This window comes from Pteropus medius, unplaced genomic scaffold, assembly GCF_902729225.1.
Source record: "Pteropus medius unplaced genomic scaffold, Ma_sr-lr_union100, whole genome shotgun sequence".
Taxonomy (NCBI): domain Eukaryota; kingdom Metazoa; phylum Chordata; class Mammalia; order Chiroptera; family Pteropodidae; genus Pteropus; species Pteropus medius.
The window spans coordinates 447045-1023760 of NW_024352785.1; the positions used below are offsets into that span (position 1 = coordinate 447045).

At 35.1% G+C, this 576716-nt stretch overlaps 5 protein-coding genes, 3 long non-coding RNA genes and 2 pseudogenes across 46 annotated transcripts; 8 read left to right on the forward strand and 2 right to left on the reverse strand.

The window, feature by feature from the left end:
* The first annotated feature begins 19333 nt into the window (after positions 1-19333).
* Positions 19334-241319, forward strand: PAM (peptidylglycine alpha-amidating monooxygenase). 23 transcript variants are annotated; one of them, XM_039848359.1, is made up of 26 exons: positions 19334-19437; positions 98916-99342; positions 100298-100418; positions 130119-130176; positions 143046-143133; positions 154982-155067; positions 156470-156553; positions 178700-178748; positions 180080-180147; positions 181234-181314; positions 181602-181678; positions 182010-182113; positions 187618-187811; positions 188868-188939; positions 199088-199411; positions 208751-208880; positions 219370-219486; positions 221311-221383; positions 222300-222510; positions 222964-223164; positions 225151-225266; positions 229016-229115; positions 231139-231192; positions 236428-236631; positions 239511-239567; positions 240215-240396. In XM_039848359.1, exons 2-26 carry the CDS (start codon positions 99251-99253, stop codon positions 240394-240396), a joined length of 2943 nt encoding a protein of 980 aa, XP_039704293.1. In that variant the 5' UTR covers positions 19334-19437; positions 98916-99250. The 23 variants fall into 23 exon arrangements, with proteins under 23 accessions (XP_039704293.1, XP_039704295.1, XP_039704296.1 ...); XM_039848361.1 differs by having other exon boundaries at positions 19339-19437; positions 239514-239567; positions 240215-241319; XM_039848362.1 differs by having other exon boundaries at positions 19339-19437; positions 229019-229115; positions 240215-241319.
* On the forward strand, positions 102957-104821 carry LOC120590780 (uncharacterized). Its single transcript, XR_005649764.1, has 2 exons — positions 102957-103223; positions 103684-104821. It is a non-coding gene; the product is annotated as an uncharacterized LOC120590780 (long non-coding RNA).
* Positions 231199-236214, forward strand: LOC120590779 (uncharacterized). The gene is made up of 2 exons (XR_005649763.1): positions 231199-231966; positions 232079-236214. It is a non-coding gene; the product is annotated as an uncharacterized LOC120590779 (long non-coding RNA).
* Positions 241320-246235: 4916 nt separating the features above from the next.
* On the forward strand, positions 246236-247434 carry LOC120590748 (tubulin alpha-3 chain-like; annotated as a pseudogene).
* Positions 247435-252672: 5238 nt separating this feature from the next.
* On the reverse strand, positions 252673-277924 carry GIN1 (gypsy retrotransposon integrase 1). Of its 3 annotated transcripts, XM_039848396.1 has the most exons (8): positions 277795-277924; positions 269779-269924; positions 268045-268238; positions 266158-266463; positions 260609-260800; positions 260336-260512; positions 259519-259804; positions 252673-253148 (listed from the first exon to the last, which is right to left on the reverse strand). In XM_039848396.1, exons 2-8 carry the CDS (start codon positions 269915-269917, stop codon positions 252874-252876), a joined length of 1569 nt encoding a protein of 522 aa, XP_039704330.1. In that variant the 5' UTR covers positions 269918-269924; positions 277795-277924; the 3' UTR covers positions 252673-252873. The 3 variants fall into 3 exon arrangements, with proteins under 3 accessions (XP_039704330.1, XP_039704331.1, XP_039704332.1); XM_039848397.1 differs by lacking the exon at positions 260609-260800; XM_039848398.1 differs by lacking the exons at positions 269779-269924; positions 277795-277924 and having other exon boundaries at positions 268049-268181.
* On the forward strand, positions 272573-277691 carry LOC120590749 (tigger transposable element-derived protein 1-like; annotated as a pseudogene).
* A 66-nt stretch (positions 277925-277990) lies between the features above and the next one.
* On the forward strand, positions 277991-336530 carry PPIP5K2 (diphosphoinositol pentakisphosphate kinase 2). Of its 14 annotated transcripts, none has more exons than XM_039848382.1 (31): positions 277992-278217; positions 283819-284205; positions 286442-286637; positions 288934-289024; positions 290371-290456; positions 291492-291646; positions 292901-293002; positions 294132-294293; positions 295708-295829; positions 296986-297087; positions 298176-298262; positions 299012-299087; positions 299173-299282; positions 299948-300033; positions 302016-302141; positions 302284-302405; positions 302678-302860; positions 305290-305431; positions 306211-306434; positions 311226-311353; positions 311919-312033; positions 316719-316826; positions 316915-317031; positions 319580-319744; positions 321839-322012; positions 323316-323388; positions 324919-325038; positions 325917-325979; positions 329387-329527; positions 332795-332920; positions 334775-336530. In XM_039848382.1, exons 2-31 carry the CDS (start codon positions 284092-284094, stop codon positions 334885-334887), a joined length of 3729 nt encoding a protein of 1242 aa, XP_039704316.1. In that variant the 5' UTR covers positions 277992-278217; positions 283819-284091; the 3' UTR covers positions 334888-336530. The 14 variants fall into 14 exon arrangements, with proteins under 14 accessions (XP_039704325.1, XP_039704316.1, XP_039704317.1 ...); XM_039848383.1 differs by having other exon boundaries at positions 302287-302405; XM_039848384.1 differs by lacking the exon at positions 325917-325979.
* Positions 336531-376175: 39645 nt separating this feature from the next.
* On the forward strand, positions 376176-392279 carry MACIR (macrophage immunometabolism regulator). 2 transcript variants are annotated; one of them, XM_039848399.1, is made up of 3 exons: positions 376176-376315; positions 382315-382404; positions 389569-392279. In XM_039848399.1, the coding sequence occupies exon 3, from the start codon at positions 389592-389594 to the stop codon at positions 390213-390215; it is 624 nt and encodes a 207-aa protein (XP_039704333.1). In that variant the 5' UTR covers positions 376176-376315; positions 382315-382404; positions 389569-389591; the 3' UTR covers positions 390216-392279. The 2 variants fall into 2 exon arrangements, with proteins under 2 accessions (XP_039704333.1, XP_039704334.1); XM_039848400.1 differs by lacking the exon at positions 376176-376315 and adding an exon at positions 377173-377325.
* A 109276-nt stretch (positions 392280-501555) lies between these two features.
* LOC120590750 (src kinase-associated phosphoprotein 2-B-like) lies at positions 501556-515942 on the reverse strand. Its single transcript, XM_039848350.1, has 6 exons — positions 515922-515942; positions 515085-515242; positions 513270-513312; positions 511385-511571; positions 503612-503747; positions 501556-501655 (listed from the first exon to the last, which is right to left on the reverse strand). The coding sequence occupies exons 1-6, from the start codon at positions 515940-515942 to the stop codon at positions 501556-501558; spliced, it is 645 nt and encodes a 214-aa protein (XP_039704284.1).
* Positions 515943-516400: 458 nt separating this feature from the next.
* LOC120590786 (uncharacterized) lies at positions 516401-520335 on the forward strand. The gene is made up of 2 exons (XR_005649765.1): positions 516401-517566; positions 519470-520335. It is a non-coding gene; the product is annotated as an uncharacterized LOC120590786 (long non-coding RNA).
* The last annotated feature ends 56381 nt before the right edge of the window (positions 520336-576716 follow it).

Genomic DNA, 576716 nt, shown 5'->3' on the forward strand with positions numbered 1-576716 from the left:
ACCTTTAAAAAAAAAATATATATATATATATATATAAATATATATTCCACTAATTCTGAGTGAAATAGAAATGTTTTTAAATCTAGTGTCTCTGATCATATAGAAGTATGGATGTCTTATGTCTTGCAGCTTTCAGATTTATCTTAAAAAGTATGCATACGTTTTATAGGAAAAATGCGTCAAGAATTCTGTTTTGGACATTTGGATCATTTCTGCTGCTCTTTTTTGGTAGGACCTTTAACTGGTCAACAACCCTATTATGGCTTATTTATTGAACAGTTATTTACTGTGTCTCCTCTGTGTACTAGTCAGAGTGTCAAATACCATCATCCTCTATTGGCAAATTTGGTTTGCTCTAATACATCCTTTTTACTGAATACTTAATTGTCACAACTTGTCACTATGATTGGACATTTATTATTGAACATAGTTATTTCAGCTTTTAAAAATAATTAGGATCTGCCAGGAGTTTTTAGCAAGCTGAAAATTAGTAAGAAATAGCAAGCAGCAATTACGGGAAAACATTTTTTAAGATAAACAAAACACTTAAAAATAGAGTTTTAAACCTATCCCATTATGTGCCAAAATTGCTGTAATATGAAAAAAATCCATGAACAAATGAACAAAATAGCTTTGAAAAATAGATACTCTTTTTAAAAATTGTGATACAAATTTATTATATAACATCAAGAAACTAAACACAAACTATAAGGAAAAAAAATCAGCCATAGTCGACTGCTGTTAACATTTGACTATATATCTTTACAAATATGTGTGTTGCTAAATATAGAATAGAATCATACTGTGCTTACAGCTTTGTAACCTCTCATCTGTTTACTAACTGTATTCTGCTCTAATTTGTGGGTCTATATATGTTGCCCCTTTTTCTTTCAAGTGATTTGATAAAAATGACCTAAATTTTCTTCTCCTTTTTCTATCATTTTTCTCACCATCTGTGTCTATAACGCACTCCTTCCCTCTTTAGTTTTTCAGTTCACCTGGTTGTATGAGTTTTTGTGTGCATTCTGTGAGGTATAATTGAAATTTGATCTCCCCCTCAATTTTCTTAAAACAATTTGGAGAACAGTCTGTTTCTTCTCCGTTGGTGTGTAATTTTTCTTTTATCAAATATTAACAAAGGGCATCAATTTCTGGGAAGTTTATAAGTTTATTCTTCATTGATATATCTGTCTATTCTTCAAGTACCACATCGATCTCATTTTTGTAGCTTGAAAACAAGTTGTGATGGCTGCTAAGTTGTACATTTTAATCGTTTTTTTTTCTATCAATTAGCTTTTCTCTCATTTCTTATTCCTGATCATTGATTCTTAACTAGTGTTGTGCATCAGTGTTATGTATCTGGGAAGCTTTGTCAAAATATATACAGAGTCTTTGCAAATTATAACTTAGTAAGTCTGAAGTGGGGCACACCATATGGATTCTGAGAAAAGCTCCCTGATGGATTCTGGTGTGCATCCATGTTTAAGAGCCACTGTTCAATGACATTAGCATTGTTCTACTCTGTTCTACTCTGCCTTGAGATTTTTTAATGGAATTGCATTAAACATCAATAAATTTGAGGAGAAATAACATCTTTACAGTATTTAGTCTTCTCATACTGTGTCACAATATGTATTTCCCATTGTTGCCTAACTGCATGTATATCTCTCAGCAAAATTTTGTTGTTTTTCTTTGTATCCTACACATTTTTATTAAGGATATTCCTACATATTTAGGATTTAAAAAAAAATTGCGAATGAGAATTTCTTTCCTCTTGCTCTCTCATATTTTCTAATTTGTTTTTGTGGGTATGCAGAAAAGTTTTTTTTTGGAGGGGGAGAGAGGAGGGCTATTTATATTACAAAGCAATTTTCTTTATGTGGAACTTCATCTTAGTTGAAATGGATCTTTTTTAGATCACCATGTAGTCATTTAAATAGTAATATGGAAATAGAAAAAGTGAAGCAACACATGAGTTGACATAATCTGGAGAGAAAAGATGATTTGCTATGAATTGAAGACTGTTCAAGCCACTTTCTCATTGAGACCTACCTTGAGTTCTCTATTTAAAACTGCAAACCTTCAGCTCTAATTCTTGATCCTTTTGCTCTGCTCTCGCCTGCCTTATCACTTTCTATTATCTAACATATTATATAATTTACTTAATTTTTTCCCTTTTATTTTCTGTCCCCATTATAATTGAAGCTTCATTGGGTTGGTATTTTTAGAAATAAACATAGCAGTGGAACATAGCAAGTGTTCTATAAATTTTAGTGAAATGAATAAAATTTTAGATGGAGAAAAATAAGATAAATAAGTGGGATTTTCTGAAAATAGTGACCTAATTGTCTGAATAAGAGTGAGAAATATTCTACTAGAAAATTTAAAAACTAGCCCAAATGAGGCTTTTTCTTCCCAGAAGGAATCTGTGGGTAAAATGGACATAACGAAAACAGCCTTTTGGCTAAGAGGTAAGTGACCTATGTTTGAATATTTGAGGAACAAAGAATGTCCTATTTCTTCCCTGGGCCCTCTGTACTATGTAGTGGCCTTTTATTGTCCCTCATAAATAGTGTATTGATTTAACTCCCTTTTAAAATTTCTCCTACGAAACAGAGGTCATTGAAGTTATCTTTCTCCATTGTTATAGATGAAAATTAAAAAGAGAAAAGTTATTTTGCTAGAGTAGCAATTAATATGGGATAGTTCTGTTTATTTCTCCTGTGGTGCTGAAAATGAAAGGTCGTCTGCCAAACTTCTCTCTGCCCTTAAGAGAATTGTAGTAATTTCTTCTGCAGGCAGAACTGTGTTAATTGTGACTTAAGACTAGAATGGTATTATGACATCTTGGGATAAGCAGACTGGATATCCAATAAACACCTCTTGGACACTGCACCCCCCTAACCCCTTCCCCGCCGCTAGATAGAAAGAGTTCAAAGGAGAAAGCCTCCATCACAGAAAATAAAAAAGATATTTGGGAGGATTGCCTTTCAGCTTCTCAGCTTCTGACATGTTTTTATTTTTTAAGATTTGCTGTCTTTGCCTTTAGTACTTGAGTATTGCTCTTTGCAGTCTCCTAGATTTTGCCCTATATTTGTGTTTATATGTTTATATTCTGTCTCCTCTTTTAGATGGTAACATTGGCAAAGGCAGACAGTTTGTCTTCGACTTCATAATTCCCTGAAGCATTGTGTTCAGTGATTTAAACAAGAAGCACTCAATTAATGTTTGCCTCACAGGTAAACAAGAGGGAAAATTAAGGTTTCAGGAAGGAGATTGTGATATTACCCAAAATCATATTAAGGAGTCAGAGTAATCAAAACAGGCATTTGGTCTCCCTGGTATTTAAAGAGGAACGAAAACCGGACCCTATATGAATGGATAAAATGAGTTGTAGGACTGCTCAAGTAGATGATTGTTATTGTTTCCTTCCAAAGCCTGGTCTGTGGCATTTTGTTCCAGAGGAAATTCTAGATCTGTGGTGATTTAATTTTGCCAAATTAGAAACTTCTGAAATGAGTCATTTTCATTTTCATTCACTTTGTTTTTACATGGAAGATTGCGTAGATGACCAAATGAATGAAGCTTAGTTTTCCGATGGGTTGGCAATGACAATTTTCTCAGTTTGTCCTCGTTATGGTTCCCATGGTAATCTTTTATATGTCGATACTGTACAGGTCAGGTTTACATTGTGTGTTTGGAGGAAATTCTTTCTGTGAATTTGAATTTGGCTGTTCCTAGTCCTCAGATATCTATGGACAGCATGGATCTAAGATCAGAATAGAAGGACTTTTTGTGTATTTGCCATCCAAGACCCTGGGCTCCTCTCTCGGCCTCCAGCTTGACTTCCATAAAATGAAGTAGTTGAATGAGATATTCTGTAAAGCAAAGATTCTCGACCTTGTTGAATCCAATGTTTTTTTTTTTTAATAGCATATGTTTTGTGGTGCCCTCTTTATTATCATAAAATGAAACCCATATATATGATAGCCTGCCTACGTGCATAATTTAAAAAACATTTTATCCTTAACTACTGTATAAAAAAGCAATATAAATCAAATAGTTTATAATAAAATAATATGTATTTTAATACATAAATGCTTAGTTATGATTACACAGGAAAATGAAATGAAATATATTCAGAAACTTGTGCCATTACATTGAATAACAGTATATGTGATGGCTACATGTGTGGATGGATGTCTATTGACTACTCATATATTATAAATGGCGTTATTGTGATATTTTTCCAGAGTCATGAGCAACTCTTGGCAAAGTTCTAAATCAAACAAAATACACGTTCTCTTGATTTAGACAATTTCATTTTCTAAACATAGTTTTTAAACCATGCAAAAATTCTTTGCGTTTCTATGTAAAATGGAATTAGGTTCTAAGCTGAGATAATCATTAACAAGTTTATCACCCCTAGGAAAAACCATCGCCCTAGGCAGGGTTTCTCAAACGCAGCACTTTTAACAATTTGGGTCAGGGAATTCTTTGTTGTGCGGAGCTGTCCTGTGTAATGGAGGGTGTTTAGCAGCATCTCTGGCTTCTGCCCACTTGATACAAGTGCTCCCTTAGTTATGACGACTAAGAATGACTCCAGACATTGCCAAATGTTTTTTGGTGCGTAAAATTGCCCCAGATGGAGAAGTACTACTCTGAGATCTCCACCAATTCCAATCATCTGTCATTAGTATAATATAATATTCATTAATATGGATAAAAACATTGTGTACCGTGCTAATAGGTATTATTAATTTTTCTTCCAGGCTCAGCTAGTAATGGAAGCTTTTACTAATTCCTCATTCTTGTTTCTCTGGTATTTTAACGTTGGCATTATTTTATTGCCTGGCTTTGAGGGGTGGGAAAGATGTACAGTGTAGGATGATAAATTTTCTAGTACCAGAGCATAGGGAATGAGTATTTTAAGAAAAACTACACCAAGAAGGCCCTTTGATAAGTAGGAGTTCATCAGATTCCTTTTTGACAAGTTCAACATTAATGTTAAAGGTTAAAAAAATCAGAATTTTAGTTCTGTAAGAAATATTACAAACTCAATGGATACCTTCTCATTTTACAGATGAGAAAAGAACTAAATGCTAACTGTGAACCAGGACGTTAATCCATGTCTTGGGTGTCCCCTGCACTGCCCTTAGTATATTACAAGGCCTCTCAATCAGGCTATATTTGTAAAATAGTTTTAGCTTTCTGGAAGCTCTAATTCTTGATAAGAAATAAAAGACACAATAATACTTTTATTTAAAACCGTGATCTGCATTATGTATACCAAGAAATATAAGTGAGGTTAGCTAGTGTATACAGAGACTTGCTTTCATAGATTAAACCCAGAAATATTTTAAATATTAATGTAATAACACTTCCATGGTTCTTTTGTAGACTGGGCATTGTTCTAGGAACTGTACCTTTTAATGTTTATAACAACTCTGTGGAATAGATACTGTTATTATCATCCATGCCCCTTTTGTAAATGAGGTACCAAGAGCCTAATAAACTTGTGCAAGGTCATAGGGTTCATAAGTGGCTGAGCTGGTATCTGAAGACAGGCTATGTGCTGCCCATGTTGGTGTTCTTGTCCACTACCTACTCCAGCCTACTTGCTTCAAGTCTTAAGCATTGAATTGATGAAGGATAGATTGCTGTTATTTCCTGCTTGTGAAATTGATACTCCTAGGAGCTAAACATTTGGAGAATTTTAAATCTGAACATTTTCAGAGCACATTGTATTTTCTTCAAAGATTAAATCATTCTTCACCCTTCTCCAACATTTACACCCAAGGTGAACTTGCTCTGTATAGAATGTAAGCGCTTCTTTTATCTTGTCCATATCTGAAGCACAGTGAAGCAGAACTCCAGCGTGAAGTAGGAAGGAAGCAGGATCTGAAATAAAAGGATTATATAAAGTCATCTTCCTTGTTTGTTTCACCCTTTTATATTCCCCCAGAGGAAAAAGAGATTTTCAAATCCTTTATTGCAAAATGAGTTTGAAGTAGACACAAATAATATATTTGATTGACAGCTATAAAAAAGAAAGAATAAAAAATCCAACGCATATTTCAGAAAGACACTTGAATGAAAATACATCTATATTTATTGAGAAGTGGATGCAAACCTTTCAAACATAATATTTAAAAATGAAAGCACCACAGGATTTAGAAATAGTTCCAAAGTCAATAGTAGGATTTTAAGTTCCAGATAGTAGAAAAGGTATGTTCCCAGTGCGCACACATGCGTTCACGCCCGCGATCTCTCTCTCTCATTTTATTTATTACCAGTGGTAGTGGTTTAAGCAACGTGTTGGCTTCTGTTTCCACTTAGCTTTTTTTTAATTTTTTTATTTTTAAGGAAATTGTGCTTTTGTGAAAATCTTTTTTAGGTTTTCTTTCTTTCTGTTATATTCTCCATATTGTTGGTTGTATTTGAATCTCTAATGGGCCTCCATTTCCATATTTTAATCTCCTAATTGGCAGCACCATTTTTACACCTTCTCATAGCTGGGAACTTGGCAGGAAAGTTGTACCTCAGGATGTGTTTATGTGGTGAGTGCGGGGGCAGGAAAGAAAGATGCTCAAATAAAAAGTAAGAGTTTTCATTCAGTATGATTTCAGCTGCTGTCAAATATTACTCAGTTCATCCATTTTCCTTATGAAATGAATGTTTAAATTTGTTTTCATGATCAGGATCAATTACATAATTTGTAGGGCCCAGTTCAAAATGAAAATGTGGGTGGGATTGCCAGATTTCACAAATAAAAATAAAGGACACCTGGCTAAACTTGTTTGTTTTCAGCTTTATTGAAGTATAATTGACAAATAAAAATTGTGTATGTTTAAAGCATACAAGCTAATGCTTTACTATACATATACGTTGTAAAATGATCACCACAACCCAGCTAATTAACATATTCATCCCCTCATATAGTTACCATTTGTGTGTGTGTGGTGAGAACACTTAAGATCTACCCTCTTAGCAAATTTCAAGTGTATGATACTACCTGCAAATCAGAATCACCTGGAAGATTAAAAATAAATCAGTCTACATCTAATTATTTTAAGCTCCAGCAGGATATTTTATAAAACTTTTAAAAGTTTTAAGGCAGAGCACTGGTTGAGAAACTAAAGTGTGGTCACTTGCCCAGAAGCATTAGCACCACCTAAGAATTTGTAGGAAATCCAGATTATCGGGCCCCATCCCATTCCTGTTGAATAAGAAAGTTGAGGCCATCCCCTCCAGCAATCAGTGTTTTTTTTTAACAAGCCTTCCAAGTGAATCTAATACACTTTAAAATTTGGAACTTCTGCTATAAATAATTGGAAACTATTTAAAGCTTTTAAAACTTTTGTGTTTTAGAACAGATCTCTGGTAGATATGTAGGAGATTGATTAAATAAGGAACAAACCAGAGGATAAGGAAGCCTGTTAGAAGCTGCTCCCTTTATTGGATCATGGGGGTAAGAAGATGGGGTAAAGAACTAGAGCTCTGTATATAGGATTGAAGGGAGGTGATAGATTCAGACAGAGATAATTGGTGGAATTTTGTGAGTGATTAGATTGAGGGAGTTGAAGGAGAAAGCAGAGTCAAAGAAAATGAGAAGCTTTCTTCTGGATGATTATATGATGTTATTGAACAAAGCAGAAATGTCTTAGAATGTGTAAGCTTGGGGAAAATGATAAATTGAATATGAGATGCCCTTAGCATCCAAGAGATGTCTTGCCTAGAACTTTGAAAGCAAGTGGGGTCTGGGGTGTGGCATTGGAATTTCTCACCATGATATTTACATTTTTAAATCACTTATTCAAATGGTTCTGTATATGCACTAAATTTTTAAAAATATGTTCATTTCATTTCATATTGAGCCAAAGAAGATGAACTTTAAACAAGTCTATAATCTCTTTATTATATTTGGATCATTTTTATGAAGTTATTTTTAGTATTTAATAGAATGTATTTAGAATGTGTTAGCAAAATTATAGCAAAACAAAAGTTACTTTTGCAAAGTTTCTGTTCCATTCTTGGGTCAAGTGTACACCAAACACATCCATTTTCAGAGAAATAAAAACTGAGATGGGGAAAACAAGAATAAATTTTTCACTGCACCTGTTAAAAAAGGCAGTTTTGTGTCATGATTAAATCTACAGATTCTGGAGCCAGACTGAGTTTCATCCACTTACAGGAGGTGTGACACTGAACACGTTATTTAAACTCTCTAGGTTTTGGTTTTCTCATCTGCAAAATGGCTAAATCGATATCCATTTTATAAGATTTTTGTAAGCATTGAATGAGTTAATTCTTGTAAAAGTAATTTGGAAAATGCCCAGCAGTTTGTAAACATTAAATGTAACCTCTTATTAATACAGAAAACCATTTTTCTCACTCTCTATTTAGTCTTATTTTCTAAATTGTTGCTATTAACAGTTTCTGAGTCTTATGCTATTTATGTCTATTTATGAACTTCCGAACATTGAAGGGAATGATTATAAACCAGTGGATTTCTAGGAACTAAATTCTGAATTATTTACAGAGAAAATGTAGAACATAGTTTAATTTTATAAATATATAGACACGTTCTAGTTTTTTAGCTCAAAATTGGGGGTCAGGAGGAACTAAATTCTTTACAATTTTAAATCTTATTTTGTTAATTGTCATTCTGAACATAGTCAATATCGAATCATAATTTACTCTGAAAAGAAATATGTAAATTACTACTCTTTTGATGCATAGCATAAAGGTCAAGAATATATCATAACAATTTCTACTTTAAAAGTTATGTAAAAGAAAGGTACCAAGCAATGTGTGATTATAATTTGTAATAATAATAATTCACAGCTGATCCATTTGACCCTTAATGGGCAATGAGAAGAAGGTAGCACCTCTAGAAGCAGAAAATGATCTTACTCTTTCATCTGAGATTTGTAAATGAAGGCTCTTCATACCACTCTTCAATTATTATGATCTGAATTTCACTTAAAATCTTACTTTAATTTAGAAATTGTTATGCTGGTGTAAAGGCCAGGGAGAAATGCTTCATCTTTAACATTTTACTCATCTTCCTCATGTCAAAATAGTTTTACAATCCAAAATTTTCAACCAATTCAGTTGTGGTAGGGAGCTGGCAGAAGAGAATAGATGTAGTTCTGTGTATTTGTATGCCTAGGGCCTGTCAGACCCACAGAACTCTTGTAACTTGGGCATATATCCAGGTGGGTTCCAAATATGGCTAACACAATCCTATGCTACTTGGAGTTCTTGCATTTTGGGCATAACCCATGGTTGGGACGAACTCCCTGGGCTCAATAAAACATATTGAAAATATGCCACTTTATGGTCTAAGCATTTAAACTCAGCTTGGGCAAGACCCCAGTTAGCTTTACTCCTGGAAGGGTATTATTGTGCAACTCTCAGCAAGGAAATCCATATTTCATGATACTTCTGGGGAGACCAGTAGCTCTTTTAGAGGTATGGATTTCTTGGTGAATGAATGGAAATATGTAGGGCTTTCCGGAGATAAAAAGTAATGTTGGATATTATCAGGAAATACTGGGTATTTTCAATTTTTATTTATAGCTCTCATCCAAGGAATTGGAGTTCTCTAAGTCACGAGTTAGCATGTATAGTGAGTGCATGAATTGAGATTTGTTAAATGATACATATATTATAGATATTTAAAGGTTGCTACTGTCCTTGTTGACAGATTTGGCAAATAGATTTATTCGCTTTAGATTTAACAAGCAAAATTGTATCACATCTGTGGAAAATTGTTTGTTCTTCCACACTGTAAAAATTACTTGAGGAAAGTTCTATTTCAGTTAATTTGCACTTCCACAACTCTGATCGACTTCAGTACCAATCACTGGACCCTATTAACAGAAATCATGTATTTGATGTCTTGGACAAGAAATGAATAGATATGAAGTAATTTTCTTTTGTAATTTAATCACATAATTCAACCTGCTTTAAATTGTTTGTTAACAAAGTATGACAATTTATGTATTAAAGGTAAAAATTTATAATAAGAAATTGTCCTCGTACTTTACTTGAAGGGTAATTACCCTTCATATGCTCCGTAACTCACTAGCTTTGATGAAGGTGACAGTGAATTATTATAGTCTTTACTTTGTCAGAAAGACTTTAATAACTTCATCATGCCACCGATGTCTTAAAGTTATGGATTGTGTGCAAGGCATAATAACTCTCTTTCTTTTTGATAGAAGCTACATTTCTCAAGTGGTAATTCACAGTTAGGAATTAGAAAATAGTGACTTTGTGTCTCTGGATTATATTTCCACCAACAGCGATGAAGTGCCTTACTTATATTTACATAATTAAAAAACTGTAAATAGAATGTGAATAGAATCCTCACATATTAATTTTTTAAAATTTAGTGGAATCCTTTTGTAACACCACTGAGTAACAGATGGTAATATCTGTATTATGGGTGAACTGTCTTATATCTGGTGTTTATGATGGTATGAAATTAAATATTGTGTTGAAGGATGGTTATAATTTTATCTGAAACACACTGCTTTGTTCTTATTCCATTTGGCCGAAGTCGTCCCATTAAGTAATTATTAGTTTAAAAGCAAAATTGTGAACATTGTTGTGACATTATTATAATATGTATATGTTATTTGGAAGTGGAAGATAAGATGGATTAGTAGTTGGAGAGGAACATATCAGCTCCAAGAAAAGAATAACTTGGTGGTTAAGTGCCCTGATGGTTGACATTCAAGGGCAGAGGCGAGAAGGTGTAGGGAATCCGGAAGAATATTTATGGATGACAAAGAATGATGCACTTTGCTAGAGAAAAGTTGGCTAACACTGGCATTAGCAGGAGATAGACCTTTAAGTCATAGGTATGAAAGTCCTTTTATTTTTAACTTGGTCTTTAAAGCATACAATGAAAAGAAATAAAATAGCTGTTTCGTTGTTAAGATTCAGTCTCTAGACTGAATTTGATGATATTGATTTTTTAAAATCAAAAGACATATTTATTGAAAGTTGGAACTTTTAAAAGAAAAACTTATCCAGCAATTTCATTTCTGGGTATATTCTCAAAAGATTTGAAAGCAGGGACTTGCATAGATATTTGTACACCATTGTTCATAGCAGTGTTTTTCATAATACCCAGAAGGTGGAAATAACCCACATGGCCATCAATGGATGGATAGGTAAACAAAGTGTAGTATATACATACAATAGAATATCACTCAGCATTAAAAAGGAATGAAATTCTGACACATGCTACAACATGGGTAAATTGTGAAGACATCATGCTAAGTGAAATAATCCAGACATAAAAGAACTAATATTGTATGATTTCACTTACATGAGATAACAAGAATGGTCAAATTCATGGACATAGAAAACAGAATGGTGGTTGCCAAGGGCTGAGTGGGTGAGAATAGAGGATGAAGAATAATTATTTAAAGGGTACTTTCATTTTGGGAAGATGTAAAAGTTCTGGAGATGGATGGTAGTGACAGTTGCATGACAGTGTGAAGATATTTAATGCAACCGAACTGTATACCTAAAAATGTTTAAAAAGGTAAATTTTATATTATGTATATTTTACTACAATAAAAATGTAAAACTTATGAAGATGGTATTATAAAGTAATAAAATGCTTCCAGTTAGAGAACAAACTAACAAGACAAATATAAGCGTTAGCTATTTATTCATATTCATAAATATTCAGTAGTCATCATTAGACTAAATTTTAGGAAACTGCAATTCAGTTTTCTTATATATGATCTTGGGATGATTTGCCCATATTTTAAATATTTTTTTTTCAGTACATGACATGATTCTTGGAACATGGACACTACTTAGTACTTTGTTGATTGATATTTGTTTATTCAGGAATTATAGTCATAGTTTCATGTGCAAAATAATCAGCTTAACTGTAACTCGTTAGGCCTACTTATAAGCTCAGTGAACGGGTAGAAAATATATTCTTTAGAATACAGACAATCAAAAATGTAGTGTACAATATACAAGATTATGAGAACTAATGTATCTTAGTTATTATAAAATATGCCACAAATTTTTTGTTGTTGATATAAAAACAATAATAATATTACTTCAAGAAATGGGAAATTATTTGCCTGGAAGACAGCCTCTAGACTTGGTAGTACACTTATCTCCATTTTATAGATGTGCAAAAATTACAGTGGGTCTCACGGCCTTCTTGTTGCTTATTTTATTAAGACAGCTTCGTCTAAGCCTCTGATTCTTTTTTTTAATAATTAAAAATGTTTTAATCATAGTTAATGGATAATATTATATTAGTCCCAGGTGTACAACATAGTGATTAGACGTTTATGTAACTTACAAAATGATCACCCTGATAAGTTTCGTACCCACCTGACGTCATACATAGTTATTACAATATTTATGACTGTATTCTTTGTGCTGTACTTTACATCCCCATGATTGTTTTTATAACTTCCAATTTGTACATCTTTATCTCTTCCCCTTTTTCACTCACTCTCCTCTGTCCCTCTTCCATCTGGCAACCATCAAAAGTTCTCTGTTATCTATGAGTTAGTTTCTGGATTTTTTGTTCGTTTATTTTATTTTTTAGATTCCACATATAAGTGAAATCATATGGTATTTGTCTTTTTCTATCTGAGTTATTTTACTTAGCATAATACCCTCTAGGTCCATCCATATTTGCAGATGGCAAGATTTCATTCTTACTTTTATGGCTGATTCATATTACATTGTATGTCTATACTAAATCTTTATCTGTTCGCCCATCAATGGACACTTAGTTTGCTTCATATCTTGCCTATTGTGACTGATGCTGCAATGAACTTGGAGATACATATGTCTTTTCAAATTTGCAATTTTCTAATTTATGTATTGGATTTCTTCAGATAAATACCCGGAAGTAGGAATTGCTGGGTGATATGGTAGATCTATTTTTAATTTTTTGAGGAAACTTCATACTGTTTTCCATAGTGGCTGCACCAGTTTACAATCCCACCAATAGTTGCACAAGGGTTCCCTTTTCTTCACGTCCTCACCGACACTTGTTGTTTGTTGGTTTATTGATGACAGTCATTCTCACAGGTATGAGGTGATATCTTATTGTGGTTTTAATTTGCATTTCTCTGTTGAGTAGTGATGTTGAGCATCTTTTCATATTGGCCATCTGTATGTCCTTTTTGGAGAAATGCCTATTCAGGTCCTCTGCCCATTTTTTAATTGAATTGTTGTCTTTTTGGTGATAAGTTGTATGAGTTTTTATATATTTTGTATATTAACCCCTTATCAGATATATTATTGGCTAACATCTTCTCTGATTCAGTAGGTTGTCTTTGCATTTTGTTGATGGTTTCCTTAGCTATGTAAAAACTCTTTAGTTTGATGTAGTCCCATTTGTTAATTTTTATTGGTTCCCTTGCCTGAGGAGACATATCCAAAAAATATATATATGTATTACTAATAGCAATGTCACAGAGTTTACCACCTATGTTTTCTTCCAGGAATTTTATGGTTTCAGGTCTTATATTTAAGTCTTTAATCCATTTTGAATTTATGGTATAAGAAAGTGATCCAGTTTTATTCTTTTGCATGTGTCTGTTCAGTTTTCCCAACACTATTTATTGAAGAAACTGTATCCCAATGTATGTTCTTGCCTCCTTTGCCATAGATTAATTGACCATATAGGCATTGATTTATTTCTGGGCTGTCCGTTCTGTTCCATTGATCTGTGTGTCTGTGTTTATGCCAATAGCATACTGTTTTGATTACTATACCCTTGTAGTATAGTTTGATATCAGGTAGTGTGATACTTCTAACTTTGTTCTTTTTCAAGATTGCCTTAGCTATTCAGAGTCTTTTACTGTTTCTTAAAAATTTTAGAATTATTTGTTTTAGTTCTATGAAAAATGCCATTGGTGTTTTGGCAGGGATTGTATTAAATATATAGATTACTTCAGGTAGTATGGACATTTTAACAATGTTAATTCTTTCTATTCATGAGCACAATATATCCTTTCATTTATTTGTATCTTCTTCAATGTCTCCCTTGAGTGTCTTATAATTTTCTGAGTACAGGTCTTTTACCTTGGTTAAATTTATTCCTAGGTATTTTGTATTTTTTGTTGCAATTGTAAATGGTATTATTTTCTTCTTTCTTTTTCTGATAGTTTATTGGTATATAAAATTGCAACTAATTTCTGAATATTAATTTTGTATCATGCTACTTTACTCAATTCATTTATCAGTGCTAATAGTTTTTAGTGGAGTCTTTAGGGTTATCTACATATAGTATTATGTTATCTACAAATAATGACAGTTTTATGTCTTCCTTTCTAATTTGTATGCTTTTTATTTATTTTTTCTTATTTGATTGCTATGGCCAGGACTTTTACTATATGTGTTGAATGAAAGTGGTGAAAGCGGACATCCCTGTCTTATGCCTGATCTTAAGGAAAATGCTTTTAGCTTTTCGCCATTGAGTATGATGCTAGCTGTGGATTTGTCATATATGGCCTTTATTATGTTCTGGTGTGTTTTCTCTATTCTCACTTTGCTGAGATTTTTAAATTATAAATGGATGCTGGATTTCGTCAAATGCTTTTTCTGCATCTATTTGTATGATCATATGACTTTTATCCTTCTTTTTGGTGTATCATATTAATAGATTGCAGATATTGAACCAATCTTGCATCCCAGGAATAAATCCCGCTTGATCATGGTATATGGTTATTTTAATGTATTGCTGAATATGGTTTGCTAACGTTTTGTTAAGGATTTTTGCATCTATATTTATCAGGGATATTGGTCAGTAATTTTCTTTTTTGTAATGTGTTTGTCAGCTTTCGGAATCAGGGTAATTTGGCCTCACAAAATGATCTTGGAATGCTTTCCTCCTCTTCAATTTTTTGGAATAGTTTGAGAAGTTTACACATTAATTCTTTAAATATTTGGTAAAATTCGCCTGTGAAGACATTTGGTCTAGGACTTTTGTTTGTTGGGAGTTTTTGATTACTGTTTCGGTTTTGTTTGTATATGTTGGTCTGTTCGGATTTCCTGTTTCTTCCAGACTCAGTCTTGGAAGATCGTATGTTTTAGGAATTAGTCCATTTCTTCTAGGTTGTCCAATTTGTTGGCATATGATTGTTGGTAGTATTCTTTTATAATCCTTTGTATTCCTGTGGTATCGGTTGTCACTTCCACTCTTTCATTTCTGATTTTGTTTAGGTCTTCTCTTTTTTTCTTGAGGAGTCTGGTTAAAGGTGTATCAATTCTGTTTATCTTTTCAAAGAAACAGCTCTTGGTCATTGGATATTGTTTTTCTAGACACTATTTTGTTTATTTCTACTCTGATCTTTATTGTTGCCTACCTTTTACAGACTTTGGGCTTTGTTCTTTTTTTCTAGTTCCTTTTGACTTGTGGTTAAATTGTTTATTGAGATTTTTCTTATTACTTAAGATAAGCCTGTATTGCTGTGAATTTACCTCTTAGAACTGCTTTGGCTGTGTCTCATAGGTTTTGGGTCATTGTGTTTTCATTTTATTTTGTCTCAAGGTATCTTTTGATTTATTCCTTGATCTCTCTGTTAACCCAGTCATTGCTTAGTATAGCATGTTACTTAACCTCCATGTGTTTGTGTGTTTTTAAATTTTCTTCTTGTAATTGATTTTTACTTTCATATCACTGTGATCAGAGAAGATGTTTGATATGATTTTATTCTTCTTAAGTTTGTTGAGACTTGTTTTGTGGCCTAACATGCTGTCAATCCTGGAAAATGTTTCATGTGCCTAAGCCTCTGATTCTTGTCTGGGTGATTTGACTATTATCTTGAAAATAGATCTAAGTAGTAGAGGAAGAAACCTATTAATAGTGTAGTATTAGGTTACGTAATGCTGCTTTATATAGCAGCATTTGCCAGGTGGAAAAGTAATGCCACCCTGTTCATTTCTGTGGGCAAAGAGTCCATTTCAACTTCTTATAGGAACATTGTTTTTATTATTCTGAACAATGGCATTCTAGTTATCAGAAACTGAGTATTACCTGTATAAGAAGTTACATAGTTGTATTTTTCTGAGTAATTATGTTTTCCCTCCTTGTTCCTCAAATTATATTTGTTCATTATAGAATATTTGCAAATACAAGAAAAGTATGAAAATGACAATATTTTAAATGTTACTCACTCACAGATATTTTACCATTCAGAGGTAAACACTGATATCATTCGTTTGCATGTCAGCAATTCTACTGTTCTGTTCATGCATATATGCACATACACGAAAAAACAGGCACAAACTGGAAGACATAAAATTAGGATCATAATGATTATTCTGTTTTATAACCTGCAATTTTTTCTCTGAGCATTAAATAGTAAACATTTTCTCATGTCACTAAATATTCTTTTATAGCTGCTTTCTAAGTAGCTGCATTGTCTTTTATTTTATGCGTTATACCTATACCAATCCTGTACTACTGAGATTTTAGAATTTTCTTTTTTGCTTTTATAAATAGCACCATGATAAAAATACTTCTGGATTAATATTTTGCCTACCTTTATTTATTTTTTAAAATAAATTCCCAGAAGTAAAATTAAATAAACAGGTACGAACATTTTGAAAAGCTTTTGGTACATATGTGCCAAATTGTCCTTCAGAAAGACTGTGCAAGTTTATAAAAGAAAATTCTTTTCCATCCCACTTATTCTAGTTCGGGGTTGAGGGTAGCCAGAGCCTGTCCTGGCGGCTCAGGGCACAAGGTGGACACCCACCCTGGATAGGACACTCTTCCGTCTCAGAGAACACTCACACCCACACCTATACTTATTCAGACTGGGACAATTGAAACACGCCAGTTCACCTAACGTGCTTGTCTCTGGGGTCTGGAGGAAAACTGAGGACTCAGAGAAAACCCACACAGGCATGGGGAGATCATGCAGTCTCCACACAGACAGTTGCCGGGGTGGGGAACTGAATTTTTTTTTCTAATCAATGTTATAACAAAATAACTTTATTTGAGGACCTGCTATACTTTTTCTCCAGTGGATTTTTTTGTTTTCTATGTTTTGCCAAGTTTTACCAAGGAAAAACTAAACTTAAAAAAAAAAAAAACCTTTTAAATGGACTACTTAACTTTATCTGGAGTTTGTTTCTGAATGTAAGATCTATATGGTAAATTCCCTTACTTAAATCCCAGGTGATAAAAACTTATCCTGTCAATTAGTTGTAAAGCAGTCAGTCTTATGATATATATATAACCAGATAACTTCAGATAGCTTGTTTCTAGGATTTTATTTATGACATGCTAGAAGTTTCTTGAAGGAAAGTGTAGCTATAGTGAACATTTCCATTTAGGTCTACTCCATAGTATAATTAAACACAACAGCAATTGACATTTTTACTGGGCAGTGTGCAAACATTGAGAGAAGTTGTACCCATGCCAATAAGGAAGATAATAACAAATCGACTATTGAGTAGAGTTGCATTTCTTACAACAAAGTATTTGAACAACTGTCCAATCTTTTTTCCCATGGATGGAGATAAGAGCCATTTATTGTTTTGGGGTTATCATTTATATTTAAACATGGTATGAATGGAATTTAGGAAATTCACTTGAGGTAATGAAACTAACATTGATGTGTGTGTATTATATGTAGTTTTGTGTATATGTTGGAGAGGACAGGTGATGACAAAAGTAATGACAAAATCATAATATTGAGAGAAATATTTAAGATAAATTAAATCTTTTTTTGTCATAAATTGCTGTCTGATCTAGTAGTGATAAAGGGCATGTAAAAAAGACTATAAGGTTACTTTCAAAACAAATATTTACCAAGTTCCAGGAAATGAATGTGTCTGTATACTTGGCAATTGCACAAGGCTTTTTAAAAATCTGTTTATCAAGCAATTGACTGTTCAGGTCATTTTGGTTGCATTAAGAGCACTTGATGTGCAATTTCCTTATGCTTTCAGAAGCATATGATACATGGTCACCTATTTGTCACTGACTAGCATTATGAAGAGTTGGAATGGGGACAGTGTACTAACATGAAAGGTTGATGGGACATTCAGTTTTTGTAATTTGAAATCTTCTAAATACATTAGAGGTGCTCCTTATTTAAAGGAACCCTACAAACCATAATTTTGTTAAGTGAGGAATTTACAACACATAATTACCATTGGTTTATTCTTGCAAATCTGAATACAGCTTCACAGTTTTTGAGGCTTATGGTAGTCTCACACTGACCAATTTGATTATGAGCAAGAAATGTGCTTCCTTTTGCCATCTTAGAAAAAAAATAACACAAAAGTCTTGGGTAGCAAATAAGAGTGCCATGAAGTGGAGTTTAGTGATAATCAAATAATGTGGAAATAATTTTTTTTTTCTTTAAAATATCTACCCTTTGGCATTGTGGTTAGTAGTCTTGATCCTCAGAGAAACAGAATACATCTTTTCTTTCTCCACTAAAATAATGCCTCACTCCTACTTTTTCTTTTCTTCCTTTAAAAATGATGTAAGATACTTTCTCTGAATTCATGAATTTTTTTGTAGAACACCTGGTTCTTTGCTTTTAAAATTCATAGAAGAAACAAATAGATACATATTTAAATATCCATATAAATGAAATCTGAAGTGGCTAGGCTTTTCCATTTTTAATGTTTGAATCAAAAGCTTCTTATAAATGGAAATTTAAAAAATTTTGAAACTATTGGAAAATCTTTAAAATGGTTGTTGGTTAAATGCAGTATTTTAAGTATATTATGTACATAAATATAAGACATACTTAAGTATATTAAGCATGCTAAGTAAGTACTGATTTTATTTTAAAGCCTAACAGTAATATAGTATATCTTTTCTCATTTAAAAAACTAAACTAGTAAAAAATTTTTAAAAGAATTTTGAAAACATTAAATGCATTAAGGAATTATAGCAACACTTTTATACTAGATATACAGAATTAATTTTTCAGTTTTATAAAGTGATTAGAGTTAGAGCAGATTATTCTTACATTTAGAATTAATTCAGCAATATCTAAAAAATTAATTGAATATATTGTGTTACATTTACCTAAGATTTCTGATTTAACAAATTAAATGCACATTTCTCTTTTTAAAAAATTAATTGAACATATTCATAAACCTACTGTTCCCTTTATTGGAGAATTTTAAATAAAATTCATTACTTTTTTAATACTTTTGAATTTAAAATGTACTTGAAGTGGTTTATTTATCCTTGGCCAGTTACCCCTTGAGACTCAATTTTATAAAGCTGATTTAAATGATCACTTAAACATGAATTACTGTTACTGGTTATCTTCTATTTACATTATCTTGAAGGTCAGTATAATGCAGCACTGACCATGATGACTGGGTCCCACTGAGATGAAGAAAGAGGCAGGACATTCAGAAATGGCCCCAGCTTGCAGCAGAGCAGAGGTATGATTTGAGTAGATAGAAAGCTGTTTTTCTGGAATGAATTGGCGGAAGTAAAAAGAAGTTACTAGTGTTATTACATTATCAGATTCTTCCTAATCTGTATGATTTTCAATATAGACATTTAAGAAAATTTTAAATTTTGTAGAAAGCTGAAGACATTTTGATTAAATATGAAACATAGTGAAAATTACAATTATTTGGTTACGTTTTTTCCTGTCAAAATATTACGTGAATAAATAAAAGATTATTAGCTTTAAAAATATATATCTATTGAACATGTACAATGTAATTATGAAAATTCTGATTTTTTTTTGCTTGAAAACCATGTGCTTCGAAATCTGGCACCATCTTTTATGAGATTCAAAAGTCTTCTTTCTGTTGTGTTGTTTATTTAATTTATGAGGCTTTTCTCAAAACTGAACTAGTATTAGATGGTTCCTCAAAACAGTGACAAATAAAAGAAGATACATAGAAATGTTTGGAAAGGGAGATGAGTTATCCTGGCCTGATACTTTTTATGTTTCCTCTTTCTGCTGTCTTTCTCTGTACATCCATATGTAAAACCCAAAAATTATTCTTAAGAGTTTTGTGGGAACCAAGTAAGACAAGAGGAAATGTTTAAAACTGCTTTCTGACCTCTAATAGTGGTGATGCTGTTTTTGAATACCACTAATAGTTTAAAAGTGCTTATCAGAGCAACTCTTTACTGCCTTAATTTGTGTGTACAGATTGCTGTTGGTGTTGTTACTATCTGTTTTGTATCAAATTTGCTAGCTAATTTCCTTTTTAGCTAAGTGATTTTCTTAATGGCTACCCTTTTGACAAACAAAGAAACCTTAGGTGCTCTGAGAGGAAAAACCAAATTTAAGAAATCATGGTAAAAAAGATAAGGAACATCTGTATTCATGCTGCTGCTATGTTGTTGGTATGGGAGAAAATCTGGTGATTGACCTTGATTCTTGACTGAGGTCACAAAAATATGCATAATTTGGCCTTTATCCATAAAACAAATAGCAACAGTCCCCATTTAAAGCAGGGATTTGATTTCCTTTGTTTTGGGTGTGGACAGGGTAATCTTTTTCAGCCTTATCATGAGAGGATTTAGTGTTTTCCAGAAATATTTTAGAATCTCCATTTTGACAGGAGCATTTTGTTTGAATGCATATTTTATTAACGAAGGGTTATTAAGAAATCCAAATACCCAACAGCATCAATGAGAGCCCCCATGATCTGGTGAAAGATTTTTGGATTAGGACCCCTGAAAGGGATAGTGGGCATTAATATTGGAGAGCCAGTTTAAGATTTATTTTAAACGAGTTTAGATGGGACCAAGTCAATGAAGACAACACCAGAGTGACTGGAACCTCTTGAGCCAGCAATCTGAGAGCTCCACTGAGCCTTTATGAAGTCAGTCTTCCAGAGTTGCCCTTCACCTATGCTAGGGACCAGGTTTATAGGTGAATAGTCTCGGACTCTTATATACCCATTTGTGCCTCGACAGCCTGTGAATCTGACATAGTACCAAAATGTGTGTTTATTCATCAGATACCATCTCAGAGCTTGGGCAGTGAGATTGGGTATTTGCATTTCCACACAGCAGAAATCCATCTTTTGAAATAAATCAAGAAAATATTATCTTCCTAGTGTTTAAGTAGGAGTCATTTTTGTTCTTGCAAACCTGGTTACAATTCTGCCATCGATCTGTCTATATCTATCTATCTATCTATCTATCTATCTATCTATCTATCTATCTATCTGTCTGTCTGTCTGTCTGTCTGTCTATCTATCTATCTATCTATCTATCTATCTATCTATCTATCTATCTATCTATCTATCTATTTTTCAAAATTGTCATCACAGAACTTTATTAAAAGCATTAGTTCTCAGTGGTTTTACCTAAAGAGGTAAACCTAAAGAGTAAGACCAGTTTTAATCTTACTCTTCAGATAACAATTGATTCATCCACAGTGTAGAATGTTGTAGATTCCATTGAGAGATGTTCTGCTTGTATTAAGTTTATTTAGGTGACATTGGTTAATAAAATTAGATAAATTTCAAATGTACAATTCAATAATACATCATCTGTATATTGCTTTGTGTGTTCACCACCCACCTAAAGTCAAATCTCCTTCTCTCACCATATATTTGACCCCTTTTACAAACCTTTTCTACCTCCTCCCCACCCCTCTTTCTCTCTGGTAATCATTAAACTGTTGTCTGTGTCTATGAGTTTTTGTCTGTCTTATTTGTTTGTTGCTCTCGGTTTTATGTCCCACATATGAATGAAATCATATGATTCTTGACTTTTTCCATCTGACTTATTTCGCTTAGCATAATATTCTCAAGATCCATCCATGTTGTTGCAAAAGGTAGTATTTTATCTTTTCTTATAGCTGAGTAATATTCCATTTTATATATGTACCATATCTTCTTTATCTAATCATCTATTGAAGGATACTTCAGTCGTTTCCATGTCTTGGCCACCATGAATAATGCTGCAATGAACATATGGGTACATATATTTTTACAGATAAATGTTTTTACATTTTTGAGGTATAGATATTTCAGAAGAGAGATTGCTGGATCGTATGGTAATTCTATTCTTAATTTTTTTGAGGAGCCTCCATACTGTCTATACCAGTTTACATTCCCACCAGCAGTGTATGATGCTTGCTTTTTCCCTACAGCCTCTCCAACGCTTGTTATTACTTGTCTTGTTTATAAGGGTCATTCTAACAAGTGCGAGTGAGGTGATAGCTCATTGTAGTTTTGATTTTCATTTCCCTAGTAGCTAGTGAAGTTGAGCATCTTTTCATAGGTGACCATTTGTATGTCTCCTTGGGAGAAATATCTGTTCAGGACCTCTGCTCATTTTTTAATTGGGTTGTTTGTGTTTTTGTTGTTGAGTTGTATATTTTGGATATTAGCCTCTTATCAGAAGTGTTATTTGCAAATATCTTCTCCCCTTTGGTTAGTTGTCTCTTTGTTTCGTTGATGGTTTCTTTTGCTGTGCAGAAGCCTTTTATTTGATATAGTCCCATTCATTTATTTTTACTTTTACTTCCCTTTGCTTTGGGGTCAAGTTTATAATATCCTCTCTAAGACTGAGGTCCATAAATTTAGTACCTATGTTTTCTTCTATACATTTTACTGTTTCAGATCTTATATTTATTTCTTTGATCCATTTTGAGTTAATATTTATGTATGTTGACCTATAGCAGTCTAGTTTTATTCTTTTGCATGTGGCTTTCCAATTTCAATAAATGGTTTATTGAAGAGGCTTTTTTCCCTCCATTGTATGCTTTGGCTTCTTTCTTGAAAATTATTTACTCATATAAATGTGAGTTTATTTCTGGGTTCTTAATTCTGTTGCATTGGTCTGTGTGTCTGGTTTTTTGCTAATATTATGGTGTTTTGACTATTGTTGCTTTGTAGTATAATTTGAAATCAGGGAGTGTAAAACCTCCAGCCTTGTTCTCAAGATTGCTTTGGCTATTTGGGGTCTTTTGTGGTTCTATATAAATCTGATGATTTTTTTGTTCTATGTCTTTAAAAAATGCCATTGATATTTTAATCGAGATTGCATAAAATCTGTATATGCTTTGGGTAACATATGTTACCTCTTTATTTTTGTTTATTAAGCACACCACAGTCAGACAAGATTAGAGAAAACAGTGAAAGAGAAAGTATTTGTCTCTATTCCATCCTTTCATTTGATTCTCCTTGTACTTTCACCTCCTTCATTTTCTTTCCCTTGGTCGCACATCACATTCAGGACCTCTATAACCTGTCAGTTTCCCTTATTGCAGTTTAGCCACCTGCTGTCTTTATAACTATGAACAAGTTACTTAACCTCTTTGTGCCTTGATTTTCTTACTTATAAAATGACAATAGACTATTACCTACATCATAAAGTCATTATGAGGATTAAATGAATTAAGATATAGTACCTGATTGTACAAAGTACTGAGTGACCAGTTATGAAATAATTGCTAATAGAACCTATTAATAGGGTAATGGTAGGAGCCATACACTTCATTGCCAAGTGTGAAATGTTAAACAAGACAGAATTATGAATTCTTTATGTGCAGCAGCACAGAAGCTGGCGTTTTGCTTTTTCTGTGTGAATCCACCTGTAGAATGTCTTAAAGATACAAACGACTGTTGGATCATTCCTCAGAAGACTATTGGTTGGTAAGAAAATGTCCTGAGACTCCTAGGAATCATTTGAATTTGTTGTTTTTATTGGAAAGGGAGACGGTAAGCACATAGCGTAGAGGTGGTTGGTTATTTTATGTATTCATTTATCTCACAGTAAACATGGAGCTTTCTTTATCCAATGTGAATGTTCTAGATTATGTGGCCATTATAAATCTTATTTTGAAATTAATTTCTGGCATGGTAAGTATATTTCTTTTTGAAGCATCACATTTTTAAACATTTAGAGTATAACCTCACTCATTTGAGAATACTGTATACAAAATAATTTTAAAGCACTTTTTTGATTGTGTATTTTCAGAAGGTAGCTAATGGCTTTTGACCTGCTATACTAGCATATAGAACTGAATGTCAGGCAGAATATTTTTTAAAAACTGCATTTTCACCTTGTTTAATCAAGCACAGTAATTCTTTTTGAGATCGCATTGCATATTTTCCCAAGCGGTTATTGATAAAGATATGTCAATTTGGTAGGAGAAAGAAGAGAAAATTATAATATTATAGCATTTAGGTCTTAAGAATATTTAAATATATCCAGATTGGTAAGTACAAATATTTTAATAAATAATATCATATCTGATATAATTACATGTGAAAAGCCATTTAAAGTACATAGTATCAGCCTTACATCTTCCCCATGTCTTTGGGCCATTGTTATAAAAAAAATCACATATTTTAATTCACACACTTTTCTTCTTAATTTCTATTTTCTCTTGAAATTTATACAGTATATTTCACGGCCTATTTTCACAGAGTTTTTAAGAATTATACATATTAAACAATAATTCTCAAATTTTGTGCAAAAATAGACCATGATATACACTGTATAAATGATAGAGATTGCTCAGGGCTTCAAGGTTAGCATTTTTTGATGATTGTCAGTGTTCATTTCACATTAATTATTGGCACAAGTTCTTATACAACTGTAGTCTTTGCAATCATGTGCCACTTAGTTTGTATATTGAAAAATACTCTGATTTAAGCTTTGTTGAATTTTTGAGATGAAGATGTGTATGCAGCTTGAGTAATGCTCAGTTTACCTTGTGGAGTGGGTGACTAATAAAATGACAGTGTAAAGAGTTGTATTTTCTGTACTGAACATATTGGGGCTGGCATTTTGCCACTGAACTATATGATGATGAAAGAAGAATATTGTTTGTATGCTTTGCACTGAAGGCTTAATTTCTGAGGCTGAGCTCCAGTTTTGTTTATTCCCTCAGGTAATTATTGGTTTTCAAGATGCAAAAGTGTATCATTGGATTTTTTTTTTTAAAAATGGTTAAACTTGTATTGTCCTTTCTTTAAATTTAGGCACTAAAAATTCTCACACATCAAAGTAGTTTGTGATTCTCATTTGTGTCTGGAGAGTTAATCATCTCAGTAATGCTTTGAAGTTAGCTTTTTCTCTCTCTCTTTCTTTTTTTCTTAACCCAGCATGGGTTCATGAATAAAACTAACCACTCTGATAGATATAATATATTATTATTTTTGCCTATGGCTCTTGCTAATAAAAATTCAAAATCTGGTTAGTTTGCTGGAATCAAATCAATGTAGTATATGGCATACTTTTTTCCTGTTATGAAGCCCTCTCACAGAAAATAGGTAGGGAAAAAAAGCATGAGGATGGAAAGAAAAGACAAAGCAGTTCAGGGTTAAATATAGTTTAGCTTTTTTTGGCCTATTTTGTGGTTAGTCTGTAATGTGTACAAGAGTTTTTACTTCTCACTGCCCTACAATCCTTAAAATTCCTATTCCTTAGGACTAAATTCATAAAAATTCCTATTCTTTAGTCAAAGTATATGAATCTGCTGTTTTGTGAACGAGTTACCAATAACAATGGTAGTAACAATTTGATAAAGTGTATGTGTGTGTTTTAAATGCAGCTGGATAAGACTATACGCTGAAGAATAGGGTAAGTGATGAATAGGTATGTGATTGATAAAATAACTTGGAATTTTTACATTTGCTAAAATTAAGTCATTCTGTCTACAAAATTATCTAATCACTAAATCACATAGGATTTGGCATTTTAGGGAATAAGGATGTTTTCCACTAACATCAACACAGAACAGAATTGTGATTGGATGCTTTCTTCAGAAGGCAACGTGTGAATTTAGAAACCAGAGAACATGCCAGAAATAGGCTGATGAGATTGTAGAAGACATTCCATACTGGAACCAGATATTAGGCTCAGCTGGAAAGACCCTTAAAGTGCAGTTAGGGGAATACAAATAAGGAGCTAATTTAGCAAATTTTACACGTATATATCACCGTGGGTAGGATCATCCCCTCAAGAGTTAGAGACGCCCAGATTTTAACTGTTTGAAGGCAGCTTGTCACTTTGGGGAAATAAATTAACTATAAAATAGGGATAGTAATGGTATCTAATTCATAGTATTATATTAATTATTAATATATAATTAATATATCATATTAAGTATTATGAAAAATAATTACTAAAAATGAAAAATGAATAAATGAAACTTATAGTGAACAAAAAATTTCAATTCCAGAGCCTTGGAAATCTGTTACCATTTATGTATTTTGCGTGTAATGGAACATATTGTTAAACAGGCTCATAGTTGGCCTCAGAATCTTGCTCCCAGAACGCCGGGAAGTTCCTACTATTTTTGTAGAGGTTGGTAACGTGAAACACATTTGTTTTCCTTGAGCTAATTCAACCCTAACCTGTCTTTTGTCTCTTTGTTTTGCTGACAGTCTCCCTAATGCGAATATCAACTCAGTTACACAGAAAAGTAGGAATAGAAAGATTCATTATCAATACATAGTATTCAAGCACTATGCTGGGTGCTTTACAGAGATTTCTGTTAAGTAGGTGATTCCCAAATTTATATTTCCAGTTTCATCCTCTAAGTCAGGCTCCATTCATGAATTCATTATTATTTGGCTCCTTCACTTAATTGTCTAATAGGTGTCTAAACTTATTGCTCACTGCTCACTATCTTTCAGCCAAATTGGGCTTCTTTATGTTCCTTCAGCATTCTAAGTTCATTTCTGTCTTGGATTTTTGTTCTTGATGATCTTTATGCCTGAAAGGCTCTGTCTTTTTATTTTATACATCTTGCTGCTTCTCCTTATTCAAATGTCATTTCTTCTGAGATGGAGGTTTCTCTCTTACAACCGTTAAGCCCATCCGGTCAGTTTCTTATCTCATCATTCTATGATATGATTCTTCAGAACCCTTTTCTATATATATAATATTATTTTATTTAATTGTTTATTGTTTTATTACCCAATCCAGAATGCAAGATTTCTGAGAGCCAAGGCCTTGTATGGTTTGTTCAACACCGAGGCCTTGTATGGCTTGTTCCAAATACCTGAAACCATGACTAACTCATAGCAGTGCTCTCAACAACTTTCAGAGGTACGATTCTTCTTTTCTTAGTTTTATAGGTGACAAAAGCAAGGCCCAGGGAGGTGTCAGAGCTGAGATATTGACCCAATGCTGTGCTCTAAAAACCTATACTGCAATGCCTCCCTTTGCACAACTGAAGGTCGGGAACATTAAATGAAGGAAGGGGCCCGTGTTGAGTTCTCAGAATTTCCTTTGAGTCCCTGGGCTGGTAGTTATTGTTTCTACCGCATCGTCAGTGAAGAGCTGGTCTTGATCACTTTATATTCTAGTATCCTTGGTTTATTTTCTCTTCCCTTTTCTTTTCGACTTAGTGCCCAAGATACACATGATTAATATTTTATGAGAATACATTTGGTCCTATACTGCTTGGGAAAAACAAACACTGGATTTTAAAAAAGCTCCCAAAGGCCTAGAATTTGTGATTTGGAACCCAGAACCACCTGGCTTGGGTTCTTCCTTTTTATATGCATGCTGTTTTCTGAGCATTTGTTACTTGACAATGGCATTTATTACCTTTATAGCTTTCTTTTTGTGAGTTTATGTTAATAACACAGATAATGCTTTGCTTGTACTTGTCACCTGTTGGCTAGAATAGTTCCACCTCCATGCCTTTCTGTTTCATCCCCACCCCCATGCGAAACATGGTGCTGCAACTAGGCTATTTGTATTGTTTTAGCCAGACACTGTAGAATGAAAGAGGTGGTCTTATAATGTATGTCATTAAAATGTGAAAATATGTTTTAACTTTTGGGGAAAAATGAAAAGAAGAAAAAGAAAACCAGGCAGTTGATTAAAACCGGATAATCTCCTGCATAATAAGTCACACCCAGCAAATTATAGAGGGAGAAGTTATTGCTGCTTTTTAATCTGGAACATTTGGTGTGAGTTGCTGCATTTGACCTTTTAGGAGCTGTTGACCTCGTTTGGGAATTGCCGGTAAACCTGCCTTAATCAGTGAAACAGAAGAAATCTTAGCATTGTGGCACTGACTTGGTTAATTTAAACTGGACACAATACACACACACACACACACACACACACTCACTCTCACTCACTCACTCACTCACTCACTCACTCACTCACTCTGCTGCCTGGACGCCCTTTGTGAGATCCTTGCACAAAAAGATTTCATTCAGAAGCATTATGACCCGCATCCCGCTGTCAGATTCTGTTAGCACTGTTGGTCTTCTTCAGCTGCAAGCAGCATCTTTAACCCCTTTTAAGCTTCCTTTTATTTTTTGAAAACATTATCTGTGCTTAGATTTATACATATATTCTACGTTTTACTCAAAGCTCCTTCTTTGTATCCTAGGGAAAAGGTATTTTAAAGTTCCACTAATTGAGAGACTAAAATGAGAATTTATCTTAAAACTAGCTTTTTTAGAAAAGTATATTAGAACTTAATCCAGTGCTTCCTCTGGGAATTGTAATCAAAATTAGAATCATGAAATGTTGAAATAAGTTTTTGCTATTACAGTAAGCCATCATCTATAATACCTTTGACTTTTTGATTAAAAACATTGAAGGCTTTATAATCCATGTTTAGTTTTGGGAAAACATTAAAGTTAATTGACTCTTGGGTAAGCTCAGAAGTAGTATAGGGATCTAGTCCTGGATCTTTAAATTAAAGCAAAATTAAAATTCTTTAAAGATGAAATTTTGAGTAATTTCAGTCTATTACAGTTTGAATTGAGAAAAGTACCTACACGTTGGGTGCTCTGCTGGGCTTGGTTGCAGAAGAGGGCAGGTATTTGTGTGGGGAAATTTTTTAAAATTGCTTTAGACTGGAAAAGATCAACACCCTTATTTTAAACAGCAAAAAACCTAAGCCCCTTTACCTGATTACTCAAGCTCTTAAATACCCTTACTGGGCCAACTTCTGCTTCCTTATTACCAAATTACGACACTCTTCCAAAATACAAATGAAGCCTTTCAGAGAAGGTGGTATAATCTCAGTCTTTGTGGTTTTGTTCATTATCATTAACTTTAATAACTACTGTTTATTGAAGGCTTGTGATGTGCCAGTACTTTATGCATTATCTTCATCTTCATAACTACAATATGAGGTAGTACTATTGTTCTTCTCTTTTTGAAAATGAGAAACTGATGTTTAGAAAAGTCAGGGATTTGCTCAAAGTGTTAGTTACTCTGAGAAGCTAGGATAGAGCAGAGGAAATAGCCTCTCCGGGTATTAGCTAGACATAGGGAAGGGAAATGGGTAACAAGAGATGCCTCTCCGAAGCCGTAAGTTGACATGAGAATGCCATGGTGAATGAGTATACCACAGGTTATTGGTAAGAAAGAAAAACTAACGCCATGTTGGCTTAATTCTTAAGATATGGTGGATTCGCTGTAAGGGAATATCATAGTACCTTCCTTCTGGCTACCATTAGAAGCAGTAGCTATCTAAGAAAGGAACATATTGGGCAATAAGGGGAGCTAGAAGCTATGTGATAGAAAAGAAATCACAGCATCATTTTCAATATCTGTTCATTTTCATTTCAAAAATAAAATGCCAGTTCTTCTGCTTTACCCTACCACATTAAATTGTTTCAAAGATTAAATGAAATAATTTAATCTTAAACACTTCAAAAAATAATTAGGACATAATACTTTTTTGTTCATTTATTCAATAAATATCCAGTGAATGCCAACTGTAAGGCATGGAGCTATATAGAGAATAAGAGGCCAATATAGACTTTGTCTATACCTGTCAGTAGATTAAGTTGAGTAGGGAAATAAGATACATGATATTAAGGCAGTAGAATGTTTTAAATGCAGTTAGTAAGGTAGAGAACGCTAGAATTTCTGAGGAGGCACCCATAGCTGATGGAAGAGGTGGGTCTTGAAGGACTGGTAGGTTTGGGTTGGTAGGGCGGAAGGACAGGTGTGTGGAGGGGCATGGGGGGAATTGGTAGGTATCTGTGGGCTTACAGGAGGAGGAGGCAGAAAGAGCAAAGGTCTGGAGGAGGGAAAGTATGGGTACATATTAGTGTATCAGGTTGTCTAGTTGGCTATAGCTCCAGTTGCCTGGAGGTAAGTCTGACAAATATGGGCTTAGGTTTAAGCTATGAAATATGCACTTGCTTTAGTAGCCCACAAAGGGAGCCTTTAAAGATTTCAGAGCTTCGTGGTAAACTGGTAAGGCAATGTTTGTTAAAACTCATTAGATACATAGAATGATTAAAGGTGTGAGACACTGAAGTCAGTGAGACCAGAGCCTTATGAGATGACCGATAAAAGAGATCTAAGCTAGAGGGGCAAGTGTGGGACTTGATCGATGACATTTGGTCATTGACTAGATTTAATGGTGATGGGGAGTTAGAACTTTTTGCCATTGGAAATTCTTGTGATACTTTTTCATTAAATCAGTATGAATTTGTTGTAATAACAAATTAAAACTCAAATGCTAATGATAAAATCCTATATACCACTGTCATTTTTCAATACTTATAACATGCTTAACTGGTATTAGGGAAAGTATTGTATCAAGACCGGGGGAGCCAAGTATGCTGCTTAGCTGGGCTAAGAGGAAGTTAACCATAAATTATGAAGAAAATCTAGTTTAGAATGAAGGGCGTTTTTGCCTTATCAGAAAAATGATTTGGGGGAGGAAGCAGACTGGCATTGTAGTTGGCTACTCAAAACTTTAGAAATGCTGGCCAAATATTTTCACAGAAGTAGCACTTTAATCGTCATTTGCCTCGGAATTGGCACTTGCCAACATGATTTCACTTTAAGAAACAAGTTAAGCTCAGGGCCTTGTTGAACTCCAAACTTCAATTTAAGGATTAAGGTGGTTTCATAGGAATTAGATAAGATATATACTACTTTTACAGTCAAGTGGTGATTTCTTTGGGAAATGTGAGCTCACTCCCTGCTCCCACACACACACACACGTGTGTGTGTGTGTGTGTGTGTGTGTGTGTGTGTGTGTGTGTGTAAGAACATTTCTACTTTCTAACTTTCATTTTCTTTCAGTTTTGAGAAATTATAATACTGTTTGGATGCCTGCGAAGCCTTAGGATGCACTGGGAAAAAAATAAGAACTAGATTTTCTAAAGTTTGGGGCAAATCAAAGGGGGTATACAGTCACCCAGGAACAATATATCAGAGGTTAGTGGAGCTAGTGCTATTATTGGGTAGATTATGGACCTGCCCCCAGCTCTATGCTGAGTGGCCTAAGGAGGGTGTTTACTTCACAGGGCCTCTCTCTGCTATCCTTGGGAATCCAAGGAAAGGGGGTAGTGATTTTTGTAGGAAACTGTCAATTTAAGAAAGAGTTTATGATCTTCTCTGAGAAGGTGGTAAGATTGCATTGATCAAGAATTTTAGTGGAGTGGTAAGGGGAAATAGAACACTAAAGAGAACATGACACATTGAGCTGTTTTTGTAGATTGAGGAGAATAAAAACCGAATGAAACCTGAAATTAGGAAACGGAGGTTGGGGAAATTAGGCCCCTTTTTTCTAAAGCAAGCATCTTTAACAGGATACAATCTGGCCACATAGGGCCATTTGACTCACTGATGCTTGATTTCTGTCTGCTTCCATATTCTGTTCAGGCTTTTTTAGTGGTCAGACACCTTGATTTGGTCTTATTTTTTGATAGGCTCTTTTAAAAAATGTACCTTTAAAAAAAAATCTAACAAACTAGCTTTATTGTTGGACTATTTCTTCATGACCATTGCATCTCTGGAAAAGTCAATAAACCTGCTCTCTTTTGTGTGTGTGTGTTATCTAGATAACCTTTATTTGCTTTACCCATCTTAATTCTGTTTAGAGACATGGGTCATATCGCTAGTAAAAATTGTTTGAAACGACCTCGAAATAGTCTGGCTAGTATGTTAGGATCTAGTCCCCTGAACCTATCATAGATTTTCTCTGAGAACAGGTAAACCAGGATTGCAAATTCAGAACACATTTAATGAACTTCTATTTTTCAAATTACAATAGTAATTCATATCCATGGCTAAAAAATGTTTAAAAGTTTAAAAATATATAATATAAAAATTGGAGGACTCTCTGAGTCTAATTGAAACTGCCAGAAGTTAACCACTCCTAGCAATTGGATGTATATCTTCTAGACATTTTTCAATACACATTTAAATAAATAAATACATTTATTTAAAATTTGGATCATATGTATGATGTATAAATATATATATGTATGTGTGTGTATATATACACATACTATTTTCACTTATATCATGGTAAATTTTGCATATAATTTTCACAAAATTTGCATGTTTTGCTTCTCAAAATCAGGATCTCAGGAAGAGCAAGTGAAAGGATAGAAGTAATACCATTTTGTTATAAAGGTTTTTCACTTTATCTAGGTTAAGAAAAACTGACTTATTATGGGTTTTGCGAGGGCTGATTTTACTGTGCTTTCAGAATTCTCCCTAACCTCTACAGTAGTGAAAAGTCTAACCTGTCAATTAGTTTTAAATTTTTTGACGTTTTCCCAGATTGTATATTGGTGCTGTTGTGTTCCATTTTACTATTTTTGTAAGCAGTATTATTGCAATTCATTCGTATGCTATTTTCTCACAAGGGAAACATTAAAAGCGGGCTTAGCTTCACCTAAATTGAAATAGAGATAATAATAGTTCTTTGAAATGGCTTAGATCTAAGTATACAGTACAGAATGACAACCTTCATGTTTTATTGTGTTATGACTGTCTTAAAGAAGATCTGCCAAGTTACTTGCTTATCTTTGCAATTACAGTATTTGCAGTAGAAAAATTAGACCATGGTATTGTTTAAAAACATGTCAATCCAATATTCATGAAGAAGAAAACAATAGTTTTTATAGTACAGATGATAATTATATACTTATTAAAGCATCACATTTGATCAAATAAGCATGATATATCATTATAGACTCAGTTTGATGTTGAAACATTATTATTTTAAACAGTTACTTTAAACCTGGTATTTTTAAGAGGGGTTGCATTCCTATGAATGTGGGTGACAGATGCAGGGCAGGACGGATAGTTCAAAGTGAAGATTTAAATTATGTGTAGCTTTGGGGGTTGTTAGAAGTAGAAGTAATTCTGCCTGTGATAGAAGAGACTTAATCAAGAAGACTACGTAGCAGTAAGATGGCAGATTTCTTCTGATTTTATCTGGGTGTCATAATTAGGCATTTCGCTGGAGGTGTTTTCTGGATAAGTGATGTATCGGTAATGCTTTACTGGAGCTTGGAGATAAATGGAATAGGCAGCTGACGCCTTCTGAAGTAAATAGAGAGGATCAGTTTTCATTGTTATCAGTACGCTGACCACCACCGAAGGCACAGATGTGAGCTTTCTTTTCAGAGGGAATCAAGTGTTACCCCTCAAGGAAAAAGATGTTTGTAATTCAGTAATATTAATGTTTGTTAAATAAGAAAGCCATCTATAAACACTTATACTATGAATACTTGCTGCCTGGAAGCATTATTTATTGAACTGTGACTTTAGAGCTTCAGCTATGAGAAGAATATTGCTAATGGAATCATGTAATGACATTCGTCATTAAAAAGTCACATCGCAATGAATAGATTCAGAATTCATTGAGTTCTCTTGCTCTGTTTCACACTCACCGCTTCTGTGACAACCTTCATTTCCTATTTAGCAAATCCAAGCCTGGTAGCTCTAGCCCCAGGAAGTTGTTAAAGCAATTAAAGGCTTCTGTCTCCCAGCATATTGCTTGGTTACCATAGTACCCTCTGCCTCCAAGTCTCTCCTGATGATGTCAGTATGCATACAGGGGTTGTTCAGAGCATCTACGTGGGGATGATTCACCCTGCAATAAAGCCCCTCTCCCCGTTGCTGGGTTTCCAGTGCGGTTTCAGATGTCCATAGAAATGGAAGGTAAGTGCCTTCTTTTGCATATCAAAGAATTACTAAATTCCTCTATTTTTCTCTTTTAGGTGTATGAATGGTTTCTTGTTTCTAAGATATACTACTGACTGAAATCATAGTGTATTGGAGCATTTCAGCCAATTACCTAGAACAGACACAGTGTGTACTTAAAATACGGTGTGTGTGTGTGAATGCATACATGGGACAGACATAAAATAACTGAATGCACAATGTAATGCCTTCTACTCTTCAAGATTAGCAGCAGTAGCAAACACAGTAGCACTTTTAATTTCGAACTCTTTGAAATACATAAATTTCTTAAAGTATTTTGACAGATGTCACAGGACAAATGGGGCTATATTTTAAGTGTGTGAATTATATATTTTTGTTGATACTTTATCCACCTTAAACAATATTAACATTTGAAAGGTCTATGATTATATTGGAAGATATTATTAGAAAAAAGGGCCAAATTAGGCTGAGAAGTTACATATTAGAGAAATTAAAACTTATATTGTAGGACAAAGAGTTAGTTATGGGATATATGTAAAGTTTGAAGTATATTGATCACCATTATTGCATACTTATTTCATACTTAATGTTTTTCAAAATATCTCACAGTTGGATAGTAAAATAATGTTTCTATTTTGCGATAAATGAAATTAGTGCTTCATAAAAGTTTCCCATAGAACATATCCATGCTTCTCAAGGATAAGCCAGCAGCGTTCAGCTTTTTGAGCAGAGTACTATAGAACCACTTACATCATTCAGATACGAGAGCCATGAATGAATATTTCCTTTGAAAGTAAGTTTTCTGTTTCAGTTTTTCCACTCAGTATGCCTTAGCAATAAACAATAAATGAAACACACAAGACAGGTTCCTTTCTCTCCATTCTGAGAGTTCTGTCCATATGACAGTGTTAGTTGTGTATTTATTTCTTCTTAATTCTCAAGGGAGTATTTCAGTATATTTTGTAAAGAATGCAATCCTATGTTTAAATAGAGGTGGTAGGTAAAGGCAATTTCTGATTAGTTACTGGGTATCTTTGCAAGAGATAAAAGAATGAGAATGGAGTAGATGAGGTAGGGAACTTTCTCATTTCTTCATGTAGCTGAACCTTTTATTCTGTGTAGGAGGTAGACAGATGGCTTTTTTGAGATTTTGGTAAATGGTTTAGACTGTCCATTTCTAGAGAGATGTTGATGAAAATTAGCATTTCGTTTCTTATATTTTTGGAGTCTTCTGGAATATACCCTGCTGTATAACTTTGCTTTGTTTTTGTGTGAGATCATATTAGTGGACTGCTCTTCACTCACCTTTCTATAAAGAATCAGTGAGAAATACAGTTGCAAGAGAATATAACAAAATTCTTAATTTAAAATTTTTAAATTAAGTAACTTATATGTAAGGATATCTGTCTTATCTTAAATATCATAAATGCTTATTTTGTGAATTCCTTTCTATACTGAAAGCATGCTAAAATGCTTTAACTTTTAATTTTTTTTTACTACATTCATGCTTAATCCTGTTCATGTGTTTGAAAATTTACCAGTTAATTGCTATTTAAGAAATTTCCGAAAAATAGAGAGAAATTATGATACTACCTAATTTAGGTTATGGCAGGTTAAATATTAAAGAAATTTCAACAATATAAACTGTTTCTATACTTTTTAAAGCCCTTTTATATTAAAACATTTCGATAATGTTTATGTTGAAAACTTATATTCCAGCATATGTTATATCAAGGCTTTGCTCTTCATTGTATTAATGTTTTAGGTGAGATAACAATCTATTGAGTAGCTAACTCTTTGCAATTAAAAAAAAAAACTTATGTAGCTTTGAACTCTTAAGATATCCATGAAAATATTCTCCTTTTGATTTAACTGATACAAGTAGCGGTTTATACAGAATGCACTAAAAAGATTACAGTTTCTTCATGCTTGGGTCAAGAAGTGGTTCCAAGCAGTTTTAGGCAGGGTGGTTTTAAAAATTGGTTTAGCAGAGTTTTCATTTTATTTTTATGTCATTATACGATGTTTTAAGTTTTACAGATATTTAAACTTGTTCCTGCTGAAATATGGAAATGCCAGGTCTGTAGTCTTAGTAAAGCATGAGACGATGACATATGGCAGAAAAAAGATTCATTTGGCTCTCACTAGAAAGACAAGCTAAATCAAACTAGTATCCAAAAGAAGTATGGGGAGCATGGACGTAAACATTTTGTCCAATGATAGAAAAGAAGCTCAGGCTATGAGGAACTGGTTATATGCTTTGCCCAGTTTCTGTGTTCATCTAATGGCAGAGCCAAGGCTGGAAGCTGGATCCCCACACTTAACCGGTGGGTTTTCATTTTTATGGCAGCACATTCCCTCCCTACTTGGAATTGAGTACTTTTTCCTTATTAACTTTTCTCTCACAAAAGAAGTGATTAAAGTAAACTTACTTCTCCCCAACAAAAGAAGAGATTAAAACAATATAATCACTAGGAAAGTGTATTCGTTTTCTTTTGTCATTGTAACAATGACTTAGAAACTTCGTTGTTTAAAGAACACAAATGTATTACTTATAGTTCTGTTGGTTAAAAGTCTGACACAAGTCTCAATGGACTATAAAATCAAGGTGTCAGCCGGGCTACTTTCCGTTCTGGAGGCTCTAGGGGAGAATTCATTCTCTAGTCTTCTTGAGTTTAGGGGCCACCTGCATTCCTTGGCTCATGGCCACCCTTCTTCGTCTTCACAGCTGAGAAGTACAGACTGAATCCTCATTCAGCCATTTCTCTGATTCTCTGCACTCAGAAAGAGTTCTCCACACTAAAGGACTTGGGCAATTAGACTGGACCCATCTGGACAACTCAGGATAGTCTTCCCATTTTAAGATCTTAAACTTTAATCGCATCTGCAAAGTCCTTTCTGTCATGTTAGGTAACACATTCATAAGTTCTGAAGATGAGGACACGGGCATCTTTGGGGACCATTACTCTGCGCACCACATAAAGATTACAAAATGCACGGCTGATTCTATCAATATTAAATTCACAATTCATATATATTTTACTGACAACTATAAGTTAAACTAGTGATTGCCAGTAGAGACCATGAAATTTTGACCTAATTCGGTAGACGCAGTCTTCCCCAAGGATATTAAGATGCCTCAAGATAATTAATGAGAGAAAATCAGATTAGAATGAAATGTTTTATCAACTCAAACATTCAAAACTCTGAGGTACAGATGTGAGCCTTATAAAGTGACATTATTCTCAGTTTAATATTTTTAGTGAGAAGCTCACATCAGATGAAGTTAATTAAACAAAGCTGATTTGGGATTGCAAAAATTCCATTAGTTAACTCCTATGTGAATGAGCCAGGGTTTCTTTAGAAACTGAAGGGTAAAAGCTGGGCCACTAGGGACCCAAATGTGAGCTCTAGTAACCCTGAGTTTTGAATAACACTGTGTTGTTCATTGATCTGGCGTTAAGCCATATGAGTCACAAGACCATATGAATCTGGCAGGTATACCCTACACAGTTTCCTAGAAAAGGCACAATATATTATCATAATAAATAGTGCTAGACTTAGGGCCAACAGCTGCAAAAATAGTTCCTTTTATTGTTCACATCCTGTCTTTATCACAAATTTGAGCCAATTCATGGCACATAGGTCCGTCTATACTAAGCACAAGATAATTTATATCTGGTAGTAGTTTTTAAACCTTCTTTACTAAATGCTAGCGGTGAAAGATGCAGAGGAGAAACTATTCTAGCATATTACTTTTGGACGTAAAGCCTAAAATTACATTTTGCTGTGGTTCTCTCAAGGAAAGGAGATGGAAGGAGAAACAGCTGTTCTTCTGCTTATATTCCTTTTTATTTTTAGAATCATTTTCTGGCAGACAACTGTAGGGCTCTTGCTTAGAAGGCAGGGGCTTGTGGAAGGCATATTTCTTTGCAAAAAGTAATTATTTTGACATCGATTCTTTTTGGTACTAGAGATGTACAGCAACCTTAGGATTCTACATAAAAGCAAAATCTGATTTTATGCTATCATGGGACTTATTCGTCATCATTAAAAATATCATCATTAAAAAAAGATGTTATTTGACAATGAAGTTAAAAATTAAAATCAGCTAGTTACACAATTTTATAAGCAATGGAATAGCTGTGCATCTATAAAAATATCTCTATAAATAAAAACATGTATTTAGTTGAGTTTCTTACTTTATTCATATATTACACTCACTTCAATGTTGTTTCTTTTATCTATCAATAGTACATACCACTTCATGTGCTAATATAAATAAGTAAAATGCAAACATTTTTAAACATTTTAAAAATGTATACAGAATATTCAGTTTAATACTGAATTTCTCCAGCTATGATAAGTTAGAATGAATAGAGATCAAATCTGTTTCAAAAAAAAAAATAAAAAAAGCAACACCCAAAGAAACTTCACCAGGCAGCTGCCTTCTCTGATAAAAGAGGCTGTTAAATCTTTAAATCATTTTGAACTGGCTCAGTTACTTTACTTATTCTTTAACTTTGTTCCAAATTATCTTAAAATTTTATCTTCAGGAGAAGTCAGAGATAAACTAATGGATATGAGAGTTTTGAGATTCTAAATGGTATTTGGTAAGTGTGGGTGGTGACTAAGATGGAAAGAGACTTCAAAATCCAAAACTTCAAAGACTGTTATGATTTCTAATCGACTGTTTGAAGACTAGCTCAGAGTTTTAGGTCTAGGGGGATTTTCCCGGAATGGAAGTAAAGGCAATCAGCAAGTCAGTGATGGAACTAGGAAGTAATCCTCAATCGTCCTGCTCCACAGGTTCTGCAGATCTGAGAACTCTCAAGCTCTGCTTATTTTCCTCACTGACCTTGCGTTCCTTTAACTTATTGTTGCTTTAATTTGACTTTCATCTTCATGAAAATGAGTGAAACCTGAAAAAAAACACAATTATTGAAATTAGTTATGAATAAAGTTTTGTTATTTGAATTTGTAGAATACCCCTATTTCTGCCAGTTTCTGCTAGGGAAGTGAGAGTCTAGAACCTGGACCAATATTCTTCCTTGTTTCCTCTAAGATAGTCTGCTCTGGAGTGAGGATTAATAGAAATAAAGGGTTCTCGTTCTGCAAGCAAAATCTGTGGCCTGAGTCAATTAAGGAGAGGAAAGTTTGAACAACAGTACCTTGAAGGGCATGAAGGCGTGGAGACAGAAGCTTGCCATCTTCTGAGGGAGGTTTGCTGTGACCACTGTTTTGTAGGACTAGCCAGGAGATGGGAAAGCTTAGAGAGAACTGTGCCCCATGCCTGGTCCTTACGGTCTGTCCTAGATGACTTTATGAAAAAAGATAAGCCTGTGTTGGAGGCAGCAGGTAGGTTCCTGCTGGGAAGGAGATGCTTTTTCTGCAGGTGAGGGGAGGCAACTGGGGACCATCAGGTAGCCTTTAATATTCATAGAAAGGGAATGAGCTCACCAACCCAAAGATTTTTTATATAAATTCAAACCTTCCAATAACAAATACATACCATTAATTTAAGCTCAAATATTTCCCAAGAGTCTCAGGAAAGAAAGTGACAGAGGAATATGACTTAATTAGAATATTGGAATATGACAGGAGTCTTGTGACATTGTTTTTCTTATTGGCAAAGGTCAGCCTTGTCTTCTTCAATCAAAATGCAATTTCAGTAATTACTATTGAATGCTCTCACGTGCAGGACAGTGCACTAAGCACAATGCAGAATTGATCAAAGGACAACGTGACCTCAGATTTCAAGGTGTTTCAGCTAAGAGCAGAACTATATATGGAGAATGACTTTCTTATTATTTAACAGCTATGTTATTTTATTTCCATGGTAATTTTTGCCAAGTGGCAAATTCCAGTTGGGATTGATAAATTCATTTTGTTTACATTCGATTGAAAAGTAAATTTTTCCTAAAATTCTAAATGAACTGATGTATTTATTTGATGTCAGACCTATTGCTATCCTGTTTAGCTTTTTATACTCCCACCTGTCTTAGTTTCATTTGCCTGACTTTAAAACTCGCATAGCTTTCCCTTGTGTTCTGTAATGGAACGTCCTGGTCTGTCTATCTCGTACACACCCACACACTCACAAACACAGTTACTTTACGATGAATGTTTCCTGTTCTAGTCCTTCTCCTTACTCTTCTTTCCATCTTCCTTTAGGCTCCCTGTGACATTTATTTTAAGCAACCCAACTCCTTTTTTTTTTGAAATCCTACTGAGTGTAAAGCATCATGCTACTGAGGCCTCTGCCCCTCGGTTTCTCCTGGTTCAGACCCTTGATTGTACAGTTGCCAGTTTTTCCTTCTGATGAGGAGAAGGCAGGTCAAGTTAAGGGAGAGAGTGGTCAGAGGGAAGGGACATGGTTGGTTATAGAGAGAAGAAATTGAAGATAGAATTTGCGAACCAGGGAAAGGGGAACTGAAACAGAGCGCTGAAATTGTGCTGGGAAATTGGAGTGTTGTTAAGTCAACAGGGAAGGTAAAGAAGCAGCACCGGCAGAATTATTTTGAGTGTTTTCTCAGACATTCTGTAGTGAGCAAAATAGATCGCCATATTTACACATGGAAATTTCTGCAATAAAATACAACTTTATCCTTTTTAATCCAAGTTTAAAAACCTCTAAATCTTACATACCTTCGACATCACTGCAACTATTCCACCACTGTGCCCATTCTCTGACCATCATTTCTCAATCTCGGCTTCTAAACTTTTAAAATGAAGTCCCTACATTTTATTTAGAAACAACTTGTGTTTTCTAAGTGAAACTTAAAAAGGAAAACATTCTTATGCCAAGAATCAACATGTGTTAAACTCGATAATTATCTAGAATTTCCTCCTAACATGTTAGCTCTATGAGTATTTTCCAATTAGTTTGAACCACTGTCGAAAGACTGATTGTGCAGAAACAATAGCTTAAAATTTGTCCAGACTTAGCAAAATGTTGAAAAATTAAAGAATAATGATTTTTCTGGTCAGTATGTTTTTCATTGTAACAATCTCCTCTATTGATTTGGTTTCCAGTCTATGATCTTTTTCTGTCATAGCAGGTATCTCACTGAAGATTTTTTTCATCCTTGCAATATTGTCAAAGAAATATAGGAGTTAGTAGTTTTTAAATTTGTTATTTGGCAAAAAGAAAAAGACCATTCTTGATGAAAGCTTTCATGGAGTTATCTAGAAATTTTTACCTAAGCTTCCTGACAGCCGGTAATTATCAGATTGCAGTTACTTCTCAGAGGTGTTTACCCTGAGTTGAGGTTTTTTTCCTATTGACCCGAATCATGAATTAACTCTCATGTTAATCCAGTAGTTTACCTCAGCAGTCAGTCTGCCAGCCTGTGTAAAATTACTGTATTACTGCTATACACACATTTTTAATTCTTTGGCACAAAAGCAATATTAGGTTTAGAGAATTAAAACATTCCCTGCTTCAAGGAACTTACATTGCAGTGGGAGAATCGAGATGCGAATACGAGAAATATGATTCCACACCGATACAACCCCTATTTCTTTGCCCCACTTCACAGCAAAACTGCTCATGTGTGGTCCACGCATTTGTCTGTAGTTCATTTCCTCCTCGTCTCTCTTGAACCCATTCCTTTCAGAACTCACCTCTCCACCAAAACTGCTCAAGTCATGATCATGAGTGGCTTTCAGGTCAATACTGTGGTATTTCTCAATCCTCTTCAAACTTGACTTTCACTGGCATTTGAAACAGGTGAAGATTCTTGAATCCTACAAGTACCACATTCTTCTGATTTTTCTTCATCTTAACTTAATGTTCTTCCCAGTCTTGTTTAATGGTTTGTCATCATCTTCCTGACTCTAAAAATTAGAGTATTTGTGGATGTAGTCTTTGGCCCTAGTTTCTTTGTTGAAACTCACTCTCTCAGTGATCTTATCAAGTCTCTTGGCTTTAAATTTCATCTGTACACTTACAGTTTCCAAATTCATATTACCAATCTGAACCACTGTCTTGAACTCTAGACAACTTGAGATATCTAATAGATATCCTAATTAGAGCTTAATTAGATCATCCCCCGCCCCCACATACACACCCAGTGCCAAATCTGCTTTTCCTACAATCTTTTGTATACCAGTTATCCCAGAAGTAATCAACAGTAACATTTTGGTATATATCTTTCTAGGTTCATGCGGATATGGATGTTTATTTTTTACCACCACTCATTAGATTATTTTCTGTATTCTGTTTTTGTTCCTCTAGCCCTACCTCACCCCCCCACCCCCCACCCCATCATTTACTATGAAAATGTTTTGTATACTCTTAAATGTTTTTTGGAAACCTGGCATTTAGTAACTACTTGGTTGTACCAAATTTATTAACTACCTATTTTTAGCGAACATCGGATTGCTCCTGTAACTTGCTGTTATAATTTAAAACATGACTAGTATCTCTATTACCAAAAAAAAAAAAAAAAGAAAATCAAAAGCACTTCATCATTCTAGTTTTAGACTATCTCAATATGACAGCCACTAAGCATATGTGGCCGTTGAGCACTCAAATGTGACTAGTCCAAATTACAATGTGCTGTAAATGTAAAATACACACCAGATTTCAAAGACTTAGTTTTAAAACAAGTTAAAAAAAGTTAAAAAAAAAGTAAAATATCTTATTAATATTTTTTTGTGTTGATTACTTGTGGAAATAATATTCTGTTTATGAGGCTAAATAAAAATATTTTAAAAATTGATTTCATCTTTGTTCTTTTAGTATTTTAAATGTGACTATAAGAAATTTAGAAATTATATGTGTGGCTCACATTATATTTCTGTTGTACAGCAATGTCTTAGTTGCTCAGGTAAAACATCTTAGGGTTTTCTTGTCTTCCTCTCTTCCTCTTCTCTGTATCCTGTCAGTGCTACCATCAAAGTATATCCAGAATCTGACCACTTTTCATCTCCATACTCCCACTCAAGATCCAAGCCATCATCAGCTCTTGCAACAGCCTTTCGACTTGTCTCCAGGCTTCTGCAGCCTAATCTCAACGTAGTGGTCAAAGCGATTCTTTTAAAACATGTCAGAGCATGTCTCTCCCCTTCTCACAACCTCCCCATGACTTCTCATCTTATTCACAGTAAAAATCAGGTCCTAAAAAAGCTGATGCCCAACTGCACCTCTGCCCCTTGGACCTTTTTTTGGGTCTTTACATTTGCTCTTCCTCTGCCTGGAGTGCTCGTCCTGCAGCTATCTGCTGGGCCTGTGCCTTCACCTCCTTCAGGTCTTTGTTTCTTTGTGAAACCTATACCGAACACCCTATTTAAAATTACAAGCTTACCCCATCTAACTGCACCCCAACAGTCTAACTCACTTTCTTGCTTTTCCCCTTTCTACTTAGCACTTATCAATATCTAACATAATATATATTTTTGTACTGATTAAATTTATTTTCTGTCTTTCCCCCATCAGAACATGTTTCATGAGGGCTACATGCTGCTACATGTTCAGCTCTGAGAACAGTGTTTAGCACATATTAATGATAAATACCTATTTGTTGAGTGGATGAATGAATGAATTTATTAGTACCACAAGTACTCTAGGGACTTTAACAGAATGACTGCTGGTGTTTTGGGAGATAAGAGGACTGCTGCTTCCTATACTAAAATTAACTAGAAGAAGATAAGACTGTGGGGTATTGTTAGAAAGGGCCTTAAATCCTAAGTTGAGGAATCTATATTCAATTCAGTGGAAGTTAAGGAAACATTTAAATTCTTTAAGTAAAAGCATGGCACATTGAGGTTTTACTTTAATCTTGTAGCTGAGAGAATAGATAGATGAACAGACAGTTGATAATAGTACACAATAGAATAATTGATCAGATCATGGAGAGACCAGACAAGACCAGTGGAATGGATAATGCAGTTCTGCAGTTGAGAACTAAGGACTTGCTAGCTGTGAAAGTGAAAGAAAAAGATGCATGAAGCCATCCACTGCTAGGATCTATAGGATTTGGCAACTGACTGCATGTGGGTATAGAGGGACAAGTAGTTAAAGATGACTTTGTTCTAATTCTCATTAGAGTTGATGGGTAGATAAAAAGAAATGAGGAAACCTGAGGGAGGCAAATTTTGAGGGAAGTCAATGATTTTAGTCTTGGGAAGTCTTTAACTTGAAGAGACATGTCTCTTGAATTCTTGAAATGTTTTCATGTGCATTTGAAGTCTCTTCATATTTGACCAAACTTGAGCACTTACTACCTCTGAATTTGTGCTATGAAGGTGTTATGGGAAAGATAATAGAAAGAGGACACTGCTTTTATTAGTGTTTGCCAATGGAAATCTAGTGAACTCAACTTTAGATTTACATACTGCAAAGACATAATTACTCCCAAAAAGTCCAGGCCTAATAATAACCTGAAGAGTTGGTGAAAGAGATTATGTCTAGTGTAGAGTATTTGCTTACTGCTAATTAGGAATGTTGAGATGGCATGTTTTAGAGCAGTTAATGAACTCAAACCGAATTATTGTAGTCACGTATGCAAAGAAACTCAGATAATTCATTATAAATTATTTTGGTTGTGAAATTATATTTTTCTATTTTATATAGTCTTTAAAAATGAAGTCTGCATGCCTTTTTCATACTGACATCAAGGAACTTTAAATAAAGGTGCTTTTAATGCTTGGCCAGTGTTTATTGGCATCAGAAATAATTCCATCAATTTCTTCTGGATGTTTAAAGATAGACTCAAATTATTGACATTACCGTTGACTTTATCTCTATTTTATTATTGGTGCCGGGTCTTCACTTAAAGTAATGACTGTACCTTAGAAGTAGCTTGTTTTGGGATTTTTCACATAAAACATAAGTTGGAAAGAAAACTCATGAAACTTACACCAGACTGAACTTTTAACCACTGTATAGGAAATGAAGAGATTTATGTAGTGTTACCAACAATCTGATCCCTAAACTGTTTGATTTGATTCATTCATCAGGTATTTATTGTGAACCAACTATGTGTTGTCGAGTGCTATTTATCTACAAACAAAAATTCATGCCTTCATGGAGTTTACATTTTAGTGAGAGAAGACTGACATTAAACAAATAATTAAAATATATTGAATGTTAGATGATGGTTAGCATAAAATAGAAAAATAAAGCAGAAAGTAGAGTTTGAGGGGTGTTTATGTTTGCAATTTTAGTGTGAGTGGTCAGAGAATGACTCACTGAGGGTTACAATTGAACAAAGACCTAAAGGAGGTGACAGATGAAAGAGTACACCGTGCACAGGGCTGCAGGGAGAGTGTTTTAGCCATAGAGAAGAACAAGGGCACAGGCCTAAGGTCTGGTGTGTGCCAGACATGTTTGAGTAACAACCAGGAGGTCCGAAGTGGGGTGAATGAGGGTGAGAGTAGCCATAGATGAGGTCAGACAGGTAAGGGTAACCAGATAGTGCAGGTCCCTTTAAGTTCTGGTGAGAGCAGAAACCGCTGGGAGGTGTGAGTAGGGATATGACAGGGGTATGACGTGGTCTGACTTACTTTTCACAAGGCTTACTGTTGTGACCGAAATAACCAGGCCCAACTCGAGTGCTCTAATCCAAGAGACAGTTTATTAGCCGGCGGCTGTCCTTGCCAAGGAGCAGCCCCGAGGCGCAGGGGCACAAAGGTTTTAAGCCCTCGATTCCATCCCCCACATCCTTAATTTTTACACAAAAGACTATATCTCCTCCATTCATTAACTGATAACTAAGAGGTGGGTAAGCAAGCAGGGGTACAGAAGCAGAATGCGTCATTGTTAAAATATTTTGTACCTGTAGGCAGTGATCCGGCCAGTAAATCCCTCTAGTTAATAAATTTTTAGCAGATAACTAACTAGAAGTGAGACATGGCGCTTAGCACGTACCATGTCTTATCCTTAACCTATTGTTTCTAAAGGTGAGGTCACTATACTTACCTTGTCTGCTCTTTTGAAACTAAACCCTAAGAGGCCAAGAATGGAAGTTGGAAGATCAGTTGGGAGAAACTATGATAATTTTGGAAAGAGGTGTTAGGGAACAGGGGAGCAATAGAGACAAGAGATCAGATTCTGAATATATTTTGAAGGTAGAGTGGAGAGAATTTGTTGAAAGGTTGGGGTATGAAAGAAAGACAGGACTAAGGATGAGTCTAGTCTTTTGGCCTGAACACTGACTGACAGGATAGAGTATCTGTATAGTAGATTATGAAACCTTGTGTGATATTTCCTGATTGTTTTCATTAAAACCTAAAATAGTTAACTTTGGTTGATTCTTGTAGCTTTGAGTCATTTTTGAGTCCCCAAGGATTGTGAATGTCAAAGAATTTACATTCACTGACCTGTCACTCTCCAAGTTCCTTTTATTCATAATTTAACACCCCTCCCCCAAGTAAAGAATCTATTATTTTCTGAAACTTTTATCCATTGCTGTAGTGGATTATAGCTGCCTCCTCACCATTTTGTTTAATTGGACTATTGGCTGCAATTACAAATCTATTCAGTCAGATACATTTACTTGTGTGGGAAAAAAATCCTTTAATGTAGCAATATAATGGAGTATAATGTATTCTACTCTAAATTTAGTACTTTGGTCTAAGCAATAACTTATGTGGAGAACACATTTTCTTTAAAAAATAATTACAATTTGTTGGAGCAGGGAAAAGGAATTGGGTGATGTGGCTTCTAGTCTTGTAAAAACATAAAGTTAAAAAAAAAAGAAAAGAAAGCATACCAGCTATTGAAAATTTCATTGTCAATATTAGATTGGTTACCTTGTTTTAGTTATCCTTGTAGGTGGATGAGATAGCATTTAATTGAGAATCAAGGGTCTGGTAATTATAAAATGGTGGTGATTTTAGGGTGATCTTTGACTTATTTCAAAAATTTTGTGTTTTTAGGATATTTTGAAAGTGTTTCTCTTGATACACTATTGGATTCTGAATTATCCAAGCTTATAGAAGCCTGATAATGAATTGATATCTGAATTCCATAGTAAATCTGAAAATTGCCTCAAGGCAAGGCTGGGTCTTTACCAATGCTATGAAAAGGTAGCATACAGTAACTGTCTTGTTACTGCTTATTCTAAGAATGCAAAGGAGAAATAAAATTATGAAAAGGTAGGTAGCATTAAAATATTTTAAATAAGAAAAAAAGAAACTAAATTATTTTAGCAAAAGATAAATATTTTCTATATGATGTATAAACTTTTCTAATTATTCAATATAAAAAGAAATAATTCTTTGATTAATTATAAAAATAAACCAAATTTCTATACAATATCACTAAGAACAGCCATTTCTGTCACATTTCGACATGATAGTCTTAAACCTTGTCTCCTCTTTTAAATACTCATCTCTCTTCTTTTCCCCTCTTCTCCCTTCCCCTCTCTCTCCTGCTCCTTCTGCTTCTCCTCCCTCCTCCCCTTCTCCCTCTCTTCTCTTGTTTCACTGCCATACTCCTACCCTCTTCTTTACTTCTTGTTCATACATTTCAACTTGCTTTGAACCTGTAACTATTCTGTAAAAAGTCACCAGTAACTCTTAAATGGCAAATATAATATGCCCTTTTCAGACCTTATTCCAAATAACTTCTTGGTAACATTTGACCCTGTAGACCACCATTCCCAAGAGATAAGGAGGCATGAGGAAGCATTATGAACTGTCAACTGTCCCCGCCTTTCCAAATGCTGCCTCCTATCTGGTATGTTCTTTCCTTTTGCCTTACTTTCCCAGTGAAAGCCCACTTATCTCTCTTCCTAGCTCTCTGTCACCAGTGAACCTTGTTCATACATCTTATATGTGTGGGCTTGTTTTGCATTGAGTTATTTATGGAGATAACTCAATGCAAAACAAGATCCTTTAGGGCAAGGGTCATCTTTATTCATCTTTATACTTCAGCTTTCAACATATAGTAAGCACTCGATAAGTGCTTGTTGGATGAGTGAATTTATTTTGTTATGATGCACAGAGTTTAGAAATCTTTTCATTGTCAGCACTTCTATATGCTTGTACCTCTTCTCAAACTTCAAAACAACTGAAACTTTGAGATCCCATGAATCTCTGAACTTACTCTCTAATCCTTGATGCCGGATATTTGGTGCTAGTGAGAGGGTAGAAGAGAGGACTGAGCTGGGAGAATACAAATGGAAAGACAAAGAAGAGCTGTTTTCTTTTAATCCCTTCATATATTCCTTTCTGCTTGCTTGTACAGCCCAAAGAGAGCTCCTAAAAGCCACTCTCCAGGTTAGAAGTGACAACTTTAAGTTATTTTTGTACTTTCACATTTTCTGTTCACATAGTGATGAAATAAGATGAGTCCCAGAATAAATTCATTGATGAGGATAATAGCAGACAAAAAAACAAAATAGAACAACAGCGAAACGACCTAATATCGTGTGGGAGAAAATGAATAGTGTGTCATTTGTTAGAAAAGTTCTGAAAGTTCTGGTGTTTATTTTAATAAAATGAGTGTTTATAATAATATGAATATAGGAATATATTAACAAATATAAAATGAAGTATATTTATAAATTTGTAAATTTTCTCATTTTATTGAATTTTAATAGGATTACTCTTAGGTATCCAAAATATTTGGAGAATAGTATACTTTTTAAAGCTTACCTCTTCACTTTTCTATGTGTAATTCTTTCATATACATTAGAAAAAGAGTATAACACATAGAGCTGCAGCGCAATAGAAATATTTTTGAGGGGATATTCATACTGTCAATAAATTTTGCTCTTAATAGACAGTGCTATTTTTTTTTTTTGCCAGTACTGTATATGGCAATTTTTACTTTTATTTATGAAAGAAAGCACGTGTTATGTCTCTTGTACTCTATGAAAATGTGCAGCTCTGGCAGTTACACTGGATGGTTTTGCTGTAGTAATTAAAACACAGATGGAGCTCATTTCTTTCCCAAGTGTTTGATTGGCAGATACTCTGTGATCAACGCTTCTCTCAGCTGAGCACGTTGGTACCATCTGCCTTCAGCTGGCTTGGAGAGGATGGTTGCAGCGGAATTTCCTGATCATTACGTGAGACAATTTAAATAGAGTATATTCTACTTGCCGAAGCCATGAAATAGTATATAAGGGTTTTCATGACAGTCAGTTTGCAATTAAAGAAATATTCATTAATAAATATTTTTTGAAATCCACCATTCCCTTTATCTGCTTAAAATATTTACAGCATAACAAAATCACTACATCTTAAAAAGTCAAAGTTTCTAAACAAGTTGAGTGGGTGGGGCATTTTGTTTTTAGCAACGTTGTTAGAGATGGTTTCAAATCAGAGTCCTGTGTTTTGAACCATTAGTGCCAATACTAGTTACAACTAAAAATAGTTTAGTATCCTGTCTCCTAAACCCAATGCTAAAACACGTTAGAAGGATATGCTAATTAAAAATTTTTGTATGTTTATAACTTTTAGAAATAGATTATGATAAATGATATTTATTTAAATATCAAGATCGGAAATAGATAAATTTACGTTCATCTAATTTTGATGCAAATAGGTAAATGTGGGTTATTATGTAGGAAAAACATTTAAGACATTGGAAGCACAGAAAAAAATGACATTTTTTTAAAAAAAAGAGGAGAGAAATAATTATTTTAGTGTCCTGGAAATATATACTTATACAAACATATAGTCTAGATTTATAAAGAATAAACACGTATTATGCATAATAACATGAATTCTATATACAATTAAGTAGTGGGAAACTGATTTGAGTTCCCCCTTCCCTGTCCAAAAGGATAAATAATTATGATTGCCAAGATGAAAAATTCTCTGCATAGAACTTATGGGAGAAACTGAATGAGTCAGATTATTGCTCACAGAATGTTAGAACAAAGAATGAAGAAATCAAATTGAAAAACATTCTGAAGAACCCTAGAATACATTCATGATTTATGGTTCCTGTGGAAACCCACTTATGGTAAGGGTCAAGAGTGACTTTTAGACTTTGGCAAGAATTTGAAGATTAAATTTATAAAGCTGAGCACTTCACAGTTGGAGTGAAAAACACAATGCATTTTGGAGGTGAACCAACAGAAAACAAGGAAGATAATTATGAATGTGTAGAAATTTATTATTTTCTATTATCTGAAACCTTTTAAGGTAAACTTTGAATTAGCCTCTCATTTTGTTTGAATATATAATCAAGCTTGAAATTTTTCAAGGTAAGGAGTGGGAGTGGGAAGGAAGAAAGCATTTTAACTTTGGTTATCAAATGCATTTTAGTTTATGTAGTAAATATTTATCTTGAGGAGCCTACATTCTCATAAGGGGAAGGATGTGAATAATTTTGATTCAACAGACTAAGATAAGTACCATAAACAAAGTGCTATAGAAGTTCAGAGAAGGGAATTCTCAAATTAAGAGGAGCCCAGAACACCTGATCATATACTCATTCACTTAAGTTCTCCTACTTTAACTTGCACTGTCTTCTTCTTTCTGTGCCAGTTTTATTGTGTTGACATTTCTGTATACTTTATATTTGCAAACACCCATCATATATATATACATCTCCAGAAAACTTCATCCAATGTCATTTGGTTAATAACAACCAACATTTACTGAATACATACTGTGTGCTGGACATTTTTCTAAGTACTTTCTCATTTCATTCTCACAGCAACCCTATGAGGAAAGTACTATTTGTATTACCTTATTTTGCAAATGAGGAAATGGCCTCAAATGACCCAGCTAATTCAGTAGAGATCCAGGCAAACTGGCTCCAGACTGCTGTATTCTACTGCCATTTAAACCCACCTAGCTTCGAGAACTGCCCTGAGTGTAGAGAGTAAATCTCCACCATCACCCCCACCCCCAATTGGATTAAACGCAAGGAAAGGGCAGTAGAGGAGAGTGAGAAGCCAGCTTCACAATGAGAACTTAAACTAAGAAGAAGGAAAGGAACTGAGAAAGGCAATCACAGCTAGGAGAGAGTAGGCAGGGAGCAGACTGTTTATGTACAGGCGTCCGCCCTTACGCACAACCATCTCTACAGTACTCAGACTCCCTGCCATGCTTGCCCACCCGGGTCCCTCCACATCAGCCCAGCCCATGGGGGTGTGGGAATTAATTGGAGTGAGAGTTGCCTACTGATAATGGGGCTTATACAGGTATGTAGTTTGTTAAAATTCATTGAATTGTACATTTAAGATGTGCATTTCATTCAAATGCACAGTAAAGGGATAAAAAGTTCAATAATATAGTGATGCATGTTAAAATATGTATCTCAAATCAATGCAGAGGTTCTAAATTTCAAAATCCAACTAAGGACTGCAGACCCCAGAGAAGTACTGCATTAAGAGGTGATATAAGGTAGCCCAGCAACAGACACTGCTTTTTGTGTGCATGAAAAACTATTATTTTGCTTCTCTTAACTATTTTTGTTTCTTGAAATATTTATGAGACTATTTGATTTTTCATATTTCTTGTCTTTTATAAATTGCGTCACATTTTTTATCCTTTTTAAAAGTTATGATTTAGCTGCTGCTATTTCTTCAAATGACCCTCCTTAGTTTCTTTCTTTTTTAAACCTGGCAGTTACTGTATGAGGCTTACATGTGTCTAGACAGTTCTCATCACATAGTTAACACTGCATCAATATTAGTTATACAGAACCATTGAGTTTATATCACTGTTTATTTGTGCTTCAGCATGCTACATATTTTTCCGTTTAACCAACTAAAGTACTTCTGCCTTTTTCTACAGAGAGAGATGATGTGTTTGTATACTTTTGACTGTTCCTTTAAAAATTTCCTGTTTTTTCCTTATTTAAAATTCTTATTTTTGGTTAAAAATCTTAAATTATTATTTCACTGCCTCCTTTCACTCTAGTGGTTAACTGACATCCATATGTGCAAATAGCAGATTAATGGTGACACTGATTGAAATTGGTTCTTTTATTATGTCCTGTCTAAAAGTAAAAAAAGTTGTTCACAATGCATGTTCTGCTGTTTGATGACACCAGTAGTAGAAGATAATATAATTAAAAAGCATTATACTAAAATGTCTTGCATTAAGCAAGGTGGAAAGATTGAAGGGGAAGGACTAGATGAAAGAAGTTGGAATAATGTTCAGCTTAAAAGATGAAGTATTAAGCATGGAAAGAAGAATAAGATAATGGAAGGCAGCAGTGTCTGCCCTGATCATGATGTTCCTTATGTTCTGCACTATCCCAATGCCATTCATAAAGTTAAGTGATCTAGATTTTTGCTGGTTTTAATTCATTCTGGGCCATGCTGTTTTAGTGTTGGTTATTTTGGATCTTTTTTTTTTTTTTTTTAACCTCAGTCCTCTTTTACTTAAATCCATGCTCAATTTTACTTATTTCCAAAACCCAAAAGAAATAAAATATCCCTGGAAAATGAAGGTGAGAACATAAAGTGAAACAGTGGTATAGGCACCAGTAATTGGAGTTTAGCAGATAAAATGGAGGTGGGCAAGAGACATAGGCCAAGAGTGTCACCAAGGTTCGGTTTAGGTATGCTGCTGCTAACTTCCTGTTCCCCAGCACATAAAGGTATGCTAGACACACACGCTCAGGTAGGCAGGAAGGGGTGAGGTTTGGGACACAATGATTTACATGATTATAGCCCTGGCTCCCAAGAGAGCTGTCTAACTCCAGACTGCTCAAGAGAATTAATTTGAGCTGGTTTCAATATCTAAAGTTTTCTACTTCAAGAGTTTTGATAGAGTGGAAATAGGCTGTGGGCAGTGACTCTCTGAAGTCATGGGCATAAAGGGATGGAATTTGAAAACTTTATAAAGCAATATTTCTATGTTACTTTGTATAAATTTTGAAATCTCGATTCTTTATGGTATAGTTCATTAGGAGACCAAATTTCTCAAAAATATTTCTTTGAAATAGAAATTTTTGGTGGGAGAAGAGAATGAATGAATGAAGAGTGTAGAGTTTTAGAGAAGATAGAATAACAATGTTTATTTAACAAGATGGAGTTGAAACAGAGTCATAACTTGCTATAAAATCTTAACTAATCTTTAGGGAGGAGGGTTACAAGACACTTAAAAAATATTTTTAAAAACATAAATAGGAATGGTCTATGAAACCCGAATTTAAAAATAATTAAGTCAAAACTTAAAATAATTTTTTGCTCCTTAAAATGTTTTATTTTAAGTACGTCACCATCATATAGAACTTGGTGTGAGAAATAATTAGACATGAAAGACCGAACAACTGGGTGATAGGATTTCTTGCATCTGTGACTTGATTCCTGGAAGGAACACTGGAGCGGGTGTCAAACTACAGTCAGAGTAAGCAATTAAGAGCAAGTAATCTTAGCATACTTGACTAAGAATTAGAGTGTGGATTCTCTCTTCTCCCATGGGCATTTTTCCCCCAAGAATGGCATAAAGAAAGAAACTGAAAATGACCCAAAATCAAGCTTTAACTTCCAGTGGTCCTAAGTTTAAGTTTACTATTAACCCTGACATTCTATATTTACAAGTTAACTTAAAATATTTTTTTGTTTTAATTTTTAAATTACAGTTGACATTCAGTATTATTTTATCTTAGTTTCAGATGTACAGGTATGCAGCATAGTGGTTAGACATTTATATAATTTATGAAGTGATTCCCCCGATTAGTCTAGTACCCACCTGGCACCATACGTAGTTATTACAGTATTATCGACTATATTTTTTATGCTGTATTTTACATCCCATGACTGTTTTGTAACTACCAATTTGTACTTAATCCCTTCACCTTTTTCGCCCAGACCCCCAACCCTCCTCCCATCTGGCAACCTTTAGTTTATTCTCTGTATCTGTGAGTCTGTTTTTTTCTGTTTTGTTTGTTCATTATTTTATTCTTTAGATTCTACCTCTGAGTGAAATCATATGGCATTTGTTTTTCTCTGTCTGGTTAACTTTTAGTAGACCTATTATAATGTATACTCTCTAAAGCAGATTCTGAATTTGCGATAATATAGTTACAGAAAGAGAACTAACTGTATCTCCAATAGGCTCTGACCATGAAAAAGATAGCAGTTCTGCCCCCTTCCCTATTTAGGAGAAAAAATGCTAATGCTTTCATTATTTTATCTTTTCTTAGTGTGTGTTTCTAGTTTACTAAGCATTAAGTTAATTTAACTTAACACTTTTATCATGGTTTGGAGCGTTGGAAATGGAAACATTTAAGATGACATTTGGTTTATTAAAAACCCATGAAACTAGCAGATGGTTTAGGGAAGCAGCATTAAGGATGCTACTTGATCCTTAATTCAAGACCATACTTGATGCTGCATCTGGAAGAAGAGCTATGCCAAGATAACTGCTGTTGAGTTAAAGACCATGTTATTCATAAATATTCAGGAAAATAAGATAAATGTTCATGAGCATAGTAGTATATGAAACCAAATAGATATTCCATGGGAGAAAGGTTCTACAAGCATTTCTAAATCTGTAGTATTTATTCATATAACATTTAAATAAACCTATGAAGAATAGAATTTTATAATGAATACAACCAAAACTTTATAGCTATATTACTTTATCTTATTCATTCTCTGTGCAAATGAAAATTGTCATTTGTAATAGTCACTGGGATAAATAATCATTGTGTATTTTTACTCCTTCACATCAAATATAGAATTTCCAAGTTTTTGTCTTTAAATGTTTTCCCAACACATATAGTATTAATAAGCTGAGTAAATTAATTGGTACTGCATATAACTGTGATAGCTGGCATCTGGTTACTTTTCCTTTTATTCAGTTTACTGTTTTACTATAATTACTGTATTTGTGAGCTTTTATGCTTTCTGCTTCATACATGCTCTTTTTTTTTTCAGTGAGGAAAAGGAGGCTCAAAGCAGTGTTAGATACAGGTGACAGGTTTCCTAATTAGTTTTATTAGAGTAGAAATAAATCACTTAAAAAAATTTATGAGTTCTATTGACCTCTTTTTTTTTTTTATTAAGAAGTGTAAACTTTCTGGAATAAGGACTCACTCTAAATAAACATTTGTGTGTGCGTGTGTGTATGTATGTATTATAATCCATGTAGTTAGGATATTGTTGCTAGGTCTAAAAACCTGTGTCTAGCTGCCAAATTAGACTTCAGGAGACCCTGAACAATGCTGCAATGGTCAGGAAATAGGAAATTACTCACTGTTGACATAGATACTGATTTGCTGAGAGGCTGCATGGGCTTCCCAAGATCCCAGAGACTCGGCAGCTGGAGAGGAAGTGCTTTTCCTACATGAGCATTGATTCTCTGTGGGAGCCCTGCAGGCTCCTGACCTGTAACATATCAGCCTCTTGTGTAAGTTAACAGAAAATGAAAAAATCTAATTTAAACCGTTTCCAAATGTATCAGTTAAATTGTTAATAGTTTTATTTCTAAAACCAAACTTTTCCTTAGAGAACTTCTGAGTAGAAAACTTAGGTAATGGATAGCCCTACATACAGGTGATTTTAGAATTTATAATACTGTTATCTTTCCTTCAACATTGCAAAATTTAAATCTAAGCTTTGAGTGAGAGATTAAATATTACTCAACTCAAAGATGTTCTTAATAGTTCAGGAGAATAGACTCAGAAGAGAATCATGGACAATCTTAATAGGAACCTGTCCATTTACTATTTGTGAATGAGATCAAATATCCGATGCTAGATTTTAAGGTCAGCATACTATGCTGGAAAAACCATTTAATGTGGAGTCATCGGCCTGTGTGAACTAGGCCAACTCACGAAACCTCTTTGAGTATCAATTTCACCACAGCTAATAAGAGTGTATATGAGAAATATTACTACTATCTAGAGTTGAGTATTATGAGAAATAAATGAAATTGTTAATGAAAGTAATTTGTGCATTACAAGACCTGGGTTTGAATTCTGACTCTGATTCCATTTCTGGCATTGTAGTTTTGGATAAATTTCTTAACCAAAAATCCTTGTACTTCACAACTTAAAATGAATAAAAATACAAGAATTACAAGCTGATTGTTACAGAATAAGAGCTCAAAATGGTTAGTTGTTGTCATCACTTACTATAAATCTCTACAAATATATTATCTTCCGGAGATTTTAAATAATGTAATAAAATTTAATTTTGTTTAAAGTTATTTAACTTCTAATAAGTATTTACTTTTACTTGAAAGCTTGTTATTCCACACATTTTCTTATAAATTAGAATAACTTTTAAGCTAAGTATTTTGTGGAATGAGAAATTTTCTTCCTAAACAGACAGTGTTCCCTCCGTGTAATGTAGATTTCTGATACAATAGATGTGATGAAGAATCAGTGTCTGGGATCCTTTCATTGTTTATTGCTGCCGTAATTAATAACAATTTATATTGCTTTATTAGTGGATTTGTTATAAAACAAGAGAAGCTTATATGACTCTATAGAACTGGGATAAAATTTTTTGTTAATTTAAGGGGAAAAAAATTTGAGGACACTATGAGCAGCGGGTGCTCTCGAGAGAATGCATTTGAGATGCACCAGCAATTGCCTACCTCTGGCAATCCATTTAGAGAGTCGACCTCAAACCTTTCCTAAGGTAATGGGATTAGCACTCTGTTGTGAGTGCGATCCTTAAGGATACAAATTTGTTTCTAAATGTTCTAGCTAGTAATCTTATGCTCTTTGACAGGTTTTATCATGCAACTGATACTTGAGAATGGAAAACAATGACCTCAGACCTCTTTCTGTCTGCTGAATTAGGAAATTCAAAGATTTTAACAGAAAGTAGTCTGTCTTGAGAAAATATTAGTTGCTGTTCATCTTTGTTCTTTGATGATAGTATCATTGAAGGAGTATGATGAGTAACCTGAATTTAGAATATAGTCATATGTAGATGCTTTTATAAGGCAGTCAATCATACATGAAAATTTTTCCTTTTAATGTCCTTAATTTTTATTACTTTTAAAAGAAAAATACACTAAAATATTTTCAGTTTAAGCACATCACTTGATATTTAAAAATGTTCTTAGTTTTTTAGAATTCAATACAAAAGGAATAAAAGTAAAAAATTGGTTCTTTTCTATCCTCTTTCTTTTATTAAATGTATTGGGGTAACATTGGCTAATAAATTGCATAGGTTTCAAGTGTACAGTTCAATAATATGCCATATTGCATTGTGTGTTTACCACCCAAAGACAAATCTCCTTCTGTCACCAAATATTAGACCCACTTTACCCTTATCTACTACCTCCACTCCCTGCTTTCCTTCTGGTAACCACTGAACTGTTGTCCCTGTCCATGAGTCTCTGTTTGTCTTATTCATTTGTTGCTTTCAGTTTTATATCCCACATGTGAGTGAAATCATATGGTTGTCAGCTTTTTCTGTCTACTTATTTCTGACCTCTTTCAACAAGGCAGCTGTTATTTCTCTAAAAGGACAATATAGGTATTTGAGATATTACAATCCTTGGGAAATAAAATAAGCTAAAAATCTTAGTAAACATGTTTTATGACAAATTCCTGATCATATTCTAATATTTTTATTTCTTTTTATCTTTAATTATATCCTAATATGAATAATGACTGAACATTATAAATAAATATACTTTTAGAAAATGTCTACATTTGAGATATCCCAGATCTGTTTCATGAAGCATATTTTTTATAGCTAGGATTCCAATAGCATGTAAATATAAATTGTACTATCTTTTGGAGATAACTAAGAGTTTAATATAAAAACCGCTCTTGTACTACACTGAATAATTGAGATGAAAATAAATATTGCATGGTAAAACTGGTATTTATTGTAATTTTTTTTCTCTTGAAACTTCTCAATTTTTTCTAAAATGTTAAGGTCAGCATGCTCCACATTTTGGCTAAAAGTCATATTCATTTCCTTTTCTTCTTGGATGGACTATACTGACTATACCTTTACCTCTTCTTGTTGGTATCTGGTCATAACTTTGAATATTGTTTGTGTCTGTAGAAACCTGTAGAAACCACAGGGTGTTCCCTAGAGAACACAGAGTTTGGCCCCAGAGCTCTGATCTGCTACCCATTCTCTGACTGCCTGATATAAGTTACTTAGCCTCTTTAGTTACTTTCTCATCTGTAAAATGGGCAGTGGTGAGGATTACATGAGATTGAATTGCATCTAACAGTGTCTGGCATATAAAAGATGCTCAATAAGTTTAGCTCCCTAGTTTATGGTAAATGCAAATGCAAACACAAATGTTTGGGTTTGGATTTGAATTTGGGTTTGGCTTTGAAACCAAATACATGCTGATCGCAGCTCTGGCCTTGATCTTTTGTTTGATTGTTGGTCATTGCTTTTAACTAAATACAAAACAAAACAAACAAAAAAGAATGGAGCTATGTAATCTCCAAGGTAGTATGATACAGCTCTCAGCCAAGGCTAAAAATATATATGACTTAATCAACAGCACTTGCAGATAAGAAGTTCCTACCTCGTAGGATTATTTTAAAGATCAGACATATATAGCAATTCAAAGAGCTTAGCAGAGGCTAAGTGCTGAGTAAAAGTAAACTATTACTAATATAATGATGCGACCCCTGTGATAGAGGTTGGGTACTCCACATTTTGGCTAAAAGTCATAGGTACAAAACATTTTCTAGGTACTACAATTTAGGCTAAGTTTTTAAATTTCATTTTATATTTTTAGGCTAAACTTTAAATGATTGTAATTAATAATTAAAGTTGCTAAATTTTGAGACTATATTTGACAATATAGTCATAAACAACTGTCCCCTTTAGATCTTTAGTATGTAGTCTTCAAATAAAAGAGCCTAAAATCAGCAGATAGGAACTTTTCGTTTTTAGAAAATTGTATTTGTGGAGAGATACAGTTTACTTTTGAACAATGCGTGGTTAGAAGTGCTGAATGCAATACAGATTTTCCTGGTTTGGCCTCACTCAGGAAGCTGGGCAGGACGATAGCCACTCCCCTGGGCTGAGCCGACGTTGGGTCAGACTGTGGCCTGTGACAGAGGCGCTTCATGACCAGGACAGCAAATTAGGACCTTTATCAAGGGGACCTTTATCTTGCCTCTCTTGCCTGCTTCCGGCCCCCTCTCAGACCCAGTGACTCTGCACAGTGATGCTGGCAATGTGGTGACTGAGTCTCCCAGCTCCCAGCTTTATACTCTCCAAAAGCTTAGCTACTTATAGCCTACTGTTGACCAGAAGCCTTTCTGATAACATAAACAGTCAGCTAACACATATTTTTTATTTTATTTGTATTATGTTCCTTAGCCTTAGAATAAAGTAAGCTAGAGGAAAGAAAATGTTATTAAAATCATAAAGAAGAAAAATACATTTACAGCATTTATTGAAAAAATCTGCATATAGATAGACCTCTGCAGTTCAAACCCATGTTGTTCAAGGGTTAACTGTAGTTCTGAATATACCTTATCTTTTATCCAAATTTATGCAGATCATGTGTGTATTACCTTTAGATATCTTGGAATCTAGAAAGAAGGTACTTCGTCTCTCTTTCTGGGACCTAGTATTATACCAGGTAGGTGGATCAATATTCTACTGAATTAACATATAAATTTCTCTTAATCTACTTGGTAAATATTTCTGTCTGTAACCAGCGCATATGTCCAGCTGACATGACTGTACTAGTTGTGTGGCCGATATCATTCTGAATGGTCAGTACCTATGTAGTACTGGCTGTTTAATATTTTGAATATCACCTCTGCCTAGAACTATTTATATCTTTACTTGCATCCCCGTTTTCTCATGTAAGAGTAACAATCTTCCTATGTGTCTTTTCTTTGTCTTTCACTAGAGGAAAATTGAAATCATTAGAGTGAGATGGTTTCGACCATTTGGCTAGATCTTTCTGTAGAAGAACTTGTAATACCTGCTGGGTTGTGGCTTAATTTATCACTGTACTGTATGTACCGCAGTACTTTATACAGTCCATGGCTTTTCACCACTGAAATGCATTGTTGAGTCACTGTTATTGTTTATTGACTTTTCCATGTTTGAGGTATAGGACTCATAACTGCTTATCTGTTCTTCTTCATGACTCTCCTATTACCTGAAATTCCTCTGGAGAGAATATATCCTAGAAAGTCCTGATTATTAAGCTTGAGTGGTAGAGGTCTTTGTTGGAGATTTGATAGTTTTAGAAATCATATTCTCCTCCATAAGGAGAATATAAATCATCTTAGTCAATTAACATCCTAACTGGTGATTTGACACCATGAAATGCCCAAGTTTCCAAGAATGTGGCCCATGCCTTTTTCCCCTGGTGTGTTGTCTATATTGCTGAATATTACTTGTGTTCTATTAAAAATACTACACATGACATATTAAGCATTTTTGCTTTGAAAAAAAATGGAGGGCTGAAAGGAGTCCCACAATTTTATAGGAACAATGCTTTTATCGGACATTGTACTTCTTACTGGTTTTTTTTTTTAATTATCTGAGAGCCTTAGGGTTGCAAGGTAACTTGGAGGTCAGTGTTCTCAGTTTATACTTCAGAATATGAAGTTAAGTTGCTACTACAGGGATAGATAATTTTTACCTTCCATATCTGCTCTGGTCTGTTGGGGGTTTTGCTGCTTGAAGGCCATAGATTTGACATTCTTTAAGGTCGTTAGATCAAGGTAGTTTCCGTTATAGTTTGGATTAGAAGCCAATTCTTTTGGTTTCTAACCTAGTTTTCATTTCTCCTAGTCATTTTATTACAAAGCTCATGGAAACTTTTATGTCGAATATGTTTTTATAACCTCATAATCCATTATGTAAGCATAAAGAGTTAAGATTCTGACACTTTTATTATATGCAAAGAAAGTGAAAATTACCTTGTTAAAATTATCATGCTTATTATTCAAGTTTGAAAATACAGAAAAGATGTGTGAAAGAGAAATGTAGCTTCATGTGCATATTTTTAAATTATGACCCTTCATTACTGAGCTCTTTTGCAAAGTATTCCATCAGCTTTTTAAAGGACACATTTCAATATGTATTAAATCGTTGGGGAATTAGCTTGATGTTTATAGGTAATTCTCAAAACATGTATATATATACATATATATATATATGTATGCATGGAATAGAAATATATTTATCAATAGCTAACAGTAATTGTTTTTATCATGATGTTATGCATAATACAACTATATTTCATACAGTTTTTAAGCCCAGTGGGTGTACTTTGTGTATGTCCCTGGGTAACCTTCTTGGCACATAGTAAATACCTAACAATAATGATAACTCTTTTCCTATACAGTATTCACTTGAACCAAAAAAAATTTACTGCTATGCTAGTGTGGTACAACTTTTAAGATATGCTAAGATGCTAAATGAATTTTGTGGCATTCTGTTATAGTAGTATCATTTTTTATAAGAACTAGTCTCTCTCTTCCTCTCTTTCCCTCTCTCCCTTTTACATAGACTGCCCCTTCCTTCAGTCATTGGCCTTTCCTATGACATACTGTATGTTTTTCTCTTACCACCTTAGTAACCAGTGGCACCAAAGTTCTACACTCCATTGAAAACCAGGTTTTTAAAAAAATAATTTATTTAAACTAAACTGAGATAAAACAAAAACAAAAGAGTTCACCCATTTCTCCCACCCCACCCCACCCCCCCCCCCCATGTCTGGCAACCACCAATCTATTCTCTGTATCTGCGAGCTTGTTTTTTTTTCTTTTAACATATTTTTGTATTTTTGTTTTAGATTCCAAATATAAGAGAGATCATATGGTATTTATCTTTCTCTGATTTATTTCACTTGGCATAATGCCCCCAAGGTCCATTTGTGTTTTTGCAAATGACAAGATTTGTTCTTTTTTATGGCTGAATAATATTCCATTATATATATTTATGTATGTGTGTATGTATGTATATACACCAACTCTAGATATATGGGAGGCAGGACAGCTAAGTAACTAGTAGTGGACTTTGAGTCAGACTTTCTAGGGTTAAGTCTTTTCATTAAGACCTGTTGATTGGAACAAGTTATATAACTTCTTAGACCACTGTTTCCTCACCTATAAAATGAAGATAATAATGGTTCATTAGCTGTATTATTAGAAAGATTTTTTAAATGTATGGAAAAAATTAAGCAATTTGGCATTTAGTCAATGCTTAAAAATGACAATATAATGGCAAAAATAACAATGCACTGAATAACTGAAGGAGGGAAAGTGAATAAATGAAAAGCTGAAGACTCTAAAGGCAAATTTCGTGGGGATCATGTCTTGGCCAGGAGCTTTTTTGTTTACCTTCTATTGAATGGGGAAAGGCAGAGACCCTGACTGATTATATCATGTCAGTGCCTACAGCTCTGCTTACGATTATTTATATCTTTTCACTAATTTTTCTTTGATGATGTTATAAACAGGGATTTACCGTCATTGAATTGAGTATTTATTGATGGAGAATTTCTGCCCTGGAGGAACTCTTGTGTAGAAACAATGTGGATGTACAAGAAACAGTTATAGTACCAAATTTGTTACAAAAGGTCATCGGTGCTACAGGATATTAAGGAAGGGAATGAACACATTGTGGGGATCAAACATAGTATGAGTGACAACTGCACTTTTCTTTTTTGATGTGGCCATTGAGATAAAATGGCATAAAAGTGTGTTTGACACTAGGACTCAATAAGCTTAATCCTGAAACAGCTACTAAAAAAATTATAATTTTGCCAGATCTTGTTTGCAACATTTTTATTTTCTAGAAGAAATTTGTTTTTTTCAAGCATTTGATTCATTTGCTGTAAGTACCTGAAAGGCAGCTAGAGATGGTTTCATCACATTCTAATTAGTTGAGGCCAGAATTACTATGGCGAAAGATGCTGGGTTCTTCAGCCTGTCCCCAGGAGCTCACATTTTCTGATAACAGACCCTCCATTGAGCTATTTGTGATTGTTCAGCAGGCTGTTATGTTATAATGACCAAAATACGAACTTTATTTTATATGTTTGTGGAAGTAAAATGCAGAGATACTGCCATCTCTTATTGGTTTAGTGGCAATCTTGATTTCACATAGAGGAGAATCAAAGATACATGTAATTAGTTTAATTATTGAATGTATTTGACATTAAATGGTTCCCATATTTTTTTTTTTTAAATTTTAATCAAAAATGGATTTGAAATGTGTTCTTGAATGATACATTGATATTTGGTTAAACAAAAAGTTTTATGAATAGGTGAAACACTCCTGAATTTAATGCCAATTTATTGATACATTAGGCATGTTTTAGTTTATTTTGTTTTGTTCCTCATTATTTGTATAATCTTTTTTCTTTCTTTTAGCTTGAAATGAGTTCATCAGAGTTTGCGATAATATTATAGTTTACAGGTAGCTCAGACGTATAAGAGGTGAAATTTCCTTATCTGTTAATTTAACAAATATTTACTGATGTCCTACTGAGGCACTGCAGTAATTAGGGGTACAGTAGTGAACAAAGCATACCAAAATCCCTACTCTCATAGAGCTCACAGTCAGAAATCAAAGTAATAAGTAAAACAGATCATATTGTAATAAGACTAAATATTTTGGAGTAGGAAGGGGAGATAGACGATGCCAGATGCATAGGGAGGGTTGCAATTTTAAGTACCAAGGTCAAGGAAGACCTCACCAAGAAGATGACAATTGAGCAAAAACTTGAAGGTGGGCGAGAGAAGAAACCACATAGAAACATGGGGTGAGGATATTCTAGGCAGAGTAAACAGTAAGTGTAAAGAGTCGGCAGTGGGAGCATGCCTGTGTAAAGAAGAGCAAGGAGGCCAGTGTGCCTGGAGGACCTTGAGCAGAGGAGAGGTTGGAGGGAAAAGACACCCATGAGGTGGGGTGGGGGCTGCAGAGACTGGTTGTGTAGAGCCTCGCATGCCAGTGTAAGGACTCTCGCTTTTACTCTGATAGATGAGAAGCTGTGGAGGGGTGTTAAGCAAAGGAATGATATGAACTGCTTTATTTTTAAAGCCTTATTATGATTGCTGTTTACTGAGAAAAGATTATAAGGTGTCAAGGGCAAAAGCAGGGAGATGAGCTAGGAGGCAATTATAATAACTCGGGCAGAGAAGATGATGTCTATCCACTTACTGTGAGTTTAATGCTGTGTATATTGTGTTCAGAGACCGATACAAAGGGGCCATTTTGGTTTATTTTTTGGTCTCTGCATGTTTTCCCTTTGCCGTTCAGATCTTACATGGAAGGGGAAGAGATAAATCAATGACATATTTCACTTTTTTTAGTCATTACTAGTAATAATATGAATCTTCAATGTATATGGCTTTTTATAGTTTCAAGAGTCTTATGTATACCACCACATCTAGCCCTCACAATAGCCTGTTTAATGGATGATAGTTTCTAGGTTTATAGGGCGTGCCCAGAGCTGTGCAGCTGGTTTCTTCTATTTTCAGAAGTGTGTATATTGGCTTCACTGAATATATGCAAACTAAACAATAACCAATAATTGTCTATTTTGGAAGATGGGATTTGGGTACATTTAGAGAAATTTACTCAGTTGCCAACTCATTAAAGAGTATATCTGCCACTGGTGGTGGCTGGGTCATAAATCATTCAGAAGAGATTCTTTATAAACAAGAACATTCATAATTTTGTCAGTATAAGTTCACCTTTTATTTTTTCAGGATTCATATATCTAAACATAAAATAGAAAAAGTGTACTAAAGCTGGAAGGACCTCTTAAATGTAGGGGGAATTATAATACCAAAAAGATATTTAATTTTTACTGAGCAATAATACTAGGTACAGGATCGCCTTCTATGTCAAAATATTTTAGGCAAAGATGGTTTTCCTACATGAAATTTAAATAATGAGGCTCATGACATTTTACTTTTAACCTATAAGATACATTGAATAAATTTTAATATTAAAGTTACGTCAAAGGAAATAGCATAAATAACTTTTCTGTCTGGTTTAATTTAAATTTAAAACATATTTTAAGTGTTTCAGAGAAAAGATTAAGGATTGTAGAAATTACTATATGTTAAAGTAGTTGAGAAAGCAGAGTGTGTATTGTGTATTCAGAAATATATCATGCAACAGCTGTTGCAGAACTTGAATGAAAAAAATCTGAATGGGCAAATATACCTTTGTAGTCAAAGGGAATAATATATCACTTGAATTTGAATGTGTTCTTGAATTGCCACTTATCTAGGACATTGAAATTTTGAACAGTAACAGCAGTAAAATGCAAAAAAGGCAGATTAATAGTGATGTTTGTGGAAAAAATTTAAGTGCTCAGATAGGAATTTGAACTTATGGCTCACAGGATAATGCTCCAATTCTTTCTTACAAATACGATTATTGAACAGATTAATATTTTATGTTGAAAACCCTACTTATTTAAATAAGGTCTCAATTATAATATCCTCATTAAAAATGTATCTTTTTTTCACTTTGCAGTAGAGATAGTAATATGTGTAAAATGCAGTTGATGTCCTGGCTTTCAATCTGACAAACTTTTTCAATATGTAGAATATGTAATAAGCATAGTCCTTTCAGAATGTTCTTTTTGAACTTTTGGTAAGGAATGGTTTCTGAGGCAGCTGAGAGATTGGTGCCTTGGTGCACCCGAGACAGTGCTTTATTGTTCTCTATTCCTGTCCCTATTTATGTGGACTACTCTCCTTTCTTTTTCTTTTCTTTTTTCTTGTTGATTTATTTCTTCCATTTAATAATAATTATCGAGTACTTACTACAGGCCAGACACATGCTAGTGGTTAGAAATACAGCTCAGTGCTCTCTCGAAACCTACCATCTTGTGAGGAAGGTGAATAATAAACCACTTAAAACAAAAGAGAATATTCACTATGAATAGGCCAAGACAGGGAATAATGAGAGATCAGTGCAGTATTGTATTGGAGGGTGGGGAAAGGCCACTCACCTCACGGGGAAGCTGAAACCAGAATAATAAGAAAGAGTAAGCAGTGTCTTCTTTCTTGTGCCTTTTTCCCTTCACTCTAGCCCATGGATTCATAAAAGCCAGGATGCATTCACAGCCTTCCATCTATCCAGAGTTGAAGCCATTGACATACTATTCTTTTCTTCTCCAAGGATGTGCCAGAGAACAGATGGACTGCTCTTCATTTTCTTACTTCCTATTAAGAATTTACTAATAATTATGTATTTTAGATGACTATCTTGATACTTCCACTACCCCTTGCTTCATCTTCTTTGTACCACACAGCATGTTGTATTTGCTTCTATTACAGGCCTTGTCATATTGTCTTGCAATGTTTGTCTTCCATTCTTTTCCAAAACGCCCCCCACCTGCCCCAATAAAAGCCAGGTAAGCATCATTTCTTCTTATCATTTTTTTTCAAGAGGCTAGCACAGTATCTGAAACAAATAAGTTTCAATAACTGTGTTGTATTTTAAACAAAATTAATAAACTGTTTAATCTTATAGTGCTTGCTCTTATAACTTCAACCCACAAATATGCTCCTCTCCTTTCTAACATCTAAGTGATTAAATGAAAGCATAAGTTGTTATATAAGGGGTGAATTTAAGTAACTTAATGCATTCTCATTAATTGAATAAAATGTAAAAGTTACATTAATAATGAGTTTCCTGTCTTTCACTATTTATAGTTTTCTCAACTAAAGAGAGCAAGATGCTGAACCACATTTAGAATTAATCAGGAGAAACGTTAAGAGACATGTAGAGAAACAACATAATTATATATGCACTTTTAGACTGCAAAGTGAAATTAGATAAGTCATTTGAAGATCCGTATGATTCATTATAATGCAATCCATTATGTGGCTCACCTTAAATTATAATGCAACACTGAGGAAATGCCATGGCCTAAAGAAATACTTTATGTGGATGATGTCATCGTGCACTTATAGGAATCAGTGTAGGTATTTGTAATTTTTCATGGAAAATTTTAAAAATATTTTCAAGCAACACTTAAAAAGAAAATTACATTTTGAATATTTAGTTGCACATACTTTTATTTGTTTGCCCACTCCTAAGGTGGAAAGAAATTGATCATGGTGAGTTCATTCTCATAGATTTAAAACTGCCATTTTAAAATTTTTTTTAAAGTAAATAAATATCATAAATTTCTAGATTAGAAGTCATTGCCTTTAAATGTCATGGCACTTTTGACTATTTCTTGTAAAGTCTTTTGAAGTCTACATATGATTTCACTCTTTTTAATAATACCAGTCTTAAAGAGTGGCTGTTATGTTCTTTGGACATGAATTACTTCTAAAAAGAGGAAAAAATGTAAACAATACAAATACTAAGATTTTTTTTATTTTTGTAAAATAATAGCAACATTTAAAGACCATTTTTATATTACTCCTTCTAAAATGTTAATTATTAGACAGTAAAAAGATAAATTCAGCTGAATATAATGGAGAGAAAGGAAGATATGAATATGGTTTTATATTTTCTTAACTTTTCTTTTCTACATGTATGGCAAGAGAAACTTATTTAAACTCCTACGATTTGGATTGAATGATAATTCTTATTATTTAAAAGAGAAATGTAGCATCGCTGTAATTATACTCGAAAGGTAGATATCTGCTTTGGTCTTGTTTTTAATATATTGTAAATTCAAAGGGAATAGTTGTTTCATATTGAGTTTCTGTTCATCAGTAAATAAAAATAAGAAAATAGTGAGGAGAAGGCAAATTTGCAGTTTTAGCTTTATATTCTAATACATTAGTAACAACACATATATCATGAAAGTCTTTAATTTTTGCTTAACAGTCTTAATTAAGATAGAAGAGTTTCTGGTTTTTCATCTTGAAATATTCTTTAATGTAAAGAGTTGACAGTGATGGATTGACTAATATGTAATAAATAGACAGTCAGGAGGCTGGAATAAACCTTGAAATACTACTTCCAACTCCTGAATCTCAGTAGAAATACACCTAAGTATTTGAATTCCTAAAGATCTTTAAAGAAAATTTCATTGCTTTTTAAATACGATACAGAGTCATCTCCTGGTATATACGAGGAATTGGTTCCAGGACCCACTCAGATTCCAAAATCCATAGATGCTCAAGTCCGTTGTATCAAATGGTGGAGTGTTTACATATAATCTATATTTGCATATTGACTACAGTAAGTCATGCCTACACATCACTTCTTTTTTGTGGATTCCATGCAGTGCTTGGTGCGTGGCAAATTCAAGTTTTGCTTTTTGGAAGCATCTGGGATTTTTTTTTTTTTTTTTCCTGAGTATTTTTGATCCGCAGTTGATTGAATCTGTGGATGGGAAACCTGAGAATATGGAGGGCCAACTGTGTATCATACATACAGATGCATGTATAGAGCTCAGGTGGTTTAAAGAACAGCTATGAACTCCTAGGGAACCACCACCCAGGTCAAGAAATAGAACATTTCTAGTATCTCAGAAGTCCTCTCCATGTGAAATTTCATTTACTTTCTATCAAAGCCAATTCCAGTTGTTTTTAAAGTTTATATTCAAGGATTCCATGTAGAATCGTTGTTTCTCTTCTCTGAAATTTCAGGGATTTATTACTGGAAAGAGTTAAATTTCGTAGAAACCCTTTTTACGCAAGAGGTATTTTTGAAATACATTTAGTAGCCAAAAGTAAAAGTGTATACTTAGGTAATTGTGCCAGTTGATGCATGTGGTGAATAAGCTGTGGAAAGCATCTTCTTTCTGCCTTAAAAATGCAAAGGCTTAAAATGAAAAGTTATACAGGTTTGGGTGGATGGGGTTGAGAAGAGAATCTTGGATCGACACCAATTATATCTATTTTATGATGATATAACAGATCCAGTAGAACTTCAGTTGTTGAAATAGGGTAGAAGGCGGCTACTAGTAGGCAGTTTTCGATTAATAAGACATCAGAGAAATGATTTTGCAGTAATGTAATCAGATTTGTCAGAAGAAAAAATGTCTACTGCCATTCTTGACTAGATTTCTAGACACTAGATTTTTGAATGTATACCTCAGTGCTCTGGCCATAAAACATGTTGTTTTTCTTCATTTTGACAGATACTGCATTTTGTCCAAACTTATTTCTTATGCTGCTTTCTTACATTGGAGCCATTTGTTTGGTTTGTTTTACTATAGTTTAAATTATTAATCATTGAGCAGATATTTTATTACTATAAAAAGAATTATAAACATCATCAAAATGATGCCAGTAATAAAGGAGCAGATGGGTGCTGGTTTCTACATTTTGTTTTCTTCCCCTGGGAGAACTTTTGGCAAAGTATAACAATCTGTGATTAGATCACTGGAAAAGAAAAAAAAAAGGAAGGAAAATTAAATTAGCTATACAGAAGTCTACCTGTCTTTTTTCTGAAATGAGAGGAAAAAACCTATCACCTTTAAATATATGTATTTATTATAATTAAAGAGTGTAGTAAATATTTTCCCTATCAGATTTAATATTATCATTCCAACTTTATTCTTTATTTCCATTCTCCCTTGTCCTCCTTGTTCACTTTTATTCTCTGTAGTGAATTCGCTTAATAGTCACTGCTGCCAGGGCAAAGCTGCCATCAACAGAGATGTGACAATTCACAAAGAGGGATATTTTGGCATTCCAAACACAGAGGACGTTAAATGTGGTATAAGACAAAACAGGTCTTCTTTGTTTTGACCTATAAACCATGGATGCTACTGTAAAAAAATATAACTATAGATCTTCAGGAAGTAGCTTTGGATGATATCAATCTTCAAGGTTTGCACTGTATTTTACTATTGCATTTTTTGCCTCCTCCTCTCCTTTACATTTTGAAAAGAAAACTAATGGGATTCACTATACTGCATATCAGTTTTGAAAACAACTTCAGAGGCATCTCTGAATAGAGTGTTCTGTTTTCTTGATGTATGTTCTTTAATGTGTTGATTTTTGTTATCACTGGCTAGGGTGAATAACAAGAACTAATCAATATTTTTTCCCAGATCTCTCCCTATATATCTTACAACCCTATCTAGTTTTTTCTTTTTCTTTCTTTTTTTTTTTTTTTTTTTTTTTTTTTTTGTCGTCTCTCCTTTACTTTTCCTGGTCGAGATCTTTTCTACTTTAAGGCTGTCACATATAATACACAATCCATTAGGATATCCTATTTTATATACCTTTGAAATATATCCAGAATCCAACCACAGTAGCCCCTTTCCTCTCCCCTTATACTTGGTATCGGTTTACTTACCCATTTTCGACTCAGCTCCAAAAATATAAATGAAAAATTCCAGAAATAAATAGTCCATAAGTTTTTAATTGTATACTGTTTTGAGTAGCATAATGAAATATTGAGCTGCCATGTGCTGTCCCACCCAGGCGTGAATCATCTCTATTGTGGTGTATCCATGCTGTATATTCTACCTGCCTGTTAGTCACCTTAGTAGCCATCTGGGTTATCAGATCGGTTATTAAAGAGAGAATGACGACATTCACATAACTTTTATTGCAGTATATTATTATGATTGTTCCATTTTATTAGTTATTGTTGTTAATCTATTACTTTGCCTAATTTATAAATTAAACTTTATGTATAAGAAAAAAAAAACAATATATATATATAGGATTTAGTACTATTTGCAAAATCAGGTATCTACTGGAGGTCTTGGAATGTACCCCGTGTGGATCAGGGGTGCTACTACACTTGTTATCTCAACACCCTTGACAGAAACACCTGAATTATAGCAGACAACAATAATACAATATAATTTTCTTGCTTAAACCATCGTCCCTCCCTTCCCTCATTTCATTCTCAATAAAGGACCCAAAGTTATCCTTTTAAAATGGAAATCCAGTCATATCATTCTTCTCAGACTCTGCAGTGACCCTCCATTTGACACAGGGTGCAAGCGAAAGTCCTTGCAGTGACCTACAAGGCCCTACAGATCCATTCTCCATCATATGCTAGACGTGCTCCCCAAACTTGATTCAACCACATTTGTCTCCTAGTGGTTGCTTAGCTCTAGCTCTTTCATCTGCAGATATTCACTATGCTCACTACCTGACCACTTATGAGTCTTGGTCAAATGTTACCTTTATAATCTTGCAATGTATCCTGTTTTTGATCTAGATTTAGTGTCCTGGATTTCTGTGTGACTCTAAACAGTTCTTCATTAATTTATAGATAGGAGTGAGGAATGAGAATCTCAGAATAAATGCAGATTAGTATCAGGTAAGAAAATACATCATAATTTTCTTGTCTTAGGCCAACTGGGCTGTCGTAACAGAATACCATAGATGGGGTAGCTTACAAACAACAGAAATTTATCTCTCACAGTTCTGGAAGCTGGAAAGTCCAAGATCAAGCACCGGCAGATAAGGAGTGTGGTGAGAATCTACTTCCTGATTCCTAGATGGCCATCTTCACATTGCACCCCCACATGAAGGAAGAGGCAAGGGAGCTCTACAATGTCTCTTTTATAAGAACCCTAATCTGCACATAGCAAAACCACCATTCAAGATCTGTCTTAATTCCAAATCCATATTATTTTCATTATCAGCAAGATGATACCGGAAGGACTTTTATAATTGACTTGAATATTTTAGGGCTGTTGTATCAAAGACTTGATTTTTCTCCAAGAAAAAGAAAAGTAGATAAAATTGGCCTAGGCTGTTGAGAGTAGGCTCTTATGGCTCAACATAAAGAACTTTTAAGTAGTGCAGCTCTCTGAAGACCGGGAGGACTGCCTCAGATGTAGTGGAGTTTTGGTTCTTTAGGTGATCCATACAGGCTAAATAATGATGGAATCCTAAACTATTTGACCTTCCATTTCTGAGAGTCTACAATTAGAATTCCTACCCCTAACACCTCTAACAAAAATCATAGTGGTAGCATTCTCATAATTATTTTATTACTTATTTGTAGTTTAGAGTAATACATTATGAGTATAATGTCATATAGTTTACAGTACTTGCAATACAATATCAAAGAGTTAAACATATCTACCAAGAACTCTTTGAGCTAAGTATGATTATGTCTGGTTTATAAATAAGGGAGTAGATTCAGAGTATATGTTGGCTTGCCTGGGAAAAAATGTCTGGTAAATGATGGACCTGGGAGTTTGAACAAGGCCCTTTAAATCACTGCCCTTTTTAGTACATGGAAATGGTCAGTAAGACTGTCAAAATGGACAGTCTTGGAAAAAGAGTTCAACAGAACTCAAGAAGAAATAGAAAATCAAAAAGGTCTGTAGCCATTAAAGAGATTCGATCACTTGTTAAAAGCATATTCACCAAAAATCCAACAGGGCCTAAACATTAACAAAAAGTTTTGATAAAATCCAGTATCTTATCATAATAAAAACTCTTAGCAAATTGGAAATAGAAAGTTACTTTCCTAACTGATTAAACAGTGTCTGCAAAGACCTGCAGTAAATGTCAAATTGGATGCTGAAACATTACAAGTGTTCCCTTTACAATTAGAAATGAGATGTGTGTCTATGCTCACTGCTTCTATTCACCATTGTACTAGAGGTCCTAATCATAGCAGTAAAATAAGAAAAATAAAAGGTCAAATATTATGTATGTATAAAATTAAAATTAATATATTTATATTATATATAATTTTATATATAAAGTTAATATGCAATAAAATTAATATACAGTTTTTTCTTTGAAACAACACTGATCCTAACTCTTTCAATGATGATGCTTAAAAGGGAAGAAAATTAGACTTTATTTGTTGCTTATGATTTTTATAAACATTTATTTGTTTCTATTCAAAAGTGTTCATGTTGATGGGAAAAACATGGACAAAACGAAGTCTAGAAAAATAGTAGATTATCTATTTTGTCTTGGAAATTTTTAACATAAAAATCTTCAATTAAAATATATTGACTTGGACGTAGCAAATTTTTATAGCAATAATAATTTAAAGAGAAATTTCTGTACAAAAGTAGTTTCAATCACTGGGTTCCACAAACTTTGATCTTACTGAGCAGTAGTGGTACATAATTTGGGATTGGGTTGAGCTGCATACAACAAAACAAATGAAAATATTTTCAATAAGAGAGAAGTTAATTCTATCATGAATGAAAGAGCTTTATTTACTTTGGAGATTACATGGTATGGCTTTTCCATATATTCATCAGGCACCCAGGTTCCTTCCAGCTCACTATTCCATCTTAGCAATATAATGAACCCCTGTCCTCATGGTCCAGTACAGCTGTCAAAACCCCAGTCGTCAGGATAGAAGGGGCAAAAAAGGACACGCAAACATAACTTTGCCAGATGGCTTTATCTATCTGCAGCTGAGGCTGGGGCACATCGTCCTTCATTTGAGCAGCAATATGGCGAGCTAAAAATTAGGGTTCTTATTAGGTGGAAGAGGAAAAAGGATATTTTAAGGCTAGTGGTCTCTTTTACAGGTGGATATTTTCACTTAATAATTAAGCCACTTTAATTGTTGGAAGATTAGAAGACACATACTCTTTATTTGATTTTACCTTGTCCCTTTCAGTATAGGAATAGTGTGCAATGAGCTATTTTTTTAAAGACAATTTTGTCATTGTGAATAGTAAACAAACTAGCATAGAAAAAAATAACACACATAATAAGCTTCATTAAAATTCAGTTATTTAGAGTGAAGTTGCCTAATTCTTCCAGGCAACTCACACTAGCAAATTGTACTTAGCATAATTGCTGGGTTAATATTATCTCTTTTTCCAAATTAAATATTTTTGATTTGCATTTATTACAATAGTTTTCCTTTGCACTTGGAGTAATAACACAGTTTATTTATGTATTCTAGGACTCAGAATCAAGCCTTGCTTTTTCTTCCATCTTCACCTGCTAACTCTCAAATTCCTAGACACACTTGTGTGCGTGCGTGCACACACACACACACACACACACACACACAGTTTCTCTACCTTGTAGCATAAGATATTTTCTCATTATTTAAAAAAATCAAAACTAAATAGTTATCAGGACATGTGCAGTCTACGGTTTCTCTGTCCTTTGAAGATTGTGACAGTATTGTGTTGTGTACATAGAGACCTAAAGAACTTTAAAGGTTAAAAAAGAGGGGCATGAATTTTAGTGCTTCAAGTAAGTTTAGAGAGCATCTCAATTATTTCTCTCAGTCTGCATTTCATAACTTTACTGACAGTCACAAACGTATAGGTGCAAAAATATATAGCGCTTCCTAAACGTATTTGTAAATTTGGCCGCAATCAAAGACTCACTAGGACTGTTCTTTGAATTTGAAAATATGGATTCACTTTTTTGTCATGAAAAATAAGCTAGAGGTGATAGCAGCCAACAAAATATTGACAGATAAGACAAAGGGAACTGAATTGTCAGACGTCAAAAAGTATTCAATATAAAGTTCAAATCTGACCCTTCCCGGAAAGGATAGTTAAATCAATGAACCAGAATAAACATCTGGAAAATATTTAAATTTATATAGGTACGTAGCATGTGTCAAAACTGTCTAAATAGGATTTAATATGGCCATATACTAAATAAGGTAAATATTTGTGAAAAATAAAAGTTGATTCCTATTGCATGCCATACAACAAAATATGTTACAGATGGGTTCAGAAGTTATTCACAAAAATTAAACCATGATTCAACTAATCTCAGGGCAGGAGAAGGACTTAAAAATGAGAGAAAACACAAAGGAAATATATTAATCATTCGATTTCACAAAACACAACCTAAATTTATGTATATGTATATCCACGTACAGTGGGTCCTCGAATAACATTGTTTTGTTCATTGTCGTTCTGTTCGATGTCATTTTCTTCAATGTCATTTTTATTTTAACATTGATGAGATGCCATAGGAATTTAACTCGTGTTTATATCAATTAACCTTTGATAAAATTGGTTTCATTATACATTATTTCACTTAAAGTCAAATAACCTATTGAGGAACTTAAGTGAGACTTACTGTATAGATAAATGTATAGAAAAGAAACTAAACAATACATGCAAAATTGTTAATGGAAGCTACTTTTATTTAAAGAAATGAGATTGATATAGAGGGTTGTGTGAAATGGTCTTTCACAATTTACTTTAAGTACTGCTATGTTGTTTTAAGTCTGAAACAACAAAAATGTAATGAATCAATACATTACTTATTAAATCAAAACAATTATGAATGTGAGGAAAAGCAAACAATTAACGCACAGGCTGTTTTTAATGACTCTTATGAGCAGACTTTGAGCCAGATATAATTTCTCCTTTGGATATGACCAATGATATTAGGATTTGGGTAGTTCCAAAATCTAGGAACATTCTTATTCCACCATTAGGGGCTATTTTAAGGGAGAAGGAGAAGGAAAAAAACTGGAAACTTTTGCTCCACAGAAGATTCTGTGAAGAGGATGTAAAAACAGACTGAAATATTTACAAACCACATGCCTGACAAAGGCCTTCTACCTAGAATATATAACAAACTCTCAAAACTCAACAGTAAAAAACAAGCAATCCAATTAGAAAATGAGCAAAAGGCATGAACTGACATTTCACTGGAAAAGATACATAGATGGCAAATCAGCACATGAAAAGATTCTCAACATCATTACTTGGGAAATGCAAATTAAAAGCACAAAGAGATATTACTATATACCTATCACAGTGGCTAAAATTAATTGAGGTAACACCAAATGATGGAGAGGATGTGGAGAACTGGATCATTCATTCATACATTGCTAATAGGAATGTCACAGCCACTCTGGAAAACAGTATGACGGTTTCTCACAAAATGACTACGTGGCCCAGCAATTGCATTCTTGAGTATTTATCCCAGAAAAATAGAAATTTGTGTGTTCACATAGAAACCTATACATAGCTATTCATAGCAGCATTATTTATACAAGCCAAAAACTGGAAACAATCCAATGTCCTTCAACAGGTGAACAGTTAAAACGAACTGTGGTACATCTATACCATAAGACTCAACAGTAAAAAGGAATGAACTATTGATACATGCAACAATTTGGATGTATCTGAAGGGAATTATGCTGAGTGAAAAAGCCAATCTCGGAAGAAGAATAACCATTGTGTGATTCTATTATATAACATTCTTGAAATGACAAACATAGGAGACAGAGAACAGATTTCCTTCATGTGCTATTGTCCTGTATTTGTGCAAGATGCTACCATAGAGTGAAACTGGGTGATGATATATGAGATTTCTCTGTGCTATTTTTTCCAACTGCATATGAGTCTACAATGATCTAAAATAATCCTCCAAATAAGAACAAACAAACAAACAAAACTAATGGTCCCTTCAACTCAAAGGAAAAGGGACAAAAGACTCACCAATGTATTTAAGTAACTTGCCCAGGGTCCTACAGCATGAGTAGCAGGACTTAGATTTGAGCTCAGATGTCTCTGACTTAAAGTTGATGTTTCCACATCACATGCCATCTTCCTGAAAGGTCCCACTGGGGGTAAATGACAGTAGATTTACATACAGGACTTGGAAGCCATTTCTCCAGACTAGCAAAGAAAATTGAGATCAAATCTTAGGTTTTAGTTAAACTCCTCAACCATGTTTTTAAAAAAATATCTGGCAGTTCTCAAACTTATCATAAGATTTCCTGGGGATCTTGATAAAATGAAAATTGCAGTCAGCCTTGGGTGGGGCCTGAGACTGCCTAATTAGCTCCCAAGTGATGCTAAAGCTGCAACTGGTAGATAACTTACTGTGCAGTGAGGATAAAAGGAATCCTTATCATGGCTGTAATTAAGGTGACTTAATGCCTTACAGCAAATAGCATTTCAGATGTGTTTGGAATGCTGCACTCCAGTGACACATGGAATGAGAGGGGATGGAAACTATTGTCAGGGTATAGTGTAAGCATGGGGATCCATCCATAAGTGAAGACAGTTGACAGGCATTTTGAGTGTGGAAAGAAAAACTCGAGTCAAAGCAGAATGTTAGTGTGACACTTTGTGGTCAGCTCTTTGTTTTGAATGTAATATTGTCTACTTTTTACATTCTGTATAAGAGAAATTACTGATAAGGTAGGAAGTTTATTGTGTTCACAGCCTAGACTATCATCAAACTTGACAGCTCCATTTCCATCCACTTAAGTATTTGGGAATTTGATTTGTCCTGTTATCTAAACTAATTAGGATCAGAACATCCATAGTTTCCACTTATTCAGGGGTATTCATGTCTTCCTTTTGTATTACTGAATAGGATAAAAACATTGTTCCAAAGAGTTTTAGATGCCCTTCTTTCAAAGTCAGCCTTTAATTATTAATGTTTTTATCAGGCTTTATGAAAGGTGCCTTTCTTGAAGTAACTAAAGCTTAATGTGGCTTTATGTTATGATGGGAAATTAATAAATGAGTATGAGAACTGGGGAAATGAAGTGTGAAATTGTGTGGTATTTCAAAGTGTGAGCTTCTTTTGTGATCTGTATTTCATCATGTACTAGGTCACATTCGTGGTGCTCATAGGTCACCAAGCCTAACACTGTAGTAGTTTCTTTAAAACATCAGGCCTGAAGGTGGAACATGGTATAACTATACCACTGACCAAGCTGCAAGACTCATTTCACAGGGTATTGTGCTGACTTGCTTCTTAGGACCAAGCTGATGCTTTTTTCCTTTTCCTTCTCCCTTGAAATAGTCCCTGGTCATGGAAACAATAATGACATGCAAAGCTACCCTTGAAAAGCTCACTTTCTCACTGCCTCCAGTCTTGCCCAACCCTCTTCCACCTCAGCCTCCACATCATGGCCAGAATGATTTTCTAAAACACACCTCTGAGACCATCAACTACAGGATAAAGACTAAATACCTTGGCATGTATCATGAAGTCCTTCCTGCGTTGGCTCCTGCCCTTCTCTCTAGCCTTTCTTTCCCCACCTCTTCACTCTTCCAGCGTTCCTTGTGCTCTCGCTGTATGTACTTAACTACTTGTAGTTCTTAGAACTCGACTTGCTCTCTCTTGCCTCAAGGTTGACCTTAGACTGTTTCCTCTTTTTGGGATGCCTTTTCTCTATCGGCCAGCCACCTCGTGAACACCTGCTGCTTAGTTCAGATATCACTTCATCTGTGAAGGTGCCTGTCTTAGTCAAGGCTATTTGGTTTCAATGAATAGAAACCCACTCAATTATCACAAATGAAAATGTTTATATAAATGAAAGGGCAGGTCACTTCGTGATTCTTCCCAAACAGGACAGGACATATGCCAGGACATTGGGGATAGAAGAGGACAGACGGGAACCCAGGTTGCTCCCATGGTGTTGCCTACTTTCTATCTCCTTGCTGTGTCTGCCTCATTGTTCTCTTTTGATTTGCAAAGTGAAATTCTGGCTTCTCTATTTTTTTTGGCACTTCAGCTTGCTCATTGGCTTTCCTTTGGCTTACCCTTATGACAATTTGGCTCTGAATTTCCAACTCAACTAACCTCTGATTTTCCCAATTTTAAGTTCCCAGGGAGCGATATTTGTATTGGCCCAGTTAAGTCAAATGGTCAGTCAGTTCAGCTGAGGAGTGGGATCATTCCTTACATGAATGATCTCCTTTCACGGCTGAAAGGGTGTGTTTGGTGCTACTGCTCAGAGAGAGATGATCCTTCCACTTTCTCTCAAGTCCCACTTTACTGTGCGTCTAAGCACAGTTTTACTTACCTGTCACTCTAAAGGTATAAGGTACTCAGATTTTAGGTCACAGCATCTCACTTCATGTTAAGAAATTATCCTAATTCTCCTAATTCTTAAGGTTTCCTTGTCAATTAAGAAAAGCGAGTTCACTTTTTTGACTGGGCATGCTCATAAAATCTGGGATTATTAGTAAATCTTTTCTTTGGTTGCTGTAGGGATCTCAATTCTTTGTTTATTTGGGAAGAAAAAAATGCAATAAAATTCAAAAGAAAGTTAGATTTCTTTTTATCCCTTGTGCTGTGAAAATTTATCCACCTGAGTAAGCTAAAGATAGTAAAATTACATTTAGGTTAATATCATTCAGCTCTCTAAACTACTTCCTAAGTCTATTCCAGGGAGAGTGCTTTATATGATAAGGGGCAAAATTTTTCTAGGAAACATATTTAAGTGGAAATATCCTAAAGAAACTCAATTAAAGCTGAAATTGGTCAGAGCATTATAGAGTGTTTTCCTTAAATATATACCACATTCTATAAATTCTTTCATGATGCCCTATTTTGAGAATTCATCTTACAGAACACCAGTTCTGTAATATGGAGAATAAAAATACAGTAAAGATTTCACTGATTATTACCAATGAAAAAAAATACAGTTTTTTGAGAGGCCTATTACAAAAAGCTTGCATGATCCTCTTGACAAACCTCTTCATGCTGGGATTTGCAGAATATAAAAATGATTGATCCACTGTGGGTGTCAAAAGGAGGGTAACCCAAAGAGAAGAAGAAATGGGTAAATATTTTTGAGTTGTCAAATATGTTTTCTTTCTCTCTCCATTACCTTCTTTTTCCACCCTTTTTTTTCTTTTTTCCTTTTGAACAGGAGCCATAGAACTTGATTGTGCTTTACTTTTTTCTATCTACAAGAAGAAACCATTGATTATTTTGGGGAATAATGTGAATATACCTTATAAACTGTTGTATTTAAGAAAGATGAGACACAGTTGGGGCCTAGTATGTACAGTGAGGGGAAAGAAGTTGCTGACATGTGACCTCTGCCCTAAAGGATTAGAACTTAGCTTGGGAGTCAAACAGACCTAGGCTCCTTGCCTGAATCAAAAGATTTGGAGTATGACCTGTATTCTAGGCACCCTTTATCCCTCATTTTTACTTGGGTAAGTTTGGGAAATAGTGACAAAAGATTTCACTGTCATTTCATTCCTTCATTAATTGGGGATAAAACAAAATGCCTACCCAGTAGATCGTGACAAAGTATGAATAAGGGAACATGCCTAAAAATACCTACATGGTGCTTAGAACATGATAGGTATTTAATAAATATTTCTTCCCCTTTCTTTGTAAAATGGAGACGGAATTGATCAGAACCCTAAGAGAAGTATAAATAGCATGCTGGTACTTCAGAGCAGTAGGAAGAAGAGCTTATTTCCATTTGGGAAGTACAGAAGAGGAGTTCTCTGTGCTGGCCTATCACTGTGAGAGGTAGCGTGTGTGGTGGGTTTAGTGGGCAGGCTCTTGCGTCTTATAGAATTTGGTTTCAAATCCCGGCTTTTCTGTGTAATAACTGAGGAACCTGGAACATGTCACTTTACTTCATATGTGTACTTTTCTCACTTATACAATAAGATAATAATAGAACCTAACTCATCGGATTGTTGTGAGGCACTAAAGCACTCATCATTCATTCATTCAACAAATATTTTTGAGCACTTGCTATGTGTCAGGCATTGCTCTAGATGCTAGGGATATAATGGTGAAAAAGAAGAAACAGAACATCACCATATAGTCAGTACTCAAGAAATGAGAGCCATTATTATGCTGTAATAAAGTCTGCCAGTCCTGTTGTCTGATTTATATGTGCTAACGTGACAGAGATATAAATTACTCAGATATAAATTACTAGAGCTTTAATTGTTTGGCTGGAACCACAGAATCAAAGTCATAGGCCTTAGCTAGAAGGAGCCCCCGAACTTCTGTGTAATGTTGTTGATGCCCCTTGTATACACATTTGGCAGCTGTTGATGCACAGTGAGTGTGCACCACTGTTTATTTTTCTAGAGGTGGTGATTGATTGATAAGTGTTTGATCCAGGCACAAACTCCTATTAAATTCCTCTTGTGAGCCAGGGCTCGTGTTTTGGTGGTGATTAGACTTGTATTTACTGGCTATGGGACATAATAAATGTAACAGGTCCATATTATGTGCATATATATGTTTCAAAGGCAGGTCGTTGATGCAGAAGGTGAAGGAGAGGGCAAGAGTATGGATATACTCCTTTAATTTCATTATCATCAGGCACATAATTAAATTAGTCAGCCATACGTGGCCAACAACCAGTCACTGTCAGGATTAACATATTAGTAGATTATTGTACTGATCATTTTGTTCCTAGTCCGTTGCTTATTTATTTTGCTAAGGGCTCTCTTTGTATATATGGCATTGGTAGTACACTAAAACTGTGTATAAGGATTTTGGCAATGTACTAAAAAGCCAGTTACTTCTTGTGAAATCTGGTAACAGAGATAGTCAAGGAAACTAGGCCTAGTAATAGCTAGCAGAAGGAACTTTAAGAGACTAGAGAGAGAAAGGCCATCATTACATTATAGAGGTATTGTTCTTAAGCACAAATATGTGATGTCTTCACAAATTCCCAAAGCTGAGAATTAGCACTCTAAACTTCTTTTGTGAAAATTAGTGCTGTTTGTGCAATTTATTGATGGTGTAGATGCTACATTAGCACTTTTATGAACAAGAATTCTCTCTTTGATTCTATTTTTAGTCATTTAATTTAGAAAACAGTTTTCTTCACCTGACAATAGTTGCAGTTTAGGATGGAAATTTGAACACATTTTTATCAAATAAAAGTCATTAATGTACACAGTATTTCCAAGAAAAAAATTGTTGCTTTCAGACTAGACACATGTAAATTAGCTTCTAATTAACAAGTCATTTGTCAGTTGTCTGTTCCTTCTGTATATATCAGCTATCATAAGTTATACTTGGATTTATGTTGATTTAACATTTTAAATGATTAAACAAATATCCAAGTTTACCTTATTGTCATTCAATTAATAGAATAGTTTCCTACCGTCTGGGAACAGAAATATTTTATGGAAAGTAAATAAAGGTGTGCAAAATAAATAGTGAGTTCTTAGTAAATCTGCAAGATGGTGCACTCTCTTACATCTCATGTTCCTTTTAGACTATATGAAGCCTTTGCTGGTGCCAAGGGCTGGGAGTTGGCTGTGAAGGCTCTGCTGATCCTTGAATACACTATGGTCTGGACTCAAGTGTCAGGGAGAACTAAGCACATGCACTGTGTGCTCTTGAGGCGTTTGCTCGTCATCTTGCTCTGTTTCACTCTCAGCCACTACCTTTCAGATTTCAGTGTATCATTCATTGTTGGAAGCAAAGGGAGAAGCGGGGAAACTGTGACTAGAAGACTATCTAATTATGTCTGATTGCCCTCGTTCATCAAAACCCCACCTATGCCCTCATGATAGCCTCTGAGCTTTTTATTCTCATCTAGATACCACATTTAGAAACAATATAGAATCCCAGATTCACGCAAGTAGAATGGTTTTTCAGCACATCCTGTTATGTGGTTGACCAAGAAAGTAAAAACTCAGGGAAGGAAGGTCAGGGAGGGAGAGGTTCGTGGGAATAATAGTCAGATTTTGGACTCCAATAGCACTGAAGAGATCCTGCTGTTTTGAGGATCTTAGCAGTAGGATGAGTCATTATGCATTAAATTTAAGATGATGGTCAGACTTCTGTAAGAACCAGTAATGCACTGCCTATTGTAGAGCGATCAAAACTCTTAGGCCACGGTTTTCAAAATTGAACTTCACCCCATATCGCAGGGCCTTATCCACAACTACTAAATCTGAATCAGTAAATGTGTACCCTGGAATCTGCATTTTAAGTTCCCAGAGTGATTCTAGAGTTTTAACATTGTGTTATGGGGTTGCAGGAATCAACTCAGATTTAGGAAGACCCAAACATGACCTGAATCCCAAAGACTTTCAGCTGGAAACAGCTTCCTGGTTTTACCTCTAGGCCTGAGCAGATAGACTTTTTAGTAAAAACAGCATTAACCAAGAGAGCTTTTTAAAATTACATATGCTTTGCCCACCCCTGGAGTTTCTGACTCAGTAGGTCTGGGCTTAAGCATTGGTATTTTTTTTAAGCCTCAGAGATCCTATAGTGAGAGGATTCTTGGACCAAGCAAACTTATGACTGAATTTATCTACTCTAATTTTGCTTCAGAAACAGCCTCAAGATATTCCAATCTCCTAGCTTGCTTTTGACCTTTCAAAAGTGCTTTGGAGTAGCTCAGCAGGTGAACATAAACCAGACTTTGATACTACAAGACTGACACTAGAGTGTATTGGACTTTTTGGAGCAGTTCCTCTCTTCCTTATCCGCATGGGATAAAAAAAATTTTAAGTAATATATGCAGAGCCCTTTTATGGTTATTGTCTTTTTTGTCCTCCCAGAATCCCTATGAGGTAAAGAGGACAAAAATAGCTTTTGTTGTTCTCTTTTAAATACTTTTGAAAAAAATTTTCACCTCCCATAGTTAGATTTCTTTCTGTCACCAAATATTTGACCCCCCCTTACCCCATCTACCTCCTCCCACCCCTCACCCTCTGGTAACCACTAGTCTATAGTCCATGTCCATGAGTCTCTGTTTGTTTGTCCTGTTCATTTGTTGCTTTTAGGTTTATATCCCACATATCAGTGATATCATGTGGTTTTCAACTTTTTCTGCCTGGCTTATTTCACTTAGCATGATTATCTTGAGGTCCATCCATGTTGTCGCAAATGACAGTATTTCATCTCTTCTAATGGCTGAGTAATATTCCATTGTATATATGTACCACAGCTTCTTTAGCCAATCATCTATAGGACACTTTGGTGGCTTCCATGTGCTGGCCACTGTGAATAATGCTGCTATGAACATCAGTGTGCAAATATCTTTTCGGATATGAGTTTTCAAGTCTTTGGGGTAAATACCCAGTAGAGAGATTGCTGGATCATATGGTAGATCAATTCTTAATTTTTTGAGGAACCTCCGTATTGTTTTCTATAGTTAGTTGTACTAATTTGCAGACCCACCAGCAGTGTATGAGGGTTCCTTTTTCTCTGCATCCTCTCCAACAATTAATTAGAGCGAGTGCTGGAAAATTCTGTGGCATAGCAACCTTGGGCATGATATATAGATATGAATTAGCTTGCTTCAAGAGCAAAGTCGAGAACGTTTCTTAACCATTAATGAATCTACAGTTATGGAATACTTGGTTCTATTTTTATTACTAAGACCAAAGAGATTTGAGTAATCTACGTCTTTACCCCTCCTCGATTTCATAATGGTTTCATCAAAATACAGTCTAAATGTATTCTTTGTAGTGAGATTCCCACTGTAGTCCTCATTAAATAGCTAAAGAACACATATTTTAAATCTCTAAATATTTCTACAATTTAAATAGAATTATATAAGCAAAAAAATTAAGAGGAATATATGGAAATGTTTTGGCCATGAATTAAGTGCTTTTTCCTAACTAGAGAAGAGTATATGAGGCCTTAGCAATAATAGTTCATTGGGTAATTTCTAAATTCAAGTGTCTATAATGGGGCCCTCTACCTTCCTCACAGGGTGTCAGGGTTCAAGCTAATGGAGCAACATCCCTCTGGAGCATCTGCAATCAGTGAGTGGAAGGGGTTGGAGAGCATTTCTGAGGTAACATGGAAGGAAAAGAGGGAAACAGTGCTGAATTATGGCATTGTCTTTTAAAATTTCAGTTTGGATTGACATTATTCACTCTGTCCCCATTTCATTGGCTAAAGGAAATCACATGCCCATTTGGTGGACACTACTCCTGACTACCCTACCCAGCTGGGCCACAAGCTCCCCAGCTATGGGAACTGAGGTGTGTCTCTTTTACAACAGGTAGGATGTGTTACCCTAAAAAAATCAGACTTTTGGGAAATGTCGATATGAAAAATAAAGATAAAATAAATGTAGGTCAAAGAAGAAAGAAGAGCAGCAGTAGGCATTAATAACTACCATTAGGCCTCAGATTAAAATAAATTAATTTGTGGGGCAAATATGAGGGGACAAGAAACTCAAATTAGCAGGTTCCATTTTGGGAAAGCCAAAAGCAGGATAATGTGCTGATTGGATCAATGTGAAGCAGTAGGAATGTCAGATGGAGAGAACGTCAAACTGAATGTGTGGGGAAAACTTTGCAAAGTAATCAGGTGGACTCTCTAATTAGTTTAGAAAATAATATTTTATGTGCGTAAAAGTGTGGTTACTTCTCTCTAGGAATTTTCTATAATTTTATTAATATTCTTAAGAGAAAAATTCAAAAGGTTTCAGAAGTGAGTGAAACACTGTGGTGTGTACATACGTATTTTGATTACGTAATGGAACATATTGCATAATTAAACTTAAATATTTTAATGATATCTTATTTGCTATATCCTTGGAGGTTAATTGTAACTCAGTAGTTTCCCCTCTAGTGTGTTTTGTTTTTACATAACAAAGGCTGTGTTAATGAATCTTTATCTCATTACAATATAATTCCAATCCTGATTTAAATATCAAAATAAAAGAAAAAATCTATCACGGTTTTATTCTCTTTTAGGCAAATTAATACTGCTTAATTAATTAATTTATTTTTATTTTAAAATTAGCATTTATTTAAGATAAAACTTAGTGATAAAAGGTGTTGACCTCTTTGATAGCAATAAAAATTTTGGTATTTTATGAAAAAGTAATGAGACAATTACCAAGTTTCAAGAGCAAGAAATGAAGTAGGCCATCTTAAAATATTAATTCGGCTAAATAAGAATGAAACAAGTCATAGTATTTTGGGGGCTATCTTTTTTAAATTAAATTAAATTTTTAAATTTTTTAATTTAGTTTCAAGTATACAGTACATTGGTTAGACATCTATATAGTTCAGAAAACGATCCTCCCAATTGCTCCCTCCCTCCCCTGGCTCTCCACCTAGCCAACATATTAATGCTAACTGCATTCCCTATGCCATGCTCCCTATTCCCATGACCATCTATCAGCTACTAATTTGTACTTCTTTAACCCTTCACCCCATTCTCCCAGCCCCCCAAACTCCCCTCCCCTCTGTCCATCACCAAATTGTTCATTATATTTGTAAGTCTGTTTTTTATTAATTTGTTCTTTTATTCTTTAGATTCTGCGTATAAGTGAAATCATATGGCATTTCTCTGTCTGACTTAAATACCCTCTAGGTCCATCAAAGCAATATCTTTTTCCATCCCCTTCCTTTTCATATGTAGGGGTCTTATTTTCTTATCCTTTCAGTCACTTTATCTTTTGGTTGGAGCACTTAATTCTTTTCCATTTAAGGTACTTATTGATAGGAATGTAGTTGTTACCATTCTTTATTCCTGTTTTTGATACATGTTTTTTCTTCTTAAAGAAGTCTCTCCAACATTTCCTGTAATACTGTCTTGGTGGTTATAAATTCCTTTAGCTTATTTTTGTCTGGGAAGCTCTTTATCTGTCCTTCAACTCTAAATGATACCTTTGCTGGATAAATTATTCTTGGTTGTAGATCCTGGGTCTTTATCCTGTCGAATATTATTTGCCAAGCTCTTCTGTCTTTCATAGTTCCTTTGGAGAAATCAGCTGCCAGTCTTGTGGGTTTTTCCTTATATGTAATTATTTGTTTTTCTCTTGATGATTTTAATATCATGTCTTTGTATTTAACCTTTGGCATTTTAATTATAATGTGTCTTGGTGTGGGCCTCTTTGGATTCTTGATTTTTGGAATTCTCTGAGCTTCCTGGGGTTTTATGTCCATTTCCTTCACCAAGTTAGGGAAGTTTTCCATCATTATTTCTTCAAACAGCTGTTCAACATCTTGATTTTCTTCAGTTATGCCGATCAGACTAATATTTGGAGTCTTTATAGTGTCACATATCCTCTTTAAATTCTTTTTATGGTCTTAGCATCTTATCTCTTGCCATTTTGATTGAGTGTCCTGATTGGCTTTCCTGTCCTCTAGATAGGACATTCGATCCTCTTCTTTATTCACTTTGTTTATTCATTTAATATACTTCTCATCTCAGAAAATGTGTTCTTCATTTCAGACTGATTCCCTTTTATAATTTCCATTTCCATTTTTATGTTTTTTATCTCTTTGTTGAACTTTCTCACTGAATTTCCGAAAAGTTCATTGAGCATCTTTATAACCAGTGTTTTGAACTCTGCATCTGTTAGATTTCTCGACTCCATTATATCCGGATCTCTGTTCTCTTCTCTCATATGGTTTCTGCTTCTTTGTCTTCTCATTTTGGCTGCCTTTCCGTGTCTTTTTCTATATACTAAGCAAAGCTCCTAAGCCTTCCGGTCTTATTAGTGTGGATTTGTTAAGTAGGTGTCCAGTGGCACAGTCTTGAGAGGTGTTCAGCTGCAGGCCAAACTTAGCCCAAGCTTATACCCCTCCGGGACCACCTGTTAAGATTCAGCAAGCAATCCACAGGCACTGTGCTTATAGTTGCCTCAAAAGGCCACACCAGAAACCGAGGACAACTACCTCCACTGTGAGTTTATGTGCTCCTCAGCAAGGAGCACCTGAGTCGCTGAGGCCATACCAGGATGTGGCTTAGGTGGAGCCCGAGTTGGGGGAAGCGGGGGTTTTAGGGAATCCTCTGGGCAGAGCAACCTCTGTTATCCAGTTTGATAACGTCATGGCTATGGTGGCTCTGTGTCCGTGCACTGGAAGCGGGGAGGTGTCAACAGGGAACCGTGGATACCCCCAGCACTTCTGTACAGTGGGAGTCTCTCCTTGACCCTCACTTCGACAATGTCTCCCTGTAAGTCCCTGGTACTCCCTGTGTGCAGCTGAATCAGCGCTGGTGCTCAGAGCTAGCAGGTCCTTCACCGTGAAAATCCGCTCATGGACGCGGCCACTTTAAGAGGCTTCTCCCACTGCCGCAGCCTCCGTCTCACTCAGCCGCTAGGGACTGGGCAGCCCTGCGTCCTCGCCCCGTCCTACCTTCTGCCATTGCAGGTTGCTTTTTTGGGCTTCTCCCTAGTTGTAAGGCTTGTTCCTCTAGATCCCAGGCAATTTTTCCTTACTGCTGCTCCTTGTTTCTGTCACAACCTTGATTTGGTCACGAGGGATGAACAGAGCCTCTATCATCTATGCCATTTTTTTCCTCTCTTTTTTTGGTATCTTAAAACAACTCTAGCCTGTTGTTCAAGTCAAAGACGGCACAGTTAGTGCTATATTATTATTTATGGAAGAATAAATTTTACTTTTTTCCTTTAACTTAATTGAAAGAACAATTGAAAGTATATTTTCCCATTATGTTTCAATTAACTCCACTCATATTTAACAATATCGTTCTTTCATTTTGGTCATTCAGTTTATCTTTTCTTTAATCATAGATGAAAATATCATGAAATAAAATATAAATTCCACCATGCCAAAAGAGCAGTTATCAGTACAGTATTTTTCTAGATGTGTACCAGCATGACCAGAATTCCCGGTTGGTATCCATCCCTGAATTAACAAAGCTGTCATTTGCCAGCCATTATGATAGTGGATATGACCAGGCAGTCAAGCATGGGCCATTAGTTTTGAATGTATTATAGAGACATAAATTTTTCTGAAAATCATATTGAAAGATAAAATGTTCAGGTTCTTTTAAGTACATTCTGATATACCTCAGGGCTGATTATGGGAACCACTGATTATTTTATAGTTTTATTTTAGCAATGGAATTTTATAAGATTTGATGATGACCTTAATGTATTTTAAAGTAACAATAAATATCACTCTAAATCTATAACCACTGTACCTTTATTAATAGTATATTTAATGGCTTAGGGTCCTATTTTTTTCTAATTGTTTTCTATTTTTATGAAATCTTTAGTAATATAGCTTTTGAAAAGGCTTAACAAGTCTTTTGGTGGAATTACTGGGCTGGAAGGACCTTGTTTCCTTTATCAAATGTGGATGAAAAAGGGGCCACATACTAAACCTGACAAGCTCAAGGAAGGCCAGCATGGCTGGCCCTACAAACTCAGAGACCAGATTAACTACATAAGATGGTTTGAATATAAAAATTCTTAGCTAAAAGCAGGTCATAGCCTGTAGTCACATCTAGAGACTGTAGTTTTCTTGAAAAAGGTCAAGTGTTACCTTAAGTAAGCCTTTCTGTTGTCTTTTTGCATCTAAGTTAACACACCATTGGAAAGTCAAAGTAATCCTTTTTTCCAGACCCCTTAGGGCACAATCCCCCAGAACAGGAGACCACAGAAACCCTCATTGTTATCTTGTTCCCTGAATACCATCTCCATGTGTTATGAATGTTTATTATTAACTATTCTGTACCCACCAATGTAAAGAAGTATTTCTTCGTTTTACTTTTTATCCAATCCCAGAGATTTCCCCACTTTGATTTCTCCCATCCTCTTTATAACCAGTAGATTTCATGTAATCGTCCTTAGATCTCCTCCTTTGATTCTGATGTATAAATTAAACTGCAAAACTGCCATTCTCTGGAGCATTTTCTTAATCTGTTGAGAATTTTTATCCCAGCAATTATCGTTGGTTTGGCTCAAATAAACTCATTAAAATTCTCTACAGGTTTGGACATTTCTTACATTGACATAAGAGTTTTACATATTGTCATGAATTAGTTGTATCATGATCAAAGTTTTTTTATCTGCACGATTTCTTCACCATTTGAAGGAGAGACTTAACCTTATGATAATAGAAATTCATTATAGTGTGAAACAAATGAAAAAATAAAATTTGTGCATATATACAGCTTTTAAATTTTATTTCAAAAGCTGTAAAAATAATTCCATTTCCAAAGAACCATCTTCCATCAAGGTAATACACATAATTCTTCTACTAAGGAATAAATATAAAATTCAATAGAATCAAGTAAATAGTAGTAAACTTGATCACTCATATAGCATTTAGTACTTGTGTAGTACTTAGTAGTCATAAAGCACATTTCATTTTCAAAATGCTTTAGCAACATTTTTTTTTGGTCAATACTCCTATATAAAGAGATAGGCAAGTGTTACTAATAATCTGTTTGTCTCATTTAAATCCCAAGCACCTAGTTGGGTCTACCATTTTATATTTATTTGTTCCCAGAAAATTGATTTTGGAATATAAATGCATGTTATTTACCTCCACTGCAGATGTCTTTGGGCAATGGTTCTGCGAGCCTGCGTCTATATAGTTTAAGTCATGCAAACAAACTTGAGGCCATGACATATAGTACTTCTCAATGCCAGTACCCAATAAATTTTTGCTAATAATCTTGACATAATATTGATAATTTCCTTGAAATACAAATTGTTATTCATGATTACTGGAGCACGTTTCGAATGATTTAGGTTAAATTTTTAGTTCTATTTTTGCTGAATGACAGAGTTACTATTTTGTTTTTATTTTTAGTGTTAGGAAGAGTGTGTAAATTTGGGTCTTGTAGCCCTGATTTTCTTTCCTGAATCTTCAAGGGTAATTTCACAGTGCCTACCATCTGAAGATATCATAGTACTCTGAAACTTTACTCTAAAATGAGCTATAAGTAGATTCAGAATGAACAGTGCAAAACTAGAAAAATGTAAGAAAGATTTGAAAACTTATCCACTAATAAAGCTGAACCTGAAACCCTAATAAGAACTTAGATCTCTATGGCATTTTACTCATTTCAGAATTTTCTCACATTATTTTGTGAGCAATAGCCATTTGGTAGCACATTTATCAATACCCCCAATTTCCACAGGAGGAAACCAAAGCTTAGAAATATGAAGTGAAACCCTAAAATGGGACTTAGAACTACAGCTTCTGATTTCAAGTACAAGACTGCACTCTTCATTTACACCAGTGATTTCCACCTATTGACTCAGAATCCACTGAAGGGATGGGAGATTTGAGGTGTCACTGGCGGAGGTCTGCAACGTAAAACAACATGTCTTGCACTTATGTGCACTATTGATTTTAGTTACCTGTGGTATAAAACATACATTTGTTTTTTTTAAAAAAGCATTACTGAATCAGTAATAGTTTATCCTTTATATATTTTCTTAATAAACTAATACCAGCTGTCCAGCCTCTGTCGAGTGTAATCTGGCAGCTAATAGCTCCTGCCAATAAAATCAACCAGTGCTAATGTCAAGCATGTTTCTTAACCTCCCTGCACCTCTATTTCTAGTATTATCTCCATCTGTAAAATGGAGATAATACTATTGACCATAGAGTGTTGTGAGAATTAAATGAAATAATACATGAAAAATACTTAAAATACTGCCTGGCAGATAGCCAATACTGGGCAATTGTTAAATATCATTTTAATTATGAATAGTATCATAATTATAGTGTAATAAATCTATGAAATATTGTGATTTTTAAAAAGGAATTTTCATACTTTAAAGGTGGGAATCAATTCTCCATAATACATTGTCTGTGGGCCTCTTTATTTTGGTTAAAATTGGCAAACATAATTGGGCTATTTCACATTTTTATGTGACATAAAAACTCAACTTTTAGTTATGATATAACTCCAGGTTAGGACATATACTTAAATAATGGAGAGAGAAGGTCAATAAGGTCCACTGGGCATACTTGGTCCTCACTTCCTTGGTGTGATACCACTGGGACTGCACCAGTGTGTTCTCTCAGGCCTGGAGGATCATAGACCTCATCTTTGTTCAGCTCTCATTTTTGATTCCAGGGTATAGTGCAAATCACTACAGGGAAACTTGTAAAGAAGATTAAAAACTGGGGAAGAGCAGGCCAGTCTGTAAGCACATTGTTAAAATAAACCACTTCTTCCTAAGCTCAAGACAGCAAGAAACAGTTTAATAGCAATGAAATAAATTTACCACCTGTTTGTGCAACAGTATCAAAGAGTTCTAGGAAACATAAGAATGCTTTGATCTTCTTCAGCCAGAAGAAAATTATGAAGCCTTTCATTGACAGTTCATGGGGAGTTAGGGACACTGATCAAAGAAAACTATTATTACTATAGACTAGAAATTAAAATATCTGAATATAACTTTAGTTATATTAAATATCTGAATATATACTTTAGTACATTGTACTTCTTTCAATGGTAAATTGCATATTTAAAAATTCAAATGGTCTGTTTATGATTAAGTTTTATTGTAGCTTCTATACCCTAAAATAAAAGAAATTAAAATGTTTTTAATCAGCTGTGTTCTTTTGTTGATGGCATTTACATTGTGTGGTTAAGATGGATAGAGGGGGCAATATGTAGTGTAGTGTATATTTTATAGAATCTCTTTATGTTACTGTGAACTCAGTTGAGCAGAATTATATAAATTAGAGAATATTTTGACATTCGTGATCTTAAAAAAATTCCCATAAGTTTTTCAATTATATAATAATAGCATTATATGATCATAGATTCCACTTTAAGTACTACAATTACACAGCTGAGAGGCTTAAAGAAAAGGATAACGAAACTTTTATAATAGAAAAGGGTATGTTTATGGGCATTATATTGTAAAGATTTGAACATTTGAAATGGGAAACATAAGAATTATTTGAAAATATGATTCTGCTATGGGAGAAAATGCTTCTGTGAGTAGCATAAGAAAAAAAGATCAAGTTTAGTGTTATTTTTGAATGAAAATCTAGACATTTCCTGTAGATTTTTTACTTATCAATAAAAAGAATACTTATTTTGTAATTGCGTGTTCTGAATCTGAGCCAGGTTTCCTGTATAGTTAATAACTCCTGCTTCTGAAATCATCAGGAGACATTTAACAATATATGTATTAAAATGCTTCAGGAATAACTATGCCTCAGGCTGTGGAATCATAAACATGAAAAAAAATCTTACAAAAGAGGACAGCTCATAAAAAAAAAAAAATGTGTTGATTAACTGTAAGAAAGACAAAAGGAAAGGCAGATCCCTACTTTCATTCAACATCCATCTAAGCCCAGTGCCTGGCACTAAATATTTAAACTTAAATGAAGTATCCTCCCACCTTCCATTCTATACCAACTTCCTCTTAAAAAAAAAGAAGAAGAAGAAGAAAATAGTAATGCAAAGACCCACAAGGGAAGCATTACAAAAATAATGCAAAAGATCTTTCAATACCTAAATCAGTGGGACATTCCATGATTCACAATTTATTAAAGAAAAAGAACTGGACATTTGGCATTTAGTCAGATCTTGGATATTAGTTTCAAATGAGTTTCTCAAAAACTTCACTAAAGAGGAACAGAGCTTATTAATTCTCAAAGTGGTATATTGTCGTGATAGCCTATAAGTTTAGGCTATCTCTAACTTGACCACGAGTTAGGACAGAAACCAGTGAGGCCTTCCACTTTGCTAAACGACTCTTTCAGACAAGGCTGATGGCTTGTCCACCCCTCTACCTGCCCCCAACTCAATAAAAATGTTTAAAGGAGAAAGAAAGTGATAGCTACAGAGGTGCTCTGTGCTCATCTTCTGAAACTAAAATCTATGTGTCATTCTGAGCTTATAAATAAATAAGATACCTGGTGGGCAAATGAGCAGTGTACAAAGGAGCCATTCTCCCTGTCTGACATCATCAGTAATGGTTAATGATTTCCTAGGCAGTACACCAGTCTCTTGAGAACTTCCCAATGCAGTCCTTAGAACTAAAAGATGTGTGCTGATTGGAACACAGGGATCTGTTTTATCTCACGTTAAAATATGCCACCACTGAATTTAGATACATGCGTTATAAAATAACATTTGTATTAGTCAAAGTTGAGAAATTTAATTTAGAATTATGTCTCTTGTTTTTTTCCCCATGGAAGTATTTACAGGACTGAATGATTTGATGACTAATGGACATATTTAAAGGGCATCTGGTACTGATCATGGAAACAAAAAATAAATAAATAAAATGTGTTAGTGTCGGCAAGTTCTTATTGCAGTAGAATCATATGCTAAATGGTATCCTTGAGGTTTTTTAACATATAAACTCTAATAGGTTCCTGGCCAACTTTGACTTGCAAGGGAAGGATACTTCAAATTGGCTACATGTTAGAAGAGGTGAGTCTAAACAAATCCATGTGCAGAAAATGCCATTCAATTTGATGTGCCTTGCTAATGAAAATAAACAGAGCCTTAAGAAAAGAAATGAAATCAAATAAAAAGAAAAGCAGCAGCAACTTAGCATACCTAAGTGTGACAAACGCTATGCTATACCTAGGGTTGAAGTTTACCATCCTATATAAAGAAAGGTGTACCTCTGGGATCACAACACAAATGATTTTAGGATACAGCTAATAATATTAATGAGAAAAGATGGCTGGGTATATAAAAACAAAGTACAAATGAACAGACTGACAACAACAGCTATACCTCGGTGCTGAGTGGCAGTTCAAATAACTATTTCTGGGTTCAGGATCTGGGAGCACGCTGAGAGTGGTGGGGACTGTGGTGATCTGCAGGTTGCTGGCCTTGTCCAAAAAGGGAGGACACCTGGCTCAGCTAATGGTTGCCATATGGAAATGTGGGTTCAGTGATGCTAGATTTTACAACTCTTCGAAAGAATTGGAAATATGGGTATTCTGTGAAATCTTTTCATTTTGGAATGTTTACTCAGAATTCAAATTCAGAGGAGGAGTTGGGAAAAATTTTTGCAAGCCAAATGAACCTACTTTAGGATCAGATTTAGACCCTAGCTGTAGATCTTCATTTTGTTCTTTCCGAGTTATCTAAATGAGAAATGTTGGTAAGGTTGTAGAGGAAATGTTAATGCTTTCTAATATGTGAACCAAAAAGGGGAGACTAGTTTACATTTATGGCTGACTAGTTAAGGGCTTCAACTGTGGCTTCAGATTGCCTGTGTTTATGTCCTGGCTATGTACCCAGGGCAAGTTACGAAGTCTCTGTGTCCAATTGCCACTTCAGCAAAATGGGAACGGTAATAGCACAAATGTCACAGTTTCTGCGAGGACTCAGATGAGCTAAGCTATGTATAGTGCTTATTGGCACAGTGCCTGGCACATAGTAGTTGCTTGTCAGAGCATTTACTTTTTGTTGTACTTGAAGTAAACGTCCCCTGTCAATGTAGTGAGTCTGTTTTATGTGTTGAAGAATATGAGATAAGAGGATAGGTTCTGGAGTCTGCAAGCCAGGATTTGAATTGTTGCTCTACTGCAGTGTACCCAGAGCAAGTTTCCTAATTTTACTAAGCTGTGGATCCCTCCCCTGTAAAATGGAAATAAATAACCTATACTTCAAAGTACTAAGAATTCAGTAAGATAATATGTGTAAAGTCAATACCAGGCTTATAGTCAATACATGTTTCTTGCTGTAATGATTATTTTTTCTTTAGAAGTTCTTTATTTGCAAGCACTATTTTAGGTCATTTATGTCTCATTACATGTATTTGAAGGGAATTACATCACATTTGACTTACAAATTAAACTTCATCTTAATGAACAATATTACAACAGTGGCACTCTTCCAGAGCGATTTTACTTCCCAGAAGACATTTGGCAGTCTGGAGACATTTTTGGTTGTCATAGCTGAATGGACTGCAACTGGAATCTAGTGGGTAGAGACATGACAACTTTCCATGCAATGCTTGATTCTGAACTGGATTCTTTGGCTATGAGGGATGTTATTGAGACTGTTGACAAAGTTTGGAGACTGAGGATTAGATGATGATAATGTGTCAGTGTGAATATTTTTAATCTGATGGCTGTATTGTGGTTATGTAGTCAAATGTACTTTAGGAAATACACACTACATATTCAGGGGTGATGAGGCATCAGGCCGGCAATTTACTCTCAGGCAGTTAAAGAAAAAAAATTCTTTATACTGTACTTGCCACATTTCTGTTAGTTTGAGATTGTTTAAACGTTTTTAAAGTATGCAAAAAGAAAAAATATATCATAGAATATTGCCTCGCATATAAAAATAGACACATCTAGTCTCTTTTTAAAGGGATGTATAGTATTCAAGCTTTTGTATCAAAAAAATTTTTTTTACCAATCTTTTATTGATAGACATTTAAATTGATTCCAATTCTTTATTATTATAAACATTCAGTTCTTTCTTGTTATAAAAAATGTTAGTAAATATCCTTATAAACATATTTGTACTCTTGTTCAATTTTTGCCCAAGAATAAATCCCTAGAGTCGAATTGCTGTGTGAATTGATATGCATCATGTAATCCGTTTAATCATGTCATTGTAGGAAACACATAAAATCTCCTTAAAATAAAATGAAATTTACAATTTGGTAGTTATTTTTATTTATTTTCCTCCCACTGGAAAGTAATCTCTTTAAGGGTGCGAACTTCATCTGTCTTAATTGTCACCATCTCCAGCATTAAGATAATCTGAGTCACGCAATAAATACTTGTTGCGTGACTTTTATTTATTATGTATTTTATTATGTGTCTGGCATTGTTCTAAGGACATGAATTCATTTATTCCTTGTTACAACCCTATGAGATAAGTAGTAGGATTATTTCCATTTCGCAGATGAGGAAACTGAGACAAAGAATGGCTAGATCCTTGCCCAGTTTTACAAGGCTAGTAAATGGTAGAGCCAGGAGTCCAGGTGGTTTTTCTTCAGTTTGCAAGTTCTTAGCCACTATACTATACTGATTCTCTCTTGTCGAATAAATGAATCAACAAATGAATGATCAATATATTTGATTCTTTGACCAATTACAAATTTCAATTCTTTTTTTTCTTTTTCCAAATAAAAATTGAAATGGACTGCTTGTTTTATAAAAGCCAGATTCGTTTTTTGGTACTCGGTACCAGGCTGTATTTTGCTATGTAATAGTACTGCTCCTAGAATTAATATCCGTACAGGTATAAACTATAAATTATTCTTACTAAGAACTGATGGATGTGTAAACAAAATATTTGCTTTGTATTATAAATAAAACAATAAATCTGGATCTGCAGCTAGAGTCTAGGAGGCAGAACCTATGTTACATTATTTACATTTTCAAGCACACCCTCTGCTCCCCACCTGGGCTCCTGTGCCCCTGCCATTCCCTGCACCTGGAATGCCTGTGTCCACCTCCCACAGTGGAAACCCAGCCACCCTCCAGGCTCCCCTTAGTAGCCACTTCTCTTATTGAAGACTGCTTTGTCTTTTTGTCCTTTCTTACCTTTCTTATTCTCCTCTTGAAGGTTGAAGTAATCTTTCTTTCTTCAAAATTCCCTGAGTCCTTTTTATAGTACTCTTATAATACTACATTGTAAACATACCTTATGTTAATTGTGTCAAGTGCTCATCTCCCTTAATAGGCTATATTCTCTTTTATTCATTTTATAAAATATAGTTTTACTTACGTTAAAGCCCTAAAATGTATTACAATATACTGTACAGCATATGAATTTAAGTATGTGTTTTGAATGAGAGAATGAATTCTCTCTAGGAAATATGTTTAAAATTTTAAATCCTAAATCAGAAGACTACTAAATTTTTTTGAATATTATATATTCAAAAATTATCAGGAATTGTAAAATAAATGAAATGCTTAGAGATGATTTTTTTCATCTAATTTTTATTCTGTCTCTAGTTTACAAGGCATCAAGAACCAAGAAACATAATTCGCTTTTATTCCTATAAAATCTTTTGTTCTGTTCATGGCTACAAATATCAACTTTGTTTCCACCCACAACTTTAGTTCCCCTTTCTTTTAGTGGGTGGTTTAGGGACATCATAGGTAATAAAATCAATCAAAGGGATAAGTGGAATTTTTTTTTCAAAGGCTAGTATTTAAGGATGTGTTCCTGTGAATTTTAATATTAAATTTGTTTTCAAGTGTTTGTATAATACCAAATCTCCCTGCCACCTGGAAGAAGGACTGTCCTTGAATCTTGTTCTTCATGAAACAGTAAAATATAATCTCTATATATAATAAAAAAATAAAAGAACTTTAGGGAATGTTAAGTATTGTCATTAGGATTATCCTTTGTTGCTAGCAAAGGCAATAGCATAGCTTTCAGGCCAATTGTTTCTATTCCCCCATAAGGAGTTCTTTCCTTTACCCAGGGACTAAGACAAAGCTGAAGAGTTTTTGTTTCTGAAAGCTCAAACAGCAAGCCAAAGAAAAAGTTCGAACAAATGTCATCAGTCTTTTATAAATGACATTGCTTATGTAAATTAGCTGTGATCCTTGGGTGCTGGTGAACCCCAAGCCTCCTTGCAGTGGTTGGATATTATGTCATGTTTTATTTAAGTTTGGTGGTCTTCCGGAAAGTTTTGGCCATAAAGTCTTCACCTTTAATTCTAGTTTATGCTTTTTTGTTTTAATTTCAGGGTTTGTTTGTTTTTAGATTAGCTTCACCATCTTGTGATTTCCAGAGGATAATTTAGAGGCTAATATATTATTGTGGAGCACTGCCATAATATCTTACTGATTTTTACTTTTTATCGTTATTCGTTTGGCCATTGGATTTGAAGTTCCCCAAACCGAGTTTATAATTAGTGATTAAAATCAAACTTTAAAAAATCTTTTCTTTCAGAGATATTTTTATATTGTGAATGATACATTTTTAAATAATGCTTTCTGACTAAAATTTACAAACTTGACACATAGTCTGAAATATGTTTGGAACACTAGTAAAGTCAAAACACGCGTATTTTATAATTTAGCCCAGTTGATTCCTCTTCATAAAATGTTTAGGTAGCCCTAGTTCTGCGTGGCCTCTCATTCGTATTCATGCTAAGTTCTTGATCATACCCTTTGTGTATAAATCCATTTGGGGGTCATCTGAGATTCTCCCTGCTGTATCTAAATACATTGCACTGTAAATTTCCAAACTATATTCAAGAAAGAATGTTTTGAGAGGCTTGCCTTATAAGTAATTATTACTTTGTATATTAGATGCAGAATTTTTAAATAAGCATTTACATTTCATATATCATGTTAACTGTAGCTTTTTGGTTTGTTTTAAAATATTCCTGAGAACTTCAATTGCTTCTGTGATGATCATTCTTGGCAAGGGGTATCTTTCTCCTTAGATCTGTAGCTCTGTGGTGCATATACATAAACACTCCTTTGTTCTCAAAATCTTTTTCTATCTGATTACTGTTGTGTGCAAGTGCTTTGTCTCTGCTTCTCTTCGTTTTTTTTTCTTTTTTTTTCTTCTCGTGCCCTTAGCCTGTCATTTGTGTGAATAAGTTTGTTTACATTCAGTGGAGGTATTAAGTGCATTTTGAAGATAGAAAGGAGTGATAGAAGTAAGGAGAAGAAATCAAGAGAGTGGGGTGGATGAGAGGGAAAAGGAGGGAAGAAGTAGGAAAAGAAAAGGAGAGTGTGAGAGAGGAGGCAAAAATAGGGGCAGAATAGGGGCTGTGGGGGTTTGTGAAATTTTGGGGGCTGGTCCTGAGGGAGGGAGAGCAACAGACCAGCATTTTCCCCAGGCTTGGGCTCAAGCTTGTGAAACTACGAATGTATTAAAGAACCTCAACTGGGATTTGCTGAGGACAAATGCTGTAATGTGTTAGTCATCCATTATCTGCTTCTATTTTTGCAGGTTCTGAATGATGACTGACGCGGGTTTGTGTGATATCTCTCACAGTCACTGTCATTCCCAAGCGATAAGGAACCCGCACGTCTAGCCCCAGCACCAGGGCAAAAAGCAGCTCTGGAAGGAGGAAAGCTTCCGCTTGCGGAACCGGACAAAAGTGCAGCCTGCTCACGGGTTTCTTATCCAGACCACCCCGCCTCGGCCAGCTCGCAGCTCTCGCGGCAGGCGGCGTGTGGCCGCCGCAGGACGCCCGCCGCGCGCGGCCATGAAGTAGCGGCCACCGGCCCCAGCCCCTCGCCCGCTGCCCGGTCCTCTTCCGGCGGGGCCGGAGCCGCGTGGACATGGCTGGCGTTCGCAGCCTGCTGGTTCTCCTCCTCCTCGTTTTTCAAAGCAGCTGTTTGGGTTTCAGGAGCCCACTTTCTGTCTTTAAGAGGTGGGTGTTTCTTTTCTTTTTTTTTTAAATAGGCAGAATGTTGTTTGGGTGGTTTCTGTGCATGCTGTTGAAAAATGTGATCACTTTTACGAACCAGAGTGTCGGAGAAATGTACAGGTTGATTTACTTTGCTGAAACGACTTGGAATTGTAGCACAGTAACTTCTCGTAAAGTCCCCCTTACAGAAAAAGCCCACTGTATTGTAGCCAAGCTGCACTGGCTTTCAAAACTCCAATTAGAAGTTGTGATTTCCAATACAGATTGCTCCCTCTTGGGGAGATATTTCAGGAACTGCAATGTAGTCGTTTAGACTTGAATGCGTTCTTGTTTATAATAGCTTGAAGAATAAAATATCCGTATAGGTAAGTGATAAGGAGAAGCAGGTCATGGATTGTAACCATGAGAAAACATTGAGCTGCATACACACTCCTCATAATTACCATATTAAATATTTATGTTCTTGTACATTTGTAATTCACATTGCAGTCCCTCCACCCCCATACAATTTTGCCTCCTAGCATTATTATTTTTGGTTTTTGTTTCTGACTGATAATACTGGACACGCATAAAATAGTTACAAAAATTTTACTGGGTCACAGTTAATATTTCTTTCATTAGAAAATTGGCAGGCTTATGATAATTTCTAATTTATTAATACTGTATTTTCATTAATTAGAAACTGATAAATATTTTGACAACTTATTGAATCACATTTTAAATATAACCTGCTTGATTGCTTTGATTACATTTTGTTTACAAGTTGGGTATATATTGCTCATGGGTTATAAAATGCAATTCCAGGAATGTTTTAGAACATTATATAAGTTATTACATGTTTTCATGGGGTCTAAATCAATAATCTTTAATCTTATAGTTATATAGTTCCCTTTTATTTTCCATCTCAAGTTAAGATCACATTATGTTCAAGGATATTGAAATTGTCTTCTTTTGTAAGGTTTAAAGAAACCTCAAGATCATTTTCCAATGAATGTCTTGGTACCACTCGACCAGTAAGTCCTATTGATTCATCTGATTTTACATTGGATATTCGCATGCCTGGGATTACGCCTAAACAGGTGAGAAGAATTCTGTATTTTATTTCACTTGTTCTGTGTACAATCTATAATTAAAGCAAAAAACTGCATTTACAGCAGTAGTGCCTTCTTTAAAAATAGGTATTTGCTTTCAAGACTTCTCAGGGCTAGAATAATTGAATATTATAAAGGGGAGCAAATCTTTCAAGGTAAATCTTTTAGTTAATTTTTTTAAAAAAAATTTTTACTGATATTGTTGTTTGTATTTTGAAATGGAACCTTGAAATTTTATGTTTTGAAATTCTCAATGGAATACCTCTGTACTGTAACATGTAAGTATTATTAAAATATGTGAAAAGTTTTTCTAATAAAGGGAAATTATATTGAGCAGCTACATCTAAGAGATTACTTTGTTTAAATACCCTTCTATCACAGCCACAAGATGAGTAATGAAAGCCCGTGTTTACTGCCAAGAATGTGAAAAACAAAATATTCCATATTTTTAGAAGTTGAGAGAACTATTCATACAGGTGGTTGATTATGAGTTTTCTTTAGCACAATTTGCTTGTTATAAGAGATATATTTTGAAGAAATGATGGCAGAATTCATACAAACATGACTTATAGAACGTTTTGAGTAGAACTAGGTTGTTACTAGGGCTTTCCCAATTTTAGATACACACAAGAAGCTCAAACCCACTGCTGTTGTGTGTGCAAGGTGTTTCATTAAGCATAATGAAAGGCCAAAATTAATTATGCTTTGCAACCATGCAGTGCAGGGATTTATGTGTGTCATTAAAAGATAGTCCTCTCCTTTCTAAGGCTGCCGAGAGAGACCTGGGTGTTGTAGAGCTGCAGTGGCTGATGACTCATTGTTGCAGATACCATTCTATTTTTCTTTTCTTTTCTTTTTTAAGTACTGAGAAAATAAAAATATTCTACTTACTGGGGAGAATTCTTTTGAAACTGACATCCAGAAACTCTAGAAAATGCTCATGGTCCTTTTTGGGCGAGTTAGGGATTCACAGTCATTTATTTGAATATCTGTATGATCTCACTCTCTGTAATTAACTACTTTTACCATTGTAAAAATTATCCTCACTTCCGTCCCCCAACCCCTGAACATCCTCGTATGACCAGGCAAATGACTCTTTCGTAGGTTCAGTTGTTAATGTCCTTCAATTCCATAAGCTCTTTATTTAATATTTAGCCAAAAGAGATGTAATGAGATTAGGAATAAGAGGGAAGAATGACGACAACTCCTCATTTGTGAAGTGTGCTTCTTCTTGACGTTTTTCACTTTTAAAAATGATTTTCTCCCTATATTTGCTTAAACTGACCTTATATTACTTCTTTAAAAAAATCTACTGTGATCTTTAACCACTTTTTTTCTCAAGAATATCATTATTTTCTCATATAGTCACTTGTTGCGGTTCATTATGTTTTTTTCTTCTCATTATTTTGCAGTAATAACATTTAAAATATTTAACAATAATAAGAAGTAACTGTGTTGAGGTCAATATTCTCAGAAAGAATTCCTAGAGGAACTGCTTATAAAAGAATATAGAGGAGCTCCATTTTCATAAAATAAAATGTGTTTACTCATTTTTATAATTTTATAATTATCAAAATAACTCCATGGGAAAACATATATTAATTCTCGGCTTGTTATTTTGCATTATCTGAATTTGTCTTATGCCGTAGACACTTGTTGGTTCCCTTCCAGCATATAATTCCCCATCACTCCTCCTTTTGACTCCATGGGGTTTCCAGGAGCTGTCTATCCGGGACCCAGAGGTGAAGCAGATGGACTAAGATTAGCAGATCATTGCATCCTAGCTCCCCTTCCACAGTGACTGGTTCAGAAGAAGGTACATGACCTAGACCAGTCCAGTAAAATCTTAGGACTTTTGCTATGAATGCACCTTTCTGTTGCATGTGCGCCAAAGGCATGTAGTCCTGTGGTCTGCTGCGTTCATGAGGGGAGCCACGCCTAGAATAAAACTAATACCATAGAAGGCAATGCAGAGATACTGAAAGAATATAGTAGGTTCTTGGTGACATTACTACTTAGAGAGTTTTTAATTATATTAGCCTTTCTTGTTTCAACCAGGTCGAATTGGGTTTTCTCTGACTTGTAACTGAAACCACCTAACTAGATGAGTGATTCACTTGTTCTGCCTGATCAGTTCGGAACTGGTCGTTGAACGTTTCTTTCACTTTCCCCTATCACTATTGACTGGATGCTACAAGTACTTACTGACTTGATCTGGCTGACATACAGATTATATACCTCGTAAACCTTCATGAGAAGTGGTAGTTATACTACCTACTGAGTTTACTCAGAGGTGGTTAAAGAAATCCCATACCTCTTTCCTCTTAAACTTGGTGTTCTTGGTGAGGAAGACGTAGAGCTGTAATTGTGTGTGTATTTTTGTTGAAGAAAGTATTCTTAAAACGCAGATAACACTAAATTTAATACTAAAAGAAAAGAGATAAGGAAAAGAAAGAAAAATGAAAATATATTATAGGAAAGAAATAAAAGATAAAAGGGAATAAGAAGAGTAGGCCAAAAGAAACAAGAAAAGAAATACAAGAGAATAGAATGATCAAGGACAAAAATAAAAAGAAAAAAATCAAGAATAACTATAATATGAAGAACAGAACATTTTTAAAAATTATATAAGAAAAAAGGAGTGAGGAAACCATAAAAACTAGGAAAGGCATTAAGGAGTTAAAAACATTTTTTTTCTTTTATTATTTGTTTTTCTTTTTTTTAAATGGCAGAAAACCAAGAAGAGCTACAAAGATGAAAGAAAGAAGGGACTGGGAGCCAGAAGTTGATTTGGTAATTAAAGCAGGCCACAATGGTTAAAGAGATATATTCACTCAATAGATTTTTTTATAAAGTACACCTTAACTTTTGGCAGTAATGAAATATACATCAATGAATCTGATGTAAGTCCTTTCCTTAGAGAGAACCTAAGCTATATTATAGACAGTACAAATAACTAATTTTGCTTGTGGAATACAGGTCTAGATTAGTGTCTTATCGAAGAATATCCAGTCATGCCAAGCCTCTGAGTTGCAGCTCATTCCATACCATCATAGACTTCAGAGCAGCCTTTAAAGGTTGCGTCCATTAAACCAGCTCCAAAGAATCTGGGCAACATAGCTTATTATTTCATGCGATGTCAGTATTATGATCAAAGTTAGCTCACTGTTTCTTTTCTCTGACTTGAAATTAAAAAAATAATTTCTATCCTCTATTATAAATTTCTCATTGATGAATGTTTTTTTTTTTTCAGGCTTTGGGAAGATTAGGGAGAAAAATAACAGCTTTTAAGTAGCCTAGAGTAGAATCTGTTGTCCGATGGCACTGGCTTCATATCCAGCAGAGCCTCGAAGTATGGTATCTCCAGACTCTTTTTTTTAGCACTTTGTCTTCCTCGTTTGATTCCCTTTCTCACCTGGAACCCTGGGGGCTTTTGCTGTCACCAATTCTCATTTCAACAAACAAAACAATTTGATAAACTGCCAGTTCATGGTCATAGTAAGGTGCTATCATCAGTTTGATGTGTTAACTAGCCCACCGGGGGTTAATTGTAAAATAAAATAAATGAGGCATAATTACAGTGATTTTACATAAAGCTTATTGTCTGAATTTAAGCCAAATCTAGTGGACTAGAATGTAGACTTTGGGGCCAAGCTAATAGAATTCTTATACCAACTCTTGCAGTGTCAATTCAAGTATGTTTCTTAACCAGTAGTCCTGCTCCTTCATCTGTAGACAGAATAATAGTGTCTATACAGGATCATTCTGAGGACTAAGCAAGGTAATATCAGTGGCACGTTTGGTTGCCCTGCATGTGGTATGTTTTCAGAAAATGTGAACTCATATTGCTACTTTTATTATATGTGTCGAGAAAAATGTGAATGAGTCTTAAGATGTGGAAGAAATTGCCAACCCTTACGCTTTCAGTAATGACCTCATGGAGAAAGTAAGACATTGTAATAATTTTGAAGGAGAGGAAAAGTAACTAAATGAAAAAAAATAGAAAGTACGAACCTGGGCAAGAGAAACCTAGAGAAAGTAAGGGAGGAAGTAAATCTTTCAGTGTGCTTATCCTTAGGTAGTTGTTTCCATTAAATGTCCCTTATGATCAAGGTTTTTATATATATTTTATACTGCTTGCAAAAAAAGTTGGCAGAAGTGGTTTCGTCAGTAAGAAGCCTTAATTTTTTTTCATATCAGTTTGAAATTCGCCTGGATTTCTTCTTGTTGCTTAGGACTTTGTATATTGACCTTATTAAAAAAAGATCACTCTTTTCTAAGTAAGTCCTTTCAAATCTTAGCTTTATATAGCGTATTATTTGTTACTTGTTCAATTTAGATGCTCTGCAGACTTACAGATGCAAACTAATAAAAAATATAATTTTACAAAACTAAGTATTTTCTTTGATTTTTTTTGACATTAGGATGTGTTAGACTGTCATTAGTATAGTCATTTTTCTCTCTTATTTTGGGAGCAGTTTGAGAACTATGGAAAAATATGCTTTCTCTTTTTGAACCTCTTGCAAATTCTTGTCTCATTCTTTGTGTTTTGAAGTCAAAACAGCCTTCCTCTGTGTTCTTTAGCACAAATATCTATCTCTAGGAATGCCACGAAATAGAACAATTCTGAGTTTAAAAATTGCATCAGATGCCCCAGAGCTGCAAGTTTAAAAACCTGAAATTAGTCTTAAGTTATCACTTATTTTAAAATAATGTGAAAGAATGTAGTCATTGAAATAAAACTAGAATGAACAAAATACTACTACGAAATTTTTTCAGAAGCTTCTTACACTTTATTTTTGCTTTATTCTTAAAAATGAATAGTTTTCATTTTCTAACAGAAAAAGGAAGAGATTCCCCTTGCCTCAACAATGCGTGTATAGCCCTGTAATAAGAATCTAGCATTTATAGGATTTTCTTACTACATCAATTTAAGAAATAAATTTTAAAATATCAAGCTGTAGTCATCACATCACTTATAAACAGCATTTGCTTAGGTTATGTTTATCAAAGAGGTGATATCCAAATTAAGTTCAGAATTGCTGTGGTGCCTTATTTTCCTGAAGTTCAGAATGCTGATTAAATTTGACTTTTTCATGAGAAGTCACTTAGTTGAACAGAATTTTGGCTTTTGGCTGATTTTGAAGATAATATAATATGTTAAATCTATATATTTTAATTCAATCATTATATATTAAAAAAATATCCTCAGTCAGTGCTTAAAATTCAGGACAAAATTAGCAAGGACCCCAGAAAAATGCTTTATGGAATAATTTTTAGTTCTTTGAGGGTTGTGATTTACTTGTCCTTTTCTGTAGTAATGTAATATTATTTGTGTTTTTTAAAAAAAATTCTGAATGTTCTTTTGAGTACAAGAATAAGAAGAAGAGAGACACCCCACACTTGGATTTCTCCATTTCCTCTTACAGGCTGGGCTGACTTTTAGATTAAACCTCATTGCACAATGGGAGAAAATTAATCTGTGGGCACCAGCAGCCTACTGGGCACCTGTGGTAGGTTATCTGTTATGCTCCCTAGAGAAAACGGATCCAGGCTCTTCTCAAAGCATCTGGGTGATTGCTGGGAAGTGTTCAGAGAATACCCCCACTGACTCCAGAGTTCATACACCTAGAACCCCTGTGGATTCCCCGACCATGTTCTGTTGTTCTCTAGTTGTCTCACATGTCTGCCAATATACCCTTACTGTCATCTAATTCAATCTGTACACTAGGACAAACATGGCAAATGGGTTTTCTTTTTGACACAAGTTCATTTGAGTGAAAGAAGCTACTGGAAAGTGTTAGGAATTATCAGGCCATGAATGTGAAAGACAGAAGTAGTGGCTCCAGTAGCCAATCCTACACCAGTGCATTTCTGTTGCTTAGAAAAATAGACCATGGGTGAAGACTGATTGCATTTAAGAAATTGTTTTAAAATGTACATGATTCATGGCTCTTAGTATTTCCTTTTCCTCCAGTCTTAGTTGTTGTTTTTTTTTCCCTCTCACATAAAGTAAAAGAGGCATGGTGATTTTGTTATTTAAGAAAGAAAATGTCCTAATTCTGGATTAGCATTTGCAATTTATTTAGAAAGGCGATGTGTATAACATTTCAGGGTTTGGAAAAGAGCAGCAAGAGCGATAAAAATGCTATACCTCAGCCCTTCCCCAAACTGAGGAAGTAATATTGTCTATTTTACCAATGGAGAAGTTGATAGTAGAGAAAATTCAGTGATTATTAGAAAGAATGGTCACCAGGCCCTTGTTTTGTTTACTTAGCTGCCTCACATTAAATTGTTTTTCCCACTTTCTAATTTGAAAGCTCAACTTTGGTATCATTTAAGATGCTACAAGTCAAATTCTTAACTTGTATTTATTTGTGTAATTCACCCCTTGCTTCTTCAGCAAGCCTCAGTTCTACATATTAAATACAAAAATGTTAAATAGATCTTACAAATGGCAAATTATAGTTGCATGTAGTATATTGCTAATTATTTAAGTTTCAATTATGATGCTTCCTCTTTATTTTTACTAAAACCTATTTAACAATGTTTTCCTCTGTGAGAATAATCTAAATGTGTCACTTATCTGCAAATATGCATTGACCTTTTTTTCCTTTATTAAAAATGAGAGACAGGAGACTTTTTTCCAATTAATGTTTTATATTTTTGAATTAACATGATACTTAAGAGAATATTAGAAAAAGTAACTACAGTGTAAGAGACTCCCTTATGATCACCAATTTTCTCAATAAGATTTAGGGTTCTTTTTCTGTTTGTTTTTTTTCTAATACATTTTTAATGGAGAAAACATTTATCAAGTGTTCATTATGTCATATTACCATATTAGGTACTTTACAAGCATTGTCTTAGTAATTCTCATAAAAACTGTTCAAGGTACTATTATTTCCATTTTTATATGATAAATTGAAATTCAAGGAAATTAAATAACCTGTCTCTAGCCAAATAGTCAGCAAATAGAAAAACAAGGGTGTAAATACAGATTTATCTGACTCTGAAACTCATGCTCATTTCTTTGGCTGTGCTGCCAACCTGTTAATGGCCTATGTGTTTCCCAGAGAATGTTACTATGTATATTTTTATGTGTGCATAGTTGTGTTTTACCCCTCATATTTTAAATGTGAGGGGTACATTCGCACACACATTTTTTTTTATTTCATATATATTGTAAACTAAAAGCTTCCTTTTGTTAAACGACCAAAATAAAGATTACTGGCTCCATCCTAAATCCTTGAATAACTTTTTTTAAAACATATTTTCATGTCCATCCATAAAGAATTGCTACTAATCTGAATTCTGGTGAGATATTCTTGATCACCTGGTTATTAAAAGATACCTTACAATCAACCTAGTTTAACACAATTTTGAATTATTTTTGCCTAAATCTTAAGCCAGATATTAGCAAGTTATTTCTTAAAATCTCAGATAGTAAATATTTTTGGCCATGAGATGTACAGTCCCAGTTGTAACTTCTGTAGTCAGAAAGCTGCCATAGACAGTATGTAAATGAATGGCTTGGCTGTGTTCCAATAAAAAACTTCATTTACTAAAACAGGCAGCCACTCACAGGCTGTAGTTTCCTGATTCCTGATCGAAACCATTGCATATGCCATTTAAGCTAATAAATGGATTTAACCTTTGGCATCTCGTGAACTGTGTCTTCTGACTTATAGAACGTAGAGAATAAAAATACCAATGAAAGGTTAATAGCACTTTGATCTTTGTTCCTTAGTTACCTATTTGGTTTTCCTAAGTGATCACAAACAAGAGTTCTCTTATTTGGAATATTGTATTTCAGACACCATCTTAGCAAATGGCAATTCCTGTGTTACAGTTTCTCCAAGCCAAATACACTGGAGCCTTCCTTGGGTTCTCTTTCTCACACTCCATAAACAATATGCCAGCAAATCCTGTTGGTCCTACCTTCAAAATATATCCAGAATTCAATTTTTTCTCACCACACCCACCTTTCCCAGTCAGGCCCAAGCACCGTCCTCTTTGTCCTGGACTATTACAGTAGCTCTCTTTACTGGTCTCCCTTGCACCCTTGATAACTAGAGTCTGTGCTCCATAAGGCAGCCACAAGGATCCTGTTAAAATAGAAATCAGATCATGTCAGCCTTCTACAAATAATCCTTTACGAGCTTCCCATTCCCCTTACATTTAAAACCAAAAGCTTTACAGCGACCTCCAAGCCCTTTTTTTCCTGCAGTCTTTTCACATTCCTCTGTCTCTCGTCCCTCGTTTCTGTTATCAGTTGTTATACGGACAAAACAATTCAGAACTCTAGTTCTGCCACCTGCTGGATACAAAATCTTAAGATACTTAAAACTTTAGTGAGCTTCAGTAATCATCTGTAAAATGGGGATAATGATAGTTCTTATTTGATAGGATTATAGTTCCGTGAATTAATAAGGGCAAAGCCCAGTGCTCCTCAGTCAATATTAATTATTATTATTTTTGCCCCAAAGTACATGAGTTAAGTCATGTTATCCTGTAACCAGTGCAAGGAACTATGTGATAAATACCTTAGAATTGTTGAGATAAAGAATTACAGAGAATCACGTTGAGCATGAAGAGGATGACTGCAATAACTACTTTAGTCAGGACCACACCGTGATTTCCTAGAGCACATTATAGAAGCAGATAAGAATCTGCATTTCTCTCTTGCTTTATTAAGAAAAACTTTGTAGAAGTAGGAGGATTTGAAGAATGTAGTTCAATGGGTAGGGAGAAAGATTTGGAAATGTATACTTAGACTCTATAAAGGCACCATTCTAGAAATAGTGCTACAGACAGATGAAGTAATCAGAACCTCAACCTTATAATTTTGTCATTAAAAGAATCTAGTAATAGTAAAAGAATCTGGTATGTACAATTTGCTAAGAGAACAGTTATATAGCTCTAGACACCAAAAAAAATGTGCCAAACATGTGAAAACAAAAATTCAAAGTGAAGTTGGTTAAAATACAATTATTGATGGATGTTTGGTATATCCAATAGACTCCAAAAGAGAAGAGTACAATGTATTCGAATATGTTAATCAACAGGATAATTTAATATATATTTACATATAGTAAATATAATTTAATATCTATGTGGATATAAAATTTTACAATTTAGGAAGAGAACATTCTTTTTTTATGCATTTCGAACTTTTATCAAAAATCACATAGCTAGACATTAAGAAACTTCCTTTGGCTATGATAGATTTTTATAGCTCTCATCCTCTGATAGTAATCCAATAAAACTAGAAATAGACCATGAAAAGATGTCATGGAAAACTTAACTACTTAGAAATTAAGGACCATTTTTCTACACAACTTCTGAAACAAGTAGAAAAATAAAAATTGAAATTATAAATTATCTAGATAGTAATGGCAAGGAAAATACTTATAAAATTCATGAGACCCAACTGAAGCAATACTCAGAGAAAAATTGATATTCTTAAATTCTTTTATATGAAAATTGGAAAGTAAATTTATATGAACATTCAACTTAATGAAGGAGAAAAAGAGCAATCAAGTCAATGAAAAGTAATAAAGATAAAAGCAGATATTAATAAAATAGGTTAAAATAGAAAGTATAAACAAAATTAGAAATGACTTCTTTGAAACATCCATTAAAACAGATAAACTCATGACAAGCCTAAGTAAGGATAAAAAAGTGCAAAAAATACACATTATTAAGTATTAGAAAGTGTAAAGGATAATTTAGACACTGTGCAACTCTATGTCGGTCAATTTTATAATCTTGAGAAAATGGGTGATTTTCTAGAAAATACTTAGCTATCCAAATCAATCTAAGAACTGACCAGACCACCAACTATAAAAGAGACTGGAAAGGTAAAAACATTTTATATTTTTACACACACACATGCACACACACACACATGCACATTTACAAACTTTTAAAGATGAGAATTACTTAACCAAGAACACATATGACAGAAAAAGGGGTAATATGCCATGTATAAAAAGAGGTCCCACAGACTACTGAGAAGACAAGCAAACCAGAAGAAAAACAAATGAATATTAATGCTAAATTAACAGAATGAAAAAAGTTCAACCGTGTTAATAATCATAAAAATTAAAGGAAAAAAGAGATACCATATTTTTTCACCCATTAATTTGGCAAAAGAAATCTTTAAAAGAACTATAATATACAGACTTTTAAGAATGAAAAGACATGGTCAGTCTCATACATTATTGGTGGGAGGGTGCATTGCCACAAGCTTTTGAGGAAAGATCTGCAATTATCTTTTAAAGTAGAAATGCTCCTATCCTTAAAATTGTGGGAGATTATTCTGTAGAATACTATGTAATAAGTGAAAGACTGAGCTAGGTGTACATGTCTTGCCCTAGAAGTACTGTCATTGTGTATTAAGTGACAGAAGCAAACTGCACAGTCATGTGTGAAGTGTGATCTTATCTTAATAAAAATAAATAATAACAAAACCCCTATACTTGTGCATCTGTTTGGTTATATATCTTTGTACCGGCAAAGAGGAAGTTGGAAGGAAGCACATTAAACTGTAAACACAGGTCCCTTGAAGAGGTAGCAATGGAGGAGGATGACAACAGCTTTTTGGTATATATATCTAAGTTGTTTTATCATTAAAAAGATCTATTATTTTATAATTGTTAAAATTAATAAAGAAATAAATTATATCACTAACAAAAAAGAATATCAAAACAAAGCATCTTCTACCTTTCTGATATAAACCCTTAATGTTCTAGAAATCTCTAGAGGGGTTTTCCACACAATGCCTCTAATTGATAAATTTTTAATTCCTATTCCTTCTGCTTTGTAACAATGCTATTAAGAGAGCCTGATTAATTAAAGAATTGAGGAAATTTGGGATACGCTTAAACAAACAGAGCCAGATTTGCAGGGGGTCATTCTATCAGAGTTGATCTGCAGATATTTGTGGAAGGTGATCATGCATATCTTTCTGCATTAGCAAGAAGTGTGATTCTCTTTGCACTTATTAGCCACCAGAAAAAATCTTTTGTTTCACTTATTTTCAGATTTATGTAGTCCGAATTAATATTTCAATAACCCTATTCAAGAGGAGCATTTGGAACCATTCCACATGCATGCTGCATTCTTTAAGCAAAAATACACTTTCAAGGCACAGATCGCTTTTCACAGATAATGTATTCTACTTAATCATATTTAAAGGGACAAATCTGACATACACATTAAAGGAATACCTCTGTCTTAGCATGCAAAAGTCACCACCCCACAAACCTGAGAGCATTTTTGAAGAGGAGAGTATAAAAAAACAGCAAGTCCATTGCTGTCTGTACGTTGTATCACCCTCCCGCCCTCAGCTAATCCAGTGAGAAGTGAAAACATTTGCCATGGCAACATCGATTTGCAAAGGGCAAATGATGATTCTGAGAGACTGGAGTATTTCCTTTCATAGATCTTAGATGTGCACACAGCGTTTTAATACCCTTATTTAATAATTTTATATAGGAATGAAAAAGCTTTACTTGACTATTTTTAAAATGTTTTAATTTGGAAATAGAATACAAAATAAAACAACAAACTCTTAACAAAAACTGACGTCGAATTAAATATGAGCAGAAAAATACCACTAAACTATTTCAGCCTTCACCATTTATGGAAATAAAAATTATTTCATGTGTTAAACTGTACCGAACTATGATTAAATCATTTGCTTCCAACTGAATGATCATTTTGCTATAAAATGCAAATTCTCTATTTACCTCCCTATTTCTACAATTGATGTTGTTATAATCTTTAACGTCCCCATTTTGGACATGTTAAAATATTAATTTTGTCTTCTTAATGTATTTTTCAAAAATACTAAGGCACTAGTCACAGATATTTTACTGTTGTGGTTTCAACTAGTTGCCTCAGACTTTGAAGGCAGACACAGTAAATATAAGAAAGAAGATAGATTGGCAGCCTGGGTAAATGCAAGTATGAAAGAGGTGACTGTAGAGAGGTCAAACAAGTTTAGAAGTTGAAAAACAGTCTCTGTGTTGTTTTTCTGCTGTCATAACCACTCTATAATACAAAACAGAGAAAATTTTGCTCAGGGGTGAGGAAATTAAGTTCCTGCCCTAAATAGCTCAGAGTTGAGAGTAAAAAAATTATCTTACTCAACATGAATTCCTGGACTCTGTCAGAGGTTATATACTGTTCTGTCTTCTACCTATCATTTATTTAGTCAGCACCGTTAAACTTGGACCTAGAAACCCATGGCTGTTAGATGTAAGGGGACTTTAGTCCTCCGATCAATTATGGCAGGAGTCAGTTGAAATAAATAAGGTATTTAATATAGTTACTGCCTACAACATTTCCTTTTCACTTTGGTTTGTGATGACCTGAAAACCTTCTACAAACAGCCAGAGATAAAGTACCACCGAAGCAAATAAAATCCGAATTTAGCACTCTTTGAATGCGATCGGGTCTGCATCTGTTGGAAGACTCCAAGTTTATTGAAAGTCTTTGTATTATTTATTTCCTCATTTCCCTTCTTTCCTCAACAAGTACATATTTCCCAGGATCCAAAAATGTCAGTTGTCCAAAATAAGTTCACAAATATATGAATCCAAGATAGTTTCCTTCCATTTATTTTAATAAACCTTCCAGAATGTATTTATTGTGATTAAGAACTTTATAGAGAATAGAAATTTGCAAACCTGTGAATCATTCTGTTATGAAGAAACATTAATTAAAGAATGATCTTGTCTCTTCATTGTGGAAGTCAGTTTGGGAAGTCATTGAGAATGAGCTTTTTCTTTGAGATAATTCAGACCTACTAGTGAAATCTAAAGATATCCTCACATATATTTTAATATTAGTAGAGTTCAGGCATATGTAAAATTTTTTGAAGTAATTTTACCTGGACATTGAAATGTAAACAAGATATAAATGATTTTTCCAGCTGTTCCCATTCTAAATATCAGTCTGCCAGACCATTTTCTCCCCTGGGCTTTTATCAAATAACCTATGTCACCATTGTGACACCAATATACAGTCAGTTGTTATACCTGAACTATTGTGTATTGCAATGAATGAAATAGCCTTGTTAGCTAACCATTTCCTACCACACTTAGCCTATTTGTTATTCCTAGATGCCTTTGAACCTCCTGATCTTATTCTTTCTGCCTGTTATAATTTCTTTGCTCTGCATCTTCATCTATTGAAATCATACTCCATTCGTTAAGTTACAGAATGAGTCCCTTTTCCTATGAACCTACCTGATTCACTCAAAGTGATGTGATCTGAGTGCCATGATAATTTGTATCACTCTTACAGACCTGTTATATTGTCACTTATAGTGATTCATTATTTTCATATCTTAAATCTCTCACACTAAGAGGTCTCTGAAACCAATGCCTACATCTTATATTCATCATTGTGCATATTTTTGTTTGTTTAAGCTCATACTGAGCAAAAAAAAAAATCTATATTTAAAAGAGTCCAGCTCATACCTGTGCTGCAGACAACGTATTATTTACATAGTATTTTGTACCTGTTTTGCACATACAAGGTACTGAATGAATATTTGTTGGTTAATAGACCTTCCTTGAATTTATGCCTAGCTGTTTCTTCTGCTCTTGAGTATATATTAATGAGAGCAAGTTGGCTGATGACCCGTATGATGTAATAAAGATTGTCTATTAAAGCTGTATTCTCAATGACTTGCACAGTGCCTAATGAATATTTGTTGAAATTAGATATTTATTGTTCAAGGCACAAAACACATTAGCAAATACAGATTTATTAGGCAGTTAAATGTCTCATCTCCTTGATTAAAATGATTGGAAAAGCATTAAACTGTTTACCTCCTTAATGGTCTAAATTCTAGGTGTCTTCAATTCTTTTTATTTCTTCCTTTGAAATATCTTTCACATTTGTCCCTTTTCCTCTCTGTCCAACCACGCTGGTTTTCTTTCATCCCCCACGCTTCTTACACTCCCTGTCCAGAGACTGCCCTTACAGTATCTTGTTCTTCCCTCCCTGTCTGTTCAGGGTAATACCTTCCTAGCTTTCAGATCTGAACCTGAGCATCACGTTCTCAGAGAAGCTTTTCCTGACCACCTCCCATTCCCCACTATCCCTCCTATCTACCCCCACCTCACCTTTTAGGAGCTGTCATAGCTCTCAGAACACGTTATGCCTCTTTTCAAGGTACCGTTCACAGCTACAGTTTTACATTCGTCCGTGTCATTACTCAAGTTATGCTTCTGTGTCCTCATCAGACTGCAGACTATTATGAAGGCAACACACCTTCTCACCATTATTTCCTCCCTGTCTAGTCCATGGCCTGGTAGTAGTAGACTCAGTATATATTTGTGGGATAGTTAGACATATGGGACATATGGGACATGTGGCTAGATGAATGGGCAGATTTACACAGTTACTTTCTCGTTAATAGGCTTAACCCAAATGGGAACAAACCTTCTGGTTTGTTTCCAGACTCTCTTGCTTCCCTCCCTCCCATTGTGTCCACATTGTTTACTCTCAGTTCCATCAAAGTGTTCTTCTAAAGAGCTACACTCATGATTTCATACCTCACCCCTCACTCCCTGGCTGTGACTAGCATCACATGTAAACAGATCAAATCTAAATTCTCCTCATCTCCCAATTCCTTTTTTTTAACTGGCTTTATTAAATCTGTCCAACTTCCTTTCCGAACTTTCTAAAATGTCACCTCTGTGCCTGTTAGTTTAGTTATCACATTGTCACTGCTTTCACCACACTTACTCCCATCTCTGGATTTTGTTCAAACCAAGTTTTCAGCTCAGCAGGTCTTCCTCTTTCCTCTGTTTATCTGAACTCTTCCCCTCCTATATAGAGACTCAGCTTCTCTGTTCAGGGCCTCTAAGATGCTAAGAGAAGCCTGGATCACCTCCTTTTTTTGAGGCTTCCATTTGATCATTTTTTAAATATTAAGAAATGCCAAAGCAGGAGTACAAAAGCAGAGAAGTATTCCAAATGCTGGACATTCTCCATTGGCCTCTCCAGTAGTACTTTCCACTCTCTTCAGCCTACTCCTGGCTCCAGGAGACTGCCCTTTATGGACACCATCAACAGGCTCCCATGCTCTCTGGCTTCTCGTTGGCTGTAGCCAGTGGAGAGAAGTGGCAAGAAGACTGGAAAGGCAGAGGATAAGGTCAGGGCATTTATCTCCTTGGCTGCTCCTCTGCTGGGCAGCAGGTGGATGGGGGCTGAGTTTCTCTCCCTCTGCCATAGCTCCTCATCTTCTCCTATGGCTTAAAGCAGTTTCTGGTTTTGATAACTTAAGTCTTCTTACCTCATACATCTTTGAGTGGTAACAGCTTGCTACTTTATAAATCCCTGGGGTGTTTCAACATCCCATACATGCTTCTCTTAACCTAGCCCACAGCATAGTCCTTGGTTCCTTGGTTACATTCTCCTCAGTTGACCCCGTTTTTTGTGCCTTCTGTTTTCCAAAGGAACTTTGACTGATATATTTTAAATATTAAATATAGCAAATTAATACTTTCATTATAGAAATGGTTTAGTGCAATATACAGTGTCTTTCACAAGAAAATTACAGTATTTGTAAACTATATTAAATCCTGTGCATTACAAATAGGATCAAACGCAAGTAGAAATTAGAAGTTGTTTCATTTTTTTCTTAGTCCTGTCTGTGTCTCTCACTCTCTGCATCATTTTGTTAGGAGAAAAGTTCCTTTGAATGTTAGGCCCAGCCAAATTGTCCTCTTCCCCTGTGCCTTGACAGGTTTTATCTGGGACCCAGTCAACCCTCTTATCTCTCTCTTCTCTGAACTCCTATCACTTTTCCAGTCCCTAACACAAAGCTTAACGCCTCACTATTTCCTAATGGTAGGTTTTGACTCCTTCATTAGATTCTAAAGTTTCTGGAGGAGAATTTTTCATATCTATTTTTATGTCCCAGAAGCAAAATATATAGAGAATCAATATATGTTTGTTGTTCAGTTTGTTGGTTGTTGCATTAATTGGTTGGTAGGTTGGTATCAAAGATTCTTAAAAAAAAAAAAAAGATTCATGGAGACAAACTGTATTTTTTTATATTTTAAATATTTTAATTGGAAACTTTTAATATCCATCAATGATTATCAACTCATAGTCACTTAGTTTGTCTGTATCCCCCTACTTTATTCCTCCTCAATACACACACTGAATTATTTAGGGGCATCTACTAGACACAATCTCATTTCATTTCATAGTATATAAGTATGTATTTTAAAAAGAAAAGCACCTTATTTTCAAGCAAAACCACAATCACCATTATTACCATTATATTATCAAACATCTACAATGTCATATTTTTCTGATGGTTATATATTTTTTATGAATCAGCATCCATATGTAGTCCACATGGTAAATCTTGTTTATATATCTCTTTTAAGAACCTTAAGACTTCCTTCTCTTTTTTTTCTTGTAATTTATTTGTGAAGAAAACAAGATTTTTGTCCTATAAAGTTTTCTACATTTTAGGTGTTTGCTAATTGCATCATTTAACATGTCCTTCTGTTTTTCGTATTTCTCATACTGGTATATTTAAAGGCTTGATCAGACTTAGGTTAGAGTTTTGGGCAAAATATTTCATAGGTGATGTTATGTAGTACTATAGGAAGCATATAATGTCTGATTGTGTCTTTATGGTGTTAAATTCAGAATTGTGGGATTGATTAATCCATTGTAAAGTTTCCTGTCAGCTTTTCACCTATTGGTTTTAGTGGCCATAGATGAATATTATTGCCTAGATTCATTAGAAGTTGCTTATGATGAATATTCTAATTCTGTCATTCCTTCTGAATTGATCAGTGGAAATACTTCTATAAAAAGAAACTTTCCCCCGTAAACTATTTGATTCTGAAATTTAATTCGTATTGTTTATACAGTTTATGTTCTATAACTGCTAGATATACAAGGTCAAGTTCTTTCATAACACCTACAAAGGACCACTGACTATAGAAACCCGATTATATAACAATGATAATTTAAGATTATTTAGTTTATCGTACTTGTCATGCTGGGCATGTGTGTGTATGTGTGTGTTTGTAAATTTGAGAGAAATTAAAAAAATAAAGCTGATTTTAAAGCATCGAATTTACTTTTTCACTTAGTATTAGGAATTTTCCAATCTGGCTTGAAAGAGGATACCACACACTGAAGTGCAGTATTTATGTTTATAATATAAAATGAACTGATGACAAGTAAAAACATGTCTGGAAAATGGGCATTTACAGTTTGTACAGTTATTTGGCTCATTATAATAATAACTCCATTAACAATATGACAAGTGTCTACCTTTGGGAGTTTAGATACAAAGAGAAGACAATCTTTGTAGAGTCATTTCTTTTCTTGAATTATTAATATTATCTTTCAGTGGAATTTGGAAAACTATAGTGGGATAAATTTGGTTCGATAGCCTTTATTTAAAAAAAGCATAAATAAAACCCTTAAAGGAAAAAATGACTCAATGATCTGGAGCTATTTTGGTAGGAATAGGCCCTTTATGAAAGGTTATTAGTCATCTATCATAACAAAATTCAACAAACTAATTCAACCAACATTCAGAGCATACCCAGTTCTTATGCCAGGTGATCTTTGGGAATACAAACAAGAATAAATCAATGCTTTATTGGGAATACAAACAAGAATAAATCAAGTCTTTAAAACACAGTCCAATAGCAGAAGACAGACTAGCAAAAAAGGGGCTTTGCTGTAATGCCTAATGTTGAAACAGAGATGTTTATGACCTGCAAAGGAAAAACAAAGAGCATTCCAAAGAATTTTTTTATATTTAATTTTATAGTTCCTCTTAGAAGTTCAAGGCAAAAGATGCAAAACTGTTACTATGTTTTCTTTTTTGAGTTGGAAGTCTAAGGAAAATGAATAGGTCATGAGATCACTGTGAGGGAGGTGAAGAGAAGCAGAATGACTTTACCCTTGATTATCGCTGTTAAATATATGACTTCATCATTAAATATAAATACCCCATGCTTGTTGTACCTCTTCTTCACCTACTCTTTTTTTTTTTCTTTTAATAAATATCATTTTTCAGAAGGCATTATTGTCTTTATCCAACCTAGAATTGAATCGGCTTTCCATTCATTATTTCTCTCAAGATGGTCAGGCTTGCCGAACTGGAAACTGGCATTTTATCTGTTCTTGGTCCCATATCTTAGGGTATCTAGCATCTAATTAAGAGATGAAGCAGAAAGTGTTGAATCAAGTATGCATTTGACATAGTTATTTTACTAGACAAGAATACAAAAATTCCAAAAATTCCGAACACTGCAGGTAAATACACTTCCTGAAATGGACCCAGTTACCCAAAGGTTATCTACTACTGGTTAAATTTAGAATTATGAGGATTTTTTCTTTGTTTTCAGAAATGTGCTGTCAGGACCTCTAGGTTTTCTACTCTACAGACATTTCCTCCCCTTCTTGCTAACCAAACTCCATTTTTGTTCCAGCATTGGCATTGCCTAGCCCAGAAAGTGACTCTTGATTAGACTAAACCAATCATGGTAATTCCTTTTCCTTTTGCTAATGATTGGTTTAGAGAGGGGCATGTGATAACAGTTCTGGCCATTTAGATGCGAAAGGAATTTGGCTGAAGATGAAGTCCTTCTGGGAAAGTTTCACTCTTAAAAAGGAACTTAAGGAAGAGACTTTCCTCTCTGCTGGCCTTTGGGAATTGCTCTGTGAGAATACTGATAGCTGCTACAGCTGTCTTGTGATCACAAAGAAGGAATCCTACAGAAGAAAGGCAATATACTGAATATGACAAAGCTAAAAGATGGAAAGAACCGAGGTCCTTGATGATATTGAGTTGCTGAATAAAACAACCATTCTTGCATCTGTCCTACTAGACTTCTCGTTATATAAGGGACTACATCTCTGTTAGTTTTGGGCTGGTCTTCTGCAGTTTGCAACCAAATCATTCTTAGTGATCATAAACATTTTCTAAGACTTCTTACATATGACTGTGATGGTATATATTTGATTTAGTATGGTCTTTGTGATATATTCTAGTGACCATATGCTCAAACCACTCTCAGGAAAAAGTACTGTTTCTGATAAACACTTTCATAATCCTAGCTATGCATTGCCATTTTTGCTTTCCTAAAATATTTGACCAATTTTAAGCACCACCAGAAATTAAATAAAAAAATTAATGATCATTCAGGGCAAAAATTCTAATAGTTACCATGAGTACATAAATATATTTGCGCTATACAAGATTATTTGCACATTTTATATGTTTTCCACAGGAAACCTTATCAGGCAGTGGAATACTATGCTCATACTAGTTATCAATGCATAACAAATAGTAAAAGTGTAAATAATACATTAATACATTTACATATTGTTCTTTGCTTATGTGTATAGCATAGTCACAGTTTACACACTATTCTTCAGTATGAAAAGAAAATGAAGATGTTAATTTTTTTTAATGAATTGAATTTAGCTTCTTAAGCTCCTAACCCATTGGGTAGCAAGGGGGAAAAAAACCTTAAAAGTATCAATTGAAGGTATCCCACTTTCTACAGAGTCATGATAATCAGCTCAACTTTTGATTAAGCTGTTTCCTTTCTCTACCCTTTTTTATTTGTCAGAATAAATCTAGGTGTATGGAAGCGAGTGATCTTACATGAATGGCCTTGTGCAGTGGAAGAGGTATCAAATGAATGGGGTCATAGGCTCCGTTCCCTCAATTGGTATCAACTCTGACATCTCATCTGTGACTATGAAATTAACTTACCCTTGGCCATAGGCTTCCTTTTATTTCCTTTTCCTGTCTGGGAGGGTATTCTGCTACGCCATATTCTCTCCCTTTCCTAGCTAGCATTAGCCTTGTCTCCTTCCTTGGGGCCCTAATAACAGAATGGCTGCTGGGAACCATTTGGGAGAGAAATGTAAATACAACAGTTTAATATTTTCGAATTATTAGTCTCCTTACAAATATATAATGTCTGAAGACTTGAAGCCTTGTCCAGAACTATAACATTTATACAAATATGCTAAAGTCTGTTGGAATATTACTAAAAGTTGCTTATTTTGATGTTGTAATATTTGCTTTTTTTCTAACTCTTTTGTGTGAAAAGTGTGCACTTTTATAGTATATCATCTCATTAATTCTCAAGAAGTTAAGATCAGTGTGTGCTGAAAGGATAAATCAGGCATTCTGATATGTGTTGGCACCACCAGTCTATGGAACAAGAGTAGTTTCCTGGGTTGGAAATCAGCAAGCATCCATAGAGATTCATTTCTTGGTGGCAGTATACTCTGTTTGAGCTTATATAATAAATATGAGAATTGCTTCAAATAATTTTCCTTATACTGTTTTATTTTGAATATTTGAACTTTTTAAAAAATTGACTTATTGACCCATCTTTGTTCTTCAGCTTTCTAAATCTTTGTTTGGTTTTTGTTGGTGTCATTATTGTTTGTTTTTTCATTTTTGAAAAATGAAAAAACATCTATGTTCTTTCCTTCTTTCCTGTTTTCCAAGTTGCCTTATGCTCTGTAACCATCACCAGAGGAGCTAATGGGAAAACATTGTGGCTATGTACTATTGCTGCAGACAATTTTGTATTAGGGGGCAGTGTAGATGACAACACTAGAGAGGCTGTGGATAACTTGGAATAACTTGGACAGTGAGCGTGGCTGTAGCCTTGAGGAGAGCCTGAGTCAAGACACCAGAGTGTTCACAGTCATAGTCCTTATAGGTGGAGCTATAGGGAAGAACTGGGCTCTTTAATAAGTTAGAGATATTAACACATACACAAAGTAGACGTCCAAATAATAGTAGTGCATTGTAGCCTCCCCTATGAGAATGCTGATAACACATGGATTTTTGATTAGTGACATTGTCAGCTATTCTCTTCTCGAAACATTCTCTTCTTTCCGCTTCTATGAAATAACGCTTTTCTGGTTTTTTTTTTTTCCTAAACTCCCTGGCTGATCTTTCTTTGGCCAACCACTTCTCAGTTCTGTCAGCTCTTTTCTGTTTTACTGTCTACTCTCACAAAGCAGCCTCCTCCACTTCCATTGCCCAATTACCACTCATCTTTCATGTCACTTAAATTTATATCTGTAAACTTTTTTTCTCTAAACTCGCATTTGACATTTACATGTAGATTTTTCAAAGTCTTCTTAAATTCAACATGTCTAATTCCATATCTATCGCCAAGCTTATAATCTTCAAACATATTCTTATGATTTTTGTCTCAAGGAATGCTACTATCAATACAGAAAGCTAGGAAGCAGCCTTGACATTGCCCCTTACCTTTCATTTGAATCCATTCCCAAGTCATGTCCATTTTAAAAATTATGTCCAAAATCTGTCCTCTTCTCTTTCTCTCTGCTGCCATCACTCAGTTTCAGGCTACTATCATCACTTTTCTGAACAATTACATGGCCTTTTTACTGGCCTCATCTGAGTAATTCTAGCCTCCATGTCATTTTCCTACATTAAATGTTATTGGCTTTCTCTTGCTCTAAAGAAAAATAAAATAAAACAACCAAAGTCTTTAACATGGACTGCAAGGTTCTGCCTTGTGTTCAGTCCAATTTAAGATACATTTCCCCTGTCTGCATGTACCGGCTTTTGTTTTCTCAATCATGCCAAGTTTTCTCCAACTGCAGGGCCTTTGATAATACTATTTCCTGTGCCTAAAGCATGGCCTGCCCCCTTCATCAAGGTCATTTTTTCCTTATTTACTGGCTGCTGTAGAAATCTATATTTCTCCCCTGTATCATTTAAAACAGTAAAAAAATTAATACTTATCTGTATGATTGTCTGTTATACTAGTAAACTGTAAGCTCTATGGAGACAGAGATCATGTGCACATTTGCTCAGTTTTATGAGTTTAACACAGTTCGTGAGAGTTCAACCAGTATGTTCGTTGAATGAATGAATGGATAGGTGGAAGAATGGATTTCTATACAGGACTTAAAAGAGATTTAAAGACAGGCAAGTGCTAATGAGATGACTATGGCAAGAAATATGAGAACAGGCCCGGAAAGAACAGAAATCGAGGCGACCACTTTGTTTTCTGGTAGTTCGTTTTAAACTTTTAGAGAATAGGATGCAACTCAAGTAATAAAGTAGTCGACAGACTCATTCAAGTCTAGAACTTCTTTTCTACGATGCTGTATTGTCTCAGAATCAAATGTAAGCCACTTAGCGTAGAAACATGGTGTTTGAGAGTGGTGATTGTGGAGCCTTTTCTGTTTTGCAGCATCTCCAAGCAGACTGATATAGTCAGTTTCCGGACAGCTGTGCTCAACGAGAGGAACATAGGTGTAGCTAGGTAATGTTGACACAGGCTCATAAAATTGACTGCTTCCACAGTCAGAGAAACTTGAGGAAAAGCATAAACAACTGGCTTAAGCTTGGGGGAGGTGAGTAATATAGATCATCAGCAACTCCTGTTCAGAACAGTACAGTTTCCCCTCACATAATTCCCCTGTAACCAGGAAGACAAGGAAGATCCCCCATCATTACCACCTGCTGTGCCTAGGCAATTAATCATAGACTGTTATTCATATGCTCCTTTTTGTTTGCTCTTAAATGCAATTGTGTGAAATTTCTGAGACAGATGTTCCCTCACCAAAATATTTGTTTCTTCATCATTTACTAGTACAGATTTGTAATTCCCTAAGAAGTGCCCTTGCCAGGAAAGTAGCTTCCATTTGAGCTACTTGGCATTGAGAATCTTATCATCAGCCACAATGATTATAGTTTAAAAATGCAAATGGGATTATGGGATGAATCAACTGAAGGATAAAATTCATATGAAAAGGTGATGCTGTATAAAACCCTAATCAAGCAATATCTACAATACAGGTTTCAGTTCAGCCTTTCTTAAACTGTGAGTTTATTGCCACCAAAAGAAGAAGATACATGCAAAAGACAACAAATATTTATAGAGCTCCCAGTATGTGCCAGGTATTATTCCACATGCTTAGGATGCTAACAGACATTATTACAAGATTATATTCTAGGTTGGGACAAACACCCACAAAGTTGTTGGGAATGGAGCTTATTAGCTTAATGGTAAGGACAAGAGTGGGGCATTTTGGAGATATACGGACTTATAGTCATTTAGGAGTATTTTAACATAAAATCTTCATTGAGACTATTTCTTCCAGAACCCAATAAATATAAATATAAGTAGGCGACGTACTTTTTAAAATTTATATGATAAGAGAAATACTTAACAGGAAAAATGAAATTAGAGTAGACTAGATACAAAAGTGACAGTTTAAGGAATTTTATCTGTAATTAAATGTCTTAAGTTCTGGTTTCAGATAGGTAAATTTTTTTAATCTGAGTTTTCTACTCTAGAAAATTATCTTTGCTTTGGTATAGTTTTCCATTCCTCTAACTTCCCGAGGATGAGATTGAAAGTTCAAAGACCACTGAGTCAGTATAAGCTTAATATACATGTATTAAAGTCAGGGGACTAGCAATTCGATTTTGTTTTCTATCTGGATCAATTCAAAGAAAACTTTGAAAAATAATTTTCCAATTACTTTTTTTCTTTCAATATAACTAAAATTCTTGTGAACAAGGACTGAACACTTTTTATGCTTTTCTCTTGTTGGTCTGGTAAAACTACTCTCAGTCCCTGAGATTTTCACTAGTTCTTTGCAGAACTCAAGTTATTTAAACCCAAAGTGAGTGCTGTGTGAAAATGTAGGGCTTCATGGATTCTTCACAGTTTTTCTTGATTGGATTTAAAGTGTGCATTATCTGGGTTAGTAAAAAGGTTACTACCTGCTTTTTAATCATCCGTTCTAAAGCACAAAGTCACAATTGCCACCATGAGATGGTTCCACAGCTCTTGTTATTTAACAAGAGAAAAGTTACCAGAGACCATACTGTCCACAATGCAGTGTTTCTGTGGATTATGGCCTATTTACAGAGAACAATATTTTTTGTAGATAGCCACAGAAATAAGCAAAAGGACCACATCCAGGTCAAACTGGGTCGTGTCTGTTTGCACACCGATTTGTGTCACCACATTGAATAGTCTCCTTAGGAATGGTAGTCTGCAGGGATGCTTTAAGCCTGAACAATAAAAGGGCAGTGAGGATATTATCGAGTCAGGATCAAATCATAGCGCTCAACACTAGAATCTGAATGGTACCTCTGGTTTCCCAAAACAAAAATTACTGGTTTAATGTGAACGATTTTCACACGTAATGGTATATAAATGGTTTTGTTTGTCCCATGTTGATTTGAATAAGTAGTTGATTTCATTAACTGCTTATTCCATAGAAATGACTGTATCTCTGTCTCACAAATAAATCGAAATAAAGAGCACTTTTTAAAAAAACAATGTAAGCAAGCTGTTACTGTTACTGTCTGCATGAGAACTTGGTTTAAAATGGGTAATAATAAAATATAATCAGAGTTCTTTAGTAATAAACACATTTTTTCCCATTTTTAGCACACTGTCTTCTTTTGTCAGAAAAAAAATTGTGCTTTTCTTGGATAGTTCCCAACAGCAGCAGTAAAGAGGCATCAGCAATATCATATCCCTCTTGATTCGGATTTAACAGATAGCACCAGGAGACATGGCTATGTAGATTCACATTATATGTCTACCTTTTTGTGCATCTGAGCATTATGTTAGCAGTTTGAAGCCGCAATATTTTATAGACAGTCCCCTGGCACCAAGCTCAGATACAGTGTTCTTCCCACAGAGAGAAAAAGAGGATTCATGGTGATGATATATGGAAAATTGTAAAAGGTCGTGCTGGTAGTTTGGGTTGAATTATAGAAGCATCCTTTCTAGGACAGTGTGTTCGAATGAAGGAACTACTATAATGGGCAGTAAAGTACTGTTTTTGTGTCTTCGGAATGTGTTAGAGAGAAACATTGATCTGAATTATGTGTATGTTTTCAAATAGCTTTACTTTGCAGAATCAAAATGGTGAAAAAATTAAATAGCTGTAGCTCTAGTTTGGTTTGTTACGGTTTGTCAACAGCTTTCGTGAAATGTTTCCAGGTGCTATTGGAAATTTAGAGGATTTGGAATAAATCTTGTTAAATTTTATATGTCTTTGATTCCTTCGTTTCTCCCATTAATCAAGTAAACAACTAAAATTTTGTCTAAGAACTTCCTTTTTTTCCTAATATTAAAGGGAAGTTGAAAAATAACCTTTTAATATCTATCTTTCCACAGTGGAAAAAGAAGTGCTTTAGTGAACTGGGTGAAATTTCCATTTCATCAATTGCCAGAATCTTTTTTAAATCACAAAAAACTTATTTGCCTTTTTGAACTTGTTTTTTCATCTTTGAAAGAGTGTCTGTAATACCTATCTGGTGGCATTATCATTGGAAATAGCTATGATGGAAAGCTTCTAAAATGAAGGAGGCAGGAATACCAGGTGCTGTAGGCATTTTAAAAAATGGAGGCACAATAAATGTTCTCCCTTGTACAAGGTATCTTATGCTAAGTTCGAATCATGTGTTTAAATCTCTTGAACTTTTTTTTGTATTGTTGAATGACAGAGGTTGTGGGTCATATTTACCTAACCTCAGGATATTGTTAATTAGTGTTCCTGGTGTTCATCTTGCAAAAATCACAAGTGGTTACTTACTCATATTAGTGATGTAATGATTTTATTACTTTGAGAAATGTATTATTCTAGTTTTCTTAATATTGTTGCTACAGGAGGCTTTGTGTTTGTTTTTTTGTTTTTTGTTTTGAAGTGTTGCTCAATCCCAGGACTGGTTGTAGTTAACTATGTGATTACACATTATTATAGCCTTAAATTCTTAAACTGACTATTGTTTAAAGCATAGAATTTAAATTTAAAGTATCAGTCCATGGTGACCTGCTATAGAAATTAATCTATATTGGTGAAATGATATTTTCTAGTCACCTAAATAATCTTTCCCAGTGCTATAATGAGTTTATAATAGTTTGGCAAAGGCCATTGTTCAAGCCATTCTTCAATAAGTGACATATCTTGTAAAAAAAAAAAAAAGTTTTTCATTTACTTACGAAGAACCTTACATTTTATTTAAAATAAGATTTAGTCTTATAGGTAGAAAAACAGAGGCATAAAGGTTGAAAAGCTCTCCAGAGTCACACACAGTTTAACTAGATCGAAACTTGAAAGTAATATTGAATGTTAACTGTAATTGTAATTAAAAATTAAAAAAATAAAATAAAATAAAAAAACGTGTAATGGCAAGAAAGTAGCAAGAAAGATACATAATTATCTCTAATGGTCCTGAAGGCATAAACTTGAAAACTTTTATTCCTAACTCTGACACTATCTACTTGGGTGGCCTTAGATCAAAAACCTTTCTACGAATTAGCTTCTATTTATGTAAAAAAGATGCAATGCGTGTTAGACCTATTCACAGCATAATTGGGAGAAGAAAATGAATAACACAAAAAGAGTACTTACTCATACTTAGTCAGCCTAAGGGACACAGAACTTATCCCTGAGTTGTCTTGAAGAATTGGCTCCTCCAACTGAAATGTGTAAATGACCCCAGGGGTATATTTTCTTTACATAGATCTTGAGCTCTCAACTTAATTTTGGAAACCAAACTATGGTACCAGAATACTCCAGACCAAAATCACTGATACAGTTTTACAGTTGCAGAGAATTAGCTATTCTTTGTTCTATGGAACTGTGGTCTTTAGAGCTTTCATCTGAAAGCTAATTATCGATTTGATAAACACTGTATTTTTTAATGTGCTTATTTTTAGAAAGAAAGTTTTACCTTCTTTTCTTTTAACAGAATTATTCTTTATCTTGAAAAATTGGTTATAAGTGAAATCCTAAATTGGAGTATGATGGTGCATGTTAGACCATTGATGCAATGTCTAATATGGACTTTGCTTTCCCAAACTAATTTTGCAGGACACTGATTATTCTGCAGAGGATCTCCCTGATCTGTTCTTTTTTTTTTTTTTTCTTTGAACTGGTTTTAACATAACAGGAAAGAAACCTTTGAAATCTGAATACATTCTCGTTTTTTAAGAAGTTATAAACCAAGAAATATAAATTGCTAGAAGAAAGACATTCCCAAGTTATTTTGTCATTTTAAATTGCTCAGCTGATGATAGGAGCAAGAATTATTGTATGGATATGATCAATTCTCAATATAAATAGTAGTTTTGTATGTGTAACCATTATTGTGCTTAGTTGTTTTTTCTCAAAAGAATCAACTTGCTGAATTTCATATATCTATTTATGCCTATGATTAGTCTATTCTAAAACAACTTGAGGTGGCTTATAATAAATTCAAAGGTAAAATAAAACCAAAAACTATTGGTCCAAATTTAAAAGAACTTCTGTTTGGTTTGTATTTCATTGCAACCCTTGGACCCTTTCTTGTTATACATATATGCTTAGCTACTTTAAATTTACTTTTTTTATATTTGCTTTTAAGTCATTAATTATTCACATTGCTTTGAATGATCTGTAATGCATTAATTGGAATGATGATGCTCAGATCCCAGCTCCTGCATTTGTTAGTGTCAAAGATAAACATTAAAGTAGTAAGGACAGATTCCTATAATAATAACTATTGCAGTAGGGAAGGAGGTCCAGTGTGAACTGAACTCAACTTTGCCAAAACAAAAGACAGCAGACCTTTTAAAGGCTGAGGGTGTTAAGAGAAAGGCACTGAGGCGTGTTGGGAGGGTTGGTCTATGTGACTAGGCCATCTGGGTTTATTGATTGGCACTTATCCAGAGGAAAAACAAACTTCTCTTATCTTTATGACAGGAAGCAGTGATGTAAGTTAGAGCAAGGCATCCACTGGCTGAGAATCAGAGCAGAATTATTTCTTTGAATGTGAGAAGACAGTTCTGGGTGGTAGAAGCTTTAGACATAGAAAAGATTTATAATTACAAACTTAAGTAATTGAGAAAGATGGAACCTACCCGCCTATTACCAGCTTTTGGCTAGAACAAACAGTAAAGTTACTTAACCTTGGTTTGCCTCAGTTTCTTCATCTGGAAAATGGGGATAATAATATTACATATTTCGTAGAAATGTATTTTGAGGATCAAAAGAGTTAATATGTGTAAAGTATTTAGAACAGTGCTGGCACATAGTAAGCTCTCAATAAATGTTATTATTCTTATTGTCTTAAAAATGGAGTTCATAATAGTATTCATCTACCATATTGGATACTTTTATCTATTAAATAATATAATACAAGAAAACATGGAGAACCATGCCTGGCACATTGTAAGCATTCAATAAATGTTCACTAGAAATAGTAATAGTAGCAACAGCAGCTATAATAGCCACTAAATATCTTCCAGTCCTGATTTATTCATAGCTCAGGATTATAAAATAGAAAAGAATTTTGAGCTTAGTATTTTTTGTTAGAACTGAGTTGGTATATTTTGTAAATTAATAACTCAGAAGTTGGAAAAATACTTATGAGCAATCTTGTACATGATTGTGAGATCTTTGAGCATTATTTTGCCTATATATTTCTTGGGCTTTGGGTACACAGTTCACGTCTCACATTTATGTGGCTTAACCTCCTTACTGTGCAACCTTCCCAGTACATTTCCCAGTACATTTCCTTCTTAGCAAAATAAGAGTGAATTAAAAAAATTATAAAGCCTTTAAGAAATGAAACAATTTGCTCAAATGAGAAAAATGGCATATACAAAAGTAGTAATGAAGACTGCATAGTTCTGTAATTTTTCAAATTATTATATACTTGTTTGATGTGTATTTGAACTTTCTTGCTGCTTAAAACAGAAACAAAAAGAGAGATACAAATTCCACAGTTTTTTGGCACTAACCAGTAGGTTTGGAGAAACCCAAATGATCTTTATTCCTGTTTCAGTAGTCTCTTGATCCAACACTCTGTAGTAATAATCCATGAATTATTAATTATTAAATGAGTTCAGTCTCTATTTGTATTGGGTATATTATCAACCATAGCACATACTTCAGTGAATATGGATTTTTTGTTAAGGAAGTGGAATGCATAAACCGACAGAAGCCCATTCCCCTTAAATTGCAATTTTTATCACTAAAAATTCTTGATGTTAATACATCTGATAGCGGAAAAGTGGCCATTTAGATAAGAGGCCAATAACTGGAAAAGAAAGAAGAATTTGAGTTAATGTTTATTTCTTCAATATACTACATAAAAATTTTAAAGTAAGGAAGAACAATTGAATATAATATGTTTTAAGACCAGCTTTTATTCTCTCTACTTCTCTAATTAACATTTTTGGCAGTTGTGAAGTGATTCAGGAAATTAAATCCTTAATTATGCAAATAGGAAAATAGTCAAAACCAACTTCTACCATTTTAAAATCAAGTGCATTAAACTGTTTCACTCTTTATATAAGCATCTAAAATGTTGTCTTTTAACTGTGACATACCAGAAATATCACTCATGATAATTGGCTTTATAAATAGGATTTGAAGTCGTTTATGAAAGAGTCTTAGAAAAACTTTTAGAGTACCTAAGGTGTAGACTTAGCTCTTCCATTAACCTGGCACCTAGTGTGCAGAAGGCAACCTCACTTAACTAGACTGATAGTTCTTTTTCAGTCATATAGCTCGTTCTTTTACTAGTTATTATTTATGTTTTACTAACAGCAGTTTAATTTGAATTTTATATCTTTCTTTCTTTAATAGTCTGATACATACTTCTGCATGTCAATGCGCTTGCCAACGGATGAGGAAGCCTTCGTGAGTGAGTATTATTGGATGATGCGGGGTTGGGGGTAGTTGGCAGTTAAAGGGAGGGCAGCTATTTGAAATCAGTGAAAGGTTCTCTTTGGTGGTTTTGAGCATTTTAATCTTTTACTGTCAGTTTCTAAACTTCATTTATCATGCCTAATGCAGAAACAAGCTAGAGAAAGTCACTGAGAGACAAGATTACAAACTGTATCTGGAGAGATCTATGAGTAATAGTAGTTAAGGAGTTGCATGCAGATGTCAATGCCTGCCAATACCATGTGGTCCCATTTGTATAGTATTGGCTTTCTGTCTGTGGCTGGATGCTTAATTCTGCTCCACTCAACAGACTGTTTATTTACTTGCTGGTTCATGCTATAAATCGAATGCACTTAGAATCAACACTGGGGAATGTAATATTTTACCTGTCAGATAGATAGATGGATAGGAAGGAGAGAGAGACTGAGAAAAAGAAGAAAATGAGGGATGGATGGAGAATGGAAGAAACATTGGTCCTGTTTATATTATCGAATAAGAGGACTCTTAAACGACAGACCCTTCCCTAACTGAATCTTAGAATCAAATAGGAAAAGTGACAGAGCACCATCTGTTCTCACCTAGGTTGTTTTAATTTAAACCTCCCTTATGACAGACTTAACTGTTTAGGGAAGAGGTGTGATTGGCAAATTATTCATGGATTTGGTTTTTTCCTCTGCTTCACTTTTCTGGTTTGAAATGTTGATTTTGGAGAGAAAGATATGTTAATGAGAGTTGTACTTTGGTCTTTTGAAACTAATCTTCAAGTGGGCTGTCTGAAACAGCTATTATATGGATTGTACAATGTGTACAGTAGCCTTGGGGCCATCTGAAGATGAATTTTCATGAAGTGCTCCCCACAGGAATGTACATTCTAGACCTATGAAGCCAGAGCAATGTGCATTTATTTTTTTCTTTCACACACTTTAGTGGTGATCACAACAGAAAATATACCTATAGCAACACCCTGTAAACAAAATTTTCCCCATGGTTAATTACTAAAACTGAAAGTCAGACCCTGAAATGTTGAATATTGCCTGATTGCTGTTACTTTGTGTAATAATTAAACATAACCAAGAAAAAAGACAGAAAAATAATTTAAGTTCCTAATTGCAGTACTTTAACACCAAATGTGATTCAGAATATAAGTTCATCATTAAAAATGTTCATATCCACATGTTTGACAGCATAAGAGAAAATAATATTTACTCATAAAAGAAATTTTACATACATGAAATTTTTTCTTTACTAATTTTGTGTTTTCTTTGCCCAAGTTCAGAGATAGTCTTGATTCCTCCTGTTTCACCCTTGCGTTGTAGAGAAGGCCGCTCTACAAGTCTGTATTAACATGATAGTCATGTTTCACAGCAGTATTACAAGTCTCCCACTAATAGGTTACTGGTTTGTTTCTGGAGGTTGGTGGTAGTGTATGATTTCAGAGCTGGTGACTAAGGACTATAAATATATATCCTGGAATGTATTACTACTGCTCTCCTAATATAAATGTGTTTACTTTCACATAATTTAACATTGAAAAGTACAAGTGAATATATTCAGTCAAGAAAAATATTCACAGGAGACACATAAAGGGCTCTTTTAGAGCGAGGGTACTAAACATTTTTTTCATTTTCTTAAGCAACTCTCTTCTAAGATTAAACTGTTTCCAGTTCCAAGGTCCTTAAAGGATCTTAGAAGATTAATCACTACTTTCAGTATTTCTTCTCTTTATTGCTGGGAGGATTACATAATATTAAAGGTTTTTCTCACCTATTCAAAACAGGGTTATTTCATCTTCAGTGTGAGTCCTTTAATGTACTACCCCCAGGCAATTTATGGTTACCATTATTTGCATAATCCAGCAGCCACAGAAATTTAGGTGTAGGCAAATTAGAACTAGAAAATTGAAAACCACAGAGAAGTACCAAAAATTATTTATATAAGGGATCAATAAGGGAACTTTTCCATGTATTATTTCATTTATTCCTAAGACAACCCTGAAGGTAGTCCCATTTTATAGTTAGAAAAACAGTCAAAAACACTGGTGTCTTATTTAGTCAGGCGCTAGGACAAAAGTTTGTATGTAATCCTTGTTCATATCATTAGCCCACCATCAGCCATTGTTTACTGAGGGCCTGCCAGACACTAAGCTACTGAAAGCTAAGCATATTTAAGCCATTTTACCAAAGAGAAAACAGAGGGTCAGAACGGTTAAGGAACATGCCCAAGCTTCTTACCAGCTATGTGATGCCCTACTTGTATGTCATTTAAGTCATAACAGATTTGGATGTGGGGATAGTGGTACAAGAAAGAAATGAAAGAAGTTATAAGTGGATAGACGGATCTGAAATACAGTAATAGCACATCTCTGTCTTCTTCACATCAAATACAATTATTCTTACATTCCCTTATCTTCACACTCTACTGAGAACACTCTGGTCAGTTTTGCCAAAAAGTAAATAAACTTCAAACTATCCTACAAAATAAAACCCAATACATATGAAGCTTTAACGATTTCCAGAAGGAAAGGGGCTTGGAAGTATAGGTCATATGTTGGGTGGGTGATCTTACATAACTTTTCTAGACTCTCAAAGTGAAAGTTTTGCTAGTGGTAACCAAGATTTTTCCATGAATGAAGCATTAGTCTTTTTGTGGGTTATCTCATATTTTGGGTCTCAGGGCGCCTTATCATATGATTAGAAATGGGAATGAAGACTTGTAAAGACCTATAATACTTTATTATTTTATTAAGACGCTTTTTATCATTTTAAACATTCTGTTTTCATTACTCTGTTTTTAAATTTTTTGAATGCCAGCAGGATATGTGCCATAGAATATGGTAGGAACTCAATAATTGTTTGCTTACTACATGAGTGAACACTAAAAAGTGTTTTATTTCTTCGGCCATTTTTTAAGGCAATATATCCAAGAGTAGCCACTTTACCTTTTTGCCTTAAATTATACTCTTGTTTGAATATAAGAGAATTTTTTTTTTTTTTTAAGAAAGGCCACTTGTTCATAAATTCAGCAAATTTAAAATTACGCTATGTGTCGGTTATTGAGCTAGGCAGTGGGGATGTGAAGTATCATAAAAATCCAAGGAAATCACAGCCTGGCGGAATTCTAGAAGGCAAGAATAAAAATGTTAGAACATACGAAATGGACTTTCTCTGAGTCAGATGGGAAGAAACGAGAACCAAGTGATTTTACTCATAAGTAGGATATAAAACAGAAAGCAACAAATGAAACAAAATAAAACAAACAACTCATAGATACAACCTAGTGGTTACTAGAGGGGAGGTGGGGTAGAAGGAGGTAGAAGAGGATAAAATATATGGTGATGGAAGGAGACAACTGTGGATAGTAAACACACAATGCAGTATACAGCTGATGTATTATAGAATTGTACACTTAAAACATAATTTTATTAACCGATGTCACCCTAATAAATTTAATAAAAAATTTTAAATGCACATAGAAAAAGAAAAGAAAAAGACTTTCTTCTTTTGCTTTTCAAATTTCTGAAAAAAATTTAAAAAGGAAGAATACAATTCAGATTGCTAATTAGGACTAAAACAAACTCTCTTGATGGTGTGTAAAGCCAAAACTGCCTTTGAATAATTCATAATTTTGAATTTATGCTTGTGTGACTAATTAGGTAACTCATTTTAGACAAACATACTTCTTAATTTTGAGAAGACACCATCACAGTTGTCATGGAATTCATATATGCATATGCCTGCCGTATTTACAAATGAGCATATACAACGTGTTTGATATGTTTATTTCTCTGCGTTGGATCATTAAATGTCAATTAAAGTAGGTGTTTGGGGAAATACTATTATGAAGATAGGTATAATTTTTACATTTTTAAGAAAATCATTGCTTTCCATAGAGCATTGCTTTTGTTTATTGTTTTAATAAGAAATTACAGAATTGGAATGGTCAAGGTAAGATAAAATTTGCATTTGACCACTGATCTGTGATGCTGTCTAAAAGGTGTTTTACAGACACTCAGAGGAATTGGCTCTGACAGGAGCCCACTCAGCCAAGAAATTTGACTGTCATCTTCATTCACTTGCTTTCCCTCACATGAATGACCAGTAAATAAATGTGTCTTTTCCTTAGTGAATGATGGTGGGTCCCTACCTATCAAATGGCACTATACAAATGAGATAGCCATTGAATTTAGATGAAATTAATCTAATGATTCATTGCTTTTCATTTTCATCGGCTTCTCTCTTGAATATAGAACAATTTCTACTGCAGGATTGCACAGTTAGACTTGAATATTTCCAAAGGTGACCTTTCTTAAACAAGTACATGTTAAGGTGATGTTGAGATTCCTTGAAAACTTCAGGAAAACCTAATTTTTATCATGTTTATGGGTTACTACATAGTGTGACTATAAAGATCAAGGTCTAGCAGGGTTATAATGATCATATATCTTCATTTTATGGCTTTCACAGCAGTATGTAGAAGTGTATGTGTGTGTGAACATGGGCGTAAACCCCATCTCCATGCAATCACTCTGTCACCTTTCTGCTTTCGGTTAGTTGAGTGAATATCCTTTCACTTCTCTGTGACCTAGGATTTTCTCCACCATGAATAATGTAGCTTCTGACTCCCACATGACAATTAGGTACCTTCCAACAGGCACCCTAGGAAGCTGTTCTGGTTTCTTAGTGAAAGCTACTTGGAGAGCTCTAAGATGGCACAAATAAAGTACACTATACTTGAGGTCTCTGATGAGTAGACAAAACCTAATTTGCTTGATCCTAATCATGGAGAAGCTGCTGCTGTATACCCTGCCTCAGAGTGATTTTGAATGTCCTCTATCCTCCGATCACCCAAATACTCATGTTTCCAACATGACTCCTAAGAAACCTCAGGGTTTTCTCAGGTAATAAAAAATGGAATAGTAGGAGTAGGAGCCATTTTATTATATTTTGTAAAGCGAGAGTCAGGAATGTCTTTAGTTAGATACATCTAAAGATTATCAAAAAGTAACTGATAGATATTAACTAGACTTATTGTGGTGATCATTTTACAATATATACAAATAATGAATCATTATGTTATACACCTGAAACTAATATAATGTTCTATGTCAATTCTCTCTCTCTCTCTCTCTTTCTCTCTCTCTCTCTCTCTCTCTGTGTGTACACACACACACACACACACACACACACACACAATGTAACCAACGTATTGATGTAGTTGTTTTAATGTAGTAATGTCAAAATGCCACCACCACCCCATCCTCAGTAAAATGGCCAATTAAGAAAGCCCAGGTTTGAATCAGAATTGATGTGCAAATGTCCTTCAGTGGTGAGGGTTTTGTGGTGTTCGGACAGTCATTCTGAAGTAGCCATTTCAGCTATTTCAGGAGGGACGACTTCAGTGGCCAACTCTGTTAAGATCAATATGAATTTTTCTAGTCAGAGAAAATTTTATGAGAGAGATAGGCAAGATTTTATCTGGATCTGGGAAGATGGTCTATTTGGATCTGCAGAGGAGAGGAGAGTATTCCAGTGGCCAACAGTATAAGCAGTGAAGGGCCACACTGGGCACAAGTTAGAGTCTCCCCAATGCTAGCTGCATGGATGTGGACAAGTTAATCAGCTTCTCTCTCCTCAGGCTCATCTGTGTGGAGGGAAAAAGACCAGACTCACAGGGTTGTTGTGAGAAGTAAATGAGCTTGGCACAGGGTAAGCCCTCAGTAAATGTTAGTGGTTGTGGCCATTAAGTAAGGAAGGCTGCCTGATGAGCGTGCAGAGTGGAGGTTGGGGTTGTTATGTTGAGAACGTGGTGGGCTAGGAGCCTGTTGTAATATTATGCATGACCTGAAAAGGCAAGGAGGAGGATATGGGTTTGAATCTGTAGGAAATTAATTGGGGAGTATTATAGGAGTGATATTACAAAAACGGGGCCTAATGAAGCTTATGCTATTTTATCTCGCATAGCCTCGGTGATAAAGTGTATTTATTGATTATTTGATTGGTTCTGGCATATACCAAAAAGTTCAGTTTGGGAAGGTATATCATTTTGAAGTTGAATTCTTTTTTGTGCTAGAATTCCTTTATTCAGAGGTAAGGATTGCTTCATTTTTAATTTGTGTTCAATTTGTTGGCTTGCTCAGGTGTCTTATTTCTTGGTTAATTTGGCAACAGTATCATAAAGTCCTTGTAAAGTATGTTAAGGATCCTTTCTGAATTGTACAGCCTTGTCCATGCTAGTTAGAGCTAATGACAATTTCTCTATTAAATTATCTGATTAAAAAAGTTCAAGCAAAAGGTCTTTATTTTATTGTAGAATTGCTTTATGGTTATGCGGGAAGCTGGCAGAAGGTAATATAATATGCCATTGCTGTGGGTTTTTAACATGCTGCCAAATGGATTGTACTGCTGTGAGCTTTACATTTTTCTGAACCTTTTGGCTCCACTGCAATATTATGAACATAAAGGTTGATCATATCCTACACTTAAATTACAATTTAGAGCATTATCTTCAGTTCCTATGAATGGTTTTTGAAATATAATCTTTGGGTTTTTTTTGGAAATAATGAAATGTTTATGGGAGTGATATTAAGGTCTGGGGGCCTGAAACTTTTTAAAAATTATAACAATTCTTTTACATTATTGTTTCTTGAATTTAACACCTCTCTATTCTTTCAGTATTAATTATGGCTTGAAAGCACTAGCAATATTAGAATAGTGACTCTGCCACTGACATGCACCAGAGACTCCATATGTATGCCTGCTTCAGACCTCAGCCCTAAAACAATTCTATTTATTTTTTATTTTATTTATTTATTTATTTATTTATTTATTTTTACAGCAGAAAAGCAAAGCTTTGTTAGAAGGCAGAAAAGAAAAACTTTATTAGAAGGGAAAGTACACTTCCAGACATGGCAGCGGGCCTGAGCAAGAGAAGCGTGGTTCAGAAGGCCAGCCCTAAAACAATTTTAGGTGATACAGCTAAAATTGCATAAGGTAATGCGGAGGTCCAATGATCTCTTTTAATAAACCAATTCTAAAGGCTCAAGTAACTTTTACCTTCAGAAACTCTTTTTATACATTTATTTTAAAAGAGATCATTTTTACCATTTAAAAGTACAATGTAGTCCAAGCTGAGATGAGTTAACTAACTCTGAGTACACTCACATGGTACAAAATATCTAGCCACTAAAAATATTGATTGTAGTCAGAGTCACCGGTCATTCACCAGGGAAACTTTTCATAGATACACCTGCCTGAAAGGACCTCTGGGGATTTAAACAAGATATTGATGAGAGAAGGGGCAAGACTGATCTAGGACTGACCCTGGGTGCCTGTATTTTTAACAAACTCTGTAGGTAATACTATGCACAAAACCAAGTGAAAAATACCGTTAACAAAAATTCTTTGGTAACATGTAAAAATACCCACAGTACACAAAATAAACTTTATTGGGAGAAAAAAACTGTTACTGGGAGAAAAGAAGAAACGAAATTAACAATGATTATCTCTAATGATATATACAGACAACAGTTTTAGAATGCCTAAGTTCTGGAGATCTAAACTTGCATTTGCAAATCAGTTATTTTTTATTCATAGGTTAATTATCCAGAGTCTATCGTATTTCTCTTCTGCATTATCTTTTGCTAAAAACGATGTTGCTCCCATTTTCAGTGGTAATTTAGGGTTGGTTATATGTACATGGATATCTCCTTAATCACTACCTCCTTCACTTGGCTGTGTAAGTTCTTTGAAGGCTTTTACATCCTGGATCAGGCAGATACATCAAAATTTGACAAGCAGGCATGAATATCTGTTCGGAAAGGAAAAAAAGAGAGAAAGCCAAATGCTAAATGAAATTCTTTCCTAGGTCACATTCATAGTGTATTTAATGGCCCCGATAGTACTCTGACCAAAAAATCACCAACAGCTTCTTGCAATGAGAACAAATTTTCCTTAGAACTCTAGAAAATAGACCTAGTTATCTCTTCACTCAATATGTTGCCCACACATATACTTTCAGGTCTTTCACTTCAGATGACATTATCCTTTGAGAAATCCTTCAACCTGTGCACATTCAGTATCATCATAGTTCCTTTAATTAATGTGTTTGAGTCACTGTTTCTAGAATCTTAGTCTTTCAAAAGTATTTGAGTCCAGGAGTTATTCACACTTACCTGCCTTCAGAATTTTCCTATCAGGCAATCTGAGCTGTTAACACCCATTGAGACTGAAGTACCATTTCCACTTAAGCAACTGTCATCTTATTATTGAGTTAGAAGAGTCAGTGGCACTTTTAATCTTATCAGATATATCATTCCCTTGCATTCTCACAAGGCTGTGTTTTTTGCCTGTTTGTCACCATCCCAAGGCTGCCTGTGTTTATTCTGCCTGTCAGAATCACACACTTAAATTCAGTTGTTTTCATTATTATCCTCCAGCTCTCTTCCCCTCGGATCCTTTATTTCTTTGGTGTATGATGGGAGGAAAAAAACAAGAAGAGGAGGTTTCTTTTAAGATATAATTTTAAAATATTTTTCCATATTCTATTTTACATAGTGTTGAAATCTCCAGCCTACTCATATGTGTATCTTGTGCTTAGTGGACCTCATTCTTATTTACTAGACATGGGATCTTGTTTTGCACAGCCAGGCATAATAAGTAGGAATGGAGCAAACCTAGGAAATGAGCCTGTCAGCCAGGCTTTTCCCAGTTGACCCCTCCACACCGCAAGCCCTTTAATGAAATTGTCTAAGCCCTGCTTTATTTTATGGCATCTACTCTTTGTTTTAGATTTACCTTTTGATTTGACATTCTTTTTGTGGGAGGTATTTTTTATTTCGGCTTGCAATGAATTATACTTTGAGCTATAACAATATAAATACTTCAATGTACTCTTTCTTTAGGATATGAAAAAGTCAGTTGCTTGTTTTCACTTTGTACCAATAATTTACTTAGCATTTAAATTAGATCTTGAGTTTTTGAAGGAGAATATATGAGTCAATGAGAGTAAGTTTTTGTGAGAGAGAACTCTGAGGACATTTTTTACTACCACTTAATGATATTGATTTGTTTCTGTTGGGGAGAAAGAAACTTTCCTCTGCCCTCAAGGTTCTTTAGCTGGTTTAATAATCAAATAGACATGAGACAGATTACGAAGAGAAAATATCCAAATTTAATTATGTGTGTGTGTGTGTGTGTGTGTGTGTGTGTGTGTGTGTATGAACCACATTCAAGAGAGAGTCAGAGACCCCACATACATGAGAAGTTTAGATATGGAAAGGGAAATTGTGGTATATAAGACATTCTGAGCTAGGGATGAGGGTATGCACCTTAGGGCTTCAGAAGGTAATTACAGAGAGAGCACACGTTCAGTAATTATTAGTTTTTCCTGCCATGTAGATAGGTAAAAAGTCATTTCTAGTTTTAACTCTTATCATGGGCCAGGCTTCTAATTTAAATTCTTCTAGATAGTTAAGGAGAGAGAACAGAAGTTTCTCTTGAGCCTGCAGGGTCTCAGTTGCCGTTAGCTCAAATAATCCAGTAGTATCACTGAGGCACGTCTTGGGGCTCATTCTGAACCCCTACATTTCTTAATACAGAAACTAAAATTAAACACATATCTCATAAGAGTTCAGTGTGGAGCAAATAGTGGTTCTTAAAATAGTATGTCAGGGAGAGAAAAAAAATCAGAAAGTATCTAGGGAAGTTATGCTTTGAATAATTTGGGCCCTTTACAAAGGACAGTTAGAAGATCCAGGCAAAACATTTGACTTTCCCTCCAAATGAAAAGCTGCAGACATTGTGTGTTGTTTGTGATCTCTTCCTCTCGCAACAGGTTTCCTCTCTGTTCTTACCTGAGTCTTTTGCTTATTAAGATTTTATTTTATAAATTTAATGCTAGCCCACTCTTTTCCCAAAATTTTGCTTACCTTGTTTTTCAGCAGTACACACAGTGCATTAATATAAAAAAGACACTGGTGGGGTCTCCTACACAGATCTTGACAGCTCAGGGCTTTTCTAAAACTTGTCCTGAGCCTTCTTTGTGGTTCTTACTTTCATCTTTGGTGCTTTTGTCCACCCTCATGACTCCAGGGTTCAGTTTTTGAATGATTCCCAAATATGTAATTCTCTGACCTCTTTCTTGAACGAGAGTCACATAATTCCAATAATATGATGGATATTTCCACCTGGAGTTTTAACTAACATCTCAAACTCACATTCTTTTGCTTCTAACATGTTTTTAAATTAAATTTATTAGGGTAACATTGGTTAATAACATTATTCAATTTCCGGGTGTACAACATTATAATTTGATACCTGTGTACTCAATTGCGTACTCCCCACTCAAAGTCTAGTTCTTTTCGTTACCATTATTTGTCCCCTTTTACCTACTATGCCCTACTTCTTCCTCCTTCCCCTCTGGTAACCACCATTTTGTTGTGTGTATCTATGAGTTTGTTTTCTTAGTTTGTTACTTTTTGTTTTATATTCCACATATAAGTAAAATCATATAGTTTTTGTCCTTTTCCATCTGACTTATTTTACTTATTACAACACTCGCAAGATTCATCCATGTTGTCGCAAATGGCAATATTTCATCTTTTCTATATCTGAGTAGTATTCCATTATGTATACATACACACACACCTTTATCCAGTCATCCATCAATCGATACTTAGGTTGTTTCCTTGTCTTGGCTATGACAAATAATGCTGCAGTAAATAGGAGTACATATATCTTTGTGAATTTAATTCTTGATAAAATGAACTTGGCTCAATACAAAACTTGGTTCAATACAAAAATTCCTAAAATGATTCAATTTTAAGAAAACTATTAATGTAATTTACCCATCATAAAAGAATCTATGGAGAATGGGAAGTGTAGTATCATCTACATAGGTTCTGAAAAAGCAGAAGAGTCAGCCTCTTATTTGACAAATCCCTCATGGATTGGCAGAGAGATTTAAAAAAAAAAAAAAAAGTCAGGTACATTCATACCAAAAAGTTATAAAAGTCCATAGAGTGATATAAGCCATTTGATAAAAATGAACATAAGGAAACAAATTGTATCATATACCAAAATAAATTTAAGTGAATGAAAGACAAATAAAACCCTCCTGAGAGCTTTTTCAGTTTTTCTTCTGCCATGAAAAAACCCCTGAGAAGATCCTGGAAGGGAGGAAAGAGATCCTGCATTAAATTTGAGAGTCGGTCTATGGAGATAGAATCCTTCATTTTTCTTCTATTTCTCTTGCTAACAAACTAAGGCTTGGTAACAATATGATTTTCTATGATTTGTGAACTGTCGTAACTTCCAATAGATTCTTTCCGTCTAAGTATCTTCTTCAATCTCCTAGTCTCACTGTGTTCTTTCGTAATGGAAAAAAACAAAGCCTCAGGTTATAGCAAGTCCATTTTCCAGCCATTCTCTGTTAGTTTTTTTAAATGGTGATATGAAAATCTCAAGATGTGATTTTATTTTTAAGCTTTAAATTATGTTTAGTGAATTAAAAGAATTTTATATTCCCTGTAAGTTGTGAGAAGAGATGTCCCACAGTACAGTAGTCCCCAACTTTTTTGGCACCAGGGACCAGTGCTCCTATTAGAATCTAATACCTGATGATCTAAGGTGGAGCTGAGGCAGCGAAGCTAGCACTGGGAAGTGGCTGCAAATGCAGATGAGGCCTTGCACACGTGCCCGCCACTCACCCCTAGCTATGTGGCCCGGTTCCTGGTTTACTCGACACATCCCAAAACCAGTCTATGGTTCAGTGGGTTGTGGAAACCCTGCAATAGTAGGTGCCCTGTGTTTTGTGACCAACCACACTTTGAAGTCATGGTGCTATAGTTTGAGGTAGAACATTTTTATTTTATAAATACTTATGTCTTAGATACATATTTTAGTAATGAACAATGCTTTATTAACTTTATCAAACAGACATAAAAAACTAAAAGGTGCAGTTTTACACACGCTTATGACTTAAGATCATTTTAGGCTTTTTAGCATTTTTATGTGTAAAGGTGACTTGTAAACTACTAGATAAGACAGCATTTTGAATGCTGATGAAAGGCGATGAGCCAAACACTAACCAGAAAATACTGAGCTTGTCCTCAGTATTAACCATAAATAATGGCATACTTATCTTTGATTTTCTTCTTTGTTTTACCTGTAAACTGATTTTTGTTTATTTTCATGTCTTTCAACCATTATTATTAGGAAAAAAAGAAATGACATTGTGTAAATTTCAGTATTTCTTTAACAAGTGCACAGTGCTCATCAAGGACCATAATTTCAGTATCTTTGTAAAGATATATTTAGACTTTTCTAATAAATTTTTTCTCTGAATCACGTCCTAGTGACTACCGTTATTTTAAGATAGTTATAAATGTGTGTTATGAATCCTTTTGTTCATGTTTTGACCACTCACCATGGTTTCTGTTTCAGTGCAGTGTTGTACAGTGTTTTATGTTACTAAGCACTCTACTGAAATCTGGAAGGAAATATACTGTGAATATATAGCCTAGAGCTTTCATTTTATACCCACATAATGCTTTCATCGCTATAAAAGGAGTCTTGCATTAAAAAGTGTATGTGTGTGTATGTGTAGTTTCAGCCTACTAATTATTATTTTCTCTTTTTGTTATGTAATAGTTTACTATTCTACGAAATTAATCAAATCATGTTCATCTTAAGGAATAAGAATTTGTATAACCAGGGCACTCTATCCTAAGAGCATCAAAATATCTTTGGTATACAGCTATTCAAACTGTTGAATATTGCAGTCTCTCGTGACATTTGTGCACAGACCTATAACTTGTATTCACATTCATGTATTATTTTCTCTTAACAGTTGACTTCAAACCTCGTGCCAGCATGGATACTGTTCATCATATGTTACTTTTTGGATGCAATATGCCTTCGTCCACTGGAAGTTATTGGTAAGGGACAACAGGTTCATAGTTTAAACGGGTGTAGAAAATGTGTGTTTTTATAAGTATAGAGTCCATCTATGCAAGTATTTCACAACTGGTTAATAAATAAGCAAACTATTTCTTTTTTAGAAAAGGACATTGTTCTTTTGCATCAAGTGGTTGTCATGTTTTGATTAACACAGTTATTTGGTCTGCTCTGGAGCACATCCATCAGTCTTTGACACTGACTCAAAAATATATATGTCTGTTGTCATAGTGTGCCAAGGTGCACACAGCTTGAAAAGAAAGAAAATTTACAAAATGGATATTTGATGTTTATTTTTCTAAGTTCATAATTCAACCCAAAGAGCACCATGGCTAGGTTCATTGAGCACTCTTTTATCCCAGATGCCATGCTAGATGGTCTGTATACACCATTTCATTTCTATCCTATCGTCTCTGCAAAACAGGTATTATTACTCCCACTTTACATGCAAGGAGGCCGAAGCTGAGGGATTCAGTAACCTGCTCAAGGTAACACAGCTGCTTAGTGTCAAACCAAGATTGAACCCTAGGTTGTATGGTTCCAAATCCAAAGTTATTTCCGTTTCATCACACTGTGTTTCATTATTTAAGTAACTGTTGCAGTTTTAGAATTTATTCTAATCAGTGTGGTGAGTCTTAATATCATGTCATGAATAAGCAATAAACATCTATTAAATGTTTGTTATATGCCAGAACTGCAGCAGATGCTTTGGGAAGTTCTAGGATAAATAGATATATTTTCCACCCCTAGAAGTTTACAGCATAATTATGGTTTGAGATCTTCTCTTTCATTTTGTTCTTTAGTGTTCGTGAAGATCAGTGAACTTTGAAAATAACTGCATTTTAGCCTCATATTTTGCACCAAGAGCCAGAGTCACCGTTACATATTTAACAGTGCAGAATGACTAGTGTGTTTTACTTTGCATTGGGAAGAGATCTGCTCAGCGGTCCTGTTTCTGTAGAATCACATAGACTGATAGACCTTTCTCTATGCATCCTAATATTCATTAGGCTGATGAGAGACACACTCAGCAACTGCTTTCTAGTCATTTTTATAATAAACAATTGTAATATGTATTTGGAACTGTTAAAAGCACAGAGCAGTTAGTGGAAATCTCCATGGACCAAGTATCATCAAAGCATTTGTTAACAGGCTTAAGTTATTTGATGAAAGGGGCATATCACATAGGAACCCAACTCACATTACTGGGTTTATGTAAAAATAGAGTCAGCAAATCATAGTTAATACCCTTTGCTATCAACATTCCAGTGTTTGCTCTTCAGTAAATTTTTATAAATAAAATTTTGAGATTAAAAGATAATTCTCTGACAGCTTTTCTGAATCTGATTCAGCAAATCACATTCTTTGGTTTTTATGTTTTAAAATTTTTTCTTCTGAAATTAGCAAAATTTACTTTTGGATTAAAATGAGTAAAAATAGCTAGAAGTGATGCGAACATTAAAAATCTGCTTTAGCTTAACCTTGGTTGAAAAGAATGAATGAAAAAAATTAAACATCACTTAAATGTTATAGTTCTAATTGTTAAGAAAAATTATATAAAATTATCTAAGTCTAGGACTCCTGGTCAAGATTGCTTAATAGATATGCTATGTTCACCTCCTCTCACAACCACTTCAAAATTACAACTAAAGTACAGAACAACCATCAATGGGAGTCTCCTGAAGTCTAGTTGAACAGAAGTCCTACAATTGGGACATACAGAAGAGGCCATCTCGAGATTGGTAGGAGGGATGGAGATGCTAATTAGGCTGGTCCCATAACCGTGTGTGGCAGTTGAGAATCAGAAGGGATATCTCTGGCTGCGGAGGTCCACCCGAATGAGCAAGGGTTTCCAATCGCACACTAGGCGCCCCCATCCCAGGGTTCCAGTGCCAGGAGAGAGGTCCCACAACCTCTGGCTGTGAAAACCAACAGAGACTGTGGCTGAGTGAGACAGAAGGCTGCAGAAGTCACAGACGTTTCTCTTAAAGAGCCCGCATGGACTTTCTCACTGACAGATTCACCCACTCTGAGCTCTAGTGCTGGGGCAGCTGCTCAAAAAATGCCAGGGTCATATGGGTAGGAACTGAATTGTCTGGCTTCAGGGAGAGGGCTGGAGGAGCAACTTTCTTCTAGACAGATGTGCTAGCAGAATCCATTCTCTCTTTGTTGAGCCCTCTCCCCTTCCAGCTTGCAGACACAGGCAGCCACCCTATCTGAGTCTCCATCACCCTGGCTAACACTGGTTGCTCTGTCCTTGTAATTCTCTGAGACACCACTTCTCCCAACTTGCAAGCCCACTCAAGCTGCCTCCAGTGGCTTTTCCATACAAATATCCTGTCTTGTCTCATGCTGAGGACGTTCCTAAAACCTCTCAAAGGTTCACAAAACCCAAACAAGCAGCATCTGGCCTCAGCATGCCCCATACCTCTTGCTGAGCAGCTCCAAGTCCAGCACTAGAGGCAGCCAGCTGTGGTTCCTCGCTTGGCCTCTTGAGGCACCTTTAAGTCCAGCATGGGCGGTGGCCATCTGTGGATTGCTTGGTGACTCTTGCCTGGTTGCCCTGGGCAGGGCACAGGGTGTGGCTGAACTTGGCCTATGTCAGGGCTCCTTCCAGGAGGCCCTGCAGCCAGCATGCCCAGTGGCCAGTTTCTACCTGAGCTGAAGTACCACCCAGGGCTGCATCCAAGGATGACATATCCAAAGTGCAGACTGGGCAGGCTCCAGAGCCCTGCTAAAGTGAATCCTGCTCAGTAGGGTCAGCCTTTCACCAGCCAGTCCTCATAACTAATCAGCCCAAGGGCCAATCCCTCCCAGTGATGTGCAAATAGCAACCAAGGCTCAACTAACAACAGGAGGGGACACACAACCCATCAAATGACTCAACTCAGGTAACCAAGGAAGACTGTGTCGCTGGATCCCCTAACACCTACTACACTCTTCTAAGACCTGGAGAAGTAGCAGCTCTACTTAATACATAGAAACAAATGTAGAGAGGCAGCCAAAATAGGGAAACAAAGAAACCTGTCCCAGATGAAAGAACAAAACAAAGCTCCAGAAAAATAACTGAACAAAATAGAGACAATGTATCAGATGCAGAGTTTAAACATTAGATATAAGTATGCTCAAGGAACTTAGAGGAAGAGTAGATGAACTCAGTGAGAACTTTAACAAAGAGATAAAAAACATAAAAATGGAAATCGAAAACATAAAAAAGAACTAGTCAGAAATGAAGACTATAATAATTGATATGAAGAATACGTTAGAGAGAATCAACAGCAGATTACAGGAAGTGTGTACCACTTCTTTATCCATTCATCTACAGATGGATAGTTAGGTTGCTACCATATCTTGGCTGTTGTAAATAATGCTGCAATGAACATATATATTCATATGTCTTTTCAAATTAGTGTTTTGGGTTTGTTTGGATAAATAACCAAAGTGGAATTACTGGGTCCTTCTTTGTCTCTTGTTAATTGCCTTTGTTTTAAAGTCTATTTTGTCTGGTATAAGTATTGTTATCCTAGATTCTTTTTTTTTCGTTTCCATTTTCATGAAGTATCTTTTTCCATCTTTTACTTTCAGCCTGTGTGTGTTTTTTGATCTGAAGCGAGTCTCTTATAGGCAGCATATGTAAGGGTCTTATTTTCTTATCCATTCAGCCACCCTATGTCTTTTGATTGGAGCATTTAATTTATTTACATTTAAAGTAATTGTTGATAGATATGTGGTTATTACCATTTTATTATACATATTTTGATCTTTTTTTTCCCCTCCTGCTTAAAGAAGTCCCTTTAACATTTCTTGTAATATGGGTTTGGTGGTGATGAACTTTAGCTTTTTCTTGTCTGGGATATTCATCTTCTTTAACCAAGCCCAGAGTCTTCATCTAACATTTAAAAGTGAGATAATGCGTATTATATCTATATCTCTAAAGATATCTATATAGATATAATGCAATATATAGTCTATTCAGTATGAAAACTGGGTGATATGGATTATGTAGAACTGTTCTAGTGACTCTGACTTCCTCAATCCAGACTGACTCTCCATTTTAAAGATGGAATAGACTTTTACCCCTCAATATTTAGCAAAATCCATGCATCTTTAAAGAATTAGAGCTCACGGGATATTTCATGGGCCTAACTTCTCAGTTGCTTCGCAAAAGCATCCTCTGCCCCCTACCTCCAGTGCCACACAGACTCAGCCCTGGAGATGGGATGTTTTCCAGCTGCTTAGCCTCTTATCATCCCACGTAAATTATGATACTAGGAGCAAAAATCTATCAGTGTCAATAGCTTTGCATTGTTTTTCTAAAACGTTTAAGTCTAGGAATTTATCACACTCATTTACAGATGTGCATCTGTTCTTCAGTTTTTCTAAGACACAGACAGTACTTAAATTAATATTTCTAAACTTTCACATATATTTTTGGTTATGATACCTATAATGGTTTTTGATCCTTAAGAATATTAAGAATTCATTCGCACTCTGGGGAAATCTTTATGGGAATACAAAGCTGTTTTAATGAAAGAAGAAAAAAGCTAATAGGATATTTTAACACCACAACATCAAACTCAGATTTCCTCTTTTTTGTTGGTTAGCGAGGATTTCCCCGCTTTCACTCGGGTGTCCTATTTTTTATTGCCACCAGGTTGGCAAATAGGTCTGTGTCTCTAATAAAATAAACATTTTCCCCCTGAAATTATGAAGTTATAATTCATCCCTTGTCTTCAGGCGGCACTTTTAATATGAAGGCAAAGAGCTATTCTGATGATGTTTCTCTGTTGTGCTGCCTCCTTTGCTCTTTGTAATTGCCTCTTTCTACTGTTCATTAAAATATATTTACAGTTATAATAAGTTTACATGAAAATAGTAGACACAGCATGAAGCAGTTTTCATTATGTAGTCATTTTAATTTTAAAGTTTTTTCCTCTACACATATTCTAGTCTTTTGTGTCTCATTCCAAATTAGCAGCTCACACTGGTAATGTGCCTAGTTAATTATATGCATGTTCATTTAAATTACATACATCGACGTGAACCTTTTAATATACTGTAGGGTGGTCCCTTTATAGTTAGAGTGGGCTTGGTGCTCAATTCCCAATTAACATACCTCTCGAGGATGTAAATGAGGACCAGCTAATGCAAAAGCAGCAGCTCTGCTGGCCCATGTAAAGAAGGCAACAGTACCTGTCAAACGTAACCTTCATACTTTATTACCAGGCTTTTAAAGGAAACAATTAAAATATCTAGGGACCGACAGAAAATAATAGGACCAAGATTGGAGCAAAGAGCAATAGTGTGATTTGTTGGGCCTTAGTTGTGCTTGCATACTTACTTCAAAGCGTAGCATTTTAAGTTCCCTAGATTTATTGGCTGAATAGGAGCCATAAGTGAGCAGATGCTCTTTGGGGCTCTTTTGGGTCAGTGAGGAAATGAGGTGGTGAAAACTGGGTCATTTAGATATAAAAATTTTATTACTGCTCTCTACTAAAACATGATATTAGGAAATCTTGGAAATTGAAATATTGCATTGATCTATTCTATGAATACTTTTTCTATTTACTCTAATGATAAAATTTTTAAACATAATGAGTGGTTAGCTACAGAGTTTTATGATTTAAAAATTATGATATTTTATTCATATAAATTGTTTTGGCATTTGGGGTAATTCTGGAGCACTATCTTTTTGTAATGTGAGATTGTATAGGCTTGTGCATCTTTAGTCTGCTGAGCACAGGACTTAAGGCTTTAAAGCAATTTATGACTTCAAACCCCAAGATCACATGTTCACAATATTTGGTGATTAAAGTGAATGGGCTTCTTATGTATCCTTTGTAATTTGGTGTGATCTACGCAGAGCTAAAATTATGTTTAGCCTTAGCAATTAATATTTGATTTGAAAACTATTTCTAATGAGGCTTATGACCAACTTCTCTTTACCAATCAAAAATGGCTTCTACAGAGTGACCTTTTTTGAAAAGAAGAATCCCAGGTGGTTAAATGAGGCTATTTACAACTGTTCTAACTTGGAATCATTCTCTAGCAAAAGGGCTAGTGCTTTACCATCCTATGAAGCTTTAGCTTCAACCCCTTTCAGCTGTTTACCGTTTGTTACCAACATGCTGTGTTTTTTTAAATGCCGGTGTCTCCACAGGGTTATGGATGCTGATGAGGAGAAAGAAAATAGCTAAAACATACACACACACACACACACACACACATACACACACACGCAAACACACATATATATAAGTATACACACACATACATATATAAACATATATCTATATGTGTGTGTGTGTGTGTATATATGTGCGTGGATATATATATATGTATATGTATTTGTATACACAATACACACACACACACACTGCTTGGTTACTCATTTAAATGGGTTTGTTTGTTTGTTTTTTAGGGTTCCCTGCTTGGTTACTCATTTAAATGGGTTTGTTTGTTTGTATTTTAGGGTACTATTACTAAAGCTTCCTTGCCTCCTTCATGATGATAATGATTCTTTGGTTGAAAATGGTATTTGCATATGCTGCCTTTATGATCCTGTCCATATCCTAGCTATCTGTCATCTCTACACAGTGCAGCAAGTTCGAGTGTGTCTTCTGCAATCCCCTGTTTCTTTCTGCCTAACAAACTTCTAAAGTTAAAATACACATAACAGTCTTGTCAGTATAAATAAAAATAACAGTCTTTAAAAATCTACCCTTTCCCTTGTTCTGAGCACTGTAAAATGTGTCTTTGAGTGCAGTAGTAAAGTTTAGACAGATTTTTGCTAGGCTAAAATTAATTGTGTTCATTTTCTTATTCTACTTTAATATTGTAATAGATTCATATTGTATTGCATATCAGGATAGTATAAAAGATCTTCATTAAAATACACATGAAATCTTGTTCTAACTTCTAGTAACCAACGATTGTATATCTTAGCTATTTTTAAGTATCTGGATTAGAGATATTGATAGGAGTTCTTTAGCAATTGACCAATTCCTAGTAGACTAGTGTCAACTTTAATAAAATAGAATGTCATCGTTGTAACCGTTTTGACAGTTTCAACAGTAACAAACATTACATAATTTCGAACATTATTTTTTACCTCATAAGACTAGTATTTATGTTGAACAGAATAGCAATATTATAGTGACAGTACTCTAACATTTAACATAGAACCAGAACTTTGAAATCAGAGCATTTTTTATTCAAATCTCAACTCTACTACTTGATAGTCATAATAAACATTTGTTAAATTGTTTAACTTATATTGAACTGTTTTCTAATCTGTAAATTGGGATTATTAATCCCACCTAATCAGGCCATAATGAAGAGTGAGGGGATGTAAGTAATGTGCTTGGTACAGTGCCTGGTACATAGAAATATTTAATAAATGGTAGTTATTATCCTTATTCATTTATTAATAAAATATTTATTAACCATCCACTATGAGCCAAGCCCTTTGTTGGGCACTGAGAGTTTGGTGTGGACCAAAGAGACACATCTTCTGCTCTTATAGACTTTACTGCCTCTCTAATCTCATGGGTGGTGTAGGGTATGGATACCATGGCACTGTTTATCAGGCTGGTGCTTTTTAATCACTCCTTGTTTAGCTTTCCCATTATATATCCTGCTCATTACTATGTTAATACATAACTATTACATTGAAATTCACATAGTTTGTCCAAATTGGGAAATATATTCTGTGGGTTTATAGAGCAGTTAATGAAATTTGAATACCTGACTCACTGGATATAATTTTGAAAGGTAAGGACATTCCACATATGCCATTGATTTTATGTTGTTTCTTAAAGAAACATTCTAACTTCGGATTAATTTTCCTATGGTTCTTTTAGATACTTAATGCATTAAAAATTGGAATTGAAAGCCATACAGACTTAACTTGAGGGCCTGACAATTTTTTAAAAATTCTTTTTAGCCGAAAAAAGAAATGAGTTATCAGTTCTGATCTTCCCTGAGTAACCTTGGATTTTAAATAGCCTTTAACAGATTCAGCAAGAGAGTACTTTAACAGTCAATCATGCTTTATTTGGATAATTCAAAATGACAGGCTAGCACGTCTCAGTTCTTGGCATAGTCTGAAAATATTCAGGCCATCTGAATGGTTTCCCCATGGATTAGAGGTGAAAAGGTTCTATAGCAAAGGTTCAGGCATCCAGAGTAGTTCTATTTTCAAATGTTAATTCTCATCATTTTTGCAGTGACTACTAAGAAACCACAAGGGAGCTCTGAGAATCTTTTCACAATTAATTGACTTAATCTGGAGGAACCTTTAGGAGAAGCTGCTGTAAGAATAAGGAACCTGGTTGATGAGGCCTGAAATTACAATAGTCATTGATCAAGGATTACATTGCTTCCCAGCTTTAGGACTCTTCTTATTAATAAAGATAGTAAAAATCCTATTTTCATAGAACTGTTTTTGGAAAGTCGATATACACAATATCGACTTTATCCTGGTGTTCATTTTACGAGAAATGGAAATTTTAAAATGAAAAGGTGCAGGGATTTTGTCCCATTGCTCTTTACCACAATCTTGTGTTGTCCATCATAGGATCCATTTTGCTCAGCCTCTTGTTTTTCCTCTTCTCTTTGTCCTCTCACTCATTGTTTTTGGATTAGTTTCAATATCCCAGTTCCCTCCAGTAAGTCATTGTTTACTCAGTCTTGAGCTTAATACATTCTTTAAAAAATCATAAAACAATTTTAAAAATTAAACCAAAGTTTTTCTTCGAAGCTCTTCTTTTACTAGACCTGATAAGAGAATTAAATATAAAATCATTGTCTTTTTGTGGATAAGACGGAGAACTTATGTAGAATTTATTTTAGAGTTGCATTTACGAGTTGCAACTTAGTTCAGATATGATAGTAATCATCAAAGCTTATCTTCATATAATTTGTACACTGCCTGTAAATGAGTCTCAAATTGAGATAAAAGGAAATGTGACAGCCAGAGCTTTGACTCATGGCTTCACTGTGTGACTTTTGGCAGTCACTTAAACTCTCTGAGCTTATTCATCTCTAAAGTATGACCTAATTGCATTGTTCTTGTGAGAGTGAATATAAGCCGATTTGTACAAAATACCAGGCAAGTAATAATTCAAATTTATTGTTACTTTTTTAGTTAAAACTTCTTAATGAAATTTTAAAAAATTATTATACTTGATAATACAATAAAATTTAGCCAATTCAATTCTTTAAGTGTTTGTAGATGAAAAGTTAAAAACATACTTTGAAGTTAACTTCGCCAAACATTGCTTGATTATTTACTAAATGCTTGGCAGGGCTGCAGGTGTTGGAAGGACAGGGTGAAAGATATGACCCCACACTTCAAAGTGTGCACAGTGTGGTTGAAGAGGAGATAAATAACCTGATAGGTAGGATGAGTGCTGTGGTTAAAGAATGGAAGTTGGATGGGGTAGAGATCAGAGAAAGCTTCCCAAGAAGGTGAATAGGACAAATTTGTCAGAGAGTTTGGGAAGGGGTATTCCAGGCATAGGGAACAGTAGTGAAGAGAAAGATTAGAAACTGATGGCAACTTGACATGACTAAAAAGGTTTTTGCTTTTTTTTTTTTCCTGGAGATAAAACCAAATCCCAGAGCATGAAAGGCCTTATGGCTACAATGTTTGGGTTTTATTGTGATGTTGTTTTGGGGAAATATTTGAAAGATTTTTTGCTGGAGAGTGACATAATTGAATCTGTAGCTTAGAAAAATTTACTAAACCAGTTTTCTCTGTTATATTTCATTCTGGTTCTTTCTATTCAACGCTAAATTGACTTCTGCGTCAGAGGAAATAATTATCTTGTTTAACCTAACATTATCATCACCTGTATGTTAGGCACTTGTATATTTATGATCTTTGTTGAAAGCTATGAAAATTGCCACCCAGATCTTTAAATTTTAGTAGCTGACAGCAGTGAGATATGAAGTTCATCATACCTGACAATCTTATTTCTTAAACCATTATAGCATGAGGCCAAGAAGGAAAATTTTGCTTTTGGGCACCGTCCAATACCATAAGCCTTTTAACACACTTGGCACAAGGATGTCACAGACATTTGGCTCAATGCACAAGTCTCACATGGTAATGATCCTTCAAAATAAGTATATTGTTCTTGACAGTGAACAGTAAGAAACCACTGGTAGATATGTTTTACATTGCACATTACCCAGTTTCTTTTCAATCTGATTAATAGAAGCAAGAATATTTGCTGAACATAACCTTATGGAGACCTCCTGGTTCCTGGTCCCTCACCCCTGTATTCAAATGGGTAACATTAGTCTGCACTTACTGCTTATTCTCTGACCCCATTTCTTTCTATAAGCAGGAAACACATTAGTCCCTTCCTTTGAGAAGGAATTTCTTACCAGTGGTTTTCTTATCTGTGACCTGGCTGTTATCCAGGTTTCTAGCCTCAGTTTCTAACCTGTTCAGGAAGCCACTACACTCTGCCCTCTCTTCCCTTCAAGGCCATGGGCGGCACACATTTTCCCCTCTGTGAGCCAACCTGCTGCCCAAGAAGCTGTGTTTGCTCCTGTCCTTGATAGTCCTCAACTCTTTCAGATCTGCTTAAACTCCTGACTCTGACCTTGTTCAGTGCCAATTTTCCAAAACACAGATATATAAAAGCAACATAAAAATGTCACCTAATGGAGTTTTGAACCAATCCAATTCTATAACAGAACAAACTAAAAGGTATAGTATAAATTGAAAAAATTAAAACTATGTGGTTTTAACTTCAGACAGCTTACCGTTTATGAGATTGGATCTGCCAATGTAGGTACCAATGTGCCAGTTACCGTACCGGGCGCCTTACACACAACACCACCACCGCCCTATCAGAGAGGTGTTCATACAGAGAGGGCCTTCTAGGGCTTACAGACATGCCCAAGATATACAGCTGTTAGGGGAGATTCTGGGATTAGATATGTCTTTCTGCCTGTGCTTCTTTCACCATTAACACTGACTCTCAACAGTGAATCTTTAGACAACGTAAATGTTTTGTTAAATAATGCATTTACCCTGATATAATGCTTTGAGGTCTGTAAAGTGCTTTCACTTATGTCTCATTTGACTTACAGAATAACTCTGTGAGGTAAGTATAACTATCTCTGTCTTACAAGAGAGAAAACTGAGGTTCTGTAAGATTGACTTGCACGACATGACATAACTTGTGACACAACGAGTATTCATAAACTTAAAAAAAAGTCACAAACATCTAACACCAAGAACCCCTTAAGTGGGATAGGTTTGTATTGTTCACCACACTGAGGGTAGGCGGTGCATACTGTTTGTCGCAGCAGCCAAAGACTTATTGGTAACACTGATCCCCGAAGGGGAAAGGTGAGAGATTTCTTTTGGTTCACTTCTAAATTTCCTTGGCGTTAACTTTGGTTTATACAGACTCTCTATGCAATGCTTATTTTTCTACCTAATTACATAGTGTGCACTCCACACGTGAACATATTGAACTAGAAATTATATTCTACCACAGAGGACTGTTTTACTTTGGATAAGAAACAACCAAAAAAAAAAAATCTCCTTTTATATGTGCTTTTTTCACATGGAAACTATTCTTTATTAGGATCTTAAAGCTGATATGACAACAATGGTAATATATTGTATTACCATTAATATATATTAATGTATTATTTTACTTTGCTTTAATGTATTATTTTAATATTTTAATGTATTATTTTATTTTGCTTTCAAGTGTTTTTCCTACCCTCCCCCTCATGGTGAGTGATTTATAGCATTTTACTACTTAAATATTCATTTATAGCTACTTTTTTTTTCTTCAGGTTTTGTGATGAAGGAACCTGTACAGATAAAGCCAATATTCTTTATGCCTGGGCAAGAAATGCTCCCCCTACCAGACTCCCCAAAGGTATATCTAAGGCCTCTTGGATATTTTCATATTAAGCTGCGTAATTTCTGATTCCAAAGTACTTTTTATTATACATCTTTTCCAACAGTTGTTGACAGTGTTCTGTTTTGCAATTTCACACTACAAAATACCTGTATAATCTGCTTTGTATTGAAAAGCTCATTTAGGTAGTTACTCTTTCTCTGCATCTCTTTGGTAAGTAATTTTCCCACACAGCAGTTTAGATAGAAAACAACCAAGTATACCTCAAGCCACCTTTGGCCTATGGCACATTGGTTCTTGACAGCAGGAGCATTTCATTAGCCAAGAGAGCTAGGAAAGAAAAAAATTGCTGTTTCAGCAAACAGATTTTATTCTTTATAGTCCTGGACCCTGGGTATTTAATGTGATGCCAAACCTCAGTTGGCTTTCTGACTTCACCTCTAAACTGTTCATAGCTTCCTATATGTAAGTGAATTACCAGACTCTCTTTTATTACTTGAATGTTTCTTAATATCAAAGAGAATGTACAGTTGTTACGAAATAGGTCGGCCAGGGTTTGGGGATGGTGTCTTGTGAAGAAGCACTTTTCTCTCTTGCTTCTCTAACTCACGTCATCTCTAACCAGTGTCTGTTTTACTTTGCTTCAGTGAGCTTCAGAATCCTCTCTATAGTTGACCAGGCCACCACTACTAAACAAGTTTGGAAACTAATAAGGGGTCTATCATAGATTTGTTGACATTTTAAAAATTCATTAGTAGAACAGATAGAAAAAAAATATTTCTCCACAAAAAAAATTTTTCCACCTATAAATATTTTTTCTACAGACTTTTTTTTTAGCTTACTAGGAAACTCTATTAATAATATGACTATTAGGAACCCTTTGGACTCCAAAAATTTATTGGCATACTGGACTTTGTGATCTAGTTTGTAATGGTTTCCTCAATGAGATTTTTGCAGATACCTGTTTTCATGTGGAAAGAAAAGTAATTTCTCTAAGATGCTCCTAAGAAGTCTATTTTCTATATTCAATCAGAAAATATAAATGAACATGAATATATACAAACAAAATTAAAGAATGGGTATATATATATATATCTGTCATATACTGAAGGACAGAATTTTGTTTTGCTTTGTTCTGTTTCTTTCAAAATGAGTGAATTGTCCTCTTAAAGTGTAACTGATTACTCTAGTTCTGAAGTGGGAACTATGTATAGAATTCTATCAGAGCTTTGAGAAGAATCTATGATAGAGTAAATTAGAAATTTTCAGTAAATGCCTAATTTATTTTCATATAACATAATTTCATATGTGACTTGCTATTTTATTCCCCTTTGGATTTCATTGATCAGCAACCTGAGATTAGGCTCATTTTAGATTTCCATTTCTAAAATATTAATTTTTCTTTTTTGTAAATCTTTAGGTGTTGGATTCAGAGTTGGAGGAGAGACTGGAAGTAAATACTTTGTACTACAAGTACACTATGGGGATATTAGTGCTTTTAGAGGTAAGTTTTAAAATGGTGGAACTAAGCATACTTTCCGTACTATAGTGTTTAAAATATATGTACTAGCTGTTATCCACATAAAAACATGAAGACTTGACTGCAACCTTGGCCCACTAGGAAACAACTACTTTTGTTTCTTTTAATTTGGGTCTATTGAGGAAACAACTTTTATTTTGAAGGATGTATTCTCTTATGCATATATTCTCTTATGCATCCTACCATGCTTTCTCCTATGCTGAGTTTAAGGTTCTTCGGCTTTCCAATGTAGTATCTTATCTACCTGCTGCTATTAAGGGATTCCTTCCAGGCAGCATTGTCAGGGTAGGAGACAAGTAATTTATTTATATTGCTATAAGCAATCCCTTGGGAGAGTCAACAAATTTTGCAGTACCAGGAGTTCTCAAACACTCAGGCTCATGTCAATGCTTTATCGATAAAGCATAGTTGCACTTCATGAACTCATCCATTGTCCACTGCACTAATGCAGAAACCACCCACTCCTTAGCCACCCACTGCTAAGCACTGCCCTAGACACCTGTTGCTCTACTCTTGATTGCTGTTCATTTAAATGCTCCTTTCCTTATTACGGAATCGTTAACATGAGGAAGGAACCTCATTCCCAAGGCAACCGGGAGTGGTGCTTGTTATTCCTTCTGCTGCACTTATCAAAATCCAACTGCATTTATTCCAGGTTCACACTCTTGTGTTCACTGGAGTATAAACATTAAGCAGTCTTCTTAGCTTGTCAGCTTTTATAGTATGTCTTGCTGATTTACACATATTCCCCCAAGTTCTCTAATTTAACATTATATTTCTATTAACTAACCAGGTACATTTCCATCTCCAGACACATTAGCTTTCTACCCCCAACTAAATCTAAAAGTATAAATCTAAAAGTATATGTCCATCTCTGCCTATGAAATGTTCTCTGGGGCCTTTGCTGAAAGCACCTCATGTGGTGAAAGGTTCCATAGATTCTCAGCATTCAAGACTGGGACAATAAAGCAATCTGCCTCTGGAAAAAGATGTTGGAAAGAATAATTTTATATAATTGAAAAATTATAATTAGTACTGCACTCAGATATGTTATCAATAAAACAAGCTCCTGTGGACCAGCCCATGACCCCAACTTCCAAATAAAACTTGTTTTTGCATTAAAAGTATGTTTTGAGTTATATATAAATAGCTTTTCATTTCTGGTACAGAATCTAATCTTAAGTTGTTAACTGTTTGTAGTGCTAAGGCAAGGTATGGTTGAAAACAAAGGAATGTATGTTTCTATTTAAGGAAAAAAGAAAAATTATCTGCTCTAAAAATTTACTCATGTTGGTATCAGTGGAATAGGCAGATTCTAAGACTGCTGACTTCCAAAGCACTGAGAAGACTATAATTTTTCTGAAAAGGTAAAGAAGGCTCTCCTTGACCACCACAGCTAAGGAGCTGGTCATACCCCCATACTCCCCTTTCCCCACTCTATATTCCTTTGTAGAACCTTAGACTTTACTGTTCGACTTAATTCCTTTTAGCTTTGTAGTACCTCCTAAGAGATCCTGCACTGATGCCCTAGGAAAATGTTTTTAAAATATATTATTGTAATAATTTAATTTATTACTGATGAGGAATTTGTTTTGTAATTTGTTTAATCTAGATGTAATTAAAAATTAGATATCTAATATATAAATATAGTTATTTTTTACTGTAAGAGACTGATGAGAAGCTTTTATAGTAATTTTTTATTTTTCACTTTTTGAGAACCATCTTTGTGAAAGAAGATATATGTGAGTTATGAGGTAGAAAGATTGCTAGTCTTGTAATTCATAGACCTTATCGTAATATAATTAAAATATAAACAAAAAATGTTGTTCACTTAATTCATTCAGTAGTATTAGATATTATCTTGTACCTTAAGCTATACATGGCTTAGAATAGTAAATAAACACATGGGAAAATATCAAATCTCAACTATAACAATGAGAGAGTATTTTACATTTATTAAATTAGGGGTGAAGTAGAAATTGAATTATAATACCCAGGACTGCCAGGGTTTGGATAAATCTGGTATAGTTTGGAGAGCTTTGTAAATTAGTGCAGTGTATTTGGAGCAACTTTACCATATTATATATATACATTTCATATAGAACATTAAAATCTTGCTCTAGGCTTTATTCTTAAAAAAAAAAGAGGTTTTTTGTTTTTTGTTTTTTTTTCATTTTTTTAATGAGCTACATACCCACAGTTATTTATGTACTGTTAACTGTTACTATGGAAAACCAGAAAGTTAACAAATGTCCCTTAATAGAGAACTAGTTAAATAAATGTTATAACAACAAAAATAACTAATCATGAAATTTTATATAGGCTGTATGTATGCTTATATGTTTCCAAGGATTATAAGGAACAAGGGGGAAAAAAGAACATAGTCAATAAGCATGAAAGATGGAATTGTGTTATTTTTTTCCCTTTAGAATCTTAAAACATTATCTTTATACTTTTAAATCCCACAAGTAGAAACACTATGTTAAATCCTTCAGTACCTGCCAATTAGTCTGCCACGTTCCAGCTTACACTCTCTTGACAAAGAGGAGTTAATGTATATCTCTACATGCCCTATTTGATTTATTATAAGAGTGACTTGACTTTAAAAAATTTCTATATTGTGATTGTACACTTATCTCCAGATGTACATGGAAGTAGAAAATAATTCTATTATATATTTTAATGGTTAAAAATACATTATATATGTTGTGTATGTATTATATATACACACCCATATATAATCATATTCATGTCAGTGAAGATTTGAACTTAATGTTGTCAAAACTATTGATGATATTTGAAGAATATAAATTGTAAATCAGAAACAGACTATAATTATGAGGAAATTACTGCAGTCTTTTGAAAAATGGGTAAATGTTTGGCTTAAGAGTATGAGCACTTTTCTACACAGGGAAGATTTTAGAAAGGTGAGAAACTTAGGACTTTTCTTCAATAAAGCACCAACAGTGAAGGTAAAATATCTTCTAAAATTTGTTGGAATTGATCAAATATCAGAGAGAAGAATATAACCTGAAACCAACTGGGTATGCTTGGACTGTGATCTCTATTAGTAGGAAAAGATTGAATGTGATTTTAGAGTGAGTTCTGTGGATTACATGGAAATATTTGTTTTGTTTTGGTTTTTGTTTGTTTTGGAAATTTCACAGAATGTGAAGCTGCAAAAACATCATTTATAAACAGCCAACTTTATTAAATGCCATGTCAATCACAGTGTCAGACCTTTGCTGGGTATAGTAATCTCACTGCCCTAAGGCTTTCAGTATATTCTACCAGGAAAAACAAGCACAAAAACAGGGTGTTTATAGGCAATAATAGAAATGTATAAGAAAGCTGTGGAAAGGCAGAACAGGGGGATGTCATCTGTGAAAAGCTTCTTAGAAGATGGAACCAGAGCAAGAATTCGAATGGAGATCAGAAGCCCCCATGTAGGCAGGGGCAAGGGGAAGACACAGTCAAGACAAAGGTTTCAACACAGGGGAATAACAAGTAAAAAGCCTCATGTCCACAAGGAACGAGTAGTAATTTGGCATTACTGGAGTGTGAAACGGAAAGAGGGAAGTGGCAAGAAATGAGAAGAGAGGTGAACAGTAGGGACCAGACCCTAAATATTTTTGGTGGGACTTGAATCTGTAGGCACTCAGAGTGCTTATCAGCCAGGCAGTAACCTGATGAGATTTTTCACTTTAGTCCGGGGCTTGAAGGCCTTATGAAGAAAGGGTCAGGGCTCTAGGAGGCCAAGGTGAGATAGGATTGGGACTCTAGAAGGCCAGAATGAGTTCTTTTTTAAATGTAATCTTCTTTTTACAAATCAAAATTCTGTGGCAAACAGAATGTAATCTAATTAGAAATGAAAGCTCCATGTAAGCAATAGCATAGTACAGGGATTAGGTGATCAATCTCTAAGATCAGGTGGCCTGGCAATGGCACTTGCTAGTTTCGTTATACTTACTTACCAGGCTCAGCCCTCCTCATCAGTAAAGTAGAGTCTTAATGGTTTATCTAAAGATACCTGCTAAGTACTCGGTAAATAATAGCTAGTATCATTATGGCTCCTATAAAAGGCTTCAAGGGGACATAAATTCTCCTAAATGCAATCTTTTGTTATAGTTGCCCGTAACATGAAGAGTACGTTGGTTACTTTTCAAGGGTGTTATAATTTCTCATTATGTTTAGACACAAAACTGTGTTCACATTTGTCGCACAACAGTTTTTGTTATTCTTAGTTCAGTAACACAAAGATAAACTTTAAGATCAAGTCCCTGCACTTAAAGAAATTAGGATAGTGGAAACCAGAGATTCCTCTTGGTTCTTTTTTTTGCTAAGTTTTTTTCAATAAAGTCTTGTTCCAAAGAGAAAATTCTCCTGAGATTGTTGCAGAAGTTTGCCACATTTTTTATGGATGTTTTAGCCCAGGGGAAATCTTAAAAAAAAAAAAAACTGGCCTCTCCTTTCCGAGTTGCTGGCATTAGCTTATTAGTCTCCAACTGTAACTCATTTCTCAAACTGGAAAACCCATGCACTCGTGAACTGAAGTTGGAACTAATATTCTTAAAATGGAGGTAAGGATCTCTTCCCAAGTACACAAGCTCTGTCTTTGGGTTGGCAAAATTTCCAAGATACAGACTTACTGTCCTTAAGCTCTTGGTGCATAGAGGAAAATTCCAGCAGATATTATCAAGGACACAGACACCACACACACACACACACACACACACACACACACACACCCACACACCTTGCTTCCACCCTTTCATCACAGCCCTCGAAGTACAACTACATTTTAATATGTTTTGGGGAGTATAGCTAAAATATTTGTTTTCCTTAGATTGAGTATTTAATAATTATATTTTAAATGAGATAAATGATACCTGGGATCTTGTTTTCAACTCTTCTTTATGTGAGTTCTAAGAAGTTTAGTTTCCAAATTTCTGGGGTTATATTAGTAAAATCAGATCCTAAAATTCTAGTTAGAACCCTTAGAGAATGAATCATTTTCAATAGCCAAGTTTTCCAGAAAGCAAAGGTTTTAACTCTTTAAGTACTATAACTTGAAAACATTTTGTACAGAAATCTTTTCCAAATATAATATGTGCTTTATGAAATTAAAATGGGTGGTAGATGTTAAATGCTAACAGCTTTGCCCAACATAGAGTGAACTGGCAATAAATGTTAATTGCCCTCCTCATCTTCTTCCCCCTTCTCTTTGTAATTTTGGGATGTCGTTCTGAATATCAACTACTACACAGTGATTTCTCTTACAATTTTAGGAGTAGCTGGAGTTTTTCCATGTTGCTGGTCTTACTGTCTTCTGTCTGCTTTTCTGGTTTTCTAGAGCTTCCTCTGTTGTCAAGCTCCCACTTCAACTCATTTTAATTCAAACAGCACTGCATAGAGGCAAAGATGAATAAGAACAAATTCTGCTTCTGTAGCTTACCGTCCAGTGGGGACAAATAAAAATAAAACAATAACTGTAATCACATGAGCCAAGTGCGCAGTTTATGCAGTGAGAGCAGGGATTGAGAGGCAGGCAAGACCACCCCAAGTTTAGAAAGAGGTTTCATGTTGGCAGCCTTCTCCCTTGTTCTAAATTATTTGATGCTTTAGATGTGGAATGTAGGTAGCTAAATTTCATATCATTGTTTGTAAATTTAGAACAAACAAACACTGAATTGAAGCCCTTAAAAAGAACTTTTTGAATAAAATCTTGGGAACACTAGCGTTTGGACTTGATGATCTTCAGATTTGAATCTCCTTGCCTTCTTTGTATTATTTTATCCCGGCTATATTCCGTTTAAGGTGTGGCTTCTCAATAGCTTAGTTCCAGACAGCTGGGTGTTATTAGACATAGAGCGTGATTTCATGCAAGCACACTCTACACTCATACACACACAGGAGGAGCCCCTATCTCACCACAAATGAAGTAGTAGAGTGGCATGAGGGACTGGAAAAGTGGCAGGCAGAAGGACTCTAGAGGAATTCTAATTCCTCTCTGACTCCTGCCACATCTCTGCCTTACAAAATCACAGCCTGGAAGCTATTGGAAAAAGCTCTGAAATTGTAAACCCAGGAAAAGTCCCTTGCAAATGCATTTTTGAACAAGATGGAGCATAGATCAGTAGCAGGACAGCTACACTTAAAATTATTTTATTCCAAGATAAAGCAGATTACTGAATTCAGTGTAAGCATTAGAGTGCTCTTGACTCCTTGCTACCTGATTGCCAAGATAGCAGGAAACTGGATGGAAGATTGCTCCCCGTTGCTTCCTCTGTTCTCCTGTCTAAATCTATCCTAGTAGCTTCCCCCTGCATGCTTTCTGGCGAAATAGACAAGCCTGCTATTACTCACTTCTCTGCAAAGTAAGGGATACTATGAATCAGGGTATTTAAACCCAGGTATTTTTCAGTGTTCTGGATTACTTTCCATATTTAAGAATCTCTTTTGAAATCGCAAATATGGAGGATGTTGTTAATGCTTCCCCACCCTGGCATCCACCATGGAGATGCCAGAAATCCATTGAGTCTCTACACTGACAAAGACATAGATGGCACCTTTCTAGCACTCAACTTGGCCTTCCCTGAATAGGACCCTGACGTGCGCATAGTCCAGCAAGCCTAATCCTCTTCCAGAATATAGCAGGTTAATTCTTCACCATCGCTTTTCATTCGAGGGCACATCTAATGTTTCTGAGTTCTCAACACCAGGGACAGCCACCTGTCTAAACAAGCCTCATCCCCAGCAAATACAGAAATATGGTTCCAGGAAAGGTGTGCTTTACCTCAGTTTACCTTTTCTGTCCCAAGGCTGTGATACCCATGCCATTCAGCAAGTCTCCTTTCTCCCCACCCCTCAACTCTCAGTTCCTATTTCTCTACTATTCCTTGATATGGGAGTACAGACTTTTATTGAAATACTTTGGGTCAGATATGGTTTGGAATTAAGAACTTCTAACCTTTCTGAAAGGTACTCAAGTGCATAAACGATATATTACATTACGTCACCTTCAGGGCTCTGGAACACCATCCTTAATCAAATACGCTAATATTACTATAGCAAAGTGTTTAAATAGCTACACTATAACAGATGAATAAAGACCATAAAAAGCATCACTTTTGTTCAGGTCATATTTTGTTGTCAAACATCATGAAAAAAACTTTAAATTTCCAGAGCTTCTAGAGTTGCAAAAAGTTCTAGGAAACGTATTCCTTAATGGATGATTATTTGTTAAAATACTAACAGATGGGAGGACTGGATATATTTGAATATTTTCCCTTAAAATAATCTCTCTCACACTTTATTTTTCATCTTTTGGAAAATACAGAAAAACATTAAAAAGAAAAGTAAAAAAATCACTCACAATACCTTACTGTTTAAAAAATCTAAAATATGAGCGTTGTCACTCATGTCTCTAAAGATATTAAAAAACACAAATACACTTCAAATATCTGAATTGTATAGTATGTGAATTATATCTTAATAAAGCTATTGAAGAAAATGTATATAGAGTAAAAAGAAAAAAATTATAATACCCTCTTTAATCCCATCTCCCTTTCTCTTCCCACCCGAACTCCAGATAACTACCATTTATAGCTGCCAACTCTTTATATGCTTATCCCAACATTTCCATATATGCACAGAAACCAGAGATATGTATATAGGCACTTTTTCTTTTTTTTTGGACAATCATCAGATCATACTCTCCACAGATCTGCATCTGTTGTTGTTTTTAATTTAACAATATACCCTGGGCATATTTCTAAGACAGAACATGTAAAACTCTTTCATTATTTATAATGACTTCTTAGTAGTAATTTATACATCCTGTTCCCTATTAAAGACTTTTAGGTTCTGGATTTTTTTGCTATTACAAGCAATACTGCAGTGAACGTTAATGTTAGAAATGTTAGAAAAGTTTGTCACTTCAGGGTAGCTTTCTAGAAACGAGATGTTTAGGTCATGGAGTGTATAAACCTTAACACATTCCACCAAATTACTCGACAAAACAGGTTTTCCAATTTACAATCCACAGTTAATGAGCAAGCCCCATGTCCTTACCTACACTAGTTGTTTTCACACTTGAAAAATTTTGCCCAGTATTTACTGAAACAAAGGAACTTCTCTTGTTGTTTCATTAAAGGATTAGAATTAGCTGGAAGATCTGAATAGAATTATCTCTAAAGTACATAGTCTAGGTCAGGATTTCTCAAGATCTGACCTGAGACCTGCACCAGAATCTCCTTGGGGTGCTTTTTAAAATAAAAATTCCTGGTTTCAACCAGACCTGAATCAGATGCACAAAAAGTAGAGGTGTACAGGAGCTGGCTCATATTGACTCACAAGAGCCAATTGTTAATTTTCATATCTTTTGTGAGCTTATCATTAATTGTAGCCATCATTAAAAATAAAGGCAATAAATACTCAAAACTTATAACTTCCTAATTATTTTACCATATTTTAATATTATCTGTCTTCTTGAGGGTATTTATTTCTATTGTATTCGTATCGTGGAAATACTATAAAATTGTGTGTTAACTGTTCATGTCTTCCAACCCAGTGTTCATTAGTAGCTCGAAATCAACCATGATGGGAAATTTTACATTGTGGAAACTGAAAAATGCTGCAAATCAATGCATGATAAATTATTTTGTTGGCTCTTGAGATTTAAGAAAATGATGGGAAAGATATTAGAAATGCAGATTATTGTGACTAGCCAAAAGATTGAAGAAATATTCTTCTAGTATTTAAAAGCTATTATTAATACAACAAAATTTTGCTCACATTGTTGAGGAGCAAGTACAGTTCCAACGTGTGTCTTTGTTGTTTCAATAAACAAGAATATCAGCAAGCATTCCGAACTACTCACTCATCAGTTACAACCGTAGGTTGGCTATGGAAAAGTTCATCAAAAATTAAGAAAAGAATTCTGTGAAATTCAACTGAATTTACAATAAAAAGTATTATATATTTTTTATTAGTTGTAAATGTGAGCTGCACATCTTTTATATTAAAAACTATAATAAATTTAGATATACGCACATATGCATATTTTTTCAGAAAGCCAATGCACACCACTGAGCCCAGGATTCGAAATTTTAACAAGCTCCCTAGCCGATTTTTATGCAAACTAAAGTTTAACAACTGAGGCTCAAATTTTCCTAGTAAGGATTGAAGTTACTTCTTTTTTTTTTTTTTTTTCCTTGTACTATAGATATGTCAGGACAGTCTCCTAGGGCTTGGGACAGCAGCAGAATAATTTGCATTTACCAAAATATGTACAATTAAATCTCAATTCTCTTAAAAAAGAGAGAAGCTTTGAAAGAAGAAAATTCAGTTAATTACTCTCCAGTTATTCTAGCACTTTATTTTACTTAGAAATTTGAAGGAAAGTTTATTTTTATTCTTTTTCACAAAATTTGGTTTTTGGATTTTAAAATGTTATAATAGTAGAAGCCACTTACAATGCATACATGACTTTCTTGGACACTTTCTTGTCTATATATAGGTGTGCAAATAGTTCTCCTTTACACTGAAGCTAGATAAACCTTTCTGAAGAATGAGCAAAAATATGTTATATCCCTCTATTTATTAAATTTTTAATTTTTAATGTGTAGGGTAATAGAGACTAGAAAGTGAAAAATAGCAACCATGACAGCAACTCAGAAATTATTGGCAAGATAACATTCAACTTGCATGAAATTCCATAGATTCTTCAGCCTTTTCAGATAAAAGAAATTGAAACCTGGCCGAAAACACATTGTTGAAAAGAAAACAATGACTTTTATTTCCTTCTGAAACAAACAAACAAAAGGAGTAAAAATCGTAGATCTTAGTGTTGTGTACTAATTCGTTTTTAAAGCACTTGTTTTTAGTACCAGAGACCGAGTCTTTGGGGTGATAGCACGAAAACAGCATGACTAGAAGGGATCCTCTAGCCCAGCCCCTCCATTTTAAAGAATGGAAATCAATGTTAATAAAGGTTGAGTGACTTGCCTAAGTCACTTAACTTAGTGACATAGTATAACTGGTATAGCTACTAGTCCAATGCTATTAAAATGAGAATTTAATTTGTATTAGCTTTCTAGTTTGTATATGTACCAAAGTTCACATCCTAACTATATAAAAGAAGTGATGGAGTCAGTATTTCTAAAAGTCCTTTGAACCACTAGGAATGAAGGGGAATGAATTTATTCATGCACAAAAGAGTAAATATGAATAAAGATTGGGATCGTTTGCCTCATCTCATTTATGCCTTTTCATTCTGATGTATGAAGTAATCCACTTCCCTTATCATGCAGTGATATTTCTAAACCAGGTTGCTTGATAACCCCACTGATTTCAGAATAATTATAATCGAATGTTCTTCATGTTCTTCTGTAACCTTCATTATACACAAGCAGCTTGATGTGAGTCATGGGAATGATTTTAGGACTATTCAGTACCTCTCAAATGATCGAAAAGAAGCCTATTATCTTGAAGCATTCTTTTGCTCTTGCCAATCTCGTCACTTAAGTATGAGCTCCCTGATTCTCTAGCTTCCAGTATTTCAACTTTGTTAATCATCTTCAGTATGAAATCCTAATGATCCTTATTGTCATTCATTTCATGGGACACCTGTTTATTTTAATATCTAAATATCTTCATTAAGTATCAGGAATTACATATTCATTCATTTGGTTATGATAAGATATGTAAAGAACTGTAGCATTCCTTTTTAAAGAACATATTCAGAATGTTCTTTATGCTTTATAATGTCTTTTTAAAGCAATTTGACATTGAACAATATATTTAGCTTAAGTGATGAGTTTTGGGGGGAAGAAATTTTTCCCTGATACCATTTAGTTTTTCACATTTTCTTGTTGTTGTTTGGTTTGTTTGTTTTTGTTTGTTTGTTTGTTTTGAGAAAGCCTTATACTTTACCCACATTTTACCCTTTTGCAATTCATATTTTTTAATCATTCATAATTAACTCCTTTTTGAAGGTGGTCAGGGCTTCACAGTGATCAGCTAATTAATGTCATATAAATTAGTAGCAGATAACATTTCATTTTTCAACTAAAAGAAATTAAGAGGAGAAATAAAAATTAAGAGATGCAATTAGGTTTCTATGAAATCAAGATCAGCGCACTAACACTATCCAAGGCATTTTTTTTTTTCCACATACTCCACACATACTCTATCTGGTTTCTTACCCCTTACCCTGTCCCTCAGGCTCCCTTCAGTGCCTTTCATGTTTACATTTGTTTACTGTGTTCTAGGAACTCTGGTTAAAGATGGATGTTGTTAGAAATGTTAAGATTCATACATTCCATTTCCCATTTACTAGTAATTCTTTTTTATGTTAGTTGACTGTCTTACTTGTAAAATGGGAAAAGTACCCTAAATAAATATATGTCCAAAAAAGCAATCGATGAAAACCATTCAAATATAACATATAATGATGTTTACAAAATAATCTGTTAGAAACATAAAAGCCAAGCTTTCCTAGGCCCGTAAGAGACCCTTCTAACCTCCCTGTTTCTGCCGACAGAAACAATCATTACTCTCATCTTCATCCAATTTGGAAACTCTTCATCCTGCTCTCTGTTTCTTTTCATTACATATTAACTCTTTTTTTTCTCCATCTTTGAAAACGTTCAAGAGACTTTCTTGTAGAGATGGTTCTCCTCCCTCACACTATTCTTGTCCCATTTCTTTGCAAGTATGCCTTATCCTGGTTTATCCAACCTAACTGTAATGCACCACCTATTTATAATTATTAATAACTGACAGAGAAAAATGTGGTCAGTAACCACAGACCCTTCTACACTGACCCTTTATCTTACAGTATAAAGACTTGTTTAGGTCTGAGGGAATTTTGAGAGATGATTTGGGTCGCCAAGGGGTTTCAGTGTTTTTCCATTAATAGAGTAATGATACTTAGCATTTTATACTACTTCTCAACTCAGAAGTGCTTTATAAATGTTTCTTCATTAAGCCTCATACTACATTACAACATAAACATATTGAATGACTGAAAATTAATGCTAAATCAAATATATGAGCTCTAATGTTCCAAGTGTATTCCCTAATTAATACCAAAGGCTACATGCATGCATAATCATATGTAAATTAGATGCTTAGGTTTATTTTTCATTGAAAAACCTGAACACAATACACAATAGTATTTAAGTCGATGAAGATAACTGGGTTGAAAACGTAGCCACTGATTTTAGGTGACTTTCAAAAAACACTTTCCAATTAAGTACAGCTTATGCAGAATATAAACTTCTTATTTTCAAAATAGGTTACCCTCTATCATTCATGAGCATTTAGAGGTTTAAGTTAAATAAAAGAGGGAGAACATGTTACACAAAATAGTTGAGAATTCAAAAGGGTGTGAATGGTAAAAAATGTGTGTGTGTGTGTGTGTGTGTGGTAGAAAATACCTTTCAAATGATTCAGAAATTCATAATAGAGGATTTTATATGAGAAATGTGTTTTTGTTTTATATTTCAAATGAAATTTAAAACTTTCTTTGATCAAAACTCTTAAAGTCCCTTTTCATTTCTATACTTTTACAGGTACATTCTGCCCTCAGTGGCAGGGAACAGACAATAATTGGCAGAATGCAAAATAAAATTGAGATTATCATTTTTAAAATGAATATATATTAAAAACCAAGATACAGAAGTAAAAAGTGATTGTAGGACTTTTCACTGAGAGAAAGGGGAGATTAAAAAAATATTTGTAAGTAACCAGGTAAAACATTAAAAATTGTTCAACCAAAGCCTATGAAGCTAGTGGAAAAACTAGTTAAATGTGCCTGGTTTTAGCCAAAACACAGCTTCTTCAGAAAAACAAATAAATTTTTAAATATGGTCTGTATATAAACATAAAGATTTAAATTTTAATGCCTCAGGAAGGGGACACAAGTGGAGGGCTTTTACTGCTTGATCAGTGTGCTGCTTACAAGGATGTGTTAGTTTTTTTTTTCTTTTAATTCCTGAAGCTGTACCTTCTGATTTGTGCACTTTTCTTTATATTACAGTTCAACAAAAAGTTCAAAATCTATCAATAATTTAAAAACTTGGTGCCATGTTTTTAAAAACACTGTGTTTACCAGTTGTTTTGTCTTTTAATTTTATTTCCTCAAAAGTGTGATTCTGAAACAGGTTCACAATTCTGAGAGAGAAAAAAAAACACTGTAAATCATAAGCTTTGCTGTAAGTTTTTTTTTTTTTTTTTTTTTTTTTTTTTTTGCATTCATAAAAGATGGAAACAGGAAAGTGCTCTGACATTAGTCCTGCCATAACATCCTCCACAAACAGAGCAGTTATAAAAACACTTTGGTGAGCCTGCCTGTCTGCTTTCCATTTGATCTCTTGTGGGAACAGCACGAACCATCATTTGTGAAAGTTGTCTTCTTGCAGGATGGGTAAATGCATTTCTCTTCCTTGCCACGGGACAAATGGAAGCTGGTAATTTCTAGTGCCATAGCAGTGAATACAAAATCAAAAGAGGCTTTCTCACTGCAGTGACAGCTTCAAAACGAATTCTTTTTTGAAGACTTTTTTTCCCCCATAGTGCTGGTTTATTTAGCACTGAAGCTTGTCTGCTAAGTCAGCTTTCAGAAGCCTCCAGGAAACCTTCTGTGCTATTTATGTAGTGTGATAACAGTGCCCCTATTTCAGTTACATTTGCTAAGCAGATACACATTTGCCGTGGCAACTTAAAATGTTAGTGTCTTTTTGAATGGAGACTATTTTATATATATCACTGTATCTGTAACTGGAGAGTCCTGATATTCTGAGAACATGTTTTCAGGGATCTAGGAATTCTCTAAGAGATACTTTCTCACTTGAATTTTGTTTTGAAGAGACTCTAATAAAAAACTTTAATATATGTATTTTCTGGTTAATTTGGAAGATCATCTTTTTACTGAGTAAGTCAAGTGGCTTTTGGACCTGCATTTATAATCTAGGTGGTACCAAAAGAAAAAGAAAGGAAGAAAAAAAGAAAAAGAAAGAAAGTAGAAAGAAAAGAAATGGCTTCACTTCATTAAAATCAGGGTTCCATGTAATGTGCCTATGCCCAGAGTGAACACAGGAAAGAACCCTATCTACTGTTCCCTCTGCTATTTTCTATTTGCCTCCTACACTTGTGTTTATCTCTCTGCTGCTGCAGGGTTTCAAATGTACAGAAATAACTTTTTTTTATATAACAACACAGTCCAACTGCATAGAAATACTTTTTTTTTTTTTTTTTTAACAACATGGCCCAGCCAACACAACTGACAGCAGTCTGTTCCAATGCTAGGAAAACTGGCCTTGTTGGCTCTACTAAGAGATCTCAACTCTCTACTCTCCTAAGGGATTTTCCAAGTCATTTTGACTATTTGAAAATTTCCCTGACATAGAAATGAATCCCCAAGTAATCTCCTATTCTTGGTCACCTTGGGAGCCATGACTTAATCTTAGCAAAACATCAGCTGTCCCATTAATTTATTGTTGTTAATTTAGAACAAAGAACCATAAGATAAATACCAAGCCAGCTTAATAGTCAAATAATATTACAATATCTATGTACGAATATTATTGCGAAATTATTGGAGCATAGTGCGATATCCTTCATTCATTTTTGTTTGTTTAAGATGGGGAGAAGGTAACCTTTAAATTATGTTCAGGACACTGAAAAAGTGGAAGGGTATGATACTGTTTAGAACTATTTGCCTACAAATTTTCTAGAAAAGCTTTTAATATTAAAGATGTTACTTTGTTTTTAATAAGACTTGGCAATGATTTCAGGCATGCTTTTTCAAGACTTCCATAAGGAAAGGATCCATTATCCAAAACTGTGGTTAGGATAGTAGATAATTGGTGTGCTTTATCTTTTACCTTTACCTTCCTAGGAGAGAGTAGTGATTAGAAATCCACTCTATGACTGTCTTTCTGAAGGAAAGACAGTCAATTAGTGGAGTGTAGTTTATAACAATGCGTTGGATCCCTCAGGATCGATGGTTAACCTATCCTTTTATTGAAGCAGGAAACAACTAGGACAAGATGAGCTCATGAAGTGTAGAGGGCTACCTCTAGAGAGAAAGATTAGAAGACACCAACAGACTTCTAAGGACCTAAGATGTAATAGGTTATTATCATGCATTATTCCACATCCTTACTATACTACTTAGCTATAAATCCAAGCAGGAACTACAAGCTATTATTACAAAAGAATGGATAACTTCATATTCCATGCATTCACCTCCCATTAAGAAAAATGAACTTCCTGCTTAAATGGATGTCCTTAGTGCTTTTGGTTACTTATCCATTCTTGCTTAAGTCCTTTATTAGCTTCAAGATATTTCATAGATAAATGCCTTAGAAGTCTCAAATAAGTAGAAGTCTTTTTTTTTTCTTTTCAAGTAAATAATGTTGACTAAATATTAATACTTGAGAATCAGTTTTGATGCCTTGGTGTATTACCAGTTAGCTGAATTACTTTGGCCAACACTCTTAATTTCTGTAAACTCTTTTTTTCCTGGCTTATAAAGTGCAAGAGTTAAACCTTAATATCATCAGGGACCCTTTCAACCTGAAATTCTATGAGTCTGTATATTTTATAAAATACTTTGCTGTGGTTATACATCTCTGCCTAAACAGAAGAGAGCAATTTCTCCAAAAAGGCAGGCTGAGACTCTTGTGGAGCGGTCATCCTGTTTTCATCTTGTTCAAGATTAGATTCTGATTGAATGCTATTTTCAAGTCTTATCCAGTGTCTGTAAATACTTGTTTCTTTCATTATCAGACTACTCTTTAGAAGTCTTACCACTCAACCAACAGTACTGCATTATTAGACTCTTATTTTACATTTCGTTTTTTAAATGATTATTTTAACTTTTTCATTGTTAATGTCTTCACTTCTACAAAAGCTTCTAATACGTTATAACGAAATATAATAACATGTAATGAAATATACCTCCCAATGTCATCTGATACCTATCTAGTGAATGAAGTTTTATCTCCATATCTTAAAATCCATTAGGTTAAAATTATGTCTTATGGAAAGAGAACAGCAGTCATGAATGAGCCCTTTAACAGGGATGTCTTGGATTCAGTTCTCTGTAAATATAGAGCATCAATAGCTAAAAGTCACGTATTTTTCAATGTTCCTTAGAGAGGCAATGAACCTATAGACCAATACAATGAAGGAAAGAATGACTTTACTTTGGAATAAGAAAACTAAAGTAAGATAAATGAAACTACTTGGAAAGAAGAGCTGTCAGAATTTTTGCCTGATGACAGTTGTACAGGATAAGTGAATAAATATAGATTAAAACAACAATTTCAATATCAATATAAAAATGGCTCACTCCCTTTTCTACAAACATAAGATCCTGTTGAACTGACTTCTTCTAACCCAGAACTTGGAAAGAAGCAGATGGTCAGTTCAAGGGGAGCTTTATTAATAAAAGTCATGGAAGGACCTTTAAACAATGCATTATCAACTCTTTCACAATCATGTGGTCTCTAATTCAATAATTTCAATTCAGCCAGACCATGGTGTTTATTTCTTATTGAATGTCTTTATATCACTGATCACTCTATTCTGTATATACTAGTTCAGACCCTTCTGAATAAACATTTCTATTTCCATGTAGAGGATTTCTATTTTGTATAATACCTTTAACATACCATTTCATCATAATTCCTTTTTTAACCATCTCTTTACTCATTTAATATTCCCATGTTTCTTTCCCCCTTCCATTCCCATGTTACTAGTTTGAGGAATTTGATGTGCTTCAGTTTCTTCAATTAAAGAAAATCTAAACATATAACTGAAATATATTTATTAAAAGTAAAATATTCATGTGCTGAAATTTTTTGGAATCTACCAATAAAAAGAATAATCATAATAATAACAAACTTATTGAATTTTTACTATGCTCCAAATAGAGTGCTACATTCTTTACATAAATTATTTTATTTATAAACTGAAGCTTCTTAGTAGTATCAATATTGGTCACAAGCACAAATCTACCAAATATTAAGTAGATAATCTTCAGGATCCTACTCATTTTAGCAAAAGAACTCAATAGGCACCTAGTTGAAAAGTGATAACAATCTTATAAAGCACAATGGTCAAGTAAATGTGTGTGTGATTAAAATACACAAATTAATTCCAAACTTCACCCAACAAATCTTACATATTGTACATAGGAAATGTACAATATTTATAATGAAACATGAATCAGAGGACTCGTCCACTTTCTAGTCTACTTTTCATTCAAACAAATTCAGTCTTATAATTTCAGGCTATTTTAATCATTTGACTCATTACTGTTCCCATCTTTTTTTAAGCTGTGGTATTCCATTTCTGTGGTCTTCTGCCTTGCGTTAACTTTTTCATTTATTTCCTCTCCTCTACTCTCTCCTGTTTACTTTTATTCTAATTGATGAATCAGTCTTTCCTACCAACTTTTTTAGCTAGCCTGTGATTTTGATATTGAGTTCATTTTCTGTACATTTCTAAACTATCTCAGTTCTAATTTCATTTTTTCATCTTATGTGATAAAATATTAGCAGAAGCACTGATGTATTTCTTTATGATAATAAACCTTTTAAGTATCTTTCATTTTTATGATGATGCATGTCAGGGACAGATTTCATATATAGCCTCGTGAATGGAAATGAATTAATTCTTATGAGGCTTCATATCTTGTGGCAAAAGCACTGCATTACAATAGAAGGGCAGACAAAGTCAGAGCACACTGGAAATCATTGGTAAATTATGCGAAACTAACTGAAGTTTTTGAGTTCGCCAGAAGTAAGATCAGTGTAGGGGTTATGGAAATAATAATGCATCACTGCGGCAAGGATCACTTTGGAGTTAGAAGGTCATAATCTTCACACCAAACACTAGGCTGAAATATGTTTCTCTCCAAAGCTGCCACTTGGCTATAAGAATAGCTATGTACCTAGGAGCCTTCCAGACCCCCAGGGCACCTTGTTTGAAGGAGTTCAAGTTGCTCTCACTGGAACTTCTCACTGTGTCTACACATAAGCAGATGGGCTCTTCAGGTCAAACTGTAGAAAGTTGTACTGGAAAAGATCACAGTCATTTATAATACTAAAATTTGATTTTAAAATAATGACTATATGAATAACAATGGACTCTACTAATGTCTAAAATGTACGTAAATACGCATTTTAAGTATTTTTTTTTACTTGGAGATAGTTTCTAGAATTTTGTTCAGCTAAAATATCATTTGTTAAAATGTGTATTTGTCCATTACTAAATAACAGTTTCTTAAAGTCACAGTTAGAATTGTAATTCTATCACTTCATGGTTAAACAATGATGATAATCTAAAGTGTTATCTATAATTTAAACCATAATATCTACATGTTCATACACACAGGCACCTAAACACACAGCATAGTTTTTAGAATTTCTTCTGATTCACTGAATCAAATCAACCAGATAAATTTGATGCGAACAAATTTCTACAGCCACGAGTTAGAAACTCTAGTGTGATATTTTTAAGTGTATCTATTCCCTAATTTTCCTTCTGTGTATTTTCATTTCTGGAGCTTTTTATAAAACAGGCAAGATTTTCATTTTGGATCTTTATATTCACTCTCCCTTTACCTGATGCCAGAGAACTCAAAAGGGTGAGAGTCCAAAGAGGAACCAATGACCAGATTCTTGTCTTATGCCCCAAGAAAGAATTCAAGGACATGATGGACAGCAACCAGGAAAGCACAAGTTTTATTAAAGTGAAAGTACACACTTAAGGGAAAAGTGTGAGCAACTCAGAGATAGAGTCTGCCCTGAGCTAGCTGTCTGTATTATAGGCTTTTGTTTTCTTGGGAGTGGGCGTGTCCCAAGGCTATCCATTCTGCCTCCCAGTCTTGGCTTATTTCTCATGCCACCTGGAGGGAAGGAGGCAGCCCAAGGCCATCTATCCTATCTTGTCTCCAAGCCTGGGCTTGTTTCTCATGCTGGAGTCTCACACTTGAAATCAAAACAGGGAGAGGGCTGAGTAAGGATCTAAGGAAAAATTCCAGAACTGTATCCTGGAAGGGAAAGGAGAGGTGGGGGGACTTCCCTAGGCTAACTATCCTGCCTCAGACCCATATAAGATTTACACACTATAAGACAAAATTTGGTCTCTCAAATTCAGCTTTCCCTAAAGTCTTTACGTTATATAATATGTAAGTCAGAATTCAGTATATTTTTCTCTAGAATGCATTGATCATTTTATATTACAACTTGCGGTTTTAGCTGTTTTGTTATTGTGTGACATCTTTGACTTCCTTATAAGATATGGCATGTTGCTGATAAATATATGAGATTAAAAGAAAACCTGGTACTATGTCTTGGCAATGGAGTGAGTGGTGAGACTGTGGCTCACTTTTAAAACTCTAGAGGGAAGCAAATAGACAACAGTTATGTACTAGTGGCTATTATTTAATTTGGAGAAAACTTCAATAAGTGTGGTTATAAAATGTCTTCAAATTAAAATTTGTTTTTGGCTTATTTTTGTACTTTTTTGAGTAAAAAGCTCTCAATTTAGACAATTCTAATAAAGAACATTATTTAACAGAAAGATGCACTGTTACTGGCAGTAGCTGGTATGTTACTATTAGTAACATTCCTGCTTCTTTTAACTTGGTGACACATTTCAGCTTTAATGATAAACTTCTTTAATAGTTCCTGAAATGTGTCAATTTATTTATTAATTTTCTCATTTTATTTTTTTAAGTCATGGTAAAGAATATCAACCAAGGTGAATATCAAAATGTGATTAATTTGATTCTTTCAGTGCAAAGATATAATGTAAAACCGAGACAATTTTCATTGCACATTGACCCTTTTGCTTGGATGGACATGGTATGAGGGAAAAAATACTCTCTCCTGATATAGTTACTTAAAATAAAAAATTATAAAACCCGACATACAGTATTAATAAGTAATCAGTAAGTGCCAGGTAGTGTGCTAGGTGAGCACATTGCAGAATCCCGTTGCTCCAATTCTTAAAATCTTCCAATGGCTTCTTTACAGACAGAGAGTAAAAGCCAGATTCTTAACACACTCTTCATGGCATGGACAATCTCCAGCTTCATGGCCACTTCATCCTTCCTGGACCACAGTAGATAAAACAGCTACCTATTATCACTTATCCCATTGAGTTCACTGTGTGACATTAACTTGATTATATATTTGGTGTTTTGTTTTTCTCTGTCTCTCCTACCTAGTTTCCCTGTCTCTTCATTCCCATTAGAGCATAAGCACCATGAAAGCAGGATATTTGAATGTATATATTTTTACTGTATCCACAGCATATAGAACAGTGCCTGATTATCACAATTGTTCAATAAATATTAATCGAATGGATGGAAGATTATCCTTTTCTCAGAATAACCTTTTTAGATAGGTATGATGTTTTTTATACATATGGGAAATATTTCCTAAAATCAATTAAGCTAATTAGGTGGGTCTCTGGAGTTTAGAATTCATTTGGTATGAATGAATGTTATACTTTCCACCATTCTTTTTTTGATCAATAGAGATATTTACATAATTCTGGGTGAAGTCATTTTGAAAGTACTACAGACTAGGCGTATTTACTGAATCTCATGCAGTACATTTAGAAAACTTTGTTCTCAAAAATAAAATTTTTAAAAATTAATTTTAAAATAATATTCAACTATCTGTATTTAAAAGCATAGACAAAAATTAAGATAAAACTGTGGTTATTATTAGTACTTTCTCCCATCTCTTTAAAACTCATTTGAAATTTAAAAAAAAGAACTCACTGAAATTATTATGAAAATAACACCTCATTGAAATTGATTTAGGGGATTAGATAGAGATCCCTTTGTAAAATGACAAAAGCAAACAAAAAAACTCAGCTGATTAAATATAAAATTTTTATCATTGAATTTATTTCTGTAAACCTTTGTTTAGATAAAGCTCAATACTGTATTATACAGGGAAATTTCCTTTGTTTTATTAGCAAAGTATTAAATATGATTGGTTATACTTTCTAAACTTCATAGTAAATAAAAATGCATATTTTGTTAGATAAGATACCTGTTATATATTTCTATATGAAGTTACCTTTGCTTTTCTCACGAGAATTAGAGCTAAAAAAAAATTTCCTTAAAAAAATAATTCCATTCGCTATTATTTATTAGCGCGCTTTGCTTCTTAATTTTTGTGTAAATCTATCAATCTTACACATACACATGCAATATTTATTTCTATTAAAACTCGCTCTCAAATTTGAGATTCGAAGTTTTATAATTAGAATAAAATGCAAAGTAGAAAGAATTTAAAATATACAGAAATAGAAGAAATGAGTAAGTATGAGTCTTTATGGTGAGAAATCAGCAAGTTCAACAGAGATGAGAATTTGGAGGAATAATTTGAATTTTTACCTTCTACTTGGGGAAGGCAAAAAAGGAAGAAGAGAGAGCATTTGTAAGAGGTCTCTGAAGTGTCTTTGGCAGATAGAAATACTCAGAGGCTTGCCACTGAAGTTAGGATGGGAACAGAATGAGCATCAGGTTTCTATTCAGAAAGTAGGAGTGAGCGAAACTTAGAAAATAAACAAGGTTATGTCTATACATAAATCTGAGACATTACAGACTCTAAAAATGGCCATACCTTGAAATCCCAAATAATGAACTCCTTCAGTTTTCGAAAAGTAGAAAAGCTAGCTGTTTGGATCTCATGGAATCATTTTGTTTGTCAACTTTTCTGGATGTTTCAACAATATAGAAAATGCATAGAGAGTAGCAACAATTTCTTCTGTGAGATTTTGACTAGTGTCTAATATGCCTACAGGAAAGCAGATAACTGGTCAGTATGATAAATCAAGAAAAAAACTGCATGAAATGATAGTTTTGTTGTTGAAGTTGTGATACATTGGAGATTAAATGAATTTATAAGTATAAAAGTACTCCGTAAATTATAAAGAACCATACAAATGAAATACAGAGGGTTTTTTTAGTGCTGAGTTATAATCATTTAAAATTTATTATTTTGAAATCCATTTTTCATGTTTTCACATATAAGATGTGTATTGTGTATATGTGCGTGTGTTTTTCAGATAATCACAAGGATTGTTCTGGTGTGTCTTTACACCTCACACACCTGCCGTAAGTACTTCCGGTTTTCCTGAATGGCAACCTTAAGATTTTTGAGAACTTAAAAGTGTGAAATATATTAGTCATCTATTGTTGTATAACAAATTAATGTAAACTTAGTAGTTTAAAACAACAAATACTGATTGTCTCCTTTGGATTAGGAATCGGCACAACTTAGATGGGTGCTGTGGCTGGTGTTCTCAATTTTGGCCAAAGTTTCAGTCATCTGGGGGCTCGACCAGGGAAGAGCCACTTCCAAGATCACTCACATGACCACTGACAGGATTCAGTTCCTCTCTGGCTGTTGGCTAAACGACTCCTTCATTTCCTTGCTATGTGGGCTCTAAACAGGGCAGCTCACAACATGGCACCTGGCTTCTGTTGCAGCTGGCAGGGGAGGATGCAAGAAAGGGGGTGGGGTGTAAGATGGAAGCCAAAGTCTTTTTTGTAGTCTAATCTCAGGAGTTACTAAATAATATATGTCCGATAGGTGAAGAAAATCGTTGCCACAAATTTTCATACTCCTATGGAAAAAAAAAAAATGAAACCATTTTGCTATATTCTGTTTGTTAGAAATAACAAATTCCCAGATGCAGTTATTAGGTCCAACCTATACTCAAGGGAAGAGAATTAGACAAGGTCATGAATGTCAGAGCTAGGAATTACTGGGAGCTATATTAGTCAGGGTTCTCCAGAGAAAATGGACTGGTAGAATGTTTACACATATACATATGTATGAGAGAGAGAGGGGGTGGGTGCTGAGATTTACTCTAAGGAATTGGCTCACAGGATTGTGGGGGCTGGCAAGTCTGAAATCTGAAAGACAGGCTGGCAGGCTGGAAATACTGGCAGGAGTCTGCAGTGCAGTCTTGGGTCCAAAGGCAGTCTGGAGGCGGAATTCCTTCCTCTTCAGGGCACTTAAGTCTTTTCTCTTAAGAGACCCACCCACATTATGGACAGTAATCTACTTTACTCAAAGTCTATGATTTAAGTATTAATTATATCTAAAAAATACCTTCACAGAAACATTTAAACTATTATTTGACCAAACAAGTGGCACTATAGCCTAGCCAAGCTGACACATACAATTAACCATCACAGGAGCCATTTAGATACTGCTTTCTACATTCACCATTCCATAAAAATGTGTATTTAGCTATTTGCCCCCCAAAATAAATTATTTTTAAGAAAAAAATATATTCTACCTTTTTTCCATATTATTTTGTTATAATTTTCACATGAATCATATTTGATAGACCAATGTATTGGAGAATATCTTATTTTTCCAAAGCAATAGTTTTGATTTTTCAAAAAATTGAGATAAATATTACTGTTTTCTGCAGACAGCCTTTAATTGCTGGCATGTACCTTATGATGTCTGTTGATACTGTTATACCAGCAGGAGAGAAAGGTAAGTAGTGATCTTTTAGTATTTCCTATTACCTCATTACCTAATCTACAAATGGATTTGCAGTATTTTTTTTATAAACTTTTGAAATGACCAATATTTTTGAGTCCCTGAAAAATAAACCAATTCTTTATTATCCTTGCATTTAAAATAGATTTTTATATTATTTCAAGCCTGTAGTTTATTATTTTCCATTTCTTCATTGACATGCTAAGAATTGAGGCCCATGGATAAGTAGTGGTTTATATAAATTAAAGAATAAATCTTTGAACATTTTACAAATTAATCATCTATTCTTTAGATGCCAAAGACAAACTTCATAACACTGTGTCATAAACTACTAGTAGCAGAGAATATCAGGTTCAAAATCAAGAAGCTAGCAAATCCAACATGGACTCAGTCTTTGAACTTAGGTATACTGGGTTTATTTCCCCATTTATAAAATATGGTAATAATAGCTGATTCTCCTAAACTTACAAAAAGCTATTGGAATAAATATAATATTATTTATCATTGTCTAATGAAAGTGCCATATTAAATATTTTTCATTCTTTTTTATTGGGAATTTTTTAAAGTTAATGATAAGTATGGTCTCATTGTAACTGTTCATTCACTTATTATAAAAGACTTTTATTGAATACCTACTATATATTAGAACTATAAGGTAGGAAAAGTATATAAAATGATCCCTTCTCAACAGAAACTGTGAATCTAGTTTATGTTAGGTGTTTGCTCTCATTTTTTCAAAAATCTTTCTGTTTTAAAAATAAAAACAACTTTAAAGCTTTTTTCAACTGTATAAATTTCATGACAAATTAAGCCAGCGTTTTCACTGAGAGGGTATTTTGATTGGGCCCTAGTCATTTTGTTTATGAATGAAATAAAATGTGAGGGCAAGGGGACCTTAACTTGTATTAGTAAAGTGGCTGGCATAGTGCTTACGATCTGCCGAGTATGTGAGTGTGTGTTTACTTCATAAGAAACCCCCATGCCTAGGAGATTGTGAATACCTTATACATACTTTTAGATAAGGATAATGTTATGTTTTAGTTGAACAGTGACTTTTTTCTGTGTTTTCATTTCTAACAGTGGTGAATTCTGACATTTCATGTCATTATAAAAAGTATCCAATGCATGTCTTTGCCTATAGAGTTCACACTCATCATTTAGGTAAGAACTTTAAACTACATGTTAAATTGTAAATATTTACCATTGTTCTTGCTAATGCTAAAAATGTAAAATGTAATTTATGTTTGACATTAAATCTGTTTCAATGAAAGAGATTTTGCTCAATACTTGGAAATTCTGTTATGTTTTTTCATCGTATAATTTTCATTAAAATACCTAGCATTTAGGGTTTTGAAAAGATTCAGATTTTATTTTGAAATAGAAAAGTAAATAGTGCATTTTATTTTTCTAATACCTTATTATATGATTATAATTTGTGTTCATTACAGGTAAGGTAGTAAGTGGATACAGAGTGAGAAATGGGCAGTGGACACTGATTGGACGCCAGAGCCCCCAGCTGCCACAGGTGTATAGAATCTTAATTTTGAGAGAAAAAAATATTAATCATCAGATAGTAATTTAAAAAACCCTCATGTAACCCTTGTGAATTTCTCTAGAATCTAAACATTTCTAAATCTATATTTACTGTATTATCTAAGCTGTGTATAACCTTCTTTTTTACAACTTCCAACTTGGTGGTTTCCTTGTCAGTTATCTTAATATTACTAAATATGGTGGTGGTGGTGTGTGTCTTCCTCCCTTCAACCCTGGGTGGTCCAGGCCTCACGTTATCAAAGTATGTGATTCTGGGTTTTATTGGTAATTTTAATTAATCTTGGTGTTCGTCTTCTTGGCAGGCTTTCTACCCTGTAGAACACCCAGTAGATGTTAGTTTTGGTGACATATTGGCAGCAAGATGTGTATTCACTGGTGAAGGAAGGACAGAAGCCACACGCATTGGGTAAGATTCCATAAATTTCACTATTTAAAAAGATTTTTGAGGAAGGAGGCGTAATTAATTATAGGTAATAGTTATCATCACGATTAAATTGCACATTTTTTTCCTGTCACGAACAACTATAACAAACTATAGCATTTATCATTTTAAAACTGATTGATTTGGATAAATTATAAAACGTGCTTATTTTTTCATGCTTCTTTCCTGCTTATTTGAGACCTCAATATCATCCTTCTACATTTATGAAAAAAGTATATATTACTTCCTCACATTCATCTTAATAATGAAAAATATAATGATTATGAAGATTTTTTTTCCTCATGTCCTTTACCCTGTGTTCAAACTTAGACAACTGTATGGGCTCCACATTTGGGAGTACACAGTAATTACGCAGAACTATGATTTTTTTCTACCTATTTAGTCAGTGTTTTCTAGTTGTTAAGTCTACTAAGTGAGAATAATATGCAGCACTTTGCAATATAGAATGTTAGACTTTTAAATAATTTTCAGAATACCTAGCCTCTTTGGAATATTTAATAACACTAAGTAAAATTTTCAAAGCACTGTGAACTCTTTCAAAAAAGGTTTGCCTAAATTAAAAATGAAATAGAAAGCCCCTTATCATTTTTTTGTTGCTATTTATTAGGAAAGAACCAACGAGCCTCTTTTTCATGTTAAACTAGGTTATAAATATTTACTGATGCCACCTGGAAGCTGGAATTTTAAACAATTTATCTTTCGATCAAAGAGAAGTTAAAGAAAGTAGGCATCTGAAAAGATGCATTAAATGCACTGAAGATGATTCTTAGTGATGACAACACTAAGTGTTAGTTGTCAGGGGGAAACGAAAAGGTCCTGATGCAGGTAGAAGACAAAAGAAAAGGCATATGAGATGCTGAAATAGGATTTTTTATGTTACTCTAAAAGGGTTTGTATATTAATGAGCATCAATTTTTAAGGCTAAAGATAGAACAGATTTTAAAAGTTACTAATCTTTATTAAACAAGAAGCTTCTAACACCTTTGCTTTGGGATAAGTTTGATAAATTTAGGAAAGAGACTTGGGGACAGCAATTTGTAGGAAAGAGTCTGACAGTTCACTTCTTAACATTCTTTAAATACATGAAATAATGTGATTCAGAGGGTACTGATCAGCTGTTCTCCGATATATGTTAGTGTAGAGCCCCAGGAACTGTACTTAAATGACATCGATTATTTTATTAACTTTTGTAATAGGTAAACAAAATAGTAAAAAAAAAAAATACCTTTCAACACATTCTGTGTGTCAGTTTACAATTTTATGTGTGGAATAAGTAGAATTTTTGCTTAGAAGGCCCTTTATAATTTGGGTGGGGGGGCTTGAAACTTTGGTCAGATTCTATCATTTCAGTATCCTCTGTGAGGCAATACCAACCATAGAGATTAATGACTTGTGCTAGTAGCAGTAACAGAAAGAGAAGCCTCTTTCAGTTTTATGAGTTCAGAATAATTCTAAGTCATTTTTAAAATGCATTTTGCTTTAAAATAATACCCTAAAATGACCATACTAACCAATTTTTTGTAAATCTTATATGGGCTAAAGGAAATGTTATTTTATAGTACAAATGGAACAGAAATTAGAGGAGATTAAGTTATTGGGTAAGTACATAACCTAAATATTTAATTTATATTACAGAAGCAATTTTCTTCCAGTGGAATGATAAACTAATAAGACAAGTCTGAATAAATTTAAATATAAGTAAAAGTTCTCATAACAATGTCTAACATTTCTATAGCACTTATTATGCTTTTTAATTTTACAAAGCGGCAGTGCATCTTTGCTTTGTAAAGTAATGGATACCACTTCCATATGGTACTATAGAATCACAGTTAAGAATGTAACCATTAAAAAAAAAAACTAGTATTTTATGATGTCTATTAAATTAAATGATACTATGTGAATCTTCTCCCTCTTCTCCCTTCCCACCTATTCTTCAACGCATGTACACAAATGCACGTTCCTACTGGGCATGGGTTAGAGCCCTGCGCATGAAGCTGACTTAGATATAAATCCCACGAATCCAAAGGTGCTACGGGGGCAGCATAGAGAACTGGGAGAACTGTCAGTTTTAAGTTTTTGACTTTCTTATGCTGCAGCCACCTGGAAATTAGGTTTTACAGGAAAATGGTACCATTGGTGGCCTACCAGGAAGATTTTCAGAGTGATTCTTCTATCCAATCCAAGCTAATCTCTGTGTTAAACTGGAAAGTTTAGGACTGAAGAAAACTTCACTTGGATAGAACTAATAAAGTAGTTAACTAATAAAAAGCACTTTAAAAATTAGGGACTGATTTTCCCATGCCAGAGATTCATCTTAAAATACAGCCATTATAAAATAGATGTATTTAAGACAAAACATATTAATAAATGTACTTAATGGTAACATTTTTTATCCAGACATATTATATTTCTTTAATACTTTTTCTTTAATATATTAATTTATAGGAAATTAATAGTAAATATGAATAATATATCTTAGATAAAATTATACCAATGTTTATACTGACAACATAGTATTGATTAATCTATGAAGAAGCAATATTTTGTTCCTGACTGCATTACATATTTTACATTCAACATGACACTTATCTAAATTTATTTTAAATGTTTAGTCAACTTTAAACAAACAAAACAGAATTTAAGTCAGCTGATTAAGCTAATTAAGTATGCTATATATGCTAAAATTTTAAATTAATTATCGAGAGTTGGTAGATAATATTTACCTATTTGGTCAATTTTGTCAGTCATATTGTTCATTTGGAACGAGTTATTTCGTGTACATATAAGAATGTCTAATGAATATTCATAGATTCTAAGCACAGCACTTTACTCAACATTTAAAAATGTATTATATGCAAAGATTAAGTTATGTGATCAATAACTGCTTAATTATAAGTTCAAAAGCACCATGAACTCTCCTGAGACAATTAAAAAGTTTATAAAATAACTTCTTTAAAGTTTTCATATTTCTTTCCAGAATTAGTTTTAACCATCATTGGTTATTTTCAGGCCTCATATCTATTGAGGCTTGAAAATAAGGGACAGAGGCTGGGGTGAGGGAATCTTCAAAGTTGGAGTACCACTGTCTGAAACATAGTCACGATGTACAATATTTGGGTTTTTTTAAATGATACATTTCAGAATACTTGGTACATTCTTGTTTCTATTATATATCTTTATAATATGAAATAGTTCATTTTAATAAAAACCCTCATAGAACATGGATGGATGGATGGATGGATCCATTAGATAGATGATAGATGATAGATAGATAGATAGATAGATAGATAGATAGATAGATAGATAGATAAAATACTGAAAGTTTGTCTGGCTAAAGTCAAGTTATTTTGTTTTGTTTTGTTTTGTTTTGTTTTGTTTTGTTTTGTTTTGTTTTGTTTTGTTTGAGTGAAAGATGAATGTGAAAATAGGCAAGCTGTGTTTTGAGATTAAGGAAGATTTGAGTCCTAACGTGTTTAGGATATGATAGTTCTCTGTCTAGGAGCTCAGAGTTACCTTGACTACAAGTTTAATTACAGATGGAAAGGAATAAAATGACTTTTTTTCTTCAACTCTCTAATGAAATTTTCTTCGTGATAGCAAAGATTCTCAAATTATTTGATCAGCTCAATTTTGTATCATAGAACCAGTACCTTAAATGAACTACTTTGGTGAGTTGATTAGGCTGTCCCAATAAATCACATGTTTAGAGTAAACATAGTCCTGATGTTCCCAAACAGACAAAATATATACGTATCTGTTCATAGATTAGTTGCAAGTTTCATTTTATTATATAAATTTATTAATTTTTTCCTTTCATTAATTTAAGAAGCTTATATTATTTTGATTTCCCTCTTTGCTAAATGATTCAAGGTTTCCTAAACTAGAGCCATAATTCCTTTAAATTTAAATTCCTTTTCCCTCATTTCTCTCTCTTTTGATCTGTACTTTTTTCCTCATTTTGAACAAGAGGAGGGAGGATAATACGATGGGAGGCTACTACTTTGGCACTGGCCATTCCTTTTATAGCATGTAATTTTCTGACCAACTCCAAGACTTAAAACGTAATTCTTAGGAATGGCGTTTTGACACCTAAATATGTGTGTATTGAACAAGTGTTTGTTTGGGATTACACTTCAACATTTGCTTATATATATTTCATGGGAGAGACAATCACACTGACAGACATCAGATTCAGAGAATGAGAAGGCAGATGATTTTTACGCATAAACAGAGCTTTTCATGGCAGGGGCTCATTCCTATGTTCTCTCAGGGGCTCTACATTTTCAGAGCTGAGAGAAACCATATCCCTATTTGGAAAAGGTTTTTATTTTGTTCCTTCTCTTCTGATGTCATTACTGTTGCTATGGAGAGAAAGTGAGTGCTGCATGACAATGCTGGAAAAATCAACACTGACGTATTTCTGTACAGCGAATAGTCCACTTCATGGCTTGGTTTTTGTTTTTTTGGGTTTTTTTTGTTGTTGTTGTTTTGTTTTTGGTATAGGCTTGCTAAAAATTGTCAGAATTATACCAAAAAGGAAATGTTCCTTTGTGCAAATTACCTTGATATATGTAAGTTTTGTGAAGGTGTACCTAAATAATTCCTTTCTAATAATAGCGAAGAGAATGAAATAGTAACCCATAGTAACCCATGTGAATTGAGGAACAAAAAAAATGTTATCAACTATTGTGCATTATTTGTTATTGGGAACTTTTTTCTTGGAAATGTCCATTCCACTGTTGTAAAATCTATTTTTATCATTGAGTCATTCTGTTGTACAGCACAATCTCCTTCAGGTCTGAGCTTTTAATGGAGATTAGGGCTGATTTCCTTTTACATCATTCCTGAGGCACTCTTTTCTTCTCTGCTGCAGAAGCCAAGGTGCCAAGTCGAAAACAGGGATACATTTATGATGTCTTATTATCGACACATGATTATTGATTCATCTGACCATGAGAAAAGAGGCAGTAACTAAAACAAGATCTCAGACTCTGAGGGTTAAATGGAAAAAGCTATTTTTAAAGACTCGTAAATAATATATGATATTTCCATTGACGTGTACTGAATTTTACTATTACTAAGTGAATAATTAAGATTTTCCATGAGAAGAGTACTTTGCCCAGTCTATGAGTTTTAGCAAATGGAAGAAGGACTAAGAAATAAAAAGGATTTAGAAGAAAAAGGACAGTATCTCATTGCTACTTCAATGCCATTTGTATCTGCAGTATTTGGTGATGTCCATGAAGTAACTGCAAATAGATACTTCATTAAGTGAAAATACACCTTTGACAATGTGCTTTTGATGTTGAAAGCTGGGGGTGGATTTTAATGAAAGCTGTAAAATAAATGCACAGTATTTCCACCTTTGAATCCATTGCTGGCAGATTTACTGGTTGTATTTTTCTTTCATTAAAAATGTGTTTTATGTGAGTGGCTGATTTGTTGCATCTACTTTTTTTTGTCTGCAGTGGCACATCTAGTGATGAAATGTGCAACTTATACATTATGTATTACATGGAAGCCAAGCATGCAGTTTCTTTCATGACCTGTACACAAAATGTAGCTCCGGATATGTTCAGAAACATACCACCAGAGGCCAATATTCCAATTCCTGTGAAGTCTGATATGGTTATGATGCATGGACATCACAAAGGTAAAATTGGTGTGTAATTTAAAGTAACATATGATTTTGTATTTTATATTTCTTTATGTCTCACTTGACTATCTGGTTAATATTTAAAATCATCCTTCTTCTGTCAAAGAATCACACATGCCCACATAATCCAATTTCTTCTTTTCTTTTTCCTTCTTTTATGCCCTACCTTCCTTCCTGACATGCCCCATCAAAACAGTGAAAAATCTTAATTAGTGATCAAGAGATTAGTTTGGGGACCAATTCCATAATATAGATCTTTCTCCCTTTAATTCGTGTTTTCTAGTTTCTCCATTTCATTCCTCCTGTAACCAGTTTATGAATTTATATACCATGTTCTAAAGAATGCTATAGTTTGCCAGTGAAAATGGTTATCATCTCCAGTCGTACCCTAAATCATCTGTTTAATGGGCCTCTTGAAGCACAGAACAATTCTCAATTTATGAAGCATTACGAGTCTTGGCCTTTTTAGTCTCATTATCAGAATCGTTTTTTAACTTAGTGTTCATCTGCAAAACAGTCATATTGATTGTCATTTCTTTAGTTTAAAATTGCAAAACCCACACCTTGTTTTATTGAATGAAGTATGCTGAAACTTTACACAGTTTTGTAAGTTCAATGTTAAAATACCAGAACAACTTTCTATTCTATTCTTTCTAGTAGAAATTTATGAAAGAAGTTAACATAGCAATCAGATCGTTTATTAAGATCCTAATATGTTTATAGAATGTATCTTAAAATAGCCTTAAAATATTACTAAATGCAGTTTTTAAAAAAACCAATATGAGCAGTTTTGTTATTGCATGTTTAAAATTCTGTATAATGTACATATTACTGAGAGTAGTTGATCTAGTCAGAAGTCTAGTAATTGGTGGTTATGCCATAGTTTTGTTTTTTGTGTGTGCAAATTAGCGCACTTCTACCATATAAATTATTACTACTGTTTTTTTTTTATCAAACATAAGATCCTAAATATCTTTATGTTGATGGCATATTTCCAATAAATGGTTTAAAGTATGTAATATATACTGCAGATTTATGCTCAGCTTCTTTTATCCTTTGCAGAAACAGAGAACAAAGATAAGATGTCTTTACTCCAGCAGCCAAAACGAGCAGAAGAAGAAGTGTTAGAACAGGGTATGTATGCTTACTTCTGTAACTAGGCCTACAAAATATTTATTATTTAAATAGGCAACCAAATTTTAAAGTTTTTGAGATATTTTAGGTCTTTGTTTATCAGCCTCCAACCCTATGTACCGTTGTTTTTATATAATACATGTCATGAGAAAATGGTTAATTGTTGCAATTTAGTTTTGCACATAAAATTCATTAGTGTAATTTAGTTCCATTAGATTTTCTGTCTTTGTTTTAGTTTATTTAATATTATAACTTTTATATATAGTGCAAATATAATCATTGGAAATAATTAGTGGGCTGCTTTTGAAATCTAAAGACCTTTACCATTTAAATGTCTATGTATTTATTATGGTGTGTTTATTAACTATATATGAGGTTCAATAAAAAAGAAATTAAGAATTAAAGCCACATCTTGCCTTCTTAAGTCAGTCTTCTCTGCCTTCAGGAGATAGGAGGGGTTCTTGCTCTATTCATTTGTAGTTGTGTGTTAAGTTGCCATCTAATAAGTTAAGAAAGCATCATTCTTCCTCTGTTCTATTTATTTGAAGTAACAGTACTTGATGCTTGTATGTCAGATATTGCATGTGCTGGCACTGAAAAATTGTTCTCCCAAATCTTGGTTATTGCCAGTTGTTTGGAAGATTGTTTGTGTTAGGTGTTAGAATATGTCATCAAGTCATTTTTTGCCTAGATATGATGTATTTTAAAACATTAGTTTAATGCTAATGCAAACACACTTCTCCCGTCAACATAAAATGTACATGAAACAGGATTTTTCTTTTGGCAACATTTAGAAGTTTCTGACTTTTTGGATATGGTAAACCACTATTGGAATTCTTCAAAATGTATTCTGTTGGGGCGAAGATATCACTCTTGCACTAATAGTATTTGCAAAATTAAAGAGTCCAGACTTTTTTAAAGGAAAAAATGCACTTTGAAAGGGGTATAAGGTGAAGCGTAATATAAAGTTTTTAAATGATGTAAAGTGTGTTCCATGACATCTCATTCTAACAAATGGCCTTTAAAAATACACAACTTAGCTCAAAGTTCTTTCTATTTTTACATTAAATCAGAAAAGGGAGATGATTTTATATGAAATAATTTATACTAAATTATTATATTAAACTATTGAATATGATTTAAAATAGCTAAATTTATCAATCCTGTATATATATTTGTAAGGAAATTAGTAATTATAGCCTAAATATAGTAGTATTAACAGTATTTACTATAATTGTACTGAAATTTGATCAAACTTAAAATGAATTATTTTGACATTGTACATACTGTTTGAAATGTATGTCTGAAATAATTCGTGTCGTCTTAGAATACATTTCCAAATACCGACATATGTGCTACAGTATGGAATGAGACCACCATTTAGTAGATGTATCTTATGAAATAATAAGTTCCTGTGGAAACTGAGGATGGACTGTGATTTCCTTCTGAAATTAGTTGAGTTGATCAAGGAAGACATTGAAACTTCTGTAAGATTGGAAACCCAAGAGGAACATTAAATGTTAGATTTAATCTGTTCTTTTCAAATAATAGGATTTAGGGAGTGTCATATATGCCTACAAACCAAATCTTTTAAAACACTTTCATATTTTACTATTCATTCATTTACTCTTTTTTTGTTTAATAGTATATATATCTATATAGATACGGATATAGATATAGATATAGATATAGATATAGATATAGCATTAAGCAGTTTAAATATACCCAAAGCTTTATTGATTCTAGAAATGAATTATATGAATACATATGAAATGGTTTTTCTGTAGTTACTGTTTTCTTCTACTTATGAATAACAATGCTGAAAAGTAATTTTAATTAAGAACAAAGAAAGCAATATTCTGACTCAATTTTCATGCTGAAGAAAGTAGGGTATGGTACTCATATGTTGAAATTAGTGGGTCCATGAGAATGTCACCTCCCAGATAGACAAATACCTGACTAAAAGCCAATTCAATGGCCAGCATAGCCTGTGTATTATTCGACTGGTTGTTGGGGGCCCCCAGTCTAGAATTTAATGAGAAATATAGATATATACCAAATACATATTTGCACATATAGTCCATTTGATTCACTAATGAGCTCAATCTATCTCCTTGCAGTACACAGGGCATATCTACTTATTACTGAGAGTATCCCATTCTTCTCAGAGATGTTTGTTTACACAAATGTCTATTTGTATTCATTCCCTAGGGAGTTAAATTGACCAAATAGCTAATAGGGGAGCTCTAATTATTGAAATAAATTATGCCATGTATGCTAACTTTTAAACTAAGCCCTCAAACTTAACCCTTTACCTTTTTTTGGTGTTCTGGCTAAAACAATTTATGTTCCAAGACTCTTCCAGGTTGTAGTGATTCTTTAAATATTTTAAATCCTCAATAAACAAAAGCCCTGAAGTATTTCAGTTGTCCTAACCACAAACTAAGCAATAGTACCTTTGTTGGTCACACAGAAGATGTCGGACTCCCACTAGCAAAAGAACCATTGAGGGGCAGGAAGAAAAAGACCTAAAATGTCAGACTACATGTACTCAAAGGCAAACTCGTACCCATCAGTGCCTGAATAATAGATATAGTTCTACAGGGAAAATACAATTTTTTTTTTCACTTCCTATCTTAATACATTGGAAAGGAGATAGGAAGAATAAACATTAAGATATGTAATAAAGGTCATATTGGAAAGAAGGGACAACCTTTATTAAGGTAATAAAAAATAGAGAAAGAATACTCATTTCACAGGCTGAAAAAAAGAAGTAGTAGGTACTTCCAACATGGATGGAAAGAAAGCAAACTCTTTTATTTGAAAGCAAACCCTAGTTTATTTTATTTGAAATTCTAATCACTAAAATTGCTAGCTATTAATATTTGCCAGAATAATAATTTTGATCGGAAATTAACTAGAGTTTGAAAGAGACATCTGAGTTGTGCAAATTTATGTAGCTCAACCTGTGCTTACTCACAAACACACTAAAATTCTGCAGTATCTTTGTCTACATCTGCTCCTTCTAGAAAAAAATTGGTTTAAGGCTGATGTATATCAGACTCTATCTCAAAAGATGTAATCATAGAGACACCAGAAGAATCTCATTATAGCTTTACCTATCAGATTGCCTGGATCATTCAGTACTGGGAAACATTTTAATGAGGCTTTAATTAAGTCTGCAGGGTTTTTTAAAAAATAATACTTGACTAATTTTTTACATAATATTCATTATAGAAGGTATGGAAATTACAGAAACGTATGAAGAAGCAAATAAAAGTCATACGTAGTCCCCAGAAATATGGGTATATATATATACATCTGTGTATGAAATATATATTACACATGTATGCACATTATTTTAACAGTATTTAAATCATAACATGTGCACAGTTTTGTGTCCTTTTTAACAGTATTATATCTTGAATATTTCCTCTAACTGTAAAAATTATTGGCAAGCACAATTTTTAATGGCTGCATAATATCCCTGCTTTGAAAATAGCCTATTTGATGTGGGTGAGCTTATCAGAGTTAATTATGCCTGCCTGCCTTCCTACAGAACAACACTAATGGATATTCAAAACAAACTGAATGTCACTAGCTTTAAAAACATTGTAAGTGAAGAGTTTCCTATGTATGTAATAAGTACAATAAGCTAAACAATAAAACCCAATTAGATAGTGATTCTGGATGGAGGAAATGAATCCTAGGAGACTGTACAGAATGAGGGTGGTGGCACTGACATTTTCCAGAGCAGACTCACGCGCACACACATCTCTCACTTATATGTTATAGTTTGCACTTCTAGGGAACTAAAGCATGTTTTGTATGTTCTCTTTATTTTTTATGTATTATGATTTCCTATACGTGTTCACTGTGTCAAAGGTACAACCTGAGCTTTCTATGGACATTGTTTAGGCAACAAATATGAGCTGAAACAAAGAGGCTTACCAGCTGCAAGCAAGAATCTGTGTAACTACGTTTAGGAGTTCTAAATTTGAGTGGCTCTCTCCTTTAAAATTCAAAGTATAGATATAGTACTGAAATTTATGTCCATTGTGTTCACATTTTGATGTCTTAAAAAAACTCAAGGCAGATTTGAAAGTCCAAATCTACAATACCAGTATGTCCTTGTTATTGTACATTATGCTCTGGACAGAATTTCTTTTTCTGCAGAAAGGGCCTTTAACATGTTTTATTTAGTTTGCTCCAAACTCTTCTCATTGTAGTCTTTGTGCCCTCATATAATCAATCTTTCTACTCAAAGGTCAGCATGAGCTACCATATTCCCAAGGCAGGGAGAATATGACAAAAACACAATTCGTAGAGGAAAGACTCTTCATGAACCCAGATAGTTAAAGGTCTTCAGATACCTTCTGTGAAACAGAATAATTTCACAGTGGTTTTATGCTAACAAAAATGAATTACCATCAACATGTTTTATCAAATAAGCAGAATCAAGGGAACAATGTTGCAAGTCAAAATGACAATTGTTTACTGTAAAAGCTTGTTAAAATAAATCATTTATGAGAGCAGGAAACAAAGACTAGGCTTAGTAGCTAAAATCTCTATTTCTTTGCTTTGTTCAAAATAGGATACCCTCTTCATTCCCTAATAAAATATAGATGATTTTAGTAGCATCTTTTTAGCTAATTCCAAGCACTCTCAATGCCACTTTGCTGTTTTAAAGAAGATACATTTTTTTTTGTATTCCCATTCACTAAAACTTTATCTGTTTGTGATGATTTATGAGCAGCCCACAAGTCTTTATTTATTGAACTCATCTATCAAACACAATTCTAAATACCCCCCAAGGCCCTAGGAAGCTGAGTGGATGCTGTTTTGAATTGGTTTCCTAATAACAGAATAGGCAGATGTGAATGATCATTTATCACATGGTTGGGCTTTCTCATATAGATATGTGTTAAAAACAATTTCTGATTGTTTTTCAATCACATGAGTTTTATAAGAGGAAAACAAAGTTCACTTCATTCTTGATCCTGGAGCTGATTATCATAACCATGTATTTTATTTCTCTAAGGCTAGTAGGATAAATGTCGTGCGTTAGTAATAAGTAAACAATCAATAAACAAAATAGACTTTAACCAGAAGAGAAAGTTAGCTATGACTGAGTCATAAAGCAAAACCTTAAAATCTGTAAAGAAACGCTTTTATTTTTTATTCCCTCTCATTAATCAGTTGTGTTGCAAGGTTGTAATCTCTTTAGCTTGGCTATTCAGCACATTACTTGGCTACATCAGCACATCTGCTGACCAACATCCTACATGCGCTCCTGGTACCATTAAAGTCACAGAGCAATAAGCAGTAACAAGAACTGTTTGTTTTAGGTAATGAAGTACTAGCAATTGGTGTGGGAAATGGGAGTTTTTACTCTGAAAGATTACCAAAAGGTTCCTGATCATTTTAAAAATAGAAATGCCTGCCACAATTAAGATCCTATGCTATCTAAAAGTAATGATTCTTTTTTTTTTTCATCTGATAATCTTAAAAGCATTTTGTTAAAAAAAAAAACCCACATGGGGCAATTTTTCCAATATTTGTTTCCATCTATTTTAGTTTGCTCTCATCATATTTCTGTTACTGAAAGTGAACCATACTGGTGGCAGGGAACAGGGTGTGATCCCTACTAAATAGAAAAATGCCTGTTAAGGCATGAAGGAGTTAATGCAGGCACACAACTTACAAACTTGGAGTTTAATTGATATTGTTTTAGATTCCCTTATACTGTGCTGTGTTCCTTTTCCTGACACATTAGCTGCTACCACAGTTGCGTTTTCCAAATACCAAACCCACTCAGCCAAATTACTTAAAAGACCTAGAGCATTTCTGTATCTCATAAGACAAGAATCAAAGTTTGAATGAGAAAAAGAAAGAAATAAGACTTACTGCAGCCTAAAATCATCAAAGAAATATTTTTATCTCTCCTGATGCAGAGGTAGGGGTGACTTTTTAACATTATTATTAATTCCAGGATTATTTATTGAGTATCTACTATAATAGGAACAGTACTAATCATTGGAAATATGACAAGAAATGAGAGGTTTTTTTACATATATATAAAATCACACTTATCCCTTGCTACTTGTCTCTTCTCAGATAATTTAAATATACAAAAATATTTTTAGAACATTTTATAGAATTTGATGATACATATAAAATATATTGTCAGCGGTAAGCAAAAAGTACTGAAGAGAACAGAAAACTCTTCTACTTTCTTAAACCAAAGAAAACCAATTACTACTATTCTTTAGGCCAGTTTTGTACATATCACTCACTATGTTGATTAACCCAAAACATAGTTTCATCACTGAGAAAGATACTGTGAAAAAGATAAAGTGTAGGGAGAAGATTAAGAGCTCAGTTTTAGACATGTTGAGTTCAAGATTCCTATGAAGCAGACGTCCAAGTGGAAATTTTCAGAAGGCAGTTGTATATACCAATTCGGTACTAGGAAAGCTCCAGATTTGAGACTCATTTGTCTGGAGGTAGCAGCTTAAGCCTTGTGAATGGCTAAGATCTCTTAGTAGGAGGAGGCCTTAGCCAGGGGGGAAAAGTATGCCAGGCATTGACCTCAGAAAACATCAGTATTTTCATATGTTGGGCAGAAGCGTAAAAGAAAGCAAAGATGACAGGCAGAGAAGATCTGGAAAGAACAATGTTATAAGGAGAGAGTTTCTGAAGGGACTTTCAACAGTGTTACATACCGCCAGTAGGTCGAGATGAAGAGAAAATACAGATACAATCTCCTTCGGCAAAGTTAGGGAACAAATCACTACAACAGCCATAGTGACTTGTTGAAGAGCTCTTAAGCAGCTCATTCAGAAGTCATATGGGGGATAAAGTAAGAAGTGGAAAGAGATACCTTTGATTTAGGTAAGGAAGAGGATGTGAGGAAGGATGACCTGCCCTGTTCAATAGGGTAGACACTAGCCACAAGTGGCTATTTAAATTCAAATATAAATTAGTTAAAAGTAAGTAAAAATAAAAATTAAGCTCCTCAGTCACACTAGCCACATTACAAGTACTTAATAGCCCCCATGTGTCTTAATGGCTAGCGTGTTGAGCAGCGCAGGTGTAAAACATTGCTATTATCACAGAAAGCTCTTTTAGGCCATATTGGAACTTGTTAAAAGAAGAGGGAGGATGGAAAAGCTTGAAAGACATACTGTGTCAGAGGAGGGTCTCTCCTCACCACCACAAACACTCAAGCACAAAACCAGCATGTGAGTCAAGTCTTTGGCAAAGATGCTGTATTGGAAAAGAAAAGAAGGCAGATAGGAAAGGCTCTAGGGTGTGCTGGGAGGGCTGGCATCCAGAACACAGGAGGAGAGTTCTTTCTCCAAAAATAGAACACACACACACACACACACACACACACACACACACACACACACACACTCAGAGAGAGACAGAGAAAATACAGATACAAACTCCTTTAGCAAAGTTAGGGAACAAATCGCTACAGCAGCCGTAGTGACTTGCTGAGAAAATAGAGGGCTATAAACTTAATTTTTTTTCCATTATGATAATTCAAATTCTTGAATATGTAATAAGAATTGATTCTTTAGATTTTAAGTAAACACTAGATTGAAGCAGATTCATATTGCAAGTCTTTCATTGGTAATTATAATAGGTACAATTTAGAAATACCTACTATATGACATATAGTGGGCTGAGCACTTTACATTAACAATCTTTAAATCCATAACATAATTCTTAAATGTAGTTTTAATTATCTTTATAAGGTTAAGTAACTTACTTAAAGGCATAGAATAGCTACTAAGCATCAGAGTTGAATTCGAACACTAGCGTGAAATACAGACCAGACATCGGGCAATAACAATACAGGGAAAGACCAGAGTGCTGTTGTTACATACAGTAGGGACCCCTAATTTCATTGTCAAGGAATCTTGGATGTAAGTGACGCTTAAGTAAGATCTGAAAGTTGAGGAGCTAGCTGATTACTGGAGAGAGAATGTCCCAGGAAGAAGAAACAACATCTCTCTTAGAGTTGTTAGTCAAGGAATTGAAAGTCCAACATGACTGTAACTAAACTGAAAGAAAGAAAAGAATATTGAGAGTTGAGATTGGGGTAGAGACCATAAAATTGCCTCTGTTTATATTCTGTTCCATCCGTTATACTCAAGGTTAGATATATTTTCTAAATCAGGATCTTAATATGACTAAGAAAAATGGTTAACATTTCAGGATTCCATATATTTTATACACTAAAAGAGAAAAAAAAATACACACCTTTCTGGTTTGTGCGTAAGAATGTAAGAGACAGCCATCTAGTGGTCTCTCTCCCATGTAATGAGGACTTATAGAGATGCAGTTCTGAAGCTATGTTCTCACAAAGCCGATGCAGCCAAGCCTATTATGTTGCTAAATTTTTGCTTTCCTAACTCAGTGATAATTGCAATAATTTCAAAGGAACCAAGTGCTCTGCATATGGCATTTTATCACAGCTTTTAGACTTTTACTGACAAACCTAAATGACTTTATGCATAGTTTTAAGCCTGTGCTCCACCAGTAATATTAGCCCAATGACAGATTCAAGTTTTAAAACTATGTTGATTCTCTGTCCCTTAAATAATTTTGTATTTTACTTTCTATATAAAGTGTTTATTGTACAACAGCATGTGAAACTATTTACATTTAGTATATGGGGCAAGGGAATTTAGTAGTAGGGGATTAATTTCTCTTCTGTGAGGCAGAATGCCAGTGTGGCCTAGCAGATTTGGTTGAATTGTAATTTGCTTTTTTCGCTTTACTGATATTGGCCCTATTACTTGGTAATTATTTCCTGATTGAAAATTTCACCTGGGATAAGCAGCTTTCACAGGCAAGAATTGAAAAACCTACCCTGAAGCATTAAACCAAGACTATTTGTAAACATGACAGGATCTCTTAGCATCATTTTGGAAAGACTTCATATCCCCTTGCATCAATCTCTTCATAATATAGTCCCTAGTGGAATGTGTCATGGCTAACCCGGTTATTATTTTCATTTCCTAATGATCATAAGAAAGATTTTATAAGTGTTATCCAATGGTGTTGTAAATGTAATTAAAAAAGCAATAGGACTCCCTAGTCGTAGCAATTTTATTAGCAGTGCTTAGAATAGGGTAAGGAAAAGGAAGAGCTGTGGGTGACCTTCGGGTTTGACGTAGGAAAGCAAATTTGTGTTTCCATTGAGAACGTACCTATGTTTCCCAATCACACACTTGATGTAAATGGATTTGAAGCCATAGATGTAAATATGAGGATTAAAATGCTTCATGAACTTTCTGTAGTCATATTTTATGTCATAATATTTTATAATAAGTTTGTTTTCATGGATAAGTTTGTTTTCATGGAATTAGATTATCATATCTAAGTGATAGGAAGGAAGTATAGGAAGGTATAAAATACATTTTAGTGATGAGTCATTCCAATCATATTAGTTTGTTAAAGTCTTCTCTTTTGTTTGAAACTAATTTTAAAAGTATTTTCTCCCAAAATCATTTTTCTGGAATTTCTTCATTTATTGTTTAAAATGAACAACTGGAGCTACTTACAGTGGCACTGTGAACAAAATAACAATAAAACTTTGTTTTTTCCAATTGCCAAGTAAGTTCATATCTGTTAGATTTTTTTGTATTTTTTAGCAACTGCTTAAAAATATATATTTAATTTCTTATGAACTATACTTTAAAAAGCTTTTAAAGACAACTTCTAAGGGTTTATTTGCTTGTAAAACTGTTTTCTGATGTACTGTTGATAATATTTTATTTTAGAAATCTGATGAACTCTAACTTCCAAATCAATCCAACTATACTGTGAAAATCATTTATTGAAACATGCCGTGTAATCACATATGCATTATTTTGTTTCTATTAATATGCTAATAGAGGTTATCTAGTATGGTTGGCTCCTGGGACAACAGAAAGAAAGAAGGTGAACATAAAATGAAATGTGAAGCATATTATTTTTTCATTTTCTGGAAAATCATCTCTTTTTTTTCCTCCATGCTTGAAAGTTTGAGAGCAGCCCTCTCTTTCACTTATTTTTAATGCACAAAATTTTATAAATTATATGATCTTATCAACTCTCTCCCCCCCTTATCTCTTCTCTTTTTTCCACAGGTGATTTCTATTCACTGCTTTCCAAGCTGCTAGGAGAAAGGGAAGATGTTGTTCATGTGCATAAATATAATCCTACAGAAAAGTCAGAATCAGGGTCAGACCTGGTAGCTGAGATTGCAAACGTAGTCCAAAAGAAGGATCTTGGTCGATCTGATGCGAGAGAGAGTGCAGAACATGAGGAGAGGGGCAATGCTATTCTTGTTAGAGACAGAATTCACAAATTTCACAGACTACAATCTACTTTGAGGCCATCAGAGAGCAGAGTTTTCTCATTACAGCAGCCCTTACCTGGTGAAGGCATCTGGGAACCAGAACACACAGGAGGTGCGTTTAGGGCTTTTTTTAAAGAATAAAATGTGAAATGCTACAAGCCACATTAGCAAAATCTGAAGGGAATAAAAATTAATGGGTGAAAAAACTCATCAATAAAGGACTTATTAGAAAAAGTAGTACTCAGATTTAGTTAATCGGATATCATATTGTTTTGAGGAGTATTTCTTTTTGTTTTGGTCCAATACTACATAAATTCAGTTTCCATTCAATTGGTGAACCAGAATTAGACCCCAAAATATTTGGATCATGTTGGGGATGGTGGCTTATAAAATTCAGGGTAACAAATTCTTATTATATCAGCATTCTCTATTTTTCTCAATGGAAAGAAACTGAAAATTCAAAACATGATTTATAAAGTCCCAGTGTACGAAATGTTCACACACCATCTTCTTTTAAGGTATTTAAATTCCTCTCAAAGGAATCTTATACTTCAAACAGTCTCATCCAATTGACTTCTAAAATGTAATCATTTATATGACTTCTATTTCTTAAGGTCTGTTATCATTTACTATCTTAATTGGAAAACTGAATAGTTATTTCTGAAGGGACCTCTAACAAGTGAATAACTATCAGATTTATCTTTATTTCTAACCATGGTTGACTCCCATAATTAGAGGACAATACCTTATTCCCTTCAGATTTCTGTACCAGCAAGCAATGGATACCTCATCTTTGTCTTTAATTGTGTTGTGGCCTCTGTGCTATTGATTGTGTTTCATGTTACTTGCTAATGTGGAAAGCCAGATAATATAGCATGTGGAGATAATCTCTAAAAAAGTAATGGATATTTGTGCATGGCAGCTGTCCATGCGTGGGCTGGAATGGCACAGGCTGCCAGCTTGATGTTTTCAAATACAGCTTTGCAGGAAGCCATAAATTATTCAACACCCAGCTGATTTTTATTTATAATTGAAAAAAATTAGCATGTAGTGCCTCTTGCTCACATGGAAGTTTCAAGTGTTGTTCATTGGGTTTGGTCTAATGGTCTCTATTTGATGTTAATTGAAACCCAGATTTTTACCTCTTCATATTTAAACGGCATTAGCTCTGCTCTAACTCTTTCTAAATTTACCTAATAAAACTGTTTCTCAAGAGGTTGTTCCTGGACCCCCTCACATCAGAATCTGGGGTGCTTATGAAAAATCTAGAGTCTGGAATCCTACCAAAGAACAAAGAGTATGGTACCAAGAAATCAGCAGTGTATCAAGCCCCTATCTATTTAATAAACAGACTGAAGTGTCTGTCTGAACCTCTGTTTAAGGACAGTAAACTGTATGTAACCCAAACAACATGGAAATATAAAAGGCAAAAGGACCTCTTTGGCAAGAATACAATTATATCAAGTGTGAAATGTTAGAGTTACAGCGTGCTTTATTCAATGACTTGTGCTTGTTTATTACTCTTGGATTTGAAATAATATTATGGTCTTTTATAGGCATCATAAGTGTCATGTAAAAATTATAGTTTGACTAAGACATTGTATTCCTGAAACCTACTTAATTTTTCTAAGAAAGAAGTGTTTAAAACACCCGAAATACATTTGCTTCCCAAATCTCTTCATACCTTTCAGGGTAGCCAAAATGTCAGTGCCCAGGAGAAAAATGTTTCTCCAGGATCTAGTTCAGGAAGTTTCTTTTCATTTTAAATATGTAGATGAATATCAATGAAGTCAATAAAACAATGAATTTTATAGAATAATAGCATAGAGCCCAGATCCTAATTATAGGAAGGAAATGTACATGTGTTTCCTTTGTGAAATAATTTAGTGTTTTTTCACTACACTGACTTAAGAACTTTTTAAAAATTCAGTGCAAAATAGCAGAACTCATATTTAGGTAAGCTATTTCTAAGTCTTTTTCTTTTCAACTCTCACTGTTTACCATAACACAATGTAATATCTAACTTTAACTGAAGGTATTTGATTGCTTTGTATAAGCCAGAGGAAGACCTATCCTCAGGAAGCCTTCATCTGCAAAAAAAGAAAGTAGAAAGTCATTTGCATGTAACGCCCTAATAAAACATATTAGTAGTCTAATTCATGTATATTCCCCAAAGTATGAGCAAGGGGAATGAATTTAATAGATAACCTTCTATTGTTTCTCTCATACCCTTCCTTTATTCCAGGCAAAGCTGAGAATGGGACCCTAATGGTCCAGAGGAATTAACAGTCTCCCTAACAGTGCCTAATATGCTATAAGGGACTGTATTAGCTGCAAAGAAAATAGCTTTTCACATGAGAGTATTACTAATACAGAAATGTAAGGCTATTGTGTTGCTTAATGTTATCATTCATTTCATGTAGCTTTAACATCGATTATTAATTTTCAAATGAAGAAACAGAAGCCTAGAGAAGTTAACCTGTTTGAATGAGGTCACAGAGTCGGAATTTGAAACTTGGACTTTATGAATTCTAATGTCTACCTTCTAGGTCTGTACACTTCAGTACAGTTGTGCTCAGTCCAAGAGGGGCTACCTTGCTTGTCCAGTTCATATACGCCGCCCTGGTGTTTTGGACCCTCCTAGCCCAGAAGCTGAAACTTCCACTCAGAAACTTCCTGTTCTGATGTCCCCAGTGCATGGCACTAGCATAGCCTAATACAGTGGCATTTTTAGAAGCAGCGCTTTAGATTTCATTGACCAGCCCAGATTTTGGAACTGCAGTATGGTGATGGATCCCATACAGCTGATTGGAGGGTCCAAAGGTGAAATTATTGGATCAGCTCAAAAATTTGGATTTGACTGTATAATGGCAGGCCCAGGACTACCTGAACGTTTTGAAAGCAACACTATTTTGTGGACCTTCAGGTTAATCTGAATTTCACTTGGTTCCACACCCTGGCAACTGCCTTAAAAGTTGAGTTTTCCACCTCATTATCAGTTGAGTATCGATGGGCACCAAGCTGCACGAAGAGCACAATAAAATGACATCTCCCAGTTTGTCAGAGCCGAGGAGGTCCTTATTAGCATTGCTAAGAACAAGATGGTTAAGTACTGTGTCTTCAGTGTGTCTCTTAAGAGCGCAACCATCCACGAACAGCATTTTCTTTTTTAGGTCTTGTCTTCATGACTTTGGGTGAGATTCAGAGTCTATTCTGAAAACTCTCCTTCCAATAATTGTGAAAACAGCACTGGAGATAGAGAAGCTTCCTGGACAGACTCAGCTAGACTAAACTATAGGTTCTCTGGCTGTTGTTGGATGGAACATGCCTCACCTGGGAAAGAGTCGCAGCCTCCCCACCACATATGCACACATGCACACAATACAGCTTGCCCCAGAGCGGTTCTTCGTTTGTCTTAAAGAAAAGTTGAAAACCACTCTGTGGAGGTAGCATGTTGTAGAACACTTCGGACTTTGGAGCCTGACTGACTGCCTGGCTTTGGATCCCACTACACTGCTTATTATGTGGTCTAGGCAAATCATACATGGAAAGTGCTTTGAACAGTTTCTGGCACATAGAAAACATTTAACAAATATTATAATACATTAACAATAATTATGATTATTATTGCTACCATTAATGTCATGTTGGATTAAAATTTAAAAAATTTAAACACTAAAGTAGTAGAACTAAATAGTAATTACTTTAACTTAAGCAGCATCTATGAGAGAATTTTATTGCAGTATATAGGAAAGCTGCAAAACTTGGCACTCTAATTTGACAAATTATGAAAATGACTTGGCAGTGTTCTATCATAATGAGGATGTATGCCTCTTCAAATCTCTGATCACTTATATTGATCTGCCTTGATATTTGCCTATGGTACATGATGTACAGTGTGAAAATACTCAACTTGGTAAATTGAGAAGCAAATGCACTCCCATTTACACTTAGCATAGTTTGGTTTCCACTATTAGTTTGATATCTATATTGAAACAACATCAATAGAATAGAAATAAAATGTTAGGTGTCTTTATTCTAGTTACCTTCTGGAAACTAGACTCCTTGAACAATGAATTTAAAACTACAAATTTGGTTGGACTACTATTTGCTAGCATATGCCTGATTCCACATATACTACATGCCACTGGACATCTAAAAACATCAGTATTTCTGAGATGCTTTCCCATCAGATAAGAGAACTCACACCATCTTTAAATATTCTATGATACATTTAGATTTTAATTAATTTCTATGGACAACTTTTACTTAATTCAGAGTCCAACCTTTTAACATATATCAGTCATATTCTTACCTGTAGGTTCAAGTCTTAAAGTATTTCCAAGGTAAAATGTGGCATTTAGTTGGCTGATTTTTCATTTCTAGAAGGGAGAAGAATAACAAAAACAAACATATACATAGCCCTTACTATGAACCAGGCTAAGGGTTTTAGATACATTAACTCATTTCATACCCATAACAAGAACCCTATCTATAAACTCATCTGGAGAGGAAGAAACTGAGGCATAGGAAGGTTAAGTCATGTGCGCAAAGCGCCACAGCTCAAGGAACCGAGATGCAAAGTCAGACAGACTTGCTCCAGGTCTTGGTTTTTAATCATTTTGTTGTTCTGCATCTCACAATAAAATAAAAACAGGAGGATAAGGGAGACAGAGAGAGAGAGAGGGAAGAGGAAGAGAAAGAGGGGAGAGAGAGAGAGAGAGAAAGAGAGAGGAAGAGAGGAAGCTGACTACTTTTTTCCAATCATCTCATTATCTCATTTACAATCATAGTAACTATAGTTGTATATTACCTTTGGTCATGTTTTCTCAATAACTACCCAAACAAATTGACCAAGATGATCTCATTTGCAATTAAATTTTAAAAAGAAAAGAAATTCTGCTAATGCTTTTTAGTCCCTAGTTATGTCTTAACTCTCTTCCTCACTTCACTCCCATTAAATGAAACATTATAATTCTTGTTTTCTCTCTGACATGGGTATAAATATTTCTCCTATGGTTTTAGTTAATTATAGTTATTGCTGGCACTTGTGATGAATAACAGTCCCTGACCAAAATAAAGCATCTTTTCCTCACTAGATGAGAATTTGCAAGTGTAGAAAAAGCAACCACTACTTTTTGTTCTTTTTGAGGTCTTCCAGTGATTTCATCAGGATCTTTTCCTTAAGATTAAATTTGAAGAGCCTGGTCGTACTTGGTTAAGTCATAGGTCTGGCTTTGAAATTATATTTTTTCTCAACTTTATCTAATCCTTTTAGTCCTTATGTGACACAGATAAATGAATGCCCTTGTAAATGCTTATTAAGAATTTTATATGAAAGCAGCATTGATCACTCACATTAATCTCTTTTTTGGAAAGGTAAAATTCATTAATCTTTTTAGCAATTTATATATACAATTTTAATAGTAATGTTTAATTTTTTCTGAAAGTAGTAACTTTTTTTCTAAATATATGATTTGATGTGAGGCTGCACATTTACTCTCATTATAATGAATATAAGGGTTCTTCTGAAATAATCCTACTGTTTAACATCTGAATTTAGAGCAGCTGACACTTGGAGTTGATAATAGCTTGCCCAAGGTCATGTGTAAGAAATATGTATTTAATTTTCAACTTAAAACTGTAAGTCTACAGAATTAACTAGTTATGTATGCATCACTTCTTAAATTAACACTAAGAGGAATCTGAACTCAAAATTTTAATTTCTCCATGATTGATAATCTTAAGTTTAAATTAGAACCCAAATATATTTTATCATACAATTTCTTTGATAAGGATTAGAGATTTTCCTTAATTGGAGAAATTATTATTCTTAATAGATAATTATTAGAAAATAACCATCCTTAATATAGATGCCTGAAGTCTGGACCAAGCCGATAGTTCCTTTCCTGTGAAATGAGAAAACGACCTGAGATGAGACAGTATGTTCTAGCATTCTATGATTCTCATGTAGAGATGGGTAGGAGTTGGAAAACACTAGTCCTAAATGAGTGCCTTGATTCTTGATGATTTACTCTTAAAGCAAACAGCCTTTAACTACCTGATAATGAAAAAGAGGGTGACACTGGAAGCAAAAACTTGAGTTCACAGAAGAGAACATGAACTCAGTTTTCCTTTAACTGCCTTAGAATTTCTAGTTAACACAGAGACCTAGATCCTGAAGGTTTTGGTCTCTTGCTAGGTAATCTTAATAAATGTGCAATTATATTTTTAATGAAATTAAAAATAATTTAACATAATTTCTCCAGACATTTTTGCCATGCACAAAATAGTTCTTATTTGCATTGACTCAGTAGTAAAAGAGCCAGTTTGCTTAGAGTTAGCCTTTTATATGTTTTCTTATATACCTTTACTGTTTTGAAAATTCACCAAAAATTTGTTTTAATAAATATGCTCTACATACTTACATTGAGTTTTCTTCTTGAAAATTCCCTATCAAAAAAGATTCTTATATGTGACAAATAAGTTAATAACTTATTAATCAGTGCTTTCTGCAGACTTTCAAGAGTTTATCAATCTAAGGTCAATGGTAATTGGGATCATTTATAGCTAGATTGAAGTTCTTTACACAGTACTTCTAGTGTTTTATGAAAATCACATTTGATTCCAGAAAATGTATTAATTTTGGACATCGCATATTTTCGATTAGAATTAGTATCTCTACGTCTTCATGAGCACCCAACTTCCAGTACCAGTTGGTGGACCACTGAATAGAAAGCTTCCAAGGACTGTAATAATTGTTTATTGTCTTTAATGAAAATAATTAGCCAATTAGCATTTTTACTGAATCTCTTCACAGTGTCTTCAGTACAGTGCTAGGGGTAAAAAGAGGTAGTACAAGTGAATTGTAAGATTATAAGGCTGTTTAAATGCCAGTTGGCAATATAAACAAGAAAGACTAGAGCATAGAGTTCAGGTTCATGCATTTTATTAGGACATGGCAGTAGTCTAGGCCCTATGCCAGATGTGGTGACAAAACAGTGAATAAGACATGATCCCTGCCCTCAAATTCCCACTAGTGGTAGTGGTTCTGGGCTCTGAGAATCCGACAAAAACAACTACATACTTACATTGTCATGAGGTTCTCTCAAAGCCCACCAAGAATCTTCAGGAGCTGGTGAGTATAGAATGATGATCACCAAACAGACAATCTGTAACTGAGATGAAAATAATGAAGTACAACCTGAGAATCAAGCAACTTTAAAATAATTTGAAATATTTTCTTTGGGGAATGATTTATCCATCTGCTGATCCATCTGGACATCTCTAATCATTATGCTTATGCCCTATTTCCAGAGTTCACTTTCATAAGCACACTTTTAATTATGTCACCCCATGCTTAAAAACCTCTCAGTGGCTCCCAATCACCTGCAGCAGCAATTTGTGTCCTTTTTTTCCTATTATGACATGTGTGATAGATGATGAATGCTATTCATCTGAGCAGCTCCATTCACATCCACTGCTGTGCCCGGAATTATTTGCAAATTTAGAAATGCCAGCTGTAACTCTGTCCCCCTTCTCAGCTCGAGAAGGCCTTTCAAAGCACGTGTGAGAATGACATTCTCATGTACTCTAACATATTTCAAAAGTAAATTATTCCCAAACTCTGCTTTCCTGCTACAAGAAAGTACTTGCAGCATGCCTCAAAATTAATCATGGTATAGAGCAAGACATCACAGCTCAGAGCTACATTCATTCATTTTTAAATCTATATTCCTTCATGTGATATACAATACATTTTCCAGTCTAAATCTGTTAATCGTGCCTCCTACTCTCCTATCCCCACGTGACATAGGCAAGGATCCTTTCCCTACTGATCTTGAAGCACGTTCTGCAATTATGAGCATCTTCTCTTTTGATCTTTCTGACCTAAATATCTTTGCATGCATACTTCTATACTTAATGAACCCCCACTTACCGTTAAATGCGAACACAAATGTTTATTCCTCTGGGAAACCTCCCAGGTCTGACCTTAACCCTACCTTCTCCCATCCAAGCCTCAGGAAGGATTACAGGCTCTCTCCTATGCTCCTGCCCCACGTTGAGTCATAAGTATTTGGTTTGTTTTTTTCTCATTTTATCCTATGAGTTCCTCAAGGCCAAAAACAATGTTTTATTTCTTTGTGTTCCCAGAATCTAGTATAATGCCTATAGTATCTTCATAACCATAACCATAATAATACACTTAGGGAATATTTGTTAAAGATGCTTCAGCAAAGATTGTAGGCAGAATTGATCTAGCATCCTATTGACTGTGCTATGTTTTCTTAATTTTTATTGAAGAAAATTAAATGCAAAGGTAAAAACATCTTGAGTGAAAAGTACTATTTCTTTTTGTATAGTTGAGAGAATTACTTTAAAGTATTTATTCTCACACTGGCATCCTCTCAAGTTTTCAAAAGCTAATTGTATAAGCCCTGTGCTTCTCTTTCCTACTCATCTTTAATGCCTATCTTGATATTTTACTGTGTGTTGCCACATCCCACAGAGGATGGGGAGGATAAATGAGACTCAGAGACTCAGATTTCTTCTTTTCTACTTCTCAACATCTCTGTTGAAGCATTTGAGAGGAAAGAAATAGTGACACTGATACAACAGATTTTATAGTATCTTCATAACCATATATCCTCGATTAGTAAAGCTACTCCATACATCATACCTCTTCATTTGTGAGCGTGTTTATAAAAGGGATTAATATAAATGAACCCAGGTATTCTTTATAAATGTATTCTAATCAGAAATGAGAATAATTTGGAAATCAGTCAGTCACAGAGTCCCTGTGATTTTTCCTTTTTCTTATGTTAGGAAACACTGAAACTAGTAAAAGAGAGTGTCTTTCATTCCCGTTCAGTGTTATAGGAATACCGAAGTTAAGAGAAATGAGATTGGTATCTTACATAGTTCCTTATACCAGGGATAATCAATGATGGTTTATTGTAGGATCTAATGTATATTTAACATTCAAAATTTACACAGGAGTTAACAGAGAAGAGGGGCGGGAGAGATTTGCTTATTGGCCTTGCTTGGTATTTATTTACAGCATTTAACAGCTTTGTGTTAAAATGATGTATCCATCCACGTGGCCATATTTTTCCAAAGATACTAATTTAAAACAAGAATCTTATTAAGGAGGTAGTCTCAAATTTGCTCTTTAATGACTTATGGATAAGCTGGGTTTGCAGGCATCTTATCAACAGGAAAAAAGAACATAGGATTCCCAAACAGGTTCACAGTTACTTTTTTTCACGGCCCAGGAAGCTACTTGGCATGTGCATGCAGTATATTATATGTAGAGCATGGCTTGATTTTTTTTTTTTTTTTTTTTTTTGCATCTAGTGACCTTGCTGCATGAGTTTCTTATAATTAATGTGACTCTGCATGAGGTTGTACTAGCTTTCTTGTTCACTGAATGCTTGGACTTATTTTTTAGATTTCCATGTAGAAGAGGCACTGGATTGGCCTGGAGTATACTTGCTACCGGGCCAGGTTTCTGGGGTGGCTCTGGATCCTAAGAATAACCTGGTGATTTTCCACAGAGGTGACCATGTCTGGGATGGAAAGTAAGTAATGTTTTTCCTTCAAGGAGTAAATGAAAATAAAAAGAGCATGCATCACTTTTTGTTACACTAAGAATGGTAGTGAGAACACTCATGGTTCCTTTTGAACTTGATTTTTGTGAGCAAAATATATTTGTTCTTTTAATGTATGACTGTGACAGGTAGCAGAGGAAGTCTTAATGCATTTTAAAACAAAATAGTTTTACTAGCTAGTTTATGAAAAGAAGGCAATAACAATCTCTGATTCTGCCTACTTACTATTTTGTTTCAAGCTACCTTCACATTCTTAATATCAAAGGCAGTTAAAGAATTGGCTGAGGAATTTTAAGACTTCAAAGAAAGTGCATCATGATAAATGATCAACTAAGAAAAGTTATTAGCTGACTATAACAAAGCACTTTGTTATTTCCATGTGCTGGGTCCAGACCATTCTAAGGCCATTGTACTCTCCCTTTCCTTCACACCGCTACATGGCAGTGAGAACAACTGACCTCCTATGGTTGTGGTTGGAGCAGTTTGGCCACCACGAGTGTAGAAATAGTCAGTACCTTGGCCTTCACGTTGTCATATAGATTAAATTGTTATTCAAATGTGCTCTTTTCATTAGCATCAAAGACTTTAAGAATCACACTAGGATTACCTAATACCCCTGCTGTTTCCTCTGCATTTCTCTTTGCAAACTTTCATTATAGAGGTTTTTGGTAAAAATGTGTAACATTTATTGAGTGTTGATTGTGGGCCTGTCACTGTTCTAAATGTTTATATAAATTATCACACAGCAATTAAGCACTGTTATTTTCCTCATCATCCACATTTTTTATTTACATTTTTATTAAGTTTAGTTGGTATAGAGTCTTATATGAGTTCTATTTCAGATGTACAATATAGCGACCCCACATTTTTATACCTTATCTTGTGATCACCCCACTAATTCTAGTAATGATTCTAGTAATCATCTGTCACCATGTAAATCTATCACAATATTATTGTCTCTCTTCCTCTTCACCTTTTCACTCATCCCCTACCCTTTCCTCTTCTGGTAAACATCATTTACATTTTACAGATGAAGAAACCAAGAGAAGGCAAGTATTTTGTCTCATGTCTCACAGTTTCAAGTGGGAAAACTAGGTTTCTGTTCCTTTCCATCTGACTCAAGCTAGCCCACTTTAACATGCTGACTTTTATAGGATTATAAACACATTTACATAATTGTATTTTTTAAAGCTTGCTCCAGAATTTAGTAGGTTATTTTAATTCTCCTGAGTAATGAATATCCATTTGGTCATTTGTTTTATCACAGATTTACATATGAAGGTAAATTATAAAAGGTCAATTGAGTATAATCAGTCTTCTCCTTTCAAGTATACAGCTATAGGGTCTGAAAAATAGAAGATCTACATATATAGTTCAAGTGTTTTTTTCTTCCATTTTCAGAGATGTTGATTAAACTTATGCTAAACCTGCTGTCACATATACATGTACATAGTTTCCTTTGTGTAGTTGAAGATGAAATTCAATCAGCACTTCAAAATAGATTGGTAATTTTGTTACTGTTTAATTGTTTTTTTCCAGTTGTCACACTTAAAAATGAAATCAGAGAGATCACGTTAGAGTTCAAAGCAAACAATTGAATTCAGTATTCTTATTCATACATCTCTGTTTCATGGTCTTGGTCATTATTGAATATCTAATGGTATTTTAACAAGTGCTTTTAAAAGCAAACTATTACTATTCATTATAGTATATTCTTCATTTTAATGAACATTGCTACATTTTCTGCATGGATTTCTAGCCACATTTTACCAGACAAGAAAATTGCAGCATCATTTTCTCCCATTGATACTGTTTCAGCTGGCTAAAGCTAAATTAGACAAAGTCTAATTTTCCATTTTCATGTGATATTCATTCCAAATAAACAGCAGAGGCTGGAATAGTTTACTAGAAAGGGAGATCATAAAAGGCAGCTCAGGGTAGGAGGTGACACAAGACTATGAAACAAGAGCCGCATAGGAATATTTTCTGTGACTTATATGGCAATCCTAACTAAAAAACTGCTTTTTCCTGGGATCTAGCTTTCATCTAGATAACCAGTACCACATGTAAATAGATTCCAGTTTCATTGCCAAGTCTTGGGTGTTTACTCTGATAAATGGCACCAACAAAGGGATGTTGTTAAAAATGCAAGACCTCTTCAGAGCAGATGTGCTGATTTAACTCATTAAATCTCTGTTTCTTCTTTTTCATCTTTATCTCTCAGATATAAGAATATTTGTTATCTCTTTCCTCTCTGCCTTTCAGTTAACACCCTTCACAATCCGTGGTTGTGAAGAAATTTCCTTCTAGCACTCAAATCTCTGCTTTCAGCCACTGTCTGCTTTATTATTCATGAAGAGAATTTGAAGTGGATTACTCTGTTAGTTATTTTTTTACGAAAATAGATTCAGATTTGTGGGCTCTGTTCTTTGAACAGTCGTGCATGACCATTCTTCCTACATACATAAGTCAAATTATATAAAATAAACGAAGTACATAGTTTTTCTTCTCCCATGTTAAGTATCCAGGGATTGTTGTGCAAAGAGAAAACACCTTCCTATAAAATTTACGATGGGCTGATGAGAGACCATGGAAATTAGATTGCATGGAAATGTCATTCTTGTTGCTACCACTACTTGGATAGAGTAGTGAGAAATCCTGTATTAATTTTTCTTGGAATCTTTCCAATCCTGATATTTCTCATGTTCACAAAATTATAGGTTTTATAAGGCCAAAGCTTGCTCTAAATCATACCTAACCACTCTATATCCCCTAATTTTTAGGTGATCATTCTTTAAGTATCAGACAGTGCTTGAAGTTAATGATAACCTCTGTTGATACATAGCACCCATAGCTCTTTTGCCATCATCTCATCAACTGACATTATAAGTATTATTACTGTTTATTTTTATGTAATAGCCCTGATCATTCCTTACTCTTCTATTTAACCATGCTAAATAGGCATGGCAACCAAAATACTACTATTACTACTACTACTACTACTACTAATACTACTAGTACTACTAGTACTACTAGTACTAATACTACCACTAATAATAATAATAATAAACTCCTTAACTTCCTGAAAGATGATCGTCACTCCCTTTCTCAGTTTGATTCCATCTTCCTCCCTCTCTGTCCTTTACTTCAATATGGCTGCTTTAAGAAGCTTCTTCTGAAGCTTCTAGCTGAAATGGGAAGTGCCTGTTACCAGCCAGGTGTAATGAAACTTTAAAAAGCCTCTTGTCTTCCCTAGTGTTAGGGCAGCATGGCAGCTAGAGCTCTTTAAAGCTTAAATGCCTGCCAGCAGGAGCTGGGTAGCTCCTAGCACAGTAACAGCTGTCCCTGGGTCTCTGTCTTAAAAGACCAGCACTGTCAAAGGCCCGCTTCTCTTTCTTTTATTTATCTCAGATATGGTTGAGGTTCTGCTATGCAGAACTCACATCACATACCCACTTCACTAAACCATGGGTTTTACCCCTAATTTTTAGGTGTTAAAAGTTGTTTCCTTTATATCTTTTATCATTTCTTCACATGGAGTTGAAAGGAATCTTGAAAGTTATGTCACTTGGAATTCTTTCTTTTACCAATAAGAGAAAAAACCCAACACACACTAATTTAGTAAAAGAGGAAATTTATTAGTTTGTATAAATGAAAACGTCAGGGGTGTGGTAACCTAAGTGACATCACCAAGATCCATTTTTAACACATTTTCTCCTGGTTGGTGCCATTCTTAGGCCCTGATTGATCTTCCTTCCCCTTGTAGCTTCAGAACCCATCATCATAGTAGTCTCACAGAAGAGATAGTCTATGTCTCTGATAAGTCAACAGAAAATCCTTAAATCGAGTCACCTAGCATTCTTCAGCCTGACTTAGGTCATGTCTCCTCCATCTCTGAATCAGTCATTGTGGGCAGAGGAAGGAAATCCACTCTTTGGCTTAGCCTGAGTTTTTTTATCCCTGGTATGTGTGATGTAGAGTTGACATCACTGGAAGCAAGTGAAGCTCAGAATATCAGGTCAATTAAAAAAAAATTGAGGTTTCACTAGCTCAAAATAGGGCAGTATACACTGAGCACCCAGAATAGCAGATGTCCACCAGAGAACTCATCTCTGACATTCTGCTTAATAGTGACATCTTTTTACAAAATCTTCCACAGTCATCCAGTGCTTGAATTCTTTCAGTGCCAAGAAAGTTCCTAGAAGAGACACACTTTCCAATTATGGGATTCATCTAAATGTTACACAGTTCTTCATCATGTTAATCTCAGATATGCGACCTTCATGACAGCCTAATGCAGAATAAATTTACACCCATTTTTCCATGTTAATTATTTGTCCATTTGAAGAAAGCCTCATCTTCTTCAGATTAAATATCCCCCAGGTCTTCACGTGGTCTTCATGCTGACATTATATTTTATCTGAAGGCACTCAGGTTTCTCAGCCCTTTAAAGTGTTTGGTTGAGAAGTGGCCGCAATACCTCATATATTATCTGATCAGCAATACAGTTACTTTCCTTGATGTGTATTCCTAATATCTACTAGTCACATCACCTTGTTGCATTGTGTTGAATTGGTAGATTTAATAAGATCTCCAAATATATTTCATAAAATTGTGCTCAAGTTTTTAACAGAAATTTATATTCATGCAGTGTTTTTAAAATATTGAATTCGACTTTATTCTAATTAAATTTCACTTTGTTAGATTTAGCATTGCTTCAATTTACAGATATCTTTTTATTCTTAATTAACCAGAGAATGAACTATCCCTCCTAGCCTTGTACTAGGTCTTTTTGATGATCATGCTTTCATATTCTCAGAAATGTTTATAAAATGTGTGTAGTTGAATGGTTGGTTAAGCAGATTTTGTTCCTAGAGATGTGGTCTTCTGAGGATCTTCTCCCACTCGTCTCCAAAGTAGCTCACAAACCGCCTCTTCGCCAGTGCTTTATGGAATTTTGCCAAGGTCTATTGTTTCAGAAATTTATCTGCTTTCTAACTTTCAGGAAAATTAGTTCAATATTTGCCTCACTAATTTTCTGGAGTCTCATTTTAGGTTCTGCTTGAAGTTCTGCTTCTATGTGTACAAACTTTTTTAAACCATAAGAATTAATTGGGCCTGGCAAAGAGAACTCAAAGTGACTAAGTGGTTCTGTAGTACCTTCATATCTGAGAGAAAATCATAAGAAATTCTATAAAAATAATGTTTCCATTTTCTACCCTTCTCTCTCATATTGCCATTTCCCATTTTACTTGAGGCACTTTCTTCTAGTTTTATGCCACTTTCTCGAATTCTTTTTGGTTAAGTGACGATTCTTGCATCTCTTCTACATATATACACATTAAATTTGATAACTAATGGGGAGAGTCTCCAGTCCAGTGAGGTCAATCAGAGTAAGAGAAAACCACATCTTTTTTTTTTTAAGATAGGAGACCTAAGTTTGAATCTTGGTTACCATTTCCTAGCTTTGAGACCTGCATCAAGACATTTGAGCTCCCTAACTCTGAGTTCTCCAGTCTAAAAAATGAAGGCCTTAAGTCCCTCATTCTGTTGAGTAACAGAAAATAGTATGTTAAGTGACTCATCCCCAAGAGGCCTATTGACCAAACAGAGCCTGGTACTATGACACCTGGTTCTTTGTTCTTTCCATCCCTGTTTGTGATTTCTACAGTGCTAGGTCTGTCAGGGCATTGAAGAATAATACTTGTTTCTTTGTCTTCCCACCTCTTTTCTTCCTCACAGGGATTTTTTTTTTTTTTTTTTTGCAATGTGTATCTATTCAGAAGTAAGTGTTTTTGACATAGTATTAAATTATATTCCATTTAAAGTCTCTGGCCTTTGTATGGTATGTCTGTGCTTTTTTAACATTGAAGGTGAATTTCCACTTATTTTCTCACTTCAAAATTTATGATTACTTATTCAGCTTCTTAATTTATATAATTAGAACATTACATTTTATTTCTCTCTTCAGTTACTATTATTTATTTTGCATTCCTTTAATTTTGATTGATGGCACAGAAGTTTTCTTACCATAGTTCTTTCTTTGTGTGACTATAGCAAAGTATTTCTTCCTAGATTATCTAAACTATTTGGTCAGCTACTAATGTGCAAAATCATTAATGGGGGATTCAAACTGCTAAAATAAAGAACTGATGAATTCTGGCCCATAGGCCTCAGTTCAGTCTTTTCAGCTGAGTGGTTTTTAAAGAAGCAAACAAAAATCAGCAGTGCTCCAAACACTGTGTGAAATGTGCAGGGTATTATTATATCCTGTAAAAAGTTAAATGTAGTTGAAATAAAGACCTCTCTGCAGCATATAATGTGGAGTAGCTGCTTTAGAACACTAAATAAGCAGTTTGCTATAGCAACGGTATATCTAGCTCTGTGTATCTGACATCCATTTGTGAACTATTCAAAAGTTAGTTTATAAACTACTTTATTTGGCAGATTTGTGTGTGTGTGTATGTGTGTGATTTTCCCATTTAAGAAAAAACATCTATTTCTTTTATTACTCACCCTGTGTAACTACCAGGGGCCAGTTAGTTGCATGAAGCCATCCCATGTGAAAGATTAAGATTGGCCAACCAATCAGTTGAGTGGCTGAGTGTCCCTTGATGCTGCCAGTTTAAATGTATAGCCATCTGTGAAAGAGTATCACAAAAGATTTTCGATTTAACAATCCATCCCATTGTATTGTAGCTAATTCATTTAGAGCTATAATCTTACTAAGAATTCTAGAATTTTATTAGTTGTTATTTTTGTTACTGAAGTAAATTGATATATTTAAATGATAATATAAGTAGCATGTCATCTTTGGTTTTTGTTATGATCGCTTTGCATAATTTTTTTTCTGTGTTTTGAGAGAGGGTGGTTAAATAGATTCTCAAATCAGTAAATCAAGAACTTGGCTAATCACTGAGATCCTTAATGGATACAGGGGAATTGTAGTAATCCTATATATGAATAATAACCATAAAGCCATCTACCATAGGAAAATTGGCTAATCTTAAGCTTCACATGAAAATGCCCTCAGTACACACTAATGACATAAGGGTCATTTGTGATAGAAAAAATAAAAAATAAAAAATAAAATTATTTGTTGTTACATTGTAATAGGATACTGAGAAAGGTAGCTTACTAAATTGAGAGATCTCATATTTTCTGTATATCCAATTTTTATTGTAAAAATCTGATTTATTTACTCCATAGCTTATTTTGTTTTATTATTTATTTTTCTATTGGCACCTTCATTCGCTATTTCACAGTTTACTATAACACTAACAAGAAGTGGACAATGAAAAGAGTTGATCCTCATATTAGTTAATTTTCCTATTTATTATCACCACTAGAAAATTGACATTTCTAGATTTTGAGTATAGATACCCATACACAAATTGTGTTTGTGACAGCAAAGCATCAATTATTAAGCTTGTTTTTGCATTTGTGGGCAGTGCAGAACAGTACCATTGATAAAGGATGTTTTCACTTATCAGCTACAAGATTTTTATTCAGTCTGACTGGCATAAGGACTGTGGGTCTTGGTTATTTATATTTCTTCCTTAACAGCTTGTTTTCCTGTAAGCCAGGTCCAACATTTCAGGTCCTTAACCCTGAGCTTTTGTGTCTGCCAGTGAGTACTTTAAGTTAGAGTTTACATTTTGAAATATTTGAGTTCCTGGAGAAATAAGCCGGAGCTATGCATGCTTTAATTTATAGGAGTTCAATGTATGCTCCTAAGGTGGGGCGGCCTCCTTCTTTCTCCCCATCTGTAAGTCATAGGATGTTATTTCCTAAAATAGTAGGATGAGAGATTTAGGACTGATGGTGAATGTTTAAGCAAATAACAAGACAGACCAAAAAGGTAATTCTCTTCCAGAATTACTGCAACCCATTTCTTGGGGAAATCATGAAGAAGTAAATACGTCAGGCTTCCTATATGGTTTGTCACATTGTAAATAAGAAGCAATGTGAAATTAGGTATGCTGAGGTATGACACGCTCCAGTTTTATCAGGATATACAATTGGACTGCCACTGTTATTAGATGTCAGTGGTGGGTCAGAGAACACTATAAATTTGTAAAGTGGATAGCACTTTATGAGGATATGGTAACTTGCCATGTTACTAACTCCTAGGTGGGGGCAGCATAGAGAATTTACATACTAGTATATTCCATGCCCAAGCAAATAAACTATAAGAATAAATGAAAAATTTTGGAAATACAAAAGGAAAAGGGAAATCTGAATATGATCAGCGGATTTTATCAGTATCAATCTCTTGGCTATGATATTGTACAATAGCTGCACAAAACACTGCCATTGGGAAAACTGGGTAACGTGTACAAGGAATTTCTGTATTATTTCTTTCAATTGCATATGAATCTACAATTGTCTTAAATTTTCAATTTAAGAAAAAGGGAAATATATATTTTAACTCCTTACAGTCAGGGAAAGCATAATTCTCACATAATTTAGATTACCATTGTGCCATTACAAAGCACCAAAATGTTTCTAAGTAATGAAGAATTAAGCTATAAAAGAGATAATAAGTGTAGAAGCTTTATCCAATTATGCATGATTGTGAAACTTATAGCATCCTATGAATCCTAGATGTGCTGAACTTATGTTATTCAATATCATAGTCAAGTTGGGCAAAAAAGACTGTTGATGGTTGAATCTGATACCTTTGTTTTCTAGAAGATTACTTATGATATTTTAGTACAGAAATTCATATTGAAAATCATTTCAGATATAGCATAAACTCTTTGGCGTTTCACAGCAATAAGAAAAAGAGACTTCATGTTTTTCCTTCCTCGGTCTCCCCTGACTTAATAACACCTTATATACTCTTACATTGGTTCTATTGAATAAATTTCACATTTTAATTTAATAATGATCCCATGAATATCATATAAAATCTGCTTTGTTAGTGATGTTACTTCCATTTCAAATATTTATGTATTTTTCCTAGATACTACTGTGTAGGTTTAACTACACGTAATAGCATATGTCAATAGTATTAATTCAGTTTTAGATTGACAAAGTTGAATCAATATTTTGTGCTCAATTAAATGCATCATTAATAAGAACTACTCCAGGGACTTATTGTTAATATCTTTCAGGAAAAAAATACCCAAAAGACTAACTAGTCAAAAAGCTCAAATAATTGTGTGATGTATATTTTTAATGGCAAGAGAATGGATTTTGAAATTTTTGTTCTCCTACTGGGACTCTACGTAAGTTCCATAAAAGTATTAACCAATTAATCAATAGGTGTATGGCAGATTTGAGCAGTCTGCTGCCTTTCCAAATCATAAATGTAGCTCCATAAATATTTAATGATATTCAGGTTCTTTTGCTTATACAGTTGAACTACAAATTATTGGTTTCTTTATAGCCCTCTCTGATTCTATAAAGGAAATATTATTTTACAGAAATATTCATCTATTATACATTGATTATCATCTGGCAAAATACAATTATTTTACATACATACACACACACGTTTCAACTATGTGCTGATCCATTTCTTCAGTTCTGAAAATATAAGTTGGTCTCTTGATATTTCGTACATTTATCTCTCTATTACATAAGCTTATATTAGAAGAGTTTATCTTTGTCATTTATCTGAAATAATTTCCCAAACAGAAATTGAAATAAGTATAATATCTGGGATAATTGTCAACTTAAGGAAAGGTATTACTAACAATTCAGATAGAAATATAAATGGAAAAAATATATATAAAAATATTTGTTTATAATATTTTATAATAACCTGAAAGTTATAGAGTTAAAATAAAGAAATTTTCATGTTTGTTTTAGTTTTTATATTATTACATAGTTATTCATTTTGTACTTCTAGAAAAGCTGTTGTATAGAAAAAGTTTTATCTAAGTATATTTTTTCAAGAATCAATTATGTTTTATATTTTCGAAAAATTTGGACATTATGTGGTATCCTTATAATATGATTTGCATGTTTTACCTATGGCAAGTATAATAGTGAACACATTTTTGATCTTCTTGCTATCATTTGCATTTTCATTACAGAGAAAGTTAAAATAAATTATGCTTTCGTTTGTAGTTTGAAAGAAAATAACTATTAAAATATTTTGAGGTTTTCTTTAAAAGTTAGTTGCTTAAGAGTTTGAGGTAGTGTTTCTCAAATTCTCACATGAGTATGAATCACCTGGGGATCCTGTGAAACTGCAGATTAGATTCAGATTCTGTTGGGTCTGTGACCTTGCATCTTCAGGCAATTCCCATGCTGCCGCTCCACTGACCACTCTGAACAGCACAGTTCTGCAGGCTAATGGTGTGTGTGTAATCCAAGATACTGAAACGTCAAAGACAAATACATCTGAGCGCTTCTCTAGATTCTGTATTTAGAATCTCAAGTAAATGGTCTGCATTTCTCAAGTGACTTGGTTTATTTTTCATTCTAATGCATTTATTTTTTTTAGCTCTTTTGACAGCAAGTTTGTTTACCAGCAAAGAGGACTTGGGCCAATTGAAGAAGACACTATTCTTGTCATAGATCCAAATAATGCTGCAATACTCCAGTCCAGTGGAAAAAATCTGTGAGTTAAATTACATGTCGTTATTAATGCTTGTACTACATATAGCACTGAGTATAAAGTGTCTTGTTGGGTCTGGTCTTGGAAAGAGTGTGTTGTATAGCAGTGGTGAGAAAGCATAGCTTAAGGAGACTGATTGGGCCATCCCATCTTTATTTTCTAAATAGGTGGTTCTAAACTGTGACTGAATATTAGAATCATCTGGGAGCTTCAAATAATTAGATTCAGCTTTAGTCAAGATGAAGCCCAGGCATCAAAATAGTACTTTAAAAGCTCCCTGTGTGATTCTAGTAGGTAGTCAAGCTTCAGAGAGTCGTTGATACACATAGCTAATGAAGCGAGCTGTGGTCAGCTAGATCTGAAGATTAAAAAGTATTCTTCAGCAGGAAATTTACTTATTCAAACTCATCAAGGAATCACTGTTACAAAAAAAGGCTTCTCCCCATCTCAAAGTGAAGATGGAACAAATGTCATTTTTAACTTTCCTTAGCATGCGTAAGTAACTTGGCTTTGAAAGCCATTCATTATTTGGTCTTATTCCTAGATAGCATTTGGCAGCCAAAAAAAAGTTGGCTGACATTCATGGTCATTGAAAAAAAGGAGCACCTGCTTACAGAGTATCCTCAACCATTTAACCTGGCAACTTCAGGAACTATATTCCATCTGCTTAGGTACAAGGAAAGCTAGCTTCTTTGAAAGGTAGAGAGCCATCCACTTTGAACGCAGCTGCTTATGGAGATGGTAATGATTAGATTTTTTATAGCATTCAAAGATGGTGAGTCCGGGGCCAAATTCTAATACCAGCGCCACCACACAGTGTGTTTGAACCTGTCCCTTAGGTGCTCTGCCCATTAATCTGAAGCATTCTCATTCCAGAAAGGAATTAAAGAGGAAGGCAAAACAACTGCTGCTAAATCAAGCTGGCCAACAGTGGGTGTCTGTGTCAAAAGCAAATCATAACCCTGACATTCAGTCACCAAAACAAATCTATTTCGGTTAATTAGTCCAGATTAGAGTGTCCCAGTCTTGGCTCATGAAAAAAAAAAAAATCTGTCATGCCAGCATCATGCTAAGGCTAGAAGCTGACAAACATAGCTTGTAAATTGTCAGATGTCTTTTGACCACAACCATATTAAGATATTATCCATTTATTTGTTAATTCTGTCCAAGTTCCTTATGCCTGTGAGCCTCTGTCTGCATTAGGTTACAGTTCTCTTACCCTCACATCCCAATAGATTTGTTAAATAGATTAACCTTCTCTAATGATTATCCAGCACACTTTGCGTAGATGAGCACAGCCCGTTTGCTGAAAGTTGTTTTCTTTGGGTATTACTGTCTTTAGTAGGCATTCTTAAAGCTTTTCAGTCATATATATGATATTTTATATCAATACAGAATTATCTTACCTTGCAGTATATTTAAACAGTTCAAACTATATAAATCCATTTGTGTTTTTCTAGACAAATGTGTTTATACACATTTCTAAGATATTAATATTTATGATCTTAGAACTTGTTTTTAAATTGATGTTATCCGGGTTGTTTAATATATAATACTTTATAATAAATATTTTTAATCTATAGGTAGGCTTCGTTTATAGATTTTTAAATGATTAAATACTGCTTAAGATTTGTCACAAGGAGGTCACTATTATAACAGGTATTTTCATTTTACAATTCATTTTGGTCTTTTCTATAGTAATGCAGGTATACATTTATCAATTTATAAATTTATGTTGCCTATACAGATTAATTAGCAAAAAAAAATACCTCTCATGTATGCTTTAGGAATAAATATATATTTAAGACAATTATTTTTATTTTGCAGGTTTTACTTGCCACATGGCTTAAGTGTAGATAAAGATGGAAATTACTGGGTCACAGACGTGGCCCTGCATCAGGTAATCTTCCATTTGGCAGTTATTCAAATACAGTTAATGAAATTATACTTTCAAAATGCTCTGGCGTTATCTGGGTCTTTTTCTGTGACTCAGTAAGTTTATAATGAGAAAAAGGAACAGCCGCATCTGAAATTTTTCTCTTAGCACTCAGTTCTGGGAAAAGCTAATAGGTAAATGATTAAGTCACCTTTCTCCTTTGAGCTAGCAGGAACCTAGGGCAAATCTCCTTCTTGGCTTTCCACGTTTGTTTTTCTTTCCTTTTTCCCCAGATTCTATTTCATCACTTGTGTTTAATGTGTGTTTTTTCTTTTCCTAAACCACCTTAATCTTCAATAAATTGAGGCAAGTTCTCTGGTACATACAGTTTATATATAGAACATCGAACTTTTGTCTTTTTTAAAAGAAGTTATATTTCAATCACAGGATAGTCATAAGGTCTTTCCCTCAAAAGATAAGCTCGTGTTTGATGCCTGTTTTATGAGTAGGTGGCAAAGAACTAGGAAAACGAGGGGAAAAAAGCTTGAACTCAAGACTAGCTACAAGGGCCTTCAAATATGTCATCTCAGTTGACATTTATTGTTCGCGTAATTGTCTGGATAGTACTGTACTGTTAGCTCAGGAAAGATGAAAAGGAAGTGCAGGTGTGGATGGAACAGGACATCCATGTGCTAGTCTCCATTCACCACTAATTACCTGGATGACCTTGAGCAGATCACTTAATCTCTATAGTCCTCATTTATCAAATGAAGGAATTGGACCAGATGATTTCGAAAGTCTCTCCCAGTTCTAAAAAGTATCTTCATTTAAATAAGTCTCTGGGAGCTTACATTCTAATTGCTTGTGCAAGTGTTCTTAGCCATATGATATGGGTCAATAATAACCATGCAAAGTGGGTAAAACTTTTTTTTTTTTAAAGGTATTCAAACTGGACCCAAACAGTAAAGAAGGCCCTCTATTAATTCTGGGAAGGAGCATGCAACCAGGCAGTGACCAGAATCATTTCTGTCAACCCACTGATGTGGCTGTAGATCCAGACACTGGAACCATCTTTGTATCAGACGGTTATTGCAACAGTCGAATTGTGCAGTTTTCACCAAGTGGAAATTTTATCACACAGTGGGGAGAAGGTACTCAAAAAGACCCTTGATCTAATTGTAATTCCCAGCCAGTATCAATAGGAATAGATTTGCTACCCCTCACACCCTTTAGGATGTAATTGTCCCCTGCAGTGAAGAAAACAAGACCTGTATGCATGCAGTTGGCTTGGACACACACACCACACACACACCCACCACACACACACACACACACACACACACACGCGTGTCTTATAAGAGGTAAAAGAATATCCCAAAATTTTATACAAATGGGGAGAAAAATCTATAATAGGTTTTTTTGGGTAAGAGATATTAATGGAATAAACTTATAAACTGCTTTACCTTATTTTCCCCCTTATTTCCCCTTATTTTCCAGATATTTAATGGTTTACTCTCATGAATTTGGAAAATTAGAAAACTTTTGAGGCAGATTTTTGGTGATGTTACAAATTGTATATCTGATGTTTTTCTTTGTTTTTGCAGTGTCTTCAGGGAGTAATCCTAAACCAGGCCAGTTCCATGTTCCTCATAGTTTGGCCCTTGTACCTCATTTGAGTCAATTATGTGTAGCAGACAGGGAAAATGGTCGGATCCAGTGTTTTAAAACTGACACCAAAGAATTTGTGCGAGAGATTAAACATGCATCATTTGGAAGAAATGTATTTGCAATTTCATATATACCAGGTATTTCATCTTAATTTATTTTTTGTGTGTTTTGTCATACTATATTCTATCTTTAAAAATTATTTGTCTTAGCTCTTTTTATAAACTTTTTCTTATTAAGGGATTAAAGATACCTTATATATATGATTTTAAAATAATTTTAAAACTGTCACATTGAAAATCAGTTTCAACTCAAATGTTACTGTTCTTTATACAGAAATAATGAATAAATCAGAGATTTAATATCTGTTTGTAATGGGTTAAAAAAATTGTTCCCAAAAATTGATTTTTATTTTTCCTTAATTATGATCACCTGCTAGGTTAGTAAATGATTAACATTATGGTGTCACACATCATCAACAGATGGTATATGCCTGATAAAATCAGTATTCAAAATACCTATTTGACTTTTTTTTTTAAAGGGATGGCCAAAATTTTTTTTTAAAGGTAAAAATATAAAGAAAGTAAGGCTTATGTCTAACTGCCAGGAGGAATGACCAATAAAATGTAGAATTTTTTTCCTCCTTTTCAAAATAGATTTTTCTTGACTTGAAGAAAATCAGAAAAACAATCTAAACTTATAAAAGAATATCCACTTGATTCATAACGCAAGATAACTTAGCAAAATATTTTTAAATACTAAACAATTGGAAATATATTTAATTTCTACAATTTATGTACAATTTTTACAATACATGTCATTAAATATATCCATATTAAAGTAACATTAACTATTTACAGTCATTACTATAATTATACTTTTTATGCTATTAAAGTTTATAGTTACTATCTTCCCAAGCAGCCCCCAGTTTTTTTAGGAGATGGAATAAAAGAGCTCAGGTGACTGGATAAGGAGCAAGTTTGACTTCCCCAAAGAATAAGTAATAAAAAAGTACTAAAAGACTCATTAATATCCTTAAAAGAGATAGTCTCATCTTGGTTTTTTTACTTCATATTTAAAGAATAAATCTGGCAAGATCATTCACTTAATAAAGACGGTGATCAAGTTCCTAGTGAATAAAAATAACTCAAATATGAAGAGAAAAACATCGGGAGAGAAAATGAGAGGAAATCTGGTTAAAACAGAGTCTAAACAAAAGATGGAATGTATTATAATTAGAATTCTCTCTACAATGTTGCACAATAATAATTGATGTTGATAGTGTTTATTATTTTTCTTAATGTGATACGCTAAAGAATCCTATCCTGAAATCCTTAAAGAAAGATGAGAACATTTTCAACAGTGGCTTAATGCTGTGTATATTTTATTGTGTTTTAATTCCTTGAAAATGTAATATTCAATAATCTGAAGTATCTATTTAACCAAAACATCACAATTTCTATTATTTTGGATAAACACTGCTATACGAAGAAATGTAATTTTACTAAAGAGTAGTCATTTAATTAATATAAATAAGATGGTCTAATTTTTTAATTAGAAAAAATATGTCTTTGGTAATCTGAAGTATACATCTCACATTTTCAAATTTAAGGTGTTTAAAATCAGATTATTCTTCTACTTATACTATAACTTTACTTACTTTCTTTGCATATTTTTAGCTGATTCTCCTCTTAACTATTGCAGATATACATAACTTTTAAAAAGATCAGATACTCCAAAACGATTTGCTTAAATAACCTGGCTATTCCCAGTACCTATTTAAGATTGTCTGTGATATGTGTATCTATATGTCTCTATACCTTTATCTATATCTATTCCTATTCCTATACCTGTATCATTCATTTCTACATCTACATCTATATCTATGTATTCCTGATTTATACTGGCTTCCTGAGTGGAACAGGCCTAGCATTTCCTGATTTTCCTATTACAAGAAAATTAGTATCAGAAGGAGACAGTTGCTAAATGTTTTATTTTCTATTTTTGTTGCGAATTGTAGGGTCCAGATTGACCCTATACTTATTGTTTGTGTAACATACATGCATATATTCGAAGGCCAGTCTTACTTATATTTTAAAGAAAGGTTAACTCAATGTCTGTCACAGGTTTGCTCTTTGCGGTGAATGGGAAGCCTTACTTTGGGGACCAAGAACCTGTACAAGGATTCGTGATGAACTTTTCCAGTGGGGAAATTATAGACATCTTCAAGCCAGTACGCAAGGTATTCACATGCAGTGCCTAGGTATCAGTTTTCATGAGAGAAAACTGATTTCAATTTGTACTTGAAAAGCCTTTTAAAAACTTTAAGGAAATGTGATAACTTTCAATTTGTACTTGAAAAGCCTTTTAAAAACTTTAAGGAGATGTGATAACTTTCTTAGATAGGTTGATGGGAGTGTTCTATTACAATGTTTTATTTAGAAAAATATGCTCTGTTCCAATCAATTTCTTCAAATCAAATGCAATTCTAAGGGTCTTAGTAGACTGCATACAATGGAAGATATAAATTCATTAGTTAGAATGTAGTTAGAATACAAAAAAATAAGTCGAGAAGATACCATATTATGTTAAACTGTACTTTTATAGCTCTCTTAGATCCAAAAGAAGTCTTGTTTGCTTTTTTTATGCTATGCCTACATTGAGTAACAAGACTTGAAAACAGCACTTCCTGGCATTTATTCAAGTCCTAAAGACTTGGTTTAGGTAAGAGGCTAATAGCTAGTTTTGGCTTTACAAAGGTACCACTGTTTACTCTAATAGTGCCTTTTACAAACCCAGTAACTATGATACAGTGTGTCCCTAGGCCCTCTATTTTCTCAATATACTTTCTCTGCAATATGATTACCAGAATAACAGTGCTCACATGCACTGCCTGAAGATGCTTGTGGTACTTCAATTTTAGAAAATTTAGCCTACTGAAATTTTGCAAATAAGAGTTATTTTTCAAAACATATGAAGATTTATTGGCTTTACTTGGATCAAATGCAACTATCATAAACCACTGGACAAACTACATCTCCATACTCATAACTCTTATAATATTCTTTAAGATACAAAATTTTCTAGATTTAAAGAACAAACTTTAAAATGCTCAATATTTTAGAAATTTGTCTGTTAGAATACTGTCAGCTAATCTGGGGTTTATCAGAATTCATTCTCAAGATATTTATTCAGTACCTACTCTGTAGCAAGCATTAGGATAGATACCAAGGATGTGATGAACGAAACAGGACACAGCCTCTCCCTCAAATGGAGTTTTATCAAAAATTACAGGATCTGAATTAAAGCAGACTTGAATCTGAATTAAAGATTCCAGTACAGGTTCCCTTTTTAAAAATATTTCTATTCATATACAGGAAATAAGACTTTTCACAGAAATATTTCACCTGAAAAGCAATAACCAATCAAATATTAAATCATAGTAGCCCTTCAGAAAGGAACATCGATAATACATATTTTACTTCAATGGTGTTTCAGATTCTTACTGATTATCCAATCTTCATTGCTTTACCCCTTTGAGCTAACTTCCTCAATCTATTGATAAAGAAGGCAAGATGCTTACCTTTCAGGTCTTCACTTTATATTAGTGTAGCGTGTGCCTTGATTGTTCTTTAATTGTAATATGCCGTGTCAACCAAGATAGTAACTTTAATTCAAATATACATCTAGAAATCAAAACTAAGTGCTAAGCAAAAGGTTAGATTCAAAATGAGACTTACTCTCATAACAATGTGAACAGCCCTGAATTAAAATATCAGAACATTGTGCTTAAACGCCAGCATTCATCAGATACTCAGTGATGAATGAGTCACTATAGATGGGTCAACTCAGCAAACTTGAAAGAGAGTCTAACTAACTCCAAGGTGAAATTTGCTTTTCCTTTCAATAAACAAGACTTGATATTACACCAGAATATAGAAATTGTTCTGTGTTGACTCAGTAAACTGAAATCAGTTTATGAATATCTCATAATTTTCATTTAGATTATTATCACAAAGATTTTGAGTGAAAAAAATAACATGATATATTGACTCCTATATAAGAAGAGATTCTTCTTTCAAGTCAAAAGTCAAGTTTTACTAATGCCTCTACACCACTGGTTGTGCTTATCCACTACTTATCTTCTCACAGGTTTCAATTCTCTCTCTTCTACTATCACATTCTTTAGTAATGTTTTTGTCTTGAATGTACGATCTTAACCTTTATGTCTGTGCTGGGAAACTGCAAGAGTAGGATGGTTCTATCAAATGGTGTTAAAAAGCTGTGAGGGCGAAAGGCACACAGTTCACTAAAAAGATACTGTTGAGTGCCTCTGGTTACAGTAGGAATAGAGGTCCCAAAGTCCCATCTACTAAGCCTCCCCCAAATCCCTCCAGTGGCCCCAAAGTATTTCCAAAAGAACCCTTGGCTCCCTGGATCAGTTTGAGAACCACAGGTAAAGGTTTATTGTTATTGGAGCCTTGAACTGATGGCATATTGTGATTTACTGCAGAATAGTTCACACTTCCCCTCTTCACTTTTATTCCCCCACCTATAATATCTTTCCTATCAGAAAACGTGAAGCAGTTTACAACCATATGTTTTGCAAAGCAGTTTTTAAGAACATATTTTTGTATACAAGAGGACCTGCCTATAGTAAGCAAGTCGGTTGCCACCCATTAGCTGAACCCAAAATAAAGATGAACATTTAATGACAGGTTTGCAAGATTTTAGCAAGGCAATGTTTTGATTTCCAGGTCTCTGTCCTTCTCGTGCACATTTGTCACAGCTAATTTGATATTATGAAGGAATGAGCCTCCTTGGCACTGCTGTCTCATTTTTCTTTTCATGTGACAAATTGTTGCTGATTTTTAAAGCACAATAATATCTCCAAAGCATATTTTTCGCACCTCCTAAAGTAAGCTAAGCACTGCAGTTTGCCTCATTAATGCCCTTTGTACTCAGCAAACCGAAGTGAGCAGATGCTGGATGATAAGCCCACATTCGAGATAATGCTTCTGTTCATATTCACTGGTCATATTTTTGAGAACTGTGTACTCAGGCAGCCCTGTTGGCCTCAAAGGTAAAAACATCATCCACGTCCTGCCAACTGGCAGACACGTGGTACCATTGGAAGCTTCAGTAGACAGATGGAAATGGCAGCAGCACAACATTTTAAGACTGCTCTTGCAGGAACTAGCTTCGTGAGTCACTTAAAGTGCTCCCTTGTCTCCTATGTCCTTGAACTGAGGCGGTGATGATCTGAAAAAGAAATATGTCATGAAGAAAGACATATTAAGACACCAAGTATCTAAGTAGATACAAAAGCTGAAGAAGTACTTGCAGGTAATACTCAATGAGTTTCCTTTACCGATTGAAAATATTGCAAACACTGGGCTTCAGAGTATAAAACCCTATATTGTCGCATGTCTCCTAGTATGCATTTCAGAATAATCTGAATGCCCTGAATCTTTGAAATGACTCCTCTTATCAATAATTATAAATAGTTTTTAAGGTAGTTAGCAGGTGATAGCGAGATGGAGATAATAACCAAAATTAATACCTGGTCTTTTTTGACTTGTTTAGATTAAAACAGGTAAGTCTGATAGTGATGAAAAGGTAGAAGAAACATGAAAGCAAAATAAATATAATTGGGTAGATAATGCAGCAACGTTGTAAAAAAAATAATCTAGTTGTAAGTGATCACTTTTTAAAAGACTTGAAAATCAGTGGTGAGAGTCCCTTAGTGTTTTCCAATGCATAGAACTATGCCTGGCAGAGTCAGTGCCCAGAGAATGAATGAATGAATGAATGAATGAATGACTCTCTTTGGCCTAGAGTTGCTTTGATGGGAATTACTGGGGTGTTTTTTTTTTTGGTTTGAGTAATACATTTATTGTTTTGTTGTGTGGTTTGCTTTGTTTTTCTACCCTTTTATGAAGAATTCAAGCATAGGCTCACCACCCTAATGTGTGCGTCTTATTTTGGCAGCAGTTTGACATGCCTCATGATATTGCTGCCTCTGAAGACGGGACCGTGTACGTTGGAGACGCTCACACCAATACTGTGTGGAAGTTCACCTCAACTGAAAGTATGGTTTTTACAGCATTATGGTCCACATTTTCACTTGGTTTTATTGCTTGCAAGCATGTGGGAAATTGCGTTTCCTTTTCTTTTTATTGATAGGAGTGGGAAATCAAGGTATAGTTAGAAGTTGTTAAGAGCCTTGTTTGGTGTTCATTTCAGGAATTAAACTAATTTTTTTAAAGTGGAGAGAAACTTTTCTCTCTTTTTTTGCTGGCAGTTATCCCCTTGTTTCCATAGATATTCCGCAGGAAATTCTCGATGCTTGAAGTAATGTCTGTTATATTGAAAACCAATCTTAATTCCAACTCAATTCCAGGGGGAGGAGATGGCTTCGGCAAGGTAGAGAGGCTGAACGGTTTCCACACCAGCATCGCTTCCCATGTGGCACTTCAGCTCTCAGTAGCTGCTGAGTATCTAGAAATGCCAGCGTCTGTGTCAGACACATATTATCTCAAACAGGAGGCACTCTGCATTTTTCCTTTAGGCTTCAGCTTACTCAGTATACTGAACTGCTCTATTTTCATGTAACTCAGAAGTATGTGCCGGGACAGAGAGTTTTTTCTGTCAGGATCAAGCTAGCTAGTGTGGAGGTTTGCTAATTACAATTTGGACATCATTTCTAATTCTTAAAAAGTATACTAACCTAGCCTCTGATATCAGACTGAAAAACGCAAATTTTCTAAGTTAAAGAACACTGAATGTGTAGCAGACCACAAACCTCCATGTCCAGCGGCGCTTTAAAAATATGGTCGTGTCCAAAAAACAGAAGAAGATGCAATTAAGGAAGAGAATTGAGAATGATAAATTTGATGTATCAAGAGCTGCAGCAGGCAGTTTTAGAGAAAAAATAAGGACATATGGACTTGATGAAGATAGGAAATACTAATTTTAACAAGGAAAATGCAACTTATAATAAGGGAAAAGATAACAAGTTATAACAAAGAAATCAGATACCATCCAGGTCCTGGAGCCCAAGTAAATTTGTTAACTGCTATCTTCAGAGTTATCCTTTGAGTAACACTTGCTGTTTTTGTAATAAGGACCCAGTTAGGCTTTAGTGCACAGAGGTGCTGGTGGACTATTCCACTCCAGCAATAGCTTCACATCCCCCTTGCAAGTGCGGCTCTCCCACCACCCGCCTCCTCAAAGAGGAATCAGAAAGTGTGGGCAGACAGGAAACCAAAGAGAGATGGATAATTCTCAGTTGCATGATTTAACCCAGGCTTCTCAGAATAAAAAATGAATAAACAGATTGAAAAGACTTCAGAAATCTAGCCAGTATCTTCATTTTGCAGACAGGAAGATGACACTCAAACTCATAAAGATCCCTGTCTTAGGCTCTTTATTCCACTCTGGTGGTTGGTACTCAACAGAGATGCATATCCAGGTCACCTGGGGAGGATTTTCAAAATACACATGGCCAGACCCACTCAAGATCAATAGAAGAGGAATGATACTTTGTGTATTTTGGGAAGGCTTACAAGTGGTTTTGATACTGTCCCTGATGGAGAAGTACTATAACATAGCTTTCAGCTTTGATATAGAAAAGCCCTCTGCATAGTCCAGAATGTAACCAAATAATAAATTGGAATATTAGTATCTTTGGAACAGTAAGACTGTCATCAGAGGACAAACAAGCATCTGGTGTATTTGCATTCCAGTATTTATGTCAGTTAGAAATTGGTAATTGAACCTGGCAGAACCAGTTATCTCAAAGATGTCCACTTGATGTCCACAGAACTACTTGATATTTCAGAAATAAAACAGTATTATGAATGCCATAGGAAAATCTCATTTTAGATATGAACACCTTAGAAATATTATTTCAGCTTTTCCTGGGAGATTTTAATCAGGATTCATGGACCTAGCACCTAATCAGTGGTTTGTATTAAACTCTGTTCTAATACGACAATGCACTTGATGAATTAAGAAAATATTCTGCAGAGTAAAATTAGTATCAAAATTAAGTTTTCAGATGTTCTTTTGGGGATTTTGATTCTTTCTCTCTTTGCTGTGCTATGTTACAGAAATGGAACATCGATCAGTTAAAAAGGCTGGCATTGAGGTCCAGGAAATCAAAGGTTGGTCAGGTTCCTCTTATGACTGTGAAACCCAAAGCTATTCGTGTTGAATTATTTTATGGCCCTTGATTGCATTTAAAAGTTGTCAAGCTAAAAATATAATATAATATGATCAATTATCAATAACTTCTACATACTGAGCCTTTAAACCTGCATGTTGCCACTGCTTTTTCTGATAAATGGAGTAGTAATAATGAGCTCAAATTCACTGATGGAAAGTGACTGAGGATGTAAGAAATCTATAATGAATGGACCAGAAACACTCAGAGAGGAAAAAAAAGTAAGTTAGTAACTTTTGTAAGTATGTTAACCTCAGGCAAGCTGAAAAATACCATTCAGCCTACTGGAAAAGGCCTTTTTCTTAATGGCCTCTAATCTAAAGGAGTGAAAAATATCTTTGGGGAGTTAATACCATAAGGCCCTGAAAAGATTAGCTGCTCCCTAAGCTCTTAGTACAGTTCAGCCCCAACCTTTACTGTGGGCCATCTATGTGGTAAGGTACTACAGCAGGTTTAAGGAAGTGAAACTGTGCCTGACTTCAGGAGACTTAAAGCCTGTAAGGAATGTGTGTGTATATGTACAAATAAGTGTATCATTGGTATATACTATCAGGAATGGGAGAATGGGATTTAGCTACTGGTAAACAACCACTGGTTCATGTGGAATCCAAGTCAAATTATTTTCTCTTTTACCTAGGATCAGTCTATATTTGTACATTTTTCTACTATCTTCAGGCTTTTGACATCATCATGTGTAATTAAGAACTCACTAGAGGTACTCCTAATGTTTAAGTAGAAAAGTGATTCCATTATTAGTTGATTTATAATGATTCACTCAGTTATTCAGACTTAACCCTAGGCTTACTTGTTTTCCTTTCTCATGAAAGCAGGTGGAAAAGAGATGAAAAGAAGCAAGAACCAAGAGGGAGTTTAGGTATTTTATGTAGGCAGATAAGAAAATATAGCCGGCTCAAGGTTGAAAGGGGTAAGATACTATTATAAAATAAATAAGTAGTAACTGTTTGGCATTTGTAGAGATTCTATCCAGGTGACACTACTGAGTGGCATTCATACCACTCATTACCACTTCATTACTTTCCTGTAATGAAGAAGTTCCTGATTCCCTATTTTTTATTGTTATATATAGAGTTATTGGTAAATTCTTTTTGCCCTAGATTAAAGATGTTGGGAAAGGTATTTATTATTATTATTATTATTATTATTATTATTATTATTAATAGCTATCACTTATGGAGCACAAACAGTAGGTTATACAAAAATTAACAAGTTTAATCCTTACACCAACCGTGTGGTAATTGCCATTATCCCCATTTTACCTCTGAGGAATTGAGGATCAGAATTAATACTATGATAATAAGTGGTAAAGCCAAGTTTTAACCAATGTCTGTTTGAGGCCAAAGCCTGTGCTCTTAACCACTATTACTATACCACTGAGGACAAATGAATACCATCAATTCATTCACCATAAATGCTTCCAAGAACTACTGAGTTGTTTTTTTGGGGGCGGAGGGGTGGGGCGGGGAGGGAGATAATTTACTCTGAATCCTCTGTGATTCAAAATGGCTTCAAAACATTTCTGTTTAAGTAGATACCAACAACAACAAAAACTCTAGTTTGTACTGGTTGGCCTATTGAGAATAATCCAACTGCACTGACCTTCTCTTGGCTGGCCAGTGAGGGATGAATGATGCTCTCCCATCCATCATTTTTCCTCTCCTTGGTGCACACCGCTGAGTCCATTTGGTTGGAAAACCTCCCAGCCTTGCAGTAGAATGCAGCAGTTCAAATAGTAAATTTTATTGAAATGTCTCATGACAGTCCTGTTTTAACACTTAGGAATACCCAAACTCAAATGAAGTAATTCTCTTACTTCCTCTTTGAACCCGTATGACTCTCATTAAACCTTTTTGTTGTTGTTGTTAAGGTCATTTCCTTTCTACGAAAAGGAGTATAAATCATGCTGGTTCTCCAAAGTTTGTCTCTTATCAAAATCTGGAAGCTTAATTTAAATCACCTGTTAGCAAAGAGAGGGAGAAACAACATCACAAAATTAATAGTGCTATAGGTACATGTTAAATGTAAATTTCCAAAGTTGAGTAAACCTTGATGACACTTATCCCCACTGTAAACGATTGTACAACTGATCAGCAGTAGCAGAGTCTCAGAACTAGGGAGCTGCAGGGATAAGAGAATTAGTGATGATAAGAAATTTAGGAAAGAGATTTAAATTTTCAAATTAAGTTACCAAGGATAAAACAGATATGCCAATATTCCACCAATAGCATAGCCTTCACTCCTCCCTCACTCCACAATGAAAGATGATGATGGTGAATCAGTGTCAAGAAAATAAAAAGAAACTCTCCGCTGCAGTTAGCATTTTAGGCCTTACAGAGAACAACACATTGTAGGGGAAGCACATTGCGTTAAAAAAAAATTATCTCATTGTGTCTAAATGCACTTCTCATGTCTTCTAAAGTGTTACTTGCTAGTATGCCATCTAGAAGCCTTCAGCCTTCAGTTCTGTGATGACCTGGATAATAATCACTGTGTTGCTGTATTATGAATGTCTCTCCTTTCCTATCCCAGTTAATCCATTTCCAAGTGGTCTCTGGGCTTCTCCCCCACCATCAAGGGGAGGGAGACAGGCACAGGTTTGTATGTGTGAGCTCATACAGGAATGCACCTTGCTTACCTTTCTAAATGCATTGCTTTAAAGAAAAAGGGGGGTGAAAAACTTCTTATATATCAGCTTATCAAAATCATTTATTCTCAAGTATCTATAGAGATGCCAGAGGAGCTTATTTGAAGACATTTTTGTTCTAGATTAAAAACATCTGGCATCTTGTATGACAGAACAGTGTCAAAACTAGGTAACCCCTATCTGCCAGGAGACCCAGGGCCTGGCTAATCTTAGAGCTTCTTCACTCCTCCTACATCAGGGATGCTCCAAACTTCTGAGGTTTTTAATAAAAGAATTTAGGATAAAATGTAAATGTAGCTTAATTTGAATGGTTCTTTATGCTTTGAATGGAATTCTTAGAATGTTAAGTGATAACTATTGTTTAAGGCTTTTTTCTCCATTTATAAAGGTACCTGAGAAGAGCAGGAATATTGCTTTTTTTTTTTTTAGGCTGGAAAATTTTTTATTTTTATTTTCTTTTCTTAAAATGTAGAGCATCTTTTAAAATCTAAACCTGCTTCAGCTGATTCCAAAAGTTAGAATGTTCAAGTTTTTTTAGTAGATGACACTCGAAGTACCAGAAGGGGTGTGGAAATCAAGAATTTCTAAAGTGTATTGTGTGTATCTTAGCAAGTTTATTACCTCATTCTCACCATACTTTCTTTGAATGCTAAACTGATTCTTTTAGTCTGTCACCTACTTTATCCATAGTTCTTCTTTCTGTTTAATAGAGCCCAGTCCTGCATTATAAAAGAAACTAGATATGAGCTGACAGGCATTGCCTTAGGTGTAGGTAAACCTACTAATGACAGATAGGAAATGCTAGGTAACTTCTCTGGTTATAGTTGCCTTCAAATAGAAACAAACTCTTCTTCCAAGGCAAAAAGTTCTTCACTGCCAGTCTACAACTTTGGCCTATGTTTTTAAAATCTTATCATTTATTTATTGTTCTCTTCCTGCTTAAATATAGAATAACCTTAAATTTTGAACAACTGCATACATTTTCTACAGTAATGAAGAAGATAAAATAGTGGTAAGGAAAAGTGAGAATCACACTTATATTCCTCTTGGAAATTGAGACTTAGAAAGTTTAATTTGAATCTCTAGACATACAAACCAGTCCCTTTCCTTCCCTCCTGCTGAAGTTTCAAGGACCACTCCATTTGACAAAGGAAGAGAAATAATGGTCTCTCCTTAACCACAGTACAGGGAAAGAAACGAAGACTATGACAGACCATCTGTAAAATGGTGATAATAATAGTACCCACTCATAGGCTTGGTGTGATGATTAAATGAGAACAATGCCTGATATAGCATTAAGTGCTCAGTAGACATAATTGAGACTGTGAAGGAGGCTGGCTCAGAACATTGAAGCAAAAAGCTTGGACTTGCCACTTGTGTATATCGTAAATTGTGTTTACAGTGTCTTAAGTAATTTAAGAAACACTTCCTTGGAGAAGCTATTAAGCTGTGTCTATGTATATTAAAGATTAACAAATTTACAAGAGGCAATATGATTCACTATATATCATAGGGCAGTGGGCACACCAAGCTATTGAAGTTCCAGAAACCTTGTGAGCAAACATGGTTGTAACTTCTGGGCTTTACACACTAGGGTTTTTGTACCAACACACATACGTGCTTCTTGGGGGTAAGAATGTCAAAGGCTCAACCTCATTTTTACATCAGCATTTATTAAGATCCCTGCAGCAGCTTAGTATTCTTGCATCAGTTTCCCAAACAGTACTGAAGGCCTGATATCTACCCAATACCAGCCCATATTACAGAATAGTTGTATAAGTTATTTTCATCAACAGCAGAAGGATATACAGTGCATCTGTGTGCACTTACAGTTTGCTGGCAACTGTAGAAAAAAAACTTGAAAAGGACACACTTCTTCTTCCCAGTTTGTATTCCTAGAATTAATGTGTACAACTATGCATATGGTAAAGCAGTAATTCACTGAGCATGAAAGAGATTTATAAACTAAAGCTATAAGGAAACAAATACTTATTAAACACTTAACTTGATAACATTTACACTCAGCAGTTTTATGAAGGAGTTATTACTATTGCAGTTTTACAGATGAGGTTACTACAGCCCAGATCAGTTAAGTAACTTGCCCAAAGTTATACAGCTAGTTACACAGGGACCTGGGATTAGAGCCCAGATTCATTTGACTCCAGTCTACACACCAATTCTGTTGCCTACATCATGCTGCCTGGTAATTTTACCTTTGAAACCATGGAAAAAGGAGGATATATTTTTGTAGACTTATAGCTAAAAAAGGAAAGAAGCTTAGAACCAAAAAAAAAAAAAAAACCAATATAAAGGTGAAAAACCATTCAATGGAAATTACTAATCATAATACATACTGCCAGCTTGGTAGATTCAGATGTTGAAACATGAACCCCACATGCATTGTACTCAACAAGTTCTTTGTGTGCAGCTGTTGATTTGCCTGGGTAGGGGTGGATGGGTGGGTTTTGGAATCTTTGAGTCAGTTGAATATTGTGAACTCTTCTTTCCCTGAAGAATCCGAGGCAGTTGTTGAAACCAAAATGGAGAACAAACCCGCCTCCTCAGAATTACAGAAGATACAAGAGAAACAGAAACTGATCAAAGAGCCAGACTCCGGAGTGCCTGTTGTTCTCATTACAACCCTTCTGGTTATTCCGGTGGTTGTCCTGTTGGCCATTGCCGTATTTATTCAGTGGAAAAAATCAAGGGCCTTTGGAGGCAAGTAAAATGAGCCCCTTGAACTTGGAACTTACTTTTGAAAGAGTGTTTGGCCTTTTTGTCCTCAAAGTTCGGTTGTGATTTTTTTTTTCAGTGTTTTTCTTTTTAAGTGCTCTCTACCTTTTTTAACAATATTGTCCATGTTCCAAATATTGTCTATAGTTAGTATCATAGTAGAAAATATATCTGGAGTCTCAGAAATTTGGGTAGTTAGATTAAAATATAACATTTAATATTGCCTTTTAGCACCTGGCTTAAGCCCAATTAATATCTCCATATGAAACTATATAGATAAGTCGAGTTGGGGTAAATTAGCTGAAGGGTCCGGAAGGAGGAGACCCTTGCCATTAGAAACAGGCTCAGTCTTCAAAGTGGCGGGGTCAGTTATTTGTATTTCCTCCCCCAGTCCTGGCTCTAGCCCTTAGTGACATGACCTTGGGCAAGTTACTTAACCTCTCTAAGCCACGGTTTCCTCATTTATAAAGTGGGAATAAAGGACAAGGTCGTGTGAGGATTAAATGAAACAATGTACATAAAGCATTTATCACAGTACCTGGTACCTAGTAAGTGCTTGTTATTAATACCACCAGTGATTATGAGGAATAATCATTGTTAAAAATTAATAAAAGTGATAAGAAGTCAAAAAAGACATCTTAAAATCTCAGCTTTCTTAGGAAACCAACTGTTTCTATAAGAAACCATTCAGTAGTTTTTAGATAGTCACAGTTTATGCCATCAGCCTTCCCTAGCCAACAAAGGCAGGGTTTAATACTTAGTCAGTATTTTATAAAATCATTATTATATGTATAATATTTAGTATAACATTAGTAGAAAATCCAGGAGCTGAGTTCCTTTTAGGACACCCAAACAAGAAAACAAATAATCCGACCTGAGCTTCTCACCTCTCAGGAGCAGCCCCTTGGCTGGGTCCCCAGGTCCAAAGGCCCGAGTCTACAGCTGTGTCTGGGAAGGAATCCATGGGCCAGAGCAGGAGGCAGCATTTGATCAAGAAACAGCATCTGATTCTGTTTTAGGCCAAGGCAGCCATGGCAGGGACTCGGTGCTCATGGCAAGGCCCTGACACAGAAAAGGACACAAACAAAACCAGAGGATTCAATTTAATAGGTTATAAAAGGGAATTTTTCTAGGACTTTTTTACTTTTCATCTGCAATCAATAAAGCTCTGCACAAACACACTTAGCTCTTCCTAAAAAAAGACTTCTGTTGAGTCCCTGTTATGGGTAGGGAAGTAGAGGCAAAGGTAAACGTAGGCGTTATCTTCATGGAATTAGTGATAGCTTCAAAAGAACACAATTTTGTATGTTTACTGATGTATCCCCAGTACAGATAACAGTTTCTGGTATTAGGGCTTCAATAAATAATTGTTAGAAGAATGACTGAGGAAATAAATGGAGCTTACAGAATAGATGACACATGAGATGACACATAAAAGTTATAATCACGAGTGGGAAGTACAGTGATAAATACTTGCCAGGAGTACCAGGAACTCGTGGGGCCGAAGGCCAGGTAGCAGGAGTGTTAGTAATCAACCCACACTGGACCAGGGAATGTCTGGGGAGTCAAGAAGTTCTGGTCTCTCCTTTTTGCTGTTAAGCATGTGACACAGCACTGTTACAGAGTGCTGGGCCTGCAGGAGTTGGGAAGGCAGCGACCCAAGTCAAACCATATGAAACTACCATTACTCAGTCACATTTTATTTAGAAAATTGCAGTTTTATATGTTTCGATCTAATCTAACATATTTAATTCTAAAAGGAGATCAGCCTCTCACATTTTTTCAACATTTGTTCTTGATTGACCTTATCCAATCTATGACAGTTTTTAGTAACCCTCATAAAGAGCCTTCTTTTTATTCAGCACACCCTTATCGCACATCAGCTCCACACCAGACACTGTGCTTGGCTCAAGGGATGCAAAACCAACTAAGAATTCTCCTGCATCTTTGTAGAATTTAATAGTCTAATTTGTTGGCTTTCTAACAGTCTTATCAGATTCTGCTTCCCTTCTTACCCACTATGCTACCTATCCTCTGTCATCTACCTGCTAGTTTTCTCCATCATGCTGCCTCTATTCCTGGTTAGAGACTTCATAGGTGGACCCTGAGCCTTGCTTCCCTGACCACAGCCCTTAAGGAGTGGTGGAAGGCGGGGCAGAGAGTGCAGGAAGATACACAGCAACTGGAAAAAATGAAGTCCAGCGTGAGTTCCGCCTCCCCATTAGGAAAGAAAGTTTACCTTTTATGGAAATGGGAAGCCCCGTGGAGAGCATTTGAGTCACCTTGTATGATCGAAACCCTCAGGATTTCAGGTGCTTCACCTTCATTTAAGTTTTATATAGAAAGAAAGGATGTACATTAACCCAAAGCTTTCTCAAGCAGGACATGCACTGTTCTTCGTAGAAACACTAAAGCCTAAGACAAATATTTCTAAATTATAACAACGAAAAAAGTACAAATTTTTACAAATTATTGGTTATTTAATTTTGCCCTAATAAAAATAACTAATATTTATTGAACACTTACTGTATAAGTACAAGACCCTGTTCTAAGCATGTCACATACCATATCCCATCTAAAACTTAGAGATAGGTGGAGCTCGTAATTGATCCCTCCTTACTCAGAGGAGAAAACTGAGGCTCAGAGAAGTAATTTGTGGAGATTGCACAGACTGTAAGGGACAGGCAGGCATCTAACCCGGCTTTGGCCCTTTTATAAGTCACCTTTTTTTCCTCGGAATTGCGTACAGACAAGAGCCAGGCCTTATTAATCATTTATGAATTACTGATTTTGTATTGAAAATTGAGCCCATGGATTGAGGAGGGTGACTGGGACTCATTTTGAAATGTGCCATCTTTTTCTAGCAGATTCTGAACACAAACTCGAGGCAAGTTCAGGAAGAGTGCTGGGAAAACTTAGAGGTATGCCTGTGACCTTTTAGAATCCTTCGTGTTTGGTTCCAAGTTGACAAGCTGATTGATATCTTTTAAAGAGCAAGGAAAACTATTTTTTATTTTCTGTCTGAAAATTAAACTCCTCATGTGCAGCATAGCATCACCCCATAAACTAAACCAAAATGTGTGACTCCGGCGGCAAATTTCCCAGTTTCATTTTTTTCCACCTTGCCATTCTGTATTATCTAATTCTCTTCCCCCTGCCTTTTATCTGACTTCATTTGTCTTCCGTAAATTTTCTGTCATCCCTTTTGGCATGTCAGCACTTGTCATAGTGAAGATGACCTTTACATAAAGTCATTGAAATGAAGAGCTGCTGGTGGGATGCCAGTTCCCCAGAGCCCAGGAAAAGCAGGAGGTGAAAAGTGAATCTGAAATAGACCTACAGAAACACGTAGTCCTCAGGAGCTTTGTTTTTTTCTTATATATTTGAATAAATGCATGAAGTATCTTTCTGACTTTGTGGAATAAGTATTTCTGTACGTCAATCTTTTTTCTTTCTTTTTTGTTAGTATCTACCCTTTCTCATCCCCAACTTCTTTGTTTAAGAATTTACCAAGAAACCAAGAATCATTGGTGCAAACCCTACCTATGTTCTCGTTTTCTTTCTTCAGGAAAGGGAAGTGGAGGCTTAAACCTTGGAAATTTCTTTGCAAGCCGTAAAGGCTACAGTCGAAAAGGGTTTGACCGCCTTAGCACCGAAGGCAGCGACCAGGAGAAAGACGAAGATGAGGGAAGCGAATCAGAAGAGGAGTACTCGGCACCTCTGCCTGCACCCACATCTTCCTCCTCCTGAAAACAGGGCTTTGATTCGGATTCCTTTCCCTTTAGCACGTTTAGAGTTTTGTGTATTTAACTGTAAACTGTACTAGTCTACGTGGGACTGTACACATTTTATTTACTTCGTTTGGGTTTAGTTGGCTTCTGTTTCTAGTTGAGGAGTTTCCTAAAGGCTCACAACAGTGCCATTGTCTTTATATGAACATAGACTAGAGAAGCAGCCCTCTTCTTCCATCACACTACTAATTTAATGATGGGAGGTTTGCTCATTTACATTTTCGAGACTTTTCCGTGGATGTAAATAACCCCATTCTCTGCTTGAACACAGTATATTCCCAAAAGCGCTTCCATTGCCAGTCTCTTTCTTTGGTGCCTTTCCTGTTCAGCATCCTCAACTTGTGGCAGTAAAGAGAAACTCTGTGCTACATGATGACAAAGCTGCTAAATCTCCTATTTTTTTAAAATCACTAGCATTTTATTGCAACGAGGGAAAGAAAAAGTCTCTATTTAAATTCTTTTTAAATTTTCTCCTTCAGTTGGCGTGTTTTTGGGATGTCTTATTTTTAGATGGTTACACTGTTAGAACACTATTTTCAGAATCTGAATGTAATTTGTGTAATAAAGTGTTTTCAGAGCATTAGCTGTCAAAGTGTATTTTGCAGTTTTTGCATATTTGCAGGGTTTTGTATACAACTTTTGTAATAATTACACAAACCCCAGATATAGTGAAACCTACTCAATGTCTTCAACCAAAGGAAATGTGTTGTATTGTATTAAAATTAAAAAGATATTTTGTTATGTAGCCGATATAAATTAAAAAGCAGCCTAAGATACATGTGTAAAACCAGGCTCTCTTTTAAAATTCAAAGATAGTTTTTGGCTGTATGTCAATCATAAGGGAAATACTTTAATAAAAGGTGATCATAGCTAAGAGGAAAACTGTGTCTCAAATTACATATGCAAATGAATCCAGCAGTGTAGGTTACTAATCTTTTTAAAGAATCATTTCACGAAAATTCCCACGTATTCATAGGAATATTCATCTCTTACGGTGACCACAATTAATTTTAAAACATTTTCATATTCCATCAGTGCAATTTGGTAAGAAGCTGATAATTTTTCTTTTTAGAATAATCAGACTCTGAAACCTTCCTTTCATTCAGGCATCTTAGTTGGGATTAGAGATTTAATTGACTAATCATGAAAACAATTCAAGTGCCTTGCAAAAAATATATAGTCTTCCAGCTATCTTATTTAGAAAATCTAATTTAACGTAGATGGTTTTCTCTCATAATTGATACCAAAGAGGATCCAATTGAATGATTTGTCACTTCCCACATATTTACCTCACTATATTATTAAAATTTAATTTGGGCACCCTCACCAAGTAGAAACTTCATATACTTTTATTCCTGTGACCTTCCTTCTCAAATGAAGAATACATTTTTCCTCCCTCTGACCACTCCTAATGCCCTTTACCTCATCAGTGGTAAATATGTAAATAATGGTGATTTTCTAATTCTATCATTTTGTCTTCATTTATCAGCTGGCATTCTTTTGTAAATATGAGAGTTTTACTGATTCTTGCCCCAAGAGATTTTGGCAGCATCTAGTCAAGAATATAAAATAATCCTCTCATTTTATTTGTAACCAATATGACACGCTCCCCACACTCATAGTATGAATATGGTCAAATACCTTTTATTTTCCTATTTGATTGCTCAAGTCTGTACACACACACACACACACACCCCTTCTCAGGAGCTTACAGGCTCTTAGGCTCGATCCTCATATCTATCTCATATTTATGCCTCATAGACACAAACCCATCACCGGCCTCTCTCCCTATAATCCATACTAGAGAACAGGAGTTTTTTTCCTCTTAAACCCACAAAACTCAGAATTCCAGTAGCCTCCATTTTTTTATTGTGGTAAGAACACAATATCAGATCCTAACAAAATTTTAAGTGCACAATACAATATTGTTAACTACAGGCACAGTGTGTACAGCAGACCTCTAGAACTTACCCATCTTGCATAACTGAAACTTCGTACCTGTTGAACAGTAACTCCCCATTTCCCCTGCCCCACCCCACCCTTGGCAACCATCACTCTACTCTCTTCTTCTGTGAGTGTGATTATTTTAGATATCTCACATAAGTAAAATACAGAATTTGTCCTTCTGTGACTGACATTTCATAGCATAATGTCCTCCATCTAAGGTCCATCTATGTTGTCATATCTAGCAGGATTTCCTTTTTAAGGCTGAATAGTATTCCATTGTATATTTACCACATTTTCTTTATCCCTGCATCAGTTGATGGACATTTAGTTTGTTTCCACTTCTTGGCTGTTATGAATAATTCATCAGCCCTTCCTTACCAGAGACTAGGGCTTGCTGTTGGCCCTCTATCCCTTTCTAAGAGAGACTCCCTGATGAGTCATAAGTGTTCCACCCTGATTCAGCCCAGGAAGTTTCCTTCCATGGTTCAAAGGCAATTTCTGATATCTTTTTGTCATTTAATAAACACTTCTAAATATCTAACAAGCAAAAAAGTATAAGTCCAGAGGACGCAGTGCTGAAATGCAATATCCCAGCTTTACTGGCATTTATATTCTAGTGGTGTATTTTTTTTCTCTCCCTCTGTCTCTCCCTCTCTTCTTATTAAAGAAGAGAAAAACAAAACATATATTAATAGATGTTTTAAATGAGACACACAGAAAGGAATTGACTAGTTATACTAATCTCAGTGCCTCTTTAGGTTGATTTAGTTTCTGGCACTTAGAGTTTTTCGTTTCTTTTCTTCTGTATTTTTATATTTCCCAGACATCATAAAATTTACAGAAATCTTTAAAAGTTTCAAATTTCAGGAGCCTTGTTCTGAGTCTTGTTTAGCTTCCATTAAAAAGGAAGTGCTCTTTCCTTTAAACAGTAACCACAATTCTCACATCTGTAATAAAATATGTCCCCAAATAATCCAATAACAATTAAATAAGTTGAAAGCCAAAGGATTCATTCAACAGACACTGACTGAGCGTCACGATGTGCACAATACAAAGATTAAAAAAAAACACGTTCTTGCTCTCGGAGTTTTGTAATCTAGCAAGGGAGCTAAAATAAGATTATAAATGATTGCAGTATAAGGCATAAGAGGACCACATGCAAAACGCTATCAAGCCTCTGAAGAGCGCCAAGTTTTCATAAAGAACATGATATTTGAGTAAGGGAGAGGAGGGCCAATGGACAATGCTTGTCATGTTAGGAGATTAGCAACAGGGCTAGAGCTCAGCGTAGTTCAAGGAAACAGTGATAGATGGGCTAGAAAGCGAGGCTAGTGCAGAAACAAGTGTCTCAAAACCATGAGGAGGAATTTGGATTTAACTGCATTTGATATATTTGATGTTTATATATATATATATATATATATACACACACACACACACACACACACACACACACATGTATACATATATAAATGTACTGAGGTCTAGTAAAATTTTTAAAAATTACCTTATTGAACAGAACAAAAATAAATTATACTTGCAATATATGTTAACTCAAGTTTAGTTCAATTTCTTAGGAAATAGGGTGTTGTTCTGTACATATAGGATAAAAGTCTTTTATCAGATATTTGATTTACAAATGTTTTACCCCAGTATATGGGTTATCCTTTCATTCTCTCGACCTTGTTTTTCAAAGAGAAGTTTTCATTTTTGATGAAGCCAACATTTATTATATTTACCAACAGTTATAAGATTCACAGAAACCTTTAAGAATTTCACCAAGGCTCTGAATTTTCTGTTTCAGAAAATTCAGAAAAGCGAGGTGAACACTAAGGAGACTTCATTCCTCAGCAGCCTGCTTATCTCTCCAGCTTCATCTCACCCCACCACCCTTACCCTCACCCCCAACTCTCCCCACCAACCTCACTCCAAGAAGCTATATTCTTTCCAAAATGGCCATGCCCTTACTGCCCTCCCAGCTTCTAGACATTTTTCCATCTGCCTAGACACTTCCCCAGTCAAAGCACTAATTTCATTGAGTAGTATTTGTGTGAAATGAGAGAGAGAGAGAGAGAGATTTATTGACTCCGACTCATAAAAATTCTAGAGTAAGAGGATCTAGGTTCATAAAAGATAATGTCAGCTGTCTCTCTCTCTCTCAAAGTTGTTTTCCATGTTGATTTTATTCTCTAGAATGTTCTTTCTATGTGATATGAAAGATGTCCCTGGTAGCCGTCTGCAAACTTGAGAGAGACTCCCCTACTCTCCTGTTTCTACATCAACCCCCCAAAGGGATTCAGAAACACAATAACAATAGTGTTTTCTTTTTCAGAAATGACAATAGATTTGCAAAGGTTTATCCCTAGTCATCCTTTCAGTAGTGAAATAAGTTTTCCTTGAACCCTTTAACAAATTCTCCCTCACATGCATCACATGGTCATTTCTGAGCTCATCCTTAATAAATTGAATGAGATTATTTTAGGCCATTCAGACCCATGCATGAAGCTTGGGTGAGATCAACTTCCCCTAAGCTCCATGGCTCCACAAGAGAAGTGCTAGACATGTAATCAAAATTCGAATAGGATGGATAGATGAAAATGGTTGCTGAGTAGGCAACCAACAATCCACTACAGGCTGGTTGTTGTTGATGTTTATGGAATAAAATTCACTTATCCATAGATACCTGCTAAGCTCCTAAACCTCAGTTAACTCGCAATCTAGAGGGCAACTTAACTCATTGTGTTAAGTTCAGTGATGGAAGCAAAGCCAGGCACCTGACAAAGTTTGGAGTGAGGGATCATGGAAGGTATATGTTACTGTTCAAGAAAGGAATTAGACAGAAAAAAAATTAAAATAGAAGTTGTTGGTAGGTTTTGATAGGAGAAATTATTTTTGCATTGTTCTCCAATATTTAACTATTTAATAATCCAAAAGCTTTACTATAAACCAAATATTGCATATTTTTTCATTATGTTGTTGATACTCTTCCAATAAGAACATAATTCCAGAGTAAAAACAAGAATATAATAAAAGTTCCAAAAAAGCAAAGGTTTTAGATGACAATTGAAAGTATGCTCTGAAATAAAGGCTGAAAATATTGCATTGCTCCCAAAGTTAGTGGGCTGGAAAGAACTTGAATTCTAGATCAAAGTTTAGAAAATATTTTAGTGTAATTTTACATTTGTATATGTAAATATTTAAACTTATTTTCCTTAAAATATTCCCTTTCATGATTTAGATGTATTAGAATAGATGTGTGCTATTCATAGATGATAGATCAATGGATGATTGTTAGACACAGTCATAACAAGAAAGAGTGGAAGAGTGATCAAGAGAAGGAGAGATGAAAGAGACATCCACATACATAGATTCCTCTTAAAGATTTCTTCAGGATAGTTATTACCAGTGAGGTGAAGGGCTGACATCTGGTGGTGAAACTTTGTAAAAAATTTGCATGGATTTGTGCTCATAAAAGAGTTCCTATTCAGTGAAAGATAGCTCTGTCTTCAAGAAGAATAATTTAAGATGCTACTAGTCATTCAGTTCTTATGTTAGATATCACACAGATATTGACAGTATCCAAGTCCTCTTTGCTAAGAGTCACTATTCTCTAACTAGAGAACAAAATATGAAATTGTTTAGCTATATTTTTTACATGAGCACTTAAAGAGGCAAAAATAACATACAATGTTATTCAAAATCATTTGCATATTTTGTTAATCTAGTGTCATTTTAAGAAAGAAGAGAAAATTAAATTAGTTTCAGCTTAAAAAAAAAAAAAAAAAAAACAGGTGTATGCTGTTGGACTGCACGGAGGTGGGAGTGCGGTGAGCAGCCCAGCAGCAACCACCATGTACCAGTGCATCTTTGTCCACGTGGCATTCAGGTGTCCAGACTGTCAGTACCTTCTTGGAATTTTATATAGTTTTGAACATGGAATTTGGCATGATGGTTAAAAGCCAAGCAACAAAACCATCAGTGGTAGGATGATTGGTTCAACACCTTCAGTGAGCCTGGGGCTGGCAAGCCCAGGGTAGCGTTTGTGGACTTGGAGCCCCCATGGTCAATGAAGTGCACCTATTGGGAGATCTTCCACCTAGAGCAGATGATCACTGGGAAGGAAGACACAACCAACAACTATACCAGAGGCCATTACACCATCTACAAGATCATTGACCTGGTCCTAGACCAGATCTGCTCTGTGTTCAGGGCTTCATGTCTCTGCTCATGGAGCCACCCTCAGGGGACTATGGCAAGAAGTCCAAGCTTGACTTTGTCATTTACCCAGTCCCCCAGGTTTCCATAGCCATGGTTAGGCCCTAAAATCCATCTTGACCACCCACAGACCCTAGGACATTCTGACTGTGCCTTCATGGTGACAATGAAGACACCTATGAGATATGCTGATATAATCTGCATGTAAAATGGCTCATGAACACCGACTTTGATTGTGTCATTGGGCAGACAGACTGAGTCCACTGTCACTGCCTCCCAGTGATTCAACAGGGCCTTGAACTACAATTGATGAGATTTCAGACCAATTTGGTCCCTAGACCCGCATCTACTGATCTTACACTCCAGTCATCTCAGCTGAGATGGCCTACCATGAGCAGCTGTCCATACCCAAAATCATCAATGCCTACTTCAAACTGGCCAACCAAATGGTCAAGTATGAACCTCACCATGGCAAGTACATGGCCTATGTGTTGTACAGAAGGGACGTGGTCCAAAAAGACATCAATACATCCACTGACACCATCAAGGACAAGAGCACCATCAAATCTGTGGATTGGCATCTGACAGGATTTAAGGTGAGTATCAACTTCCAGTCTCCCACCAAATGTTCCCGAGGGAGACTTGGCCCAGGTGCAGTAGGCCATGCTGTCGCCGAGGCCTGGGCCTGCCCAGATCATTTAAGTTTGATCTCATGTGCACAAAACAAGCTTTTGTGAATCCTCTGAGGCCCTGGAGGACCTGACAATTCTGGAGAAAGATTAGAGAGAGGTTAGTGTGGATTCTGTGGAAAGAGGTGGAAGAAGGAGAAGAATAGTACGTAGTTGAGGGCGGCTGTCAGGCGTTCCTCTCTACCACTCTCTCCTGCCATCCTTCAGCACTGCTCGTTTAAAGTTGTTTGCAATTAAAGTTTTTATATCGATGATAATCACAACTCTGTGAATACTAAAAACCATTGAATTTTCACTGAGTGAATTTTATGGTACGTGAATCATATCTCAATAAAACTCTTTTTAAAAAAACTATATAATCATCTTCAAGCTAGGTAAACCATTGTCCATCACCGAGGCCTGCAAATTCCCAGTCACAGTTGGGCCACATAGAAATGCATTTATGGCTTCTAAAATTGGGTCGTAGCTCCTTCACATATCAAATCATTCTACCCCTACTAAAAGCCTAAGTAATTCCCCAGCTTCACATAGTGAAAACACACTGCAGATGGCCTACTTTGGCCAGCTATATACCCTCTCACAAAGTGTCCTGCAGCATTGCCTTCCTTACTTAGGGAGAGGCCCACAGATATGTGAAAATTTTTGTTGTGTGTGGAAGTCTGTGTCGTGGGGCAGAATTTCCAGACCTGGTGTTGTCCTCTTGCAATGAATAACCCCCCACTCCACCACTAGGTAGATCTACTCCCTACTTTAGCTTCTATAGCTAAGATAGCCTCAGTCTGTGCAATTCAAAACCCAAAGGACAGAAGGCCTCCCCTCGAGATGGAAGCCAGCAATGGGAAGAGCTGAATCTGTGTGAGGAGAAAATAGAAAATATTCAGTTTTCTGCTTCTTTGCTGCTTTTAGTGCTCCTTCTGTCTTCCTCAATTATATATGACCTTCCAGTCATTTATCAGAGTTGGAATAAAACTCTTTAGCACTGGACCCAAACACAGCTACCTCCTCTGAGAGAAATGAGATGTCATATTGCTTTAGCAAAGCCCTGTATCCCAATGCCCTAGATAATTTAGGTATCTTAGTAAAATTATGTACAATGCTAAGACTTTTACGTTCTACTATTCACTGACAGGAATTCAAAGGAAGGTTTAGAATTAAAAGTTAATAACTTCAAGTTTGTGAGGTGGAATAGAAGATATTCTAAAGAATTTCTGATTCTTATCCTAGAAAAAAAATACCCCTCTCTTGTTTTTAAACTGCAATTGAGGTTAAAATAAGAAAGGGATATTGGAACAACATCAGAAATTCTATATAAATTACATTGGGTTGTAAATTCCTTAGCAAAGCCAAAGTACAATGTGATTGCAAAATAATGTTACTAATGTTTTGCTTTGTTCAGTTTCCACTGGCAAATGAGAATGAAATTCTTGAGAACTTGTCCGCATTATTTGTAGTTCCTTAAATGTAGCATTAGCATCAGCTATAGCCATCAAAAGGGGGAAGAGGGCCAAATGCTCTGCTGCCATCATTCATAAAGCTAGGGAACTTGCTTGAGCATCAGTTTTCTCTGCCAGATTATATAAATAATGCCCTAGAGTATGTATAATCAATCACCAGATGCTCTGGATTGCTGCCTCAGCAATGATTAACATGAAGTGTGGCAGGTCAACAGCAAGTGCAGATCTCTGCAGCAAAGAGAATGGCTTCCCAAAAAGCACACATATTAATTAGTTTTATTTTGGAGAGTTCTGAACTGTGCATAAATGAATGCTGAATTCCTATCCCCTGAACTCCAGACTCTTCTATCTAAATGTCTACCTGACAGATCCACTTGAATGTGGATCTCAAAATCAGCATGTTCAAAACTGAACTTTTCTTCCCCAAACCTACTCCTCCTAGTCTTTCTCATCTCAGTTAGCAGCAATCCCATCCTTCTACTTATACAAGCCTAAAAAGTTTAGTCATCATAGACTTTTCTTCCTCTAAAGGCCGACATCCAATTTCAGCAAATTCCATTTAATCTGGGTTCAAAATATGATACTAAACATGTCTCATCACCTCCTAACGCCATCATCTCTCACCTGAAGTATTGCAACAGCCTTCTTACTAGTCCACCACTGCCCTTTCTCAATCCATTCTCATTCCACACTTTTGACAACAGTTGTCAGTTCTGAGTTGTCATGGTTCTGGCAGAGGCTGTATTACAGATACTAATGGTTAAACCCTCTTCGTCCATCACTGGGCATTTCCTCTCTTTGCCCCTTCAGGCCAACAGGTTTCTGGCTATTACTGGCCACCAAATGTCCCACCATCCCTTGTGTGTTCTAGAAATCCTTCTTTAAACTGTTCCTTACTGCTAAAACCATTTTGTTTCATCTCGTTCTTTCCATGTCTCTTAGAAATGCAGCCATTAATTGTATGAATTGCTTTTCTTAACATTAAACCAACCTTGTAATTTTTGGATCTACTCAATTTGGTCATAATGCATAGTTATAGGTCACTGGATTCAGGGTTGTTTTTTTAGGTGTTTGTATTCGTGTTATGAGAGAATGACCTGTTATTTTCCTTTCCTTTCTCATTCTGTCCTTTTTCACATTTTGATATCAAGATTATGCCTCCCTCATGCCAAGATTTAAGGAGTGTTCCTTTTGTTTCTACACTATGAATAATTTGTGTAATATTAAAATTATGTATTCCTTAAATTTTGTTTAGTAAAATCATCTGGCTTATTCTTGAACCACTTTGGTAGGTTAAATTTCTCTAAAATTTATTCTTTTTATTAACGTTTCAAATTTATTGGGAAAAAAGTTACAACATCCTCTATTTTAAATGCCAGCATCATACACAGTTCCGATCCTTTTACATCACAATATTGTTTATTTATAAATTCTGTAGGTTAGGCTTGCTAGATTTGTCTCTATTAGTGTTTTTAAAGAAGCAATGTTCAGCTCAGTTCATCCTTGCATTATGTTTATTAATTTCTTTATTAATTTCTATTATCTTCATTTCAAACTTTCTATTTTCTTTAGGTTTAGTCCCTTATTCTTCTTATACATTAAATTCCATGCTTAGCTCATTACTTTTTAACTTTTTTTCCCCAATATAAGGCCCAGCCCTTTTTAGACCATCATTACAACTTTCTACGCAGTCCAAAAGTGGAACATAACACTTAATGCTTTTCAAGATTTAAGGTAGGAAACCCGAGATGTCTATGCAAAAGGCTATCTATGAGATTTTAAGATTGGATATAACTAATGAAATATATTAAAAACTTCTGGTCACTATGTCACTACCCTACTGGAATGCAAACTCTAGGAGGGTTTTTACTTCTTACTGATACAACCTAAGTGCCAGAACAGTCCCAGGAACATAGTAAGCATTTACTATATATCTTTTTTGAGTCTATAAATGAATCTCATAGCTAAACATGTAGTAAGTTTTCTTTTAGTGTTACTTTTTTAAGATGGCAATGTAAGAAAATTTTACACTTGAAATATTAATTGTGATATTTAAAAATAACTTTCAAATCAGGCAATTATTCTCATTCAAAATATATTTTTCCTTTATTTTAGCTCAGCTCTTCCATTCCTTTCTATAGTGTGTTTTTAAGTGTTCATAAAAATACCACAAGGTGGCATACAAAACCTCATAAAGACATTTCTGGATTTTTTAGGTCAAAATTTTACTATATAATTATTCTGTATACAACCTCCCTTAAATTCAGGCAAGAGGGACCCCACTCTGGACCCTTGGCTTGAAGGCTAGGCTCTGCCCTGCTGGAGTATATGTCCCTCCCTGCAGGGTGGACCCACAAAGCCCAGGGAAAAGCCCCTCCTCCTCTCTCCCAAGGCCTTCCCCGTCTGCTCCAGGATGGTGGATGGACAGCTGGACAGCACAATCCAAAGGTCTGGGCTGGTCACAGGGCAAGTCTGCAGAAGATGGGATGGGTTTTTTTGGGAGAGGATGGGGTTGAGACAAAGACGGCTCGCAGACCAGCTCTTCCTGCTCTGTCACTCACTGCAAGGCTTGTGGATTCCAAGAATTCTAGAAACCTTAGGAAGGCATATTTGCCAAGAAGGACCAATCTGTTAGCTAGATTCATAATTTCTAAATATTTAGGTATATGTTACGTGGAGCTCTGTTTTCACTCTTGATAAGGCCCTGCAAATATTAGAGATAAGACTATATGGGTGTATATAATTTGTGGATATTTTTTGTATTTATTTACTTAAAATCTATATGTGAAATCTCTATATTAGAATCCTGAGGTTTCAGTAATAAAATTACCATTTTATTTAATAGCTTGTATTGATTATTTATCAGGAAGTAACTAATAACTTTCATCATAAATAGCTTAAAATAGAAGAATATGGCTATTATAGCTCTGTACCAATATTCTGGTTTTCATCCTTCCTGGAATATAGTAGAGCTGTACTTCCTTATCCTTTGGTATTCGATGTGGTTATGTGGCTACTTTTCTTTTTTTAACTTTGGTTTAGACTCTTTTTATAACAATTTTATCAAGGTATAATTCTCATACCATAAAATTCACCCTTTAAAGTATACAATCAGTGAATTTTAATATTTTCAAAGTTATGCAGCCAACACCACTAACTTTAGAACACTGTCATCACCACAGGAAAGAAAATCACACCCATTAGCAGTGTATGAGCACTGTAATGTGACTAGGAAGGAGGCGAAAACTTCCCAGCAAATCTTTTCAGAGCTAGTGCTTGCATTGTACGTGGCTTATATAGTCTATATTCTTTACCAGACTGTAAATCCCATATGAGGACGAGGCACATGTGTGACTCATCTTTTAATTTTTCCACAGTATTCTTCAAATTGCTTTATAACAAATATTTGTTGAAGTTATAAATGGTAGAAATTAAAATGTTATAACAATTATTTTATCATTATTTAAGATTGCAGAAAAAAATCTCATTAACAAATGACTTTAGCTTTAATATATATTATGAAAATGCACTAATGTTTTCAAAGCGATATATAGTTTCATCTATATATATAATCCTGATATATATAATCTTGAGTCCAATGAAGTGAAATTACCAACATCCTGTAAGAGCCCATTAAATAACTAAATATTTTCCTAAAATACTGTTTTTAGAAGTTCCAGTGACACAGAAAGAAGTTTCACTTAACTCATTGTTATGGTTGAATAAATATTTATTAATCTCATTCTAGGTAGTTCAAACTTATTTTTAAAAAGGGAATTATTCAAAAAAAAAAAAAACAACTAAAACTGAAAATATGGTACCATACCAAATATTTGAGAGTTTTCAGCTGGAATTTAGCTTATTTGCTAAGAAACAAGCATTGTTTGCCTGTTTTCTTTTTTAGAAGAAAAAAGTGAATTCTATATATCATATGCTTCCTTTGCCTTTATATATGTGTACTGAAATTCAAACATGGTACAATTTTAGATAAATAGTTATAAAATAAACCTTCAGGATTTAGTCATTAAAAGTGTGTCAAGACACCTATACAACATTTTTTTGATGAAAAAGATATCAATATTCAAGGAGTTATACATTCTAACAAACACTTTAAATGAATTTCAGTATTTACTAACTTAAGTACTCAAGGACTTGGTTTGAAGAGTCCAACAAGCTGAAAGTCTGCTTTTCAAGAGTACTATTATCTTCTAACAATGGAGAAATTTTGGCATTTCTATATTCTAACAGTTCACGATCCTTGCTTGATGTCAGTAATTCATTATCGACTATACCAATAGTTGCATCTTCTACCAGAATATTTGCTTGGTATGCTCCAATTGGAATATCTGGCAATCCAATGTAGTCATGATCTGCCACTACTGAACCTTGTAAGAGATAAAAACTGTCTGAAAGAAAAAAACATCACAAGTATTCTTTTTAGAATTATAATTAAATATCATTTTTTTAATTAAACAATGTTTAATGAGAAACAAAATCCCAAGTAATAAAAATTAACTATCAAGATTAATTTCTGGTGGGTTCTCCTATCTACTAAATAAATATACACGTAAAGAATGAACAAAATGATATATAAACTTGACAGTTCATATATACAGAATTCAGGAAAGACCAAGGATTTAAAAAGGGCCAAGTTTTCCTATTTCCTTAACTTGTCTTTGGTAGGTATGGCCTAGCGGGTGGAAGGGGCTGGGGATTATGGTATAGATTAAACAAAAGTTATAAAACTATTTTTGATGTTGATGATATCCTTAATATGCTTCTGCAAAACATTTCTAGGTGAATTAATGGGGTCTTGAAAGACATTTTTAAAAATAAAACTGTTAAATTTTTTTAAAACTTTTTACAACAATAGATACTTTGCCGACCTTTATAGAACCCATATTATGACAATATCAAATTGTTACATTATGAAGTTATAAATGAAAATGAAGATAAAATTTCCAGAATCAAGCTTATGTGATAGGAATGTGTGAGTAGGCTACAACGCAGTTTAAAAAGCTTAGCTTAACTATAATTTAATAACAAATGCTCATGAACTTTTAAGGTATTGTTTAAATATTGACAAGGAATTTTCCTTATTAGTATTTTATTCTATTTCGAGCAAACTTGACAGCTCTATCAGGGAAAAAAATGCTTAAAATGAAAGTTCGACTGATGCCAAAGCAGTAGAATTTTTATAAATAAAGGTTAATGTATATAAAAGGATTCCTTCCTATCTGATATTTTAATTAATTATAAGAAACTTTTTCACCATAGCTGATTAACTTCCTAGACCCCTGCCTTCTCTTTCTGGATTTTCTCCCAAAACATTAACAGAATCTCTTGAAAATTTTAGTGGCCTAAAGAACTCAAATTTTAAGTAGCCTAAAGAACTCAAATTTTAAGTTCAAGAAAGAGCTAACGGAAGATTAATTGCCCATTTGGATTAGAGATCAAGGAAAGATTTTCAGAGCAGATAAAGTTGCCATATAGCCTGGAACACAATCCCTTTTCTACCCATTCTCATATTAATGTGGGAAAGCTCATGGGCCCTATTCCAACTCCAGAAGATTATACATCAAGAACTTTCAATTTACAAACTTCAACAGATCAGACAAATCTATGTTTTCTACCAACAGATGGCATAAATAGTCTTGGGTTTCTATGGACATTTAGTTTTTCCCATTTAGTTCTTCATTAGGCAAAGTGTACTTGGTATTTTAGTTTTCAGAGTTTTTCCAAGTTTAACCCGACCACTTCTTTATATAAAAGTAGTAATTGGAATGAAAATGTTAAGAAGATATATATATTTATGATGGAAAAGAAGTATGGATAATTGAAGGTGGTAAAAATGACTATCATATATTAGCATGGGATGAATTTCTGGATAAGAGGAACAATTCTGAAGATAAAAAAATCAATCAAGGAACCCATGAGAAGCGCTATGTCTAATAGTAGCAAAAAAGAAGAAACAATAGAAGAAATTGAAACATTTTTAGAATGTGTTAACTAGAGGTTCAACATCAAAGTTCACTATTACCCTGTTAATACTGGAGAAGGCTAGGTAGTTTAGTTGTTTGTAAGAGAACTAATGAAGGTTAGGTATGGTAAAAGTGCTGCTGACGAAATTTTTCTAAGAAACCATGGAGAATTCCATAGGTTCAAGGCCCGTACAATAATAATGCAAAGTATCAGTGACAGCAAAAGCCACAGCATTTAAGGTATTCCAAAGATCCTTACAGATATCTCTGACAAAGGAAGTTTTGTTTCAAAAACTTTTTTCATACAGATGAAGGTCTATTTAGAAAAATATGTCCAGTAAACATGTATCAACATGAAAAATATGCAGAGATGTAAAGCTTAAAGAAGTTACCACTTTGATTTGCTAGAAATGTATTCATTCAGACTTTGAGCTTAAGTACTACCTAGTTATAAAGACTTAAAAACAAATAGACTTTACCAAACTCATGTTTGTAAGAAAAAAGGTTCTATATATAAATGAGATGTGTGTTTACACACACACACAAACACACATGCTTTTTATTTTAAATAAGCGATAAACTTTAAAGTACCTTATTGTAATACAACTATAGAGAACAAGGCTTATACTCAGCAAATTTTACACAAATCACTTTATATGCAATGGAAAACTACTCTGGAGATTTCAAGCCTTGTTTGTGTAGGAAAAAAAAGAAAAAACAAAATTCTCATTCATTTAGAAAGGTCAAATATGTTTCAATTCCTTCTATGGCCTAAATCTATTGGAGCCAATAGAAATGCTCTTTAATCTCAAAAAAGATTACCAAAAATTACTAGATAAGAGACTCTTGAGGCCTTATGTACATGTTGAAATACTTTAGATACACTGGATTATATAAAATATATTATTAAAATTATTTTCACCTATTTGTAGTACTCTAATGTGGCAACTAGAAAATTTAAAATTATGTAATTTTTGCATTACAGATCTATTGGGTAGCGCTGATCTAGAAAAACCCTGAGTTGGGGATATAGAAAAGAACTATGTAAATTTTTGCCCTCATTACATATAGAGAGGTAAACAAACATCATTTTAAAGAACTTTTCTACTCAGTCACATCACATAGTAGACTTTAAGTGTTTTTTCTTTTCTCAATCTACTGATTTAGTTCTGATTATGACATCAGTTTAATAAAAGCAATATTCAGTTTTGACCAGACTGAATAGTCTTTAGTTTCTTAGAACTGGAACTATGTTCAAGACATTTCAGAAAGGTGTTATCAGCATTTCCTTACAGTTTCAAGGAGTAAAAAAAATGAGATTAAGAAATAAATTTTTAAATTTCCCTAGGGAGAAAAATAAGTTAAAATCAAAGCCTCAGAAAAGTCTGAGTGATTTGGATTAATTTATTTCTTTAAATAGAAAGAAAAGCACAAGGTTTCAGAATATTTAATTTTCTTATTCAGAAGAGAGGTGACTAATCCTATATATGGCTTGAAAATCCTAAAACCATTAGAATGTGTTGCCATGTTAATGCATCTTCTCATGATAAAATAACTATAATTTGATACTACATAATTGTTATTATAATAAATAGCCACTACTAACAACAGAAAACTAAATGACTCTGAGTTTAGAGATTATATAACTAAGAGGACAAAGTCAGGCTCTTTGCATAAATAATAAAGTCAAGATCATGGGCTTGATAATATAGGGACTAAAGCTTTGTTTTGTTTCATGAATGTAGACCATATTGTGGTGGGCAGAATAATGGGTCCCTAAAGATGTCCATATACTAATCTGTGGGACCTGTGAATATGTTACTTTACATGGCAAAGGAGAATTAGGATAGTGATGGAATTAAAGTTACTAACTAGCTGATCTTAAAATAGGGAGATTATCCTGGATTATCTGGGTGGGCCCAAGGACTAGGGTCCTTAAATGTAGAAGAATAGAAGATTGTAGTGATGTGATGTGAGGACTACCTGTCACTGCTGGCTTTGAAGACAGAGGAAGAGGGGGGCCACAAGTCAAGGAATGTGGGTGGTCACCAGAAGATGGAAAAGACAAGGAAACAAACTCATCTAGAGCCTACGGAAGGGAACACAGTCCTGCCAATGTCTCGATTTTAGCCAAGTGAGACCTAGGTAGGACTTCTAAGCTACTAAACTGTAACATAATAAACTTGTATTGTTTTAAGCCACTAAATCTGTGGCAATTAGTTATGGCAGCAATAGGCAACTTACGATATAATAAAAATCATTTCACAAACTGAAGGGCAACCACACTAAAACTTCTGAGGGAGGCAGACACAAAGCTATCACAGTAACTCCTGCCAAAAACAAAACGAATAAATCTACTTAAAATCTATGCCAGATAAAATGGGTAAATAATATATTTCCTTGCAAAGGAGAACATTATGATTACAAAGAGACACTATGGTATATCATAAAATTTCCTGTTAAAATAATTAGTCTTGAAAAGGTAACTGGCAGTGAACTAGACAAAATGGCAAATAGGCCTGCTTAAAATAGCAATGAGAAATATTGTAGGACTAGTACGGAATGTGCTCTCTCTACATTGTGTTCTAGATAAGAATGGATAAGAAGTTGGAGACAGAAGTATATCTGCTTTGGACAGTGAGTCTTTAATTAATACAGCTATGAACCTCAAGGCTAGTAAAAGTTGCAATGACAAGTACAGACAGAGAAATTCATAGTTCTTTTAGCTACAGCTCATCTAAAAGTATGTCAAATAAAAGAATGGGGTGCTTATTCAAAGACATTTTGTTTGCTTTAAATTTAGTTCCAGGGCTCTTTAAACTCAGCTTTTAACATAAAGGTTTTCAGGAAAATATGTGATGTTGAAGAAAGATTATAGAAATCACATTTATCTTGAATTTCTGCAAATAAGAGAAACACTCAAAAAGGACCAAATAGTAATCAAGAACCAGATTCCAGGATGGCCAGGTCAGCACTTTCATGCTTAGCAAGAAAAAAGTTTACTCAACAATCTCAGGTTTCTTATGTGTATACTAGTACTAAAATTGCCATTTCCTTTATATTACTGGAGAAATATCTACAGAGAATTCAAGCATGAGGCAAAAATTATACTTCCTCTGTTTAGAAACTATTCTACTCAATTGGATTCTGAAATATTCAGGGGTAGCAAAACGTTTGGCCTCCTGTCTCTGGCAAGTGCAAATTCAAAATGTTGAAATAGATCCTGATATAGCAACATTTTAAACATAAATTTAGCACTAATTAAGGTTAACACATTAGAAGGGAGCAAGTCCTGAATATCAAAGTTTAAAGAGAAAATCATGCTGAAGAAAAAAGATAACATGTACCAGTATAATCATCTTTTTCTACTTAAATTGAAGAGGGGAGAAATCATAAAGGGTAGCTCAGAAGTAAGAGGCACAAGAAATATAGTATTTATCTTTTAAAAAAGAGAATGAAGGTACTGTGAGCTTTCAAAATTAGAACAGTACAAGATAAGTTTACTTCTAGAACAACTGGGTCTGTCACAAGTAGACAAAAGGGTACTAAGAGCTTTTACTTTTACCATTTAAAAAAGAAAAAATGCAGCTAGCATAGGAATGCTATGTCTCCTAGGATGTGACATTTTCAGTGATCGAACTATTAAATACAGAATGTTATAAATAGAATGATGTCATTTGTTTCCAAAGACTATCAATATACTGGAGCAATGCAAAAATAATAATCTTTTAAAAAGTGAGATATTTAATGGCAAACTTTGGGAGTAAGGGTAGGACTGTAATCCAGAGTTATCTCGGGAAATGGGGTTAACATGAGAGTAGTGACCCAGATCAGAGGTAGAGCTGAGCTACTACTTAGTAGACCCCAAGGACTTCACATCTTAAAAAGTGTAGGTTATCTGTTGCTGTTGCTCTTATAATTATTCTTTAAGTCTGTTAAGTAATTCAGTTGTTTATATTATTTAAAAATATACTAAAGTCTATCTTTCATTAATTGTTATTCATATTCAAATAATATTGTGCTTTATTTATAAGAAAAGCAAAATTAACTGGCTAAGGTACCAATTAACTCCCTCTCAGTTACCCACTCCAGGGAAACTCTAGGGAGCAAGCACACTAGGACAAAATAAAACATTCTCAATAAAAGTGAGATTTAGTCTGAAAGCCACGGCAAAAAAATGTCATTTAGCTCTAGTCTATGGAAGAAAGGGTTAGAGAAATCAGGTTTATTTTGACTGTTCAGGACCATATTTGGAGGCAAGTAAAATCTTGTTCAGGGTGCTATCACCTCTTTTTTTATAGCACCTTAAACATTCTGAGTATACCTTACTCTGCACCCCTTCCTGCACCCACCAAGACCTGACTATGATGCGATGTTAAAAATTAACCACATTTTTGAAGTTCCCTAATATATTTATCTCGCAATAGAATTCTGGACAGTATGTTTGTTTCTGACATTATCTTGGTTTTTTTTCATGCTAAAATGAGGCACAAAGTTACTCATTAAATATTGTAAAAGTAAAAACAGGAAACAGATTAACTCTTCCTTCTGAAACAGGTTCAGTATCTCCCACATGAACTGTTGAGAAAGTATGTGAAAAGTACACTAGAAATCAAAATAAAATCTCTTACAAGCCTAACAGAAGAGACGTTCTAATAAAACAGATGACCTGGGATCTAAAACCATACCAAAGTTTATAGAAGAGAAAGCCTAACCAAAGGGGTGTGTGTATGTATTTTTAACTTCTCTCCTCATTCAAATAAAGTAAAAATGTAGTGAAGTGACAGATATTTACCTTGTTCACTGGATTCTCTTACATAGGGCTTAAGGTGAGACATTTTGATAGGTCTCTTAAGTCTATTCCCAGTGTTGTCTCTCAGAACAGCACATCCATTTTCTGTAATATAGTCTATGACACAAGGACCAACCCATTCAGACTGGAAACGACCATCCTTCCACCAATTTTTCCTTTGTCTTAAAACTTCATGACCCACTTTTAGATGAAATGGATTTAATTGCTTTGGTTTCTTTTTAACAATGATTTTGCTTTTATTTAGTTCATCAGAACTGTTATTCTCCATCTACAAGTACAAAATAAAAAAGAGAGAAAGGGAACAAAGGAATAAAAGAGCTATAGTTTCTTGAAGATAAATGCAGACAGTAATGATATTAACAAAATGGTTATTTTTTGAGAAGCTACTTAAAAGGTAGGCATGAATCCCTTTTAATTCTTAAAACAATATTTCAAAGCCAGCATTACCTCAACTTTACTTAAACGGAAACTTAAATAGTAATTTACCCAAGTCAAACAACTGGAAATTAACAAGGCCAGGGATTTGAATTCTACTCTACTTGATTCCAAAATGCATGGTTTTCTCATAACTGTCTCTCAGAATTTCATAGCTAATAAACATAATAAACATTTATCAAGACAAGCAGAATTTGGTAGAAAAAGAATTGGTTTAAAGGTATATGTATATATATATGTATACATGTGAGTGTGTGTGTGTGTCCATGTGTGTATATATGCTATATATATGTGTGTGTATATATATATATATTTAATCACTTGATAGATTTTTCAATTAGAGTTTTCTATTAAATAGAATCACCTGGCCCACTGAAGATGTCTTATTCTCCATTAGTTTATCGGCTTCTTTAATTGCATTTAGAATCTTGGCAAACATACTTGTATTATCACCATCCACTTCATAGAGAACATCTGAAGTCTCAGGCACATAAGGATTTCGATTAAACATTTGAAAGTATGGTGTATTTTTAGTAGGCTCCTATTTTAAGAAAAATAAACAACAATTTGTAATAAAACATTTATCTAGGCAAGAAAGTCATAATTCAAAAGTACAGAATTACAAAAAGATATATACCAAATGAGTTATATTGAAAGCAAATGAAACAGCTGGTAGGTGATCATCCCAGTTGTTTGGGTGTTCAGCACAGTGTTTGGAAAGAAACGTTTTAATTGTGCTAGGTATACTTTCAGTTTGGTTAACAGTTTGAGAGGCGTGAGAAATTACAATTTGCTTTGTGCCAAATAATCCACACAGTTCAACATTGATCTGAAAAATATATAAAACAAAGTTGACTTTAAAACTTATATTTTATTTTTCCTTTGATTAAAAGTTTTCAAAATTTGAATCTTGCCTTTTCCATTAACCATATAGCCATTCTATATAGAAACATATATTTTGTTTAAAACAGTAATTACCATTTATTGAGTCCTTATTATGTGCTGGTGAATGCACTTCATGCTTAACATTATTGTCATAGCTTATGACAATTTTATAAGGTATTATTAATCCCATTTTAAAGATAAGAAGCTGAAGCTTTGGGAAGTCAAGTGCCTGGCCAGAGACACACATACAACTAGGAAGTGGACGACCAGAATTTAACATCAACTCTGAGTTCAAATAACATTTTAATTCAGTAGAGAGTTTCTTTAAAAAAACACTAGGTCACATAATCCAGTTCGCAGCTATGTGACTTTGGCCAAGTCACCAAATCTCTCTGTGTACTCAGTTTCCTTATCTGTAAAATAAGGAAAATCTTACCCCAGGAGTCCTCTGAGGATTATATGAGTAAATCTTTGTAAAGACGTAAAATAGTTCTTGGCAACTAGTAACTTTATAACTCTTAATGTTACTATTGTTGTTGTTATATTTATTATGTGCAGGGCCTAAAAGAAGTCAAAAAGAATTTAGAAAATGTAAAATAATTTACTTTTCCTACCTTACACCTCACACTATTTTTATTATTTTTAATTGGGTAAACTTTTGGCTGATAAATCTGTTTTTTAAAACAAAAGTATTACATTTCTTGTTGCTTTATTGGAAGAAAAGTAGTATCAGAGTAACTAAAAAGGTAAAGCTAATAAATAAAGGAAAAAAGTCCAACGAAAACAAAATTGCACTTCCCAAGCTCCTCTGCAGACAGGACAGTCATGTGATACAGGTCTGGCCAAAAAGATATAAGCAAAAGTTGTTAGGCTTTTAATAGTTGTTGGGCAGACTCGGTTGGTGCCCATTGCCCTCCCTCCTCTTTCTGCCTGAAACGCAGACTTTGTGGCCTGGGCTCTGACATCCATGTTGTAAGCATTAAAACTGAGATTCACGTGTTAAAGATGTTAGAACAGAAAGCTGGAAGCATCAGTTCCCAATAATATTCAGAGTTATACTTCCAACCTTGGACAGCATGGCCTCCTTTTACCTTAGTGTAAAATAAACTCCTAGTGGAGTTTATACATTGGGGGAAAGAGAGGCGTTCTCTGTTACTTGCAGCTGAATACAATTCCTTGTATGTACTAATTTAAGCTGTCCCCTTTTAATTCAAAAGTAATATTTTAAAAAATCCAGAGAATAGGTGTATTTGGGAAAGACTCAGTCTGAGGTCATAATCAATGGTTTTAAATGACTGACCTCTGGAAAAGGCTTCAACTTCTTTCTTTCAAGAGGCTGCCTAAGAATGATCCAGTGAATCCATTTGTGAAATACTATCTTGATATCCTTATCCCAATAGCCTTTTTTCTTCTCAGCAAATCAGACATTCCATTAGTGGTTACAATTTTTGTTTCCCATAAGACATATTTTTAAAATTAAGTAATTTTCCATTTGAAAATGTTTTTTCTCTTTCCTTCAGAGGTTTACAAAAAGTTCTTTGTACATTTTTATTGAAACAATTTAGCAAATATCTAAGCCAAGTTATATTAGAAACATAACATCTGTATTTTCATCCAACTGTATAATAAACCTCCCACTTTGTGTATTATGTTCCAATCTCATTTCAACACTTTAACAGTGTTTTCTGTCAGTATTTGCTGACAAAATAAATTTATTTTGCTTGCTGTGAAATATTTAAGCCATTTAAGTCACAGCAAAAAGAACATATTTTTCCTAATCGTATGTAATTTTTAGTTTTTTTGTTATTATTAAACCTCACAAAAAAGGCTTATAAACATTTACCATTAACTTTGGTAAATTTTTCAAAGACCTGGATTGATTATCACGTGATTTTAAATATGACTGGAAAAAACTGCTGGCAGTTCATATTAGCTTTACACTGTCATTATCTAATATCTTGAAGCACTATATTCACTTAAGGTGAGACCATTCATTAATAAAAATGGCAAATCATTATTTCAAATAGTGTTCTTGATAATTTCAAATTCTGGTGGCCAATTTCCTATCAGATGGAATTAGTTCATATTTGTTTTCATTCCATTAATATGTCTATGAAAGAGCTAGTACCACAAGTTAATTAGAAGTGTTAGCTCTAGCTTTTTTTTTGTGGTTGCTAAGTGACTGCATTATTAATATTATTTTGTTTTACTGCAAAAAAATTAAGCCACCTGGCTATTCTATAAGGTGTAGTTTGGTGAAAACTAGATGATAGCCGTACATTCAATTATTGCTAAAAGCAAAAGAATTAGTCAGGGAACCACTGCAGACTCCTACACGTTGTGGATTTTCACTTCTTCTCAGGATATCTTCACATTACCAAGTGTAACACAACATCGTCTGCCTTATTGATGCAGGATGCTATTATCAATCTATACCTATTATTAGCAAGGCTTCATTTCTTTATTAGATAAAAGAAAAATCTGAACAGAAGTTCTAATACTGTCATCCCACAAAATGGATTGTTTTACACACCCTATTTTGCAGACTACTACTGTGCCAATCAAGGCAGGCAAGATTATGCTACAGTTACAAAACACATTAGTATCTTGGTGGCTTAACTCAACAGTTGTACTGTTTGTTCATTCAAAGTCAGCGGCAGGTCAGAGTGTCTCTCCAAGCAGCAACTCTCTACTAGGTGCTTCAGTAAATATATAATATGCAACATATACATAATAAAACTCTTTATCCAGGTTTTTAATTTAATATGTTGTAAACATTGTTCATCTCATTTCCTTTCTTTATAAACATCATTTGCAATGGCTACACAATATTTCATCATGACTGCACATATTTTTCTGAAACGCTGCACTTTTTTTGGCTATTTAGGTTGTTTCCCATCTTTTGCTAAAATAAATAGCATTGTGGTATTTAGAATAAACAAACAAACAAAAAGAGCCATGCTTATACTTTAGGTAATTGCCTTATAATAAATTCTTACACATAGGTTGCTAACCAAATGACAAAAATATATCTATGGCTCTTAATGGATCTTCGGCAAATTATTTTACAAAAGAACTAGTTTCAAGTTGCAATGCTACCAGTAATGTAAGGCTATATCATTCTATCTTTAGTCTGTTTGGTAGTATTACTGTTTGCTGATTAGATAAGCAAAAAGGGGTCTTAATTTGCATTACTTATTACTATTGAGTTTGAACACTTTTCCATGTTTATTATTCTTATTACCTCTTGTGAACTATGTTTTCTGCCATTGACTAAATTTTTTTGTTTGAATCTTTTATAATAAAGACATTATTATAAAAGATATTATTTATAATAAAGACATTATTTCCTGCATGGATTTGTTTTATTTTTGCTGGCCTACTTCTTAGCTTTTATGTTTGGGTTATTTTACCACACATATGTTTCTAATTTTTATGTAGCCAAATTTGGTGATGTTTTCCATTAAAATTTATACCACTGTTCCTAAGCTTAGAAAGTTACTTCCATCTCTAGAGATGATTAAAAGAAATCAGTTGTATTTTTTTTGTTTCAATTAAAAAAATAAAAATTCTTTAATCTACCTAAAAACAAGGTAATTTTGGTATGTGGTATATAATTCTAAAACATTACAGAAATAATTAGAAACAACTAGAAAATTGTCATCTATGCTGTTAATTAAATTTATTCAATAATACTTCTCTACTCCACTCATTTGTGATGCCAGCTCTATCATTTTAACCATGGTTACCAAACTCTATGCCAAGGTGCTGCCTTAACATCTGTTGGACATCTGGAAAACTACTAGCTTAGGATAGTTTATAGTCTCAACATCTGATAAGGCTACAATCTTTTTAATAATGTCACATCTTCACAGAACTGGTTTTTCGGTAGATGCTGACATAAAGCAACTACTGTGTAAAAATCAATGTAAAACGAGAAATGAGGATGGCACTGTCCAATCTGATTCCAAGATTTGAGAGGCTGACCAGTGTGCAAAAGGTCACACATGCCATCAATAAACAATTGTGGTTATTTGAGAAAAAATAAAAACATTTTTTCTTTCAACTTATGAGTTTTTTTAACGGTTCAGTGGTTAGGACTCACGCAGAAAAGAGTTAACTTGTATTAACCTTAGGTCTTAAGGTTGCTATCCCTTAAAAGTCCTGATTGATTACAAGGTTGGCCCCTGACTCATGTGTAGGAACTTGAATTTGGGAAGGGTTTCCACCATTTCCTAAATGATAAGGGTGGCTCACTCTATCTAACCTGTTTATATAAACAAGGTGGTTTATGCTGAACACCTTTCCTTTGAGAGTCTAGAATTTTGGTACATGCCAGGCAGACGGTACCTATGTGACCAGAATTAAACATGTACTGTGTGATTCTAATGGGAGAAAACAACTTAGATGCTTGTACCTGATTTCTCCTAGAATTCTCCCCCATGAGCTTTTTCTGTTTTGTTTTGTAAACTTTCATTATAATAAATCTTAGCTATAAGTATGAACATTTGCTGAGTCTTCCTAGTAAATCATAAAACCTGAAGATAATCTTAAGGACCCCCTGACACAGGACCTAACTACGTAATAAATATAATATTAGTGTGATATTAGTATTTCTTTTGGACTGAGAAATCAAAGGTGCTATGAACCAAGACAGTCTTGCTTTTTCTTTTTTTTTTTTTTCCCAATACCAGTATCCTGTTAATTATAAAAAATTTTAAATATGCCTTAAGTACAGTACTTATATTCCTTTTTTACAATGTTCATGTATATTCTTGTCTGCTTTTTCTTTAAGGTTAACTTTAATCTGGAAAAAAGGCCAGGGTAAAGAGAAAAGCTCCCTCTTTTTTAATGCTGATTATAAACTCATGAATTACATAAATTAATTTTGATTTGAAAAAATCAATACCTTTCAATATAAAATATTCTCATTCATGAAAATCAATACCTTTCAATATAAAATATTCTCATTCAATATAAAATATTCTCATTCATCATTTAGTCAATTCTCCCTCTATACATCAATTGGAATTTTTAAGCTAGAAGTAAATAGAGATTATATGATCCAACCACCTCATTTCAGTTTGAGGAAACCCAAAGATAGATTACCAACTAGTAAGTGACACAATAAGTACTAAAATCCTGGTCTCTTAATTTCCAGTCCAACTACCTTTGTACTATACAATATTAAACCCCTATATCTGCAGCAATTTATCTAAATTTATTAAGCACCCTATAATCTACAAGTGTGCTAGGCACTGAACGGTAAGCTTCTAGATCTAAGGAGTTTATTTATCTTACCTGATGAATGAACTCATCTCTTTGGTCCATTATTATTTTCTGAGGAGGTCCATATAAGAAAAATATATTGATAATAGCTTTAGAAATTTCTGATGCTGAAACATCACAGAGAGGCAAAATCACAACCCATTTTGTGAACAAATCTGTCATGATTACAGCATATACATGACTTCTGTTGCTTGTATGAAATGGGCCCATCAGATCAACAGTAACTATACTCCATGGATTTTCCACCTTGAGAAGGTGCTGTTTAGGTGCTAGCATAACTGTATTTTTTGCCACTTGACAATGCTGACAAGCATATACCTACAAAACAGGAATACAATACACAAAAGACATGCAAATGTTAATATATTCAACATAATAAAAACAGTCTTATAAATCTGAACTTTAAAATGGTCAATAGGTACTTTTTGTTTTAAAGAAGAAACTTTTGGACTGCTCTAGAATAGAATAAAATCTATTCAGGATAATAAGCAAATATTAGTTGCTACTACTATTCGATGACCATATTAAAGAGTCTTATTCACATGGAACATAATTCTGGTTTTCCTTCAATAAGTATTTATTAAATGAACAGATCTTAACACAAGTTTGCTATAATTTTTAAATCAGTATGTAAATATATAGTAATTTGTATTAGTAAAAATTGTTTCTTTTAAAGTTATCACTCTTATAAGTTTATTCATCTATTCCAACAAGTATTTATTAAGATATAATTTTATTCAAATAATATTTATAGATGCAAGAAATTCCTTTAGGTCTTGAGAAAAGAGAATGGACAAAAAGCCCATGCTGTCATGGAGCTTTCATTTGAATGAGATCAATCGATCAACTTATGGATGGTGCCATTGCTCAATGTATTTCTGGAATTCTACTTTGGAAACTACTTTCAAACTAACTCCTGAACAAAATTAAAAAACAATCTTATTGAATTATAGTTACTTTTGATCAAAATTTTTATTTTCTAACTTATGCACAAATTACCTCTGGTTCTTTCCAAAAATCATGTCCATTCTCAAATGATAATGATTTGATGAAGATTTCATCAAATGTTTACAAAGGAATTTGTGGCAGGTTCTAAATGCAAATACAAATATTGAATACCTGCATAGACTCATAAGCTGGTAACTCAAAAATGGCACTCTGTTAAATGCTGGTTTAATTCTTTATGCCTAAAATGACAGTTTTTTTGATGCGCTATTGCAATTATTAAAGGGATCTCACATACATAGCAAGGAATTTCTACCATTTGCAAACTGGACATAATACAAAGAGTAGAGATCAGTTGATTTACCAACAGAAATCCCAGAATTTCTAGGTCAATTTTCTATTAGAAGAAGCTGAAGGTCCTAGTGGATTATAAAGTTACAAAGTTCACACCAATTTCATTATCTTCACAAATTGATTTTGCATTTAGTTGATTTTGGGTTTCTGCCATATTTGACATTCTCTATGTCAAGATGAAATAGGTGCAAAAGATGAGAGTACACACTGCACTTGATTTATTATGAACTTATTCACCTCTCAAGAAAAGATGGGATGACTGCCATAAAAGAGCTAACAATTGAATCAAAGGAATTTCAGCCCCACTTATATTCTGCCTATACAAAAGAGTTCAATGATGAAAATCTGGTTCTTTAAAAAAAAAAAAACCTATCTAAATATAATGTTTAAATAATACTTTGTTCTAGTTCAAATTATACTTCAGTGATTTTAAAGAATTTTGAAAGGAAACAAAACTCCCTTTAAGTGTTAGTACAAAAACTACCTACATAAAAAGTACTTAATGAGGAAGTGTTACCCAGAGCAAATCTGGAGCAATCATGAAGTCTGAATATCTATTACAAGACAGTATTCAAAATATTCTAAAAACATAAGCCATACCCACTGTTTGACATCATTGGTCACAGAAGTCCAATAGTAATTGGATTCCACTAGAGTAAGGGTTCTGGATATGCCATGATGGGCTCCAGTGTCATTTTCATGGCATTCTCTTAGGACTTTCTTTTTTTCTTCTTCTGAAACAATTACCAAACGATTTTGTTTTCTGTCTTTTCCAACATAAAACAGCTTTTTTTCTGGAATAAATGATACCAAAAGATATAATTGCAATTTTTAGAGACCTATATTAGTTTTAATATAATCAAAGCCTTTATTTTGAAACTATGAGGCATCTTTTTAAATTAAAAACCCTTTTCCAAGACAAAATATTTATTTGTAATGATGCTACCATAAATGTGAAAGGTCCTCAGCTGTTACACATACTAGATATATAAGAGAAGCACTAGCTGCCATCATTTTGTACCTAGCAATAAAAATGAAGCTAGCTTGTCCACTAAAGCACATGATAACTATGGGAGTATAAAATTATTTTTCTATGGGAGTACTCAAACTAGAAAAATACTTATAGGCACCTCCTAAAAATGGCATAATTATCAAATAAATTATGTACAAATAAGCAACTTCAGGAACAGAATTTTCTGAAATAGTATTTTACAACTCCAATTTTGTAAGCAATCACGTCTCTTAAATTTTTCCGAATTTGAGTAAGAGGTTGGGTTGGTAAAGCCAGAGAGTGGGAGAACCTTAATCCTCAAGACAGTTCTTGGTTTCCTTTTGGGAAACACCTGAGAAGAATCTACAGCTGTGGAGCAACCAGAGCATGGAGAAAACCACTGCCTCTCCAGCGTGGATAAGTGTTCAAACTCCAAAATATGCCATTAAACTATTAATGTGCTGAATTAAACCCATTCTAAGTGGAACGGTCTTAAATTAGAAGGCAAGCAACTTGAGGGCAGGAACTTTATCATATTCATCAATGTATTCCCAATACCTTGTGATTTGCGCACAGTAGGAACTGGGTAAATTATCTGCTGAATATATGATTAAATAAATTAATCAATGAATCCTCACTTTAAGAGGTAATAGGCGTGCCTATTATTAGAAGAGATGTACGTAGGGAGTTATTTATTAGCAGGTATTTATTATCTTAGAATTTTCTTGGCTTGCTTTGAAGACAGCCCAATTCTGTACCTATTCAAAACAACAACATTCATTTAGTTATCTGGCGACTGTACTTCCTGCTTGTCTCATTCCAATCTTCTCTTCCCTTCCCCTTTGGAAGAGGAGAAAGGGGTAAAAATTATCATAATCTTTCAAGATAAATAGTCTGCCTTTCAAATATTTAATTCATTTAGGGAGATTCTGGGGTCCAAAAATAAATGTAATCCTAAGATTATTTAACAGCAGTGGGAGAAGGGACTCACAGAAATAAATATAGTAAACAAACAAGTTAACTTTATCAATATTTTCATATTAAGCATCAAATAAGTTCTTCATTGATAGTAACATGAGTGCTTCGAAGTGCACCATTAGAGTAGGAACCACCTACTTTTTCATGGTATCATTTTCTATGATTTTATGCCCTTTTCATGTTTACTGGCCTTTGATTAGCTTCAATGTGATTTTTACTTTGCTTTTGATTGAGTGGCACCATCAATTCAACTGGTAATTGTTTAGCAACAAATTACTACAGAAATTCTCAGGATTCCACAAAAAACACATACAGAGAATCATCTATATTAACTCTATGTTCAAGATTTGAAGCCTTAATTTTACCTTTGAAGACAAATTTTTTTGCCGCTCTTCTTATGCCACTTCTCTCACTCGGCAATGTGGTTGGATGATATTCACCAGTTCGTTTATAATATGCAATCTGTTTAAGATGAAGGTCACCATTTTTTCCATTACGGACCATTGTGAACCTAGGTAAAATGTATTTAAAGATATAATTTAAATAATAAGCTAATTCAGTTGCTATTTCAGTCCAGGTTTCTGTCGTATTTCTGTTTACCTATGAACTGGACATTCCCAAAATACTATCTATGTCAAAGATAATTGTAGTATAGAAAAGAACAGTGTGACGTAGATGAACTAAAATATTCAAGCGCTATTTTTGAGATACAGAATGACAAATTATCTTGTCTCTTTCCATGTGACAAGAAATGCTGAAAATTTTCCACATACTGGGAAAAAAATGAAGTACACTTCAAAAAGTTTTACTTAAAGTCACTCATTACCATCAATTGAAATGTTACTCATTTAGGATGGTTCTGTTATGAGACACTTAAATAAATGATAGGTTATAAGGAGAGAAATGTAGTTTAAAATTATTCCTAAATAATATATGCATGGTCACTGCAAAATGCAAAAACCCATTCAAATCATTTATGAGAAAGATATATTTTGGAAATGTTCAAATGATAAATGACAGAGAACCTATTCAGTTAGGCTAGATCACTTTTCTGAACTCCATGTTAGCTGCTTTTTTCAAACAGAAATGATTTTTGATCTTTTGCATACCTTCTCTATATTATAAAGAAAAATTTGACTGTACTGACCAAGACAAAGCAAAACTTACCTATTTTAAACCCTAAGTAATATGAGAAACCACTACATTAAAAAGAAAAAAAAAAACATTTTCTTTAATTTTTTCAGATAAAAGGAACTATCCTTTGCTGGTTATTCTGTTTGCCACCACCCCCACCCATCCAGAATCATTTGTGGCCCTTTCTTGTCCTGCTGCCATACCCTAGGAGCCTGACCCTTACAGACTGCATTTATAGTTTTCTATTCCACAAAGTCCACCCTACACCAGTATAAAAGATAGACTGAGGTGGAAAGATAGAAAGGTCAGTATAGGTCAGTAAAGGGACTACTGCATAATTAAGATAAAATTCTGAGTCAAAGCAGTGTCAGTGGAAATGGATAGATAAATTTTATAAGAACTGTGGCTGACTGAATGTGCAGAGTGAATAAAAAGAAAAGTCTGGGATTATCTCTGTAGTTCTGGCTTGGGAGAAAGATGACAAGTATTAAACATGTATTAAGCTCACAGATGAACATGTGAGTGGTAGACAAAATTAAGGCAGTGGAAGGAGGATTTCATGGAAAGTGCACTGTGTAAGAAGAACAGGAGACATTTCCTTATCCTTTAACATTCACATTAAAAAGTTCAATCATCTATGAATCCTTCCTGACCATATCTATTTCCTCTCAGGTAGAATTTGTGCACACCTTCCTTGCTATACCCACAGTACATATTATAAATCCCTCTGAGAATAGCCAGAGGAATAGGAAAAAAGCCAGAAGAGGTTCTGGTCATAGAAGCCTAGGGAATAAAGAGTTCTTAAGCACCAAATAAAGGAGAGGTTAAGTGATATAAGAACTAAAACATGTCTAGTGGTTTTGGCAATAGTTACAGTAGTGCAGGGCAGGTGGCAAACAAATTGCAACCGTGTAAGGAATAAATGGGCATTGAGGAAGTGGATTTAGTATGCTTAAGTTTTGTTATGAAGGCAATTAACTACATGACAGGTGCTAGAGACAAATATGAGGTTTATTCGTTGATCTAAAAAATATTATTAGGTATCTGCTATGTGTCAGATACAACCCCAGAGATAGAATAATGAACAAGACATATCCTCATGAGCCTTATGGAGTTTACATTCTATAAGAGTTAAGAGATTGTTTTGACATCCATGTTCACAGCAGCATTATTGCAATAGTGAAAAGGTAGAAACAATCTAAGTTTCCATCATTGGATGAATAGATAAACAAAATGAGATATATGCATACAATGGAATACTTATTCAGCCTTACAAAGGAAAGAAATTCTCGCACGAACTACAACATGGATGAATCTTGAGAACATTATGCTATGCGAAATAAGCCAGTCGCAAAAACACAAATACTATATGATTCCACATATACAAGGTACCTAGTGTAGATGAATTTATAGAGGTGGAAAGTAGAATGGTGGTTGTCAGGGGGAAGGAGGTGTGAGTAATGAGGAAGTTATTATTTTAAAGGGTACAGAGTTTTAGTTATGCAAGAAAAAAAGAGTTCTGGAGATGAAGGGTGGTGATGGTTGCACCACAATGTAAATGTATTTAATATCACTAAACTGTAAACTTTAAAATAGTTAGGATGATAAAGATGTCATCTAGGACTTTCATAGCTAGAAAAGAGAAGTTAATGTCTGACTTCAAAGCTTCAAAGGACAGGCTCTCTTATTAGGAGATAATGCAGCTGGTGACTTTAAGTTGAAACCAATGCTCATTTACCATTCCAAAAATCCTAGGGCACTTAATAAAATCTACTCTGCCAAATTTACTCTGCCTGTGTTCCATAAGTGGAACAATAAAGCCTGAATGACAGCACATCTGTTTATAACATGGGTTTACTGAATATTTTTAGCCCACTGTTGAGAGCTACTGCTCAAAAAAAAGATTCCTTTCAAAATATTAATGTTCATTGACAATGCACCTGGTCACCCAAGAGCTCTGATGAAGATATACAATGAGATTAATGTTGTTTTCACACCTACTAACACAACATCCATTCTGTAGCCATGGATCAAGGAGTAATTTTGACCTTCAAGTTTTATGACGGTTATGTGCCACTTAATGATGGGGATAGTTCTGAGAAATACATTGTTCATCATTGCGCTAACATTATAAAGTTTACTTACACAAACCTAGATGGCATATAGCCTACTGTATTCCTAGACTAGCTGGTATAGCCTATTGCTTCTACGCTACAAGCCTATACAGTGTGTTACTGTATAAAAAACAACACAAGATTAAATCAAGCACAAGAGAAAATGATGCAATCAAGAAACATAGTATGCACAGTCTGTATGAGGCTGCTGCTGGTGTAATATGGCATACTTTTATATATACATATAGAAAGAATACACTCTAAAATAACAAATAGTATAGTAAATACATAGACCAGTAACATAGTCATTTATTATCAAGTATTACATACTGTACATAATTGTATGTGCGCTATACTTTTACATGACTGACAGTGCATGTTTGTTTACATCAGTATCACCACAAACACATGAGTAACATGTTGCACGAGGACATTAGAATGGCTGCAACATCACTTGGCAATAGGAATTTTTCAGCTCCATAATTTGATGGGACCACTGTCATATATGTGGTCCACTATTGACACAAAAATCATTTTGCACCTCATGACTGTTATTTAAGAAATGTATTTTGTAAGGCTATAGCTGCCATAGTGATTCCTCTGATGGATCTGGACAAAGTAAATTGAAAATCTTCTGGAAAGGATTCACTAGTCTAGACCACTAAAAACATTTGTGATTCATGGGAAGAAGTCAAACTCTCAACATTAACAGGAGTCTGAAGAAGTTGATTCCAGCCCTCAGGGATCACTTTGAGGGATTCAAAAGTTCAGTGGAGGAAATAACTGCAAATGTGGTAGAAATAGCAAAAGAAATAGAATTAGAAGTAGAGCTTGAACATATGACTAAATTGCTACAATCTCATGATAAAACTTTAACAGATGAGAAGTTGCTTCTTATGGATGAGCAAAAAGTGTGATTTATTGAGATAGAATCTATCCCTGGTGAAGATGCTGTGAAGGTTGTTGAAATGACAACAAATAATTTAGAATATTATATAATCAGTGGATAAAACAGCAACAGGGTTTGAGAGGACTGACTCAAATTTTGAAAGAAATTCTACTGTGAGTAAAATGCTACCAAACAGTATCATATGCTACAGAGGAAGCATTTATGAAAGGAAGTATTAATTGATACAGAAAGCTTCACTGTTATTTTAAGAAATTGCTACAGCCACTCCAACCTTCAGCAGCTATCACCCTCATCAGTCAGCAGCCATCAACATGCAGCGAGACCCTCCACCAGCAAAAAGATTATAACTTTGCTGAAGGTTCAGATGAAGGTTAGCATTTTTTAGCAATAAAATATTTTTTAATTAAGGTATGCACATTTCTTAGACATAATGCTACCGCATACTTAATAGACAACAGTATAGTGTAAACATAACTTTTATATGCACTGAGAAACCGAAAAATTTGTGTGACTTGTTTTATTGTGATATTCACTTTATTGTGCTGGTCTGGAACCAAACCTGCAATATCTCCAAGGTATGTCTGTAGTAATCATGACCGTGTGATACTGACAAAATGATAGCCACTGGTCAGTGGAACAGAATAGATTCTCCAAAAACAGAGCCACGAAGAAATGATAAATTGATTTTGAAAAAAGTGCCATGGTAATTCAATAGAGAATAAATAACATTTATAAGAAATGATGCAGGAACAAGTAAACATCCATATGAAAAAAAAAAGATGAATCTCAACTCATATCTTGCGCTAATTGTAAAAATTAACTTACGATGGGTCATAGACCTAAATGTAAAACCTGAAACTACAGAACTTCTAGAAGACAACAAAAGATTTTCTTGGTGAGCTTAGGTTCCCAGACAGCAAACAAAAAGAACTACCCATAAAAGAAAAAATTAAAAATTTTGTTCTTATAAAGATACTGTTAAGAAAATAGAGAAACTAGAGTTGGGAGAAAATATCTGCAGTCCATATATTAATAAACAACTTGTGTCCAGAATTCATAAAGAATTCTCAAAGCTCAATAATAAAAAAAATCCAATTTAAAAAATGGGAACAGGATTTTAACAGATACCTCATTAAAGAAGATATGGGTGGCAAATAAGCACATGAGAAAGATACTCAACACCATTAGACAATAAAAACTGCAAATTAAAACCACAATAAGATACCACTAAATATCCATCACAATGGCAAAACAACAACAAACAAACCTAACTATACTAAGTATTACCAAGGATGCAGAGCATTGCTGGTGAGAATACAAAGTGATGTAAACATGCTGCAAAACAGTTTTAACCCAAGAGAAATGAAAGTATATATTCACACAAAAATCTGCATGTGACTATTGCTAGAAGCTTTATTCATAACAGACAAAACCTGAAAACAATCCAAATGATTATCAATTGATGAATGGATAAACAAATTGTGGTAGATCCACACAGTGGTATACTACTCAGTACAGATAAGGGACAAACTATGAATATACCTAACAATATGAATGAATCTCAAAATCATTATACTAAGTGAAAGAAGCCAGACACAAAAGACTACATACTATATCCTACTATTTATATGACATCTAGAAAAGCCAAAACTATAGAGAGATGATTTTTTAAAAATTAAAAAGAAATTTATTAAACTACAAAAGCAATTTTTAAATTGCAAACATTTATACAGTACTTTGCTGTGATGATCTTCACAACATCTAATGGAGTAGATACTAGTTTTATATCTATGTTATAGATTTAAAAATATGGAGGTTCAGAAAGATTACCCAGTTGACTCATAGCAACACAGTATGTGCATGCGCTGACATTTGAACCTTGGTCTCTGCTGCTTCAAATTTCATGTTGTTTTTTTTTCCCCCTGCTACACTAGTAATTATTTGTCAACCTCAGCTTTCATAATACTAGGTTTGGGCCTCTTAGAAAAGTTATAAAATGATTTTATATTAAATAATTTAGATTACAAATAAGAAATTAAAGAGGTCTTGTTAAATCTTAATGTTTACATTGTTTCAGTGTTTGGGACACAGTGGACATTCGACTATTTGTGAATGAATAATTACATGCATTTCCTGATAGGAGAGGTATCAATGAATTAAAAGAGGGCACATATTCCAAAGGTAACTATTATTTCACTTCTGGGAAGACATTCATTTCCTTATATATGGCACTGCAAGTGGGGTATATCTAAGAAGGTAAGGCTTTTAGGAGTCAATTTCTAGTGTGTGAAGCCACCTAAGGCTCAGTATCCATATTTGGAAAAAGGATATAAAACTTATCCCTCCTTTTTCATAATTATGTGGATCAATAATATAATGGATTTAAAAATCTTTCCAAATGGTAAATCAATATAATTATTGTTAATATACTTAAGTATTATTATCATCCATATCAAGCTGTTCAAAGAAACATCCTTTTCTTTTCTCAAAATCTTTATTTACAACAAATAAGATTTTAAAATCTCATTCCTTTCGCTAATGGTGATTAACGTTTTCTAGCAATGTTTATAATGTTTCACCAACAACGAAACCTAGAAACTGTATCAACAGTTGTATACTTTATAATGAGATTACAGTCTAATGTGGTTTACAAGCTTCAAGTTCTAGCAGTAAAAACTGATGACAAATAGAACATGCACAAGACAGAAAAATCAGTTAACAAAAAGTAGTGTTTTAAGTAGATAGTTAAACGCTTGCTGCTAGTATTTGTTATTTACATATAGGAAAAAGTTAAAGAACCAGTAGTTGGTTTTTTTTTTTTTGAAGTATATTCACCATTTGGTCCCTAGAAACCATCCATTTAAGTAGTTAATGAGAAAATGGCTTTAACCTGTAGTATGGAGAACACTTTCAATATCCAAATATTATTAAACGAAGGTATCATTTACAAGGGAGAATTAAGTGGTTTGAGTTATATTAAAAAAAATGAAGATTATATTAGGCCTTATTTGGATATGCTCATAGTTTCAAGAATTTTTGTTAAAAAATAATTTATTGTGTATTAAAACATGTAGGAATAAGAAAAGGTAGTGAAGGTGGCTCATTACAACTTCTAGTTTCACAAGAGGAAGTGTCAGGGTCATATTTGGTTGAACATTTACACTTATGTCCCTTGCACAACATGAAATAAAATCAATAAATACCTGTGTAAATATTTATTTCTTAATTCCTTTAATAATTTTATTTTCTGTGTGTGTTAAAGACAGTTAAGTATCACTTTAAATAAAATTAGAATCTACCTGTTTCACCAAGGGTAACCATCAAAGCTACCAATTTAAGCCTCTAACAGGATGTAATATGCATGTTTCAATTTAAAAACTTAAAACCTGTAATATTTCAATAAACATGTTCACTGGGATCAGAATATTACTTGTGAATTATTCTAATCTTTGAAAAATGTAAAAGCACAATTTTATGTAATTTCAAAGACTGGGAAATCTAAATACACCAGATTCTTCTCTCTAATCTGCTTCACTTAAAATTACAAATTCATTGAACAGAAATGTCATATCAAAATGCATACACATGAAGCCACGTGATACATGAATTTCCATTTTGCAAATTCTCTACTTTTGCTCAGAAACGCCCATTTAAGGAAAAGCCATCCTGAAAACAAATGTGTCCTTTTCCTTTAAGACTACGGGACAAGATTCTGCCTTAAGCTCGCGTTTCTCCCAGCACAAGAGATCTTAATTTGGGGCAAAAGGGTAATATTTCAGAACTTGTAACAGCTATGATAAAGGAGAGACTTCTTTAAGGTCAAGCAAGTACCCCACTCAACTTTTGAATTTGTTCGGTGTCTCGAACGCTACTTTAACTGGGAAGGAGCATTTCCAGAGTGTTTAGGCGGCTCGTTCAATCTTAAGGGCAAGGTCCAGCTAAAGTTCGCACAAACTGGAAAACGACCATTAAGTAAAACTCGGTACACCGAGTAAGCACGTCCCCAGGCCCTACAACGGAAATCGCCCAGTTTCTGCTCTGCAGGCGCGGTACTTCGCAACGCCTAAGAAAGGCCCTCCCGCCCCAAGGGCGCCTGCGCAATATCCACGGATTCAATTAAACCCTTCCTAGGCAAGTCGACGCGAATGGTTTTGAAATTGTCAGGTCACGCCTCATTTTAAAAATCATTAAGTATGACAAAGCACACCAGAATGACCACTCACCGAAGTGGTCCTAAACGCAAGCGACAAGATTTAAGCTTCCTCTCGCGACTTATCTGGTGCTACCGGAAGCGGAACAACCCGCGTTATAAGGGGAGGAGGATGCTTACGGGAGTGGTGGAGCCTCGTAGGGAAAGTTAAAGCGGATCTTTTGGCTCTCGCCGGAAATATTTCCGCCCGGTGAGGTTTCGGTGTGAGACCCGAAGCGGGCGAAGAGGAGGCGTGGCCGCGATTCGCTGGTGTAGTAGTTCCTTGCAGTACCTCTATGTGGCTCTTCTGCTGCTTCTAAGCAGAGAAGACCGGCGTCCACGCTAACAGCTGGAGTCGCCTAACGCCTCACCCCTGCCCCTGGATTAAAGGGAAACCAAGACCTTGAATGGGCTCCGCTGTCTCCAGCCGCTGGCCTGACAAGAGCAGCCGTGGCAGGTGAGGGCCCAGAGATCGAAGGAGAACCAAGACGGAACCTGGTCACCCAAGGTTTGCGGCCGCTGCTGAGCGGTTGCTTTGTCTCCTTCTGAGCTCCGCAGAGCTTTAGACACGCGCTCCTCTGAGGGGAAGGTGCCAAAGCGAAAGCAGCGTGGGCTCGGAGGAGTGGCAGTAGAGCCCTGAGGGTCGTTTAGTGTCTTAGTTATACTTTCTCTTCCACCTCTTCTGCCTCCTCCTCCATTGCTTCTCTTTTTCATTTCTTGGATTTGCGGTATCATAGGTTGCAGCTCAGATAAGAGGACAGTGCCGAGTTCCTAGCTGGTACTCCAGGCTTTGGTCTCTCTCCATCAAATTAGGAAGCCTTGCGTTTGGGGACTGCTGTGGCTAGAGATGGCTGTTTTTATTTTCAGTCTTTAGTCTTTATTTCTCTGCTCCTCGCCACCTCCACCCGCACTGCAAAAGAACAAAAAGGCTCCATGCGTTGCAGTTTTCCAGAGAAAGGACGGTTCCTGCCGGTCACTGCGGTATCTAATTAGTTGAAAAGTGTGGTATTCTCTTGGGCTTCTAGGGAGAAGGGGCAAGGGTGATGACCAGTGAATTTTATTTACTAGGTTCTCGACGACTTCCTGGGAGTTTGCGACCTTTGGAGTCCTGTGGATAACGCTTGCCTTGCTTTAGCATGCTAGAAGACTTAGCTGTGAAAGAAGGAAGCATGGCTGACTTTAGCACCTACCATCCTTGCTCTACACTGGGATAGGCTTTTTGTTTTACTATTGAAAAATCTTGAATGAAACGGTTTTTGTTTCAGGCAATGAAACAATAACGATAGCTACTATTAACTGAATTCTTCTGTGTGCCAAGTGCTTCACATCTTTTCTCATATAGTCTCAACAATTCCATGAAGTATATTAGATTACGATTCTCATTTTACAGAACTAGGAACTAAGGTTTAGTGAAGTCACGGAACTCGCCCTAAATAAACTTTTGCTGCTATTAAACACTTGAACCAGTATTAGAAAACAGATTTTTCAGACTCCAAAACCTATTAATTATTAATTATAATACTGCTGTTGTCCTAACGTTGTTCTTCATCACTTCTAACATTTTCACTAAGGTTTGCAGAAGCTGAAAATACTTGGTATGCCTACTTATGTGTCAAACGAAAGACAGACATGATCTCTGTCTTCACTGAGTTTCAACATTGTGATACAGAATCAAGTAGTTCAGAAAACAAAATGCTGTACTTACTGTAGTATAGGCTTGTTTAAAGCTGGTAATTAAACTGATGTGCAGAAGATTCATACTTGTACGATCAAAGCTTACTGTTTAAGTTTTAACTTCTAACATTTGCATGTTGGTTGTGAAGGCATTAAACTGAACATTAATAGAACATTTATTGATTACTCGAATAAGTGCTATGCACCAATTAAGTAATGGGAATATAAATGAAGTCCTTGTTCTCCAAAAGCTCCATGCAACTACATATAAATAGTATTATGGAACCATTAATTTTCTTAAGTGGAAACGATGTTGTGGTTATGTAGAAGAATGTCCTTATTTTTAGACATGCATACTAAAGTATTTAGAGATGAAGTATGTTGATGTCTACAACTTACTTTCAAATGGTACAGTAAGTATACATATATGTGTGTAAAGAAATAGAAAGTAAATATGGTAAAATGTTAGCAATCGTCGATTCTAGTGGTGGCTGCATGGCTGTTTATAGCGAACTGTTCTTTCAACTTTTCTCAATGTTTAAAATTTTTCATAATAAAAAATTGGGGAGGAAAAACTCAAACTCCAATGGAAACATGATTTTTTGAAATTTTTATTAAATTTATTGGGGTGACATTGAATAACAAAATTACATAGGTTTCAAGTGTACAATTCTGTAATACATCATATGAATATTCATTGTGTGTTCACCACCCAAAGTCAAATCTCCTTATGTCACCATATTTGTGACTCCCTTTACCTTTGCCTACCTCTTCCCTACCCCCAACCCCTTTTCTTTCTGGTAACCACCATACTATTGTCTATGAGTTTGTGTTTGTTTATTTTTTTGTTCATTTGTTGCTTTCAGTTTTGTATCCCACACGAGTGAAATCATATGGTTCTTGACTTTTTCCTTCTGATTTATTTCACTTAGCATGATATTCTTAAGATTTTTCCATGTTGTCATGAATGGCAGTATTTTATCTTTTCTTATGGCTGAGTGTTATTCCATTGTGTGTGTGTGTGTATATATATATAGATATAGATATAGATATAGATATATCTATATATATCTATAGCTATATATATATCAATCACATCTTTATCCAGTCATCTATTGAGGAATAATTCAGTTGTTTCCATGTCTCGGCTACCATGAATAATGGTGCAGTGAACATAAGGGTACAAATATCTTTAAAGGTAAAGGTGTTCAAATTTTGGGAGTAGATACCCAGAAGAGGGATTGCCAGGTCATATGGTAATTCTATTCTTAATTTTTTGAGGAACCTCCATACTATTTTTCATAGAGGCTGTACCAGTTTACATTCCCACAGGTGTATGAGGGTTCCTTTTTCCCCACAACCTCTCCAACACTTTTATATACTTGTTTTGTTGACATTATAGCCATTCTAATAGGTGTGAGTGAGATGGTATCTCATTGTAGTTTTGATTTGCATTTCTCTAATACCTAGTGAAGTTGAGAATCTTATCTGTTGACATCTTATCTGTTGCTATTTGTATGTCTTCTTGAGAGAAGTGGCTGTTCAGGTCCTCTTCCTATTTTTAAATTGGATTGCTTTTTGTTGAGTTGTATGCATTCTTTGTATAGTTTGCATATTAACCCATTATCTTAGGTTTAGGAAATAGGTAATTGTAAAAATAGACCCTAAATGTTGTGGATCATATAGGAGAGGAGAGGATGCTGTTATATATTTAAGGTCTGGCAGAGGCATGATAGATGTCAGAAAAGCATTTATTGAGGACTTTCCAGTTGTTTACTGTAGGAGAAATAACTTTTAAGGAGAGTAGTGAATTCCTGGCAGAAGGAAAAGCAGGTTCAGCAAAAGTATCGCATGGACATTTGAAGAAGGAAATCGGTATGAAGATTGTTTGGAACTTGGCATATTACTTGTATAAATAATCTTGTAGATGATGCCAGGCTGCCTTTGCTAGCCTACAGAAGCCTATTTAATAACCTATTATATAACTGTAATAATAGTGCCCTGGAACAAGTCACCATTTATAGCAATGTTGGAAAATGCTTTTAAGATTTCAAGAAAACTGGTTATGTGTCTCTGTTCAAGCTGAGCAACAGGAGCTGGGGCTCTCATTTTCTCTGATTTCGGGAGCCAAGATTTACTAGTTCATGCTTAGGCTTCTGAGGGAACTTGTAGAAAGGGCTGGGCTACACTGATAAAGGTTTTAAGTGCAGGTAAAGGGGAGAGAGGTGGAGTTCTGAATACTACATGGGAGTGATAGATGGTCCAAGGTGTCATTTTAAGGATTAGGTAGCTTTTTAAAAAAATAATTTTATTTATTTATTTTATTTAGTTTCAAGTATACAGTACCTTGGTTAGACATCTATATAGTTCATAAAATGATCCCCCCAGTTGTTCCCTCCCTCCGCTGGCCCTCTACCTAACCAACATATTAATGCTAACCGCATTCCCTATACTGCGCTCCCCATCCTCATGACCATCTGTCAACTACTAATTTGTACTTCCTTAACCCTTCACCCCATTTTCCCAGTTTCCCAACCCCCCTCCCCTCTGTCACCAAATTGTCCACTATATTTGTGAGTCTGTTTTTGATTAGTGTGCTCTTTTTTCCTTAGATTCCACATATAAGTGAAATCACATGGTATTTATCTTTTCTGTCTGACTTATTTCACTCAGCATAATAATCTCTAGGTCCATCTATGTCATTGCAAATAGTAGGATTTCATTTTTTTAATGGCTGAGTAATATTCCGTTGTAAATGAACCGTAATTTCTTTATTCAATCACCTGTCAGAATGGCTATCATCAATAAATCAAAAAATAAGTATTGACAAGGATGCGAAGAAAAGGGAACCCTCAAACATCGTTGGTGGGATTGCAAATTGGTACAGCTGCTATGGAAAACAGTATGGAGGTTTCTCAAAAAATTAAACATGGATATCCCTTTTGACCCAACAATTGTACTTCTGGATATTTATCCAAAGAAAACCAAAACAATTCATAAAGATCTATGCATCCTAATATTTATGGCAGCACAATTTAGAATAGCAAAGATAGGGAAGCAACCTAAATGCCCATCAACAGATGATAGGTAGCTTTGTTTTGACTGTGACCAGTAAAGATGTTAAGATGACTGTTGATTCCAGGCGATAGTATTCATGCTAGTCTCAAGCAGTATGGTAAGACTGAAAAAAAATGTAACGTGGTTTCCAGCAGCAGCAATGTCAAAGAGGAGTTTCTGTGGCCTTATTACCTATAAGGTAAGTAGGTACGTTCCAAATTGAATTGTATGTATTTGTTCTGTGCCAGTTAGGTTTAGGTTAGAAACCTCTGTCTTAATTATGACAACAGCTAACAAAATATGTAAACAGCTAATGTTTGCTTAGTGCTTATCATATGCTAATTGCTGTGGTGTCTGCGTTGTCATTTAATCTTCAAAATAATCTGAGATTTATCATCCCATTTTACTGGAATTAGATCTTTGTGGAATAGGACTTTCAGAGTTACGCTTTGCAATTCTACCTAGCATATCATTCAATTCTTCTTAAGAATATTTGACCAAGTAATTTCTTATATTACCAGTAATCAAATGAAGCATTCGATCTGTAATTTCATCTTGGTAATTAGTTTTGATATGACCCAGGAACAAGTACATGTAAACAGCCTTGAGGTTTTATTACTGTTATATGATAGTTCTTAAAGCTGATGGTCCTGGGCATCTGTTCATGTGGAAGAGTTTGCATGTCGTCACACACAAGTGCATGCAGGATTTAGTGTACATATACACTTTTTTCCCTGAGGAGAGGATCCATAGAGTTTATTAGATTCATCAAAGAGTTTTTGGCTTCTAAAATTTAACAGCTGCTGTTATAATGAAATCTTGTTTTCTCTCTACCCTTGTTTTGTTGATTAAATGAGACCAGAATGTAGAATGGTTATGTTCTCTAAAAAACCTGTTTGCAACTTTTACAAATTGAAGCCTTTTAAAAATTGATCTAATGTAACTTCAGATTTATGTATAGTTGTCAATGGTTTGTAAACCCACATTACATTTTACCCTTTTCCATCCTATTCAGATATTACTGAACTATGTATAGGAGTTACCTTTTAATGTAATGCTGTTATATTTGAATAATTTTCTCTTAATTTTTTAGATTCTTTTGGACTTGAGGACTTTAGTATGTAGTCTTTTTGCTCTTTTCTAATTTTCTTATTGCTAAGATGTTATTGAAGATCAGAGTCTTATTTAATTTTATGGAGGAAAATATCTTTGATTTGAAGTTATATATCAAGTTATTGATACTGATTTTAAAAACATCATTTAAAATTACTTTTACATGAATGTTTTTGTAGTACAGCCTCTAAAATTAATTTTTCATTGCATTTAGGTAAAAAGATTGCTGTATCACCTCACTGAAGCAATAGCCTCACTATCTTTGTCTTTTAAACTGCATCAACAATGAAACAATGATATCTAAGAACAGAAGAACATTTGCCAACTAACTGTCATCACAATTCAAGTGACTGTATAAGCAGAAACAAGCTGCAACAGACCTATGTGTCAGCTAGTATAGAGAGAATGCTTTCTTCTAATGCCGTTTATTTAGAAGCAGTTTTTGTATAGCACATTTAAATTATATTCTATTTTAAATGAAATAAAAATGAGTGAAGTTCCCAGATTTTTTGTTGGACCTGAAGATACAGAAATCAATCCTGGAAATTATAGACATTTCTTCCACCACGCAGATGAAGATGATGAGGAAGAGGATGAGTCTGTAAGTTATTTATTTATTTTTTTGGTGAGAGAAGACCAATACAGGATAGGCTTTTTGCTAATTACTGTTAAGGTGAATTAATACTATTATCCCATCCCCCACCTCACCCCAGAAAAAAATAATGACTTTCAAGCTTCTCTTACAAGCCAAAACTTATCTGAAATCTTAACTGGAAATCCAGTAAGTAAAATATAAAAGCAGAGCTTCTCTGGCAGACTTAGACTAGAAAGTACTATTGATTCAACCTCTACTTCCCCTACCCTTTTTCTTTAGAGTTCTTCTGAACACCACTGATAGGTTAAGTTCAGTCTTCTTACAAATAAGGACTTTTTTCTCTTATCTATAACTAGAATGGTACTTGTCTCTCATCCCTTCTACCTTTTATGTTTTAGCAATATCAAATATTTATTTCCCACATGTTCCATGTTATAGTACGCCTCTTTGCTCTTGTATGCACTCCTTTATGAAGTTCCCTTATTTTAGGGTGCCTGGGAAATTGTTTTTTATTCTTCAAAACCCTGCTCAAATTTCATGTTGTTCACTTTGCTTGCTCTTTTCCCCATAAGAAACTGGAACACTTCTTCCTCAGTACTGTTTTTGTACTTTGACATATGTATTTCCATTCCATGTATCATACTGTACTGTATTATTACTATGTTCCCCATTAGACTCAAAGTACTTTGAGGACAAGTGGTTTCTATATATCTAACTCTTCAGTGCTTAGTATAGTTCTTAGAATATTAGTACTAATTGAGTTTGCATTCATGATGTGTAGTTATGTAGGAGCCTAATATGGTTCATTTGACCTACACATTTATAAAACAATTTGTTCTAGATCATTCTTTTGTTTTTAAGATTAAATCTAACAAAATAATTTAGCTCTGTTTAAAAAACTATTTTCATGCTTTTATTTTCATATCAAGGTTTTACCTAATAGGAAAATTCTATAATTTTGTCTTTATGTAGGTTTATTTGTAGATTTCAAACTTGAATGTTTCCAGTTCATTTTAGCCAGTGAGCAAATACTTAATAAATAGATCTATCATAAGTAAACAAAACTTAACATATTAGCCTTTAACTGTAAAGCAGTATGAAATGCTAGGTGAAGTACTTTTGTTATCTGAGAAAATCTACTTTAGGGACATTATAATGAGCTATGTCGAGGTTTTTGATTAGGAAAGAATTGAATAAGGGAAGATAAAAGTGGATGATCAGAGGGGGAGGGATTGTAGATCCCACAGAAGTTAGGATTTATAATCCAATCCCAGTTTGAATTTTATATGAGTTGGAGAAAGCAATGAAAAATATATAATTCTAGGCTAAAGAATAATAACAATTTAATTCTGATGTTATCCACTTTTATTTTGAGATATAAGGAAAAGTCTAGTAACTTTCTAGCTCTAATATAATTTGAGCTCAAATTATAATGTCATATGAAATATATAAAACAGAGAAGAGTGAGAACAATGAAATGAAAAAGTGGACACAGCTTTATATATTTGATAAAACTCTTAAGTACTTGAATTTAAAGACCTCAGAATGAATCTTGAGTAATTTTATAACCTGTGAGCTACTTATAAGTTATTATTTCCATATCCTGCTTTTAAATTTCAGACCAAATCATAGCCTTTGAACTGTAGCAAGAGTGCAGAGATGAACAACACCATTAAATAGGAATATTGGAGTATGAAGATTGATGTCACAGAGCATTGACACCTTTGTTAGCAGTGTTGGTTTTCTCCAAAATTTCTTTCCAAGTTGTCATAGGTGACCAATATTCAAGTTCAATCTACAAAATTAGTTTAACACCATATCGCTTTGTAGTCATAACATCATCTTATTTTAGGCAAGAGAATTCTTTATCTCACTCACTTTGGCCTTTTTACTTGAATTAGGTAGGTTTTGACTTTACTGTGCCCTTTTCTGGTATGAGGAAGGTAAATAAATGCTACAGACAGTTAAAGGAGTATTTGTTTAAGTTTAAAATCTAAATAAAAATAGTAACAATGTTCTGAAGGTTTTTGTTTTAAAAGTTGTAACAGACCTTGTAGATAAACTATTGTGTTGTTAAGTATGTATTATAACAATATAATTTTGAAAAATGCCTTTTTTGGTTAATGTGTCACTTTTATTGATTCATCACATGGCTCATCTACTTCTGAAAGATTTAAGATAGCTGTACTTTGGAGTTCTTAAGTCAACCTGTCTTTTTGTTTTATTTTGTTTTCTGTTTTAGCCACCGGAACGGCAGATTGTGGTTGGAATATGTTCCATGGCAAAGAAATCCAAATCCAAACCAATGAAGGAAATTCTTGAACGGATCTCCTTATTTAAATATATCACCGTAGTAGTATTTGAAGAGGATGTTATTTTGAATGAACCAGTGGAAAACTGGCCTTTATGTGATTGTCTTATTTCTTTCCATTCTAAAGGTATTAAAGAATGGGGAAGGAAAACGCCTTTATTCTCTCTGATTATAAAACCAGTACATATTAATTGTAGAATATTAGATAAAATAGAAAAATAAAATTAAACTCACCCATTTTCACAGATAGGTGATGTTAACATTTTGCTGTATTTCTTTCCAGTCTTTTTTTCTGTGTGTATTTTTTAGAAACATTTAGTAGGATGATGTATATGTAATTTTATATTTAAATTTTTTGCTAATTATATCAAAAGGTTTTTTCTTCAAAAACCTGATTTTTAATGGTGTTATATCATGTGGATATACTATGACATATTTAACCAATATCCTAACAATTAGATGGTTTCTAGTTTTCACTATTAAAAATAGGATTTTGATGACCTCCTCAAGTATATATTGAATTTTTGAATATTTTAATCCCTTGTGCTTTTGCAATATAGGAAATGATCTGTAATTCTTATATACATATTCATACTTAATTTCTTAAAAACTTAATAAGCTGAACTATATTACTTCATAGTAAAGTAGTATGTCATAGTAAAGTTCACTAATCAAAATTATTGTACAGTGTATATCTCAAAATTTATAACCTAAGACTGTGAATTAAGTGAATTCCTCTCTAAGAACTATATGTTTAAGATACACACTCAGTTTTAAATGTGTTCCTTGTTCATGTTACCAAAATATGTAGTCCCCAGCTATGTTAAACTCTTACTTTAGTCAGATTTTCAAAAGGCATCTCCTTCAAGAAGAAGGGGATGGACCATGGTTGAGACCTTTTGTGCTCTCATAGTTTATATTGATTTTCATGATTTCATAGAGAAGCCAAGGCCCTGGTCTTCTTTACAGACTGAAGTTCATTGTTTCAGAGAATTTTAAAATTTGCTTATCTTTGAGGATAAAGTGTTCTTTCCTTCTATCACATGATTCTTTCCACGAAACCTGTTTGGCTATAAAAACTAGGTGCTGTCAAGGTCATATCCTATATACTGTCTTTTGGTAAGGAAAAAGTTCCTCTTCAACAACAACAAAAGCAGGAGACTGACTTTTGCTGAATTCTGTTAGGCTTCAAATCGTAGACATTGAGACATCTTTACAAGTGAAGAATTTAAGAGTCTTTTAATAAGTGAAATTTGTAATTTGTGGCCAAGTGATTCTTGGTATAGCGTACCTCTATTTAAATTTTAAAAACTAAGAGGAATTTTGGAGTAAAGCTTCTTTGTAGCTTTTTGCTTTAAGTTCAGTATTCCTTTAATACTTCCTCTATGAAGTATTCTGATAATGCTGCAAAATACGGTATCTTCACAGATATACTGTTGTATACTACAGTGAATGCTAAAGTTATGCATGCTTGCTGATTTTTACTCTTTTCCTTAGATAAAATATGCATTAAAATATTATCACCTAAGGAATAAAAATAGTTAACATTATGCCAGGTTGTACTCTTATTTAATTCCTCAAAAACCCTGCTAGGTAAGACTCTTATTTAATTCCTCAAAAACCCTGCTAGGTAAGACTAGCATAATACCCATTCACAGCCAGGATCAGAGGCTTAGATATGTTAAATAAATTTTCCCAAGATCACATAGCTAGTAAAAGATGGAACTAGGATTTGAATTTTGGGTTAAGCCCTTAACCTTTATGGTAAACTACCTCTCTCAATAATGTGTATCGATGGATAAAATCGTAGACTTTTACTATCAATAGAAAGTGAACTATAATTAAAATTCTTTAGATATTTTTAGACTTATCTGCAAATTGATTTTTCATTGTAATTAGTAATTTTAGAAAAGCTTAGAAATTTTAGGGAGTTATTCGATATTTTGACAGCAAGCATGATTCTGCTCATGTATTTTATATTTAGAGCATATGTGTTATATGTGAATTTTTGGTTTTGTTGCTATTTTTAAAAATGAATACTATTTTAAGTGAGTGGTGTATATTTTTTAAAAATCACCAGGTGATTGTGATATACTTTATATATAGATTTGTTTGTATATGAGGTAATCTTACCCTTTATCAGGTGATTTTTGAATAATTAATGACTAACGTCAGTGCCCTAAATTTGGCTATATAACCACTGGCTTGCTGTGCCTTATCAATCAAATTCAACAGGAAAAAATAAGATATATTTAATAGTGCATACTAAATCAAGTTTTATGTATTTATTATTCTATGCCTTATATAGAATCTAGCCGTTGTATGCATAATGAAATTGTTTCTGGGAAGTGGCGTAAATTCAAGTTATAGATGTCAACTTATCTTAAGATTATATAGAATATGTTAATAATATGTGTTCTTAGGATTTCCACTGGACAAAGCAGTTGCCTATGCAAAACTCAGGAATCCATTTGTAATCAATGACTTGAATATGCAGTATCTGATACAAGATAGGTGAGTGGTAAAGTTGGCTGAATTAAGGGCAAGAAATTAACATTTATTTAGTATCTACTATATCTGATACGTTAGTATCTGACGTGTATCAGGTGTTGTCATACACATTAATTTGTGGTATCCTCGAAATAATACCTAGAAATAGGTATTTGTACCCAGTTTTACAGATGAAGAATCTTGAGAATCAAGGATATCAGTTAATTTGCCCAAAGCCACAAGTAGTGGAACAAGGACTTATACCAAGTTTGTTTAATTTCCAAAGCCTATTAAACCATTGAAAATTAAGAACACTTCTTCTATCATGTGGCTCATCCATTAGGGCTTTATTCATAACTAGATTGTTTTTAATGGTAAAGTGTAACCATTTTGAAAAATATTTCACTATATAAACATTTAACAGATCGTGGATTTAAAAGCATGGATTTCTAAGAGAAGTTTTAAAATATTAATGCATTTATGTATTTCATTTAATTGATGTTTCACTCTAATGGCTACCCTTATAATTTGTGGTGGCATTACAATATGAGATTATATATATGAAAATGCTTTGTAAAGTATAAGGCCCTATAGTTCTTTTTGTTTTTCTATTTTTGTTTTTTCCTGTTCTTTCAGAGAGTAACATTAATATCTAAAATTTTAAAACATCTTTCCTGGATTTACATATTAATATATGTTTATATATTATAACTGTCAATATATATACACATATGTAAATGCATAGTCTTTTTTTTTTAACACCTACAGCACCTGGTATTCCTAAGTGGTCCTCCCATTCAAATACTAACCAGGCCTGACCCTGCTTAGCTTCTAAGATCAGACAAGATCAGGCACAAAATGCATAGTCATTTCAAGAAGTTTGGAATATAAAAGCATAAAGAAAGGCATTTAATCCTGTCATTATATCTACCAGATTTGTTCATATAGAAAGCAGTATATACATACTCACATTTCACAAAATTAGTATCACTGTTCTCTCATAATATTGTGAAAAATTTCCCATATCATTAAATTTATAGAGTATAAGGTTTTTAATGGTTAGATAATATTCTGTCATTGCAATATAGCAATTTTATTTAACCATTTTTTAATACATTCTCAATTTTAAAAATCAGTGTTCTAACATGCCACAAAATGTATTGAGTACATTTTTGTTCTAATTGCTGAAAGTTTAGAATACATTTTTCTGTATTTTAAATGACTATATGTTTATTTAAAAAATAAAGACGATATATCTTCCTATTTTAGTTGAACAATAATGATATACTTTATAAACAGTAGAGTAATATAGTAATATACTCTGTGAAATAGAGTTATAAAACAATAACTATGTTTTTTTTTTTCTTCAGGAGAGAAGTATATAGTATTCTTCAAGCTGAAGGTATTTTACTTCCTCGTTATGCAATTTTGAACCGTGACCCAAATAATCCCAAAGGTAAAGATTTTAAGCAAGCTACCTTCTGTCATTAGCATACTTTTGAGCCACTTTCCTTCTATAGTTAAGTGGAAAGAATTTAAAAAACTCATAGTGTTCTAATCAGTTTTTTTTAATGATTCAAATAAACATTATATTCACTTAAAATGTGACACTATGAGCTAAAAGGCTAGCTAATTTAGAAGTTATAGATCCTATTTTTCTTTAGTCTATATATGACCTATCAATGAATCATACAGAAGAATTTTTAAATTACATGCTTTAATAAATTTGTATTCATGAGAGGTAAACAAATGATTCATCTCTGACTATTGAATTAAATATTAGAAACTTCATGCTAGGATGGCACAATTAAATTTCTAATGACTAGGAATTTTTAAATATTTCTAATTATTAATATTTTGAAGTATACTTTGCTTCATTTTCCTGGTTATCTAAAACAGCATGTAAGCTATACATAACTTAGTCTAAAAAGACAAGATAAATATTTACTTGTCTTAAGATTTAATATTTTGATAACAGTATTTTAGAGAATTTTGATTATTGTTTTTTAAAGCAACTTTTATTTTAAAAAAATAGAGCATTTATTATCTGTAACAGAGAACTTTTGTTTGGAGGTGAAAATTTACTTTCTGATTAGATCACTCACGTACTCTGCATGTCAGTTACTTTTCCAAATTAAGTAATTTCATGTTTTGTGGTTTCTATAACATGAACTAGTATGTTTTTCAGAAAATGCTAGCATTCTGGAGTTATTTCCTAATCTTTCTTGTTGGCATCATTTCATATCTAACTTTGAATTCTACGAGATGATAGGGTGAAATGGCAGGCCTATAAGATTTTGAAGACCAACTGTTTACCTAATGCCATATATCATAAATGTTGATATATGTTGTTTGCATAAACAGTTTTAATTAAAATTAAATCAGTACTTTATTCAAGGTTACTTTGTAATCTATTCGAATATAAAAGATCAATAATATATTAGATAATATATGATATATAATTTTTTTTGTTATTATGCTTGATTTGTAGAATGCAGCCTGATTGAAGGGGAAGATCACGTAGAAGTAAATGGGGAAGTTTTCCAAAAGCCCTTTGTAGAAAAACCAGTCAGTGCAGAAGATCACAATGTTTACATTTATTATCCAACATCTGCTGGTGGTGGAAGTCAAAGACTGTTTCGAAAGGTAAACCATTGTTGTCCTAGTGAGTACTGTTCTTTATACATTATTGTATAAATTTTACTGAGTAATCAAATATTTAATAAAACTATGATTAAAAAAGAATATCATTTAGATATAAATTCATAAAACTGATGTCATACTTGTTAGAAAAGCAAGGCATCATTTTAGTTATTTAATGTTGTTTATGCAAAATTTCTACTTACAAAATACCAAGAAGTTACTTGATTTACCTTCTACCTTCCATTTATGTATCTGTCATATAAAAAAATTTAGGTAGAGAATCAGTCTTTTAGAAAAATGGCCCTCCAAATGGATAGATCATAGAAAAAGCAATATCGATAACTTTTATATACATGCAAGTATGCTCAAAATTACACCCATAATAGTATAAGTGCAAATCAAGTCTAAAAGATAATGACATTGAATTAGTTTTTGTATTGGCAAAGATCAAAATGATTGAGGTAGTTGGAAAAGAAGCACAAGCCCAAAAGTTGTTGGCAGGAATGCAAGTTAGTGTAACCTCTTAGCAACATAATTAAGTAATATCTCAGGATTAAAAATCCACATACCTTATAAATAATCATGGAAATGCAAAGCAAGAACACAGTGAGGTACTATTTTATATCCTCTAGAGTGGCAAATATTAAGTCTGACAATCCCAAGAATAGAACAATGGGAACTCTTACGCATTGCTGGAGGGACCATAAATTGTTAAAAAACGTTGTAAAAGATTTTGACATTGTCTTTGTACATTGAATATGAGCATATTCTATCACCTAGCAGTTCCATTTCTGGTATATACCTTAGAAAAACACTTTACACACATGTGCCACAGTGACACATGTAAGAATGTTCAAAGCAACATTGTTTGATTAGCCTAAAGCTTAGAAGACAACCTAAATATACATCGATAGGACAATGGATGAATTATGGTGTGTTCATGCAACGGAAATGTTCATACAAGGGAAAATTCTGTAGTAGTAAAAATGAACAAACTAGAGTTACATGTAGCAACATGGTTGAATCTTAGAAACATTCTTAGTGTTCATTGTATTTTTAATGCTATTTACTCACATGTAAGTTACAATTACAGCGGAAAATAATATAGTGTCAACTACATAGTGTTATTTAAATGTTTGTGGATTAAAAAATTATTTTGAAAATAGCTAAGATGGAAAAAGATGGTAAAAGAGTTATATTATAAAAATGAGGGGAAGTAATTTAATTTTTATAATGATGCACATCTTTTGTTTTCAGATTGGCAGTAGAAGTAGTGTTTATTCCCCAGAAAGCAATGTACGAAAAACTGGCTCTTATATATATGAAGAGTTTATGCCCACAGATGGTACTGATGTTAAGGTAGGATTGATTAAAGTACATTTTAATTTTGTATTTAGAGTTTACCAATGATATCCGAAAAATAGATTATCCTTTAATTAGCTATATCTAACCTCTGTTCTGTTTCTATTTCTTTTTGATTACGGATTCCTTATCTGTTTTATACTCTGAATGCATTTTTAAAAAATAGTTGTTTTTTATAATAATGTTCTTAAATGCTTAAGATAAAACATACATGATTAAAAAGAAATTTTACTGAAATATAGTTATCAAAATATTTAAAAACCAACTTTGTGATACAGTAATACATATGCCTCTTTAAACAGCCATTAAATAATAAAATATAGTGGGTAAGGGTCTAATAGCCAGCCATTTCCAAGCACTGATTAGCATAAATGTTGTTTTGAGATCTGTGACAACCTTAACGTAATACAAAAATACATGTGATTTCTGTTAGTGACAAATGAGGTCTTAATTGCTTTACTTTCAGCCAATCTCTATCTAATCAGAGTATTCTTTTTTAAACCTGGTCATAAACCTCTCCTTAAAAATTCTCTTATGGATCCTGATTGCCACAGGATAGTAATCAGATTCATGAGGCTGATATACAAGATATTTCACAGTCTGTCGTCTGATGAACCTTATTTCTTACAATATAAACCATACCAAATAACTTACTCTTACTTGAATACGTCATGCTATTTCATACCTCTGCCTTCTGTCTGTGTTTATTTGTTTAGAATGCCTTTTCCTTTAATCTGTCGTCAAATTCATGCTGTCTTGCACCCCTCTCCCCTTTTTAAAATCTTTTGGCAATTACTTCCTTTTATAATTTTATAATTTGTAGCTCTCCTTGTTAAACTAAAACAATTTGAGAAAGATCACATCATATATATCCTATTATTCATTCCTTCATAATGCTCAGTATAATTTTTTTCTGTAGAGAATAAGACTTGACTTTACCAGTTTTGCCATATAATTATTTATAACCTCTTTCAATGTATTAAAATTTTTGGCATATAAATAGAAAGATGGGTGAAAGAATAATCTGAAGTATTTTTATTGATTTTATTTCTTTGAATTTGTTGTGTGCTTATGTGTATGTGTATACATATATATTAGTAAAAATATACTTTAACATTCATGAAAGGTTTATACAGTGGGTCCAGATTATGCCCATGCTGAAGCTCGAAAATCTCCAGCACTTGATGGCAAGGTGGAACGAGATAGTGAAGGAAAAGAAGTAAGATACCCTGTTATTCTCAATGCACGAGAAAAATTAATTGCTTGGAAAGTCTGCCTTGCATTTAAGGTAAGATGTTATACAGGCCATATAGATTCTTATAAAAGAAATTATGATTTTTTTTTTAATTAAAGAGATGTTATTTGGGTTTATAATTGGAGAAGTAAGCTGAGAAAATAAGTGGTACATCTGAATGGTTTATGTACTTTTCAAGGGATTCTTGTAGTGCCGATAATGAAAATATATAGTAAATGAAGGCCTTTATTTTTCTATATTCTTTCTGTATTATATAAAAGGAAACTTTGTCAATTTATTTAGAAATTAAAATGATAGAGGAAAACTTATCTAAAACAGTAGAGTTACCAGTGTTTAGGGGTATTGTTTAACATATTAAAAACAAAACTTGTTGTATTATTTACTCATAGAATTAATAAATGACTTTTTTGTTGAGTCGAAAAGGTCCTCAGTAGTCTTCTAGCCTTGACAATTGATCTTTTGGCCTATTATATATGATAAAATATATATAGTCATGAAAGCAGTACAAATATATTTCTTTAGAAAAACTTTTTACTTCAGACATTTGACTAATTGCCTCAATTAGTCTATATTGTTAGGCTTTTGCTACTGTAAAGATTTAAATTGAAATAGTACAACTGCATCTAATAAAGGATAAAATTTACCTTTTGAAGCCTTGCCTTCGATGTGTAACTTAAAGACTAGTGTGTATTTCTGGTTAGTATAATAGTAATTAAATTATTTATATCTTAATAATTTGAAGTCTCTTTCATAGAAGGAATAGTAGCCTGTAAATATGTTTTAGTACCGTTAAATAAATCATTTTAACTTGTAATACTGGAATTCCAAAAGCCATGACTTAAAATCATATTATGTTAATATGTAATGATTTGAGTATAAAATAGAAGATCAAAAAATTCCTGGAGCTTCAGCAAGAATCTCATAACTTTCAATTGTTTTCTTCTCCAAAATAAAGTAAATTTATTTCAGGTGCTCACAATTATATGGTTATCAGGATTTTAAAAATTAATAGGGATAATTGGACATTTCCTTTGGATATGTCTATAAAACTATTTTTTCTTTATATTTTTTTGGATTAAAGTGATATAATTTCTGCAAGTGCAAAATTTATCAAAGCTTTTACTTTTGTTTTTTAATTAAATTTTAATTGATGAACTTCTTAATAAAATAGGAAATTTTTTTGGCCTCCCCAGTTCCTTAAGCATTATTGTTCTATATCTACTTAATGGTAATGAACTTAAATAGTTATATGGCATGTGTTACATATTTTGAGAGAACTCAAGTTATGAACAAGTAATTTCTTTCATTTTTTTTACTTATTATGAAGGAAACTAATAAACAGTAGTACACTACTTGGTATTTATAAAGTTTGGTGTGTTCTAATAAGACTGGAAAACTGAATCTTAATTCAAATGGAACTTTTAAGTTTATCATTTATTTTAAATAGCAAACAGTTTGTGGTTTTGATTTATTACGGGCCAATGGACAGTCCTATGTCTGTGATGTCAATGGCTTCAGTTTTGTGAAAAATTCCATGAAGTATTATGATGATTGTGCAAAAATACTTGGGTAAGAATTTTTTCCTTCATATTTCTTCCTCTTTACCTTTATTAATAGCTAATGCATACTAGTTTTTCAGAAAGTAAAAATTATAAACATCAAATAATTAGAATTTTTAAGCACTGTAGACCTAGAATAAAAATCAGTGTTGATAAAATGATATCCCCAGAGATAATGCCAAATCATGAATTATACTTTGGGTTATCAAAAACAGATTAATTCATGACCAGTATAGATAGACTTAAAGGCAATTTAACTCCATAGATTTAGAAATGCTGACGTTTCGTTCTGTTACTTATGGCACAAAATTAGCATTCATGAAAAAAGTGACCCAAGTGAAATAGAAATATTTGAAATTCAGGATTCTTTTGAATGATGCTGATTTCTCCGAGCTTATGTTACTTAAAGATAATCTCATGAGTGAATGTATTAAGTGAATGTACAAGAAATTATTACATGCAGAAATGCCATTTTTATATTCTTTGGCCTGTTTTCTTATGCCTTGATTTAGAAGACTCATAAGACAACTATTTTTAAATCATTTCAAAGTATATATGGCAAAGCCATAAGGAACTTACACTTTAAAATATATTTTAATAATTAGAGTCAGCTTTCATAGTATATTTCAAAGATTTGTGAACTTACCCTTAAAATGAAATTTAGGGGAGCTAACTAAATTTTAGCATGAGTAAATGCTAATTGTTTAAATTATTAACCCTATTAAAAAAATGTGATAGAAATTTATTAAAAATGGACAATGGTATTTAGAATAGCTTTATAGGAACTCAATAAACTGATAAAAAATAATTAGTAGATACACAGAAGAGACAGTTTTAGATTTCAGAACCTATGTACATTAGATATGATACAGTTATAGTGAATTACTTGAATCTAATGTGCTTTATATTTTTAAAACTGAAGTAAGTAAATAATTCCAAATTCATGGCACCCCATTAGTGTGTTCTGATACATCAGTTTAGAACTGCTGATCTAATTTTTCTTGATCAAGATTGATTCTTTAGGTTACTTTTTATGTGCTCTTATCACATAATTACTAGATTGTTTTGACTTTAACTTCTGTGATTCTCTATTTTTATTATTAAAGACTCAGTTTTGCCTTAAAATAAACTAATTTTTAATTTTTGTTTCTTTTTTTGTCTCGAAGCAATATTGTAATGCGAGAGCTTGCTCCACAATTTCATATCCCCTGGTCAATACCCTTAGAAGCAGAAGATATCCCAATTGTACCAACTACATCTGGAACTATGTAAGTTTGAATATTTACATTTTGAAATTCCTTGAATTTTCCCAATCAGTCTGTGCTATTACAATAGATTAAATTTCTGGATAATAAGTATGGGCACTTTACTATGTATATTTTCATATGATTCACTTTGCAGTTGGAGAAATAGATTATATTCTTTTAGAAGGGTCCTCTTTTATATTGTTGCAAATAAAATCCTGAAAAATGCTTGGGTAATTATAGAACTGTTGAATTAAACCATAAAAATAAAGGAGATACCAATAGGTGCATTCCTTAAAGGTTTATAGTCAGTGGTCATACAACTTTGGTGCTCTCAGCATACAAAGAAAAATATACTTATATCTCGAGGTAAAATAATTAGACCAATATTGCCAAGTGTTACATAACATTCTACTAGTGAAAGTTACTCCTTGAAACTCACCTATTACTCAGGTAAGTTGAACAAATTCTTCATGTTCACAGCTTAGAAATTTATATTAGCATATTAAATATCCTGAGAAGTCTTCAGTTAGGGGAAAAAAATAAAATATTTTGCTTTTAAACCCATATTTTCAAACTTTCAAACCTATATGTTAAAAATTTTTCGGGTAACTTAAAATCCTGCAGGATTGTGTTTTGTGGCTCATAGTTTGACAAACACTAAATTATATTATACCCTCTTATTCTTCCTAAGGCAGTTAATTCTTCCAGTAATTTGAGTTTGAAATACTTGTTCTTACATGAGCAAAATAAATATAGCAGCCATCAAGTATTATTTGTTTTAATTTAATGAAATCTCATTTTGTGATTACTTATGCAATTAGAGCAGTATTTAATAAAGTTCTGGAACTGCAGTCCATTTACTTTTTTCCCAGAGTTAGCTTAGTCGACTCTAGAGAGGAAGCAGATATTTTATAGCCTAATGTTATTCCACCTCCAGCTTCTAATCTTTTTAGGATTTGATGTGGTTGTTATAAATCTATTACTCTTCATAGGGAGATCTTGAAATAGTAAAAGATGGCTCTAAATAAATAATTAAATATTGTATTGTTCTGAATTATACAACACAAATCTTTGTTAAGAAATTGAGAACTTTTTTTTTTTAATTTTAGGATGGAACTTAGGTGTGTTATAGCTGTCATACGTCATGGGGATCGAACGCCAAAACAAAAAATGAAAATGGAAGTGAGGCATCAAAAGTATGTTTTTAGGGGAATAATTTAACACTCAAGATAATTTAAGATTTCTGATAGGTGATTAGGTGTTTTGATTAATATGCCATATACAAAAACTGTTTACCACCATTTCATGGCCATTAATATTTAAACCACTGGATGCAAACAAAATGCATTTAAAATAATTGTATATATCGGCATCTGAAAATTACTGTGGCAATATCCATAAATGCCCATCAGTCTGACCTGGCTTTCATTTATTGTTGTAAAATGTTCTATTTAATCTTGGTTTACTATTCTCTTACATTCCTTTCTGAAAGTCATTAACTTCACAACCTTCTAGAAGAAAATTAGTAGAATGAAAGCTTATGTCTTTTCTATTTAGAATTTGATTTTAAAATAATAAAATTTGAAAACCTGAGCTATTACATGTGTTGAAACATTTTTTAATATGTATATGTAGTAACTTCAAAAAATATATGATATTTTGTATTATAATCATATCTTCAGTTTCCATAATGAGAAAACTTTTAAAAATAATATAGTGATTATTAGTGTGATATGGTTTAGGAAAATATAAGTTTTATCAATTAAAGTATAGAAGCAACAGGATATAGCAGAAGAAGACACAATATTTGAAATCTAAAGACCACAAATCCCATTTCTTATCATTTATCATTCTAGTTCCACATCTATTATTTATTCTAATTGAAGTATATGGTGGTAATAGTAATTATTGCAAATGACTAATAGTGTTCTGTCTTTTTTATAAGATTTTTTGATCTTTTTGAAAAGTGTGATGGATATAAATCTGGGAAATTAAAACTCAAAAAGCCAAAGCAGTTACAGGCAAGTGCATTTGATTTCCTATTGTTGTAAATTGCTAATGGCAAAGTTACCTAAAAGTTCAATTCTTTCTTAATTTATTTTATAGGAAGTACTGGATATTGCACGACAACTTCTTATGGAGCTAGGGCAAAATAATGATTCTGACATTGAAGAAAACAAGTCAAAACTTGAGCAACTCAAGACCGTGTTAGAAATGTGAGTATCTTTTTGAAACTTTTAATTTTAATAACGACTTGTAGTGCTCTTTTTCTTAGTATGTGAGACTTTCCATATTAATTTCTTTCACAGTTTGATCTTTTTGTTCTTTATCGCTGTGGCGGAAGTCTAATAAGACTTATTTTCACCAGTGAGGAAACAGATTGTTATTGAAGGATTAAAGGTTATTGTTTTAGTTTTACTCTTAATTTTAATGAGAAGATAAAAGAGAGCATCAAATTTGGATCTCCTATGAAGTACTATTTAGGATGAGGGTACTTTGCTACTCATCACCACACACTCAGTGCTGTTTAAATAAAAAACAATTTTGAACTATGTTTTAATCAAGTGAAAGTGGCACCACCAGTATTCCTATTATAAGCTTTACAGTTTTGACCACCTAAGGGAAATCTTATTTCCTTTATTTTTTTAAGACACATACACATATTTTTATATATTTTTATACTCTTTCATTTCTTTAAAATTGTCTAACCTTTGTAGAGAAACTTTTTTGTGTTTTTATTTTTAATGTGGTCAGAATGACTACTGATGGTACAGATTTTCTACTAGGATACTTTGAAGCATTCAACAAGGTGTTACAAACAGAAGGGAGCATTGAACATTTACTGAATATTGTTCATTCTGCTTGCCATTTTATTTTTCAGGTATGGCCATTTTTCTGGAATAAATCGTAAAGTCCAATTAACCTATCTCCCTCATGGTTGTCCTAAAACATCTAGTGAAGAGGAAGGTATGTCATTAATGCCTATTGTAGAAAGTAAGGACTTACTACTCATTATTAATTGATTATCTTTGGACCTTCTCTAATAGTATACTGGCATGATAGTCAGTGGAGTTTTGTTAGCTGTGCCTTTTATCGGAAGTATAGATTTTATTCTTTATCCTTTAAGAAAAAAAGGTAGATTTTATTATTTTGAAAACTACATAGGACTTCCCTTTTGCTCTGGGGTTGTTTCAGAAAGCTTATTTCTAACTAAATGTTGTTCAATAGGCCTCTTTCTTCATCTTTTGGTACAAGAGGACAGAGTACACAGAATGAAAGTTCAGAATATGAAAAGATATTTGAACACATAGTCAGTTAGTTCTAAAATAGATATTTCCCTTCACCCAATAATAAGCATTTAAGCATTTGAGTAAGATGAGCATTTAAGTAAGATGAGTCACCTAAGAGCAGTCAGCACAAAGTCCATAAATTCATTTACCCTTTCGAAAGAAAACTAAGCAAGAGTTAGAGAAGCTAATCATGGAGAAATGCAGATGCCCAATAATAAAGTAATAATCATTCCTGCCTGTCACACTGACAAAGTGTTTTCTTACTTTATTCTTTTCTCAAACTGGTAATAAAGAATGTTAGTAAGAATACACTGTGGTAGGATTTCTGTCTGCTAATAAAGTTATGTCTTTGAACAGTAAATTGACAATATACAGATATCAGAAACTTCAAAAAAATGTTCATATGCTTTGATCTTAATTCTACTTATACAAATCTATCCCATGGAAGTAATCAGATTTCAGCTAAAGATTGATCTGTCAGGATATTCACAATGACATTATTTATACTAGCAAAAGTTGAAGTAATGATTATCTTACATGCTAACACAAGTTTGATTATGTTGATCTTTATATATTTATTTTAAAATTTGATGTGTTATTGTCTTTTCACACTTTGTTATTAATAACAATAGCCTAATTTTCTAGATCTTAATATTTATGATCAAAACATTCTATAAATAACTATAATAAAAAGTTAGTTAATTAATTGTTCTTCCATAATTAGTATTGGTCTGCATGGTAAAGCACATGTAACTACTAACTAGCCCCAAGGGAAAGGGTGGTTTTCTGTCACTTTTAATGAATCATCATTAAGTTCTTTAGTGCTTATATTGCTATTTTTAAATTACTTTTGTTTCTGTAACACAATACAAATCTTAGAATGTTATAAAGGGCAGCTCAAAATTAAGTACAGAACTCATTCATTTACGGTGCCTCCTCCATGTCTGAGAAAATACTTGGTCTGGGACATAGAGGATTCCACAATTCCAAGTTTTATTTCTTAATTTATTTTTTAATTGCAGTTGGCATACAATATTATATTAGTTTCAGGTGTATAACATACTGATTAGACATTTTGCAAGTCTGAACTTTAAAAACTGCTCTTGGCTACATTTTTATTGTATATCTCATAAATTTAAATTATATCAGGCTGTATCATCTCATTTTTCTAAAGATTATGCAAATCACTGATTCTTAGTCATAAAAAAGGAATATATCATCTTTGCTTTAGCTATCATTACCTTCTATGTGATAGCACTGCAGATGCTTTTGATATAAAGGCAAGATCTGGATCCTGTCATCAAGGAGCTCTTAATCTAGGACAATCGAATTAGATAGATTGGGCAGAAACCATTGTTGTCATACCACTTTGAGAGCAGCAGAACAAAAAGCAATACTTCCTTTTAGAAAACTGGGAAAGAGCCTTCTTCCTAAAGTATGGAGATTTTGAAATTTTGTAAGATTTTAATAGTAGGAGCAAGGGATATTCCTGACAGAAACAACAGCCTACAAAGATAGGTACATTTAAGAAACAAAATAATACGTAAGGGCCATATTCCACTGCGGAAGAGAACACAAATAAAAAATTAATCTTGAAACAGATTTGTTTTTAAAAGAAAGAAATTTGACATTTGCTTTATCCATTCACATCTGTCTTAGACAGCCGAAGAGAAGAACCTTCCTTACTTTTGGTTCTAAAATGGGGAGGAGAATTAACTCCTGCAGGCAGGGTCCAGGCTGAAGAACTTGGAAGAGCTTTCAGGTGTATGTATCCTGGAGGTCAAGGTAAATCTTGGAGTTTCTCTAATTTGGTTAAATTTATACATTGTATTTTCAAGTCCTCATTTATTTTTAGATATTATTAAATATTTATATAAATACAGTGAGATAAAAATATAGCTTAAGTGATTTGAGGATTTATTTTCAGGAGATTATGCAGGATTTCCTGGTTGTGGTTTACTTAGATTACATAGTACCTACCGACATGACCTCAAAATATATGCCTCTGATGAAGGACGAGTGCAGATGACTGCAGCTGCTTTTGCAAAGGTATAAATAAATGCTTTTAGAATTACTAGAATTTTCATCTAATATTGCATTTAAAAAAGATTTTTACTAAAGCAATATTTTAAAATTTTCAATTTGAAACTTAGAACTAAAGCCCTGAAATGGCAGTGATAAACTGTATTATTTATAAAGTTTATTTATTATAACCAGTTAGCTTATACCTTATAAAATCAGCATGTAACAAAAGTATGATACTTTCTATTATTTCGCATACTAATTTTTAAATCTGTTTTGGCTTTATTTAATATGTTTAGGGGCTATTAGCTCTAGAAGGAGAGCTTACACCCATTCTTGTTCAGATGGTAAAAAGTGCAAATATGAATGGTCTTCTGGATAGTGATAGTGACTCTTTGAGCAGTTGTCAGCAACGTGTGAAAGCAAGACTTCATGAAATACTTCAGAAAGACAGAGATTTTACTGCTGAAGATTATGAAAAGGTGGGTCTTAGCAAATTCTTTTTTACATATGAGATAGTATGCATACACAGAAAAGTATATAAAGCAAAAACTTAGTCTTTATTGTATTATAAAGCAAGTACTCATATAATCATCACCATCCAGATAGAAGTAGAGCTTTGGAACAACTCTAGTTCCTATGTCCCTCTCCCCAGTTGCAACTCTTTCCCTGTCCCTTAGAAATAACTACCATTCTGGCTTTTTACGTTGCTCTTTTTTATTGTTTTTAACACATCCAGAATAGTTACTTGAATAAGTATACATCCTTAACTATTATAGTTTCAGTTTTGTCTATTTTTTAAGCCTCATATAATAGAATATGTTTTCTTTTATGTCTGGCTTCTTCTGCTCAATATTATGTTTGTGAAATTAATCTATATTTTTGAGAATTTCAGTTGTTAATAGTCATTTCTATGTAGTACTTCATTTCAGGAGCTGGCAAACTTTTCTTTAAAGACCAGACAGTAACTATTTTAGGCCTTGCGGTCACATATGGTCTCTTACTGCATTTTTTTAACCATCTTTTAAAAATATAAAAATCATTTCTTAACTCATGGTCTATGCTACATTTGGCCTACAGGCCATAGTTTGACCCATGTTCTGTTTTATGAGTATACTACAGTTTATTTATGCTTCTACTATTATAACAGCTTGGAGTTGTTACATTTAATACTAGTATGAATATCCTTGTATGCCTCCTAGTGCATATGAGCGTATATTTCTCTTGGGTATATTCTAGGAATGGAATTGTTGTGACCCACAGTATGCTTATACTTCAAGATTAGTAGATGTCAAACTGTTTTCAAAAGTCATTGAACCATTTTACACTCCCACTAGAAGTCCATGAAAATTGTCATTTTTGTACAGTTTTGATTCATGTTATTCTCAGACTATTTAATTTTGGCCATTCTGAAGGTGGATATACAATAGTACCCCATTGTGGTTATAACATTTATTTACCATCTAGATAATCCTCTTTCATGAAGACTTTAAGTCTCTTGTCCTTTTATTCCACTAGTTGTCTGTGTTTTTCTATTTGAGTGGTAGAAGTTCTTTCTTATATTTTGGATATGAGCTCTTTCTAAATGTGTTGTAAATCCTTAAATACAAGAAGTCTCATTTTTTTACTTTTTGATAATTTTATTACCTAGAGTCTCTTTGGTTCTGTTCTGTTATCTATTCCGCTGATGGGATCCATGGTGTCCCGTTTTCTTGTGGGCCTGAATATCTTTAATTATGGATGGATATTTTATTCATTTGTGGAACTACATTGAGCTTAAGATTATATCATCATCTTTCAGTAGGTTTTTTATTTCTTTCTGCTATATGCCTATGGACATAGCATTCTAGGATTACCTTAATCCAGTTTCAAAACAGATCTTTCTGGGCCAACAGTTGACCTGAACCTGGTCTGCAGTTTGTTGGTAGTGGTGTAATTCACCCTTACTTTTTTATACCCTAAATGCAGAGAGTTTACCAGCATTCCACCTTTGAGTAACCCTGGACTTCACTTTTGTCCCCCTAACCGAATACGACTGTTAGAGCTCTACTCCACTTTTCTATTTTCTATTTGGGGAACACAATGTCTTTAGTGCAGAAACAGCCTTAAATGCCAGAATCATTCTCTGCATCACTGAACTATGAGTTTTAGTTCTGTAGTTCTTTATTGTTGTATCTTTTAGATACCTTAAAGCAGAAATACAAAAGTTCTTGCCTCAAGATTTTTACTTATCTTCAGTGTAGATTGATCCACACTACCTAGTTCACCATAATAGGAAGTGGAAGTCCACTTTACATTTTTTTATATTTGTAGAAACTTATTGAAGGGGTTAAATAACTTGCCAAGCTAAATGTCAAAACTGGAATTTGAAACTATGTTGTCATTAATAGCTTTTGTTGACTTGGAAAAATCTCATCACAAATGAAGTACCATTGTGTTTAAGAGCACCAGCTTTATAACCAGACTACCTGCTTTTTGATTTTACTCATCACATACTGGTGGTTGATCTTAAGCAGATTGCTTAACCTCTGTCAAGTACCTCATCTGGAAAAAAACTGTGATAATAATACAATGTTAGGGTTACTACATGCAAATATATGTCAAATGGTTAGAACCATATTTGCACATATTAAGAGAGTCAGCGAATTGTCATTGTAAATTAGAATAAACTCATTGTAATTACTTTTGTTGTTATTTCGCTGTGGATAGTCTAATGATATCTAAGGTTAGTATTCCTTTTTGTATGAAATTCTGAGGTTTTTACTTCCTCCTTGATTTTATTCCTATATTTTGAGGGTCATCTTAATTTGTGTTATGGAATTATTCTCCAGCTACTGGAAAATTTTGTATATTGTTCTCTTGGGCAATTGGGCATAACCAGATATAAAATACATACTATACCCATTTGTAGCTTACTCCATCTGGAAGCATTTCTCTTATCAAATCAATGCATTTAATTAAAAATCCTGTGAAGACCTGTGACAAAGTTTATTCCTTGATACAAAGTTTGACTTCTCAAATCAGACAACGCATGGAAGATCCCAAATCATCAGGTAAATATGTTTTTCTTAGAGCATAAAACAAATAAAAATTACTGTCCAATTACTATAAACGTTTTAGAATAAGATGCACCAATCTTAAGAAATCAAGCCTCTCACACTATATCTAGGTATAATATGAGTTAATATATGTCAAGCAAAAATAAATAAGTAAGTTAGAGTTTTTTTTTTTCCATAATAGCATGAAAAAGATAATAAAACATTCTTATTAATTATGTAGTGTTGCCATATAGCTCAGCAGCAAATAGGCAACATAATAAACAAGACCAAGCAATAGGAAGGTGATCTGGGCTCTGGTTCTGACACTGGCTTGGTTGATAACTTGAGCAGCTATGGCATCTTGGATTGCTTACTGGTAAAAATAGATTCTTTGAGCTGTTTAATTTTTGAAGTTCCTTTCTGGTAATGAGTGTCTTTTATTAGTTATTTGAATCTAATAAAAATAATAATAAATAACAACCTATTAAAATAATTTAAAATTCAAAATTGAAAATGTGTTAGCTTAAAAGAGTTTTTTTATACTTGTTGTTTTATTATTATTAAGTGTGTAACATATAGAAAAGTCTCTTATAAACCTAGTATTAATCTGTTATTTATACCTTTATTCAAGGCTACAAAATAGATGGTTGCTAATAATATATGCCTATGAGACACTTCCTAGCTTAACAATTTTATCTTTGATATTTTAAAAAGTTTCTAATGATCAACTTTTTAATATATATTCTTAATTTGATTTTTAAGTTTAATATGCTAAAAATGTTATGTTGTTTTAGATATTCAGCTTTACCATAGTGAGACATTAGAGCTTATGCTACGTAGATGGTCCAAGTTGGAGAAAGACTTTAAAACAAAGAATGGAAGATACGACATTAGTAAAATCCCTGACATATATGACTGTATTAAATACGATGTCCAGCATAACGGTTCCTTGAAATTAGAAAACACAATGGAATTATATAGGCTTTCGAAGGCATTAGCAGATATTGTTATCCCTCAGGTAAGTACTTATTAGGAATTAATTTTCTTTTATTTTGTATAGATACTTTACAAATGTCTGGCAATGGATAAAAGATAGCTGGTTTTCATGTCCATATAAAACTCATAACTTTAAAAAGGAAAATAATTATGAATTTATATTTTAAACTTTTTATTTGTTATACTAAATTATTTGACTCTTTCATAGTTTGATTTTAGTGACTTTTTAAAATTTAAGAAAGAGTACTCTTAAAAACAAATGAGACAACTGAAAACAGGATGAAAAGTATTAATTAAGTATTTGTTGGGAATCTATTGTGCACCTACCAGCTCTATGCTATGGAAATATGTGGTGACTGAGAGAAAAAGGTAGTTGTGGCCCTATATAAAGTTTACAATTCTTTTTACTTTATGTGAAAGTATTTTCCAAATTATATTTAGAGGCCAGTATATAAGTAGTTATTGGGGGGTAGGGGTGTTCAAGGGTCTTTTTATTATAGGGCCATTTATTATAATATGAAGGTAAACCAGATTTCAAATAACAAAAATACAATTGAGCAGAGAATCAGACTGATCTTAAAGACATAAGTGACAAGACAAGTTGCTATAAGGGGTATGTTAGAAGAAAAGAGTTCCGGATGCCTTTTCAGGACCTTTTTTCAATTCAATTTCTAAAAGATTATTTGGCTATTATAAAGGATAGTAGATCAGACATTCCAATTGTGAACCAAAGTTAAAAAGCAGGAAAAAAATTGAAATATATGGAAAGTGTAAAGATTATGAACAAAATTAGCCTCACTTAAAAATAGCCATATATAAAAATGGTTAAAAGAATATTATTGTTCCTTTCCTAATATTTACAGAAAATCTAGGAAAAACTAAAGACGGAAAAGCTGGGAATTCAAACTTTGCAATTACCTATAATTATTTCTATAAATGTTAAAGATTAGCTTATTCTTTCAGCATAAGAAAGAGCCTATTTAGTTGTTTGGTCAGATATATTATAGAGACAATTTTAGGTATGTTGTATAAATCAGAGATTTCAAAAAGGAATTATTTTTAAAAGAGCAGATAAAAATGTGTCAGATTTCAAGAATGTATCTTTGGGCCTCACTTTAAGAAACACTGAGTTAGAAAACAAGGACTTTTGTTTACTTAATGGAAGAGAAGTTTATTCTGCAAAAGAGCTATTTTACAGAATAAAAAGTTTTATTTTATAATAGTTAAGATATTTTAAGATTACCATCAAAGTGAACAAACTCAATTCTGAAGAACTCAGTTTTAGCTACAAGGTATAGATAGATGATCATTGCACTAACATTAATTTGATTATAACTCATTCAGTAAAGTTAGTAAGTCAGCATTCATCTTTGTTACAAAATTCAAGATAGAGAATTCATTCATATTTTTCTCATTAGAGGTTTTGAGAATGGTTATTGTTAATTTTTGTAAACATAATCATTAGTTTGCATTGGAAGTGTAAATAAGACCCTAATTTTTTTCATTATTTTGGATTACATCGTATTAGTGCATATTATTTATAATTATTCCTGCAGTGGAGATTATTTAAAAGCATGGCTTTTAACAGATAAGCTATAAATATAAGACCCTCTTAAATATTTATTTGGCTGTGTGCTTTTTTCAAGGTAGGCTTTCAATATATTTAAATGTGTTACCTACTCAGTGGCTAAATAAACACACAAATGATTTTTTAGCATAATAATGTCTGTGTCATTACATGGTTTATTTAATCTCATGCCTCTTCTTTCTCAGTTATATATACTAAATATTCTAGAATTGGGAATGAAAAGTTGGTTGCTAAGAGTTGGAATCAAAAGAATACTCAAATGTTAATGTAGAGTTTTAGATACTAATTTTGCCTACTTTTGCATATGTATTTTAGTTATATTGCTTATGTACCTGAAGAAATTTCTCACCATCTCCTTAAATATTTATAATGAACTTTTAAAAGTATCATAATTAGAAGAAGTACTAAAGATTAGAATGGTTAGCAAAGATATGAGACATCCTTTGTATCTTTAGTAATTCATAATGCTCAGCTATTCTCAGTCTCTATTACAGCAATTGCTTTTTGATTCAATTAGGTCAAATTTTTACACTAACAGTCTGAGAACTTATTTGAAGACATTATTTTTCTTGGATAAATTATTTATCTTTGAAATTTTGAGGCTGTTCAGGCAATATATGCCCAGCCTTACAGAAATCAAAGTCTTATTTGTAGTAAATTCATAATTAAATTTTGATAAATTTATAACTTTAAAGCAGAGGTCTTTTTATATACTTTCTTAGAGTTGATTGATGAAGGAGAGGACCACTTGGGATTTACCTCCCTAAATTTTTGATTTGATAGTCTTTATTATTGCAAAAACTTGGGATTTCTTTTAATGGAGCATTAAATATTTACTGAATTCAGTTATTTTTGCTTTGTTATTTTGCTTTGTTACTTTAGCTGTCATAAATCCAAAACCATGGACAAAATGCATGCATTTTCAGTCCCTGAACAAATAACTAAGTTATAAAAGCGTTTATAGTAATTGTAATGAAACTGTAGTTTGTAATGGAAAAAAAAAAAATGAAAATGTTACATAAAGTAATCCCCCCTTATCTGAGGTTCACTTTCTGTGGTTTCAGTTACCCATAGTCAGCTGCAATCCAAAAATATTAAATGGAAAATTTCAGAAATGAACAATTAATAAGTTTAAATTGTGCACTATTCTGAGTAGCATGATGAAATCTCGTGCTGTCCCTCTCTTTCCTGGGATATATGTGAATCATCCCTTTGTCCACCGTGTCCACACTGTATACACTACCCACCTGTTAGTCACTTAGTAGCTGTCTTGGTTATCAGATCGACTATCATAGAATAGCAGTGCTTGTGTTCAGTCTTTATTATACTTAATAATGGCCCCAAAGCACAATAGTGATGGTGGCAATTCAGATATGCCAAAGAGAAGCATGACTACTTCCTTTAAGTGAAAAGATGAGTACAGTACAATAAGATATTTTGAGATAGAGACCGCATTCATATAACTTTTATTTTACATTCTTATAATTGTTCTTTCATTATTAGTTACTGTATTCTTTATAAAAATAGAACCAGGAAAAGCATACTGTTTTACAACCTGATTTTTTTCATTTACTCAGCATCAAGAACCTCTTTTCAGATCAGTAAAGGTATATATACATCATTATTTGCAATGGCTGAATGGTGCAATGTAATAAAAACTATTTAACCACTTTCTTGTATTTGGAAATCTGGATTCTTTTAATATTTTTCACTATCTTTACACATATGTCTTTACATTCATTCAAGACTATTTCTGTAGCTCCAAAAATCTTCTATCAGTTTTCTTCCTGAATGAGCAGTATGTGTTTCCTCATGCCTTGCAAACAAGAGAAATTTCCCATGATGATTTTTAATTCTAGCATTTTCCTTTTGTTTACTCATATAGACATACATAATTACATTTATATCCCTAATTTATAGTCATCTATGTTGGCGAGATTATTGAACCAACCAAACTTTAGTTTAAGGTAAATGACCCCAAGAAGTTCCATTTTCATAGATCTTCCATCTGTAATCATTTAGCCCTTGCTTTGTTAGGCAGTGTTGAAATCTATTATCTGTACTTATGTTTGGCCATCTGGGAAGTACCTGATAGCAATAAATAGCCTTTAAATTCAGGTGTCCCAGAATGTACTTGGAGAGAGAGAGTATGCCTATTTTTTCCTTCCTTTTCTCTACTCTCCCTTCTTTCCCTCTCTGTCTTCCCCCATCTCATTTTCTGCCCTCTTCCTTTTCTTCTTCTCTCTTCCCAACTACATACGCATCACAGATTTTTCTCTTGTTATATCAGGTCATTTTCTGTCTACCTCTTTGAACTGTAATTTTGTTATAATAATTATTATAATTAATGTTTTCTTGATACTTCAGATTATAATTTCTCATTTTAAATTTAATAACCTATAATAAGTATAGGTATCATGAAATTAGATAATTTCATGACATTTGTTGCTCACCACTAATTAAAACTTTAAAAGTACTGACCAAAGGCTTTAAATAATTCGTTAGTGGGTGGCTCTATAGTGTAGCGGTTAGCACGTCTGCTTTACACGCAGAAGGTCCTGGGTTCATGCCCCAGGTGGGGCCACAGACCATACCCTGGGTGTGCCAGCCCCTCCGAGTGCACAGGGGGCGCCTGGCCCCTGGGGGAATGCCACAAGCGCATGAGCAGAGATGCCCCACCTTCAGAGATCCAGTTCTTAAGGGGAAACGGCAATATCCATAGTTCAGGAGTAGAAGTGGGGCAGGGGAGTGGGGGCAGATTAAAAAGAGGAAATAAAATTAAAAAATAAAATAATTCATTAGCCTCTTTTAACCCTTGACATTTGAATAGACAAAAATCCCGTGGTTTCCATTTATATTTCTTCTAATATGTTTATTGACTATTCTGTGTTTTAGTGTTCTTTTCCTTAGTCTTTCTTTTAAGGTTGTTTCTACATTTAAAACCTACGAATTGAGTTGAACTGCTATCCATAAAGATTACATTTATCCATTCCATCCTCCCCTCTTCAGAAATTACTTGCTTTTTCAGTTCCACCAAAAAATCCTTTTAATTATACTTAAAAGTTTTGAGAATAGTATACTTGCAGTTGCAGAAATGTAAACTAGGAGTCATATAGTATTCAAAAAAAGCTTACTTTTTTGAATAAATTCTTTAATTTAGTAGTGCATTTGTTAGAGCTCTTTGGCATTATACTCTTTTTCTAATGTTATGTATTTTCTGCTCAGGAATACGGTATTACCAAAGCTGAAAAACTGGAGATTGCCAAAGGTTACTGTACTCCTCTAGTTAGAAAAATTCGCTCAGACCTTCAGAGGACACAAGATGATGACACTGTAAATAAACTCCATCCTGTGTAAGAGACTGTACTGTTATTTAAATCTATAGGCATCTATTTTGTGTACTTCAAAACTGAATTACTTTTTAATGTTCCTACGAAGAAATCAGGAGTGTGTCACTTGGCACACTGGATATAAGGATTACCTAGGTATTCCTGACAGTTAACTTCCAGGATTCTTTTTGGCTCCAAATTGAGGAAGAGTTCAGGTGAACTGGGGAAGGGAATATGTGTCATTTATATTATTCAGCATGTACTCCATTTGTCAGCATAAACGTCTATGATCTTCTTTAAGATTATGACCTCTGTTATTAATAGAGGAGTTACAATGATCTATTGACCATGAACTTGACTAATATCAACTCTTTTTTGACCGCTCTCAGAAGCCCAGTAAGTTCCAGTTATCTTCACGTTAAAGGAATATCTACTAAGATAATCTCTAAATTGTATGTAGTTGGAAGAATGTTAGATCTACTTATTATGGTCTTTTTTAGTAAGATTAAATTCCATTTTACAAAATTATTTTAGTACTTAAGTTTTGACTACGTAGTTATTTTTTAACACTGTCTGCTTCTAACTTTAGGTATTCCAGGGGTGTTCTGTCTCCTGAACGTCATGTCCGTACCAGATTGTATTTCACCAGTGAAAGTCATGTACATTCTTTATTATCTATTCTTCGCTATGGTGCCTTATGCAATGTAAGTAGAATAAGTTTTTCCAGCCTACTTGAATATATTTCTTTGAATTCATAATTAAGTCATTACCACCTGTTTTTACTGTCCAGTTTTAATAATTCATCATTTACTGTCATTTGTCAATGGTTACTATAACAAGCACTGTGCTAGATGTTGGGAATAAAGACATGTTCTCTTCCCTTGGAGAAAACCCATTTAAGCAAACAATAATATAAAATATTTTAAGTGATGTTATAGGCTGGCAGCAGTGAAATACAGAGTAGCTGATGAATTTGAGTGATTCAGGGATTAGAATTGACAAGACATAGTGTTTGCAGATAAATTTCAGTTATTTAGAAGTTAGAATTGATAAGACTTAGTCAGACATTGTGCCTCTTATCTACTGTTATGTAGAGAATCATACCAAAGCTTATTGGCTTAAAACAACTAAAATAATTTTATTTCTATCCATCATAGTTTAAAGGGTTGACAGTGACCACTTAGGCACTTTCACTTTGGGTCTCATAAAGTTGCAGTCAGACAGGCTCATCTCTGGTGCTAGCTGCTGGCGGTCAGCTAAGATTTTGGCTGGGATTTGACCAGAATACTACATCTGGCCTTTTCATGTTACCTGCTTCCTCAAAACATGGCAGCTAAGTTAGGAAGAGTGAGCTTCCTAAGAGAACAAGGTAAAAGTAAAAGTACAAAGCCGCTTTTTAATTACAGCATCATTTGGTTTCTGGAGAGGCTGGGAATGAGAAACAGTTATATTTTTTAACCAGTCAAGGTTGGCTCCTTTATAATTAACAGTTTCCCTGTAGCTTATCTCTCTTTCTCATAGTTTATCACGGGCAGTGAGAAGAATCTTGGTGGCATTTTTTTTCTGTATTTTTTCTGGAAATCTCCACAGCTAGTTCATTGAGTTTATCAGATAAACTCTTTATTTTCCACTGTCTGCAGGCTGCAGTTTTTCTACACTTTATGCCACCTGCATAGAAAGAGTTCTTTTTCCTATAGCTTCCACACTTTATCTTAGCCAAAGGGCCAGGAAGCAATCCTATAGCTTCCAATAACATTTTCTTACCTTTTTATAAATCTCTCACTAACAACCTCCTCAATGCCCTTTAGGCTTTTACTAACACTCTCCTCGAGGCCTTACTAGTGCATATAGGTATTAAAGGTGTGAAAAAAGGAGAGTCAAGAAAGAGTCCCATATTTCCAATGTGGGTAACTTGATAGATGATCCTACCATTCACTGAGATAAGTAACACTTGCAGGGAAGGTCAGGTGTTAGAAGGAAAGTAATGAGTTTAGTTTTAGACAATTTGAGTTTGAGAGACTAGTAGGCCAGTCAAGTGAACATGCCCGGTAGTATGTTCATATGTGAGGACAGAAATTGAGTTTAAAGGTATAGAGTTGGGAAGCCAACATATTAATGACAGCTGACGTAGTGGCTGTTGGTAAGATTCCCAGGGAGTTTTTGTTGAAAAGATAAGGAAAATGACATTTTAGGGATTGGCAGTGGAAGTGATCTGTACTAAAAAGACATAAATTTTAATAGCCCCTTTCTCAGCACTCAAACCATAGGTTACCTACAATACAATGTCACTTGTATTATATATCAAAAATACCTTTTCAGCCATCTCTAAACTAGCAAAATATAAGAATCTTCCTTTAATTTTCTATGTATATATTGGTGTATACACATATGCACATATACTAAAAAAGTGTTCCTTAAAAGAAAATTCAATTTTGTTTCATGTACTTTTTAAATAAAAGGTTGTGAAATGTACAATGAAAATTTGGTATATGTCTCTAGGTTCTTAATCTATATCATTACTGGGCCTTGATAAATAGTTATTATCAAAATTACCCTAAGGCTATTTCAGGATTCTGTTCCTGTCAGATTTTTCCAATTCCTATGTTCTTTCCTCTTGTTTTGGTTCCTTCCTTGTCCTATTAACGAACAAATAGCAAAATGACATCCCTTGCAACATATGTAGATCAGTGGAGTTTTAATATTAGTAATAGTGAGTGAAAAAATGACCCTTAATTAGCAAGGCGAGAGCTTATATGATGGAATTGTTTTGGAGAGGAGGAATATAACTCTTACATGGTCCCCTTTTGACCCTATTGCACTTATTTAGAAGATGGAAAGAGCATAAAGGATATAGGGACCAATAGAAAGCCTGTGGCTGGAACATAATGAGTGATGGATAAATGGCAAGAGATGAGATTGGAGAGCCAGTGCACTGGGAATCATAAGGGGGTTGGGAAGCCATTGAAAAGTTTTAAGCAGAGAAGTAAGTGTATTTGGTTGCTGTGTAGACAATAGATAGATGGGAGTAAATATGAGGAAACGAGTTAAGAAGCTATCACAATGATTTAAAGAAAGATGGTATAGTTTGGACTAGGGTGGTAGCAGTAGAACTAGACATTACTGAGTAGACATTGCATTCAGCTGCATTTCTAAAAACAAAAGTAGAACAACTCCATTCTTTTCTAAATCTTTGCTTCCAGGATACAAAAAAGTTGCATGTATTTACTAAAGTAAAAAAGTTTATACTAAAATGATGTCCTGTTTTCTAATTTTTAAAAAATAATTTATTTGAACTATAATTCATTATCCCAACTCATATTATCCTTATAAGACCCTGTAACTAATACACTTAAAAACTTAATCAGTTTCTTCCCAGTTGAAAGTTTTGATTTTTCACTGTGGACTGGGTAAAATCTCTCTCTCCATAATAGAATTTTTAAAAAAGATTTGTTAAAGAAATAAGATTATAAGCAAGCTTTCAAGGAATATATTTAATGAGCCTTAATTTAAAAAAATATATTTTTATGGATTCTTGCATGCTAATTGTGTTCAGGAGGATGATGCTAAATATTATTTAATTGTATCTGTTCATTAAAACAGAACTAGCAATACGTATAACTATAGCACTGAATTAGATATTAGAAGTGTACTTATTAATAATGTAGTATCACCAAGTCTAATAGGTCTTTTCTCCTATTGAAAATTTTTAGTATTTAATTAAACTCATCATTTATAGTAATCCACATCTAGTGAAACTTAGTAATGCTATGCTAAATTGTTTTTCCGTATCAGTTTTGAAAAAAGTACATATACATCTTTGCACATATCCTCTCCCCAAACACAGACAACATACAAACACACAGATGCAATTTTTGCTCTGAAGTGTTGCTTAGGTTGAGAGTAGCTGCCCTGGGGGCTTGGCATTAAAGGTGTAAATAGCCATTTGTTGAAATGAAGCTAGGACTACAGGTAATTACACAAATTACATGATGTTAGTTTAACTTTACTCTTCTAAAAACTTCAAAAGCAAATGCTTCCTCAGGAATATATAATGTCTAAATTAAAAACGAAATATATGCTGAATTTTGTTTTAAATAAGTACTCAGCATATGGTCTTATAAGTTTGGGCTTTTGTGTATCAAATTTTATTTTTTTAAAAGGAGGCACATTCTATACTAAGGTACAAAATATTGTATACTCTTATTGTATAGAAAAAATTATTGGATGCTTTTATATATTTGTAATGTTTATGACATAGATAAAGGAACGTTATCTATGATGTACATAAGGTCTAAGTAGACCCTGTCGACTATTGACTATAGACTGAGTAGTTTTATCTTTTCAGATAGAATTTTCTACTTTGAATCTTGCAGTACATGTTCTGATACTCTATGATTACATGTTCAAAGACTAGTGATTCTTAATTTTTTTTTTTATTAAATATTGGGGTGACATTGATTCACAAAATTAAATAAGTGTCAAGTATATCATTCAACAGAATGTTGTATATATATTGCATTGTGTGTTTACCACCCAGAGTTAGATTTCCTTCCATCACCAAATATTTGACCTCTATTACCCCATCTACCCCGCTTCCCTCTGGTAACTACTAATCCACTGTTCCTGTCTGTGAGTCTGTTGGTTTGTTGCTTTCATTTCTATACCACATATGAGTGATGTCATGTGGTTTTCAACTTTTTCTGTCTGACCTATTTCACTTAGCATGATTATCTCAAAGTCCATCCATGTTGTCACAAATGGCAGTATTTCATCTTTTCTTATGGCTGAGTAATATTCCATTATATATATGTACCACATATTTTTATAAAGACCAGTGATTCTTTAAATGAAGGTGGAGGAGTGGTAGATATGATAACAGTAATAGAATCTACATATGCCTCCTCTTGTTGATTGTTTTAAAATATCCACTAGTGTAATGAGGGATACTTACTGATAGGCATGTATTACATACATGAACTATATGATGGTTGGAGCAATAGCACTACTCTTATAGAATTGTATTTATGAAGCATGATACTAATTATACTAGGCACTTTGGAACTTGAAGTTAATTGCCCCTTATCCTCAGAATTCAATCATGAGTATCATATTTCAAGAAATTCTTTATTTTTACTTTCTGTAAGCTATTTTTTTAAGTTACCACAAGAGTTTTTAATACTACTGGTAAGAGATCTTTAAAATAATTTACTTAAGCTTAAATCATTTATTGAGACACAAATATAGTGGAGTTATTTTGAAAGATTTGTGCATATAAGTATTCACCTCACTTTGTGGTATCACTCAGAATTAAGCAAACTACCATAATGAAAATAAAATGACTTACAAGTAATGCAATATGAGAAAATGCTTTCTATATATTTTTGTTTAGGAATCAAAAGATGAACAGTGGAAACGAGCTATGGATTATTTAAATGTTGTCAATGAACTCAACTACATGACTCAGATCGTTATCATGCTTTATGAGGATCCTAACAAGGTAACAGTTCTTGATCTGCAGGGATTCCCAGAGGTAAATAAATAACTTGAAATTTCTCACTTTTAAAATGTTCTATAATATTTTTTAGGATCTCTCTTCAGAGGAACGCTTTCATGTTGAATTACACTTTAGTCCAGGAGCCAAAGGATGTGAAGAAGACAAAAATTTACCATCTGGCTATGGATATAGACCAGCTTCAAGAGAGGTAATGAAGATGAAACTCTCAGTGCTTGGTTACTGTAGTTTTAGCTTTTCATGAGGTTTCTTTTAAGAATTGTCTATTATGTACTATAATTCTTATCTCAGCTATTAAGTAGCAAGATGGTTTACATTTTTTTAAGTATAATTTAGGTGGACAGCATTTGTAGGCATATTAGATTTTTATCTTTAGATTATTTTGGACTTTTAAGACTGATATTTAGCATGGATTAAAAAGAACTATTGTTATAGTTTTGGTTTTGGTGGTTGTTTTACTTGAGGGTTAATCCATGCTAAACACTATGCTAATAAGCACTTGGCATGGATTAATTGCATTTTAACCTTTACAATAACCTTACGAAGTTAAATATATACTCAGTTTATAACTTTTTTATTAAATTATAATACATATTGATAAAAGTGCGTAAATCATAAGTGTATACCTTAATGATGATGTATTATAAAATGAATACCTCATTTTAATGAATAAAACAACCAGGCAGGTCATAAATAGAATAGTGGAATAGAATAGAATAGTTGTGCCCGCTCCCTATCACAACCTCCCTGTCTTCTCAAAGATACGATCTATCATAGATTAATTTTGCCTAATTTTGAACTATATATAAATAAAATCACAAAATATATGCTTTTTAGAGGGAGAGTGGGTTTGGCTTTTTTTTTTTTCATTATGTTTGTGAGATTCATCCATTCTATTCTCATTGTTGTTGCCAGATTCCATTAATAAATGTAGTGGAATGTGTTAATCCATTCCATTTTGATATCATATAATTCGTTTCCAGTTCACCTTATAAAGTGAATGTTTTAATGAACATTCTTTTACAGGTCTTTTGGTGAACGTATGTACACATTTCTTTTGTACATACATCTAAATTGCTGGGTCATGGGGTATGCATATATTCAACTGTAGAAGACACAGTCAAATAGTTTTTCCGATTGTTTTCTAAAGACACTGCAGTATCCTCATCAGCACTTAGTATGATCGGTGTTTTTAATGTAGTTATTTTGACGGACATGTAGTGATATCTTCTTGTAGTTTAGATTTACATTACACTTATGACTAGTAAGGATTAGCACCTTTTCATACATTTATTAGCCATTTGGATATGCTTTTTGGTGAGTGCTACTGGCTAGGACCTCTGTGGTATTGAATAGAAGTGTTGATACTAAGCATTCATGTTCATCATTAAACTAAAGTGAAGAGCAATATTTCAGAGAGAACTTTTTGTGATTTTGGTTGAGATTTGCATAAACTCTGCAGATCAATTTTGAGAGAAATAACACTTTTATCTTATTAGATTTTCTAGTTCAAAGACTTGGTATACCCCTGAATTTACTTAGCTATTCTTTATAACTTTTTGATAAAATTAATTTTTTATGTGTTGTACCTTCTTTGTCAGACTAATTTCTAAGCTCTTTGTATTTTTTATACTATCATAAATAGTTTATGTAAATTTCATTTTCTGTTGTTATTTTCATATTAAATTTTAACTCATTTTTGTATAAAGATTTTATAACTAGTAACCTTACTGCACGCTGTTTGATTCATTCTGTTTATCTATGGAGTCATTTGGACTTTCCACATGATTACATCTCTGAATGATGACAAATGTCCAATAAAATGTTGAATAGATGGAGGTACTCTTGTCTTTCAGTTATTTATTATTAACCATGTTGATTGTTTCAGATTTTTAGATATCCCTTATATAATTAAAGAAGTTCCTCCTTATTTTCTATACCACTTAGTTTGATGAGGGTTTTTATGTATTTCTGCTTGGCTTCATTTGTCTAATGTTTGTGAGATTCACTGATGTAATTGTATTTAGTTTTTGTTAGTCCATTCTTATTGCTTTAAAATATGTATTTAACTGTATGACTATGCCCCAAGTTACTCATTCTATTATAGATGGATATTTGGTATAAATTTTTTAAGTTTTCTGTCTCCTATACTATACTATGAGATTCTTGCAATCTGGGAATTTATCTTAGTCATCTGTGTCTTGGGACGAGTCATTCACTCAGTAAATATTTAATGAATCATTAAATGATTGTTATTTATGTATGTAATCATCATATTTGTTGGAAATATTTAGAATAAAATTTAAATTTTCAAAATTTGTAAATTCGGATGCTGAGGTTGATGACATTTCTGTGTAACAAAACTGATCTCTACTCTTTTTTACTGTATTATTATTCATTCAGGCATTTGATGGAATTTTATTAGGCAATTGGTTTTATATTGCTTTTTATTGTCATTTTATTGTTCAATTTCTCCATAGAGTGTGTGTGTGTGTGTGTGTGTGTGTGTGTGTGTGTGTGTGTGTGTGTATTTCTTGAAGTCAGAGACTCTTTCATCTGTCTCATGATATCCAGAATAATTCTAGGCTGTTGTAAGAATTTAATTAATATTAATTCACTTGAATAAACAAACTCGTATATGTATTTCAATTGACTATTCTCAATTGGTGGTTCATTTTGTTCATTGCAAGAGATGATTGTTTTATCTGAATTTTATATGTTGTAATCTTTGCCCACAGAATGAAGGCAGGCGATCTTTTAAAATTGATGATGACGAACCACATACTTCTAAAAAAGATGAGATTGATCGAGGTGTGCTGTTGTTCAAATCTATGGTATCAGAGCCAATTCATATACACAGGAAGTCTCCACTCCCAAGATCTAGGAAGATGGCTACAAACGAAGTAAGTGCATGTATCAGAGCATGTTTTCTGTAGAGTATACTAACTGTATTTTAATAAAACAGAAAAGAAAATACAGCTTTAATTATGGAGGAAGAGATAATTTTTTAATAAGGGATCAGGAATAAGTTTTGGTTAAAAGTAAAGAGGAATTGCCTGAGATACTTCAGCAACAACTGATTCCAATGACACTGTAGATTAAGATAGGAAATTCTAAATTGTTAGCCTGATTACAAAAATCAGTGTAAGAATTTGAAAATTTAAGGATATGGTTGAAAAATTTACATTTGTATCAAGATCTACAGTTAAATAACTAAAGCTAATTCTTGTGCTTAGGAGTAGAACGACCTTTAAATAGCTACTAAGGTAACATTTAAAAAGAAAGTTGAACAGTTGCAATGAAGCTTGTTAAGTAATCTTTAACATCTGTATATGTTTTTATACTTTAAAACCTTTATTTTGGGTTATCTATAGACTCTGTAGGATGATTCACCAAGTACTGATTGAAATCAGTGCTTATAAATGTTTTCTAAATGCTTGAGTATAAAGTATAAAAATGAATATAAGTATAAAGTATAAAAGTAGAAAGCAAGAATTTAAGACAGAACCATCAACTTCTAAGTTAGAAAATATTTTTCATTGCTGATTAAATATACCAGGCCTTAAGTGTGTAACATCTCATAGTTGGTAAGAATATAAACAACAACAAAAAAGAATTATGCTCACTTCTACAGCCCCAAATTATATAAACATAAGTGCTTTATGATTCTTAAATTTCAAATATATATGTGTCTCAATTTGACAATTATGTATGGAAAAAAACATCCATCAATAAAATAGATCATTGTAATTTTATAATGTATACTAGTTAGAGTTCCTGCAAATGTGATATTTTAAGTTAATCATAAAAGAGGATGATTAACAATTGTAGAATTTGGGTTGTTCTATTATAGCTTAATTAAAAAATATGAAATCTGAGGTTATGTTTAGGTATCTTTAATTTCAGAAAATAACCTAACCTACCATTTGTGTGAGGGCAGTGATTTTGATGTTGTTGAACAAAGCAATCTGCAATTCATCAGATTGTTCAGAATTTCACCATTAAATCTGCATTCCAAAAAGCCTATAACACTGATAGAACCATCATTTTGCAACTCATCTTATTTGTATAATCTTCAGCAAAATCACTGTCCTTCGTTAACTCTTAAAACACAGAGCACATTTATACACCTTTTTTTCTCACAAATACTTAAATAGTTACCCTTAAGAGATTATTTCTATGCCATGCTAAACTTTTACTTCCATAAGGTAAATTATTCAAGTAAAACCTTGAAGACTCTTTCCAGCGTCTACCATCTCCATGGATATCAGAAGTTTGTACTTCCAAAAGACATGCAGAGAAAAAGGCTATTCTCTTCATTTTGTGCAAGTAGAGTTTACTCTGTCCTCACTGTCTGAAAGCTGAACATGCAAACATGTAAATTGAGAATGTTTGCTGCATGTTTTGCCTACTGAACTCTGTAAATAATCTTTGGAGAGTGTAAATAAATAGATAGCTTGAAAGTGTAAACAAGTGCAATTTGAATCCATCTTACAGTTAATTCTTTTTTTAGTATCTGGCAGACAGATTTTCTTTTCTACATTATATACATTGAAATCTCTTTAACCCTTTGCATGGTTCTTTTCTGCTTTGAGTTGAACACTTTACCCAATATAGCACAAAATTTCTTGAATATCTAAAATTAAGCAGAATACTTTCAAATTGCTAAAATAAAATTGCTAAGATACAAAATTGTTAAAATCTCTCCAGTTTTAAGAAGGAGACAACTATTAAGCAGTAGAAATATACCTTGTATATTTAAGATAATAAAATAATTCTCATAATGGTTATCATACAATTAGGCTTATGTCATTCTTATCAGTTTCACGAATATTGAAATATTTGGCTCCCAAATTACTGTTTAATAGTTTTTTTAAAAAATTGATAAACGAATGAGAACAAACTGTATTTTTTTTTCTTTCTGATCATTGGCTCTGTTGTATCTAACTTTGCATGCTCTGCTTTTTTTTTTTTTTTTGCCCCTTTCTCACTTCCAGGAAGAGAGCCCCCTGAGTGTGTCTAGCCCAGAGGGTACTGGTACCTGGCTGCATTATACCAGTGGTGTGGGTACTGGGCGTCGAAGACGCAGATCAGGGGAACAAATCACTTCTTCCCCTGTCTCCCCCAAATCATTGGCTTTCACATCCAGTATTTTTGGCTCATGGCAACAGGTTTTTAAACTTTACTTCATTAAACATTTTTCCTCCCCGCATTCAGAGCAACAAACAGCTGTCTTTGAGGACATCTAATCCCTTATATTTTACATCAGAGTAAATCCTTCTGTTTTTAAATTTTGAGTTCATTTAAAAATGCTTGTGATATCTGATAATATTTGAAGGAAGGAAACCACTTACATTTGCATGTGTTTATCATTTTTACTGGGAGAGTTTAAAATTAATAAATTTTACTCTCCTGGTACTTTTTAATTTGTTTGTAAAATTCTTTAAAAAGGAAAGAAATCTTCCTTTGACTTAGTTGTCCTTTAAAACATTGAGAAACAAAATTACACGATTTGATGGTAAGAAAATAACTTTTTCCCCCATAATTGAAAAATTAGATTCCATTTGGAATTTGCTAAGAATGTGTACTTTTTTTTAAATATCAAAATTTAAATGGCCCTGTGTTAATTAGCAGGATACATCTAATACTGATCATTTTCTCTCTCTTATTCCATTATCTGGAAGTATATAATTTAAGGGATACATACAATGTATTGTTTTTTTTTTTTTCAGTTGTATACTTTCATGCTCTTTTTAAGATAAGAGGGGGCAATGTCTATGTGGCCATCAACAATATGAGTCAAATAAAATGACTTCGAAAAGACTTTCTGTGATGACATTTGGAAACTTAAAATACTATGGATTTGGGGGGATTTGTTTTTGTTTGTTTGTTTTGGGTTTTTTTGTTTGTTTGTTTTTACAATGAAAGGTCTGCTGTTACACATGACTTTTCCAAGAATTTCAGCAATTTCCTTTTGGAAATATAATGCTTTTGATTATGGGAAAAGGGATTATGGTATCCATTAAGGCTGTGAATTTTTAAAGGTTACTCTGATAAAGCCCGTGCATGGATAAGTAATTGTATGGTGACCTCAACAGTCTCTGTCTGTCTTTTCTTTTGTTTGTGATTGTTTTTTCCCCCTTCAAATACAGGAGCTGTTTAAGAGTGGGCATTTGGCTTCTTTAAGAGAAAATGAAATTATATCAATCTGTTGTTTCTTTTCATCTGTCTTGCTTCATACATGGTATTTCATTCTGAGTGCCTGCTTCGTACCAATTCATTGCAAGGACCTCATATGAAATGGACTCCCTTCAGAAGGGGATCTTGCATGATCTTTCATGTTTTATGTATTTCTACTAATATTTATCATACAGCTTATTAACCTTTGTCTGTCTGGAACAGGCTACAAATGAAGTATGGACTTCTAAATTTATTTTACTGTTTTACCTCATTTATACTGCTTTCCATGTGTAGGTTGTATCTGAAAATACTAATTACCTGCGAACACCAAGAACTCTTGTGGAGCAGAAGCAGAACCCTACTGTAGGTATGTGGTCTAAAAAATTATATTCCAAACCTTCTTAAACTCACACACGTAAAACCCTTCAGTGGTGAAAGCATGACCAAATGCTATGCTTTAATTTTTGTTTAACATATACTAATTCAGAAATGTTGAGTTGTACAACTCAAAATATACAATAGAATGAACAAGAAATAGCCTTTAATTTTGTTTTGTAACCCTTTTGAACACCCATAACATAAATTACTTAGTCCAATTGTCAGTGCTAGTTTTTAATCTTGTAATCTATAAGTTAAAATCTCAACATGTTTCAATTGAGGAAAGTTCATTTTTCCCTGTTAATAAAGATGAAAATGTGCTATTTCATATCAATAAGAACTTTCTACTTTTCTGATTAAAAAATTTTAAGTGGGAAGTGTTTCAGACCCAATCCGGATATATTAATTTTTCTTTTGAACATCTCTTAAGGAAAACCAAAGCAAAACTAATGCACACTGGCAGTGTTACTCATTGACCTATAGAATATAATTGGTTCTTGGCTAACACTGTAGCAAAGCAACATTGAAAAAGACCTTTCTAAACTTATTTGGTTTTAAGCTCATTGTTGATAAGCTGTATGAGATTATAGCATATTATTTTTTGTAAACAGTTGTGTAAATAGGTTTAATAAAAGCATAACTAAATTAAGTTTCAACTATGTACTGTGATCTCTATACTAAGTATGTGATCTGTCTGTTGATGCCTACCTACCTGAAGATCTTTTTTTTAGTTAATTATATATAGCTAATGTTTATAGCTTTTAATATTTCCACAATAGTTTCTTGCCAGAAATTATATATATAATCCTTCTTTTATGTATCATAATGTATTAGAAAATTATTTAATTCTTACCCAGTGGTAAAAGTTTTGCTTGAGTGTAAAGACTTTTGCTACAAATTAAGCATCAATTTATACTGGCTGTGTTTTATTTGCTAATAATGTGTTTCATTGGGATCTTATAAGATTTTAAGCCCTTTAAATATTAGAATTTAAACTGATTTAGGCTTGGATGACCTAAAAGGAATTGTTTTCAGCTGGTCTTCTCACAGATAAGCTTTGATTTGCTTTTTTTCAAACAAATATTGATAACTTAATTCAGGGGCATCAGAAAAGATTATTTGCAGTCATACATTCAAAAGTATTGATTTAATATGACTTATTTGTGATAGGAGAGGTTTTTCATATGGCCTGCTCATACAAATTGATTGACATAATCCCTTATCCTAAATTAATTTTGATTGTAGTGTTTTTAATACTTTTAATATGTATATTTAATTATCATGTTGGTATATTATTTTCCTCAAAGACAACATTTTGTCCAGTGTTAAATGCTCTCATTTGTACATATGATAAATAGTAGTAGTTGATTGTATTAAAGGTGACATTATAAGTGACTTGTGAGCTTGTTCAAGGCACTGCCAAATATGTGTAAGAGCCATGTTATTGCATGCTGCATGAATTCCCATTATGAATGGAAGAGCACCCGTTGTTGTATGTATTTTCTCTAACTCCCATCAGGGTCTCACTGTGCGGGCCTGTTTAGCACCTCGGTACTCGGGGGTTCTTCAAGCGCACCTAACCTACAGGATTATGCTCGTACTCATCGTAAAAAGCTGACCTCTTCTGGCTGCATAGATGGTATGTGCACACATGCATACACAGATTCAAACCTACACCCATGCACACACCCATGAGCATACAGTATTTCTCAAAGGCAAGCCTCAGTCCACTGACTGAATCAAGTGGAATCCTAGCACCATTTCCCTAAATGACTATCAATACTCTGTTATCCACAGCTTGGATCCATGTTTCATCAGTTAATTGTAGTTAGACTTACAATACTTGTTCAATGAGTAGTTTGTTGAAATGTGAAACTTAAAACTGTATCATGTGTATTCTTCTTTTAGATAGTTGATAAGCCATATTATAAAAAATAAATCTTTGCTCTTTTAAACTTTGTTCATTGTTAACCTTTAGTTTACTTACTGATACTGATCTAAATAAAATAGAATGTTTATAAATAGACAAAAATATCATATTGGCCATATTTTTATAAAAATAAACATAGGATGACAATATTTGGGGATCTCTAATTGAGAAGATTCTCTCACTATTGTTAATATACCTTAAGGTTTAAAATTCAGAATGTTTTTTGAGGCTTGTGGAAGCTTATCCCTTTTGTTAATAGGAGTGTTTATTAGCCTTTTCAGGATTAGCTTTATTTAAAACTTTTTCTCATGTATCCACAAATTTACTTTAGTCAGTAAAACACAGATTTATCAGAATTGCCAGCTCATCTTGCTTTTCTTTCTTTTGTATATTTCATTAAATACTTTGCCTCTATCATCAAGCCATTTTACTTCTTTTAACCAGTATTTGGCTTGTTACTCTTTCTCATTGTCCCTTCTGCATGTCACCTACTACTAACCTCCTTATATATTTGTTTTTTTCCCCTTTTTTAAGTGTCTTTTTGGTAGCTGTTATGAATTTCAGGTACCTGTTTTTCTCTTTCTCAGACGCCACACGCGGTTCTGCTGTTAAAAGGTTTTCTATCTCATTTGCTCGACACCCAACCAATGGTACGTTTTGTTTTTATTTTAACAGATACTCCCCTGCTTCATCCTTTTTTATTTTTCTTTTATTTCAAAATTTGAAGTATACAGTATCATTCGTTTATCCATCCTTAATTTCAATTGGCATACAATTCCAGCTTATTTCACCCAAAGTATTGATACTGTGTAGATCCCTTTTTCAGCTGTAATTTACACAATAATTTAACAGTACTCATCAAAATTTTAAATGAGCACATTGATGATGAGTTTTAATACTAAATTAGCACCTGAAAATTTCTTCTAATTTCTCAAGTGATCAGTGTACACAAATTTTAAAAATACAATTAATAGTATTTATTTTCTTCTTAATTCTTAATAATTTTAATGTTTTTTGTTCCTAATTTTTTCCTGACCACATTGTTGTTTTATTGAGCTATTTAACAAAAATGGAGAGCCATACTTGTCAAATACCCAAGTGAGATGTGTCTTTGACAAGTTCTTGGGAACCAGGGGATACAGATTTTACTGTGTAGTATCATCTCTCTTTTGCTTCTTGTCTAAAGCAAAACCTGACTTGGTCTAGAGAACTCTGAAAATTTCATGCAGCATTCACATTATCTTCATATAGTAATAAATTTGCTGTTATCCAGCAACCAGTTCCCTTCGGTATCACTGTTTTTTGTTATAATTTAGAGAACTTCTTATGGAAATAAGACTCAGCTAAAAATCTAGAAAGCCAATTCAATTAAATTCAGTTTTTGAGGCTGAACAGAAAAGTGTCTTATGGCCATTATATGTTAACTAAATTGTTGCACAATTATGGCTTTCTTACACAGAGCTTGTTCTTGTGGGGCAAGAAGGAGTATTTACTGATCATTTTGAGATAATTCAAGATCAAAGAATTTAAAAGAAAACATACAGGTTTTTGCTGTTATCCAAAATAAAGGTATTTTTATTTCTGGAACTTTTTCCTTTTTAACTGCAAATAAGTCTTTCAAAAACTTAAGTCAGGTTTTTCAAAAACTTCTGCGAAACTAAGTTTTTAGTCATTCTCTCCCTTTAGGATCCTTTAACAGCACACCTAAATAACAATACACTAATACTTCTTGAAGATGGAGTAAGATCTCATCCTCAACAAGTGAAAATTTAGCCTTAAAGCTTATCGGGCTTTCCATCCATTGTAGCTGTTTAAATGCTACTTTTTGGAGGAAAATGTCCTTATTTAGTATAGCTGCAGCTTCTAGAACCTGCATACATAAGAACCGAAGTCACAAGGAAAACAGAAGTCACAAATTTCTAAGAAGAGACATTGCAGGTTTAACACTGACTGTAGTTTTCATGAAGAATGCTTTTGTGTTTATAGCCATATTGCAAGTTTTATATAGGAGAAATCTATGTTTACTGAAGCTTTAAAAAAAAAAAACCTTAAATTTAACCGAAACGGAATAATTTTACATTTCTTTGGTTTAAGCTTTTAAGAAATGTGCATTTTCTAAACATTATGAAACTTAATGCTTATAAAATGCATTCCTTTCAACTCATGAAATATTTCTTTTGGGTCTTATTTTATTTTTTTTATACTGTGTAATCTTATCTGTCCTATGAATTGTCATTTGACTCTTTCACTTTTTATTTTCCCTAACTTTTATGTTATTTCCATCTTAACACATATCATGGACTTACCCCTCCCTTCATCTTTAGTTCAAGGAACATGGTGAAACAAGTATCTTCTGACAGTGCTTTACCTTATTTTCTGGGCCTCTGTGCAGAACACCTACACCTCTATAGGTGCTGGTCCGTTTCCTCTGTGGAATTTCTAGGCTCCAGTGGTATGTTTTTATAGCTTCTAAACATGACAGCAGGGTGGCTTTTTAAATTGCTGCGCTAACCCTTTCATTGTGCATTAAAGGAAGTATTTACTGAAGATAAATGGAAAAAAATGCAGTCCCAAGGAACTCAATTACATCGTCTTTTGCGTCTTATAGTCTAGCACACAAATGCAAGAAAATAGTTGTTACAAAGACTTAAAAACATTCTGAGGAAAGGATAAAACAAAACACGTTATTAATTTTAGTATATTGCAAAGAAAGGGTTTGCGCTTATTTGCATGGATCTTGTACTTTAAAAAAATGTAATACTTGTATAAGCCTAATTTCTTTAGTGCTTAACTTAGGTGCTTTAGCTGCTATTATAGTATTATAGTTGTTTTGGGGATTGTTTTGTTTTTTTTAAGTATATGTAGTGTTCTGTCATGCTTTGGTTTGCACTTGACAATTTTGTAAATATCAGTTTTGTAAATCCTTTGGTTATTTTCTTAGGAAGATTAGATTCTCTTTTAACCAAAGTTTTTCTATTACAGCTAAGAATTTAGCAGTTCTTGGGTCACTATTTCCTCTCAAAATTAAATAATATGTCAATTTTAAAATGAGCACATGCCTATTGAAGCAGTTTTGCAGTCTACCTGAATTTAATTTTTACTTTTTAATTAATAATATTAGACTTGTTATGAAACTTGAAGTATTAAAAATATTTTTGGAGGAAAATAAATTCCGATTTTTGAAAGAGCAGATGCAGAAAGACTTATTTTAGTTGTATATTAAAGCAATTTTAAAAGCCATTCATTTGAAGAAAATTTAAATAAACAAGCCATTTTTATAAAAAGTAAATAACTTATATTTGTTTTTTTAAAAAAACTATATTTAAGTGCTTTTGTTTCGCTGATGGTATTAATACATATCTGCATGTTTTTTTCTTTTCATGAAATTTTTGTGTTTCTGTGCCACTGTTGAATGCAAACATGTATGTATTTTGTATTGCTTTTTACTCGGCCTAATTTTACGTAGCTAGCAATTTCCAACAATAGAGTTATTGTGTTAATTCAATAAAGGTAGGTGAATATGTTTGGGAATTTTAATTTTGGCATTAATGAATGAATGTTCTTTTAGGGTCACACTAGAGAGTATTGTTGGCCTTGGTAAAACCAGAAAAGTACATAAAATCACTCTTCACAAGTAATTACATAATTATTTTTCAATAAGAAGTTTCCTTTAGCATCCTGGCATCAGGGATACATCATGGCATCAGCTTATTCACCTATCAAATAGACCTGAATTTTAAAAGTAAAAAACTGAAAAATTGTATTTTTTCCTCTAGGTTCTCTTCTCTAAGTATTATTTTTTTATTTTTACGAAAATATAGAATGAAACTGTGTGCATGCTTGTACCATGTGATTACATTTAAAATGAATTCTTTGTCACATCTTGTTCCAACCCCATACTGCATAGCATCTGGTATCATGACTTCAGAGATCTTGTGTGTTTGCATGTGATAGATGGAAAATACCTAAACTATATCCAGTTCTAAGAAATGGTCTTCTTCCTTTTTAATTAATGATTTTTCAATATCCAACTTTTATTTTTGTTTTTGTTTTCCAGGGTTTGAATTGTATTCTATGGTGCCATCTATTTGTCCTCTAGAAACTCTTCACAATGCCCTGTCTTTAAAGCAGGTGGATGAATTTCTTGCTTCCATTGCTTCTCCATCAAGTGAAGTTCCACAGAAGACCCCTGAAATTTGTAGGAAAATTATTATTATTATTTGATTTGGGGGAAGTAGATATTATCTGAATATTAAAAGAATTATAAAAACACAAACTCAAGTATCAAATAGAATTTTAGGAAAGGGGTGTAAAGGAACATTATTTGGAATTCTTTGGTTTAATATGCAATGTACCACTTTTCTTGACATCTCCCAAAAATCTTTTTATTACAAAAAGGAAAAAAAAATCTAAGATTCAGCAGTTGAAGTCAACAGCACAATATAAAGTCGTGGAGTCACGGTCTTTTTTCAGATTCCTATTGTATGTCATTTTATAATAAATGTTTTAAAAATTACAAAATATCAGTCTACATTAACCCACACATGCACATATGGCCATCACCTCACTTTTGGTAAGTAGTCACATTGATTCATGAAGAGCTCTTAAAATAGAAAATTAAGACAAGAGTTTTCAAAATGTGTTCTTCAGAAAATATTATAAAGAGATTAATTTGTGTGTGTGAGAAAAGGGGGTTTATGGCTAAGTAAGTTTTGGAAACTATATTATATTCTACATTCCTTTAAAGATGTGTAGTTACATTAACGTATAAACAGCTAAGGTTCTTCTGTAAGAAAAGCTGTGTACCCAGGTTTTCCAGAACTTATTTTTTGAGAAACCCCTTTTTTGGTAATAGATTTAAACATCATGAAGCACTATTCTGAGGGACATCATGTTGGGGAATGTTCAGGGCTAACTTTTTAGGTATGAGAAGTCAGCTGGCTATTGTCACTTTCAGCTCTATGAGACCCTTTAGCATATTGGAATTTCCAGTTTAGGAAGCATTAGTTTGGGAAGAGAGTGTTCTGCTTAGAGTTAAGAATCTTTGCTAGTCCTAGTCAAATCTTAGAAAAGCTACAGAGTATCTGTAGTAAAACTGGAGGTTTGGAGTGAAAGCCACTTTTATGTCTTGCTGTTATTCTCTTTACTTTCCTGGGCCACCTCATTGTATTATTTGACAGATTTCATTGTATTATTTGATAGAAGACATTGTATTCTATCCAAGTGGTGCCTCCTGCATTTCTGCAGTGTAGGGGCCTTTCCCTTTTCTTCTACTTCTGGTAGTAGAGGTCAGCTTTCCATCATTAATTGTAATAGGTATCTTGGTGTCAATTTTCTAAAATATTTCATAATTTGCATATGGAATGTGTCTGATTCTGATCATTGATAACACTCCAAATAAAATAACTTCAAGCCATAAAGTCAAAGTCAGGAAAATAAAGGATGTTCATCTCCTTTTATGCTCTTTAGGTAAAAAAATGGACAATACCACTCTTCAGAATGAAGTAGAAAACTTGAATAAATTCTTATTTACCCTTTTACCTCTCTTTATATTTGTTTTACTGCTTCTCCAGGGCAAGGATTTGTAATTTTAATATACAGATTAAGGAAAGATTCTAATAAGTAAATAAGAACTTAGTGTAGATAATTTTGGTAGAATATGTGCAAAAGTAATCTTTGAAGGTTTATCTGTAGTGCTATTTTATGATGGCTTCATTTCTGTGGTTAGTGAATTTAATTCATCAGAGTGTGTTATTGAGGTATATTAATAAAATGAAGAATATTAAATTACTTTTCCAGTTCTAATTAGCTCTTCTCTGTATCATGGATACAAGTTGTACCCAATCCTTCTGGCTCTCTTAAAATGTCATGCCATTACTTACTAAAGGAACTAGATGAGAAAGTAAATACCGTTAGTGCAGTTCAAGAGCTTTGGGAGTGTCCAGAGGAAGAGAAGGGTGCTGGTGCTGAATAGGCTTTATGTCTTTCATGGCTGCTTCAACCAGATTATTTATTTTGATCTATTTTATTTAAAATTTCATTTGAGAAAAGTTTACTGTTTAAAAGGAAAAACTTGGAAAGACACTGCTGAAGAAATTAACTAGTTTAGTAGTCAAGCAAGTTAAAATACAGATCTTCTAAAATGTGTTTTTTTACTTCTTTTTGAATATTAAAGAAAATAGGATGCTAATTATGATAGATATATCTGAATTCTGTATTTTATAATGTAACCAAAGAATTAATATTTAATAATCACAATATATTTACATTATTTATACTCAGTTCCCTAACTTGTCAAGAAAGTAGCATCATAATATAGAACTATATTGATTTTGTGGTGTTACAACAAAAGAGAAGACGTTGTTAATCCTCTGTCATTCCAAAAGTTTGTTTATGGTAACTAACAGCTTATAATAGGGCACTGAGAATGTTAGATTTGGGGGGGAAAGGTGTAGGAATACTAATTGGATAAATTAGAGCTGGAAGTTAACAGAATAGGATAAAAAAAAAATGCAAGCAGAAAAGAGCTAAGTAATGATGTGGTGCTTTATATGATGTTTTAGGAACTTTTTTGTCACTTGTATATTATTTCATTAGTGACTACTTTGAACTTCTGCCAATGAAATTTATATTTATTCAGTGTAAGTGTCAACTACCTAAAGCACGTTTGCCATAATTGGTCTACATAATGATTTTTCAGAGACACGCTGTTAATTGTTATCAGGTCCTCCTCAAAAATTGCAAAAATAGGCAAATCTTTTTATTGTTATCACTTCATCCACCTTTGTTTAGGAACTCAGAAGCTCCTGCTCTCCAACTCTGGCCTGTTCTTTCCCAGAGGACTCCATACTTAAGATTATCTCTACTTTTCCTTTCACACCTCTCAATCTCTCCACCTTCATCAGAAAGAGAAAAAAAATCTTTAAAATTCTCTTGCATGAAGATAAATTGTGGCTGGGTAATATTGGAAGACAATCTAATTAATTAAATTACTTGTGATTAGTTTATTCTTAAATATGATGGTTTAGTAGACCATTGTGTTTACAGATGAACTATCCCTGTACCTCTACTTGATATTTTTGAGAGAAAAACAGTTTAGGACCCTTTATCTTCTGTTACCAGGCAATTAAAACTATACCATCATCTCTTTCCCATCCCTGAAGATCTGAGTTTCTATCAGGGCAGGATAAAATTAAGTCTGCTATTGTTGGCATTTCTTTAGTGAATACTATTGCATGCTAATTGTTTACAATATAAACAGAACATCGATTTGGCTAAGAGCATGAGAGAAATTTTCATAGAAGACATGATTTTGCCGAATTTACTCTGCAAAGCTTGCCTTGTCTGTTTTCCTGTTATTATGTATATTCATAGGGCCACTAAATATGTCATAAGAAATTTTCTAAAATGTAAAGATAGAATTGGCAAGAAATTGTTGAATTACCATGTTTGTTTGCTTTTTCAGCCTCTACAGCTTCACGTGCCAGTCCAGTAATGAGAAGAAAAGTATCTTTAAATACATACACACCTGCAAAGATACTCCCCACACCACCAGCTACCTTAAAGAGTACTAAAGCAAGCAGCAAACCAGGTTAGGAGTGTGTATGAATTTGTGGATTCTGTACAGTAATAAAAAGGATAATAACAGCTTGCTTTTTAAGTATGAAATCTATTTTTAAGTAGGATCATTACATGCTAGGAAGTTATTTGATCCTAAGGGTTAAAAATCTGTTACTGTAGCCTATTGATATATTTGTATTTTTTCCTCTGTTGTCTCCTCACATCTGTTAAAAAAAAATATATATATATCTATATATATATATATTTCATACTCATATCTTTCTCTGAACTAATTTATAGACTGTCTTCCTTTGCTTTTCTGTTTAGCCTTGGTATCATTGTAGTCATTTTATATGAAGGTTTCTTTTTTTTTCCTTTTTTGATAATAACCCTGGTTGATGTTAACTTTTACCTGTCACTTCCATTCTGCTGTTAACCCCATCCAGTGAATTTTTTATTTCAGATCCTTATTTATTCTTTAGTTATAGACATTTTTTCCTTCGGAGATTAACTATATTTTTATTCATTGTAAGTATATTTTCCTTTGTTCTTGAACATAGTGAAATAGTTGCTTTAAAATTCTTGTCAGTTAATCTGGCTAATCTCAGGGTTAGTCTCTATCAATTTACCCATTTCCAAGAAGAAAGATGTTTTCCTGTTTTTTCATGTATTGAGTAATTTTGGATTGTATCCTAGACATTATGAATGATATGTTGTAGAAACTTTGGACTGTTATTTCTCTTATGTTCTTCCAAAGAGTATTGGGTTGTTTGGGTTTTTTTTTAAAAGCAAAGAGTTAACCTTGGCTGAACTCAGATTGTAAAACTGTGTCCCTTGAAGTGACTGGCAGCTCAACTGTCTCTTCACATCTTTAGCCTTAACTGGACTTTTTGGAGCTTACTCTGCTCATGCCTTAAATTCGACCAGAGTTTAAAGAAAGATTGGTGGCTCTCTCTGGAATTTCCCACCAGATTTCAGCAGCTATAGTTGTCCCAGTAGTTGTCATCTGGTTCTGTGTGCTAATAAAACTAAGTTTTAGCCATTCTACATGGTGCAGACTGGACCCTGTACTTAGGCCAAAAGCTTTAAAAAATAATAAAAATAAATAAAAAGTGGTGGGAGGGGACACACACTCATCGCACGTTGTTCTTAGTGTTGATTCTTTCCCAGTATATGTCTGCATTTGCTCTCTCTTCAGTGTCTTCAGATAGTTGTTTCATCCTTTATCCAGAGTTAATACTTGTTATGTGTGGGAGGATGGGTCTGACAGGAGCTTACCCACCTATACCAGAAGTATGACTTGGCTTAGAATCTAACTTTTTGATAATACATTAGGACTTGATGTTGGTTTGGATGTAGAAGGATGAGTCCTAAATCAAGAATACTTCTAGTTTTTTAACCTTTTAGCTTTTTAGATAGTGATAAGGTAGGAGATATAAGAGAAAGATATTTATGGGGAAAATGATGAGTTTAGTTTTAAACATGTTAAGTTTATGTTTTCTGTCAGATAGCTATATAGAGATTTCTAGTAGGATATATAGGATATACAGATCTTGAGGTAAGGGAAAAGGCCTGGGCCAGAAGTATAAATCTGCAGGTTGTTAGCACAATAAATGGTAGTTAAAATGATGAAATAAATTTCCCATGAAGAATGTTGAATAAAAAAAGAAATTTGCTTTGTGAGCGTAGCTCATTGACATTACCTTTCTGTATTGGTGTTGAATTCTAAAAAGTAAAAGGTTAAAAATACTTCATTAAAATGTTTACAGTGTTTCATTTACATCACAGTTATACCATAAAGTGAATTATTTTGTCATTCAGCCATATTATTTGAACTTGGATTACTTGTGAAAATCTAAGCAATAGTTTTTCTCTTTTTTTATAGTTACCAGCGGACCTTCTAGTGCAGTTGTTCCTAATACCTCATCTCGGAAAAAGGCTATATCTAGCAAAACAGAAATGCATGAACACAAAAAAAACACTGGGAAGAAGAAATGAATCTTAACAGGAGCTGGAACTCCTTATACTCATAAAATCATGTGTTCATTAGGACAAAAAAAAAAAAAAAAAAAAAACACGTAATAAGCCTTGACTAAAAACTGTCAAAGCAAGTAGTAAGTAGTTTATATTTCTCCTTCTACATCTCTGTATTCATTTAAAAATACGTTAAATCTAGAGCATTCTTATATATATTCAGGTAAGGAACTTTTGCAATGATCTGGAAACGTTTAAAACAATGTTTATTAGCGTTTTATAAGTAGTAAAAAGTATGTCGATAAAGATCTATTGTTCTTATTGATGTTTACCATGTGCCTGTGATAAAGAAAAGGAACATAAAAGCCCAGCTGGCCTGTACCAATGTCACATCAGTAATGCTGTTTAGTGAAGAATCTGTGAGGTAGCCTCTGTGCATACTTTGATTTTCTTGGCTGTGAAAATCTGTAGCTTGGGTTGAAATTTGATGATCAGGATTTCATACTGGGAAGGGATTTTTAAAAAGCATATTTCCAAAGAAGTTTCATTGACCATTTAGATTAGGAACTTTCCCCCCAATTGTTATAATTACATATATGCTGCAATATTTAATAACTGGAGTTTTACCATATGGGTTATTTTTTCAGTTTGTGCTTTGAATTTTTTATTGCGTGTTATTTAAAATATTGCATATACAGCTGGGATAACTATACCATTATGCATATATATTTGTATATTAATTTGTAGAAAATATTTTCTTTATATATTTCCTTACCGTGAGGTGCTTTTATTTATCAGGAAAATTTTGCTTTATATATTGGCAAGAAAGGCATTCTTTGAGTTTCTTTTTCAGAGATAAAGTTGACAAGCTTATAAGTGTAACACTTATTTTCATGGTTCTTTTTAGATCTAAGGAACTCAGTTCAAAAATAGAAATCATCAATGTGAGAAGAATATCTGAATTCTGTCATTAGTTGATACTATGTATAGCTGATACTATGTATATAGCACCTGTTTTTATCATTTCCATCCTTATCTCTGGTGTATCAGTTGATCTCACTAAGAAAGCTTAAAGAGTCAGCATTTGAAATAAACACTTTTTTCAAATGATTAGATTTTGAAGGGAAATTGAGATCATTGTATCGTGATTTCATCTATGATGTGAAAAAATGTTAACCTTGGTGCTTTTTTCTCTTTACAAATAATTAATTATATACCACTTGAAATGACTTAAACTGTAATCCATACAGTACAACCTGATAAGAATTCCATGCGTTGCCAGTCAGATAACTTAAATTGCTAAAGCTTCCATTGGAACCTTAAGTTTAAAAATTAATGAATTCTCATATGAATACAACCATTAAAGTTCTTCAGAAGAGACTCTCCTAACCTTAAATCATATATGAACTGACTTTTAGAAAATAAACATATTACATGTTAGTTTTAAAAGGTACCAGATGTGAAAGTCACAAATATATACAATTATGTAAGTTCATATACTTCACATGAATGTAAATGTATTACGTGGAGACACGACTTGTAAACAGTTGAATGTACCTAAGCTTTCTGTATGTGAAAATGTGGTTAATGTGCTCATAGTGGGAGTAAGGAAACTACTTTTATTTTTTAAGTGAAACTGAATTAAAATATTTCCAGAATCAGAATGACTTAAATGGCAAGTTATTATTTATTTCCATTCTTTATCTCTTTCCTTTTCACTTTCAAAGTAGAAAGAGTGAGGAAAACTTTTAATATTAAGCAATGTTTATCTTCTATATTAAATACAACATTGTATTGGCTATACACATCACAATATATTAATTAATTTTCTAGAAATTATTTAGAAGTTCAGTACAACTCACTTTTTCCATTGTTATAAATAAGAACTCTGAATTAACTGTAATTACTAAACTCAGTAATATTGCTTTGCATACTGAGTAGTCTTGTTTGTAAAAATCTTAGAATCATTTTTCAAAACAACAAAAAGTCTTCTATATCAGAACAAGAAATTTGATGGAAGCATCTGTTTCTTACATTCTACACTTGGAAAGTGTGTTTTTTGTTCATTTGTTTCAAATACTAGAAGATATTTCTTCTTACAGCCTAATACTCCAATCAGTAAGAGATTAGAAAGCCCAGCTTGGGGAACTGTTCCGCTCTCCTGGGATGTGAGTCTTCACAGTGCATTATTCAGTCTTTTCACCCTTAAAAACCCTACACCTGAACTCAGACCTAAATTTGCCCTCAAAGTCTAGCACCAGCAGATTCTGCTGCTCTGGTTCTAATGAGTTCTCATAGTCCATTCTCGACTACTAGCAAATGTTTTGGGGTTTTATACCAGTCTGAGGTTAGGGAGAAAAGTGTACTTAACATCCTCCTTATGTTGTTTCCTTTGAGCAGGAAATGGAAGCCCAAAAAAGACAATAAAGGGACAGAGAACATGTGACAGTGTTCTTAGTACATATATAGGACAAAAGATGAATAGATGGCAATTATAAAAGTTAAATATATAGTTCTTCGATAAATATCTAATTAAAACTCTTCAGAAAAGGGCAAAGTCTCTTTTGCTCAGAGTCATCTAGATTTCCCTCCAGATTCTTCTGACGGATGTACATGTCCACTATTACCTTGTTCCATGCCAGTTTGAACAAAGATTTTATTTTTTTTGTCTTGTGTTCCTACTTTGGTAAAAGCTCTTGCTCTTTCCTTGTGTGCTTATCAAAGTTTGCTTAATACAGCATTCATTGATTTTACATCATTTTATCCTTGCCTTATTATCGGGACAATGTAGACTGCCCTTGTTATTCTGAGCCAGGTTTGCTTCTGTGGCCCAGCAGTTCTCTAGCCCCTCTCTAATTCTCTTTCCCTGTACCTGGAGCTTTCACAAATAAAAGCATTATTGCCTATGGGAACAATTGTTAGACTCCCACAGGAGTCACTTGTGATAAAGAATCTAAGTAGAAATAGCTCTCCATTTGGGTTCCAAACTACTGCCATGTAAAGTTTTCTTTATGTTGATCAGTTTTTTGTGAAAGATCTGCTGTCTATTTTCAGAGAACAAAGAACTGTATAAAATCTATTTATTATTTTAAACTATATAAATTATACTTCGATTAAATATATTAGATTTTTTATAACTTTTTCCTTTGGTCCATGTGCTCATGACTCTCATCACTTGAGAGAGGTAAATTAAACTTTCTACTTAGAGATTTATGTCCATTTCTCCTTTTATCGAGGCTTTTATTATACTTTTTTTTTTCTATGTAGTATGTTGGCTACATTTTCTATTGCATGTGAATTCACGACTTCGATTTCCAGGGTGGCTTTTACCTTCATCATTTTTACAGTATTTTTTTTTTCTTTTTGTCTCTGGATGCTTTTACCCTGTAATGTAAAATGTCAGACATTAAGATTATGATCTCTGTTTTATTTTGGCTTGCATAGCCTGATCTTCATCTACCCTTTAATTTTTTAAAGTATTTATGTCACTTTGTATTGGTATTTTATTTTAATATAGTATATAGTGGGCTTTGCTTTGTGATTCTTCTTATTTCATACATTAATTTATATTTCTATGTAATATGTCTTCACTCAGGTTATGCTCTCTGTTTTTATAGCTTTTTTAAGTTTTTTGTTTTAATCTTTTTGTAAAAGAATACTTTGCAAGTAAAAAATTCCAATTGGATCTGGCTTAAAATTGAAAGGAAATGTATTATTATACATATCTGAAGGGCCAAAGGTAGTATGGTCTCTAGCCACAGTTCCATCAGTCATGTCATCAAGGACCCCAGGTTCTCTCCTCTAACATAATACAAACTTTACCCCAAAGTTGTTTTCCCGTATGTTCGCTGACAGTGGCAGTCAGGGCTATATGTTTCCTAGTTCGCGTCCAACACAAGAAAAATTGAGGGAAATTCTCCCTCAACCATGCAATAGTAAATCTTTCACCTCACTGTGATTGGGCCAACCTATTTGGTCATCTGTCTATTCCTGGGTGAATAACATTCTCCTGGAGAATTCCATGAACTTACTAGCCCTAGAGCTGGTGGTGGAGTCAGGTTCCCCCAAAAGCCTTATCAAATGTTGGTATTTGGGACCAGATCATTCTTCATTGCGTGAGGCTGTTCTGTGCATTGTAGGGTGTTTAGCAGTATTCCTATGCCAAGCTGCAAGGACTGAGGTAGTCAAGACGATGAGCCAAAATGAAAACAACAAATATTTATTCACTTACTGTGATTATATAAGCAATAAGCCAAAAAGAAAAGCAGTGCTGGCTCCTCACTGCGCCATTTTCCCCCCTGCCATTTTGTGAACCCAGGAAACTGGGAGCAGGAAGAAGGGGGAAACCTAGGAGTAGAAAAAACAGAGTGAAGAATAATGTCTTCTTGGTCAAGGCCTCTCCCACACCCTCACCTCCATAAGGAGGTCTCAGTAGAGACAGCTGGAAAGTGTCTCAGCCAAAGTCCCCTGATAAAGAGGCCTCTGGAGGTTCCTGGGCTAGGAATGCAGGTATGCATAAGAGCATACCAGCCCAGGGAGGCCTGAGTCCATGACTATAACTCACTTGGAAGACTATGTGGGGAGGGCAGCTTTGTCCCATGAAGCCTGCCAGGCAAACTTTGTAATTGCCTATGGTAAGATCACACATAGGATTTTGGCCTGGAGCCAGTCTCCTCATCATCCTGGCCTCTACCCTAATGCCAGTAACATACCCCAAATTGTGGGAGTCAAAAATGTCTCCAGACATTACCAAATGTCTCCTGAAGGGCAGAATCACCCCACTTAAGAACCACTGGCCTAAAGCCTGTGATTGTGTGAAGAAAGAATGGATATATGACCAAAATTAGTATTCTGATAGGAAGGAAGGAGGGAGAGTTGGATGATGGATAAGTAATCAACATGGTGCACTGTACACTGTACACTATACTTTCATTATATTGCCCAGGTTTGCTATAGTTTTCTGTATTCCACTAGTGGTTTTCTTCTTAACTATAATTTTAAATTATATATTTATTTTTGTAAATGCTATTGACTCCTTGCTAATTGAGCAATGCCCAATTAGTATACTTTACTTCCTAATGCTTTTACTGCACAGTTCTAGTTGATTGTATTATTTCCTCATTCCTCCTGTGTTTAACTATATTCCTATAAATATGTTTATGTCTTAATTACATGCTTATCAATTTAAATGCTATATTTTGAACCCCTGATTAATCAAGATAAAGAAATCATTACACTTTATCCTCTCTTTGCTGATCTTAGTTTACCACCTCTGTGTTCCTTCTGATGTGGCACTTATTTCTGGGATGACATTATTTTTTCCTTTCCATTTCTTTTTCGACCTTTTGTTAGGTCGTATTGTATTTCCTTTGGTTATTTTGTCATAGCGTTTCTGATTACCTATATCTTTCTCTGTATGAACTTTTTGTTTCCCTAAGTTCTTTGAGTTATAACAATATATTTATTTGGTCACAGATTTCATGTGTCCAGTGGATTCACTTTTTTGTGTGTTGAATGGTTTTATCTGCTATTGTTCCTCCTGTTTCTTTCCTACTTTTATTGGAGTGTTTTTGTATGAACATTATGTAATTTCATTCTCAGTTATTACTCATCTTTAAATGAGGCAAGTTTCTGGCTCGCTTGACATAAATTCACATGGTGTGTAGGGCAGCATTTTGGGCTAACACAGTTCTTCCTAGGTTACAGTGAAGCTACTTATGACAGGAATGTGGGTCTGAGAGTGCTATTTTAGTCTTTTATTATCTCCAGCCAGCAAAGATTGACTGTTGCAGAGCTGCCTACCTTTGGAGTCTCTTTCCTCCCCTCTGTCTCATCTACAGACTGCCGATGGTAAATATGATACGTCTGCATTTCCTCCTTTGGCTTTGCTACTCTGTGGTACCAGGCTGTATCCAGAAAGTCCCCTACTGCTGTCACTTACCCCGTTTCCATTGTTTCAGACAAGAATTAGTTTTGCCCCTCAGGTTATGCCATCGATTTTGGAGTTTTTTGGCATAACTACCAAGATCTGGAGCTGTAAGCATTTTCTCCAGACCTCTTCCTGTCTGAGTTTTACTCAGATTTGTCAGGTCTTTTTCATGTATTGTGGCTGAGGTTACAAGTGTCTTCTAGTTTTGTTGAAGGCAATTTATATTTCTATTTCATATTTGGGGTTAATTTTTTTTAATTGAGAAATGATGTCTTCTTTATTTTAAAACTGGGCATCATTTCTTTTTTTATTGCCATACTTTGACAAGAAGAAAGTAGAGGAGGAGGAGGAGGAAGAAGAAAAGGAGAAGCCCATGTCTTCTCACCACAATTACATTTTTTAAATGAAGTTAATAATGCCAGTCATACCTAGAGTAAAATGTTGTCAGGATCAAATGAAATGATAATTTGGTAAACTGTAATGGAAAAAACAAATTTGAAGCATTGTTTGTATTCTTTTATTGTTATAGAGTTGTATGTAGTTCAAGTGTCAACCAGACCTCTGTTTTCAATGGTATTTCAGCATTCTTAAAGTCAAGGGTGTTCTAGACAGCTTCCAGTACTCTTTTATGGTTGCCCTTGTTGCCACGGGAACAGCCTGCTTAGTAACAATCCGACAACCCTTATCCCCTATCCCCCCCCAAAAAATGAAGGTTATTCTGTCTTCTTTTCCTTTTAAAAAATCTTTAAAGCAAGACAATACAGTTCTTTTTAAAGAAGGGTTAAAAAAAAAAAGTATGTAACAAAATAAATTCAGGCCTGCCGTCCCACACATCTATCTCATATTGTATGTGATATGAATGATACAGTTGTGTTGTAATGAAAGTACAATTTAGATACCCATTTTAAAGCACTTTTAAGGATGTATCTCAATGAAGAAAGTGGACTCTTTCTTTATCAGTCTATGTAAGTTGCTTCAAGAATACCTGATATATAAAAGGATGATTTTTTAAAGAAAAAAACCAACGTGCCTTATGAAAGTGTTTTTGCTGCTTTTAAAAATCATAGATTTTTCTCAAGCTAGTCAATGCAAAATAGAAAGCTCGGTGATAAAGGTACATGGATGAATAAAAGGATGGAAAAATAAGAAGAGAAAAAGTGAGGGAGAAATGAAAATAAAAGAACACTGACTTTATTATTATTACTGTCAAAAAACATCATTGCTAATGTGAAGAAATTGGAAGCCAAATAATTAAAGACTATCACTTTCACTACACATAGAAATGCTAATTTGTCCTATAATGCCTGGCTCAAAATTCATGACAATAAAATGAGACCTGGGATTCCCAAGTGTTTTAACTCACCACAGTTTTGTGTGACTGATTCTTCATTGGTCATTTAGAAACATTTCTGAAAGTTTCATATGCCATATCTACCTCCCAGTGGGATAGACAAAAAAGCCACAAAGAAAGAGTAAGCCACACAATAGTATTCATATTGGAAGAGAACAGTCTGTTCCACCTGTGGAAAATAGAATCACTTTTTAAAATGTGAAAACTAAACAAGTCACGGCTCAAGAGAAGCATGACGTCATTTCAGAAGCCCTGTAAGAAATGGCATATGTCCAACTTGGAATCATGTGACAGAAATGCCACCAGGTGCTCATTACACAGGCTGAGCAAGAGGATAGAACACTAAATAGATGCTTTAATTCCATTTTTGGCTATGAAATTTGTGCATGTAAAAACATGTATATTGAGCTGCCTGGTTATAATGTTTTTATTTAATTTTATTTTATATTAGTTTCAGGTGTACAGCACAATGGTTAAACATTTATATTATTTACAAAATGATCCCCCTAATTACTCTAGTATCCACCTGGCGCCATACATAGCCTTTATGATATTATACACTACATGGAGTACGGACTCCATTTCCCTGTGACTATTTTGTAACTACTTATTTGTAGTTCTTAATCTCTTCATCTTTTTCATCCAGCCCTCCAGCCCCCCTCCCATCTAGCAATCACCAGTTTGTCCTCTGTACCTATGAGTCTGTTTTCATTTTGTTTATTCATTTTGTTCCTTAGAGTCCACATGTAAATAAAATCATATGGTATTTGTCTTTCTCTGACTTACTTCTCTTAGTGTAATATCCTCTAGGTCCATCTATGCTGTTGTAAATGGTAAAATCTCATTTTTTATGGCTGAGTAATATTCCATTGTATATGTACCATAACTTCTTTTTCCAATTGTCTATTGATAGGCACTTAGGTTGCTTCCATATTTTGGCTATTGTAAATAGCGTGCCATGAACATAGGGGTACATAAATCTTTTTGAATTAGTGTTTTGGTTTCCTTTGGGTAAATACTCAGAAGTGGAATTGCTGAGTCATAAGGCATTTCTATTTTTAATTTTTTGAGGAACCTCCGAACTGTTTTTCAGTGACTGTAGCAGTTTGTAATCACACACCAACAGTGTGTGAAGTTTCCCTTTTCTTCACATCCTCACCAATACTTGTTGTTTTTTGATTTATCGATGATAGCCATTCTGACAGGTGGGAGGTGATATCTCTTTGTGGTTTTAATTTGCATTTCTCTGATGATTAGTGACCTTCAGCATCTTTTCATATGCCTATTGGCCATCTGTATGTCCTCTTTGAAGAAATACCCATTCAGTGCTTCTGCTCATTTTTTAATTGTATTTATTTATTTGTTGTGTTTTTTTGGTGTTGAGTTGTATGAGTTCTTAATAAATTTTAGATATTAATCCCTTATCAGATGTATCATAGGCAAATATCTTCTCCCATTCAGTAGGTTGGGGTTTTTTTTGTTTTGTTGATGGTTTCTTTTGCTATGTAAAAACATTTTAGTGTGATGTCTTGTTTGTTTATATTTTTGTTTTCCTTGCCTGAGGAGATATATCAGAAAAAATATTACTAAGAACTATGTCAGAGAGTTTATTGCCTATGTTTTCTTCTAGGAGTTTTATAATAAAGGCCACATGTAACAAACATACAGCTAACATCATGCCCAATGGGGAAAAACTAAAAGCATTTTCCTTAAGATCAGGAACAAGACAAGGTTATCCACTTTCACTACTTTTGTTCAACATAATTTTGGAAGTTCTAGCTACAGCGATCAGAGAAAAGGCATCCAAATTGGAAAGGAAGAAGTAAAATTGTCATTATTTACAGATGACATAATACTAATAGAGAGAGAACCCTAAAGATTAATAATAATAGAGAGAGAACCCTAAAGATTCCACCAAAAAAACATGTTAGAACTGATAAATGAATTCAGTAAAGTAGCAGGATACAAAATTAATATTCAGAGTTGGTTACATTTTTATATACCAGTGAACTATCAGTAAGAGAAATTAAGAAAATCTCACGATTGCATCAAAAATAATAAAATACCTAGGAATAAAATTAACCAAGGAGGTAAAACACCTGTACTCGGAAAATTATAAGCCACTGAAAAAGAAATTAAACAAGATACAAATAAATGGAAGCATATGCTATATTCATGGGTAGGAAAAATTAACATTGTTAAAATGTCCATACTACCCAAAGCAATGTATAGATTCAGTGCAATCCCTACCAAATACCAATGGCATTTTTTTAGAGAACTAAAATAAATAATTCAGAAATTTATATGGAACCACGAAAGACCCTGAATAGCCACAGCAATTTTGAGAAAGAATATGAAAGTTGGAGGTATCATACTACCTGATATCAAACTTATTACTAGGCTGTAGTAATCAAAACAGCATAATACTGGCATAAAAACAGACACATAGATAAATGGAACAGAATAGAAAGCCCAGAAATAGGTCCACGCCTATCCACTCATTTATTATATGACGAAGCAAGAATATACAATGGAGTAAAGACAATCTCTTCAATAATTGGTGCTGGGAAAACTGGACAAATACACGCAAAAAAAAATAAAATAAGACTGGACCAACTTCTTGTACCATGTGCAAGAACCAACTCAAAATGCTCAAAGACTTAAATGTAACATAAACTATAATGATTTTCTCTATACTTTTCAAATCATCTTCAAGAAAGAGCAAAGCGATGGTTATAAAGGCTATAATAAGGGACTGAACTAGGAGAAAGGAGTTCTACTCTTAGCTGTCTGGGAGACTATGATGCTTCAGACGTTGTTGGGACTCAGTCCCTTATCTCTGCACCCACAGGCCACTTTATCTCAAAATTTTGATGAACTTGCTTTTCCTCCCCTTCTTCCTCAGAATACTAGAACCCTAACCATTCCTTTTATCACTAGTTCTTTCTTTCTTCATAGTCAACAAGTGTTTTTTGAGCACTCATGATAGATAGCATAACTTAAAAAAGAGTTAGTGGTACTGATTCCCATGACTACTCCCGCTTGCTCCCTAGAGGCTCTTTGGAGGAATTTACTGTTAATAGTTAATGCTACAATATTTATAATGATAATTTTGAGAATTATCAACATGAGAATATTTATGTAATAGCATCTCTTTATTACCCAGAGTGTGTTTATTTCTGCATATTAGTTGATATTGTAAATGAAAAATGTTTTTCATTTAGCCTAAATAAAATGAAATATAGTTATGAAAATGCTTTTACAGCAAGAAAAAATTATACCCAGTATCCACATGGATAGTGTAGTCCTATAGACTTGTGTAAAAGCATATGACTAGAAGGGAGAATTTTTTAGTGTACAAAATATGTTTCATATTTCTACTATCTATGCATCATTACCCTGTCTCTTTGGTTGTTTAAACTGGCATTTTAGAATTAATCTGGTAAAATGATCGTCTGGGTGCCGACCTCTCTCTTACAGTCTATGATGTTATGAATATAAAGAAGTTCTTGTTACTTTCTGCCCTCTATATTTTGACCAGTGCTGTGCTTTATGAGAAAGAATAAGCCTGATAGCAAGTTATCATAATATTTGGTTACTCATTTTTGACACCCCCCCCCCCCCAAAAAAAAGCCCTAGAAAACTATAATGACCCGCAGGAGTGACCTCATATTACTGGATTGGGCCAGGAGGCTACTACATAAGCAGAAAAGTTGTTTGCCAATAAGGTATGGGAATTTGGAAGGAATTTATCTGCTCAAAATAGCTCACGTATTTGCTAGATCTGGTGCTTCAAATGTCAACATTGGAGAGCCTAAGGGGAACAAAATCTTTAAGAAAACTTAGTGAACTCCCTGTCAGAACACTTAGATGGCCCCTTTATAATGTAAATGCCCTTGGAAGGCTTACCTCATTAACCTGGCCATTAACCCCATAATTAATCAAATCCTTTTCTCACAAGAGAACAGGCATTCCGTAGGCAAATCTGTGCTGAGTGCCGATTACAGACCAGTTAGTGTGTGCCAAAAGCCCTGGTGATACAAATATAAAAAGTCCTGTTTCCATTCTTCAAGGAATTTACCATCTAGTAGGGACCAAAGACTCTAAAGCAGTCATAGAATCCAAGGCAAAATGACCAAGTAACTCTTCCATTATAAACATTTACAAATTCTGGATAAAATAGTTATTTTGAAAATGCATGTAACAGCTTCAAAGCAAGAAATTAAAACCAGAAGGTATCAGAAACATAAAAGGAATCAACAGCTAAATCAAGCTTTGTTTTTCTAAGGGATTTGAAGGATACCTCGATCCCTGATTTTTCCAAGAATTTGTTGGATCAACATGAGCTGCAGCTAAGGGCACCCTTGTGGAGATATATCTAGTTGAGGCTGCAGACTATGTGCATGGCAAGTTGCTGGAGCTGGGCTCCATTTATAAAGGAGAGAGCCGCAAAGGCTCTGCACTGTCTGGGAACCAGAACTGTAAAATCTCATGCCTGCTCGTTGTCTTGATAAGCCCTAGAGGTCCACAAAAATGAGCATATGCCAAAACATACTATGGAGACTCTCACAATCCAGGACACACACAAGCACTCCCGCATTAGAAAATCACACTAAAGAGAACCTTGCAATTAAAACACAACTTGCAAATGGGACTGAGTATGTTAATAAAAGGACTGCTCAAAAATGGTTAAAAAATTGGTAGACTTACAAAGAGAATGTTATCTTTAAATCAACTTAATAGCTTAGGTTGTAGCTTTGCTAAACTGAGCATTTTAAAAAACCAAAGTGCTCTCTGAATAATCTTTTTTTTGTGCCCCAAGGCTGCCCTTGAGGGCATCACAGAACTCACATTTAAAAGAGTCCCAGGCCTGCTGCTGTCTGGGCTGATGGCTCTCTAAGCCTGCTTTCCCTGCTTTCCCGTGTTAGCTCCAATTTTCCCAGAGTCTATGCCCTTTTGTTCCTCGGAATCGCATGGCCACAGGTCATACTCAGCAAAGGACCCAGTGTTCTTCCAGGAAGGGGAAAAGTGAGCATGTAAGGGGCTGGTTGAGAAATAGATGCTGAATAGAAAACTTCTGATGTCTGCTACACAGGCTTTCCTCCAGGCGTCATCCTGTCCTCGCTCCCACAGTACCACATGCCCCAAGCCTTCTTCGCTTTTGAGGTGGCTGGTTTGCTTTGTTTTGGTGTCCCCATCTTCAGTGCCTTTGGTTGCAATTGTCTCTGTTGTTTAAATCCAGTAACACAATGTTGTTTACTGGATTTCCAAATATCTGTTGACGCCTCTCATCTGATATGCTTTTTCATTCATACTCTCTTCATGATTTATTATTTTTTATTCTTCTTTTCCTGTCTTTTTAAAGTAGTTTGCATTGGAGATGTGGATAAGCTGCACGAGTTTAACTCTTATTAATGGGAAATCTCACCATTTTTAAGATATATATAATATAGTCTATTAGTTGATTTATCATAATTTGTTTAAATGTAGCTTATTGTAGAGCACTTAAATTTCTTTTTCTTTCCTGCCATCTTTTCTTCTGATGAATTATTTCCTTGTAGTAGATTACAAGAGGTGGGATTGTAGAGTCAAAAGTCATAAAAGGATACAACGTGGGGTGGTGGAGGAGTGTGGACTTTGGTATACAGTTCAAATCCTAATTCTGTGTGATAAGCAATTTATTGATTGATCTACCTGAGTCTCAATATTCAGATTCAGACTGAGACATTATATTTATTCCAAAAATCAAAATACTGTGCAAAGTAAATAAAGTACAATAAAAATAAATAAAATTTAAAGCAGCTATAAATATGGCTTAAAAATAAAAAGTCAAGTAGACCCCCTGGTATTAATATTCTGCTCCATAACCTTTGTAACAAATTTAGTTACATTATTTACCATTTTCCACCATTACAAATATCTAGTTTTGAAAATTTCTCTGTATCAAATCACTTCTAACTTGTATCAAACTGTTCACACAACTTCAAGGCTTTCGAGGGTAGGCATCTTAAAGGTTGAGCAGTGCTTTTTGGACCTAATTAGAGCTTAGTAAGTGCTATTATAATAAAAATGAGTTCTCGCACTAACGATTTTTTGTAATCCATATACAAAGTAATTATACCTTTCTGGAATCCTGCCAGCTTTTAGATAATGACATTTAACTACTACTAATGGGAACATGGTTTCCTTGCCTTTTTGTCTGACTTGTATTACTAAAAAGTTGATTGCCAAAACTGCACAGAATTGATTCCTAGCATTTCTGTTTCTATTTTCGGTTTGACGAGACTAGTTTACAACAAAATCTGTTTGGATTGAATCCCGCCCAGTTTTTGATTCCTGCTTCACTCTCGTCAAACTAAAGATGAACCATTAAATATTTCCCTTGTGTATACATCTCCCCTTCAGTGGTACCTTTATTAAAAAGAAGAGTACAAGCAAAATCAGAGTAGATGTGGGTAGTCGGTAGAACATAATAAAGAAACATAAAAGTATTTAATTACATTTTTCTGAATGTTATGCCAGAAATAAAATACACCATTAAAAAATACTAAGCTTGTTTATTATTCACATGGTTTTAAACCGCTGAAGTTCTCGTCAAGTAATTCAACTACAGGCCTTTCGTTCGTATGGAGACATTCTTTATAACTTCATTGTAAATTATCTCGCCAGGTTCCTCAAAGAGCCCTGAGAGGTTAGCAGAGCATGTATTATTTTTCTTACCTTGAGAGATAAATAGGTTAACATTAGAGAGTTTGCCAGAGGAAACACAGCAAGTCAATGACCAAGCTAGAAAAGGAATTCAGATGACCCAGCTCCTGTGCATTTTAGTCTCACAGAACCATCTCTCAATGATTAGCTCTTTCCCTGTTTATTACTTTAATTTTCTAGCCTTGCTGAGTGGCTGTAGTTCTCAGATTTTGTAATTCATGATGCAATTATTGAAAATGTATGTTCCAAATTAGAAGAAGTATTTTAGTTAGTGCACAGAAATTCTGGTAGCTTGACTGGGTTCCAGGAGTCTTCATTCAAGAAATATAGCTCAATTTTATCTTTTATTTATTCAGCCTATGTCTCAACTCTTAGTAATGTGGTTATGGGAAGAGAATTGAATGAAAATCTGGGAGGCCTCTCTGTCTTACCCCTCTCCTCTACTGGTACATGACCCTAGGCAAATTGGTCACTCTCCTCTAACCTCAGTTGCCTGATAGTAAAAATGAGGATGACATCTGCTTTTCCTGCCTCACCAGGCTTTTTGTGATAAGCAACAATAAGATGACAAGTTGGAGAGTGCTTAGTAAGTTGTAAAGCACACCATCAAGATACTATTATTTCCCCAATACCACAGAACAGGTAAAAGTCCATTTAAGACATTTCAGCCTTAGCTGTTAGGATTGATTTGCTTGAATGAATGAATGATTCAAGTTGTTGGACTTTAGTAAAAATTTCCACTATGAAAGCAATTCAAAGCTTGCCATTTATAAATGGCAAGGGGTCTCTGACAAAAGTACAAAAGTGCACTAGATAGAGCAAGGTGAAATTCCTCGTCTTCAAGGATGAGGGTAGTAGGAAGCAAGCTGTAGGATTAAATCCAAGGTCACTAGAACTTGGTAGGTTACAGGTTGTTTTTAGACTTTTTATCTGGCTTCTGGGTTTTCAAATTCTCTTACCAATAAACAGCATTTTTTCAAAGAGATAATTTAGTAAACTCTGTGTGTCTCTTTGTGTGTATGTGTCTGTGTCTGTGTGTCTGTGTATATGAAGTTACTCGTGCAGGCAAGAACTAAATGTTTAGAGAAAAATTGAATTGTTCAAAATTGTTTTTGACCTTTTGTCACAAGCAGAACTATCACTCGTGGAAGATTCATGGAGCTAAGAATACAATCTGGTTCCCAGCATGCACTATTCATTTAAACGACCTAACTGAAATATGGTATAGCAGAAGTTTTAGATTTAAGTTTTCTTTCTGCCAAATTAGTATGCATCTGTGTAGTGGATTGCATCTGTGGTTGTCCAAACATCTCAGAGATTTTGTTGCATTTCTACCCATTTCTACCCACTCTGTCTGACTTTTGAAATTCCTTTACTGTATAGTTCTGACATAAGGAATTTGTATTGATAAAAGTAGATGAATGAGAGTGAATAGAAAAGAGGAGAAAAAAGAAAAAATAATTGAATTTTTAAATTAAAAAAAGTACTGTAGAAAATAATTAGTCCTCTCTCCAAATGCAAGGTAACTTATTTTTTAATATAGAGTATTTGAAGACCCTCTAATATATTTTTGTCATCAATGTAGCCCTTTAAGAAAATTCTGTATGGGACATTATTGGTCAAGTCATCAATGATGATGTGGAGAAGTCCCTTAAAGTCCTTTGAATATGAAGCAGTTTTTCAAGTGATCTTTCTGCATCAGAATACCTACCTCAGCGCTATGCCACTTGCTAAGTAGAAAACTAGGCTTAATTTGTTCAATTTTCTGACAAATAATTATTTATGGTTAATAAAACTGATGAGAAATTAATGTCATTTTCTCCATTAAACACATATTTTTTTATAATGGATTGCATTACATGTCACAAAAAGTTTAGAATTGGTTCTTTTTTAGTAGCAATTATATTGTAGCAAGTCCATTTGATGAAGGACTAAACACCAGAAGTATACACTTCTTTTTGTTCTTTTCAGACCACTTTCTTGCTTTAATCTTCGCTAAACTCTCATTTGAAATATGGCCTGTCCACATGAAGTATTGGTAGCACCCAGTCTTGTTTGAATGGCTGATAATAAGCTGTCCATTTAGAACAGTTATTAATGAAGATCCTCTGGATGTTAATAGCAATTACTCGGGGAAATTTTTTCAATGATTAATTTAATCTAGGAATAAGCTTAGGTTAAACAAAGTCAGGCAGGCTTCATTAATGCAGGAATCTTCACAAACTCTAGAAATGATAACTAGTCTGTGATTCTTCCAACAGGGAATTTAATAGACAGTGTTCCCCAAATGTATTTGACCATAATTTTTTGTCATGAAGGCATCTCTTGGGAAAGAAAGGTAATTTAGAAATTGACATTAGCATGGATATTAGAAAAGCATTTAAAATAGGCTCTCTCTGGATTAGTGTCAGAGTTCCAGTCCTAGCTCTAGTACTTGATAACTATGTCTCTGGACATGTCACAAAAACCTTTCTGAGTCTCAATTTCCTCATTTGTAATTGAGAATAAGAATACATACTTCAAATAATAATTGTGAGAATTAAAAAAATAAATAAAACTCTGTGAAGGTGCCCTGTAAATTGCAAGGCATTTTAAAGATATGAGCATTGTGAAAATAATGGGTACGGCATAAAAAGTTGGTCTCAGTAAGAAAGTCCAAGTTATTTTTTGTAAATGTGTTTTGACATTAGATTAATGATGTGTAATAATCAGATATCCTGATTCAGCAGAGGAACGTTGTTCTCTTTCAAACTATTCAGGTAGTAAAATATTAACTTTAGGAGAAATAACTGTAAAGTAATGAGGCAAATGTTTCCATGTGGTTCGTTATTTTATAACAATATCACATGTGAATTCTTGCGTAGCTCTTATTGAACTAGAGATGATAAATGTGAAAGAGTAGGCTTCATTATAGTTGAAATACCAGACTATCATTTTTCTCACTTGAATTAACAGGAAAATACTAAAAAATAAGGAAGAAAAATTATGTGAGTAAATAATAAAATGATTTTGAGTTTCATTCTCCTAGCATGAACTAGATGGCTAGTGAAGATATTAATTAATAACCCCATAAAATGACAAGCAGGTTGTAGAGTAAGGAAGCAGAGATCCTAAGACATTTAGCATTACTGAAATAGAGTAAGTTGGTTGATAATACTCCCTTAAAACAGAATATAATTGTTATGTGCTGACTTGTGCATCCCCCCTCGCCCCAAATTCATATGTCGAAGTCCTAACCCTAGTACCTCAGAATGTGACTGTATTTGGAGACAGGATTTTTAAAGAGGTAATTAAGATAACCTATGGTAGGTCCTAATCCAGTGTGACTGATGTTCTTATAAGGAAAGAAGATTAGGACAGAGATCTTACAGAGACCAAGAAGAGAATCCCTAAGTACACAGGAAGAAGACAGTCATTTATAATCCAAGGAGAGAGATCTTACAAGAAACCAAACCTGCCAACAACATGATCTTGGAAGGACAAAAGAAAATAGTTATAAATAACTTCTGTATCCTTGTACATGATTTTTTTTTTGTTATGTTTTTTTCATGATTCACATTTTAGTCAAATTTACCTTATAACATACCATTGCTATCTAATAAAAATTTTGTAGCTTACTCAAAAGTAGGTTTCTGAATCTGAAAGTCTTAAATGCTCTTACACTAGAAAAATAGTATAACATAAAGTTAAGAGTAAGGTTTGTAACTAGATAGCCTGGGGTCAAGTTCTGGTCCTGCAACTGTATAAACGCGCTTGTAAAATAATATACAAGCAGTACTCACTTTTTAGGCTTGTTGTAAAAATTAATGGGTGTAAAGTTTATGGATGTAAAGTTTAGAAAACCTTGATTATAGTCCTAAAGGCCTATAATACAGGGACATTAAACTTGCAATTCATATATCCAACACCAGATGGCAGTGTGGCCATCCAAGGTTAGGTCCCTTGTGCAGTCAGGTTGATGAGCCAGGAAATTCTAGAAGGGTAACCAAATTGTAGATTTCTATGAAAACAAGATTAATTTAAAACCTCTATGCAAATAATTATATACAATACATTATAAAAGCTTTAATAAAACACCTCTGATTATCATTAATTGCTGTCTGTCACTAATTGTTCAAATCATTACTCCATGGTTTACTAGCTGAATAACCTTGGACAAGTTACTTTTTCTAAGCCTCAGTTTTCTTTTCTGTAAAATAATATATGCATTTAACAAAATTTTGTTGAGCTCCTATTATATGTCAGGCATTGTTCTAGGGGCCGAGGTTACAGCACTTTACAAAAGGACAGAAATCCTTGCCTTCATGATGCTTATAGTCTAAGTCACTAGAATCTCGTGAATAATCAGAGAACCTCTATCATCTAAAATCAGATATTAGTTGCTTACCAGGGCGTTAAAGTGAGACTCTCTACATTAGTCTTCATTGAATCCTTAAAGGCTGGAACAAAACAACATGTTCAAATTGTCTCTGCATTTTGTAGCAATGTATTCGGTAGAACATCAATGCAGTACTTGCAAAAGGAGTAGTCAAAAACTGCAAACCTCAGCTCAGTACCTATCTGAAATATATAAGAGAACTTGGATAGGTTGAAGGAAAAGATCATTTTTAAAGAGAATTTATTTGGGGAAAGTTGTTGGAGGACTGTGAAAAGTGGGTAATGTTTCTTCTCACCTAAGTGAGAAAGAGAACTTCAAAAGAATCATTGGGCAGGCCTGGCATGAATCCCCTGGAGTTGAAGCACATAAAGACTTGTGGGACAGGCAGTGGCTGCTTAGGCCTGAGGGAACATAGCTGAGAGGAAAGAGCTCAGCTGGAAGCAAAGTTCCCTCCTATAGCTGACTGGCAAAAAAGCACAAGTGGACCAGATGTGAACTCTGGAAGGACAATGTGATATCCACTGTTACAAGATGAACTGAGACACAGCAAAATTTTCAAGTTTATTTGAGCAAACATCAACTAGAATCGGGCAGCACCAAAACAGAAGTGATTAGGAGTTCTTTGTGGACAGGAGCTGGGGAGAGGCTTGATCCAGAAATAAAGCAAGGAAATGATTTGATTGGCTATAGATCAAGCGGTTGCCTTATTCGGGAAAACATAGTTGGTTGCTTATGATTGGTTATTCTTATATTTCGTTTTCTTCATATGAGTGCATTTATAGGAATTGATTTTGGCTTCGGTTTCCGTTTGCTTACAGAGGCTACTCAGGCATTAGAGCCACTTCAGTCTAATGGCCTCTGTGTTTCATTACTTTAACACCACAAAGAAAAGGGACTGCCAGAGAGATGCCAAGGGCGTGAGGGAGGAATTATAATGACCAGTGGGGGTGAGGCAGTGCCGGCATCACAGCGTGAGGGCCACGGCTGCTGTGTCTTTGAGGAGTTCCACTAGAGAAGGAATCAGCACTGAGGATCCACCGCCCCACGAGTCCCCAGAGGTTATATCTGTGTCAGCCAACTAGAGTTTTCCTTTCCCTTACTCCTTCCACCTTCACTCCAACTCTGAAGTGAGGGCACGAGGCATTGCTCACAGAGGGCAAGAGGAAAGAAAACTGCCCGCTAGCTGCTCCTTCTCCAGACTTCCGTCCCGAAGCGGAGATAGGGAAGGAGCACTGCATTGGAAGAAAGCTTGGAACATTGATCACTGCACTGAACATATTAATTATTAAAATGAGACTATTCTTGTGCCTAGAAGGGATTAGAGCACTTATTAAGATTCTAAAAATTATTATGGTATCTGCCTGAGATTTCATGCAAGGACAGGAAAATATTTAACTCTCCAAGCAGAATGAAAGTAGATTTAACATATATAAAGTGCTTAAGATAGTAAATAATTTCTATTTTCATTATTGTTCTTATATCAACCCTTATAATTTGTTAGACTCTTAAGTTGTACAGTTCTTAGTGAAGACAGAATGAAGGTTGACAAAGATGCCAAAATAGTGTCCTGTGAAGAGTGGACCAAGCAGGACTCACCATCCAAACACACCCAGGGGCTGGCTCTGCTCTTTGGGCCCCAAAGGGAGTAGGGAAGTCTCTTACCTGAATGTCCAATTCAAGTTTTCACATCCTCAGCACACAGTCCTCGTGAGCTGTCTGTAAGACCGTGTAGTCGTGACTGTGGAAATGAAGGCAGGAGTGCTCATCCTCAGTGGCTCCTGGCACGTAGCAGGCTCTCCAAAAATATTCATAGAAAGTACATGCATGAAGGCCTGCGGCGGAATCAGGAGTATTGAATTACTTCTGGGATTTTGGTGATGAACCAATTCTGACCACCAAAGCAAAATGGTGCCTTTAAAAACATTTCTTTCCCACAAGACTGTGGGGTGTTTAAACCATAGTGTCACTCCTTTCAGTAAAGAAAGGCAGCATTTTCCAAAGAGGTGTTCTGCTAACTCAGGAGACAGTAGGAACAGAGAGAGAAAATAAAGTTTTCACCAGTCAAATAACCTTGGGAAATGTTACACGCTTTGTCTCTCCACTAGGAAACACCCATTAGAATAATACAGAGTCTTCAAAGTTGCATAGGTTACTTTTGCTAAACCTAGTGTATTTATCAACTTTACAGGAATGTGGAACACTTTTTCTCTCAGCGTACTTGTTAGCAACCCTCTGACCAATCTGTGTCACACCGTTCTTGATACAGGATCTGGGGCATTGTTTCCAAGGAGGCACTGTGCAAAGGAACGACATGTAAACTTACTGTAGAGGTCCTCCTCGGCCATGATTCTGCAAAGCAGAAAACAAGGCAGCAAGGAATCAGGATTCATGGGGGGAGGGAGCTTTTGTTGAGATGATGGAAGATCTAGAAAGGACTGAAAACCATTGTATCTGGAAGACTGAGAGGTCAAACGGGAGCAGAAGCCCAAGGGAGAAATGCAGTATGTTTCATACTTCTGTGCAGGACAAGATGCAAAAATATATTATGTTACTATAGGGGACAAAAGACTGGGGAAACATGCAAGTGCCTTAGCCTAAAATTTAGTTAGTGTGAATTTTATCTATTTAATTAAGACTTCTATAGCACCTAATATGTACCAGGTAGAGTTCAGAGCATGTTATGAATAGTGATTCATTAAATTCTCAAAATAACTGTATGGTAAGTACTATTGTTATTTTTATCCCCATTTTGTAGGTAAGGGAACTAAGGCACAAAGATATGTACTAACTTGCTCAAAAGCCATGGTAGAAGTCCAGACCATCTGTCTCCAGAGTCCATGCTCTTCACGCTCTCTTCTGTACTGCCCTTGTGAATCCATGCCGGAGGTGATCCCGAATCATTTCATAGTACAAACGATGATTGCAAATGTAAAGGAAAATCTCCCCCTCTTCTGGGTCCTCTGAAATGGGAGAAATTTCTCCACTTTAATCAAAACTGACTGACATTAATGTTTATTCCTGTAACATCTTGATATGACCTTTTATATGCCCAAGATAAAACTAAAATTGATGTGAGGGATAGCGTTCTCAGTAAAACAACCTAAGTGATAAAACTTGTTACCTCAGCAATGTTGCCCAAGGGGCAGGCTTACATTTTTCATGAAAAATATTTGGCAGAAGGTCTTGATGTCATTTCATGCACCACTTAAATCAGATTTAGCTCTAGAAACAGGGAGAGATGGAAAGTTATATTTTTCTTTTTAAAAAATGTAACTCATATTTTTGGTATGAAAGTAATTCATGTTCACTACAGATAATTTTGAAAATAATTATAACCCATAAGTTATAATTAAGAAAATACAAATTATGCATGATTCCACTGCCCAAAGACAGGTACTTCGATGATTTTCTTCTGTTCTTTTTCTCTCTGTTACATATATATGTGTGTGTTTAACATAATTGATGGAATTCTGAATACATTTCACATTTTACACATTTTAGTTAACATTACGTTGTAAACATTTTCCAAAAAAAAACTTCATATAACTTCATATAATAATGTTTATTCTGCCTGTTATCTTGTTTTAAGTTCTTTATTTTTATATTTTAGCGCCATACCCTGTGTTCTCTGTCTTTCAATATGCGAAATAGTTTCTTTTGATTTGTTTTCTGCAGTGATTTGTATAATTTTCACTTCTTGTTTGTACTTGCATCGAACAAATAGTTCTCTAATTATGCAGGTCAAGATCGAAACTGACTTTTTGATGCAGCCCACTTCAACAGATGAGATTTTCTATTTTTGTTTCTTCATACATGTCCCCCTCTACTTCTTGATCTTTGGTAACATCATTTGGGGTTGAAAATGTAATATAAGCTATTAAATGTTATATATTATATAATTATTAATAATTATATATAGTATATATTTAAAGATGATTTGTTAACATTTACAAAAATTCTTGTAACCATATTATAACATTTCTTTTGTTTTTACCTTTTTATTCAGAAATAATTTCAGACTTTCAAAATATTGCAAAAATAAATTAGTGTAAAGAACACTCCTATAACCTTCACCAATATTTGAAAAATATTTCAATATATTTCAATATATATTTCACCAAAGAGATGTATGAATGGCAAATAAACATATGAAAAATGCTTAACATTATTAGTAATTAGGGCAATGTAAATTAAACCTGCTACACCTTGTTAGAATGAGTAAAATTTAAAATACTGATTATATAAAATGTCAGCAAGGAAGCAGAACAACTGCAACCCTCAGAAACTGCTAGTAGGAATGTAAAATGGTATGAACACTTTGGAAAAGAAATGAACAACTTCTTTAAAAATTAAACATATACTTATCCTATGACCCAGTTACCCCACTCCTAGATATCCACCCAAGTTAAACAAAAGCAAATGCATACAAACACTTGAATATGAATTTAATGGGTAAACAAACTGTGATGTATCCATACCATGGAATGCTATTTAGCATTCAAACAGATACATGCAGCAACATCATATAAGTGTGATGAGTGTAAAAAACCAGGCAAAAAAGAATGCATACTGTATCATTCCATGTATACCACATTTCAGAATATGGAAACAAATCTAATGACAGCAAGCAGATCACTGGTTGCCTGGATGGGGAGTGAGGGGTGGAGCAGCCAGTTGTGGGAGAAAGGATGATAGAGGCAGAAGGCAACTTTTGGAGTTGATGAAATCTTCATTATTGGATGGCTTCACAAATATGTACATATACTAATACTTATCAAATGGTAGGCACATTTTAAATTAGTGTTGTTGTGTTTCAATTACTCTTCAATAAATCTGTAAAAATTTATAACAGCAGACACTTATATAATATTTTTTTATATCAGGTATACTTTTCTGTCTCTTTATTAACACATATAAAAGATATACAGAAGCATTTAGCACTACAGAAAGCACTTATAGCAGGCATTCCATATATGTTAGTTGAAAATAAACCTGATTTACGTAATTTTTTTTCTATGGCATAGATTAAACATTTTATCTCTAATTCCATATAAAATCTTAGTTTCCCTTTGATACGTTTTTGGACTAAATAAAAAAAAGCACAAAAAAAGTCTTCCTGGTGCATGGAACCCAATGACAAAACAGTAAGAACAGAAGCCACACTCATCTGCCTCTCTCTCTTTGTCTCTCTCTCTATATAGATACATATACATGAGTACATACATGTATATGTATTCATACAGGCATATTACATACAGAGAAATGCACAAATATAATTACATCTAAGAAGATTAGATAGATTTTTAATAACCTATTCATTGGTACCTAGACATGAAAAACTTCAACTTATTAACAAGATGCCTAAAGCACAGTTGGTTTTGGGTAAATATTTTTTTAAGTGAATCAATGGATAATATTGTGTCTCGAATAACATACCTTTTAATGAAAATAACTTCTAATATTTTAAAAATCAGTTTGTTTTGGTCCTGTAGCCCTAAAAATTGCTATTATTTATTTTTAAAACATAAAAAAATATTTAAAATAGTTTCTAATTGCAGATGCTAAATAAAATTAATACTGTTCCAAAATTATTTTGGCACTGAAGTTAGCATATCTGTGTTACACTAATTAGAGACAACCAAAAAAGAAGAGTCATGCAATGATTTAATATCAGGAAATAAAAATAATACTATCTTTTTTCTTGTCTACTTTTCCATACTTTGAATATCTTTGTGCTATTGTTACTTACAAACTTTGGTTTATCAAAGAACAGAGTGCATTGTAGAATTAATACTTATTTTTTTTATCATAGAGGAAAGGTGTTAAGGTGAAAAAAAATAGTGGAGAGGGGAAAAGTATGAGAAGAAGGAAGTAGAATGCTGCATATTTCTACTATTTGGGTGTGAAAATTACTAAGTATGAGATTTCTCAAATCACTGTTTAGCTATAAGTTATTATTTAATTAGTTCAACAATCATTCAATATTTATTAATCTATATTTAAAGAACTATGAAAGACTATGATAGAGAATTCTTAAATCTCTAAGAAAGATATTATATAAGAAAGATAGCATAAAACTGGAAATTGAACCTTGGGAAACACATTTTTAAGGGTTGTAGAAGTAATCCAATGGCAGGGTGCAGGGGCAGAGAAAAGAAAGAATGAAAAAGGTAAAAGGAGAATCTGAGCACTGTGTCATCCTGGCAATCAAGCTTATATCATTAATATATTGACACAGCATTTAGGGTATATGGCAGACATTACTAGTGCTCATCATATCCTGTTCTCCTCTCCTCTCAGGCATGTAGAGAACAACATTTCCAGCCCCCCTTGCAGGAAGATATGGATATTTGACTAGTTCTAGCTAGTGAGTGTTGAGCAGCAGTGGCATGTGTCAGCTCTGTGCCAAGTCAGAGAAGAGCAGATGTGAGATGTCCTCTTTCCTTGCCATGTGTTGGGGTGGTGGAATGCCCATCAGCTGTGTTTTCAAATGACCATATGAAGCAGAGCATTTTATTGCAACATATAACATGAGGGAGAAATTCACTTGTATGGTGTTAAATGACTGAGATTTGATAGCTGATTGTTTTCAAAGCATAAATTTAGTTGTCTTGATTAATAAAAGGAGCTATGTGTCAGAGCAGCCAAAACAAATTTTGCCAGCCAGATTTTGGTGGGACCGTGGTGGTTTACAAATAGATATGATGCTATCTTAAAGAGTTTTCTCCATCTAGATTGGAAAAAACACATAATCATATGGCTCAGATAGAAGAGATAAAACAAACTTATAGCAACATTTTTTCAAGGTATGTATTGATTTACTATTCCTAGTCTCACATCCTTAATATATGTTATCGTGGAACACCCTTTACATACCAAAAAGGTACACATTGCAATTATCGCCACATTGCAGTCAGGCATCTCCTTACCGCTGTGGACCTATACAAAATCTTAACAATTTTCGTTGAGGTATTTGGAATACTACAGTGATTTCCTACAGAGTTCAAGCAAGGTAAGTTTTAATCACCTCTTCCAATCCTACCAAGACACTCTACTATTAATTACCACATGATCACTCCTCAAAGATCAACTTCAGTGGAATTAGAGAGGAACGTCAAGATAGTCATGAAACTGTCAGAAATTCCTGGGAAGACTGAGGCTGTTTTGAACTGTTATGTGAGGGGATGATGGCCCTAGCCTAAGGCATTTTCATCTGGCTACTGTAATTCTCTAACCTGCCTCAGGGCCATCAGTGGTGCCAGAATCCACATAGATACAGGAGTTCTCAGGTGTAAAACCTTGGCAGCACAAATGCTGGTTAGGAGCTTCAAAATATGTGGGACAGACAAGCCTTGAATTGTCACTTGACCTCTTCCCCTGCCTCCTCACTCAAGCTCCAGGACAACTGACACAAACCAAGATGGTTTTCTGGTGCGTAAGACATTCTACCTTTAGGATCTCACCTACCTCACACCCCATGAATAGTCGAAGGTCATCGGGTCGTGGCCTTGCCCTACATATGTGTCTGGATACAGGAACAGTAATTGATGGGCTAAAACAAGGAGACATCTAAGGAGTGTGGCTATTCCCAAAGCAAACAACAAATTGGTTTACAGTCCATTAGAAGAGTAAGTCTGACAACTGATGGGACAGGATTCAAAATAAACATTATAAACACACTGAATAGATAAAGAAATATTAGCAATATTAAGCAATAATAAGAATATATAAAGAAAGAACCAAATTGAAATGTTATGTGTAAAAAATATAGTAGTTAAAATAAAGAGCACAACAGATGAAGTAAAAAGGAGAACTGGTGCCACTGAGAGATGAACTAATACATTGGAAAATTTGATTGAGGCACTCTCCCATAAGGACACGAGAAAATATAATGACATAGAAAATATAAAAGAAAAGTTCAGCAATATAGAGGCGATAAGTAGAACTAACATCTGGGTATTAAGAGTCCAGGAAAGAAAGAGAAATAGAAACAGAGAGGAGTTAATATTTGAAGGAATAATAGAGATAAAGTTCCCAGACTTGAAGATGAACATTTTCAGTTTGAAAAAAACCTAGAGTGACAAACATGAGAAATAAAGAAAAAGCCACATTTAGCAATATTATATAAAATTTAAAAATATCAAAGGGCAAAATTTTTTCATAAATTTCAGAAAAAATAAACCATGTATCCCCATGCACTGACAGCTATTAATTTATGTTGGTTCTGATTATTCTCATTTTTTGTTGTTCATAAGATTTCTATATTTCTAAGGCTATCAATTTGCCTGTTAATTAAAACAAAATAGCACTTGTTTGCCAAGGCTGATTATACAGATAATCCAACCTGATTTGAAGATATTAATAATTAATACAAGAGCAAAATAACTTATTCATCAAGACCAGGGAAAATATGTATGTCCTTGAATAGATGCGATATTTCCTTTTATTCTTTTAAAATCCCAAGCATGCAATGTTCTGAATGAACATGTCATCATGCTGCATGACAACTATGATGAAGTATATATATACATATATATAGATTAGTAGTCTAATGGGATAAAATTATAATAAAAGAAATCTATCCATTTAATAGTGTTTATCATCATTATTATATTGCAAAGTAACCTGGCTTAGACAGGAAATAGTTTATGTAAATGATTACAATATTATTACAGCCAACCAAAATTTTTATTTTCTTCTCATTTTTTTGGTCCTCCAGTTAAAAATCAGTAAGTTTTAAGTAAACATTATCATCATTGTCATGATCATCATCATCATCTTTACTATTATCACCTTCATAAGTGTTTTATTTCCACCCCACCCTATGTATAAAATGGCAAAGTCTTGTTTCTGATTTTCTAAGTTTGGGGATTCTTCTTGCCACCAACCTCCTTATTACCATGCCTTAAAACATAAGTGCCCAGATTTTGTTGGTTTGTTTGTTTTTTGCAAAATCATTTGCAAAACCAACTTTCCTTCCTTCCTTCCTTCCTTCCTTCCTTCCTTCTCTTCCTTCCTTCCTTCCTTCCTTCCTTCCTTCCTTCTTCCTTCCTGTCTTTCCGCTTCCTTGCCTTCCTGCCTTCCTGCCTTCCTGCCTTCCTTCCCTCCCAACATTTATTGAGTACTTACTTTGTACCAGCATGAAATGATGTTGGTGATAAAAGAGGGAAAAAAAGCTATAGATTCTGACTTATGCTTTCTGCAACACTTCAGATATTGGTGAGCAATTGCTCTGTGCTTTGCAGTCCTATGCTGAATATCCTAGGGGCCAGGAGCTAAAATCTGGCCCACAAAGGTACCGATTGTATGTCACGGGTATATTTCTAGGATGCATGAATGAATAAAGTTACTAGTCCAGGATTTGTAGTAATGGAAAAGCAAGAACAAAAAAATGTGACTACAGAGAGATAATAAAGATATGCTAGGTTTTAGGGAAGAAAGAATGATTAGCAAACCCCTTCAAGAATGTAATAATCTCTCTCTCTCTCTCTCTCACACACACACTCACACTCACACTCACACTCACACACACACCAGGTTTGAATTAAGAACCAACTTTAAGCACACACAGTATGATTTTAAGAACTAGCTCTTTCTGACTCTGTTAATTTAGCACTGAGAGACAAAGGCTTTCATTATTATTATATTTATTTCATTATTATGATATTATATTCATTTGCCTGATGACTATGATAGGGTTAAAAATGTAGTGTCTCTGAGATGGCTATGTTATTGAAGTGCACAGGAACCAAGGAACAGGTTTATAATTTCTGGCTGATGAGGCATTAACTATGTGCTTGAGTTGCAAAAATAATCAATAAAATGATAGTGTAAAATCACAGTGCCTTGTAAGGAAGTCACAGTCATCTAAGGGTACTTAACACGTAACATGTTGACTAAACTCACTAATTTGTAGTGGGTGGAGATACCACTTCCTTAAAAGATCAGAAACTGTCAGATGTTTAAAAAGAGGTTAATACAGAAAGACTCTCCAAAATAAGACAGTCAGGTGTCTTTTCTAATACCTGTTCAAAGAACAGAAAGGGTAGTTTGGAGGAGTGAAAATCTAGGCCTGGGAAAAATGTAGGACTCTTGTCTTCAAGTATGCCCAGGAAAGAGCAGTCCAAAGGGGCAAACAAAGGCAATTTGGTAATCAGCTTAAACCTCCCATGGTATGTGCAGTCCCCACCGAAATTCTAAATAAGCAGGCTTTTCATATCCCATTCTCTACCAGGAAGCAATATTTCCCTTGAGATGTAATTAAATGGATTTTCTACTCCAAATTCCTCTTCCGTGACTTTGGGTAGTGAATTTTTCCAGGGAATGGATAAATTGATCTTTATAGTTGAGAAACCACAAAACAAACTGTAGCATGGAATGAGAGAAAAGGAACTGAATGATACTTTTTGAATACCGGTTTATCCTTCATAACTACATACCTCTCAACAACATTTCAAAACTTTTGTCATGTTAACACCAGAAGGAAAGTTTAGTCTTATTATAAACCTATCTTTTTCATAAATAAATGTAGTGAGACTGAGATAAGTAAACATTGGGATCCATACCATTCTGTCTCTGTGAGTCTTCTATTCATGAATTCTGCTGAATATTTAGGTTGGGTGATTACTTCGATATAAAAATCTCATAGAATTAAAAAAAGGCTAAGAAATTATAATGCAGTACACATTAACATATATGTACTATTATTGAAAAGAGCATGTAAAATTTCTGTGATTTGACTGTCCTTTTGACTAAATTATAGATTTAACTAAGAACTTAGTGCATGCAAACTGTACATTGACCAAAGACAGAACACTTCGGGAAATTGTGTTATTGCGGGGACTTCAAAATGGCAACCGGAAAGTTAAAGTAAAAGACATATCTTTAAAATTTATTCTTTACCTACAACATTTCAGAAACACATCTAACATGTGGCTATTGAAACAATATGGAAATACAGAAACACTAAGGAAATGTTGCTTGCATTTTCGTAGTTTTATTTGATGTGCACTAGTTTAGTGTCTCACGGAACTGCAGCTTTGTTGGTGCCATCCTCAACCAAGATGAACGCATGTGTAGACACAACGTATTACTGGTGTTAATTAACTGATTTAATAGGAATTCATCTGTTAAAATGAGCTCAGATTGATTCCTTGTCTTATTTGGTTGTGTGGCTGTGCAGCTGACAATTCTCTGACATTGGAAGTTTGCCTATAATGCAGGAAAGTACCCAAAATAAGAAATGGAGAGGCAAAAGTGAGAACTGTGGTTGCTTTTATTAAGGGTTGTTTTTTCTGTTGTGAGTAAGGATATTTTGTTTCTACCAACTGGCAGCTTCCTCCCATTTCACAGAATTCTCTCTCTCTCTCCTTCCTCCACCTCCTCCCCTCCCCCACCCCAGTTGCAAAGGACAAGATTCATTTCACATCTGCTCCTGCCATCTCAGTTTGGCAGCTGCTTCTTCACACTGCGTGTTCTCCACTGCTCGCAGCTCCACTGTAGGCTGCTACCTTCTAAAAGTCCCTCCAGTCCTCCATGCTGGGTACTGTGCTGAACTCCATGTTGCTGGGATGTGGAATTTCCACACTTTTCTTACTGTGTGGTCCTAAGTCCCCCAGAGCACTAGCAGTCAAGGTTGCATGGCTGAAACAGTTTTCCCCGAAGTGGGAGTAATTAAAGAAAATTAATTACAACAGAGGAAAAAAACTTTAATATACTCCAAACATGTCTATTTCCTTAGTCTAAGAGAAGAAAAAAAAAAGATAACTTAATTCTTTCAGAAGGAGTCATTTAAGGGCACACACTATTTGTGTCTTATTCTCCTGCCTTCCTTTCCTTGCCTCCAATGTTCACCCCTCCCCTTTTGAGTAAAATGCTATCTATTGCTGGCCCCACAGGGAGTCATCTTGCCCTAATTTCCAGCTCCCTCCTCCAAAGGGTACAATCTAAAACATAAAATCATCTTCAACCATATATTTTCAATGAGCTTTCAAGCCGGAACCACATCAAGGGCACTTCGGCAGTAAGTCCAGGTGAGCTCTGGTACTCTGAAGGTGGAGCATTCTAAGGTTTAAGGTAAAGCTATGACTTTTCATCCTTCCTAGGGATAACTCATAGATCACACTCTACACACACACACACACACACACACACACACACACACAATAATAATAATAATAAAGGATGAATAATAAATTTCAGAGCAGAAGCATCTAAATTCATACTAAGAAATAGAAACATTTTCCCAGCCATAGTGTAATGTGAGATAATGCAATACACTCGTTATGCAGCCATGTTAGCTCCCTCTAGTTTACCGCAACAGATGCATTACAGAGCCTCTTAACCCTTCAAGGCCCACTGCTTTGCTACACAGGGTTCTGGCAACAGCTTTGAAATTATACTTTTATTTTTTATGTTTTGTTTTTTTAAACCTGAAGTTATTTCAACTTCTTGGCCAAGGTTAAGAGGAGGAGGTTTTGATGTTACAGTTTCACAGCTGTTACATTAGCACAAAATATTTTGATAAACAGAAGCACAGTGATCTGTTCAAAATACATCTCAAAATGGCCAGCAGATATTTATTATAATAATTCAAAATGCTAAATTTTTGAGGTTATCGTATCTATCAGTCAGAGTTCAATCAAGAAAGCAGAAATTATACCAGTTATTTTAACAGAGGTCATTTAAAAGGGGAGAATTGGTTAAATGGGTCAACCTGTAGACTAGAAAGGCAAAAAAGGGAGCCTTGAGGTAACTGTGGGATGCAGCTATCACTACTAGACTGCAGTGGAGGGTGGTTGACGTTCTTGGACCCTGGAAATTCAGAGAGGGGCCCTGTGGAGCTGGACTCGCATTTCTGAAGATGGCAGTGCTAAAAGTGGGAAGTATGGGAGCGGGTGTGGAATTGGAAACCAAACAACTGCTAGTACTGGGGTGAGGATCTGCTGCAATAGCGATACTGACAGGCACAAAAAGCAAACTGGGAAACAGTCAAGTCCTTTCTTCCTCCTGTTTTCCAGTTTCCTTCTAGTGCCCCCTATTGGCAAATCTCACCAGGCAAAGCAGAAATGTCTGCAGCGTCCCAGCATCGCAGAGTGAAGGATGGGTTTGGAGTTGAGACTCATAGGCCTAATAAATGCATAGTCATAATTTATAGTCCAGACATGTGGAAGAGATTTTTAATCAGATAGCCTGAGTTAACAAATAAATTAAATGAAGAAAAAATTGAAGACTACAGGATAATTCTGAAAGAGAATTTGGAAGTAAGTCTAGAATTAATGGAATACATTAAAGCATGTAATTTCTAAGGGACTGAGATATATCTAAACAATAAATGAAAGGTTTCTGTTTCTAATAAATGAGAAAATAGAGTTAAAGTCCAAGAATTTTTTAATCCAATCAACAAATACTCATCAAGTGCTTAATATGTGGGAGGAACATTTAAAGTGCCGGGAACTAGGATAAAAAGGAATAAAAATTTCTGCCTTCATGGAGCTTACATTTTAGAAGTGGAAACATGCTAAACAAGATCAAGTAAATGAACGAGTTAAATACCGTAAATACTTTCAAGTCAAACAAAACAAGGGAATATGGAGCTGCTGGAGATGGCAGAGAATTTCTGTTTAAAACAGTATGCTGATGGAAAATGATACATTTATACATACCTGTGAAAAAAATTCCATAAAAGCAGAGCCAGCAATGACTATAAACAGAAACATGAGGGTCTGCATAAAACATATATCTGCCATATTATAACAGAAAAGGTGACCCTACCTCACGTCTCGAATAGTCTAAAGAGGTCCCCTCTCTACAAGAGTATCATCATGGAGTTAGGTTAAAAGTGGCTTCCTCAAGGTGAAGCTAGGTTGCCCCTCCTACAGACTGCTACAGGACCCTGTTGCAGGAGCCTCTATCCCTCCATATCATTTTTGGAGAAACTGAGTATAACAGAGACACAGACCATGAGGCCTCTGACAGAAAGAAAAGACACCTAACTTTTAAGTTTCTACAAGGTTGGCTGTGCTTCCCATTTCCTGCTCTTGGTTTCTACAATATGTATATATAAAATATTCCCACCCTTAAGTTATTTTGGTGAACTTATGTTTTCAATGACTAAACTTTTCTTTCAATAATTTTAGCTCTTGAGGTACTGTATGTAGGTTATATCAATACTCAAAGCAATCCAGAAAAATAGATATTATGTTTGCTTTACAGATAAGGAAACACACAGAGTTAGGTAGGTTAAAAAATTTAAACAAGGTTACATGGCTAAAAGTCCTGAGCTGTATGATTTCAAAGTCCATGCAATCTCTATTTTATCACAGTGTGTCTTGTAAAGTAATTGCACGATAAGGTAGGATGTCAAGGCTGCTCCTGCTGATCCATAAGTGTGCAAATCGTTCACAGCAATAGTAACAAATAAGAATGAAGTTTTTTTTTTTTTTTCATAAACTGCTTTTTATTCTGGAAAAGTGAGTCTATTGAAGTGAATCTTCATGATTAAAAAAGATAATGATTTTGGCTAAGTGGAAGGAACAAGAAGTTGTAATACTTCTTGGTTAATGATTAGAAAGTAAAAAAGCCACTTTAGGTAATTTCTGAATATAGGTTAACAGACTAGTCAAGACTGTTAACAGCTGGAAAGCATCAAGCTTTGGTTGAGAAATCTTAAAATTTGTATTTAAAATTTTATTTTTTGAATAGGTATTAATTTTGTATAGTTCAAAATTCAAAGTACAAAACAGAATATATTGCAAAAGGTTTGCCTCCCACCTCTGTTCCCAGCCATCGTTTCCTGCCTAGGGACAACTAATACTTTCCACCTCTTGGGTATGCTTCTAGAGATATGTTCTGAATATGCAAATGTTTTGCCTTAAACTCCTTCAGTTTTCGAAAACTTGTTATTTTGAGATAATTATATGTTTACATTCAGTTAAAAGAAATAATACAGAGAGATCCCATATATCTTTTACCCAGTTTTCCCCATTGCTAACTTATAGTACTATGAAGTACTATGCTATCGCCTCCAGGATACAGACCACTAACATGACCACAAGGATCCCTCACGTTATCCTTTTACAGCCACATCCATTTCCTTCCCACCCCCAGGTCCTCCCCCTCCCTTAATCCCTGGCAGCCACTAATTTGTTCTCCATTTCTATAGTTTTGTCATTTCAAGAATGCTCTATAAATAGAATCAAGCTTGTTATTTGAAAAATAACCTTGTTCAAATCAAGCTGTTTTGACATTTGCTTTTTTTCTCTCAGCATAATTCTCTGGAGATTCACTCATAGAGGTTGTGCACGTATCAGTGATTTGTTCCTTTTTACTGCTGAGTAGTATTCCATGTTCGGAGGCACCACAGTTTAACCATTCACCCACTGAAGGACATCTGGGTTGTTTCCTATTTCCCACTATGATGAATAAAGCTGAGCACGATTATTATGAAAGCTCTGAGCTTTCATGTACAGGCAGTCAAGTGAAAACAAGTTTTCATTTCTCTGGAAAAAGTGTTCAGGAGTATAATTGCTGAGTTGTATGTAGCTGCATGTTTAGTTTTTCCAGAGTGTTTTTCTAAAATGTTTATAGTTGTGCCATTTTATATTCTTACTAGCAATGTATGAATGATTTAGTTTCTCCACACCCTCACCAGCATTTGGTAGTGTCATTATTTTTTATTTTGGTCATTACTTTTGTTGTGTAGTGATATCTCATTGTGGTTTTACTCTGCATTTCCTTAATGGCTAATAATCTCGAACATCTTTACATATGCCAGTTTGCCATCTGTATATCCCATTTGATATCTCTTCCTACATTTTGCCCGTTTTCTAATTGGATTATTTGATTTTTTGCTGTTGAATTTTAAAACATTTATTATATGTTCTAGATACTAGTTTGTTGTTAATTATATTGTATGCAAATATTTTTTCCCAGTCTTCAGCTTGTCTTTTGATCCTCTTAACAGAGTTTTTAACAGAACAAATGTTTTTAATTTTGATAAAGTCTAATTTATCAATTTTTCATTTCATGAATCATGCTTTTCATGTTGTATCTAAGCAGTTTACCTTTTTCTAAAAGCTCTGTAGTTTCATATTTTAAATTTAAGTCCATGATTCAGTTTGAGTTCATTTTTGTATAAAGTGAGATTGAGGTTTGATTGAGGTTGGTTTGTCTGTTTTGCGTATAGATGTCCAGTTGCTCCAGCGCTATTGTAAGGCTATCTTTCCTCTATTGAATTGCTTTTGCTTCTATGTCAAAAATCAGTTTGGCATATTTGTGTAAGTCTGTTTCTGCGTTCTCCATTCTGTTCCACTGACTCGTTTACAATAGTTATATAACAAGTCTTACAATGTGATAGACTGATTTTTCCTACTTTATTCTTTATTGTTAAGATTGTTTTAGCTATTGTAGGGACTGTACCTTTCCAGATAAATAGAATAAACTTGTCTGTGTCTACCAAAAACCTTGCTGGGATTGTGATGGGGATTGCATTAAAATTATAGATTGATATAGAGACAACTGACATCTTTATTAAGTTGAGTTTTCAAATCCATGAACACAGTATGTTTCTCCATTTATTTAGATCTTCCTTTATTTCTTTCATCAATATTTTGTAGTTTCCAGCATTCAAGTTCCATACTTCTTTACTTATACTTACATAAAGTATTTTCCTTTTTTGAGTGATTGTAAATGATATTGTATTTTTAATTTTGGTTTCCACCTATTTATTAATATAATTTAAATTACATTAACTTTTGTATATTTATCTTGCATCGTAAGACCTTACTGAACTCATTTAGTAATTCTAGCAGTGTTTTTTGTTGTTGTTGGCTTTTTTTTTAAATAGATTTCTTGGAAATTTTTATATAGACAATCAGGTTATCTGTAAATAAGGGCAGTTTTACTTCTTTCACTACAAGTCGTCTGTCTTTTCTTGCCTTGTTGAACTGACTAGAAATTCCAGCACAATTTGAATACAAGTGATGAGAAAAAACAATTTCTCCTTTTTCCTAGTTTTAGAGGGAAAGTGTTTAGTCTTTCATTATTAAGGATAATGTTAGCTGTAGCTTTTATGTAAATGCTCTTTATCAAATTGAGGAACTTCTTCATTATTCTCATTTTTCTAGGAGTTAGTTCTTTTTAATCATGAATGCGTGTTGAATTTTGTCAAATGCCTTTTCTCTATTAATTGATGAGATCATATGAATTTTCTTCTTTAGTCTATTACTATGGTGGATAACACTGATTTTTGCATAAAACCAGCCTTGCATCCCTGGAATAAACACATTTGGTCATAGTGTATTCTTCTTTTTATATATTGTTGAATTGTATTTGCTAATATTTCATTGAGGAGTTTTACATCTGTATTTATGGGAGATATTTGTCTATAGATTTTTTTTTATTAGTGTCTTTTTCTAGTTTTGGTATCAGAGTAATATTAGCTTCATAAGATGAATTGGAAAGTATTCATTCCTCTTCTATTTTCTGTAAGAGATTGTACAAAAGTGGTGTTAATTCTTATTTAAATGTGTGGTAGAGTTCTTCATGAGTTCTCTGGGTCCAGATATTGTTTTTCTGAAAGTTTTAAAATTATGAATTAAATTCCCTTAATAGTTATCTGTTTCATATTGGATAAGTTGTGGTAGTTTGTACTTTTCAAGGAATTGGTCCATTTCATTTAAGTTGTAAAATTTATGAGTGTAGAGTTGTTCATAACATTTTATTGCCTTTTTTTTAATGTCTGCAGTGTCTGTAGTGATATCTTCTGTTTCATATCTTATATTGGTCCTTTAGCGCATCTCTCGTTTTTTCTTAGCAGTTTTGCTAAAGATTTGCCAATTTCATTGATCTTTTCAAAGAACCAGTGTTCTGTTTTATTCATTTTCTCTATTGTTTTTCCATTTCAATTTCCTTGATTTCTGCTCTTATCTTTATTATTTCTTCCCTTCTTCTTGTTTTGGGTTTATTTTGTTCTTCTTTGGCGGGAGGAGTTCCTGAGAGACAAACTTGTTACTGGTCTGAGTTTTTCCTCTTTTCTAATGTACACAGTTAGGGCTACAAATTTTCTTCTCCTCACCGCTTTACCTGTGTCCCACACATTTTGACATGGTGTATTTTCATTTTCATTCAGTTAAATAAACGTATTTTTCACTTTCCTTAAGACTTCCTCTTTGACTCATGAATTATTTAAAAGTTTGTTATTTTTTTCCAAGTGTTCGGACATTTTCTCATTATCTTTCTGTTATTGATCTCTAGTTTGATTCCACTGTAGTTGGAGAAGACGCTCTGTATGATTTAAATGCTTTTAAATTTGTTGAGATTTGTTTTATGAAACAGAATGTGATCTATTTTGGTCTATGTTCCATGGACATTCAAAATATTGTGCACTCTTCTGTTCTTGGGTAGAGTGTTCCATAGATGTCAATTATATCTTGTTGGTTGACAGTGTTGTTCATCGTTGCTGATTTACTGTCTAGGTGTTTTAGCAATGGTTAATAGAGGTGTTGAAGTTTTCAGCTATAATTGTGTATTTGCCTATTTCTCTGTTCAGTTCTATCAGCTTTTGTTTTACATATTTTACGCTCTGCTGTTTGATGTATACATTGGTTTTCTGGATATATTGATCATATTATCATTATACAACATTTCTCTCTGTTTCTGGTAATTTTCTTTGCTCCGAAGTCTACTTTACTTAATTCTAATATAGCTACTCTTGCTTTGTTTTGAAGAGTGTTTGCATGATATATCTTCCTTTGCATCCTTTTATTTTCAACCTTCTTATATCGTTACATTTGAAACAGGACCCTAAATATAAATGACTGATAATGTGTGAGGCTTAGCAGGACAGTCCCTAGAGATATTCTCTGAGTCCAAGTGTGGTGTTGCAGCAGGAGAGAGCTGAAGGGAGGAACCAAGTATGTAGGGCAGAATCATCCCATTTATGGACTTGTTGTACACTGCAGTATGTAGCCAGAGATGGTAGCTCTGAGAAGGGACAATGGAAACTTCCGTGGGCAGATGAGCATAAACCAAAGGACCTCCTCCCACTTCTTGTCATCACCACCTACCCATGGCTTGGCCTGGCATATGATCTTGGAACTATGATCCTACCCAAGGGAGTGGGGAAAAACCTTATGAAAGATTGACGCCTTGTAAGTGAAATAAATAATATGCCGATCTCAGACCTGTTTGCCCTCAGATTCACATTCCATGTCCTTCCTTTATTTGCCTCTATGTTGCAGAGGGGCTGACCCTAGCAAGCTGTTTCCCTGACTTTCACATCAGCTGATATCTAGGCTTGGCTAAGTCGAAAGCACTGGCAGGAGACTGGAGGGCAGAAGGAAAGGAGAATCTATGGTATATTTTTCCCGTTCCCCTGTCATAATCAGCTTCCTTAGCAGTGGCTGTCTCTCCTCTGTGTGGCAGCTCTCACCAGGCTGGCCATACTGCCTGGCTCCTGGGTTCCAGTAACCCTGCCTCCTCCCTTTATTTCTCCAGCTATGGGCTGTGCTTACTAATTTCTGGATTACCTCACAAATCCCTGTTTAGCTTCTGAGTTCTTCCATCGCCTGTGTTAGCAATTCTTTGCATTCAGTTGTCTTTTGTTGTAAATATTTGAAGTGATCTCTAATTTCCTGGTTATCCCCTGCCTGAAACAAGTGGATTAAGAGAAAAGGTGGAGATGTGGCATTTCTTGCACACCTGGTTTTATAGCTCCTATTTTATATTCACTTGCTGTTATCATAGCTACCTATCATATTCTTTCTAGCTGGCTATTTGCTGGGTGACACTATTTACATCAATGGGCAGAGGAATTGAATAGACATTTCTCCCAAGAGGACACAGAGATGAAAAGATGTTCAACATCACTAATCATCAGGGAAGTGCAAATTAAAGCCACAATAAGGTATCACCTCACACCTGTCAGAATGGCTATCATCAGTAAATCAACAAACAACAAGTGTTGGTGAGAATGTAGAGAAAAGAGAACCCTTGTAGGCTGTTAATAGGATTGTAAATTAGTAAAGCCACTATGGAAAACAATGTGGAGATTCCTCAAAAACTAAAAATAGAGCTGCCATACCTTCCAGCAATTCCAATTCTGGGTATTTACCCAAAGACAAAAAAAACACTCCTTCAAAAAGATATATACATCCCTATGTTCATTAAAGAATTACTAGTAATAGCCGAGATATGGAAGCAACCTAGATGTCCATCAATAGATGAATGGATAAAGATGTGAGATATCTATCTATCTATCTATCTATCTATCTATCATCTATCACATATAATTGAATATCATTCAGTAATAAAAAAGAATTAAATCTACTGGATTTCGTTAACCAATGTCACCATAAAAATTAATTAATTAAAAATTTTAAAAAATAAAAAATAATAAAATAAAATAAAATCTGTGGACTAAATAAATAAAAAAAAAGAACAAAATATTGTCATTTGCAACAACATAGATGAACCTAAAGGATATTGTGTTAAGTTAAATAAATCAGATAAAGATAAATATCATGTGATCTCACCTGTGGAATCTAAAAAAAAAAAAACAGAATAAACAAAACAAAACAGAAACAGACCCCTAGATATAGAGAACGAGCTGATGGTTGCCAGAGGATAGGAGGTAGGGAGATGGGAATTTTAAAAAAAGGTATAATCCTTCCCAGAAAACCATCATTTTAAAGTGATTTTCTGGGAAGAATGCCTTGAGGCAAAGATGCAACTTACATAAGGGGCATCTGAAATGGAGTGTCAGGCTCAGAAGGTCTTTCATATCACAAGGTCAATTCTTTGTTTGTGCCTAATTCTTTATAAGCATACCATTAAAAAAAAAAAGATTGAATATATCTTCACAGACATAGAAAAGCTCTGGGAAAGGCTTCTGCATTGTTCCCACTCCACTGCGGCTGTGGGAACCGCAAGTGATCTGAATTAAGACAGTATCCATTCACAGTCTTTAGGTGGCATAGACATGTCACTGAAGGGCCACACATATAGCCATTATCAGCCATTGACTGCCTGGTGAATTGGTTTACTAGGTGTTCTTTGTGACACTCAAGAACTGACTGAGATGTTGATTAGGTGAGGAGTCAGGGCTGGGATGGGAGCATCTAGCACCATCCAAGAAGCGAGGTGATTTGGAGGCAATGCCATTTCAAGAGGGCTAGCCTTGAGACTAATAAACTTAAAGGCAAAGAAAAACTTTATTGCTTCTGGCAAACTTTCAGAGCAAAGGGCAACTACAAGGCATTCTTCTGAAAAGCTTATAAAATTTCAGACAGGAAAGAATGAAAGTAAATTTCTTAATATAAAATATTTAATGTTTCAGCGGTGGTTTTATAAGAATGATCATCAGAACAATACAGTACTGTGTCACACAGTATAATCTAAAACAACTTTCAATGTGTTCTTTTAAATTATTGATACAAATTAAGTTCATTCATTTATTCAACACCTATTACATTGTGTCTGGTTCTATATTCGAGAACTTACATACATACCTATGTTGGAAATAAAATAATTTATGTTTTCTAAAGTTTTCTTTAGAGAATATTAGTCAAAATTTCCTCCTCTATCTTTCCTTACTTACTTTAGAGCATACAGAATAGTATTAAAAAATGTCTTCTAGCTGAGGAACCTCTAGGAATCAGGCTATCCAAGTAATGGTGTTCGGATTTACTTATTTGCCTTTATGCTACCAGGGTCATATACAGATTTTGGAACAAGTTTGAATCAAGATTTGTCTAAATTTAATTTACATACCAAGTTTGTGCCTTTTATGTTCAGATAAAGCATTTTTTTTTTTAAAAAAAAGAACAAACAACAAACTCTTTTGGATTGAGACTGGAATATAAACTAGCAAAGTTTATAAAAATTCTGGGGTTGCACTGCTTGGATACAAACCCAGTTCAGCCCTTAACTAGGTATGTGAATTTGAGGAAGTTACTTAAACTTTCTATACCTTTAAAATACGGATAATTGGGTCTACCGCTGGTGCCACTCTGAACAAGCTGGATCCTATTTGATCTCGGGGGCTGAGCAGGGTCCGGCCTGGTTAGTACTTGGCTGAGAGACCACCTAGGAAGACCAGGTGCTGTGGGGGGAGGAGGGGGGAGTAAAAAAAGATAAAAATAAAAAATAAGGGATTGTAAATTGACAAGGTCCTTGCAGTCTGTGAGGTCAACCAAGGGATGCCTCGCCTAAAAAAAATATGGATAATTGGTCATTCCTTTGTATAATTATTGAGAGGTGTAAATATGGAAATACACGTAAAAAGGCCTGGCGCATAGAGAGAGCTAAATAAATATCAGTAAATATCACTGAGTTTAACTGATTTGGCAGAAGTACAGGAACTGAGAATAAAAAAATCTTGATCAAAGAAAAGAATATCTTACAAGAACGGAAAAGATCAAGTCTGAAGATTAAAAAATAGCCAATCTAATAAAAATCAATTCAAATTTTACCCTCCCCTCCATTTCACTAGACATTTTGCAGGTTTCTAAGACTGATCTTATAATTTGCAATTTCCTGGGCTTCTAGTCTTCTCTATTTCTGCTCAGTGCTGCATCCTTTAAGCAGAGACTCACAAATGACAAACATCACCACATCACTTAAGTGGGGAAACCTGACTGTTGCCAGGCCAGCGAGTTGGTGCCCTTCAGGTTCTTGAGTTGGAGTGCCGGGTTTGGACTGGGGAGGGGCTGTTATGACTCTTCCCTCCCCTCCTCAGTCAGCAATCCGCCCCGCCCACCACCCTCATCAGGCCTCTTAGCGCCTTTCTCTTGCCAGTCCGGCCTTCCTCCGGGTGTTTGAGCTGGGCGCAGGAGGCGGGCTTATCGCTGACGGGCTGCGCCTCTGCAGCCAGGCGGAGGAGGGCGGGAAGGCGGGCGGAGGAGGAGGCGGGGACTACGCCGGGCGGTAGCTGGCGCTGAGCGCGGTGGGAGAGGAGAGGGTACCCGGCTGGCTACCCTGGCGGCCTCTACCCGGATCTCGGCGCCGCAGCCCTGCACCTCTCCGGCCCCTGTCTCCGACTCCGCGGCTCCTGGCACGGCGGAGGCGGCGAAGCTGTAAGCCCCTGGTAGGTTGCATGGGGACGGTGGTTCCGTCTGCAACCTTTTGTGCTGCAGAAAAGGTGGTGGTGATGGGGGGCGGGGGGTGCCCCAGTAACCGATCTCGAGTGCCAGCCCTAGTCGCAGCGCCGCCCCTTCCTCCCTGCCTCGTGTCGGGGCCGGGCGCGCGGTGCTCGTGCGGTGCTGTGGAACCCGGCCCGGCCGGCCTACGGGATGGGTGGCCTCAGTGACCCCCCTCCCCCGGCCTCCGCGGACTGGTGACCCCTGGGCACTGGAGCAGGGTGCTGGGGTCTGGTGAACTGGGTGGGGCCCTCGCCGGGTGCCGGGAGCCCGTGGTTCCTTGGCACAGGGGTGGGGCCCGAGACACCGTGAGTGTGCAGCGCGTGTGAGTGTGCGGGGGCGTGCGCCCCGTGTGCGCGCGGCGTGCGCTCGCCGGGAGCTGTGGGGACTCGGCGACTCGGAGCGCCTCTCTTGTGGTGCGGAAGTCGGGGCGCGTTGCGGCGCAGGCTCTCTGCTCCGCCGCGGTGCCAGCACCACGGGACAGCGGGCCTTGGGGTCCCATTGAGAAGTAGCTCTTTCTCAGGCCTGCTGCGTCTCTGGCCGCGCGGCCGGGTGCGGCTGCCCGGGCCAGATAGCGCCTCAGGGTGAGCCCTGGTGGCCTTATCTCGTCAGCCTTTCTTGCCCGCACTTGAATCTGGGGGCGAGGTCGCCCGGGCGCCTGCAGCCCGCGCCCGCTGCGGGTCTGCCGGGGCGGCGGAGGCGGACGGGCCGGCCTTGGCCGGGGGCGCGCGTGTGGATTGGCGCCGGGAGCTGGCCAGAAGCGAAAGCGGCAGATGTCGCTGGGCATCGCCGCCCTCACCCCACCTGTCGCGGATGGACTTTGGGGCGGGTGGGAAGCGGAGGAAAGGAGTTTCCATGCGGCCGTCAGCCAGACCTTGAGCAGGCGGTCCCATTGTGAAGCTGCCAAACTCTAGTGGTGGAATCTGCAAATCTCCGCTAGATAGATGGGAGCACGAAGGTAATGATTGCCCCGTCCTTTTCTCCTTGTAAGGGTTCCACATCCTTAGTGTCTCCCTGCTTTTCCACCCACGCCAGTTTGCACCCAGTGGGCCAGTGATTTGTGCTGAGCCAAGATGCTGAGTGTGTAAGTGTATGCCTGTGGTGCAGAGGTAAAACTGGGACTGGGAACTTTTTAATCATTTGAGGAATTGGGAAAATGGAGGCAGAATTTATAGCGTGCTTGCTACTCCTAGCTGAAAGAACAATTCTTGCACAACATTTCTGACGTTACTAGATTCTTCATTTTACATTGTTTTTCTCAAATGAGCCACCCTACAATTTAGAGCTTTTGCTTAATTTTTTTTTAACCCTGTAGAGTAGATTAGACACGAGGGAGATAGAAATGACCTTTTCCCAAAAGTTTATTTTCCCAGTCATTTTAAAATACAGTATTGATTATTATTGCAGAAGCTTTTGATACTTTAATTCAAGACCATGATATATGCTTACACAATTATGTTTAATGAATGTTTCACAGATTTCTCAGTGTTTTTATTATGTACCTGTGTGTGCATTATTAAATGACCAAGAGGAAATATAAGGACGAAAGAGCCCAAAGACCTCTTGATTTGATAAGAACTGATGTATGCTTCTGCTAGTTTATTGCAAATGAGACTGTTTAGTAGTAAGTATTTTAGGAATATAATTTTTTGATCATTTATATGGTCAGTAAATTTGTTTACTTTCTCTGTAATTTTGTATACTTTGGAAAGCTAATGTACACATTAACCCTTAAAAATATTTAGTGAGGTGGGAGTTAAAAAACGCTACAGGATTTCTTTATTTTTATTTATTTATTTATTTATTTTTGCTGGGGCTGGGGGGGAAATCAGCTCTTTTCCTCCAGAGAGAACTCTGATTTCATCACCAGTCTACCAAAATAAGTTCCTAGTTTTAAGCTTTCGTATGGAAGTTTAGCCAGTTCCACTATGTACACCTGTCCCATTTTGGTTATGCTTCCAAAGAGGCAAATCTCCTGTAAAGACTGCATGTAGACCTGCAGTTCCAGTTACCTCAGGTCATATTTGTAGTGAAACTGAATTTTTTCTAAAAGGATGATTTCACCTAATGATAAAACAGTGATAATCTAGCTTAAATTTCTACTAGCAGAAATAGAAAATGAATGATGCACTTTAAGGGGATTCTTATTAAAAGAAATCATATTAGAAAAAGAAACACATTTCTGTCTTAATGAACCAATTATGGGTTGTCTTACCAGGTTGGTGAGGTTAATGGTTTGGTCAAGGATGGTTTCAGAAAAGTCACACCCTCCTTAACTCTCAGAAATTATTGATTTAGTTTTTATGATTCGCAAATGGAAAAGTAAGTTTATTTTAGAGTAAACTCTAAAATAAGCATGTAGGTACAGCTAAGCATTTTGTGTTCATTGTATGCGTTAAATCATTTTATTTCTGCTCAGTATTTTGTTACTTGAGATATGTTTTGGTCCTTCTTTCTTTACTTGTTTTAGAGTCATCTTTGAGACTATTGGTTACAAAATATTTTCATTAGTCTGAATAAGACTTTTAAAAATTGCTTGACCCCCTACCCTGAAGTGCTTTTTCATTATTGGCCGCTCTCCAAATAGCCATTCTGAGTACCTATAACTTCTACTCTTAACAGTTTTCTTCGCTGAAATTTATCTTGCTTCTCATAATCTCTAATGATGAGTGGGATTTATTTACCAAAATTCACAAATACTGTGTGCTGGCCCTTTATATTTATAACCTTGTGATTTGGAAGTGATAGATTTTGTTAATTTTTTTCTTACTGCTATTTTGTTAGTGGATCTATGATGAAGCCTGAGTTTTATGGCTTTTTTTGTATGTAGAGATTTTGTGTGAGCTTGAACATTTCCGTATGGAGCTTTGTATATTTTTGGGAAAACCACTCCCTTCTCTGGGTTTCTGGTGCCATTCAGGTTTACTGTTATATGTATTAGATTTAAGCATTTTCATGCCTGTCTGTTTTTCCCTCTTGCCTGCTCTCAAGCTTTACTTTTTGTATTTTCTCCAGTGCCTGTACAGTGCTGGGGCATAAGACTCTAAATATTGTTGAATGACTGAATGAGTAAATGAATAATTAAATGCCTGAGTGGATACACCTAATGAAATACTCCTCAGATCTGTATGGGAAGCCATTATGCGAGCAAAGGGGTCCTCCCTCCCGCCCTCCCTTCTTTTCTTAATTCATTGCCTTTCCATTGTTATAGATTACTTTTGAGTAGGATAACAATATAATGGCCAAACTGGAACACTTTGAGACCAAAAGGGAGTGCTGTAAATAATTATACCAGGGCACTGGTGGCTATGAACTGAGACATATGGCCACCCTACTTATGAAGAACATTCTTCATTTACCTGCAATATCTATCATCTTGCCTAAGAAATTTGACACACTTGCTATTTAGTGTTTGCAAACTTTTCTGTTTGTAGAAGCTTCATCTGCAGTCAAATATTGGATGTCTTTTGCTTAGTCACTCATGGTTTCCCTAACCAGTGGCTTGTGGACCTCTCTTGGCCATGCTTAAATTTTTCATATTTTCATTGCTTACAGGATAATGTCACAGGGATTTCTGTTTACTTCAGCTGCTTATAGCTGGAAGCATTATATACTCTAGCCTTTGCTCTGTTTACTTCAGTCTGTTTTTCTATGCAGTATTTAGTCTACCTTATAAGAAATTCTTGTGAGTTCCTAATTGCTGACTGTTTTTGAGAGGAGATCCATTGATATCTTGCCATGGCATAATGTTCAAAACATCGGCCAGAATCAATTGCAAATGTTAGAGACTAAATAGATTTTTAAAGTATTCTAAAAATGTTCTTTCAAAAGTATATTTTGAGAACTTTCATATTACAATATTTTAATTTTTTCTAATGGAAGATGGGGGTTACTATAGTGGTTTACTGGATTCTTTTGTACGTACTCTCTTAAAGAAGGAATATTCTTATATTAATTTCTAGCCTTGTTTTAATTTAAAAATTTTTTGTTCTTTTTCACCATTGTCATCATTTTCTTCTTAGCTCCTGTGCACAGATAGCAGACAATTATACACACACAAAAAAAATGCAGAGTCAGAAATGAGTAATAAATAAGTGAAACAGAGCTCTTGCACCTTGGTTTGGCCCTGAGTCACTCTCTTGGACTCTGGTTTGTATTCTAATTTTGGCTTGGCACTGGCATAATAGGGATAATCAGTTACTACCCTTTGTTTACTATGCAATTATCGACCATTTCCTAGACTTCCACATCAGCTCCAGTGCAAGAGTTAGTTAATTACTTTAAAGGTTTCTCTGCTTTTAAATCCAGAATGAAGTTTCATATACAAAGCAATATCAGTGGGCTTTGGAGTCGGATGGATTGGGGTTCAGATTGTTGCTCTGACTCAAATAGTATTGGTTGACCACATACTTTTTACAGTGGGGATAATATTTTCCTCATAGAGTAGTAGTAAAGATTAAATGATGTAAAATGTGTATAACTTTTCACATGTAGTAAAAAATGTTTCTTTTTATTTCTCTTCCCCAGTAAAAATCTCTTTATGTAAGTAAATCAACTTGAACTTTATAACAGTATTGGGGAAGTTCTTTGGAGGTGATTAAGTAGAAACTTTGTTAGGTAACAATTTTGTTGCATTACAATTCACTTTATGTTAAAATCAGAGTCTTCATTCGTGTAGAACCAAGTCTTAATTATCTAGGTTTCTTGGTTACTCAATTTGAAAATAGTCATGGCAAAAGAAATGAAGAGGGAGTGTGTCTATTATATAAATCTAAAGATGTCCCAAAGGCTGAAACGTGTTCGTTTCTCGGAATGACAGTTCTAGATGCAATAACTCCTAGCTTCTCAAGCTGTAAAAGCAAATACCTTTAATTCAGTAATTATCCATTTCCTTTGGTTAAAACTCTTCTGGATTGGTAAAGAAAGCAATAAAGTTATAAACTCCTTATTCTTTTGCTGTTTTTATTCTGCTCTGCTGTTGCCACTTCTTTGTGCCCTGTGCACCTATATAGGTAACATGTGTCCACTCAGTTCAGCACTCTTTCCACCTCCCAAGTTAAATACAACAGAAAACCCAACAACCAAAGAGACCTTTACAGGTGGAAAGGACTTTGAGGAGTTTTCTTGGTCTCAAGAAATTAACCCAGTTAACTGGAGAGGTAGGACATAAAGATAGATTCTCTTCCATCTTTACCTTCCTAGGTAGAAGGGGAAGGAACAGAGGAGATGCTAGAAATGTTAAGAAATGTGATAACTCTAAAGAAGTGTTTTTTCAAGTTTGTTTTTTTTTTTATAATGTTTTATAAGGGCTTTCTAGTCACTTGCCTCCGAGGAGTCTTATGAAGGACTTTTTTATTGTTGTTATTTTATGGCTAAAATGAGTAGACACCAAAAATACATAATAATAACATCACACATCATAAAGGGCTTTGCAGCATGCAGAACACATTCACCTGCCTCATCTCATTTGATCCAGTAACAACTGTATGCGAGGGGAAGGATGCTATTGTCATTTTAAAGGTTGCTGTTTATGCAAGGTCAAGAGGCAGAGTTCTTAGCAAGGCCAGGGCTAAGACCTGTTCTTTTGACCCACAGCCTCAGCATTATTTTTTCATAGGATACATAATAGGGCTTAGGGTGGTGCAACCAACATTTAAATCCCTAAGTTTTCTTGTTTATTCATTTAGCCTAATTAGCTACTCTTAGTCTCGAGGTAGAGTTTAAGCAACAGAACACAGAGGAACAAGTGTGATAAAATGTTTGAGGTTTAATTTAGCTGAATAAACTCAAAATTACTCTAATTAATTAGTCCTTATCTTATATGACTTGTACCTAGGATTAGTACTTCCTGCTAATTTCATCCTGTTTTGCAGTTAGAATGATGTAATTGCTTTATAAGTTGTGTTTCTTGTTAAATTAAAGGTTTATTTTTGTATTTCATATTTAGTATCTGGAGTAGAGCAGAAAAATTATTATGCCTGTGTTCCCTTGGGACTCATTGGAAATTGTACAGTGACATCTTCTGGGATTTAGTCTGGTGAGTTATATTTTGCTTTTTCTGTTTGTTATGAACATAATATAATATGTTTTAAGGACTACATCAATAGATAAATGTGAAATGTCAGTATATCATTGCAAATACGTATACTACAATTATGAAATTTTTAATGGTGAAAATTGAAATTATTGTTGTAGAATGCTAACATTATTTGAAGTTTTTGACTTTTGATTGACTATTGAGTAGATTTTCTTTTTTTTTATTCCTATAAAATAAAGGAGGTCTTATGGAATAATATTTCAAAATATAGTAGTTAAGAGGTAGTTGCTCTAATTTCAGGGAAATTTTAGTAAAACTATTAATCTCCAAAGATTGGCAAAATAATTTGCAAAAAGTTCTGGTTGTATATTATCATACATAAAGAGTAGCAAACAAATGACTGAAAAGAACACAATTTTCACTTAGTCAGATAGCAGTCCACCGCAAGTGTGACATTGCTTTTATCACACCATGAATTTAAACTGTTGAAAATATGCTGTTGTCTTTCTTTGGTTGTCTTTTTTTCAGTGTGTCATCTTTGTATCCGTGCTGACACAGTTGTTCATATAGCTCCAAATCTTTGACAGGGAAAAAATTTAATGATCTTTGTAACTTTTTAGTATTTTAAAAACGATTATTGTGAGTTCATGCTTTGGTATGTCATTCTACTTGGCCAATATCTTTATAAATATTGCTTAGAGCAGTCATAATCCTTGGAAAAAACAGTTTCATAATAAGTGATTTCCAGATTAGCAGACGGCAGCAGAATGATTCAAAGGAATGATAGAGAAAAATGAACATTTTTGTTTGTTAAGTAGATATAGCCTATCAAATTTATGAAAATGCATTTTAAAACATTGAAAAACTGGAAACATTACTGAATTTTTCAATTTTCAAGAAAAGAGCAAGAAGTTTGAAAACCATAAGTACAAAGTACTTTTAGAGGATATCGAATAAGAAAGTGGCTGAAATAAAGCACAAAATTTGGTCCTCCAATTTTTAAAATTCTTCAAATTTTAAATTCTTGTATATTCTTGTATATTCTCAGAATCAGAAGGAATGGTCGTCCAGTCTATGTTTGAATGCCTTTAATGTCAGGCGACTTACTACCTCTTAAGTTGGTTCATTTATCCTTTTGCAGCTGTGCTAGAATGTCCTTTTATTTACATATATAACTATATATACATATGTACATATATATGCATATGGAGAGATATAGGTACATACACACATGTAAACACATTCTTGTAGCTATAGGAATATAAAATTTGGAGGACCATCAAAAACTTGGAAGTATGTGAGAGGCTTCTTTTATTTTTAAAATCAAATTCATTAATTTATAACCAGTAAAAATTCACCCTTTTAAGTATATAGTATGTTGAGTTTTGACAAACGTATCCAGTTGTATAATGACCACTACAGTCAATATAGAATATTTTCATCATCCCTCCAAATTCCCTTGTACCCCTTGTAGTCTGTCCCCTCCTCCCAACTGCAGTCCTTGGTACATTGATCGATTTCTGTCCCAATAGTTTTGCCTTTTCCAGAGTGTCATATAAATGGAATCACACAGTATGTAGCATTTTCTGTCTGCTGCTTTCATTTGGTGTAATTTTAGTTTGCTCCTTTTCATTTCTGAGTGATATTTTATTCTGTGGTTGGAATAGTTTTTTTTTTCCCCCATTTCCCTGTTGATGAATGTTTGCATTATTTCCAGATTTTGGTGATTATGAATGAAACTGTTATAAACATTCACGTTCAGGTCTTTGTGTGAACATATATTTTCGTGTATCCTACCTAGGAAAATACCTACAAGTAGGGTAGGTGGGTTGTTTAATAAGCATTTATTTGTTTATAAGAAATTGCCAAAGTACCTGACAGAGGCTTCTAAGAGGCGAAAATAACTATACCAAAATGTATGCAGATGTAGAAACCTGATTCTTATTCAGCACAGATTTACTTTTATTTTATATCCAGTTTTAATAAGTTTGGTTAACAGATTTTTTAAAAGCCACGGTAAATTAGAAACAGTAAACTAGAAGGCCTTAGTGAAAGGTTGTTAGCAATTGGAAGCAGCCAAAAATGATATCCACTAATTTAACTATATTGATTAAAAAAAAAAAAGGGCAGGAACTTACAGGAGTGAATCTCTTTTATCTGATAAGTTCTATCTGACACGTTCCCAGATGTGTTGGCATATTAGAATCACCTAGGGGTCTTTTAAAAATTTTAGAGCTCAGGCTATCCCCCAAATGAAAAATCTGGAATAGAACACAGGCATCAGCATTTTTGAAGCTCCTTGGATGATGTCAGTGTGTAGACAAGTTTGGAATTGTGTACTAAAAGCATAGCATGATGAAATAGAAGGAGCACTCGACTTGGAGCAGGAGATCTGGGGTTGCCTGCATGGCTCTGGGCAAGCCCCTGCCTTTGTAGCTTCAGTGTCGTCTTCTCTATAATCAGAAGTTCCAGGTAGGTGAACCCCAAGATGTTTCTGCATTAAAATTTATGGTGCTAGATACCATTAGATGGATAATAGCCATGCTTGGGAGACTCCATTTGCTAAGGAATGGCTCTATTCTGAATTGTTTGTTTCAGGTACCTCTTGAAAAGAATTTTGTTCACATGATGACATTTTTGTTCTGTATATTTAGATAGTTATATCTGTTTCAAATGGTATTGCTGCATATTTCTAAAAACAGTTCAAGCATATGGAGCAGTTTTTTGATTACTGAGGGTGACTTTTTTTGATAAGCTTGATTTAAAAAAAAATTCCCAGAATGCAGTTATTCTCAAAAAGAATTCTTTGTATAGCAGTTGTGAAACTTATCAGCTATTTTCAGAGCTAGTCTAAGGAGCTAAGGGGTTTGGTTTTATTTTCAGAATGTTGCTCTTTTTGCCCAATATATAGGAAGTTTGGCCTCTTGGAGAGTGTTCAAAGCTGAACAGGTTCCATACAGATCACAGGGTTTTGAATATGCCCATCTTAGTGCCTGGGTTCCCCTGCACATGTGTGGTGGTTTGGGCCTTGTTTGCTCTAGTTTCAGACAAAATTCACAATTGCATGCTGTACCAAGTGGTTTAGAAATGTGCACTGTGTACATTTTTCTCGTTAATATTAGAGTGTTACCTTGTCTGGTTTTGTCTAGTTTAAATCCTCACATATTTCAAATTAATAGAGTGGCACCTGTGAACATTGCCAGGTCTTTCATATGTGTTCTAAGTATATGTCAGTGCTGTTGTTACTGATTGGATTGTGAGAGAATTTGATATTGAAGATCCTTAGATGTCGTTTAAAAAATTACATTTGTTCCTGGTACTAGTATGAGAAACACAGTTTTAAAAGCATTGTTCAACTACAAGGTGAGTTTTCTGTTCTTGTTACATTTTCTGTTCTAGACTCCTCTCTCCACTGAAATTTTGCTGCTTCTGTTATAACGTTTTTCTATTTTCTGTGTCCAGTCTTTATATTTGCTTTAAATATATATGAAAGGCATTAAATGAAGCAATAAGGGTATTTCTGGTTCCTGATTGTTAGTGCCCTGCAGTGCAGAGGTTAGCATTGGATCTGAGCATTGGGCCTGATTTCTTAGTTCACATTTATTCTTATTGATGCCATGAGAGTAGTGTCTGTTTCATATACTACAATATATATGGGAATGCTTTGTAATTGTTTATCTTAGAAATATGCTTTTTTGGTTACAAAGTTTATTTTAAAATGTGAAATAAAATGAGTAGTCAGGGATAGGTTTGTTAAAAATAACAAACCCACAGACAAACATTTCATGGTAAAATATGAAGAATTTACTGTTAAACACAGGCCATCTCCAGTCATGATAGCCAAGTTTCCTGGTAAATGACTTTTAATAAATTTTTCAGTGCAAAATATTGGACATCCATATGTTGAAATATGTTGACTTTGAGACTGTTGTCTTTTTTGCTTTTAGCATCTTTTTTTTTTTTGAAATTTCCAGAATTAGAAAGTACCTAGTCATCCTCCTCTTCAGGAGGAACAAGTACCTGTACCACTTCGACCCATTTAAAAGATAACCTGAGAAAGTTGATTCTGTCGCTTCTCTCAGGATCTTGCTCCAGTATTTAAATCCAGTTAGGAAATTCTCAGGGATTTAACAGCCTAAAAAGTTTGTTTTCAGTTACACTGAAGAATGGAAGGTATGCTGCTTAGTCAATATTCCACCCAGCTAAAAATGAAATATTTGTCAATCAGCGCTCTGTAGTTTGAAATCCAGCCTCCACCTAACTTTCTTAGTCCCACACAATAGATAATCTTTTGACAGGCAATATATAAGTGGAAAGGATCCTTTAAAAAAAAATCTAAGCAATTTGCAAGAGTCCTGGTGTACCATTCACATTCTTACTTGAATATCAAGATCTGAAGATGTTCTTTTACATATGACAATACACTGCAGAGACCAATGAAACCAAGTTAAAGATGTTAGTTTTTAGACTATGCTATTGTTTGGAGCAGTAATTCTAATTCCAACCCTTAGAATTACTCATTAGAAGTTCAGCAGGTAACAGCTATATATATATAATATTTAAAATGAGCAGTTTCATGTTCCAGTGTAGCAAGACTATCCAGATACTTTAGAGTATTGACCTTAGTTACTAGGTTAAAAATTTGTATTAGAGGATATTAGAAATGCTTATTTCTTTAACTTTCTGGTTAAATAGTGTTTTCTACAGGCAGAGAGCATGTTGTTTATGTCAGCAAACTATGTAGGTTTTTTATACCAGGCTGCTTGGTTGAAATTTCAAGAGCTCTTAAACCACATCTACTTAACGATGTAGGTTAAATTATTGTCTATCAATCAGGTAGATGCCTGAAGATCCTTCTGGAAACTTAACCAGTGACAGTTATTCATCTAACAATAGTATCTATTTCATGTCCCATCAAAATTGATCTTTATATGTTGCCTCACCCGACTCTTCTAATTTTTTCAGTTACTTAAAGCTTGTGCCCACTCTTCTTCATTATGACTTTGTACACTATTAGCTTGTTTAGTACTTTTTATCCTGTATAGGCAAAAAAGATAGTTTTGAGGCTAGCCTCTGTTTGAATTACTATCCAATTCAGAATGGGTAGGGTGTGAATTCATGGATTTTAGGAAGTTTATGATATACCAAATGCGAATGCAGTAAGGTGGCTGGTGGAAATTCATGGACTGTCATGGACTGCCAGATTTGGAAGAGACCCAGACCAGTGTGTCATTTAATGTGATTGCTGAGTGTCACTTCCTGGGTAACTACTTGGGTAGGGCACTCAGTCTGTGTGTATGCTCCATTTCTCCGCAGCCCTGGTTATTTTGGCCTCATTGACCCTCCTTTCCTTGTCTTTTCAGAATGAAGTATTAGAGAATCACTTCCTGCCTTTAGCTGCCTGTCAGGTTAGGTAGGTTGGAGGCCTTGGATAAGCTGTTCTCTTATATTATTTCTGGGCTACAGAATTAGTGAGAAAGGGAGGATTAGTTTGTCATTTGGCCTAGAGTAAACCTTTGTTCCTTCAGCATAAAATTTGATGAAGCTTCACATGGCCCTCTAAAGGTTATTACATGAAAAATCTTTAGGTTTTTGTAGGCATATCAAAGTAGCTGGTAGTCACCTACTATTTCCATTCTCTCTGTAGAGAAATAAATTACGCAATCGAATATAAATTTACTTTTATATTAATAAAGTAGAATAAAGCCAATTACTTTAAAGCTTGAAGGGTTGAGGGGCTAAAGCATTTTAATGTTAAATTAAAATTGGAAATAGTCTATGATTTATAAGAAAAAGTAAGTAAAACTATATTGATCCCTTTAGCATTTATTTTATCTTAGAAATCATTATTAATGTTAGTTTTCAGTAGTGCTATAGTTGTAGACTGTAGTGAGGCAGGATGTCATCTGGTAACTTCTTCATAGTCTGGGTTTATTTTCTAATGAAGGAAATGCAGTGTGGCTTTTCTTTAGCTTTCTAATCGCTTGGATTTTAAATGAATACCCAAACTTTAGGAGGTGCTTCAATTAGGAAAAGATTTTATTTTACAAAAGGATTCATAAGAATTTTTAATATACAGCCTTTTTCAATAAATATTTAATCTTAAAATCAGTTATTTGACACTATTTTGGTTAGTGATCTGAGATACTTACCTACTTCTATTTGAGGATAACATTTCTCAGAAATGACATTACAGCTCAGTTTGTCTTTGTATTCTGTTTTTCAAAATTTGATTTGTCCGTAACTTTCTAGGCCTGGCCGTCATTATTTGTGGTACTTCTGGTCAGTGGGGTTTTTCCAGACTGTATAATGTAATCACTGCAATGAATATTAGTATTCATTATGAATTTTTCTGCCATTTGCTAAATATTCAAAAAGGTGGTGTTTTAGATGGTATATTTTATGATTAAATAATCACATAAAATAACATCTGATATTTTATATATGTTTAATATTAAAAACGACCCGATTTTTGGATTTCAGATTAATTTTTAAACTACAGAATGGTTTTCTTTAAATAATTCATTGGGGATATTGAGTGAGGAACATTTACAAGGTTTAGGGGAAACTTCCCATAAGAAAGACTCCTCCATATCATAAGAAAAGATTTTTAGGCCAAATTGGATTCTTTCAGAAATAAATCAGCTTTTATCTTTTATTATATGCCCCTTAAACACAGCTGAAAAGAATTGCTGGTGGAAGAGCTGAGTACATATTTTAAATTAAATGATGGAAAAAGTAAAGACTATAATTTTCGTGTTGGAAAGATTTTGTGGATTCTTGTGAAATTGTATGATTGTTTTTATTTGCTTAATCTGGAATCTGTATTTGATTTGCTTAATATCACATCAAGGAATAAACTTTGAATGGAGCGCTGTATGTAGAAAAGTGTTGTTTTCCGTTGGCTTCTGCATCTGATCTTTTTAGTAGAACTTCAGGCTTTAATTTAATCTGCATTTGAACTCTTGAAGGCAGAAAAGTGGTAGTCCTTTCATGCTGGCTCTGGAACATAACATGTAATAGACATAGGTAAGAATCTGTCATTGGTACATCGGCTGCTTTTCAGGCCAGTGTTATTTCATGCTCCCTGAGCCTTCTAACATGATCCGGATTGGCCCAAGGTGCTGCGCGTTACGCTCTTCTAATCTGTCTATCTACTTTTAGGAGTGTGCAGACTGGTGCCTAAAATGGAAGTAGATGTTAATGGCGAGCCCAGAAGTTCCCTGAGCACCCTGCCCTTGCCCGTGGCCGAGGTGAGCTCCCCGGGAAAGGCAGAGGCGGAGAAGCCGCGTTGCTCCAGCACGCCGTGCTCGCCCATGCGCCGGACTGTGTCAGGCTACCAGATCCTCCACATGGACGCCAACTATTTGGTCGGCTTCACAACTGGTGAGGAACTGCTGAAGTTGGCCCAGAAGTGCACAGGGAGCGAAGAAAGTAAGGGAGAAGCTGTGCCTTCCTTGCGCTCCAAACAGCTGGATGCAGGACTTGCACGTTCCTCTCGCTTGTATAAAACCAGAAGTAGGTACTACCAGCCATATGAGATTCCAGCTGTCAATGGCAGGAGGCGAAGGCGGATGCCCAGCTCAGGAGACAAGTGCACTAAATCTTTACCTTATGAACCTTATAAGGCCCTCCATGGGCCTCTGCCTCTTTGTCTTCTTAAAGGTAAGAGGGCTCACTCCAAATCTCTGGACTACCTCAATCTAGATAAAATGAACATCAAGGAGCCAGCTGACACAGAAGTGCTACAGTACCAGCTTCAACACCTAACCCTGAGAGGGGACCGTGTGTTTGCTAGGAATAATACATGAATGACCTGCAGAGAGTGTAAACTAGTTTAGGTCAGCCTACGCTTGGCTAGAAAAACCCACTGTTGTACTCTGTACAGGACTCTTCACATTATAGATGGTTATATCAGCTAAGTGTTCCAGGAACATAAAAATTGTTTGGGTCAAATTTCGAATATAGAAATGAAATCACAGGTACTTGGGGGGAAATCATTCTAGAGCACGCAATTGCAAAGAAAACAATGTTGACCATTAATTCGTATAGCTTTTGAGCTAGGATAAAAGGCTCTGGTACAGCAAGATCATCTTTATGATTCTGACACTAGAATTGGGAATGTTATCTGCTTGGTTGTTGCTGACTTGGTATGATTCATTAGAAATTTATATCTTAAGTACTTAAGTACTTCTTTAATCTCTGTATTTTACTATCAAATGTATGTAATGATTCGTTTTATGAAATTTAGAACTTGAACATTGCTGAATTGGACCACTTTTTATTTTTAAATATTGAGTTTAAATATTTTATAACTGGTTTTGCACTGAAAAAAATTAACATTTCAGATTGACAAGAGAATAATCTTCACTTGCCTCAATAATATTATTGAGCAATGAATTTTTTATTTCCGCATGGAAAGTTATTGATCTCTATGGCTGTAAAATATTTCTTTATAGCATTATTAACGTGTGTCTTAATAAAAATAAATTTGGGATACAAAGTATTTATTTTACAATGGGTGGGGGGAAGCTTTTCCAGAAGGTTTCCAATAAGAAGTTTTCATAAATTGAAAAAGTTTCCTTCTTGCTTATTTTCTAATTTAAAATTCATCTGGAACTTTAAAATGGAAAGGATTCTTTTAGTGTGGATTATAGGCATAATACTGTTTGCATCTGAATGTTCTGTAAATGAATGGAACTCTAATAGAGGAACTCATGATTTTCTACTCTTGAATGCTTAATCGAAGTATGAAGTGATACCATTCAGCATGGCATTGGGTCATTCCAGTTTTAGTTTTGTGCAGCACACTCACTGAAATTCAAGTTTCTAGGATTAGTGTAGGAGCCTAAAGCGCTCCTACAGTTTTAATGGGTTAATCCTGGATTACTTAACAATTTATGTCAATTGCACTGGTTTAATTTGTTGCTAAAGAAATATTGCCCTGGCTTTAGTAACAAATACAGCTTAACTATTCTTGAATATATTTTGAAAAAAAAAAATGTATGTAACTTACCTTTTGTAAAAGTTTCTATTTCTTTTTTGACTCTTGAAGGTGCAATTTATTACTGAATTGGCATTTCTGGCAACATAGAACTGCTTATTTTAAATTTTATTTTTGGGGCTGTGAGTTTCTTAGGTGTTATCAATCTCGCTTATAATATAAGAACACCTTTTAATTGAGTGGGTCATTCCTGGTACAGTTTGACTCTTCTTTAGCCAGAATGAATGGCGAACTCTTTAGAGCAGAATAAGTATTAGAAACCCTAGGTACTCTTAATCAACATTTATTATGATTTCACTGAGACAAACCATGTGAAAGAACCTTGGCCCATATCTTACTGGGTTGATCAGATTTCTTGGTGGGCTGGAAATCCTCAGCTGTTGATATTTTAAAGTAAATTGCACCTTTGTAACATATTGTATTGATGAATGATCACTAAGATTACTATATCTATACAGTCATTAGTTTGACAAGAAATAGAATCCTGTCAGATGCCAAAGAGTTGGGATTTTTACGTTTAATGATTAAACATCGTTATTTATTGATGATTTACCCTGTGGAACTGTATTATTTCTAACTATGAAATAAAAGGGTGATATAAACACAGGTTGTTGTGCGCTGCTTTAAATGGGGTCTGCCATGAACAGGCTTGTTACTGTTCAAGAATTCCAACTAAGCACTTACTTTTAGGCCCCACTTTTGTTAATAAAAAGACAAAACTACTTTTGGTGCTCATTCACATTTCAAGGTAAAGGATGTATTCATGGCAATGATATGTATTCAGTCCACTAGGAAATACAACTGTGTAACTGAGATCTGTCCCTTCCTGTGTGCCTAATTTCTTGAGCTAAATAAAAATGTGTAGCTTTTTGTTTTGTTTTGTTTTTACTTAAAGACAGATGAAACTGGCAAAAATGAAGGGGTTACAAGTTGGAGATACAGCATATTTGCTGTTTCCTGATTAGTAAATATATATAATTTTAAGTTTGGTTTTCTTGAAAGAGAGCTTTGAAATTCTAGGTCAGTAGTTTTCAAAATGTGTTTGTAGAGCCCTTTCATTAATTAATTCTTGCTTTCTCTGTACTCCATGGACTTGTGCTCCAATAGTAGATACTATCTTATCAAGAAAAAAGGTTAGGCTGGATCTCTTTCAGCTGGGGGGAAAAAAAAATCCCATTTCCTTTAGTCTTTTTAGTCTTTTAACGTTCTATTTTTAAACTCATTTTTCTTTTTAAGTTCAGTTTAATGTAATATTCTATACTAAACAAGACGTACTTTTGACCATATATCTTATAGTGCCTGCCTTTACATTGCAGTACTACATAACATTAATTTTCCCCCCCAAAATACCATGTTTTAGAGAATCAACTAATGCATAAAGTAGCAACAGAATTTCAGTTTTTGCCTTACTCTGAGGTGAGCTTCTCTGCTCCTCTGACTTCTACCCAGCTGCACTTGTACCTCTGGTTCCAGGGCTCCTGTAGTCTTCAGTCAGGGAAGAAAAGACTACGGGGATGGATTAAAATGTAAACTCATTCAGAACCCTCCCCCCAGATCTGGACTGCTGCTCAGCTGGGCTACTGTTCCAGGCCCATTGAGTCCTGTCCATTGTTCCTTATGCCCTGTAATGCCCATGTATGGGTCACTGTGTCTTATTCCTTCTTTTGAGACAGTCATTTAAATGATTTCAATATTTGAAGTTTCAGGAAGCTTTTAGAAGATAACATTAATTTTTAAAGGCAAATTGGTGTTTCACTAAAGAAAAAATATTTCTTGAGATTTTGAGAAAAGCAACCTATTTTTACTTATTTTCTCATTCTAACATACTTTTATATAGAAAGGCTTTTATTCCATTATAACCATTGAAAAATTTTTAAGGGAACTTTTAAATGACCCTGGCCTAAGTGCTTTGTTCTCAATCAGAGCAAGTGGGAGGAGAGACTGTCAGGCAGTTTATTAATGGCTTAAGTGCTCTAGAAGAGCTGGGGTAGAGAGAGCAAGGATGTACGATACTGCAGTGCAGAGAGGACAGCAAGTATTAAGTAAAATTGGCTTTTAAACAATATAATTTGATTAGAGAAATGGAAATTGATGAAGATTGCCTTGGAAATATAATAAATGCGATTAGAAAGCTGGAAGTGGAGGTTGTCAGCACTTAATGATGCACTTCACTTTATAATGTGCTTTTTAAAATAAGAATTATGAAATGGATTCTTTGATATTTTACATTAGAAGAAAATAAGAAAATGAAGGATTTTTCCGGCTGAGGAGAACAGTACTAGAAACAAATCAAAAGCAGAATGGGTTTGATTTGTTATGTTGAGTTTGCTCAGCCCCTAGGACACTTCATTACTCTAAGTAGGGTGCGGGGAGATGCTGACTTGGTCTTCTCACCATTGTGAAATGACTTTGTGCAAGGTCTTATTAAATCACTTCAGAGGAATCGTATCTCCTAAACATCACCACTGATCTTGGGTTGTCTTTGATGTACAGATTTATGGGACAGCATAGGATGAGAAAACTTTTAAACAGAAGCTGCAGCATCAACGGGAATTAAAGAGAGTAGCTGCACAGTCAGTGGAATCCTTAAGTGATCCTGGCTGAGGTGGCTTCAGGAATGAAGAGCTCTGACGCTTTTTCTTTTATGGAAAAGCTAGCAGCACTTTCAAAGTTCCTGCTGAATGCTCTGCAGAACGGGTTCTTATTGTGTGCCAGTGAAAAGAGGAGGGAATGCTGGGTTCATCATGTTGACCTTTAAGTCTGATTCATCAGGAAAAGTATTCTTCACTAAACTTGTGGAAATACATATTTGGAAGACTGAATCGTCTTTCCCTGGCCTAAGGCTTCAGTTAGGGAAAGGAACTTGATGTGATAAGAAGTTCTTGAACTTACCGAAATTCAGATTTTGGCTAAGTGGTTAGAGCGGAGATGGCAAATGCTGAGAATGCATACCACCGTGCTCCTCACCTGCGCCTGTGGCAGACATCACCAGTCCATCAGTGCAGTTTCTCCTGAGTCCAGATGCAGCCTCGTTTCTTAAATCAGCACTTTAGGCAGCTGCTACTGAATTGATCAGCTTTACACTAGAGATGAAATATATTTGCCTACCATACCTTCCACAATGGATTATAGTGTGAATTGAAAAATGGTCTGGATGTTTTTGAGTAGAAGACCAATCTGGTCCCTCTCTTTTAACCAGAGTATAGGAGAATGGTCCCCATTACCTACTAAGAACATGCAGACACTTAGGACAAAAGGGCTTAAGATCAATTATACTTTCAAGGACATGCTTGAAGAAGCATTGGGAGAAGGAGGGCAAGGTGGCATAAGATGAATGCCAAATGAATGCTTTACAATAAATCACAATCTAAGAATGGGGGTTGCAGCTTAATTCCTATGGGATTGAAATCTGAAAATGATCTTGTTCATTTTTCTGTCAGTAGCCTGGTCAATTTATTGGATGTGCTCACTTGCATTGTTTATCTATGTAGGTGAAAAAAAGTGCCTTCATAGGGAAGTCCGGGGAGATGAAAAAAAGTACGGGGAAGGCAAAAATCTTAAAATAATTTGAGTCTGAGATGGAGCAGGGCATGCCGATAATGTTCAGTGATCGTTGTTCTTGGTGGCTGGCTAGAATGGACTGACCCACTTTCTAGAAGAGTTAAGTTAGAGGGTAAAGAACTAAAATATTAGAATTGGGGTTTAGAGGAGGTGAAAAACAAATGGATGTTTTAGTGATCTTTACCCCCTGCACTACCCTTCATTTTGAGGTGGAGTGGGATGGAGTGGGAATGACAGAAGTTTTGCTTTAATTATTCAGGGTCTAAATACGTTTAAAAACATGTATTCTTGACATAATTTGTATAAGAAATTAAACTATATGGAAAGGTTTTGCTCAAGACATTTCCTAATATCTTTTTAAAAGACCAACTAGAACCCTGCATTAATTGATAGATTTCTATATTTTACTTTCTAATATTTATAAAGTTTGAGTTTTGTTATTAATGTTTCTCATATTAATGTTTCTCATAATGTTTAGGGTCATACTTATCTAACAAGATAATGCAATCATAAGGAAAAGTGTTTAAAGGATTAGGATATTTATAGGTTTGAATACTGTTTTATGTTAGGCCATGTAAGAATCCACTCATAGTTCAGAAAGATATTCATTAAACATGACAAATTGACTTTTTTAAGGGCAAAAGGGCATATAATATTATACCGAGTATACCTTTTTCCCCTGAAATTTTTAAAGAGGTAGAGCAATAGGTTTATTGAAGCTCAGCTCTTTTGGGTACCCAAAAGTGGGATGACCTCCCAGAAATTTGTTTTTAAATGCCTTCTGGATCATGCTCTCTAAGTGAAATAGATGGAAATTGTGTTTATTCTTCAGATTTTCTTTAAATCATTCCTTGCTTTTTTTGAGGAACCTTTTGACTAGGAGAGAGCTATCAGGGAATAAACAATTAAAAGCATGACTTTCCCCACTGGGTCAGGTCCTTCTATATAGAAATCAGAAACTGCTGCAGATAATAATGGCTTAATTTGTGAATAGAGAAGTTATGAGAGCTAGCTCCCTCGTTTATGTTATGCTAGATTTACAGGTGACTAGTTATAGAAGTTTTCTGTGTATATTGACAGCAAGATGTAGTGATCTTAGGTGGCTACAAACAATGCTCAGAGAACTATGATGGATTTTATATAAAGTATATAAAAACAAATTTTTGTTGAAATAGAATCACTAAGCCAAACTACTGTATTTGTAGAAATTGATGCTTCTTCAAATTCATTATTCAACCTTTACTTATTCATCCACCAAGCATTTATTCTGATTTTGTTATGTGCGAGGCACAGTGATAAGTCATGAGAATGCAGAAGCCATAGTCAAGAACAAATAGTTGCATTTTAAAATGAATGCTGCTAAAAAAACATAGATTTTGAGCACACAAAGGAAAAAGGTCCTAATTCCACCTTAAGTATGGGGAAAGCTTTACCAGAGAAGCTAGACTTAGGCTGGGTGGGTAAAAAGGATTTTGCCAGGTGGGTAAGAAGGTGAGGGCCTCCCAGGCAGAAGAGGGTGCTGTTTGGGATTATAAAACTGGAAAAGGCCTTGAAGTCCATTCTACTTTTTCTGTTATCCAAACCAACCTGGACAGAAGAATGTCATATATCTTTCTAAAAATAAAAATCTGCGGAAAAGGAAGTCACGTTGAGTTTGACCTACCTTTTCTGGTGAAGCATTTAGCGATGAAATTGCAAATCATGGTAGTTAAACTGCAAAAGAACATTTTACAATCAGCATTTCAACTAATTCATCACCTTTTTACCTTAAAGTAACTTTTCCAGCTTCAAAGACCCTCTCATTTTTTGTTGGTCTCTGGCAGTCCAGAGTTCTCACAGCTGCATGTACATCCGGAAGAGGAATGCTTTTGGGTACCAAATAGCCAGTTTCAAGCCCTATTTGGGAACACAGCTGGAAACTCTGGGCCTTGTGAGAAAGTCTGGATGCTCCTACTGCACAATTAGCCTGTAAGATGAGTTGGGAGGGAATCTAACTTGCTTTCTCACCATTACTCTTGTTCTTCCCCAGGCAGAACAGAATGCCCCTTTCTGCAAACTCCAAAACCTATCTTTAACAAATCCCTTTTAAGATTAGAAGATGTTGTTTTTAGAAACATAGTACTCATGAGGCTCTGAGGTTTCAGAAAATACTAGCAGAAACTTGTCCATGGTCAAGTTTATCCAATCACTGTAATCACTCCCAGAATTCTGCAGGCCTCTTTCTAGGATTAAAAAAATAATAAAAACTAAAAAACTTTGCTAGGGGATAAGTGGAGAACAGATGGAAATGTCTGGGGACTGTTATTTTTTAATCTAAAGAATTTGTAATAGTTAATACCTATTTCTCTGTTACCCTCTCTCTGCTTTAAGGAGCCAACTGTAAAAAAAAAAACAAAAAAAAAACATATATATTGAAAGACCTAAAATGCTTGGCTCTTCACATAATGTCCTATAATTGTGACCATCTTGATTTGTGGTTTTAAAGATAAAGTCTCACCCGCCCTGGCTCCACCACTTATTTACAGGATACTGTTGATCATGTGCCTCAGTTTTATAAAATGGAAAACATAATTTCTCCTTCATTGTTTCTGTGAGAATTAGACACAAAGTACATAAAAAAAAAAATGCCTGGCACATAGTTGTTGCTAAATAAAGTGCAGCCATTGGTAGTAATAAATATGATCTTCGAAACCCCTGGTTTGCCATGTCTTTATTCAGGATGAAATTGCTTCAAAAAGGTTCTAAATAGTAAAATAAAAGCACTATGTTTAAAATTTAAGTATTTTGGATAAATTATTGTAAAATCTCAAAATGACATCTGTGTGTGTGTGTGTGTGTGTGTGTGTGTGTGAGAAATAGAGAGTTATGGGTCAATATATGTTGCCCCTCTCATCCAATTAATGAACTTATAAACTTGTATTTTCTGAGGTGGGCCGTTGACATTCCCAGTGGTGCAAACATAATCCTCTTGGGGTGGAAGATAATATTAGATATACTTTAAAAATATTTTTTATCTTATTCTTTTAACACTTTTATTCATTGTATATGTCAGGTATGTAGTTTGCCAGTAGTAGTAAATGCATAAAATACATAAATAAATATATTGGAGATATAAACTCAATTTTTTAAAAACTTTTTTTTTTTTTAATTGTGACCCTAGAGTTTGGAAATCACTGACCTAAATGGCTAAATCTATTATAACATGGAAAATTCTCTCATTGAATCCAATTTACCTTCCTGGAATTTTATATGTTTGAACATGAGCTTGAGATTTAGCAGTATTCAAAAATAAGGAACATTTTAAGATATGTATGGACAGTCTTATTCTACATCTCTTTGGTAGTAATTTCTATCCAGTGCAGTAGTTTTAAAATTTCTTGGATTTGCTTTCTAATTCCTAATGTGAGGACTTAATACATTTGGGAAATAAAAGATACCAAAATAGAACTCACCTGTCTCAATAGATTTCTGAAGTTTGTACTGTGAACCTTTTCTTCAGCATGTATCACATTTTTGGTTAAGATCTTCAGAACGAGGTGGTGAAACATTTGCTGACTATCCCATTTGCAGAATCTATAATTTGTGCCTTGAGTGAGGTTGTGTTCTTGGCAATGGTTTTTAGTGTCCTGTCTTTTGAGAGCATGATACCGCTTTACCCTGCAGAACGTTCTACTTATTTCACCATTCTTTCAGGCAGCCATCTCTGATCATTTGAAGACTTTTTCTTTTTTTAAAGAAGATTAGTAGAATTTCTAATTTCATCCTTTGGCCTATGACACCCTTGCAGAATATGGCTCTCCAGAAGTTGATTCTTCTTGTACTGATTAGGTAAATTATCCATATGGTTACTGTCCTATTCTATTGTTTCTTATCCTATCCTGGGGGAAAAAAAAAAAGTAATACCAGAGACTGTGTGATCTACTTTGTTTCCAGAAACTTTGGCAACAAAGGGATAAAAACTATGGAGAGTGACTTTTTCCTCCTTTTTTTCTCCTCTCCTTTCCCTCTTTAACCCGATGCTGTCACAACTTCTAAGAGCCAGAGTTGATGACCCCACTTTCTCTAGGCACTGGGTCAAGTGTGGTCCAAGAAGCTTCCTCTGCATAACACTCACATTGTTCTCTCCATCTTTAGGACCAACTGGCTCTCATCAAACTATACAGCAGAATACACCTTGGAAACAAGTATTCACTATATTTAACTTTGCTACAGTTAGCTATAGCTAACATTACTTTCATGTGAAAGGAGATCCATGTTCATCATTTCTTTATGCTCTTTATGGAGAAGAAAATATTTACATGTACCATAATCTGCATGTTTACATCTCTGCATTAGACTTGTTTTGCTGTCATCTCAGTGTCTGGTCTGTATGTATCACATTTTTGGTTAGGATCTTCAGAACGAGGTGGTGAAACATTTGCTGACTATCCCATTTGCAGAATCTATAATTTGTGCCTTGAGTGAGGTTGTGTTCTTGGCAATGGTTTCTTGTGTGTATTTTTGTTTTTAGAGTTGTTTTTGTTTTGCCTAGGGTAAGTGGAGAGCCCAGAGGGGAAATTTTCAATTATTTCTGCTGGAATTTTCCAGAGTTGCTAACAATGCCCTCATTTGTCATTGAGCTACTGTGCAAACTGACTTTGATAAGGACTATAGGGAATTCAGCTTGTCTACCTTTTTCATAAAGAAATTATTAGTCATCTTTTGATCTTCTTTTCAGTAATCTCTTATGGACTGGTGCAGCTTAGTTTTTCATAGCTGCTTAAGTAAAAACAAATTTGTGTTTCTTAATGCACAACTGTAGAATTCTTTATTCTGTGGCAAAGCCTCAAAATCATATTCTTCCCTTTAAGGCTTTGTGATATATCTAAAAGTTAGACAAATTGGCAAAAAATAATAAAAAAAAACCCCATTTTTATTTATTTTCAAGTGGAAACAGTAAAATAACTTGTCTGGCTCAAATCTGCATTCACTAGACTTTTGTAGCTGCTAGTTTTAATAAAAACAGCTGAAGCAATAGAAAATTGGAGTGGAAGAGGACTCTGTGAGTGTGATTGGATCTTTTTGAAATTAAAGAAATTCTCAAAACATTTTATACCTAAAAGCTTTTCAAAGCAGTATTCTCTTCATAAAAATTTAGATATATAATCAAAGTTTATAACAGCCCTCTGTGCACTTCGTTCCTCCATTAAAAATTTGTATTAACCAGTCTCTTTATGTGGGCTGTCTAACGAATAGCTTCCGCATTTACAGACTGCATTCAGCATACCTGAGAAGTCTTGTAACCCCTTCTCAAGGCCTGCCTCATACCCATTCTGTCTGTGTTTTGTTTTGAAATTAGTCACCATTAGAGAGTACATATATTTTTCCTCTGACCCTTTGCTAGATTAAAATTGCTTACATTTATTCACACTCTATTATTGAGAACCTACTGTGTATACAGAATGCTTTGACATTAAGTGGAATTAGGTAGTAGGTGGCTTTTACGGATGACAGTTAATGTTCAGGAAGCCTATGCATTTCCCTTGAGTTAAATATTGCTTGCTCTTTATTTTGTGTACATATAACCAGAGGTATCATGGAGTTGGGTTGTCATGACAATTTTACCATCAGTTTGACAACTTGATAATAGTTTTGTGTTATCACTAATGTATTATTCAAGAAACTTTGAAATTATTGTTCTGAAAAGAGATAAAGAATCTTTACAAAGAAATGATTTCATTTAATGTTTGAAGAAATAAGTGTCTAAAAGGCCTCAGTATGATCGTCAGCCTATGATGGTTTTGGGATAATTGCTCTAGATTTGTTCAAATCTTTATGGCACTGATAGTGTCAGAAAAGAAAGGAGCAATGCAAATGATGTGGAAACAGAAAAAAATCTAAGGTGGTTCAGTAATACTCACCTCTTTGCTTTTTTAACATCATCACCTGGATTAGATTTAAAAATAACTTTTCAGTTGCAGACTTTCAAGTTTATCTCAATGTTCTCAGTGCCATGGGCTATATGTGGATGCACAGTGTATGTTAACAGTACTTTTGTAACCATCTCGGGATTTTTTTAAATGACTTGTTATTTCTGTGAAGTCACAAAAAACCGTGACTGCTGAAATATGCAAGAATTAGAGCAAGGTGATAGAATCTGGAGCACCTTATAGAAGCCTGACCTTATGCTTTAATTCATTTAACTCCCACACAAACTTTTCTTCTTAAAAGTTTGATTGAGCTATGATTGGTTTTTGTTGATTAGGGTAATTATGAATGAATGATTTTAAAATCTCTTTGCATGCATTGTTTAGCTGTGGCACTGCTGGTAATCACTTCGGGACCAGAGAGTCCTACCCAGAATTCCCCGGGTTGGGCAGTGGGAGGAAACCTCCACGAAAAGAGCAGGCGAATTCAGGGAAGCAGTTACCTTTGTTCTGCACACAGTTTAGCTCTTCAGCACTGCTAAAGTTGGTCATCAAATTGAAGAATGCACGACTGGAATGAGCCAAGTTGAGCTGAAACCAAGCTGCAGAATATATGAAAGAACATAGAAAGAACATAGACCTTGAAATTGGACAAAACCTAGATTTGAATTCTGGGCTTAGCACAGTATCTGGTGCAATAGTTACTCATTTTTTTTTTTCCTAGCATACTTATGATAAATATATCTATTCACCTTTAGCATATAATTAAGAATGTTTGCATCATTCACTTTTATTTATTTTTCATTTTTGTATCATTAAAATAATGTCATGGCATGTCACACACCATGAAAACTCAGTTTAAAAACAATTTTGGGCATTTTCTTCTGCTATGAAGAACAAGTTATTCTCTCAAAATGTCTTATACTTGATACTGTGTAATAGCTGATGTCAAATCTGAATCTAAGAAACATGTCAAGCAATTGTGCATTTGCTCCTAGTTGAATTGTTAAGTGATCTTCCTCTCTCACATACATACCTCATTTAGTGGTGAAGGAAATTCATAAAAACAATGCATAATCCAACGTGCCTATGAAGATAAAAGTCTCTAGCCTACTGATTTAAATGTCTTTAAGAACAAATAAAAAACAACACAAAAACCCTGCTCATCCATGACTAAACTACAAAGCATACTTTATAAGGATTGTAAAATTAATGGAATGATTTATAGACAAACATTAAAACATTTTTTAAATGCTTCTAAGCCTAGATCTATAGGTTAGTTACAACAGCTTAGACTTTCTAAATATTTTCTGATATTTAGTAATAATTAAATGCATATTCTCTTGGAATCAGATGCTATGTATAGTGTCGCTAAACAAATTAAATTGAAAATTAATTTGGAGGCTAAGTGTTGAGGTAGAAATGTAGACTGACCTTAGTTTCAGACAACATGACCTTTTTAAATAAGGTATAATAAGGCTTTAGTCTTGAGTCTTTTTGGTTATTAAATCTGTTTCATGTTTGATATAATTCAGTTTAAGTCATTGAATGAAAGTTGTGCAAAATCCTAGAGATTGCCCTGTTTTATAGTTATGTCAATTTATGAATTCAGTTTTGGAAATATACAAACAATTGCAAATTTAATAGTAATATCATGGTAAATAGCTTTCCTGTTATTTTTTATCGGCTCTGTTTTCTATATGATTCCCTATTTAATTAATGCGTGGTGACACAGCAGTTTATGAGTTTGTACCCTGAAATTGCTTATCATAGAATATTTACTTTGGACTTTTTCTTTTTCCCTTGATGGTAAAAGTCAGGAACTTTCTAGACCAAACCAGAACTTTTCTGATAAATATAACCTCATTTACACATTTTTAAAAATGTCCTGTTAGGTCTAGGCTGTCACGAGGGAAATAATTTTTCCTTTAACATACAAATGAGAGAACAAAATTAAATATAAGAGACAATCTTAATGTAATGAATATGCTGAGGACCCATAAGTATGGCTATTTTCCAATTTGAGTTCCCTAAATGGCGGCAGTGAGCATGGGAGCCTGTGGTCAGTTGGAATGAATGAGGAAAACAGCGGTGACCTTTTTATCAGGGAAAGACATCATTCTGCTTCTGGCTTTTCACAGCTTATGTGTTTGTGTTTTTAATGTCTGACTGAACCTGAAAGTTCATCTCTAATCTCGATCTACAGGGAAATGACAGAAATCCTAACCAGCCAAATGATACAAATTTAAATTTCCTGTGGAGGAAAGGTCAGTAATGTTCTGTTCGCTGGGGACAATCTCAGCATAGCAAGCAATCCTTCTGATTAAAATTCCTGTTGAGAGCTAGTGATTTGTCCGATTGAAAAACTAAATAGGTCCTTAATGACCTAGATCAGATGATGTCACTGGGGCGTCATACACTGGCCAACAGATGAATACCCTCTCTCCAATATCAACTTTGTTTTAAAATTGAAAAACAAAAACATAGGGCTGTGTTTAACAGTGACTATTTATAGTTCTGTGATGTGAAGCTTCCAGTTTCCTATAATTCCCATTGTTCTCTAAAAATAAAGACCTATTTAACCGAGGAGGACAGACAAGTGATCTTGTGATGGATCTGAGTTATTGTTCAATGTGTAAGACTAGGGAGAGTACTACAACAGTGTGTTGACACTTCTGGAAACCTCTGGCTTGGTGCGGGGCCTGCTGCTTTTGTCCACTGTAGTTACTAGTCTGCACGTTGTTACTAGTGAGAAAATAACACTCTTGTGGCTGGTTTCTGCTTTTCCAGTGAGAACATAGCTCTTTTATAAGATGAGCACACAGCCAGCATAATTAGTTGGTAACAAGTGACCAACCTAATGAATTAGGCCAGCATGAAGAAGACTCGGTTCCCCTCTCCCATCTTTAAAGTTCTTGTTTTAATCGCGAGAGTTTGGTATCTGCATCAACTACATCTAACTAGGACCTTCCTATGAAGTCTCAAGATAGCCTTTCTTCTGAAATTAAAATAACCCGAGATGCACCATTTTAACTAGAGGCCAACAAAATGATGTTACAGCCTTGTTAATGTTTCTAATATTAGATTTTACTTGACAGTCTCTATTTATAGTTTGATTCTTCATTTTCCTTCTCAGTTTTTATGTGCACTCAGTGTCTGTTTTCCTTTCTGGTAAAATGGAAGAAAGTAATTAAAAATAAAAGTTAAGAAAAGACACAACTGCTTCTTAGGTGCATTTCCAGCCCCGCTTTGAAAGCACCTGAGGCAGTTCCTGTCTCCTATGTGCCAGAAGCCCCTGAGGGAGCCGGGGACTGTTGGCTTTCAGAACGGTCCTGGGAGTCCTTGTTTGAAGCTTCTCATCTTGTCAGTGCTGCGGGGCTGAAGGAGAATGCAGGGATTTCTCACGATCGGTAAATCCTGAAATTTTTGTCTTTTATCTCTTTTTTAGTGTGAACTCTGTCAGATGCTCTGAGAAGACACCCAATTACAGTCAGAGTTGCTATCCAGGGTCTAAAACTGCTCTAGAAAAGGGCTTTCTGTTCAGGAATCTGATAGCATATGTGTGTTCTGAGCTCTTAGCTTTTCATGTGAAATTATAATAAATTGTGCATGAAGGTGAAACACTGAGGATGATACAGTTTTATAAAATTGAATTTAGTGGATGGTTAATTCTGATGACTCTGAAATTATTGCTCATTCTGAAGTAGGCACATTGGTGCCAGGAAAGTCTTGATGCGTTTGGCATGGAACTGTGACATTTAGCTATTAGGCTGGATGAGGCATCTTGAAAAGAGCTGAAGGGGCGAGGGCTAAGTACTTGAGTGGTCTCATTTCTAATGCATTTAGGTAGTTCTCTGTGTGCCTAATTATAACTAGGAACTTTATAGATTTCCTAAGTAGTAAATGTATGGTCTTTATTCAAATAGGTTTAGAAGGCTTAATGGTTAGATAAGCCAGTTTGGGACATCTTTTTAAATGTCTAAGTTGCACATTTTCTGTTATCAAAATGCAGCCATATATTGTGTGTGAAAATAAATTTAAAGTCAGAGAAACAACTGAAATATATAAAAAAAGGGGAAAACATTGACTAAGCTTAGCAGGTTTTAAAAAGCAACATAAGTCCAAATATTTATTCATTTCTAAAACGGACACATATTATAGGAAGCAATGAATGAATAAAGACAAATTAAAGGACTGAAAGCTTGATAAAAGTTTCTTTGTGGACAAATAAATGGTAATAAAAAAAAAAAAAGCTTCGAACATTTTTGCTGAGCCCAAAGTGCAATTTTACACTGAGTACAAGCATACCTCCTTTTATCACGCTTTGTTTTCTTGTGCTTTATAGATATTAATTACAGTTTTAACAAATCGAAGGTAAGACCATAGGCAAAAGGATTATGACTCGCTTTAATGTGATATTTGTTTTATTGCTGTGGTCTGGAACAGAACCTACACTATATCCGAGGTATGCCTGTACCGATAGGGCTGGTGAACCCCGAGAAGGTGAATAGGGCTTTTCCTCATCATTCATATAGAATTAGCCATAGATGGTTGTGTCTGGAGGGATGATATGAATTTTAACCCCAATTCCATTGTATCTACTTTCAAGGCCTTGATATTGTGAAATTACTTCATTTTAGTATTAAAAGGCTTTTCATTAGTGAGTCTTCACAACTTAGAGGAAAAAAAAATCAAAACCACTCTATCTGCTTGGTGGCCATAAGTGCTTTGCATCATGATTTGCTTTTCTGGCGCTAGTGAGGGTTTTGAGTTGGGCGACAGACCTCAAATGCTATTCAGGCTGCCTAGGAGACACAAAAGACAGCAGAAATCTGCAAAAGTAGATTATTTTCAAGAAAACTTCAGATGAAATTTTACTTATTTATTTAGATTTCATTTGTAGATACATCCAGTTTTGAAGTATCAGACATTGATATCAATTAGCAAAACAATAATGATCTAGATCTGTCTTCAGTGGTTTGTAAGATGTATCCTATTTTTCTATCATGCTTTGTGATTTTAAAAAATTAATTCTGTAATAGTCCAGAAAAGTCACATCTCTCATACCAAACATAAAAAATACTCAACAATATTAATTGAATATATTTGACTAAACTTACTGTACATATAGCGGAACTATAATTTTTAATGTTAATAAAGAGTGAAAAAATCTTTGCCAAGGTCAATGTTTTAAAAGCATAGGCTCTTTATATCAGGGATGCCTTCGCCTGCCACTGTATCTAAAATTGCAAAACTACTTCCAATTCTCCCAATACACTTTCTTTGCTTTTTTTTCCCTTAGCTTTTATGACTTTCTTACATATTAACTATCTCACTTATCCTATTTATTTTCTGTTTCTATCATAACGTAAACTCCATGATGTAAACTCAATGTTGTCTGTTTTGTACACTTTGTATTCCCATTGCCTAGAAAAGCGCTTGGCACATAGTACCAAATATTTGTTGTGTAAATAAATACATGAATTTTATGAGACAGTATTCATTCATTCAGTCATCAGATATTTATTAAGCAAACACTGTGTGACTGTGCCTCATGTCCATTTAGTTAACACTATTAAATGCGCAATGTCCAGGGAGTCTGTAATTTTCAGTATCTGTGTTAATAGGGCCCTACCAATCTGTAATAATTAATACACATTAAAAATATTTCTAAAGGTATAGCTTAAATATCTGTTTGAATCACTCTGAGTGAATCATGTGCTTTTAGAGAATGGCAAAGAACCAAAGAAAAGAGAAATCTTCAAATTCTACAAATCATGATATAGTTAGCAAATTATACCATGCTTTCTGTCACTTGGCAATTTGAGAGGCTGTTAAAGTGTTGGAAATACGTGCCTGGGCTCCATCACTTACTAACTATGTCACTTTGTACAGGTTCCTTAGCCATTTTGTATCTCAGTGTCTACATCTGAAAAGAGGGGTTGAGGTGAGGATGAAATGAGATAATACATGTAAGGTGCTTGGGACAATGCCTGGCACACAGTATGTGCTCACTGGTGTCAGTGTTGATGTGGGCTCTACCTAGCTCAAAATGGTTTATATACTTAGCTTGTTTTTGCATTTTGTTTGTTTGTATTTGGAAATAATGTCTACAGTATTTTCCTCACATGGGAAGCAAGTGGCATTCTGAATAGAAATATATTCAATGCACTAAAATTCTTTTTTCAGATGCTCTATAATTTTTTTTTTAAGTAAGTACTGTGTCATTCACAGTCTCTAATATTTCTGCTTTATTGGTGAAGGGGAAATAATAATAATAATAATAACAACTTATTATTATTATTATTAATCTTTTTAATGCCTACAGCATCTGGTATTCCTAGGTGGTCTCCCATCTAAGTACTAACCAGGCCTGACTCTACTTAGCTTCAGACGAGATCGGGCACGTTCAGGGTGGCATGGCTGTAGACAAACAATGATTATTAAATGTTGTCTAATTATCTTAGCTCAGTGAGACTTTCACTCTCTAGGGAAGCCAGGGACTATGTATACTGTGTACACAGTTTTCCAGAAAGAAAAACTAAAGGATAGAAGTTCGTGAATTCAAAAATTTAGGGGACAGTTTTCAAGCGCCTTGGGGACTTGTCTCTGGCATGGTACTACTGGGGGGCAGATAGTTGGAAAAGCAACCAGAGACTCTGAGGGCTCAAAGTTGCAATGGAATGTTGACTCTATTGCTTCCTGGTAATGGGCTCTTGAATCAGTCCCCTAACTTTTTACAGAAGCAGAAAAGAGAGAAGAGTGAGTTCTGTGTAGACTGAATTTGAATCCCACTGCTAATTAATTAGACGTAGATCTTGGACCAAATTGTTGAATCTCTCTCAAAGTCTTACTTTTCTCATATATTGGCCATAAAGCAATCTCTTGCAGTGCTGGTAAGATAAGACATAGCTCAATCACTTTGTACTGTGCCTGGTACATGAAAAATGCACAGTACCTTGTTGTCACTATAACTATGGGTAACACCAGCATTTACCTTAAAGATGCAGGGACTAAGTGGGACATACAAAGCACTGAGCACAAAGTACATGTTCTTAAATGTTTTTACCTACCTTCTTCTTGGCATTCTAGGGAATGGGTGTAATTCTCATACTTACCTGGAGAGTTCTACCTTCTCTCTTTTCTCCTCCTCAGCAGCATCTCCTCACTAAGTCTCTGTGAGTGATGCTCACACAACCCATGTGCCCACATCTCTTGCTTTGTGCTCACGAAATGCGAGATTTAGAGGAGGATGGCAAAATGGGTCACTCAGTGAATGCCACACATTTCTATCTTTTTGAGCTTTTCCACTGAAAACATACCTTCCTATTTTCCCAAAGATAATTATATCTACTCAGTACTTGAAGTCACAAAATTCTAATGCTAAAGAGAGTTTAGTCCAAAGGCAGAACACTGAGGGCCTGAGGGCCAGTGGAACCCAGAGATGCTTTGTTTCACTGCCCAGAGTTGGCTTATGTGGTGGTTTTAAAATTTTAAATTAGTTGTTAAAATTTTAAAAAGTCAGACATTTCAAATTAAAACACACATACAGGCTCACATGTATTTCTGGCTACTCTGGCATAGTGGGAAAATCTGCAACCCTTAGCCCAAAATTCCCCCTGGTGACAATGGTCTGGAGTGTAGTAGCAGCTGTCCATTTCTTTAGTGTCCTCTGTTTAGACCCAGTCTCCCACCACTGTCTTCCTGTATTTACATTACTTACATGGCTGCTGTCCATCAATAATCCAGTCCTTCCCATTACAGATATGGCACCTGAGCCAACCGAAGCTTAGTGCTGCTTAAAGATTGAAAGGTGAATTAGTAGCCGAGTGAAGATGAGAATTCTCGTTTTTGGATTCTTGGACCTCTGCTTTTTTTTTTTTTAATCTTCTTAGCAGAAATTCATGGAAGATCATTATTCAACTGAAGACATATTTTTAATTTTTTTATGACTAATTTTCAAACTTCTTGGCCCCTTTTATCATTTTTGGTTAGAGAATAAATAGGTTGAAGGTTCAAGTTTGCTCTTTTGTCCTATTTCCTTCATTCTGTTTTACAGCTCCCAGCCATACCCACTGCACCCATTCCCAAGTTGTAAGACACTGGTCTTGCTTGTAGACAAAGTTCCATGAATATTAGGCAACTTAAGTTGATACCATTTGCATAGGGATTACAAACTCAGATGCCTATCAGAGCCAGGCAGTTAACTTAACTGTGTGTGACAGGCTGGGGTGAACTGGAGACTATCAGCCCTAAGAAAGAACAAGCCATCCCTCAGCTCTAGTTGTTAGTTTCCATGAGGGAATCCTGGTGCTGTCACATCTTTTTATACTCGGTTTTTCAGGAGAAGCCCCAAATCAGAATTTTATATGAAATCTTCTGGTTTTAAATTTGGCAATTAATTCACATTTGTAAATAAAACTTTTTTGTCTAAAAGGAACAAAAGCTCAACATTTTGTGACTTCTGCCAAGGGGAAGCTGACTAATACCAACCCCTGCTACTGGAGAGGCAAAGAGAGGTTCATAGAAAGAGCACGAGCTTTGGTTTTAGACAGGCTTGTGTTTGAATCTCAATTTTACCACTACTCATATATGATGCTGCCCAAATTACTTCATCTCTGAGTTTCAAACCTCTCATCTGAAAATACTTTTAATACCTTTGGGAGGTCGGTATGAGGACCAAAGGGAGAATGCAAGTACAACACCTGGCACAGAAAAGCTACTGACACCATGTGGGCTTCTTCTTTCCTTTGTTGATATCATCTTGGTTTTTACAGGATGATGTATTTGAATTTAAATCCATATACTTGTTGCTTTGTTTCTTTTTTTTTTTTTTTTTTCTGTCTGAGAGTACCATGAAATTGGTGAGTTGAAGATTGCTCCTACTATCTTGGCTCCCTCTGCTCCGGGACTGAAAATGATCCTTTAGTAAAAGATAAGCCATATTAAATGTCACCTGGTACACTAAAGATATTTCAATAAGCTATTATTTCTGGCATTAAAACACATACCAGCAATTAAATATATTCAAATATGGTATTATAAGGTAACAATGCACTGATGAAAAGTATGCTATATAACCCTAAGCAATTATTCCGGTTAAAACAAAACATACATATCAGAAGAATCCAAAAATGTAAATTTGGATGTTCCACTTTATTTTTAGACATATTTTAATACTCATGGCAAAAAGACATATTTTATAGTTTTTTTTTCTGAAAAAAAAAAAAGAAGATATTTCTACTGGACTTGGATAAACTTTGAGAGAATCCTAAATGATTTTTTGAGTAATGAAAGCTTTTAGACAGAGGATAACAAAAGAAAGGCCCATCTCCTCTCTTGATGTCACCTCTGCAAGCCAAGGGTGAGGCTGGGAGTGGGGTGTGAGATAAAGTAACCGTAAGCAGAATTATGAGATCTGGAGCCTCTCGCTACCCATTGACTCTGTTATCAGACAGTTAGAAATTCTTTGATTTGTAACAAATCTTCAGTTAAGGAAAAAAATAAGAAAAGCCACAAAGAAAAGGATAGAGTCAGGGGTCACCAAACCAATCATACTCCATGCTGTGATGGTGCAGAGAGGTAGGGACTCCTCTCCCTATCCATTTTCCCTGTTTTTTTCATCTCTCTCTCTCTCTCTCTCTCTCTCTCTCTCTCCTCTGTCTGTCTCATCTGATGATATAGAATTGCTTTCTATCTCTTTGTGCTTTGATTTGCCCTTACCAAAAGAGGGGTAAATATTATATTTACTTAACGTGTGACAAGTCTTAATTTCCCTAGGCATATCTAAGTTTAGGGGAAATGATGTTCCCATGGCAAAGATAAAAAATATTTGATAAAAGTCTTTTTATGTATTTTCCTATAATTACTCTTGTAGCTTAGAAGTGGTCTAAGAATTACGTGACGTAGCCGTTGCTAGGGAAACTTGTTTTTAGTGAGCAGCAATTTCCCAAAGCAGATGCATTTCCTCTCTTACTAATAATGAGTGTGTAAATGGTACCTCTATTGCTTTTTGCTTCCATATTTTGGAAACAACTTGAACTATTTGCTTAGGACAGCAGACATCTGCTTTATAAAACTGAAGCAGATAGATGCCTAGAATATCTTATTTATATGCAACTAGTGCTGCATATTTCAAAAGTGCATTTGCTGTTTTGCACTTTCTTGTTAGAAGACATTTTACACCTGTTAATGGCAGAAATAATTGCTTAGATTGAAAAAAATCCTCTCTAAAAGATGTAAGTATGTTTGGTCGCACTGTGCATTTCATTCTCACCCAAGCTACTACTGGTAGAGTGGGGAACTTTCCTGATTTGGGCTGGGAAGCAGACTGGAAGTTGAGCTCCTTAATAGCAAACTGAATATTGTTATGCAAAGTTCAGTGGGAGCAAGGCTATTTCAGAGGCAATAAAGTTTCCTTCCAGTTCACTGATCCACTAATTTCTATTCACTTTAAACTGCTCTTGTATTTTTCAGAGGAAAAAAAGCTATTTTCTACAATTTGCAGTGTTCTAATCTTTGGCTTTGAACAGAATCTGCCTGGATAACAAGGAGGACCAGTCGGTTCCCCCTCTGCTATCACGGACAGCTGGTAATGGGTCCAAACACATGCAAATAAGGAGTATAGTTATTTCCATAAAAGGTGGAGCCACATGCCCTCTAATTATACTTTCTGATTTTAGATGGAGGAGAAAGATAGATTTAAGGAATTAGAAAAGAAAAGGGCCAGAAAAGGAAGGCCGCAGCTTGAGCAGCATAAAGAATTATCTGAGCAAAAGACAATGCCCTCACTTTTTTTTTTTTTCCAGTATCTCTTTCTCTGAAAGTCCTTGGAAAGTTTCTAAATTTGGTGGCTTTTTACAGTAGCATCGAAATAAAAAAAATATTATTCTGCTTATTAGTTTATATTTATAAGAAGGCCTCTCCTAATATGATCATACAAGATTATACATGACTTTTTCTTTTTGTTAAATCATTTACTCCTTTTTTTCTTGGAAGTTTTGTTCTTCTTGACAGTCTTTCTTTAAGGGATTAAAGCTGCATTAGCATTGGGCATGTTATGTGAATGGTTTTAGATCTCAGTTAATTCAACTTGAAGCTTTTTTTTTAAGTAAATAATATACTTCCTTAATATAATATAGTTTCAAGTTGAATTGGCATTCTGGCTGTGGCAATGTGTAAGGGAGAAAAGAAAGAAATGCGGTATTTTAAAAATATATCTTATACAAGATTACCAAGAGGATTCTAATGAGAGCCAAATTTTCCAACAAGTTACTTTGAATTGTAATAGGAACATCATCCATGGGTTTGATGAGGTTGTTGCTCTTTTTCCCACTTGTATATTGAAATATGAATAACCTCACAACTCTAGGGAACTGTGAGAATTTTTTTTCCTGAGTTACATATCAGAATAAAGTTTCTATTCTTGACGGGCTTTTTAAAAGTATTTTTCTTTTAAACTAAACTCCAGACTATATTTGGATTTCACTAGTTTTTCCATTTATGTCCTCTTCTGTAAAGATTTGTCTTTTCTACTTAATTTATTTATTTATTCAATAATTTATGTCAGTTGGGTTCGTATATATTTATTTTATACTTTGAGTTATAATCCAATATTGCTTTATTTAGTTGCTCAAATGTTTCACCTTTGGCTGTTCAGAGCTCTTTCAGGTAGATTTGTGTCCCTTTGACATAACCCCATCCTTTTGTTATTGTAGGGTTTTGTTTGTTTGTTTGTTTGTTTGTTTCCCTACTTTCTGGTACTATAAGATGTTCCTCCTTAGTTAATAGGCACTTTCTTATGGTAGTCCTAGAAAACGAATATACATGATATTTATTTTTTTTAAAATCACTTCGAAACTAATATTTCTTATGTGGGAGAAAGGGATTAATGAAATAATGAAATGATGGTGATAAATAGTAGGAAAGAAATGAATAGACGTGAAGGCATCAGACGAGGGGACCTGATCCAGCCTGGGTTAGTATGAGGAAAAGACAAGGAGTAGGCAAGTAAGTTTTCACTGAATAAGTAATGTGAGCTGAGAGCTGAGAAAACCAGAAGGCCAGAGCACAAAGGGCAAGGGCATAGATCTACAATGAGACTGGAGAGGTAGACAAGTGTGTTATTAAAAAGAGATCTTGTGGTTTCAGAAACCTGCTTTTTTTCAGTTGGCTTACTGATTCATATGCCATTAAAGATTCTCTTAGAACAGTGGCTTCCACACTGAACTCCGAGAATCTTAGGTGTCTCTGGAGTATACCAGTGCTGGGGCCTGGCTCTAGGAAGCTGCACCTACCCCAACTTGAGCATCAACCCGAAAGATTCTGCTTTTATTGTACAAACTTCTCTTAAAATGTTTATTTAAAAAGTTCTCCTCAGAAAATGTTTGAAAACCACTGCTCTACAACATGATTTTTTATGTTCTGCGACAGGATACACGCTCATCCATTATATAAATGTGCTTTACTTTGTTTAATCAATCCCCATAAATGAATATTTATGGTTGGTCTTGATGTTTCACTAATACACAATTCTGATGTGTTTCTCTACTCAGAATATTCTGGACATATAACTTCTTTGTGCAATGTAACTGATTCTTTCCTCAGAATTCTTTCCACGTATAACTGACTCCATTTCTAGAAGTGGGTCATAGGGTATATTAGTTATATTGATGTATGTAATCTCAATATTTAGAGGCATAAAGGAAAATAATCCTTTATTACTGAGTCAGGGATTTTGAGTGGCTAGGCAGGGGCTTTCATGTGGTCGTAGTTAGTTGTTGGCTGGGGTCATAATCATCTGAAGGCTTGACCAAGGCTGAAGGATACTTTTCATGGTGGCTTATGTACGTGGCTGAGAAGTTGGTGCTGGTTGTGAGAAGGCTTCGTTCTTCTCCACGTGGGTCACTCTGCAGGGTTGTTTGAGTGTCCTCACACATGGCAGCTGGCTTCCCCAGAGCAAAACATTTCGGAAAGCCTGACAGAAGTTGCAATGCCTTTTATGACCACACAAAGGAAATCACATGCTATTATTTCCACCATTTTCTGTTGGTCACTGGGGTAAGCAGAATAATGATCTATTAAAAATGTCCTAAAACAATAGAACTTGTGAATATATTATCATTTATGGCAAAAGGGATGTTATTGTAGGTACTATTAAATTAGGATTTGAGATGGATAGATTATTTTGGATTGTCCAGTTGGGTTCAATGTAATCGCAAGGGTCCTATGGGTAAAACAGGGAGACAGGAGAATTAGAGTCAGAGAAGGTGACGTGTCTACAGAAGCAGATGTAGGAGAGATGGGATTGCTGGCTGGAAGGAAGCCATGAGCCAAGGAATGTGGGCAGCCTCTGGAAGATAGAAAGGAAACAGATTCTCCCTTAGAGTTTACTGTTGAAACCTTGGTATTAGAGCAACCCATTTTGAACCTCTGATATCCAGAGCTCTAAGATAATAATTCTGTGCTGTTTTAAACCACTAGATCTGTAGTGATTTTTCCAGCAGCCATTGGATGCTAATGCAGTCTCCCCGCCATGATTCATTGCGAGAGGGGACTACACAAAGGAGTAAATACCAGGTGGCAAGCATCATTTGGAGCCGCCCTGGGTGCCACAAAGGATATGTCTACTTTTAAGATTTTGTAATCTATATTGTCAAACTATCCCTTGGAAAGATTATATGAATCTCTACAACCAGAAATTTGGATAAATACAAATTTGAATAAATGACTCGGTGAGATCAGAGAAGATGTCTTTCAAATGATGGATCTATCCAGCTCGTGCATCTTCTTGTGGAGGAGAATATAATGGTGAAGACGGTTATTTAATTGTCTAGGGATCTCTCCTTCTGATGTACTGGGCAAATAGGTAGCAGATGGGAGATCTATGGCCAAAGGACCTACTACCTCTATGCCTCTTGAGGTCATTTTCCCCCACCAATTTATTCTGCCTCACTTCAGTGAAAGTAAATTCCTCATTGCAATTCCGCAAATGTATTTTCACCTAGCAGAATTTAAGAACCATGTCAGACTTTAAAGCCAAGAGATTCCTAAATATAGCTGAATTTTTTGTTGCTTTTAAGTATTATTCTAAGGTTTGTCTCTCAACCAGGTGAACGTTTTCATACTGTTCCAAAAAGAAGATCTTGAAATAAAGACACATGTGTGTTTAAGAGAAAGCAAGTGATTTCTATTGTAGCTAAGGTGAGCTTATTCTTTGTAGAGGGCAAAGTCACTGCTGGGGAAAATTTTAAAATGCTTATCTCTGGTTCCCTGTTGATCATGTCTAATATCTGAATGTGTTTTTGAAATGCTGACTGTGTAATCTTAGGCCACAGTGAATGAGGAAAGACTTATTTTTCCTATGGAGTATCTACTGCTCAGCAGAGAAATGCTGAGCAGGGGTCCTTCTCATTTTGGAAGTTATTTTTTTTTTTCCTGGAAGATAAAAATGCTTTAAAATTAATTAAACCAAAAAAATGGGATATGCCAGTAAGCAGATGCTATTTCCAGGAAGAAAGTCCAGATCTCTCATGTGCTTTCCCAGGCTTTTCCCACTAAGCTCATAGAATTTCTCAACAAGGATTGAGAGACAATTTATTTCCCTTTATTTTGTAAATGAGAGATCCGAGAGCTAGAGGCTTTTTCCACCAGGAGAAGTCAGAATACTTGAGTACTAGACCAAGTACTAGACTGAAAATAATGTATTTCACTTATTTTTCAAGTGGCTTTGGAATTTTTCTTTATCATTTCTCTCTTTCCTTGCAATTAGACAGGAACTTTGAATTGAAACTCTTGGAAAGTGTAACCCAAACTTGTTTAATCCATCATGGCACTAATTGAGTAATGTAACTTTAAAAATCCATAGGTAGGTTTGACTATTGAGATTTGACTCAGGTACTCAAGTGCTTTCTCCAGGCCCTGTCTCTTCCTTCCTTCCTTCCTTCCTTGCTTCCTTCCTTCCTTCCTTCCTTCCTTCCGTCCGTCTTTCCTTTCTTCCCTCCCTCTTCACTCTCCCTCTCTCCCTTCCCCTTGCCTCCTCCCTCCCTCTCTTTTCTCCTCTCCCCTCCCTCCCTCTCTCTCTTTCCCTCTTTCTTTTCAAAAGGAACTATTCATGGATACTTGGTGGATCGCAAAAATAACATCAATAATTTTCAGTTTGCTTCCTTCGAGGGTTAGAATCTATTTTCTTACCCCTAGAATCTGGGAGTCTTAGAAATTGCTTTGTGACATTATATTAAGTTTGAACCTGGGGCTCAAGAGATCTTGTAGCTTCCAATTTTCCTTCTTTTGGAACTTTGTAGTCAGTATGTGGAGAAGCCTCCTGGATGATGAGCAACAAGTAACAAAATCACCCTTGTTACTCTGGCCAACAGCCTAGTAACCACAAGAAAAGTGACTGAAGCTATATGAATTATCCCCATAGAGATCTGCTATGTTGCCTCAGATCAGGTGAACTATGCAGCCAACCCACTGAACAGTGAGTTAAATAAAATGTTTTAAGCCACTAAATTTGGGGATGATTTATTATGCAGCAAAACCTAACTAAAACTTACTAACATAAATGACTTCCTATATTTAGAAAATATTTACATTTTTTTGTACCTATAGGTCTGTGTTCTCACTTCTGAAACCACGAGATATAATTAATCCTTATTTCATACTCTTTCACACGTTTGATGCTAGCTATTATAAGATTTTTCTTATTCAGACAGGGCTTTCTTTCTTTCTTATTTATTTTTCTTTTCTCCTCCTCCTTCTCCTCCTTCTCCTCTTCCTCCTCCTCCTTCTCCTCAGAGCCATTCTCAAATACAGTCTGTCCTTGCAGTGACATTTATTTGCCTTTCATTCTCTAGGTTCACATCCAGTGGGAAAGAGTACTTGCCTCTCTCTCAGCTACTCACCAAGTTCCTCAGCATCGTGTTGTTTTTGAGTAGGTCCTGTGCTCATCACTAAATCAATTTTGTTGGCCAAGAGGTTGCATTGCTCTGTTTTGTCAAATCTGAGTCACATTCCATGCCTCTGGAGCTGGGGTAGAGCCAACACTTTTTGAAGAGATTTATACTTGAGAGAAATTCTGGGTATTGTTACCCAAAGAAGGGGAATGGATGCTGGCTGACCCCCAAGGTACAAATGGTTTTCTGTATTTCCTTTTAAAATTTCTTCCTTTACATTTCATTTATCAAGCACCTGCCCTGTATCAGGTATACAATAAGGATAAAACAGACTCCATGTGTCTCTGACACATGGAGTTTGTAATCCAAGGAAAGAAGTGAGTGTGTGTAGAAAAATTCATTAAAATAAATTATCCCACAAATAGGTTACATATAAAAACAAACAGAGGTTAGTGCTTATCTATTAGATATGTATGTTGGAGTATTTACAGATAAAATGATGTGATGTCTGGGATATTTTCTTCGAATTCGTCTGCGTTTGTGGAGGAGGGCGTGTAGATGAAATAAAACTGAGTAGATAATTGATGAAGCTGGTTGATGGGTGTGTGGGGATCCATTATACTATTCTCTCTATGTCAGTATATGTTTGAAATATTCTATAAATAAAAAGTTTAAGGAAACAATCCTACAGATAAATATGCTATTGGAGAAATGCTGTGAAGGAAAAACAATCCTCTCTCTCTCTGTCTCCTTTCTATCTATCTATCTATCTATCTATCTATCTATCTATCTATCTATCTATCTATCTATCTATCAATCTATCTATCTACTTATAGCCTCCCCACACCTACCTATCATCTTTCCATCCATCTGTCATCTACTTATCTTCAGAAGGACCAAACCAAGTTTCAATGGTGACGAAAGAGTTTCCAAGGAAGTGATGTATTTGTTATAATATGAAGTATGACAAGTACTGAGATACTAGGTGGACAGGACAAAACACCCCTCTCCTGCTTGAGTTTGGAAACAATTGAGAGAAAGACAAAGGAGTCAGACAGATGGAGATAAAAATTTCAACTTTATTACTGATACAGTTTAGGATATAGCTTACATACGTAGGCAAATAAGCTTGCTAATACTCCTTTGAATAGAATTTATACTTGAAAACTGCAGGCAAGATTGCAGACAAAGATACACCCTCATGAAAGCTGGAATTGGGGTAAAGTAGGGGCTGGACTGAGTGTGCTCGATCTCTTCTTGAAAACACTCCAATCAAATGCACTCCTTGTCCTAAGACCAAAGAGTGAGTCAGAATAGGACAAAAGGCCATGAATGTCACTATGAGAGTTCCTCATCAATGGATGCATGAGAAGTGGGGAGATAAATGTTCGTCTCTTAACAAATAGTAGTAAACTAGGTTAAGAGATGAATGGATGGGTAGAGAATAAGGAGATGTTTCCTGGGCAAATGGAACAGTCCAGTCTCTGCAAAGGCCTTGTCTACCACTATGTATAAGGCACTGTGCCTAGTGCTGGGAGTATATAGGGATGAACAGAGTTTGGCCTCTACCCTCAAGTTGTTTATGGTTTATGTGGGAGACAAAAAACACAGATCCAAACACAATAAGGAAGATACACTTAAATACTGATAAAGAGGAGTAAGTGCAATATAGGTTAACATTAGATAGGATTTCAAGATGAATTCTGAGCATGTACTAGTGGAGGAAAGGGAGAAGGAGGGGAAAGAGAGAGGAAGAGGAAGATTAGGGGGAGTAGTTGCCTAACTAGTCTTTGAGGGTGGGTAGTATTCCCATAATGGGAGGGGCAGGAAAGGGCACTCTAGGCAGAAGGAACTGCACTACCTCTCCTGGCTTATTTTTGTCCAGTGTTTCCATCTGTCTAATTTCCACATTGCTCTAGCTTCCAAGGGAGGCGAAGCTCCTTCCATCACTTCCTCCAGTGCTGTGAAGCCTCAGAGCGTAGACTCTGCATTCAGTGCTCTTGCTCTCTGTTCTCCCTCTGCCCACACAAAGTGATCTTACCCTCAGGCTACTTGCTGTTGCTGCTTTTATGGCTTGCGAGAGTTGGGGTGTGGGGAGGCTATAAGCAAGCCAGGAGCAAAGTCTATAATTTCGATGGTTTTATTAGTGGTTTGAGGTCAAGATTGCAGAGAATCAGAATTTGTCTCAGCAGAATGCAATATAATGCACATAGGTAAATGGCAAGGTTCCCACTGCTGTGGCTGTCATGTGGAGTGACAGTGTCATCCTTTTTTCTTCCCCCTGCTTTCCAAAGCTTTTAAAGAAACAAGCTCCAGAGAGTACCTTTTTTGGAGTGGGAGGAGTGGTAGGAGAGAAAGTTTCTCTCTCAGGAGTATATGCGACAAGTCATTATCTGATGTCTTTTTCATTAATAGTGGGATTCCCACTGAAGATTCTGTTATTCTTAAATAAAACAATAAATTGAAAACATGCCTACTTTCAAAATTCATCAAAGAGCTATCTATGTTCAATACTTTCTTGCCCTAAAATAATTTATATATAGTGAAAGCACAGGTATAGTCTTTGTCACACTGAATATTTTTGAACTTTTTAGCATTTACAGCCTGAGTTCACAGGCAGGGAGTTTTGAGGGGTGTATACCTACTAGGGAAAGTGGTAAGAGGCAACTTTGCCAAACGGGTTTATGGACAGGCTGTTGTTGACCATAGGAGACAATTTGGAACAGCTTTCCAGGTCTTCTGTTACAGCCTTTCAGGTTTGTAGCTATGTGAGCCAAATTAATTTTAGACTATAATAAATAATTAGAAAAAAACATTTATTTGAGCAAAAGGAGCTGTGGTGCAGGAGACACAGATTCAGACAGCTACCTAAACTATGTTCCACTGAGACGAAGGGGAGGCTGCCTTTTACAGCACAAGTTTCAGCCCAGGTTCCCAAATAGGTCCACTTTATGTAAATGAGGTATCCAAACTGTGCAGTTCTGATTGGACAGGGCAGGTCTCAGTCTCTTGGTAGAAAGACAAAACCAAGGTTTGCCTGCAGTTGTTGACTCATGGGATGAATGAGCAGGAGTTTAGTCTGAGGTTCTTGGTATCAGTGTGTGAAGAGCCCCTGTAAGCAAATCGCCACTAGGCCCTTATTATTTATAAAATATGGGCTCTCAGTTGGCCATGGGCAGTTCATCTCAGCAGATAAATTCCTTCTTGGGGTTCACATCAAACAAATCTTTCTTCTCAGGGTCCAGGGCTACTCAGCAAATTTTAAAAAGGCACCCTTCCTCCAGGTGGAGGCCGCCACAGGCCAACTTGGTAGAGCTTTTAGCACAGAGTGTCTGCATTTTCAGTGCCTCCTTTATCCTTCTGCCCAGGACCTGTCTTCGGTGATTTACCTGTAGACTTGTGGATGTGTTTAGCAACAGGCTAATTAGTTATTACTTATTCTTGTTTCAGTTGCTGAATTTTCTAATTTTTACCAAAATTACATCCTTTTAAACTCGAGAGTTGTGATGGTTAATTTTATGTGTTAAGTTGACTAGATCATGGGACTCCCGGATATTTGGCTGAATACTATTCCTAGGTGTATCTGTGACAGTGTTTCTTCGTGAGATGAGCATTTGAGTCAGTAAAGCAGATTGTCCTCCCCAGTGTGGGTGGGCCTCATCCAACCCGTTGAAGGCTTGGTTAGAACAAAAAGATGAAGATGGAGGAAGTGGGAATTCTCTCTCTATCTCTCTCTGTCTCTCTGTCTCTGTCTCTGTCACTCTGTCTCTGTCTCTGTCTCTCTCTCTCTCTCTCTCCTCTCTCTCTCTCTCTGTCTCCCTCTTACCCCTCCATACACACAAACCCCTATTGGTTCTTTTTCTCTGGAGGACCCTGACTAAAACAAGAGTTAATGATGATGTAGAATTGATTTCTCACAAATACATCAAGAAGTTCTCTTGACCAAAAGATGTTCATTCTCAGAAGCTCTTTATTTTTTCTATCAATTTTCCACATCATTTCTCCTTTTCAGGTCACATTTTCAATCTTCTCATTCTTTTCATTTCAGGCTACATTTCCACAGTGTACCTTAGTGCTCTGAAGGCTCCTTTGGAAATTCCAGTGTGTTCGTAGCCATTCTGGTAGGGATGTTTTGTATGGAAGACTCAAGGAGTAGAATTTTTTATTTAGTCACTTTAGAAATGGATCCTATCTCTAAAACTGTTAACAGATTTCATAAAAATTTTATTTATATATTTGATTTATTCATCCATTTATTGAATACCACGTACTGAGCTAGTGTTGTGGAAACAACAGAGAAGATTAAGATGTCCAAGTAATGAAGATTCTTACAGTTTAGTAACAAAGTTAGACAAAAACAAACATATTATGATACAAGATATAGTGGGTCTAATAAGGAAGTTCCAGATGCTACAGCAGTTCAGATAAAGGGAACATCTCTTCTGGTTAGTAGGACCTGGGAAAGCTTGACAGAAGTGACCTTTGAATTAAGATTGAACAATGAATTAGATGACAATGGGATAAGGAGAGAATTGCAGACTAATGGTGTGGCATAGCGCAGACAGTATGGGAAGGGTGGGAATATGTGGTCTGATTTAACTGAAGCATAGGGTATAATGATGAAAATGATAATGACAGAAATTGTTTACTAAGTATCTACTATGTTCAAACCCTATAAGATAGGCATCATTATTTCCTTTACAGAAGAAAAGGCCTTTAATTCAGAGAAGTCAAGTGACTTGCCTATAGTAATTTAGCTGTTAGATGGTAGTGCTGAGAGTCAAATGAAGTTCTAGCTGACTTAAAAGTCAATGTTCTTTCTACTGTACTACTACTGTCCTCACCTTGTGTATGTGGAGGAGGAAATGAGGAATATTTCCATCATGTGTAGGGTAAGAGAGAGGAGGCATAGGCAAGGCAAACATATGCTTTGATTGTAGGGTGTTTTTCTGGCAAAGGAATGCTCATAGCTAAATGACACTATAAAAAATGATGGTGACAATAAGTAGGTGTCAATTACTGAATGCCAAAAACAGTCAAAAAATTATATCATCTCTGATGCTTACAACTACATGTAGCACAGTCAGGTGGTTTGTTACCTGATGTAGTGGAAAGAGCAGAGTTGTAGAGCCAGAAAGAACTTGGTTCAAATCCTGCCTCTACCCCTTCCTAGTTATTGAACTCTAGGCAAGGTATTTAATATTTACGAGCCTCAATATCTTTATCTAGAAAATAGGTATATATACATATGTCATAGAGTTCTTGTGAATGTTAGAAAATTAAAAACATACATAATGCATTTTATAACAACAGAAGCAGAAGAACTAGATAATAAAAATAAAATTCTAATATAGACACAAGGGTATCTTTGCTCATGTCAAAATAAAAAATGATAGTATGATGGAGATATGAATAGTCATAACATCAAAATTTAACCTACATTAATAAAAGTTTTTCTTTCCTTTGCAAAAATAATTATGTGTCAGAACGGGCAACTGAGAATATGAGTATGAATTTAAATATTCTAAGAACTGAGAGGATTTATATTATTATATGAACAGCAAAATATACTTAAATGTTATTGGTCGTAGAACCTCATGAAAAATACAACTCATTCTTACTGTGTTGAAATATGCTTTTACATTCATTGTATTAATGCAGTTTTATCTGGATTTTAGTGACAGTTTTTAATTCTTTTTGAGAAAAAATTCAGTACATCAAAAGTAGGTCATACTGTGAACAGATTTCTTTTCCTAGCTTCCCAGCTTGATGTGTGCTTACATAGATTGAGAATTGAATCTCCTCACAATGAAAAATGGATGATTCCGACATTTATATCGAGCATCAGAAATATTATAAACATATTTATTGAAAGTCTTGTTGCTGTTGTATTGTATGTAATATTCTTGCAAAAACAAAAAAACAAACAAACAAAAAAACGCTTGTCTGGAAGGCTTTGTTTTTGTTAATAGACTCTTCTAATTGAGACTCTTGTGTGGAAGCCTCCCGGAGGGAAATCCTATAATTGGTGAAAGCAGGGAGGAGGGTTCATCATGCCAGATAATTTCACCTTCCTAAAGCCCTAGCCTTAATGCTTCAGGTGATCTCTTACCCTATCTCAGGACGCTGGACCTTGGTTAACTTATCCAAAGAAATATTTGGAACAACTTTTAAGTGTATATAATTGGCACAGTCTTTAGGATATATTTATGTTCATTTTGTAAAATGTCAAATAACAGTATTCCTGGAAAATATTGGGAAGAACCCTATTGAACTATCAATAGTGTTACCAGAAATATAAAGCAGAAAAAAAAAAGAAAAGAAAAGAAAGAAAAGAAAACAAAACTGGGAAAGCATTTTCTAAAGTGTTCTTTTCAGGACATAAGGGCAAAGTTTTGAAAAATACATCCATCCTGTAAAATATTTCATCAATCTTGCCATGCAGTAACCTACAACAAGATATAATTTTAAGAGTTGTATAAATACTTGTAGTGAACTGATTAGTCTATCCCTGCCTTGCAATCTAAATCTGAGTAATTTGTTTCAACATAGACATATATAAATGCTACAATATCATTCAGTGCTCTTACATTCTTAGTATTCAGGTATTTTCAAGTCTTAAAAAAAATTGTACATCTTAACCCTAGAATTTATCCCATTTTAAGATTTGTCCCATGTAAAATCATAAATGTAGATACATAAAATGTACGCAAATGGTTACTGTAACATTATTTATAACAGTAAAAATATTGGAAAAACCATAAGTGTTTAATAATAGGAGAGTGCTTATATATGTTAGACTAGACTCATAAGTGGAAATATTTTGCAACCATTAAAAATGGACTTTTTTAAAGAATAGTCAAAATTTTCAGAGAATTCTTTGGGTTCAGTGTAACGATTATAATTAAAATTTTGTATACATTATCTACCCAAAATGTAAAAAATATAAAAATATATTCACATTAAAATTATACAAAAAACCCATCAAAATATAGCTGCCTGTTTTGGGCAAATTGGATTTTGAGTGATTTGTTTTCTTCCTCATTCATTCATTTATTCATGTAACAAGTCCTTATTGAAAACCTAACAGGTGATAGACACTGTACTAGAGCTGTACATTCAATGGTGAGCAAAAATAAAGTAGCCTCTGTTATTATGGTTCCAATCTAGTGGAGAAGATTAATATTAGTATATCAATTTATATTAATATATCACATTAAATATTATATTATATTAATATATTATATCAAATATTAAATATTATATTATTAAATAGAATGTTATATCACATTATTAAATATTATATTAAATATTATAATAAAGATTATATTTATGTTAATATAAATTAATATATTGATTTAAAAAATCACCCAAATAAGTATAAAATTACAGCTGTGATAAGTGATGAGCAGGAAGGTGACCATGAAAGCAAATAATAGGAAACCTAGCATAATTTGGGGTTTAGTTCACTGAAGGCTTAGTGTACTAAACCTTGACATGTGGGTAGGAGATTTAAGCAGGTACATGGGGGAGGAGGGTTGATTAAGCATTCTTTGTAAAGGAACAATACTGCAAAGTCCCTGTAGTAGGATGAAGTGTGATATGTTTAAAGAAGTGAAAGTGGGCTGAGTGTGTTGGTGTGGGAAGAGGAGTTGGGGAGCATAACATAAGATTTGTGTTTTCAAATTTTCACTCTCTTCTGTAGTGTCGAAAACATATTGGAAGGAGGAGAAGCAGAATCAGGGAACAGCATTTGACTCTCTCTCTTATGCCACTCTCATTCATGCCCTCTCTCTTCCTAAAGCAGACTGAAAAGATTTTTAACTGTGTGGGAGATCTCCCCAACAATTAGAATTCAAGGGTGAAGAATATCTGAGCCATAACTTTCCAATGATCAATTTTGAATAGATTAATGGGAAAAACAACACTTTAGGAGATTTAAAATTAATGGCAAAGAATAACTTGTTGGTTTTGAGGGAGAAGTGTGTTATAGGTCCTTGGTGTTTCACTGAAAAAGGTTTAGTGGTGGGTAAAGGATAATGAACAGACTGGGGTGTGTGCAGGTATGTCTGAGATAAGGTTGAGGTGACATGAGTCATCTAAGGGGAAAGGAAATAAGACTATAAATACCCTGATTCCATTTCCCTTTTTATTTCTGAGTCAGAATGAGCTAACTTTAATTCCAAAGTTGATTTGGCTTCTACGAGATGATTATTTTACACCATGATGTATTGCCTTCTTGCATATGCTACTGTTTTCTAATCAGCTTTGGAAAAGAAAGAATTGTGCTCTAGATGTGAGAAGAGTTAGGAAATTTAGCAGGTGGTTGTGTATCACTTATACTTTTTGAAAATTGAAGTCTGAAAGGAAAGAAAACTGTGTAACAGAATGATAAGAATCTGTCCTTTTGTTGTTAATCCAAAACAGTTTTAGGCATGACTATATAGAGATTTTATTTATAATTCAATTCATAGACTATATAACATATTAGTTTAAAGTGGAGGATTTGAAGTAAGAATGCTTCAGTTCAAATCCAGTCTCTGTCCCTTAATAACTGTGTGACCTTGAACATGCTACTCGACTTCTATATGTCTTAATTTTACAACATGTAGTTGTTTGAAGATTCAATGAGATAATCCATATAAAGCATATGGAATAGTGTCTGGGATTTAGAAAGGGCTCAACTGATGTTAATTGTTGTTTTTATTATTTTTTCTCATTAGTGAGGTATTACCAGTGGTATTCTATTGCAGAATATCAATGTCAGCTTTTTTTATTTGCATAAAACTGCTCTTTAGTTCATTAGCATTAATTCTTGATAAATCTAACTAATGGCTGTTAATACATGTTAAATCATTATCATGAGTGGATAAAAATCTGACTTCAGACATTGACCTGGTTCATGAAGTCTGTACATTTAAAACTGTTAAACTTTCTCTACCTGATTCTTAGCTAGCATCATCAGAATCAGAACATATTCTTAGAAAAAGCATGGGATAGCAAGCTCCCTTCCACATATCCCTACACCTTAAACCCTGCAGCCATTATGTATTTTGACTTCTGATGATCTCTGAAGACAGAAAAAAAGTTAGCTATTTTTCCCATGCCATTAAGAGTGAAGTCATTACACTACAAGCAATAACAATTACTCATAAATGAGTAACAACATAGTGGCCTTATGAAATTAAGGAAATGATAACATTTTTTAAAAATTGTAGGTGAATTAGAGTCAATATTTTTGAGCTTGAGATCATCTCCAAAGTATTGAAATATAGAAAAGGAAAATATTGATTAAAACAAAGAACACAGCCTCACGAAACTTTGCAGTGATTAGTTTGAATGCTTTATTTTTGAACAATGGAATAGATAGCTTTGAAGTTAATTAGCAGTCAATACATTCTATGTAATATAGCCCAATTGATTATGCATCTAACAATGAAATATCTAATTACGTAAGTGTAAAGTATCTTCCATTAACATTAATATCTTTTTAGCTTCTTTATATTTTCTACAATATATCATATAGTACTGATTATATTAATCACTAATTAATTATACTGATTGTGTTAGCTATTAATTAATTATTAATCACTCTCAAACAATAGAATGTTAAAATTCTCCTTGAACAGTTTGAAAAGCCCATATGTACAACTCACAATCATGTCACTATGAAGTTGGGTAATGAATCTATTGTGGATGAGTGTACTGAAGTTCATAAAATTCAGCTGACTTTATGTCAAATATAATCTATCAGTGGCCAAAGATGACAACAGTTTTCTGTGCAATTATGGCATTACAAAATCATACATCCAATTTAAATGCAATTCTCTTTCATGTCAAATCCTACCAGAGACATTGAGCTTCGAAAACTTTTGGTGTGGAAGACCTAGAACTTGGCAGAAGAATATGGTACAGATCGTAGTTTAGGTTAACACACCTGTTGTAGTGGCTCTTATTGATAATTTTTATTTGCCAACTTGCTTGTTAGAGCATTTCTTGTACTGAAGCAAGGATAGAGAAGTAAGGACACATTTATCTTATGCAAAGGTGTATACAATGAACTCTAAATTAACTGTATAAATTGGGGGGCAGAAAACACAGAAATAATCAAAATCCTCAGGTGATTCTTAGGTTTTGTATGTGTTTCAGCTTATTCTTCTTCCAAATCTTTTGCTGAGCTACATGGATGAAACAAAAGGGACTGACTTATATATCACCATGACTTTTCTGTCTACACATTGATGAAGAAGGTAATGAGCAGTGAAACAGAGAAAGAATAGGTAGCAGAAAGGATAAAACACGCTCAAGATCATCTGCTAGCATGTTAGGCTTAGTATAATCATGAGTCGACTGCTTTTGGATAATCTCTCTCCAAATTAGGTAAAGGCGATGTATCCAATTTTTATTTTAGAAAAAAACCAAGCACATCCCTCACGCTCCATAAAGCACATAATACACATCCTTCCAATGTGGCTCAATTACCTTATACTGAATTTTTTTTTTTTTTTTCATTAGAAATGTAGCTTTCATTCTTTTGGGCAAGGAGGCAGACTTGATGAGAGAATGTGGTCTGGTACATAGTTATAAAAATGAAGCGGTGCCTTTGTTTTCTGAGTAACACTGAGCAAAGAATACTACAACAGATCCTCTCTTAAACTGACTTAGAATCTGGAGACACCAAACCAAGAGAGGATAAAAGAAATGGTTACTATCAAATGTACTGGACATTTCCCTTCAAAAGTCTTTAAAAATTTGGGTTAGTATAAATAAGAGGTGGAAATTCTGAAATAAAGAGAAAAATAGAGAATAGAAATGATTTTATTGATGTTTCTTGTTTTTCACATTCCTTTCAACTCACTTATGAGGTCTGCATTTTTGCAATGGGTTTTTGTAATATGCCTATTGTGAAGTGTGTGTGTGTTTGTGTGTTTGTGTGTGTGTGTGGTGTTATGTGTGGGTGACGTTTGTTGTTAGTATGTGTGTGTGTGTACGTAGTGGCTGACGATGTATGTGGGTGTTGCAATTTGTGGTATATATGCCTATTGTGGTATGTGACAATGGTGGTTGGTGTGTATATATGGGAAGGGCTGTTGTTGTTGTGTGTGTGTATTTGATGGGAAGTGTGGGTTTAGCTTCTGTCCAGGCAGGCCACTGAATTAATATTTTGTCATTCGAACAAATGAACCTTTCACATCCTTAGTTTATGGGGAAACACAGATCAATGCTGAGATACTGTTTGTTTTAAAGCTTTATTGCTAACTGGTGCTTGTGCTTGTGAAATTCTATAGCAAGTATCAAGGAAGTCCTGGGCCTCCTCCAAAAGCAGCTGCCCTTGAATTCTAATTGTTGGAGAGATCCCCCAACACAGTTAAAAATCTTTTCCATCTGCCTTAAGAGGAGAGAGGGCATTAATGAGAGTGGCGTAAGAGTGAGAGGTACAGAGGGTTAATGAGAGACAGAACAAGAGAGCTCTCCTCTGCTCTTGATTTCTGTGCAAGTTGACACTCCTAGCACCATCTTGGCGTTTGTCCTGTGGGGATTCTCCTGACTGTGGGAGTATCAGGGTTCCAGGGCTAACAGGATATCTCCAGAAGCATTTCTTTGCTTATTTGCAACTTCTGCAAATTAGTCGAGCCCTAACTAATGTGCTGGGTGGCATCATAAACTAGCAAAGAACAACCTTTCAACAACTTGATTTGGGACAAAATTAATCTTTTCAACTCTCGACTAAAAAGCCCTGAAACAACTTAAACCCTTGATTTGTACCATACCACAGTACCCCCTTTGGACACATAATAAGCTCCCTTCCTTTGATGACAATTTTTAAAATAAGCAAGTGGCAAAGGGGAGGATAGCTCCACCTTTTGTTATCTGGTGTGTATACAAAATGACTCCATTTCAATAATTGCAATGGCCAGAGAAAAATTATTGCTTCTTTGATTCTGTGACTCTGTTTTGTCCTCAGAGTTGTATCCAAAAAAATCAATGTCAACTGGCTTTAGAGGAAATGTTTGTAATGGGCCTGCTACTGCCAAATCTCCCTGGGATGTTTGAGCAATGTCTCTGCATTAGTCATGGAAGTACCGTGACTTCAGCAGCCAGGTTCTGAACAGACCATCTCAGGGGCTCAAATGCTTACAGAGCTCAGACAGATATTCTAAATAGGTGGCACAATTAGACGTACAACAATAAGCAGTATGGGGGGCTGCATGAAACTGGACAGTCTATCTCCCATATAAAGAAGGCAGATGTCACTCATCCCAGTCCGTTGTTGCTTTGAAGCGATGACAACCCTATGTTATGAGAATAATCTCATAGTTTCTCTCCACATCTAGTAGAAAAAATAGACTAAGTTGGGGTCACATACAGTTGCACTCGTGAATGGGTCACCCAGAAGAAAAAATTAGGGAATCCTCCAATAAAAGCTCTCATGGAGGAACATATTAGTTACCTAGGGCAGCTATAACATATATCGCAGACTGGATGGCTTAACCTGCAGACATTTATTTTTTCATGGTTCTGGAGGCTGAAAGTCCAAGATCAAGCTGTTGGGAGATTTGGTTTCTTCTGAGGACTCTCTCCGTGGCTTGAAGATGGCCATTTTCTCACTGTGTCCTCACATGATCTTTTCTTTGTGCTCAAGTATCCCAGGAACTCAAATTTCCCTTTGTGTGTCTAAACTTCTTCTTCCTGTAAGGACATCAGTCAGATTGGATTCAGGACTCACTCTAGTGGTCTTGTTTTAACTTAATCACCTCTTCAAAGTCCCTATCTTCAAATACAATCATACTGTGAGGGGTTTAGGATTTCAATAAATGAATTTGGGGGTGGGGACAATTTAGCCATGACAAGGCAGCACCCCACAGCCTGAATTCTGCAGAGGCAGCAGCTTGGGCATATGAATCCCATTCTCCTCATTCAGACCAGTAGACAAGTATGTATTATAAACAAGGAGGGAACAACTCCAGCATCTCTCATGCAGTGATTTAATTAATGGTTTAAGCTTATCCCTAGATGAGACTTCCCAAAGAAACTTGTGATTAATGCAGATTATAAAAACTTGCTAGAGAGAATGTGGAAATACTTGTGCCACAGAATCAACTTTTTCATTATCATGAGTCTTATTCCATTCTGGAGACAGCAATGTCCCTGAATAGTTAGTAATTGGTACCTTGGCATTTGCTACCAAGCACAGCTCGTATTCTCTAAGACAAAGCATCTGTGGTGAGAAATGGTGGTTTAGGCTCTCTGTCTGCGTGTTGCCAGAGTATTAGAAGTTAATAAATATTTAGCTTTCCAGATAGAGGTTCCCACACTGATGATGAGAACAACTGCACAGACTGCCTTTTCCAGTAAGTAAAGATGAGTGTACCTCTTGTGGGAAAAAAAAATAAATAAATAAAAGCAAGTAGAAAGTGAATATCCTAAGGATGTACTTGAAACTCTTCACTTAAAAGAAAAGTGCATGTGTTTTTTTCTTGGGTGGGATGAAAACCAACAGTATTGATCTGTTAATTTAAGAATTTGACACAAAATGTTCTCACTTCACATTTCTGTAATTTCACTTGGTTACTGATGAATCAAAATGCTGTTGTAAGTGCATGTTTGCGATCCTATGGGTAGAACATTAAAATACGGCATTATGTCTGGAGTCTTCTGGAATCTTCTGGAAAAGTCATAGGTAACAACTATCTGGAAGTGGATACTTGATCTAAGCTATCCTCATCGATTTTCCCACTTAATATGGAATTAGGTATGCGAGACTTTAGTTAATCCTTACTGAATGTGACGGGATAGAAAAACAGTTTTGTTTTGTTTCATTTTGTTGAGGGGGGTTCATATTTGGGCCATGTGCATCCCAAGGCAGAAAAAGCCTGTCTGCAGAGAAGAGTAAAGGAGACAAAACCTGGGAGAAGTGGAAATGGGAGTGTCTTACCTTCTAGGGCAGTGGTGAGAGTAACCACAGTTCAGAACACCCACTTCTGTGTTTCCTTCCCTGGGGTGGTCCAGGTGTATTTCCATTTGGATTCAATGAAATATCCATAGATCTTTCTAGTAAATACTACTATTTGCTTAAGAGAGGTTGAAAGGTTCTGTTTCTTATAGTCAAAATATATACCAGACCAAGAAAAGTAATCAAATAATTGTTAAAATCATTATCATCTAATTCTGAATAACCATCCCAAATCCTTCCATTTATTTCTTTTTAGGAGATTGCCTTTGTAGTCAATTGTAAGTTTTTCTGTCAGTTGATATTTTCTCCAACTTTTGAAATAGAAAATATGATCATTTATATTACTTTTTGATCAGATTTTCTACAGTTTGAAAGTTTTATTTCTGAAATATGGGAGCCAAGTGTGCCAATTTTAATGCTATAGTATTTAACACACTGCTGGCTCTTTTTATTTAGAAGATCAATAAATAGCTGCAAAAATTTTTTATCTTGACTTCTCTTCTAAGTCCTTCAAATGGCACAAAGCTTTGTATTTTGCGGTAATACACTCTGCTCTAGTTCCTAGGTGGGTATTGACTTGCTCTGTGCTGTGAAATGACTATGTTAGAATTGGTGCAACCAATCTATCAACTGTCAATATATTTCAAATTTCGTATCTCATTTCTTACTCATCTGCTGTGGAAGATTGCCAAATAGTCTAGCCCAGAGAAATTTAGAGCTTGGTGAAGATTCATTTTCTTGGGTAAGAGGTGGGATTATGTACTGTTTAATTAATGGTATAGTTTAGATCTCTATTGCTTCTCTAAAATCACTCGATGTATAGTAAGTTTGATAATTAAAGCCAGGCCTAAAGTAGACTGGCTGTCACAGCCAGGTGTCAAGCCCAGAACACCAAAGGATAGTCTTATGCACTTGTCCTTTGGGAGAAAACACCCTCCAATTACAGTGATTTGATAGTCTTGCCTTTAGCTCTAGAGGCTGCTGCCAGGTAATTAGTGGTGCATCCTTAGGGCAGCCCCTGCCTAACTGCATGTACTTTAGGCAAAAATCTAGTCTGCTTAAGTCAGGGCTTTCTTGCCTTTATTTGTCCTTTTTACAAAAGGAAGATATAACCTCATATTTGGATAATTAAAAGTAGTGTGTGCACAACAATGTGAACACGCTTAACATTACTCGACTGTACACTAAAAAAACTGTTATGATGGTAAATTTTATGTGATGTGTGTTTTATTACAATTGAAAATAAAAACAATTAAAAAAAATGGCTGGTGGTATTATTCTTACCTGTAGTTTTCATGAGGCCACAGGCAAGTGCCTATGTAGGCTAAAGGAGTCTCTTTGGCTTTAAATTTATATTAAATATCCCCTCAAATTTACCTTGAATGTTAAAAAAATCTCAAACATCTGCTAAATACTCCTGCCCTCCTCCTGCCTACTTTCCTTCCATGAACATTTGTTGAGTGTTTATGTATCTGGAACCAGAGGGATGAGAAGTAAGATTTGCTAGACTGGTTGGGATGACTGACAAGTAAATACTGGGGCAAAAATTCTAAGACAGATGTGTGTACATGTTTAGTGGGTGAGGATGGGTATGGATAAGTTCCTTTTCTGCGTAGAGGAAGAGGGCAAGCCGGAAGGTGAAGAAGCTCTACTTACTGGCACCTTATTTTCTCTGTGAAAGACAATATTATCAGATTACCAGGTAAAAGTGATAGGGAGAGTGGTGGGGTCAGGGACTTAGGAAGATGGTTTAGAATAACTACTACAGAATTGTGAGCAGGAGCAGAATAGAGACATGGAAAGGAATGCCAGGCCATCAGAAGGCAAAGTTGGGTATTTTTTTCTAGGAGCTCTTAGCTACTTAGATGTAAGAGACATCTCTCTAACCATTTACATTCTGAACTGCTCATCAGCTCCCAGCTGCCTTCTGCTCTGGGTTTAAGCCTCAACATGGACAGAATTCCTGAGGCTGATAGCTGCCCTTTTGTAAAAGACTAAACATTTTCTACCTGTATGACTCACAACAAATAAAAACAACAAAAAATGAGTTTAAATATGTTTTCTAAATTTAAATATAGTCCTTTTTAATGTTATTAATGTATCATAATTAGATTGACCCCAGACCGACGTGACCATGAAAGCATGACCTAGTATTTATATTGTATTTCATAACTTGTCTCCTCAGACAGTAGCATATTCTGCTTTTGCAAGCCTGAATGTCTTTTTTTTTTTTTTTATGGCAAGACAGAAGTTGCCTGGTCTAACACTAGTCCTTAGCTCCTACCTACTCAGATGAGAGGCAAATTTCGCAGCTTTAAATTAAGATCATGCTATTCATCTTTTTGTTTCCCACTGACCAGCTGTGATCCCAGTGTTCTTTTTTTCTGGAAAAATCACCTTCGATCCTGACGTGTACCTTTACGAGTGTAGTTGTAGGGTAGGAATCGACTCCAGTGCAGGGTCAGCCTCTGGTGTGTGGCTTCCTGTGTGACCCCTAGATGCTTCACTTCAACACCTCATTTCTCATGTGGTTTTTGTCTCAACCTCACATTTCACTGGCAAATCCTCTGCACTCCTCAGAGTTGAAGAACTTCCTGGCTTCTTCATTGACCATCTCCCCTGCTGCCCTCTTTGGCATCTAGAAGTACCACTGCTGCATCTTTCCTGAATCACCGCCCTCAAGTGATAGGACTCCTTGGAGTCTCAACTTGTCCTTGTTTGGCTTCACACAGAGCAAGATTAGTAAATGTTTCAGAAACAGTGTGTGAAGTATCGAGTCAATTCTGAATAAGAACCCAACATAATTTCTTGCTTATTTCACCTTGATTTTGAAGATTTAATATCATTTCTTAGATTCGGTCAGTCGTTCTGTGAGTTCCACTTCCCTACCTTCTGCTTACCAGGTGGTGCTCCTTGGAGTCCCAGTCAACATGTACTTATCACGGACCTACTCGAGTTTGTCATTGGTGATGAAGGAGCATACAAATCACAGTACCTGTCATCGAAGGCACTCAGTTTCGTGAGAGACAAGCTACTAATTAACATATGCAGCAATTCTCAAAATATAGTGTACAGAATAATCAACTGGATAAAATGAGGATTTCTCAGTCTATCCTTAGAGAGTTGTTTTCTACAAAACTGCCAAAGAATCTGCATTTTTAGTAAGCACGTAGGGATGAGTGAGCTGGGGAATAGTGGAAGTGAGTTTGAGGCAGATGGTGTGAGAACCACACTTGGAAAAACACTGCAAGGAATTGTGTAAGGGTTACAGTAAAGGTGTCTACCCCTGGGAGCTCTGGGAGGTAAAGAGGGGCTGATCGATACAGCGGAGGGAGGTGGTTATAGGGTGGGGAGGCTGAGAAAAGGAGGTTTTAATGGATAACTGTACTATCTCCTCTCACATGATCTGTGAGGATGAAGTCATATCTCCTTGTCCTTGGCTCTTTGTCTCTAAAACCTCTTCTAAAGTATTTTCTACTTGATCTATAGTACACGACCTTTTCTCTTAAATTTGTTTTTATGTTTTCTTTTTATTAAATAAATTATACAATCTACAACTTCATGGGTTTTATGCATTTCTTCCTATTTCGAGACATTGTAATTTAAGTAGCAGTTTTGTCCAAAACTGAGTTTCCTATTCTCAGCTTCTTATTTCAGTTACTTGATGTGCTTTTTGTCTTTTGCCAATGAGATCTTTTCCTTAATCCTGATCTGAAAATATATCCCTTACATACCCAAGCATTGAATGTATTATTGGCTTCTATTAGTTTGAAAGGAGGATGTGGGGCTTTGTTTCATGACACTGGACTGCAAAGGAAATGTTCAACCAGGAACAAAACATTTTCTTCCTAGAAATCCATTAGCTTTAATGGGAATGAATCTGTAGTTTTTACTCTTGGGAATTTTGTTGAGAGAACAGTACACAAGCAGGCTGGGTTAGAGCAACTGATAAGTGCGTGTGGAAGGCTCTCACAGGATAACTTAGTACCTTTACTTTTGTTTCTTTGAATTTACACTTTGATGTAGAGAAAGTACGAAATATATCACATACAAATCTTTATGCAATTAGTCTCTTAAGTCATCACTGAGAATTGAGAAACAATGTCAAGCTGTGGAATATTTTCCCTTTTCATATTGGAGTATTACTTTTCTCATATTGAAATGTTGCAATTATTGATTGAGACAAGAGTTGTGTTATGTTGGCAGAGAAGAGAGATGTGAAAAAGTTGTGTCATCCATTTTATGAAAGAAGATGCTATAAGCTGAACTGTGTTCACCTCAAATTCATATGTTGAAGCCCCAACCCCCAATGTGACTGTTTTTAGAGAAGAGGCTTTTAAGCCATCGTTAAGGTTAAATGAGGTCACAAGAGTACAGTCCTAATCTGATATGATTGGTGGCATTATAAGAAGAGGAAGATAACGAGATTTTCTCCATGTACTTGCACCAAGGAGAGGCCATGTGAACACACAGTGGCAAGGCTGCCATCTGCAAGCCAGGAAGCTAATCCTCACTAGAAACTGACCACGCTGATACCCTGATCTCAGACTTCTAGCTTCTAGAACAGGTGTTTTGGTTCTATGGTATTTTGTTATGGCAGTCGAAGCAGATCGAAACAGAAGACACAGTTGGTAGCATGAGAGTCCATGGATCTGGGTTCTAGTTCTGATTCTACCACCCTTAGTTCTTGTGGGTCTAGAAATTTTATGAGACCTTACTTACCTCTTTGCAGAATGAAGATGAAAGACTGACTGCTAAGATCTTTTCCAGTTTTTGAAATCTTTGATTCTAATTACGTGAAATGAATCGCTTTGTTATAGATCATATAATGTTGAGCCTGAAATAACCTTCTTGTTTTTTTTTGCCTCTGTCATACAGTTGAAGAGAGGCCCGATAGAATAAGTGATGTGACTTTACTCAGTGTCACACAGATACTCCTGACAATGCCTGGAAGTGTAGTCTCCTCTTTCTCTATTACGCTGCTGAGTGGATTGTCAGCTATTAAATAGGAATGTTCGCTATCATGTACCTTTTTTATTAGAGAAATGTTAATAAGTTAGAAAATACTGAGGTTTTCAGAATAAAGTTTTTTTTTCATTGTATTTGATGATTTATGGTGAAAATAATATTTAAATGTTGTATTTTAAAGTTACCTAGTATCACATTTAAGTATCTCTCTAAAGTCATATTAATATATTAATAAGTAATTCTAATATGCAGTTATGTTGTATTTTAAAATATGTGTTTTTTTCAAAATAACACATGTGTAATTAAATAATCAAAAACACAGATGAATTTATGATGAAAAGTAACAGTTTCTCATCCATACTCATCCATTCCCAATTATTCTCCCTAAAGGCAAAATCTTTTAGTTGCTACTTTTAAAGTTTCTTTTGAAGATTACTTTGATAACTTTGGATAATGTGCTTATTCCTGTGCTCTTCTATAAATCAATAAACCGCATCTATAGACTTTCTATTTAAAAAGTTGAGGTAATAATTCACATTACTTTCCTATCCCCATCTCCCATGCTAAAGTGTGATATTAATATTATTCTTAGTTTTTCTAAGCCTTTACAATTTTAAAGTATAAAATTAATTTTTTGAGGATAGGATTTTTTGATTTATTGCTATGTAAAATGAGTACATCTAAGTAGTAAGACCCCCTCTTATATTTTTAATTATGTTAACAACTCTGATATGTTGCTTTTTTGTGTGTGGTCATATTCTTCAGTGTGGTTGTTAGGGAATTATTTGTATAGCAAGGACTACAAGTTGCTATGCCTTTTTGATGAAAGTGTGTTCTTCAGCTATCTTGCCTATTTAGCATTTCATATCCTACAGACATAAATCCTGGAGCTAAGCTTAGCTCACATAGCTTTGTATATTTTCACTTTCCCAAGGGTAGTTATATCATTTCTGAGGTAAGAGGATCAATACGGAATAGGGTTCTCTAAGTAAGGGCTACACCAGCACTAAATATAGCACTGATGAAGCAGTTAGTGGCTTCCTGTTTGTGATGTTCATCAAAGCGATAAAGCTGACTAATACCAGGATTTGAACTCTGCAGGAGACTATATGGTCAGAAAATATCTGAGACAGTCTTTGTACTTGTCATGGTGCCTGAAGGTTTCTATTTTTACAATAGATTGCAATGGAATTCCCTTTTAAGACCTTTAACTCTTGATTAAATCATAATTATAATTATGACAAAATTTATTACGAACTAATGTCAGTATATTTTCATAGTTTCTACTAGCTCATGAAATCCTGGAGAGCATTTACTATGCTTTTTTTCTTTATATCTGCTAGAGTTTACTGAAGGATGCTTCTCGTACACGAGAGAGTTGCCAAGTGATTGTTTTCTGTCTGGCACTGTGCTAATCAATTTAGATGCATTATTTTCTTTAATTCTCAGAAAAACCCCATGAGGGAGGCACTCTTTAGTCCCATTTCATGGATGAGTAATTTAAGAAAAAGAGAGATAAAGTAACTTGAATTGAGGCAAATATCTAGTGAAATGATAGAGCCAGAGTTGTTCTGTGTGACTAAACTCTTCCAAAATGTCTATAGTTGGAATCATGCAGTATGCAAACTTTTGACTTCTTTCACTTCTTCATATGCATTTAAAGTTCCTCCATGTCTTTTCATGGCTTGATAGCTCATTCTTTTGAGTGCTAAATAACATTAGATTGTTTGAATGTATCGGTTTATTTATCCATTCACTTACTGAAAGACATCTTAATTGTGTCCAAGTTTTGGCAGTTATGATTAAAGTTGCTATAAACATTCATGCATAGAGTATTGTGTATATAAGTAATTACCAAGGAATGCAATTGCAGATCAAATTGTAAGAGTTTTTTAAGTTTTTTAAGAAACCATCAAACTGCCTTCCAGAGAGGCTGTACCATTTTGCATTCCCACCAGTAATAAATGACTATTCCTCTTGCTCCACATCCTTGTCAGTATTTGGTGGTGTCTGTGTTCCAGATTTGAGCCATTGTAACAGATATGTAAGTGGCATTTCATTATTTTAATTTGCAGTTCTCTAATGACATATGATATAGAACATCTTTTCCTATGAGTATTTGCCATCTTTTTGAGTGAGGTGTCTGTTCAGGTCTTTGGCACATTTTAAAATATGGTTGTTTGTTTTCCTATTGTTGAGTTTAAAACTTGTGGAATTCATGATCTGGTAGAAACTTTGTGTATTTTGGATAACAGTCTTTTATTAAAGGTGTCTTTTGCAAAATTTTCTTTTTCTCAGTCTGTGGCTTATCTTTGCTTTCTCTTGACATTGTCTTTTGCAGAGCAGGTTTAAATTTTAATAAAGTACAGTTTATCAGTTAATTCTTTCATGAGTCATGCCTTCGGTATTATATCTAAAAAGTCATCATCATATCCAAGGTCATTTAGGTTTTCTCCTATGTTATTGTCTAGGAATTTTATAGCTTTGTGGTTTACATTTAATTTTGTGAAGGGTGTAAGGTCTGTGTCTAGATTCATTTTTTTAGTATGTAGATGTCCAGTTGTTCCAGCACTTTCTTTGCTCCATTGTGTGGCGTTTGCTCCACTGTCAAAGATAAGTTTATTACATTATGTGCATGTGTTTTTGAGTTCTCTATTCTGAGGAGATTCAAGGCACACTATGTGATAACCAGCACCCACTCCTAGACATATGAGTAATGCCATTGTGGATCCCGTAGCCTGGCTAACCCTCTAGCTTAGTGAAATCACATGAGCAAGTCCGGGCAAAACCAGATGGGACTGCCCAGCCAAGCCTCTGAATTATCAGAAATCATTGTTGTTTTAAGACATTAAATTTTGGGTGTTTTGTTATATGGCTACAGATTAACTAATATAATGTAACCAAAATACTAGTAGTCTTTGGAAGCATTTATGCCTCAACTAAACAGATGACTAAATTAAATGATGTGTTAATAAGTTTGCAAATACTAATAAGGTTTCATGGTGAGTTTTGAAGAGTTTGTCTTCTGTATTTAACCAATAAAGAAACCACAAATGAGGAGTACTTATTCCCTGCCAGAAAGTAAGCTTATGAAAATTACACCTCAGTGAAATAAAAGGGCAAATGGTACCTTAAATAGTCTGTGTAACTACAAAGAACAATTTGTATATATGAATTCTTGGCTTTTTGGAAAAGAATATTGTTAGCTTAGTAACTTTCAGGTTGTGCTTGTGCGGATGGTGCAATTTTGTACTATGGTATGATTCTAAATGATTTTGCAGATCTTAGCAGTTATTAACAATTATTGAAAGGACGTGAGGAAGTGGGAGAGTAGGTATTGGTTTGTGTTGGTGGCATTCGGAAAAGATTCAGAAAGTGGTAATGAGGTGAAAGGGGAGGAGAAGCCCAAGAAAATAGATTCCTTCTCTGTATGGCTTTGCTGGGGTCTGTGATTCCAAAGAGCCAGAGATCACGTTGCCTTCTGTTGACAGGAAATCTCATATTCTGCGTTTATAACTTGTTCCAGCAGAAATTTGTTTCATTACAAAGTGGAAAAAGAGAGCTGATAGATTTTCACAAATCTCTGATTAAAAGAAATCTTTCCTGAATAGCATTGGGTATAGTAATTCTTTGACCAAGTGATACACTTGTCTCTAGATTATGCAAATTGATAACTCATAGGCTGAGTCTACCTACCTTTGGGTATCTTTTGTTTAGCCTGCACTATGTATGAACATATTGTGTTATAATAATTGAGCTGCCTTTTAAAAATCCAAGAGCTTTCACACAAAAATCCATACTTTCTGGAAAATTGGATGATCTCACCACAGGTCTGGAGTGAGGGATAGCACTTACCTTAGACAGATCCTACATTCTCCAGCCAGCAGCTACACTCATTACCTTACCAGTATGATTTCTGTAGATATGTATGTGCCACCCTTTACAGACTTATTTTGAAAATTAAGTCCTGGTAATCTGGACTTAATTGATTATCTAAGCAACATTAAGTGGCTTGATTTCTTACAAAATGGTCAGAACAGTGATGTACACACGAAATGTCCATTTATTTAATTTCTGCTACCAAAAAACCTCCAGTTCAGGCAGAGGAGTCACAGGTTTAGATAAAATGCCTTTAGGGAGTACTTCACATCAATAAAGAGATGCTCCCAGTCTGATGAGAGAAAGAGAGTAAAATCCATGGTTACTGGGATTGAAAGAGGACCTGTGTTTTACTTTTGATATCCTCTGGGGGGGGGAAAAAAGATGACAGTTGAGTCTGGGCAAAGAGAATCATGTATAGCTTCCCCACAGAAGCAACAAAGACCTACAGACCTGTTGAAAAGGATATCATGTACCTCACAGGCAACCTGTCTGAATGGTGACTGAAGACAGGGTACTCCACTCTCCACCTTCTTGCTTTGCAGAAGATCCTAGAACTTTGAGAGAACTCTCTTGAAAGGGACAGGGAACTTGAAGAGAGCTAATATTAAGTTTTTCACAATCTCAATAAAATGATGCTTTGAGCCTGAAATTATTATAAAAAATAAAGATTTGTTTACATATCTAGAATTGTGGATTGAGATTCATGCTCATTATACAGTCAAAGAATATACTTATTTTAAAGAGATAAAAATATATTGCAATACATAGGTTAGTTTGTGTTTACAAGGTATTGTTTTATTTTTTCCCTCTACCACTGTTACGTTTATAAACTACATCCTGTTATTCTGCACTTGATTATTGCACTGAATATTAAGAGTCATGGTCCTGAGAGTTAATTGCCCTCACATGTGTTTGGTCATTTGCTGCCAGCTCAGTGTCTTTGTTTTAAGAGCATCTTTATGTTTCTTCTTCCCACCAACCAGAAACGTTTCCAGTCTGTGAACAGGTAATGGCTGTTTAAATTACCACCATTCAGTCATCTTCTGGTTAGGTGTTTTTCAAGAGTCAGCAAACAAACAGGACAGGACCTTCACGGACTGCTCTCCAAACGAGTGGGTCTCTGCTTTGTATGGACAGAGTACCCCCTGGAAAGTGCTTCCTGTGGTTCTAGGTTTTTATTTCAGGGCATTGAGGGACATTGTTGTTCATTCTTAAACCTTAGTTGAGAGGTCCAATGAAAAATTTATCAATATGACAACTGTATTCATTCATTTATTTAGAAAATATATGTTGAATGGTAACTATGTACTCAGGACACCAAATAAGATCCAATAGCTGCTCTCTAGAGGTCATAGTCTCCTGGTGAGAGATAAATATATGCATAGTTGTAAAAAGATATGAAGGTGATTTGGTGGAGGTAGGGGGTAGGCACGAGGCAAAAAAGGACAAAAATTAGGGTGAGTCGAGAGAGCAGGAAGTGTTCTGGGTGAAGTGATATCTAAAGTGTGTTTTGAAATAAGGAGCTGGAATTAGTCAAGAGAAGAAACAAGGACCAAATATTGACACTCTTTGAATGCCATGTTAGAAAATTTGGACTACCCAGATCTGGGTGTGATTCCAATGTGGCACCGTTAAAGAATTCTAAATAAGGAGGAGGCTTGATCTGATATTCCTCTTAGAATGAACACTTCAGTTGTAGTGTGGAGGGTGAATTAGGAACAGGGCAAAGCCATGGGAAGGGATGTCTTAGGCAAACTTAGAAAATAAATTATAAGAGCCAGAACTCAGGTGCTAGAAATAGGAATACATACATATACATACATACATACATACACACACACATACATACACACGTACATACATGTGTGTGTGTGTGTGTGTGTATATATACATATATATATGTGTGTGTGTGTATGTATATATATATATCATATATATATATATATATATATATAAAACAGATTTTTATCCCACACATATAGTCAGTCCTAAAAACATAGATATTAAGAAAAAGAAGGATTCATATTTTTAGGACTGACTGTATGTGTGGGATAAAATAGGAAAGGGTCAAGAATGATTTCAATTTTTCTGTTTGGGTAATTGGTTGTGTGACTTATCATTTTCTATATTAATGAACAAGATGGAGGAGCGGGCCTTAGGAGACTAATGACAAATGAATCTTTGGACTTGTTGACTTTGAGGGGCCAGTGGAACTTTTAATAAAGGTTCCAGTTAGCATTTGGGTGTATGGATCTGGAGAACATGGAAATAGTTGGGCTGGAAATAAATATTTTGGAGTCTTTGGCACATTGAGGATAGTTAAAACTTTGAAGATGAAGGAGATCATCCAGGGAGTGTTTGTAAAGGGAAAAGAGAAGAGTCTGGTTACAGATTTATGGGGCACATTGATTTTTAAAGGATGGTCATTGGAAGAGGAGTAAACAAAACACTTTTATGAACACAAGTAACTAGAAAACTAAGAAGAAAACTAAGAGAGGGAGGAAACTGGGAGCAAATGGAAAAAGAATTAAGAGCGGTGAGGAGAGAGAGAAAGAGAGAGATTGATTTCCAGCTAGACCTATTCCAGCTAGATATAAGATTTCAAGGGCTAAATATAGGTGCTCATTTATTTAGATTTTTTTTGTTTCAACCCAATTAATTAAAATAGATGAAAAATCCATTATGAAAAAACTGTAGCAAATGCCAAAGAAATTGAAAAATGACCTATGAAAATAATTGACAAAACAGTTACAGTTTTATTTAATGATTAAAAAAGAAGCAAACAAGTAAACCATCTGCAAATTTGTTCAGATAGTTTTTTTTTGGAAACATTAGGATATGAGTTTAAATGTTTCTAAAGTAGATTGCTTATTACTCTTGTTTTTGACAATTCCTACTGCTGTATCTGAAATTAATGGAAAACTATTTAAAGTATCTATGGAATAACAAATTTTAGCTTTAGCACTATCCAGCATATCTGCTTCAGTAGCTGAACAAAAGAGCAATGGTGAAATTTACCGATACATTAACTAAAGCCCAAATCACTGTACTAGTTTGCTGAGGCTGCCATATGAAAGTGTACCACAGACTGGGGGCCTTAAACAATAGAAATTTATTTTCTTACAACTCTTGAGGCTAGAAGTTTGAGGTCAAGATTTGGCAGGGTCGGTTTCTTCTGAGTCTCTCTCCTTAGCTTGTAGATGACTGTCTTCTCCCTATGTATTTACGTGGTCTTCCTCTGTACATGTCTGTCCTAACATTTTCTCCTTCTAAAGACACCAGCCATATTGGGTTGAGGCCCACGCTAAAGACCTCACTTTAACTTAATTACCTCTCGAAAAAACCTATCTCCATATGTACTCACATTCTGAAGTACTGTAAGTTAGGAGTTCATACGAATTTGGGAGGGACATAATTCAGCCCATAACAATCACAAAACAAATCTGCTTAAAATTTTAATTTCTACTTATTGACAGAAAAATAACTTTTCTTATATTGTCATATTTTCTATTTAACTTTAGTTTCAAATGTGTATATTTCATCATAGACATATTTTTGATTATTAATGAAGTATGTAACTATGTATGGTATGAAAAGCACTTTTCACTGATTCACTAGTAAATGCTGTATAGTGTTTTTTTAAACCATAGAATGATTGTATGGAAGGTTAAGGACAGCCACAAATTCTTTGACATTCTTCTTATTGAGAAGTAGGGGTCTAATGTTAATGTCCCTTTCTTTCGAATCTGGGAGGGCTCTCTGTCTTTTTTGACCAGTGTAATATAGCAGAAATTATGCAGTCCTAGGCTTCAGCCTTAAGTTACTGGCAGCTTCCACTCATGTCTCTTGGCATACTCCCTCTAGAAGCCCTGAGCTGTCATGTAAGAAGTCTACTACCCTGAGACTGCCATGTAGAGGTAATCTGTTCAACAGCCTTCTTTCAGCCAGCCATCTTTGTCAAGGCATCAGATATGTGAGTGAACTCATTTGGTATCTTTCTCTGCCAACTGAACACCACTAAGTGACCTTGGTCAATCCCACATGGAAAGCGATGCTTACAGAAGTATTTCCTAAATTTGTTCTCTTGCAAATGAAAGCTAACCAAATATACTAGTATCTCAGTAATTTCAACATAAAGCACTTTCTATACTCAATATGTAAATGCTATGTGCAGACCAACATACTAGATCGCGCTTTGGTTGTAATAGTTTTCATGTAATAATTTAATTCAAAGTCAAAGATGATCTCTTATGCTACCTTTTAGCATCATAAAAAAAGGAGCAAGCCTGGGCAGATAGAAAATACAAGGCACCTATGATACAGAGCAATCACCAAATGCCTTGAATTGAGACCAGTCTGTTTGGAAATCCTCACAGTTAACAGGACAATATTTACTCTTTTGTCTTTAACTTTAATAAGTTAATTAAAGACGAATGACTCAGTTAAATATCAGGATAACATAGTTTCATTTTAGAGTATACATTTTTACTCCTAGAATAACACTCTGAGAACAAGGGACAAAAGCTGAAATAATAATTTTATAACCATCTTTCCAACTGTATAATGCTAGTACATCAATTTGGAATTTAACAGTGATGGCTGACAGTGATTATAGTTCTTATTCCTACGATTAGAGCTACACTTATTTGCATTGATGTTTCCCATGGGCAGCAGGAGAGTGCTGCAAAGGTTTGTTGTAAGCGTTGCTTCCATTGTGCAAGGTGGTGATAAAACAGTAGGAATGTTTTTGTCATGAATTTTGTAGATGAGAAAGAGAAGTAGAAATAGAGATGTGTGATAAATGTGTGGGGGAGTTAGCAAATAAAGGAGTAAACAAAAATTTAAAGTGGTAATTTCAGATACTTATACATCTATGAAGGAAACAAGCAAGGTAATATGACAGAATGGGAGTTACTTGAGATAAGATGTTTGGGCAGGCCCTCAAAGGAAATGTAGTTGGGTAGGTAAGAACTGGGTCTCAGTAATTCATATGGATGCTTCCCCTATTAAGGAGGCAACTTCTCCCTTTCCTAGGTGCCTACGTGGATATCTAGTTTACTAATCCTTGATAGAATAATGATTAGGTTCCATGGCTAGATTATTGACACACATTCCAGAAGTAACATAATGGCACTATTTGCTGACTCACTGTCTTTATCATTTTTTAAAAAACACAGTGAATTCCTGGAAAGATCAAATCAAGATAATGTAACAATTTAAATGTGGAAAAAATAATAGTTAATATTTATGAGCATTTACTAAATGTCTGGCAGTGGTATAAACACTCTATATATATTAGTTAATTTTTACAATAGTTTTCAAAATTGGTGCTAACAATATGTTCACATTAGAGATGAAGCCAGTCAGGCTAAGAGAGGGAAATGATTTACCTCTTGTCACGTGGCTAAGAAATGAAAGAGCTGGCATACAAACCCCACAGTCAGACAGACTACTTATCATCACAATGCACTGTTTTCCTAGAATAGCCATTTTATGTATTCAAGACTCTGATGGGATAGTATCAGGTGAGAAAAATTTTTTGTATCTGATGTGAACTTTTGGGGAGCTGGTATTCTACTTATTTTAGGGCCACCAATAATCTTTAACAATCTTGGGGAGCTGAAAGAAAATAAAGATGTACTTTGTCACAGAAAAACTGTGCTGAGGAAAATGCGTTATAGCCAAGCAATATTTTGTATAAACAGCTAATAAATCAGAAGAAAAAAAAATGTTAACAGTAATTTAGCGGCAAATGGGCCATTTGACCTGCAGCTCCAGATGAATTCCCAAACGACATGAATAATTTATTTTAGGAAGATGAAATGATATGAGTTATGTAATGCTTGATGAGAAATTGCAGTCGTAGTCGGGGAAATTGCTTCTACTTAGCAGGGTCAACAGCAGAGGAAGGAGTGGTCACAGGATATCGTTTTCCACCTTGAGAATCTTGGTTGAAGCAGTGCAGGAGTGCTTTCTGCCCAGCTGTGATCCAACTAGTGTAGCTGAAGTTAGCTTCATTTCCAGAGACCTCAAAAGCCCTTTGACTATCTAGCACCCAAATGGCCTCTGTGCTATTTTCTGAGAGGTGGTGCTCCAATCATAGCTTATCTTAGAGCTGTGGTTACATTTCCTATATCTGCACAGATGCAAGGCTCTCCCTTGAACTAGGATAAGCTGTCAAGTTGTAGGGCAGCTCAGTTGCTCCTTGGAATTTATGCCCTAAGGGACAAGCCCTCATAAAGCATTTTGAAAGCTGACGGTTTAGTGTTGGCAGCCGAATTTTGACATTTCAGGCTATTATCAAATCTCTCAAACAGCTGAAACTGTAGGTATGTGACAGTTAAGCCTTCTGTGAGGCATGTTTATCTGGCAGGAAGAATGCTATCAGTTGCCTTATTATTCTGTTATCCTGTGCATTTCAGTTGCTTTTTGTTAAACAGCTAAAACTAATGCAGTGTTAGATACTAAAATGACAAGGCAAATAAAGAGCCATAGTTAGGATTTTAGCTTTAAGACCATGCTCAATTAAAAGATATGACCTCCCACTTCAAAATATTTAGTTAGAAAAATTTACCATTGAGTTTCTGAAAAATGTAAAAAGCAATACAAGAATTCACATATTTGGTAGTTTCTGTAAAAGCTCACACTTAGTCCTTTCCCTGTGGACTTAGAAGAAAGTAATGAAAAACCATATTTCTTCCCAAGTTAGAGCTGACACGCTTGAATATGTTGGTGTCTGAAAACATATTTTATCAAAATAAGGAGCGAAAAGGTGAGGTTTTTTTTTTTTAAATACAATGTGGTCCTCTTAATTTTCATTCCGTTAAATGCTGAAAAAAAAAAATCAATGTCTGACAGATGAAAAAGGGTAGAGTTGGAAGAGCTATTTGGAGGAGAGTATGTCAGGAAAAGAAGAGTTGGGGTTTTATTTTCAATAGGAAAAGGAAGGATAATGATTCTGTAGCAATCTTTATATACAAACTATGTATTTTTGTTAATGAAGACAAAAATGAAATTACATTACTAATGGTTTAAAAAAACCATGGCTCTTTGATTTCCAGAAAAAATGGTTAAAAACACAATCTCTCTCTCTTGGAAAACAATACCTCACTCCCCCATGTTAACCATCAAGTCAACTTAGAGATGAAAAACTTGCCCCCAGCCTCGTTGGGACCCTCATCAAACAGTGTAGCAAAAAATCCTATCTTATGCTTAAATATTAGATAAGCACAAATTGAAATGCGCCGTTTGAGTAATTAACCCAAACAAACTTCCCTGGTTACCACAAATTGAATGTGAAATTATAGAAATCTTTGATGTCCTCGAACTGATTCATGACTGAGAACTGAATTTGATAAAGCAGCTTTTTGAGATGAATCATGGTCATAGTCTCTATGTGTGTACACACCACCAAACGGGCAGTTCATTAAGTAAATTTAACTTCTTCAAAACAATTCTTAGTGAAAAAAAAAGAAATATGTTTGGTTGGACTTTTCTCATGATTTAGTTTTATATAAGAGACACAACTTTTAAATTAATCAGTGCCCCAGTCTGATCTGTAGGTTAAGTTGTATCGTAGCTTTGTAATGACAATAATAATAAATAACATCAACAATAACATCTAACGCTTAAAGAATGTGCATAATGTGATAGGCATGGCTTAAAGCTAAACACACACACGTGTACGCACACACACATATGCTCAGAGCTATACCTCACATGTACATATATCATACATACACATATGTATGATATTTAATTCTCAAAACATCCTTGACAATGGTAGATGCTCTTATTATCCCCACTTGGCAGAGAAGGAAATAGAGGCTCAAAGAACTTGAATAATTTGTCCAGAGTCACCAAGTGGCACGGGTGGTATTTAAGTCTGGGCAGTCTGACTACAAAGCCTGTGCTATGTATTTATCACTATATTATAGTGCCCTTTGTCTGAGTTACCAGAACATTTACATGTTGAGATATATTCATTTGAAGTTTATCTGCAGGACCAGAATTTCAAAATTCTATATGAGTTTCTTCAAAAATGTGGTCAATAGAATGAAGAGGAATGACACAAAAGAAATGATATTTTCAATGCTTCCATATAAAAATGTCTGGAGGCAGAGCTGATAATGGAAAAATAGCGATCGTGAGTTTAAAGGGTGATGAACTTTAGGACCGATAATAGCCAAATTTATAATCCTTAAAGTTTCCCTCTCATATTTGCAAATTCCCCTTTTCACATATGAAAAGCTGGTTTTTAGAAGTGATGACAGAAGTATTACAGAATCAGCCCTAATAACAGCTGTTAGCTCAGATTAGCGCAAGTAAAAATTTCTCTCAGTTTCTGCTGCACATCTGCTATAGATTATTTTTTTAAAATCTGTGGATAGTAGGCTATAGGACGGTACACAGGATATTTTCCTATATTTAGAATATTTTTTCTATATTTTCTTTTTTACTACTTTGCCTCATTTCCTGAAAGTTTTCTATTAATGCATTATAAACACTTAGCTTCAAGCAGATATCAAGGAGTAAGTAAAAATATGAATGCTTCCTTCAAGTAAAACAAAGATTTATTTGGACTTAAAACTATCTTGACTTTATTGCTTTTATATGTAAAAATGACTTTTTCCATATCTTCATGCGCCTCTGAATTTTAGAGTGCTTGATTATTGTTATTAATTGCATTTTTAAGATAAACTAGGTTTGAGAAGTAAGTTCTCTCTCTCTCTTTTTTTTTTTTGCTAAGACTTCTGTGTGCTTTGGTCAGAAAATTATATGATCCCTTCTAATTTATTTTATTTGTTGTTTTAAAAAAAACGCCAAACTAATTGGGTGGCAAAAATATAAGACCTTTAGATTGCTTATTTTGTCTTTGCCAAAGGGCTTTTAGTAAATGCTTTTAAGCAACTAATATATCTATATATCTTTATATCTTGAGGTATAGAGATATGTAGATCTTATATATATAAATTCAGCTCCTTGTTTACATTTCTCATCATCAAGGTAGAAAAGAGCTTTATTTGGAATTTCTACCAAAGGAAGTAACCTCAAGTATTATCACCATTAGTTTCCTCTGAATCTCTGATCCGGGCTGCTCTATTAGGGACAGCTGTAGCCTTTATTACACCACATACAAAGTACCTTGGGTCACGTGGTCAATATGGAGAAGAGGAATAACTATAGTAGAGGTAATATTTTCAATGTTTCAGATACAATAATGTCTGGAGGCAGAGCTGGTAATGGAAAAATATCGATTTGTGAGTTGAAGCTCATCAGAACTGATAATAGCTACCTTTACACCTCAAGAGCTTCTACGAAGTCTGGCTTACAGCCAATTCTGGCTCCATCTAGGAGGCAGCCATGAGAGACGGAAAGTCTATGGGTTTATTGTCAGGTTTTAAAAGTTCTCAAATTCCATTCCAGATGGTACCAGAGATTTGAACTTTGTTTCTACACGTCTGAGTGTCAGTCCATTTATCATTAAATTGAAATTAAAGCTATATATTTTTATTTTTTCCAAGGCCTGAAATGAGATGAAAGCCTTTGAAACTTTCTAGGCCTCTCAATAAATGTTTTTGGGTCTCTCAATAAATATATCAATTTCCAGTTTGCCACTAGTCTGACAACAGTTTCTATTTTAGAATGATGATAAAAAATAGAAAAGTAGATATTGACCAACATGTGTTTTTGTTGGGTCAAAAAATATTTATGTTGGTTAGGATTCTTCCTTCTGGAATTTATGACACTTTACATCAGAATTCTTCCAAGTGTGGCCATGGACCACCTGCTTCAGAATCACTTGCAGGGTTTGGCAAAAGATCAGATTACCTGACTTATTGAATTAAGATCTCTGGGAGAGGCACTTGGGTGAATTTATGTTTAACAACATCCTCAAAAGAATATTTTTCCTACACTAAAGTTTTAGAAGCATTACATTATATAGATAAATATATAAGTAATATATAGAGAGTTTTATAGTTTATAAATCATAAATTATTTCCATGCCTATGATGTCATCTGACTCTCTTATCAACCTTTGTAAATATAAAGAACAGGTAATATCGCCTTTTTATGGATGGGGAAACTGAGATTTAGAGAAGTTCTGTGTTTCACCCAAGGTTAAAAAGATAAGATGAAGAATTTAGGCCTGTCTTGAGGGTTTCTAGACCAGTTCTCTTTATAGGGCACCTCACCTGTTATTCTTCTATATGAGAGGATGTTAGCTGCAGATAGTTGGGGGCTGCAGGTGAGTCTTGCTACTCTGCAATAATTAATTCTATAGGGAATAGAGATATATAAAAGATTTTCAAGTAGTAGCAGCATAAATTAATCAGATCTATGTTCTAAGAGATAGCCTAGAAAATGGTTTGGAGAAAGAAGAAACAGAACCCAGGATGTGAATTGGGAGACTGATGTTCTTACTACCACATCAGCAAAATAGGCTGTGTTACTCATGCCAAAAGTTCTGGAATTGCATGTCAGAAGGTGGAAATGTTATGAAGACATAGTAGAAACCCAGAAAATGGTTCTTTGTGGTACTTGTTAAATTTTAACATTAATCACTTGGCTCTTCTAATAAGTCATGAACTCTATAAAATAGAACCATGTTTCATTCATCTTTGTTTAGTGTTGGCCGTATGGCTTTGTTAAACATGTTTGTTGTTTGTTTATTAAGCTTGAGTGAATAGTAAAAACTTGTTTTACACTGGCAAATATAAATTATTGTTTATGTACATAGGTCATATTTTATACTCAGTATATGCCAACATATAGCTTTAGGTATACAGGAATACCTCATTTTACTGTAGTTTCCTTTATTGTGTTTCAAAGAAGTTGAATTTTTTACAGATTGGAGGCAAGACCCTCCACCAGCAAAACGATCATGACTTGCTTTGTGGCAATACTTGGTTTATTGTAGTGGTCTGTAACTGAACCTGCAATATCTCTGAGATATTTCTGTATTTACTCATCTGATCATCACAATTTTACACATGAGAAGTACAGAATGGATAAGTAACTCATCTAAGTCAGTTACTTGTCCAAGCTCTAATGCTAGTGGAATTGGGATTTGAATTAGGTAGCCTGGTTCCGAAGCCTTGTTATGTTACATTATATACATAAATTCATGATTAAGTTTTAACTGCTTATCACTTTTGACATTATTTCATACTTGTATAATTGGAGTTTAATAGGTATACCATATGGTATGATAACAAACAACACTAAAATATCAGTGGCTTAACCCAATAAAAGTTTATTTCATACTCAAAGTTTGATGTAGTTTAGATGACTTTCTTGTGTGACTCTCATCCAAAAGATGACTCAGCAACTTGGACTGCTTTCATTTTGTAACTATGTCAGCTGGAACAGGTGTCCTCCAGGGCTGATCAGGCAGGGGAAGAAAAATGAAGGTGGCATATCAGCTCTTAATTTCCTGCTCCATAAGGTCACATGTCACATCCACATATATTTCTTTGAGCAGCACTATTCACACAGCCCAACTTAACTGAAAGGAAGGATGAGAAATGTCAAGGAACACATGAATTTTTGGTGAGCACCGATCATTTCTGCCACAATGAAAAATAAGATAATAGTAAATACACAAAAAATGAAACATCGGAAGCAGTGCATTTGTTTTCAGGCTCTGGCTCTATTATTAATTAGTTCATTGACCCTGATAATGTAATTTACCTGTTTTGAATCAGTTTCATCATATATAAAATGGGCATAATGAATGAAACCCAACTTATAGGCTCATGAGGATTAAATGAGGTGATAAAGGTAATGACCATTGCATAGTGGTGAATATAGCCATTTTATTAGTCAGGGTTATATAAATATATATGAGAGGGAAGAAGTGGAAGAGAGAGAGAGAAGGAGAGAGGTGTTTAATATAAGACATTGATTCATGCAGTTATTGAGGCTGGCAAGTCCAAATCTTCAGTTCAGGTCTGAAGGCCAGAAGCTGCTGTAGAACCAGGAAGAACTGATATTCTAATTGAGAGGCTATCAGGTAGGAGAATTCTTTTTTAGTCAGGAGAGGGTCAGCCTTTTGTTCTATTCAGACTTTCAACTGATTGGATAAGGCTCACCCACATTGAGGAGAGCAATCTGCTTTCAGTAAATCAACTTACAGTAAATCTGCTTTACTGGTTTAAATGTTAAAAACATTTAAAACACCCTCATAGAAACACCCAGAATAATGTTTGACCATATATCAGGGTATTCCATGGCCCAGTCAAGTTGACATATAAAATTAATCATCACAGCCATTATCATCATCATTATTATTAATATTATTATTATTAGATATAGTAAGGGTTTTCTTGTTCCTTAGTGAAGTTCGCTTTTTTCTTAGCTATCCATTTTTTTAAAAGACTCACATTAAAAATCCCTTTTAGATTAACAATAGATACTCAAACTAGTTGGACACCTATGAATGAAGATAAGATGTGGGTGCCCAGAGTGAGCAGATCAAATCGTTAGTTTTCTTATTAGGGCTTCATCGTGACAGTCAAACAGCCACTATGAAAGATGAGCAGGCAGGTGTATTTAAAATATGTCACATGAAAAGCTGAAAGCAAAATTGTGTCTTCAGTCTTCTGGTCTTTCTTCTCTTTATTAAAATGCCTATAATACTCATGTTGGTATTATTTTTTTTATTTATATACTGTTTACAGTGTTTAGTTTAATTTTAGTTATACTTTTACAATCATATTAAAGGAGAGGAAGAAAAACTGTTGGAGTTATGTAAAGAAAGCAATCAGCGATTGACTTTATTTCTCCCTTTTCTGCTGATTGTCTTCATGGAGACACAGATGAAGAGATATTCCTGAGCCAAGTCCATTTCTGTAATATGTTGGAAAGACACAGAATGCCTGGGAAGATATTGTGATCTTCATGCCCAGAAGTCCAGCAGACACAGGCTTTATCAAAATGATAGAGGAAATAAACTCCAGACACACCATGCTTTCCAAGAAAATGCCTTCTAATTTTTGGAAAATTCAACTAGAACACTTCCTTTGAGAGAATGCATGCCAGCTGTACACACTAAAGCCATTCAACCTATTGGACTGAATCAACAAGTCAATTGATAATTATTATGAACCAATTGTGAACAGACTGTCTGGCCAGTGAGTCACTGAACCCACACAAGAAGTATAGGTAACAAGGGAGGATTAATTCCCGCATAATTTTATCTCTTAGAGCACTTCCCAAAGTATATCAAATAACTTTGTCTATAGGGTGCTCAACCGATGTGGGTCTGGTAGGAAGAGACCTCAAAGTTCACATCTAAGTAATTAAAAAGAAGCATATGCAATAAACTAGGCCAGAACATCCTTAGTTTTATTTTAAAATATTGGAAGTTAGAATTAAAATGTTTAGTGTTATTTTATTCTAAAATGAATTAAAAATGCAAATGCTTTCCTGTCATACAAAAATAAAATAGCTTTGACATAATAGTTATATAAATTGAAACACATTTAATGACATATTTTGTGAACTTTAAGCAAAACAGATGTTTAAAAGGTCTTGTCAAAGTTGCAACATCATGTTTTATTGCTTTTAATAGTAAGCGAGTTCTGTTTCATTTTGTGTTTTGTGATAATTGTCTTTGCAGAGACATAAAGCAGAGCCAGAGATGCTTGAGTATCCATTTCTTGATTTGCACATCTACACACATTGTATTGACAATGGCTTAATATAGAGTAGCACACACTTCAAGTGCAGAAATATAAAAATGTGAATTGTAAGAAAATCATACACTATCTTCCTATTTTACAGTTGCCACAATTTATCACATAAAAGAGTCTTTACAAATCTAAATGGGAAGGGTTATTAGCATATATAAATGTATTAATATATCATTTAAGTTAATTTAGTCATATGTAACAGGGGAGAAAATATGCCATCCAAACTATTCAACCCTACTATGTGGATAATCCTATGATATATTTCTATATATAATTCTATGTAGACTCATAGATGTGAATTATAAAAAATCTTTCACATAGAGGTTTTGTGTAAAGTCAGTTACAAAGTAAAGGAAAACTCTTTACTCACAACACTTCCGACACCAGATGTGTTGGTTTTTCACACCAAGCAATTCTCTAATTCTCTGTGGACACCAACTGAATATCCTATAATTTACAATTTAATTTATTCTGACACTGACTACCTGGAGCTGATGCAGACACCACAGGTTAAGGGCTCAGTCCCACATGGCTGTCTCCACTTCAGACACCAATTGCAAGTCCCAGGTTGTCATCTGTAGTTCTGACCAATCGGCTATAGAATAGCCAGATGAAGTACATAGCACAAGGTCCAGAAGGGTCCTGAGCACAGGAGCATTGTCCCTTGGAGTTAGAGAGTGTGCCCCTCTCCTGGCATGTGGGAACCAACCTGGAAACTCTCAAAATCCCTTCGTTTAAAGTTTTTATGGAGGATTCATTATGTAGGCATAGTTGATTAAGTCATTGGCCATTGGCGATCAAGGCAATCTCCAGCCCCTCTCCCTTCTTCAGAGGTCAGGGGAGTAGGGCTCTAATCATGCCTTGGTTTTTCTGGTGACCAGCCCCCACACTGAAGCTGTCGAAGGATGCCCCCCACCCTCTGCAGTCACCAGTCATCTCATGAGCATACAAAAAGACACTTTTCTCATTCCAGAGATTCCAAGGATCTTAGAAGCTCCTGTGTCAGGAAGCTGGGATGAAGAGCAAATATTATAACAGAAGATGCTCCTATCACCCCTATCCTTCAGGAAATCACAAAGGTTTTAGGAGCTCTGTGCCAAGAACCCAGAGACGAAGTATATACTTCTTATTATGTCATACAAATGACTTAATTTACATGATATAATACAGGTGAGAGGAGTGGGGTAGGAAGTAGTGTGCTGGAAACATTTAACAACCAGCTTGCTGAAAGAAAAGTATGCAAATTTGTACATACATAAGTTTATCACTTTTTCTGATCAAAAAGATGTGTAGTACATTATTTATAAATTTAGAAATGTATGATACTCTTTATTATGAATTCCACATATTCAGAATGCTTTCATTGATTTCTGCCGAACATTTGTATCCCTCGTCAACTAAGATTGCAAATGATGAGCAGGTATAATTATTACATGAATGCCATATTATGACATGAATTAAGTAAAACAACAAAGATGTATTTTGGAATTTTTGCTCATTTCTCAGTGATGTGAGCTACTTTTTTGCTGACTCGGGCAGTAGATTTCAAGTACTGGAAGAACATTTTGAGTTTTCACAATGTAACAGCTGCAGACATGATACACTTTTAATTTTAATCAGCATTACTAACATATCCTCTATCACTTTCCTAAGTCTCAACAATCAACAAAACAATAAATTAAGCCCTGATTCATAGTGATTTACTGATTTCCATGGTATAAATACTTTCACTTTCACCATGACAGATTTCAGGCCTCCAATGTGATGTCACTGAATGTAGAGTTTGGAAGAGATTTTCAGTAGCTCACCAGTATATAGTATTTGTGTTATAATAATAGACATAAATAACTTCAAGGGCATAAATGATAGTAAGATGTAATAAAATCATAAGAAAGTGATGATTTTATGTATTTTTACAACCTTTGTTTTTAATATAATTTATTTAATTGGTGTTAAAATAATTTAATTTTTAATAATGGTTGTGTTTAGCAATTGGCTTGCAAAATTTTTGAAAAATCAATTGGTTTTCATGAGCTGGTAGAAAGCAGCTCTAGAGTTCCACTGGGAGTGGGAATAAGAACCGCTGTCTGTAGTTATAACCTTTACACCTCTGATTTTACCATAATTGCTTTTCTTTGAGTTTTGAAGACTTTTAAATCTCCAGCTATCCTTTCTGGACATTGTAATGAAATTATAAACTTCATTAGGCAGCATCCACATTATTCTAATGTCCGTAGCTCCTACAGCCCTTGGCACAATACTATAGTAAACATACATCCTAGACACTCAGCAAATCCTTACTGAATACAATAAAAATGCACAGCCATCTAAAGCAAACTATACCTTAAACCTAGCAAATTAACGACTTAATTATTTTAGCAGGAGATCAATGGCAGTCAGTGGAAAGCAATGCCTGTAGGGTAGTGTCGGGGGTGGGTAGGCAGCGGGCAGAGTGTAGTGCTCTTGTGGACGCAGGCATTAGCTTTGGTTTTCCCAAGTGGTGATCATAATAGATAGGGACACTCACAGAGACTTAGGATTCAGTGGCCCAACTGTGGCTGCTGAATCCTGGTTTATTCATTCATTCGACAATATTTTATTGAGCCATACTGTGGTTTAGACAGTTCTAGGCACCAGGGATATAGCAGCAAAAGCTCCAAGACTGTGCTCTCATAGAGCTTACATTGTATTAAGGAGAGACAATTAACAGACAAACAAGAACATGCAGTGTGTCAGATAGTAACAAACACTATGGAGACAGAGAAAGCAGGAAAGGGGTAAGGAAGAGCCGGGGTCGTGGCAGAAGCTTGCTCTTTTGTACAGACTGATCCAGAAAAATCTAATAAGTTGACATTTGAGCAGAAGCCCAAAGGAAATGAGGGAACTGGTTATGCAAATATCTGGTGCAAGCGTTTCCCAGGCTCCGGAAACAAATACAGGGGTCCCAAGGTGGGCGCATACTTGTGTTTGGAGCCCAGAGAGAAGCCCGCTATGTCTGGAGTGGAGAGATTTTTTATAATTTTTAGGAGAGATTAAATTTTTTTTTTATAATTACGAAATTACTGTTAACTGGTGATAGTGGTGGTGGTGGTGATGGTGTGTGTGTGTATGTGTGTATTTGAATAGTTCTAAGTCACTTGCTTTCAGCCTGAAGAACTTTAGTGTTTCTTGAAAGGTGGGTTTGCTAGCAGTAAATTCTCCCGGTTTTTGTATATCTGGGAAAGACTTTAGGTTGCCTTCAGTTTTGAAAAATTGCTTTGCTGAATATAGGGTTCTTGGTTGACTGTTGTTCTTTGAGCACTCTGAATATATCGTCCCACTGCCTTCTGGCTTACCTTGTTTCTTCTTAAGTCAGCAATCAATGTTATAGGGACTCTCTTGTAAAGGACAATCATTTTTCTCTTGCTTTCAAGAATTTGTTCTTATCTTGGACTTTTAAAATATTTTGGACAGTTATATTTTTTTCCAATTCCAAAATTTTATGTTTGGTTCTTTTTTAAAAATAATTTCCAGCTCTTTATTGATATCCTCTATTTGATGCAAACTTCATTTACATTTTTAACCATGTTTCCCTCTAGTTCTTTGAACATATTTATAATGGCAATTTTGAGATCTTTTTCTGTTAAATCCATAATCTACTTGCTCTCACAGGCAGTTGATGTAGCCTGCTTTTTTTCCCCCTGTGTATGGGTCATAATTTTGGTCAGGGAGGGAGGTAGGGTGGGAATTGAGACTGGAAATTTTTGATAATGTATTGCGGTAACTCTGGGAATTGCTCCCACCCCAGGGCTTGTTATTCTTATTTGTTTGTTTGTATTTTAGGGATTGGCTGGATTATTTTAGTGAAGTGTATTTCCTCCCCACAGTGTTAAGCCTCTGATATTGCTTCTCAGAGAGATGCAGCTTTGCATATCTGGGATGATAGTGGTATTGGTAGGGCTCTCTAGAAAGACTTTTCTCCTGACCTCGTTGGGCCGTTAAACTCTGTTAAACTGCCTGATGACTTCATGATTGTTTTCAACAATAACCTGGGGGTATAAATTGCTCTACAAACTAATCCAATCAAATTGTAACTCCTTTGATGGGATGGTTTCTGATGTCCACGCTTCATATTTGTTCTAACCCCCTGCTCTCTTATACCTTCTCCTCCATTTTCTGTAAACTAGCTGGCCTACAGTCTGGGCTATATCTTCATTAAATCCATAAGTATCTCAATTACCTTTCACTACAACCTCTACTATTCTTGAGAGAGTCTTAGATTTGAATTTCTCCATGCTCCACTGAAAATAAAGGCAATTCCTTTGGGAAGATTAGGAACTATCTGTTTTACTATCTGCTTCCTTCCAGGCAAAACTCTCTAAACCAGGGCCCTAGAGCTGGATGTAGACGCAATAACAAGCTTCTCCCTGAGTGGCAACCCTGTTCCAGGAGCTCAGTGCACAGTGGAGGGTAGAAGTAGCAGTCCGAGGCTTTCTTGGCTTGCCTCTTCTGGTGTGAATCACTGCCTCATGAGCAGGGCCCCTTTGTTCTTGGCCTGTGCACTCAAGTCAGAGCCTTTGTTCCACGAGTGAGGGCTGGGCAGAAGAAAGAGGCCCCCACATCTCGACTGTACTCACTTAGATCTTACTTAGCCTCAGCAACAAGTGGGTGGTGCAGGGTGAGAAATGTTGAAGTTCTGGTTCTCCTGAGAAGAAAGCCCTCTGACTGGGAGCTGGGGGAGGAAGGAGCCCTGTGCTCCAGGCTGCAGCCATCTCTACCCTGCTGATCTGAGAGTGGGGAGCAAATTCTACAGACTTACCTTTTTAACCGAATGTTCATAGATTTTCTTGTATAGATGTTTTATTTACTGTTTGCTCTTAAGACCATTTCCATAAGCTTTAAATGGTTGTCTTTTTAAAAAATAGTTTTCACCAGTTTGACTGGGGAACGGGTCAGCAGAGTACCTCGCTTGCCATGTCAGAAGTCAGTCTTCCTTATGCTAGATTTGAATTGATACCAGTTGTTGTCTAAATTATGCCTAAAGTTAATTGTGTACTTTGGACACCATGGGGGTCTGTCTGGGTACAGTCGAAATAGTCCCCCTAGTTCCAGATACACATGCTTGGCCTCACGCCAGGCCTGACATGACCTGAGAGTCCTGACCTCCCCACAAGATCCATATTGCTATGAATGTTTTCCAATGTCATGATCCCCGTGGCAAGAACTGTGAGGGGAAATGATGCCAATAGGGAGAAAAGAAGGCATGAGAGCGACTGCCTTTTGCAATTTGGTCCTGCATCGGCCCAAGTCTCGTCACTTAAAACCACTGAGGATGCTACCACCTCGTGTGCAAGCTGATTTCTTATTAAAGGGCACACATGTTTCCTTGTTCTTACTTTCCAGTAGCTGTGCAGAAGTTTCCGTTCTTTCGATTAGTTTTTTAAAAACACCTGCTATTCGACAACACCTGCCTAGGGTCACAACTCTCCTGGAAAGAAAAATATTGACCTCCAAGCCAGAGTGTTTCTCGTGCAAGCTGCAGCTTGTAGGTCATGGGTATCCCAGAGGTGTGGCTCTCAGAATGCCTCGGGGCATGTCTAGCTGGATGGTCATTTGCTCATGCGACTGGAGGTAGCCATTGTACATTTATTCAGCCAGCAGAAATTGGACAACTACAGATTCCCACACACTACTAGGACTGAGGACAGTGGGGAAACAGTCACAATTTCTCCAAGGAGTTTATAGTCTAGGGAAAGAAAGAAAAGTGAAGCAGCAGTTAAAATGTCATATGACCCTCTGACGGAAGAGGGAAAGCACAGGCTCCCTGTTATAGCCACTGCTCCCTCATGCTGGCATCCAGGAAGCAATGCTGAGGTTGCGTGGTAGGGAACTAGAAGGAGGCAGTGTATAGATCTTTGTTTTCTTCGTTCTCTTTAAAGTGAAAGGTGAGAAAAGAACTGAAAGTATACAAGAGTGTGCCCAGGCATGTTTTCTTTCTCTTTGCTTTTTCAATAAAAGCAGAAAAGGAGAAGAGAGATTTCTGTCATCACCGGGTTGGAAAGTAAGGGTGCTGGCAACATGTCAGTGGCCGTCACCTAGCAAAGAAGAGACTGCAGCCCAGGAAGACCTTCTCCTCGGCAATGTCCATGAAGGGAGCTGAGAGCCTTGGCATAGGCTCTGCTCAGCAGGATGGAAAAGACCAAATACTGAATAGGGTTTGCAGTTCGAGAAGTTCGAAGGACAGCAGCCATTGGGGCATGAAGAGAAAACAATTTCCAGTCTTGGAAGGACTTAAAGGAGACTGGACTGACCTGTCAATACTCACAACTAGAAGACACCGTCCTTGTGAGGCTGAATTGTCTGAGGTTATTTCACTAGGAGGAAGGAAACAATGCACTCCCCACTGTAATGGACCTAGGATTTGCTCTTTACCCCATACCCCAAAGCATTATATTGCACTGAATTTGAGCAGCCATAGTTTTGAGCTGGTGTGCAAGGGCCGATTCTGCAGTTCTATTTAGAAAGAGTTAGAAATGACAATGATCATGAAACAAATGAGGAGCAAGTCCTCAGAGGCAGAGAAAATGAGCAACAGACATGGAAGTGGCAGAGCCAACCTTGCAAGCGTAGAAAGCCAAGGCATAGCCAGGTGTGGGTCAGTATGGGCATTCGTGGAGTGGGGTCAGAAACATGCCTAGGCAACTGCCGAAGAGACTGGCGGGGAGTAGGGGTGCGAATGAAATTTCTGAACTTCTTCCTTGGCTTTTGTCTGCTTTAGGAGGACATTCCAAGGTTAAGTCTGCCACACTTGCACGGTAGATTTGCTACAGTGGGTTCAACGCTGATTGTGCACTGTGCACAAATGGGGATGCTTGTGGTTTCCAGACTTGGTGGTCAGCTCTCTGAGGGGTCAAGAGGCAGGCCTCATCATTACTTGTCTCGGCTTTTGAAATAAGCTCTTAATTGTTCTCCCTCCTTATGGTCCCATCCCCTGAGCCCTCTCCTCCACACCATTGAGAGTGATATTTCAGGAGTGCAAATTGACTGTGTCTCTCCCTGTTCAAAGCCTTCAATGGCTCCTCAGTGCCGGTAGCATAAAGCTCCTTACATAGGACATAAATTTTTCCTTGCCCTGGCCTCTACCTGACTTCCTAGTGATTGGCCGGTCTCCATCCCTGTCATTTGATGTCCTAGCCATGGCAACTATATGCACACAGCATTCTTCTGCATGGCCTTTACTTTTACTCATATTTTTCTTTTGACCTGTAATGCCCACCTTTTAATCCCTTTCTTCTCTTTCTTCCCCCCAGACTTTCTTAAGAAAGTCTTCTCATCCATTTCAGAGGACCTTGTACTTATCTCTAATCTTGCAGTCACCATATTATATTACATCTGTACTTCTCTCTCTTTCCCTCATTTACTTACCTATGAGATATCCTGACTATGTCTTATTTATATTTGTATCATGCAGGGCTGAGCATAATGTCTGAGACATAGTTGATACTCTAAAAGTATTTTGTTGTATGCATGAATAAAATGATCCTTAACTGCCCCCTGAATAACTAATGCTAGACAGCATCTGTTTGGATTCCAACTGGAGTCTGGAAGTAATAGGTGCCTTCATTTAACCATTGGACCTAGAAATGTAGCAGCCTGCAGCCTGCCAGGTTGAATGCACCTGAAAGCCTCGGGAAATCTTGTCACTGTGCATTTTATTATGTGACTACAACTTGAACCGAATAGGGAGAAATGAATCCTGGCCAACACTGAGCATTGTGCCAGGAATAGAACAGTGGGGCCATTGCAGTCAGTGAAACTAAAGGTTACCATGGTATCGTCAGGGAGTGTCCTTGAACTGTAGATGGACTGTCCGCCTCATTCTCTTCTAGCTATTGCTCCTTGCCACTGAATGGAGAATACTTTGGCTTTCTGTATCCACAGAGGAATGTGGCATGCCCCTTATTTCCTAAACCTCTCCCTGCAGACAGCTGTTTACCCTTGAATCCCTCAGCAGAACAATGACTGTGATCTCAGTCCCTCCTGGCTGAGTAAATGTCACCTGATATAGAGCACCTCATTCAGATGACATAAGAAGAGCTGAAAGCACCATAGGTGGTCTTTACCATCATACTCCTTATGCACAGCACATCCTGGTTGTCACACTTGTAGCATCTCTAGTTATGACTTCCTTTTCTTCTTCCAAACTGAGGCTAAGCCCACTGAGCGGCAGGTCAAAGGTGTTAACTGAATAACAAACTGCGTTCCTGTACAAGTGTGATGCCAGATTTTCCACCTGAAGGGAGAATGGGGACTGAGTAGGACTGCAGTAGAAGAGAGAGAATGCAGTGTGCTTCCGAGACGTGACTGACACTCACGCAACTACAGATAGAAAGATCACCATTTCCTTTCCTGCTCAGTGTGAGATATTTTTTTTACTTCATACAAATAAAGTTCTTGAATACCATGTAATTAAAAAAAAAAAAACCCACAAAAACAAAACCTTTGTTTTGAACGTAAACCTATAGCAATGAAGATGATCTCACAATCTGCAATAAAAAGGTCATCTCTTGATCTTGGATGTTTCCCAGCTAAGCACATTTAGGATGTCATTTCTGGCAACGGAAAGCCCAGAGTGCCTGCAGCCTCCACATTGTGATTTAGTGAGGGGAGTGACTGAGAGTATTTTTGTCAGAGGAACTGGTTCTCTGCTTAGCCTCAATATTTCATAAAAAGCTCATTGCAGCAACATTTTCATTTGGCAGCATCTGCTGTGCTATCATCTTGATATCTTCACATTAAATAACACTGACACTTCAAGGTCAAATGAAAGTCAAATTGACATGATGAATATTCAATTGTCAGCTTCTGTTAGTCCTATATGTTTTTAAAAAAAGATTTAATTTTTTTTTTTCTGTAAAGATGCAGGCAAAGCATGTAATCATCAGTGTCTGTAGGAAAAGGAAAATTATAGGAATCCTGAAATCATAGGGCAAATAATGAAGTTCAAATTCTAAGATATGAGTAATATGGTAGGAAAACCACTAGGCTGAATACTGCACTTGATTCTGACACTTGATCTTGGATAAGTTATTTAATTGAAGGTCTGAGTTTCTCCAACTGTCAAATTAGGAGAATGAGCTACATAATTGTCATAGATTTTACTCTTTTTCCTATTCTAAATGATAGGTTTTCTGCATGCCAATAGGAAAAACTTCTAAAATGTTGCAATACTGAAACATACTAGAGGAAAAAAAGGTGTGATTTTTTTTTTTCCTGAGCACTGAATGAATTAGGGCACACTGAATAGATTGAATGGATTGAAAATCACGATGAAACTTAGAAGGTTGAGAAACGTACCTGCAAGGTGCAGGGAGCAGACTAAGAGAAACTTGGCCTGTTTATGTTTCCAGTGGAGAGCACAGGATGCTGTGGCAATAAAGAGCCTTTACTGGAACTGTTTTAGAGGTTATGAAATTACTGGTGGCCAGTGTAAACTAGCGGCCAGAGAACGGGATGTCAAGTAGACTGTGCCTTTATCAATGGCCAAGCCTGAAATGACTGAGAAACATCTACTTCTGAGCAGCCTTGGAAAATTAGGTATTGTATTTGAGGATAATGTAAGCATTTGTTGCTGGAACTCTGCCCGGTAACCCAGAACGCACAAAAAGGTCTTAGGGTAATTCGATCAGTGTTTCTGTAAAAGAACACCAAAGCCACAGATTCTGTTACTGGCAAGACAGAAAATGCATTATAAGGGAAGACAACATGTTTCATGGGATGATGGCTTGGCCTGGAGGGGGCTCTGGAGAATTAACTGACAGCTATTAGGAGCAATGATTAATGCTAACCTAAACTTCTGGGAACCCTGCCGGATCGTGCTTATCAGGGTGTGTTGGTGTTTGCAACATTGCTTTTTGTTTTGCCCCTGCAGCCTGATGCAGTTTTGGTTACGGTCCTTGTTATTCTCTTTTGGTCCTGTTTTTGAGCACTGATATGGAAGGACAGCCTCAGAAACAGTTTTTTCCTAATTTGGTTATCTCACATAGTATCCGCAGTTGTACTTCTAGAGGTATATTTGCTTTTCAGCATTACCAATTCGAGATACTCACAGAATTTGTGGCCTTAATCCTTTTTCGGTAAAGCGGCCTGTCATTTAGCTTCTTGGATGCAATATTGGTAACCACTGTGAAAATGATTGGCTCATGCCTATGTGGCCATTGGCCTTGCCTCCTTTGGTTTGGAGATGAAAGGAGTGTGAAGATTGGGGGAGATTAAAAAGCAGATTCTAGATAGCCTCCCGTGAGCTCCCTGGTTAAACCTTTTATTTACTGGTCATATTAGATGACTTTTTGTGGGGCTATTTTTTAAGTGGAGAGTAGTTTTCCAGTTGGCAAGACCTGTTATCCATTGGGCCATATTCATTAATTAGCATACTTGCCTTGCAATTCCAGGTTTTGTGAGAGAGACTAAGCAAGACCTCTCTTAGTTCCAGTTTCTCAAGCTAAACAGGGGTGGGCGAGCAAAGAGGGCCTTGGGGAGGGAGGAGGAGATATCTACCGGACCTCAGTCTAAGCCTTTTTCTTGGATGCTATTGTTGCTGGCGAGAAGTCAGGGACATTCTATAGTTCAGAGGTAGGCAAACTATGACTCATGAACAAACTCTGTCCTGCTGCCTGTTTTTATAAATAAAGTTTATTTGGAATACAGCCATAGTCATTTATTTATATGTGGTCTATTGATGTTTTTGCACTAAAACAGTAGAGTTCAATAGTTGCAATAGAGACTGTTAGACCTACCTACAAAGTCTAAGATATTAATCATTTGGTCCTGTACAGAAAAAAAAAAAATTGCTTAAATCTGCTGTAGTTCTTTGTAGGTGTCTCTAGAGTGCTGCTAAAATGAGTTTAGGTGTGATTTTTTTTTTTTTCCTGCTTGGGATTTGTTGTTCTTTGACCAATTCTTAGCCATAAACTCTTTGTTGTCTCTCCCCCATCTCTTCTCTGCTCTTGAAATTCTGATTAGAATGAGAGATTCTAACATAAATCAATTCTCTATTTATTTTAACTCTCTTTCATATTTTCCATCTCTTAGGTTCTCCATGCTCTATTTTAGATAATTTTCCAGACCTCTGGTTCATTAATTTCTTAATTGAGTCTAATCAGCTGTTAAACCTTTCATTGAATTTTAAATTTTATTATTACTTTTTTTTTTTTTCAGTTTAGAAGTCCTATTTGGTTCCTTTTTCAAATATGCCTAGGTATCTTACTCATATTTCACATCTCCTCTTTTATTTCTTTAAATATATTTAGCATACTTACTTTGAAGTATGCTGTTAATTCTAGTGTATAAAGATACTGTAGGTCTGATTCTGCTGTTTTATCCTTGTTGGCTTTCAATGTGCTTGTTTACTTGTGAGTTTTGTGATTGTTTCTGATGGTGAGTTTAGGTCTCTCGGATCTTTTCCATGGAAATTCTTTGAGTATTTTTATTTGTTGTTCAGAATGTTTGGCAAATTGTACTGCCAGAGAGACTTCTTCTAAACCATGGTATCCATATCAGCAATACTACAGATCTCCAAATGTTGGAGGTTATTGAGCACTTGCCTGGATCATTAATAAAGCTGATTTCTCTATGTTAAATTGTCTACCATTTCCTGGAGTCTCTTCTTGCTTTTTATTTGATCCTTGAAGAGAAGAAAGTGAATATTAATTTCTCACTAGGATCCACAGTGATTCAATAAAAAGCTGGGAATGAATTCATGTGTAGAAATCCTGTTTAGTTATTTTTCATACCTACCTTGTCATATTTCCCTTCTGACATTCCTCAGAATTAGATGTAAAATCTGCATCACCTTACTTATTAGAATTATTTCAGGTGATTATTCCTGCCTCTTTATGAAAATCCCTCCACTCTTTTGAGGCAAATAATATCTGATACACCACCTTCTATTTTTTACCTTGTTCCAAAATCTTATTCCCATTCACTCACTGAAGATTCTAGGTTTGCCTCATGGTCTTTTATTCCATTTCTACTTCTGTTCTCATCTTCTATGACTTCAAAATCTTCTCAGATTTTTAGCTTCTCATTTTCAAAATAACCTTCTCAACTACTGTACTTCAGCTGCCTGCTTCCATAGTCACAATAAATTTCTTCCTCTTGGAAACCATATACCTAGACCTTCCTCTTCTTGTAATTTCCTGTCTGTTTAGGTCACTCACTAAGTAGTTTCTAATATATTAGTTCTTTGACCACATTGAGACCTTTATTCTGTTTATCATCTACTTTTGATGTTTCAAATATTTCCCGTGTTTTTTTCTTCTCTCTGCATCCAGCTCATATTTTGTAACTGAAGTCTTCAAACATTGCTTTATTAATTCCTTAAGTTGCCTTGCCACATACTCTTTCTGTTCTTACTTGGCAAAACCCCAGTCCTGGATGAAACAAAATGTCCATTTTCTCTACATCCATACCTGAGCTGATGAGTGTTCTTGAAGAAACATCGTGATTTCCACTTTGGTAATGGTTGATTATTTAGACACATTTCTCCTGCTGAAAATAACTAAAATGCTGCTATAATATTTAAAATATCTCTTTTAAAACATTGAAGAATTGAAAAAGATATTAAAAAATACCCAGACTGAAATTTAAGGAAAACTGAGAACTCAAAGAAATAAGTTGAACACTGAAGCCACTTGGCCCAGAAGGCATTTTCTAATGATGGAGAAATTGCACTTTGTTTTTGATGGCTTCATGGGATCGTAATTTAAGGCACATGCCCAGTTCAGGTGAGGAATCTAATGAGACTCTCTTCACATTAACCCAGAATCACAAAAGGCTGTGCTCTCTTCAGGAAGGGAGAACTAGAAAGAAACTGCTGGAAAGGTTGCCTTGAAACTACACATGAAAGAGGAAAAAAGGAAAGGAAAAAAACAACTTTTTGAAAAATTGTGGCCACAGGCCAAATGTTGTGCAGATTTGCAGACTGAGTGCATATATTCTGAGGTTGCCTAGGAAAACCTCAAGTCAAAAATTTGTTTTAAGGTGTTTCTTGATTTGTAGTGCCCTTGGTTTCTAGGTGGTAGTAAATTCAGATCCTCTTTGGAAGTAGGCAACTTTATGCTAAGTTTCAAGGAATCCCCACATATATTTCTTAGGGAAAGTGAAAAGCGTATAGTCAAAAATAAAATCAAGAACACAAGGCAACAGAGCATCATGAAGTGGAAATATTAGGTATAACAGAAGAAATAGGTTTATAAAGACTTTACAAATTGGAATCATTGGATATAAAATGTAAACATTTGTGTTTCCTTTCTTTAAAGAAATAAGTGGCAAACTCAGAATATCTAAAACTTTACTAACAGAATTAAAAACGAACCAAGTAAAACTTCTAGAAATAAAAATCAAAACAACCCAAATTAAAATTGACGTCTGGATTTAACAGCCAATTATGCACAGAACTAATGAGAAGGTGAAAGGAAATATATGCAGAATAAATCATGGAGAGACAAAAATATAGAAAAGGAGATGTTAAAAGTCATGAAGGAAGGTGGCATTTATGTTTAATTTGAGGAGAGAGAATTGGGGCAGAGAAAATATTTAAAGAAATGATGACTGAAAACTTTGCAGAACTGATGAAATACACCAATCCAAAGATTCAAAAACCAATCAAATCTTAAGCAGAATAAATGACTTCATACCTAGATACTTTACAACAAAGCTGCATAACACCAAAGAAAAAGAGAAAGTATTCAAAGCAGCCAGAAAAAAATGTCAGAATGCTTTGAAAGAAGCAACAGTTAGGCTGACTATTGACTTCTCAATGCCAGCAATGAAAGCTAGAAGTCAGTGGAATGTTATCTCCAAATTGCTGAAAATACTTGCTAAGTTAGAGTTCTATAACCTGAGAAAAATCTTTAAAGAATAAAAGTGAAATAAGATCATTTTCAGACAAACAAAAATAGAGAGTTTTGCACCAGCATACTATCACTAAAGGAGGGTGAACCCAAATGCAAGGCTTAAAATGAAAGAAGGGATGGGGAGGGAAGAAAGAGACAAATATATGGATAAATATAAATGAACATTTATATAAAATGATAATAATGTGTTCTGCAGTTAAAACAATATTAAAATATATGATAACAATGACATGGTGAGTAAATTCAGTGAAAGTATTCTACAGTCTTATCTGATAGGAGGGTAAAGATATTGATTAACTTTAGGAACATTTGTTTAATTATATTTTATGTACTTTTCTGTAGTTATATTTCACAATAAAGTTTAAAAAAACAAAAACCTCAAATTCAGTGATTCGGTCCATTCTGTTTATGACCTTCCACTTTAGTCCGCAGTGTTTTCAGCACTTTCCGGTAAGCCTACCTCGTTCCCACAGTCAGGCTCCTGACATTCTCTAGAGGAACACTTGCAAATATTCCTCGTTCCCTCCAGTCTCCTCTTCCTCGCCTCCTCCTCAACATATAACCTTACCTCCTAATTCACAGAACATATAACAGTTGTAAGGTAAGAGCTTCCTTAGCCTCCTGCCACAAAAAACAAAACTTTCTCAACATCAGAATCAATTCTTTCCTAATTTTCTCCTGTTAAAAGGACTGAGCTCTCCTTTCTTCAGTCTGAAACAATCCCTCTATTTCTTTTAAGGGATTTTATTCTCTCTACTCTATGCCATTTCCCTCCTATACGACATCTCTCTCTTTAAAGGACCTTAATTCTTAGTATTTAAACATGCTCAAGTTTAAATACTATCTTAAAACACACGCACGCAAGCACACCTTTGACCCCAAAGCTTCCATCTAACAATAATCCTATATCTGTCTTTTTCCTAATCCAACTTCCTGAAAGCATCGTTGTTACTCTATGTCTCTGTTTCCTCGCTTCCTAGAAAGCAGTTTTTAAACATTTGATCTCGGGACCTCTTTTGGATTCTTGAAATTTACTGAGGAGTTCAAACAGTTCTTGTTCAATTGGGTAGCCACAAGATATTACCTATTCCGAGATGCTTACATTCTCTCTCCAGATGAATAAATACTCTGCTCTCTTTATTTTTACCTAGAGTGAACATCACAAAAGGAGAATTTATGTCTTACTAATCTTGGAATCCTGATACCTGACTATTTTGGTGACTATTAACTCTATCTGGTTATTTTCTTGATCTCTTTAATTTTTTGTTGGTAAATGTGAAAGAGTTAGCTAGTATTTCAGCTGAGTTTCTTTTTAAGTTTTCTTTTTAGGTGCTTTGTATAGATTTAAAACAAAATGAAAGAATAGTTTATGAAACAGGAGAACAAAACCAATTTACCCCACTCCTCAGAATACATGAAAAAGACAAAAAAAAAAAAGATCCAATTTCACACTCCAGCTGAAGTCTGTCCTATATCTGAGAAAATTGCCCCAGGTGTCCACAGTGGAACTTCTGTTTGAGATTCTAATATGCTAAAGACGATTTTTTAGGAGATGTATTTCTGTGAAAAGTGACCGAGAAAAAACTTTGTCAACAGCAAATTAAAATAAAGCTGAGATACGATATTATTTTTCTGGCCAAATGTAATAGTTTTATTCCGCCTCCAAGAAAAGAAAGAGATATATAAGGATGCCCAGGAATAAAGCAGTTCAGGTAAGCACACTAACAGAAAATTAGTTTATGATGGTTTTATTCTAAGACATTCTACCCCTAGTTGCCACTGAACAAAGATTTCTTTTGTAACTTTAATATATCAAAGTCTTTAAAAAGAATATATAAGACAAATGACTTCAGTCACCTCCATTATATGTGTGAATAGTGCTATAGCCAGATTCTGTTGTCATTTCACACATTATATTTGAACTATAGCTGGGCGGGCTCTGCTGGCCCCTGAGGGGTGGTGTGTGTGTGTGTGTGTGTGTGTGTGTGTGTGTGTGGTCTTGACAGGGAGGATGAGTGGAAGACAGTTGTGTGTATGTTGGGGGAGAAGGGGCTAGGTAGGGGCAAAGCTGAAAAGGAGTATATCTGAATGATCCTAGCAGATGCAGTATCCAGGCCATCCCGGGGGACAATTAACCACATCGAATTTAGATGTTATAAATGGGATAGTATAAAATGTAGCTGGTGGTATTGCCTTGGTAAATAAAAAATTGCTTCTTAATACTACCCAAGAAGTTGCCTGCTTTAAAAAGTAAAATTAAATTAAAAGGATGATTTCATTCTTCATAAATACTCCTAGTACAAAAAACAAAAAATAGAATATGCTTCCTATCTGAGTTCAATGTTAAATCTGAAATATGGTCTGAGGCAAAGAGAACCAGCTTTCCTGCAAAGCCTTAAGCAAGCCCTTTGTGCTTGCCAGCTTTCATTGAGTACACGGGTTGCCCTAGTGATGAATGTCCTGCTTTGTGTGGCCTCAGCATTTTTTCTGGAGAGGCTGTTTTAATGAGAAGGTGAATAGAGGGGGGGCTTCTTTTGAAACTAGGATAAGAGGAGGGCCACTTCTGAAAATGCAAGCATAATGGCACCATTCCTTATCCCAGAGATCTGACAATCCCCAAAGCTCGCCCTCCCACCCTCGACCCGCCCTTATTTCTCCCCTTTTGGCTAACTATTTTGGATTAGTCTATAGTCTCAATCCCCTGGAATCTTCTTTTGGAAGTAAGGAGTAACCAACCAATCAGATCTCATTTTGTCTCTCTAGCTACATCTTCTTTCCTACAAAAAGGGACTATTCTTGGTATTTCAGGGAAAGACACACCCATGCTCCTTTCTCCTAACTATTTTAAAATGCTGCACTTTTCCGATTTACCCACGCACTAAGAATTATGCTTCAGCCTGTTTGAACACTCTCCTTCAGGATCCATTATGCAGGGCGGGAGTGGGAGGAAACCATGTAATTGCTCTATTTTAGGACTCACTTGGGGCTACCTTTGATTGAACACACAGTAAACTCTTGATTATCCATGCTAATGGAAGGAATAGTAATTTAGACCATACACATTGTTTCTGACTTTGAAATGTGTTATGTGATTTTTCCCCCCATTTTTGAAAGCAGTAGCAGGTGGTTTACTTAGAATAATAGTGAAATTACTTTTGTGTTGCCTGTGTTTTTAGTGGGCAAAATTGTGGAAGGCACCACTCTCCTCCTTGCTCCCCGCTACACTTCACCGGCACCAACTTCTACTGCCTTCACATTACATACTCCTTTTCATTTCCACTAGGAAACTGGTGGATGGGTAAGGTTTACTTGACAGGTAAGCAATTAAAGGAGCATACTGTCAGATACGTACATTTAAATAAAAGTCAACCTTAAAGCTAAGGAAACAAAAATAACTAATATTTGTATATTATTTAATATTTGCACAAATAGAGTAAGTTCCATGATGGTAGATATTGTTATTATTATTATTTGGATGGTATATATTTTTATTTGTTTAATTTACCACTATCTCCGTGTTTAGAACAGTGATGAGATAATAATATGCAGGAATAAAGTGTTGTGGACCAAATGAATGAAAAAACTTACAATTTTCAAAATACTTTTTTGTATACTTTTTTGTATTTTTAGAACTTTCTTAATGACATCATCATTGTTATTATTAAAATAACAAATTCTTGGTTTATCTCCCGCTTTTGTTAATATGTATCTGATTGTTTAATTCTTTGTAAGTTTTCAACAAAATATAGAACAGTGGAAGGATTTTTTTATGGACAATCTCACTGAACTTTTACTGTTTTGCATTTTGCTGATTTGTCAAAGTTTTCGTCATCCTTATGAAGACAGCTTTTATGTGGAGATAAGTGGTATGCTGCTCATGGGCTGCTTCTATCGCTGGACCTAATCTGTCACAGTGTGTTTGTGTGTGATGAACCACACAACCTCACCCAGCTATGCTCGCTCTAGCCTATTTTCTTAAATGGAGTTAAGCAAAAGATCTTTCAGCTTTGTGCCACGTTGGTTAAGAAGAAACCAGGGAAAAAAGATATGAATGGACTGGAACCTCTTTTTTCCTTTGAGATCCTCTCAAAGGAAGATGAGATGGCAGTGGAATATGAGGGTGGATCACTTCTGAAGCCACCTGAGGAGGTGGCATTTGGCTTGGAGTCAGAAACTCCCACATGCGCATGTTGAGCTAGGAAGCAAGGTCATTGCTTGGCTCTAGAGTCATACCAGGGTTGAGTACCAGCTTTCTCACTTAAGCAGCTTTTCATATGGAGCAATTTGTTTCCATCCTCTCGGCTTCTGCTTCCTCATTTTTAAAATGATGATAACAGTGATGTCTATTTTATTGGGGGAATTAAATTTTTAAAAGCCTGCAAAGGGTTTAACTTCACACCTGGCATGCACACAATTATTGACTCTGATGAGCACTCTTTGAGCACCTACTGTGAGCCATGAACTGTGCCAGATAACTTGCCTGCTGTGTGATTTAATCCCTATATCAACCCACTCTTCCCGAGAAAGCTGAGGCTTGTAGAAGTTGATAGCATGCTCAATATTACACAGCCAACGAGGTGCTGGGAATTTGGAACTGTGTCTATCTCTTTGCATTATATCATGTGGCCTCCTTGGGGTTTTAGTACCCAATGACTTGAATCCATTCCATAGCTGTGTCCCTAATAATCAACACATCTCCTTAAGTTATTGGGGAGACAAAATGCGAGAGCATTCATCAATACAAAGATGCATTTAACTCTCTGGATACCTCTGCTTTGTGCTCTTTGGAGTGCATGCTTGGGCCTCCATCCTGGGGCTTGGCAGGGCTCAGCTGAAATGACACTTCCTGGGAGAAACTTTCCTTGACCATTCCATCTGGGGTTGTTGTTCAACCATGCCACAGCTGCCATCAAGGCATTATCATGGCCTGAAAATATGTGTGTATTTGTTTGAGTCCTTGTCTGTTATTCCCACTGCACTGTGAAGTCCCTGAGAGAAGGAGCTTGCTTTGTTTACTGCTGTGTCTTCAGCACATGGAACAGCGCTCAGACATGGGAGGGGTACAATAAATACAACAAATATTTGACTGGTTTACAAATGGAGAAGTATAACTCTTGTGAGAAGGCCGCGGTCTTGGGAGGCAGGCATTGTGTTGGAGCAATCATATTGCTGGGCTTTCAGTAATAGGTAGGGGAAGGGTGTGGAGAGTAAAAGTTGCCTGAATTCCTTGCCTGTAGGTCCCCTTCATGCCTTTTTTGATGTCAGAAGGGAGATGTCCTGATTCTTTTGCTAGGGAATGAGGCCTCGAGGTACAGCCCATGGCTAAATATGTCCCAGCTCAGCTTCTGCTTCATCCTCATTAACTCCACTTCGTAGCTGGCCACAGGGAAAGATTAATTTAGTGGCCAAGCCTAATAAATAGATGCTTCTGGTCTAACATTTTATGCACTGCTCTCAGAGGCTGAGAGCTCATTGAAGTGCCAGTTTCAAGATGTCAAGGGCAAGCAGCTGGGCTTGGGGGAAGTGCAGAGATATTTCTGCTGATTCTTTGTTCCCAACCCATCTTGCAATCACCAAAACTGCAGCGACGACAGGAAAAGCCTTCAACATCTATTTCCCGTGCAACCTAAAAACCACGTTTCTGAATCGGATTGCCTTCGTGAGGCACTGCCACATGTACAGAAGGCCCTCCAAGCACATCGGGCCACACTTGCTTAAGATATATTGTCATGAAATTTTGATTTTGTCACCATATACACATTTTTTGGTCACTGCGTAGCATCTGAAATAGAGATATGTAATCTCTTCCCTCTGGAAAACCTCGGCAAAGATTTTCCATTTTGGAGGAAGCTTGTTTCTGGGCAGTCATCTCCAGAGAAAATAGAGTGTGAGGTACTAGACGGTAAACAACATCGTATCCACAGGGGCTGAGGTGACCTGAATAAGTTCCAGAGTGAGTCCACGATAGCAACATAATCATTATGGTTTGTGTGTGCGTGCCCATGTCTATGTGTAATTGTAATGTATAATTAATACAGAGCTAAAATTAAACTCCTGGGTGAAAAGAGACTGGCAGGCTGAAGAGGCTGAATAATATTAACCTCTAAGACACAAATGTTTACGGCAACCCTAGAATCCCAGTACTCTTCCTGTCAGTGGATGTGTACCTGTGTTTTGTTCCTTTTTGCTGTTAATATTTTAGCCTTGAGGAATGAGGCTTTTGCAGTTTATTTCCTCCCCAGCCCCCAACCCCAAGACGAAAACTTTGTTTTATTTATTCCTGTCCTCAGGCCACTTACGTACTGTACTGTTTTTCCAGATAATTTCTCTCAGTTGGGGAGACTCACAGAGCAGGCAGAAACAGGACATGCACATCCCTCTCCTGGTGCAGTTCTTTCCCTCTCTGTTTTGAAGTAATAAAGGTGTGTCATATGAGAGGTCTTCTGACTCTTGTTCACAAATACAGCTCATACCATCCTTCATACTCCTTTTGACCTTGAGGAGAGACAGCCATTGGTTGCAATTGTTGTCCTTGATTGTTAATGAAAGTTTGATTCTTGGAACAGCTGTTCCCTGAAACAATTATCAAGGTATTTTTATTTTTTAAACCCAGAATTCACTTTAGCCTCTGCATTATAATTTGTGCTACATATGCATTACTGAAGAATTTAGGGAAAAGATGGTTTTTACTCCTCTTTCCTAATTGATTGTTTGAAACTCACTGACAGGCTTTAACTAAAAAACCATCTGGTAAAAAATAGCTCCTGAACTCCCACTTTACTTTTCTCCACACACAGACCCTCTGTTTTTGCTCTTCGCTGAATGCTCTACCATTTTCTGCCAAAGGTTACAGTAATACAAATTCTTCATGTCTGCTTTTACTTCTTGATCTTGCTATTCTCCATTTGAGCAACAATCTTATTTCTTATTAGTTTTAATAACCTCTAGCTTCTGGTTTCAAAGGAAGTTTTCTAATAAACTCCCAGAGCATCTTCTAACAAGATGTAGTGCACACTAGGCACTGCATCCTAGTGCCCTCCTCCTGGAATTCCAATGTAGTGAGAGAGAGAGAGAGAGAGAGAGAGAGATCCACTTAACTCTTTTTTTGTAGTGGCAGCAGCAGCAGCAGCAGCAGCAGCAGCAGCAGCAGCAGCAGCAGCAGTAGCAAGTGATTTTCAACCTCTCTGTTTTCTGCTTTTGTTACCATGAGCAAGCTATCAAACAACCCTAGGTTCCTTATTTATAAATGGGGAGATAGAAGTAACATTTAATCTTGGGCAGAATACCCAACACAGATGAAAATCTTCAGTTTCTCTTTTATTTCCTTGCTGCAGTAGGAAAACCAACGCTGAAGGTGCAAAAATGTGCATCCTGGAATTGAACAGAGCATATATGTAACTGACGGGAACACCCACTTGACAAAATTTGTTGGAATCTTACATCAAGTCTGATGGCGTTAAATGATCAATTTTGACAATAGAATTCTTCCCATATTTTAATTAAAACAAATGTTTGAAAACATTCAAAGAAATCTTTGGAGAATCTCATGTAATAATAATGGAAAATAAGATGCTAAAATAATATCGTAAAATATATCATTGGCTAAGTATGGTTATTACACTTTCTAGCTCACCTTCAAATTTTAGAAAATTAAATGATAAATGATAGTGGGCCCAGAGTGCCTATGAAAGTAGGTTTAGAATAACGACATGGTTGGAAGGAAGAGATAGAGTTGGTTTTGATGTTACATTTGCATAGCAAGCCCACTGTTTTTACCAGGATTGCATGCCTATCAGGGATGACTTTGATGCTGATAAGAATACGGGGCTCCTCTTAAAGCTGCAATTGGATAGCAAGCCCATGTCATTATTTAACCACATGCTCATTGGGAGCTTTGAATGTGTTGATAGAGACAGTGTAGGACTGCAATTCATTTTTGCCACCACTGTGGATCAAGTCTGTCCAAAATATATTTAAGTTTTCTGTTTTAAGTTTAATTTGCTTAAAATAAAGTGTTAAGATTAGACATGTGAAGAATTCAAATGTTGCCAATTTCACTCACCACTAATTCCTAGACTTGGAATGATTTTTCTCTTTGCAGAAAAAAGGTGTTTGAAAAAAGTGGTGGAGAATTGCAAATGTGTTGTGCACGTGCTGTGATTTTTTTCTAAGGCATTAGATGTTTACAGGATCTCTGATGTTTGCTCACTTTAAGCTGGGATGCTTGAATAATCCAAGGGTTTTCTAACTGTGTTAAAGAGACAGTAAAAGTATAGTATTTTCCATATTTTATGAAAGGCACTACTGGAATTTCAAAAGTGCAGTAATGTTCATCAAGGAAAAATGTTAGATCTTGCCTTTAGGTGGAATACCTCTGTAATTTGATTTGAGGTCACTTTGCCCCCAAACCTCTTCATTTCGTTAGCCACAGTGCCTGAAACCCTAAGATATCTCACACCTTTGGGTAAAATCCTAAAATGAAAAAGTAATCTGGGAGAGGTGGCAATGTCCGCACTAATTTTGCAGATTCAGATTTGTAAGCCTTGACTATGTGAATATTGGGAACTATGTCTACATTTAACTTTATGGACCAAGCAATTAAGCTTTGTACAGGCAAGAATGACTGACAGCACAGGCAGTCCTCCAGTACCTGTAATATGGTTCTTGATTTTATTCATCTAGTCAACCAATAATATCAATTAACCAATTACTGCTCTCTGTAAAAGTTGAAGATCTAAAAACCAACACTAGAGTATAACTTGTATTTTTCACACTAAATATCGGCTGTTACAACTTTTATTGACCACTACTTTTCTTGATCCCTGTGTAAATATAGTTACTCAACAAGAGCGTTTGTTTTTAGAGTAAGAAACCTTCTGAGACATTCACACAGAAGGTGGTGAGAGTGGTTTAGAGGCTGATGTCTTTAATTGGGTTCCCATACAGCTTATAGAGGAAGCAACGCAGAAAGGTTGGGAAATATCTAGGAAAGAGGGAAGGAACAACTTACTAGGCATTTGCTATGAACTAGGGTCTGTGTTCCATGCATTCTTTTTCATTATTTTGTTAATGGCGGACCATATGTGATACGATAACTTTTCTTACATATGTTCTCTGAGGCTGTCATATCTTAGACCATGTAGGTCCTTGGACATCTTCCTTAGGTTAAGATTCTCACAATAGATTCATTATGACAGTTTTCATTGGGTTTCCGTGAAAGTAAGGCCTGAGACAAGGACTTAGATGCAGACAGTTTGTCTGGGAGATGATATCAGGAAACGGACGTGAAGGAGTGAAAAGAGTGAAAGTCAGCATTTGGATGTAGTTTTAGGGCCTTGCTGTATGCAACAGGGGCTTGATTCTGCTGAGACTTGATGAGACATGCACAGAAAGCTTCTGAGACTTGTCTGCCTGAGGGTAGGAGGCTGGGACATCCATCCACTGGCTCTTGCACCTCACTGGCTGAAGATCCCTGAGGGTGTTACCTCCCCTGCACTTCCAGACTGGACTGTGCCTGTGCATGGGCTGAATGTGGCGACTGCAGTGTCAGAGAAGGCCCTGAGCAGAAGGCAGAAAGATATACAGATTATGTTTGAGGTGGAATGCGGTTTAGTCTGAGCTTTCACATATTGTCCGTTGCAGCTATCCTAAAATCGGAGGAAGCCGTCATGTGGGTACCTAAGGAGTCTATTATAATGCTTACTCTGATTCATTCACCACTCCTTTTGTCCATCCATCCAACCAAATGCACTTATTTAGCACCTATTCTATCCCAGGCCATGTGTTGAGTCCTAGGGACAAGACAGGACACAATAGGAAAGCATGACATGATCCTCATCTCTAAGAAGCTGGTATTTTATTGAAGAAACATAGGTTCATAAAAATTAACAAGAGTCAATAGAAGATTCTATAAAACCAACAAAAAGGGACATTAAATTAGTCTTGGAAAGGGTAAAGGAGTTTCTTCTTTCTAGGAGAAGTGAAATTTAAGGTTTTGAAAAGCCTAGAGGGTAGCCAATTAGAACTTTGACTGGACTTATGGTGCTTAATAAAAGTTAGCTGAGTTGATTGAAATTCGGACAGTTTTATCTATTAAAATTTAGTCTTTAGCAATTTCTACCAAGTTATTCATTAAGTGGTAGAATTATTTTCATGCCACAGTGTGAATATTTAGCAGGGAAATTATTTGTTGATTTAGACATTTCCATTCTATGGCCATCTTTTGTCAATTGCCATTTTATTTTTTGAATCTACACATATCTTTGCTGAAAAAAAATAATGTGAATAAGATGACCTAGGTTTTGTTGATTGTTGAAGTTTTAGGCAATTTTGAAGTAAGTAAATGCCAAAGAGAAAACCTTTCAAAGAAGCAGGATTAACTAAGGGCTGCAAACTATCTGCTATTAACACACCTCAGTAGATTTCTCTCTGAGCAGATTTCCTAGATTTGTCTGGATTGGGGTTTAAACAAGAAACAGTTTTGGCTGCTGATGTCATGTTCCAGAATGCCCAGGTGTGCACGGTGCAGTCTCAGATGGAGCCTGTTTAGCATCACTTGCTGCTGAGAGCAGTTTAAACCTGCATGTGAGGTGTCACTTTCTGCCTACTGTGGGGAATTCTTCCCAAATGGCCCTTGGCTGGCATCTTGCCCCAGCTCAAATCGATGTAGTATAGTCCTTTGAATCTGGGCATGGGGCCAGCACAGTAGGAGCATAATTCTCCTGTGGCAGAGAAAGACGAACATGGTGGGGCTGCACAACGTTATCTCTACGGTCACTTACAAATTCTAAAATGGCAGGATTATGCTAAAGAGTGGACATTAACGCAAATGAGCTTCACTCTTATCTTCATATGAAGAGAAGATTCCCTGGATATATATATGGAGAAATTCATTCATTATTTAATTCATCTGTTCAAAAATATGTATTAAGTTCTTACAATGTGATAAGTAAACACTGCTATGAGCTGGCATATAATAGTGAACAAGAAACAGAAGGTCCCTGCTTTCATGGAGATTACATTCTTATTGGGGAAGACATGAAAGAAACAATCAAATAAATAAGCAAGAGGATGACCAGACGATAAGTCCTGTGTAGAGAAGTAAAGTAGGATGATGCAATAGGGAGTTCCTTGGTGGATTTTCTAAAGGCTGGCAGGTGTAAAAAGTTGAATCCAATTAGTGAAGCTACAGAATAGTTGGGAGCGAAAGTTTGGGTAATTACAGATGACCTGCATTGGTGACAATGGTATGACTATGACTGATTGATTATCCGTTGGCAGAATGTGAGTAGTCAGTTTACTTTGGATCAATAGGGTATGAAGATAAAGGGATACTTCAGGATTAGGAGCACAAACCTCCAAGTGGCACCAAAGTCCTGTGGCGTTACAAATAGGAGGTGCAGTCCTACTTGCTGGTAGGACTCCGGGGTGAATCCTTTTCCATAAGGAGTGCAGTGTTGTCTGGGCTGGGACATAAGCTGCTGATGCTGACTCTACTGGAGTAATTGGGTGACAGAACTGAGAAGCTCTCTAATTTCAGGAGAATGAACTCCCTTCACACAGTCTGTCATCATCCTCTCCTCGAGGGATCTATTCTCTTAGCACTTGCTGCATTTATGACTTTATCCCCAAGGGAGGATTCATGAGCTAAGAGGTACATGATTTTTCCATTATATATATTCATCTGCTATGAACTGCAGACTGGTAAGTCAAGTTTCTGTCACCTTCCATGGCAGAGAAGAAAGAAAAATGTATATATTTTTATTTAAAAATATTTTATTAATATCTTAATTTTTTTTTCTTTTTGTGCTTTTCTGTATTACCATCCTGTCTAAAATAAATAACCATTTCCATCCTAACCAGTCATTTTCTTTCTTTATTGTTTTGCTTTTCTATTTTTGGAGTTTAATTTTTAAATATTACACTGACTTTTTGATTGGATGCTTAACTCATTATTTTAAAGTTTTCCTTTAATACATGAATTTAAGGTTGTGAATTCCTCTAAGTATGGCATCAGCTGTATCCCACTAGTTCTACTGTATAGCATTTTTAAAAATTTGCTGTTCGATTCTAAATATTTTTCAAATTTCTATTTTTATTTAATTTTTGAACTACAGATTAACACATGTTTTAAAGTTTTCAAATGTATGGGATTCGGGGCTTATATTGTTGTTAATCTCTAGTTTTATTGCATTATGGTCAGAGAATGAGGTCTGTATGTATTATGTCAATGCTTTGGCGTTTGTTGAGTTTTGCTCAACAGAATTTGATCAATTTTTGTAAATATTCCATATGTAGTTAAAAAGAATATATATTCTTTAGTGGTGCTGGATTATATATGTACATTTATTATATTACATTTATTATATTACTGTTGTTAATTGTGATATTAGAATCTTCTATATCCTCAATTCACTTGATTTCTAAGTTTCCTGAAAGAGATGTATCAAATTTTCTTATTAGCATTGTGTATTTTTCCATTTCTCTTGGAAATCTTTTCCTTCATATTTTTGTTTATGTATTTTCAAGGTATGTTGTGAGGTGCTTACAGATTCAGGATTATGATATTTCTGGTAAATTCCTTTTGTGTTTATGGAATGCTCCTCCTTTTCCCTGTAATGCTTTAAAAAACACTTAAAACTCTTCTTTTTTGATATTAAGTATGCAACTCCACTTTAAGAAATATATTCTTAGGATATACTTCTACATACTTCAGTTTCTATTTTTGAGGAATCGTAAGATTAAGTGTTTCTATTGTTATCATATATAGTTTCATTTTTAATAAACTCATAATAGTTTCAATTTAAATGACAATTTTATGGTAATTACTTTGTTTGGATTGTTCTGCCACCAAATTGTGCTTTTTAGTTATCTCACTTTTTTCTTACTTTGCTTTTTCTTCTTTCATACTTCTATTAGATTAATAAAGTTTTCTTTTATCTTCTCTTCTGAGTTTGCAATAATGGAATCTATTTGTAATCTTTAAGAGTTTGTTTCTACATTTTAAACATTAATTCTCAATAAAATATAAATCTAATCAAACTCTCTGACAAACTCTTTGCCTTTATATAATAAAATGACTATTAAATATACTGTCGATTACTTCCTCCTGTATTCTATACTAATGTTGCTTATTTTAATTACATTTTTCTGTTAAGTTCAGCTTCTTTAAGAAGCAGAAACCAAGGCAGGATTAGATACACAAGAGATTAATTGAAGGAAATAAAAGATAAAGAGGAAGGGAGCAGGTATAGACAGAGAGAGATTTCAGATCATCATGCAAGGTTGAGAACTGTGAAGGATTCGGTAGAAAGAACTTTAGATGGCAGTGAAGTTCTGGAGAGGTTTTGATAAGGAGTTCCTGAGCAAAAGTTACCCATTATAAGAATTTCATATTGAGCAGGAATGACCTGGCTCTAGTACCCCTGAGTCTAGGCCTCAGAGTGAAAGAAGTGGTAAATTCAGAGGGTCAATAGCTGGGGCTATTGATCAACTATGCTCTCTCCTCAACAGAATATCTCAGAAGAGGATCTGAGTGGCAAACCTCAATGGGAACGTCGGGCAAATGTTCACAGATCCTTTTTCTATGTTGCTAATTCTTTCATCGGTTCTATTTGATTTGCAGTTTAACTTAACATTGAATTTTACAGTCAATGATTAAAATTTTTATTTTAGTGGTTCTATTTGTGTGTGTCTTTTTTCATATACATCAGTTTTCCTTTTTTCAGTGTTTTAGTCTTTTTCTGTAGTATCTATACCTTTCCAAAAATCTCTTGCATTATTTAAATTGTGCTTATTTTGTAATCGATTCTGTCTGTCTCTCACTCATCCTGGATACTTCCCTAACATGTGTCATGACTTGTGAGTTCATCTTTGGCTTGTATTGTCCTTTTCTGAGGGAATCCAGTGCTGCCTGATTCTCCAGAGATATTTTGGCTCATGACATACTTTACCTTAATTCTCAGCTTGGCAATTTTTATACTACTAAGTATGGAAAATTCTTATACTTATAGTTCAAGTGGAACCAGAAATGCTTGTGTGGTATAATCTTGGGTATTTGGCTTCCTATGGGATATTTCTTTTCCTTACTCATGGTAAAACAAGCCTCTTTGTAATTTTCATTGGCAGATGAGGTTGAATTTTTCCAGTCTCTCCTGAGGATGCAGATCTTCTAAGGTCCCAGGTTTATGCAAGGTCTCAGCTCCAATTTCTGCTTTCTGTGGGCCTAAGATCTTTTCTCCTGCTCCCATGTATGAATTAAAATCAAACCCCCTAGATATCAAGTCCTATTTCTAGATCCAACTACTTCCCAGACCTATACTATGTCAGCTTACACTTTGATTTTCACTTACTACTTTGATTTTCAGTTCACTTTTGTTTCTTTTATTTTGGGATATCTCTGACTTTCACATGACCTTAGCTATAATTTTTAAAACATTTATTTTTATATGACTCTTCTGAGTCTTTATAGCAATGACAATATTTTGTTCTCATTCTTCTGGGTTGCTGTCCCAGATGCTATCTCTTTAACCTGCCTTATTTTTTTATTAGTTCTTACCACTCTGTCATAGGGTGAATTCTCCAGAAGTAAATGCTGAAGTAGAGTTTGGGGACATGTTGTTTATTAGCGATTAATCTGTGAACGAAAGCAGGGGACAGGGTTGGACACAGGAAGAAGTCAAACTGCAGTGCGGACCTGATAAAGCCTTCACCAGCCCCATGGAGATCTCTGGGGCTAACATTACTTTTCAGAGTGGCCTGTTTTGAGCCCAAATGACTGGGATTTTCTTGCCTTTCTGCTCAGTCATCAGATGCAAACTTCTTTGAAAGGGGTATGGCCATGAGAACGGTGGCTCTCTGCTGCTCAAGTATGTCCTGAAAGTGTTGATAGCTGGTGTGATCTGCTGACCACACTTAACCCGCAGCTGGACAGCATGTTCTTCTTTGAAAGGGTTCTAGATAATGCAGCTCTGCATGTACCACACACTCCCTAAATTTATATTTAGCTATTACTCTACTGTTCTTTTTTCCTTATCCAAAGAATGTAAGCTCTGTGTACAAAGCTGAGCCTGGTCTGGCAGAAACCAAGAGCTGAAACCAAGTGCTTGTGAGCAGAGAGAAATTAGTTGGGATTAGTCGAGTGGGCCTAGACTTAGATGTATCTTAAAGTGTAGGAGGAGAGTTTGGTTAGCTGGAGCGATAGTCATAAAATAGCCAGATTTATTATCTCATGGTTCTGTAGGTTAGGAGTCTGGTTTCTCTGTGCTGAAATCAAGGCTGAAATCAAGGTGTTGGCTGGGCTGGGCTCTTAGCTGGAGGCCTTGCTGGAGAATCTGTTTCTAAGCTCATTTAGGTTTTCAGCAGAACTCAGTTTCTCCTGGTCACAGGGCGAAGTCTGTTTCCTTGATGCCTGCTTTCAGGCTTCCTGCTTTCCTTATCATCTTTGAACCAGTAACAGTGAGAGTCTTTTTCATGTTTTGAATCTCTCTGACTTTCCCTTCTGCTGTATTTCTTCTGTTTCTAGACTGAGAAAGTTCTCTGTTTGTAAGAGCTCAAGTGATTAGACTGGGCATACTAGGAAAATCCAGGATAATATCCCATTTTAAGATCTGTAGCCTTTACTGTATATGCAAAGTCTCTTATGTCATATAACATGACAGGTCACCAGATATCTGAGGTGGACAAGTCTGGGAAATATTATGTTGCCTACCACTGCTGGGGAGCAGAGGTTTCAGGAGAAGGTCCATTTTAGGAAGATTTCTCAGCAGTCAAGTAGAGAATAGATAAGGCTAAGGAGATAGTGAGGGAGGATGATGATCTAATAAAACATGAAACCTCTAGAAGAGGCAATACAGTAAGAATCAGAAAGACGTGGACTTCAGTTAAAGTGTTTAGGAATATATGACCAGATTTGATGGCAGATATCTGAGGGATGAGAGAGTGTGGTGGGTTACATGAGACATTGTGTTTGAAAGGTGGTAAGTTTGGTGTTAAACAGGTTGAATTCAGTGTTCTCACCCTAGTGTGAGGCTGCATAATCCAGACCATCAAAGATTTACCACAATTTTTCTGACATGGAGGCAGGATTACATGGAGCAGGACTCTACATACATACACTAATTTTCATTTTTGACAGTAAAAACAGCCATTCTAGAAATTCAGAGGAATGAGCAATAAGATACCAATTACCTACTTATCAGATATTTTATCTACTTATCAAATAATTACCTAATGATCAGATAGAGACTAACATAAGTGCAGATCATCCAAAATAAATTTCTAAGTCCTAAATTATGTACCTTTGATTTTAAGAATACAATCTATAATTCTAGGCAACATACATATCTTCCACAGCATGTTTTACTTAGGTTGATATTAAAATAAGTTTGTATTCTCTCAATATGAGTCAATTGGTGACTGGAGAACTTCCTTTGGACACATGCTAAAGGAAAATCACGTTAAACATCAATTTTGCAGAAGTATAACATACATAGAAATAATTAAGAAATGCTATATTTTAATTCTTATTGTACAGATGGCAGAAACAAAGATAAGTCATTGAAGGGCTTAAGGTGAATCTGTCCAGATATTACCTCAGTTGTCACTTGCTTTCACCAATGAAGTCCTGGCAGAACTAAAAAAAGTACATAGAGCAAATGATATCTCAAAACAGAAAGGTCATGTTTCTTTGTTTTCAGTACTGAATTCTCCATAGTATATGGAGTGGGCTGGTTTTGGGCAGCTTGCATGCCCGGCAATTCTTTTACACCTGTAGGCCTTAACCTTCAGGTCACTCAAATTTCTGTTGTAGAAGGAAGAGAGAGAAGTATTTTGAAGTAGAGAATGGATAGAAAAAGGGCAGGAAACATTTTGGAGAAAATTTGATCAACCAAGGTGTCAAACTGTACAGAAATGGTGAACTTTTCAATATTTGGTGGATTTGCTGTTTTCATTTACCATACTTCTTTTTCTCATCAGCTATTGCTGGTTTTTATCCTTCTGATAGCTGAAGGCAGCATGACTTTCCATTAGGGTGTGCAAGACAGATTTATTGGTTCCTAAAATGATACCACCAAGCAAACTTGCCTGTATTCATGGGCAGAAATAGCTTGTTTTGTGACTGAGACTGCAAGAGTTTGGGAAAGTGGGAGCAAATTGAGGAGAGACATAGCTGGGTATGCCAGGTGAGAGAGTCCAGAAACAGCAGCAGAATGGGAACTATTGTTTGGTAAAGGGTGGGTATAATTCAGGAACCTGAACTAGGGGTCCAGGTGCGTATTGAGAGCTACCCATCCTTCGGATAAACATATGCACAATGTTTTAGTCTCTGTGCATATGTGTGTCTTTGTGCAAGCTTTCATCAAAATTCTAAAGGTTAAGGACTATTGGGGTCCAGAAGGAGAATTTAAAGGAACGAAGCAAATGAAGAACTATGTATATCCTATCTGACAACAGTTCCTAAAGCAATCACTAGTAGGATAAGGGCAAGAGATAAAAGAAAAGGACTTCTTAGAAACATTTTGTCTTTTCTGAGAGCATCAGGATAAAGAGATAGTGAGGTTTCAGGGCAATGGGGAAAAGGAATTTTACACATTGAATATCAGTGGAGCAAACGACTTTAGAAGAATATCAGCCTTATTTGCATATTTTCTGGAAATGTGTCAAGAAGAGTGAGTGCATCTCTATGTGCAAAATTTCAACCAAAATAGATCATCTGAGTGAAGGAAATATTAAGGAAGCTGGCTTGCCTATTGACATTTATTTAACTCTTTTACAAGAAAGTGCACATTGGCAAGAGCTTTTGGGAAAGAAATGTATCTGATTTCCAACCACAAGAAAGGCAATGGATTCAAAGCCAAGGAGTATTCTTGGATTGAACTTTCATAGTGCCTGAATTTAGCCAGCTGGAGAAATTTTTTTTCAAGTTTAAAATTATTTAAAATTTCCAAAGGAAAGCTTTTTATTGTTTTAAATCAGGACTTTACTGTAATGTTGTCCTTCTATGAATTTTTGAAAGTAACCTCCATTTTTCAGTGATGGTGAATATATTTATGAGGGCACTTCATGTGGATACATGGGAGTGAACTTGTCCCTATATACTTAGCAAATAGTGCTACTTTTTTAGCAAGTAGCGAGGGGACTTTTGATGAAGATATGAATGACAGTGCCCTAGATCTATATAAATCATCGGGAATAGAGCTCAAAAACTTAAAGTTGAGTAAAAAAGCAAGTGGCAGAAGGATATGTACAGTGTGTTATTTCTGGATACATATGTAAGTATGAAAAATTTGAAAAAATTATGTATATTCTTTTACTGGTTGCCTGGTGTGGAGGAGTTGCCTGTGGGGCAGAGAATAAAGAGATGAAAAATGAGGTTGGTGGTTGTCAAAGAGAACTTTAATCTTTCCCTTCTTTTCCCTCCCTCCCTTCCTTCTTTCTTTTCTTAAGATAATGCAAGCATAAATTGCTTGTGCAGTTTTATTTAAAATTATCCACACAGAAAAAAACTACTGGAGCAATTAATTTGATATTAAAGTTATTAATTCTGGGGATAGATGGTAAGAATATAGTTATTATATTTTCTGTTTTAGGGAAAAAGATTATTTATTGAATACAAATATGCCTCTTTAGTGTATTTAAGTGCCAGTATTAACACTGATCTCCTATTTTCCTAACAGATATTTTTTAGAAGCAAATAGTCAAAGAAAAGAATGAGAAAAAGAATCCAATCTATATTTCATATTCCATAATCAGGGCAAGAATAAGGACATTGAAACACTTGGGAGAGAAGATTAAGGTGAAAAACAAACAAACAACAAAAAAATCACCTAAAGGACAAATGGTGTAGGAGAAGACAAAGTGGAGAGAATATAAGTAAAGAAAGTAATGTGGGACAGTCAAAAAACAAAAACAAAAAATACGTATATATTGCAAAGCAAGTCAATTATGTTAATCAGTCAAGCCAGTTGGTCAACCTCTTTTTAAAACAAATAATGTGAAACCTGTGAATTTAGATTTTTTTAAATTCGTGCCAAATAACTACCATAAAAATCCATTAGGCCATATGTGGGGAAAACGAGTTTGTAATATCAGGTTGACCTGAAGTATGCGTGTCAGAAATTTGATTAAAACATTCTTCCATGTGTCTGTGTTTTCTGTTAAGTGAAGGACTAAGGAAGAGAGTATAGGAACATGACCCGTCCACACAGAGGCTTTGATCTGTGATCATAGAGGTTAGCATTACAGGGACAGATACTCCTTTCTGGTTAAAAGGCAGCTTTTGTCTGGAAACTTACACTTGAACAATATATAGACCAAAGCAAAGATATTAATAGGACTGGTGTGGGCATGAAGACATGGCTGCTGTAACTGATTATTGGTCTAACTGTCCTTGGTCTTTTAAATGAAGGTATATGAGTGAAGCCACATAAGAGGAAAGTTAGAATAGCAGGGATTGCATACAGGTTGGGTCACTTTTTCTCCTTTGGATTTGCATTTCCTTGCTCATCCTCTCTCTGCCAGGACTGTTCCCATCTAATCTCAGTGCTTCAAATCAAAATAGACTGGCTCACATTTGTAAATTATCTTGGAGGTCTCTCCTTACCCACTTTCCTCTTCCTATAACTGGCCATTTACTTTCAGTAATTTTTATTGGATATAGAAATGGGGGAGTTTGGGATGAGAAAGGACATACTCCAAAGAAAGAGGAAGAACTAACAGGTTCTAGTAAGAAAATTATCTTTGGTACTTCAGTGCTTCCTACTGAATATATTAGCCTTAAGTGAGTTTTGCACTGGTGACCTTGAGTTCCTCCTTTGCTGTAAAAGTCGAGCAGATATTCTGCTGAATAGAGAAGAAATAGAGCTCCTCATGGCGAGTAGTAACCAAGTTGAATAAATCATACCTTCAGAACCTGACCTGATTTGTTTTAAGTAGAATTTTGTGATTCCCTAATGGAAAGGTTTTGTAATATAAGGGCATATATGATTTCCTGAAAACAATTAGAGGCTCTATAATGCAGGCACATCTAATAATAAATATGAATTCTTTGGCAAAAACAAATATGAGGTTTTATCGATAGGCTGGTGGTTGGACAGGAATGCTTGACCATATTGACTTTAATAAAACATTAAGTGGTTTAATTAAATCATTAATTCCACCCTCAGTTTAATTTTTCAAAAGACAGTCAATGTAAAAATAAAATAATTTCTTTTTTTAGCTGCTTCTCTTTCCTCTATAATTCATTAAGATGAGTCCATAAATTGACTTACTGCTATTCTGCCATGAAGCTGCCATTTCAAGAACATAGCACTTAAAACAGGAGACAAGGAGGTATTGATCTTAAGGCAACATCTTCCTTCGCTTTTCATAAAAGGATTTTTTTTCAGAATCTATACAGTGTGTATTATAGGTCATAACATTATTATAATGCTACTAAAATAATTGTGAGCTCGTTTCTCTAATCTATGGGGAAATTTTATGAAAAGTATGTAAGCAATTTTAAATGCATATAATAGTAGTCATATATTTTATTTTTAAATTAATTTTTGAAAGTAATACATGGAGATAGTTTTTAAAATCAGTAATATCAAGGCTTATAAAGAAAATTAATAATCTGTCTCACTCTCCTTATACTGTAGTCCCACTCCCCAAAGCAGCCACTTCTTTGAATATGAATATATATACATATATATGTATATGTATGTATGTGTGTGTCTGTATATGTGTGTGTGTGTGTGTGTGTGTATATATATATACACACACACACACACACACACATATATATATATATAATTCTGTCTTAGCCTGAATCCTCTAAAAACAGATTAACTCAGGGAAGTGAGGCAAAGACAGCCACAAAGCAATGCCATGCGATACATTTCATCTGTACAAAAAGGCAGCCTAGTATGGGGCATGGGGAGCTGGAACCTTGGTGGGACGAGGAGGCCATCCAGACAGAGTGTGGCCTGGCATGAAGTCTCTGAGTCTGAGCAGAACGAGAAGGTCATTCTCAGGTGGGCTTTTCCTCACGGGATGTTGGAGTGCAGCAGGGTAAGGAGGGTAATATGTGATATCAGATCTGAGATGGGTGAAGAAGGCTTCTATGTGGTGCTGAATATTGGATTAGTTTCCTAAGGCTGCTGTAACAAATTACCAAAAACTCGATAGCTTAAAACAACGGAAATTAATTTCCTCACGGATCTAGAAGCCAGAATTCCAAAATCAGTTTCACTGAGCTGAAATTAAATTGTCGGCCGAGCTACATTTCTTCTGGAAGCTATAGGGGAAAATCCATTTCTTGCTCTTTCCAGCTTTTAGAAGCTGCCAGGATTCCTTGGCTCACAGCCCTGCATTACCCTGGTATCTGCTTCCATTGTCATATCTCATTCTCTGATTCTGATGCTCTTGCCTTTCTCTTAACCCTTGAATTACATCGAGCCCACCTGGATAATCCATGATAACTTTCACATCTCAAGATTTTTAACTTAATTACTTCTACAAAGGCTCCCCTCCTTAAACAACAACAACAACAACAAACTGTATAAGGTAGCATTCACAGATTCCAGAATTAAGATATGGATATCTATTGGCGGTAAGGCCATATTTAGGCCTACCACAGATAAAATATACTTATAAATGTGTTTCTGCACACACACACACACACACACACACACAATACCTCTCTGCCCACTGAGAGGGCCTGGGAGCAGCAACATCCCAAGTATCGATCAACACAATTAGTGACTAGATCTGTGCTTCAGCTGCAGTTTGGGTTTTCTAGGAGTCATACTTTAAGACAGACTTTCACACCTGCATTAGTTGGGCTGCCCAGGTTTAGGTGTGACCTTGGGCAAGGTGGCAATCAGTAGTTAAGGCACTCTCTTAAGTGGCTGACAGCTGACAATACTCTTACTTTCAACCAAAAGGAATCCAAATCTCTTTGGAGAAATGGCTGATTCCAGGCTGGGAAAGAGAAAGTAAAATGAATCTGGAACATCGTTTTGCATCAGAAAGTAAAAAAGTGCTCTAAGAATGCCGTGGACAATATCAACCATATGCAGTCAGTTTGAAGGAACTACCAATGACCAAATCTGAGACAAATTGAACATCAAAATAAATAATAAGAATAATGGATTATAAATCATTGAATAAAATCAGAAAACATGAGACCTTACTGATATAAGTCAATAAGTGAACAAATTAAAAATTTTGTAAGGGAAAGGACGTTTACATAGGTTAAAAGTATCTCTCCACAAACTAGTTATTAATTATAAGGGATAAAGAATAAGGTTGCAGTGGAGAAATTTGTCAGATACCAACCTTGATCGAGTGATTAAAGTGAACATTAGTAGTAATGGTGCAAATAGAGATTGTTTGCTATTTGATAAGCTGCAATAGAATACAACTTTACATTTGTGATATTTTAATCTAATCATGACAAAATGTCAGAGTAACCAAAATTGAGGAGAATGCTACAGAATAAATTACCTATAATCCTCAAAGGTGCTCACTTCATGAAAGTCAAGGAACTGTTACAGATAGGAGACTAAAGATATATGACAACTAAATGTAACACATGATCCTGAAGTGGATCCCATTAATGGAGATTATTGGAACAATTAGCGAAACTCAAATGGAGTCTGAGGAAGAGTTGGTGGCAGTGTATCAGTGTTAACTTCTTGATTTTGATGTTTGCATTGTGTTTATGTAGCAGAATGTCCTTGTTTGTAGGAAATGCACATGAACATGTTTGAGTGTAATGGTATATCATGTCAACGACTAATTCTCAAATGATTCAGGAATAAATTTATTTGTACAATACTTGTAAATTTTTTGTATATTTGAGCTTTTTTTAAGAAAATTAAAGTTGCTCCCCTAGCTTTTGCTAAGCAGCTCATAGCATTGCTTCTAGATTGGTTGTTAGTCCCCTTTTGGGCAAAGGGGAATGTGGAAGAAGGCTGATGTAAAGTATAAATGAAAGAATAAAAATTTATGGGGAATATTATGCCATTGAATCTTACTCTTCCTGAGAACTGTCCCTCAAGATTGATTATTTTCCACTAAAACTCCATTCCTGTCTCATTTTTGCTCCTATCAACTCTCACCATTGCAACTACAGGTCACTGATTTGCTTTCTGACTTTTTATCCCCATTGCCTGGCCCAGTGCCTGGAACAGGGGAGGCTCAATAATCATTTAAAAAATTAATTAATGTGCCCTCTGGAAATGAAGTCAGCAATTAAGTCTTAGAAAATAAATTATTTTAACCTTCATTTAACATTCTCCATTAGTATGAAAGCTAAACAGCAAAGAATTTTTTGTTTATTTAGCTTTTTGTGTTATTTTGAAAGATATTTCTACTTATGGCCCCTACAGCTGCACACATTTCTGTGAACAGTCCCAGGTAATTAATTTCCTGAAATATTGCTATGTGGCAAGTTCCTGAGTCCAGATCTCTTACTCTTACTTGCTTGAGAGAATTATTATCATCTCTGAAGAATTTATGGAAGAAGATGCTTCTCCAAGTTCTCTTTGACATGTGACTCCAGATTAAGGGAATTTTCTTCATGAGAGGAAAACAATCTAACCTCTGGCCAGAATCTCACTTGCTGTGCAAAGCTCCTTCATGATCAACTCTGAATTCAAACCTGAAAACTAACATTAAAATTCTAACAATAGCTTAGCAATTATTGTTTTCTAGGTGTCAATCATTGTGCTAATCCTTTTTTATGCATTAGTTCCTCACTCCTCACAAAGAGCCTATAAAATAGGTGCCCTTTTTGTGTACATTTTATTGTTGAAAAGACAGATAGTAGACTGAGTTTCTAGGAATGACTCCCAAATCATCACAGTAACCGAAGCTGTTATGGAATCTGGGGGATGTACTCTTCAGCTTTCTAGCTCTGTAGTATAGGAAGGAATACAGAAGAGCATTGGAATAGATGTAGAGCAAGTTCATCCTCACAGTGTCAACAGCAGGAAGCTCACTGTTGCAACTGGTTTATATGGACGTGTGCCTAGAGCAAGGTTACAAATGCATCTTGGAGTATGTCTCACTTTAGTTTCTACGACTCGCACAGTCCTTCCACTGATTATTTTAGTACATCTATCCGAATGAGCTCTATTCCCATGATTCTTTGAGCCCCTTTTCTCTTGTTCTTTTAAAAGTCCTAGTCGTTTCCTGTATGGACAGTTTATTTCATAGCTCTCTTATTTAATTTTTGTAGAATCACAGATCTAGTTTCTGGAAAAGTAAAGCCTTCTGCATCTCAGCTTCTTAGTAATACAAAGACTGTGTGTTAGGGCTCAGTCTCCAGCCCAGACTCCCTAGTAGAGGAAACCCATGTCTCCATTGCCGTTCTTTTCTTTTTTTCATCAGTACCATATTAAGGCTGTAGCTCTGCACTGTCCAATAGAAATATATCGTGAGTCACATATATAATTTTCTAGTAACTATATTAAAAAACTAAGAAGGAACAGGTAAAATTATTTTAACAATATATTTTATTTAACCTAATATCTTCAATAAATGATCATTTTAACATGTAGAAATATATGGAATTATTAATGAAATATTTTATATTTTTGGTACTAAGTCTTCTAAATCTAGTATATTTTACACTAGCAACACATCAGTAGCCACGTTTCAAGTGTTCAATAGCCACCTGTGGCTAGAGGCTATCTATTGAACAGAGCTGCTATATTTAGAGAACTGCTTACTTTGGTTTAGAATGTGATAGTCTTGTGTCTTTAGTTACTCAACGTTTTGTATCACTGTAACTCAGAGGTCCATGGAAGGGAATTAATTCATTAACCTTACTTCTTTTGAAAAGGAATTTTCTACTCAAATGGCTAACCTTGTAATCAGCTAGGCTGAAGAGCAGGGTGACCTTGAGATCAACTGCAGACTCACCCTCCCCTTTGCTTGTTCTGTCTAGATAACAGATGTATTGCCTTTGCTTGTTAAGCCCTATAAAAGCAAGATTATCCCTAATCTCGGGCCCAGATCTTCAGAACACTAGCTCTTTTGAGACTGCTGGCATAATAAACCTGAGTTCTCTGACTCTCTGAGTGGTGCTTGGTTTCTCACCAGTCTGATTTTTCTACAACACTTTCAGTGATGTGGACATGTAGCAGGAAGCTGGTTGGTACCACCATGCCTTCTGCTCTGCCCTATGTATTTTCAGCCTCTTTAATCAGGTATGGCTGAAATGTTCTGGCTAAGGATAACTTTGTGACTGATTTAATTTAGCCTACACTCCTTAGTATCAACCACCTGGGGACCTTATTCCTTTCAGAGACATCTTTAGTTGGATTGGATTTTGACATGGAAACTGTAACAAGGAATGTATCTTTTCCCTCATTACTCTCGTAGTAGTGAAATGGTGAATTTTTAGGTCCTTGATGCAGAAGGCCTGGATTTGCTCTTTCTTCCTAGCCAAAGTAGTAACTCTTGATCTTTTGCTCCTTCTTCATGGAGCCAAAAATCAATGCTCTCTAGAATTAGACTTTTACTGCTTATCACATTATTCAGTTATGCTGCCTGAACTTGGAATATCTCTTGTCACTCATGCCCTATGCAAGTACAAACAAGTTTGTCACTGGGGCCAGTGAAATCTATTCTACCCAAAATTCAGAGTGTTTTCTTGCTCTCACTTCTTGGTATCATTATGGAAAGCTTTTAATGAAATGGTCGTTCAGTGGCCTTTGGATATGGGGAAAAATTAACATTTGGATACCATGTCATATGAAGTCATATAGCCATTCCCATAGCAGAACTGCTTCAAGTGACCAAGTCATTATGGCTTTGGGAATTCATCTTCTCCTTTAGACACATTAAGAACTAATGATCTTATTACTGAGCTCTCAGTTTGCCAAGGTTCAGCCTATGGTTCTGTCAGTGAACTGACTTGAGTTCTGTAGGAGAGAATAAAAGGAAACCTAGTACATTTTTCTGGAGGTCACCATCTTTTCTCTTTTTTTCTACTTTTTTTACATTTTACTGGAGTTTCTTGCTATGCTAGTGGGTTCTCTAAGTAAATCTGTCTCTCAGACTACCACTTCTATGTTATATAGGAGCTGGTATCTCTAATTCCATTATTCTCAGGTAACCTTCAGACAACTAGATTTTTCAACTTCCAACAGAAGTTTCTTTACCTTGAAAATGAAAATTAAAAAGCCCACTCCACTTTTTTTTTTTTTAAAGAAGGATGAAAACTTCCAATAAATTGGTTGCCTTGAATTTTTTTCCTCCCATTCCAGCACATTCACCTGTAAATTGTCAGGCAAGTCTTTCTGGGTCATGTTAGTGATCACATAGGAGGGTTTACCATTTGGATAATTGAAGTCTCCTCACTCTTTTCTGTCACAGCTGGGTATTCATTTCTCTCTCTCTCTTTTTTTTTAAATCATAGTTTTTTCTTTATAATCATAGCAAGTCACTTTCCTTTTTTATATCTCTGCTTCAGTACAAAGCATGTTTACCACATGACAAAAGAATACACTGAATATCCTTTGCATATGACACAATTGACCTATAATTTTAGGACTTGTGCTTTGAGTTATTTTTATAATGGCAGAGAATTCTTAAAAACAACAAAAAACATGGTCTTTTGAGAAAACTGTCAGTTTTAAGGGTGCAGCTTGAGGCATTGGAAGAGAACCAATCTAACTCAGTCATGAAGGTATTTAATCCACTAAAAGACTCATTAACATTGCAAGTAACCCACTGAACCAAATAGTTTCAAGGTAAAGAAAATGATTTAGCGTACAACACTTTGTTATTCTAAAACTATTCTATGACAGTGTATTTATCAGTGGTAGAAGTTCCAGAAGCAGTAGGGAACCAGAACCATTAACACTCAATTCTACTCTCACTGAAAATAATGATGAAAAGTTTATGTCATCACAGATTTGAGCGGTGATACCTTAATAGTTGGTTTAGGTTGCCACCTTGCCTAGCAAAATATTTGAGACCTCAATGATAAAACAATGCTTACTTTTAACTAAGACTTTATTATATAATTAATTTGATCATGCCTCCCTTTGCAGTTCACCTCAGTGATGGTATGAAGCCCAAGCCCCTCAGGTATCCATTATCACCTCTAATTGAAGAGCTCAGTATATTTGCCAATCTGCTTCAATCTCCCTTGGCCTCTGATACCCCCAGAGTTACTGCTCCATGATTGGCAAACTCTTTTGCATCTGCAGCCTATTTTCTGAGTATTCATTTGTTTTCTTTGCTCCAACAGAAATCCAGCTATTCTCAAAGAGGCTTCCTCTCATCTTTGGGGTCTCAGTTTAATAGAGACTTTCCTTCCCATCCTATCTGACTAAACTTATCATTTTTATTCTCTCTCAGAATAAGCTATTTTCTTCCTTGCACTCATCATCCTTTCTACTTATTTGATTCATTGATTTATTGTATTGCTAGTTTACTGCTAGAGTCCTCCACTAGACATTCAGCTCCACAATGAGGACAGAGGCCTTGTGCACTAGGCAACTGTTCTCCATGTACCTGACATGTATTGAGAGTGAATGAATGAATGAATGATCACAGAAGCTAAAAATTTAGATACACTTTAAAAGCTAATTTTATCTTTTGACTACATATATGGATGCTGTGGTCACCTGGTAGATTGAGTATTTATCACTTGGTTGAAGACCTATTACTACTTTTACCAATATTCATGAGAAAAAATTTCATGTAAGTTTTTCAGGTAAGCACTTGGTTTTTGAAGTATTTGGACTTTGTAGCAGGATATGGGTGAGCAGTGATCTTATTTGACATGGTATGTTTGTTCATTCTCAATAAAAGGTTGTAAGTTTTACCTCTCTAGGAATGAATACACTGATTAGCACCTATAACTTCTTTAGTCAAACTGATGTATACACTCTTTTAAGCTGCTACTGTATTAGCAGTTCCTGAAGTAAAAACACCACAGCTGTAGGAGAAAAGAAGAATCTTCAGTTTCTAATGATACTTCTCTCTTTTTAAGTACTGTAGTGGAAAGGGAACCTCCGTTATTGCTATTGCATTTCAAGGAATATTTTGTTCAATTAAAATCCTGTCATGGAATAAAAAAATGTCTGTATGCTTCAGGAGTAGGAATTCCTAATTAAGATTTTTTTAAAAGGATGATACACACACACAAATTCTTTTCAAAATGTTAGGAAAATGTTCTCATGAGAAAAAGAAAAAAAAAACCCTGAAAATATCATCATTGGTATATTTTCGTGGAAATCTATAATTAACTAATTCACAGCAAATACAATAATGGTGAGAGAACTATGGCTATATATAACTTTATTGTTCAAATTAGTATCAAATTTCACAGGTAATTAACACTCCAGAGGAATGTGAGAGAAGCTAGAATAAAAAGTCCGTATGAACGTAGAACAAAGCTATTGGATCATATTACTTTATGCTGCTGCAAAGAATAGAGTAAAATTCTCCAAAACAAAATTCTAATTTATCTTACAGCATAAAAAAGTATAGCATAGATCCTTTAAAAATAAAGTCATAATTACAGTGACAATTGAACAGACTCACTGAGCAAAACATTTTATTTATATCTACAAGTTGAGAAACTGATGAAGCATAAAGGACAAATATGTATAATCAGATGGAAAGTTGTCTGAAGAGAGGGATTTGGTGTAGTTCAATGGCATTCACCCAAGAGAGTTCCTGTTTGAAACTCACATTAACAACATAACACTTCATTGCTTTACTGCTAAATCAGCACAATAGTAGAGCTCTATAAAAGGTTAAGTTTGAATCCAGTGTTATTTGAACAATGTCCACTAAAAGGAGGTCTCTTGTTTTATATTTACAATTTTTATTACAGATTACTAAACCTTCCTCATTATATCAAATGACGTTATAATTTATTGCATAACATAGAAACCTTTTAAAAGTATAGGGTCATTGATCCCACTATTCTCATGAGCTCAGGAAAAACAATCATTTCTCAAGAACTGTTGCTTAAGCAAATTAGTTTTGAAATCTTCTTTAGGGCTGGATCTGCATAGCACAAAAATAAAGGTGAGGAGTCTAAATATCTGAAAAGCCAAATGATATTTTTGCAGGCATTACAGCTAGTTGGCGACAGAGCTAAAACTAATGTCAGGCTACACAACAGTGGTGGGCAGTGGCTGTTTTGGCTATGAGTAGCAAAGTCCTTTGTCTCAGACACAGGAATCTCGTGTCTTCTGCAAACATCCATGGAACTGTGGCAGGCTATCTCATTAAGTCAGATAGTCATTTTGATGGGAATTCTTTGACTTCTAGGTCTCCTCCACACCATTAACCTTACTTAAGTAGGATAAAATCTCAACCATTGGCTTCCCAAATACTCCATTTTTCTGGAAATCCAACCCTTTGTCCCTCTACTGTATTCCAAACAAACACAGAGTTAGGGCTACTGAGCCCCTAGTACCTATTTTCTTATAATGTAAACCCACCCTCTTGGTCATGAGTAATTAGTCTCTTTCAATCTGTTGGAATTGGTATTGGAAAAGAGAAATTACCTCCTCACAGGAAACTGGACCTGAGAACATATGTACTTGAAGCTGTCAGCTAAAATCATGTTCTTTCATGTGGATGAGGAAGCAGAGAATATCAGTTTGTACATTATTCATAAGATGACATATGTCTCACTTTGCCTGAGACATTGCCTGCTTATATCTGTTGTCTCTCTATAATTATTATTGTGTTTTCTCTCGAAATGTCCCAATATGGAAGCTAAATTATGTGGTCACCCTAATCACTCAGACTCTTTGATGGTAAATGATAGAAGCTCAGCTCGAATAGCAGCTGCCTGCTGTTTGGTCCTCCTTTAAGTGTTGCTGTATAGGCCCTTGCTGTTATTGGTGATATGTGAAGTAACTCACATTAACATGTTGACTCTAGACATGATTGTTACGAAGGCAGTACTACCTGCTCCTCTGGCCATTGACTTTATGAATTGGCAGGTTAGGCAATCTTCAAGTATGGATGCTAATAAGAGGCTATGACTGTCATTGGGATTTTGACTCATAATTCATGCATTCATTCTCTATGTCAAATAAAGTCAACTTACAGGGAGAAAGAATGAAGCGGATGGACAACAAGCAGTAGAGGAGAGAAGACATTGGATTTCCTTTCGGTCTTCAATCCCCACTGAGGCTGCCTCAGAGGGACATTCTTGCCTTTAGATTCCATAAGATGACACAATTTCTTCAAAAATTAAAATACCTTTATATTTATGTTCTCTCCAAAATGTTTCTATAATTTGCAGTTCTTAAAATCATAGTGCAACTCAGAATCTGAACTCAAAATTAGCAGATTTAATTTTCATATGTGATCAGATAAATAACTAGGATTCATTTACTTATTATACTATATGAATATGTAGTATACATTCCAACTTCTTGATCAACTTTGAAGATTTTCTATCAGCATTTCTGGAAGCCCTAAACTAAGCCTCAGTTGCTCTCAAAAGGTCCTAAGTAGTGCTGGTTTAATTCCAATTCTTGTTCTGCCTCATCTGTTGATTTAATGTGCATACTGTAAGGAAAATCCCTGGACTGTTCTGTACTTGGGAATTACATTTCTTAAAGATAAATATATAAAGATCAAAACATAGCAATTTGTTTCCATAAATTTTACTATATGAATATCAAATGCTTAATATATGCTAGTCATTGTGCTAGCTTCAGGGAATATAGTAAGTAATACAGACATATTCTTAGCTCCCTGAAATCATCAAACCAGTAATTACAGATGTGAGAGCCTTCCTATTCTCCTCCAAAAGACTGATCAAATAATCCACTAGTATATTCAGAACCTTGTATATACATCCTGGGTATTCATAGCCTGTGAAGAGTCACTGAAATGAAAATTCTTTGCTCAAGAATGGATTCCATTCTAAAAAGAGAGATTTAGAAAAACACGTAGGAATATTTTTAAAGCAAAAATATACATGTATAAATATTATGTATATAACATGTAAGTTATTCTTAGAAAGTGATTACTTTAAAAAGAAAAAGCTTTATTGTTTCATTAGCTTTTACACTTGCTATGGACATGCTTTGAAATGGGTTTTACACTAGATTGTTGGGTGGACTAGAATGAAAAACAGGATTCTACTGTGTTAGCCAAACCTCTGTAGAGAAAGTATTTTTTCTCAATTTGAGGGAGATTGTTCAAAACCCAAGAAGAAGCATGAGAGGTGATTTGGAGGCAAGGGATGATTGAGATCATTTTCTCAGGCTTAGTGGATGAGGCAAATAAGAAAATAGACTGATTACTTCTAATGTTCTCCTTTTATGGGAACAAATTGCTATGTTTTGATTTTTATTAATTTATCTTCTCTAAATGTAATTCTCAAGTACAGAACAGTCTAGGGGTTTTCCTTACAGTGTGCACATTAAATCAACAGATGAGGCAGAACAAGAATTGGAGTTAAACCAGCATCACTTAAGCCCTGCAGGGACCTTCTGAGAACAACCAAGGCTTGGTTTAGGGTATCTAGGAATGCTGATGGAAAATCTTCCAAATTAATCAAGAAGTTGGGATAGCAGAATTTTCACAATCTTTGGGGTTCTAAGTAGGCAATAGAATGTTGCATATGACCCAGAGAACATGAAACTCTACTTGGCCTTCCCCATTAAGTCCACTTAAGATGGAAACTGATGGAACTCTCCTCCATCCTCCCCACCTGCGGGTAGTGAGGTGAAGGAGATGAGATGTATTCCTTCTGAAGCTGTCCACAGAGATATGAGGTCTGTATATAACCAGCTGACAATCCTTGCTAAAGATATTGCTAATGATATTGAGAATTCACTGGGGCTACTCCCTGTTTCAGTGCTTTTCATACATCACCATGTAATGTTCATAAACACATGTGACAGATACTATAAGAATCCCCATTTATAGGTGAGGAAATTAAAGAGAGAGAGTTAAAGTTAGCTGCCCAAGGTCACAACCAGGAAGTGAGAGGGCTAGAATTTGAACTCAGGCCCTCTGGCTGCAGAGTGCATGCTTTGAATGATTTTTTTTTTCTGCCCCTCCTTAATGGTGGTGGGCTGTGGCAGCCAGTGATTGGCCCACAGTAGGTGCTCAGTGAATATTTATTGACTAACTGACCTTTGGGCTCATGGGGAACTCTATTTGATTTGCCAAAAGGTAGGCTAACCCTAAAATGTACAGTTAGATAGTCAAATGTAGAAGGCTGGCCTGCACTTTCCCCTCCCTGTTGTATCTATTGGAGATGGAAACCTTGTGGAACCAGGGAAATGTTCTCAATCTTAGAACTAGATAGTTCTTTTTGGGTCACATATCCCTTGAAAACCATATAAAAGCTTAGAATCCTCTCTATATGAAAATGCTCACACAAAAGTTTCTGCATAACGCCCAGGATTATTTAGAGCTCTAGAGCCTTCCAGAACTAACAAAGCTAGTTTTTGAGGAGTGACTCCGAACTTTGAATGCTGAGGCTTTTCACTTGCAAGCAAGTTCTATGAATGGTTATTAATTCAGGGAAAATTGTATACACATTTTACCGAAGGAGTCTTTTTTGTCTTTTCTCCTTCAGGAGAAAACTCTGTGCCAGTGTTACCGTTGGCTGTGGTCACTAGCTGGCTGCGCAGTCTGTGCATTCCATGGCGGGGCTCCAGCAAGGCGAAGCGCGTTGCTGGGGAGCGGATGTACGAGCCCCAGGTTTCTGACATGGACATTACTGATGACGCCTCTGCTGAAAAAACCTCATTATCATGGTAAATACTGGGAGAACAAAGAGACCATTCTCAGAACAGAGGGCTATCTGTTATTGTTAATTGGATATTTTTGATTATGGTATTAAGTTGGTTAGAGTATTACAGCATGTCATTTTGGGCATGAGTTCATTTAGGCAGCTTCTCTTAATATGGGAACTAATTAGCACATGCTCATACACTCACAAGCCTCTTTTATCTGAGTTGCTGTGAACGACAGCTGCAAACTGTAGCCATCTATTTAAAGAGTTCACAGTCTTTTGGGGGTAGGGCAGAGGTGAAGAGTATAGGAAAAATGACCCGAATTTTAATATCTTTTTCAAATTTAAGATTCTCTGGAAAAAGATATAATTTGAATTAACATGAATTCCTTTCATGAGATTGTGGAAATATAAACATGATTCATTGCTAGAATTGATGTGTTTCAGTTCTCAGCCAAAAACTAGAAAGTATTCAATAACTTTGGGAGTGGATGGACGCCTTATCTCTGTGAAAATACACCACATTCTTGAGCACAATCAGGAACTGTAGGATGAGTGTAAACAGCAGTGGATGGAGAGATGAAGATCTAGATTCAGTTTTAGTTTTGCCATTAACAACCTATGTGATCTTCGACAGGCAAGGGATCTGAGACATCCCTGAGCCTCAGCCATGAAGAAAAGGAATTGAGCTGTAAAGTTCTCATAAGCCCTGAAATACTATTATTTTATGAAAAGATTAGATTTCAATTTTTTTTTTCATTGTGAGTTGCTCCATGGCTCTTGAATCTGATAGTTGAACTCCCTGAAATCTGTGTTCTGTGTCCTATTAGTGAAGGCTGGGACTTCCAAATGAATGCATCATGACATCTTGCATACACATAGGGATTTTTACATTGAGAAATGAATCCAATGCTTAGAATCCACTTTCCAGTTTCTCTAAATTTTACTTTCAGGATCAGGAGCAGGACATTATTTATTTTGTGTTTTCCCCTTGCAGTATCCTACATGTTCAGGTAATAATAAGACTTATGCCTTTGTTCAGGTAAATAATAAGACCTATGCCTTCTCCCCTAAATTTAGTCTAATTCTTTCTTTATTTTATTTTATAATAATAATTGTTACTATTTTCTTTCATCTGTAAAGTTTTGGGAGGCACTCAGACCTAACGGAGAGGACTTTGTTTAACTGAATTGCATATTCATCATTTAAGCCATTTCATTTCTGTGATCTTAGTTTTCTCAAATATCAGCTTCCCATATCATGACCTGTAGACATTCTAAGAAGACTACGGTTGAAGCAGAGTGGAACATTAGCAAAGACAATCAAAGAGAAAATAAAATAAATAAACTTTTATTGTATTTATGCTTTCAAAAGATGGGTGTATGGGATATACTATATTTTGAAGCTAACGTGTAGCCTAAGGGGGAAAAACATGGGGAGTGGGCATTAATGATGTTGACATAAGTTTTATTATCTGAATGTCACTTTTGATCTTGGTGCTTAGGTTCAAAAACAAAATTATAATCTCATCACAAAGTTTTAATATATTGGAGAAACATTCATTTGAAAAGCTATGTAATGATAAATGTTTTTGTTTATTACCATGACTAGCTGGTGATAATTTTGTGGATCCTTTCTCTTAAGATTGGGGTTTCTTTCACATTCTGGTCTCCTCTAGAGGTCGATTCATGAAGTCTTGAATAGCCTGATGCAAAGGAAGCCATTTTTTGATAGATATTTTCAGAGCTGTAATCCAGCTGCAGAAATAACAGCACAGGACAGGTCATTAAAAAATTGTTGGATTCTAGGGAGATGAAATATTATAAAATCTTTTAATTTATTTTCTAATTGTTTCTCTTGGGTATTTAGTTTGAAATTAATAAGATAAACAGTGATCCTTAGGTTTTGGATTGGACAGAAAGGTAAAACAGCAAATGAGAAATACGCAATTGTAGCCATGAAGTAAAATTACGTTAATGTAAATAACAGGATCAGAAGAAGGGTACAGTGTTTATAAATAGTGAATAATAAAGCTAGAAGATTTAAAAAGCTATTCCTAGTATTTTAGTATTTCTCTTTAAATTTAAAGTCTAGTTGATCAAACATACAAATATTGCTACTAGGGCAAAATATTTCTTTGTTAAATTCTGAAAACCACAGCAAACTCTCTAGTTAACTCTCCTATCTTCCCCTCTCCTTTACTTTCATTTTCTTGGATGATATTTTATAAAATGTGCCCATATGACATTTATTTTAAGGGTGGTTAATGTGTCTTATTTTAAAAAAATGGTTTGGGTCAGATAAGCTTAGATAATGGGAGTTATGGAGAGTCAACCAGGATTTTTTCCATCAGGATGTCTCAGAAATGTTAATAAATTAATATGCTTTCTAATTCTCTGAGAGGAGAATATTATTTGTATTATTTCCTAAACTTACTTAATCATTTTTTGAGAGTGAGGTATCTTGTGAAACCAGAGTTCCATGAACCACACTTTGTGAAACCCTTGCTCTTATCCTTTGAAATATTTCTGTAGTGACTCAATAGTGTTTCCTATTGATAATATCCACTCATGGGTTTGGGAGTGAGATCCAACTATTTACCCTCTTCTCTTACAGAATCCAGTGGATTTTATCAGATAGGAGTTCACACTATTTCATTGACCCCTTTTCTAATATGCCCTTTGGAGTTTCACGTTCAAGAAAATCATCTTAATCTGCCACTCAGATCGTATAGCACAAACCTAAGGAAAAAGATCTTGGCAAAATATCTAGCAATTCCATATTCATTATCCTCTCACTCTAGCCCATCCTTAGGAATGACTGGAATAGGCAGGGTTTACATAATGGGAAAAGACCTTGAGAGATCTCTTTTCCCTTCTCCAAATGGTAACTCGCTAAAAAGTCTGAAATTCTACTTTTGGAGTTTTATTTCTTTAGGTTAAAACAGTTCCTAGTTCTTGCAATTGCCCCTGAAATTTTTATTATATCCTCTGTTTTAATAAATTATTGTGAGTTTCTTTATTAGATCTTTTTAATGCAAATAGTTGGGAGAAAAGGGTCCATATGAGGTGAGGGATGGTCTCCAAGCAGTTGGAGGGCATTGGCTAACTTGGGGATTGCAGGTAGGACAGGGAGACTTGAGAGATGTAGGAGGATGGTCTTGGCACCAGAGAACACTTCCTCTGCCTCATGGTTTTGTCTTCGTTAACTTACCTGCTCTCTTTTTTTTCCAGAATCATTATGGACCAAGTGCCCATTTGTATATGCCAGGTTGGATACCGATCATATCAAATTAGGTGGAGAAATCTTAGGACTTTTAATGGCTTATGACAATCCAAAAAACTGACCAAATTCAGACAGACATATAATAAGAGTTGTGAGAAAGGCGGTGAAACAGCAAATCTGTGAATTAATAAATTATAATATTACAGATTATAGTATTAGTAAATTTTTTGTTGTTAATGCCCGAGTCAGCCATCACCTTGGGAAAAATTATGAACTCCTTTTCCATTTGAAAAAAATACTTCTAGAAGAGTCATTTATATATTGAAAGAAAAAAAAAGTCTTGGGGAATATTAACTTTGGAGACTATGCAAAGAAAGGGAGAGATTTAATTGAAGATGTGGAGTTGAAGTTGGAAAATAAAAATAAGAATTTGCAACAAGACTCTTGTCAGGACAGATTAAGAAGAAGAAATATGTAGACTGACTTACCGTTGGTTTTCTGTTTTATTTTCTGCACAGAAATAGAAAGTCTTAAATTCTTCAGATGGAGGTTTAAGTTCAATTACTGCTTGCTTGCCACTAAGGGTCTGCTCGATTACCCTATATCCTTGCAGATATAAGCCACCTACAGAAGGTGAAAGAAAGAAAGAGAGAGGAGAACAGGGAAAGAGTTAAGATGCAGAAAAGGAGTCTGAAAGGAGTCAAGAAAAAATTTTGCACCTGAAGGAAACTGTAGTCGAGCTGTCCCATTTTACAGATGAAGAAACTGAGGCTCCAAAAGAGTACGGAATTTAAGGTCACTAATGATTAATGGCAAGACTGGTAATAAAGTTTGGGTTTCCTGGTTTTCATTTTTTCAGTCTCCTCACTATGTGTTCATTATTTAGCTTTGGGTTACCGGGGGCCTAAGCTAGCTTCTTTACTTCAAGGACACAATTTACAATAAATTTTTCAGTATCAAAGAAGGACACCTGCAATATCATATTAGAGGAAAATTTAATATTGACTGGGCAGAACCATTAAGGCATCTTTTCTGAAGAATAATAAAAAATGCCAGCAGTTTCTACAACTAACATAGATTCTCACCTTCTTTGTGCACCTGCAAAGCACATTTCAAATATGAACCACAGGGTGATGTGAGGAAGCCAACTTAAATTAAAATGAGAATAAAAGACTGGTTTTAAAAGATCATTTCTTCCCCATGGCCCTTTGAATCTATGTTAGTGGTTATATATTGCTTGGCCTGAATTTTGTTTCCATTATTTGGGGGTTGGGGAGATGATACTGTCTAGGAGAAGGTGCTGGAAAATCAAAAACCTTATGGTGTCTTGATGCTCTCAGGTAACCTTAATCTCATGCAGAGACTTTAGGTGACATCATTAGCAGTGATGATTAGATGTTTAAACCTCTTTTTCTCTTGCTAATTCTTGTTCTCATGGCCCACCTCCCCCTAGGAGCTACTTTAGTGCACTGTACTAACAAAAACACCAAGACACGACTGGAATTTTTGCTATTGCACACAATAACTATTTCATGCCCATGTATTAGTGAGGAGATGTGAGGGGAAAATTCTGTCTCTTTGAATATGGCTGACTTTTGTTTTCCTTTTGGTTAACTTGATACCAGTGTACATTGTCAGGAACTCATGTATTTTTCTTTTTAAACAAAATGAGTAACTTTTGGATTTTAAAAATTAGAGAAAAACTTATTTATTGTATATGGGGATTTAGATGTAATATTAAATTCTTTAAAATTTTTCATTTAAAAAGTCAGTTTTTCATTTAAAAAGTCAGTAATTTCTCGGGAAGCATTAATTTAAAAAATTAGACATTTTTCCTTAAGTAGACCCCAGTAAAATGGTGTTTACCAAAATCAGAGAGGGGCTTCTTTCTTTGAGCTATATATATCAACTTTATTGAGATGTAATTTATACATTATAAACCAACCCATTTGAAGTCAACAATCAATGATTTTTAGTTCATTTGTGGAGCTGTGTAACCATCACCATAATCCAATTTTATAACATTTTCATCAACTCGAAAAGAAACTCCATACCCATGAGCAGCCCCTCTTTCTGCTGCCCCATCCCGACTTTAGGCAATCCAAATCTACTTTCTATTGTTATAGATTTACTTTTCCTGAGACACAATATAAATGAAATTACACAATATGTGGCCTTTTGTGACTGGCTTCTTTCACTTAGCATGATGTTTTCAAGGTTCATCCATGTTGTATTGTGTGTCAGTACTTCATTCCTTTTTATTGTCGAATGATATTCCATTGTATGGGTATATCATATTTTATTTAGCCATTCATTAGTTGACAGTCAGGTTTTCTTCAATTTTCCTGTCTATTATGAATAATGTTGATATGAATATTTGTATATAAGTTTTTGCATAGACATATGTTTTCGAAGTATGTACAAGAAGTGTAATAAGCAATGTGCTAGGTGTTTCAGGACTGTAGGGTACCTAAAGATAGATCAGAGGGTTATTTTGCTATCTTTATTTTCTGCTCCAAGCTATAGTACACAGCATTTATATATTGCTGCACTTGTTTCTGACATCTTCCTGCTTGTGAGATTTCCCATTTTCATCTATATGAACAGATATGAATACCCTCCCCTGTCCCTACCCTATTTGAGAATGGATAGAAGGTATTGTCCAAAACATGTCTGCTATAAACAAGAAGGTTTTCTGACCTCTTTTCTAATCAGTTATGGGATAGAAATGATTGGCAGTAAAGACATCCAAATATAACTCCATTACCTCACTTAAGGAGATCTCACTGGGCTGGTCTCTATGTGTTATTAGGTAGCAGCAGTAAACAGCAAGCAGGCATAGTTTTGGACAGAGATTTTTCACAAGAACTATGCAAGCATTAGTGTTCTATTTGTTGCGATAATGTGAAATACATCTTTTTGAGAATGCTCCCAGACCTTGATGTGATTTATTCAAGAACAATAGTTAAAAGTCACGATTTGTTACTTTCAGCTTTTGCTGGAGAGGGATAAAAAGAAAAAAAAATCAGTGTATGGTGAGCGACAAAGGATTTTTCTATGAAGAGGCACTTGACTAAAATGCTTCTGGAATACCACAGTTCCTTTTTAATATTGGGCGGCATAAGCAAGCCAGTAATACATATTATTAAAACACTAGCACTTTCCTTCATAGTAAGGAAAGACTTCAGGGAACTGACTAGGGCTATTTTTCCAACTCCCACAATACACACATTAGAGGCATATTTATTCAACTGAAAGTAAAATGTAGGATTAGCATCTAATGTGGCTTTTACGGAAAGTCAGGGCCGTGTTTTTTCCCACATCTTGCTCTTTCTCCTCCTTCCACTGTTACCTTTTCCCTGCCTTCTCTTTGTTGTCCTCAGTATTGTCTCAGCAAGAAATAAGTCATGCCCCAAATAGTACAGACACTTTCAGAAATAAGAAATATCAAATGAGGTCTCCCCAATCTCTCATGAAGTACATAAATCAATGGAATAAAATAAATAATAAAATAAATAAAAATAAAACAGTAAAGCAATGGAGATGCTACAGCCAGGAGACCATCTCCATGAAGTGGTGACCATGGAAGCCTGGGTCTTAATAACAAAGCAACTAATGTGGTAGGCATGATAAAAAGATAACTGAAAGGAAAGAACTTTTTTTAAGTACTCTAAGATTCTGAACAGGAAAGCTGACCATTTGAACAGGCATAAACACAGAGACCGTTTTTGTACATTAGTATTATTCCAACTTTTTTGCCTGTGATCCCAAGATGTAATACAGAACTCTATATGTTTTCATATAATTAGACCAAAAGTTTTGTGAAACGTTGTGTTGTACCATGTTATTTTCTATTCAATTAAATTCTATTCAGTTGTACTTTAAAATACTGGTCATAACCTACTACACTGATTGCATGACTCAGTAGTGGGGTCAAAACTTGCATTTTGGAAAATACTTCTATAAATGATAATCAAGGCCTGTTTCAAGGTTATGACCTTCATAGGGACAGAGAACAAAGAATAAGACTAGGATGTGATATGCGAGACCAAAGCAGAGCTTGGACAATATAAGTAAAGGAGGAATTACACATCAGACCAGCACAAAGTTCATTCACTTAGCATCACTTAGAATGGAAAATGAGTATTAGGACTCTGTGAAATCTTTATGAATATAATAATAATTCCTAGTCCATGTATATAAAATGATTAAGTTAAACAGTATTTTAGTGCCTGGAGTGTTGATGGCACAGCATGGGTTTAGCCATTCTCAATAAATTTCTCTGCTGTCCTCACAACTCCTATGCTTCTTGTGATAAATAGTTTGACCCGGCGGCCCCTGATTATTGCAGTCAGCGTGCTGATGTCCAGAGTGCAGAGAACAGACACACAGCATTATAGACTGAGTCCTACTTTAGGAAAACTGATTTCTGTTAGGGAGTTCACATAGCACTGTGGCTAAGAGTCTGGGCATAGGATTCAGATAGCATTTATTCACATTTTGTTTCTTGTCACTTGCTAGCTGGGTAACCATCAGATGTTAGTTAACTTTTCTAAGCCTTAGTTTCTCACTTTTAATGGTGCAAAAACAGTGGATAGTTTGCAAATATTAGTTTTCGATAAAGAACATAAAGTGCTTATCCAAGTCCTGGACACATAGGAAGCATTCAATAATACATGCTAACTTTCCCATTCCAATACACTTGAGCAGTATGATCCAATCTTCTAAAAAAATGTGGCTTGCCAGGGCAGTGATTCTTGGTGGACAATGGTGAAGGGCATATTTATTTTAGGAATTTCCTATCGGAAATGCAGATATGCCTGGATCCTATCTTGAGTTTCACTGTGCCAGATCACTGGCAGTGAGCCTCGGGTCATGATAAAGTTAAAATGTACAAGAAGGTTGAGCAGGAATGTTAGATAAAAGACATAAATCTCAATTTAAAATTCAAATCTAGGGGAGGGTAAAGGACTTTAGAAGAGCTCCTGCATGCCACCTTAATGCTGAAGAAAGGTTAGCCACCAATTAATAGCTTGTATGGCGGGGCCCAGCAGCTGTCAGGGTGACAGTGGGAGCTGCGGGTAGCATGCTCAGGCAAGTGGTATTTTTTATTCAAGGAAAAGTAGAGTCATGTGAAACCAAAATTCATAGACCTCTATTATGGAACATGGCCTAGATATAAAATTTCTGTTGGAATTTTGGTAAAGAAAATGTTGTTTTAATGCATACTTGAGATAATTTGGGCTAGAAATTGAGGACCTGCGGAGGTAAGAATATTCAAGATGTAAGGCTGGGAAAGGATGGATAGCTTTGGATTAAATATTTTTATTAACCACCAAATAATACATCTTCAAGAAAGGTGTATTAAAAAGCAGATAGAAATTAGATAGCTCCTTACAGCTGCAGAGTAAGATGGCAGAAAGTTCAGGCGTTTGGTGGTCTGAGTTCTGGTTTTACCTTTGGATTGGCTTTTCAAACTAATGTTTCTCCATTATTAAATGAGGTAATGACAAGCTACTCACACGTCATGGGAACAATGGCCTATTGAGGTAATATGGTTGTTCACTCATTCATTAAACATACACTACAAACATCTCTGAGCATATAATCCTTTAGAAGAGATAGGATTGCCAACTAGAGATAAAATAATATCAGCAAAAGCAGGGTTATCACTTAGTGAGTACAGCTTTTGTACTGGCCCCTCTGTTAACTGTTTTTACTTATCATTTCATTTAATTACAATAACAATTCTATAAGATAGGTTATTATACCACCTACAAATTTGGAAACTGATGCTTACCTTAGTAAGGTTAAATAATTTGTTCATGCCCCCTGGGTACTAAACAGTGAAGACAGAATTTGAACTCACATAGCTAAATTATACCAACAACAACAAAATAAACAAGTAGGAAAAAAATGGGTTTGTTTATATTTAGCTCTTACCATTTCACACATCTTTCCAGAATCTTAGATTTTTGTTGTTGTTGTTGTTGCCTCTAGAGCTCTCTAGGGCCTTATACTTTGTTCTGAAACCTTTCTTTCTGGCTTTCTCTTCCACAACTTGTGTTAAAGCACCTGGTATTCTACTCAAATATGGTCATATTCTATTTCCTTAGCACACCCCACCTCTTGAACTTTTTTCTGACCCTGTCTTTGCTTGTACTAGTTCCTGAAATATTCTCTACCTACTGATTCCCCGATACAAGTTGCTCTTCCTATTTTTAGTAGCTGTTTGTTAGTAGCTGTTTCTCAGCTCTGGAACTAAGACTTTTTAAGTAAGGCCTCCTTTGACCTTTCAGATTAAGGGAAGCCATCTAGCGGCAGTCATTAGCTATTTTAATCTCGAGTCAGCAGTGATCTCTGGCCCCAGGGGTGTGGAAGCTCTTTATTAATATTTCAGTTTGGAGTAATCTGAGCAATTAATCCTAAACATTTCCTTTCTAACTATGGAAACAGTCTCCTGAAAATGAACCTCGTTGATTTGGTAATTAAAATGGCTCGGACTTTTGTGATGATATTTTATAATAGAAGTCCCAGTCCGCGACTGCTTTGGAGGTTTGTTTTTGTTTACCTTAATTCTCACCCTGGCACCAGGTGCCTAAAGCTGTGGATTTGGGATTGAAGAGGAACAGCCTGCCCTGTAAGTGCTTAAAGATGCTGTCTATCTTTTAGCAGTTGAATGATATTTTGGGCCATATTTTAACTCCCTCAAAATAGAAAGGCGAGTAAGTAGAAGATAATCATTGTATTGTTGATCCTAACTGATGAGAAATGGACCATAGTGTGATGCTTGCTTTGTACCTCTTTTGTACCTTTCCAAGAAGGTGGAAGTTGTCACAAGATACTCACTTCTCATTTGGTATCTATTTCTAGCTTAATTAAACCTAAGCATTAATTCTTAAAAAAAAAAAAAAAAAAAAGAAATTAAATGACTGAGATTGTAGAATGTTCACTACTGCTAATTATTTAAGGATTTATTCATCAGGAAAAAGTGCAACTGCGCATGAAACACCAATAATTACTTTTGTCAAAAATTATAAGAAAGTTAAATAATCTTTCTTGTAGAAATCAAGGGTAATTATTTTATTATTAAAACATATTGTTTAATATATACAATGGAATGTTATTCAGCCATAAGAAAAGATGAAATACTGCCATTTGTGACAACGTGGATGGATCCTGAGATTATCATGCTAAATGAAGTCAGACAGGACTTCATATAATTTTATTCATATATGGGATATAAAACTGAAAGCAACAAACAAACAAACAAAAACTCATAGACATGGACAATAGTTTAGTGGTTACCAGAGGGAAAGGGGGGAGAAGGGAGATAGAAGAGAGTAAAAGGGGTCAAATACATGGTGACAGAAGGAGATTTGACTTTGGGTGGTGAACACGTGATGTAATATACAGATGATGTATTATAGAATTGTGCACTTGAAACCTATATAATTTTATTAACCAATGTCACCTCAATAAATTTAATTATCAATAAGTCTACTTGACCGGAAAGAAAATTTGAATGTCTTACCTTACTGTAACCTCTTAGGAGATAAAACTGCCATTTAAACTTGAAAAAAAAATTATGTTGTTTACATACTCATTTTATATACATAGCTTTTAATTTAATAAATATATAATAAATACATAAAAATAAATAATAAATGCATATATATTTTTATGTATAGAGAGTTTTTTCTATAGAGAGCTTAAGTCACTATATTGCCAATTATCTCAATTGATTTTCATAATAATCCTGTGAAATAGGTAGCTGTTTCCATTTTATAAATGAAGAAAGTAAGTTTTAGGAATTTACTTAATTTGTCTACTTAATGTTTTTTTTTGTTACTCTCTTGCCTAAGATTAAGGATCCTATGAGAAAAGGGTGGAGTCACTACACAAGACAACTATTGGCATTGGCTCTGAATGTCATCAATGACCAAAAGGATGAAAGAATTTACTTTTCACTTTTCCAGGCAGTAAAAGCATGGGGTAAAGGGTAGAGGCTCTCGAGTTTGCTTGGCCGTGTTCAGAGCTCAGCTTCATTGCTTACTACATGTGATCTTGTCAAGTTATGTAGACTTTCTAGCCAGTTTTCTTTGGAAAATGGGAATAATAATAGTACTTCTCTAGAGGATAAATGAACTAATTTAGGTAAAGCAGAAAGCGTGGGACTTGGTAACAGCTCCATAAAACCAAGATATCATTACCATTATTATCGTAATCACTAATATTTCATGTGAAAGTTGAGTCCATACCTGAGGCCTGGGTGGAACGAATGCTAGCATAGAAGTACAAGCAGCCATCCTTCAGAATGCAGTAGTGCTGGACCCACATGTCTGTGCTTCTGTTCAGTTGGTGCAGGAGGCCCAGGCATTCTGGGTTCTTGATAGCCAGAGGTGGGAGGCTACTGTTGTGCAGAGTGACATCTTCCCAGACATGGCTCTGCAGGTGTGGCACAAAGAGGTATCTGAATGGTCATCCTGCGCCAATGGTCATAGATTTCCTGAGCCAGTGACATCAGCACCGAGGTTGTTTGAATTCAGAGACGCCACTACCCTAACTGATTCTATTGCTAAGGCAATCTGAATACTTGAACAACTAGCCAGAAAACCTGAATTTACCCACTGGCCATATAGAACTTTTCCCTTTTCATGTCCATAGACTATTATCCCTTCTCTTTGGCTTCTATTTTGTTGTAAGGAAATCAAAAGAACATTAGTGATGTATAAAAAGGAAATAGAAATCAGCACCTTAGCAAAGACTATTTTTAATGATGCCGTCTATAAGAGCTGGTCCCACGTGGCTATTTCACTCACTATGGGGATTGTCCTTCCCAGCCCTGTTCCTAGTAGGTCCACTGTGACTAATAGCAACCCCTGGTTCATGCTTTACTTTATCTAGAACTCCCATTTGTGCAATGGAACAAGTTAAATGCCCCAGGCCGCACTGGGCCTTAGGCTCTCATGGTCGGTGATGTGGAAGGCCCATGGTAAATCAAGATCCTCTACCCTGGAGGGGAACCCTCAGCCCACAGGCCTGAGAGGCAGGTTCTTCCTGGGAATTTGGCCCAAGCCTGGGGGCATAGTGCTTTATCTGTTTATCAGAATGCCCTGCTCTGCTGCTGGCCAGTTCCTCTTTTTTATTTGGTTCCATTTTTGCTCTTCAGTTTTAACAAGGCAGTAAGTACAAAAGGTTTCAGAATGTAGAGCTAGCTTTATTCTTTGCTGTGAAGTGAGAGCCTACTAGGAGTTTGGGTGTTCCCTTTTCACTCTGATACAGACACTCTGAGTGCATTAGCTGATAGACCTTCTTAAAAATATCGAGGCTTATTAGGATGACGCATTGAAGAGAGATGGATGAATGTATTGAGCATTGTGTTCCAGGTAAAATGAAACAGAAGTCCTGCTGTTTGTCATATGATACTGCCAGTGATTGTTCTGAAAGGACAGTTACAGGGCACAGGGCAGTGCATTCAATCTCAAATGATCCAAATTTTCCCAAATATACAGGGGCCAAAATATATACAAAAGATAATTGACAGTCAGTGCTTTTTGCTTGCATGCCATTTTGTGAGTGAATAAATATATTTAAAAGAAATCTATAACCTCAGAAAGCGGGGTTTCAAATGCCTTGGGGCAGTGGTCCCCAAGCTAAGAGTCATGAACAGGCAGAAACAGTGAAAGCTGGTTTAATGTCTCCAAAACAAAGATATGAACATAAAGCACTGCATTTCTGAACATAGGACACTCACTTTGTAGTAAGCTGCTCGCCAACAGCACTATCCCAGGACGTCCCTGGCATCTTGTACTTAGGGAATGAAAATAAATCGGCAGCAATAGTTTAACCTCATGGGAAACTACTGGACTGCTCTGTGTGAAACAGAAATTTCACCCCAGTTTGTGTCTCCCCACTGAGCTCACTGAGAGAAATGTTGTATGAATCCCTGAAAATAAAAAGAGCATCAGGAATGCAAGCTCCCCATACTCAGTAAGAAATCCTGTTGACTTAAAATCCTCTTTCCCAGCTTTTAGAGGAGATCTGAGAAGTCCCAGGGTTGACTGTGTGTGAAATCTAACTTGATCCTTTCCCCCTCTGAGGAGAAAAGCATTGAAGGGGAGATAAATATCAAAAACACCTTACCTGGTGGATAGGGTGGGCTGCTTTGTCCATCGCTTCAAGCCACCTGAAAGACAGTAAAATGAGAAGTGCTCTTCTTGGGGGGCCTCTGTCCTTCAGACAGAGCAGGCCTGAGGCTCAGAGGGATTTCACTGTTCTAAATTCCTGGTTGAAGGGCAACACGTTCTTACAAAATTGGTATTACTATGTAGCAGCATCCCTCTCCCGCCAGGCATATTTAAAATAAATTATTTTTTATTTTTTTCCTTTACTATAGTTTAATTAGCACCTAAGAGGAAACTCATGCACTTTTTATATTTAGCAAGGTATGTGAATTTGTTAACACCAGCGAGGCTGATAACAACTAGTGTCTTAACTGTAAGGCACTGGCTATTAAAATACGTAAAGACTGGTAAAGAGTCACTGTTTTGAGCCCCCTCCCCAAGTGTATTCTGGACACAGTGGCCACCTTTAGTGCACTCTTTAGAACCTCTGCTTGATAAATTGAATTTTCTTAGTCCTATCTCCTTAGCCATGTATCAGCCTATCCACCTCACCCCAGCTTGCCAATCCTTTCAGATTTTCTTTTAAACTCCATAAATTCCAATCAAACCGTACTGCTTGCTCTTCTCCCAGATGCTTGATTTATTCCCTCTGCCTTCTTCTGTTCCATTTCTTCTTTTGTATGCTTATCCTATCCTGAACCACACTCTTCATAACTCCCTCCTCCCCATAGCCAGAGACCTCTCCGTACCCTCAATTTCTATGCCACTTAAGCTTTTCCTATAGCACTTCTTAATTTCTATTTTTGCATTAAAATGTTGGAATAAATGCTCTATATTCTTGGTTCAGGGCTTTTCTAAAGTCAAGAACTTGTGCTCAATCTTACTAATAGTCTGTAGAGAACTTAAAACAGTATCTGGACATAATAGCTATCCAAAGAAATATTTTGCCCATGAAGTAAAATGCAACCAAGTCACTATCATCAGATTTCCCTGCTTGTCCTTTAAAGCAACATGCATTTGTTACACAATGTTCCACAGATAGGGACTGGATATTGTTTGCCTAAGAGGTTTCAGACCTAGGGCTTTCTTTAAAATTGGAGCTGAGACCAAATTCTCTTTAAGAGTTATGCCCTTGACACTAAACACTGTTGACCCCTTACCTGTTTGTCATTGTCACCTTCACCACTACTTCATCCCACCCCTCACCCTAAATTAACAGTATTTAAATGACAGTTTTCACTTGACTCACTGGATTGACCAGTGATCTCCATTCCCTCAGGGTGATACACTGAACAATGATCAAGAGTCACTGAATGCCCTGAGTCGGTAGGTTACCTTCTAGAATGCCTGCACAAGTCTACCCTCCAGCTGGGTTGAAATCTTACAAAATGTCAGCTGGAGTCATTCTCCACAAAGCTACATTGTTATCATTTATTTTGTTCACCTCACTGTAGAGTATTAAATTGTAACCCTACTACATTATTTTGAAACCTGGCACTATCCATCCAATTAGCTTAAAATATATAAATTTGGTAATTCTGGGGGAAGCTAGATGTGAACCATGGCAGTGTTGAATTTTGTTTTAGAAAATGTGGAGATCTAAAATACATGAGTTAGGATAAAATGCTTCTGTTCTTTAGAAATTCTGTTAGGAAAAAACTGGGAGAATAATGAAGAACCAAACTTCTCATACCTAAGAAACTGACTATTGATTGCCGTTATGAATTTGCTATTCCTTACCCTACTTCCAGTCCCAAGAATATATAAGACTGCTGTTGAAGAAGTGTTTCCCCAGCCAAAGTGAAACTGATAAGAAAAAAGATTAGTGAATTACCTTTTCATTTCTTGGTTTGAGGTTGCACAGAGGCAAAAAGTTCTATTTCCAGACTGAGGCACACAGTTAAACACAAATGGTTTTCCCAAACTGCTATCAATGCCAACTTCTGCACCTTCCAATTTTATCATCTCTAGAGGCAAGCATTTTCCTTCATCCTGTAATTGACACAAGGAAGACGTTCAGCATAGGCACTGCAACTAAGCAGACAAGGGAGAAAATGAGAGAGGAAAGGAGAATTAAAGTTATTTTTGGGGATCAATTGCTTATTCTGGAATAAAAATAAAACCCAATTGAATATTTGTAGATTATGTTCTCTATGATACATTCCATGATACTTCGAATTTCCAGCTATGATATTTTCCCACATCCCTTTGAATAGCTTCTATTAATATGCATTATATTTATGTCAACTTAGGAAGGTATCATTAATTTTTAATGCTCATTTTTCCTATAAGAAAAAGGAAATTGATATTACAAAATATGTGTGGTTGGTAGTGACATGAGATCTCTAGTTAGCGTTTATAGTTAGTATGCATTTCATGCTTATTCTGTCAGGATCTCTTATAAAAACTTTACATATATTAACTGATTTATCTTCACAAATAAATTAGTTCCTTTTATCATCTCTATTTTACAGATGAGGAAACTGCAGCATAGAATAAAGACCACTTTTCTTTAAATGACTGTAGTTTAAAATATCGTGGTATGTATATAAGGCTAAACCATGACAGATATTTTGTTATTTCTATTTATTTTACTGTTATATCTCAGAACATCCTGTCTATTATTTACGTCTTTGTTGAAAACAGCTATATTGAGGTATAATTTACATACCATGAAGTCACTCACGTACATGTATAATGCAGTAATTTAAAACAAATTTATGGAGTTGTAAAACCTTTGCCTCAATGTAGTTTTAGAACTTTTCCGTCATCCTTTAAATTTTCTTTGAGTCATTTTGCGTTCAATTGCTATCCTTACCCCTCCAATCATAGGCAGTCACAGATCTCTTTTCTGTCTCTATAAATTTGCCATTTCTAGACAATTTATATAAGTAAAATCATATACTATATGGTCTTTTGTGACTAGCTTCTTGCACTTAGCGTAATGTTTTCAAAGTTTCATTCATGCTGTAGCACTTATTACTACTTCGTTCCTTATTATTGCTGAGCTATATTCTATTATATGGATATGCCTCATTTAGTCTATCCATTCACAAGTTGATGGAGATTTTTCTTTCCAGCTTTGGTCTATTTTGAATAATGCTGCTGTGAACATTGGTGCACAGGTCTTTGTGTAGACATATGTTTTCATTTTCTTTGGTGGATTGCTAAGAGTGAAATTGCTGGGCCATATGGTAAGTTTATCTTTAACTTTATAAGAAACCACAAAACTGTTTTCCAAAGTGACTGTACCGTTTTACATTCTCATCACATTATGAATGTCCCAGATTCTCTACACCCTCACCTAAATTCTGTATTGCTTGTCATTTTGATAATAGCCATCCTACTGGGCATGTAGTGGTAACTGCTAGTAGTTTTAATTTGCATATTTTTCTAATGACTGATGATGTGGAACCCCATCTAGAGCAGAGATTCTTAACCAATTTTAGAAAATGACTTCCATTGAAATGCTGATGAAAACTAGAGATCCTCTCCCCCAAAATACATAAATGTATATATGTGCATGTAGACACATATATGTACGTGCATATGTACTTACATATGCTAAAACGTTTCTTGCAACTCATAGGGGAGTGGATACAAAAATATTCTTTGTCTCAAAGTAACATCTCATAGTCGTATGGCACTTTATTTTTTGAAACATTTTCATGGACTCTGTCTTTTTAAATCACAATTATTCTATAAAGTAGAAAGCTACTGTTATCCCCAGTTTTTAGAAGAAAAAACCGAGTTTCAGTGGGATGTCCCAAGATTGCATAGACAGAGATAGAATGTAAGCAATGGTCTGTTGGCTTTGTCTTCCACATTACTTCTCTCACATATCTGCCTTCTTTGGCCACTGTAGTTTGAGAAACTGCTGGCTTTTAGAGTTAGCACTTGAAGGCTGCAGTATTCAATAGTTTAGAAGACATAGTATTTCCTGAAGCCATCAGTTTTCCTGGAATAGAGACAGAGATCTGAAATTTTGATCTGTTTTAGTAAATATTAGAAAGGTAGCACATCTTCTAATAATTGTATATGGGCAATACTCTGACATTAGAAACCAAAAAAAAAATATGTTTTCATTTGCTTTAATAAGGATAAAGACTTTGCATGCCTATAAATAGTGACTAATTATTTATACCATTTTCCTAGGAGCATCTTAAACTAAGAAAAAAAAGATCAAAAAACAAAACAAAGCAAAAAAAGCCTGGAGAAGCATAAATAAAGCCCGGAGATAATACTCTCTTCTGCTCATTTGCTAAGAACAAATTCTCACTGGGTCTGCTTTCCTTTGGGCCCATTACATAGATAAGGTAATATAATATATTGGTTTCTCAGAATCAGCCCTATTAGGTCACTCTGGAACTACAATGTTCTCCCACATCCTTTGCTGTTGGAGAAGGCAAAGGAGTACATTCATGGCATATGATAGACAACAAAGAATCGTACCTGAAGTCACCTATGAGGCTCTTTTGCCTCTGCTCAAGTTGTAGATGTGTGAGAAGAATGAATGATTGGTAAATGGACTAGATTAAACAACGATCTCTCATGGTCCAGATTCTGTTTTCCCTAATCTCAGCGGCTGCCTCATTATCCGTGATTATGAGCCTGCTGTGGCCCTGAAAGCAGCTGCACTAAACACTGTGGGCACAGAGCCTGTGAAGGAGGTGTGGGTGCTCTTGCAACTATGCCTACTCTCCTTACTCTTTTCTCTCATTTCACCAGTCCGAGCACCCGTAAACTCCACTTTTGTGGAGATACAGAGGTTGGAAAAAATTCGCTGTTCAGTCTAATCTTACTGCTGCTTGGACTGTGGTTCTGAATTCCCCAAATCAAATATTTTCAAGAGATAAAAGACAACTGAAATCTTTTTTCTATCTTACAGCTATGCCCTTGGGGTTTTCAACTCTTCCTTTAAGTGAAACTCAATCTTTCAGTTTGGCAATAATTCTTAAGTGAGTTGAGTTTTGTTTGATTCCTTCCCCCTGGTTCTGCCAAAAGTCTCACTCATCATTGTTGGTACTGGAAACAATGATAATTTAAGACTCTGGTTTCCCCACCACTTTATATTCTCCTTTTCCAAGGCATGAAAAGGCTCTCGCTCCATTTTTCTGTTCCTGAGCCAAATCAGAGATCCAGCTGTTTCATGTGTGCAGGATTGATTAAAAGAGCAGGGATGCCGAAGGGATTTTCCAAGGAATTGTTCAGGGAGGTGCAGAAGCTATCTGCCGAAAGTAAAGGAACTTGGGCTATTTATGCCAGACAGCCCAGGATGATGTTGATATAGTCTGTCACGGAAATAGGATTTTATAGCAGTAATCTCAAAGGTCAGATGGCTCAGCAAAAGAAAATAGTAAACAATAATAATGACAAAAAGGCAACTCGGAGTGAATCCACTCCCCAATTAAATTATTTCTATAAAGAAAAATATAGACAAGGACATTTGTGTCTGACTTCAACTTGGGCTCTCTGGTAAAACAAATTACCTGCAGATGCTTTTGCGTTATTGGCTTTGGTCAAAATTTTGGTTTGAGCATGCTAGAAATTTTTTTTTATAATTGTTGTTGCTAGGACTCTTTGTCTAAGAAAAGAGAAAAGGCTGGGACACTATACTAACATGTTTCATTTTATCTGAAGGCACAGTCATGAAAATCCACAAACTAAGGAGGAGGAAAAAGACATCTTTAGCCACGAAAAATAGCTAATTCTCAGTGGGGAAACCAGAGCCAAGATAAATTTAGAGGGAAAAAAAAGCATGTCCTAAAGCAACACACCACATGAAAGGGCGCATGAAATATACATCTAGAGTGCTATATTTAAAGCTAGCAGGTTGGAGCAAAATTGAAGGATGAGAGTCTCTTGGAGCCTTATTAATGATACTGAGAACTCTTTATCTCTAGGCAGCAGTACCCCATCCCCACTGGCGACAGACAGCCATCACTCCTCGATAGCCATGAGATGATGGCCTCTGTACATGTCCTAGCTGATAGGATCAGGAAAGCAGCAAAGCCTGAAAGGGCAAGAAGGAGGGAAAGATACAACAGGACTTTCTCACTGTGCTGACTTTGCTAGTTTTGTCCTGTGATTAAATCGAAATCTTGACTCTAGAGACTGTGAGCCCCTCACTACACCAATCATTATTATTACACACATACGTGTGTCTGTGTAGGCATATACTTGTTTATTTATTGATGTTTTCTTTTTTTTCCCTTCCAGGTGGGCAAGAAAGGATGGATGAGAACAGAAAGTAAAGTGAGCATGCAAGTCAGACGCTTGTTTGTGGGTGGTTCTGAATTCCCTGTCACAGCTTTGTGAATTTAACATTTCTCTTTTTGCTTTCATCAAGAAATTGAGATGACAATTTTATTGCCCCGAAAATTATAATATTCAATCTCTAGTCTGAACATACCGCTCTTTCCCGGCATTCATCACGCTACCTGGCTGCCACTGTGACATCAGCAGAGGTAACTGGCTGCAAACTTGGATTTTGTGCTTTTCTTTTCAGTTAGCCCGGAGTGGAGAAACATTTTTTTCAGGAGTGATAAATACATGCTGGCAGCACAATGTTGTTTCCTGGCACCAGGGAGACTCTGAGCTCCAGGAAACACGGGAGGCTTTAGGGGCTGAAGGAGTTCATCTGCACAGACAGGCTTCCTGCTGGAAAATCGGCCAAGTGGAGAGACGCTAACGATGGGGGTGTCTGGGCTGCCCAGGCTCTATAGCTTTGAAGAGACACTTCTGGCCTCAGTGACATGTCTCATTTGTCACCATTTTCCTTGGCTCCTAAACTATCCCTTAGAGTACAACAACTACCAACCACCCAGTACTTGCATTACAACAGAAAGACTGTGAAGCAGTAAATCTGAGTCATAGTCATGACCTTGTTCAAAACTGTCAAAAGGTTACCAAGTTAACTATAAAATCAAGACATTCTATATCTTAAGCTCTGTAATTGAATGTTTGTCCTACGAGGTTTCCCTCTGAACTCAGTGTATTGTTGGCTTGTTGGTGGATTCTAGAGCCAGAGGAGCTGGGTTTGAATAAACACTGCACCACGTATGAGGTCCCTAATGTAACCTTAACTTCTCTGTGCCTCAGTTCATTTATCTATAAAATAGGGTTGTTCTCAGGATTGAATTAAGATGTATGTAAAGTGTTCAGAACACCGTCTGGCACTTTGTATGTGATATGTACATGTTAAATTTCATTATTATGTAGAAATTCGATAAAGTGAAGAGTTGAAGCCTAGAAAATTAATTAACCAAGAAGCTTTAATATAGGTGTCAGGTTAACCTTATTTAAAGTAAGTTCCTATATCTGTCTCTTTTGTTTCCACTCCAAGCATTATAGGCTGAGTGAACAAGGGGAAAGATTCAATTTCTCAAAATCTCAGTGTTCTCATTTGTAAAATGGGGGTAAACAGCTTCCTTTGGGAGGATGAGATGAGCTCATCTATGTAGCATATTTGACACATAGCTGTTCAATGAAGGTTCTCTCTTTCCCACATCTTGGGTCCACTTTCAGTTTAAGTGCAAATGTAGCATCACTACAATATCCCTAGGATTCAGGGAAGCTATGAGAAAAGCTCCTGCTCCAGAACCAATGATGGGTATTACTGGGAGAAGGGCTGGGTTGGAGTGGGGTAGGGCTGAGGTGGATGGAGAAGGCAGCAGGAAGGGAGGTGGTGACTTCATCGTCACATCTTGGAAAGGAGTTGTGATGATCTGTGTGGTTGGCTCCCATGCCTGGATTTTTGTCTTTCAGGTGACAGAGTTCATTCGATGCTTTCTTTACCTTACTCAGAGATTCAGTACTTGCCTCTGGTTACATTTGCCCGAGAGTCTCTCTCTATAGCCCACAGGTGGAGGCTGGCTGCTGCCGAGAGCTAGGTACTTACTACTGGCTCTCCCTCCCTCTGTGCTCACATCCTAAGAGGCTGCTTTTGGATCTTTGCCGTTCTGGGTTTTAAAGAATTTCTGTTTCCCTCCCTGCCGTCCACCGGTACTTAGTGGGTGCATCTATATCTTCTGCCAGAGGTTATGCTAGACCCTGAGGCCCTCCGTGGCTTTAGCCTTAGGCTGATTCCCTGGTCTTCTGCCTGACAGCATTTTTCAGCCCCCTTTCTGGTCACGTTCTTACATTCTTACTCGTGGTCTTTTGCTGGCCCATCTGTCCCTTTCTGACCCTCACTAGGAAGGAGATAACCTACTTCTCTTGAAAGGGAGTGTTTTGTTCTCAGTGGATTCAGAAGTTTATCTATACACATGATGGCCTACTCAGCACCTCTGAAGAGAGTAAAAGTAGCTCTCTTTTTCTAATCTCTTTGTAGATCCCCCACTTTTTTTCCTTTTGAAAAATTGGGGTGTATTATGGCCTGAAGTTTTGTCCCCTAATTCATATGTTGAAATCCTAACACTCAATGTGACAGTATTAGGAAGAAGAGCCTATGAGAGGTGATTAGGTCATGAGGGTGGAGCCCTCATGACTGGGATTGGTGCTTTTATTAAAAAAACTCCAGAAAACTCCATTGCCCCTTCTGCCACTTGAAGACACATTGGAAAGACAGTTGTCTATGAATGAAATCTGCCAAAGCCTTGATCTTGGACTTCACAGTCTCCAGAACTGTGAGAAATAAATGTTCGTTATTTAAGCAACCAAGTCTATGGTATTTTTGTTAAGCAACCTGAATGGACTAAGACAGGGTAATAACCTGAAAGAAAAATTCTGTTTTTCTTTGAAATATCTTACCCCACCCTTCTATTTCATTCCTACTGACATTACTTTGATCCAAGACCTTGGCGTCTCATAGCTTTATCACTCCAGCAGCCTCCAGGCTCAGCTTCTCAATACCAGTAAAATCTTGACAACATAATCTGAATCATCTGTTATCACCCACACAAGGTCTGCTTCCACTGCACTGCCCACGACAATGTGCCATTGACAATTTATTGCCTCTCAGCACCTAATTTAAACTTCATTGCCTGATTTGCAAAAATGGATCTGAGACCCTTTGGTTTCTTTTTCCTTTGCCAGCTGGCACAAAGGTAAACTTTGCCCGCACAGAGCACTGGAGAGACATTGCAGGAAAGACTCATCTTCCTGGTCTCCGTGGGTATTTCCAAAGAAGCCTACACAGTGCTGCATTTTTCTCCACTCCTCAGCCCTCGAGGTTTCCTCCAGTTCTAAGTACTTGCAGGATGCGTCTTCCTCAGGGTTTCCCAGCTCTCAATTGGGGGTGCGGTGGCATAATGGGACCCCAGACAGCGAGGCCTGCACTCTATCCCAAGTTTCTGCTCGGCACACCCTCTCCTCAGCTTTGTGGGGCTGGACATATAGGAAACTGGCCCCCTGGCTTAAGAGGTATCCAAAAATACATTAGGTTCTTACAGAGAGAGGCCTCTGCAGTTCTCAGTTTCAGCAGCAAGCACAGTGACACCCCAGTACCCTCTATGCACCTGACTGTGCATGCCCAAGCATAAACTTTGGCTCACCTATATTGTGGACATTAGTTTTTGTGGCTGTTCCAGTGCAGACACTGTACTCTCTGGGCCTCCCACTTATAGCAGTACCTTGACACCCTTGGTACTCCTGACTCACTGCACACCTGTCCAGCAGCCTTGACTCACCTGAGCTCCAGCAGGTTGTTACTGCTTGCTCATACACTATGGCTCAGCTCTGGCCCAGGCAATCCAGCAAAATCCTCCATCATCTAGTGGCTACATCCAACCTTCTCCAATCAGTGCTTCCTTGGGTTCTCTTTCTCTCTCCCCCACCAATCTCTCTCTCTCTCTTTCTCTCTCTCTCTCTCTCTCTGCCTCCCTGCCTCCCTCTCTCCCTCCCTCTCCCCTGCAATCTGCTTTAAGATACCTTTTAGAGTTCTCTTTTTCTATGTTTATAATTACTTTCCTTAACATTGGTTAATAGTTCTTTATTTTAAACTTCCTCTGTTTAATTACTGTGTATGATAGTTAATTCTAAGTGTCAATTTGGCTAAGCTATGGTACCTAGATGTTTGGTCAAATGCCGTTCTAGATGTTGCTGTGAAGGCATTTTTCAGATGTGATTAACATTTATTTTTTTAATCTTCCCATGCATAATTTACTGAAAATAAAAAGAGTTTAAATACACCATATTTTCCATGTGTAATTTTAATTAATGTTTGCTTTTTAAAATTATAGTTTACATTCAATATTATTTTATACTAGTTTCAGGTGTACAGCATAGTGGTAAGACATTTATATAATTTACAAAGTGATCTCCTGATTAGTCTAGCACCCACTTGGCACTACCTATAATTATTACAATATTATTGACTATATTCGTTATGCTGTACTTTACAGATGTGATCAACACTTAAATCAGTAGACTTTAAGTAAAGCAGATTACTCTCTATAATGTGGGTGGGCATCGTTTAATCAGTTGAAGGCCGTCAGAGAAAAAGATGGAGGTCTTTCAAAGGAAGAAGAATTCTGTTCCTAGACTAGCTTCAAATTCCAACTTGAAATTCAAATCTTCCCTAGGTCTCCAGCCTGCTGGACTGTCCTGTAGAATTCAGACTTGCCAGCCCTGAAAATTGTATAAGCCAATTTCTTAAAATCTCTCTTTCCCTCTCTGTCTCTTTGTCTGTCTGTCTGTCTTCTCTTTCCATTCATATTCTAGACAGTCTCTAAGGTCCAAATCAAATACCTCTTTCCTTATAAAGTCTTTTTTGCCTCTTGTAGCCACCACCATTTTCTCTTTTCCTACAAAGCATGCCTATGCCATATAATTGAGAGCTGAATTATAGAGCGTGCCTCATGTGGCTCTTTCTTTCTCTTTCTTTCTTTCTTTCTTTCTTTCTTTCTTTCTTTCTTTCTTTCTTTCTTTCTTTCTTTCTTTCTTTCTTTCTTTCTTTCTTTCTTTCTTTCTTTCTTTCTTTCTTTNTCCTTCCTTCCTTCCTTCTTTCCTTCCTTCCTGTCTTTCTTTCCTTTCTTTCTTTCCTAATATTTATTGAGATTGAATTCTTATTCGATCTTACACACCAGGCACTGTGCTGTGCCTTTTAATCACCTCATGTGGAAAGAAGATACTCCATCAAATAATCGCTGTATGGGCCTATGTGCTCCCCCAAGAGTCACCGTATAATAAAAAATTTCGTCTTTTTTCCGAGGAACCAGAGATCAACAAACTGAGACTATTGTTTTTAAGTAAGACATCATAAGGTCAAGGTACGCCTTTATCAGAAAACAAATGACAGGTATATAAACAAAGGAGAAGACATGTAATTTGTGCCAAATTTTGTAAGAAAACTCTTTGTGCATCTGAAGATTATAGATGCATTCTGGTTTACTATTCCTAATAAATGACAAAGAGAAGCCTTCCCCATTGAACTTGCCTTTAGTGAGATAACACATCTTGTGATCCATAGTGAAACCTCAGGGATGTAATAGAAAGGGTCAGAAAAAATCCCCTTTCTTTCAGTAGTTGCTTTGTCATGTACACAGAGTTTACTGGGAGTTTCTAGCAAACCCACTTCTATCTAACCTCAAGAAATCTGTATGGCTCAAAACTTTGAAAGAAGAAATAGGAATTTCATCAGCGTACTGCTAAATACAGTGTAGGTGATTTCTGAATTCTGTTTAGCCTTGTCTTGAGTGAAGATTAAAATGGGAGAAGACTCACCCTGATTCTTCATGTCCTGAAAGATTTGTCTTAATACTCTGTTGATTTGGGCTAGGTTTAAAATGATCTCACTGTGAGGGTTACATTACCCGCATTCTACAAACAAGGAAATGGGGGCAAGTGAGGTTAAATAATTTGACCAAAGAAATGCAGCTAATAGGTGGTAAAGCCAGGATGTGAACCAAGGCTTACCTAACCACAACATGAGACTGTCTCCATGAAATGAATTTATTTCATAAAGACCAAAAATACTCCATTCCATGCTTACATTCACCTTGGGAGGTCAGGGTTGTTACTACTCCCATGTTATAGTTCAGGATTAAGGCTTAGAAAACCTCACTGAATTGCCCAGGTCCGTTTAGGTAGCAAGTTAGCAGAGTTGAGGGCTGGATTCCAGTCTGTGAGGTTCAGAGATGGTGCTCTCAACCTCTTGTTAGATGTGCTTTTCCATGTGGGTGTTATGGACCAAAGTAGATTAATGGTCCATTTGAACAGACGTGTTTTTCCCCAGATAGTAGCTAAGACAGTGCTGGATCCAGAGGAAGTGCTTAATGAATTCATAATGCTTAAGATGAACAACTGTTAAGGAGCCCATAGTCCTGGTATTCAGCACCAGCTTCTTCTGGAATAAGATTCTGGTGTTTGCTGTGTTTCTTCACAGATATAACATGACCTCTCCAGAGATAATTTTCTTAGTTCCGTTTTCGGAAAAATTTCCCTCTCCTTGGAATTGTGACTAGTGTCTTTGGCCTTCCTTTTATTCTTGAGGCCCCACCAAGATATAAAACTAGCTCTGGAGGACATGCTACTCAGGACAGATGATGACTATGAATATGATGGCCAGAGCCAAAGGGAAGACTGATTTTAGAATGCATAGAGATGGTGCTTGGTGCTCTGAACGTGGATGCTCTGGCCCTGCTCTGCTTCTTAGGGAGTCTCTCACTCGCTAGCTGTTACCCAGGACTGGAAGGACACTGTGGGATACTTATCACCATTCAGAAAATGACCATGCAGAGTGCTTCTACCACTGTTTGCCTTGACTCAGAGATCTCATTAAATCACTAGTCCTCCCCCCATAATGAGGACAAAGGAAAATAACATAATGGAAGAGGGATTCTAATCACTCACTAGACCAAAGCTTTGGGTGATGTGTCGGTTTAATTTGTTACTCTCTCCCACATTTATACAGAAGCAGAAGAAGGAAGTGGGTATTAATTTTCCCTTAAGTGGAAAAACACATAGAACCTCAGTGCTAAGTTGTATTTCCCCATCAAATATTTTAACTCTATTAGCTCTACTTTTATTCTACTCATACAGATTAAAAAAAAAAGCCCCAGCTTTGTAGCCTAGAGATAACTGTTTTTTGGGGGTTGAAAACTGTGATTTGTTAGAAATATTATTGAATATAACAGCAATAAAAATGACTATCTTTAATTTTCTTCCTGTTTTGTTCCAAGAATTCTGTTAATGCTTTATATATGTCAGTTTATTTAATTCTAAGAATATCGCTTTAGGATCTGTGTAGATTCTTTTATGAGAATTTGAATTATGAAATTTGGAATAGTATTATGTAAATATCAGGCACAAAATCAGAAATACTCCTAAATTAAATTGAAAAATCAACAAGAACTTCAAAACACATGGGCCAAGAGAACTCTGTTCACTCTATTGCTAACAGGTAGTACTTTATTAGATTGTCACAAGAAGTACTTGCCATTCTCTGTCATGATTAGTCTTGAATTCCATCAGTTCTTGAAAAAGCATTCTTTGTATAAAATGCAGTTGTCTTGTATTGTAACCCCAGAGATCACAGGGCAGGACAGTGAATTCCTTGTACATAGTAAGCACTCAATAATTGGTGATTTAGTGGATTTGAACAGGCTAAAAGGGTAGTGTGGTGATAAATAAGCTGGTTAGTCCTTCACCTTTGGAATGCGAGCCTGACCCCTCTCCTTTCATCCCTTCCTAGCTCATGGTCAAGGTTTGCATTTCTAGCTGAGGCTGCAAGATAACTTTTGATGACCAGCTGAGTATCCCTAAGTGGCTTTAAGTTTATTCTCTTAATCTTGTCCTTGGATTTCTTTGTTTTGTTTTTTCTTCTCCTCTCTCTTTCTCTCCTTTCCTTTAGCGAAACAGCACAATGTGTGATGGCTTTGCATACATAACTTTATTTTCAAATAATTGTAGATTTGCAGGAAGTTGAAAAAAACAAACAAACACAGACAGGTCCTATATGCCCTTCACTCAGTTCCCCCCAGTGGTAAGATCTTATAAAACTAGATTAGCACATGTGTTTTTGAAGGGTAATAGCTCACTGAGTTTAAGTTCTAAGGAGAAGAATCCATATTGAGATGCAGTTACCTGCCCCATCAGGCCTCAGACCAGGGCAGGCTTCCCAGGTGTGCCGCCAGTGCCATTGCACAAAGCCCCACTAGCAGAAGGATGCAATTAACATCTTGAAATTCTTAATTTTATCTTTGAATTACAGGTTGTTCTTGAAATAGGTGGAACAATGGTCATGCATTGTGGGGCTTGGAGCCTTGGTTCACATGGGTTCCACTTCACTGTCTCTGTGAAACAGGTGTTGGCCTTTTGCTCTACTGTTCTCACCCAGCCCCTCTGCTTCTTTCTCCTGCTCCAGGGTGTTGGGTGTGGGTGCCAGAGGATTCGGTGGGGGAGAGGGAGAGGCATCTCATGCCTGTGAGGGTCTGCACTTGTCCCACAATATCTCTGTGCCTGAGGTAGTTATTTTGTATTAAATAAGACTTACAAAACACCATGACAAGTCAAGACAGATATGGCTGAAGAAAGTAAAAAGCTTTTAAACTGCATTTTGAACAAAGAGCCAGACATTTTCATTTTGCACTGGACCCCACAAATTATATTGCTAGTATAATATAACCCAGCCTCTTATAAGAAACCTAGGCATGAAGATGAATATTTATCAGGAAATAGGTAGTTTCGACAAAAGCACAGAGGAATATCTGTTTGTCAAAGGCAAAACTAGTTCCTACTAAAGCCAGAGAAATCCTAAAGCACATTCTTATAAAGCCAGAGACTGCTCTAAAGTTTTCAGTGCTCCATGCTCACAGAATATGCTCCATAGCCTCAGTTTGGCCCTGGGCTCCCCATAAATAATCTACCCTCATTCTATCTTCTGAGTTTCAGGTTTCCGCAGACCTTGACTCAGATCCTGCTTGCTGCCAATTACATGCAGTTCATGCTTTCCCAGTCCTGTGCCTTTGCTTATGCTATTGTATTTATAAAATGCCATTTTATCTATTCTTTGAGGCTGAACTATCACTTCTCTCTTAAGCTGCCCGATCATGCCCACCTCATAGCCTTTTTACTCATTTCCTCCACCCATATCTTTTTTTCTCTAAGTCTTATATAGCTAGAACCATCTCGTCATTCAGAGAGGTCACCTTCCAGAAACACCTGAGTACCTGCTTTAAACTAACCTCCATCCCATCCCGTTTCTCTTCTATTAATTGTATTGATTGCTTTTTAAATTGACTTTGTATGTTTAAATTTTTACTAGCGCAATGATCATCTCTCTCCATGAGAGTGGGGACCTCGTTTACCTTTTTCACTTCTGTATCCTCATGCCTTAAACCATGCCTAGCATATATTTGTTGAATAAAGAAAGGGCCCTTTCTGTCCTCCAAACACCAGAACATATTGTATGTCATATTTGCCTTACAGGTTTTCTCTCCTATTCTATGCTATTAGCTTCTTGGAGGTAGGGCACGAGTCATTCTGACCCCTCACGATGCCTAGGAGAGACCTAAGCTTCTGTAAGTCGTAACGAATGTGGACATAAAAGTAAATGGTGCAAAGGAGGAGCATTCCTCTTCTCTTTCAGAACAACTGGACACAGCATTAAGCCAGAGAGATCAAAACTAATTGCTGGAACAAGAAGCACATAGGCATTCATCGCATTTGTACGAAGGACAGACTTGGAAAAGGGTGTCATCAACAAAAAGCACACAGTATCCAGAGTGGCCTCTGTGTTCATCACAATGCCATTCTCTTCAGGCACTTGGTTGCCTTTGTGGCCTGTGGGATGGAAAGCTTCCCAAAATAGAGACCAGGGATGAAGTTTAGTTCTGATGGGAGGGATAAGAGCTGGAGGGCACCCTCTTTATGAGCTTCAGGTGTATGTGTTATTCTTTTAGCAAAACACTTTGGTTTTCATTATTGATACAAATGGAGATATCTACAAGTCATTTTGAGAATCTAGGGAATGTGAAGAAGGTAAGGTGAGGTATTAATTTAAAGAGTGACAGGTTTAGGGCAGAAATGGGACCATTAAATCAAAATGGTATGTGTAAAAAAAAAAAAAAAAGAAGACTGATCTGTTCTGGTTATCCTAGGCAAGAACATGAGGACTACTGACCAGCTCAGCAACAAGAGGCTTCTTAAGCTCTGAGTCCAGAGATGCAATAAACCATCGGGCACTGGAGAATAAAGCAATTATGCACAAGGCCAGGGGATCTGGAGGCAAGGCAGAGAGACAGGATGTGCCATGTTCTGAAACCTGTTCACATAACTCCCTCCTCCTTTACTCCACAGACGGCTCCTCACCGGGAGATGCTGAGCCTCAGGGATAAGCACTGGCACTCCAGCTGCTAATGGTGAAAATGAAGATGGCTCTCTGTCCCTCTCAACTGTGCACAAACCCTGGGACGAGGAGCCTCTGTGTTGTGATGACAAGTGGTTTCATTCTTGGAGAGAGTTAGGAAGGCAAAGAAATTTCTTGGAGGGAAGGGCAGTATGTGGCTCACACAGAACAAAATAACAATCATGCAAACTGTGGATAAATGGGAATCATGCTGTAGCTCCTGAGATCTGTCTGCTGGGGTCAGATACTTCCTCAGGAAGCTGAGGTTAGCTGTGGGTGCTGATAGAAAAAGGGGTGATGGTGTGGAGTAGAGGAGCGGTATTGGGAGGTGATTTTAGGTAAATCCTTCAGGCAAGGTCTTGGAAGGTGTGGAGGAGTGACGGCTTATTTTAGTCTTCTTCCTTTAAGGAAATGCCTATTGTCTTACAGGGCAGCATTGCTGATCTCCTATGGGATTCCCCCTTCCTGGGTCTTCAGCCTTTAAGTTGGCATTTTAGACAGCTCTGGGTGGCAGTGAGAGGACTGTGGGCAGAGGCCACATCTGTAATTGGGTATAATAGTGTTAACCACCTCAGCGATTTGTTGAAATTAAAAGTTTAAGTGCTTAACAGAGTCCTATTTTGTTCAAAATAAAACTCTTAATAAATATTTGTCATTTTTATTACAATACTTTCCTCTCATTTTAAAATAAAACGACAATGAAAAAAGAACCATCTTTCATATTTTGCTTCCTTATTTCATTAATTTAGTATTTTAAGTTTTATAAGAAACGAATGGTTCTCATTATTCATGAATTCCATACTTGCAGATCCACCTACTTGCTAAAATTAATTGTAATCCCCAAATCAATACTCAAAGCACTTTCATGTTCATCCACGAACATATGTAAAGTTGCAAAAAATTTGAGCTGTCTAATGCCCCATGTTCCCAGCTGAGGCCAAACTAAGCAATGCTCTGTCTTCTTATTTCAGCTTTTATTCTATAAACAAGTGTCCTTTTCGTGGTCTATTTAGCGCCACGTTATTTGTATTTTAATGTTTTTCGTTGTTGGTGGTGGTGGTGGTGGTGACTTCACTATTTTAAATGGCCTCCAAACATAGTGTCGAATTGCTGGCTAGTGTTCCTAATGCAAGAAGACTGTGATGTGCCTCATGGAGATAATATCTGTGTTAGATCAGCTTTGTACAAGCCTGAGTTACAGTGCTGTAAGTGTAGTCTGTGAATTCAGTGTTAGTGAATCAACTATATATCAAATAAGGTATATTTAAACAGAAACACATATATAACAAGGTTACGTATTGATTGGTTGATAAAAATGTGTTTAGAGGCCTGCAGGAACTTAACCCTGTGTTTCTCTTAGGAGCAATGGTTCAGTATTCACTAATTCAGTGCTTGCAATGACTTTATAGAATGTAACTGCTGAAAATAGTGAGAATCAATTGTACTTTTTAAAAATTTGTCCTTATAACAATGAATATAATAGATGGTGTATTAGTTTAGTCAATAAACATGCACTATAAGAATATGCAATTTCGCAAGTATGAAAATACTGTTTAATATTTTTGGCAACTTGTTAGTTCTTGGTCATTTTATATGGCCCAATATAATTTCATTATGTTTTTATAGCCCCTCTTTGTTATAGTCTGCTAATTTCATACTATCAATTTTTTGAAAAATCAATTAAAATAAGTCAAAGGCTAGTGTTTTTATTATTTTATTCCTTGAATGTTTGTTTCGGGCTATTTATAAGTCTAAGTAATCCTTAATTAAATTTTTGTTTGTATTTAACTTCAATTGGCTGAGCTTTTTGAATAATAATCACAAGATCCTGATAATGTGGGTATTAATAGAAATCAAGTGTATTATTTAATTGTAGGGTAAATGCCATTCTTAGGGAACCAGGAAAGGCTGTGCCTAGGTTCTTCTTGTGAAAACTCAGACACAGAAGCCCGAGGGCTGTGTGTTCATAGATTAGCAGAAAAGTCTGGCTCAAACACGATGTTTTGATATAGGTTTCCTTTCATCTCAGGCAGTTTAATATTTTAGAAAAGATCTGTAGAGAAAGCTTTTTTTTTTTTTTTAGAATTTGTTTTTGTTTTAACAATGTTCCTTAAAAAGAAATTTTTAGTTTAATTTATCCAGAGTTATTTTCTAGGCTTCATGTCCTTATACTTTTAATTTGTTCTTGGAAAACTTAGCGAATTGGTGGACACTATACTTTATACTATAGACTACTACGTTCATAAAGACAATTGAAAATGTTAATTAATAAACTTTGCCAATTAAACTAATGATTTTTGACAGTCAACTAGAGAAGTAAAAATGCACATCATCCAAATCAACTAAGGTCTTAATATCTATGGTATGTACACCTCAGAGACTGAGATGCAAGAAGAAAATAGTAGAACTTCTATTTTTAGAACTTTATCTACAAACATAATAATAAATTAAGCTTTATGAATATTTAATATATAACTTCTCCCAGGCATTATCATGTAGCCTATATTTCAAGCAGTCGCAAATTAGGAACCTGATCTCCCAAGGACAGAGTGTAAATTCTACTCTTGGAGGCACTGACTTCACACTCACCATTGCATGTTCACTCTCAGCATAATGCAATTTTAAATTAATATGTGGGCAAGGGAATTAAGAAATTATATTACCTTATATTTTAAAATACCTTTAGAATACTTTCTAATGACATGGGGCAATAATCACAAAAGTTTTTTGCACAACACAGAAGTTTGCTGGTTATGTTACAGAAATATAATATGTCAAATTTAAGATGAATTATATGTTGTTTTCTTTATTTTGCTTTGCTTTGTTTATAAACAAAACACAATAAAAAAACCTTCACGAGTCAGGTTTTCTGACCTTTCATTGCAACGACAAGTAGCTATTAGTAATGTTACCTAGCAGATATTTGAAAAAATAAGTAGATTTGATTTGCCCCCTTCAAGGTAAAGGTCACATTTTAATAATGAATGGGAAAGGAGTTGCTTTTGAAAGAAACTCATGTTATGAAAAAAACATTTGGTGAATGTTTCTCTTATTAATGATTTAGTTGCCACAAACAGTGGGTTTCACCTATAAAACTCATATCTCCACAGTTAAGGAACTTGGAATTTAAAAACTTCCAAATAATATGTTCCGAATCCATTTGTTAAAAATAATAAAGTGCAACACTGCCCAATTAGTTTGCATGGATGAATGACTGACATTAAGGAAGATGGAAATTTACTAGCCAAATTTAAAGGAAAAGCTTTTGTATAATTTGTGGATGAGAATGACAAACAAAAGGTATTTCTTCTGTTATCTTTGTAAAGTGTGCATTGAAGTTATGAGAGCCACTAAAACTGTGTATAAAAATAAACTGAATTCTGAGCTAGACCTTTGAATTCTGCCTCATGAAGTGTTAAAGCAAAGTTTTTTTAAAAAAAGGTGTATCAGATAAGTTGATGTCAACAATATTTTTAAGATGAGTGAGAACATAAAGTGTTTTTTGACTCTTTAGTAAGTTTTAATGTTTATTTTTCATTTCATCCTTTTAAATTTTATTTTTGTGTAAGTTTAATAATATCAGTATAATCAGAGCAACATATGAATGTAATTTATAACTATGCTGCTCTGAAAATATATATTGATATTATTAAACTTACAGAAAAATATACTGAAACAATGACTTTATAGTGGTCAGAGTGAGCATTTTTACATTTTCCATTTTAGTTTTGCTTTCTAGATGCTTATGGCTTGTTCTAACCCCTTGACATTTTTGGTTTCACAAATATACATTTGGTTCCTCTTCTCTCAGTATATATTTGTCCCACCCACAAACTACTACTCTAATTATAAAAGTCATTTAAATTCCTACCTTTTGTGATATTAGATATCCTGTGGCCCCAATCTTACTGATCAAACCTTCATATTCTTATTTTCTTAATTATTATTGAAAATCTCAAATTACAGATTTTCAGAAACACCCCTGAAACCTCATTATTTACTTCTGATAATGAGACTTTTGATGAAAATTCTGTACAATTTTCCAGCTAATTATTTTTTCATTTGTCTTTCACTGTGTTAAAAGAAAAAAAGACCTAACAAAACAAAACCACACTGAAATTTCCACAAAGTTTTACAGTATGCATGGTATCTCCTCTCCATCACCAAAGCTATCTCTTAGTCATAGGAAATGAGGTAAATTGGAAGGAACTTTCATGAAAACAGAATCTGTTAAAATTATTCTAGTTTCATCACAATGTCAACAAAGAAAATATTTACTGTGCTTTCAGTTTCAGTGTGTGGCTTAAGCCTGTGCCCTTTGAGAAGTTACATAACAGAGGTTATCAATTTATGCACATGTGCCAAGTTTCTCAACACACAGGATCTTTCAGTGGGAGCAATCAGGGTCAACTCTAGATGAAATTCATGTTTGATGCACTCCCTATACCCTAAAAATACCCTCTTTCTATTCTTTAGTCAACAATCTCCTTCCTGCCCTTTCTCCCCACATCGCTGGATGGTCAACGGCTTGTCAAAGTGCCTCATGCGGCATTAACTTCCCAGCAGGAAATTCCTCTCTCACCTCCTGCTCCCACTTACAACAAGGAAGTGAATCAATGGAGACTCGGTTTTCACCTTTAAAAGTTGCTGGCTTCTGCTATGCAGTAACAACAAACTGACTAGATCTAGGAAGAGCACAGCATTTTATTTAGCATAGAAATAATTCCCCAAGAAGCAAACAAACAAAAAAACCAGACAAATGGAGATTGAGATTATTCTTGGTTACATAAAAATCGGCATTCTAAAGGTATACCAAAGAAGGTCCATAAAATAATAAAAGTAAAAAAAGAGAAGTGGGGTTGGCAAGAGGTGAAATCAGTAAGGAGGTGTCAAGTGAGGGAACATCTTTCCTTCCCTGGTTTACAGGTAATGGACAAAAGACAAGGCTGCCTTCAGGAGTGAGAGATGGAATATTTTCTCCCAAGGTTATAGAGCTCGATCTTGGAGATAGTCAGGAAATTGTGACAGGCCACATTCTCAAATGATGACCCAGATCTCTACAAGGCTTCTTGAAGTTTAGCAGTTTGGAGAAGGTTGTGTATTTTTTTTAGAATAACATTTTTAAATGCATAAATCAAAATATATATAAGATTATATATTATATATATATTATATATATAAGATTATATATTATATATATGTTATATATATATATAAGATTACAAAGGAAACCAATTATATTGAAATATTATCAAAATATTAAAGAAAAATTTGTGATATGATAGCATCTACTTTTTTAATAGCACAGTAAATAACAGGATCTGGTAATGGCACTCATCACTACCTTAATTTTGAAATAGTGATAACAACAAACTAAATTTTAATATATGAGTGATAACTGTAATATGACACAAAATATCTGTAATTTCTCTTATTAAAGAGTTGATAGAACAGCTAATTTTATGGTAACCTGTTCTCTATTTTACAATAGAAGAATATTTTAAGTTTCAGTTAGAGGTAAATGAAAATAAAGATATAATTTTTTCCCCCCAACCAAGTCAAGGAACTTTCAATATTATAGGTGTTTGGACTGCAGGTTAAGAACTTCCATATCTAGGGGCTGAAGAGATTGGTTAAGGAATTGTAAAGGAAGGTATCCACAGTAGCACAGAGGTTATAAGACTGGCAAAAGCAGTGTAGGATAGCAGGGAAAAGTTTAGAATAGCAAATGGATAATTAAGATATTTCTGAGGTAGATTTTTCTCTCCTCGATTCTTAGGGCATCACCTGAATTTAGCCTCTTATCTTTCCCTTCAGTTAATGCAAGTTTTCCTAACTCACCCAACCTCCCAGCAGCACCCCAAGGTCCTAAAGAATATCTTTATTTATATTTCAGTTAGGCTTCTGGGGTTCAAAACCACCCAGTGGTTCTCCATTGCCGCCCAAATAGGGTACACCTCTTTATTCTGAATTTAAGGTTTGTTAATATTTCGCTTTGGTCTATCTTCACAGTCTGTCTTCATTAATCTTCTTCATATGCCCCATGATGCAATCAAATTGGTCCACACAGGATGTTTCCTTGGTTGGGTCTTAACCACTTCCTCTCCAGCCTTTCCTCAGGTTGTTGCTTGCATCTGGAATTTTCCTTCCCACATTATATGCACAGAAATTCTACCTATAGTGAAAGTTTAAGTTCAACCACCACTCATTATGAGAATAGGAACTTTGTCTTATTGAACTTAGTTTCTACACTAATGATTAGCTGTATCCCTTGCACACAAAAGAGAGTCAATAAAAGCATTTAAAATTAATGAACAAGGAGACTAAACATGGGATATTGGGGAAGTCCTAAGATTATAAATTTTTGAACTTAGAATGGGATTCAAGGTAGTTAGATTGAGCAACAGGTCTAAAAGAGTGGGAGAAAACACTAACATTTGAGTAGAAGAAATAGGGAGTTAATCAGTAATGAATTGGAAGTTTTCCTCACCTCACCTAATGAAAAGGATAGAGTGGTGATACTAAGAGATAAGGCCCTGCATGTTGGCTGGGAATTATGGTAGAATGACTATCAGCATCGGGGTGGGAGATTTAGAGAATAAATAACCTGTACAGTGAAGCAATTTTTTAAAGTTTTTTTCTTACCTAGTTTTGACCTAGGCTTTCCATTTCTTAAATGTCACTTACCTTTACCCTGTATGAGATTCTGGGTAGAAATTCTCATGCTAACCAGCTCTAGCTCTCCAGTTCCCATAGCACCCATTACAGAATAAGCTAATCTCATGGCTACTGATGATATCAGATCTGATGACTTCTCTGTTCCCTATAAATTATTCAAAAGCAATTTCAACGTACCAGAAATAAATTTTCCTTTCCATGGAAAAGGCAAATTTTGGTCATTTTGCCTTAAAATAACCTATGATACTGAAGACTAAATAAAAGGATACAAAATATTTCTCAAGATACTTGTCCTTTGAAGGCTAAACTGACCTAAATTCATATCTCTCTGCTAGATGCAAATGCAATATGATATGTGTTAGATGAAAGAGCTGGGAGAGAATTAATATTAAACCAACCTTGAGTTTTCTCAATTTCTGATGAAAATTTTCAAGTTGCAAATGTTCTTTTTGTGTTTTCAGAACACGTTTTTTCATAGATAGAGCAGGCACTCCATTTGCAAGCATTTCATTTTAAAATTTCTTGGATAGAATTTTCTGCAACTCATTCAGTATTATAATTCATCTGACCCCCACACAAAATGGCAGTGAGTACAAAGAGATTTGGGAATCATAGCTTAATTTGCCTTGTCATCATGTTTGGCCCAAGGAAACAGGAGATGGCAGTCCTTGCCACTATGCAATATTTAGGACAAGGATGACTCAGTTTAAATGGAAACATTTTCTTAGTTCTGAGGTAAAAGGGCAGATCTGCAAGCAAATACTTTCCATGTAAATGACGACGACCAATGTATCCCAAAGGGAAAAATGCATATGTACTTCATGAATAATTTGCCTTAATTGTCCATTCTTAAACTTGGACTCCAAGAATTCCTTGTGAAGAACAAATACACAAACTTTGACTGATTTTCCTGCTGATTTAGCAGATATTTTATTGAAATAAGGAGAAAAGACTATTGCAGAGGCAAACAATGTATTATGGAGCCATAAAATAATTTCCACTCCAATGGAGCCTCTGACACTTTGGTTAAAGCATTTGAAGAGTGTGAATAGTGGTCCAACAGTCTTCCAGGCTGTTAGGCTTCTGAAAAAAGCGATGTCTTTCTGAAGGCCCTGTTGCTACCATTGTTGCTGGTATTGCTACTGTCAGGCACTATGGCCTACTAGAAAAATCTATGGAAGGAAGAAGTCATATACTTCCTCTTCAAATTTTTAATGATAAAAAGTATGAAAGAAATCAAACATTAAATGCCTCAGGGAACCAAATAATTCTGCTCTTTTTGTTTATTTAATGGGGTAGGGTCAGTGGGTTAGTTAAAATATCTCAATACCTAATTACAGATGGAAGGTGGGTGGGTAATAGGAAGGCCAAATTTTCTTTTGCTTTTTTGGCTATAGTTTTCTGAATTAAATACAAAGATACCAGTGGACATAAAGAACGTACACATTTTCTTCACCGTTCCAAATGCACGTGTTGTGTTCTCATTGTCTGCTGCAGGAGTCGAAATCGCCTCCTCACAACCCACAATCTCACAAACAGAACTTTCTCCCCATTGTGTCCCTGAGAACAGAATGAAGTGAGAGCTCAATGCTCTTGGGACTTAGGGAGAGAACATTACAGCCCACAAAATTATACCATCCACAGGAAGAATAATACTACTCTTGACTAAAGCCTAATGCCCTTTGTTTATTCAAATCTAGAAAGAGAAGTGCTCCTTTATATATTACAGATAAAAAATCACAAACTACCAAAGACCTGTGTCTTTTTTAAATAAAAGGAACTATTAAAGATCTCTTTAAAACTGCCTAATATTTTGCAGGGTTTTGTCATATATTAATCTTCCCTCTCTCAAAAGTGTTTTAGCCTCTTCCAACTTTAAAGAACTGATCCTGTGCTAGGAGAAAGTAGAAGGCTATACTATTTGAAGAGTTGACGCACCTGTAAAATGTAAATCGCACAGAGCACCAGTTATCAACTTTAGTACGTATGACATTCACGGTGCGTATGTGTGCGTGTGTGTGTGTGTGCGTGTGCGTGTGCATGCGTGTGTGCATATGAGTGTATGTGCGCATGTGTGTGGTGTGCATGTGTTTGTATACTTATTAAAATCCATATTCCTGAGCCTCATCCCATAGATTCAGATTTGACAAGTGCCTGGGTGATCCTAATATCTGATCCTCACACCACATTTTGAGAAACACTGAGATGGAGATAAGCAGATGATTTTAAAGTTCTTTTAAGAGCTACTTTTACATATGTATAGTTTGTACATTTGGAGCCTTCAGTTTGTCCCTTTAGTGAGCCTTTTCTGCTTTCTTGTGCTGCCCACAGCCCCTCCTTGCACTCCCCCTGAACCAGTGCCACACTGCTGGACTCAGGTGTCCTCCACCTCCACACTAGGAAAATGAGACATACCCTCTGTGTTCCAGGATCATCCCTTTCCTTTCTCTCATTTAAACTTTAGTACTTTCAATTTCTTTCTTTATACCAGATAGTAAGTATCACTTAAGAAGCAACCTGATGAACTAACTAATGCTTTTTAAGAATATAATTAAATAGCTAAACACTCCCTCTTCAGGTTCTTTGTATTAGCTGTTTCCTCTGCCAAAATCATTCTCCCAGATCTTTGTTTTACCTTAAATATTATCTTCTTAGACAAGATTCCTTGACGATTCCTTGAAAATAGCCTCCCAACCCCACTCCTCCCTCAGCCACTCTCAAATCCAAAAATGTCTTGTTTCTTTTTTGTCTCTTCCCACAGTAAAGTATAACTCCATGAGAACTGTTGGCTTTATCTACTATTTTTACAGTTCATATAGAAAGTTTTCGTTAAATATTTTTGCCAGTAACAAAATAGATGTGAATTTCTCCCAGAAATATCTTTTAAAAGTGGACATGGCACCGTGGCCTTGCCTTTATCCCTGGGAATTCCACATACTGGGGCAGCCCAGGAAGAAAGCCACTTTGGAAGCTGGCTTTCTTTTTGTTTGCACCCTGAACATAGACTTGGCAGGTGGGATTTCATTGAGGAGAAAAAGCAGAAGGTGGTGGGAGAAAGCCAAAAAAGTAAAGGAGTGCATTTCTTTCCATTTTTAGATGTCCTTTTTTAATTGGGACTTATTAATACTGGACAAATAACTCCAACAGGGTATCATTCTAAGAAATGTGGTCATCATACAGCTGACCACGTCCCTATGTGCCCTTATACCCTCCTAGCCCAGAACAAGCTGCTTAGTGCCATTGCATGGTCTTCTTAGGAGAAGTTCCCCCAAGCTAGAGGTTCATAGCTAGTGTATACAGGAGGATTTCAGGTGAACATCACCACCTGATTTAAGTGCTGGATCTTCTGTTGTAAATTATATAATCTTCAATCCTCATTGATGTGTTTTGGAAAAGGAGGACATTGTTTTAAATTATTTCTCAATCTCTTCCTGAATCAACAAGAATTTTATGATCCAAACTACTGTCCTTGGTGGGCTCTGAAAAACCATCTGTGAGTAAGCTACTCCACCTACTGGGCATCTCTTAAATTACAAAGTAAGGTTCCAGTAAGGTTTGGAGACTTGGAGATGAATTTATTGGAGATCTTATTGGAAACTTGGAGATCCCCTATTATATTGACCACATGCACATATTGACCCATCCCATGCTTTTTGAATGCTACAAGCATTCTTCCACTGATGGGGTATTTATTCGTTCCATTCCTATAAACTCAGCAAACGATACTCACAAATCTTAATAGTTCTTATCTTTGCCTCTTTTGCCCCACTCCTTTCCATAGGAGCTGACACAGTTAGGATGTGGGACAAAAGAGATGGGCAACCGGAGAAGGCTAATATCTGAAGTAAAAGCAGATTAGTAGGGTCAAGCTCCGAGGTGTGAACATGGGAAACAGGCCAGGGACTGCGGTTTGCAGGTAGGCACAAAACTGGGGACAAAAGCACTGGGAAGGAAGCTTGGTGTAGTGAAAAGAAAGAACGTGGTCCTTTTAGTCAAGCAGACTTGAGTTTGAATCTGTACTTAATACATGACCAGAACCAGGTTACTTAGAACGGGGTAAAATAGGTCGAGGGGATGGAACTTAGTATTTGAAACTTGTGCTAAACCCTGTAATTACTGGTTTACATGTGTCACTTAGTTTAATCTATATAAGAACATTCCCAGGTAGACATTATCACGTTCCATTAAATGTGGGTGGCCCATTGTTTTCTCAACCTATACTCCCTTCTTGAAAAATCTGGGCATGATTGTAAATTCAGCAACCACATGTATGGCGAAAGCAGATTCCTGATTAGGGGGGGTTAGGAAAGAAAGGTGAAAGATGATGGTGTTAGGTAAATCTTTCTAAGAGTTTGCCTTAGAAAGGGAAAATAGAGATAGAAAGTTAGTTTTTAAAAAAATGCATTCAAGGGGGTTTCCTCTCCCCTCTCTGAATGGCAGAGAAAAATGTACTTTCAGATTGGGAAACAGTGAGATCAAAGAGAAGTGCAGACAAGGCCTCTCATAGCACGGGAGGCCCACTTTCCCGCTGAGAAGCTCGCATCCAGCCTGCAGTTACTTCGACAGCGGCATATGATTCCACTGACCACTCCCACCTTTTTGAAACACATTCTTTCTTCATTCTTTCTTTAGGCTCTGGGAACATAAGACTCTCTTGGTTTTCTTCTTGCCTCGTTGGCTGTTCCTGTTCAGCCTCTAATGCTGGATCCTCCTCCCTGTGCCAGACTTCTGACTGGCTCTGTCCTCATCCCAATGGCTCTGACCTAAGCTCTCTTTTCTTATAACTACATTCTTCCTAGGTAACCTCAAGGCATATAGTGCCAACTCTACATGCAAATGGTTAATATAGCTGAATCTCTTGCAAGATGGCTCCCCAGAGCTCCAGCATTCTGTCCCCTTCCTATGGTCACCGAGATATCTGTAGGCATGGATCCATTTTGGAAAAAAGTGAGACCATAAGGTATCACCAGAAATCAACTATATTTCAACTGCCCATTCAAAGCCACTCTGTGGCCTGATTTTTCTTCGCTTCTTGGATCAATTCTAGAACCAGTCCCAAGAGTTATCTGTTTTCTGGTAACTTGGTTTACTAAAAGACATAGTATAAAATTATCCCCCTTATCCGCAATTTCACTTTTAGTTACCCATGGTCAATGGAAACTTCTAGAAATAGACATTTCATAAATTTCAAATTGCAGGCCATTCTCATGCTATCCCTGCTCCATCCCGCCCGGGATGTGAATCATCCCTTTGTCTAGCATTTCTACGCTGTAGAAGCTACCATCCTTAGTCACTTAGTAGCCATCTCAGTTATTAGATCCACTGTTGTGGCATTGCTGTGTTTGTGTTCAAGTAATTCTTATTTTGCTTAATAATGGCCCCAAAGTGCATGACTAGTGATGCTGGCAATTCTATATGCCAAAGAGAAGCCATAAGTGTTTCTTTTAAGTGAAAAGATGAACTTTTTAGACATAATAAGGAAAGAAAAATATTGTTTGCTGAGGATGTTAAGAGCTATGATAAGAATGAACCTTTGATCCATAAAATCGTGAAGAAGGAAAAAGAAATTCATGCTAGTTTTGCTTTGCACCTCAAACTGCAGAAATTACAGCTAGTGTTTGATAAGGGCTTAGTTAAGATGCAAAGGCATTAAATTTGTGGATGGAAGACGTGAACAGAAAAATGAGTTCCAATTGATGGCAGCATGTTATGCCAGAAAGCATCGAAACTATAGAAACACTTCAGCAAGGGATCCCCTGAAACAATGATACCAAGCTGTCTAGTGTAAGTAAGGGATGGTGACACAGATTCAGGAATAGGTTTGAACTAAAAAATAGAAAAGTTACTGGAGAGTTTGTGTCTGATGATGAAGCTGCTATCACATTCCTGGCAGAGTTGAAGATATTGATTAGAGTTTGGTGCTATCCTTGGTTTCAGGCACCCACTGGGGGTTTTGGAAGGAATCTCCCACAAATATAGGGGGACTATTGTATTCTAAGATTAGAGGATATAGAGCTAGACTGACCTTCGAAGCCCATACTCTATTTTACTTCACTCCGCTACCATTTAGTTTTAGAGCTTTACAGCTTTTAAAAGTGAATCGGTAGCATCTTGGCAATTTTGGAAAAAAATGTCATTCATTTGACTTTCATAAAAGGTAATCGAAGATTAACAGGTCTCATTTACAAAGAGATTCAAGACATATGACTAAAATAATTAATCTCATTTCATGCTCCAAATTTTACTCTTTGTTCAAAATGAAGTCTCTCACTCTATTGTGTTCCATTCACTCCCTTGGACTTCATCAACACAGCAAAGTAAATAGGCTGTGACCATCAAAATTCCTGAATAGAGACAAGTATTTAAAGCATAACACTGCTTTTTTTCTTTGAGCATCTGTAAAGCCCAGTGTGTGAAGCGTCTCCCAGCCCCCTATCCATTCCCACACACACCCACATTTGGATTCTTGCGTACAGAGATTCACAGAACAAAACAAAAACTGGCTTGTTCTGAAACAATGTACAGAAAATGCTTCTTTTTGTTTTTAACCTGGTTGAACATTCGGTCTTATCCTTCATAAAGTTCAATTTTTCTGCTGGTACCTGTGGGCCAGATACACCTGACATTCAGGATAAATGGCTTATAAGGTAAATGTAACCATCAATCATTCCTCTTTTTCTGTATCTTCAACTTTTTCTCTCTCTGCTTGATGCTACCCTCAGCTCATTCACACTTAAAATGGTGTCTTCTCCTTCAAAAAGAATAACAAAAATACTTTCCTCATACCTCCTTCCTTTTCTGTTGTCACTGGAATTGTCCCTTTGGTAATGGCAGACTAGTTAATTAGTCTCAACTCTATTACTGACAGAAATAGAAAATCTGAAGTATATATTGATGCCTCTTTGAATACATTAGAGAGCCTGTAAGACAGTGAAGAATAATGGGGATAAAATCAGCAGAAGATTTTAGTCCAACATTGGGGTCACTTCTGTTTGAAGAGGCTGAGAAGTCGAGCAGAACTTTCAACAGACTTATGGAATTCAGACCCCATCAATCAGGCTCTGAGTTAGAGCCCTGAAGAATAATCTTGTGAATTACGGTAAATGGCAAAAAGACCAATCCTCACAAGGACTGAAGGTTGCCTTCATCACTAATTAAATTAAGATTAACTGGGATTAGTGCCCTTGTGCTTTTAATAGAAACAAAATTTCAGAAATGGCAGTTGATAGATACAGACCTATAGGGGATCCTGCATGACTTTTAGCATGACTATAATTAATATGTTCAAAAATAAAAGACAAGTTTAAACATTTCAGCATAAACAGAAAATTATTTGAAATGACATGGAAACTAGAACTGAAAATATAATTATTGAAATCAAGGACTTTTTGGAGTTAATTTGCTAGACAGTTGGAAGTGTGTCAGAAGAATAAATACAGAATAAAGCGCAGAGACAAGAAGATTTTCTTTTGGCTTTCATTGTTTCAATGAAAAGTTAACAGTCTTATTGTTACAATGAAAGCCAAAAGAAAATGGAAAGACATATTTAAAGTTTTGAAAGAAAACTACCCAATCTAAGATTGATTTCTCTATCCAGTAAAAGAATTCTTAAAGTATTGAGGAGAAATAATGATATTTGCCAATGATAACTGAAAAATTCTTCACCAGTGGACCTCCAACTACATAGCATTCTTCTGGAAGAAGGAAAATGTTGCCAGGTTAAACACCTGAAGATGTAAGAACAGATGAATATCAGTAGAAAAAGTATATATATGGGTAAATATAAAACAATTTTAATTGTATAAAAGAGTACCAATAATATTTCATAGGACTTGCAATCTGTATAGGATTAAAATATATGACAACACAAACATATTACTTAGGACATGGCTAAATTAGATGTTGAAATGTCTATAAAATAATATAAGTACTAATTTATATTCAACTCTAATAAGTCTAAACGCATGTTGTAATATTTTTCATATTCACTAAAAGAATAGTAAAAGATTGACAATTACCAAGTTAAATGGAATCATAAAACTAATCAATTGAAAGGATGTAAGAAAGGCGAGGAAAAGAGAGAAACAAATTGAAAGCAAAATAACAATAGTAGATGTAAATTCAATTATGTCAATAATTAAATTAACCGTACATGGACTAAGTACTCTTCAGTTATCACTATTTCTTTAGTGTCTTTCACAGACAACTTTTTCAAAAGATTGGTTTACAAATCCTTGTTTGCACTTTTCCAATTTACGTTAATTAATTACCTTTTTCTCAGCTCTCTCTATATAGCCCAGACTTCTCTTACCAAAGTCTCCAACGAATACTTCCCCATACTCACCACAGTAAGTAAGGCCTTTCAGCAACACTGGGAAATACTGATCACTTTCCTTGTTTCATTTTTTTTTTCTGTCTTGACTCCATGACACACATTTTCCTGAGTTTTATTTATAGCTGTCTGGCCACTCCTCTCAATCAACCTTCCTATCCACCCTCTGTTCACTCTCAGGGTTTAAGTTGAAGGCCTTCTTTCATCTCACTTTATATTTTTTGCCTTAGCAATCTCATCGATTTCTGTGGCTTTAAATATTATATATATGCACTAAAGTGTATAACATATACAATACTATAAATGTGATATATATATACATACATATATATATATACACACACACATATATTTCACAGCCATTCAATTTGAACCACTGACCTAACCTTATTCTAGACCCTTTAACTTGCTCTTTTTTCAGTAAGTGATCTATTATCTAATGAGTTATTTTTGCCAGAAACTCCAAAGTCCTCTTTAATTGCCCCATCTCTACCACATTTAGTACATTGTCAAGTCTTATTGATTATAGCTTTTAAATATGTCTGGAGATCCATTGATTTAGCTTCATTATTCCCATCTGATCAAGACCACCATCTCCTGTGCCCTGGACTGTGGCACTAGCTTCCGTACTGATATTTCCATTCTTCTCTTGTCCCCTCCAATCTCCTCTTCTCATAACTATCAAAATGATCTTTTTAAAAACTCCCTTGCCTAAGACATTTTGGTGGCTTTCTATTGTAGCTAGAAGAACTTCTAAAAATCCCTGTCATTGACTCAGGGCCCCAAATTGCTGACGTCCTGCCTCGTTGGCCTGATCTCTTGCCTCCCCTGCCCTTCCGCTTGCACTCTAGCTTAGCTACACTGGGTTTTCCCTGTGTTTGTTACAGTTTCCAAGCCCTTTCCCAGCTCAAAAACTTCACACATGTTTATTCTGCCTGGAGAATGCTCATCCCAACTTTCTATGTGGTTTTTATTCAACCCTCAGGCCTCAGCTAAAATGTTATACCCTCAAGAAGGAATTTATTACATACTCCTCCTTCTCCTAATATATATTAAACCTTCCGTTTTACTCCTATGCCAGCTGTCAACTTATTGCTTTTCAGCTCCAAATTCACACTTCAATATATGCTCTGCAATAAGGAACGGAATTCTTTTACAGTAAACATGGTGTCACGCTTTCTCAGCAGAGGGCGATAGAGGAACATTTCAGGAGGAAGGGGCTTTCCTGCTCTTTCCAGCTGTTCAAGGTGGATCTGCAGCGTGAATATGTGGATATCTAGGGGTGCCCTGTCGCATCTTTGCACCCAGAACACCCTGTACTTGGAGACCTTGCAACTCCAGTGGTCACCTTCCTGTGACCCTTTCCATAGGGACATCCTATGTTCCAGGTCTCCTGGTGCCCTGACCCCCTCTACTCAGTTCCCTTCTCCCCAAGCTTTGCCTCCCGTAGTCTGACCCCACACTACTACTCTCTGGACAGGGCCTTCCTGATGGGGACACCTCGTGCTCCAGGCCTTCCCCACCGGCATCCCCATTCCTTTTACACACCCATGTACCAGCAACCAGCTTTGATTCCCCTGTCACACCTGTGCTCTTTGGAGGGTTGCTTCCTGCTTGCCCTGTGACTGCAGACTAGCTCTGGCCCAGCAAACCACTGACCTGCTCTGCCATACATTTCCCAGGGAGATCTGGATCCCCAACCTCAGAGAGGGGTCTCCCTTGTCTAAGTTTGTCTTTCCTTGGGTACTCTCCTTTGATACCATACAGTTTTCTTACAGCCTGGAGTTATTCTTTTGTCATAGTATAATTCTTTATTTTAAACTTCACTTGTTTAAATCAATGTGTGATTGTATTTCTTGGGTCCAGACTGCTACAATTTTCTTCTCCTACCCCGTAATTTTACTTATAGTACCAATCACAGTTCCATATTTATTTGTGAATCTATTTCTTAACATAAGTCTTTTCTATGGAACTATAAGCACAAATGTCTTTTTTGTGTGTGTGTTCCCAGTACTTAGCATAATGCCTGGCTGATAAAAAGCACTCGATACATATTTGTTGCATGAATGAATATTGTATGGCTGAATTCGTTTTCTGCTAATTTATTCTGTTATGTTCTTATTATGCCCCATTAATGCTTCTCAGTCATGTCTATCTATTCTAGAGATTAGGCGTAATGTAGCACCACGAAGTAACTGATTTTGGCCCTTTATGAACAAAATAAAGTTGTACTTTTATATTTTACCATGCATGTTAAAACCTATTATGGCAACGATGGTCACAATGACAGTTACTCAAAATGACTTCCTCTTAGTTGTGTTCAAACTTACTATGAGATACACATTTTTTTCCAGAGAGGACTAGAAGCAGTTTAAAAATATATATCTTAATTCCAACCACTATACCACCACACAAGTAATTTTTCACATAAATTCTATCCCAGGATTCAAATGCTCGAATTCCTACAGGGCTGAGTGGGTAATTTAAAAGACTGGGCTCAGTGTAAGGAAATGAGGAGTAGTAGGGATTATGGCAAGTTGGACAGCACACGATTCACCTGAATGCATTTCATTTAAAAATGTATAAAAATATTGTGCAAGTCAAACATAATGTCAGCAGGCAGCATCAGGCCCACATAGCAAACTCAAATGTAAAACACTGGGTATAAGATCTAGTCTAAATTTTAAGAAATAAGAACCTTAAAATATGGGGTGCTCAACATAAGGTTGCTTTATCTATTTGTTTTGCTGAGAAAGGCCCTTAAAGACAAGCTAGCAGTTACTATAGTCACTATTTCATAAGAGGAAACAAAAATTATCACCAAAAGGTAGAAAAAATATAGTCTCGGCATAAAACCATCTCTCATAAACAAAACATCGGCAAACTTGCATTATTGCTTTTATTTTTGTCTTCTGATTAAAGATGGAAATAAGCTTTGTTGAGGGACTCACCAGGTTACAAATCAGTTCTATCATAATTGCCTCGAAAGCGTAAAAAAAACACACAGTTTCCAGGACTCCACTTAGGAGGTAAGGGGAAAGAGATGGTTTGCATATGTTATTTGGAAAACTCTTCAGGGGCTTCTGAAGCAGACCCAAGTTAGAAACTTCTTATTTGTACCACTTTAATGCTCAGAATACAGAGAACAAGGCTGGATCATTGTTTCTTATCCTGATTACAGAGAATCCTGTTTTCCTGCACTGGAGGGAGACAAAGTTTTTTCAAAGTAGCTTTACAGATCACATTGCCACGAAAGGCAGACACCCCTAGTCTATGTCAAGAATAAGTGATTCATGATCATGGAATAGAGTCTTCATAATGATTCAATATGCAAAATTATTCCTCATTCAAAAAGAATGTATTGATTTCTTTATTGATATATTTCTTTCCTTGTTCCAGAAATGAATTAAGGTCATTTAAAAATATATGTGTGTGTATGTGTATGCGTGTATGTATACGTATACATATACATACACGCATACACACATACCACAAAAAAGAAGCTTAAAATTAAGAAACTAGGACAATGTAAAGTAAAGGCAGAAATAATAAAACTGTGTCATGAATATGGTACACAATCAAAACTGCTATTTTAAACACTTATTATCAATATTATCGATGAGTCACACACATGTGGTTTGGAATGAAGCCAACAAGGTGGGAGACAGTAGGAAGCAGTGGGCCCTCTGTTGAACTGGACAGTTCATGTGCTTCCTAGAGGAGGGTGTCATCATTCAGCTCTCCCCAGCTGTTAAGGGATTTTTCAAAAGAAGTTAGAAATAGAGATTTCTATGTGAAATCTCTGAATTTTATGCTTGCATCAGATTAAAATAAACAGCGTACTGTATAGGGCTAAGGAAACACTTCTGCTGACAAGACATGTGCTGTAGGCTGGTTGTCTGAACCGCACACTAGAATCACCTGAAGTGCTTTTCTCGGATCCCCATCCCAGACTTGCTGAATGAGAAACATCTGGGAGGAGGACTGTATCTGCATATTTTGAGAATATTCCCCAGAATATTCCAACCTGTAGTTAGAAAGCACTGCATTAATGAAATCTGGGACATAAAACAGAGTATTCCAGGGGGCTTGTCAGGTGATCTGCTTCAGAAGCCTTGCTAACATCAGTCACTGTAACCTAGGGAACAGTGCCCAGGCACTGCGGTCCAGCGCGATGTTAGCTATGCTTTGCCTTAGAACCACCTTGATTTCTCCAGGGTACTAAGTGTTCAGTTTGGTTGTTATTATCTTGGCTTTGATAAGGAAGTTTTCACAGAGGATCTGAAAATAGGAATAAATGAAATAGAAACTTATGCCAGCCTTGATTTATGCAGCAGCACAGAAAAATAAATTACAATTCTCTGAAACTCCGAAGAGGGAAAAGTTCTTTAAAGGTCATGGAAGAGAACACAATTTCCAGAATCCTACTACCTTACAAGACAATACTTTGGTAATGGACTGACTGCACTTCCCAGGGTTTCATGTTCTTAACCACCCCAACCCTTACCCCTCCCGTCAATTTACCTTCTTATGTCTGTAATAGTGGAGGCAGCCATCATGCTTCAGCACAAACCACCTCTTCCTCCAACCCTTCACAAACCCAGACTGAGTCCTCTTATGTAGGTAGCCACGGCAGGTGGGCCAAGGGGTATTAGGACAGCGGCTGATGTCAGATCCCACCACCAGAGTCAAGATATCTGGGCCTAGAAGAATGAATTTGGGAGAGTTCAGTGGCTGAATCTCACAATCAACGGGAAGGATTGTTCTTTTTCAGAAAAAATGGATGAAGAAGAGGTTATAGTTTTCATAAATGGAAGAAATGAAATGAAATCTTACAACTGGAATGAATCGGAGAGTTCTTTAGTAATTCAACCACTCATGTCGATGACAAAAATGAAAGTTGGGGAGGAAAAGTGACTTTTTTGAGGACCTGTAGTTCAAAAGGGGTTGAATTAGATGTGGGACCCATCCTGACTTCTAGTGACTACTCTTTCTGTTCAACCAAATGGCCTTGTTGGGTCTGATCATGAATGACTCAAGTCTGTTGCTTCTCATTGCCTATAACATCAAGTGAAATCTTTAACATAGTTTGATTTATGTCCTACGAAGGAAGATAGGTGATGTTTGGCTTTTCTATCTCACTTTTATTCAAGATAATTAGCCTTCTTGACGTGGGTTAGCTAAAGAGAGTCACTGCTAATATATCTGTTGCCAATATTATCTCAGATCAAAATCAGTTACTAACCCTTGAACTTGGAAGTAGACAGAAATTCTAGGAGAGCTGAGGCACGTGTGTTTTTTATCCTTTTTTCTTGCATATCCAACTTAATGTTGAGGGTTGAACTCTGAGTTTCCAGGTGCCTGTCCTCTCTTTCTTAGAGTGCCTTCCTTGGGACCTGGACCTCAGTGGTGCCCTCTTTCCTATATTAATGTATGTTGTATAACTTAAGGGAAATTGTCCCTGTCTGCATAATACGAGGTCACTGTTTACCAGCTGTGCTTTGATGCTGCCAGCATGAACACAGACTTTCATCCTGTGCTTACCTCTTGACGCCTCAAGAAAACTCTCTGAATGTCATTCAGACAGACAGCAATCCTGACATGCTTTGAAGACTGCAAATGGGGTATGACTTCATTTGCAATTCCTCTGAGAGGCAGGCCACATCCCTGACGGGGGATATTTGGCCTTGGCAGCACTGACTTCATCATGATGTCTGACATTGAGATTACCGATCTGTTTAGAGCTGTCTATGGAAATGGGGGTCAGTGAGGAGACTCCTCTTATATAAATGACAAGCTCCAACCCAGGGGATCATTCCTGGCTGAGCCACATGGCCCTGAAAATAAAGATTTGTCCCAGAAAGCCTGACCCAGTCTTAACTTTAGCAGCACGCAAAGCACCTTGGTAATTAAATAACTGTGTGTCAAGATAATTCTTCATTGCCATGTAAATACATTTTAATTTATTGAACTGCCCTTAAGCTCCTGTCAAAAACACATCCAGAAAAATTAGAAGAAATGCTCCAGATTGACCGGCAACCCACAAGTGTCTTTGTCTTTGGACTTCGGTCCTCAAAGAACTGCACTCCTGGACTAATATGCAGAGTTGACACATCTGCCAATTTATTTATGTACTGCTGCAATGGGCTGCCCCTTGAGGTCATTTTCCTCTTGCTTATGCAGACTGTATATTTGTTTCTCTGACGCTGATCAAGCTAAGCTTGAGTTCGAGCTAGCCATAAACATGACTTGGTGAACCAAAACATTCTCTCTGGGTCAGGGATACAGACGGTCCTCCTGCAGCACGGTGTCACCATATTAAAGAAAAGTTTTTCACATTCAGTGTTAGGACATGATCCTGACGCATGGGAAGTGGCTGTGTTCCGAACGGCTGTTGAACGATGGTAGTTTTATACTCTTTGCAGATTCTATCAGGAGCCTGGAGGACCTGGGCTTTCACAGAGACTTAAGACTTGATGTTATCTCCATATTAGATTATTATAAAAAAAGCCCATTATAAAAATAATCTAATATGGAGATAACATCAAGTCTTAAGTCTCTGTGAAAGCCCATTGTAATTTATGTGTGTGTGTCTGTGTGTGTGTGTGAAAAGAACTAAAAGTACAGTACAAACCATTAAAACGTCCAGATTTTGTTATTATTTATTAATTTTGGGGAATCTTAAAAATATGGCAATGTCCTAGTTTAGTGCTTCTCAGACTAAATGAAAGTGCAAATCCTCTGGTGGGTTTGTAACAATGCATGTCCTCAGTCAGTGAGTCCAGGGTGAGGCCTGAGAGTCTGTGTTTTCAACAAGCTCTTAGGGGGGTGTCAGACCGCTATTTGAGTGGCAATTCCCCAGGCATCTCTCAGTTGCTGAGAGGCTCTGCTCATGAGTGTAGTTTTTGTTACCAACCACCATGCTTCTTCCTTTCCTTGACTGTGACTTAGTTCCCCCACTATGCTTTCCTTTCCAGCCCCAATATATTTTTTTCTTCTTCACCACTCAAAGATAAATTTCCTTTCCTTTCCTTTTTTTTTACAACCACAAAATTATTAGCTTTTCCATCCCTTACTTCTTTCTCTGAGCACTCCCTACTCTGGAGAAAGGACGTAAATGGTTTTTGCCTTCCTCTATTGGACATCCCAGATATCTTGTTTGCTTATGGAGGGTAGGTGGGAGAAAGGATGTGGAAAGACAAATGGCTTCAGGTAAAAGAGAACTGTTAGTTTCATGGGTTTGAAAATCATGTCTTTAACAAATACAGTTCTTTGGTGGTGATGTCCTTAAAAAGAAAAGCTCTCTAGCAAACTCTTATTCCCTAGCACTTTGGCCTAGAGTTTTGGAAGTAAGGAGTTATTGGTGAGGTTATTTACAGCTAGAGGAGAGAGAAAAATGATTTCTTTTTCTAATTCACACTTTCTCCTTGGATCACTGTCTTCTTATTATGCCACCAATCTTAAATTGTGTCAGAGTCGCACCTCTGCTGTCAGACAAACTCCACCACCCTCGCAGGCGCAGAAGAGAAATGTGCAAGACGTGCGCTGTCCCTCAGGGCTGCTCAGCAGGCTGGCAATGGGTTCAGCTGCTGATGTCCCAGACTCCTGAAGTACTTCTGTCTTTTTAGTAAAGCCTGCTCTTAGTGAAACAAAAGAGCCCTCACAGACTGGAAGGACTTCCAGGTTGATTAGCTTCCTTGTTTTTGCTTTTTTCTCCTTCTCAGCATTTTCTTTGATGATTAAATTTTCTATTTACATTTGCAAGTCACTACCTCTATAAAAGCTCAAACTAGAACAAATGAGGGACTTAAGTAAATAAAGATTTACATGGAGCTATTGTCATTCTCAGTGTGATATTGAATGCTTTCTTAAATCCGTTTTGAGTTTCCCATCAACAAAATTAAGGTGATTTTTACATGCGTGTATGAATAGTATTTTTTGTATAATGACTGTTCAATAATTTTTCTTAATATTCTAATATTCTATATTTTATATTACTATATTATCAAAGTGAATTATTATGTCAATAAAATTATTGAAAACTTGACCTTGTAACATACAGTAGGTCCCTTTTCTAACGCTAGTCTAGGGAGATGGATATATGTATATCCATTACTGGTCACCTAAACTGCCTTTAAATACTCTCTACCACACAGAATACTGCATTGAATGTCCTTGTATTTGTCCTCTCAGCAGTTTCTTTGGGCTTATAAACCTAGAAGTGCAATTTGCTTGGACAAAGGATTTATAGTTATAGTACTTCACTAGATGTTGCCAGACTTCTCTCTGAAATGACAATAGCCCAACAAGAGTGCATGAGGATTCTCATTTCTTCGTATTCTTACCAAAGCTGGTTATAATATGATTTCTAATCCCCCCCACCCCCCAACCCCAATCTGGTAGATCTAAAGTGTCTTTGTTAATCTGCATTTCTCTGATCACTAACACAATTGTTCTATTTCTTTTATTGACATTATGTTTTTAACTGAAAAGTTGAGGTCTTTCTTAATCTGAAGTCCACCTTTGTATATGGTATAAAGTATAAGGCCTCATGTATGAAGATATAAATTCATCCAGTTTATAGTTCTCTATAGAAATGATACACTAAAAAGTTTGTCCTTTCCCCATTATTTTGCGGTGCTACATTTATCATATATCAAGTTTTAATAAATATTTAGTATGTTTCTGAGCTTTCTAATCCATTCTACCTCAGTGGTCTATTTCTATGTTACTGAATAAGTCAGGACCACTTTTTTTTTTATTATTATTATGATCTCATAATATACCTTAATATCTGGTATGAAAAGTTTCTTTGCCATTGCTTGCCCTATTCATAAATGATGTAGCTAATTGTAGACATTTATTCTTCTACATATATTTGAAGATAAGTTTGACAAGCTATTCAAATATTTTAAATAAAATTTTAGTAAAAATTTATTGAAGTTTTAGATTATTTTGGGAAAATTAAGATTTTTACAAAGATTTTTCATCCATAAAGATACTATATATCTGGCAACACACTTTAGATTGCTGCTGAATCTGTGTCTCCTGGGCTGTAGCTCCTTAAATAAGTGCTTTTTATTCTTAAAAAGCATATCAAGTAACCTACAGCTATTTAGAGAGGGGTCTCCTTTATGTACTTTTGTTGTTTGAATTTGTGTAAATATTTTTTCATAAGGTTTTTTAGTTCTTTCGATTCTTTCATCTTTGTAGTTTTGTTGCTATTGTTAATCATATATATTAGTTTCTTTTCTTTCCTTTATTATTACTGATGCAGGTAAGTTAATTCACATTTTTATAAGGAGATCTTTAGCTTGTCAATTTATCTAATTAGTTCTAAGAATTAGTCTATTGATTTGTTATGTAATTATGTAGAATCTGTGAATAACAATCTGTTTTATTTCTTTCTAGGCCATACCTTTTATTTATTTTCTTGTGTTATTGAATGTCAGACCTGACATTTTGATAGGGTCACTAAAATTGGCATCATTTTCAATGTCAAAGAATGTGTCAAAGTTTCTCTAGTTAAGTGTTTTTGTTAGTGTTGTATATAAATATTTTCGTTTTCCAAAATAGCTGCAGTCTCAACGCCGAATCTTCTATTCCTACTATTTAGAGAATTTAAAAAATATATATTTATTAACCTCTATCAAATTTCTTGTTCTATTGAGATAGTAATGTGAATTTTTTCTTTAGTTCATTAATATGATGAATTGTGTTAAAATATTTGCTTATGATAAGCCATCCTTATTCAGGGATAAATCTTACTTGATTATGATGTATTATGTGTAATTTTAATAAATAGCTTGGTTCAGGTATCTACTATTTGTTCTTAGAACTTGTACATCTATATGCTCCTAAGTAAAGCTGACATATTATTTTAGTGTTAATTCTATATTTATCTGGTTCTGATTCAAGGTTATAGTAGCCTCATAAAATGAGCGGAGAAGCACTCATTCTTTCCTGTTTTCTGGAAAAACTCTGTAGAATAGGAACTATTTGTTCGTTGAATGTTAAGTGAATTTCATCTATAAAAGTCACTGGGCTTTTGAACTGGAGATAGAGTGGGGATGAAAATGGGAGAGAAGCGAAGTGGTCTTTCTGTCTACTCTATACATATTTTTATTATAGCCCATACAAATTTCGTGTTTATTCTTGCACTAATTTTGGCACCTTAAATACTTTTGGAAAATGTTCTTATTTATCTAATTTTCAAGTTTATTGTTATATAATTATTCAAAGTAGTGTTTTATTATTTTTAAAACTATTTTTCCATTTTTATTATTTTCTTTTTTATTTTGTTTATTTACATCTTTTTTTTTTTTATGTTATTTTTTAATTAGTCATAGGAGATTAAGCCTAAAGAAGGAATGATTAACTCCCTAATTCAGGTGGGCTGAAGGGCCATCTTGACGTGTCCATAATAGGCGCTGCTGTTTGTCTGGCTTTCAGTGGTGATGGGGTGGGGACTGGCCAGCAACAGCCATATGGGGGAGGAAAACACTAAGAAGAGGTCTCTTAAATGTTTCATTACATGAGGCGCTCAGTCTTCTTCTGCTATCGGCTGTAGATCCCATCCCTCTGAGCACATGCGATGATGTTGTTTCCTCAAAAGTCGCTTACTGTCCTTATTGTAGAACCTCAGATCTATAATGCACCTTTGTGCATCTGAGGTATCTCCACTGCTGGGTTTGAGAATGATTGACAAAGGCACAGGGAGATTCCCTCAGGTTTACAATCTTCTTGAAGAAGAGAGGCCAGGGTGGCAAATAAGGAGGGGTAAAATCCAGATTATAACAGCAGATATACATACAAATACCAACATACAAATACCAACGAATAAATAATACCAACAAATAGCTGCCATGAACAGCACAAGCGACAGTGTTATTTAGCTCTCCTCTCAGTACTAATGTTAGTTCATCATTTTTTAGAAATCCGAAAACATTCCATTCAAATTTAGAGATGTTTTCTGCCTCCTATTAACTGATATAGTGAGGCCAAATGGTTCCTTATTATAAAGAACATTAAGCTTCTTGGAGAAAAACAAAAAGTCCTAAAAGTGGAAATATTACTAAAATCGGGTTTTATTTAACTAAAAAGTTGGAAAATATAATCATTTGTGAGAAAGAACTTAGGAACAGCTAAATCAAGTAGTAAAAATAAAATTTTCTATTGATGGGATACTACCAATTCATTAGTGTAATCATTACCATATTATCTCTATTTTTCATCTGTACAGCACATAGGGTAAATATTCATGTAGGGCTTATAACTGTTGCTGCACGTGCTAACTGACAGTGTCCTTGGATTCCTGGTACACCTAGTCCTACAGAGAAGTCAAATAGTAAGCTAAGTTCTACCTCAAAAAGGTCCAGAATCGCTTATCAGGATACAATATTTGTTAGTGATTTTCTTGTCTCTGTCTGCACTAGAGAATTCTCTTTCTGTTGCTAAACCCCAAGCATATTGGCATCATGAGAAAGGGCAAGAGATACTTACTGTTCAGCAAGTTATACACATGGCACATGTGGCTTATCTCAAATGCACACATTGTGGCATTTCATTGCCTGATAATAAGGGGCACAGTGGTATGCATACAGCTTTCGGGAAGCCAGGAATAAGACACCTCACCAAAAAAAACCATGATGGGACACAGCATTTGCCAACTGTATAGTTTTAGGTCTTTGAGGAGATAAGGATTTGTAACATGGCACCGAAGGAAGAAACTTGATTTGCAGAAAGGATGATGTCATTAACCTTTCCACAAAGTTTAATGTGAACGAATACAAGGGTGCGGGGTGTGTACTATTATTCTTTTGGTGGCTCCATCCGTGTCAGAATTGCTTTAAGGGCAGGCTTCAAGTGGCCCTAAGAAAATCTGTAGAAGCTGTAGATTTGCGATTTCTTTATTTCTCTTTTTTTAAAAAATTAAAACCCCGAGTCTCTTAACTCTAAAAACTGAGGGAAAGAGAAAAAAAGGAAGAAAGAGCCAAGAGAGGGAGGGAGAGGAGAAGGGAGAAAGAAAGTGAAATAATGAAGTTTTGTAAAGAGACTATCATTACAATGCTATTTTTTATGACAAGGAGTTTGAGGAAACATTTTGGTAATAAAAAGAGCATATTTTGCTTACTGCCATGTTCTGGTTCACTTTTGTGGCTGGCCATAGATATAGAAGGAACACGGTACAAAAATGTGATTTAATTCCTATAAAAAATCATGTCAATAACAAGGCATTAAGGGGAGCTTCGGGAAAGAAGTGCAGTTACACCCATTCTGCAGCTGCCCTGGAGAATTGCAGCTGTCTGCTTCTTCAGATTAACTCTAGAGTGTAACTAGCCCACCTACCTTTCCTTGCAAGGTGCACAGCTTCTGCATGCTCCACACTGGTGACCTCGGTGCCATTGACAGCCAGCACCACATCTCCAATCTGGAGTCCAGCTTCCTCAGCGGCACTGTCTGTAAGTAGACAGACAACAAGGGTCTCATTGAGGCAGGGTCCCAAATTGAGTGCCCTGCTGTTTGTCCTCTTTTAAAAAGGCTCTTTCTCTAAAGGGCCTTTCTTTCCAGCTTTAGACAATTGACCATGTCATTAATAAGAAGGAAAATGCTGTCCTCGAAGCCTCCCTTTCATTTCCAGGACCCGGTTTCTTTGCACATTCAGTCAGGCATCTGCGTGGCCTCTTTGCAATATAATAGCAGCTGCTCAGAAACTCAATCTATTCATCCACCAGAAGGTTGAACTGCTAGTTCTCATTCCTTCATTGCTGCTGGATCTCTTTGTAACCCTGAGAAAAATCACTTAACCTCAATATCTTCATCTATAAAAAGGGAGGTGGGGGCAGAGCTTCTTTGCAGGATTGTTAAGGGAACAAGTAATTGAAATACTTATGAAGTTGTGGCAAAAACAGATCTTGAAGTAGTCAGAGAAAAAAGGAAAAAAGAAATAAAGAACCGCTTTTGCTTTCCTTGTATAGGCTCCTTTCTGAGGCATCTCAGGCAAGAAACCAAAAATAGCCTAAGCCTTAGGATTTGGGCTTTGGAAGGTGGGAGGACCTCTCCAGAGGCTATTTATTTTATCCCCTGGTTTTCTGGTATCTGTACGTATTGTAACATACCTAATATTCTCTAGGGGTCAAAAAAAAAAAAAGGATATAATAAGCCATTTTAAGGTTAATCCATTTTTAACAAGGTCTCCCATATATTTTACCAAGATTCTTTCTGCAGCAGTTTAAATCTATTTTTTCTTTTTTACTTCAGTTTGAACCCATTTCCTTTTTCTTAGATCTCAGTGCTGAATGCATGTGTACTGTTCATGCAGAGTATTATGCAGCAAAATCAGGCTGTCATGACCTAGAATGTCACAAACCTCCTCAAAGACTTTTAATCTTAAAGAATGACTCAATTGGGGAGGCGACTTAACTTTGAATATTTTTAGTAAAGACTACAATTTGTCTAAGTCTGTTTATAATAGTAGGGAAGGTCTTCTCTGTTTGCATAAGCAATGGCCAATCAATGTAGTCTTTACATTGACTACAATATTTGATATTTCCATTCATTTACATAATATCATCCTTTAATAAATATCATCATGGTATGGTTGATCATTTGAATGAATTCTTTCACAGTCTTCAAGGACTCAGAGGATTTGCTTATGTCAATGCTTTCTGAACTGAATCTTAAAATGATGATAGAGGTCCAGAGATGAATTTTTATCAATTTTTGTATTCCATATGTTACCAAATATTGTCTTATATACAATAGTTTTCCATCAAATACATATTGAATGAATGAATGACTCAAAATTTATACCTTCAAGAGGTTTAGAATTCCATTGGGGATGAAAAGACATGCACAATCGAAAAGTAACTTTTCAAAACAGTGAGTGCTAGGTGTGAAATAAATAGCAAAGCCAATAGGTATTATAGGAAGTGAAATTTGGTTTGACGTTGATGAGTAAATACGTTCTTCAAAATGGGAATAATGAGGAGGGCTGGGTGGTAAATACTGCTGGGTGTTCACAAAACTAAGTCTTCTTCTATCTGAGCTCACAATTGAACAGCTTTTCTGAGATTCTCTTGCAATTGGATAGGCAATATGATTGAGTTCTAGCCATTAGAATGTGGATAAGTGATGTATGCCAGTTCAAGGCCTGGCCCACTAAAACATCCCATGGACCACCCTTCATATTCTTTTCCCATCTGCTTGCCAGATGCAGATGACTTCAAAGACCTAGGAAATGATATACTCAAAAAAATAAATAAATAAACCTAGATTTCAAAACATTATGTAGGTCAAAGCCACCATCCAGCCAAGAATGTCCACATTGGACTATTAATGTGAGTGGCTAATGAGGTTTTATTGTCTTAAGCCATTAATATATTTTTGTTACCAAAGCTAGCATAACTGCCAACATTCAGCAAGCCAAGAAAGAAAAGTTTTCTTAGCAAAGGTACACAAGCAGAATGTTTTAAGATGTGCCAAAAAATTAGCAACTCAGATCTACTGCTACAGAGGTTGTGGGTAGGTAGGGTAAGATTAGAGGAAAAGACTGAAAACTTAGCCAGTGTGTGAACGGTCTTTAATGTGAAGATGAGGAATTCGTACTTGATCTTTCAACAATAGAGCGCCATTAAAAGTCTGTGAGCAGAAAATAGATTCACAGTGGTTTTCTGATGGTTAATTTAGAATAGGGAGAGAGTAAGTTAAGCATATCGGCAAAAATATTATTATCAGAATGAATACAGGCCGGTAACATAACTCCGAAAATAGGAACTGGAAATGAATGGAAGATAAAAAAATTCTGTCATAAAACCTACAACACTTCATCACACTTATCTGCATATTTGCCTTTCTACCCCAATGGACTATAAGCACCTCATGGGCAAATAAAATTTCGTATGTATGTATGTATGTATGTATGTATGTATGTATGTATGTATGTATTTATGATTGTATGTATTTCTCATGTCTAGTATAATCTCTGGCACATGGTAGAGACTTTTTAAAAGTTGGCTAAATATATGTGATAATACTGAAATAACCATGGAAGAAAAAATTGAAAATGTTAATTGGTAGAAAAAGATCTTTGAAACCTAAGATATGTGATGGGCCTGAGAAATGGATTCAGAATTTATAAAGAAAGAGACAAGTATAAGGAAAGAAATACAGTGCCCTTAGGACAAAACCTTGATGAATAATTACTTTTAGGGGGAAGAGGAAAAGAGGAACCAAAGAGGAATATAGAGAGGGAGCAGATCCACCCTAGAGAGCATGGAAGCAAAAGTGTAAGATTAGTGAAGGCAAGAGAAGAATTTCAAGATGAAGAGAATGGTCAACAGTTCTATAGAGACACCACAAAAGTAACCATAACAATAGCATTTTAAATCTGAGTTTTTCAAAAAGTCAAGAACAAGAATGAAGGAAAAGTGACCAAATATGGAATGTAAATGATAATTAAAGAATTTTAAGGAAATGGAAGACAAATATTTGAGCTATCTGTGCTGATCAATACATGTCAAATAATTGATTAGATAAAATCATAAACTACTGTAATCAAAGGTATAAGTGTCTGATAATAAGCTTCTCTCCCAAATAAATATTGCCTTTAAACAATAACTTTGACTTAAAGGATCACACACTTTATATCTCACCCATTTAAAGTGTATAATTAAATGGTTTTTAGTATATTTATATTCATGGAGTTGTGCAACTATCACCACAATCAAATTTTAGAACAATTTTGTTACCCCAGAAAGAAACTCCCTAACAAATAGCAGTCACTCTATTTTCCCAAACTAATGGATCGAGGTGATCACTCATCTACTTTCTTTCTCTATGCACTTGCCTATTGCGGACATTTTATATAAATAAAATCATACAATATGTGGTCTTTTATGTTTGGCTTCATTTACTTAGCAAAATATTTTCAAGATTTATCCACGTCGTAGTATGTGCTACTTTCCTTTTCATCGCCAAATAAATAGTGTAAGGATATCGAATTTTTGTTTATCCGTCATCAGTGGATGGAAATTTGTGTTGTTTTACTTTTTGAAAAAATAATGTTGCTATGAAAATTTGCGTACAAGTTTTTTGTGGACATGTGTTTTCATTTGTCTTAGGTATATATATAGGAGTAGAGCTGTGGGCCAGATGACAACTGTACGTTTAACTTTTTGGTAAGTGTTCAGACTGTTTTCCAAAGTGGCTGTACCATTTTACATTCCCATCAGCATTGTATGAATGTTCAGAATTTCTCCATTTTCTTGCCGATATTTGTTATTTTTGACTTTTCAGTTATAGCCATCCTAGTGAGTATGAAGTGGTATTTCACTGTGGTTTTCATTTGCATTTCCTAGATGACTACTGATGTGGAATATTTTTTCATGTGTTTATTAGCTATATGTATATTTTCTTTGGAGAAATGTCTCCTTCGCTCATTTAAAAATTGTATTACAGTATTCATCTTTGTATTATTGAGTTATGAGAGTGAAAATGATTCTTGTTTGCAAAGGAATTATTTCTGAAGTGTAACTCTTCTTGATAGTTCATTTGATTGCTTTTAGTTTTAATTATAGAGGATATTGATTATGTTCTATTTTTCAGTACAACTTAAAAATGTTTCTTTTATCCACTAGTTATGGTAGGAATTTGAGGCATTAGGACTTCTTGGAAGAGGGAGCTATTTCAAGGTGACCCTGTAATATAACACACAGATGGCTGCCCTACTTGAGGTCTTGGGAGCAGATGGAAGTAGATATCCTACATTGCACAGGAAGGACTGAGATGGTAGAAAAACAAGAACATAATTTTCTAAGTTTGTCTCCCAAAAGGATACTTGACTGCATAGTTCTATGTTTATTATAAGAGATAAATGCTTAGCTACTCCATCTTTTCATGCATATTTACATATAATGCATAATATGAAAAATGTATAATTAAAAAAGAGTTTGTCCTTTTCATTTAAAAAAAATTGTACTATAACAGTAGCATTTTAAATTCTAGATCTTCCAGAAAGATGGATCTGTCCATAATTTCCTCCATGGTTTGCCCTCCCCTAAATGTATAGTCTTCTTTTCAAGTTTTCTTGGTATCAAAGTTGGAACATCTGTTTCTTTTGTTTATGCCAATAGATCTCACAAGCATTTAGGCTTTCATAGAAAATGTTCATGCAAATGCCAGCTGGGTGTGGGCAATTAGTTATGTAAGCTACAAGCAAGCTCCCTTTCTGTATACTTATGGATAATCATTTCCATCCCACCTACAGGTCTCCCGCTTTATCTTTTTATCTTCAGTGTGTAATTAAGCCTCTCTAGTGCATCCAGAACAATGTTTTGTGGTGTGAATGAGATTCTCAGAAGTGCTTAAAATATGTATAATTTTAAAGTCCCTCAACCGCTCATTTAGTAGATTTGACTAGACAATGGGTTTCAGAGGTTGCTCTTCAGCACACAGGAATATATTTAAGAAAAAAGGAGTAGACTCAGCAAGCTACATGAATCCCAGCCAGGGCAGCACTTTCCGATGTCGAATAAAATCCTAGGTTAACTATGTATTGTACCATTTCTGCCACAGTAGACATGCTTCAGCTTTTTCTATTACAAAACCTTTGGAGCTCTTAATACAAAGTCATTTGCAGTGCAAACATTTTGATTTGTTTCACATTTGAATGGATGAGATACAGTTAACTATCTCAGTTGAACAGTTGCAAAGGTATCACAAATTAAAGAAATCATAAAATTTTATTAAGCTGCATAAAAGTGTGTCAAGTTTTAGGATGTTTTGCAAAAATCTGCTAAACTTATAAAGTCTGACCTATTTGGTTTTTTAGAAAAAGGGTAGTAATTTTTATTTTCCTTATGAATTCTTTTATTTCTTTGTTTAAGACTAATCTTGCGAAGTCAGAGGTAGAAAGAGGAGAGTAAGGAAAAGGGAAACAGAAAAGGGAAAAGAAAAAGTGGCAAGAAGAGGAGGAGAGAGAAGAAAGCAGATTGGGAAGGTGTGAAACATCCATGACTGCATTCCCCATGAATAAACATTTATTTCCTTAAAGCGATGTCTTTTAAAAACATAGTAAAAAAAAAAAAAAATCAGAAGCCACTTTATGATAAGTTGCTTGTCTTTGCGTCTACATAGAAATAATTAAGCTCACAACCATTTTTCGTTCTTGTTAATTTGAAGGGCACTAAGGGGCCAAGTAAGGTCGACAAAATTTACAATGTTCATCTTTTGTCACTCAAGTTCTATTACCATATTCTTCTTGTGCTCTGCCCCCTCTTGTTTGGGGTTCACTCTCTCACACCCCAAACCCACCAACATTTGGGTAAACTCCCTCTCTTCTTCTCCCCTTAATGACTATTTGCTAAATAGTCATTTATATATTTGATTAACTAATTAAACTTTGATTGAAATTCGTTCACATCAAAGAAAAAATATATCCATGCATTTGCATTTTAATATCTAAGTATAGAATAAAAGGCTTTTTCCTTGGAGGAAAGAATTTTCAGCTTAATAACTTGGCCCTTTGCTTTTCTATAAGGATTTCAGAATCGAATTGAAAAGTTTTTACCAAAAACAACAAAAGCAAAACAAAAACACTACTTTACTAGAATTTTAATTAAGATTATATCTACAGATCAATTTAAAAAGACTTGATATCTTTAAATATTAACATTTACAGATGATACACATTTTCCTGCCATTAATTTAGATGTTTTTAAATTTCTATATTTTGTTATTTTCAAACTAGTATTTGCCACACTTTTATAGAATTATTCCTGCCAATTTCCTCCCCCGTTCCCCAAAGGTTTTCTATTCCACTATTCCATACCCTATGTGGAGGTCTTAGATCTACACTGTCAAGATATACCTTCAAGAGAACCTGATGTGAGGACTGTAATTGAGTGAAAGCCTTTGACTGCCACACTTTCTGATTATAGCACCTCACACTAATGCTACATTCTCTCCAGGAAGTCACTGCTTCCAGCCAGTTACTGAATTTGGAGAGGGTACTAGAGTCAGGTTGTTTCTGGCCAATGCAAGACTTCTTTAATGGACACTCTTTTGCTCTGGAGCTTCCTATCAACCTGTCTCAGAATTTCTCAGAGCTACACTGCAGTTTGAAGTTCTTCCTACCCAATCCTGCATCCTCCCCAGTCCAGTTGTGTACTATAAAGCAATTCAGAGACCCTCTCGTGGCCTTAGGACTCCCTCAATGATAACCTCATTAGGCCTCTGCTAATATACCATGCTGGGTGTGGATATCTTTATCTTATATTTCTACCAACCTTAGTATTCTGGCTCCAGTTTTTTTTCAAAGCATTGCTCTCAGCTTATTCACACATTATAGATGAGGGAACAAAGAATCCAACTTTCATTAGGCATCTACTAATTCTTAATTCTCTTGTTAGGAAATAAGATCTGAGAAGCTGTAGGAAATAATTTAGGAAGAATGGACCTCCTCCCAGAAACTATTAAATACTAATAAATTGGTGGCTGCCTACATAAGATCCTTCTTATCTCCAAAGCTTGAGCCTCATCTCCACAGGTGCAGGGAGGGTTATTCTTTGGTAGGAAGACCCATGACCTGTACATACCAGAGAAGTATTTTCCGTCAGGAAAGCATGGTCTCGTAAAAAATATTTGATTATGACGTAGGCACTTGTCAATTGTCATGAGTTTTTTCATAGACCGAGATTTAGATATTGCTTCTATTGCATATGTGAGCTTTACATGATGTCAAAAGCTATTTAGTGATCTGGTCTGATTGTAGCTGTTTCAGTGAGACGACTTACTAGCATCCACTTCGGTTACCACGATTGGTTTGGAGAATTGAATTCGGAAGCCCCAGGGATAATCGCCAGTTCCTTTGAAGAGCCTCACGGTTCGTTCCCGAACTACAGAAGAAGCAAAGAGGGCATTCTTTTGAGTTAATCTTTAGGTACTATAAATATAATTATAAAAGTAGCTAGCATTTATTGCTTGTTTATTGCATGCCAGGCCTTTTAATAAAAATATTCTAAGCACTTTATAAGTATCATCTAATTTAATCTTCTCATTAGCCTAGTATTATTATTGTTTTTTTTTTGAGGCACAGAGAGATTAAACAACTCACCTGAGTCACATGGTGAGTAAGGGGCCCTGCTGCTTACCTGAGGCATTGTGATTCCACAAGGCAGCTGAGCCTTACAGATCTGAGTCACTCAGATCCGTAAATAATAGAATATTTATTACAAGGTTATATATGGGAATAAGAAAACAATTCTCAGTCATACATTACAGGAATCCAGGAAAGCCTGAATAACTGAGCTTCTCAGAAAACAAAACAAAACAAAACAAAACAAAACAAAACAAAAAAAAAACAAGAGCAGCTGGGCCTTGCAGAAAGTGTAACTGTAAAGCTGTATTGGATCGAAGGTTGAGCTGCATTGAGACTTCACAGTAAGAATTCGTGGATTTTTACGTTAGTCTAGTGATCTTTAATGTGGCTCCGCTATTTCTCAGTCTGCTTTTCCATGTATCTTCTCCCTTTTCCTTCTACTTCTTTTATATGGTCTTCTCTGTATATATGTTAGATACATGTGTGTATCTGTGTGCACACATGTGTGTGTTTCTTCCTCATAGCTTCTGTTTACGAATGAGTTTGGCTTATTCACACCTTCTGCTAACTAATGGCCCTCTTGACTTTTCTCTACCTTAAGACATTTTACTTTCTGTGACAACTACCAAAAGGCATTTTCTCAGTTTGATTCCTGAAAGAATTTCATAGGTCAAAACCATCTCTGCTCATAAGTCTGTGCTATTACTCTTTGGAGGTGAGGAAAGGGCAGGATTCAAATGCAGAAAACATGTCTCTGCAAGGCTGTTATTATTGTGGAAGGACAATTTACATTAAAAAAAAAATGTCAGCATCATAGGCATTTTGTCTTTCACAGTATATTTACATCTTTTTTTGTTTGTTTGTTTAGAAAAAAATACATGACTGAATCACACCAGAGGACAAGACTAAAGCTGTCTATAGGGCTTATGTGATCTCAGAAGGATCAATTTTTAAATGCTGACAAAGTTCTGCAATGAAGAATTATAACGAAGGGCTTCAAAATATTGAGTATTTGGTTTTATTTATGGTCAAGTTCTCCAGAGAGAAGTACTAATGCAATATAGGGAGAATTCATCTGTCTCCGACAATCAGATTGGTATATTTTATTGGTCAATTATTTCTTCTATATGTTAATGAACATCTAAAAATGATAAAGAATAAATCATAATAGAGTATAATGATAAACTTCTTGAGCTCTTGAAGTGATTATTAGTAATTGCCCTATTATTAGGCCTCTGGAAAAAGTCAGGTAACTAATTAAAAAATAAGAATGCTGATCTATTATTAATCATGGCAGGGTAAATTAACACCTTAAAAATTATAATTTAATAGAGTATCCTTTCATTAAAAAATAGGAATACGTTAGAATTTAAAATATATTTTGTGTTTCTTTTCAACCTTTCTTTGTATTTTTGTACTTCACTTCTCATTTTTCAGATTTAGATCTTTCAGGATGGATATCAAGAATATTTCTTCTTTGTAGGGTTGCATCCCCTTTAGATACATACATATTCAAAGGCTGTTACAGAATTCCTGATGTAGGCAAAATACGAATAGAACTAGAAGCAATGGAGAGGTCAAAAGAAATCTTGAGAATTTAAGAAATCTTGAGAATTTAAGATTACTTAACAATAGTATTTTGTATTCAGCTTCCCACTTGATGAAGAATCTCTTCCTTGCCATCTCTGACAGATGGCCTGGGTGGGTGAGTCCCTAATCTTTAGAGAGATATTATTATAAATTTATATCATATTTTTCAGAGTTTGTAACAAGATTTGCCATTTTTTATTAAAATTTCTCACATATATTCTGGGGTAAATCAATGTGTTTTTTAAGTTAAGTTTCTTACAAGAAGGCAAATACAGTAAAAGATTCAGTAGTATGTACAAATGTGCTTGAATGTGACCATCTTCTTAGTCAGCTAGGAAACAAAAATATCTGATAAAAGGAAGAAAACAAACATCTCTGTCTTTAATGATTCATTGTAGCCTAATAGCAGAATTTGTTCACTCATAAACATTTACTAAATGTTATCTATCTATTCCCATACTATGTACTAGGACTGCAGTGGTGAAGACAGACAAGATGCTTTTTCTCATGAAGTTTACATACTATATATTGGCTGCCAAAATTGGCAGACATACAAAGACAAGGAGGATAAAGTCTTTTCATGTGAATTCCTAAAGGAATGTGGGTCTTTTCAAATTGTCTGAAGAAAGTACACTGTTTTTCTGTTTTAGAAAACAGTAGTAGTTTGCATACCAAAGTTGCTGTGATGATATTATTGTATTGCAGCCCTAAAATTCTGTACTTTGCTCTACTCTATGCTCCTAAGAAGATCTCTGTCATTTGTTAATATAATTCCTTTGTGGCAGTCATTTTACATGACTGTTTGGCCTGCTACTTACTGAATCTCAGTATAATTTAAAGAACAGAACTGGGAACATCACAGAAATGCAGTCTGTTTTAGCAGTCTGTTTTAACAGTCTGCAACAGGCTGGTAGCTAATCAGGGCAGAAAAGAAAGTCAGAAATTCTATTTCTGACTTTTATAGAAATCATTTCTAACATCCCTATTTGTCAAAACTTCTTGCTTCCTCCAGGTTACCCTCTTGATACTGTCTTCTGCTTTTTACATATTGATTATCTAACAGGTATTTGTTTAGTAGAATATTTTTACTGTGTTGATTCAAATCAAATCATGCCTGCTGTTTTGTTTTTATATTACATGAAATTGGTAAGATAGCTATTGCTTTCAAGGCAGTGGTGGTTTTTTTTTTTCTTCAATCAGGCAAGCTGGATGTCAACAATGCATGTGAATGTATAAACAATTCAATAAAGCCTTTAAATGGTGAGCTCAACTGTAGCACTCTCCTGTGGGAGAAGAGACAATCAAAATGTTTTGCAACATGTTCCCCTCCCATTCTGAAGACAATTTTCTCATATTTTAAGATTTACAGTCCTGGAGTCTCTTGTCACTGTTGTGGATAATCTGTGAGTGCCACACAGCTGCTGAAAAGCCACAAATAAATTTTGTTATCTTTTCAGAGACTGTATGGGCATATCTTTAAGTAATCTATCCCCTCGAATAACACTATGCTAGATTCATCTTGTTAGATATAAATGTTCAAATGAAGGGTAAATATTTCCATAATATAATCCCGCTAATACACTGAAAATACACTAAAATTTTCTTTTGGCTCCAGCAATACAGTTTTGTAGTGATGCAAACTTTGTATATCTATTTCTCTAATTAATAGAAGAGCTCTTTTAGGAGATTATGAATTGGATTTTTAGGTATAAAATTTATTCTCACAAAATTCATGCTGGTAGGTATAAATTATTATTACAATATCTTTAAAATGCTATTAGATTAATTAAGATATTTTTCAGTTTTAAAATTATTCATTCGTCTCCAACTCATCTTTCCTCCCAATCTCTATCTTCTTCTATTGATCTCTCGATATCACATAGCTAAGAACATATGCATCTTGTATATGTAACACTTCAAGTCTTAGTAACAATAAGAAAGAATAAATAGCAGATTCTTGCACTGCAGCTCAGTCCAATAAATAACATGAAACTCAGTTGCAACATTTAAACATATTTTTCCCCTCTGTGTGTGTGTGTGTGTGTGTCTATCTATCTATCTATCTATCTATCTATCTATCTATTCCCATACATACATAAATACATATATAGTCTATATAGGTGTGTATATATTTGTATATGTATGTGCACCTATGTGTACAAATATAGAAAATTTTCATATATAGACACATATATATAATTTTTTGGCAAAATTGAATAAATCTTTTTTTTACCAAAGCAAATGATAGTGAATTAAGCCAATGTTTGTTCTTTGCCAACAATAAACAATTGTAGAAATGGTGATAACTGTACTTTCTTACAGATATGATACATCAGGTGTTACCAAGATACTGTGAGGAAAAAACTGTATTTTATTCATCTTATGTTCTCATTTGCCTACCGCAGTCAATAAATATTTGTCAATTTAGTAAATATATAATAGCAATTGTTTATAATTTATATAAAATATATAAGAATATACACAGACATATGTAAATATGTATTTAATATTCAGCCAAATCCTCACTGAAAAGTAAGAAAAATAAGGGGAAAATAGTCAAGATGACTAGAAATAAGTTATTATAATTTTCATGTATATAATTTCATTTCATTTTGTATAGCACTGTAAGATAGGCATAGAGATAATAACAGTAAATGAGTGACTTTTCTAAGGTTACATAGCTGGCAAATTACTAAATAGTATTGGAATCCTGGCCTTTTTATTCATTCATTCAACAAATATGTATTGTATTGTCTTCCTATGAAGCAGGCAATGTTATAGGTGCTTGAAATACATGAATGAACAAGTACAGAGATCCTAACCCCAAAAATCTTACTTTCAGCTTGGTATCTTTATACCATTATATTACTCAAATAAAAGTTAAATATAGAAAATTTTGTTTTTTTAAAGCTTAATTCTAGAATCTCATTACCTATTTTAATTTTCAAGAATTCCACTCTAAATTTAAAAATTTTTGCAATGAATGGTTAAGCTTAATTCATTCATATTATAATACGAACATAAATAAATATTTTAAATGTGTAAAATACAAACCTTGTGTTATCTTACATATGTGCACAAGAACTCATTTAGATTTACCACTTTTCCTCATTAAAATCTTCCAATGTTGAATTTCATATTTATAAAGAAAAACTAAGAAAGGCTTTATTTTATTCTACAGATAAAACAAATAATGATTTTATTACAACAAAAATTAATCTCATCTGTATAAATGGGATTAAGATACAACTAAGCACATTTTGATGCGTGCATGGAAGATGTCAATTACCTTTTTTGTAGAATCTATCACACACCTGTCACTTCTCTCTGTATCTTTAATAACTTCCCCTAGTGCCTGGACCAGGTGTTTGGCTCAATGTATGATTGTATAATTAATTTGAAACATTTGCAACCTTAATCTTTGTTTGCTTGAGTGAAATTGTTTAGTATTCATTGAGGTCATTTATTTATACCAATACAAAAGTTTACAAAAGTTCTACACCTTAAATTTTGCAGTAAAGTTTGGACTGAAATAATAATATCATATGCTGAAACTTGTAATTCAGTTTTTTTTGAAAAAATCATTAAGCTATTATTACATTAGAGAATATATTGTTTTAGTAAACTAAAAATTAATCTCATAGAAAGCATCAGAAACTATTAGAATATTAACAAATTCTACAAAAACACATGAAAATATTTATATTATTAAATGAAGGCACCATTATTAAACAATTATGTTATTAAATGTAAAAAGCAGACTATAACTGGAAAGCCACATGCAAAAGAATGAAACTAGACTGTTGTTTATCACCGCACACCAAAATTAACTCAAAATGGATTAAGGGCCTGAATATTAGACCTGAAACAATAAAATGCATAGAAGAAAACATAGGAACTAAACTCAAGGACCTTGGACTTAAAGAGGATTTTATGAATTTGATCTCAAAGACAAGGGAAGTAAGAGCAAAAATAAATAAATGGACTACATCAAACTAAAAAGCTTCTGCTCAGCAAAAGAGACACCATCCGAATGGGAAAATGTATTTGCAAGCAATGCCTCCAATAAGGACCTAATATCCAAAATATAATATCCAAAATATACAAAGAACTCATATGACTCAATAACAACAAAGAAAACCAAACGATCCAATCAAAAAATGGACAGAGGACCTAAACAGACACTCCTCCCTAGAGGACATACAAATGGCCAACAAATATATGAGAAGATGCTCAATATCGCTAGCTATTAGGGAAACGCACATCAAAACCACAATGAGATACCATCTCATACCTGTTAGAATGGCTATAATCAATAGGACAAGTAATAACAAATGTTGGAGAGGATGCGGAGAAATAAGAACCCTCATACACTGCTGGTGGGACTGCAAATTGGTATGGCCACTGTGGAAAGCGGTATGGAGGTTCCTCAAAAAACTAAATCGACCTACCATATAATCCAGAAATCCTTCTACTGGGTATTTACCCCAAAGACTTGAAAACTCATATCCGAAAAGATATTTGCATATCGATGTTCATAGAGGCATTATTCACAATGGCCAGGACATGGAAGCAACTGAAGTGTTCTACAATAGATGATTGGCTAAAGAAGCTGTGGTACATATATACAATGGAATATTACTCAGCCATAAGAAGAGATGACATTTGCAACAATATGGGTGGACCTTGAAATAATCACACTAAGAGAAATAAACCAGCCAGAAAAGGTTGAAAATCACGTGATATCACATATGTATACATAGTATGAAAAAAAAATAAACTGGCATTTAAAAAAATAAAATAAATAAAAGGATAAGGGAAAAAAAGCAGACTATAAAATCTTATATATCAAACTACATACATGATAATATCAAATATATATTTCATATATGTTTAAAAATTGGACTAGACCTATGTACAACAAAAAGACAATGCAGAAACAATAAAATGGTTATATTTTGGTGTTGGAACAATAAACGATAATTTATTATTTTTTTATACTTTCCAATACATTTTTGAAAAATAGTATTTTTTACTCAGAATGAAGAAAGACTCTTGACTCTTCCTGCATTCATCTTTACTCTGACTTTGGAATTACTATTTTACGTTTGAATGAGCTGTTAAGACAGTTTTTATTTTAATAGCTGCAGATTCTTTCACAATATTAAGAAATACAGGGTCTCTAAGACGTATTCATTTCACCATAATTGTAGAATCCTTACCGGCTACTGGTCGGGGTTTTTTACTAAGACATCTGGGACTGTCCTCAGGGTTTGCATCGTCTCCTTGGAAAACCCATGCAGCTGAATGGAAATTCTCCGTGTAGAAACCTTTTTCCTCAATATCAACTCGAAAGCCAAGATCCACAGAACGGCCATCTTCCGAGGCGACTGAGGAGTAGAAAAGGTGATACTGTGAATTATGTTCTGGCAAGAAAGAGGATGCACACATGCGGATAGCCAAGGTGAGAAAGCAGCAGAATGTGTGCAGGGTGAAGTCTATGCTAAAGGCAGAGTGTCGTCTTTGAAAACGAGCAGCGAAATTTGTTAGACAATTCTCTTGGGAAGAACTTACATAGTCCTAAAATATCATAAATAAAACAGGCATTGGTTGAGAGCCTATGCCGTGGGAATCAGTATACTACAGATAGCATTATAAACCCTTTCGTTGAGGAAAATATGGAAAAATAATTGTTTTTGTATATTAGCATTTAGGCATCAAGAGGAAGCCATGGAAAACTGAGAATTAACTTTAGAATCTCTTTCAAAATTCCAAGCAAAAGGAAAAAAAAAAAAACCTCACTATTGTCTCTCTGTGTTTCAAAGAAGGTGCAGCAAAAATAAACAAACATTCCTGGAAAATGCACTATGGTCTTAACATGTAGAATAATGCATATAAGGGGGCATGTAAAGTTTCACCTGACAGTTTCATTCACAGCAGTTTTGGATTTTCTGTGTATTTGGGAGTCTCTTGGTTAGTGTAGAAGATGGTGCCAGTTAAGAAAATGAGATTGTATTTCTATATTAGCTTCTAAATGATTTTTTTTGTGGCTCTGCTTAGGTCGTTCAAACCTGAAGAGTCATGTCCCAAATCTTTTAGTCTTTCAAGGGTGCAGAATTAAGAAGCATCATTTCATAACCAAAATACAATTTCAAAAGCATAAGTCCTTTACTTGCATTTCTCAACTATCATGAATAGGGTGGAGTTTGATGATCACAGAATACTTAATAAATAGCAGCAACAACAAAACACCTCTCTTTCAATTTCTTCTCACACACTATAGTTGCTTCCATGCCCTTCTCTTAAAAATTGTAGGTAAAACCTTTTCCTTCTTCCTGTCACCTTGCCTAGCAGTGGCCAGCTGGACTTCTGCTGTAGGTCAGTTTTATATAGCTCCTGGGCAGAAGAGTCTTTTTGCTCTCAATGATTTTCTCTGGAGAATCATTCCTAATGATTCTTGTCCTTGTCCCTACATTCCCACCTCTGCTCTCCTAGTACTGGACTGAAAAGTGTAATGTTAGTTGTTTCGACACACAGATAAATTTAACAATAGTTTTCTAGCTCATATATTTGTTTAATTTGTGTAGAAATGGTCAGGGATGGTATGTTGAGAAAGCACATAACAGCAACTCTTGTAGACATTCAAGAATAAACCTTAAATATCTTTAATGCTTGTTCTGGTAGTTTTTATTTTGTACACCAAGTGAGATTTCCCTACTCACCTGCTACTGATCCCCAGTTTAAACAGTTTCAGGTGCATTCACTCATTTATTACTTATTTATTGAGTTGAATGAATTTAACCATTTTCCCATCTGTCTTGAGAATACTCATTGTGGTGCTTACAGCTGCATCGTTTACCCCAGGATAACTTGCGAATTACAGTCCTAATCTTACTCCCAAAGTTTGCCATGAAGTAGTTCACTTTTATCATTATTTTCACGTCCCTCTAGTATATTGATAGTCTTTGGAAAGAAATGACATTCTGTTTTTAGTAGTTGTATTGCTGAAAATGTCAAATCCTAGAAAATGTAGCATTCTTACACATGATGTTAAATGAACGCTGGCAGTGAGCTGCATTTCTTTTAAAACGGGAAAAGGGTTAAAATAATTGTTTTGTCATTAGTTGTTCTGTCAATATTCTGAGCAAGGCGCAATTTTAGGCACAATGGTGATAGAAAGATAAGTAAGATAGGGAACTTGTGAGTGTGATTAAAGGAGGAATATCATTAGAGTGGACCTTGAGAGAAGGCAAAATTTCTACAGAAAGATCATGCTGTGGATTGGTAGATAAACATAATATGGAAATATATACCATGTTGCTTGAATAAATACAATTTTGGTGTGTGAAAACAAAGGGGATGACATATGGAAATATTACGTAGTAATAGAGTTGGAATATACATATTATGAAAGTTTTATGGGATATCTTGTTTATTGGAATAAAACTGATGAACACTTTAGAATAGAATACTTTAACTCAGGATATGGGATGCCTTCTTCCATGCATCATATTTCAAAATTCTTTAAGTATTTTTGTATTTATTTTTTGAGTGTGACATTTGACTTTAAATGGTAAGAAAAGTAAACCAAAAATTTATAATAATTTACTGACCCATCTTTTTGAGCCTGAGACCTAAATCAAAGCTGCTTCATATATAGTACTTGCTAAAGTTACAGAAGCCTTAAAGTAATTTAAAGCATCTTCCCTCATTTGATTTATTTCCTATATCCTTGGCCTTAAATATTCAGTTACATTTTAATATTTATGAATATAATACACACAGATTCCTGGGCCCATGGATTTATCTTTATTATTCTTTTTCCTGAGCAGTAGGTATCCTTGTTGGATATGTAATCATCCCCCTACCATGTAAAAGTCTGAGGATAGGCCTTTAAATTATAATGATCTTTGTTTTTTTTTAACTTTGTCTTATTCTTTTTTTAAATTTTATTTTATTATTAGTTTCAAGTATACAGTATATAGTGATCTTTGTTTTTAACAGCATGCATGGAACTGTTAAAACAGCTCACTTATTTACAAACAGATTTGATTATATGGATGAGCAGTTCTCTGTTCATTCAGATACCAAGACAGAACTAATCAACATACTATTACATAAACCAAGACAAAATTTGTGTTAAAATCCAATGAAGCAGGAAGCCACACACGTGCTGCAGCTTTGAACTGCTGGATTTGTCAACAACTGTCCCTGTGGAACTTAGAGCCAAATAGAAAACAAATCGAAATGTGACTTTATCACCAAACCTTTGTCACCAAAATTGAGCTTGCTAGATGAGCCTTTTAATAAATAAAACCGTAAAATAGAATGAGCTCTTAAATATTTTGGTATTATTGAAATTCCATTTGCACTTCTGTGCACTTGAAAAATTTAAATACTTTCCTTTTTTTGACTTTAGAATCAGAAAGATTAAACGCTTGGCTCAGTTCCAGGTATCAGTAGACATTCTCATATCTCTTTCATTCTACTGTAGTAACTGAGGATAATAAAAATGTGGTATCTAATGAAGTGAGACCCTGTTTGGACTTTCCCAAAGAGAGACCAAGACCAAGTTTGAATGATCTAACCAGAGGCAGGGCGTTATATGTTCAAGAGCATAGATAGTTTCTGGTCAGGCTATCTGGGTTTGAAACCCAGTCCAACACTAATTATGGCAGAGTGTCATTGGGCAAGTCACTTATGCTCTCTATGACTCAGATTCCCCATTTGTTAAAGTGAGGATGAAAGTATAGGACTTAACTCGTAGTATTGTTGAGAGAATTAATATGCTAATACTTTGTAAAGCCTGGAATTGTGAGCACAGTGTGATTTTTAGGTCTTATTTTTAGAAATTGAAGTTCTTTTGCCTACTTTCCTTTCTTGCTCACTTGCACCCACCCCCCAACCTCACCCCTCTCCACCTCGCCACTTTCTTATTTCCGTGCAAACTAATATTTGGAAAATACATTTCCATAATAATTTTATAGCTGAATAAAATAAGGAAAATGCTATCAAGTATCTTCACACAATTAGACTCAAATTCTTGCCACATCTGTTTGTGATACAGGAGCCATTCGATATTATAAATATCAGAGCTCTATTTTGCAGGCCCTTCTGACTTTAGTTTATAGCCTTCAAATTATTTACCTGGTGCGCCTTAGTCAGCATTCCTCACAGCCTCGATGGATTGATCGACTGTGTCCACATACATAAATTTGTCATTCCTAATGTCTTTTCCAGTTATTATGTAGGAAGTCAGAGATGAGTGAGATTAACAAACTGAAAAACACCAGCTGTAATGATGCTCACGATAAAGCTGTCAGCTTTTAAGTCATGGATTAGGAGCACATCCTGACTCTATAAATGAGATAAAAATTTAAACCACATATTAAAGAATGCTAGCTCCAGCAGCTCTTAGTGAAGTGCAGTCTCTACTGAAAAGTTGCTGAAGAAATATAATATGCCTTCTGAGTATCTGTGGCTTGGATAAACTAAAAAATAAAAAGACAGTTCAGTTCCCTCACATCTAATATGAAACAAATTGTTAGTATAAGTTTTCATTAAAAACAGGCTTCATCCCAAAGAAAACACAATCTTTATTTTAACTAAAATGATTGTTATTTTCGCTTGAAATTTGAATTGGTATAAGTTCTACAGCTGTTTCCTGTGTTGTTTCAAGTGGGTACTGGTAAATGTTTAACAAATGATTCACCAAAAGGAAAAAAAAAGTCCTGATTTGTAGTGCTTGCCAGTTTCCATTGTGTAAATACTCCCACTATGGCCAATTTTAAGCTACCATCCTGATGTTACTGAACTGCAGTGTTAGGAAAAAAGTGTGCACAGTTGGCTATCATGAACCACTGGGGGTTGATTCCATCACACCTACGGTTGCTTCTTTTTCTCAAGAAATATAGAACAGATATGAACAATAGATGCCACACTTAGATGAGTAATTTGATGAGAGTTTAATAAAATCACTATTTACAAAGTGTGGACAGGATTTAAGGAAATCAGGTATGATACAGTGGAATTAACACTAGACCATTTAATACTAAAAAGGTAAGAGGAGAGAGCAGGTACTAATTTCCAGAACTGGAGTCATAGAAGGCAGTGTGGAGAGGGCCCTTTATAGAACTGTGGCTTTGGGAATACAACCAGCCCTTGGCACACCACAGGGAGAAAGCTGGGGTGAAAGTATCAGGACCTCACTTTCTTCACTCTCTCCAGGCTGCTGCTGATCTTCCTATGGGTCAAACCTAACAGGAAGCCAGAGGACAAATGAGCTCCTTGATATAGAGGTGAGACTCCTAGGGCAGAAAGGTGGAGAAAAGTGGAAAAGGAAGCTAGAGGGGTAAATGGAAGCTATTTGTGGATGTGGATTTAAAAGAGTGGAATAAGACTCCCATCTTGACAGGAATGCTAGAAAACATGTATGCGAATAGGTCCTAATTCCTACACGGTCTTTTATTTTATGAGCACT

Bases quoted from the DNA above. Each gene is read 5' to 3' on its own strand.
- LOC120590750 (XM_039848350.1), bottom strand. From the start codon at position 515,942: ATGTACGTGAGTGACTTCATG. The intron at 513,313-515,084 runs GTAATTCACTAA...ACTGTCTTTCAG, and splicing joins TCAAACCAAGAAATGAAAAG to GTGGCTTGAAGCGATGGACA. The intron at 501,656-503,611 runs GTAAGTCAGTCT...TTATTTCTGCAG, and splicing joins AATAAAACAGAAAACCAACG to CTGGATTACAGCTCTGAAAA.
- MACIR (XM_039848399.1), top strand. From the start codon at position 389,592: ATGGAAGTAGATGTTAATGGCGAGCCCAGAAGTTCCCTGAGCACCCTG.
- GIN1 (XM_039848396.1), bottom strand. From the start codon at position 269,917: ATGGTCCGTAATGGAAAAAATGGTGACCTTCATCTTAAACAGATTGCA. The intron at 260,801-266,157 runs GTAAGATAAATA...TATATTTTTCAG, and splicing joins GAGATGAGTTCATTCATCAG to ATCAATGTTGAACTGTGTGG. The intron at 260,513-260,608 runs GTATATATCTTT...TTCTTAAAATAG, and splicing joins CTTTCAATATAACTCATTTG to GAGCCTACTAAAAATACACC.
- PAM (XM_039848359.1), top strand. From the start codon at position 99,251: ATGGCTGGCGTTCGCAGCCTGCTGGTTCTCCTCCTCCTCGTTTTTCAA. The intron at 143,134-154,981 runs GTAAGGGACAAC...TTTTTTCTTCAG, and splicing joins TCGTCCACTGGAAGTTATTG to GTTTTGTGATGAAGGAACCT. The intron at 181,315-181,601 runs GTAAGAACTTTA...TGTTCATTACAG, and splicing joins AGTTCACACTCATCATTTAG to GTAAGGTAGTAAGTGGATAC.
- PPIP5K2 (XM_039848382.1), top strand. From the start codon at position 284,092: ATGAGTGAAGTTCCCAGATTTTTTGTTGGACCTGAAGATACAGAAATC. The intron at 298,263-299,011 runs GTATGTTTTTAG...CTTTTTTATAAG, and splicing joins ATGGAAGTGAGGCATCAAAA to ATTTTTTGATCTTTTTGAAA. The intron at 317,032-319,579 runs GTAATGAAGATG...CTTTGCCCACAG, and splicing joins ATAGACCAGCTTCAAGAGAG to AATGAAGGCAGGCGATCTTT.